At 43.4% G+C, this 576,716-nt stretch overlaps 1 protein-coding gene and 2 long non-coding RNA genes across 3 annotated transcripts; 1 reads left to right on the forward strand and 2 right to left on the reverse strand.

Annotated features, from left to right (window-relative positions):
• Positions 1 to 57,200: 57,200 nt before the first annotated feature.
• Positions 57,201 to 59,312, reverse strand: LOC143987792 (uncharacterized). The gene is made up of 3 exons (XR_013276705.1): positions 59,171 to 59,312; positions 57,700 to 57,836; positions 57,201 to 57,594 (listed from the first exon to the last, which is right to left on the reverse strand). It is a non-coding gene; the product is annotated as an uncharacterized LOC143987792 (long non-coding RNA).
• A 78-nt stretch (positions 59,313 to 59,390) lies between these two features.
• AHI1 (Abelson helper integration site 1) lies at positions 59,391 to 480,318 on the forward strand. The gene is made up of 25 exons (XM_077486810.1): positions 59,391 to 59,541; positions 105,691 to 105,761; positions 109,869 to 109,990; positions 118,809 to 119,365; positions 121,027 to 121,169; positions 124,778 to 124,973; positions 146,427 to 146,619; positions 163,833 to 163,928; positions 173,331 to 173,510; positions 183,693 to 183,833; positions 191,487 to 191,619; positions 210,890 to 211,013; positions 214,113 to 214,342; positions 230,449 to 230,555; positions 234,808 to 234,926; positions 248,163 to 248,293; positions 276,510 to 276,650; positions 288,639 to 288,775; positions 351,284 to 351,389; positions 425,006 to 425,064; positions 435,537 to 435,605; positions 449,212 to 449,374; positions 449,484 to 449,581; positions 462,063 to 462,142; positions 473,127 to 480,318. The coding sequence occupies exons 2-25, from the start codon at positions 105,752 to 105,754 to the stop codon at positions 473,332 to 473,334; spliced, it is 3,543 nt and encodes a 1,180-aa protein (XP_077342936.1). The 5' UTR covers positions 59,391 to 59,541; positions 105,691 to 105,751; the 3' UTR covers positions 473,335 to 480,318.
• Positions 69,315 to 70,290, reverse strand: LOC143990124 (uncharacterized). The gene is made up of 3 exons (XR_013277170.1): positions 70,203 to 70,290; positions 69,980 to 70,116; positions 69,315 to 69,883 (listed from the first exon to the last, which is right to left on the reverse strand). It is a non-coding gene; the product is annotated as an uncharacterized LOC143990124 (long non-coding RNA).
• Positions 480,319 to 576,716: the final 96,398 nt, after the last annotated feature.

Here is a 576,716-nt window from a genome sequence, read left to right on the forward strand (position 1 = left end):
AAAACATAGCACGTGCTCTTCAGGAGCCGGCACTACATATATATATATATAGATATAGATATATATTAATATAATGAGAGGAGGTCTATCCGGGGGTTGTAAAATCCAGTTGTGAAAGGGTCTTTATTCTCTGAATTTTCTATAAGGACTACCTTCAATATTTGCAGTCTAAAGTACCTGAACTTACTCCTAACCCTCTACCCTTTACTGAAAGACTATGTTTATGTTCCAAATAAATAACCCAAAAGAAGATTCAGTGTTTGGTTCCACATTCTTTGGGCGGTAAGCCCAATAAAACCAGCAGCTCCATTGTGGATCAGTGCTATATATATATATATATATATATATATATATATATATATATATATATATATATATATATATATATATATATATATATATATATATATATATATATATATATATATATATATATATATATATATATATATATATATATATATATATATATATATATAGATAGATAGATAGATATACACCAGTGGAAGATTAGCTCTTCTATTAAAATAGCATAGGCTGTCTAGATTATATCTACAGTATCTCACAGAAGTGAGTACACCCCTCACATTTTTGTAAATATTTTATTATATCTTTTCATGTGACAACACTGAAGAAATTACACTTTGCTACAATGTAAAGCATTGAGTGTACAGCTTGTATAACAGTGTAAATTTGCTGTCCCCTCAAAATAACTTAACAGACAGCCATTATTGTCTAAACTGCTGGCAACAAAAGTGAGTACACCCCTAAATGAAAATGTCCAAATTAGGCCCAATTAGCCATTTTCCCTCCCTGGTGTCATGTGACCCGTTAGTATTACAAGGTTTCAGGTGTGAATGGGGAGCAGATGTGTTAAATTTGGTGTTATAGCTCTCACTCTCTCATACTGGTCAGTGGAAGTTCAACACGGCATCTCATAGCAGAGAACTCTCTCATCATCTGAAAAAAAGAATTGTTGCTCTACATAAAGATGGCCTAGGCTATAAGAAGATTGCCAAGACCCAGAAACTGAGCTGCAGTATGGTGGCCAAGACCATACAGTGCTTTAACAGGACAGGTTCCACTCAGAACATGCCTCGCCATGGTCGACCAAAAAAGTTGAATGCACATGCTCAGCGTCATATCCAGAGGTTTTCTTTGGGAAATAGACATATGAGTGCTGCCAGCATTGCTGCAGAGGTTTAAGGGATGGCGGGTCAGCCTGTCAGTGCTCAGACCGCACACTGCATCAAATTGGTCTGCATTGGCATCCTCAAACGGAAGTAGGAGGAGCGCAAGGTCGCTAACATCTACCAGCTCTGTGATGTTGTCATGGAGGAGTGGAAGAGGACTCCAGTGGCAACCTGTGAAGCTCTGGTGAACTCCATGCCCATGAGGGTTAAGGCAGTGCTTGGAAAATAATGGTGGTCACACAAAATATTGACACTTTGGGCCCATTTTTGACATTTTCACATAGGGGTGTACTCACTATTGTTGCCAGAGGTTTAGACATTAATGGCTGCGTGTTGAGTTATTTTGAGGGGACAGCAAATTAACAATGTTATGCAAGCTATACACTCACTACTTTACATTGTAGCAAAGTGTAATGTCTTCAGTGTTGTCACATGAAAAGATATAATAAAATATTTTCAAAAATGTGAGGGGTGTACTCACTTTTGTGAGATACTGTATCTCAGTGTGGCCGCTTGTGTAGTTAACTAGAACATCCACTAGGGGATGACTTCAGATCTGAATATAGTGCATCCTTGTGTATATAGCATTATTCATTGTTTAAACATCGTTGTGTCTTCGGGAGGAGTCTGTTGGCTGAGTTGATGCTGTTATCGCGTCTCAGTAGATTTACTCTCTTTGTGAGAACTTTTCCTATTTGGTTCAAACAAAACATTTTAGAACCTTACTAAGTTGCTACTAGGTTGCTTGATTCTTGTTCTATAGTATTAAGAGGATGTGAAAAAACAAAAAATTGCGCCAAACAGTAAACTGTATACTAATACCTTGTGTGTAAAAGCTGCTCCCCAAAAAACAGTGAATCTGTCACTGTGCAAGTGAAACAAAATTGGGTGATGGGGGCGCTAAATGATGATATTATATTTCCTATGTAACATAAGTTAAAGTGAATATGTGCATTAAAGTGCAATATTTTCTAGTATCATACACAAAGTGAAAAGATACATACTGTAACTTGCAATAACAGAAAACACACACACATATATATATATATATATATATATATATATATATATATATATATATATATATATATATATATATATATATATTAATAGTGAAAAAAACATTAATCAAATTATGTTTTGAAAGTCCATAATTCCAATGATCTGCTTCCTGATGATGTATTAATTACATATTAATTTTGTTTCAGTATCAACAGGATGTCTGAACCCAGAATGTCAGGTGGGTTGGAAGGTTCACTTAGTCATGGCCATGCAGATGAGTAGGTAATTCTAAGCAGTCCCCAAGAGGGCCGTGCTACATTTAGGTGCATGGCCCTGCATGCATTGAGGTGTATGGTGCTGTATATATTAGTGGGCATGGGTGTGTGTATTGGGGGTGCATTGTGCTATAAGTATTAAGGGGGGGGGCATGGTAAGGTATGGATTGTTATTGGACTTAACTTCGCAGAATTTAGGGAGCAACTCAAATTAAAATGATTGTAAAGTCTCGTTATATATATATATATATATATATATATATATATATATATATATATATATATATATATAAAACAAACATGTCATACTTACCTGCTCTGGGCAGTGGATTTGCACAGAGCAGCCTGGATCCTCCTTTTCTTGGATGCCCTGGCCCCTAGCTCCTGTTGAAAGCCCCCACAGCATGCAGCTTGCTATGGGGCAGCCGAGCTGAGCTGCAGCTTCATGTGTCCATTCAGACACTGAATGCAGTTTGGCCCCACCCTCTCTCTCTCTCCTGATTGGCTAAATGACTTTGACAGAAGTGAGAGCCAATGGCGCAGCTGCTGTGTCTCAGCCAATCAGGAGACACTAGTGGACATCGCCGGACAGAGATGGGGCTCTGGTAAGTATTGGGGGGCCAAGGGGGGCTGCTGCACACAAAATACTTTTTATCTTAATGCTAATACTAATTAATATTAATTATCTTGGTAATAGCTGGCCCTGTGAGAGCAGCAAGACAGATCTAGAACCCTGTAAGACATCCATTCTTTAGCCTAGCTTTCCCAGATATACATTCCAGCAGGACCTCCAGAACATGTTCCTGACAGAAATAAGGCCCAAATAAAGAACATTGTAGGCAGACATACGCCGCCCCAGGAAGAACTCCATGAGGTGAAGATAACCCTCTGGAAAGGTGCTCCAAATGTTAACATTCCACACAAACAATGTCTCTGAACATAGACCTCAGATCAGTTGGGTTAGGCAAATATTCATGTAGCACTGACCCCCTAAGGAGCTGCTGGTAATTATTTGGGCTTGTAATCTGCTCTTTTTCCCCTTAAGAGATTTCGCAGCATCCCCTTGACACAGCTGTGTAGTGGTATTGATGTAAAACCCAATGGTAACAACAACCCGACAATGACATCAGATATTGTATTTTTACCGTTACCTGGGTATCTGTAAAGAGTTTGGAAACAATCTCACACCAATCGTGCTTTAACCAACTGGTAATTTTACTGGAAACTGGTTCAAAATCACAAACACAGTAACAGGTGATAGTAACGTACAAGGTCAGAACATGCAATAATAGAGAGCATTCAAATACACAGACCCAAAGATATACTAAATAACACATGCAGGCATGTCTCCAAGTGGGACTGGTGCTCAGGGTGGCAAAAAACCGTAACAATGGGCACTTTCCCACTTCTAGTACAGCAACGCAAGCACACACAACTTGTAGTCTGCTATACCACACTGAATACCTGTATGTTATAGTACATATGCTCAAAGGTTCCTCCTAGATTGCAATACCTCCCCCTGTGCACACTGCAGGTTAGAAGGCCTTATACTGGATGATAAGTATCTTGTCTTCTTTCTTCAGCTAGCCCAGTTAACTGCAGTATTTGTAATCCGATGCATAAACAGAGGGCAAAGTAGAATAAGAATGATGAGTAGCTGCAAACTTGGTTATGTAACACACTTATAACTCTCCTTTCCTTTGGGAGGTTAACTGGAACGTCACTCAGTAGTTAAAGAAAGGCAGGCTTTTAGGCCTAGTTAAGCACAGTCCATCCACGCGAGATCCTTTGTGGAACTGCAGATCTCAGCAACTCTCTGGTGTAGTCTGTAACATGTAGTTTAAGTGTTATATGCATCTTGGGCAACAGCCCTCTCACCACACCAGGTCTGGGTAATTTGATGACTCCGCTCCGGTGCTCTCAGTCCTGCCATCAGCCAGTACTGTAACACTGTACCTCTCCGCAAGATGGCCGGGATCTTTGGTTGGCTCCGTCAAGTGTTCTGGATCCTACGATCCGGTCACTCTGCTGCTTCAGCACACTGTGGTAAAACGCTCTCCCGTGGCTCGGATTCCGTTCCGTGCCAAGCAGGCTGCAGCTCTCCGAGACACACACCCACAGATCCCTGCAGGCTGGTCTCACGTCCCGTGCAGAAGAGAGCAAAAATGGCCGCGCTGGGCCTTTTATATCCTACCCAGCATGCAGTTCTGTCACTTAGCCTTATGGGTAGGTAAGTGAGCACTGTGGGTAGGTGAGGCTTTACACAAATAAAACTTTAAGTCACAAGAGCATAATTGTTCCGGCCACTAGAGGGAGCCGATTACTAATCTAATAACATTGCATTATTATATAGCAAAAATCCCAGCGCTACATTCATAACTCGGTAATCTTTTCCAAACTGGAACGCCCTTACCAGTAAGGCATAAGCAAGTAACAAACTGAGCTTAGGACAATCAGCAGTCCAGAAAAATGTAAACAGAGCTCAGGCTGATTCAGGGCGGATCCAGAGTCTAGTCTCAGGAGGGGCACTGCCAGAAAAGCAGGTTTTTTGCAGGCAATTTATCGGGGAAATGGCTGGTGTTGGAGCTTCAATCATCATGGCACCATGGTTGTTATGGTGTCAGGATGATTGAAGCGCATTATTTTTATCATTACATTGAAATATAAAATAAAATAGTTCAACTCACCCTACTGCTAAATCAGTGGGAACCCTGAGTGTGCTGATTGTCACTTGCCATGTCACCTGCCACAAGTTGCGGATTGTGACTTGCCACATCACCTGCCACGCGTTGCGGATTGTAACCTGCCACCAGATGTAGATTGTCATATCACCTGCCACAAGTTGCAGATTGTAACTTGCCATGTCACCTGCCACAAGTTGTGGATTGCTACCTGCCACGCCACCTGCCACACGTTGCGGATTGTCGCTTGCCACACGCTGCCGATTGTCCCTTGCCAAGTCACCTGCCACACATTGCGGATTGTCACTTGCCAGATGTTGTGGATTGTCACTTGACACGTCACCTGCCACACGTTGTGGATTGTTACTTGCCACGTTGCCTGCCACACGTTGCAGATTGCCACTTGCCACGTCACCTGCCACATGTTTCAGATTGTCACTTGCCTGCTCTACGTTGCGGATTGTCTCTTCCCACGTCACCTGCCATACATTGCAGATTGTTTCTTGCTGTGTCACTTGCCACATCACCTTGCCACCAGATGCAGATTGTCACTTGCTGTGTCCCAGCGTGAAGACAGGCAGCAGAGAGATGATGTTACTCTCTGCTGCCCGTGGCTGCACAGTGAAGGCAGGAGAGCGGTGATGCAGGGCGGGCAGTGAGAGCTGATGTCATCTCTCTGATCCCCTGCCCACCCACTCATTTGTTGACTGGCCTGTTTGGACACACACCCGCTGGCACGCTGACTGATCTGCCTGCCGTCCCCACTAACTGATTCGCCAGCTCACCCGCCGGCCCTGCTAACTCATCCGCTGACTCATCCGCCGGCCCCGCTGACTGATCCACCTGCCTGCCTGTCACTAATTTCTTGGGGGGGCAATTTCCCCACATTGCCCCCCCCCCCGATCCACCCCTGAGCTGATTACAGCTTAGCTGCAAAACATACAAAATGAACCCCTTGCTGCTAAGCAGTATAACTTTTACTGCTGTTCCGTGGCTTTGTTGTTCCCCCATGTACCCGTACGTCACAGGGAAACTTCTTGGCCTACAGGTGTGCCTCTCATGCTGTGGTTGGACACAGCATGAGTTTATCAGCAGGCTCACAGCCAATGATTTTTGCTGTGAGCCTGCTGATTGCTGTGGCCAATCACAGCACAGGTCTCTGTGTGTTAGTAAACTCAGACCTAGCTGTTTTTCCTGATTTCACGTGCTGTTCAGAGCTGAAATCAGGAAGAAAAGCCAGCCAGTCTGTGAGTAAAATCAACATACATACACTTGTCAGGCACACAGTTAACCCTTTAATTGCCCTTCTGATCCTCCCTGCCACTCAACCAGTGCCATTAGTACAGTGACAGCGTACAGTATTATCACTGTTCACTCTATTACTGTCTTTAGTGACATCATATAATATCAGTTAAAATCAGTTTGAGTCCCACCATGCCAGTGTCAGTTAGTGCCAGTCCTTGATTGCCTGAACACTATCACAGTCACACTATAAGACGCTTATCACTGCTTTTACTAGTATAGTGTCTATCTGGGTCTGTATCCTGGTCACAATCAGAACTATACTAGTGTATCCAATAGTATAATGTCCCAAAAAATGCCGTGTGCACTTGTGACATGTAGCAGAATACATCTTGGCCTAAATTTATGAAGAAATTAGATTTTATTGGATATGTTCTATAACAAAGTAGAAAATATTTTTTTTCAGTCTTTTTTAAAAACAAAAAAAAAGCGGTGATCAAATAACATGAAAAGAAAGGTCTATTTGTGTGAAAAAAATTGTATAAATTTCATTTGGTTACAATGTTGGCTGGTCAAGCAATTGCCAGTGAAAATAGCACAGTGCTAAATAGCAAACAAATAGTCTGGTTATGAAAGGGATAAAACCCTCCAGAAGCCAAGTGGTTAAATTAGAGACCATCCAATGTAGGGCAGGGTCCCTACAATATGAAAAAATACAAAAAAATGGAATTTGAATGTCAGTAACAGAGCTGTTCAGTATACTTAGGTTGCATGTGTTATTGAAGGCGTACATTTGAAACAGATAAATGAGCAAAAATTATGGCACCATTATTTGCATATTTGAGGAATGAAACATTCACTTTGACATTAAATTCTTAAAGCGGAGCTCCAACCCCCCCACCAAAAAATTCAAAGTCAGCAGGCAGCTACAAATACTGTAGCTGCTGATTTTTAATATTAGGACACTTACCTGTCCAGGGATCCCGCAATGTCAGCACCCCAGCCTATTTTTCAATTGGCTCTCTGGTGCCGCCATTCCTTGGAAGGGAAACTGGCAGTGAAGCCGGCTCTCTAGTGTTCATGCGTGAAGCGTGCTGCACTTTGTGAATGGCCCAGCAACAGGGGGAAACCAGGTATATCCACTCCCCCTCTTCCTCCAGATAGTGCCAAATGTGGCAGCGGAGGGGGGAGCAAACAAGCAGAGCTTCCCATTTTGGGCAGAACTCCACTTTAAGACATTGGGATTTTATTGGAAAGCCTGTGGGTATCTTTATTTTTCAGGTGAGAGATAAAATAGCTATGCGTATAGAGATTAGTGATTAGTGGTGATAATGTCAGTTTATTCATGCATTACCACAAGATCTTGTTTGTCCACATAAAACTAATATATTAGGTACTTTAAATGAATTATGTAAAGGGAAAACTAGTGCGCTTCACCTAATATGTTATAGGAGGGCTAAATATAAAATAGATGTACATAGGAAGCAGCCAGCATAAAAGCAGTGATCTCAGCACCAAAAATAAGTGTATGAATTAATAAAAATGCGGCGCTACCTAAAAGTGCTAAAAAGTATACAATGAATAATAATCACAAATTATAAAAAATAAATGTATATCAAATACTATCCATTAAATGCAACATAAATACTATTGGAGATGAATGTAAATATTCCAAAAAATGAGCATGCAACCAATATGTGTACAAAAATGATGAATAAGGGTCCGTGAAAAAATCAAGTGATTATATAAAAATAATCTGCATTAATAATCCAAATATAAACAGACATAAAAAATATCAATTAAAAATAGATAAATATATAAAGTGAAAGTTCGTGAAAAAAAGGCAGATAAAGTGATTATTTAAATAATCAATATAAACACGTGATTGTCCATAAAATAACGTGCACTGATAACTTGTAAATTTGCAAAAATAAAGTTCATGCAAAAAAGTGTGAAAATCAATTCCCAAACGTGGCAATCCACTGCAAACTTCAGTGCTTAATGAGTGCACCACCTATTTCCCCCAGCCTCTCACCTCCAATAACTGGTAAATAGGCACTGTGTATAAAGATAGCTGCTGGCTTCTTATTCATTCAGTCACACTGCTCCACCGCTGTTAGTGTTTCACTGTATGGCTATATATTTCATGCCCTCCCAATAGCTTCAGGATGTCCAAGCAGTATAAAATAGAAGAACACAGAGGGCTTTCATGTGTAGTAGTACGCTATTTTATTATAATGAAAGATAAAATCCACACTTACATCACAAAATACAGCAGAGTGTGCAGCAGACGCGGACTTCCGGTTTCGGCCGTAACCGGAAGTGGTAGGTCCGACACCAAATTCCTTCCCTGACGCGTTGCGTTACAGCACGTAACTTTTTCAAAGGGCCTTTGAAAAAGTTACGTGCTGTAACGCAACGCGTCAGGGAAGGAATTTGGTGTCAGACCTACCACTTCCGGTTACGGCCGAAACCGGAAGTCCGCGTCTGCTGCACACTCTGCTGTATTTTGTGATGTAAGTGTGGATTTTATCTTTCAAAGGGCCTTTGAAAAAGTTACGTGCTGTAACGCAACGCGTCAGGGAAGGAATTTGGTGTCGGACCTACCACTTCCGGTTACGGCCGAAACCGGAAGTCCGCGTCTGCTGCACACTCTGCTGTATTTTGTGATGTAAGTGTGGATTTTATCTTTCATTATAATAAAATAGCGTACTACTACACATGAAAGCCCTCTGTGTTCTTCTATTTTATACTGCTTGGACATCCTGAAGCTATTGGGAGGGCATGAAATATATAGCCATACAGTGAAACACTAACAGCGGTGGAGCAGTGTGACTGAATGAATAAGAAGCCAGCAGCTATCTTTATACACAGTGCCTATTTACCAGTTATTGGAGGTGAGAGGCTGGGGGAAATAGGTGGTGCACTCATTAAGCACTGAAGTTTGCAGTGGATTGCCACGTTTGGGAATTGATTTTCACACTTTTTTGCATGAACTTTATTTTTGCAAATTTACAAGTTATCAGTGCACGTTATTTTATGGACAATCACGTGTTTATATTGATTATTTAAATAATCACTTTATCTGCCTTTTTTTCACGAACTTTCACTTTATATATTTATCTATTTTTAATTGATATTTTTTATGTCTGTTTATATTTGGATTATTAATGCAGATTATTTTTATATAATCACTTGATTTTTTCACGGACCCTTATTCATCATTTTTGTACACATATTGGTTGCATGCTCATTTTTTGGAATATTTACATTCATCTCCAATAGTATTTATGTTGCATTTAATGGATAGTATTTGATATACATTTATTTTTTATAATTTGTGATTATTATTCATTGTATACTTTTTAGCACTTTTAGGTAGCGCCGCATTTTTATTAATTCATACACTTTAAATGAATTACTATCACCTTTACTGTCTTGCGACCTAGGTCAGAGATTCTCCATAAATGCTTTAGACATCCCGATTAAATGTTTTGCTATGACATACTATGAAGAATGCCTCTATTTAAGCGATACTCCATCAGTTGGCACATTTGTGATTTCAGGGTGGTGAAAACAGAGTTGTTTACAATGCAAAGATATCCTACTGTAAGAGTTATCTAGATATGGAAAAAGCTAGTGAGTTATTCTGCTTTTTAGAATCTGTCAAAAACTGACAATGTTGGTTTTGAAATAACTAAAAGGCCAATAGGTGAAAAAGGTGTCTTGAACTGCAAGCTGTCCCAACAATGATTCTGATCACTAAAATATTAAATTCTTAAGTAATGGTAAGTAATATATATATATATATATATATATATATATATATATATATATATATATATATATATAATTTTTGTTTTTAGCTTTATCAGGTATGCAGATGCAGACTGCGCTGGAGGCAATAATCCAACACATTCCTTTCAATGGGGTGTAGTCTATGCTTTCTGGCACAAGTTCTTAGCAAGTTCATTATCTGCATCCTTTAGCCATTGACCCAGAGAAAAAATATATATATATTTTCATGGTGTTACTGTACTCGTCTTTACTGTTTGTGCATATGCTTAATTACTATTTCATTTTAAAACATTTATACTGTACATATATAAAATTTACAGTAATGTGTAATGAGTGTAATCAGAAATCACAGGGCAACATGGCAAAAGAAAATTGTTCATGGTGCAGAATCAAGAGTGCATAGTCTTAAACCGGGGGTCAGGAACCCGTAGACAGGTGACCGGTAGATCATGGTCTGGGCTTGCTGACCCACCATTTCAAAGCATCAAACAGAGTGCAAAGCAGAGGGACTACTTGTAAAGTTTGGAGCTGTAGTAGGGAGCAAGAATCTCATAAGCCGATGCCTCCTCTGTAGTACGGGCTCCTGTCCCATGCAGAGTAATACCAACTGCACTCCACCTCTTATCCTAGTTAGCAGTCTCCAGGGTGGTACCAGGAGCAGGGAAGAAGAAACCCTGAAACCCATCTATATCATGTAGCGATAACTTACTGTAAAAAAAAATAAAAATAAAAATAAAAAAGTTTGTAATTTTCCCAAAACTTGTGGCAAAATATAATACCTTGGGGTGACTGGGGGGTACCTACAGGACAGCCTATACTAAGGCTTACCTGTAGGTAAAAAAAAAATATGTCCTAAACTTGTACGGTTTAGGAGACATTCCCCTGGCAATGTGCCACTGACTGCAGCGGCGCATGCATACAGGGGATTCTTGGCTGAAAGTCTAGCAGACGCCGGACCCTGCCGGAGAGAAATCTCCCGCGCGCATGCGTGGAGTGACGATATCCCGGCTCTGGCCACTCACAGCGCCGGAGCCACGATACCCGGAAGACATGCCGAGGGAACATGTCAGCTCCCTCGGCGTGGATCGGGCCAAATGTCAGGGCCTCGTTCTAAGGTAAGTATTTCATAATGAGCTAGTATGCGGTGCATACTAGCTCATTATGCCTTTTCCTTTGCAGGTCAGGGAAAAAAAAAACTTCAGCGGGTATACAACCGCTTTTTAAACTAATGTTCCTGTTCAATGCGAACTTACTGAACTTACTGAAAAGGTACCTACCACTGAGTTAAACATCCCCCCAATGTCACAGCAGTCATAAACTAAAAACTGCGTAAATTCCAGAAAATGTACTCTAGTTTGTAGACGCTACAACTTTTGCGCAAACCAATAAATATACGCTTATTGACATTTTTTTTTCACCAAAGACATGTGGCTGGATACATTTTGGCCTAAATGTATGACTAAAATTAAGTATATCCTTTTTCCCTGTGGATTACTGCCCGCAACTGACCCCTTCCGGATTGGTATGTCCAAAGAGAAATGTACTTTGTTGCCCCGTAAGCCCCAAAATACCCCTAAAACTTTATCTCCCACAGCGTGGCCATCTCCTGCCAAGGCGGTCAATATGGCATCCCAGACGGAGGACACTGATTCAGGGCTGCAGGAGCAAAACAACTTGCCTTATGCAGGCTATCACCACTTGCCAGACCACACTGATGGGGAAAATTGAGAGCATGCAGCTCGGCATCAGTTTAATCCGAAGGGATATGGACTGTTTCCGCTCCTGGCTGACTGAAACTGAGAGGAGAGTGGGGGAGGCGGAGGACACACTGCAAACACATGGAGTCTCACTCCACACGCTGCAGACCAAAATGAAGACCCTGAAAGCGCGAGAGGAGGAGGCTGAGAACAGAAACAATCTCCGGATAGTAGGATTACCTGAGGGAATGGAAGGTAAAGACCCCACAATGTTTACTGAGCACCTGCTGCGTACCCTCCTTCCAGGAGCCCAGTTTTGGGATTTTTTTTGTAGCGGAGAGGGCACAGAGGATTCCTGCTACCCGTGGGCCCCCGGGAGCTCCTCCACATACTTTTATTCTAAAGATCCTGAACTGAACTGAAGATTGAGATGATCTGCCATGAGGGAACGAAGCTTTGTGATATTTCCCGACTACTTGGTCTATACACAAAAGCTGTGAAGATCCTTTGACCTTATTAAACTGGACCTCCACAATCGTAAGATTAAATATAGCATGCTGTCCCCTGCCCGAGTCCAAGATGGAGAATCGGTACAGTTCTTTACCTCTCCTGAGGAGGCGTTCAGATGGCTTGAGACACTACCATGAGGATGACCCTGCTGACGCTGTGACTCCCCTTCTATTCTATCCTATTTTACTGTTCAGCATAGGCCTGTCTCAACTACCTGCTATATGGCCTGCATAAACTTTTCTTAGCTCCTCCATCCACCTGCAATTAAAGCGGTTGTATAGTCATTTTGGGGACTTTTACCTACAGGAAGGCCTATAATAAAGCTTAACTGTAGGTAAAAAAAATATCTCCTAAACCTGTACGGTTTAGTAGATATTCCCCTCGCAATGCGCCGCTGACTGCAGCGGCGCATGTGCACAGGGGATTCTCGGCTGGAAGCCCGGCAGACGCCGGACCCTGCCGGGAAGAAAGCTCCCGCACGCATGCGCGGGAGTGACGATATCGCGGCTCCGGCCACTCACAGCGCAGGAGCTGCGATACCCGGAAGAAACGCAAAGGGATCCTCGGCGTGGATCGGGACAGATGTCGGGGCCTCGTTCTAAGGTAAGTATTTCATAATGAGCTAGTATGCGGTGCATACTAGCTCATTATGCCTTTTCTTTTGCAGGTGGCCAAAAAAAAAAAAAAAACACAACAGCGGGTTTACAACCGCTTTAAGCTACCCCTGATTCTTCACAAGAACTTGTACTGTAAGTATATAACGTGGCTGCACAGGGATTGCATGTGAAACTGTGATGGAGTGATCTTCCCGCTTCTATCTGTACCACTGACATTAGGGCATGTAGTTTCAGGTTTGTAATCTGTTTAAGTTTAAGACTAATACCTCTAGAATACTTTGGGAGACCCATTGATCTGCAGGGATCGTTTATCCTGATTTTTTTTTTGTTACAGACTGTGACGCTCTGGTGTTTCAATGTTCATGTGCCCCACGGGCAGTTGTCACAAACCATTTTGGGGAAAAAGCACCCCACAGTTTGGGCGGTGGTGCGAGGTGGGGGGACTGGGGAAGGTTCCGGAGTAGCTGTTTCTACTCCAAGTTCTCTTATGTTTTTTCTTGTTTCCTCGATCTCTATGATGATTTTTTGGTTAAAAGTAAGGCATGTAATGCTGGTCTCTCGCCACTAGAGGGAGAAGGCTACCCAACTAAATATGCATGGATAACTGTCACACTGTCCCCCCCCTCCCTGTCATGCCGCTCCCCCCTCCCTGTCACGCCGCTCCCCCCTCCCTGTCACGCCGCTCCCCCCTCCCTGTCATGCCGCTCCCGCCTCCCTGTCACACTGCTCCCCCCTCCCTGTCACGCTGCTCTCCCCTCCCTGTCACGCTGCTCTCCCCTCCCTGCCACACTGCTCCTCCCTCCCTGTCACAATATATATTATATACACACTTTTTTTATTTTTAAGGCGGGGGGGATCTTGGGGGAGTTCCTAGACTTCTTTTCCCAGGACTTGGCCACTGTTCCCTGGTATTCAATTAAAGCAAAAAGTGCAACCCCCATATCTGCATATTGCAGGAGACACATTTAACCGGGAGCAGGACCCTGGCTCTAAAGAAGCCCTGGGTGGGCTCCTATTATCATTCTACACATTCAACCTACTCCAGGGGAGTCAGTGTCCTGATCCACAAATCACTACCCTTTACCCTCCTGGATCTCCATTTAGATCCAGAGGGGAAATATGTTGCTATTCATGCCATGTGTGACAGGATGGAAATGATTGTTGTTGGACTGTATAACCCACCTCCCTAAATGTTCTTCATAAATTGACCCCTATATTGGCTCAATACCGAGCCGCAGCTGTGTTACTAGCGGGTGACTTTAATATGCCCCTCAATCCTAGCATGGATAAGCTCGGCACTGACGTAGCCTCTGACTCTCCACTGCCCCGCTGGGCAGATGAATATGGCCTCAGTGATATGTGGAGGTGGGGATATCACAGGGAAAGGCAATATACTTGTCACTCGGCCACATATGGCTCCTTCTCTAGAATAGACTTATTCTATACTAGTGGCCCCCTACTCTCTCGCACAGAAGAGGTTAAAATCTTGCCACGTGGCCTCTGGCCACTCTCAGGTTTCTGGATAACAGATGAGCATTTTGCCCCTAAGGTTGCGCGAGAGATGGACACTTACTGGTCGCATAATAGGGGAAGGCCCCCCACCAATGGTTTGGGATGCCTATAAGGCGTATACACGAGGATAATATCGCAAGATCTTTAGCAAAGTTAGAAAAAATAATAGGCTTGCGCTGGAGGAAGTGGAGAGACAAGCCCATATTCTAGAAATCAGCTATGTGACCACTAGAGATGCAGGGACAAACGCAGCACTTCAAACGCTCCACAGAGAAATCACAGTGCTGAGAGCTACTGCGGCTCAGAAGCTTTTGCTGTCACAATCGCAGAGAATATTCGAACGGGGAAGAGATTGGGCAGATTATTGGCATGGCTGGCTAGAGAACGCTCCACTAAAGCACACATTGCAAATATTAAGGATGACCAGGGACACATACAGGCTGACCCTGTCCTGATTAATGTTAGATTCACACAATATTATGAAAACTTATACACGTTCAGGACAGACTATACACCAGAATCCTTACAAGATTTCCTGGCCCAGATAGAATTTCCTACCCTATCGGATGCGGCCAATACTAAACTAGATGCCCCAATCACCCTTAGGGAAGTACAGCTGGTGATTTCATCGCTCCAACCTGCAAAAACCCCGGGCCCAGATAGCCTACCTGCTGAATTCTATAAGATCAATAGTGAGTTCCTTGCTCCACAGTTCCATGAACTTTTGCTATCCATGCTATAAGATCAATGTCTCCCTTCATCTATCTCAGAGGCAGTGATTGTGGTGATCCCCAAACCAAATAAGGACCCAGAGCTCTGTGAGTCATATCGCCCCATTTCACTCCTTAATGTTGATGCCAAGATAATTACCAAAATCCTAGCAAATCATCTCAATTTGGTCAGACTTTCCCTGGTTCATGGAGACCAAATGGGCTTCATGAAAGGTAAGGGCGCAGACATAAATCTACGTCGGTTATATATGAACATATGCCACGCAGTGGCCACAGAATCCCCAGGAGTGGTGGCCTCATTAGATGCCGAAAAGGCTTTCGTCTCGGTCGGATGGGAGTTCCTTTGGCGAGTCTTAGAAAAGTTCAACTTCGGCCCTAAATTCATCTCATAGATAAGCTAATGTATGCCAACCCCACTGTTAGAGTCATAGCTAATGGCACCCTCTCGTCCCCCTTCAATCTACACAGGGGCACTAGGCAGGGCTGTCCACTGTCCCTGGGGGCTATTTGCTCTGGCTATCGAACCCTTGGCCCTCCTCATTAGGTCATCTACAACAATGAGGGGGATAGAGGTGAGCCCACTGAAGGAACAAATCTCCCTGTATGCGGATGATGCCCTCTTCTATCTCCCTGACACTTTGAGCTCCCTTGAGGCAGCCCTGCGGGTGATTGACCTGTTTTGGTCCATTTCAGGGGTACGTATTAACTGAACAAATTCCATACTTTTCCTATTATCCCAGCCACTTCTCCTCCCACCTCCCCATATACCCCTACAGTCGATCACCAAATTCAGATACTTAGGTATTGAAATACAGAAGGATCTCTCCTGCTACCTGGCAGATAATATATACCCTATCCTACAACAACTCACATGGAGATGACTGGCCTGGAAGTCCCTCCCCCTAACACCTGTGGGGAGGATCAACCTCCTCAAAATGATATTTCTCCCTAAATTCCTGTATGTTTTCAGAAATACCCCGGTCCCCATTCCTAACTCTTTTTTCCAAAAACTGGATCGAGTGATCAACACCTTCATTTGGGCCAGCTTGACCCCCAGGGTGGCTAAAGCTATTTTACAACTCCCCCTGTCAAAAGGCGGACTGGCATTGCCGTGCTTCAAACAGTACTACTAGGCAGCAGTGATGGTGACGGTAGTACGGTACATTGGTGGGTCACCCAATCATGACATAACATGTCGGTTAATCTAGAGGCAGCCATCCTGGGGTCCTATTCAGCACTAAGCAATCTAGTGTTCAGGGGCCCAAAAGCACAAACAGCAATGACCATCCCCACGACAACCAAGGTTTGGGAGCAGTTGTCAGCTAAACTTAATCCACCTAACACACTCTCTCCTTATACGCCACACTGGGGTAATCCTAGGCTACCACACCTCTTGTCTATCCCAGACCCATGAGTCTGGTCTAGATATGACATTAAAATTCTACAACAAATCATGCCAGAAGGTAGACTCCTTACATATGATGACAGGTGTCCAAAATGCACTACTGAACTGGGCACATTCTTCCATGTAGTGTGGTCTTGGCCCCTTATTCAACAATTCTGGAGGGAGGTGGTGCAGTGCATAAACTCAGTTGGAAACCTAAACATCAGACTTGACCCTTGTGTCTTCTTACTTGGTATCTGTGACAATCTCACCGCAACCCTCACAAAAGGCTACTCATTTTCTATGTCTCATTCTATGCCAGGAAGGCCATCTTTACTAAGTGGAGGCAGCCTGAGCCCCCAACGGTTGCACAGTGGAGAGCTCTCATTGACTCTACCCTTCCGTTCTATAAGCTTACATATATGAGCCGCAAATGCCTTAAAAAATTTGAGAAAATATGGGGTTCGTGGGCCAAAAGCTAAAACCCTGTTCACAGCACAAGAGGTCCCCATCTTCTCTCAAACTAGCAGATAGGCGGTCTTTGTACCTCTCCTCCCCTCACCCCCCTGGGAACCCCCTCAATCCCACTACTGCTAATATGTTTGATATAGGATAGGAATATTTGTAAATTTAAGATACCTTGACCTTTAAATACAGATAGCCCTACCATCTTCTCTATAGCATATGTATTCCTGATGTATAATACTAGGAAACATATGTAAATAATGTTTTGCGTACTATGCCTTACATCTTGATGTAATCTCCATTGATGTATATCGTTTTCTATGTTTATAATTTTACTATGTATGGAAATGTCACTCCCATTGGAGATAAATAAAAATGTTTCTGTTAAAAAAAAATTGAGTTTATTGGATTTTTCTTATAACAAAAAGTAGAAAATATCATTGTTTTTTAAAATTTTTTGGTATTTTTACATTTATATCGCAAAAAATAAAAATCACAGAGGCAATCAAATACCATCAAAAGAAAGCTCTATTTGTGGGAAAAAAAGGAGGCAAATTTTGTTTGAGTACAACATTGCATGACTGCAATGTTGGAATATGGAATATTTGGCGGGAATAGTACAAACTTTTTTTTTTTGTAGTTGGAGGTTATACTCCATAACCCATGGGAGGTGGGGTCTCTTCCCCCCTTTATTGTTTTATTTTTATTTTTATTTTTTTTAGGGGGGGGGGGGGATGGGGACCCTCTTTTTTTTTTTTAATTAACGGCAGAAGAGAGTGGGGATTGAGGGAGAGGAATCCCCACCTTATATATATCACAAATTTAAATTAAGAAAAGGAATCACGGGGGAGAGGCAATAGTAAGGGTAAGATAAGATCACAAGAGGATAATTTTGAACACTGAGGTGTGGAGGGTTGTTTCCCCCCCCCCCACTCTTCCTTTTCTTTTTTTTCTTTTTTTTTTTAACATTTTCTTATAAATATATATATATATATCTGATATATTAAGGATCGATCCGGTCGGGTACCCAATGTGTATTTTCTTCTTGTTTTTATATGAATGTTGAAAACACTGAAATACTATGAATCCTAAACAAAGTGATTTGAAATAGTATGTATAAGAAATATTTTTTACTGTTTTTTGTAAATGTTGAAAACGAAATAAAAAGTATTTAAACACAATAACAAAAAGTAGAAAATATCATTGTTTTTTCCAAATTTTTGGTATTTTTACATTTATATCGCAAAAAATAAAAATCACAGAGGCAATCAAATACCATCAAAAGAAAGCTCTATTTGTGGGAAAAAAAGGAGGCAAATTTTGTTTGAGTACAACATTGCATGACTGCAATGTTGGAATATGGAATATTTGGCGGGAATAGTACAAACTTTTTTTTTTTTGTTCAAAGTTGTCACTAAATGATATATTGCTCACACATGCTATGGGCATATGTGAAATTACACCCCAAAATACATTTTGCTGCTTCTCCTGAGTACAGGGATACCACATGTGTGAGACTTTTTGGGAGCCTAGCTGCGTACGGGGCCCCGAAACCAATCGCCACCTTCTGGATTTCTAAGGGTGCAAATTTTTGATTTCACTCCTCACTACCTATTACAGTTTCGAAGGCCATAAAATGCCAAAATAGCACAAACCCCCCCAAATGACCCCATTTTGGAAAGTAGACACCCCAAGCTATTTGCTGAGAGTCATGTTGGCTGAACGAAAAAAAAAGAGATTGATCGGTGGGTATGCCCACCATTAGAATACCTCCCTTCATCCACCCACTTTTAATGATGAACATGCACCATTTATATATGCCGAAGCATGGGGGCATCCTCCCACAAAAAAGTTATGCCGCGTACACATGGTCGAACTTTTCCACGGGCAAGCCCTCCGTCGGAATTTCGACTGTATATACGCAGCATTAGGAACAAAATTGCTCCTCCGCCCCTGCTGCCCCCATGCTTCGGCATATATGCTCTTTTTTTTTAAACTGTAGTGGTGAAATCACCTCCTACAGCGTTGGAGTCACGGCTTTATGTATCGTGGGAGCAAACGCTGTTGCTGTCGAGATAAATAAATCCACGCTGCAACTGAATGGCGTACCTGCTAAGCAAATTATGGTTAACATTAAAACAAAGTAACATTACAGTATAACAGTAAAACCTTACCATACCATACCTGCAAAGCAAATGCCCAAAAAAAACAGTAAAAAATAAAACATTTTTTAACACAACCTGTGCCTAAAATATATATATGCCGAAGCATGGGGGCATCCTCCCGCAAAAAAGTTATGCCGCATACCCTCGGTCAAACTTTTCCACGGGCAAGCCCTCCGTCGGAATTTCGACCGTATGTACGCGGCATTAGGAGCAAAATCGCTCCTCCTCCCCTGCTGCCCCCATGCTTCGGCATATATGCTCTTTTTTTTTTTAACTGTGGTGGTGAAATCACCTCCTACAGCACTGGAGTCACGGCTTTATGTATCGTGGGAGCAAACGCTATTGCTGTCCAGATAAATAAATCCGCGCTGCAGCTGAATGGCGTACCTGAAAAAAAAATGGTTAACAATAAAACACAGTAAACAGTAAAGTATAAAAAATTAGAGAGAAGAGAGAGAACAATAAAACGGCAACTATTTTTGGTTTTTATATTTTTTATATATATATATATTTTTTTTTACACTTTTTTTAAACTGTAACGGTTCGGGTCTCTCAAAATGCGATGGCATCTTGGAAGACCCTGTGTTAGTGTGCCTAGCCTGTGAAATGCTGTACCCTACGCTAATACTTCACTAGTTCATGGTAACGTTCAAAACACTCACCAAGGCAAAGACCAGGATTGCCAGGACAGTGTGGACAATAACAACGGGTGTCACGCCTATATCCGCGCTTGGTACAGACACGACATCTTCTTTGGGGGGCTCGTTGGGTAGGGGTACTCGGGAGGGCATAAGGATAATGCCTCTCATGCAGTCGGCTTACTGCATTTGGTTGGGAATGGTGAGGTGCAGAACCGTCTGGATACAGAAGCTCTTTGACAACCTCTCTCTGGAAGAAAAGAAAGGTTAAAGTCCCGCCTGAAGCTTTGTATAGCACATAAGCATTCAGAAAGCCAATTGAAATAAGTAAACAGACACTTTTTTGTACCAGCGTCTGGCCTTACGGGCAACTAGATACGGCGCCAACAACTGGTCATTGAGGTCCACCCCTCCCATATTTTTGTTATATTCGTGGACACAGAGGGGTTTCTCCACAATACCAGTCGCCGTATGAATTTGGACCGTCGTGTCTGCGTGAAGGGAGGTAAGAACGAAAACATTCTTATTATCCCTTCACTTCATAGCGGGCAAATTATTACACCGATAGCAGGCTCTCTCCCCCAGCCTAAGATAGGAATCTACAAGCCGCTGGGGAAAGCCCCGGCGATTAGGTCGCACGGTGCCACATGCTCCAATCTGATGATCAAACAAGTGACTAAACAGTGGCACGCTCGTGTAATAATTGTCCACGTACAAGTGGTACCCCTTTCCGAATAAGGGTGACACCAAGTTCCACACTATCTTACCAGCGCTTCCTATGTAGTCAGGGCAGTTCTCCGGCTCTACGTGGCTATCTTTACCCTCATAAACCATAAAGCTCCATGTATAGCCTGTGGCCCTGTCACAGAACTTATAGAGCTTGACCCCGTATCTGGTACGCTTGTTGGGAATGTATTGTTTGAATGACAAGTGACCAGTAAACTTAATCAGGGACTCATCAACGCAGACAACTTTATGGGGAGTAAACAAGTCTGCAAAACGTTGGTTGAAGTGGATTATGAGGGGCCGAATTTTGTAGAGCCGATCGTATTCAGGGTCTCCACGATGACGACAAAGTTCATTGTCATTGAAGTGCATGAACCGCAAGATCTGCTCGTATCGTTTCCTGGACATGGAGTTAGAGAACACGGGCATGTGGTCAGTCGGATGCGTGGACCAATAAGCCCGCAACGTCATGAATTTATGTGTGCCCATGTTGAGGGAAAGGCCCAGAAGGGTCTTAAATTCGGAAACCATAACTGGTTTCCAATCTCTGGCAAGGGAAGGCAACTGGGGATTAGCGGCGATGTGTTGACCAGCATATAAATTAGTTTGGTCCACAATAGATCTATAGAGATCTTCCATGAAATACAGCGATTAAAAATCAAGTGGCGTAAAATCAGCTGTATCCACCTGAATACCGGGTTGGGCAGTGAATGGGGGAAGTACTGGTGCTGCAGAAGTGGTGGACACCCAATCAGGATTGGCGAATTCTGCAGGAAGGGCACTATGGGAACGACGGCCTGCCTTTGTCTTCTTCTTGGTGGCAGAAGGACACTACTTGTGCTTGCCACCTCGCCAGCTTGAACTGCACTTATGGGACTTGCCACGTCACCACGTGATACTGCAGTGCTGGATGTACGTCCAGGGTGTACTAGGCATCTGGTGCTTGCCAGTTCACCAGAAGGATGAACGGCTCTAATACTTCTCTGCTCCATACGAGGGACCTGCGATTCTTGCACCTCAACAACATCAGAAGATCGGGGTTGGGTACCTCTGACGTTAGCAGGGACCTCATCTTCGTTGTCAGAGCTATCTGTCATGGAGCCGCTGTCCTCTACAGGTTCGTATTCTGAGCCTGAATCTGACAGATCAGTGTCTTCCTCTTCACTATCTGTCATGCTCAGAAAAGTGTAGGCCTCTTCACTAGTGTACCTTTGCTTTGCCATTTTGGGCTCTAAATTTAGGGGTACACTAGTGAGACTCACAGGTGAAAAAGCACCAAGGCTGTCAGCGACTGTATAAAACGCTACCAAAAAAAACTGTTAGCAATCGTAGGGATCAAGCCTGACTCTGTGAAGGCTGCAGTTATGTGTGTTGTGTTTTGTAAGTGACAGTGATCGATCGATACTGCACTTGAGTGGGCTGGGCTGGGCGGAGGGGAAAAATGCAGGTGCTAGCAGGTATCTGGATTGATCCCGCTAAAAATTCATTTTTTTAGAACCCTAAACTGCTGGGCACGCTAGTATAGATCTGATCAGATCAGATATTGATCTGTTCAGATTCTATACCACTAAGGGAGGTGTATGCTTTGCGCGTGGGTGTTAGTGGTACTGGCACTAACCTAGCACTGCCTGGGGCGACGCAGACCCTATCTGACCCTAAAACCTAATTGATATCACCTTTATTGGGTAATAAATGGCGGGTGACCTGATGCTATAAAAAGCGAACTACCTAACCAGCGTCACCCGTAACACTTATACGTGATCACTGGTGAGAGGGTTAACTAGGGGCAATCAGGGGGTTAAAACCTTTATTGGGTATTTATATGGGGGTACCTGACGCTATATAAAAACCTGTTGGGGGACCTAAATAACTAAATAACTAACTGGCTAACCAGCGTCACCAGTGACACTTATACAGTGATCATTGGTGAAAGGGTTAACTCTAGGGGCATGCAAGGGGTTAAAACCTTTATTAGGTTATATATCAGGGTACCTAACACAATAAAAACCTGGCGGTGAACCTAAAAAAAACTAGCTTCCTAGCGGCACCAGTGACACTAATGCAGCGATCAGAAAAACGATTGCTTAGTGACACTGGTAAAAGGGGGTGAAAGGGTTAACTGGGGGGGCAATCAAGGGGTTAAACCTTTATTGGGGGGTAGGGGGCTACCCTGGACCTAAAGGGGCCTAACACTAGCTGCCCTGACACTTTTTACAGTCACAACTGACACTAAATGCAGTGATCAGTAAATAAATGATCACAGCAATCAGTGACACTGTGACGGGGGGGGGGGGGGCGGGGGCCGATCGGGGGGGGGGGGTGATCGGGGGGTGACTGGGGTGAAAAGTGTGCCTATGTGTACCTATTTGTCAGTGGACTGTTGGTGCACTTACTTGGATGTCTTCTCTCCTCGCCGTCCGGTCAAAAAGACCGCCACGAGGGGAGTGACATCACTTCCTCCCTGCCTGTGTTTACAATACACAGCAGGGGAAGCTTTTCAATCGCCAGGAGTGATCGAGAGGGGATGGCCAGAAACCAACGGCCCTCCCCTCATCCCGGATCGCTCCTGAAGCTAAACGGACCGTCGCATCCAGCGGGAGGGGGTCCGATCAGACCCCCCACCCGCTGGAAGGCGAGCACGTACATGTACGTGCTTGTGCCTGTCGGTGCCATTAAGTGGTTAAACTGAAGCCAATTGACCTGTAATAATTGTGTAATTGTTTAAGGTATTTTCAGCCCGGTCACCTTGCTCCAAATAATACTCTGTTTCAGGGCTACAGCAGGAGGGGCCAAGATCTCCCTCTTAAGTAGCCTGGAGGTCACATGACCGCCGTGCTGGCCACTTGGCAGCTCTTGCTGTAGACCTGGATTGGAGTAGGAGAGTGGCCAGGAATCATGTGACCGCCCTGAAGATACATGACAAAAAGGTATTTAGAGGCTTAGTTTTTAACAAGCAATTACACAGTGCAGGATGGCAGCTTAAAGCGGGAGTCCGCCGGGACTCCGGGTTTTTTTTTTTTTTTTAAAGTCAGCAGCTACAAATACTGCAAATACTACAAATCTAGATCGACACTCGAGTGCTGCCGCCGCCATCTTGGGTATGGGAATCAGGAAATGGAGCCTTTCGGCTTCATTTCCCGGTTCCCTACTGCGCATGCGCGAGCCGCGCTGCGCAATGAGGACGGTCCCCGCTGCCTCTGGGATCTGTGTGTTTCCCAGCAGGCAGCGGGGCACTTGCGGAAGGGGGCAGGCACTTGCGGAAAGGGGCGTAATGTACGCCCCTTTCCGCAGAGAGCTAGCCCGGAAGTGGGTGCAGTTACCTGGATTATCCAGGTAACTGCACCCCCCTCCCCCCTGAAAGGTGCCAATTGTGGCGCCGGAGGGGGGGAGGAATCCGATGAGCGGAAGGTCCATTTTAGGGTGGACCTCCGCTTTAAAAGAGAGGGGCTGGCAACTAATTTTTTAAAAGTCTATTTTTTTTACTAACTGGAGCAAGGGGGGAGGGGGCGGAGACAGAAACACAGACTCAAGAGCTGACAGGCAGGGAGGGAAGGGGGAGAGGACGAGGGAGAGCAGAGAGGAGAGCTGCAAATGACGGAGGCACATAAACTGACCACGGTGTTGTAGCCATAATAAACTGTGGTCAGTTTACAGGGGGAGGGCAAAACCAGGCAGGATCAGCCAGGTTTTTTATAGCTTTCAGAGGGGCAGGTTAGACAGCACAAGCACTTTGCTGTTTAACCTGCTATAAGGGAACAGGATCTCTCTTTTTTTTTTTTTAGGTTTACAACCACTATAAAGCGGAGGTCCGCCCACCGCTGCAAAAATTAAAAACCAGCAGCTACACATACTCCAGCTGCTGACTTTTAATAATAGGACACTTACCTGTCCTGGAGTCCAGCGATGTCGGCACCGCAGCTGATGTTGCCACCACTATAGCTATAGCCAATAAGGGAACCCAGTAGTGAAGCATTACAGCTTCACGGCGGGTCCCTACTGCACATGCACAAAGCACCCACAGCGCTTTCCTGGCCCATCGGCGGGGGAATGAGGAGGAAGAGGAAGCTGAGTGATGATGTCAATTCCTGTGGCCGAGACTCCTGGAAGTGAAAACAAGATACCTGTTTTATCAGCTCCCCCCCCCCCCCCCCCCCCCGAAAGGTGCCAAATGGGGCACCGAAGAGGTTAAGGAGACAAATGAGTGGAAGTTCCACTTTTGGGTGGAACTTCCCTTTAAGCTGTACCCAGCATTCTCTACGTTAGTAGTAACAGCTGTCACCTATAGCAACAACAACTCACAGTAACATGAAGGAATTATTTGGATAAGGCCTTCTTTATGGCTTCCCAGGCCCTCCACAGTTCCTCGGTCTATGGCAGAGTGACTTCTGGTACTTTATTTTAGGTCTCCATCCTTTCCTTCATGCATGCAGACAGCCCCTAGAGCACATGGCTAGAGTTTAAAGTTTAAAATTGAAAAGAAAGGCAAAAATTTTTGTATAGATATAAAAAAATTATTAATACCTTAATCCCCTTTTTTATAAGTGATCAAATTCCCTCTGTTCTCAGCTGCATAAGAGCTGGGGGGTCTGTGCAGGGGAGGCATGTCAGGACAAGTCTGATCATTGGAGGAGAGCAGGCTGCATAACCAGCATAGCTAGAGAACTGACCACAGTGTGTTCTTCTGCTTAGTGTGGTCAGTTTTTAATAAGGAGGCAGAGGGACTGGCAGGAACAACAGGGATTTAACACAAAGGAAGCAATACGAAGAGAACAGGATACTTTCTCATACAAGTACATGGTACAGCAGATACATATCAGGAAAATATGAATTGCTAAGGTAACAAATGTTTTAAGCTTCAGGAACACCCAGAACAGCAGTTTCTTACACAAACACACCAGACCAAGGTCTGGGTAGGAGGACCCTGATCACTTGACCTCCCCGAATATTTATACTCTCTCCGAGCATGCACCAGTGGCCAGGAAACTCCTACTGGTTAGTTGAGAAAAGTATGCATATTTAGGCACCAGTGTACTACTGACAAAAGGGAGGAACTACAGCTACACTTAGGGGAAAACCCAAATGATCACAAAGTCTACAAATTAGCCAGGTTACCTACAATCCAGCAAAGCTCAATTTAGCACAGAGTGCTACATTGATATGTTTTTTTTTTTTCCTCAAAAAAGTTTTTATTCTTACATAACATAAACAGATACACATCATAGTACATGGATAAACAAAAGCAGCTTCCATGACTTTGTGGTACATTGATAGTGTATACATACAGTTATACACGACTGATTAGGCAAGAACAAATAGAATACAGAATGTACTGAGCCTAAGTAGTCAATAAACAGAGAAAACTAGCATATGTACTACCAACAGTTATATAATCTCAAGAGGCTTTGGGTTAGTAGCAGTGCGTGTATATCAAGCAATGATCATGGGGACCACCCTCATCGGGTCCTCCCATGGTCCGAAGAGGGTCGGGGGACTTGCCCCCAGGAGTATTAAGGAGTAAAAACATTAAATGCCTCCTAGTATCTTTGGTACACAGAGGTGGGGGGCCTCGGTGTTGGGTAGTGTGCCAATGGGATAGGGTATACTTATGAGGGGTGTAAAGAAGGAGTAGAGAAAGGGTGAAGGTGGAGGGGGGGGATACAGAGGGGAAGGGAGGGCCAAGAGGGGCCAAAGTAGGGCTATGGGGGGGTTGGTGAAGGATCAGAGGGGGAATTGAGGGGATAGGGGGGGTCGCTCCTCTCCCCAGCCCCAACTCGTCACACAGTTAGTACCAGGGTTCAACTCGGGTGATTAATGTGGAAAGCAAGACTTGTATCTGTTCGTGGACTTAAAGTGTGTCCAGCAGGCCCACGTGGCGGAGAATTTCTGCGTGTGGTCCTGAGAAATAGAAATCAGCTCTTCTATCTCTTCAATTTTAGCAACTCTTGTCAGCCAATCTCTGATAGTAGGAATCTGGGAGGAGCGCCAAAGCGCAGGGATGCATAATCTTGCTGCATTGACCATGTGCATGGCCAGGGACTTGTGATATGTTCGTCTGGGCAGAGAGGTGTGGTGGAGGAGGTACTGACCAGCATTGAAATCTAGTGTGTAAGTGGTGACTTGCGTTATTATGGAATGCACCTCTTTCCAGAATGGTTGGAGCTTAGCGCAGTCCCACCATATGTGGAGCATAGAGCCTTCTTCATTGTTACATCTCCAACAGACATTTGGGACTGAGGGAGAGAATTTATGAAGGCGGGATGGGGTCCTGTACCATTTTGTAGCCATTTTCTTGAATGGCAATGTTCATTGACCCTTTGTGTGCATACGTGGCAATGGCACTCCAGTCTTCCTCTGTAAACTGTATATGCAGGTCCCTACCCCATGATGCTTTAGAGGACTCCGTCTGTGAGGAGCGTGTTTTGTCTTGTAGGATAGAGTAGAGTAGGGATATGAGGTGTCTTTGTGGCGTGGTCTGGGCGTGAAGGGATTAGAATGGAGTAAGTCGTCTTGTCCAAATGTTGGTGTGGGACTTGGAAGTGAAGAAATGCATCAATTGTCTGTAGGTCCAGAAAGGAAATTCCACTGTGCGAGACATGGATTTAAGGGCGTCATAGGATCGAAGTCGTCCTCTATGAAAAAAGTGCTGTGCTAAAACATCAGCATGTGGCCATTCCCTTGAAAGAAATGTTGCCGATTCACCGGGTAGGAAATCTGGGTTTCCCCTCAGAGGTGTCAATGGGCCTAGGTATGAGGAGATCTGGTGAGAGGTTACCGCTTTCTTGAAAGCTAGCAGGGAAGTGTGGATGAGCGGGTGCGTCTTGACGGAGACGGGCCAGTGTGTCTGTGCGAGCCAAGGGAGGGTGTGTAAGGGGTAAGTCGAGAAGGAACCCTCCAAGTCCACCCATATCTTCCCCTTCCTATGGAATTTCCAGTCCAACAGTCTTGTTAGATGGCATGCTAAGTAATAATGATAGAGATCAGGTAGGGCTATGCCGCCATTGGTTTTAGGACAAGTCAGGCGAGAATATTTAATGCGTGGGGCATTCCCTTTCCAGATGAAAGCGGAGCATAGCTTCTTGTATGTCAGAAAGAAGGATGGAGGGATATGGATTGGGATCGTCTGGAGGAGGTACAGAATGCGTGGAAGAACTATCATTTTTATTAACGCAGAACGGCCAAACCAGGAAACATTATGGTTGGTCCAATTTTTCAGGTCCGTTTGGATTCTAGCCAGGGTTGTCAGAAAGTTGTGGGCATAGAGCTCAGTCAGGTCTTTGGTTATTTGAATGCCAAGATAAGTTATAGCATCTCTCTTCCACTGAAAGGGGAAGGACGCTTGGCAATGGGATACCTCCTGAGGGGGTAAGGAAATGTTGAGGACGTGGGATTTGGAGTAATTGATTTTAAGATTGGATATAAAACCAAAGTCCTTAATGTCCTTTAAGAGGTTAGGTAAAGATGTCCGGGGCGACTGCAGAGACAGTAAAATATCATCCGTGAACGCGGCTATTTTGTATTCTGTGCGATTAATAACGACCCCTTGGACATCTGTGTTGGCTCGTAATTTATTGAGAAAAGGTTCTAACGTTAGGACAAATATCAGGGGGGAGAGAGGGCAGCCCTGCCGGGTGCCGTTACGTATAGAGAAGGCGTTTGACAGGAGGCCGTTGGCCTTCACCCTTGCAGAAGGGTTGGTATATAGGGCGTTAATATAGGCAAGCACACGAGAGGGGAGGCCAATGGTCCTCAGGACCTCCCGCATATAATCCCAGGCCACCCTGTCAAACGCCTTCTCCGCGTCAAGTGAAAGAAAGAATCCCTCAGTCCTATTCGTGGAGAGCCAGTGTTGAATATTTAGCGTTCGAATAGTGTTGTCCCTGGCCTCCCTCCCCGGGACAAACCCCACCTGGTCAGGGGAGATGAGGCCAGGGACAAGTGGTGAAAGTCTATTCGCGATCATCTTGGCATAGAGCTTAATATCTACGTTCAGTAGAGAGATAGGCCTGTAGTTAGAGACCTGGGATGGGTCTTTACCCTCTTTAGGGATAACGGCTATGTGGGCTGCCAGCATATCCCCTGCAGAGGTAGATGGGTCTGTGAGGGAGTTCAGTGTTGTCAGGAGCCGGGGGGATAGAGTCTCGGAGAAGCTCTTGTAGTAAGCAAGGGGAAAGCCGTCAGGACCCGGGCTTTTGCCTGGTTTCATTTGCTTTATAGCGAGGGACAATTCCTCGAGGGAGAGTGGGTGGTCCAATGTCGCGGCCTGCTGTGGGGTAATTGATTTGGGACTATATTGGGCCAGGAATTCTCTAATTCACGAGAGGCGGTCAGGTGCGTCAGGGGGCCCTACGTTATTGTCCGGTAGATTATAGAGTGCAGAGTAGAAGTTTCAAAGTGTGCCGCTATGTCTTCGTTTTTAGAAAGGAGTGAGCCCTGGCCGTCTCGAAGGGTGTGAATCAGGGATGAAGCTTTGGCAGTTTGAATCGTATGGGCCAATAGCCTCCCACTTTTATTGCCGTGTTCGTAGAACACTTTTTGCTGGAGGACATATCTACGTCTAGTGCGTTTACCCAATTCATCCATTAAGGAGGACCATGCGCACAAGAGGTCTTGCAATGTAGCTTGCGAGGCCGAATGCTTATGTGCCGTTTCAAGTCTCTGGATTATGTTAATAAGGGACGTGATCCTTTCTTGGTGTTGTCTTTTGGCCTTCGCCGTCATAGAGATGAGCTCACCCCTCAAAACGCACTTATGTGCTTCCCAGATTGAGATGGGTGAGACTTCAGGGGAAATGTTTTCCTGGAAGTACAGGCGAATTCTGGCATCTAATTTTTGAATGTTTGCCGGGTCTTTTAAAAGAGAGGGGTTCATCCGCCAGGTTTTGGTTACGTGTCTAGATTCAGGGAAAGTGAAGGTCATGGTGATGGGATGGTGATCGGAGAGGAACATCGGCTCTATCGTAGCTCTGGAAAGGAGAGAGAGGTCAGTCTGGGAGAGGAAAAGGTAGTCTATTCTTGAATATTTCTGGTGTGGGTGGGAATAAAAGGTGTAGTCTTTGTCAGTCGGGAACAGGGTGCGCCATGTGTCGTGGAGAGTCAGATTCTGCAGTTGAATCTTAATCTGTCTCAAAGCGCGGTAGGGGAGTGCAGAAGTGCCCGTAGAGGAGTCCAGGATCGGATTGAGTGGGACGTTAAAGTCACCTCCCAGAATCAAAATTCCCTCCTTAAATGAGGACAGAAGGTCACATGTTTTTCTAAAGAAGGACACTTGGTGTTCATTCGGACAATAAATGTTGGCCACCGTAATAGGTCTGGAAGCGTACATGCCCTTAATAAAGATATATCTACCTTCTTGGTCATACAAGGAGTCAGTCAGTTGGAAGTCAGCAAACTTGGAAATAAGGATAGAGACCCCTTTAGTCTTGGAGGTTGGATTAGTGGAGTGAAGCGCTCGTTTGTATATATGGTTCGTCAGCTTAGGGATTGCATCCGAGCGGAAATGTGTTTCCTGTAGCATGAGGAAGTGAGCCTTATTTTTGGAGAGGGCTGAAAGGATTTGTGATCTTTTTTCTGGGAGGTTTAAGCCTTTCACATTGAGGGAGAGGCATTTTAGTGAGAGGCGCGTCTGAGTGTTCGAATCCTTCTGCATTGTATTTAATTGAGAGGTCCGGACAGTAGGGGCGCAAAAAGCGGTAATTATATGATAGAAGTTTTGTATTTAGTAGGGGTCAGTCTCACGACCCGAGAGTGGAGGGACAGGGAGAGGAGCGACCCTGTTAGTAGAGGGGAGGAGGGGGAATGGGAGATAGATGGCAGGGAGAGAGGGGGAAAAAAGAAGGGGGGGACAGAGCAGAGAGAGGACAGAGAGGGGGGAGAGGTAACAGCAGAAGGGGGAGAAAAGTATTTAGGAATCTAAACAGATCCCTGATAGGGGTTACACTGGAGGCGGACGTAGGCGTGCCTATCCACCTAGTGGGGGGAAGCCGGGCTGTCAGTTCAGGTCGTATGACCAGCTGTGTGGGGTCAGTAAGCCTGGGAAGGGACCGGAGGAGTAGCACCAAGGAGAACGAGGAGAGCAAATTGATGTGACAGAGGAATGTATGTGCCGTGCAGGGCGAAACCTAGGCACGCGCAGTGGTCAGGGGTTTGCTCAGGAGGGCAGGGTGCGGGGCACCACTTTCGGCTGTTGCCTATTATATTGGCTTAAGCAGGGGTAAGTAGCGAGCAGGCATCGTAGGGACGGGAGATCAAGGCCAGCCGAGCATGAGGGATTTGAGAGAATCTGTTTTGTGTACAGGTCATGGGTGGCAGCATGGGAATCACATGTAGAATTCCAAAGGCAAGATACTAGTTTAGAATGAAAACAAACATAAAGAAGCATCTATAACATGGCACACATCCGTTGCAGATCCCAAAAACATGAGGGGAGAAACGAAGCGTGAACTTAACATAACAGCAATATAAATGATCAGCTGTACATTGGAGAAATAACACGGTCTCTAAACATAAACACCAGGTAAATAAAAAAAAATTAAAAAATAATAAAAAAAAGGGGGGGGGACAGAGGAGAGAGGGGGACGGGGGGAAGGGGGGGGGAACGGAAGGGGGGGAGAGGGAGGGGAGGGGGGGGAGGGGAAAGGGAAGGGGGTGATAAGCAGATGGAGAGGGTCTCAGCGTACTGACGCTAACATTGGGACAGTCCTGAAAGCAGAGTGGGATGCGGTAAAGTCTCGATGTGTGGTAGGATCCTAATGCAAAAAACTAGCCCATGGCAGGCAGGTGCAGGAGCATGGACAGTACCTGGATCCAAGTAGGTTAGGATGCCCAAAGCGAAAGTTCCAGAAGATTCACCTACGTCAGATTTCCAAAGTCAAGATACTGGATCCAAGTAGACTAGGATGCCCAAAGTGAAAGTTCCAGAAGATTCACCCTCGTAAGCAGTTCTTGTAAGGCGTTGAAATACCTCGGGTGTTCGTGCCTAAAGGAGTCTGGAGAAAGGGAAGAAGAAGAAAAGAAAAAAAAAAAAGGGGGGGGGAGAGGGAGACAAAAATAGGGGGGGGGGAAGAAAAATGGGAGGAAGGAGGTAGCTCCTACAACTGGCGTTCTTTTGGGATGGAGCTGATGAAGTATGTTGTTGCCTTCAGTTGGTGAGCGGAAGCACTAAAGAAAGTGGTAGGGTAACTTTAGGCATCCTGGCGGTCCCTTCTTGGGGTGTCAGCAAGGTGCGCGCTGCGTGAAGAAAGATCCCTTCTGGACTGGCGGTCGCCAGGGGAGGTGGGGTCTAGTCTGCGACGTCTGTAGCTCGGTCGTTGACTCTTAGGCGATGCATTAAGAACCACTGATTTCCACGGCTCAGTAGGGAAGTAGAAGGCACACCACTCCGGTATGTCTACCAGCGGTATGTCCAGTTGTTCACAGAATGTAGGCAGATCTTCCGGGGTTCTGAGCAATGCAGTGCGTCCTCTGGAGGTAGCTGATAAACAGAATGGGAACTTCCATCTATACTGGATGTTACGTGTGCGCAATATGTCCAGCAGGGGGCGCAGCGTGCGCCTGTTCTGCAGAGTTATTTGTGAGAGGTCCTGAAAAAGTTTTACTTCTGACCCATTGAACAGAATGCGTCCCCGTTCTCTCGCCTTCCTAAGGATTTCTTCCTTAAGGGGGAAGTTGACAATACAACAGATAATGTCTCTAGGAGGTTCAGAGTCCCTGGGGGGGGGGTCTAAGTGCGCGGTGAATACGTTCCATTTCTATAGGGGAATCAGCAGGCCGGTCCAGCAGGTCATTAAAAATGGCATATACTGTCTGTGGCATGGAGGCCGCATCTACTCCCTCAGGAACCCCTCTCAGTCTAAGGTTATGTCTGCGTCCCCTGTTGTCTAAATCTTCCACTTGACGGTGGAGCTCAAATATGTGGGGCAGCTGCATATCATAAGACCTCTGTACTTGCCTGATCGCTGCTTGTAGCTGGGAGGTATCCTCCACTACCGCCAGGCGATGATTCATGGCGTGGATATCCGTTTCCAGTTCAGCGATGGCAGATGTCAGGGTGTGTTTGATATCCAGGGCCACACTCTGCAGATCTCGCTGGAGGTCCAAGAGGCTCAGTGCTGCGGGACGCTCCGGCGTCCGGTCCGCGGCGTATCTACGCGAGGCCGGGGATGCGGCCTGCGCGTCTTGGGAGGCCTGCGTCTCCACGTGTTGGCCTGCCGGGCGGGAGCGGAACATCTCCGGGATGTTGTTGCAGAGATGTGCCCCGGGATCCTTAACAGGTTCCTTCACAGTGCGGGGGGGTCGAGGTGCTTCTATTTGACCTGCCCATGGTTGGTGCTAGCTTGTATCCTCTGGGGAAGTCGCTTTTCTTCTCCTTGGTGCGGGAGCTCTCCTTTCAAGCAGCCATCTCGGGTCCCGTCCAAGCCACGCCCCGATATGTTTTATATTTATATACTCTTTGTATAGAAAATTATATATTGTGTGTGTTATTGGGTAACTAGTTCCTGTGCTGTACAATCCAAAAAAGTCATGGCATCCTCCACATGGCGAATTAACAAACCTTTGATTGATACTTGTATAAGATATTGGTTTTCAATTATAAAACTATCCATAGACCAAAAAGGAAGGATGAACATGCAGGCATAATAACAAGCATAGAAAACTCCAGTTAACTTCATTATTAGCTATGCCATTTAACTTCTGACATAAAGGAGCTGTTAAGGAAGTAAACTGGAATTTGGTATGCTTTTTGTCTTAGAATCCAGAACTGTTATCACCAAAAGTATACATACCACAAGTCTGGGTACTTCATTCCTTGTTATCCTGAAATTTGCTATCCACTACTCTGATGGTTTTGATTTGAGGCCACTTGCTGACAACACCGTATTCGTTCGTCTCATTTACTTGGTGTATAGTCCTTCCTCAGCTGCTTGAGTTGTCAAGTTTTGTGACTTGGTTTATTAACCTTTGCCTTTCCATAAATAAAGAATAATAAAAGAATTAAGAAGAAAAGATAACTCCCCTAATGTCATAGAAACAAGAAAAGGGGGTTGTTCTATTGTCAATGAAAGGAGATCTGGGCAAGGATCAAAACACTGCTTGGGATCTCAATGCAACAGAGGCAACGTTGTAATCAGGAAATCAACTCAACGTGTATTTTCTGTAAATGTATAAACCCTGCCATGCTAATGAATATAATAAATTGTGAGAAAGGTATATTGCAAAACTGTGAACCAAGTAATTTATTCTGCTACCAATAACCAGCTGCTATAAATAAATATAAACCCCTAAGTAATATAGCACAATAATAATTATAGCACTGATTCAAATACAATACAATATCTAATATCTTAAAATTGGTGTAATCCTTACACAATTCCTCATGCAAAATAATCGAAAAAATATCAATACAAATCAAAAAGAACCATAAAATTCAATCCGTGCTCTGTGCATCAATTATAAGTCCTTTAAAATGCTTATTATCCTTCAGTGACATTAATAAAGTACCGTGCTCCCCTCTTTATGTGCCCTCACTCACCGACTTATAGTGGGTTATGCGCCTGTATTGAAAGAGGACTTGTAATCCTCCAATGGTTAGTGGGTAGCTGTATCTATTCCTTCTTAGGGTTTCCAACAGGTGGGTTAGAGACTCCTCACATGTATATGGGGAATAGAACCAGAATGGATCCATTGCGTAATTGTGTTTTTATTGGTATAAAAGCATATAAAAACAAATTGCACACTTACAAGACTTTCCTCTTGTATATGAGCATGTAAAGATGCAGAGGCCCGCTCTGGAACTCAAAGCCATGATCTGCGTTCCAAAGAGCGGATGAGACGTCACCCATTTGGGGTTCCACCATTACTGTGGCCCTTCGAAGGTTCTTGTGAGCCCCAATGGGAAGAGACCAGACTACCTCTTGGAGGGATGCCAGAAGTAGTTTTTGCTTGGACAGCATGCAGACGACTCCCCACTGTTTGGGCTGTTTCTTCGCTACTCTCTGGTGAGCTGCGTAGGCCTGTATCACGTTGAGCTACACAGCCCCGCAGACCGCAGCCCAAATACACGCCGGCCAGAACAGGAATGTGTGGTGAGGTCAGTGGCTGGTGAGAGCCAGATACACACAGGTTACATACGCCGCTATTGTTATAACGTGAGCAATAATTCCAGCACTAGATCTCCTCTGCTACTGTAAACATGTAATCTGTAAAAAATTTAAATCGTATGGAGATTTTTAAGTACTGAAGTTTGGCGCCATTCAAAGAGTATTTTATATTATTATAATAGTACCCTTTCAAAAGCAGCAGATTCTCATTTTCCCTCTTAACTGTGTGAGAAAAACATGGGATTGTGGGTAAATCTTATACCCATAAACCCATGTATTTCCTGGCTGGGCTGGGCTGGAAGGGAGCATTTGTAATTTTCTTCTATGACATTTTTATTGGACAGCTGGGGCTAATGGTACTCTACCATTGGTCCAAGACGCCAAGTTGTCCATTGAGCTCAGTGCCTCTGACAAGAAGTGAGGAGAGGAACTGTGAGCTCATGCCAGCTTGTATTTAAACTGGTCGCTCTGTAACCATAGGTTGTAGGACCCCCTCGAAGCTCTATTTTTTTTTTTTAAATGTTCATCTGCCTCCCCTGACTGCACATCCCTGGGCCAGAATGTTCAAACTTGGCCAGTAAGCGGGCTAAATACAGGTTCTTTAACATGTTCATTACCAGAATAATAGGCACTACAGAGCTTTCTGGGCCGTGAGTCAACACTACTCCTACTTGGGCCACCACTTGATCGTCAATCTGGATCCTCACCCAGGTGGTTTGAGGTGGAAGAAAAAAAGAGGTGGACTACTAATATACGGTATATATGCTTTTTTTCACTATATATTTTTTTTCATTATTATCATTTACATATAAGTGGATATTACACTGCCTTTTTGGACTTGCTACTTTATATTTTGGGATTTAATTTTTTATTTTATTTTGTCACACCAAATTATTATTCATGCATTTGAACGTTATTTATATCTTACACTGGGGAAAATAATTATTTGATCCCCTGCAGATTTTGCAAGTTTGCCCACTTACAAAGAAATTAAGGGTCTATAATTTTATCATAGGGGTATTTTGAGACAGAATAGCAACCAAAAATACAGAAAAAACACATGATACAAATGTTATACATTGAGTTGCAGTTCACTGAGGGAAATAAGTATTTGACTCACTACCAACCAACAATAATTCTGGCTCCCACAGACTGGCTAAGGTAGGTGCAAATGTGGTACACAGATTAGTCCTGTCAGTGTAACAAGGTGCTCCTAACGACAAATGGTTGTGCTTATAAAGGACACCTGTCCACAGAATCTCTTTTTTCCATTCAAACCTAACTATCATGGGCAAGACCAAATAGTTGTCAAAGGAAGTCAGGGACAAGATTGTAGACCTGCACAAGGCTGGAATGGGCTACAAGATTATCAGCAAGAAGCTTGGTGAGAAGGAGACAACTGTTGGAGTGATTATTCGCAAATGGAAGAAATACAAAATACCCATCAATCGCTTTAGGTCTGGAGCTCCATGCAAGATTTGGCTTATGGGGTAATGATGATCGTGAGAAAACTGCCATCGCGTGCACACCGCCACCGGCGCACTCGCATGCCGGTCGGGACCCCCGTGAGTCTGGGCGAGGGTTCCGCGGACTCAATCGCCACGCGGATATCCACAATCGTCTCACGGGGAAGCTGAACGGGGAGATGCCGTTGTAAAAAGCATCTCCCTGTTCTGCCTAGCAACAAGTGACACTGATCTCTGCTCCATGTGATTGGAGCAGAGATCAATGTTCACTAACACAAAGCCCAGCCCCCCACAGTTAGTAACATGCCCCTAGGAACACTTAACCCCTACACTGGCACCCCCTGGTTAACCCCTTCACTGCCAGTGTCATTTACACAGGAATGACAATGGTCCCAAAAATGTGTAAAAAATGTCCAATGTGTCCGCCATAAGGTCGCAGTCACAATAAAAATCGCTGATCGCCGCCATTACTAGTAAAAAAAAAAATTATTAATAAAAATGCCATAAAACTATCCCCTATTTTGTAAACGCTATAACTTTTGCGCAAAAAAAAACAATTATCGCTTTTTGCAATTTTTTTTTTACCAAAAATATGTAAAAGAATACGTATCGGCCTAAACTGAGGGAAAAAAATGTTTTTTTTATATATTTTTGGGGGATATTTATTATAACAGAAAGTAAAAAATAATGTTTTTTTTTCCCCAAATTTTCACTATTTTTGTTTATAGCGCAAAAAATAAAAACTGCAGGGGTGATCAAATACCACCAAAAGAAAGCTCTATTTCTGGAAAAAAAGGACGTCAATTTTGTTTGGGAGCCACGTCGCACGACCGCGCAATTGTCAGTTAAATCGACGCAGTGCCGAATCGCAAAAAGTGGTCTGGTCTTAAGCCAGCAAAATGGAAAGTGGTTAATATATAAATTACAATAGGCTACACTCATATCTCAGTTGTATCCCCCATAAGTCTTCACTTTAGAAGTGAACCTGTCATATCAGAATAATGACCACTATGCTTTTTATTTGTTAGTTCCTTGTAGGGATGAGCTTCGTGTTCGAGTCGAACATACGTTCGACTCGAACATCGGCTGTTCGCCCGTTCGGCGAATTCCGAACATTATGGGCTGTTCGCACCAAATTTGTGTGGCGCTCACGGCCCACAATGCACTGCGATAGCGCAGTGCATTTCTGGCTCATGATTGGCCAAGCATGCACTGTGACCCCGCATGCTTGGCCAATCACAGCGCCGGCAGAGAGGAGAGCCATGATTGGCCACAGGCAGGATGCCTGTGGCCAATCATAGCTCAGGCTGTGTAGTACACGCCCCACACTATATAAGGCCGCCAGCGCGGTGGCCTTGTGTAGTGTGTTGGCGTCTGTAGCAGTTAGTGGGTGTTCTGTGTACCTTCAACACAGTATACACCGATCGTTATCGGCCGATATTTTGTTCTTGCTCTTCTGTAGTGGTTGTTGTCTGCGTGCTCTGACCGCAGTATAAACCGCTATATTCACCTATATAGCTAGCGATATATCTATCTTTTATATTAGAGCTTGCAGTCAGTGTTAGGAGATGCGCGTGCTGTCTGCGTGCTCTGAACGCAGTATACACCGCTATATCCACCTATATAGCTAACTATCTTGCTCGTTTAAATAGAGCTTTCAGTCAGTGTTAGGAGATTGTGCGTGCTGTCTGCGTGCTCTGAACGCAGTATACACCGCTATATCCACCTATATAGCTAACTATCTTGCTCGTTTTAAATAGAGCTTTCAGTCGGTGTTAAGAGAATGTTGGTGCTGTCTGCGTGCTCTGAACGCAGTATACACCGCTATATCCACCTATATAGCTAACTATCTTGCTCGTTTAAATAGAGCTTTCAGTCAGTGTTAGGAGATTGTGCATGCTGTCTGCGTGCTCTGAACGCAGTATACACCGCTTTATCCACCTATATAGCTAACTATCTTGCTCATTTTAAATAGAGCTTGCAGTCAGCAGTAGGAGATTGTGCGTGCTGTCTGCGTGCTCTGAACCCAGTATACACCGCTATATCCACCTATATAGCAAACTATCTTGCTCGTTTTAAATAGAGCTGTCAGTCAGTGTTAGGAGATTGTGCGTGCTGTCTGCGCGCTCTGAACGCAGTATACACCGCTATATCCACCTATATAGCTAACTATCTTGCTCATTTTAAATAGAGCTTGCAGTCAGCGGTAGGAGATTGTGCTTGCTGTCTGCATGCTCTGAACGCAGTATACACCGCTATATCCACCTATATAGCTAACTATCATGCTCGTTTTAAATAGAGCTTGCAGTCAGCGGTAGGAGATTGTGCGTGCTGTCTGCGTGCTCTGAACCCAGTATACACCGCTATATCCACCTATATAGCTAACTATCTTGCTCATTTTAAATAGAGCTTGCAGTCAGCGTTAGGAGATTGTGCGTGCTGTCTGCGTGCTCTGAACCCAGTATACACCGCTATATCCACCTACATAGCTCTTCTCTATTTGAGCCATCTGCCATCTGCAGGAGTTAGTGGAAGTTGTGTGTGCCTCCAGCACAATATACACTACCCAATTGCTGGTTTTCCCAACTCCCTTCAGGCCATTACCATGTCTGGAAGGCCAGCAAGGAGAGGCAGACAGGCACGAGACGATAAAAGAGGGCAAGCAGGCTCTGTGTCTAGAGACAACAGTGCTGGTCGTGGACGCGGTGCATTGTCATCATCAGCACGTTGCCATGGGACACGCTTGTCCTTCTTTTCAGCAGCTGGACATGTTGAGCCGCAACATACCAACGACTTGGTAGAGTGGATGACCAAGCCCTCTTCATCCTCCTCATCCTCTCTCACCCAGGCTCAGGGTACTAGCAAAGCAGCTGCCAACGCATCGTCTTCCCTCCTCTCAATGTCATCATCAGTGACTCCTTCCCTAGACCCACCACGTCCTCCTGAGGAGTCTCCTGAACTCTTTGAGCACAGTGTTGGGTAAATGCTCCAGGAGGATGCCCAGTGTTTTGTAGGCTCTGATGATGATACTCAGCTAGAGGAAGGCAGTAGCGTGAATGCAGACAGAGGACAGAAGGACAGCAATCTGGCAGTCATGTTCCACAAGCTGCAGCATACTGCCAGGTTTGCTCCAGCGATGAAGAGGGAGGGGATGATGAGCGCACTGACTCCACGTGGGTGCCTGGTAGGAGAGAGGAGGAGGAGGAGGCACATGTCCAACGAGGCAGGATGCCCTCCAGGGGCCAGCTTAGGGGCAGCACACCGACTGAATCACACCGCAGAGATCCGCCTGTGCAGGGTGCTGCCTCTGCGCGTTATTCTAAAAGTTCTTTGGTGTGGGCCTTTTTTGAGACGAGTGCATCAGATCGCACCGCTGCTATTTGCAACATATGTCTCAAGCGTATCTCGCGTGGCCAAAACATCAGCCCATGCAGCTCGTTGGCAAGCGTACCTCAAAGACCCACACCAAAGAACAAAGCGGACCTCTCCTTGCTCCTCATCAGCTGGGATCTCCAACCCCACTAGACCTTCAGTCCTCTCTGAAACCTGCTCTGAGAGGAATGAAGTTGTAGAATTAGGTGTGTCACAGCCAAGTGCTTCCGGGCACTCTGCTAGCAGTACACCCATGTCCGATTATAGCAGGCAAATGTCCCTGCCCCAGCTGCTGGACCGGCGAAAGAAGTTCACTCCCAGCCATCCACATGCCCAGCGGTTGAATGCTAGCTTTGCTAAATTGCTAGCACTTCAACTGCTGCCTTTTCAGTTGGTAGACTCGGCCCCCTTCCGTGAGTTTGTACAATGTGCGGTTCCTCAGTGGCAGGTCCCCAAACGCCACTTTTTCTCATGGAAGGCGATTCCGGCTCTCTACCGGCATGTGGAAGGCAATGTCCTTGCCTCGCTGGACAGGGCGGTGAGCGGTAAGGTGCATATTACCGCTGACTCATGGTCCAGCAGGCATGGACAGGGACGTTACCTGTCTTTCATGGCCCATTGGGTCACTCTTCTGGCAGCTGGGAAGGATGCAGGACAAGGTGCAGTAGTGTTGGAGGTTGTTCCGCCACCACGCCTCCAAAATGCTACTATTGGCTGTGACACACCTCTCTCCTCCACCCCCTCCTCTTCTTCTTCCTCCATGGCCTCTTCCAGTGCTCTGTCCTCAGAACCAGCGGTGCTCCGTAGGCGTTCCAGGGGCTACGCAAGTACGCAGGCAAAACGATGCCATGCCGTTCTTGCGCTGGTTTGTTTGGGGGACAGGAGCCACACTGGGGTGGATGTTTTGTCAGCTCTGCAGGGGCAGGCCGAGAGGTGGTTGACGCCATGCCAGCTTAAGCCAGGAATGGTGGTTTGCGACAATGGCACCAACCTCCTCTCCGCCCTCCGACAGGGACAACTGACCCATGTGCCCTGTGTGGCTCACATCCTTAACCTGGTGGTGCAGCGGTTCTTGGGCAGGTACCTGGGCTTACAGGATGTCCTGAAGCAGGCCAGGAAAGTCTGTGTGCATTTCCGCCGATCATTTAATGCCTGTGCTCGGCTGGCTGAGCTCCAAAAGGAGTTGAACCTGCCCAAGAACCACCTTATATGTGACATGCCCACCAGGTGGAACTCAACGTTGGCCATGCTGCAGCGGCTGCACACACAGCAGAGGGCCATCAATGAGTACCTGTGCAACTACGGCACCAGGACAGGGTCAGGGGAGCTTGGTTTTTTCTCACCACGCCAGTGGGGCATGATCAGGGATGCATGCACTGTCCTGTCACCGTTTGAAGAGGCCACAAGGATGGTGAGCAGTGACAGTGCATGCATCAGTGACACTGTACCTCTTGTCCACCTCTTGGAGCATACGCTGCGTGGAATAATGGACAGGGCACTTGAGGCAGAACAGAGGCAGGAAGAGGAGGACTTCCTTGCCTCTCAAGGCCCCCTTTATCCAGACAGTGTTCCTGCTGTGCCACCCATCACACAGGAAGAGGATGAGGAGGAGGAGGAGGAGGAGGAGGAGGATGATTGTGTCAGCATGGAGGTGGAGGCTGGCACTCAGCATCAGCAGCAGTCTTGTAGGGATGGTTTACAGTCCCAAGAAACCCGTGGACTTGTACGTGGCTGGGAGGAGGTAGCTGCGGATCATGTTGTCCTTAGTGACCCAGAGGACTCCGGACTGAATGCCTCAGCTAACCTACGCTGCATGGCCTCCCTGATCCTGCGGAAGGATCCTCGTATTCTTAGGATCAAGGAGAGGGACCATTACTGGCTGGCCACTCTCCTTGATCCACGGTACAAGGGTAAGGTTGCCAACCTTATCTTGCCATCGCAGAGGGAGCAGAGGATGAGACATCTCCGGGAGGCCTTGCAGAAAGGTCTGTGCAACGCGTTCCCAGAGACTGGGAGGTTACAAACTCCTGGTCCTGGACAACGTGTTGCTGAGGCATCGGTCAGAAGGAGCGGTGGAGAAGGTGGCCGTCTGACCGATGCTTTCAGACAATTTTTTAGTCCGCAGCCCCAAGGTATGATCGGTTCCAGCAACCATCACCAGCGTCTGATTTACATGGTGCAGGAATACCTAGGGGCAAGGTCAGACTTGGACACCTTTCCCAACGAAAATCCTCTGGCTTACTGGGTCTTGAGGATGGATCACTGGCCAGAGCTTGCACAGTATGCAATTGAGCTACTGGCCTGCCCTGCATCCAGCGTTCTTTCGGAACACACCTTCAGTGCTGCTGGTGGCTTTGTTACCGATCACAGGGTGCGCCTGTCCACCGAATCAGTTGATCGACTGACCTTCATCAAGATGAATCAGTCTTGGATCACCCACAGCTACCAAGCACCTGAAGCTGATGTAACCGAATAATTTTTTTTGAAATATCACATCCCTTCAAGACTGCCTATGCTGATGCTGAGTGACTGTCCTGTTATGTTGATTGTCTATCCTCTTCCTCCTCCGCTGATATGTTGGAAGAACATTTCTGGTTCTGGGTGATGCCATCAGCCCAATTTTTCTGCCCCTGTTTAACAGGGGCGTTTAATTAAAAAATTTTATGCAATGCTTTGCAGCAGGGCTAATTCCTGCACTAAAACTAGAGTATATGGGAGAGGTTGCAGTGTCGTGGCATCAGCACCAGAGCCTAAGGCCCAATTTTTCTGCCCCTGTTTAACAGGGGCGTTTAATTACAATTTTTGATGTAATGATTTGCAGCAGGGCTAATTCCTGCACTAAACCTAGAGTATATGGGAGAGGTTGCAGTGTCGTGGCACCAGTGCCTTAGGCCCAATTTTTCAGCCCCTGTTTAACAGGGACATGTAATTACAATTCTTGATATAATATTTCACAGGAGGGCCCGTTCTTGTGCCCACCCAGAGTAACTGTGAGGACTTATAGTGTTGTGGCACCAGCACCACAACCACCAAAGGCCAATTTTTCTACCACTGTTCAACAATGGCATGTAATTACAATTCTTGATATAATCGTTCACAGCAGGGCGCTCCAGCGCCCACCAAGAGTCACTTTGAGGGCTTACAATGTTGTGGCAAAACCAACACCTTGTTCCGCAATTTCTGCAGAGCATATAGGGCAGGTCCCTACTTTCAAACATCCAACTTACAAACATCTCCTACTTGCAAACGGAAGGAGATAACAGCAAGTGAGATGAAAAAAGACGGATGGCAAAACAAATTATACAGGGGTGATAACCCTTCCCTATGTTTTCCAAAAAGCTTAAAAATAGTTTTTTTGACTGGAGCTACACTTTAAAAATGTACCAGTTGAAAATTACAAACAGATTCAACTTAACAAAACTAACCTACACAGTCCCTGTCTTGTTTGCACCGCCTGTATACTGCTGTTCTGAGTATATAGGGCCTGGGGGCCACGCGCATTTCCTTTTTTTAATATGGGTACGGGGTTCCCCTTAATATGCGTACAAGACCCAAAGGGGCTGATAATGGGCAGGGAGTGCTACCCATGCCATTTTTCTCAATGATTTTCAACCATATTGCAGGAACCAGATATAACATTAAAACTGCAAGCAGTTTTAAATGACGTTATTTCCGTTAAATGTAATTTTGTGCAGGGACTGTTCTAAACATGGGAAACATGTGGCCCTTCACAGGCATACTACAGACACCCCCCAGGCACGATATTTAAAGGAATATTTCACTTTTTTTTCACTTTAATCGTCATTAAAATCAGTGCTCCCGTCAAAACGGCCGTTTTTAAAAAAAAATTTGCATTGACCCATTTCCCTTGGGGCAGGAGCCAGGTCCCCAAACCCTTTCTAGGACAGTATCTTGCATATTAGCCGTTAAAATTAGCACTTTTAATTTCGAACGTTCGAGTCCCATAGACTTCAATGGGGTTCTAACGTTCGTATGAATTTGGGGTCCGTTCGAAAGTTCTGGTGCGAACCGAACCGGGGGGTGTTCGGCTCATCCCTAGTTCCTTGGTTGTCATTCTCATTCTCTGAAAGAGTCACTAAAATAAAACACCCATGCTTACTGTCAAGTCAGATGATCTCCTGAGCGATATATGTTTGTTCAGAGTCATTGGCTAGGTAGTAAAGTTTATAGGATGATCAAGATTGCAGGGAACTTCCTGCATCAGGTTTACTGTATTAAAGATTTGATGGCCCCATTCTGCCATCTAGTGATCATTCTTATAATACAGGATCTGATTTGTACATACTGCATTTTTGGAATATTATTATTATTATTATACAGGATTTATATAGCGCCAGCAGTTTGTGCAGCGCTTTAAAACATGAGGGCAGACAGTACAGTTAAAATACAATTTAATACAGGAGGAATATGTGATGAAATTAGATATATAAAAACCTTCTGTTTTAATAAGACATTGCTTTGCTGCACATTGATTGCAGTGAGGACTTTTTGATTATTTCAATCCCTTCACACCATAAACTGTCATAGAGCCCATAGGCATATATCTTAACCTACTGTATCTTATATTATTTAAGAATACAATTTATTATTATATAACATACATATATAAAAGCTGAAGAGGGAGCATGCAAAATTGCAAAATATGGCTGTTCACACCTCACTGAACATAAGTTCCCCCCAATCGTGTAAATACAGACCCTTTTTACAATGCAACACATGGCAATGCATCGTGGTGTGTTGGGGGCATGTTGTCTAAGGGCTTCTTCACAGGGACATCAAATAAAAGCAGCCGGCAACTCCATAACATCAAGCATATTTATTTTTGCTGCTGACTGTACTCACTGTGAAGGCTTTAAAATAAATACGCTTGATGTTATGGAGTTGCCGGCTGCTTTTAATTGATGACTGTTGGTCTATTGGTGTGTGGGAGGACACCTCAGCTTGGACACCCTGACTGCAAACTTCCAAAGTAAGACTTTATTTCCCACTGCTCTGAGCCATACAATCTTTGATCAAATCCTTCACACGGACGTGTCCGTGTACGGAGCCCGCTCTGCTCAGCGAGAGATCGCTTTGTCGATCCCCCGCTGAGCAGGAAGATGACACGTCTGTCTCTGCACACTGTTCAGGGACGGACCTGTCAGAGTTCCGCTCTCCCCTATGAGGGATCGGATGAGGACGGACTGTAGAGTGGGGTCAGATGTCAGCAGACATGTCACCGCTGACATCCAACGTGCCATAGTGGTCTATGAAGCGTCCATTCAGGTCCACCTAAAAAACTGACAGGCGGACCTGAATAGACAGTTTGTGTGAAAGAGGTCTTAGCCCTTGTACACATGGTCGGACATTCCGACGGAAAATGTCCGATCGGACCTTGTTGTCGGATAATCCGACTGTGTGTGGGCTCCATTGACGGACAAAGTTTTAGAGCTGGGCTATAAAAATTTCTGACAACGTGATCCGATCGGACTTTGTCCGATTGTGTGTAGAGAATTCTGATCGGACAAAGTGCCACGCATGCTCAGATCAAATTCCTAGACCAAAGCTATCAGCTACTAGCCTGAACGTAGTCCTGTCGTAACTAAATAACGTCATCACGTTACGTACGATCGGATTTTCCGTCAACTTTGTCCAACCGTGTGTATGCAACACAAGTTTCGTTGTCGGAATGTGCGACCATGTGTACAAGGGCTTAGTGTGTTGGGGTGTGTTGACGTGTATTGCCAAAACATGTACACTACTGCAAAGCACAGCCAGTCAGGTGTGTATAAGCTCTAATTCTGAGAATACTACTTAAAGCGGACCTTAATTTTTCAACTTTCCATCTATTAAATCTTCTGCCCTTGTTGTTTTAACTTTGGATAGTAAAACATTTTTCTTCTGCCAGTAAATACCTTATACAGTCCACTTCCTGTTTCTTGCCTGGTCATTAGCCTAGGCTTATGACATCATGCACAGCTCTCTCATGAGAGTTTGCCAGGAAGGGAGGGGGGATGATTCGTAAGAGGGTCAATGAAGGCTGCAGAGCTGGAGGTGTGCCTCTGTGTAAATCCAGGAAGTGAACAGGCAGTAGCTTTCAGCTGCCCACAGATAAAATGAATACAGCCAGACTTAGTGGAGGGAGACTTCCGCAGCATATTCAGCAAGTACAGAATCACGTTATATATAAAATAATATGCAAAGTGGTTGGAGGGAAGCTTCAAAGATGTTTTTATTACAAATTATGTGAGCAGACTGCAGTTCCTCTTTAATGGTATCTCTGCGCTAAAAAAATAGCCCACTAATTGTACCCCCCCCCCCCCCGTATCCCTACGATCAAAACAGTCAAATTCTTGTGAGGAGTGTCTTGCTGGGGACGTGTGTGTCTATGGATGCACACAGGATGAAGTCCATGTCCGTGAGGTACTACGCATACCAATCCTTTATGCTGGTTGATCGACATCTGGGATGTCTTGGTCTCTTAATGCTTGTTTTTACCAGATTTCTGTAAGTGTTTAGCACTGATTTATTTTAATAAACAAGCAGTTTTACACTATGTGGTTGTTTTATCTTTCCTTCATGGGCCCTACTATGGAGTCAACTTTACCATCAGCCATGACAATACCACCACCTGCAATATAATAGAGGAAGCTGATTGGATATTCTATACTTGCATATCACACCTGTCTAGACTCTTATATTTTGGAGTCTAGACCTCCGGTAAATTTTATATCGGTGGAGGTGCACTTGTGTGATCAAAACACAAATCAATTATACTCATTGTTACTGGATGTTCATCAAGCAATTCATCTGCACTATTTAGAACAGCACCAGTTGTTTCCACTTCATGGACACTTGTTTATTCAATGTCCATATTTAGCGCGGCAACATTTTTTATTGTTTCCATGGATGCACACAGCCTGGCTCGGAATTGAGTGTGCACAGGTACCCTTTTTATTTTAAGAAAAAAGAGCCTTCAGAATCACTTTAAAGTGGAACTTTAGTCAGAAAATTAAGCCCTGATACAACACTTCAGGTTGGCCCCTTTTGCAGGTATAGTTACGGAAAACATAAAAAATATACAATTTTACTGTTTAACCACTTAAGGACCGCCATATTGCCATTGTACGTCAGCACAATGGCACAGGCAGGCACAATCACGTACATCTACGTGATTGCCTTCCAGCGGGTGGGGGGTCCGATCGGACCCCCTCCCGCTGTTTACGGCGGTCCGATTCGGTCCAGGAGCGCTCCGTGATGAGGGGATGGCCGTTGGTTTTCGGCCACCCCCTCTGGATCGCTCCTGGCCAATGAGAAGCTTCCTCCCCTGTGTATTGTTTACACAGGAAGGAGGAAGTGATGTCATTCTCCTCGGGGCGGTCTTTTTGACCGGACTACGAGGAGAAGAGTAAAAGTAAGTGTGCACCAACACTACACTGACATGTAGGTACACACAGGCACACAAACCCCCCCCGATCCCCCCCCGATCGCCCCCCGATCCCCCCCCCCCGCCCCCCCTCCCCCCCAGTCACAGTGTCACTGATTGCAATGATCATTTCTTTACTGATCAATGCATTCAGTGTCAGTTGTGACAGTAAAAACTGTCAGGACAGTTAGTGTTAGGTCCAGGGTAGCCCCCTATCACCCCCCAATAAAGATTTAACCCCCTGATTGCCCCTAGAGTTAACCCTTTCACCCCCTTTTGCCAGTGTCACTAAGCGATCATTTTTCTGATCGCTGCATGTGTCGCTAGGTAGCTAGTTATTTTTTTAGGTTCACCGCCAGGTTTTTATATCGCTAGGTACCCCGATATACTACCCAATAATGTTTTTAACCCCCTGATTGCCGCTAGTTAACCCTTTCACCCCCTTTTGCCAGTGTCACTAAGCGATCGTTTTTCTGATCGCTGCATTAGTGTCGCTACAGTCGCTAGGTAGCTAGTTATTTTTTTAGGTTCACCGCCAGGTTTTTATAGCGCTAGGTACCCCGATATACTACCCAATAATGGTTTTAACCCCCTGATTGCCGCTAGTTAACCCTTTCACCCCCTTTTGCCAGTGTCACTAAGCGATCATTTTTCTGATCGCTGCATGTGTCGCTAGGTAGCTAGTTATTTTTTTAGGTTCACCGCTAGGTTTTTATATCGCTAGGTACCCCGATATACTACCCAATAATGGTTTTAACCCCCTGATTGCCGCTAGTTAACCCTTTCACCCCCTTTTGCCAGTGTCACTAAGCGATCGTTTTTCTGATCGCTGCATTAGTGTCGCTACAGTCGCTAGGTAGCTAGTTATTTTTTTAGGTTCACCGCCAGGTTTTTATAGCGCTAGGTACCCCGATATACTACCCAATAATGGTTTTAACCCCCTGATTTCCGCTAGTTAACCCTTTCACCCCCTTTTGCCAGTGTCACTAAGCGATAATTTTTCTGAACGCTGCATCAGTGTCGCTAGTGTCGCTAGGTAGCTAGTTATTTTTTTAGGTTCACCACCAGGTTTTTATAGCGCTAGGTACCCCGATATACTACCCAATAATGGTTTTAACCCCCTGATTGCTGCTAGTTAACCCTTTCACCCCCTTTCACCAGCGATCACAGTATAAGTGTCACTGGTGACGCTGGTTAGCCAGTTAGTTATTTAGGTTCCCCGTCAGGTTTTTATATAGCGCCAGGGACCCCCATATACTACCTAATAAAAATTTGAACCCCCTGATTGCCCCTAGTTAACCCTTTCACCACTGATCACCGTATAAGTGTTACGGGTGACTCTGGTTAGTTTGTTTTTTATAGCATTTTATATTCAAATCCGGAAGGCAGTGCTTGGTTTTCGGGGTCCCGTACGTGGCTAGGCTCCCAAAAAGTCCCCCACATGTGGTATCCCCGTACTCGGGAGAAGCAGCAGAATTTATTTTGGGGTGTAATTTGACTTCTGCCCATAGCATGTGTGAGCAATATATCATTTAGTGACAACTTTGTGCAAAAAAAAAAAAAAAGTTTGTAATATTCCCGCAATTTTTGGCAAAATATAAAATATTCCATGGACTCAACATGCCTCTCAGTAAATAGCTTGGGGTGTCTACTTTCCAAAATGGGGTCATTTGGGGGGGTTTTGTGCTATTTTGGCATTTTATGGCCTTCGAAACTGTGATAGGTAGTGAGGAGTTAAATCAAAAATTTGCACCCTTAGAAATCCTGAAGGTGGTGATTGGTTTTCGGGGTGCCGTGCGCGACTAGACTCCCAAAAAGTCCCACACATGTGGTATCCCCATACTCGGGAGAAGTAGCGGAATATATTTTGGGGTGCAATTCCACATATAACCATGGCATGTGTGAGCAATATATCATTTAGTGACAACTTTTTGTAAAAAAAATTTTTTTTTTTTTTTTTTGTCATTATTCAATCCCTTAGGACAAAAAAAATAAATATTCAATGGGCTCAACATACCCATCAGCAATTTCCTTGGGGTGTCTACTTTCCAAAATGGGGTCATTTGGGGGGGATTTGTACTGCCCTGCCATTTTAGCACCTCAAGAAATGAGATCAGCAGTCATAAATTAAAAGCTGTGTAAATTCCAGAAAATGTACTCTAGTTTGTAGACGCTATAACTTTTGCGCAAACCAAAAAATATACGCTTATTGACATTTTTTTTACTAAAGACATGTGGCTGAATAAATTTTGCCCTCAATGTATGACTAAAATTTAGTTTATTCGATTTTTCTTATAACAAAAAGAAGAAAATATCTTTTTTTTTCAAAATTTTCGCTCTTTTTCCATTTATATCGCAAAAAAAAAAAATCGCAGAGGCAATCAAATACCATCAAAAGAAAGCTCTATTTGTGGGAAGAAAAGGACGCAAATTTCGTTTGGGTGCAATATTGCATGACCGCGCAATTACCAGTTAAAGCAGCGCAGTGCGAAATTGCAAAAAGACCTCTGGTCCTTAAGGTGTTTATTGGTCCGGAGCTGAAGTGGTTAACCACTTCAGCCTGGGAAGGTTTTACCCCCTTCATGACCAGAGCACTTTTTGCAATTTGGCACTACGCTGCTACACAACATTTGCATAATTTTTTTCCACAAATAGAGCTTTCTTTTGGTGGTATTTGATGACCTCTGAGATTTTTATTTTTTGCGATATAAACAAAAAAAGAGGCATGTTGAGCCCATTGAATATATATATATATATATATATATATATATATATATTTTTATTTTTATTTTATTTTTTATATATATCACAAGTGATTAAAATTGGCAAAAAAATAAACTCACTACTTATCACAGTTTTGGAGAGCATGAAATGCCAAGATAGCAAACCCCCCCCCATGACCCCATTTTGGAAAGTAGACACCCCAAGCTATTTGTTGAGAGGCATGTTGGGTCCATGGAAAATTCTATATTTTGCCACAAGTTTCGTGAAAATTACAACTTTTCTTTTTACACAAAGTTATCACTAAATTATATATTGATCAAACCATGGGCATTTGTGAAATTAAACCTCAAAATGCATTCTGCTGCTTCTCCGGAGTACAGGGATGCCACATAAGTGAGACTTTTTGGCAGTCTAGCTGCGTACAGGACCCCGAAATCTAATCACCGCCTTCAGGTGATTTTACTCCTCACTACCTATCACAGTTTCGGAGGCCATGAAATGCCAAGATAGCACAACCCCCCCAAATGACCCCTTTTCGGAAAGTAGACACCCCAAGCTATTTGCTGAGAGGCATGTTGAGTATTTTGTAGATTTCACTTTTTGTCACAAAGTTCTAAAAATGTAAAAAATAATTGAGAGGAGCAAAATACTCACCATGCCTCTTAGCAAATACCTTTGGGGTGTCTACTTTCTGAAAAGGGGTAATTTGGGGGTGTTTTGTGCTAGCTTGGCTTTTCATGGCCTTCAAAACTATGATGGGTAGTGAGGAGTAAAATCACCATTTTACGCACTTAGAAAGCCATTATGTCCATTAAGACACAGGTCAGCATCGCATATTTCTGATGCGTTTCGTGTAGAGACACTCTTCAGGGGCTGATGCTCAAATATGTCTACAGAGTGTAAAAAGATCATAACATTAGTCTAGTTATATTTGGTAATGAGAAGGAGGGGCGAACTAGCCTCTCCTTAATACTCACAAAGGGTCCAGTGCGGTAAAATGCTGTGACCATGGAAACAAGGTCCCAGAATAGTCTTCCCTGGGAGCTGAGGTAATTCCTGGGAGGTGAGTAACACATTGTTGTATGCGCCCTGCTGCACACGGCTGTAATTACGGGGGGGGGGGGGGGAGGGGTGCTTTAATTTTCTTTTTTCATTGATTTTACTTTTTCTGTTTATTTTTACACCATCCCTTTTAATTTTTATTTATTTATTTTTTCATTTTTATTGTTATCACAGGGAATGTAAATATCCCCTATGATAGCAATAGGTACTCTTTTTTGAAAAATGTGGGGTCTATTAGACTCTAGAGCTCTCCTGAGCCCTTAAAGCATCTGACCACACCAATATTGGTGTGATAATTTGCTTTTCCCAATGGTGCTGCTTATATCCAGCAAAACCAAAGTTGCTCGTAGCTTCTAGTTTCTTAGGCCAAAGAGATGATTGGAGCCATTCTGGTTTCTGATCAGATCTATGGTTAGCTGGCGGAACCACCAGGTGCATTCTCGAGTACCCTAGTGGGACAGGAGAGCCTGAGAAAACCATGAAAGATGGCAAGAGGGGGTGTCGTTCCCTCTCACTGCTTGTAAAAGCAGTCTAGCAGCTAATTAGTTGCTAGGATTAGTTTTACCTGAAAGCCATCCGCTGATAGAAAAAAACGCTACCAAAATGATACCTAAACCTGCAGGCATCATTCCGGTATAACAAAATCCAGCAACATACCAGTACTGGTCCTTGTTGGGCATATATTGTATAGACTGAACAAAAAAAGAGAACCTAACAGATTTCTCCATTCACATTGACTGATCGGTGGTATGCCCACCATTAGAATACCGCCCTGCATCCACCCACTTCTAATGATGGGAGTACAATAAATATAAAAATATATTGTGAAGCATAGGATTTGCCCCTATGTCCACCCCTGCCCCTATGCTTCGGCATATAGTCTCTTTTTTAACTGTGGTGGTAAAAACACCTCCTACAGCACTGGAATCACAGATTTACATATCATGAGAGCAAACCTTGTTGCTGTCAACATAAATAAATCAGTGCTGCAGCTAAATGGCATACCTGCAAAACAAACAATGGTTAACAGTACAGTATAACAGTAGAATGACATACCTGCAAAGCAAACACAATAAAAGATAGTAAGAATAAAACATTACAGTATAGCATAAAATACAGTTCTCCTCTGCCACTCCTGTTCTCCTCCTCTGGCCACCCTCATCTATCAGGAATTGGAGGGACACAGTGAGTGAGATCGCTCCTGTGATAACTGAGCAGAGTAAACTGTGTTTACTCTGCTCAGTTTATGAATGAACTCTGTCTCCTGTTCATTAATCTTTAGTGCTGAGAAAGGGACTGGGTAATCTGTGTCCTCTGTCCTTTTTTCTGTCTCAAAGGGGAGATCTCAGGGGTCTGTTTAGACCCCTGACATCTCACCAAAGTCCCCCAAAAATATTAAAAAAATTATTGTAAAAGAATTCTAAAAAATGGAAAAGTGTAAAAAAAAAAAAATTACTGACACCACTCTCCCCTGCCCTACCAACACTGTCCAAAGCCCCAACCCCCTCCCCCACCCCCCAAAAAGAAGAAAAAACGAATGAAATTGTAAAAAAATCTATTATTAAAAAAAAATAAAAATAACTACTGACACTGTCCACTGCGGGGTTTGTCGCAGTTGCGAAATGGCACCTCCCTGAAATTCGTTTTTGCAGGTTGGGATGTCTACACTTGCTCCTTTTTTAGATCATAGACTCTGGTAAGCAGGGCCCTCTTAACCCTCCTGTATTGAAATATTTTATATGTATATGTATATTGTACTGTCCCCCCCTGTATTTTGTAAACTGCTGTTCACAATTTTGTATAATAATGAATGTAGCATGCCCTCAGTATCCACATGTGTAAACACAATCTACTTCTTTCCTCTACAAGTAGCATTGCTAGTCCTGCCAGATGTTAAATAATAATAAATAAAAATTGCTGTACTACCCACAAAAAGTGCCAAAAATGTGTCTTCTATATATGTAGGCAGGTGTAGTTCTTACTTCTGTAGCGCACCCCCTAAGGAGCCACAAGTAGAATAGGATCCCCCACCCTGCACAGCCAGGCACATCAAATTTCCACAGGCACTCATAGAACTGTCCGTGACTTCGTTTTCTTTTTTTTGTTTTATTGGGGGATATAAATTTAGATAGGGATTGGAGATTATGGGATGTCCACTTGACTTCAGAATAACTTCAGGGACAATGCTTTCTATATATAGTCCTATATACAGTAAACGCCATTTCTTCCTCCAGCACTTGCTTGTAGAACCCAGCAATGTCACCTTCTTGCAGCTTGGTAGGAAAGGCCTATTAAAGGCAGGGACTCGTAGCCCCTATATTTGAAGATAGAGTGACATAGCCTACATTTTTCCAGCACCACCTCCTCAGGCACTGCCAACCCACCGGTCTGCAACTGTCCCTTTCACTAGCCCTCCAGGATAACGCTCCACAGTCCTTCAGACTGACACTCTCTCTACAGTCCTCCCAGACTGAACACTCACCACCCCACCTGGCTTACTTCTCAGGAGAACTCCCAGACATGCTGACCTACTCCTGCTGTTTTCCCTCCTTGCTCTTGTGCCTCCAGGAAGGGTTTCCTCTGTGTGTTTTGGGGGATCCTTGCAGCGCCCAAGCCCCAGGCCCGAGGTCACCGCCCCCCCCAGACCAGGGGACGCCCTGCAAGTGCCTCCTAAAGCCTCCACGGCACTGAATCTCCATCTTTCACCTGACTCTCCTTGCTTGCATGACTCATGTCTACTTATGAGGTGAGTCTGCCCCCTACCTGCCCATTTGCTAGTGATTGGCTAGGGTCTTCATAATTATGCATGACAGCCCCTCCTAGCCTTCACCCACTATATCTAGAACCTTCTTCAAAATTCCAGAAAACAGGGAGAAGTACCATACGAGCTGTCAGATGAGTCATCCAGCCTGCCTGAGTCACTCAACCCTGACCCAGATTCAGCTCATGCCTGGCTCTCAGCCAAGCCAATTTATCTACGCTAACAAATAACTATGTACATCTAGCACACTAGCTAGAGGGTGCTACAATACATTCAGTAGGTAGTGTCTGACTGCTGTGTGGATAGAATGAAAACTATGTTCCTTTGCAGCCTCCATAGGTATCACAGGGGGAGCAGCTGATTGCATGCTGCTAACCCCAGCGACCTTCCGCAGACATCTTGGAGTGGCAATTCTTATAAAAATGTGACCCTGCTGTCATTTTGCTTGTGTTGGCGAGTAGACAGAGTAGGGACAGGAACCCTCTTGTTAGGGATAGAGATTTAGCATCAGGTAAAGGATCTCAGGGAAAAGTTCCAGCATAGGGACAACAAGCATAGGGATACCGCTGAACAACCCTGCTGCCACCTTTTTAATAGCCTGCCTGAACTGCCAGCTGAGTCTGCCACTCTGACAATCAGCCACACATCCTTCAGATGCTGTTCCAGTAAAGTAGACCATGCCTATAATGGGCCTTACTGTGCCTGAAGTAAGGGCACAGTAAGTGTTGATTCTGTGTGACCTTCTGGCATAATCGGTGAGACTGCTATTGCCTACACTACCTTCGGTACCATTAGTGCCTGCATCTGCACTTTGTTGGGGAATGTTCTGTGGGGGAATGAAGCATTGACCCTACTAGTTACTGAGGTTGTTTCTGCAAGTGTTACTGTCAGTGTTAAAACTAGTGATCCCAGCTGTGTTGTATATCTCCCAACTTTTTGAGATGGGAATGAGGGATACCTATTAGCAAAAGTATGCAGGCATAGGACACACACCATGCCATGCCCTCTTAAAAGAGAATTATACAAAAACAATATTACAAACAATGACTGTGACAGACCTCCTTGCACCCCGCTTGGATGCCTCTGCCAAACAGTGCATCCTACCCTCCAAATCCTTCCAGCAGACCAAGAGCTGATACCAGCCCTTTACCCCAAGCATCGTACACAGACAAGATGTTAAAGTAAAAATCAAAGGATTGACTCTATATTGAAACTCAGACACATACCTTATACCCCCAGGAAGACATTCCCCTCTAGGGGATATTAGCATGGCAATGCAAACTTCAAACACCAATTCAATTAACAGCTAACAACAGTCATCCTAATTAAATAGTAAGCTAATTAACAACTAGTCACCTAGACAAGACATGGTGCCCACCCAGGCAGCTCGGCACCAGTTGCCCAGAAAGAATACCCAGGGCTATTCAAATTTTCATTAACCAGCTTTCACTTGTGTAATCTGTCCAATCCATAAGGGAAGCTTAATTTCCTTTATACCGAAAAATAATCCAAGCCTCACTCTCATCGTTCATCACATTGTTGTCTATCATTGGAGAATGATCTGCCCACTACCTGGGATCAGAAGCTGAACTGAGCTCTTTACCATGCTCTAACCAGAAGCACACAGAATACCCAGTGTCCTCCATTGGCCATAATCAGTGGGTAGGTGGCTTGGCCCTAGTCCCCTCCAAAAGCCTCTGTTCCAGTTGGGTCTGCCACAGTAAGGTTCGGCGCTATCACCCTGTAAAATTTCAAGTGTGTTCCAGCAAAAATCTACATATACAACATTCTAATTACTGTATCCATCCAAAAAAACAATAAACAATAAAGTCCCATCCATCAAATGAACAGTAAACAATAAAGTCATGTCCACCAGTGTTAATAAGTCTTCTTAACACAAATGGATCTTTCTCCGCTTCTTACTTTGATAGTGTTTTACACCACATGTGGCACTCCAATGCACGCACCACAATGTTATGACCCCCTGGCAAAAGAGAAGGTCATAAACGCTTAATCCAAAGGCTCAGATATGCTCTCCAAATAGTAATCCATCAACAGACCTCCTTCCTCCCCAGTGATGTTGCTAGTTACGCTCAAATGGAATAGATAATGAACACAAGAAAAAAAAGTTCTCATAGTGTATTTATTCAAACGGAGTTCCACCCAAAAGGGGAAGTTCCGCTTGTTTGCCTCCACTGCCACAGTTGGCACCTTTCAGGGGGGAGCAAGTACCACCCGCTCCCACTTTCGGCTGATCAGGCTGTGGCCAAGTTGGTTATATTGTTTATTGTTTTTTTCTATGGATAACTAGAAAGTTGTATATGTAGACATTTGCAATTTTAAAGGGTGATAGCACCAAACCTTATTGTTTGTAACTGTAAATGTCAACACACTTAAAGAGGCAGCTACACTTTTTTGATATAGAATACGATTTTTTTCCTTTGGAAGGATAGACGCCCACTATTTATTATTAAAATAAAAAAGATTACTTACCCACCCCATGACCGTGCTATAGCCAACAGGCGGCTACAGCGTGGCTCTCTCTTTCTGGTAGGGCGTCCATTGACATCCTCCCAAAACCACGCCCCCTTGTGCCCCCTGGGGCGCGCATCAGGAGTGCTCTGTTACAGATTGTCGTAAAAGGCCAATCACAACGCCCCTTACCATGTGATCAGCTGTGTCCAATCACAGCTGATCACATGTAAACAGACTCATCAGTGCAACCTCATCAGCACACATCAGTAAAGAAAAAAAATTACTTATTTGCTCAATTTTATAACAGAAACAAAAAAAGTTAGTTTTTTTTTTTATTTAGCAAAAACTAAAAGAAAAAAACTGTGGTGATTTAAATACTAGCAAAATAAAGCTCTATCTGTCTAAAAAAAAAAAAAAAAATTAAATTGAATATAGGTAGTGTTGCATCACCATACAATTCTCACTGAAAGTGTAACAGCTCTGAAAGCGGAAAATTGGCCTAGGCAGGAAAGGGGTAAAAGTGCTCAATATTGAAGTGGTTAAACCCACAAGTGCTTTTTTTTACCACTACTATTACTTTATACTGGCTTTTGAAATTTACAAATGCAGTGATTTAGAAATTGGATGAAAGGTTTAACACTGTGAAACTATTTGAAAGACAATAATGCATTTTATATACAACTATATAATTTATACCAAAATGAGGGAGAAATGAGGACGTAAGAGGGACAGAGGGACTTTGTTTAAAAATCAGGGACACTTGGGAGCTGTGGTGCTGCTACAAGTACTCATGTGACCCTTCTGTTATACTACCTTTCCAAATACAAGAGCTGTCCTATTTGGGAGATTTCCCCTCATTACACGTCTCATGCTCAAAACAGGAAGTGAGAATAAATCCCTCAAATTTAGGGAATCCATTAGCCACCCCCCCCCACCCCCACTTACTAGAACTAGTGTCCCATTGTAAGATTTCCCCTCTAGTAGTGTTCTGATCTCAACCCAAAATCTGGGAATTTATTTTATTTTAACTTTTGATGATAATGGTAAACAGAAAAAACTAGAGAGGGTGGATCTTCCATACAGGGGCACAAATAAAAAAAAACCTGACAAAGAAAAGGGTGGGACTTTACATGAAGCACATGACTGCAAAGGAGTAGTTGGGTGATCATAAGGGAATTTTATTTACATGATACTGGAACATACAAGTGATAATCGCAAATTGCATATAATCATACATTAAATGCACAGATGAGTCATAAAATAGATAGACATACATTGTAATATTCATATCAATGGTAAAATGATAAACGAATTAGTAAAAAATATACAAAGCAATCGTCACTTAAGGTAAAACCTTGATAAAATTCCCTAGTTCACCACAATCAGAATGGGATACCATCATAATTGAACGATATAACCTGCAGACCTAATGCCTCATTAAGCCTGTGAAGATGAATAGTTGGTAATATTATAGAGAATCTAAATCAAAAAAATATACGAACACAGCGAATATTGGCTCTACGCATTTCGTGGCTTTCATGCCACTCATCAGGAGCAAGCACATGTGGTATCGGTGTCTGTAAAGATATAAATTTAAGTAAAAATGGAATGGGCAAAAAACAGATATAATCAGGGGTGGGGCGTAAAAAAAACCCACAACCATTATATGTATATGTACTCACTAAGATTCTATATACTGATGGTGTAGTGGCGGGGCACAACCAGTCATCCAGGGTACCCCCAAACGGGAGCCGCGGCAGGGGGCCCCGCAAAGACGAAACGGGTGCCAAACAAGGCCGGCATGGGAACCGAGGCATATCTATAAGAGAAGTGAGGTGATGATTAATTCATCAACATGTAATAGTGATACAAGAGGGTGAGGGCCGGTACTGGTGAATCCATGAGTGAAGGGAGAGGGAAGGTTGCCACTGGTGAAAGGTAGAAAGTGAAATAAAAATAAAAATAAGAACCCCACAAATAAGAAGTGGGGTACTGAAAAGTGAAAGTGAGGGACATGAAGCCCCAACTACAAAGACCAGTGGGAAGAAGTGAACGGACAATGCAAAAGGTTGCCAGTGGTGACAAAAGGAAAAGAGATAAGAACCAGTTAAAACTGTGAGGAATCAAAGCAGTAATATTACCTGACAAGGTTTAAATCCCAAAGGGATCCACCCTATCCAAAACTATAGAAAAAAGGTGTGTCTTTAGTTACACTTTAAAAAGTAACTTTAGTCAGAAAATTAAGTCCTGCTTGATCACTTCAGGCTGGCTCCTTTTATGTAAAACATTAAAAATAGGTGCCTATAATGTTTAAAAAACAGTATTACACTGTCTCACCCTGATCTGCACATGCTCCGTTTCTCTCTATTTTTAAGCACTGCGGAAGTTATAGAGGCCAATCTGTTGGCAGCCTCAAAGCAGAATAAAACCCTCTTATCCTTTACAGCCAAGGAAGCTGCTTCTCTTTGATCTGTAACTGCCATGGCGCTGCACATGTGATCAGTTATGATAGCAGCAATTTAATGGTTTGACAGTTTGGTTGAGGAAACAAGCAAATGTGACAGTTAGCAATCCCGGCATTCCAGGAACGTACTTGCTTTTTTAAACAGTTAAATTGATGGGTTTAGTTACATTTATTAATTCCGGCTGCTCAGGGGCTTTGGGCTTCAGCAAAATGGCAGCCTTCAGTAAGAAGAAACCGGAGCAAATGCTGGAGGCAATTTACAGCACACACTCATTTTGGTAACATAATTATTTGTGCAGAATATATGGTCCTTGCTAAAGAATATAATTTTTTATGAAACTGTAAAGTTCTACGTTAACTCTTCTTGGTCTGTGTGTGCCGTTTTGTCTGCATTAGGTACCTTAGCTCCCAGCCCACCCCATATATTTGTGGTCAATTATTAACAATTCTTCCAAAAAGTGAATAAAAACTTCTTGTATGTGTGAATATATGATGCGATAAACTGCAGTTTAAAAAAAAAAATTGGTTTCAATTTTTAATCCTTGCAGATGTCCTCAAGCCCGGAGCCATTTTTCTGAAGCCTATTTACGTAGCGTAATAACCACTGGGTGGAAGAAGTTATTTCTTAACCAGAACTGCAGGCTGACATATCCTAAGGTACAATGCTTCTTATAAATGAGTGTTCCTACTCGTTTCCTGGAGAAATTAGCTTCCTTATCAAACACATATCACCCTCCGCCATGCCCTTTCCAAGATGCACAGATCTTCCAAGATCACAGACAGACATGCACAGCGCATACGCAGTGCGTTCTTTTCTGCGCTCCCGGGGACGCGCACGGCATCGAGCACGCAGGTAGGGCTTCGTTCATGCTATAGGTCCCTCTGTCTCTGACTGGATTGGCTACTGGTTGCCTTGGTGAAAGCAAAAGGGCGTGGCCGGTAACCGGGGAGCTGTTGTGGGTGCTGGAGGAGAAGTAACGGAAGAGCTGGTGGAGTGGAGTGGAGTGGAATGGTGTGCCCGTGTTTTCCTTCTGTTATTATGGAGGGCAGCTCAGTGCCGGTGAGCAGATTCGTCTTCGTTGTGTTCCATGCTGTGTGTTTAGTATTAGCCGTCCTTGTATGGGAACACTTCATATTATACGGCATAGTTTACCTCACAGCAGTGTCACAGTGTGTTGTTAGTCTGGCCACTTACTGACCCAGGTACTCCCTACAGGGATGTGAGGAGGAGGACTTGCAGGCTCTTCTAGTTCTGACAATAATATACCGTAAACACCTCAGTACTGGGCACTTACCTGCTCAGGCCATTGTTCAGCTTTCAGAACTCACACACTGACAATTGTGCGGTCATGCTACACTGTACCTACATTTTTATCATTTTACTAACACAAATAGAGCTTACTTTTGGTGGTATTTAATTGCCATCGGGGTTTTTATTTTTTGTTAAACAAACGAAAAATGACCAAACTTTTATTATTTTTATATATATATATATATATATTTTTTTTTTATATATATAAAAAGTATTCGTTTCTAAATACCACTTTACAGTCAATATATTTTTTTATTATATATATTTTTTTTATTATTCGTCTTTTTATTTTTTTTAATAATTTATATGAATTTAATTTGACCACTGGGCACTTAAACCCCCTTAGAGTGGAGGGCCACCCTGAAAAAAAAAAATACATTAAAAATGAAAAAAAAATCATTAAAAAAAATTTTTTTTTTTTTTTTTTTTTTTTAAACTTACCAGAAATGCCTGTTGCTAGGCACATCATCCTAATCTGCCTCTTCCTCCTCCGCGGAGATCTTCTTTCTTCTCTCCTCCATGCTGCGTCTTCTGGGTAATGGGTTGCGCTGTGTGTTCTGGGAACTGTGTGTCCCAGAACACAGCGCGCCCCATTCACAAAGCGCTGCACGACTCGCGCATGCTCAGTAGGAAACAGGCAGTGAAGACGCAATGCTCCACTGCCTGTTTCCCTTAGTTGAAATGGTGGCGCAGAGGGACGGGTCAACCTCGGGTGGCCGACATCGCAGGCGCCCTGTACAAGTAAGTGTGTTTATTAAGTCAGCAGCTACAGTGTTTGCAGCTGCTGACTTTTATTTTTTTTTTAAGCCGGCCCTCCTCTTTAATAACTAGACCAGTTTTCAGCTTTCGGTGTTCTCACATTTTGAATGACAATTACTCAGTCATGCAACACTACCTATATGAAATTTTTGTCCTTTTTTTCACACAAATAGAGCTTTCTTTTGGTGGTATTTAATCACCGCTTGGTTTTTTATTTTTGTGCTATAAAATTAAAATTAAATTCTGTTAAAAATTATTTTGCTTCGTTTCTGTTTATAAAATTTAGCAGCTTAATAATTTTTCTTCATAAATTTTGGACAAAATTTATACCACTACATATCTTTGGTAAAAATAAGTACAAATTGGTGGATATTATTTGGTCTTTGTGAAAGTTATAGCGTCCACAAGCTATGGTGCCAATATCTAAAAATTGATCACACCTGAAGTACTGGCGGTCGATCTCATTTCTTGAGACCCTAACATGCCAGAAAAGTACAAATACCCCCCAAATGACCCTTTTTTGGAAAGAAGACATTCCAAGGTATTTAGTAAGAGGCATGATTTTTTTGAAGTTGTCATTTTTTCCCACAGATCTTTACAAAATCAAGATTTTTTTTTTCCTTTTTTTTCCCCACAAAATTGTCATATTAGCAGGTTATTTCTCACACACAGCATATGTATACCACAAATTACACCCCAAAACACATTCTGCTATTACTCTTGAGTATGGTGATACCACATGTGTGAGACTTTTATGCCGCGTACACACGTAGCCAACTATCCGGTGGACTTAGTCTGACGGACTTCCCGAACAAGCTACTTGCCCACACACGGCACTTTTTCAGCGGACTAATACGGCGCACTAAGCCCGCCGGACTATTCGCCATACTTTTGAAATGAACGGACTCGCCCACACACGCGGAGGAAAGTCCGCTCATTTTGAGCGTGTATCCAGGTAGCCGGGGCCAGCGAAGGAGGCGTTGCTGGCCCCGTCACCTGGTATGGACTTAAAGGGGAATCCCTACGCCGAAAAATCGGCGTGAAGGTCCCCCCTAGGTCCACATCAGACCCTTGTCCGAGCACGCTACCCAGCCGGCCAGGAAAGGGGGTGGGGATGAGCGAGCGCCCCCCCCCCCTGAGCCGTACCAGGCCGCGTGCTCTCAACATGGGGGGGGTGCCGTGCGCCCCCCCACCCCAAAGCACCTTGTCCCCATGTTGAGAGCACGCGGCCTGGTACGGCTCAGGAGGGGGGGGGGGCGCTCGCTCATAGTAGTCCATTATGCTTTACCTTTGCAGGGAATGAAAGAGGAAGTAAACCCATCAGGGTTTACTTCCTCTTTAAATGTCATCTCCGATCTTCATTGTGCACTATTAGTTATATAGTACAGAGGATGTAAATGGTTAACCAAAAAAGGGGGTTGGATATTTATTCTGGGATGCCATGCCGCAAGACCACACCATTTGACAAAGTCCAAGTGGCGAAACCGGTCAGGGAGTGGCTTCGCGGCGACCGGAAGTGACGTAGCGTACGCTGTGTTCCAAACACACAGCTGTGAAAACCGGAAGGGGGTAGCACAGGACGATGAGCAGATTTATTCCCGCAGTACGGTTACTTTAACCGGAGCTGCTTGTTTTCACACTGAGATTAACATGGAGCTGTGTGATTGATTTGGGACCAGAATTATCATACGTAGAAAATTGTTTAAGAAACTTTTAGACTCAAATAAAGAGAATCAAACGGATCTGCTCGATGTGGAGTCTGCTTTCTTTTATGTGCTGCTGCTATTTCGGATGTCTGGAGATTGAACCAGAGGTGGAGGCTGGGAGTTGTTTGGTGGAGTAAGGCTCGTTGAATTCTTCCATTCTGTGAATTTAAACCCCTAGGGGGATGTGTGGAGCATGGTGTCGAGGATAACGGTGTTAAGTGCACTTACCGATTGATTTATCTACAAACTCAGCTGTTTTACGGACTTGTTTTATTTCCTGCACATCTATCACTGTATTTATGACTGTGATTATCAGCACTATATTTTGAGTCTTGTGTGTGTGTGTGTGTGTGTGTGTGTGGCACTAACCCCCGAAGGAGCTGCTGGTTATTTTTGGGCTTACCATTACTTTCTGTTCTCCTTGTGGCACGTCTAGAGGATTTCCCGTGGTAAATAGCCCAGTAACTTGAGACTGACAGTAGATCCACTTGAATGAATACTCAGGAACAAGTCTCTGCCACAGACGTTGTTGTAGAACGTACAAAATAATGTTTCCGCCACAGACGTTGTAGAACATGTAGGGAAACTAAACTTGGAAAACAAAGAGCTAGCTCGCCATTGCTATGCAAATGTGTTGTGCCACATCCTATATAAATGACAAAACAAGGAAGAAACCCCCCTATTGGTTGGACTTTAAAGGCACGTACAATAGTCAAATAAAGTAAAAAAGTTTTTATTATCACAATCCGTAAAAAATATATAACAGCACAGAAAAAAGGGTATGTATCAGAAAGCAATTAAAACACATGTGACAATATCCGTATTGTAATATAGATAATGGATATACGTATCACCCATACAGAGTACGATGGAATAAGGTACTGAAAACCCTACGCGCTTCGGAGATATTCTGGTCTCCATCAGGGGTAGGTATAAGACGTGAGACGTAATTTCTAGCAAGGAGTATAAAATGACAACTTGCTACAAATTACGTCTCATTACGTCTACTGCTTGGCGATATCCACAAGACCGGATTCTCTCGGTTACTTCAGCCCTCATCTATGTCTATATTTATTAGTTTCTGTTTATAAAATGTTGCAAACAGGTAATTTTTCTCCTTCACTGATGTGTATTGATGAGAAGGCATTGATATGCAGCACTGATTGGCTGCACTGATGAGGAGGCACTCATATGTGGTAGGGATGCACCGAAATTTCGCCTGACGAAACATATCGGCCGAAAATGCCTTTTCTCCAGTCATCCTCCAGGACGGCACACCTGAGAGATGACTGGTCCACCTGACAGGAAACACAATCAACAACGAGTTTAAAAGTCCCCACCCCTCCCTCAGACCCTCAGTTCTTGATTGTGTTTCCCACAGGATGACAGCGAAACCAAGTTTCTTTCTAAAAGTTTTTTCCTTGGGGTCTGGGAACCCGTGTTTTCCTCGTGAGGTTCTTTTTTTAGGGACTTGAACAGACAGGGTCTGTGGTGCTCCCTTGTATACCCCCAGGAGAAATCTTGGGGGGGTATTCCTCACTCAAGGTCTCCTTAGGGAGCCTTGTATGAGCCTCGTGGGACAGGGGAGTTGTCCCAGTAGGCTATTCCCCTGTTGTATTGGCCTACCTGCACATTCGTTGGTGGAGTGGTGAGGTGATGCCTTTCCTTATGCGGACGCGGATGGCGTGCGTTCCAACGCCACAGCGCATGTCCGGAAGTCCAAGGGCGTCACTTCCAGGTATCGAGTTCCGGAAGTTGAGATGGCTGGACGCACCGGCGTGCGTTCCAGCCTCAGTGCGCAGGACCGGAAGAGGCCGTGCGTAATTTCCGGGCGACGGACCTCCTTAAAGATGGCGCCGATCGGCGCGTTTTTTCAAACAGAACGGGTGTGCTGTAATACACCCAGTCTCCTCGTCCTGCAAGACGCTTTCCTGACACTTGGAAAAGACAACAAGGGGATGCTCGAGACCTGATCCAGCGATCCTGCAGGGCAGCAAATCGCCATGGAAGAGGAAGGTCCGTCTGAGCAGACAGTCGTTGAGGTCGCCACTGGGGGTGAGTGATCCAACTTTATTTAGGGGCAGGGTTCTCGGGGTAGAGCTTCTGTGCCCCTTTTAGGACTTGTGTAGCTAAATTGTCTATTTTTTGACTATTCCCAGGGACCGAAAGCTCTGCCCAGGGGTCAGCTGCTAGGTCTAAGGGGAAGGTTACTTCAAAGTCCAGGCGTTGTGGTTACTGTAACGCTAAGTTAGCACAAGACCACTCCAAACCTTTCTGCGATCGATGTATCATCAAGCTCGCAGGCAGGAAGACCGCTCAGGTCGTGAAGGAATGTAGGGCCTTACAAGCAGAAATGTTGGCTACCCTTCAAACTTTTCAGTCCACCCTTGTGAAGGGTTTGCAGGAAGTACCGTCAGAGAGAGAGACTCCTCAGTTACAGGAAAACCTTTCCACATCTTATGCGGAAAGTTCCCAGGGCCAAGTCTCCCTATTATCTGAAGTGGAGGAAGGCCAAGTACCAGATTGTAGTTCTGGAGAGGAAGATTCAGACCAAGATAGCCAGGGGGAGGCTAAGCTTGGGGGATTTTTGTTCCCGAGTGAGGACATGGAGGGTTTATTAAAAGCCATTTACGCCTCAGAAGATATTCAGGTTCCCTCTGCTCAAGTCTCAGCTCAAGATAGAGTATATAGAGGTTTAGGAAGGTTACAGACCAAGACCTTTCCCATCCACCAGTCTCTGAAGGAGATAATCCTTAGAGAATGGAAGGAACCTGAACGCAAGCTTCTCAAACTGAAAGCTTGGAAAAGGAGGTGTCCCTTTAAAGATGAGGAGGAGGAAAATTTTTTTAAAGCTCCTTGCCTGGATGCAGCCTTAGCGCAAGTATCTAAGAGGTCCGATTTGTCCTTTGAAGATTCCGGAAATATCCAGGATCAGATGGATAGAAAGTCGGAAACTTTACTCAAAAGAGCCTGGGAGGCAAATGCGGCAGCAATGGCGCCTGCCCTAGCTTCCGCCTGTGTAGCCAGAAATGCTGACACCTGGCTGGGCAAATTAATGGATCATGTTTCCCGCAGTAGGGAGGCTAAAGAGATTGTAGACTCGCTGGAAGTAATCAGTCGAGCAGTAGCATATGTGGCAGATGCAGCTGTAGAAACTGTTAGGACCACAGCTAAAGCAGCAGCACTTTTGAACTCTTCCAGGAGAGCTCTATGGGTCAAGACCTGGGATGGGGATTTTACTTCCAAGTCTCGCCTATGCGGCATCCCCTTTGAGGGTTCCTTGCTGTTTGGTTCAGGCCTAGATCAGGTTTTGTCCCGATCTACGGAGAAGGGCAAGAAATTTCCTGTAAGGCCCAAGAAAGAAAGGGGTAAGAAATTTTTTCGAGGCCCCTATTCAAAGACCCATCATAAGGGGAAAACTGAACCAAGGAGGAAATGGAACTTGGGGAAAGGAAAAGAAAAAAGTGCAATTCTTTTCTCCAGCTCCGGAGCCTCTCAGAAAGAAGGTAAATGACGCCACCGTAAAGGTAGGCGCAAGACTCAGCGAATTCCTTCCACAGTGGGAAAGGATTACGCAGAGTCCATACATTCTAAACCTTTTAGAAGTGGGGTACAGACTGGAATTTCAGACCCATCCCCCACAGGAATTTCTGGTTACTTTTCCTCCCAGGGACCCAACCAAGGCAGAAGGGTTACTGAAAAATCTAAAGGAGCTAGCAGAGCAAAGGGTTATTACTCCAGTACCAACCAATCAGCTTACCCAGGGTTTTTATTCGCACGTATTTGTGGTTCCAAAACCCTCAGGAAAATTTCGGTTGATAATAAATTTGAGAAGACTCAACCGTTACCTGCTTCACAAGAAGTTCAGGATGGAGAGTATTTACTCAGTAAGAAAGCATCTGCAGAGAGGAGTCTTTATGGTCACCCTGGACCTAAAAGACGCTTATCTACACGTACCCATTGCTCCCGAACACCAGAAGTACCTACGCTTCGCAGTTTGCATACAGCAGAGGATACAACACTGGCAGTTCAGGGCTCTTCCCTTTGGGCTGGCGGCAAGTCCAAGGATATTCACAAAGGTGTTAGCCGAAGTAGTGGCATACCTACACCTGCAGGGGATAGGGTTAATACCCTACCTGGACGACTTGCTGATCTACAGTGTGGATCAGAGGCAAGCAGTAATAGACAGAGACATCGTGTTGGAAACTCTGGAGACCTTGGGCTGGATGGTCAGTCAGGAGAAGTCCTCACTGACTCCATCTCAGTCCAAGCTATACCTAGGCTACCTGTTAGACTCGCAGGCACAGAAGGTATTCTTACCAACAGAAAAGGTAACGAAGGTCCAGAATGCGGTTGTCACCCTTCTCGAAAGAGGAGAAGCCTCTCTGAGATATATAATGAGATTGCTGGGCCTCATGACGGCCTGCATTCCGGCAGTAACCTGGGCACAACTCCATTCTCGGGAGCTTCAGTCTTTTCTACTTGCCTCATGGGGAGGAAAAAGAGAAACATTAGAGAACAGAGTACCCATCACAGAGGAGGTATCTCGTTCTCTGCGGTGGTGGCTCGACCCACAGAATTTGTTGAATGGTCGCCCCTGGTCTCAGGTAAACCCTTTGGTCTTAACCACGGACGCCAGCGCCTGGGGTTGGGGGGCTCATCTGGGAGACCAATATACCCAGGGGTCCTGGAACCACAGCCAAGCCAGGGAGTCTTCCAATTTCAGGGAGCTTCTGGCAGTAGGCAAAGCCCTAGACTATTTCCGAGAGGAACTGCAGGACAGGGAGGTTCAGGTCCTCTCGGACAACCTGGTCACGGTGGCATACCTAAACCACCAAGGAGGGACAAGGTCGGACAAACTAAGACGGTTAGCGCAACAGATCCTTGTGAAGGCAGAAAAGAGGGTCCTTTCACTGTCAGCGATTCATATAAAGGGCTCACTCAATCTGCAAGCAGATTTTCTAAGCAGACAGCCCATCCTTCAAGGGGAATGGGGATTGAGCAAAGAAATCTTCTTCCTGGTGTGCAAACATTTTGGCAAGCCAGAAATAGATTTGTTCGCTTCCCGGGAGAATGCGAAGGTTCTCAGGTTTTTCTCCCTTTACAAGGATCAAGAAGCAGAAGGGATAGACGCTCTTGTACAAGTGTGGGATTTCAGACTGGCTTATGCCTTTCCCCCATTGGTGCTCCTTCCCAGAGTCCTACAAAAATTAACCTACTCAAGGTCAGTCCTGATACTGATAGCACCCTGGTGGCCCAAGAGAGTTTGGTTTCCCACCATTCAGAGTCTCGCGATAGCTCCCCCGCTGCGTCTGCCGGTGCAACGAGACCTACTCAGTCAGGGTCCAGTCTTTCACCCCGACCCGGGTCGTCTCTCTCTGACAGCATGGCTATTGAAAGGGAAATACTCTGAGACAGGGGCTGTTCGGAAAAAGTGATAGATACTCTTCTCCTCAGTAGGAAAGACGTCACCAGAAAGATTTATGCAAAGGTCTGGAAAGTCTTCTCCCACTGGCTACAGTCTAAGGAGGGGGCTCTCCAGATGATACCCACCATCCTAGACTTTCTTCAGGAGGGGGTGGACCAGGGTTTGGCAGTTAGCACCCTAAAGGTCCAGGTGGCAGCCCTGTCCGTGTTTTTTGATAGGAAGCTAGGACAGGAGCCGCTAATAAAAAGATTTTTGTCGGCCAGGGAAAGGGTAGTTCCAGTTAGGTCGGTCAGTTGCCCTCCATGGGATCTGTCCCTGGTATTAGATGCCCTAACAAGGGGGCCTTTTGAGCCGGTGGCTCAAATTTCGGTTAAGCTTTTATCATTTAAGTTGGCCTTCCTCCTGGCTATCACTACGGCCAGGAGGGTGAGTGATATACAGGCTCTGTCGATTAAAGAGCCGTTTTTGCGCATCCTAGAGGATAGGGTAATCCTCACTCAGGATCCTCTTTATTTGCCAAAGGTAGCTTCATTATTTCACAGAACACAGGATTCTGGCAAAAGGACGGGAGAATAATCTCCTAAGAATAAGGAAGAGGAAAGATTTAATTTCTTAGATGTCAGGCGTTGTCTCCTAGTCTATTTAGAAAGGGTGAAGGATTTTAGGAGATCCAGTCATTTATTGGTCACTTTTTCAGGGAAGAAAAAGGGTCTTCAAGCTTCTAAGTCTACGATAGCTAGATGGGTTAGACAGACCATATCCATCGCTTATAGACAGGCAGGTAAACCAGTACCAACCCGCCTTAGGGTGCATTCAGCTAGATCCCTAGCGACCTCCTGGGCAGAGAGGGCAGGCGCCTCAATTGACCAGATCTGCAAGGCAGCAACATGGACGAGCCATAGAACATTTCTGAGGCACTACAGAGTGGAGCTGTTGTCCCCTCAGGATTTGGCATTTGGCAGGAAGGTCCTACAAGCGGTTGTCCCGCCCTAAAGGTAGGCCTGAACTTCTTGCTTATCCTCTCAGGTGTGCCGTCCTGGAGGATGACTGGAGAAAATGACCAGTTACACTTACCGGTAACGTCTTTTCTAGGAAATCTTCCAGGACGGCAGGCCTACTCCCTACCCTTGTTTTATTGGTGATATATTAATTCTTCACAGAATGTTCCCTCTGACACTGGTGTGGGATTTTCTTTACCATAACTGAGGGTCTGAGGGAGGGGTGGGGACTTTTAAACTCGTTGTTGATTGTGTTTCCTGTCAGGTGGACCAGTCATCTCTCAGGTGTGCCGTCCTGGAAGATTTCCTAGAAAAGACGTTACCGGTAAGTGTAACTGGTCATTTTTTGGCAATTTGCCGAAAGAGAAAAACGGACGAAAATGGGGCGGAGCTCTGCCCCCCACCCCTGGTGCCACCCATCATGGGGTTGTCCTATAGTGTAGTGCAGGAGAGCCGCCTCCGCCGTCTGTTTGATCACAACGCCAGGAACATCACGGCTTTCATTTCAATAGCTGTGTGTTCCCAGGTTCGGACGGATGATCTGTCTATCAAAGTGCCCGGACAAGGGGGAGGGGCTGTGTGTGACAGCACGCGGCCGGGAACACACAGCTATTGAAATGAAAGCTGTGATGTTCGGAGGTGGCTCTCCTCTCTTCCCTTCACAGGCTGGCTGCAAAATGGGGACACTGGCTGGCTGCATCTGACGGGCACTGGTGAGGCTGCATTGATCTTTTATCATGTGTGCAGTCTCTGGCCATCTCCTGTACCATGTCCCCAGTCTCTGGCCATCTCCTGTACCATGTCCCCAGTCTCTGGCCATCTCCTGTACCATGTCCCCAGTCTCTGGCCATCTCCTGTACCATGAAGAAAAAAGAAATTGGGGAGGAGGAGGCGTTAACATGGACCACTCCAACCATGAACTAGCTGTACATCCCCCATTGGAATTGAGGACTATCTTGATACCCAGATGGAAACAACAAATATAAATAAAAAAACTTTTATTTGAAAAGGAAATGTAAATTTAAAAACAACTGTTGACAAACAACATAGTAACAACAAACAATTGTACAATCAAATAGTACCCTGCCTTCTAATGTAAGAAAGTTCAGGGTACAGTGACTGGTATCCAAGTTGATCGTATATTTCAACTAGTTTCGCGACTTAAAGTCGCTTCTTCAGTAAAAATTCTTGGTACAGATCTACAATTAAATACATATTGTCAACATTATTAGTATAATACAGTAAACATCTCAAAATCACAATTTTTGTGGAGTGTTTTTTATATACATAAGCACCTTTTAATACTACAGAGCATGTGGCTCACCGCCGGGAACTCCGAAAAGCGGGCCAAAAAATAGAGCACGGGTGGCTCCCACCATCTGGGGTTTACCGCCCCCGGGGCGGACACGGGGGGTTCAGTAAACAGAGCCAACTATAAGGAAAAAAGTAATAATATTATTATTCTTATTATATTATTATATCTTAATCAGCGGTAATATTAATAAGCGATTAACATACCCATGCAGTCATAAGCAAGTGTCAAGTTAGAATCCAAGTCACGGATCTCTGCGTTAATCACAGATCGCTTTATTTGAAGGGGTTTTCTATTGTTCTAAAGTACGGTGCAAATCCCCTGTTAATGATCCTCAGTGTCTGGGACAGGGAAAGGCTCGATTGGGCCTGGCCTCCAATGCCGTCCTAATAGAACAGACATATATTATGTTGGTTACATAGGGTTCACAATTACCCCAGGATGAATAGTTCATAGGAAGCCAAATACAATCAAGAGCCATAACTAAAGTTAAGGTTACCTGTATAAGCTGTGTCACTGATGTCTATAGCGCCGTCTACTACGCCGTCAATCCGGATGGATTGCTTGCTCTGTCAGGGAGCCATTGCACCTATGGCTCCCTTTTAACCTCCAACCCGGCGACCTCATCGGGCGGCGTCAGGCGCCAAACGATGACGTCGCCGGGTCTGCCGCTCCAAGTGCGCATGCGTCACTATGTGATAGTGCGCACTGGCTCCCGGTCACCATGGAGACTTTCACGCGATCGGGAGCGACAGACCAGACCCTCCCCCCGCACGGAGGAGGAGCCCGATTCTGTTGGAGAGGCGCATGTCCGCCCCTAGGAGATTCCTCCTTATGCCCATAGCCCGCACAAAGGGATCCCCAGCCGCCCACCGCATTACTCTGCAGTAAAAGTAAATAAAAGGTAAAAGAAAAAGGGACAAGTAGTAATTATCATATTAGGAACATTTACATCTGGTCTCACCAAGCATCTATGTAGCATCTTAAAAAAGATGTTTTCTATAGATATAAAGTAGAATAAAGAAAACAAAGAAAAAACATATACATATAACAGGGCTCTGATAGTTGAGTGCAAAGGCCTACGTTAGCAGCACGAAAAATGGATCAGGCTTGGGGGGGGGAAGGAAGAGGGAAAAGGGAAGGGGAAGAAAAAGAATTAACAATACCATCATTTAAGAAAATATTTGTAAGTCTTTGTTTCATTCAATCCAGGGGGTACTAGAGCGTCTGAGCGTTCTATCCAGTAGGTTTCACATCTTAGGATTTCTCTGTCCCAATCACCTCCACGTTTATCCTCAGTGACCACTTCCAAAACAAAAAATTTGACCACCTCAGGTTGGTAGCGGTGGTGAATGCCAATATGGCGGCCCACCGCAGTTAGTTTGCCACCGGAGGAATAGTAGAGGTCGTCACCCATCCTCTGGCGTAGTTCCCTGATGGTCTTGCCCACATAGAAAGCTCTACAGGCACAGACCATCAGGTAAACTACGCCTTTGGTGCCACAATTGGCATAGAAGGGTGGAGTAAAACATTCTCCATTAGGTAAGTTAAAAGTAGTCCCTTCCAAAATCCAGGGACATTTAGGGCAGTCTCCACATCGAAAGGTGCCATGAGGGCCCTCCCATTCTCGTGTGGTTGCTCTGTAATGACTTTTGGTCAGTTTGTCCCCTAGGGTTGTAGCCCTCCTTAAAAAAAAAAAAAAAAACTGTTCTGGGGACGGTTTTACATATTTTCCCAAAGTGTGGTGGTCTGCTAGGAGGTGCCAATGATCTGACAATATCTTCCTAAGTATATTATGATGCATCGAGTATTTGGTAATAATTTTAACTGTGGGGGGATGATCGGGTTGAGGGGGACCACACAATAAAGATTCTCGTGTACAGTTACAGGCCTTGTTGAAGGCTTTTCTCAGGTTGGAACGTGTGTAGCCCCCACTCAATAGGCGTTCACGTAGGGCTCCGGCTTGGGTAGGGAAATCCTGGTGTGTGGTACAATTCCGTCTTATTCTTAAGTATTGGGCGTAAGGGATACTGCGCACTAAGGGGCGGGGATGTGAACTTGTGGCATGTAGCAATGTATTGCCTGCAGTTGATTTCCGGTAGAGATTGGTAATCAATCCACTGGAATTGTCTTTAATGATATTAAGGTCCAAAAAGGTAATATTATTTAGATGGTAAGTATAAGTGAAAGTTAAGTTAAATGGATTTATATTAAGGATTTCTACGAAATCCTCAAGGTCCTAGGCAGTGCCTGTCCAAATAATAAAGAGATTGTCTATAAATCTGTGTATACTTTGTTGGCAATCTATATAGGATTGTAGGGATTCATTACCAAAGATTGACCGTTCCCAGCCGCCCAAGTACAAGTTCGCGTAAGACGGTGCGCAAGACGTCCCCGTTGCTACGCCCTGGGTTTGTAAGTAAATCTGATCCATAAAGGTAAAGAAATTTTTATTGAGGATAAATTCTAAAAGTTGTAGTATGAAATTATTAAATGGCCAAGTGGTTTGATCTTGTTCCATGAGGAAGGTGCTGACCATCCGGACGCCCTGCTCGTGGGGGATGCTTGAGTATAAAGCCTCTACATCCAATGCCACGAGGAGGGTGTCCGGAGGGATCTACACCCCCTCCATGTGTCGCAATAGGTCAGTGGTGTTTTTAATATAAGGGGGTAGGCTGAGTACATGAGGCATCAAGCAAGAATCAACTAACCTGCTTGCATTCTCAGTGAGTGACCCCCATCCCTGAGACTATGGGGGCGTCCAGGGGGGTTATCCAAGTTCTTATGTGTTTTTGGGAGTGTATAGAATGTGGGGATCCGAGGCTTTGAAGTATTAATGAATTTAAAGGTTTCTTCATCTATTAATCCCTGCCTAAATGCTTCGGTAACCAGACTCCGAAATTTGGACGTAAATGCTACTACCATTGATTTCAGACACATCGATTGATATTGCTGATGTGTCATCAGTACCAGGTTACCCCCTTTGTCTGATTTTTTTTATTTTTTTTTTGATGACAATGTCAGTCCTTTTCTGCAATTTATGTAATGCTTTTTTCTGTTTATAATTCAGATTGGAATGCGAATCTGGCCACTCTTGCTTTTTCACTGATTTTATCGCTGCCAATAAGAATGCCCATATCGTAGGGCATGTCATGAGGTCAGGGAACGTTCGGGAATTCAATTTAAATGTACTTTTCTTGGCAAACCCCACAGGGGTTTGGGGGGTGGTAATGGCAGAGGAGGCCTCCGAAGTGGGTCCATCCTCCACCCAACCCTCATCGTATAACAGCATTAGGTCCCGTAATGCCCTGAACTCTTGCATCGAGTAATGTTTTGTTTTTTCGGCCAGTTCTTTTTCAAGGTTCAAATTCTGTCTATCTTTATCATAAATGAATTTATAAGTCAAGTTACGAGCAAATTGGTATAGATCTTTTATGGTTTCATAGATATTAATCGGTTCTGAGGGACTGAAACCAAGTCCCAATTGAAGAACCGATTCCTCGTCCTGAGTCAAAGTGTATGGAGTTAAATTGATAATGTTCAGTTTTTCCAAATTTACATGGGGCTTTGTTTGTGAACTGTTCAATCCTAGTTCGGTATGGGGGTTTTTAACACATATGCGTCCAGGCTCCCCCGCCGATGTGACTCTGGTGTGGCTGGTGGTAAAAACCAAGATTGGGGAATAAAGCTTGTGTATTAGTGTGCAGTACTTTGGGAATGATATACCGATTATATAATCATTTTTTTTTAAAAACATTTAGACAAGATAATTATATATCTCCTATACCATGTCCCCAGTCTCTGACCATCTCCTGTATAAAAATATTTCTTTTAAAATATGTTTTGGTATCGGTGCTGTTTCGGTATCGGTTTTTGGCCTAGTGTATTTTTCATTTTCCGTATCGGTTTCGGCACCAAAAATACCCATTCGGTGCACCCCTAATATGTGGCACTGATAGGCCACCTGCACTGGTGAGGAGGTACTCGTATGTGGCACTGATTGGTGTCGCTGATGAGGAGGCACTGATAGGCACTAATAGGCTGCAATGATGGGGCTGCATTGATGAGGAGGCACTCATATGCAGCACTGATAGGCAGCACTAATCAGTGGCACTGATGGGGCTGCACTGATAGGCGCTGATGATGGGGCAGTACTGATAAGGCTGCACTGGTGGGCACTGATGAGGTGGCACTGATGGGCACTGTAGGGGCTGGTCTGATAAGGACACTGCTGGTGACATCACATGCTCATATTTAATATTTAGTCAATGACCTGATCCTGGCTTCAGCACATTGGATTAGAAAATAACGGGAAGCCCAGGTTGGAATAGAGATTAGTTCAGAGAATGCTAGAGCTCGTCTTTAGTCTGGAATCCGATCATATGTCGATCAGATTATGAGATTACATAGTGGAAGAGGTGCAATAGATAAACTGTGTATATATACACAAAAACAGGGAGGGCGCACCAACCTTGCGCATTACCAAAGATACATTTTATTTAAGTGAAAACAAGAGTCATATTCACAAACAAACGTTAAAAAAAATAGGCTTAACATTGCTCCAAGAATTTGGAACTGTCTTCTAGACACCTGCAACCTGGAACCAGACTCCATCTGGTTCCTCCTAATACCCAGTCCAGGTTGCAGGTGTCAAGAAGACACAGTTCTGAATTCTTGGAGCAATGTTAGCATTGAGGTTGTTAAGCCTTCTTTTTAACATTTGTGAATATGACTCTTGTTTTTATTTAAATAAAATGTATCTTTGGTAATGTGCAAGGTCGTGCGCCCTCCCCTGTTTTTGTATATGTTTCAGCTCGAAGGACAGCAAGACCTTTGACTTTTCATATCGTTCCCAACGGGTTGGTTACACCACTTACACATGGACTAAGCTCCTGATCGCAGGAGAGTGTCTTGTGTTGAATCGATTAAACTGTTAGAGGCATATTTAGCAAGAGGTCTGATTCTTCTAGTTTGCTGCTGACAATCATTCTTGTTTTCTAGTATGAGATGTAATACATATTCTTGATGTCCCTACCGGACAGAGCGTTAGTTTATCAGGCATCCTATGTAAGTAGTGCATTCATTGCCCTGATAATGCTCTTGAAAGTGGCACAATATATAGAAAGCAGCAGGGCTAGAGAGTTTACTTTCCACTAGTCCTCAGTTCTCTTTTTTTTTTTTTTCTCAGGTAAAGAGAATGACCCTTTCATCAAGCATCTTCTGCTTGTAAATTTGCATAAGACAGAAGCAACTGTTGCAGCAACCTGGCAAATGTTTTGACAATGTATGGATCTTGCAGAAGCTTCTGTTGCCACCATAATTCATGGTATAAATTTCTTGCAAAATCTGTTGTCGTTTTCAATATACAACACTTTTTATATCCATTGCAGTCATGTTGCAGTAACATAAGTCTATCAGTCATACCACAACCATCTAGCAGCACTCAACAAAAAAACTGGCCAGGATAATACCTGCCAACATTTTAAAGGTAAAACAGGGCAGGGAGCGCACTAATAGTGCAGCAATAGCTTTTAATTGTGATAAAGAACCACACTAAAAATACACACACACACAAGAGGAAAATAATAGATTACTTTTCTGTGGCCAAGGAGTGGCTCCAGTCATGACCAGCGGCAGCGGTTGGAACTTAAAGCGGTTGTATACCCGCTGAAGTATTTTTAATTTTTTTTTCCCCTGACCTACAAAGGAAAAGGCATAATGAGCTAGTATGCACTGCATACTAGCTCATTATGAAATACTTACCTTAGAACGAGGCCCCGACATCTGGCCCCATCCACGCCGAGGGAGTTGACCTGTTTTCTCTGCGCTTCTTCCCGGTATCACGGCTCCGGCACTGTGAGTGGCCGGAGCCACGATATCATCACTCCCATGCATGCACGCGGGAGATTTGTTTCCGGCAGGGTCCGGCGTCTGCCAGACTTTCAGCCGAGAATCCCCTGTGTGCATGCGCCGCTGCAGTCAGCGGCACATTGCGAGGGGAATATCTCCTAAACCGTACAGGTTTAGGAGATTTATTTTTTTTATCTACAGGTAAGCCTTATTATAGGCTTTCCTGTAGGTAAGTCATAAAAATGACTATACTACCACTTTAAAAGTGTCTGGGATCTGCTTTGTGGGACCTGCGCTGTCAGGTTGTGCAGCATGCAGCAGCATAGAGGAGTAGAGTTCCTCCCATTTCCTAGTTGTCAAGACAATGCGTTTTGAGCTATCCCCTTTCTTAACCCTCGCGGAGAAAGAGATCATTTCTGATTTCTCCTTATTTCTTTTTATTATTCTGATGCAATTCTTTCATGCATGAAGCTTAAACAATACATTTTTATTTTTATTTTTTTATTTTTTTTATAATATAGGAATTCAGGATTTTCTAAGCATTGTATACAGCTGTGAGAAACCGTATGCGAACTTTTAGATCCCTTTCACTCTGGGGCGCTTTACAGGCGTTTTAGCGCTATATATAGTGCCTGTAAAGTGCCTCTCATGCCACCCTAGTTTGAAAGCCAGAGTGCTTTTACACTGGGGCGGTGCGCTTGTGGGACGGTCTGCAAAGTCCTGCAAGCAGCATCTTTGGGGCAGTGCGGGAGTAGTGTATACACCACTCCTGGGCATCCCTCTGCCCTTTGAAATGAATGGGCAGCGCTGCCAAAGCGTCTGCAAAGTGGGCGCTATTAACCCTTTCCTTGGCCGCTAGCATTCACTTTACCACTAACTGACCCACCGCCTCAGTGGGAAAGGGGTCTTAGGGATTTTGCTTCATTTTGGATCATTGAACGCAATATTGTATGATCCCCATGATAAGGAGATAATTGGATTTGAAGCGGTACTAAGCCCTCTTATCCTTTCCAGCCAAGGAAGCTGCCATCTTATCCTATGTTTGATCTGCAGTTGTCACCTTGCTGCACATGTAATCATTAATGACAACAGCCATTTGATGGCTTGACAGTTCTGTTGAGCGCAAAAGCAACTGTGACCATTATTAATCATGTCGTACCTTGAATTCGGCTGTTTTAGGAAATCGGTAAATGGAGGTTAGTTACGCTGCAGCCTGCAATGGTTCTGTCGCATGCGCCGTAGACAGCGATGCCTGTCTTTCGGCAAATATCTCCTAAACCGTGTAGGTTTAGGAGATATTTCTTGGACCTACAGATAAGCCTTAATCTAGGCTTACCTGTAGGTCAAAGTTGGTTGTAAGGGTTTACAACCACTTTAAGAAGAAAGTGGCTACCTGCAGAGCTTACCTGTTCTCAATTTATAAATTTTTTTCATTGTTGTATATGTCCTAAATTGGGACTTGAGTTAGGGACCTGAGTTAGACCTCATGCACACAAGACACAGTTAAACGCGCGTTCAGAGGCAGTTGGACACTTTTTTTTCAACTGCCCCTGAACTCATGCAATGTTATCCTATGTGTCCATGTACGAAATAAAAAAATTTAAAAAACCGCGCTCCTCCCAGCAATGTCCAAACCAATGACACTTTAACCCGCCCCTCCTTTTCAAACGTTATGGTGTCAAAAGGAGAGGGGAAAGGAGGGGGGGGGGGTATTACAACCCTTGGTTGCAGTTTATATTGGATAGAGCCAATAAAATCTTTTTGCTATACACCAATAACCTTATGAACAGATCAAGCAATAATCAACATACTCTATCAATCTCACTCAAATTGTGCATAATGTGACACAAAATTGATAATACAGAAATTTCAATAATTGTGTAAAATAAAAATACAATAAAATAAAGTTAAAAATAAATAATTCATATAAGATAGTCCTCAAAGCAGTCCAACTGTGTAAAATCCAAAATTAATTCCACCATGTGACAAGACGGTGACTGGCGATGTAAACGTCCTTCACTCCACATTCATATTCACAATGTTATCTGTGTAAAAGTTTCACCACCACCAAGGTAAGAATTGGCTCCTTACCAGATGCTTTAAAGCGGTAGTAAACCCGCTATTTTTTTTTTTTTTTTTTTTTTAACACCTGCAAAGCAAAAGGCATAATGAGCTAGTATGCACCGCATACTAGCTCATTATGAAATACTTACCTTAGAACGAGGCCCCGACATCTGGCACGATCCACGCCGAGGGAGCTGACATGCTCCCTCGGCGTTTCTTCCGGGTATTGCGGCTCTGGCGCTGTGAGTGGCCGGAGCCGTGATATCGTCACTCCCACGCATACGCGCAGGAGATTTCTTTCCGGCCGCCGGCCACTGCCGGATTTTCAGGCCGAGAATCCCCTCGTGCGCATGCGCCGCTGCAGTCAGCGGCGCATACCGAGGGGAATATCTCCTAAACCGTACAGGTTTAGGAGATATTTTTTTTACCTACAGGTAAGCCTTATTATAGGCTTTCCTGTAGGTAAAAGTTACAAAAAAAGAGTATACAACCACTTTAAAGTCGATAGCATGTATAAGTAATAGGATCTATTCCAGACTTCCTAATCCTCCAATGTCATTAGTAATTCCTTGTTTAGCGATCCACTATGACCAAATACCACAGTATATCCCAAGCTCAAAATTATTTGATCAGTGATTCACCATAAAAGAGAAAAACGCTCCAATAGTGTAAAATCTCTCTTTTTTAATTAGGAATAAAAATTTTAATTGCACACAGACATGTAGAAAAGATTCAACTTCAAAAGTGAGCAGCGCCGGCCGTGCGCAAACCCCCACAGACTTCTCTTCTCCAGTCTTGTAAATAAAAGAAACAAGGCGATGAAACGCGTGGGGAAGTGTGTCATGCTGTTATCACCTTGTTTCTTTTATTTACAAGACTGGGGAAGAGAAGTCTGTGGGGCTTTGCGCACAGCCGGCGTTGCTCACTGTCATGGTTATGCAGTGATCTTCCTGTGTTTGCTTACCTTCCCTCATGTCTTCAGACTAGAGGCCAGCCACTTCCACCTGGTGGTTTTTATAACCTCTCCTCTAAGCATGGCTCCACCCCAGGCCCTATCAGGGAGCCCTATATTAACCTGTGCACTGCAGGCCATCAGTGCTGATCAACCATTGTGTATTCCTTTGTGTGTTAGCTTCCTGTTTCCTGCGGTGTGCTCTGTTTCCCGTTACCGACTTTGGCGTGTCTTGACTATCCCTGTTTGCCTGTGATCCTGACCTTTTGGCGTGTACCCGACTATTCTTGTCTGCGTGTGGCCCCCACCTTGGCTTTGTCCCTCACCATCCCTATCCTCCTGTTGCCTACTGTGGGTGTGAGTTGGGGGATCCTGGGGGTCGCGACCTTGAGCCAGTTGCAGCCAAGTCCATCCTCACCACTAGAGGCGCTGGTGAACACCTGCTGGCTCTTAGACTCCGCGCCCCAGGGAATCTTACGCTCTAACCCCAGTGGGATCTGTCCCCCGTCTGCAGCAGTCAGCCGTAGGGTCCACAACCTTGCGGTGCACTCCTGATCCTTACAGTGTGCACCTGTCACCTCGCCTCAAGGTGACCCGACACTCACTTTTGAAGTCTAATCTTTTCTACATGTCTGTAAGTGCAATTTTAATTTTTATTCCTAATTAAAAGAGAGATTTTACACTATTGGAGCGTTTTTCTCTTTTATGGTGAATCACTGATCAAATAATATCGAGCTTGGGATATACTGTGGTATTTGGTCATAGTGGATCGCTAAACAAGGAATTTCTAATGACATTGGAGGATTAGGAAGTCTGGAATAGATCCTATTACTTATACATGCTATCGACTTTAAAGCATCTGGTAAGGAGCCAATTCTTACCTTGGTGGTGGTGAAACTTTTACACAGATAACATTGTGAATATGAATGTGGAGTGAAGGACGTTTACATCGCCAGTCACCGTCTTGTCACATGGTGGAATTAATTTTGGATTTTACACAGTTGGACTGCTTTGAGGACTATCTTATATGAATTATTTATTTTTAACTTTAATTTATTTTATTGTATTTTTATTTTACACAATTATTGAAATTTCTGTATTATCAATTTTGTGTCACATTATGCACAATTTTTAAAAGAGATTGATAGAGTTTGTGGATTTCAGCAAGTGATTATTGCTTGATCTGTTCATAAGGTTATTGGTGTATAGCAAAAATTTTATTGGCTCTATCCTATATAAACTGCAACCAAGGGTTGTAATACCCTCCCCCCCCCCTTTCCCCTCTCCTTTTGACACCATAACGTTTGAAAAGGAGGGGCGGGTTAAAGTGTCATTGGTTTGGACATTGCTGGGAGGAGCGCGTTTTTTTTTTTTTTTTTTTTTTTAAACTTCTTTTGCTTGTATTGTTACAAATAGAACGGCAGCCCTCATGTGGATTTGTTTACAACATTTAATGTTTAACATTTAATTTTAATTTTATGGTGCATTGTGATCATTGCATCCACTGTAGCGCAATTTTTTTTCTTTTCTACATTTGTCCATGTACACAGTCTAGTTTATTTCCCATTTTTAGGCAGTTGTGTTTAACCTTGTTTTTCCAGAAGCAAAAAAACGGGTTCAGACACTTTGCTTTTCCACGTTTCAGACGCTAAACGCGGCACCCGCGTTTAGCCACGTTTGCCTTTATAAGCGTTTTTAAAGGAACCCAATTTTTTGGACCAGAAAACTCAGAAATATTATGGTAAACCATAAAAAATAATAAATAAAAAAGGTTTTAAAATGTCGTAATTACATTCGATAGTTCATAGAGCATACTGTATATACTCACTGATGCAATGTCATAAAAAAAATTCTAGTTTTTTAGGTAGCTTAGACAATGAGGAATGCCTCCACTTCTTTGTGCCAACCCTTCATCCAATTTCTAATCTAATCAGTGACTCCACCTAGTCTGACCAAAGCATGTCTTTTTTTTTTTTTTTTTTTTTTTTTTCACAAACAAAAACTTGCATACCAATGTCTAGTCAGCCCCAACCCCCCGCCATGTTTCCTTGTTGAACACCCATCCACTCTGATTAAAATGGCAGAAATAGTTAATACATGCTTTCTGAGCTTGGAGAGGGTCTATATGATGTTATCTTTACAAACGCAAGCACGGTAAAACGCGTTTTTAAAATGCAGGTTTCTGCTTTTTAAAATATGTGTTCAGCAGAGTTTGTATGGAGCCTTAGGGACCTGACTTGCCAGAGGGACTTTGAATATATTTGAAAATCTATGCAACAAAACCATCCTTTCTATTTTTATTTTTATTTTTTTTAATGCAGTTTGTTGAAACAGTTTAGACTTGGCATTTGTGCTAACTAGATGGTAAATGTGCTGGGGATTTTTTGTTTTGTAGTGTTATGTAGATTGCCTTACTGACTTTTACTTTGCTTGTACCTGATCACAGCCTTTATTTTTTTAGATGAACTTCAAACAACCAAATACACAGATGAAATGCATATAAGAGGGCAGTTTTACATTTTAAAGTATGTGTTTCTGTCACTCCAGTCCTGAGGTTTACACAACTTTGCCACAGAGCAACATACATCCAACACTGTGGCTATTATTGTGATTGTGTGCAGTAAAACTCATTAAAGAGGAAGTAAAGGCAAAAAAAATAAAAAATAAAAAACACACCTTGTAAGGCAAAGGCATAATGAGCTAGTATGCATAGCATACTAGCTCATTATGAATAACTTACCTGAGCATGAAGCCCCCAAAGCGGTCCTCCGCCTTCCTCTTCGCCGCTGCCATGGATCCGGGAGTGACTTCCGGGTCTTGCTGCTCCGGTGCTGTGATTCGCCGGAGCCGCGATGACATCACTCCCGCGCATGTGCACGGGAGCTGACACTCGCGACATATCGCAGCGATCTGCGGCCTGCCCAGTGCGCCTGCAACGTAGACAGCGGTGGCTGTCTTCGGGTAAATATCTCCTAAACCGTATAGGTTTCGGAGATATTTCTTGGACCTACAGGTAAGCCTTAATCTAGGCTTACCTGTAGGTCAAAGTGGTTTGCAAGGGTTTACAACCACTTTAAAAGTGAAGTGTGTGTGTGTGTGTGTGTGTGTGTGTGTGTGTGTGTGTGTGTGTGTGTGTGTGTGTGTGTGTGTGTGTGTGTGTGTGTATATATATATATATATATATATATATATATATATATATATATATATATATATATATATATATATATATATATATATATATATATTATTATTATTATTATTATTATTATTATTATTATTATTATTATTATTATTATTATTATTATTATTATTATTATTATTATTTTTTTTTTGGCCCATTTTATACTTGCCTAGATGGATGCAGCATCGGTCCCCTGCCGCCTCTGCACTGAGAACCGAGGGATTGGACATCACTGATGCCTCGGTTCTCACAGATCCCAGAGCAGAGAGCTGCTGCCTGTCAATCAGCAGCTTTCATGCTCTGCTCCTCCACGCTCACTGGATCGCTGGGCTGTGGAGGGGCGGGGAGCGGCTGTCTCAGGCTCTTAATGGCTCGCTGGGAGGCTGAGATGTGATGACGCTGTACCTGAACTAATACGGGTTACAGGAGGGCAAAATAAATTGCACTCATGTGACTTATAGGAGAAGCCCAGCCTGGACTTCTCCATTTTAAAATGTAACTTTTTCAGAAAATGTTTCATTAACCACTTGCTTACTGGGCACTTAAACCCCCCTCAGTCCCAGACCAATTTTCAGCTTTCAGCGCTGATGCACTTTGAATGACAATTGCGCGGGCATACAACACTGTACCCAAATGAAATTTTTATCATTTTTTTCCCACAAATAGAGCTTTCTTTTGGTGGTATTTAGTTACAGCTCGGAGTTTTATTTTTTGCTAAACAAACAAAAAAAGATGCAAAAAAAAAAAAAAAAAAATCATGTTTTAATAGTTTGTTATAAAATTTTGCAAACGGGTCATTTTTCTCCTTCATTGAAGTGCGCTGATAAGGCGGCACTGATGGGCTGCATTGGTGGGCACTGATGGGCTGCATTGGTGGGCACTGATAGGCTGCACTGGTGGGCACTGATAGGCTGCACTGGTGGGCACTGATAGGCATAGTTAAGGCGGCACTAATAGGCACAGATAAGGCGGCACCGATGGGCACAGATAAGGCGGCACTGATGGGCAAAGATGGGCACAGATAAGATGGCACGGATGGGTGGCACGGATAAGTGGCACGGATGGGTGGCACGGATGGGCACTGATAGGTACCACAGATAGATGGGACTGATGGGCACTGATAGGTGGCACTGATAGGTGGCTCTGATAGGTGGCACTGCTGGGCACTGATGGGCGGCACTGCTGGGCACTGATGGGCGGCACTGGGGTGCAGCACCTTTGAGGCAGATTGGGTGGCACTGTGGGGTGGCACTGTGGGCACTATGGGCACAGACGGGGGGCACTTACTTTTAGTTATACTTCAGGATGGCACTGCGGGAGGCAGGTGGGCACTGGCAGGTGGCATGTGGTGCCTTGCATTGCTGGCCGTGATCGGGACTGATGTCCCGATCACGGCCGCCGGTGATCGGCTTTTTTTTTTTCTCCTCGCGCTGTCAGCGCGAGGAGGAATAATAGCCGATTACCGGCTCCGTTCTATCACATGATCAGCTGTCATTGGCTGACAGCTGATCACGTGATAAGGGGTCGGGATCGACCCCTTGCACGGATCGGTGATCAGGCGAGTCTCATAGACTCGCCGATCACAGAGCGCGCCGCGCGCGCCCCTCAGGGGGCGCGCAGGCCGCTCGTAACCGGGACGACGTCAATAGACGTAGTCCCGGAAATCTAGGTCCGCGCTAATGCCGTCATTCGGCAATAGCGCGGTACCCAAGTGGTTAAAAAATTACACTGCACAAATATATAAAAAATTGCAACAACCAACATCCCCCCCCCCCAGGCCCTTGCTTTCAGAAAACCTAATGCTTTTACGTATATACATGTCAGAATAGACTTGGGAGGTACGTGATAGACTGATGTAGCGTTAATCAGGGACAATATAAGTGGTGAGGCGGTGATCAGGGACAAAATGATTTGTGAGGTGGTGATCGTGTACAATGGTGTGGCAGTGATTAGCGAGATTGTGAGTGGGTGGCAGTGACTAAGGACACTGGTGTAGAAGTGACATTGGACACAGTAATTAGTGTGGCAGTGATCTCGGACACCATTAATGGTGATAGGGGACACTATAATTGGTGTAGCAGTAATTTGGGACACTTTGAGTGTGTGGCGGTAATTAGGGTCACTGGTGACAGTGAGTTAACAAAGTTTAAGTTATTTATTTTTTTACATACTGTTATCCTAGCAGTACAGTGTCATCATAGTGACAGTGTACGACCTTGGGGGAGGTGATCCGGTTATTTATTTATTTTACACTTTGTTTTTACAGCTACGGTGCTGTAAAAGAAAGCAATCATTTATCACTCTCTCTGGCTACAGTCTTAGTCCATTGAGAAATAATGTGAGAGCAGTGATTGGTCACAGCTATAACATGGTACAAGGCTGCTGTGAATGGCCTTGTACCATATGATCTCTGTGACCACTCACAGTAGTAACCAATAGGGGTGCAACGGATCGTCGCCGATCCGTGATCCGAACAGGTCACCCCTCTCGGAACGGCACACGCCGCGATACGCGGAGCACTCCGCGGTCTTGGCCTTGGGAAAGGCTGCGGCTTTAGCCTCGCTCCGGAGCAGCAGCCATCTTTCTACACCCAGGCCATTTACAATGTGATCGCTCCGTCAAAAGACGCTAAGAGATCGGATGGAAGCAGCGCTGTGGGCTGGATATGTAGTGCCCACAGCGCTGCTCTGTGACAGCCATCCCTCCATACCCAGGCAATACCCTGCCAATACCCAGCCATACTCTGTGATACCCAGCCATACTCGGCCAATATTACAGTGGGGGAGATGACGTGGATATTACAGTGGGGGAGATGACGTGGATATTACAGTGGGGGGAGATGTCCATTACAGTGGGGGAGATGATAGATATTACAGTGGGGACTATATGGTGGTGGAATTTTCACAGGTTTTTGCAAATTCAATTATTATTTGCTGATCCGAAAAAATGATCCGATCCGTGACTCTGATCTGAGGAATGACCCGATCCGTGAGTGTTTTTTTTCCCCAATCGTCTTTCAGGACAGCCACCTTAGAGAGACACCGGCTCCTCCCCTCTGAGGAAACACCGCCTTCAATTTCATAATTAAGCCTCCTCCTCCCTTCGTTCCTCAGTTATGGTGTTTCCTCCGGCGGGGAGACACCGCCAAGGAACCTTAAGGCTAAATTCGGTTGGTGAAACTGAAGCCATCCGAGCGGAGCCCTGGCCCCGTTCGGCTATCCGACCGTTCATCGGTCGGTCCAGGACAGTCCTATCAGCGGGGAGCTGAAGTGTTCGTACTGTCCATATACCCTAAACTCCGCTTGGGGAAAGCAGGAAGTTTATGGGGTCGTCCGTTCGTTCACCCGCGGGTGTTTCAACGGAGCAAACAGTCCAGTCGGCTGGGGAAGCTGAATACTCGACTGACCTTTACACGCACTCCAATCTTCGCTTGGGGAAAGCAGGAAGTCTTTGGAGAGGTTCATCCCTGCGTTTCGCCCAGTGGGGTGCTGAACGAAGGCGTCCAGGGCCCCCCTGTGTACGCAGCCGGCTGGGAGCTGGAAGCCGGACCGGTAGGCGGGCGACGTCAGTTCCGGTGGGGGCGGACCCCTTCGTTCGATCCGCGTCTTCCGGTTCCGGACGCGGCACGTGAAGGGGAACCTAGCGTTCGGCTGGTGCAGCCTCTCTTTTCACAGTTGCACAGGTAGCTGTTAGAGGCGCGTTCGTACCACGCTTCCTCAACGGGAGAATGTCCGAGGCAGAGGCTTCAAAAACTCCTGGAGATAACAGCACCAGCCACTCGAAGGTAAGAGGAAACCTGGGGAGGTGTTCCCTTACTTGTATCCAGTAGCTCCACTGGTGTTCCTCCTTGGTGGTCGGGGGGAAGGGTAGTGTGTCTGGGATCCTGGTGATGGTTGATCCTAGGGGGGGCACTCCCGGTGGTCCTCTATGTAGCGCTGGTGTTGCTGTTTTTTAAGCTCATGCTGCCCCTTCCTGTGTTTTGTGTCTTTCAGAAAGCCACGAGCAAGTCCCCCCATGGTTCTAAGAAGAAGTGCCCTTCATGTAGAACGTCTATGGGAGACTCTTGGTCTAAAGCTATTTGCAAACAATGTATTGAGGATTTACTTAAGGAACAGGCAGTAGAGCAGGGTGCAGATCTGGTAGCTTCTATGAAGGAACTCTCTGGTACCTTTCAGTCCTTCCAAAACTTTTTTTCCAGTTTTCAGTGGCCCCAGCCTCCGAGCACTCCTACACCAGCGCAGCAGAGTGTACCATCCAGCCCTGTGGATGTTCCTCCTGCAAGGGGAGAGAATTCAGAGGGTCCCAGGGAGGAAGCTGAGGAGGAAATTGACAGTGTCGTTTCAGACTCCCAGGGGGAGTCTGACGCCGAGGTGTTGGATGGGGAATCCAGCAGAATCTCGCGGTATAAGCTTTCCCTGGAGGATGTGGATGAGCTCTTGGGAGCGATTCATACCACTTTAGGCATTCAAGAAGAAACTAAGACATTGTCACTCCATGATCGGATGTACAAGGGCATGGGGGAACAAAAGAAGCGGGTGTTCCCAGTGCATACTGTCTTGATCGATACCATCAAGAAGGAATGGCGGGATCCCGAAAGGAAACCTTTCTTTTCTGGGGCATTAAGACGTAGGTTTCCTTTTTCGGAGGAAGAGACTCTCGTCTGGAATAAATCTCCCAGACTAGACGCTGCTTTTTCCCAGGTGTCCAGACACACTGATCTATCCTTTGAGGATATGGGGGTACTTTCTAACCCTATGGATCGAAGGATGGATTACCTTCTTAAGAAGGCCTGGGATTCATCACAAGGAAATCTTAAGCCAGCCATGGCAACCACGGTGGTGGCCCGCAACATGGAGTATTGGCTCACCCAGATTAGCGCACACATTGAAGCAGGGACAGCAAAGGAGACTATTCTATCCTCCTTTCCCATGCTTCTTAAAGGGATAGCCTACATAGCGGACGCTTCGGCGGAATCCGTGAGAATGTCAGCAAGGTCCTTGGCCCTGACCAACTCTGCCAGGAGAGCCTTATGGCTGAAGACCTGGCCTGGAGACAATGCATCCAAACTTAAACTTTGTGGAATCCCCTTTACAGGAGATCTACTTTTTGGACCAGGTCTTGAAACAGTGCTAGATCGCACAGCAGACAAAAGAAAGGCCTTTCCTGTTAAAAGGAAATTTGGGGAACAAGCCAAAAGAGAGACTCGTCCCCAGAAAAGGGTTGTACCACCCCGTACGGTTCAGCAGAAGAAAAGTTGGGGACTCAAAAGCAAGGGCCCCGGGGGAGCAATTTTTCGCCCTCCTGAACAGCCCAAAAAATCTCAGTGACAGGGTCACGGTGGGAGGAAGATTGGGGGCCTTCCTCCCACAGTGGGAAATGATTTCCTCCAATCAGTTTGTCTTGGGGATCGTCAGAGGAGGTTACCATTTGGAGTTTTCGGAACTCCCTCCTCTGAGGTTCCTTGTCACCGAGCTGCCAAAATGCGCAGAAAAATCATCTGCCCTTCTTTCCTCTCTTCAGGAGTTGGAAGAACAGGAGGTGGTAGTACGGGTTCCAGTAGGAGAGACAAGCAGAGGCTTCTACTCTCACGTCTTCGTGATTCGCAAGCCTTCGGGAAAGTTCAGGCTCATCCTGAACCTGAAGCCCCTGAATGTCTCAGTTACCTACAGAAGGTTTCGGATGGATTCGGTTTACTCAGTAAAAGCACTCCTACCTCCGAACTGCTTCATGGCATCAATAGATCTGAAAGATGCATACCTGCATATTCCAATCGCAGAGTCCCACCAGCGTTTTCTCAGACTGGCAGTGAGAACTCCAATGGAAGTACTACACCTTCAGTTCAGAGCGCTTCCTTTCGGGCTATCCTCTTCCCCCCGAATCTTCACCAAAGTGATGGCAGAAGTTCTGGCATTTCTGCGTCTCAGGGGAATCTCGGTGATCGCATATCTCGACGATCTCCTTCTGTTTGCCCCTTCCCCAGCACAGTTAATTCAGGATTTACAGGTCACAAGAAACCTGTTAGTAAGCCTGGGTTGGCTCCTGAACCTGGAGAAATCCAACTTAATCCCTTCCCAGAGGGTCACTTTCCTAGGGTACGAGTTGGACTCAACAGTACAAAGGGTCTTTCTTCCTTTGGAAAAAAATTCAAAAGATAGACAGGGCTCTGTTGTTTCTTCAGGGCAACCACCAGATCTCCATAAGGAAGATCATGTCAGCGCTAGGGTTGCTGACATCCGCTCTTCCAGCGGTTCAGTGGGCAGGGTTACATTACCGCCCTCTACAATTATTTGTGCTGAAGGTTTGGGATCACAGCCAGGAATCTTTGGATTCTCTGGTTTCGATTCCAGATCAGGTAAAGAGGTCCCTCTGGTGGTGGAGGAAGGGAGCAAATTTGTCCCAAGGTCTAGAGTGGGTCATGCCAACCTCCAGGGTGGTCACGACCGATGCAAGCAGCTCAGGTTGGGGGGCACACCTAGACTCCCGATTAATACAGGGTATTTGGGAAAAGAGGGACTCGAGGAGATCCTCGAATTTGAGGGAGCTGAGGGCAGTAGATCTAGCTCTCAGAACCTTTCAGAAGGAGCTCCGGGGGAATCACGTAAGGGTAAGGTCGGACAACTCCTCAGTGGTAGCTTACATCAACAGACAGGGGGGCACCAGGAGCAAGTCCTTATGGGCCCTAGCAGAAGCCATCCTCAGATGGGCCGAAGCAAATATCCTGTCCCTTTCAGCAATCCACTTGAAGGGAGAACAAAATCAGGTGGCAGATTTTCTCAGCAGGAGAACTCTGAGAGAAGGCAATTGGGTTCTCAAGCAGAAAATATTCGAAATGATCACCCGGAGATGGGGGATTCCTGCAATAGATCTCTTTGCCGCAAGGGAAAACGCGAAGGTAGCAACGTTCTTCTCCATAAACAGGGGGGACGGGGCATTGGCGGTGGACGCACTAGCACAGAGTTGGGGTTTCTCCAGGTGCTATGCTTTCCCCCCTCCAGTGCTCATTCCAGCAGTATTAAGGAAATTTCAAGTGGAGAACACTACCCTCATTCTAATTGCACCTCACTGGCCCAGGAGGCCGTGGTTCTCGATCCTGAAGGGCCTGTCTGTAGAACCCCCCTGGATTCTCCCAGTGCAGGAGGATCTCCTGTCTCAAGGTCCGGTGTTCTGCCCTCAGGTAGGACGATGGAACCTGGCAGCGTGGCTTCTGAGGAAGAATTGCTGAAAGCCAAGGGCTTCTCAGACCGGTTGGTAGCCACTCTTCTAAACTGTAGGAAAAAGGAAACCCAGTCCATTTACTTAAAGGTATGGAAACGGTTTAACAGCTGGTGTTCAGAGGGTTCCTTCAACGTGCATAGCCCTGTAGCCGTTCTAGAGTTCCTACAGGCAGGGGCAGATAAGGGGTTAGCGCTTGGAACACTAAAAGCTCAGGTTTCCGCTTTGAGCGTGTTTTTAGAGAAACATCTAGCGTCAGATCCTTGGGTCGTAAGGTTCTTCAGGGCCCTAGGTAGGCAAAGGCCGGCTTCAAGCGCCCCCTTCCCAGTTTGGGATCTTTCTTTAGTTTTACAGGTTCTCACAGGGGAACCTTTTGAGCCGTTAGAATCTTGCTCATTAAAGCTGATCACTCTCAAAACGGTGTTTTTGGTGGCGATCACTACAGCAAGAAGAGTAAGTGAACTCGAAGCCCTTTCTGTCAGGGCTCCCTTTTTTCAGGTTTTTCCGGATCGTCTGGTTTTGAAGATAGATCCGGCCTTTTTGCCTAAGGTAGCCTCTAGTTTCCACAGGATGCAGGAGATTGTGCTACCTACATTTTGTTCAAATCCAGTTAGAGAACAGGAACACATGTTTCACAGACTAGATGTTAGAAGATGTGTTCTTTATTATTTAGACTGCACAAGTCAGTTCAGAAAGACTGATTCACTTTTTGTTTTATTTTCAGGGGCCAGGAAGGGTTCCAAAGCCTCTAGACGTACCATAGCTAGATGGTTAAGATTAGCCATTGGGCAGGCATACGTGGCAGGGGGATTAGATCCTCCAGCTGGCATTAGAGCACACTCAACCAGGGCCGTGGCAACTTCTCAGGCAGAGTGGGCTGGTGCATCTCCGGAACAGATCTGTAGAGCTGCAACGTGGTCCAGTTTTTCTACGTTTGTGAGACACTATAGACTGGATCTTCTGTCAGCCAAAGACCAAGCCTTTGGTCGTAAGGTGCTACAGGCAGTAGTCCCACCCTAAGGTAATATACTCGCTTATCCTCTCTAAGGTGGCTGTCCTGAAAGACGATTGGGGAAAAATGGAATTACGTACCGGTAATGTCCTTTTCCAGGAGTCTTTCAGGACAGCACCGGTTCCCACCCAAATTGTTGCAGATCGGGAACTCATTACATGAGACCGTCAGGTAAGACTTAAAAAGTTTATTTGTTTGACGTGTTCTTGTGTCTCCCCAGTTTGGCCGGAGGTACTCTGGAAGAACTGAGGAACGAAGGGAGGAGGAGGCTTAAATTATGAAATTGAAGGCGGTGTTTCCTCAGAGGGGAGGAGCCGGTGTCTCTCTAAGGTGGCTGTCCTGAAAGACTCCTGGAAAAGGACATTACCGGTACGTAATTCCATTTTTTTGATCTGTTGCACCCCTAGTAACCAATGATGTCGGGAAATGACATCTTGTTTACTACTGTGCATGTGATCGCTGGTTGCAGTCAGGCTTAAAGGGGTTGTAAAGGCTAGTTTTTTTTGTTTTTTTTTTTCTAAATAGGTTCCTTTAAGCCATTGCATTGTTGGTTCACTTACCTTTTCCTTCAATTTTAGATTCTAAATGTTTTTTTTCTTTGTTTTCTTTGTCTGAATTTCTCACTTCCTGTTCCTCCTCAGTAAGCTGTTCTGGCTGACTAAACACTGCTGGGAGGATGGTGTGAAGTTTTACTGAGGAGAAACAGGAAGTGAGAAATTCAGACAAGTTGGTAAGTGAACCAACAATGCACTAGCTTAAAGGAACCTATTTAGAAAATAAAAAACAAAGCTTTACAACCCCTTTAACCACTTTGCATCCAGGCCAATTCTGACATTTCTCTCCTACATGTAAAATTCCTAATTTTTTTGCTAGAAAATTACATAGAACCCCCAAACATTATATATGTTTTTTTTTTAGCAAAGAACCTGGAGAATACAATGGCGGTCGTTGCAACTTTTTATCTCGCACGGTATTTGCGCAGAAATTTTTCGAACACATTTGAAAGAGGAAGATGCGCCGAGTAAATAGATACCCAACATGTCACGCTTCGAAATTGCTTGTGGAATGGCGCCAAACTTTGGCATTTAAAAATCCCCATAGGCGACGGTTTAATTTTTTTACTGGTTACATGTTTTGGGTTACAGAGGAGGTCTGGGGCTAGAATTATTGCTCTCGCTCTAACGTTCACGCCGATACCTCACATGTGTGGTTTGAACACCGTTTTCATATGTGGGCGGGACTTGCGTATGCGTTCGCTTCTGCGTACGAGCTCACGGGGACAGGGGCACTTTAACATTTTTTTTTTTTTTTTATTGTTAATTTTATTTTTTATTTTTTAGTTTGACACTTTAAAAAAAAAAAAAAAATTGATTCTTTTTATTCCTATTACAAGGAATGTAAACATCCCTTGTAATAGGAATATGGCACGATCTGACCTATTTACAGTGAGATATGGGGTCAATAAGACCCCATATCTCACCTCTAGGCTGGGAAGCCTAAAAAACAAACAAAAAAAAAATGATCCTGGCTCCCCAGCCAAAACTGCGCCATTAATTTTGAATGCAGAGGCCGGGCGTGACATCATAACATCGCGCCCGGCCTCCGAGCGATCATAGAGACTCCGGGGACGATCTGGTCCACTGGAAATCTCTATGGTATCATCTGGGGGCCGGCGGATCCTGTGACCGACTCCCCGATGGAAGCGGTGAGTCGGTACAAGCACCAGAGGGCGGCGGGAGGGGGGCATCCCCTCCCGCCGCCTGTAAGAACGATCAAGCAGCCGAACAGCCGCTATGATCCTTCTTATGGTGCAGGGAATCGCTGGCTGAAAACGCTGATATCTGAATGATGTGTGTGGCCTCAGGCATCATTCAGATATACCGCCACAAAGCCCATGACGTAGTGTGGGCGCCAAGTGGTTAATGAGGTATGTAAATGGCCTACACCTATAGCAAGAGCATTCTACAACTTTAGTCAAAGCTGCATAATGTTTTTATCTCTAGACACCCCTAATCTGCATAGGCAGTTTTTTGGTAAAGGTGAACTAACCCTTTAAATCAATCCTGTTTTACTAGAAAAGGTTGACTTTATCTGATGTCCAATTCCTGTTTTCTATGAAGTAACTTAGATGAGAGATCTCTGAAAGGGAAGCCTTGTTAATATTTAACTCTCAGTTGCATTCTTTGAATATTATTTGTAGCTTGAATCCTATTTTTTTTCTTCTTTAAATTTCTCAGGGGCATTGCCACTTTATACTTTTATTTGAATCCAGGGAATATCCAATTGCCTCTCGTGGGATCAGGAAGGACATTTTTCCCCTGCTGGAGCATATTGGATCATGCTTTGCTGTAGTTTTTCACCTTCCTCTATATCAAGTGTGGGTATAGGATTGTGTATATGGGATTGTATGACCCCCCCCCCCCCTTTTATTGGTTTAACTAGATGAACTTTTGTCTTTTAGGCTAACTATTTACCTATGTTATAAATCCCAGTTGCAAAGGTGTAAGTCTCCTTTATTCCATCTTGTTTCTAGTAAATTGATTCTGTGGAGAAAGGCATTTTGTAATGAATATCACTGATCACTTTTTGCTTTTTTTTATTTAACCACTTCCCGACCGCCGCACGACGATGTACGTCGACAGAATGGCACGGGCAGGCATATGGGCGTACCTGTACGTCCCTGCCTTCCCGCGGGTCGGGGGCCCGATCGGGCCCCCGCCCGGTGCCTGCGGCGGTCGGTATTCGTTCGCGAGCGATCCGGGATGAGGGGGCGGCCATTCATTCATGGCCACCCCCTCGCGATCGCTCCTGACGAATAGAAATCCTTCGTGACATCACTTCCTCTCCTGTAATGTAAACACAGGAGAGGAAGTGATGTAATCTCTCCTCCGTGTCGGTATTTTTCGTTCCGACACCGAGGAGAGAGGATCGGTGAGTTGCACCAACACGACACTTCACAGTAGAACATGCCAGGCACACTCACACCCCCCCGATCACCCCCCCCCCCCCCCCAATTACCCCTGCCCCCCAGTCACAGTGACACCAATGTCATATATTTTTTTTTTTGCATTGGCGTCATTTGTGACTGTAATAACTGTTAGGGCAGTTAGGGTTAGCCCCCTTTAGTTCTAATGTACCCCCCTAACCCCCCCAATAAAGGTTTAACCCCGTGATCACCCCCCGTCACCAGTGTCACTAAGGCTGGGTTCACATTGCAGCGGTTTATGAGAACGAATGTGATTCGCACTGCAGTGCAAATCACATCCGATCTCTGTGCGATTCGAGTTCAGCCATACAGATAGTATGGCTGAATTTGCATCGCACCCGCCGCAAATTCGCACGGGACCCTTTTTTTGGCCCGCAGCAGAATTGGATCGCATGGGTGTTCACACCATGCGATCCGAGTTTGCAGATCGCACTGCGATATGCGAACTGATCTGGGGGTGTCATTAACATTTCACTGACACTCCCAGCAGTTCGCATAGGGCAGTGTGAACTGCCGCCGGGAGGCATGCGATGCGGGAACCCGCCGCGGATTCGTGGCGTTCCCGCATCGCTCCAGTGTGAACCCAGCCTAATAAGCGATCGTTTTTCTGATCGCTGTATTAGTGTCACAGGTGACGCTAGTTAGGCAGGTATGTATTTAGGTTCGCCACAGCTTTTTATAGCGCCAGGGACCCCCATATACTACCGCATAAAGCCCCCTGATTGCCCCCTAGTTAACCCTTTCACCAGTGATCACCATATAACTGTTACAGGTGACGCTGGTTGGTTAGTTATTTTTTTATAGTTTCAGGGCACCCGCCATTTATTACCTAGTGTCACTAGTGTACCCCTAAATTTAGGGGTGTCTACTTTCCAAAATGGGGTCATTTGGGGGGGGGTTTGTGCCATCTTGGCATTTTATGGCCTTCAAAACTGTAATAGGTAGTGAGGAGTGAAGTCAAATATTTACGCCCTTAGAAAACCTGAAGGCGGTTCTTGGTTTTCGGGGCCCCGTACGCGGCTAGGCTCCCAAAAAATCCCACACATGTGGTATCCCCGTACTCAGAAGCAGCAGAATTTATTTTGGGGTGTCATTTCACATATGCCCATGGCATGCGTGAGCAATATATAATTTAGTGACAACTTTGTGAAAAAAAAAAGTTTGTAATTTTCCCGCAACTTGTGGCAAAATATAAAATATTCCATGGACTCAACATGCCTCTCAGCAAATAGCTTGGGGTGTCTACTTTCTAAAATGGGGTCATTTGTGGGGGTTTTGTGCCATCTTGGCATTTTATGGCCTTCAAAACTGTAATAGGTAGTGAGAAGTGAAATCAAAAATTTACGCCCTTAGAAAGCCTGAAGGCGGTGCTTGGGTTTCAGGGCCCCGTACGCGGCTAGGCTCCCAAAAAGTCCCACATATGTGGTATCCCCGTACTCAGGAGAAGCAGCAGAATTTATTTTGGGGTGTCATTTCACATATGCCCATAGCATGTGTGAGCAATATATCATTTAGTGACAACTTTGTGTAAAAAAAAAAAAAAAAAATTTTTTTGTCATTATTCAATCGCTTGAGGCAAAAAAATAAAATATTCAATGGGCTCAACATGCCACTTATCAATTTCCTTAGGGGGTCTACTTTCCAAAATGGGGTCATTTGGGGGGGTTTTGTACTGCCCTGCCATTTTAGCACCTCAAGAAATGAGATAGGCAGTCGTAAACTAAAAGCTGCGTAAATTCCAGAAAACGTACCTTAGTTTGTAGATGTGACAACTTTTGCGCAAACCAATAAATATACAATTATTGACTTTTTTTTTACCAAAGACATGTGGCTGAATACATTTTGGCCTAAATGTATGACTAAAATTGAGTTTATTGGATTTTTCTAATAACAAAAAGTAGAAAATATCATTTTTTTTCAAAATTTGCGGTCTTTTTACGTTTATATCGCAAAAAATAAAAATCGCAGAGGCAGTCAAATACCATCAAAAGAAAGCTCTATTTGTGGGAAGAAAAGGACGCAAATTTTGTTTGGGTACAACATTGCATGACCGCGCAATTACCAGTTAAAGCAGCGCAGTGCCAAAGTGTAAAAAGACCTCTGGTCATTTACCAGCAAAATGGTCCGGTCTGAAAGTGGTTAAAGGGGTTGTAATGGCAGACCCATTTTTATTTATTTTTTCTTCATCTTAATGCATTCTATGTATTAAGGGAAAAAGCCTTCTGTGTGCAGCAGCCCCCTTAATACTTACCTGAGCCCATCTCTATCCAGTGATATCCATGAGTCCCTCAGCCTTCCGGGACTCTTCCTTCTGATTGGCTGAGACACAGCAGCGGCTCCATTGGCTCCCGCTACTGTCAATCAAAGTCAGTTAGCCAATCAGGAGAGAGAGGGGGCAGGGCTGAATCACAGCTTCGAATGGACACACAGAGCCCAAGCTAAGCTCAGGTGCCCCCTTAACAAGCTGCTTGCTGTGGGGGCACTTGACAAGAGAGGGGCCAGGAGCAGCAAAGAGAGACCCGAGAAGAGGAGGATCAGGGCTGCTCTGTGCAAATACACTGCACAGAGCAGGTAAGTATAACCTGTTTATTTTTTTTTTATTTTTTTTTAAACAAGACTTTGCAATTACTTTAACCCCCCTGATGGTCTTCCCGAGTCTGGGGTGGAATTTTTGTACCATTAGTGGTAACCCCGAGCCAGATTTGGGACTGCATCGCTGGATCCAGGAGGACGTTTACTTACCTTCTCCCTCGGATCCAGCGTTGTCTCCCCGCTGTACGAGCGAGCCGTGTCTCGCTCGATCTATCACGGAGCCGATCTCCGTTCCCTGCGAGCGTTGCGACGCACGGGGACGGAGATCGGCGCCAAATTCAAAAAGTGAAACACACAGTATACATACAGTATAATGTAATATTACAGAATACATTGCTGTATGTAAATATTTCACATCCCCTTTGTCCCTAGTGGTCTGCCCAGTGTCCTGCATGCAGTTTTATATTATAAAAACTGTTCTTTATGCCTGAAAACTGGAGATTGTCCATAGCAACCAAAACTGTCCCTTTACATCAAAAATGGTTTTAGACCAGCTAGAAAACAGCAATAATAAATTAGAATCACTCGCAGAATTGAGCGATATCGATTTGTGGGGAGATCCGTCATCAAATACTGAAAAGTAATGACAGTGACAATTCTGCAACTGAGCAAATGTCAGTGTTTTTGATTTGATTACATTATTGAATAATTTTTATTATTGTTATATTATTATTTGGTACAATTATTTATAGTTATTTATTATATTATAATTTATGATTTCATTTTTCAAACTTTATCATACCCGGGATGTCTGCTGGACTCTGGTTTGGACAGATTTAAGTCAGTTATTCCTAAGAATTACAGGACTACAATATAAACCGCCAAATTTTCATGCAAAATAATTGTACCGCTTTCAGCACCTAAAATCCGAAATAATCGTACCGCCAGGGAGGTTAAGATAGATTATGCTTTAGAAGTATCCATTGTCAACTCTGGAAAATCGGCAGCCAGTTGTGCAATTTTCTTTGGACCACAATGGACATGCATTGGGCTCCTTTCATGCTGTGCATAAACTCATGTTGCTTTAATTTTGAAGCATGCAGCTTTTTTTTTTTTTTGGGGGGGGGGGTTGTAGCACAATGCACAGATATTTCCAAAATCCCAGGGGTGCTTGTTAATTGGCTGAGACAACAGCGTGGCGCCATTGGCTTCCACTATTGCCAATTAAAGTCTGAGTGGACACGGGAAGCTGCAGCTCACCTTGTGTGCCCCCATAGCAAGCTGCTTGCTGTTGGGGCACTCAACAGGTGGGAGGGGCCAGGAGTACTAAAGAGGGACCCCAGAAGAAGAGGATCCGGGCTGTTCTATGCAAAACCATTACACAGGTAAGTATAACATGTTTTGTTATAAAAAAAACAAAAAAAACTTTGCAATCACTTTAATGCAGAACTCCTAAAATACTTTACTGTGCAAAAGTTTTAGGCAGATGTGAAATAATGCTGTAAATGAAGAATGCTTTTGAAAAATACAAGTGTTAATAGTTAGTGTTTATCAATTAATAAAATGGAAAGTAAATGAGAAGAAGAGAAAATCAAATCAGTATTTGGTATGATCACCCTTTGCCTTCAAAAGGTGCACTGACTGGAAATTTTGGTGCCAAAACTGAAACCATAAATGCACTTAGCCAAAAACCAAAAATGACAGTTTTAAAAAAATATATACTTTTTTTTATATATATAATTGTACTCTATTCAACTTTTTAATTAATATCACAAATGTGAATTTATTGTCAGCCATTATTGGCACCTTTAGTGCAAGAAAAGTTCAAGAAAAATATATCCCTTTAAATTCTATGTCTGTTTTCACGCTGGTCCGTTGCACTTCTGTTGTGGTGTTAAAAATCTTGCTTGCTGCATTTTTGGTCAAAAAACAAACGCACCAGCGTTACATTTTTAATGCGTTTTTTGAGTCACTATGAAAAACACCATAAGCACAGTAAAATCATGGTAAAATTGTGTGCGCTTTCGGCAACATTATCGCCATCTTTTTCTCTTATCTGCAAAATACCGATAACACCATTTTCACCCAATATATTTCAGTGGCTGAAATTTTGGTGCCTCTCAACTCAAAAAGCATAAATTCTTCTAACTACACTTTCACACAGTTTTTGGAGGCACTCAGCAGGTAGATTATTCCAAAAATCTTGGAGAACTAACCACAGATCTTCTGTGGATGTAGACTGCCTCAAATCCTTCTGTCACTTCATGTAATCCTAGACAGAATTGACAATGAGATCAGGGCTCTGTGAGGGCCAAATCAATTCCAAGCATCTTTGTTCTTCTTTATTCTAAAGATAGTTCTTAATGACATTGGCTGTATGTTTGGGGTCATTGTCCTGCTGCAGAATAAATTTGGGGCCAACCACGCGCCTCCCTGATGGTATGGCATGATGGAAATGTATCCGTCTGTATTTTTAAGCATTGAGGACATCATTGATCCTCACCAGATCTCCAACTCCATTTGCAGAAACGCAGCCCCAAACTTGCAAGTAACCTCCACTATGCTTTACTGTTGCCTGTATACATTCATTATTGTACCTCTCTCCAGACCTTCAGCTAACAAATTGCCTCCTGCTACAGCCAAATATTGCAAATTTTGACTCATCAGTCCAGAGCACCTGCTGCCATTTTTCTGTGTCCCCAGTTCCTATGTTTTAGTTCGTAGTTGGATTGTTTATCCTTGTTTCCATGTCAGAGGTATGGTTTTCTGGCTGTAATTCTTCGATGAAGACCACTTCGGGCTAGGCTTCTTCAGGTAGTGGGTGGGCTTACTTGGGCCCCACTAGTTTTCGCTAGTTCTGTGCTGATGGCACTTCTGGACATCTGAGCTCAAAGCAAAGTAAACACGAGGTGTCTTTTATCTGCCGAATTAAGTTTCCTTAGCCAACCGCTGCAGCTACGGTCCTCAACATTGTCCATTTTGTTGTGCTTCCATAAAAGAACTTGAACAGCACACCTTGAAACCCCAGTCTGATTTGAAATCATTGCCTGGGATAGACCTTGCTGATGCAGTATAACTACCGTATGTCTTGTTGGTGCTCTTGTTCCAATCAGACTTACCAGCTATTGGCATTCCTTTCCTCACACATTGTCTCTGTGGTGAGCCAATAACTGGCAAGTTTGAGAGGGCACAGTACATTGTTTACACTGATAATTAGGGCACTGATCACATCAGTGCACATCAATGAAGGGGAAAAAAAATACTTGTTTGCAAAATTTGTTTGGAATAAAAAAAAAAAGCTCAGTGGTGATTAACCACTTCTCTCAAACATAACAACCCCATACACACCTCCAAGATGACAACTGCCTTGCTAAATTAAGCTGAGGGTAAAGGTGATGGACTGGCCAAGCATGTCTCTAGACCTAAACCCTATTGATCATTTGTGGGGCATCCTCAAACGGAAAATGGAGGAGCGCAAGGTCTCCAACATCCACCAGCTCTGTGATGTCATCATGGAGAAGTGGAAGAGGACTTCAGTGGCAAACTGTGAAACTCTGGGGAACTCCATGCCCAATAGGGTTAAGGCAGTGCTGTAAAATAATGGTGGTCACACAGAGCTGGGCGATTTTTCTCCAAAAAAAAATATCAGCGATTTTTATTTATTTATTTAAAAACTAAATTCACGATTCAAATCGAGGTTTGTCTTTTTTATTTTATTTTTTTGATGGACACCGCACCAGTCCTGAGGAGCTGCGGGCAGGAGCTTTTAGGCCAGGCCATGGTTTTGGTCTAGTCCGCAGCATCCGACCTCGTGGACTAGGCCGAAGCTGCGACCTCACCTAAAAACTCCTGCCTGCAGCTCCTCAGGACCGGCACAGTGTCAGCGCCAGTCCTGGTGAACAAAAAAATAGATTTGCTGAAAATTTGAATCTATTTTTTTACCTCTTAACTCGATTCAAGATTCAAATCGATTTTTTATTTTTTTTCCCCAGCCCTAGTCACACAAAATTTTGACATTTTGGGCCCAATTTGGACATTTTCACTTAGGGGTGTATTCACTTTTGTTGCCAGTGGTTTAGACATTAATGGCTCTGTGTTGAGTTATTTTGAGGGGACAGCAGATTTACACTGTTATACAATCTGTACACTCACTACTTTACATTGTAGCATTTCTTCAGTGTTGTCACATGAAAAGATATCAAAACATATTTACAAAAGAGGGGTGTACTCAATTTTGAGATACTGTGTGTAAAAACCCCCAAACATTAGATATATTTTTGCAGAGACGATAGAGAATAAAAATGCAATTTTTTTTTATGTCACGTGTTATTTGTGCAGCGTTTTTAGTTTTATTTTTTTATTTTTACACAATTTTTGGGGAAAAATTACACTTTGATGAATTAAAAACAAAATATATAAATATTTTGGGTAAAATATGAAAGATAATGTTACACTGAGTAAATAGATGCCAAACATGTCATGCTTTAAAATTGCGCATGCTCGTGGAATGGCGGCAAACGACAGTACTTAAAAATCTCCAATATCGATGCTATAAAAATGTATACATGTAACCAGAGTTAGAGGAGATCTAGATCTAGAATTATTGCTCTTGATCTGATGTTTGCGGCGATACCTCACGTGTGGCTTGAACACCGTTTACATATGTGGCCATAACCAGTGTATGTAAAGCATTGGTTTTAAATAAAAAAAAAAAAAAATTGGTTCAATAAAAAAAAAAAAGACCTTGTTTACATTGGGCAGGAACGGGAAGTGACATCATAACGTCTGCTGCTTGGACCACTTTTATTGGTTAGAGAATTGCCAGCTGAAAAAAAACCATACCAGGGTTATGGCATATTGCTGCAGCTATAAACCTTTAATTCCTCTAGCCCGATCGGCAAGCAGTTAATTACCACCAAACGAAAGCTCTATTTGTCTCAAAATTATAAAAAATTTATTTGGGTACAGTGTTGCATGACCACGCAATTTGTCATTCAAAATACAACCGCGCTGAAAGCTGAAAATTTGTGCTGGGCAAGAAGGTTGTGAAAGTGCCTGGTATTGAAGTGGTTAATTATACACCTGACTCCAATCCTACAAAATCTCTGACTTTGCAAGTGCAAAAATTGATACTGGTCAGAAGCCAATTGGTAGTCACACCAATTATTATTTTTCTTCTGTTCACTCACCTTGCATTTTGTAATTTGATAAAAATAAACAATTAAAATATATATTTTTTGAAAGCATTCTTCTAAGGCCCCTTTCGCACATGCGGGCCATTTGTCAATTTTTCATCCATTCGCTGATGGATGAACAACAGATATCAATGCATCTTTGTGGAAAAAACTGATGTAAATGGCTGATCCATTTAAATACGTTTATATCCGCTTCTGTCAACATCTGTTTTTTGGAACGTTTCAGAGGCCTATTTTTCTTTCTGTTTAAAAAAAAAAATGGATCGGATGAAAGGCGGATGTAAATGGGCAAGCGTTCTGTTTTTTGCATGGAAAAAATGGCTCCGGGACTGATGTAAAAAAGGATGACAAACGGGTGACAAACTGATGTAAATGTCATCCATTTTTTCTTTGAAAAAACGTGACTGAACTGATGAGACGAATGGTCTGCGCGTGGGAAAGGGGCCTTACTTCACACCTACGTAAAACGTTTGCATGGTACTTGTCTAACACACTGATAATAAACAGGCTGAAGTGAACTTAGGCCCCTTTCACACGGGATGGATCAGTAATGATCCGCCCCGTGATGATCTGCTTGCTCAGCGGGGATCGCTCCGTTGTCCCCGCTGAGCCGGCGGCAGACAGGGCGGTCCCAGCACACTGTGCAGGGACCGCCCTGTCAGCTCTCCGCTCTCCTCTATGGGGGATCAGATGAAAACGGACCGTCTGTCCGTGTTCATCCGATCCGCTCTGCAGACGGATAGAAAAATAGGATTTTCCTCCATCTGCAGAATCGGACAGTAGCGGAGGCGGACGATAGCGGGTGTCTGCGGATGTTTATCCGCAGACACCTGATATCCCATAGGAATGCATGTATGTCCGTATTTCATCTGCAAACGGATGGATGAAATATGGACATAATGTCCGCATGTGTGAAAGGGGCCTAATTCTGTTTTTTTTTTTTTTTTTCTTCTATGTTTATACATTCTTATAATGCATAATGTGTATATGAGCTCAGAGGGATCTGATGCTTTCAATGCAATGCAGCGTTTACCTACTAAACATACTAATATGAAAAAAACAACTGGAAAACTAGCAAGCTAGCACACTTTTTTGATTTACTGGAAACACTCTTGTTGCTTAGTAAAGGGAATTCTTACTTTTTTACAGTCTAAGGGATCAGATAAGCTATTCTGAGATTGCCTGAGAGCTGCTCTGAGGCATCCCGAGGACGCTGAGCTGCTTTGCTTTTGATAGCACACAGCAACTACAGCCTACGAAGCTAAGTAATAACACTGTGCTAAAACATTGCACAAAAAAAAAAAATGTACTCTTCAACTATTCAAGCTGCCAAGTGTTGCTTTTTAAAGTGGCTGTAGAGGCTTAACATTTTTTTTGCCTTAATATATTCCATGTATTAAGGTAAAAAAAAAACCTTCCTTGGTCAGCTCCCCTCAGCCCCCCCAAAATATCTACTGGTGCCTGAGAGCAGCTTTTCTTTCTTTTTCTTTTTTTTCTCTCTCTTGGCGGCAGCGGAGCCATTGCCTCTCGTCGTTGTCAATCAAATCCTATGATGAGGAGATGGGGCCGAGCCACGCGGTATTTGTCAGTAGTTGTCCACAGACCAGCTCAGCATTGAGCCCACACATCTGCCTCCAAAGCAAGCACTTTGCTATGAGGGCAGATGGAGAAGAGGAGGAACAGAGGGCATTGGTGGGTGGGGGCAAGAAAAGGGGGTTCGGGCCACATGCAAGTAAGTATAACATGTCTAGTTAAAAAATATATATATAACTTTTAAATCCCTTTTATGCACCTCCACAATTGCTGACTTGAAGAGTTAGTACTGGTTCTGAATGCCTTTTGTGCACTTTTATGTGGGGGCTCCACTGTCCATGGTAGGGTTTCTCAACCAGGGTTCCTCCAATGGTTGCTAGAGGTTCCACATTGACCAATTTTTCCCTCTCCGATAAGTTCCCAGTGACACCAATGATCTTTTTAGCGATCTGTAGGGGGGGAATTCTTCCCCAAGACCATAGATGTAAGGAGCACTCTTCCACTGACCATTAAACCAATCATGAGTTGTAGATCTAGCCATTTTTAACAGAGGTTACCTGAGTCTAAAGGGTTTCCCCCCAAGGGTTCCTCTGTGTTGAAAAGGTTGAGAAAGTCTGGTCCATGATGATATAATAATTTTTTTTTTTTTATGTCTGATTCTGGAAAATGCATCAGGAGGTCTTGGAACATGCAAAACCTATTGTGAACACCCACAATTCTCAGGTGGTCAAAGTGTTGAGCTATACATCTTGCTACACATCTTCAGCAGCCTACTGGACTCCACATTAATACCATTTTTTTTTTTTTTTTTTTTTAACAGCATATGTCCTTGTACTGATGCTTGCATGCTTTTTCAACATATACTATAACTTCTCCATTATTTTTAAGACAGCAGTTTTCTTTTTTAAACATGTCATCATTTTGAGCACATATCAGCATTTTGCTAAATGGCTATAGAATCAAATGTGAAAAATGTAGGGCTTCGGTATCCTGTAAGATTTTGCAGTCTGGGTTTTCAATCCATGCAACTGAGCTGGCTTCATCTTTTAAAGGAAATATGTAGTGATTTTGTCCATACATTTTATTCTTCCTCCTATTTACTATGCTGAGGATTATTTATTAATTTGAATTAAGTGAAATTAAAGCCTAGCAATAACTATTCCACCCCCCCCCCCCCCTTATGTATCCTGCCTACCCCTTGTAAATAAAGATCTGTATGCTTATGCCTTTTTTAGTCTGGTCATGTGTTCCTGCAGCCCTGACAGGGGAGAGGAGATAGCATCGTCAATGGCTAAGTCATGGGAGCCTATGAGTGATGTCATGGCTCCTTGAATTTCCAGCCATTGTAGAGCGCTCCATGACACAAGGGAGTTTGAGCTGCAGGCTCACATGACCAGACTGATAAAAGGTAAGCACATAGATCTTTTTTTTACAGGGAGGATAGATAGGAGGAGGGGAGAGGAAACATTTTTAAGAATAGTTAGTGTTAGGCTTTAATTTCAATCGAATGATGGCCACAGCGCAGATGTGAATTTCCGGACAGCCTCCCCTGTGCACGCTCCCTGCGCGCGCTGTATTTAACGTTCTGAGTCCCGGCCCCTTACCATGTGATCAGCTGTCAGCCAATGACAGCTGATCACATGATGTAAACAAAGGCTCGTGATCTTTTTTTTTTTTTTTTTTCTCTTCACGCTGACAGCGGAGGAGGAAAAAAAGCCGATCACCAGCTTATCTTAAAGGGACATCGGTCTCTAAGAGCAAGAGGCAATTATGCCTCATTTATACCGGCTAACAGTGCCCACAAGTGCCACCTATTGAAGCCCACCAGTGGTGCCAATCAGTGCCACCTAGAAGTGCTGCCCATCACTGCCACCCATCAGTGCCCAGCAGTGCCACCTATCGGTGCCCATCAGTGCCGCCTCAGCAGCGTACATCAATGACAGACAAAAATTTCCCGTTTATACATTTTTAAAACAAAAAAACAAAAACAAAATTTTTTTTTTTTTTTTTTTAATTCAATGTTTTTCTTTTTTTTAAAATAAAAACCGCAGAGGTGATCAAATACCACCAAAAGAAAGCTCTTGGGGGGAATTTTTTTAAAAATTTAATTTGGGTACAGTATTGTATGACTGCGACAAAGTGCAACAGCGCTGAAAGCTGAAAATTGGTCTGGATAGGAGGGGGGTTTAAGTGCCCAGTAAGCAAGCGGGTTAAATATGTTTAGTACTGTAATGTAAATGACATTTTTATAGTTTGCATTTTTCTTTTAAAACAGCAGGTGGAGCTTTAGATTCCTTTTCACATTTTCTTGCCTTTCTGTCTCCTTCTAATAAGAAAAGCCGGTTTAGAGATCTTAGGGGGGCTAAGTTTGAAGTTTCTTTTGCAGAATGTTTTTTGAATGTTTAAGCAGAGTAACAGCCTCATTAACAACATAGAGAGGATTAAATGAAGCAAATAAACTGTGGGAAATCATATAGTTGTGCAATTGTACCTTTACAGTTGCAAAGCAAAGATAATGAAATAATATTGTAGTACATGGTCAGAACAAAGACACTTTTTTTTACGTTCAAGTGTAGGTAGTAAATCTAGAGATCATCATCCGTTAATTGTCATAATGAAAAATACAACAATGTATCACATACCTGGTGCTGAAAGCATGGTTAGAAGGCTTCCCTTGCAGCTAAGCTCCAGACTCCCCTAAAGGTGGAACAGGAGGAGTCCGGCTCAAAGAAGCATGGGTTGCCTGCAGGGACTACTTGCAGAAATGTTCTGACTGGAGTGTAGTCAGACAAAACGTCCAGGTATTCAGATGAGACACCGGGATAGTGTCTGCAGACAGGTGACGCATACAGTAAATGGACCCTAAAAAAACAGCAAAAAATGATTTGCTCTTTGAATAACCCATATTGCTCTAGGAATTTTTTTTCTTACATATACAGTATATGCAAGTACTGTAATTTAAAATGAACCCAATACCATTAGTTTCTTTTCAACTTCTGATAAATTGCTAGATTGAGCCGCTGGGGTTGAATAAAAAGCTTTGTTTTCTGTCAATATAGGCAGGCCAGAATGTGTATTCGTTAATGATTCTTTTCACAAAAGAGCATCTATATCTATATGTTATAGTGCTGTACCAGAAATGTAGACTTTGTTAAAAATGTTTTTCTTCAACAGATGGCTGGATAGTGTCTAAATGAAAATTTACTTGTTGGAACCTTAATTTGGATCACTGAAAATGCCTGCAAGTGAGACTTTTCACAGTTTTATTTCACTTCTCTTTTTTTTTTTTTTTTTTTTTTTTTTGATTTTGTGTTTGCTTATTTGTTGCTTGCTTCAGTTTATTATCCACAGCTCAACAATTTAAGGCCTCATGCACACGAGACGCAGGTGAAAACTCTGCTCAAAAAAAGCTGAAACGCGCGTTTAGAAACGCACGTTTTGCCGCGTTTGCATGCCGCGTTTAGATGCGTTTAGGCGCGTTCAGCCGCGTTTGCGTTTATAAGCGTTTATAAAGATAACATCATGTAGACCCTCCCCCAAGCTCTCAAAGCATGTTTTTTTAACTATTTCTGCTATTTTGATCAGAGTGAGCAGCAGCAGCATAGAGAGCAGTTATACACTTGCATTTGCCTCTCTTTCTGTGGTATATATTTTGAAATGGATCCCATCCCATATCTGTCCTTTATTTTTTTTTTAAATAATGTCTATTTATAGCAAATTATCCAATTTTTTTAAATATCTAAATTTTTCTTGTGGCAATTTTTAACATGTTTTCATTATTTCTAATATAAAACAATATTAAAATAGTTAATTATTTATTTTTTAATCTTAATATATGCTTTTATTCATTTTTTCTAGTTTCAAATTGTTTAATTTAAAAGCAAATCTATGTTAATTAGATTTTTTATAATTGTTTTAAATTTATTTGGCCAATTTTTTTAAATATATTTTTATCATGAAATATGTACTGATATATTTTAATTCTTTGCTGCTGTATATGGTAGTATAATATTTTTGAATGCCTTATTAAAATATCCAGAATCCTAACCCTAACCATTCATCCTAACACTAACTAACTAATATCCCTTACACTAACCCTAACCCTAAACAACCCTAACCCTAATCCAACCCTTAATCCTAAACAATAACCCTAACGGATAACCACTTACCATAACACCCAACCCTAATGACCAAATTACATTGCCGCAGATGGTCACAGTTGACTTTGAGGCCATGTATCTCTGATGCAGAAAAGTGCATGACATTTTGCGACCCGACTTTGGGGCCCCCTATCTCGGGGTCACTTGGTGATAGGAACCCCAAATTTGAATATGTTGTAGTGCTAGATCCACAGTGTCTGCATACCTGACAATAAGTGGCCCCAAGATATGGGCCCCCAAAGTCGGGTCACAAAATGTCATTCTCAGATCATATTTCTGAGTTTTCAGGTCCAAAAAATTGGGTTCCTTTAAAAACGCATATAAACGCAAACGCGGCTAAACGTGGGTGCCGCGTTTAGCCGCGTTTTGCATCTGAAACGTGGAAATTTTTGCGTCTGAACCCATTTTTTTGAAAAATGAGGTTAAACGCAACTGCATAAAAACGGCAAAAAACGAGACTGTGTGTATGGACACATAGGATAACATTGAATGAGTTTAGGGGCAGTTGAAAAAAGTGTCCAACTGCATCTGAACACGTGTTTAACTGCGTCTCGTGTGCATGAGGCCTTACATGCAATTTTACACTTTTACTACTTTCCTATGAAAATAGCCAGAAAGCCAATGTGGCTTATACAAATTCTAATCTGCATATAACCTCTTTGATGTTTTCAATTGTTACAGTATATTTATCTTATCTCCCATTGCCTTCTGGTTCTTGGTGTTAAATGTTGAATAATCCAATAACCTGAGGTGTAACGTTAACCTGTATGTTAAAATATTTCGGTTTTTACTACTACCTGGGCCTTTGTTTTCATGCACATCCTGCCTACGTTTAGAGAGGGTGTAGGAAAACTCAAAACACAGCAAAATCGAGCCATGATTTTGCCGAGGTTATGCTGCGTTTTTCATTTTCCCGCAGTCAAAACGTTCCTATCCTGAACGCGATTCCTCTGCGATCAGGATAGGGAGGTTGTACCTCACTCGCCTAACCGCAGCAGCTCCTAAACTCTGCTAAAAGCTTATGTGTACATTGACACATAGGCTTTCATGGCGTTGACTATAGGAACTTTGACACAAAAATGTTTAGGCGCTGCTAGTGTACATCAAGCCTTATATACATTTCTTGTCCTGCTGACAGCCATTCACATAACAGAAAGCGAGGGAATATATACAACAGAATTTCTAACCTTCCTCTGCTCTATTAAAGAAAACCATTCACCTTAATTGTACAGTACAGGACACATGCTGGTTATTCATAGACACAGGGTTATAGGCTGCTAACTTCATGTGATTGGACACTGGTAAAAGCTTTGCTCCCCCTGGGCATACACCTATAACCCCACCCTATTCTGCAAGTCCACAGTTTTTTTTGCTAGTGCCTTTGGGAGATGGACCTCTTCCTTTTTGGAGACATTCGCTATGCTTTAAGTTTCTTTTTCTTTTTCTTAATTACGGATTCTTCAGTTGATTCTTCGCTGGCTTCTACTATAACAGTAGAATTAGTGCATCCAGATAGGTGTAAATTTGGTAATACTTTGGAGACATTATCTGGACCCCGCACTGTGAGCACTGTCTGTAATGTTGTTCAGGAACTGAATCCTGCTTGGGTGCTCACCTTGAACTGAGTGCAGCAAATGAATTTTGTGCAAGGTGTTGTACAGACCCTGATGATCCCTCTGGTGGTATGCCCACCATGACGGATCAAACCTGGACACAACGACATGGAAAGGTAAGACCGGTTCTGTCTCCCACATTGTCGTTCGATTGAAGAGGGAGCTTCAAGCAGTATGCTTTTTAAGGTTGAAAAGATCATTGTTTCTGTCTCCAAAAGCCTTGGCATAGTGCAGGTTGACTCTCTTCCATCTTGCCATGCCCCTTTTAGGCACAAAGAGTCCTACTGAAAAACATTCCATATTCATATACAGACACAAAAGTTTTTCAGTGCCCCAAAAGTCTTTGCTGAACTTTATCAAGTGGAGAAATAGTTTCTAAACCAGGTGGGCTATTCCTGTGGTAGACTCTGCCGTCTCTGTCCTAACAAATCTATCAATAAACCTATGGAAGAGGAACTTTCTTGTAAAGAAGATGCACAGAATCATATGGCTAAACGTTTGCCTGTAATAGGTACCTCACACATTTGCCCTTCCAGAGAGAATGTGTGTTTCTGTGAGGCAATTGACCAGTTCATCAAAGAGATCACAGGTGGGAGGGTTTTAATAGCTCTGAGGAAAGTACCAAAACCACTCTTCTAAGGAGCCCACTCTATTCGCAGGCCACTTCCATGCTGTACCAAGGCTTCAGCTTTAAAATCCAAGTTCAGCTTTTCCTTTCCATACACGGCTTGGCCCACAAAGGCCCACCAAGCTCTCTTCACAATAAAGGGGGACCCTCGCCCTTAAGAGTGGTGGACACCTCTGGGTCACAGATATCCCAGACTTGTGGGTTCAGCCAGTGATTTTAAAGAGGTACAAAACTCTTACCACCTCACCGCTTTCTTTCTTCAAATCAATCAAAAACTGCAGAAAGACAGTCAGATTTGCAAAAGGCCATAAACAACCTCTTGTCACAGGGAGTTGTCGTACCAGTACCAATAAAAGAAAGTGACCAGCGCAATTCCTATAATATCACAATGTGTATATAAAAGGCAATGTGCAGTTAAATTCGTCCAGAGGCAACCATCCAAGTGCCAGTGAAAAAATGAACAAAGTCCTCATAAAGTTGAACTTCCACCAACAATCATTTTCATCCCGAGTCTTCACACAACTGCTCAGTGCTCCATGTAGTGAAAACTCAGCCTTAAGGACACCTATAAGTGCTAACGATCTCCAACCTCCAGATCTCCAAGCTGTTAGCGCTTGATGTATCACTCTGGGCTCCAGATTACATGTAAAAATGGAATAAAATGCCTCCCATAGTATAAGATGTTTCAAACATGCAATGGTTTATTAAAGACAAATGGAAGCTTACATCACAAAGTAATTAAAAATGCAATGGGATAAAAACGGCGGCGTTGGAATGCCTCTCACATCACTTTCGGTCTGCGACTCACTCTGGCCACGCCCTAGGCATTACATCACGTCGCGTGACTTCATCAGTCCCTTTTAAAGCACTTAATATCATTTTAATGTTGTTCATAATAAGACATGTTATTGTAGACCTTTTTTTAAAATTCTGCATGCTTTTTTTTTGCAGTCGAGAGTGAGGCTAAAGCAAGAACAAAGACGCACTTTGAGGAGGTCTTCCACAACTACTCAGGTCTTTCAGAAGATAAGAAGAAATTCAGAAAGAAGAAGCAACCTGAAGAACATATAGTGGTAAGCTTCCCAGTCCTCATTTACCTAGTCGCATGAATGGGTGACGGACAACATTGTCAGCATACTGATCTTTTCTATTGTGTTTTAACTTCACCCACCTAAGATGCAGATGACCCAGAGCTATGGCTGAACCCCTAGGAATTAAGCAAAATGTACCTCTGCAGTTCAACCTCCCAGCGCTTTACTTTCGTTTTAGCAGGGCTTTTCGGCTGCTAACGAGGCGCTATTAACCCCTGCTAGGGGCCGAAGAAAGGGTTGAAAGCGCCTGTGTTGCATCACTGCCTAATAGCTTTGCAGGCACTTCGGCAGCACTGCCCATTAATTTCAATGGGCAGGGCATTTTGGGAGAGGTCTATACACCACTCCCAAACCGCCCCAAAGATGCTACTTGCAAGACTTTTCAGAACGTCCCGCAAGCGCACCTTACCAGTGTGAAAAGTCACACTGAAATGAATGGGGAGGCAGTTTTGAGGCGTTAGTTCAGGCGCTATTTCTAGCACTAAAACACCTGAAAACCACCTCAGTGTGAAAGCAGCCTTAGTTGACAGGATTTCTTTTTTAGTTTTCATTTTGTCTGAGTTTGATATGCTTTACCTGATGTCTGGGCAGTGTTTTCTTTGTCCCGTTCATTTGCTAAGTATACAGAGTTTTATTTCTGCTTGTAAAATCAATTTGAATGCTACCACACATTATATTGCACAGATCTGGATAGTTTAATCTGAGACATATTCCTCTCCTCTTTGTCCCCTGGATGCATCTGTCCTGCTGCCGCATTCGTCACTACCTCAGCTCCCGGTTGAACTATGGTTTGCCATCCCCCGATATACTTAATCCCAATTACTATTTATTATTTTTATTTTATTTTTTACTTGTTCTCTACTACTACACTATATTACTGCAGGTAAGAGGGATAGGATCATAGGTGTTGCTCCCTCTCTTTCCTACATCAAATAATTTTTTAAATTTTTTAACCCATTATTAATTTCTTGCATACAATTTATTTTAGATACTCCCAACCAGCTGCTCCTGATGAGTGGATATAAGTCCATGAAACGCGTCGGGCTTTTAACCCCTGCTGCTATATCACAGTATCCATAGTTCTTATCATGGGTCCTACTAAAGGGCGGAGACATTGATGTTTTATTTATTTATTTTTATTTTTTTATTTTTTTTATTATTTTTTTTATTTTTTTTTTATTTTTTTTATTATTCATTTACTTTTTATTACAATTTGTTCATTATGGCCGTGTCGATTCTGGGTGTACTGCTGCTATTTATGATTCATTGTTTATCTTTACATATGATATATCATTTACTGTGTTATTATATTTATTATTACTATTATTATTATTATATACTGTATGATATAAAAGTATGTTCGTGAGATATTATATGAATTATATTTTATTTAATATACTGGTGATTTAATTTAATTATATGGTAAAGTACTGTATCTGCATCAAGTATTATTATATTTTTTAATTATTTACTGATTGATCTCAATTAAATATCTGATGAATTTATTGCTTTATGCCCATTATTGCCACGTCAGAACATTACTTATATTATATATCAATGTCTCAGCCAACCCTGAGTGCTGTATTTCATATAAAGTCCACCTGTCCCCTATGTTCCCCTAGCTTCTCTCCCCCTTGTCCATGTATATGTTGGACTTTGAATTTAGTGGTGTCTAGTTAACCATCTTAATTTATGGACATTTGTATGACCAGGTTGATGCTAACATTCGGAAATATTCTCCTCTGGACAATTTTTGGGTACATTAATATACAGTATTATGGTCATATGATATAGTGGGTAGATGCATTCGTTTACCGTATATACTCGAGTATAGGCCGACCCGAGTATAAGCCGAGGCCCCCAATTTACCCCCAAAAAACTGGGAAACCTATTGACTCGTGTATAAGCCGAGGGTGAGATATGCCTGTCCATCCCTGTGTGTGTCCGTCCATCCCTCTGTGTCCGTCCATCCCTGTGTGTCCGTCCATCCCTGTGTGTGTGTCCATCCATCCATCCCTGTGTGTGTGTCCATCCATCCATCCCTGTGTGTGTGTCCATCCATCCATCCCTGTGTGTGTGTGCGTCCATCCATCCATCCATCCCTGTGTGTGTGTGTGTGTGTGTGTGTGTGTGTCCATCCATCCATCCATCCCTGTGTGTGTGTGTGTGTCCATCCATCCATCCATCCCTGTGTGTGTGTGTGTGTCCATCCATCCATCCCTGTGTGTGTGTGTGTGTGTGTGTGTGTGTGTGTGTGTGTGTGTGTGTGTCCGTGCAGCCTTGTGTGTCCAGCCTACCTGTGCCCCGAGCCTCCGTCCGGTCCCGTCCCGAGCCTCCGTGTCGTCCCGTCCCGAGCCTCCGTGTCGTCCCGTCCCGAGCCTCCGTGTCGTCCCGTCCCGAGCCTCCGTGTCGTCCCATGCCAGGATCGCCGCTCTTCGTCGGCGCCCTGGCGGCCATTCCCCTGTTCAAAAGCCGCGCCTCCGCCTGTGATAGGCGGAACACTCAATTTCCCAGCAGTCAGTGTTCCGCCTATCACGGACATCGGCTCATCCGAGGATGAGCCGATGTCCGTGATAGGCGGAACACTGACTGCTGGGAAATTGAGTGTTCCGCCTATCACAGGCGGAGGCGGAGGCGGAGGCGCGGCTTTTGAAAGGTAGAATGGCCGCTGTCTGTCTGCTCGACACGCTGTTCGGGCAGTCAGACAGCGGTGACTCGAGTATAAGCCGAGGGGGGCACTTTCAGCCTCAAAAAAGAGGCTGAAAATCTCGGCTTATACTCGAGTATATACGGTATGTTTTTTTTATTTTTTTTTTTTTTATTTGGTAATTCATTTTGGATAACCTATTCAGTGGGAGACACAGGTATTTGGGACCTCTGGTATAGTGTGTAGCTATTTGCCTTTGTCCGGTCCTTGTGAGCCTCATGGCTGGATGAGACTTTGAACCCCTCTTAAAATAAGTAGGTTTCTTTGTAATCCATTCTTAATATCAGGAGTACATATGGCGCCATTGGCATTTGTTCACTTTACCTATAAGGACACTATTTGGCTTCCATGTCCCGATATCTGTTTACGTCCATACTTTAAAAGCACATCATTTGGCAGGTACCCCTCAGGTATGTCTGCAGTGCTTTTGTGTTTATTTGCAATAGCATTTAGGACCATCTCGACCAGTGATGGCAAACCCTTTTGAGCCTGAGTGCCCAAACAGCGACACAAAACCAACTTATTTATTTCAAAGTGCTGACATGGAATTAAACCTATCAGCGGCTCTGTACAGAGGATGGGACTGATCGTCCCTCTGAATGAGCCCCAAGGGACCAAAACCTTACAGTTCTGCCCAGAAAAAACCCAGGGTGCGTTGTGCTCAGAATATAGGGATCAGGAAAGCGTTGTGCTCGGAATACAGGGATCAGGAAAGCGTTGTGCTCGGAATACAGGGATCAGGAAAGAGTTGTGCTCGGAATACAGGGATCAGGAAAGCGTTGTGCTCGGAATACAGGGATCAGGAAAGCGTTGTGCTCGGAATACAGGGATCAGGAATGCGTTGTGCTCGGAATACAGGGATCAGGAATGCGTTGTGCTCGGAATACAGGGATCAGGAATGCGTTGTGCTCGGAATACAGGGATCAGGAATGCGTTGTGCTCGGAATACAGGGATCAGGAATGCGTTGTGCTCGGAATACAGGGATCAGGAATGCGTTGTGCTCGGAATACAGGGATCAGGAATGCGTTGTGCTCGGAATACAGGGATCAGGAATGCGTTGTGCTCGGAATACAGGGATCAGGAATGCGTTGTGCTCGGAATACAGGGATCAGGAATGCGTTGTGCTCGGAATACAGGGATCAGGAATGCGTTGTGCTCGGAATACAGGGATCAGGAATGCGTTGTGCTCGGAATACAGGGATCAGGAATGCGTTGTGCTCGGAATACAGGGATCAGGAATGCGTTGTTCTCGGAATACAGGGATCAGGAATGCGTTGTGCTCGGAATACAGGGATCAGGAATGCGTTGTGCTCGGAATACAGGGATCAGGAATGCGTTGTGCTCGGAATACAGGGATTAGGAATGCTGTGAGGGTGGCCCTTCCCAAAGTGGTGCCCTCTGCCCCTTCACATCACCTCCCCCACACACAGTGGTGTTCTCTTCCCCCCCCCTTTCCTCTGTAGCACTGTCTTACCTGTGTATGTACAGCCACAGTCCTCCACATGGTCATGCTTCAGCATCCGAGCCCCCTGCACAGGCAGCCACTCTCCTATTGGCTCACAAAGTCCAGGAAGGGAGGAGTCACTCTTCTCTTCCTCAGTATCCAGAGGCATCGCAGCACTGCTTACAGCAGCAGACGCTCCATGTCCTTCCCACTGGGCTGCCCTCAGTGCATCCATGGAGGATTTTACGCACATCTGCTGCCCGATCGCACTGATGTGAGCAAGGGAGCCGGCTCCTCTGCGCCTGCACCGCCAGTGCAAGTGACTGCCTGGCTGGGGGGATTCCCATGCCCACAGAGAGGGCTTGGCATGCCAGCTGTGGCACGCGTGCCATAGGTTCGCCATCACTGATCTGGACCCTTTGTTTAGCAGATACCCAATTTTGGGGGCCTTTATTTGGTCTGCTACTCACATTCATTATTAATAAAATGTAAAATTTATTTGGGGTTGATGCACATACCCGCAGAAAGTTATTAACCATTTCTTTCCTTTTAACTGTGCTGTAAATACCTATGTGTAAAGTATTCTACATATGGTCACTATGGTACCCTTTTTAGTCTGTGTGGACTTTGTAAAAGTGATGATGAAGTCAGATCTGTAAGGGTGTGACCTGGTTTTCTAGGGTTTTCAACGTCGAGGTATCTGGTTTTGCAGATGCTAGTTTTGGCTGAAAATGTTCTGTAAGCAGAATCTAGGAGCCGGCTGAAAAAGTTAGGAGCCAGTTATATAAATCCTCTGCCCAGTGCCCAGAACTGCATGTCTGGGGCATCGGACAATAAGAATTGCTCATGCCTGATGCCAAGAGAAAAAGACAATATTTATTTAAAAATTTTTAAACTTTTTTTGTTAAGATTTTGCAAATACATTTTTTTTTCCTCCTTCACTGATGTGCTTTGATAGGCTGCACTAAAGGGCACTGATGGGGTGGCATTGAGGTTGGAACTGATGGGCACTGACAGGTGGCATTGATGGGCACCAATAGGCAGCACTGAGGTGCCACTAATGGGAACTGGCAGGTGGCACTAACTGGCATTGGCAGGTGGCACAAACTGGCAGGTGGCACTGGATTGCACTGGCAGGTTGCACTGGATGGCACTGCTTGGCACTGGCAGGTAGAGCTAACTGGCAGGTGGCACTAACTGGCAGATGGCACTGGCAGGTGGCGACAGGTGGCACTGGATTGCACTGGCAGGTGGCACTAACTGGCAGGTGGCACTAACTGGCATTGGCAGATGGCACTGATTGGCACTGGCAGGTGGTACTAACTGGCAGGTGGCACTGGCTTTGGCAGGTGGCAAAAACTGACATTGGCAGGTGGCACGGGCAGGTGGCACTGGGTAGCACTGCTTGGCAATGGCAGGTGGCACTAACTGGCAAGTGGCACTAACTGGCATTGGCAGGTTGCACTGGCTGGCACTGATTGGCACTGGCTTTGGCAGGTGGCACTGGATGGCACGGGCAGGTGGCAATGGTTGGCACGTGGCATTGGAAGGTGGCACTAACTGGCATTGGAAGGTGGCACTGGATTGCACTGGCAGGTGACACTGGCAAGTGGCACTGGTTGGCACTGATTGGCAAGTGGCACTGGATTGCACTGGTTGGCACTGGCAGGTGGCACTAACTGGCAGGTGGCACTAACTGGCATTGGCAGGTGGCACTAACTGGCATTGGCAGGTGGCACTAACTGGCATTGGCAGGTGGCACTGGATTTGCACTGGATGGCACTGATTGGCACTGGCAGGTGGCACTGGCTTTGGCAGGTGGCAATAACTGACATTGGCAGGTGGCAATGGATGGCACGGGCAGGTGGCACTGGGTAGCATTGCTTGGCACTGGCAGGTGGCACTAACTGGCATTGGCAGGTTGCACTGGATGGCACTGATTGGCACTGGCAGGGGGCACTGGCATGGGCAGGTGGCACTGGATGGCATGGGCAGGTGGCACTGGATGGCATGGGCAGGTGGCACTGGATGGCACGGGCAGGTGGCAATGGTTGGCACGTGGCATTGGCAGGTGGCACTGGATGGCACGGGCAGGTGGCACTGGGTAGCACTGCTTGGCACTGGCAGGTGGCACTAACTGGCATTGGCAGGTTGCACTGGATGGCAGGTGGCACTGGCACGGGCAGGTGGCACTGGATGGCATGGGTAGGTGGCACTGGCAGGTGGCACTAACTGGCATTGGCAGGTTGCACTGGATGGCAGGTGGCACTGGCATGGGTAGGTGGCACTGGATGGCATGGGTAGGTGGCACTGGATGGCACGGGCAGGTGGCAATGGTTGGCACGTGGCACTGGCAGGTGGCACTAACTGGCATTGGCAGGTGGCACTGATTGGCACTGGCAGGTGGCACTAACTGGCAGATGGCATTGGCAAGTGGCACAGGTTCGCACTGATTGGCAAGTGGCACTGGATTGCACTGGTTGGCACTGGCAGGTGGCACTATCTGGCACTGGATTGCATTGGCAGGTGGCACTGGATTGCATTGGCAGGTGGCACTGTCATTGGCAGGTGGCACTGGATGGCACTGGCAGGTGGCACTGATTGGCACTGGCAGGTGGCCAGCCTCAATTTTGACAGCTCCTCTCTACACACAGTTCCACACACTGCGGCGCTGCTCTGCCAACAGTGTGTGGAGAAGGGAGGAGGATGTCAGAGGCTGCTGAGCTGCTCTCTTCCTGCTCCATCCCGACTACCAGACCGTGCTCTGTATCTGGAGATACCGGACAGAGCAACAGAGGCACCTGTCAGTGACAAAAACCCAGGTGCCAGGGCACAATTTCTAGTCGCAACGGCGACCTGGCGCCTGGGATTTGTCGAGCCCTGGGTTGGGGTATGGAAAAAAAATAAACATATACACTTGGTTTTGTGCTGCAACATCACTGCTGCTGCAGCAGTCTCCCTTTTTGTTTTAAGCCAGAGAACTGTGAATGATCACATGACTGCTGATTGGTCAGTCCTTGGTCACCAGTGAACGTTGACTGTCGGCACTGGAGTGCTGGGCTGGAGAGGGGGTGGGAGCAGCTGGCTCCGGCTCTCAGCCATGCACTGAGAGACTGAGCCACTTGCTGGTCAGGCATTTGGGTGGATCCCAACAATATGGTTGGGGTTGTTCAGAGCCTTGAGCAGTTCTGTATCGTCCGCAGAATGTGGACTAAATTGTACTCCTGTGACCCACAAGAGGGATTTCACTCTGGAGCGGTGCGCTGGCAGGGCGTTAGAAAGTCCTGCCAGCAGCTTCTTTGGAGCAGTGAACTCATCGTTCCTCTACCACTGCTCCCCATTGACATCAGTAGGGCAGTGCTGCGATACCGCCGGCCAAACGCCGCTCAGGCGGCGTTTTGCGTGCAGATTTAACCCCTTTTTGTCTGCTAGTGGGGGGTTAAACTGCCCGCTAGCAGCCGAATAGCGCCACTAAAATGACTGTAAAGCGGTGCTAAAAATAGCACTGCTTTACTGCTGACGCTCTAGACGGTGCAGCGTGAAAGAGCTCTTAGACCCCTTTCACACCACACCGCTGATGGCGTGGGTGGCAAAACGCCACTATTTTTTTAGCGCGTTTTACCGGCGGATTTGCGGCACATTTCGGCCGCTAGCGGGTGCTTTTACCCCCCCGCTAGCGGCCGAAAAAGGGTTAAAACCGCCGGCAATACGCCGCAATAGCGGCGTTTTGCCAGCGGTATTACAGCACTGCCCCATTGATTTCAATGGGGAGCAGTGGTGGAGGAGCGGTAAACACACCGCTCCTTCAACGCTCCAAAGAAGCTGCTGGCAGGACTTTTCCCTGACGTCCTGCTAGCGCACCGCTGTAGTATGAAAGCCCTCGGGCTTTCACACTACAGACAATGGTGCAGCTTCTTTAGGGCGGATTGCAGGCGCTATTTCTAACGCTATAGCGCCTGCAAAACACCCTGGTGTGAAAGGGGTCTTATAGATTTGTCTTGTGTCCATTTCTCCTGTAGGTGCCAATATAACACTAGGTTACTTATACTCATCCAACTGTGTCCCTCAATAGACTCCAAAAGAAAGATTTTACATTGAGTACAAAATCCTATTTCCTGACGCCAGCATGACAGCTTACAACCACATGTATGCTGCCAGGGGAAAATTTATGGTAAGCATTTGACACCATTTTCCGTTTTCTTGGCACCAACATGGCAACATACATATGGTATTATGCTGCCATGGACTGGTGCCAGAAAAGGAAAATTACGGTAAGTATTTGATGCAATTTTTTTTGTTGCGGGTTTACCAGTGGGGATGAATTTACTGTTCTGTTCATCAGGGAGGATTACAAATTAATTGCTGGCACTATTTTCACATCTATAACGCAAAAGCTTTACAGTAAAAATTGAGACATGCAGTAGAACAGATTATTGAATGGTAAAAAAAAAAAAAAAAATCCAAAATCTTTTGCATGTGTGTGTTTTTTTTTTTTTTTTTTTATGCATCAAAGGTAGCTTTGTGCACAGTAATATGTTGTTATCAGTATCGGGATAGTATTCATCTAACATACAATGCAAGTATCACATTTAATTAAAAAAATATGTCTATGTAATATTTATTCATTTTTTTTTTATTTTTTTTTTAGCTTGAAACTTTCAATCGATCGTCCAAAGATACTTCTAGTGAAGGGATTACTGACCATACAGACAACACAGTGGAAGGACCTTTTAGGAAGAATATATTTAGGGAGCAGATAGCAACTGTTGAAACAGAAAGCAATGCAAGCAGCAGAGAACACAGGCAAGCAAAGAGTGAGAAAAAGAAGAAAAAGAGAACAGAAGTGGGTGAGAGCCCTAGCACAAATGAATCCCAACCTAAAAGCTCAGAGGACATCACTCATATTTCGGGTTTTGAAGATGATTGGGTAAAACGTGGTAAGAGGAAGGAGAAAAGTGTTTTTGAAAAAGAAAGCCACCCAACTGATTTTGATGAGGAAGACCAGCTAATTGAAGCTTATCAACTTAACGTATCACAGGCAGAGACCAATGAAATCAAGGAGAAGATTAAAAAGAAACTTCAGGCTCACCTTTCAGAACATTTTAACAGTGATGAAAATCCAAATACCGTATTGGGAAATCCAACTGGGAAGAAGAGTAAACGAAAGAAGAAAAAAGACTTGGTGGAAACTGCACAAGAAACTAGGTATTTATTCACTGGAATGAGGAGAAACATTGTGATATTGATAAAAAAAAAATAGTTAGAAAATAAGTATACATACAGTATGTACACGCTGCATCATCAAAGTACTTTTGAATGGATGTATTGGGTGTTAACTGTAAGTATTCAAAAAAATAAATAAATGCTGCCCCCCACCTATTCTGCATGATCTGTATACAAAAGGTTAAAAAAAAGTATTTACACAGATCTTTTTTATGCAGCCTTTGAAACGGGAGGAATGGTTTTAGGAATACTTATAGTCTTATACGTAGCCTTTACTGACACCTTAAAGTGATACTGAACACACACTATTTAGTTTACATTGTTCCTTTTTTCTATATGTGGTTAATGGCACTGTAATTATAATAATAAAAGTGATAATTGATATAAAGCTGTAACATGACCCAGATTTTCACAGCCTGTCTGTAGGGAAACCTAAGCAAAAGGAGCTTCTAGTCTTCTGCTGCTGGTCACATGTTAGAAGCCTTTAAAATACAGAGTAAAAATAGACAATATCAATAAACTGTTTTAAATGGTGTATGTGTATATATGTATATATATATATTATTTAAAATCAACTCTTTATTATTTTGTGGCAATAACACATGCTGTGGGTGGATTTCTGCTAGTCACTATAATATGTCAGCGCCTGTGTCAGCCCCTCCAGCCTGTGTCTTGGAATTGGAGAGAGGTGACACCTCCATCAATCTACATGTAATATCCCACCCCTTTATGTTTAGCTGGTTGGTAGGCATGGAGGAGGAGGGAGGCAGTGGGCTGTCATTTACCACTGTGTATACACCCACATGTGTGACTCTAGAGTCTAGACACATGGGCTGCTCCGATGTGAGAGAGAGGAAATACTCAGCATAGAAACTCGCTGAAAACTTGTGCAGAACTGCCAACACTGCTCTGCAAAATCCCTAGCTACATTGGGGACATGGACAGAACATGGAGAGAGAGAAGTAGGATGGGAGTAGGATCAACCAGTTTTTTTTTTTTTTGTTTTTTTTTGTTGCAGGATACAGAAAACAAATCCCACAGTGATTGCAGATTGAGTATGTACAGCATGTAATGAATGTATTTATAATTTGTTTTTGTTTTTTATATGGGTTTAGAGACACCTTAAAGAGGAAGTAAACCCTGATGAGTTTACTTCTTCTTTCATTCCCTGCAAAGGTAAAGCATAATGGACTACTATGCATCGCATAGTAGTCCATTATGTGTCACTTACCTGACACAGGAGCCAGCGAAGTCACCGCTGTCCCCTGTAGTCCACCGCATCCATCTTCTCAGTGGGTCTCGCTGCTCCGCCGCTGTCATTCGGCAGAGCCGTGATGACGTCACTCCCGCGCATGTGCACGGGAGCCGCCACTCGCGGCATAGCGTCGTTGACCACGGCGCGCTGAGTGCGCCTGCGCGCTGCTGTCTACGGCCCATGCGCCATAAACAGCGGTGCCTGTCTTTTGGCAAATATCTCCTAAACCGTGTAGGTTTGGGAGATATTTCTTGGACCTACAGGTAAGCCTTAATCTAGGCTTACCTGTAGGTCAAAGTGTGTTGTAAGGGTTTACAACCACTTTAATGATAGCTGTCCATTCACGTTTTGTAGGGTGTTCATAGTTGTATTTTGTGCTTTTACTTAGTGTTATGTCTTTGTCTGAACTGCAACACACGCCAGAAGAAGCCATCGATCAATCTCCTCCACTTGAGTCCTTTCCGGAAAAGTTTCAAAAAACTGATCTTCCTAAACGTAAAAGCAAGAAAACCAAAAAGAGATCCCACACAGGTCAGCATTTGGTGGTATCTTGTATATGTATTGGTTGTGTGCTTTGCATTGTGCTACAGAAGTGTTATGTGTGTATGGAAATTGACACTACAGGTTAGGCTGTTCGATAGACGCAACATTAAGATTCAAGACAAGATGATATTTTCATTGTAGAACTTTTTTTATAGTAATGTTCAAAGTTACAATAGACAGTATCTGAAAAATGTTTTAGCGTTTTGATAGAATATGACATGGACACAAAGTGGGTTATTTACTAAAGGCAAATCCGCTTTGCGCTGCAGGTGCACTTGAAAGTGCACTTGGAAGCAAAGTCACTGTAGATCTGAGGGGGACATGCAAGGAAAATAAAAAACAGCATTTTAGCTTGCACATGATTGAATATTATATTAATAAAAAATTATAAAAAATGGCATAAAACTATCCCCTATTTTGTAGACACTATAACTTTTGCACAAACCAATCAATATACGCTTATTGCGATTTATTTATTTATTTTTACCAAAAATATGTAGAAGAATACATATCGGCCTAAACTGTGGGATAAAATTTTATATATTTTTGGGGGATATTTATTATAGCAAAAAGGTAAAAATATATATGTTTTTTGTTTTTTCAAAATTGACGTTTTTTTTTTTTTGCACTATAAATAAATAAAAAAAAAAAAAAACGCAGAGGTGATCAAATATGACCGAAAGAAAGCTCTATTTGTGGGGGAAAAAAGGCGTAGATTTTGTTTGGGAGCCACGTCGCACGACCGCGCAATTGTCAGTTAAAGCGATGCAGTGCCGAATCACAAAAAACGCTCTGGTCTTTGGCCAGCCAAATGGTCCGGGGCTGAGGTGATTATCTCGACTAATATTCACGGAGGAGGGCCAGGGCTAGCGCACATTTGGAGGTTACGTCAGGCAAACCCATCTCACCTGGAGTTTTTTTTTTATCTTTAAGAGTTCCCTTCACTGGAACGAAAGGGCCAGGCCCAACCCCCGAAGAACAGCCCCACACCATAATCCCCCCTCCACCAAATGATTTGGACCAGTGCACAAAGCAAAGTCCATAAAGTCCTGACCTCAACCCGATAGAACACCTTTGGGAGGAATTAGAGCCGAGACTGTGAGCCAGGCCTTCTCATCCACATCAGTGCCTGACCTCATAAATGCACTTCTGGAAGAATGGTCAAACATTCCTAAACCTTGTGGACAGCCTTCCCAGAAGAGTTGAAGCTAATATAGCTGCAAAGGGTGGGCCAACTCAATATGGAACCCTACAGACTAAGACTGCTGGGATGCCATTAAAGTTCATGTGCATGTAAAGGCAGGTGTCCCAATACTTTTGCTAATAAAGTGTATTTATAAAGCAGTACAAGTGACTTTCACCAAGCATTCACTGCTGGTTATCCAGTCACTGTAATTTAAAACACAGGCACCAGGATATAACATTAAGCAAATGTTTAGTGAATGCCACATTCTCTTCTTTAAAAAATAAAATAAAAATGCCCATATATTTTGCAAAAAATTTTGGAAAAAAAAACAACTATTTATTTACTCTTTGCTATAACATATTCAACAATGAAATTATATAAAATCAAACTTTTTCAGAGTTGATGGCCAAAATGTATTCTACTACATGTTTTTGATGAAAAAATAAAAATATCCCAATAAGTGTATATTGATTAGTTTGTGTGAAAGTTAAAGCCTCTACAAACTATATACTGGAATTTTGTATTTTATACTACTAATTGCGACGATCAACAACTTAAAAATTAGCCTGTGATAGTGCAGTGAGCGATTTGACACGGGGGGGGGGGGGGGGGGGGGACGACGACTGACTAACTGCCACTAACCTCATGACATTTATATAGCGAAAAGTGATAATACTATACACTGTCACTGTACTAATGACACTGGCTGGGAAGGGGTTAGCATCTGGGGTAATGTGTGTGTGTGTGTGTGTGTGTGTGTGTGTGTGTGTGTGTATAGTGTACTGCTTTTTCTAACTGATCACTACGTTTTTTCATCCCTGTTTTGCAGAGTTCAGTGTTGAATGTCAACACAGAGCTCTGCGCTGTGAAAATACACAGCCAATCAGCATGCCCAGGCTGCAAATCAATGGCCAGGACATGCTGATAGGCTCATGCTGTGTACAATCGCAGTGGGTGCTGTGTGTGTGCCCTACACCCGGAAGTAGGCAACAATGTACCAGTATGTTGCTTTGCCTACAGAGGCCTCTCGTCCTCAACACAATGCGGGCGATTGCGAAGTGGTTGACTAAGCTTTTTTTTGTATAAGTGTGTCTGTGTCTGTGTCTGTGTGTGTGTGTGTGTGTGTGATAGGAGAACCATGAATGTCAGAAACTCTTTGGAGCCAGGCACCCATATGGAATACCAACTGAGACATCTACCTCTTTACTTTTTATAAATGTGCATGTTTTCTGCTTGGTCCTTAAAGTGGAGGGCCACCCTGAAAAAAAAAATACATTTTTTTTTTTTTTTAACTTGCCAGAAATGCCTGTTGCTAGGCACATCGTCCTAATCTGCCTCTTCCTCCTCCGCGGAGATCTTCTGGTCTTCTCTCCTCCGTGCGGCGTCTTCTGGGTAATGGGTCGCGCTGTGTTCTGGGAACTGTGTTCCAGAACACAGCGCGCCCCATTCACAAAGCGCTGTGTGACTCGCGCATGCGTAGTAGGAAACGGGCAGTGAAGCCGCAAGGCTCCACTGCCTGTTTCCCTTAGCCAAAATGGCGGCGTCGGGACCCGAGAACCGAGGGACGGGTCAGCCTCGGGCGGCTGACATCGCAGGCGCCCTGGACAGGTAAGTGTGCTCATTAAAAGTCAGCAGCTACAGTGTTTGCAGCTGCTGACTTTTACATTTTCTTTTTTAAAACCGGCCCTCCTCTTTAAGGAAATGCAGACTATTGATTCTATATAAACACAATGTGATTCATCTAATCTGCAAGTTTTCTGTGTGTTACTGTTATTTACAAAGTGTGTTACTGTTATTTACCCATTACATTGACTGGTGGTTGAGTCCAAGCATCTCTTATGCCGATTGCTGACTTCTTGTTCTGGAACTCATTCTCCTTTGTAATCTAATTTAAACACTTAGTTATTTAAAGAGGAAGTAAACCCTGATGGGTTTACTTCCTCTTTGATTCCCTGCAAAGGTAAAGCATAATGGATACTATGCATCGCATAGTAGTCCATTATGTGTCACTTACCTGACACAGGAGCCAGCGAAGTCACCTCTGTCCCCTGTAGTCCGGAGCATCCATCTTCTCGGTGAGTCTCCCTGCTCCACCGCTGTCATTCGACGAAGCCGTGATGACGTCACTCCCGCGCATGTGCACGGGAGCCGCCACTCTCGGCATATTGCTGTTGACAGCGGCACGCTCAGTGCGCCTGCACGCCACTGTCTACGGCGCATGCGACGTAGACAGCGGTGCCTGTATTTTGGCAAATCTCTCCTAAACCGTGTAGGTTTAGGAGATATTTCTTGGACCTACAGGTAAGCCTTAATCTAGGCTTACCTGTAGGTCAAAGTGGTTTGTAAGGGTTTACAACCACTTTAAGGTTTGAATCATAAAATGGCTTTTTTTTATTTTTTTTATTCACAGATGAAGTGAGAGATAACGGTCAGGAGACCGATGAAGAGAAAAGCAGCTCTAAACGAGTGTATGATGATAGCCTAGTTTTAGGTGTTTATGTCCATCGGGCTGATAAATTGAAGACTGACCTTTTGACATCTCGGCCCATGGTCAAGATTTACCTAATCGACCAAAAAACTGGTGAATGTGTCAAGAAAGAATACAGGTAATTTTATTTTATTTTTTTGGAATCATAAACTGTATTTTGGATTATTCCTACATTTTGGGATGCTAGTCCTTGCTGAGTGCGCTTCTAAGGGTCTCTTGTGTGGCTTATAATTTTTTTTTATTTGACTATGAAATGCACTCTTTATAATGGGACTCATTTTCCTCTATACACATATCCTGTTCTTTTGACACAGTGCACCTAACATGTACTGTCATCATTCTGTATGTGATTAATTGGGTGTGTTTAAGCACAATAAGGGGAATTTATCAAAACAGGATCAGCCGGATGTTTGCTTTACAAAGCTTAGAATAGAACTAAAGGCAAAACTTTTTTCTCTTATATTCACCAACCGACACAGCTCCTCTCTGTAACTAAATGGGTTGTATAGCCTGCCATTAGGAGAAACTAGACGAAATTGTTACACAATACACAGAACTTTAATCCCGCCCCAGGGCGGGGGGGTGGGGGGGGACGGGCCCGGGCCCGTGCTAGTGCTATCAACCCTTCCCACTGCTCCTAGCAGCTTCAGTTTTTTTTTTGCCTAGCAAGGAGAATGACCTAGGAAACCCTGCGGGCCTCTCGGTCCATACTTTTGCTGCAGGTTTGTTGCTTTTTGCGCAAGATAGAAGATCTCAGGATCTTTAATCAACTGCCGGCTGGGTGAAAGGCTGGTTAATGATATCCTTGTAGTCTCCCCAGTCCGGCCATCAGGTGTGAGCAGGCAGCAGCTAAGGCACGGCAGGCCACGACATGCCTCAGCTCCAGAGGTGGTTGGTAAGCTTCAATGCTCCGGGGTATACATATGACCGGGCTACTGATGTCTGGATCACAGTTTACCGAGGCCAGCAGCCACCCTGTAACTGCGCAGGAGTGGGTCTGTGATGGAATGTCTCCCAGCTCTTCAGGACTGGTAAGTACGGCTCTCCCTGCCTTGGTGGGGTGAGCAGCTGGGCATTCCCTGGGGGGGTCGATTCGGGGGCCACCTCACCTCCCTATCTTCTCTCCCAAGTCCCTATCACCCCTCCTTTCCCCCTTCTGAGGGGGTTGGCTGCATGGGCTGTGGGCGGTGTGTGTCTGTGGGTTTCTGTTTTTCACCTGTGGGGTCTGTGCGGCTGGCGTTGGTCCTGGTCCTGGTCTGGGGCTCTCAAAAACATGTTTGTGGAGGTTTTCCTGACTGTTAGCAGGCAGCACGTTTTTATTTTTTGCTCTATCACCGCATGGCGCCGCTCTGGCAGCCATCTTGGATTTGGGAAAGCTATTAATTCCCCTAGTGAGCTTCAGCAGCCATTTTCCTTAGGATTCCTGTTGATTACATTGGGCGCCAACGCTGGCCTCTTGTGGCAGCATTACAAGTGCTTTCTCTAGCCGCTTCCTGTATCACTGTGTGTGTGCAGAACACTGGATGGCTCTGGCTGAATGCTGAAGCTGCTCTGCAGATCATTGCACCGCTGGTGGGAGCTGCTGCTGCTGAGTTTTCTCCTCTCTGCAACTGGGAACCTCCTAGGGACTACAGGCACTGCTGTGGCTATCACAGAACACCCCAGGGTGGTGAGTCTAGCGCTAAGTAACCCCCCTACCCCCCCCCCCACACGGCGGCAGCAGGAGGGTGGGACCTTCACTGTCCTAAGTCCCCTTGCAGGTGGCAGACAGGATAGCGGTCCTTGACTCCTATGTTGCTAAGATAGAGGCGGCACGTGGCAGGAAAGGTGCACATAAGAGGCCCCTGCCACCCCCCCCCATCCTCTGGGGAAAGCTCTGATGCAGACTCAGGCCCTGCTGCGGCTGAAGACCCCTACTCTGACCTATCAGACGTGGCTGACCAGGACCGTTCGGACAGTGAGAATGATTCCCCGTTCGGGTCCGGGCTCGACAAGGCGCTTGTTAGAGCACTTATCAGAGCTGTGCGTGATACCCTGAAGATTCAGAATCCAGCGGCCAGCGGATTCCTCTGCTGATGTACCGTTCCCTTTTTGGTCCTGCAAGCCAGCACATTCACCTAAGGTGTTCCTGTATTTGACCTTATTTTGACAAATTCATCTACAGGTAATGGGGTCGCCCGCAATGGACCTTTTCGGTCCCCAAAAATTTGGCGGTGCATTACCCCTCTGAGGAAAGCCTTCTCAAAAAGTGTTTGGCTCCTGCGGTCGGGGACCCCCCAGTATCTAGGTTAAATAAAGTAACCACGATCCCAGTTGAGGGGACTCCTGCGTTCAGGAAGGCCGAAGCAGTGGCTCGTTCCTTGTTTACGGTTGTGGGGTCAGCAGTGCGACCTGTACTGGCATCCGCACTGGTTTCGCAGACACTGACTGAGTGGGCAAAACTTTTGCACCACGAATTGGGAGAGCAGAATGCCTCCCCTTTCTGCGTGGAACTAGCAGACCAACTAGTGCATGGCCTTAAGTACGTTTGTGATGCGGCCCTGGATACTCTCCCTCTGCTATCCAGGGCCTCAGTGTCAGCTGTGGTGCTAAGGCGCCTCATTTGGCTGAAATGCTGGTCTGCTGACCAGGCATCCAGGAAAGCCCTGACAGATCTTCCCTTACTTGGTGAACGACTCTTTGGAGCCTCGTTGGATGACATTATTAAAAATGCCATGGGTGGTAAGAGTACACTACTCCCACAGGCCAGGAAGGCTAAGGAACCACGCCGCAGGCAAGGGCCCTCCTTTTCCGCTCACAAGCGGCTTTTTCGTCCGCCCGGTGCTTCGGCAAAACGCCCCCAGCCCGACAGGACGCCCACAGACGGTCAGAAGCGTCCCTGGAACTGCAAGCCTAACATGCCTGCGGACAAAGGTGCTACCGCATGAAGGTTTGCCCCCACCCTTCTCTCGGGTGGGGGGGTCGCCTTCGGGAGTTTGCAGCCCATTTGACCTCCTGGTTATCAGACTAATGGGTCTGCGATCTGATTTCCGCAGGTTACAAGATAGTTTCTCTCTTGGCCGCCAACCGATTCTTTCCCTCCAGCATACCAGTGTCCCCGGTTCGCCTGTTAGGGGCGGTGAGGGACTTGCTGAATCAGGGGGCGATTGTACCGTTCCGGAATCGGAACGCTTCCAGGGGTTCTACTCAAATCTGTTTGTGGTTCCCAAGAAGGAAGGGGTACGTCCAATATTGGACCTAAAAGCCCTAAATCACTTTGTAAAAGTGCAGAGGTTCAGAATGGAATCAGTTCGCTCAGTAGTCGCTGCACTCCATCAAGGGGGACTTTCTGGCGTCCTTGGACATTCAAGATGCCTACCTGTACATACCCATATGCCTTCGGCATCAAAAGTTTCTGCGTTTGGCAGTCGGAAGCCTACTACCAGTTTGTGGCTCTTCCTTTTGGCCTGGCATCACCCCCCCCCCCCCCCGAGTCTTTACCAAAGTACTGGCTCCAGTATTGGCGTTGTTGGGACAACACGGGATCGCGATCGTGGGTTACCTAGAGGATCTCTTCCTGAGAGCTTCTTCTGCCTCAGAATTAGAGGAGGATGTGGCGATCACCTTTCAGTCCCTGCAAGCGTTTGGGTGGCTGTTGAACCTAAAGAAGTCGGTGATGGTTCCGACTCAGTGTCTGGTGTACCTGGGGTTATTATTGGACTCCGGGGAAGCGAGGGTTTTTCTCCCCTCAGACAAGTTGCTGACTCTCAGATCTGCGGTCAAACTACTGATGACTTGCAAGTGGTCATCACTCCGCTTTTGCATGTGGGTGCTGGGGCTCATGGTAGCCTCCTTCGAGGCAGGACCTTATGCCCAGTTCCACACCAGAGTCCTACAGAAGGAGATCTTGAAAAAATGGGACAAATCTCCCTTGTCCCTGGCTCGGCAGATCCAGGTGAGCCAGCCAGTCGGGGACTCCCTGATCTGGTGGTTGAGGTCCCCGGTGATTCAGGCCGGAAAATCGTTCCTTCCTCTGAAAAGGACAGTGGTCACTATGGACGCCAGTCAGTCCGGCTGGGGTGGAGTGATGGGAATTCAGTCAGCTCAGGGCCTCTGGTCGACGGAAGAATCCAAGTTGCCGATCAAGCTGTGCCTCCACACGTGGTCGACGTGTCTTCAAAGGCGTCCATATAGGATACAGTCAGACAACGCCATGGCTGTGGCGTACATAAATCGCCAAGGGGGAACAAGAAGCTCAGCCGATGCTCGCGAGGTCGCTCACATACTTTGGTGGGCAGAGCGACACGTTCCGGCCCTGTCGGCCATTTACATCCCGGGGGTGGAAAATTGGCAGGCGGACTATGAGTCGTCAGATGCTGGATCCAGGAGAATGAGCATTGCATCCGGAGATATTCAGGCGGCTGTGCCTGAAATGGGGCACACCAGATGCCGATCTATTGGCCTCCTGGCTCAATCGGAAGGTGCCGAGATTTGTGTCCAGGACAAGAGATCCGTGGGCAGACGCGCCAGATGCGCTGGTGGCTCCGTGGGATCAGTACCAGCTGATCTATGCCTTTCCTCCGCTGAAACTGTTGCCACGTCTGCTTCGCAGAGTGGAAGCCGAGGGGATCCCAGTAATCCTGGTTGCCCCAGATTGGCCCAGATTGGCCTTGGCCTGGTATGCAGGTCTGGTGCACCTGGTGGTAGACGCTCCCTGGCGACTGCCGTTGAGAGAGGACCTCCTATCTCAAGGTCCAATCCTTCACCCTGCTTTACCATCGATGGCTTTAACGGCCTGGCTGTCGAAAGGGCGCGGAAATCTTCTTCCAGGAAGATATACCATTGTACTTGGAAGGCCTACATCTCCATGTGTGAGGAGAAAGGGTGGCATCCGCGCTCCTTTTCTATATCCAGGATCCTGCTGTTTCTGCAGCAAGGTGTAGACCAGAGGTTGGCGTTTTTCAGATTTCAGCTCTGGCTGTCTTTTTTTTTTTTTTTTTTTTTTTTCAAAGACCCCTGGCGTCTCACTCATTAGTGAGTACCTTTTGTGCAGGGGGTGCGACATTTAATCCCTCTGGTGCATTCTCCGTTAGCTCCGTGGGAGCTCCTGGTGGTGAGGGCGCTTCAGAAGCTGCCGTTGAGAATATCAAGGACCCTTGCTGACCCTTTCACAGAAGGTGGTCTTTCTGGTGGCCATCACATCGGCCAGGAGGGTTTCAGAACTGGCAGCCTTGTTCTGCAAGTCGCCTTATCTAGTCATCCACAGGGATAGGGTGGTGTTGCGTCCGCAACCATCCTTTCTACCTAAGGTGGTCTCGGCCTTTCATATCAATGAGGACATTGTATTGCCATCATTGTGTCCTAAGCCAAAGCACCCCAAGGAGGTTGCCCTTCATGCTCTAGATGTGGTTAGGGCTCTGAAGGTGTACTTGTCTGTCACAGCTTCCTTTCGGAAGTCAGACTCGCTGTTTATTTTGTGGCTGGTCCTAAGAAGGGCATGGCGGTCTCGTTGGCCACCATTTCCAGGTGGATCAGACAGATTGTAGTCCAAGCCTACACCTTGAAGGGGCAGGTGCCTCCCTTTCCAGTCACGGACCACTCTACGAGAGCAATCGGAACGTCTTGGGCCTTCCGACACCAAGCGTTTAACGCTCAGTTGTGTAAGGAGGCGACCTGGTCGTCTGTCCATACTTTTACCAAGTTCTACAAGGTAGACGTCAGTGCATCGGCTGATGCTGGGTTTGGCCGCAAAGTTTTGCAGGCGGCCGTGTAGTTGCTATTGAGTTTGTTTTTATTGAAAAACCAGGAAAAAAAAAAAAAACAGTACTGTTTTGTTAATGCACTGTTGCATTACTTCCGCAATGTTGTGGTCTGGGGGATCACTCCTGTTGAGGATGCTCGGTTTTATGGTAGAGTTTCCACACACTGCTGTTTTTTTGTGGGTTTAGTTTGACTAGTTCCCACTTGCCATGGTGGATGAAGTTTTAATGCTGTTTTCCCACCCTTGTTTGGCACTGCTTGGCGACGTCCCATTTAGTTACAGAGAGGAGCTGTGTCGGTCGGTGAATATAAGAGAAAATAGGATTTCTTGTACTCGCCGTAAAATCCTTTTCTCTGTAATTCACCGACCCACCCCTCCTTTTTTCTACGTTATACTGCTTGTTGACGTACTGAAGCTGCTAGGGGCAGTGGGAAGGGTTGATAGCACTGGGTCCGCCCCCCTGGGGCGGGATTAAAGTTCTGTGTATTGTGTAACAATTTTGCCTAGTTTCTCCTAATGGCAGGCTATACAACCCATTTAGTTACAGAGAGGAGCTGTGTCGGTTGGTGAATTACAGAGAAAAGGATTTTACGGTGAGTACAAAAAATCCTATTTTTCCTGTAGAACAGGGATCTGGAAATAAGGCAGAACAATATCCTGGTTTAGATGGAAACCTGAAACTACCTTCGGTAGAAAGCTAGGATGAGGACACAATACTACTTTATCTCGGTGCATGATTAAATATGGCTGTTTACAAGAAAGAGCCACCAGTTCTGATACCCTTCTTGCAGAAGAAATAGCTACCAGAAAAATTAGCTTCCTTGTCAAAAGGACCAAGGGAATATGTTGTATCGGCTCAAAAGGCTGTTTCTGTAATGCCAACAGAACTAAATTCAAGTCCTAGGGGTTCTGGGGCGCTCTAACCCGTGGATCAAGTCGAGTTACTTCCTGTATAAAGCCTCGGACCAAAGAAGGCGAAGCAAGCGGATGTTGAAACTATTTCGACAAGGCCGAGACCTGGCCCTTGATAGTACTCAAGGCCAGCTTCATCTCTTACCCCATTTGCAGAAAAGCAAGGATTCTCCCTATGACATACTTTCTGGAATGCCAACACCTGGATTCACACCAGGAGACATATATGTCTTCCAGACTCTATGATAAATGACTCTGGAAGCTGGCTTCCTTGCATTAATCAAGGTAGAAATGACTGGGTCTGAAAGCCCACAACTCTTTAGAATGTGGGTTTCAATAGCCAAACCGTTAAATTTAGCGTTTGTAAAGTAGGATGGAACATTGGTCTCTGCGATAGCAGGTCTGGACATGGTGGTAGAGTCCATGGGAACCCTACTGCTATCTTCACTATTTCTGCATACCAAGATCTTCTGGGCCACTAGAAGCACCGACCTTTTCCTGCTTGATCCTGTGAAGAAGTCGTGGTAGCGGCAGAATAGGAGGGAATGCATAAATCAGTGAGAACTGATGCCACGGAGTCACCAACGCATCTGTCTCGCATGCAAGTGGATCCCTTGTTCTTGACACAAAGTTGTTGATCTTGTTGTTGAACCTGGACGCAAATAGATCTACATCCAGGATCCCCCATCTTTGGCATATAGCCAGGAAGATGTCTGGGTGAAGAGACCATTCCCCTGGGAACAACAGCTGGTGACTTAAGTAGTCCGCCTGACAGTTCTCTACCCCTGGAATAAAGATTGCCGATATGCATGGCACATGCTTTTCTGCTCAGATTAGGATCTGGTTTACCTCTCCCTGGGCTGCACGACTCTTGGTGCCCCCTTGGTGATTGATATAAGCCACTGCTGTGGCATTTTTGGATTGGATCCTGACAGAACAACCCTGCAACCTGAACCTCTGACGTACTATTGGTGACAAGCGCATTGGAAAATCTAGCGCCTGGACTTTCTTGTTCCAGGCAGATGGGATACTGTTTTGCAGCAGTCTCAAATGAAACTGAGCATATGGAACCGCTTTGAATGAAGCCACCATCTTTCCCAACAACCTCATACAAAGGTGAATAGAAGGACCCTTCTTTGCCCTGACTACCTGAACCAGCTCCTTTATGGCACTGATTTTTGCCTGGGGTAAAAACACCCTCTTCTGGGTTGCATCTATGACCAGACCCAAGTATTCTAATCTTCTTACTGGTTTTAAAGAAGACTTCTCTAAGTTGAGGACCCAACCTAGGAATTCCAGGTAGTTGCTATGGTGACCAAGCTTTGGTCTAAGCGGGCTACTGATTGTTTTATTAAGCAGGTTGTCTAGGTACACTATAACCATTATACCCTGTGCCCTTAATTTGGCCAGAGGAGGAGCCAGGACCCTTGTGAACACCCGAGGTGCAGTAGCTAGACCCAAAGGCAGAGCTACAAACTGAAAATTAAGTTTTCTACTTCGAAAACGCAGATGTTTCTGATGTGCGGGGAAAATAGGTACATGCAGGTGTGCATCCTTGATGTCTATTGATGCCAAAAGTTCTCCTCCTTATAGGAGGGAGACTACTGATTGGATTGATTCCATGTGAAAAGATCTAATTTTTAGGAACTGGTTTAGATCTTTGAGATCAAAGATGGGTCTGACATTTCCATTTGGCTTTGGCACCGTGAAAAGGTTTGAATAAAACCCCAATCCCTGCTCTTGCATGGGTACCACCATGATTACTTTTTGCGATAAAAGTCCCTCCATTGCTTGAAAAAGACTTCTTTTTCTCTGAGTCTTTGGGAATATTTGATCTGAGGAGACAGGAATTCTGATCTCTAGTTTGTAACCTAGAGTTATTGTGGAGACCACCCATCTGTCCTTAAAATCCTCCTGCCAGACCCTTGAGAACTGTAGCAGTTTTCCCCCCACTCAAACGAGCGGGGGCACCCTTTCATAAAGAGGCTTTAGTGTTGTCTCTTGTAGATTTCCTCCCCCATGATTTCTTTTGTCCCAGGGGTTTACTGCGTTTTACCTCTTGAACCTGACAGTGGAGGCCGTCGTCACTGCCTGGTGGCTGATGCCCCTGGCGCTGGAGAAAGAGCCCATTTAAATGAGGGACGTTTACTCCTTTTCTTAACTGGCAAAAGGGTACTTTTCCCACTTGAGATTTTTTGGATATCATTTTCCAAATCCTCCTCAAACAGCCTTGCACCACGAAAGGGAAAACCAGCTAGAAGCTTTTTACATAGTGTTTCAGCTTACCAATTTTTCAACCATAAGATTCTACGCATATGCACCAACCCAAGCGTAAGGCAAGAGGTCTGAAGGATAGAATCTCTGATCGCTTCAACTGCAAAACACAAAGCCGCTGGTAGGTTGGCTAACTCCCGGGCCTGCTGTTCAGGGAAATCCTTGAGCACCTGCTTCAAGTGGTCTCTCAAGGATTGACATACTCCAATTGCCGCCACTGCAGGTTGAGCCTACTGGACCTGCTAAGGAAAAAATGTTCAACAGGAATTCCATTTTTTTTATTGGTTGGATACTTAAGCATTTGAGTTTTGTCAACAGGACAAGTCAGACTTTTATTCATAAAAGGATATAGCGGCGTCAATTGCTGGTATACCCCACATCTGAATTTTTTCCTCCATAGGATAAAGTGTTGAAAACGTTTTTGGAGGGAAAAAATGTTTATCTGGGTGTTCCCACTCAGAATAAATAAGCTTTTCCAGCAAGAAATGAACAGGAAAGGCATGCGCAGTTTGAAGAGGCTTCAGTGAACCCAAACAAGACGTGGGTTTTTCAACCGTCTCAGTTACGGATAACTTAACCACTTTCAGACCGGACCATTTTGCTGGTAAATGACCAGAGGTCTTTTTACAATTTGGCACTGCGCTGCTTTAACTGGTAATTGCGCGGTCATGCAATGTTGTACCCAAACAAAATTTGCGTCCTTTTCTTCCCACAAATAGAGCTTTCTTTTGATGGTATTTGATTGCCTCTGCGTTTTTTATTTTTTGCGATATAAACGTAAAAAGACCGCAAATTTTGAAAAAAAAATGATATTTTCTACTTTTTGTTATTAGAAAAATCCAAAAAAACTCAATTTTAGTCATACATTTAGGCCAAAATGTATTCAGCCACATGTCTTTGGTAAAAAAAAAAAAAGTCAATAATTGTATATTTATTGGTTTGCGCAAAAGTTGTCACATCTACAAACTAAGGTACGTTTTCTGGAATTTACGCAGCTTTTAGTTTACGACTGCCTATCTCATTTCTTGAGGTGCTAAAATGGCAGGGCAGTACAAAACCCCCCCAAATAACCCCATTTTGGAAAGTAGACCCCCTAAGGAAATTGATAAGTGGCATGTTGAGCCCATTGAATATTTTATTTTTTTGCCTCAAGCGATTGAATAATGACAAAAAAAAAAGTTTTTTTTTTTTTACACAAAGTTGTCACTAAATGATATATTGCTCACACATGCTATGGGCATATGTGAAATGACACCCCAAAATAAATTCTGCTGCTTCTCCTGAGTACGGGGATACCACATATGTGGGACTTTTTGGGAGCCTAGCCGCGTACGGGGCCCCGAAAACCAAGCACCGCCTTCAGGCTTTCTAAGGGCGTAAATTTTTGATTTCACTTCTCACTACCTATTACAGTTTTGAAGGCCATAAAATGCCAAGATGGCACAAAACCCCCACAAATGACCCCATTTTAGAAAGTAGACACCCCAAGCTATTTGCTGAGAGGCATGTTGAGTCCATGGAATATTTTATATTTTGCCACAAGTTGCGGGAAAATTACAAACTTTTTTTTTTTTTTTCTTTTCACAAAGTTGTCACTAAATGATATATTGCTCACGCATGCCATGGGCATATGTGAAATGACACCCCAAAATAAATTCTGCTGCTTCTCCTGAGTACGGGGATACCACATATGTGGGACTTTTTGGGAGCCTAGCCGCGTACGGGGCCCCGAAAACCAAGCACCGCCTTCAGGCTTTCTAAGGGCGTTACAGTTTTGAAGGCCATAAAATGCCAAGATGGCACAAACCCCCCCCCAAATGACCCCATTTTGGAAAGTAGACACCCCTAAATTTAGGGGTACACTAGTGAGACTAGGTAATAAATGGCGGGTGCCCTGAAACTATAAAAAAATAACTAACCAACCAGCGTCACCTGTAACAGTTATATGGTGATCACTGGTGAAAGGGTTAACTAGGGGGCAATCAGGGGGCTTTATGCGGTAGTATATGGGGGTCCCTGGCGCTATAAAAAGCTGCGGCGAACCTAAATACCTACCTGCCTAACTAGCGTCACCTGTGACACTAATACAGCGATCAGAAAACCGATCGCTTATTAGGCTGGGTTCACACTGGAGCGATGCGGGAACGCCACGAATCCGCGGCGGGTTCCCGCATCACATGCCTCCCGGCGGCAGTTCACACTGCCCTATGTGAACTGCTGGGAGTGTCAGTGAAATGTTAATGACACCCCCAGATCAGTTCGCATATCGCAGTGCGATCTGCAAACTCGGATCGCATGGTGTGAACACCCATGCGATCCGATTCTGCTGCGGGCCAAAAAAAGGGTCCTGTGCGAATTTGCGGCGGGTGCGGCGGGTGCGATGCGAATTCAGCCATACTATCTGTATGGCTGAACTCGAATCGCACAGAGATCGGATGTGATTTGCACTGCAGTGCGGTGCGAATCACATTCGTTCTCATAAACCGCTGCAATGTGAACCCAGCCTTAGTGACACTGGCGACGGGGGGTGATCACGGGGTTAAACCTTTATTGGGGGGGTTAGGGGGGTACATTAGAACTAAAGGGGGCTAACCCTAACTGCCCTAACAGTTATTACAGTCACAAATGACACCAATGCAAAAAAAAATAAAAAAAAAATAAAAAAAATGACATTGGTGTCACTGTGACTGGGGGGCAGGGGTAATTGGGGGGGTGATCGGGGGGGTGTGAGTGTGCCTGGCATGTTCTACTGTGAAGTGTCATGTTGGTACAACTCACCGATCCTCTCTCCTCGGTGTCGGAACGAAAAATACCGACACGGAGGAGAGATTACATCACTTCCTCTCCTGTGTTTACATTACAGGAGAGGAAGTGATGTCACGAAGGATTTCTATTCGTCGGGAGCGATTGCGAGGGGGTGGCCATGAATGAATGGCCGCCCCCTCATCCCGGATCGCTCGCGAACGAATACCGACCGCCGCAGGCACCGGGCGGGGGCCCGATCGGGCCCCCGACCCGCGGGAAGGCAGGGACGTACAGGTACGCCCATATGCCTGCCCGTGCCATTCTGTCGACGTACATCGTCGTGCGCCGGTCGGGAAGTGGTTAAATGTAGAGCGGTCCACCAGCAATTTCTCATCCTGTGAAGCTGAAGAGGCTCCTTCCCCACTTGATTAATCAGAAGAGGAGTCATCAGTCTCATCCCGGTCCTCTGAGGGGGATTTGTTTTCCCCTTTCCCTGAGTTCCTCTGTTTGAGGGTCCTAGGTGATAGACGGAGACCTAATCCGTTTTCTTCCACTTTGTGAAGATGTGATTTAAGGCCATTAATCTTTCCTCTAATCCACTTATGGTTGAGGAAAAAACCTCCTGAGCAATATATACAGGAGCTGAAATGCCAGAAGCCGTTGCAGCCCCTGACCCTGACGGCTCACTCTTACCAGCCTCCCTAGGTACTTCAGGGGGAGGTGGTGCTGCAGAGGGGGGGGGGGTCCTCAGAGCCTGAGGGAGATCCCTTTGAGCCCCTATTTCTCGGGGTATTTGTACCTCCCCTTCTGCCCATAGTGCCAAGCACAAAATGCAGAGGTACTACCAGAAATGCACCCACTGCTGAACAATCTAGTCCAGCAACTGCCGCTGCTATCAAGGCTCAGTCTGATGCTAAGTAAATGTTGCCTGGAAATGCTTGTGTCACCCACACTCGCATGCCCCTATTTGCTCTGTGTCCCACCTTGAGCTGTGTGCACCTGCAAAAGAGTGCACTTTATAGCTTTGTATAGCCCACGTTGTGGGTGTTAAACCACGCCAACGTCGCGCTAAAGCTCCACCCCTCCTCTGCCACCCCTTGCACCACCCCCCCTCGTCTTTAAAAAAAAAAAAAAACGTTTTTCCCGCATGAGCCGAGGACTCCGATCCTGATTGGATCGAAACATGCAGGGGAGGCTGGGGGTGGAGGAGAGAGGAGGGCCGGTGGATGGAGAGCTGCCTTAATGGTGGTGGGAGGCGGTATGCCATACTGCTGACTGTCCTATGGCTTCTAGCCTGAAGGAAGCTGTGGGGGGACATTCCCGAAAAGAAAAAGAGAAATAGGATCTTTTCATCATACTTACCTGTAAAATCTATTTTTTTTTTGAGTACATCATGGGACACAGATCCTTTTTGAGGATTCAGTACTTGCTACAAAACTGAAGTACTTCCTGTATGGGAGGGGTTATATAGGGAATCGCTTCCTGTCTAAAGACCTGGAGATGAAGTATAACCCAGCAGGTAATGAATATAAGCCTAACTCTGTGTCCCCTGATGTACTCAAAAGGATTTTTACAGGTATGATGAAAAAATCCTATTTTTACATATCAGTTAGCCTTAAAATGTGTATATAGACTGCGCTGCCAAAAATGTGAATCAAGAATTCTAAACTGTTTGCCACATGTAAAAGTGGAAAAGAATAAATAAATTGACAGCACGAGAAAATACAACTAATGTCCCATTCAAATAATAATGCTTAAAAAGCAAAGGGTAAGAGATGGGGGAGGAATTGATCGGAGCGGACGTGTGAGCTCGCTCCTCCCAGCCCAGGTGATCAGCTGCAGCAATCTTTTTTAATCAAATGATCTGAGGGATGGTCTATGATCAACCCCCAGCTATGGGCTACGGATCAGTTGACTTGTCATCTGTATTTTTTCGGAGAGAGAGGCATTGAGTGGTGGGCTCCTTGGGATGTGGACGGGAGCTTCCTTTGGCATGGAGGGTGGAGACAGAAGAGCAGCAGTTGTGAGCTACCGAAGGGGTTCCCAACCGAGTTCATTTGAGCTCAGCGTAGACATAAGGAACTCCCCCGAGCCTTGTAGAACGCTGCCGATAATAGCCAAGTCCAGCCGAGCCTAGCCGAAAGGCACATGGAATCCTCTTCGCGCCCTGCTGATCTGCAGCGGATTACAGCCTGGACGGGCTCACTGGGACCTGCATGCACGGGGCCAATAGCCATCTAGGGCACAGAGGACAAGGAAGGAGGAACTGTGAGAGGTGGTTGCCTCCTCCGGAGACACCGAAACTAGACCGGCTGCAGAGAGCCCGCCAGAATTGGGGCCAGGCTTGCATGGACGGCGCGGCTGGGAGCGTGAGGGCTGTTGGAGAGCCAGGGATCCATAAACTGAGGTATTCCTAATAAGAACGGAGGAGACAGGTCTGGCTATTTTTTATTTCCCGGTGTTGTCTATACAGTCATATATATTAAATATATATGCAGGATAAAAACTGTGTTTGGTCATATAGGAGGATTCCTAGATGAGAGATATAAATTGGACTCTTTTCTCTCCTTTTTATTTTTATTTTTTTTGATAATATGCATAGAGCCCGGACTGTAATAAATGTGTGATGAGAGAGAGAGAGAGAAATATAGACCTAGGCTTATTATGTTTTTTTTTTCCCCCTCCTTTTTTTGGGGGCATATACAAAATGCCACCTAAAAGCACTCATGCAAAGGCGGCAAAAAGGGGGTCAGTCAGTGGGACAGTGAAGAACCCTTCTAATCCCACAAATCCTCCTTCAGCCTAAAAAGCTGACATAAAAGGTTTTTTCCAAAATCCTCAACCACAATTGCAATCAGAAGGCTCATTGATAACAGAGCTAGACTTTGCCTCCTCTACAGGTGATATGGAGAATGGGTCAACAATGGCACCTGCAGGAGCAGTGGGGGATGTAACTTGGGATATGCAGACATATATAAAATCCTTACCTACACGAGAGGATATGGACAAGTATGTATATAGACTGGAGACCTCCTATAAAACTGAAATACAGACATTGAAATCATTAGTAGCGGACACAAAAGATAGGGTTGATATTATTATTGAAAAAAATCAGGAAGCTGACAAATATTTAAAGTATATAATAGAAGCTACCGATTTGGAAAATGGAAGTAGACGAAATAATAACATTCCTTTTTTTTTTTTTTTTTTAATGATGATTAGAGGAAATAATTGTTATAATTATGCATGTAACGATATATGGTACTTGGCCTGAATAAAGAGGGATGCATTTTTAAAGATAGAGCATATGGGGGGATAGGAGTATCTCCCCCCCCCCCTCTTTTCCTCCTTCCCTGCCCTCTTCTTCTTTTTTTTTTATCACAGATGGTGTTACGATGATTAGAAGAGATAACTATATCACAACTATGTATGTAATAATATAATGCATTAACACTGTGTATAATTAGGGATGTCTTTTTTTTTTTTTTGCTAGAATATGTAGGGGGGGAAGAGATATGCCCCCCCCCCCTCTGTCCCTCCTCCCCCGTCCCCCCCTACAGCTACAAACTTTATTAAATGAAGAAACATTATGGATTAGAGACAAGACCCAATCTTTATATTATCAACAAGGAAATAAACCGGGTAAACTCCTAGCTAGGGCACTCTGCCAACGAATAAATGGAGCATCAATCGTTAAGGTTAAAACTGAATCAGGTGAAATGGTATATGATCCAAAAGGGATGTTGAAAACATTTCATGCCTATTATTCTAGGCTGTATGATATACCTAATCCATTAGCCGAGAAGGACCCTGAACTATATCAGCAAAATATAGATCAATATATAAAGGATACCCCTATACCAGCACTAACAGCAGAAGTGGAACATCTAGAACAGGAATTCTCAGAGGCAGAAATACATAGAGTAATAGACTCACTAGCGATGGGGAAAAGTCCAGGCCCGGAGGGTTTTACCCCTCGCTTTTAGAAGAAGTTCAAAGATTTGTTAATCCCTATAGTCAAGTGAACATTTAATGCAACATCCTCTTTTCAACCTTTTGTTCCACAGGGAATGCAAGCATATATCTCTTTAAAACTGAAGCCCAAAAAGGACCATTCTAATTGTGGAAATTATCGCATTATTTCCTGGACAAATGTTGACCTTCAAATCTACTCAAAGATCATAGCCAACAGACTCACCCCGATATTTCCAACATATGTACATTTAGATCAAGTAGGATTTATAAAAGGAAGAGAAGCTAGGGACAACACCTTGAAGACAATAACATTTTATTGAATATGTCCGGAGACACACCATCCCATCCTGTTTGCTTACAATCAATGTGGAGAAAGCTTTTGACAGGGTGGGCTGATGTTTTCTCCAGGAAACCTTAAGGCAATGGGGAATGGGCCCAAAGCTTTTGGAAAAGATAATGGTGCTGTATCATAATCCCACTGCTAGGATAAGGGCAAATGGAGATATATCCGAAGTAATCACCATAGCCAATGGAACCCGGTAGGGTTGTCCGTTGTCTCCATTACTGTATGGCCGCGTACACACGCGCGGACTGTTCGCCCAACCTTGTTCGTCAAACAGTTTGACAAACAGTCCGCTCAAAATTAGCATGAGCGGACTTGACCACACACGATGAACGAACAGCCCGCTGAAACCGTGCGCGATGACGTGAACGGCACGTACGACGGGACTAGAAAAACGACGTCCTATACACTGCAATGCAACCTTCGGCGTGTAAATCCTTTCTGAGCATGCGCGGAACTTAGTTTGACGAACAAGCCTACACACGAGCGGACTGTCCGCTCAAACCAAGTTTCAGCGGACAGTTTTACGGGATTTCCGAAAAACTTTGTTCGTCAGACTGTCCGCTGAAACTGTCCGCTGAAGCCCACATACGAGCGGACTGTCCGCTGAAACACTGTTCAGCGGACAAAGTTGGGCGAACAGTCCGCCCGTGTGTACGTGGCCTATGTGTTAGCCATGGAACATATAGCGACAACCATTCGAAACGGAGATATACAAGGAATTAAAGTGGGGGAAAAAGAATATGAATTGTCCATATATGCGGATGATCTGCTGGTGTATGTTACGAATCCACGGGTGACATTGCCGAATCTAATACAGGAATTTAAACGTTTTGCTAAAGTAATTTTAAAGGGAATTACAGTAAATCAATTACAACATTAGAAAACAATACAGTGGAACTTCTTAAAAAATTTTTTTCTTTCAAATGGCAAGCAAACTCAATTAGATATTTGGGAACATTTATCCCAAGAGAAATAGAAAAGCTCCAAGAACTTAACTATCTGCCGATTATGCAAAAAATAATAAAGATGCTTCAACAATTTGATAAGGGGACTTTTTCATGGACGGGTAGGATAAATATTGTAAAAATTGACATTTTGCCCAAAATCTTATATATATTCCAAACTATCCCAATATTTACTCTAACAAATATATTGAACCAATTACGGTAGGCGATAGGGAGTTTTATATGGGCGGGTAAGCCGGCTAGAATTAGTAGAGAGACATTAATTTGATCAAAGGATGGTGGCCTGGCCCTCCCGGATTTATCGACATATCTCAGAGCAGTGTTTATAACAAGGATAGTGGACTGGTTCCATAACACAGAATGTAAACAGTGGGTAAAGCTTGAGGAGGTTACAGCCATTACATTAAAATCATTACCATGGATAAAGAGAGAGAAGCGCCCCCCTAATCGGCAGATGCCCTTCTTGGTGGCAGCAACAATGAAAGTCTGGGATTGATAATTAGGGCTGCAACTAACGATTATTTTCATAATCGATTAGTTGGCCGATTGTTTTGATTAATCGGTTAATAACCTTAACCTCTGCAGCTTCTCTATTGAAGTATATTGATGCAAAGAAACCAAATTGGCACCGTTTTGCGTTAAAGAAAAGTCCTTGCCTATTCCAAATACGCAGCAGCTGAAAAAATCATGAATGTGAACGTGTCCCATAGGAAACCATGTAAATGAACTGTAGTATGTTTCTGCAAAAAGCACCAAAAAACAGAGGTGTGACCCAGGCCCGATATGTTTAGTAAAATAATGGGGTTAAAAAAAACTAAAATTAGTACAAAAAGAGCAAATAATCGCTACTGTAAGGGGTTAATTTTTTACTATGGGACTGTGAAAGTAATATTTACAGTAGTGATTTGCTCTTTGTACTGTAAAGGGCTAATTTTCCTTTTTTTTTAACCCCGTTATGTTAGTGGCTGATTAATTGATTATGAAAATAGTAATCGATTAATTTCATAATCGATTGGTTGTCGATTAATCAATTTAGTTGTTTCGGCCCTAGATCGATTGCTGAGACAGGGAATAGGGTCATCGTACATAGGCCCAATGACCCCTCTCTTCGGCAACCCAGAGTTCCCACCAGCATTGCAGAGAGGTTCTTTTCTGAAATAGCGGAGATAAGAAGATACCAGGGTGGTGGAGACAATAGAGCAAAATGGACTCCTCCCACTGAATTCCTTGGGTATAGAATATAAAGCTAAATCGATGTAATACTGCCAGCTTCAGAAATATGTCCTCTCTCTAATGAAGGAGGGTACAATTAATAGAGCGCCTGCTGACATTGAAAAAATATTGGTAAAGGACCAGAGACCAACACATACCTTATCTAACACACATAATTATTTAAATTCTAGAAATGATGTGCAAGAATTAACATATATAAAAAAAAATGGGAGGAAGAACTGGGTATTGTTATCCTTTATGGCGAAGTGGGAAAAGTCTATAATAGCAACACATGAATTATCAATATCCAATAGATATCAAGAGAGAAATTACAAAATATTAGCCAGATTGTATAGATGCCCAGTAGATATGCATAAAATCAGCCCAGAGAATCAAGAAATATGTTGGAGATGCCAAAAGGCTAAAGGCACAATGTTGCATATTTGGTATTGCCCTGGAGTCCAGAGTTTTGGTGAAAAACTATTCAAAATATATACTGCAACGACAGGAATCCAGATACAGCCCGACATGTTAATATCAATACTATCAATAATACCGGGCTCAGTGAAGAATATAAAAAGGGGTATCCTATTTTTTAACAGCAGCACGAACCATTATAGCCAGGAAATGGAAAAGTAAAACAATACCTAATATAGAGGAATGGGAGTCTGAGATGCATGAGATGGGTGCCCTGGAGGAGAGGATGGAAACCGAAAAAGGACCTAAAAAGCAGATAACAGTGTGGCAGAGCTGGAAGGAGTTTAAAATCTCACAGGTATCATGGAGAGAGTTGTAGAACTAGGAGAGGTGATGGGAAAGAGGAGAAGAGATGGTCCCCCCCCCCCCCCCTCGGGTTTTTTTGTTTTGTTTTTTTACATTAGAGGTAGTAGTAGAATGAATGCAAGGATACAAAAGGAATGAATGCTGGTGTGAGTGCGTATGAAGGTGGGTTATAAATGGAAATATTATATTATTAAAGGTATGGATTAAAGAAATATATAAAGAGAGAGTAATATGAGTTGGGAAATGGTCCATGTTAGGCAGAAGACCATAGAAAATAATCCATATAGAGTAATATGTATTGAATATATGTAAAGGTATCTATAAAAAGTTGTAAAATTTAAAACAACCCACTGTGTATCTTGTCACCAACTTGACCATTTACATGTACCAGAATGGAGTTTAAATCTGTTAGTACTTTATATTTAAACCTTCCGTGCATCCCTGTGCAGCCAGTCCCATTGCTGAATATTAGGATATAGTGGCTGCATGGACACCCAATGTGAAATTCTTCCGGCTGTATGGTCCCAAACGCCCTGTGTGGGCAAGTCCTTTAGACCCCATTCACAACTGAGCATTTTGTAGCTTGAAGCCTGAAGCTACAAAACGCTAGAGGGGAAAAAATCTATTATTCTCAATGGAGATGGTTCACATCTCCACTCCATGTCACCTGAAGCCAAACGCCTGAAGCTCAAACAAGTTCCGGACCCTTTTTTGTCGCTCGAATTGAGCAGATTTGGGCGTTTTTCTTCTTTTAACATTGGTGACCTTTTGCCCTGCACACAATCACGGCAAATCGCGGTAAAAACGCCGCAAAATCGCTGTAAATTTGGGCGATTTTTCTGCTTGAAAACGCTACGCTTAGGTGTGAATGCAGCCTAAGGACCCTTTCACACTGGGACGGTTTCTGCTGTTTCCAGCGTCAGAATGGCAAGTGCTCACTACAGCCTCCAGTGGTGACACATAGACATGACAAGACAACATAATACATGGAAGGAGAGATTCCTTGCAAAAAATCTCCCCTACCTTTCCTCGTCGCAGGAATTTATCAGAGATAAAAAAAACAATCTTCGCCCTTCACGGTAAGCTCTGAGACCTTGAAAGGAAACCTTCAGGAACAGGGGTACACTCAGGTAATCCCGCAATCCTGGACCTGCGAGAAGACACTGCCAGTAAACTTTTATTGGCCTTACTACCAAAATGTACTGGATCCCAGGGCCCAGCTTAAAAGCATTCGCAAGCAAAACCTTGTGTCTTTGGATGACGAGGCCCGGGTACCGTTCATTTAGTCCATTACGGAGACATCAGAATGGATCCGGTCAGGATGGCTGGCTCGCATCAAAGGATTACTGCCCGTGGAGCTCAGCACACACATCCTTACACTTGCCCAACACCTTAGACACTGGCAAAAAAACGGAAGACTCCCAGTAGTGGGAGGGGTTATATGGGGGAAGCTCATGCCTTAAGGGGCTTGCCAGTGTCCAGCACCTGATAAGCCGATATAACCCACGTAGTAAGTACTACAGCTCTGTGTCCCCTGACGTAAAAAAAGAAAATAAACAATTTCCCCAAGAATTGTGGGAAAAAAATTACAACTTCAAAAAACTCACCATGCCACTTACTAAATACCTTGGAATGTCTGCTTTCCAAAAAGGGGTAACTTGGGGGGTATTTGTACTTTCTTGGCTTATTAGGGTCTCAAGAAATGAGATAGGCCTTCAGTACATCAGGTGTGATCAGACGTGATCATTTTTCAATGATTTGCACCATAGCTTTTAGACTCTAAGTTTCACAGAGACCAAATAATAATATACACTTATTTGGGTTATTTTTCATAATGATATGTAGCAGTATACATTTTGGAGTGAAAGGGGCCTTTTTTTCAGGCGCTACAGCACTAAGCCTGTGTAGCCAGGTATAACAACTGAAAGGTCAAGGATGTCCAGGGGGGGGCGTGGTTAAAATTTTGTTTTACTCCTCATTTTAAAAAAAAAACATTTTTCCCCTGTCTTTTTGTCTTTGGGATACATAAAACAAAAATGTTTTCAAAGATGGTACTGACCAAAGAAATTGTTTGTTATCCAAACAGGCCCGTAGTTAAAATGTAAAATTTGCTGTGGTAAATACTTGTAGGTACTGAAAATATCTCCTAAACCTGTACCGTTTAGGATATTTACCATATACACTTGCGCCAACGTCATCGTCGCATGTGCACTGAAGAAACGGGCCACTGCTGTGACCAGCGGCTCCTGCGCGCATGTTCAGAAGTGACGTCATCGTGGCTCTGACCAATCACAGCGCCGGAGCCCATGAACTTGGAAATAACTCCAGGAGACATGTCGCCGGACACATCGGTGTGCGGGCCGCTGCAATAGTTGTGATCTAAGGTAAGTATTTCATAATGAGCTAGTATGTGATGTCTTAAAGTTTTTTTTTTGGGATTGCAACCACTAAGGTTTTATAGGGGCAGCTGCTCAATAGGTATATATAGAATCTTTTCTCAGTACATTTGCAAGTCAAAAAAAGTATCCTGTATTTGCTGTGACCAAAACCTCTTTAGCTCAGCAGTAGTAAATAAGGACTAAATTTCTCTTTTCAACAAACTTTCATTCTGTTTTACAGTACTGAAGCAGATTCATCATTGCACGACCAAGAAAGAAATGAATATATTCCCCCTATGTTTACACAACCGTATGACTTCAAGCAGCTAAAGACACCTGCTCCCGAATGGGATGAGCAAATAATATTTAATGAGCGGTTCAGTCATTTTTTGCACATGAAGGAAGAGAGTCCAAATGTTATCATTTTCTTTGAGGTATTGACAATTTTTCACAATATTATTTTCCAGTGCATAAGTTGTTTTTGTGTCGCCAAAGGTATGTGAGATATGAGTTTGCTTTTTGGATGAAGCAAGTTAACTGCAGGTCAAATGCACCTGTCAGTACATTTTAATGGTCTCAGAAACATATAAAACCTATGTCAATCTAAGGCCTATTAGCATAAGCCAGAACCGTGTTGACACGGGCACAAACCTTAATTATTAAACAAAACCAAAGAAATTCCCAGCTCAACTTACCGACCAACCTGCAACCAACCAAATTATCCTTTCTAACAGTATGTGTTAAAAACAGGGGTTTAGTTTGCAAACGCATGTGTAAGCTACAGAGCCCCGTCAAGGCACTCGTGCTTAGTCATGTTGGAACAGGAAGGGGGGCAATCCTCAAACTGTTCCCACAAAGTTAGACGCATGAAATTGTCCAAAATTTCTCGGTATGCTGACGCCTTAAGAGTTCCCTTCACTGGAACTAAGAGGCCAAGCCCAACCTCCGAAAAACAACCTCACACCATAATCTCCCCTCCACCTAAAAGATTTGGACCAGTGCACAAAGCAAAGTCATAAAGACACGGATGAGCGAGCTTGGGGGGGGGGGGGTGTGATTGACTGACTGGTCTGCACCTCAACCCAATAGAACACCTTTGGGATGAATTAGAGTGGCAACTGCGAGCCATGCCTTCTCGCCCAACATCAGTGCCTGGCCTCACAAATGTGCTTCTGGAAGAATGGTCAAACATTCCCTTAGACACGCTGCTAAACCTTGTGGACATCCTTCCCAGAAGAGTTGAAGCTGTTAGTGTCAGAAACCATGAATCAGACTGAGACAGAAGTACAGTTAAAAAAAAAAAAGGTAAACAGAGTAAGTGTAGTTAAAACCTAGCCAGAGTTCAGGAACGGATAGTCAGGCAAGCCAAAACATCAGGGAGCCAGAAGGAATGTCAGCCAAGCAAGTCTTTAACACGAACACAGGAGAGCGTCTCTAGAGATGTGACCAAGGAGAAGGCAGAGATCATCTGGACTGGACAACTTAAGTAGGCAGCACCGACGAGCAGGATCATCAACAGGTGAGTCACTGTGGAGAGATAGGAGCTGGCAATTAGCCGACAGCTGAGCTCAGAAGGAAAGGCTGGGCACAGCCCTGACATATAGCTGCAAAGGGTGGGTCAACTCATTATTGAACCCTACAGACTAAGACTGGGATGCCATTAAAGTTCGTGTGTGTGTGTTCGTGTGTGTGTGTGTATAAAGGCAGGCATCCCAATACTTTTGACAATATAGTGTGTGTGTGTGTACTGTATGTGTATGTGTGTGTGTGTGTGTGTGTGTGTGTGTGTGTGTGTGTGTGTGTGTGTGTTTTATAATATATACACACTGTCTCACAAAAGGTGAGCACACCCCTCACATTTTTGTAAATATTTTATTATATCTTTTCATGTGATGACACTGAAGAAATTACACTTTGCTACAATGTAAAGTAGTGAGTGTACAGCGTGTATAACAGTTTAAATTCGCTGTCACCTCAAAATAACTCAACACACAGCCAATAATTTCTAAACCGCTGACAACAAAAGTGAGTACAGTAAAAATGTCCAAGTTGGGCCCAATTAGCCATTTTACCTCCCCAGTGACATGCGACTCCATAATGTGTTACAAGTTCTCAGGTGTGAATGGGGAGCAGGTGTGTTAAATTTTGGTGTTATCACTCTCACTTTCTCATACTGGTCACTGGAAGTTCAACATGGCACCTCAAGACAAGGTACTCTCTGAGGATCTGAAAAAGAATTGTTGCTCTACATAAAGATGGCCTGGGCTATAAGAAGATTTCAAGACCCTGAAACTGAGCTGCAGCACGATGGCCAAGACCATGCAGCAGTTTAACAGGACAAGTTGCACTCAGAACAGGCCTTGCCATGGTCAACCAAAGAAGTGGTGTGCATGTGCTCAGCGTCATATCCAGAGGTTGTCTTTAGGAAATGGACGTATGAGTGCTGCCAGCATTGCTGCAGAGGTTGAAGGGGTGGGGGGGTCAGCCTGTCAGTGCTCAGACCATACGCCGCACACTGCATCAAATTGGTCTGCATGGCCAGAAGGAAGCCTCTTCTAAAGATGATGCACAAGAAAGCCCGCAAACCATTTGCTGAAGACAAGCAGACCAAGGACATGGATTGCTGAAACCATGTCCTGTGGTCTGAGACCAAGATGAACTTATTTGGTTTAGATGGTGTCAAGCTTGTGTGGCGGCAACCAGGTGAGGCGTACAAAGACAAGTGTGTCTTGCCTACAGTCAAGCATTGTGGTGTGAGTGCCATGGTCTGGGACTGCATTTGTGCTGCAAACACTGGGGAGCTAAAGTTCATTGAGGGAACCATGAATGCCAACATGTACTGTGACATACTGAAGCAGAGCATGATCCCCTACCTTCAGAGACTGGACCATAGGGCAGTATTCCAACATAACGACCCCAAACACAACTCCAAGATGACCACTGCCTTGCTAAAGCAGCTAAGGGTAAAGGTGATGGACTGACCAATCATGCCTCCAGACCTAAACCCTATTGAGCAACTGTGGGGCATCCTCAAACAGAAGGTGGAGGAATGCAAGGTCTCTAACATCCACCAGCTCAGTGATGCTGTCATGGAGAAGCGGAAGAGGACTTCAGTGGCAACCTGTCAAGCTCTGGTGAACTCCATGCCCTAGAGCAGTGATGGCGAATCCTGGCACCCCAGATGTTTTGGAACTACATTTCCCATGATGCTCATACACTCTGCAGTGTAGTTGAACATCATGGGAAATGTAGTTCCAACACATCTGGGGTGCCAAGGTTTGCCATCACTGCCTTAGAGGGTTACGGCATTGCTGGAAAATAATGGTGGCTACACAAACAATTGACACTTTGGGGTGTACTCACGTTTGTTGCCAGCGGTTTAGCCATTAATGGCTGTGTGCTGAGCTATTTTGAGGGGAAAGCAAATTTACATGGTTATACAATACTGCCTACTACTACTACATTGTAGCAAAGTGTAATTTCTTCAGTGTTCCAGGGACTCTGTCCGGCCGCCTACGGGGGTCAGGAAGGAATTTTTGCCCCACTGGCACGTTTGGCTGCTACTGCCAGGGTTTTTTTTCGCCTTCCTCTGGAACAATCAGGAACAACCGTAGGTTAGCATACCCCTACCTCCGGCCTCCATTTCATTTTTCAACCTATCCTAGGATGACTACTCCAGATTACAGTCAGACTTCTTTTCTGAGTGGGGACCTTTACCTCAAGTAAAGGTAGCTGGAACAGCCAGCAACCGAATACAACTCCTTCCGCATCCATATAGGCATCCCCTGATCAACTTGCGCGCTAATAGCCTCAAGCACGGCGGCAAGTCTGATACCTAGCCCCTCCTCAGGATCAATACCCTGATCAGGATCATCATCTTTAGGCCCATAGTACCATCAACAGCATCCACAAACCATGTGCCACTTCAAATACTCAGCTGAAGTTCTGCACAGACTAAGGATCATCAACAAGACATTGCCATCTTCCATACAAAAAATACTTCAAAGAGAAGAACTATTAAAAACCGGACGACAAGCAACTCCCAACCACAGGAAGACATCTACTCAACCACTACAATTAGATTGCGCCTTGATTAACGCCAGGTCTGCAGTCAAACATAGACTGGAGGTACACGACTTCATCATCGAGAACAATGTAGACTGCCTCTTCATCACCAAAAGCTGGTTAACCTCTGACTGCCACACCATTCTCACCTAATTGGTGCTGGAAAACTACAGGATCCTAACCGAACACAGGATAGGGAAAAAAGGAGGAGGCCTAGCAGTGATCTTTAAAGGTCACCTGGATCTCACTAAACCATCATCTCAGAACCCAGTGCCTTTTATGGAAACCCTGACACTACATCTTCAACCAACACCCCATGACACCACTCATTTTCTACTGTGCTGCAGACCACTGGGACCAAAGTCCAATCTTCTTTCACCCCTCACGGAATCCTTCGCAATGCACACCCTAAAATTCAAAAATTTCCTGGCACTCTGAGATTTCAACCTTTGGGCAAACGAGCCCAAAGACCCCATCGCGACTGCCTACATCAATCAACTAGAAGAACTGGGTCTCCCGCAACTGATAAAGACTCCCACGCATGGGTCAGGACACACCCTGGACCTCATTTTCAAACAGACCATTGACGTCAACATACTCGACAACATAACACTGCCATGGACGGATCACACGCCATCAAATTCAAAATCACTACCAATGTCACCAACGAAAAACTGAATCCTGTAACAACAACGCACTGGACCAGATGGCATAAACTGTACTCTGAATCCTTCAAATCCGCTCTGTCCAACAAGATAACTACAATAACCTTAAACCACTCTACGGAGGAAACGCTCAACTCCCTGAACAGGGCATTGCTGCAATCAGCAGACTCGGTAGCACCAAAACGCAGGGCTCTCATCAGGGAAAAAAACTCTGGATGGTTTAATAGCCCCCTCGCCCGAAATAAAGCAAGAACGCAGAAGAGCGGAAAGAACATGGAGAAGAAATCCCACCGAGGAAAACCACTTTAACTACAAAGGTCTCACAGAGAATTATCGGAAAGCAATCTTCAAAGCCAAAAAGGACCACTTCTCATATACAATCTCAACGGCCGCAAACCAACCACGGGAACTGTTTAAACTAGTCAATCAATCAATGAATCCGGTGGGCCTAGAACCCCCAGAAAGTGAATCCCAGGATTACTGTGACAAACTGTCTGTCTGATTTTTTATTTTATTTTTTTCATTGATAAAGTCAAAACCATCAGGGAAACAATTTGTCAGAAGAAAACATCTGACCTCAGCCAGCAAATACATAAAGAGGATGTCTGCACCAACATACCGCAACCACCGAAATTTTCACTATCCCCAATTACCGTAGACACCGCAAAAAACATCATTAATAAACTGCGTGACAGTACCTCACCTATTGACATCATCCCCACAAAACTACTGAAAGAATGCTCCGACATCGTGGCTCCAACCATAACCCACCTCATAAACCGATCATTCCACGAAAGGATTGTTCCCAGCATCCTCAAACAAGGCATCGTCAGACCTCTACTCAAGAAACCAAACCTGGACCCTCAGGATCCAAACATCCGTAAGCCAATTAGCTGTAGTACATCAGCTACAACTCCACCTGGATACTTACAATTTCCTGGACCCGCTGCAATCCGCCCGGGTCATGGAACAGAAACAGCACTTCTTAAGATTTAGGACAATGCCCTCGAAGTAGCAGATGACGGAGAGCCGTGTCTCCTCGTACTGCTAGACCTAAGTGCAGCGTTTGATACAGTAGATCACAATACTCAACTCGTCCGCCTTACAGAAGTAGCCGGAATCCAAGACATAGATCTCCAATGGTTCGTGTCCTTCCTAGGAAATCTGTCAGACAGTGAAACTATGAAAATTCCTCTCCGAAACTCGGGCAGTCACCTGCGGAGTCCCTCAAGGCTCTCCTTTGTCACCCGTTCTCTTCAACATTTTACATTCCCCCACTCCTTCAAATCATCAGATGCTCCGATCTCTTCTTCCACTCTTACGCTGACGACACGCAACTTTATTTCCGGATCAATGGAAAAAAAGATCACCAACAACAACTTGAAAACTGCCTCAAATCAATAGAGGACTGGATGACCACTAACTCCCTCCAGCTGAACGAATCAGACAGAGCTTCTTATCTTACACCTAAATCATAAGCCCGCAACCAAAACCTGCTGGTCTCCACCAACCGTCTTTGGGCAGACTATCTCCCCAAAGACCAAAGCGAAGAGTCTCGGGGTTATTTTAGACGCACAAATGTCAATGGATGCGCAAATAGGAGCAGTAGTCAGTGGATCTCACCACCTGCTGCGCATGCTTCACAGACTCATCCCTTTTATCCCAAAGAATGACAAAGCAGTGGTTGTTGGAACAATCATTAATTCACGACTGGACTACGCAAACTTGCTTTACATAGGATTACCACAATATCAACTTGCGCGATTACAACTGATCCAAAACACAGCGGCAAGGCTGATAACAGGAAAGAAACCCTGGGAATCCATCTCTCTTTCGCTGAGGAGCTTACATTGGCTAACTGTAAAAAATCGGATCACGTTCAAGACCCTTTGCCTCACCCACAAATGCGTGCATAGAGAAGCTCCGCAATACCTAATGGAGAAAATAAATAATTACACACCAAACCGCAGTCTTTGATCAGCCAACAAAAACCTCCTCCTCGTGCCCAAAGCCCGGTATAAATCCAAGGGGGATCGGAGATTCGCTGTTCAAGGGCCTCGGCTATGGAATGCTCTACCAATCAACATCCGTCTGGAAGAAAATCACCTGGCTTTTAGGAAAAAACTCAAGACCTTTCTCTTTTAGCAGATGATCAAAGCTCGCCACAGCGCCTAGAGGCGATTCAGTTCGCATTGTGCGCTATACAAGTATTTCATTCATTCATTCATTCAGTGTTGTCACATGAAAAGATATAATAAAATATATACAAAAATGTGAGGGGTGTACTCATTTTCGTGATTTACTGTGTGTGTGTGTGTGTGTGTGTATGTATGTGTGTGTGAGTGTGTATGTGTATGTGTGTATATATATATATATATATATATATATATATATATATATATATATATATATATATATATATATTATACAGGGCTCAAAATTTCAAGTCCTGAGCTACTAGCCAGGCCTTAAGGGTTACTCGTGAACCAATGCCCCACCCCTAAACACGCCCTCATAAATTATCTTATGAAATGACACTTAAATGTTTTATGCAGAATTAAGTTACAAAAATAAATATTAACAACAATTTTATCTTTATTTAGTGCAGCCTCACTTGTGCCCCTCAATGCAGCCTCATCTGTGCCCAATTATTTACCTCCGTGCTAAGTGTATAGACTAGCACTCCTATTCCCAAACTTAAACGGTTGTAAAGTCAGAAGGTTTTTTATCCTAAGGCATTCTCTGCATTAAGATAAAAAGCATTGTGTGTGCAACAGCCGCACCAATACTTGCCTGAGGTCCCTCTCTCTCCACCAGTGTGTCAGCCGTCAGTGATTGTCCCTCCTGATTGGCTCGGGTTCCCCCATAGCAAGCTGCTTGCTGTAGGGGCACTGAACAGAATGGAGTTGCCAGGATCACAGAAGAGGAACCTGAGGAGGATCCGGCTGCTCTGTGCAAATCCACTGCAACAGGTCAGGTAAGTATACTGCAGTGACGTAATTGGAGATTTTGATAGACTCTTGGCTCTTTTGACACCGTTTTTGCACTTCTCGATCTGTTGCTGTGAAACATTTGGACACTCCAGAGTTCAGGGCTAGGCAGCTCTCCTATTGTTATGGTAATTATGCACTTCTCCTCTGTGGCAGCAGCAATCATTCATCCTGAGCCAGCTTATGGCCAGCCCTCTCTAATCGGTATACATCTGCTACCTCTGAACACTCCTCTTCCTCGGCAGCCCTGCACCTGCCTCTACATCTGCGGGGGGATACCATTATTGCCTAGAATGTTGACTGTGGATGAATTTGTTAGCTTTGCATATAACTGACTTTTTGTAACTATTACTTTACTGCAGGCTTTGTAAGTACTACAAAGCCTGACCATAAACATCATTGTAAGTACTGCTTTGTAACTGGCTTTGCATGTACTACTTTATAATTGGCCTTGTAAGTACTGCTTTGTAACTGGCTTTTGTATGTACTGCTTTGTAACTGGCTTTGCAGGTAATACTTTGTATAAATTGGATACGCTGCGCAAAAAAATGCAATTAATAACGTACACTAATACTATGTGAAATACCTCCAAATTATTAAATCAAATAGGAAATAAATCTCAGATAAGGGAATACATAAAATAAATGCACATGGCATACAATAAAAACTACATTTGAAGTGCTCCCGCTAATTGCCGAAAAGGGGGTAAATCAGCTCCAGTGTGAAAGTGAATGGAGCAGCTGTTTTAGGGCGGTTTGCTGGCGCTTTTTTTAACGCTATAGCGCCTGCAAAATGCTCCAGTGAGAAGGGGCTCTAAATGAAAAAGGACCGAAAATTTTGAAAAAAAAAAAAGCTAATTTTTCTTAGTTTCTGTGATAAAATTTTGCAAATGATTAATTTTTCTTCATACGTTTTGGCCACAATTTATACTGCTACATATCTTTGGTAAAAATAACCCAAATTAGTGGATATTATTTGGTCCTTGTGAAAGTTAGAGAATCTACAAGCTGTGAGGCAAATCATAAAAAATTGATCACACCTGATGTACTGGTGGCCTTTCTAATTTCTTGCAACCTTAACAAGCCAGGAAAGTACAAATATGCCCCAAATGACCCCTTTTTTGAAAGTAGACATTCCGATGTATTCCCCACAATTCTTTGCAAAATAATTTTTTCCCCCCACAAAATTGTCATTGTAATAGGCTATTTCTCTCACGTGGCATGTGTATACCACAAGTGACACCCCAAAATACATTCTGATACTCCTCCTAAGTATTATGATACCACATGTGTGGTACTTTTACACAGTCTAGCCACTAGAGAGGCCCAACATGCAGGGAGCACCATCAGGTGTTCTAGGAGCATAAATTACACATCTAACTAACTTGTTAACTACCTATTACAATTTTGAAGGTCCTGGAGCACCAGCACAATGACACGTGGCACTTATGACAGATGTCACTGATACGTGGCACTGATGACACGTGACACTGATGTGGCAATGATAACAGGTGGCAATGATAACAGATGGCACGTGACACTGACAGGTGGCACTGATGACAGATGGCACTGGGGACAGATGGCACTGACATGTGGCACTGGGGACACATAGCACTGATAGGTGGCACAGGGGACAGATGGCACTGATGGGTACTGTGGGCATGTGTTTTTTTTTTTTTTTTTTTGTGTGTGTGCTACTGTGTTAGTGCTCAAACACTCACGCTGCAGCCACAGGTCGCTCTCCCTCCTCACACGCGGTCTCTGTGTGAGGAGGGAGAGCCAGCAATGAGATGATCTCATATGTTTACATATGAGATCTTCTCACATTGGACACTCTGATCGTGTGCTAAATGGCCGCTGTGATTGGCCATTTAACATGATCTGTGATTGGCTGTGTCCAAGGGACACCACCAACACAGATTTTCCCCCGATGCACGGCCACGGCGGCGACCGGGGAACTAGTAAAGAGGAGGACGTCCAGGGACACCAATTCAGCACTGCGCTGTAGCTGTCTTTTGGCTATAGTTCTGGCATGTAGTGGTTAATGACATATATGAATACTTTATACCAGCACAGTAGTACTTTTGGTGTATTATTTGTTTACGCTTATTTCTTTTGAGCACAGTGCTGCACCAGGCACTTTAAATTTAGTTTTTATTGTATGCCATATGCATTCATTTTATGTATTCACTTACCGTATATACTCGAGTATAAGCCGAGATTTTCAGCCTCTTTTTTTAGGCTGAAAGTGCACCCCTCGGCTTATACTCGAGTCACTGCCATCTGTCTACCCGATCAGCGTGTCGAGCAGACAGACGGCGGCCATTCCCCTATTCAAAAGCCGCGCCTCCCTGTCTGTGATAGGCGGAACACTCAATTTTCCAGCAGTCAGTGGTCCGCCTATCACGGACATCCGCTCATCCTCATACTACGGACGAGGATGAGAGGATGTCCGTGATAGGCGGAACACAGACTGCTGGGAAATTGAGTGTTCCGCCTATCACAGACGGAGGCGTGGCTTTTGAACAGGGGAATGGCCGCCGTCTGTCACAGACGAGAAGAGGTGCGGCGATCCTGGCATGGCCGCCGTATATGCAGAAGGACACAGGCTTAGGACACATGTAGGCTGGACACACAGGGCTGGACACACAGGGCTGGACACACAGGGCTGGACACACAGGGCTGGACACACAGGGCTGGACACAGTGATGGACAGGCATGTCTCTCGGCTTATACACGAGTCAATAAGTTTTCCCATTTTTTTTGTGGTAAATTAGGGGCCTCTGCTTATATTCGGATCGACCTATACTCGAGTATATACGGTATCTGATATTTATTTATTTCCTATTTGATTTAATAACGTGGAAGTATTACACATAGTGTCGCTGTACGCTATTCTTAATATAATTTTAGCGCAACATATCTAATTTATTAATTTGTCTTTGCACGATATATGTGACGTGTTTAACGCTAGCAGCTTTTGGATAATTTATTCAATTTAAGTGGCTGGGCAGTGGTGGCTCACGAGATTTCTTCCATTTAGGTAATACTTTGTAACTGGCTTTGCAGGTACTACTTTGTAACTGGCTTTGTGAGTACTGGTTTGTACTTGGCCTTGTAAGTACCGCTATGCAACTGGCTTTGTGAGTACGGTTTTGCAACTGGCTTTTTAACTACTACATTCAAATTTTTAAAGCAACCTACAACTCTATTAACCGGTTCCTGACCGCCGCACGCCGATGTACGTCAGCAAAATGGCACGGGCAGGCATATTGGCGTACAGGTACGTCGAATCTTTAATGCCACCCTGCCATCGTGAGCGCCGGCGGTGCACTCGCGTGCTGGTCGGGACCCCCGTGAGTCCGGTCGCGTGTCCCGCTGACTCAATCTCAGCGGGCATACCCGCGATCGTCTCATGGGGCGGCTGAACGGAGAAATGCCGTTGTAAACAGCATTTCGCCGTTCTGCCTAGCAACTAGTGACGCTGATCTCTGCTCCATGTGATTGGAGCAGAGATCAGTGTTCACTAAATGAAAGCCCAGCCCCCCACAGTTAGTAACACACCCCTAGGAACACTTAACCCCTACACTGCCACCCACTGGTTAACCCCTTCACTGCCAGTGCCATTTACACAGGAATCACTGCATTTATATAGCAGTGATTGCTGTATAATTGACAATGGTCCCAAAAATGTGTCAAAAATGTCCGATGTGTCCACTATAATGTCGCAGTCACAATAAAAATCGCTGATCGCCGCTATTACTATTAAAAAAGAAATGAATAAAAATGCCATAAAACTATCACTATTTTGTAAACGCTATAACTTTTGCGCAAACCAATCAATAATCGCTTATTGCGTTTTTGTTTTTTTTTTACCAAAAATATGTAGAAGAATACGTATTGGCCTAAACTGAGGGAAAAACATTTTTTATATATATTTATGGGGGATATTTATTATAACAAAAAGTAAAAAATAATGCGTTTTTTTTTTTTTTCAAAATTGTCGCTCTATTTTTGTTTATAGCGCAAAAAATAAAAACCGCAGGGGTGATCAAATACCACCAAAAGAAAGCTCTATTTGTGGGGAAAAAAAGACGGCAATTTTGTTTGGGAGCCACGTCGCATGACCGCGAATTTGTCAGTTAAAGCGACACAGTGCCAAATCGCGAAATGTGGTCTGGTCTTTGACCAGCAAAATGGTCCGGGCTGAAGTGGTTAAAATGTTTGGTAACTAATGCTTTAGAAATTCTGGTTCGAAAGTACTAGTTTCCAAACCCTGTTCTAAATCAATAGTTCCCAAACCCTGGTCTAAGGCTACATTCACATGGGCGTTTAGCCACAGTATGAATGGCAGGAATCTGCTGATAAGTTTTTTCATTCAACACAGCAGGCTAAATGGAAAAAAAAAAACTAAGATCGCTGTACTAATACACGTGATATTGGGGGGTATTTACGAAAGGCAAATCCACTTTGCACTACAAGTGCACTTGGAAGTGCAGTCACTGTAAATCCGAGGGGGATATGCAAGGAACATAAAAAACAGCATTTTAGCTTGCACATGATTGATAAAATCAGCAGAGCTTGCCCTCATTTCATATATACCCCTCAGATTTGCAGCGACTGCACTTCCAAGTACACTTGTAGTGCAAAGTGGATTGGCCTTCCGTAAATAACCCCCATTGTGTGTGGCGATCTCCCCTGCTGAGCTATTGTGTTCTGACTGGGGAAATGACCCCCGCCAAAATGCACTGATCAGCATTGGAGTAATTGGGGGGAGCTAAGGTGGGAAGGTGCAAACATTTGGGTGATCTGAAGTGTGAACGTGCTTCAATTGGGACTGTTCTGAGGTGTGAAGGTGCAGGATTTTGGGCTGATCTGAGGTGTGAGGGTGTAGGAATTGGGGCTGATATGAGGTGTGCAGGTACAGGCATTTGGACTGATCTGAGGTGTGAAGGGACAGGAATTGAGGCTGGTGTGAAGGTGCAGAAATTGGGGTGATCTGAGGTTTGAAGATGCAGAAATTGGGGCTGATCTGAGGCGTGAAGGTGCAGGAATTGGGGTGGGTGACTTTTTAAAGTAAGTCTGTAGTTCCAGTCCCCTATTGCCTGTACCCACACAGAGCATTACTTACCCAGCCAACCTTTGCCTCTTTCGTAGAACATACCGGCTGCTGGGGAAAAGTGTAGACTGGTCCCCCCCCCCCCCCCCCCGGGTCCTTTCAGCTGCTACAGAGAAGACAGAGTGGCTGGGCTCACTCCATCATGTTGGGGATCTGAGCCAACAGCCCAGCATCCCTGTGGTATGCAGGTGGAGACGGTAGTCCCATCCACTTTTACTAGATGAAAATCCCCCAGTGTTTGCAGAGAAAGGCTGATATCCTCCTGTCCCAATGCCAGACCTTTTTTCTGGGGTTGTGTCAGTGGAAACCGAAGTCCCATCCACTACCACAGGAAATCCATCTTCTCTTAGTTGAGGGCAGAGGCCAGCAGCACTCTGCCCTGTTGCAAGCTGTTCTGCTGGGTTGCTGTCAGTGGAGACCACAGTCCCATCCACCGATTATCAGCTTAAGCTGCAGTTGTGAGGTGCCTGTTGGATTCTCTCCCTGGAGCTCCTGTGGAGTTGATTGTTGTGGGCAAAGGCCAGTAGTGTTCTGCCCAGCTGTTTCACTGGGAATTATACTGAAAGGTCGGTGGCCTTGCACAAATCCTTCAGGGTTGTTGTATGCAGAGGACAACAGCGCCATGCTCTGAAGCCAGCTTTTCTGCTGGAGGTTCACTGGGTTGTTCCTACTCTGCAGAAAAGTCTATTAAATTCCCAGTCTCTGGAACTAGTGTTTGAGGATAGAGGTTTACCATCTTCTGTCTGTGGAACACAGAAGATGTTACCGATGCTCGTCAGAGGTTAGCAGAACTCTGCTCTGTTGTCAACACCATTATTTCTGTGGTCTGTGGCTGGGGAGTTAGGATGGTTTCCTCTTCTTCCGAGGCCTTGAACTGCAGCTGGGAAGATGAGCCGACAGCTACATCTCCCTTACCCTTATCCAGCTGCTGGATAGACTCATTCCTCCATCCAAGATCATCCTGTGCAGAAACTGGTTCATCAAGGTCAGTCAACACTTGCTGCATCCGCCATAAGAGCTCTGCTTCCATAGCTGGAGATGGGCAAAGCACATTGTTACTCTGCCCCATAGCCATCACTTCAGCCAGGATTTCAGAGCTGTTGGCTTGTACTTCCCGATAGTCCCAGGCAAAGGGAGCCTAGCCCTGCTGCTGAGCAGAGTCTAGCAGCTGTTTGTAGGTGATCTCCAGCTCCCATTCCTGAACGGCTAAAAGCTACAAATTTTCTTGTGCCCAGAGCACTTCTGGGACATTCAGTCTTCGGTCTCTGTAATCCAAGATTTCCTCCAAACGTCACGCCAGATCACCCCAAAAGTCAGGGTCCTTGGACAGTCTCCAGTACAATAGTCCCGGGCCGTCATAGTCAAAGCCTTCTGTGGGGCTGTTGTCTAATGTCCATGGGCACACTTGGGCTAAATACCTGCAGAGGTCTTTGTAGCTCTCCTCCAGCCACATCTCTGCCCGGATAAACCTGCTTAACTCAGCTGTCCATTCCTGGTTTCAGTTGTTCTCTCTATAACAGCACTCGCACTTCATACTGCAACCAGTACCTTATGTGGCTAGAGGGGAGAATTTTTCCCTGGTGGCGCTGCTTGTGGTCTAGCACCATCTTCCAGAGTTCCCAGCGAACAGAATCATACTATCCCAGCAGGACATTCATTGACACTGGTCCCCTGTGCTGTATCTGCATCTCTCGCAACCTCCTTTCGAATTCCTCTTCCATGTCGGCTGGTATCTGTACCACTCCTCTTATCCTATCTGGACCTTGGATCCCGGTGGTGGTTTGGATATGTTCACAGCAAGGAAGCACTATCCAACTGCTGTTGCCAATGTGACGGACCCCGTACTCTGTACTTACGGGGTACCCCGTAAGAGGAGTACGTCTGCCGTAATAAGCTTCCCTTGCCCCGGTACTGAGACATCAGTGCAGGGTGGTAAGAAACATAAGACTGTTTATTCAAACACAGGCACAAAGAGACATACGCTCAGAGGACAATACCCCCTTGTTTGCAAAATTACACAGAGCGGGGTAAAGCTACATTCAGTAACAAGAGATACAGCCTTTAGGAAGGGCTGCAGGAGAAATCCCCCCTCCCCTCTAGTAGCTAACAGCCGACAGTGGTTTCATTAACCCCGAAGCTAATCCACACAAGCATATACATCCCATAATCGTTTGCTCCCATCGCAGACAGAAACAATAGGACAATGGGATAGAGACACTTAACGTTAAGCACGCAACAACCCCCATACCATCTCAAACTATCTAGCACTGGTCTTTGAGACACCCCTACAATATTCTAGCAGTCTGAAAGGTGGAATTATTTGTTTGGTATGGAATTGGTATGATCTGAGGTGTGAAGGTGCAGGAATTGGGGCTGATCTGAGGTGTGACGGTGCAGGAATTGGGGCTGATCTAAGGTGTGAAGGTGCAGGAATTCAGATCATGCCCAATTCCTGTACCATTATACCTCAGATCAGGCCCAATTCCTGCACCTTTACACCTTAGATCATCCCCAATTCCTGCACCTTCACACCTCAGATCAGGCCCCAACTCCTGCACCTTCACACCTCAGATCAGCCCCAATTCCTGCACCTTCACACCTCAGATCAGGCCCAATTCCTGCACCTTCACACTTCAGATCAGGCCCAATTCCTGCACCTTCACACCAGCCCCTATTCCTGCACCTCCACACCTTAGATCAGCCCCAATTCCTGCTCCTTCGCACTTCAGATCAGGCCCATTTCATGCACGTTCACACCTCAGGTCACCCCATTTCATGCACGTTCACACCTCAGGTCACCCCATTTCATGCACGTTCACACCTCCGGTCAACCCAATTCCTGCACCTTCACACCACAGGTCACCTCAATTCCTGCACCTTCACACTTCAGATCAGGCCCAATTTCTGCACCTCCACATCAGCCCCAATTACTGCACCTTCACACCTCAGATCATGCCGATTCCTGTACCATTATACCTCAGAAGTGCAAAGGAGCAGTATTTGGGGCTGATCTGAGATGTGAATGTGCAGGAATTGGGGCTGATGTGGAGGTGCAGGAACTGGGCCTGATCTGAAGTGTGAAGGTGCAGGAATTGGGGTGACCTGAGGTGTGAAGGTGCAGGAATTGGGGTGACCTGAGGTGTGAAGGTGCAGGAATTGGGGTGAACTGAGGTGTGAAGGTGCAGGAATTGGGGTGACCTGAGGTGTGAAGGTGCAGGAATTGGGGTGACCTGAGGTGTGAAGGTGCAGGAATTGGGGTGACCTGAGGTGTGAAGGTGCAGGAATTGGGGTGACCTGAGGTGTGAATGTGCAGGAATTGGGGTGACCTGAGGTGTGAAGGTGCAGGAATTGGGGTGACCTGAGGTGTGAATGTGCAGGAATTGGGGTGACCTGAGGTGTGAAGGTGCAGGAATTGGGGTGACCTGAGGTGTGAAGGTGCAGGAATTGGGGTGACCTGAGGTGTGAAGGTGCAGGAATTGGGGTGACCTGAGGTGTGAAGGTGCAGGAATTTTGGGGAGACCTGAGGTGTGAAGGTCCAGGAATTAGGGCTGGTCTGAGGTGTGATGGTCCAGGAATTGGGGCTGGTGTGAAGGGTGCAGGAATTGGGGCTGATCTGAGGTGTGAAGGTGCAGTAATTGGGGCTGGTGTGAAAGGTGCAGGAATTGGGGTGACCTGAGGTGTGAAGGTACAGGAATTGGGGTGACCTGAGGTGTGAAGGTGCAGGAATTGGGGTGACCTGAGGTGTGAAGGTGCAAGAATTAGAGTGACCTGAGGTGCGAGGGTGCGGGAATTGGGGTGACCTGAGGTGTGAAGGTGCGGGAATTTTGGGGTGACCTGAGGTGTGAAGGTCCAGGAATTAGGGCTGATCTGAGGTGTGAAGCTCCAGGAATTGGGGCTGGCGTGAAGGGTGCAGGAATTGGGGTGACCTGAGGTGTGAAGATGCAGGAATTGGGGTGACCTGAGGTGTGAAGGTGCAAGAATTGGAGTGACCTGAGGTGTGAAGGTACAAGAATTGGAGTGACCTGAGGTGTGAAGGTGTGGGAATTTTGGGGTGACCTGAGGTGTGAAGGTCCAGGAATTGGGGCTGGTGTGAAGGGTGCAGGAATTGGGGCTGATCTGAGGTGTGAAGGTGCAGGAATTGGGGTTGATCTTGGATGTTATTTCACAGAAGTTCTTAGCTTGCACATTAATTTCAACCAGTAAGTGACCACTGATCTTTAAAAGCTTAATGTTAATTTCATACTACTATTCAAGTAGTTCTTCCTGCTCTGCTGCTCTCTGTTATCTGCTATTATGTGCTTGCGTTTGCCTCTATCTAGCCTTTTATGCTACCATGGTAGTGCTAGAAAATGACAGTCATCTATAAGTGACTGGCTTACTGTCATTTAAGCATTTTTAGAATATTGTTGTAAGTGACATTAAACTCTTTCACTTCTTATAAGTCATACAGCTTCCATGGTAATATGCAAATTTGAAAGAGATGGAAATGTATATATGGTGTATGGCTTTATTGCTATTATAAGGTAGGGCGTTGAGTATAATTGTGTATAGGAGGTGGCATAACTTAAAGGTTTTAGTGTTTCTACACTGGTAATTTTATAATGGATAAAAAAAACGTGGGTAGTGTCTATCATCACTACCAACCACGTTCTTAGTATATTACTAATTGCAAAACGATAGGTGTACACTGTACTTCAATTAACAGGGAAGTTTACGATTTTGTAAATTCAGCATATTCTCATATGTTAAATGTTTTTTAAATGTTTTGATGCATACTCCTATTCTGAATTTCAAAAAATTTGTTTCTAGATTCTTGATGTAGCCAGTGAAGATGGTACAGTCACAAATTCAGATTTTCACGTAAAAGAGAGAGGATTCCATAAGATTGCATGGGCTTTTTTAAAGGTATTTGTCTTTTTTTCCAGGCATGTGATATGCTTTTTTGCTGTAACATAGTTAATTTATAAAGACAAGTTGTCATCACATAATCTATTTTCATACATTAGATCAGGGGTGTCCAAACTTTTTTCAAAGAGGGCCAGATTTGATGAAGTGAACACGCATGAGGGCAGACCACTTTGCCTGACATTCTTAGAACCATTAAAATTGGACACGGTCGGACATTGATCGGACATTCCGACAACAAAATCCATAGATTTTTTTCAGACGGATGTTGGCTCAAACTTGTCTTGCATACACACTGTCACACAAAGTTGGTTGGAAATTGCAAACGTCAAGAACGCGGTGACGTACAACATGTGCGACAACCCGAGAAAAATGAAGTTCAATAGCCAGTGTGGCTTTTCTGCTTGATTCCGAGCATGCGTGGAACTTTGTGTACACACGATCTGAATTTCCGTCAATTTATTTATTTTTTTCTGAAAATTTGAGATCCAGATCTCAAACTTTGTGTGACGGAAATTCCAATGGAAAATGTCCGATGGAGCCTACACATGGTTGGAATTTCCGACAAAAAGCTCCCATCGAACGTTTTCCATCAGAAAATCCGACCCTGTGTACTGGGCATAAGTGTGTTTGTATGAGCACTAATATACTGCCCAGCAAGAATTATCTTGCCTTTGTGGCTGTGTGTGGGGAAGAGATGAGCTTGAGCTTATTTGGCTATACTGTATTTATCGGCTTATAACACGCACCTTCACTTTAAGAGGGAAGTTTCAGGAAAAAAAATCTTAAATTTTAAAGAACTGTGACGCAAAATAAGGGTCAGTGCCCATCAATGCAGCCTAATCAGTGCCCATCTGCAGCCTCACCATTGCCATGAATGCAGCCTCACAGGTGCCATGAATGCAGCCCCACCTTTGCCATGAATGCAGGAAACCCTGTTGCCTTGAAGGCAGCACCCCCCGTTGTTTTGAATGTAGCACCCCCAACAGACGTACAGGAGAAAATTCTGTTTTCTCGGCAGACTCTTTAATAGAAAGTCTCGCCTTCTATGATGGACAGAACAGTCATCCAATGGCAGCGCAGGAGACGGGACTTCCTTTTACAGAGGCTGCCGTGTAAACAGGAAATACTCCTGTATGTATGGCACTCGTCCCACCCCCTCCCTCCCTGTCCCCTCCAAGGCAGCCAGCATGTACATCTTTTATGATTTATACATGTCAGAATTACCAGACAGGCCATGCGAAACTGGAACGCGGGACTTTGGACATGCCTGCATTAGATAAACACTGTGCCAAAAACAGTTCAAAAACATGTTTGGCTACTGTTGTCTGTTAAAATAATTTGTGCTGACAGGTGGTCACCATGTTGAATTATTTTTTCAACTGCCTTCTTAGTAGTTACTGTGTGAAAGAACAAATACTTAACAAATCTATAAGGGGGGGGGGTATTTATAAAGTAACAGTATGAACATACTTCTGCTTAACCACTTCAGACCCAGGACGATTCTGACATTTATGTAAAAATTAAATTTTTTTTTTTTTTTTTTGCTAGAAAGATTCTCAGAACCCTCGGATATATAATTTCTGAAAGCAAAGGCCCTGGAGAATAACGGCTGTAGCAAGTTTATATATCGCACGATATTTGCGCAGCATTTTATCAAATGCAGATTATCAGGAAAAAATACTTTAATTTTAGAAAATCCCCCAAAAAAAAAAAAAAGTGAGCTCTGTGCATTTGTAGAGCAGCTTGACACATAAAGGTGAACATACAACCTTCAAATAAACATATAAACAACAAAGTGCAGCGCTTCCTGTAATACAGTGAATTAATTTATGACAGTCCTGAGAGCTAATTTGAGTTCTATAATATATCTGTGACTTGATCATATGCTCAGTGAATAACTCCAGCAATATGTCTGATAAGTTATACGCTTACCAGAAAGTGGAAAAAAATTCAGCAGAGAAGTAAAACACCCAGTTTGTCTGTAAACAATTTGTCACAACATGTGAACCCCCACCAATCTATGCACTCACTAGATCAACAGTGGTAATACGCCTTAAGAAGTTACTCTGAGACATCCCATCCCGGTGTGCCGGTAGAATGGTGGCCCACAATTGGATTGAGCACTATATAAAAAGCTCATCAATGGGAGCCCAAAAATGCTTATATAGTGTAGTATTTATTTAAAATCAAATAAAAACCGCTGCAGCATAATACAAAATAGGCCAAAAAAAACCCAACGTATATAGCGTGCGACTGCTCCTTCCACAAGGAAGCGGTGGTGATAGTGCCAGTACGTATGCTCCTCCCAACATTTTTCGTGCTCTAGCGCATTATCAAGGGAATCGCCAACCGACAAATTTTAGAGCATACAAACACAATATAATACCCACAGTTTGGTAAAATATAAAAAGTTATTGTTATGCTGACTAAATGGATACCTAACATGTCACGCTATAAAATTGTGCATGCCTGTGGAATGGTAAGAAACTGCGACACATTAACCCCTTCATGCCTAAGCCTTTTTCTGACACTTGTTGCTTACAAGTTTAAAATCATATTTTTGAATGCAAACACTTAGAACCCCATTCATTATATATATTTTTTTAGCAGAGACCCTAGAGAATAAAATGGCGATTGTTGCAATATTTTATGTGACACTATATTTGCGCAGCGGTCTTTGCAGAGAGTACTTTGAAGTTGCTGCGACTTGTAGTCACACATATATGAATGGTACTCATTGAAAATCATAGGGTATGACTTGTCATGCAACTTTGCAGTCCCAAGTTGCAAAGCAAGTCGCACAAGTGTGAAAGGCGCCTTAAAATTGCACACATTTGTTGAATGGCGACAACCGACAGTACCTAAAAATCTCCATAGGCGACGATTTAACATTTTTTACAGATTACCAAAGCAGTTCTTAGGTGAAAATTATTGCTCTCGCTCTAACAATTGCGGTGATACCTCACATGTGTGGTTTAACTTCTGTTTACATTTGCAGGCGTGAATTATGTATGCATTCACTTCTGCATGCGAGCATGGAGGGATGGGACGCTTTACATTTTTTTTTTTTTTTTTTTTACACTGCCCCTTTAAAATTTTGAATTTTTGATTAAACCTGAGTGCTTTCACACTGGGGCAGTGTGCTTGCAGGATGGGAAAAACAGTCCTGTAAACAGCATCTTTGGGGCGGTGCTGGAGCAGTGTATAAACCGCTCCTCCACTGCCCCTGACCATTAAAATGAATGAGCAGCGCTGCTGAAGCTCCTGTAAAGCAATTCGGCAGTGACGCATCACGGGCGCTATTAACTTTTTCTTCGGCCGCTAGCAGGGGTTAAAAGTGGACGTTTTAGCAGCGCTTTACCGCTTACGCTCCACTATGTGAAGGGGGTCTTTAGGATCATAGCTGCAGCCATGATCCTGGTGTCACTGCTTCCTGCTGTGGTGATTCAAAGAAGTTCAACCCTGGATGATACTCCTTTGGATATGTTTTGTCTCTTCTTTAATATGGGCTGAAGTAACATTTTACAATGAATACACTGAAGGGGGAAGTCTTTGCTCTGGCAAGACATGCTGGCCTCTTATTCTCTATTAAAGACTTTTGTTCAGGGGATGGCTCTCATTTGTACACCTACAGTGGGGAAAATAATTGTTTGATCCCCTGCAGATTTTGTTAGTCTGTCCACTTACAAAGAAATGAAGGGTCTATCATTTTTATCATGGTTGTATTTTAAATTATAGGGACAGCATATCAACCAAAAATCCAGAAAAAACACATGATACAAATGTTCTATTGAGTTGCAGTTCAGCGAGTAAAATAAGTATTTTATCCCCATTTAAAACATGACTTAGTACTTGGTGGCAAAACCCTTGTTGGCAAGCACAGCGGTAAGACGGTTCTTGTAGTTGTTTACCAGGGGTTTTGTTCCATTCTTCTTTACAGATCTTCTCTAAATCCTTAAGGTTTCTTGACTGTTGCTTGGCAACTCAAAGTTTCAGCTCCCTCCATACATTTTCTATAGGATTAAGGTCTGGAAACTGGCTAGTCCACTATAGACCTTTAATGTTTCTTTTTCTTCAGCCACTACTTTGTTGCCTTGGCGATATGTTTTGGGTCATTGTCATGCTGGAAACCCATCCAAGACCCATCTTCATTGTTCTGGCTGTGGGAAGAAGGTTCTCATCCAAGATTTTTAAATTTACACTGCATGGCCCAGTCCATTGGCCCCTCAATGCAGCAAAGTCAGTCTGTACCTTTAGCAGAGAAACCGACCCAAAGCATAATGTTTTCACCTCTGTGCTTGACTGTAAGGATGGTGCTCCTAGGGTCATAGTCAGAATTTTTTTCCCCTCAAAACACGGCGAGTCAAGTTAATGCCAAAGAGCTCAATTTTGGTCACGTCTGACTTCAGATGAGCCTGTACATGTGCCTTCTTGAGGATAGGAACCTTGCGGGCGCTGCAGGATTGCAATCCATGGCGGCATATTGTGTTACTAATGGATTGTTTTACGGATGCACTGATACCGGTACTGATACCGGCATTTGAGCGCGTATCCGTACTCACCCAAATGCTGCTGATACAAAAACTAATACTTTGCAGTGCGATTTGCATCAGTACAAAATGAATGGGTGCAAATCGCACTGCAAAGAATCACATGCGAACAGGAATGTAGTGCAATTCCTGTCTGATTCGCATGAGATTTCCCCCAACGCTCCTGTTTATATTGAAAGGGATTAGTGCCATCTACTGGGCAGTTTAAAAAATGTTTAATTCCTGAGTGGAGAGCCAGAGCGTAGCTAGCGGAGAGAGGATGGCACGGCCAGCCTGGGATGGGAAAATGTCCACCTTGGGTAATACATTGTTGCTGGGCCTCCCTATCCTGGATTCGGCCATGCAAGGGTCTTCAGAGGACGTTGTGGACCGACCGATGTGGATGGAGGATTTCCTGTGACTTTATACCCCATTCCTGTGTGGCTGCTTCTCTCTATGCGTTTATGATCTGGTGTCGCTGACATGCAGGTCCATCAGCTCTGGTAAGAGTTCACATTCTTGCTTACCTTTGTTGATGCCATTACCTTCAGAGGTTCAGTTTGTTGCTGGCTTTTCCTGTCTATGGATTGTTTTGGTTTGACGGATTTACCAAGCATTTGGATGGACTTTGTGGACTTACTTATGCACTTAATCACTTCATTTGTGTATATTTTGTTAGCTGTTTATATATTTACAGTATACATTATTTAGACACTAGCGCTACATTTCTATTTTTTCCTTTTTACATGAATATTTGTCACATTCTTATGTAGCATCTGTATTTAAATTCTCTCACAGATTAGTGCAGTACTTTTCTTTACGTTTACTGTGTTTACTGGTGGGGGAAGGTCATATGTCATTAACTGGAGGGGGGGGGGATCATCTGTCTTTACCTGGTGGAGAAAGGGGGTCATCTATCATTACCTGGTAGGGGATCATCTATCATTACCTGGTAGGGGAAAGATGGCCATCTGTCATTACCTGGGGGGGGGGGGGGGGGTCATTTGTCATCACCAGGAGGGGGAGTATTCTGTCTTTACAGGAGAAAGGGGTCACCCACTATTCTAAATTGGGGGGCTCCTGAAGGAGGGGGTCATCTGTCATTACCAGGAGGAAGCAGGAGTCCGGGGGGGGGGGGGACATTTTTCTCAACATCCTGCACCTCCACATAACTGCAGTCTGGCCATAAGAGATGTAACTGGATGCTATTTAATAATGTAAAAAAAATAAAGGTGTGATATCCGCAGTGGACACACTCTTTTCAGCCCCCGGCCCAGCACAGTACCCCCCTCCCACCTTGCTCCGCCCTGCATGTGTACACAAGGTGGGGTCAAGCTGGCCACACGCTGAGCTGAAAGCAGTGGGCTTGTATGTGAATCTAGAAGACGGGGTTCATCCAAGCAAGGTCCGCTGAGTTTTCTCTTTTACATACAAGCCCACCACTTTCACCCTGCACCCACCTTGTGTGCACATGCAGCCAGAATAGAGTTGCCACCTCATCCCTTTAAATCTGAATGCATAATAATTACACAGGTTCTGTGGCTGATTAAGGTGGTAATTAAACTCGGTGCCTTATCTGCATTAAATTAACCTCAGAACCTGTGTAATTCATATGTGTTTGGGTTTAAAGGGATGAGGTGTCAACCCTAAACCAGAAGCAGGAGAGCAAGATGAAAGACAGCCACCATACAGCTACCATAATTTGGTGAGTGGTGGGAATATCTTGGCACAAGGTGAAAGCAGTAGGTGGTAGTGGGGGGGCCCCAGGTAAAATTTTGCTTTGGGGCCCACAAGCTTCAAAATACGCCTCTGCTGTGAGTTCTAATATTGTTTAAACTGACTAGATGGCACTTTAATCCCTTACTAGACACATGCGCGCACACACAGGAGCGTTGTGGGAAATCGCATGCAATTCAGACAGGATGCACACTGCATTCCTGTTCAAATCGCATTCAATTTTTTTGCAGTGTATTGACCCAAATCACACTGCAAAGTATTGGTACTTGGTATTAGCGAGTACTTGCCCAGAAAGTAACAGTACTCCTTGCTAAAAAAAAAAAAAAAAGTGGGATAAGCGCATCCCTAGTTTGTTTAGTGACTGTGGTCCCAACTGCCTTGAGATCATTCACATGCTCCTCCCATGTAGTTCTGGGCTGATCTCTCCCTTTTCTCATGATCAGCCTTACCCCATGAGGTGAAATCTTGCACAGAGCTCCAGATCGAGGGTGATTGAAGATTATTTTGAAGGTAATCGCTCCAACAGTTTTCTTCTCACCAAGTTCCTTGCTGATGGTGTTGTAGCCAATTCCAGCCTTGTGCAGGTCTACAATCTTGCCCCTGAAGTCCTTTTGACAGTTCTTTGATTTTGCCCATGATAGTGAGGTTTGAATGGAAGAAAGAGATTCTGTGGACAGGTGTCTTTTTTTTTTATACACATAACGAGTTGTCGTTAGGAGCACCTTTTTTAATTTGACAGGACTAATCTGTGTACTATATAATACAAGCACAACATATAAATCGAGAAGAAAATAATAGAAAGCCTGTAATAACATTTTCACAAAAGGCACCAAAACGTGTCCACAAACATAGCAGCCTCCACCAACAGTGAATTCTAAATGCTCACCTCGGCATGTGGACCCCTGAGTAAATCAGTCAGGTCACATGAGCAGTCCCTTTATAGGGTAAATACACGGATCCACTAGACAGCTGAGACGCTAGAGATAAATATGGGCTGGTAACAGCTCCCCCGTATCATAGCCACAGGCTCCAATGTTTTCATACATAGAATAATAAGAGGTGCAATATAGTGCTCTCCATTGGATAAATAAAAAGCATTTATTAAAAAATATATTGCACTTACAATTCAAGCATTGTACCCCAGTGCTAGGGTAATGAAGCAGACTGACAAGACACTCCTTTCACGAGAATCAACGGAGGATGCGGGTGAGGTCACTTAAGTCACGTGGTTCCGTACGCGTTACGTCCCAAAAGGGGCGGAACTTCATCAGCGGTCTGTGCACTACATGAGCACATACTGTAGCCATTCTGTGGGAGCCAGAATTATTGTTGGTTAGTAGGGGATCAAATACTTATTTTTCTTACAAAACTGTAACTGCAGCTAGCTGATGCCATAACAACAATATTCCTCTTCAGAGTACCGACGTATAATGATGGTGGCCAGTCAGCAAATGGTTTTACAGATACTTACAATGGGCTATATTGAATAAGTACACACTTTTGAAGGTTCTGGTTAGCAAGAGTCCTGTAGAATTTTTTTTTTCCATACATTTTTTTTTTAAGCCCTGATGAAGGGTTTTTTTGGCCCAGAAACAAGTTGGATACAAATGTGTATGGACTTCTAAGAGAAACGACTTGCACTCTTTTTGTTTATCGTTATTGTATTTTGTTAGTGGAGACTTTATCCCACCATTGTTTGGACGTGAGATATCCTGCCATTGTTTGGATGTGGTAAAAGCAATTAGAGTTTATCTCTCAGCTACAGTTTTAAGCCCTGTACACATGGTCAACATTCTGTCCATGTGTATGTCGGTCTTTCAGACATGCATGCTGGAAAACCAGCAGCTGACCAACTCCCAATCAGTGCTCTTATCCAATAGCAGAGAGCACTGATCGGAGTGTTCTGGCGGAGTGGCGCCCCCCTGTCAGAACACAACAGCTCAGCGAGAAACCACTGGACTAACCTCACATGGTTTGCACACTCCCAATGGAGCTGTCAGGCTTTTATTTTGTGCAACCGCTAGGTTGCATGAAAAAAAAAACTGTAATGCTGCATACACACGACCGGACTTTTCGGCGGACTAGGTCTGATGGTCTTCCTGATGGACTTTCGGTGGAGGTCTGACAGACTTTCTGAACGAACTGACTTGGCCACACACGACCAGGCTAAGTCCGTTCGAAAGTCTGTTAGTTTTGAACGTGATGACGTAAACAGGACTAAACAAGGAAGTTCAGTAGCCAATAGCTGCCCTTGCATCTTATTTGGCCCATCAGACTAGCACACAAACGGTTTTCCCAATTTTTAGTCCGTCGGACTTGAGTCTGTCTGATAGATTTGAAACATTCTATTTCTAGGTCTGTCTGATTTTTTTATTTATTTTTTTATAAAAAACTGTTGGACTAGCCCACACACGATCAGATTGTCTGATAGACTGATCCTGTCGGACCTAGTCTGCCGGAAAGTCCGGTCGGGTGTATGCGGCATAAGTGTGTACCTGGCTTTACTCTGAGGACAAACTTTTCATCATTACTAAGGGCCTGGAAGGAACATATTGCCCACTCAGAACTATTGCTTGGAGGCTTAAGCAGATCATCATTTAAACCTATAGATCTAAGGAGAAGGTTCCACCATTTTCTGTCAATGCAGACTCCTCTAGGTTAGTGACTGCCTTATGCAATTTTCAGAATCAGAAACTAACTTTTTTACCATGTGGATTTTCAGACTTAATGTTCTAAGGGTAGCCCCTGGAGCTTCAATCTTCCTAGTTGTATATTGTTATTTGGAGTAATTGTTAGGTTTACTGTGTTGTCCACCCCTCAGTTGGGTTGCTTTTGAATGTCTCTCTTGTCCCAGAATTACCCCTGTGTTCCCTAATGACCAATAAAGAAAATATTTTTGTACTTGCCATAAAATCCTTTTGGCGTTCATTTATATTCTACTACTACTATTACTAATGCTTTTCCACGAAATTGGAGCTTAATGAGAGTGGGAAGGATTAGAACTGTCTGAATAACAGCTTTGTTGCTAGCGTCAATTCTCTTGTAGGCATCAGTATAACCCTCATGTCTCAGAATTAACCTTGTCCCCTAATGAACTCCCAAGAAAATAAAATCCTCTTTTATTTCATTTCAGGTTGTAGGGGCCAATGAAGCGCTCAACGTAGATAAAAAGTTACGTTTACAGCTTTACTATCCTCCTCGATCCCGTATTACCTCCATCACTCCTGTTTACGATTGGTGGTTAAAATATCCCAGAAATCAGTACCCTTCCACTTTATATGTGACCATTAAAGGACTAAAGCTGCCAGACAATGTAAGTATCTCCTAGTATCATTTAAAATATGCAAAATATCATTTAAAATGCTCCTGTGTCCAGCCTATGGTAAGTTTAATATTTTACTCATTCTTGACAAGCAGTAAAAGGGCTTTAAAACTGACTTTCAGACCTCTGTAACTATAGGCACTATAGAGAAATGAATCTCAAAAAAATCGTAGCTGAAGCACTGAAATCACAGCTCCTCTCCCCTAAGGCTAAATTTACATAGACGCTGAATTTTAAAACAGACTTTAACGTTCCTAAAGTATTAATGTGTGTTTCTCAAATTCTTAAATGTCTTGTAGGATTGCTGTGTGTTTTATTTTATTTTATTTTTTATTTTTTTTACAATGCTAAAATGGTAAAGTATCATTTGATGCTTTGCAGCACTATATAAATATGCTGTAAAAGGTGCCTTTGTATGGCATGTTTGCGGGGCATTTATTTCTTTTTTTAAGTAAATGGAGGAGGTTGAAAGCTCAACGGCGGGTGAGAGACGTTCGGATCCACTGGCTGGCGTTCGGGTACTGTAAGCGGTGCGTTCGTAAGGAACGCACGGCGTGAGTGGACAGAGTTTTGCGTTCCGGCGTCCGGAAGTGGGAGAGACGCACTTCCGCCGGACTCGCGTCATCAGGGGTGCCACGGGACCTGTTCCAGTCCTTTGGGCACAGCGGTGTGGTTACAGGGCTGTCTGGAGCGGTGTGAAGGCTCAGGGAGACTGAGTAAGACACTGGAACCATGGAGGGCACAGTTGTGCAGGTGGACTCCAGTTCGACAGGTTCCAGCACCTCTCAGGTAAGCTTGGTGAGGGCAGACCAGTACTTACACCGGGGGGTGGAGGGGTCACTCTGACCTAGTACCCTCCCGGGGTGGGGAACCTGCTGGTGAGGGGGGCACTTCCTAGGCAGACCCTAGAAGCACAGTGGTGTGGTCAGGGGTGGTATTTTAATGGGACCCTGTTTTTCTTTGTTTTTAGGTCAAACAGGACAGAGCCCAGATACCTTTGCCCAGAAGGAAATGTGCCGTGTGTGGGGCTAAGTTAGGCACCGGTTGGGAGAAGCCGCTTTGCCCGGATTGTGTCAGTAGCCTGGTGAAAGAGGACTCGGTGGCAGCTTGCCACAAAGTTTTGACATCTGTGAAGGATGAAATAGCATCCACTTTTCAGTCATTCAAGAGCATGATGGATAGGATGCAGGGTCCTTCTGTCTTTTTAACCAGGGTCGTGAGTATGCCCTCCTTGTCTGAACCAAGTCAGGAGGAGGAGGTTGATAAGGAGAGAGTACCAGTTAGAGCGCACGCAGGATGGGAAGAAAGCTTTCCCAGAGAAGAAAAAGAAAGCTGAAGGAAAGCACTTTTTTAAAAGGCTCTAGGCAGCAGAACCTGCAGGAAAGGGAGGTTCGCCCCAAAAAACATTGGTCGGGTCACAAGGGAAGGGGCAGAGGAGGAATCTTATTCAATCCTCCTCAACCCTCCCCTAAAACCCAGTGACTCCTGTGTCCCGGTGGGAGGAAGGCTGGGGAAGTTCCTTCCACAATGGGATACTTCAACCGAAAGTCTGTTCATATGAGATGTAATAAGGAACGGCTACAGGTTGGAGTTTGGTTCAGTTCCCCTCCCGAATTTTCAGGTAACAGGCTACCAAGGGACCAAGAGAAGGCAAAGGCTCTGGGTCTTCTTCTGGGAGATCTGGTAGACCAAGAAGTACTGGTGCAGGTGCCTCCAGAGGAGCGAGGCTTGGGGGTTTACTCCCACATGTTCGTGGTAAAGAATCCTTCGGGGAAATTCAGGCTGATACTGAATCTCTGCCCCCTGAACAGGTTCATAAAATACAAGCGGTTCCGTATGGAGTCAATCTTCTCGGTAACCAAGTTTCTGTTTCAGGGTTGTCACATGGCCACCGTGGATCTCAGGGATGCATATTTGCATGTCCCGATTCATCCGGAATCCCAGAGGTTTCTCAGGTTGGCTGTAAGGATGAACACGGGAGTGGTACACCTCCAGTTTCGAGCTCTCCCTTTCGGGCTCTCGGCCTCGCCAAGGATCTTTACAAAGGTACTGGCAGAGGCGCTGGCCCCGTTAAGGCTCAGGGCTATAACGGTGATTCCATATCTGGATGATCTACTGTTTATAGCTCAGTCAGCCCAACAGCTGCAGAAGGACGTGCAGGAGGCCTTGGGTTTCCTGCGTTCACTGGGGTGGCTGATAAACCAGGAAAAATCCCAGTTGACCCCCTCACAGGAGGTCCTGTATTTAGGATACAGGATCTCTTCGGTGGAAGAAAGTACTTTATCTACGTTTATACATTATCACCTTTAACCACTAGAGATCCGCGCTATAGCCAAATGACGGCTACAGCGCGGACCTCCTTTGCCGGGACTACGTCTATTGATGTCGTCCCGTGCACGAGCGGCCTGCGCGCCCCCTGAGGGGCGCGCTCTGTGACCAGCGAGTCTGAGACTCGCCTGATCACGGATCCGAGCAAGGGGTCGATCCCGACCCCTTACCACGTGATCAGCTGTCAGCTAATGACAGCTGATCATGTGATACAACGGAGCCGGTAATCGGCTATTTTTCCTCCTCGCGCTGACAGCGCGAGGAGAAAAAAAAAGCTGATCACCGGCGGCCGTGATCGGGACATCAGTCCCGATCACGGCCAGCTTACCAGTGCCCACCTGCCCCCTGCCAGTGCCACCTCAGGAATAAATAAGTGCCACCCAGCAGTGCCCACAGTGCCACACATCAGTGCCCACAGTGCCACCCATCAGTGCCCACAATCTGCCTCAACAACGGTGCTGCACCCCAGTGCCACATCCATGCCCATCAGTGTCATTGTTAAGAACTTCGGGTATTGAGTCTGACTTAGTGGAAGGGGACCTCTCTTACGGCTCTGGTTCTGGTCTCACTGGAATGGGAACAGAGAGACCGGAGCACAGTGGGGTAGGAGAGTCCAGCCAGGTGCAGCAGCAGGTGTCAGGAGATGAGGATCCTCTGAAGCAGGAACTCTCTGTAGCAGGGAAGCAGAAGACTGCAGGCCACTGGATCAGGATGGATGGATGGATCCTCCGGAGGCAAGGTAGCAGATACAGGAACAGGCAGGAGACAGCAGAGGTATCAGGTGCAAGCAAGGTTCGGCAACAGGAAATCAGTCCAAGAAGGGTCAAACAAGCCGGGGTCGGAGCAGGAGAGGTCAGCAAGGTCAGACGGAGCCGGGTCAGATATCAGATAGGTAGCAGGTAGGTAAACAGGTATTCTCAGGCACTAGCTGCAGACGAGACAGCACAGAACCACTGCAACTGCGCCTTTAAAAAGGGCCACTGGCGCCAATCGAGCTAACGCTCGTCCGTGCGTGCGTGTACCGCGCGCACATACGATCGACGTGCACCCGCGCGCGTTGGAAGACGCTCGTGCCCACGACGACCCGCGGCACGAGTGCGCGTACGTAAAGTCAATCGTACGGAACGGACGGATTCCGGACATTGCCCCCCCCACAATGGGCAACCTCCGGGTGCCCCAAGTGGCTCTTTTCTCCGGGTGTGCAGCAAAGAAGGCTCGGATCAGTCTATCAGCATGTATATTGGAAGCAGGTTCCCAAGAATTATCCTCCGGGCCATAGCCCTTCCATTTAATTAGAAACTGACCTTGTCCCCGTCGTTTTCTGAAATCCAGAATGGCCTCCACTTCAAATTCCTCGCTGCCATCAATCAGCACGGGGTCAGGTGGCCTTGTTTCTCTACCAGGGAAGGGATCAGGTACAGCAGGCTTGAGAAGAGCTACATGAAAAACTGGGTGTATTCGCATGGAATCAGGCAGGGACAACTCATAAGACACCTCGTTAATCCTCCTCTTAACGGGAAACGGGCCCAGAAACTTGGGTGCCAATTTCCTGGAGGGACATGCTAGTTTTAAATTAGAAGAAGACAGCCATACCTGGTCCCCGACTTGAAGGATCAATTCGCCCCTTCTTCCACGGTCAAAACTCTTCTTGATGTCAGCCTGAGCCTTGGTTATGACCTCCTGCAGGGTCCGATTATTCTGCTGGAGAAAGGATACCGTATCCTGTACTGCTGGCACATGAGATTCTGTAAGAACATCGGGAAGAAAAGACAAGTTAAAACCGTAATTGGCAAAGAACGGGGACTGCCCGGTGGTGGCATGGCTGGCATTGTTGTAGGCGAATTCCGCCAGTGGTAACAGGGAAACCCAATTGTCTTGGACAAAAGAAGAAAAGCACCTAATATACTGCTCGAGGGTCTGATTGGTGCGCTCCGTTTGCCCATTGGTCTGTGGGTGGTAGGCAGAGGACAGGGCCAAATCGATCTTTAAAGACTCACAAAGGGCTCGCCAGAAACGGGAGGTGAACTGAACCCCTCTATCAGACACGATATTGGTGGGCACCCCGTGGAGCCTGATTATTTCTTTAATAAAGACATGGGCAGTCTCGGTCGCGGAGGGGGTTCCCCTTAAGGGTAAGAAGTGTGCCATCTTGGTCAGACGGTCACAAACTACAAAGATGGCAGTGCAGTTCTCAGACGGGGGAAGTTCCACAATAAAATCCATAGTGATCATCCGCCAAGGGCGGTCGGGTGCGGGAAGAGGTTTAAGCAGCCCCCAAGCCCGAATTCTGGGAACCTTATTCCGATTGCATACGGGGCAGGAACTTACATACTGCTTGCAAAACTCCCTCATTCCTGGCCACCAGAAGGAGCGCTGTACCAGTTCAAAAGTCTTACGGACACCAAAGTGCCCAGCGAGTGGGTGGTCATGAAGGAGGCCCAAAACCTTAATTCTCACATCTTCGGGGACGAAGATCAGGTTATCCTTCCAAAACAAACCTTCTCTGGACGCTAGTGAGAGTCCCGGGGGACAGGAAGATGTGGAGGAAGCACTCCTTAGCAGAGACACTAGGTCTGGCTGAATGAGTAGGAAGGTGTTAGCAGGGAGGATGGTATCCGGGGGTGTGATGTCCTTGGGGCTGTCAAACATACGGGAAAGGGCATCAGGCTTGACGTTTCTTGATCCAGGGCGATAGGTTATGTGGAAACAGAACCGGGAGAAAAAGAGGGCCCAGCGAGCCTGCCGAGGTTTTAAGCGTTTTGCGGTACGGAGGTACTCGAGGTTCTTGTGGTCCGTGTAGATGAGCACAGGGTGTATCGCCCCCTCGAGTAAGTATCTCCACTCCTCCAAAGCAGACTTGATGGCAAGTAACTCCCGGTCGCCCACATCATAATTCTTCTCCGCCGGAGAGAGTTTTCGGGAAAAGAACCCCACGGGGTGCATCAGGTCGTCTTTACCTAAGCGTTGGGAGACCACTGCCCCTACTGCTATCTCGGAGGCGTCTACCTCCAGAATATAAGGTCTAGATGGATCCGGGTGGCTAAGGATAGGAGCAGAGGTGAACAGGTCCTTAAGTCTTTTGAAGGCGGCCTGGGCTTCAGGGCCCCAATGGAAGCGCGTATTCAGTTTGGTGAGCTGGGTGATGGGCGAGATAATGGCTGAGAAACCCCTGATGAATTTTCTATAAAAATTGGCAAAGCCCACAAAGCGTTGGATGCCTTTCTTGTCAGAGGGGGCTGGCCATTCGAGGACAGCAGCGACCTTCTGCGGGTCCATCCTGATGCCCGCTGGAGAGATTTCAAGGCCGAGGAATTGGATCTCCTGTTGTTCGAATTTACACTTTTCGGCTTTAGCGTAGAGTCCATGTTGCCGGAGCCGAAGCAATACTCTGCCAACGTGTCCCCGGTGCTGCTCCAGGGACCCAGAGAAGATCAGGATGTCATCGAGGTATACGATGACGAAGATATCCAAGAAGTCCCGGAAGACGTTGTTAATTAAGTGCTGAAAGGTAGCTGGGGCGTTGCATAACCCGAAAGGCATCACCAGATACTCGTAGTGCCCAAAACGAGTTCGGAACGCAGTTTTCCATTCGTCACCTGCTCGAATGCGGACCAAGTCTAGCTTAGCAAGTCTAGCTTAGTGAAGATAGTGGCCGACCTTAGCTTTTGGAAGAGTTCTGGAATCAGGGGTAGAGGGTAGCGGTTTTTAATTGTGACCCTGTTCAGCTCCCGGTAGTCCACACAGGGTCGAAGGGTCTGGTCCTTCTTAGTAACAAAAAATATTCCAGCCCCGGCAGGAGATGTAGAGTGCCGGATGAACCCCTTTTGGAGGTTCTCAGAGATGTATGTCTTCAGAGCCTCCTGTTCTTTCTCGGACAACGGATAGACTCGTCCAAACGGGATCTCTGCCCCAGGGAGGAGCTCTATGGGACAGTCATAGGGGCGATGCGGGGGTAAGGAATCAGCCCCCCGTTTACTGAAAACGTCCAGAAACTCATGGTAAGGCTCGGGGACGGATTGACATAAGTCCAGATCTGGGTCTAGGCTGAGAAGAGTTCCGGATTGTTCAGAAGCCCCTGAAAAGCAGTGGTCCTGGCAGTAAGAGGAGAGGAACTTCACCTCCCCCGAAGTCCAGTTAATGGAGGGATTGTGGGCCTGCAGCCATGGGATGCCCAGAATCACAGGAAAAAGTGGGGATGAAATTACATCAAGGATCAGTAGTTCCGTGTGTTGGCAAAAGGTGGAGGTAGGTAGTGGAAGGGTCTCCTGGGTGACTCGGCCGGACTTAATCTGGGACCCATCAGCCAAGAAGATAGCGAGTCCATGAGTCTTTTGCTTGAGTGGAATGGAGTGTAGGTCGGTGAAGGCGGAATCAATGAAGCAACCGCAGGCTCCGGAGTCAAGGATGGCGTTGACGTGGATCGTTCTTCCCGAAAGCTGAAACGAGAGCAGAAGGGCGACATGGAGAGAGTTGGAGGGAGAAATACAGGTACTGCGAGACACTGAAGAAAGGCACTTACGTGACTTCACCGGACAGTTGGCCACATAATGTCCGGAGCCGCCACAGTATAGACACAAGTTCATCTGACGGCGGCGGGCTCGCTCTTCAGGTGACAGGGAAGGTCGGAGAAGTCCAAGCTGCATAGGTTCCTCAGGAGCAGGAGGCACGCTGGCAGGTCCTCTTTGAGGGAGAGGAGAGAAGAAAGGTGTGGAAGATGGGGTCCTGGCCATCATCCAGGCAGGTCTCAGTGGTTGGGAGGAGCGTTCGGCCCTGCGCTCGCGAAGTCTGCGGTCTATCTGAATGGCCAGAGCAATCAAGTCCTCTAAGGCGTCGGGAGCGCCAACGCGAGCCAACTCGTCCTTGAGACCTTCAGACAGGCCCATGCGGAATTGGTGTCTAAGGGCCGACTCATTCCACTGGGTATCTGCAGTTAATGCAGATTCTGCGGTGGCAGCCCGTTGGGGGTCATCGTAAAGCTGTGCCATCCCTTCGAAGAAGGTGGAGAGGGTCTGTGTAAGGGGGCTGTCATTCTCCAGGAGATGGTGGGCCCAAGACTGAGGTTCTTCTTGCAAGAGAGAAATGACGAAACCCACCTTAGTCGCCTCCAGCGAAAAAGTCCTGGGCTGGAGGGCAAAGTAAAGCTGGCAGGCGTTGCGAAAAGCCCGGAACTTGGAGCGATCCCCAGAAAATCTTTCCGGAATGGGAACCCTAGGCTCAGGTGGGAGCATCATGACTGCCGAATGAGCTGCAGGCTGGGCAGGAGGAGGCTGAGGTGTGGTGTCTGGAGACCCTGAAATGGAGAGATGCTGGACCCGCTCCTCCAATCTGGTGTAGCCATCCTGCAGGGACTTCACGGCCTGGGTGAGAGCCGCAAGGTGAGAGCAAATCTCCTTCATGGCGGAGGCCCCTTCCGCAGACTCAGACATGGCTGTCTCGTACTGTTAAGAACTTCGGGTATTGAGTCTGACTTAGTGGAAGGGGACCTCTCTTACGGCTCTGGTTCTGGTCTCACTGGAATGGGAACAGAGAGACCGGAGCACAGTGGGGTAGGAGAGTCCAGCCAGGTGCAGCAGCAGGTGTCAGGAGATGAGGATCCTCTGAAGCAGGAACTCTCTGTAGCAGGGAAGCAGAAGACTGCAGGCCACTGGATCAGGATGGATGGATGGATCCTCCGGAGGCAAGGTAGCAGATACAGGAACAGGCAGGAGACAGCAGAGGTATCAGGTGCAAGCAAGGTTCGGCAACAGGAAATCAGTCCAAGAAGGGTCAAACAAGCCGGGGTCGGAGCAGGTGAGGTCAGCAAGGTCAGACGGAGCCGGGTCAGATATCAGATAGGTAGCAGGTAGGTAAACAGGTATTCTCAGGCACTAGCTGCAGACGAGACAGCACAGAACCACTGCAACTGCGCCTTTAAAAAGGGCCACTGGCGCCAATCGAGCTAACGCTCGTCCGTGCGTGCGTGTACCGCGCGCACATACAATCGACGTGCACCCGCGGCGCGTTGGAAGACGCTCGTGCCCACGACGACCCGCGGCACGAGTGCGCGTACGGAAAGTCGATCGTACGGAACGGACGGATTCCTGACAGTCATCTACCAGTGCCCAGCAGTGCCACCTATCAGTGCCCATCAGTCCCATCTATCAGTGCCCCTTAGTGCCACCCATCAGTGCCGCCTTATCTGTGCCCATCAGTACTGCCTTATCTGTGCCTATCGGTGCCACCTTATCTGTGCCTATTAGTGCCGCCTTAACTATGCCTATCAGTGCCCACCAGTGCAGCCTATCAGTGCCGCCTCATCAGCGCACTTCAATGAAGGAGAAAAATGACCTGTTTGCAAAATTTTATAACAAACTATTAAACATGATTTTTTTTTTTTTTTTGCATCTTTTTTTGTTTATTTAGCAAAAAATAAAACTCCCAGCTGTAATTAAATACCACCAAAAGAAATCTCTATTTGTGGGAAAAAAATGATAAAAATTTCATTTGGGTACGGTGTTGTATGCCCGCGCAATTGTCATTCAAAGTGCATCAGCGCTGAAAGCTGAAAATTGGTCTGGGCAGGAGGGGGGTTTAAGTGCACAGTAAGCAAGTGGTTAAAATAGTCCCCTTGCACAGCAATACAGCGCTCCCAGCATTCCTGCCACCTCTGAAATGTGTCCTGGAAGTCTTCTTTTTGAAGTGTGTCAAGCATCTTCTGCTATTTGCGCTGAATCTCTACAATGGTGTCAAAATGGCGACCTTTGAGCCGGATCTTCAACTCATTGCATCGCCGTAAACTTGCGGAATCATTTCAAATGTCTCTGTGGCAGATTTGCCCAGTTTCAAGCAGAATTCTATGTTTGCTCTTTGTGCTAATTTGCTGACCATGATGAAATAGCAGAAGTGGTAACGCACGTGGTCAGAATAGCACCAGTTGCAGAGCTCCCGATGTACACAGGACGATCTCTTTTGGTACACTGACTTATGAAGGTCGGTGCTCCCTGTAACTGTGTGTGCAGCCTTGTGCTGCCATCTGTTGGTGTGTTATAAAACTAGTCTTGAAACTTTTTGATACCACTTCGTATGTTCTACCATCTTTTCTTCATTCTATTTTTCACTCTGTTTATGAATGCCTATTGTAGATGTACTATGTGAATATCGATATTATGTCAACTGAAAGTATGATTTCATTGCTTCTTAATGTTTATCCCAAGTGTAAATGTGTAAATTTCCCCAAAGTTGTTCTCTTTTTTTTTTTTTTTTAAATGAAAGCCGTTAGGCATGAATTTGTAACCCTCAGACATGAAATCTGAAAAAAAAAACATATCCTATACTGTGTACTTGCCTCTCTCCAAAGCATTGAGTGTGATTTCTCTCTGTTGCTTGGTTCCTTTGTTATCAGTGTAAGCCACTTCTGGCATCTTTTCCTGAGTTAAAAAGGTGAGGGAGCTCTAGTATCCAGCTTGTGATTGATATTCACAGTTGTGCTTGTTACTGTGTGAAGAGGGATGTGTTCCTTCCCTCCTGTCAGTGCTCACAGCTGTCCTCACTGAGATCGGCTCTGTAAAGACTTTAGATCCCTGCCCCCTGCTGCTGGAGTTGAGAAGAAATTCTTTTATCTTTGTGTTTTCATAACAATTTACAGAAGAAATGACTGCAGATATACAGGTACAGCTTGTGTAGGAGGATTTGTTTCATCTCTGTGTATCGCCTAATGCTAGTCACTTCAGTAAGTATATGTAAGAGTTTTCAAGCACTTTAACAATAAGATTTATTCTATGCATCAGTGTCATGACAAGTCAGTGATTTCTGCTTAAGTTGTGCAATAGCCTATTAAAGACACTATCTGATTGGAATATATTTCAGGTAACTTCAACAAATATGGACCTTCCGTTTGGGAGCAGCTTATCAAATGCTGACCTACAGCATGATGTTGCCACGAAGGGGCTAGATTTAGGTGAAAGTAAGCATAAGGAACCATTTAAGTGGACTCGGCTGCCAGGACAGGTAAGTCTTCATAAACCTTATATTGGCATTGACATGTAAAAGTAACAGGCTTAAATATGTTTTAAAGGGAATGTGTATGTTATCTCAACAGGTATCAAAGCTTCATTATAGCAAAAAATATTGTATTCTGGTAGCTGTATGTGGTTAAAACTTGTAAAATTAGTATGCAGGCTATTACTTATTTTTTGTTTTTTACTGTTTCACATGACATTTTCTATATTATATTCGATATCTACATGTTGACCAAGCTGTCCAGCAAAAGTGGTAGTTACTGGGGTTGGGCCAAACTATAGCATTGCCAGGGGTGCTTACAGCAGTCACCTGTCTGGTTTTTACTCTTATTTGGGGCTCTGTTAGAGGGATTTATACCCACTTCCTGCCATGCTGGCATCAGTTTAACGAGACAAGAAGTAAGGGAAAATCTGCAACAGGGACACAGAAAAGATAAATTAAAATTCTCACATTATTAAAAAAATTAGTACTGGACTTTATAGTCACTGAGATACACAACATTTAAAGATGAAAAAATATTGTTACAAATTACAAAACGATTAAAAAAAGAACAGCCAGACACACTAGTTAAAGAACTTTTCAAAGTAGAAATTGCCTATGGACTAATACACCACACAACCCATACAGCAAGGCATAGAGCCCTGAAAATGCTTGGGGATGTCCTTTTGTGGAGGCACCAATTAATTGTTCTATCAGGCTTGGTGTAAGTTGATCACAGTGTGCAGTAGCTTGGCTCTACATGTTGCACGCATAGTTCCTCAGGAGCAACAGCATAGGTAAGTATTCAAGATATGACAGATATTGCAGACTCGTGTCCTCAATTGCATAACTGGTCCAAATGTATAGAAACAGTGTTGAGCCCCAGTTTAACAATGTCTACAGAAATAACATGATATAGCAGGTTGGGTGTCAATTGCCTTAAGATCCTGTACGACAGTCAGAGCTTCAAAACATATAGAGAAAGGTCTTCCTCAAAAACTGCAGGAAGAGGAGTTAACAGTGTACCATGCCTGGCAACATCTGTCGCTCCATAGATCGCTCAGCATAGTAATAATGAGGATATGTACTGCGGCTGGTCGGCAAGTGGTTAAGGATGTAGGGGCCACAAGCGTACATCTATGCCCTCTCCTCCAAAGTCCATGTCTGATTTACTTATTTTTTGCCATTTTTTGCGATATGGCACTGCGTTGCTTTAACTGACAATTGTCGTGCGACGCTCTACCCAAACAAAACTGACGTCCTTTTTCCCCACAAATAGAGCTTTCTTTTGGTGGTATTTGATCATCTCTGCGGTTTTTATTTTTTGGGCTATAAACAAAAAAAGGAGTGACAATTTTGAAAAAAACACAATATTTTGTACTTTTTTTACTATAATAAATATCCCCAATTTCTCTAATATTCACCGACCGACACAGCTCCTCTCTGTAACAAATGGGTTGTTAGCCTTATCACTAGGAGAATACTAGGCATAGTTGTAATACAACACTCAGAACCAGGGGGGCGGTCCCTTGGTTAACAACCCTCCCATCTGCAGACAGACCTCCGTTTTTATTTTGCCTAGTGTAGGAGAAAGACGTAGGAACCCTGCAAAACCATTGGCCCGTGCTTTTTTATGCAGAAGCTTGGCTTTTTGCGCAAGATGAATGATCCTGTGATCAGTTGTCAACAGCCAGCTGGGTGATAGGCTGGATACCCTTATCCCTGTAGTCTCCCCAGTCCAGCCATCGAGCGTGTGCAGGTCGCAGCTATGGCTTGGCAGGCCACGACGAAACCTCTGCTCCAGAGGTGGTCGTGAGCTTTTATGCGCCGGGGCATACATATGACCGGGCTACTGTTGTCTTCGTCACAGTATGCCGGGTCAGCAGCTACCCTGTACTGATCAATGAGTAGTTCTACAATGGAATATCTCCCAGCTCTTCAGGACTGGTAAGTACAGCTCTCCCTTCCTCTGCGGGGCTGAGCGGGTGGGCATTCCCTGGGAGGTTGATTTGGGGGTCCCTCACCTCCCTCTCTTCTCTCCCCTGTGCCTATCTCCCCCCCCCCCCCCCCCGGGGGATGCTGCATGTGGCTGCTGAGCGGTGTATGTGTGCATATACAGGGGATCTCTGTGGGCTCTCACCTGAGATGGGGGGCTGGCTGGCTTGAGGTGTCCTGGGTCCTGTGTGTTAAGCTCCCGGAAGGTGCCTGTGAGGGTCTGCTGTGGTCTGGTGCGGCACTGTGTCTCTGTTATTCTTTCTTTCTGTACCTGCTGGTGGCCATTTTAGGTGTGGGTGAGGGCCGCATGCCTTCCAGGGCTTCAGCGGCCATTTTCCAAGTGATCTCCTATTCAGGACACTGGCGACCATTTTCTGGAAGCCTGAACACGTGTTCTCTAGCAGCAGCATGGCTCATGTGCTCTCACAGCCATTTTCCCTGTGTTTTCCTGCCTGTGTACTGGACACTGGGCGGCCATTTTATTGAAGCCTGAGCACTTTTCTAGAACGTTTTAGCGCTCATTCTGGCGGCTGCCACTGACACAGCTTTTGTTTCCTCTGCACTTGGGAGCACCCAGGGACTACAGGCACTACTTGTGAACAGCGCAGAACTCCTCAGGGTGTTGAGTCCGGCGGGAAAGAGCCCCTCAGCGGCAGCAAGGAGGGTGGGACTGTCACTGTCTTAAGTCCCCTTCGGGTTGCAGAAAGGGTAGGGTCAGCATGGCTTCAGAAACTGGTGTTTCTTCCCCCGAAATCCAGGCAATTGCAACCGGGTCATCTGCGGACTGCATAGTGCCCATGGACACCCTGACGGCGGTCCTCAATTAGTTCGTTGCCAAGATGGAGGCAGTGCGTGGGAAGAAAGGTGCATGAAAGAGCCCCGCCCCTCCCCCCCCTGGGGAGAGCTCTGACGCAGACACGGGTCCTGCTCTGTCTTGTCAGACGACGCTGACCAGGACCGTTCGGACAGTGAGGATGAGTCCCCATCTGGGTCCGGGCGTGGCAAAGCACTTGTTGGAGCACTTATCACAGCTGTGCGTGATACCCTGAAGATTCAAGAGCTAGCGGATCCCTCTGCTGATGTACCAGTCCCTTTTGGGTCGCGCGAGCCAGTACGTTCACCTAAGGTATTCCCGTATCTAACTTATTTTGAGAAGTTCATTTACAAGGAATGGGGTCGCCCGCAACGGACCTTTTTCGGTCCCCAAATACATGGCGGTGAATTACCCTTTTGAGAAGAGCCTTCGCAAAAAATGGTCGGCTCCTCTGGTCGTGGACCCCCCAGTATCCAGGTTAAATAAAGTAACCACGATCCCGGTTGAGGGGACTCCTGCATTCAAGGATCCCACGGACAGGAAGGCTGAGGCAGTGGCTCATTCCTTGTTTACGGTTGTGGGGTCAGCCGTGCGACCTGTACTGGCATCCGCACTTGTGTCGCAGACACCGACTGAGTGGGCAAAACGTTTGCACCGCGAATTGGGAGAGCAACAGGCTTCTCCTGTCTGCGTGGAACTAGTAGACAAACTAGTGCAAGGCCTTAAGTACATCTGTGACGCGGCTCTGGATACTCTCCCTCTGTTATCCAGGGCTTCAGTGTCAGCTGTGGTGCTGAGGCGCCTAATTTGGCTAAAATGCTGGTCTGCTGACCAGGAATCCAAAAAAGCCCTGATGGATCTTCCCTTCCTTGGCGACCGGCTCTTTGGAGCCTCATTAGATGACATTATTAAAAATGCCACCGGTGGAGAGAGTACCTTACTTCCACAGACCAGGAAGGCTAAGGAGCCACGCCATAGGCAAGGGCCCTCCTTTTCCGCTCACAAACTGCTTTTTCGTCCGCCCGGAGCTTCGACTAAATGTCCCCAGGACGTCCACGGACAGTCAAAAACGTCCCTGGAACTGCAAGCCTAACAAGCCTGTGAATAAAAGTGCTACCGCATGAAGGTTTGCCCCCCACCCGAGACATGGGTCGCCTTCGGGAGTTTGCAGCCCGGTGGTCCTCCCGGTTATCCGACCATTGGGTCTGCGATCTGATTTCCACAGGCTACAAGATAGAGTTTCTCTCTTGGCTGCCAAACAGATTCTTCCCCTCCAGCATACCCATATCCCGGTTTGCCAGGAGGCCCTCTTGGGGGGCGGTAAGGGATTTGCTGAATCGCGGGGTGATTGTACCGGTTCCAGAATCGGAACGCTTCCAGGGATTCTACTCAAATCTGTTTGTGGTTCCCAAGAAGGAAGGGGTATGTCTGATCTTGGACCTAAAAGCCCTCAATCACTTTGTAAAAGTGCAGAGGTTCAGAATGGAATCCGTTCGCTCAGTAGTCGCTGCACTCCATCAAGGGGACTCCCTGACCTGGCCAACCCCCACATGTTCTTTTGTGACGAAACGCGTTTGCTAAGAGGCATGGTGAGTATTTTGCTGCTCTCATTTGTTTTGGAAAATGAAGAAAAGATTTATTTTTTTTTTCTTCTTTTTTGATTGTCAAAACTTTGACAAAAAGCTAGATCTGCAAAATACTTAACATGCCATGGGTTTTGTGCTATCTTGGTATTTCATGGCCTCTGATTCTGTGATGGGTAGTGAGGAGTGAAATCAAAAATTTACGCCCTTGGTTTTTTGGTGTCCTGTACATGGCTAGGTTCCCAAAAAGTCTCACACATGTGGTATCCCTGTACTCAGGAGAAGCAGCAGGATGTATTTTGGGGGGTGATTTCAAATCTACCCATGGAATGTTTGAGCAATATATAATTTCAGTGAAAACTTTGTGTACATTTTTTTTTTTTTTTTGTCACAAGTGATTGAAAAATGACAAAAAATAAATAAAATATTCAATGTGCTCAATATGCCTCTCAGCAAATTCCTTGGGGTATCTACTTTCCAAAATGGGGTCATTGGGGGATACCCTAGTTTGTAGACGCTATAACTTTTGTGCAAACCAATAAGTATATGCTTATTGAATTTTTTTTACCCGAGACATGTGGCTGAATGCATTTTGGCCTAAATGTATGACTAAAATTTAGTTTTATTGTTAAAAAAAAAAAAATTTATAACAAAAATTTGAAAACATAATTTAAATAACAAAATTGTGGTCTTTTTTCGTTTTATATCACAAAAAAACGAAAACTGCAGAAGTCATCAAAAGAAAGCTCTGTTTGTGGGGAAAAAAGGACGCAAATTTTGTTTGGGTTCAGCATTGCATGACCACGCAATTACCAGCGCAGTGCAAATTGTAAGCCCCTGTACACACGGTCAGACATTCTGCCAACCAAATCCGTTGGATTTTGTCTGGATTTTGTCCGATGGATTGTGTCTGAAACTTGGACCAAGTTATCGGAAAATCCGATCGTTCAGAACGTGATGACGTTATTTCGTTACGACGGGACTACATTCAGGCTAGTAGCCAATAGCTTTGGTGTAGGAATTTGATCTGAGCATGCGTGGCACTTTGTCCGATCGGAATTCTCTACACATGATCGGAGTATGTCCGATCGGACCAGTTTGTCGGAAAATATTTCCAACAAGTTGGAAAATTGGGTCGGACGGATATTCTGACGGAATCAGTCCGATGCATACCACACACAGTCGGATTATCCGACAACGCGCTCCGATAGGACACATTCCGACGGATTCTCCGACCGTGTGTACAAGGGCTAAGAAGTGCTCTGGTCAAGAAGGGGGTAAAATCATCCAGCGCTGAAGTGGTTAAAAGAGAAGTATAAGATTTTTTATTTTTTTTTATTTTAGAATCATACTTGTCTAGGTGGGTGCAGCATCAGTCCTCCGCTGGCTCTAAGGCTGAGAACCAAGCGATCAAACACCGCTGATAGTTCAGTTCTCAGAGCTCCCTGAGCAAAGAGCTTGTAAATGTCAGCCACCTCCGTCTGCTCTGTCCCACATGCTCAATGAATCGCTGAGCTGTGGAGGGGGTTGTGACCATTTCAGGCTCTCAACGGCTCCCAACCATATGGTCGTGGCTGTTCCTGAGCCTGGACCGGGTCTATGAAGTCAGCCGACGGCAAGCATCAGGTCACTGTCTGCTGAAAACAGGTTGCAGAATTGCAGAACCAACTACATTCCTGTGATCCACTCAAGCTTTGGCTGTACTTCTCTTTTAAAAAGTGGACTATCTTTGTAGTGGATCCAGCCCTTTCATGTCTTAAGAGAACTTTGACTGTACCTGTAGAGGGCATCCTGATGTTTAGAGACATTGTGGATAAAAGGCTAGTCCTTTCCAAGGTTTTATTCCCCCATCCAATTCGCGATAGTGAACACAGCCTGAACATTTCTTCAGAGTATCTGCAACCACAGATGTCAGTAGGGCTTTTTTTTTTTTTAAAGCCCTTTTACTGTTTTTTTTCTAACTCCAGTTACTGTGTGATGCACAAACCTCATTAAGTAAAGAAAAACCTCTTTTACCAATGATTATGCCAAATCCACCTTAATTTGTGTCTGACATGCTCACTGTCCCCAACACTGCAGCTCAAAGAGGGAGGCAACATTGTTAATACAGAAAGAATTAATGCTGTTAGCCATGCCCCCTGCAGCATTTTTTTAACCCATTGTAAGCAGGCACAGCCTACAAAACTCTGCTCTCCATTCAAGAGCAGTGTAACATTGTTACATTATGTATACTTAATTGGCAGGCGCAACAGATGTTTGTGGGACTTTTCAGGGCCGGTTCACACTATGAATTGCACAGGAACGCCCTGCACATTTGTGTGCAATTCACATGTGATCTGGGAGCAGTGTGATTTGAAAATGTTGCCAGACCACACTAAAAGTGGTGCATGCAACCGGATCACATGGTACCATGTGATCCGGTGCAGGCAAACCCACTGTGTTTATTACCTGCGTTTGGGGTATCATTAGCATTGCACTGACATTCACTGCAGATTGCAAATGCAGTGCGTTTTGAATTCGGTGCAGGAAACACACATGGAACGTGGGTTTCCCACACCACACTGTTTTGTGAATTGGCTCTGAGAGAAAACTGTAATGTCGCATACACACGACCAGACTTTCCAGCAGACTAGGTCCGACGGAATCAGTCCGTCGGACAATCCGATCATGTGTGGGCTAATCCGATCATTTTTCGTTTAAAAAAATCTGACAGACCTAGAAATAGAACACGTTTCAAATCTGTCCGATGGACTCGTCTCCGATCGGGAAAACCGTTCGTCTGTATGCTGGTCCGACTGACCAAAAAAAACGCAAGGGACGCTATTGGCTACTGGCTATTGAACCTTCTTTTTAAGTCCTGTCTTATGTCATCACATTCAAAACGAACAGACTTTCGAACGGATTTGGTCCGTTTGTGTGTGGCCAAGTCCGTTCGTTCGGAAAGTCTGTCGGAACGCCACCGAAAATCCGTCGGGAAGACCGTCTGACCTAGTCTGCTGGAAAGTCCAGTCGTGTGTACGGAGCATAAGTGCAGATGAACTTTGATAAATAAGTGCTGCAGCGCGTTTTTTTAAATAGGAGGCCATAGTTCTACGAATATGTAAATAACATGTAAGTAGTCTGTGCTGTTTTTTTGTTTTTCCTCAACCTTTTTATGTATTTTAGTTTTTCATGCATATATTGTGTGTTTATGTAAGGCTTTTTTATTGGAAGCATACAGGCAGAAAGTTACATGCTTATATAATATATATAACTATCTTGTCCTTGTAGGCATGTCACATTCCAAACAAGAAGTTTTTATCTTTGCGTGGTGGACAAATGGGATGTTCTTTCCTGTGTTTCTCCTATGATGGGAGAACACTGGCTGCAGCATGTGCAAACAGAGATGGTTATCCTATATGCTGTAAGTTCCCCCCCCCCCCCCCCTTTTTATACTTTGTTAAAAAAAACAATATAGCACTTTTTAGGTATGAAGGTTTTAATGGCATTTTAAGAGCAATTGTTGGTCTTCCCTTCTGTATCATTTAGGCCATTCTTATTACAACATTAATGTGTATGTAGTCCCAAAATCTATTTTTTATCATCTTTGAAATTCTTGCCTGGAGATCCTGACAGTCACAGCACTTTTGAATGCTGAAAACGCTAAGCCACTGGCTCGGAAATAGGATCATCATTGCCAGCCTGTTGTGTGCATTCCTTCAGTTGATCATTGTGCTGCCTATAAGGTCTATCAGATAGGGAAACCAATAGCCCACTAAAGGACCATACTGAAAATGCATTGACTCTACGAGTAAGCTGTTGATAGAGTAAAACCGGTTATACAACAGAGGTTCTGGTAGAGCTGCCAGTGTACCAGAAGGATCAGTACATTTTTATACAAGGCTTTTAAGCATGAAATTTTAATGGTGTATGGGACTCACTTTATTTATGGACTTCTTCTTTTTTTATTTATTTATTTATATATATATATATATATATATATATATATATATATATATATATATATATATATATATATATATATATATATAAATTTGTTTTCTACCACTGTCGCAGTTTATATTGACTTTGGAATGCCTATATTTATTATCACTGTGACATATGGATTAATTATGCTATTGTTTAATGATTTACATGATTCATTGCACATTTTTATAGTTAATTGTAGATGTATTGAGGTTTGATTTACTCACTGATTTATCATAGCTTAACCACTTGCTTACTGGGTACTTAAACCCCCCTCAGTCCCAGACCAATTTTCAGCTTTCAGTGCTCTCACATTTTGAATGACAATTACTCAGTCATGCAACACTGTAACCAAATGATTTTTTTGTCCTTTTCTTCATACCAATAGAGATTTCTTTTGGTGGTATTTGATCACCTCTCGTTTTTTTATTTTCTGCGCTATAAATGAAAAAAGACAGAAAATTTTGAAAAAAAATGAATTTTTCTTCGTTTCTGTGACAAAATTTAGCAAATTAGCAAATTTTCTTCATAAATTTTGGCCACAATTTATACTACTACACATCTTTGGTAAAAATAACCCAAATTTTTGCATATTATATGATCTGTGTGAAATTTATAGAGTCTACAAGCTATGGTGCAAATCATAAAGATTTGCAAAAAAAGATCACATCTGATGTACTAAGGCCTATCTCCATTCTTGAGACCCTAACAAGCCAGGAAAGTACAAATGCCCCCCAAATGACCCCTTTTTGGAAAGTAGACATTCCAATGTATTTAGTAAGAGGCATGGTTAGTTATTTTAAGTTGTCATTTTTTCCCACAATTCTTTGCAAAATTACGATTTTTTTTTTTCCCCACAAAATTTTCATTGTAATAGCTTATTTCTCCCACACGGAATGTGCATACCACAAATAACACCCCAAAATACATTCTCCTACTCCTCCTGAGTATAACGATACCACATGTGTGAGACTTTCGCACAGCCTGACCACATACAGAGGCCTAATTTTGAAGTAGCACCTTCAGGCATTCTAGGAGCATAAATTACACATTTCATTTCTCAACCACCTATTACAGTTTTGAAGGCCCTGGAACACCAGGGCAATGGAAACGTCCAGAAAATGACCCCATTTTGGAAAGCTAACACCCCAACGTATAATCTATGAGGCATAATGAGTCTTTTCAATGGTTCATTTTTTTCCAGAAGTTTTCGGAAAAAATGGAAAAAAAATGAAAACGCATTTTTTTTTACACAAAGTTGTCCGTTTATAAGATATTTCCAACGCATAGCATTTACATAGCAAAAATAACACCCCAAAATACATTCTACTACTCCTCCTGAGTATAACGATACCACACGTGTGAGACGTTTACACAGCCTGGTCACATGCAGAGGCGCAACATGCAAGAAACACCGTCGGCGTTCCAGGGACACATAGCCTGCACATACCAAGAATTACACCCCCAAATACATTATGCTGAGCAAAGGGTAAAGAAAAGATTACCTGTGGTTTTAGAAGCGCAGTTGTCCACAGGAGGATATCACTGGTCCAGGCAGCAGGCAGGGACTTGGTCAGCAACAGCGAACACAGTTTTTTAGGCAGCAGGCAGGGATACTGTCCATATTACAGTCCAGGGTTAGTGCAGAGATGTCAGCAGTGCCAAAAATATTGGTCCTGGTAGTAGGCAGGTCCTTGTGGTGTGGTCAGTGCGGCATGATGGCAGTAAGTCCTACAGGCAGCAGACAGAAGTAGAGCCTCGTTCAGGACAGAATGGGGATAGGGGTAGAGGCTTCTCCCTCCCAAATCTCTTTGAAGCCTCCGAGTCTCCAGACCCTAATCTAGGAATAAGAAAACAAAGAAAATTGTTTTCTTCTTCCAGAAAAACTATACTGGAGCCCCTCACATATGTGAGACCCCGTGTTGAATCCCACTAGTCCAGTTGCAGAATACAAGATCAGTCCAAGAGGCAGGCAAATATCGTGGTCAAACAGTCCAAGGTCAGTTCCAGATCAGGCAGAGATATGTACAGAATCGTTAGACAGAAGCATGGTCGAATAACAGTCCAGGGTCAGTTCCAGATCAGGCAGAGGTATGTACAGAATCGTTAGGCAGAAGCATGGTCGAATAACAGTCCAGGGTCAGTTCCAGATCAGGCAGCGGTATGTACAGAATCGGCAGGCATAAGAGTGGTCAAATAACAAGCCAGGGTCAGTTACAGAGCAGGCAGTGGCATAAGGGGTGTGAAGGTGTATGAAGGCAGGAACTGAGGATTATGTTTACCATACTTCACAAAAAATTTATTGAAGTATGGTAACGCCGAAAACAGTCGCCTATACAGAGGCCTGGCTGGGAAGGACATTGTGCACAATAAGATGTGTCTCTTCTGACTCCTGCTCTGGTACACACCTTACATCTTTTTTGGCGTCTTTTGCCTGTTGGTGTGGGGGGGATTTTATCCGGAAAGTGGCGCTCGGAGAGTCGACTAACAACGTCTGATCTGATATTTTCTGGTGGGCCGTTTGGGAAAATAAGGGCTGTGAAAACTTCCTCCTGGTAGCCAAAGAAACGTTTGGGGTTTTGGGTGGCGTTGCGGTAAATGACATATGAATTATAAATGGCCAATTGAAAAAAATTAATTGCTACTTTTTTGTACCAATGGTATGTCCGTCTTGTGACCAGATATGGTTCCATCATTTGGTCGTTGAAGTCGACTCCTCCCATGAACAAATTATATTCGGAAATGCATTTGGGTTTCTTTACGGGGCCATTCCTTCTGGGGATTTCCACAATGGTATCGTTGTGGATAGAAGATAACATGTATACATCCCTTCTGTCCCTCCACTTCACTGCCAGAACCTCCTTGTTTCTTAGACTTGCGGTTTCTCCTTTCCGCAGCTTCTTGTTCACCAGACTTTGAGGAAAGCCCTTCCGATTCTTTTTTACAGTGCCACATGCTGGCGTCTTCTTCCGGTGAAGGTTGTGGAACAGGGGCAGAGATGTGTAGAAGTTATCTACATAGAGGTGGTAGCCTTTATCCAGTAGGGGGTATATGAGGTCCCAAACAATTTTTCCGCTGGATCCCAAGTAGTCCGGACAATTAGGGGGCTGTAGCTGGGTGTCCTTCCCTTCGTACACCTTGAAGGAATATGAGATGACACCCCACTGGTACTTGGCCTTTCTTGCTGGGGCACTTCGGTGCTGGTGGACGGCACTGCGGTGCTGGTGGACGGCACTGCGGTGCTGGTGGACGGCACTGCGGTGCTGGTGGACGGCACTGCCTCACTAGAACGCCTTCGCTTGATGGGCCGGATATCTTCCTCCTCGGATTCATCAGTCAGTGTTTCACTGCTGAGGACTGGCTCATAATTTACATCGGCTTCAGAATCCGAATCCGAAAAGGAATCTGAAGAGGAGAGCTCCCCGTTGCTCTCGTCGGCCGTGGAAATAATTTGGTTAGCCTCCTCAGCGGAAAAGACACGTTTAGCCATGGTAGCACTGATGGGCACTGATGAGGTGGCACAGATGGGCGCTTTTGAGGTGGCACAGATGGGCGCTTTTGAGGTGGCACAAATGGGCACTGATGGGTCGGCACAGATGTGCACTGATTTATTGCACAGATGTGCGGATTTATTGCACGGATGTGCACTGCTGAGGCGGCAGATGTGCACTGCTGAGGCGGCACAGATGGGCACAGATGGGCACAGATGGGCACTGCTGAGGCGGCACAGATGGGCACTGCTGAGGCGGCACAGATGGGCACTGCTGAGGCGGCACAGATGGGCACTGCTGAGGCGGCAGATGGGCACTGATTTATTGCACAGATGGGCACTGCTGAGGCGGCACAGATGGGCACTGCTGAGGCGGCACAGATGGGCACTGCTGAGGCGGCACAGATGGGCACTGATTTATTGCACAGATGGGCACTGCTGAGGCGGCAGATGGGCACTGCTGAGGCGGCAGATGGGCACTGCTGAGTCGGCACAGATGGGCACTGCTGAGTCGGCACAGATGGGCACTGCTGAGTCGGCAGATGGGCACTGATGGGTCGGCACAGATGTGCACTGATTTATTGCAGGGATGTGCACTGATAAGGCAGCAGATGGGAACAGATGGGCACTGCTGAGGCGGCACAGATGGGCACTGCTGAGGCGGCACAGATGGGCACCGATTGGTACAGATGGCACTGGCGGTGCACAGATGGGCACTGGCGGGCACTGGTGGTGCACAGGTGGACACTGGCGGTGCACAGGTTTGCACTGGCGGGGTAGATCTGGACACAGGTGGGGTAGATCTGGACACAGGTGGGGTATATCTGGGCACTGGCAGGGTTTATATTATGACTGGCACGTTTATGTTAGCACTGGCACGGTAGAGAACGCTCACTCACTGTTAGCTGTCTCCTCACACGCTATCGCTGTGTGAGGAGACACATTCGGCAATGGGTGATGATCTCATTTGTTTACATTTGAGATCATCACCCATTGGAGGAGGCGATCGCGCTGTAAACGGCCGCTGTGATTGGCCGTTTACAGCGATCTGTGATTGGCTGTGTCCAGGGGACACGGCCAACACAGATTTTCCCCGATGCGCGCTCCCGGGAGCACGCGGGGAACTCTTAAAGGGGGCGACGTCAATAGACGTAGTCCCGGAAATTGAGATCCGCGCTGTAGCCTTCATTTGACTATAGCGCGGATCTCAAGTGGTTAACAGATATATAGATGCATTTATTTTATTTTGATAGTATTTATAATTTGTTGATTTGGGATATTTGCACTGATAGCACTTCACTGTTTGTAATATTTTTTCTATTTTACTGTAATGAGTGCACGTTTTCTAGTGATATTTTATGATTATTTATCTTTTTTATATTTTTGAATAGCATGTGGGGGTTTTGATTAGATATTCCTTTTCATTGTTTGAACATCCTGGTTATAAAATGGATAGCGAGCCTCCAAATTGGAGGAGTGGGGGTAGGGGGTTGTGGCAGAAGTGCCTCTAGCTGAAGAGTTTAGACTGGCTTCAAGTCTATCAGGTAGGACTGAAAGGAATGAAAATGAGAAAGTGAAAAGAGATTTGGGGTTTAGGTTTTCTCCTTTGTTCCCTTTTTGTATATGCATGCTACCTTGGTAGCTATATAGCTTATGATGGAGTTGTTGTGCGACGTGACACATGTGAAGTCCCATAACAAGTCAAAATCCATGTATTTCAATGATCCCCGTTCTAATTGGTGCGACTCCAAAAAAAGTTTTTGTACTACTTTGTTCAGACTTCGGTGCATCTTGTTCTCCCATGGTTCTCACCAGTCGCATGACATTGCATCAAAAATCGCGTTGCAAAGTCGCACTGTAAAAACACTGTTTACAACTAAGATACTGTTGCTAGAATACATTAAAGTAGTTCCAGTGAACTTCAAATTCAAGTTAAGTAAAAAGCTTCTAATAAGATTAATAATTGTGAATGCAAAGATTAATGTTTCTATACAGGTATTGAGATGTCAAATAATGTAGCTGAATCATGTCAATTTAAAAACAATTGGCAAAAATGAATTGGATCTCCTGTTTTACTGCTGTCTTCCTGTTTGGTAAAAAGGTTATTCCCAGGACAGTGAGCAGGAAACCTCTCTAACAGCAGCACAGACTGAAATCTCTGCAAGGCCTGGTTCACACTTGTGCGGCTCTGAGAGCTGCATTTTGTGTGGGCAAGATAACCCATCCATAAAAGAAAAAACACAAGGGAAAGGATATTATTTATCTTTTTTTATATTTTTGAATAGCGCGTGGGGTATTAATGCTTTTTTTTTTTAAAAGCAGCAGCGGCTTCCTGCACTGCTGCACTTGCAGTTTCTGTGTAGGCTGTGATTTTTTTTTTTTTTTTTAAATCTCGCTGCTTTTTCAAGTGCATGAAAACCCCATTCGCTATTCAGTAATATTAAAAAAGATAAATATTCAGAAAGCAGCTATTACTACAAAATGTGCACTCATCACACTAATAGCACCCACACACATCTCCTCCTGCATTTTGTGCGGGTGGTTGTGGCTGCGGGATTCGGAACCATCCTCACAAGTGTGTGAACCAAGCCTAATAGAGGCCCAGATAGCAGTAAATCCTGATATGGGGTTTAAACTTTCCCTATTATATACAAAACTGTAAAAAAATAAAAAGGTTTTAGGCATATATACACTTCAAAGCAGTGGTAAGCAATCCATTTCCTATTTACTCTATGGATACTTAAAGGGGTTGTATAGGTTTTATTTTTTATTTTTATTTTTTTTATAAATAACGTGTTATACTTACCTCCACTGTGCAGTTCCTTTGGCCCCGATCCTGCTGTTCTGAGGTCCCACGGCAGCTGTCTCGGCTCCTCCCCGCTAAAGCTTACCCGCTCTGGGAAGCTCTTTCCCGAGGGGGTTAGCTTGCAGGCACACTCCCGTGTCATACAGTTGGTGTCCATAGACGCCAAGTGTATGGCTCTGTAAAGACCCCCCCCCCCCAGCGGCCGCATCATTGGACGTGATTGACAGCAGCACGAGCCAAAAGCTGCGCTGCTATCAATCCAGTCAATGGCCAGTGGAGAAGAGGACGCTGGGGGATGTGCACAGCAGGTGAACGGGCTCAGGTAAGTAAAATGGGGGGCTGGGGGGCCCATGACAGCGAGGTGTTTTTTCACCTTAATGCATAAGATGCATTAATGTGAAAAAACACAAACCTTTACAACCCCTTTACAGTATAACCAAACCCAAGAATATAAATGTATTATTTTTCAGCCTACCAGTCCACATATATAGCGGTTGCATTCATTTTCATTTTCAAGCTAAGAACATTGTTATCAAATGCAGAAAATGCCTATTGATCTTTACCATAAATGGCAGTGTCCTTGTCGCAATCCCCTCATCGGTAAACTGGTAGGTTGCAATATATATATTAAAATTTTGCCCTAGAAAAAAAGGGTATATATACAGTGTATTTATGTGCTTTAAACAAAATATTTAGCTTGTTTCCCTTTTTTAAGTTTTCAAAATTACCCACATTTTATTCATAGGTGTGATAAAGTATGATTTAACAGGATATCATAGTGCTTCCTATTGTAGCAATGCATTAAAACATTTTGGTATTTACTGCCTTGAAGGCAAGGATAGGTTACTTTTGTGCATTTATTAAGGAGATTTTACCCTATCCAGCTAGAAACACTATGGTTGTCTATTACTGGGCAAAATGCCCAATTGTCTCCTTTTACTGTACATAATAAAGAGGTATAGGAGTCTAGGACCATAATATAAACAATAAAGCAGGTGTGTTCAGGTTGGAAAATCCCTTTTTTGCATAGGTGTGTGACATAATAGTTCATTTTATGTACATCTAGACTGGGGGACAAGGGATGGCAATTATATCATAATAAACAATAACTGTGTTGTGAAATAGTGTAGTGATCTGCCTTTTGATAGCTTGCACAGTGTTGATATATACAGAGGTAGACTGTTAAAATTCAAAAAAGCTACTTTGAGCCAGCCCAATTCTTTTGGTAGTTCCTCTGTACAGCTCTGTTTAGCTCATCAGCTCTTTAAAGACTGTATTTAATCCAATTACTCATTAATCTTCTTTCTGTAAGCCTTGGCCAGTGTACCTGGATTTTGTCCTCCTTACTATTTACACTATTACCCTTAATTACTGCTGCTGGTTACATTTTAGTGAAATGCATGATATGTCATGCTGTATACCCTGTACAATACACAAGGGTTTTATGTGTATCTCGTAATACATACTGAATGATCAAATTAAAACTATAGTAAATCCCAAAAACAAAAATCTAATATATTGCAGCTTACCAAATGTGGTGGCTTTATTTATTTTATTTATTTTTTAAGTTTTTTTCCTTTTATTTTCAGCTGATGACTTGGCTAGTAACACAGTTCCTGTCTTAAGCCCCTTTCACACGGGGTGGAATTCTCTTCACTGATCCCTGCTGAGCCGGTGGATGACAGGTCCATCTCCACTCACTGCGCAGAGACAGACCTGTCAGAGTCCCGCTCTCCTCTGTAGGGAGATCTGATGAAACCCAACTGCCTGTCTGTTTTCATCTGATCCACCAGACGGGTGGAAAATAGGGCCACCATCCGTCTGGATTTGACAGACAGGATTGGATAGCAGCGAGTGTCAGCGGACATGTCACCGCTGACATGTGCCGCACAATAGGGGTGAATAGATGGTCCGATCGGGTTTGCCTGCAAAACTGACAAGCGGACCTGACTGGACTGCCCGCGTGAAAGGGGCCTTAGAATGTCCCCACTTTTGGTGGAGGAGCAGTGGAGACCCTTATGGACAGGAATACTGTCAGTCTGTGGAGAGGGTAGTGTTAGATGCGCTAGCAGATTTAGATGGACTTGACTGACAAATTACAGCTGAACTCCAGCTAATCATTTTTAAGCAGTTAAAGTAAGTTTTTTTATTTTTTTTTATTTTTATTTTTTTTTTGATGTTTTTTTTTTCCCTTTTGGGATGAAAGTTTACATAAATGAATAAAATCTGACCATTGTAAACGCCCCTGTTAGGCCGCGTACACACGGGCGGACTGTTCGCCCAACTTTGTCCGCTGAACAGTGTTTGGGCGGACAGTCCGCTCGTGTGTGGGCTTTCAGCGGACAGTTTCAGCGGACAGTTTGACGAACAAGGTTTTTCGGAATTTCCGAAAAACTGTCCGCTGAAACCTTGTTTCAGCGAACAGTCCGCTCGTGTGTAGGCTTGTTCGTCAAACTAAGTTCCGCGCATGCTCAGAAAGGATTTACACGCCGAAAGTTATAATGCAGTGTATAGGACGTCGTATTTTTCGTCCCGTCGTACGTGCCGTTCACGTCATCGCGCACGGTTTCAGCAAACTGTTCGTCCGTCGTGTGTGGCCATGTCCGTCCATGCTAAGTTTGAGCGGACTGTTTGCCGAAACTGTTTGACGGACAAAGTTGGGCGAACAGTCCCCGCGTGTGTACGCGGCCTTAGTGGTAAATGATTTGTCTCAACCCTCTAACTGCCAGTTTTGCTGGACAGCTAAGTCTATTTAAAAAAAGTTGAAGGATACCAGACTTAATTTGCAGATCACCAGGTCAAAATAAAAGGAAAAGTCTAAAAATGAAAAGTATTGCAGCCACTGCTTTTAAGAATTGATGGGCTACAATATTGTATATTTTTGTTTTTGTGCTGTCACTTTCGTCTGATGTATATACGATTTAATACTGTGCAATGTTTTCAGTTTAAGGCCCCGTTCACACCTGATCGATTTCCTGCTTGAAGCTTGTAGCTCTAAAACACTTAATAAGCCAAATCCTATATTTCAAAGGCCCCTGATCTGAGTGTTCTGTATTCTAAAGCAAAACATCTGTCACTCAAAGAAGTACTTGAGCTTCTTTTTGGCAGATTGGAGACAAATTGGGCCCCATAGACTTCAATAGGAACAATGTGCAACATGAGCAATTTACGAGTGTTTTGTCGCTTGTTTTCTGCTCGAACAGCAACCTAATCTCTTTCACCTCTCCCCCTAGTGCTTTCTATTGGCTAAACACCCCCCCCCCCCCCCCCCCCCCAGAACACTCCAATCAGTGCAGTCAGTAATTGGCTGAGAACTCTGACTGGGAGTCGGTCAGCTGTTGGTTTTCCAGCATGCATGTCTGACAGAAGCCGGACAGATTTTAACGGACCTGTTGGCGTACACACGGGCCGAATGTCGGCAGTTTTTTTTATTGTACTAGCCAATGTCGGCTGGCAATCGGTCTTTGTATACAGTGCTTAAGCTACAGAGCTATTTAAAATATCCTCATTCTATAATAACAGTTGAACATGTGCCGCAAAGTATGTTGTCATTTAGTAGGATTTCGGGCCACTAGATGGCAGTATAATATCACCAAAATATTTACATAGTGGGATTTATACATGGTGTCTTTTCCCCGCTAGTGTTGTCATTTTCAAATTTAGGTATGTTTGCAATTTAAACTGTAAATATGTTCAGGCTCGTGTGTTTGTTTATTATCCAACTTTCCCAATGCCGTATTAGAAACGTATTAGAAACTCCAGTGAAAATGTCCCCTAAAATGTATTTATACCTTAAAGAGGAAGTAAACCCTGATGGGTTTACTTCCTCTTTTTTTCCCTGCAAAGGTAAAGCATAATGGACTACTATGCATCGCATAGTAGCTCATTATGTGTCACTTACCTGACACAGGAGCCAGCGAAGTCGCCGCTGTCCCCTGTAGTCCGCCGCATCCATCTTGCTGGTGGCGTCTCGCAGCTCCGACGAATGACAGCGGCGAAGCCGCGATGACGTCACTCCCGCGCGTGCGCACGGGAGTCGCGTCTCGCAGCTCCGCTGCTGCCATTCGGCGAAGCCGCGATGACGTCACTCCCGCGCATGCGCACGGGAGTAGACAAATTAGGCAAATCCATTCTTGGACTTGCCGCATTTAGTGCGCCTGCGCCCCGCTGTCTACGGCGCATGCGCCGTAGACAGCGGTGCCCATTTTCGGGCAAATATCTCCTAAACCATATAGGTTTAGGAGATATTGCTTGGACCTACAGGTAAGCCTTAATCTAGGCTTACCTGTAGGTCAAAGTTGTTTGAAAGGGTTTACTTCCTCTTTAACAATGAACTTTTCTTCTTTGTTGGCTTAATCTGTGAAATATACAGTTGAAATATTGCAAACTTATAATAAGCTATGACAATTATAATGCAAAATATTACATGGGCAACATACAACATAACATTATTACATTGTTGAAGGATCTGTAGAACCTGGGATTTTGGATTTCGGAATGTGAAGGTTGAAAACAAAGCGGTAAAAATGCAATAAAAAATTCTGATGAAAAAAAATATATCTCTTTCTCTCTCTCACACACACACACACACACACACACACACACACACACACACACACACACACACACTTGAAAGCATGTTGTTGTATTTGTTTTATAAATTAATTCATACATTTGTTTTGTAAATGGAAAAATATTCTTTTTGTCAGCAATTCCGAGCTGTCCTAAATCTTGTACTCTTGTGTGCTGCTGTTTCTTGTACTACCTGTAATGAAGTATGTCCCAGGATGTGCAGGCTGCCCTGTCCTCATCCTGCTGCTGAACTTCTTGCTGTGGGTCTTTGGGCTCAGCCATAGTAAGAAGATCTCATAGGAACACACCCCTCCTGCCCTGTCCTCCATTGAAAAAAGTTATTTCTCTTATGCCCCGTACACACGAGAGGGATTAAGTCTGACAGACTTCCGACGGAGTTCTAGCGGAGTTCCGCCGGAGTTCTGGCGGACTTTTCGACCGAACGGACTTGACCACACACCATCACACCAAACTCCGACGGAGTCGAACGTGATGACGTACGACTGGATTCGACGTAGGAAGTTCATAGACAGTAGCCAATAGCTGCCCTAGCGTCGGTTTTAGTCCGTCGGAGTAGCACACACACGAGCGAATTTTTCGAAGGGGACCGGGTCCGGCGGAGTTCCGTCGGGAAAATTTGAAGCATGCTTCATTTCTAAAGTCCGTCAGACTTTTGCGAAGCTAAAGTCCGTTGCAGCCCACACACGAGCGGATAGTCCGCCGGACTCAGTCCGTCGGAGTTTGGATGTCGAAAAGTCCGCTCGTGTGTACGGGGCATTATACTCACCGACCGACACAGCTCCTCTTTGTAACTACATGGGTTGTATAGCCTGCCATTAGGAGAAACTAGGCAAAATTGTTACACAATACACAGAACTTTAATCCCGCCCCGGTGGGGTGGGCCCCATGCCATCAACCTTCCTCCTGCTGCTTGCAGCTTCAGTTTTTATTTTGCCTAGCAAGGAGAATGACCTAGGAAACCCTGCGGGCCTCTCGGTCCATATTTTTACTGCAGGTTTGCTGCTTTTTGCGCAAGATGAGAGAACCGTAGATCTTCTATCAACTGCCAGGTGGGTGACAGGCTGGTTAATGATATCCTTGTAGTCTCCCCAGTGCGGTCATCGAGCGTGAGCAGGCCACAGCTACGGCTCGGCAGGCCACGACATACCTCATGCTCCAGAGGTGGTCGGTGAACTTCAATGCTCCGGGGTATACATATGACCGGGCTACTGATGTCTGGATCACAGTATACTGAGGCCAACAGCTACCCTGTAACTGCGCAGGTGTAGGTCTGTGATGGAATGTCTCCCAGCTCTTCAGGACTGGTAAGTATGGCTCTCCCTGCTTCGGTGGGGGGAGCAGCTGGGTATAGTTGCCACCTCATCCCTTTAAACCCGAACACATATGAATTACACAGGTTCTGAGGCTAATTTCATGCAGATAAGGCACCAAGTGAGTTTAATTATCAACCTTAATCAGCCACAGAAACTGTGTAATTAATATGTGTTTGGTTTTAAAGGGATGAGGTGGCAACCCTACAGCTGGGCATTCCCTGGGGGGTCGATTCGGGGGCCACCTCACCTCCTTATCTTCTCACCCAAGTCCCTATCACCCCTCCCTTCCCCCTCTGAGGGGGATGTCTGCATGCGCTGCGGGCGGTGTATGTGTGTGTGTGTGATCGCTGTTTCTCACCTGTGGGGGCTCTGTGCGGTTGCTGTTCAGTCCTGGTCCAGGTCTGGGGGTCCCAAAAAAGCAGTTTTTGTGGAGGTTGTCTGTCTGTCAGCAGACAGCTCATTTTTATTTTTGCTCTCTTCACCGCATGGCGCAGTTCCGGTGGCCATCTTGGATTTGGGAAAGCTATAGATTCCCCTGGGGAGCTTCAGCAGCCATTTTCCTTAGGATTCCTATTGATTACATTGGTGGCCATTTTGTGAAAGCCTGAATGCTTTCTTCACCGCTGGCCTCTTGTGACAGTATGACATGTGCTTTCTCTTGTTACTTCCTGTATCCACTGTGTGTGTGGGACACTGGATGGCTCTGTGCTAAACGCTGAAGCTGTTCTGCAGATCGTTGCACCGCTGTTAGAGCTGCTGATGCTGACAGTTTTTTCTCCTTTCTGCATCAGGGAACCTCCTAGGGTCTACAGCCACTGTTGTTGGCATTCACAGAACGCCCCAGGGTGGTGAGTCTAGCGCTAAGTACCCCCCCACCCACCCCACGTGGCAGCAGGAGGGTGGGACCTTCTATTTCCTAAGTCCCCTTGCAGGTGGCAGACAGGATAGGGTCAGCATGGCTTCAGAAACTGGTGTTTATTTCTCCGAAATCCAGGCTATAGCAACCGGGTCACCTGCGGTTAGTACGGTGCGCATGGACTCCTATGTTGCTAAGATAGACGTGGCATGTGGCAGGAAAGGTGCACGTAAGAGGCCCCTGCCCCCCCCCGTCCTCTGGGGAGAGCTCTGATGTAGACTCGGGCCCTGCTGCAGCTGGAGACCCCTGCTCTGACTTATCGGACGTGGCTGACCAGGACCGTTCAGACAGTGAGGATGATTCCCCGTCCGGGTCTGGGCACGACAAGGCGCTTGTTGGAGCACTTATCACAGCTGCGTATGATACCCTGAAGATTCAAGAGCCAGCGGATTCCTCTGCTGATGTACCGGTCCCTTTTGGGTCCCACAAGCAAGCACGTTCACCTAAGGTGTTCCCGTATTTGACTTATTTTGACGAATTCATCAACAGGGAATGGGGTCGCCCGCAACGGACCTTTTCGTCCCCAAAATCTTGGCGGTGCGTTACCCCTTTGAGGAAAGCCTTCTCAAAAGGTGGTCGGCTCCTCCGGTCGTGGACCCTGTAGTATCTAGGTTAAATAAAGTAACCACGATTCCGGTTGAGGGGACTCCTGCATTCAAGGATCCCACAGACAGGGAGGCCGAAGCAGTGGCTCGTTCCTTGTTTACGGTTGTGGGGTCAGCCGTGCGACCTGTATTGGCATCCGCACTGGTGTCGCAGAGTGGGCAAACCTTTTGCACAGCGAATTGGGAGAGCAGCATGCCTCCCCTGTCTGCGTGGAGCTAGCAGACCAACTAGTGCATGGCCTTAAGTACGTTTGTGGCACGGCCCTGAATACTCTCCCTCTGCTATCCAGGGCCTCAGTGTCAGCCGTGGTGCTGAGGCGCCTTATTTGGCTGAAATGCTGGTCTGCTGACCAGGCATCCAAGAAAACCCTTACGGATCTTCCCTTCCTTGGCGAACGGCTCTTTGGAGCCTCGTTGGATGACATTATTAAAAATGCCACGGGTGGTAAGAGTACACTACTCCCACAGGCCAGGAAGGCTAAGGAACCACGCCGCAGGCAAGGGCCCTCCTTTTCTGCTCACAAGCGGCTTTTTCGTCCGCCTGGTGCTTCGGCAAAATGACCCCAGCTCGACAGGACATCCACGGACGGTCAGAAGCGTCCCTGGAACTGCAAGCCTAACAAGCCTGCGAACAATAGTTCTACCGCATGAAGGTTTGCCCCCACCCGTGTCTCGGGTGGGGGGTCGTCTTCGGGAGTCTGCAGCCTGTTGGACCTCCCGGTTATCAGACCAATGGGTCTGCCATCTGATTTCCGCAGGTTACAAGATGGTTTCTCTCTTGGCCGCCAGATTCTTCCCCTCCAGCATACCTACGTTCCTGGTTTTCCGGGAGGCCCTGCTAGGGGCAGTAAGGGACTTGCTGAATCAGGGGGTGATTGTACCAGTTCCGGACTCGGAACGCTTCCAGGGGTTCTACTCAAATCTGTTTGTGGTTCCCAAGAAGGAAGGGGTACGTCCAATCTTGGACTTAAAATCCCTCAATCACTTTGTAAAAGTGCAGAGGTTCTGAATGGAATCAGTTCGCTCAGTAGTCGCTGCACTCCATCAAGAGGACCCCCTGGCGTCTTTGGCCATCCAGGATGCATACCTGCACATACCCATATGCCTTCAGCATCAAAAATGTCTGCGTTTTGGCAGTCGGGGAAGCCCATTACCAGTTTGTGGCTCTTCCCTTTGGCCTGGCATCAGCCCCCCGAGTCTTTACCAAAGTACTGGTTCCAGTATTGGCGTTACTGCGACAACGCGGGATCGCGATCGTGGGTTACCTAGACAATCTCCTCCTGAGAGCTTCTTCCGCCTCAGAATTAGAGGATGTGGCGATCACCATGCAGACTCTGCAAGAATTTGGGTGGCTGTTGAACCTAAAGAAGTCGGTGGTTGTGCCGACCCAGCGTCCGGAGTACCTGGGTTTACTATTGGATTCCAGGGAAGCGAGGGTCTTTCTCCCCTCAGACAAATTGCAGACTCAGATCTACGGTCAAACTACTAATGAACCGCAAGTGGTCATCACTCCGCTTTTGCATGCGAGTGCTGGGGCTCATGGTAGCCTCTTTTGAGGCAGTACCTTATTCCCAGTTCCACACCAGAGTCCTGCAGAAGGAGATCTTGACATACTGGGACAAATCTCCGTTGTCGCTGGATCGGTAGATCCAGGTGAGCCAGCCAGTCAGGGACTCCCTGATCAAGTTGCCGATCAATCTGTTTGAATTGAGAGCAATCAGGCTGTGCCTCCACATGTGGTCGACGTGTCTTCAAGGGTCGTCCGACCAGGATACAGTCAGACAACGCCACGGCTGTGACATGCATAAATCACCAAGGGGGAACAAGAAGCTCCGCTGCTGCTCGGGAGGTCGCTCACATACTTCGGTGGGCAGAGACACGTTCCGGCCCTGTCAGCCATTTACATCTTGGGGGTGGAAAATTGGCAGGCGGACTATCTGAGTCGACAGATGCTGTACCCAGGAGAATGGGCATTGCATCCGGAGGTATTCAGGCTGCTGTGCCTGAAATGAGGCCTCCCGGCTCAATCGGATGGTCCATTTGTGTCCAGGGCAGACGAGTCAGACGCGCTGGTGGCTCCGTGGGATCAGTACCAGCTGATCTACGCCTTTCCTCCGCTGAAACTGTTGCCACGTCTGCTTCGCAGGGTAGAAGCCGATAGGATTCCGGTGATCCTGATTGCCCCAGATTGGCCTCAGCGGGCCTGGTACGCAGACCTGATGCGCCTGGTGGCAGACGCTCCCTGGCGGCTGCTGTTGCGAGAGGACCTCCTATCTCAAGGTCCAATCTTTCACCCTGCTTTACCATCGCTGGCTTTAATGGCATGGCTGTTGAAAGCCAGGTATTGAGGAACCGGGGTCTGTTGGACTCGGTGATTCCGACTATGCTGAGAGTGTGGAAATCTTCTTCCAGGAAGATATACCATCGTACTTGGAAGGCCTATATCTCCATGTGTGAGGAGAAAGGGTGGCATCCGCGCTCCTTCTCTATATCCAGGATCCTGCTGTTTCTTTAGCAAGGTGTAGACCAGAGGTTGGCGTTGAGCACCATCAACGGGAAAATTTCAGCTTTGGCTGTCTTTTTTCAGCGACCCCTAGCGTCTCACTCACTAGTGAGTACTTTTGTTCAGGGGGTGCGCCATGTAGTCCCTCCGGTGCGTCTTCTGTTGCCTCCGTGGGATTTGAAACTGGTGTTGTCGGCGCTTCAGAAGCCGCCGTTTGAGAATATCAGGGAGATTCCTCTGTTGACCCTTTCACAGAAGGTGGTCTTTCTAGTGGCCATCACATCGGCCAGGAGGGTTTCGGAACTGGCGGCCTTGTCCTGCAAGTCGCCTTATCTGGTCATCCACAGGGATAAGGTGGTGTTGCGTCCGCAACCGTCCTTTCTACCGAAAGTAGTCTCGGCATTTCATATCAATGAAGACATTGTATTACCATTGTTGTGTCCTAAGCCGAAGCACCCCAAAGAGGTGGCCCTTCACGCTCTCGATGTGGTTAGGGCTCTGAAGGTGTACTTGTCCTTCACAGCTTCCTTTCAGAAGTCAGACTCACTGTTTGTTTCGGTGGCTGGTCCTAAGAAGGGTATGGCGGTCTCGTCGGCCACCATTTCCAGGTGGATCAGACAGATTGTAGTCCAAGCCTACGCCTTGAAGGGGCAGGTGCCTGCCTCCCTTTCCAGTCATGGCCCACTCTACAAGAGCAATCGGAACATCTTGGGCCTTCCGACACCAAGCGTCTGTCGCTCAGGTGTGTAAGGTGGCGACCTGGTCATCTGTCCATACGTTTACCAAGTTTTACAAGGTAGACGTCCGTGCATTGGCTGATGCTGGTTTTGGCCGCAAAGTTTTGCAGGCAGCCGTGTAGTTGCTATTGAGTTTTTTTTCCTGGTTTTTCGATAAAAACACAGTACTGTTTCGTTATTGCACTGTTACATTACTCCCACAAGGTTGCGGTCTGGGGGATCACTCCTGTTGAGGATGCCCGGTTTTGTGGTGGAGTTTCCACACACTGCTCTGTTTTTGTGGGTTTAGTTTCACTAGTTCCCACTTGCCATGGTGGATGAAGTTTTTTTAATGCTGTTTTTTTCCCACCCCTCGTTTGGCACTGCTTGGGGACGTCCCATGTAGTTAGAGAGGAGCTGTGTCGGTCGATGAATATAAGAGAAAATAGGATTTGTGTACTCACCGTAAAATCCTTTTCTCTGTAATTCACCGACCGATGCAGCACCCACCCCTCCTTTTTTCTACGTTATACTGCTTGTTGACGTACTGAAGCTGCTAGCAGCAGTGAGAAGGGTTGATAGCACCCCCTCACCCCCCCCCCCCCCCCCGGGGTAGGATTAAAGTTCTGTGTATTGTGTAACAATTTTGCCTAGTTTCTCCTAATGGCAGGCTATACAACCCATGTAGTTACAGAGAGGAGCTGTGTCGGTCGGTGAATTACAGAGAAAAGGATTTTACGGTGAGTACACAAATCCTATTTTCACTGATTATGCTGCTTTTAATACAAGGTGTGAATGAACAGTCACAGGATCCCCTACAACCATTCACAGATCGTGTTAAAGGTAGTGTAATCAGTAAAGAAGAGGGTGTGTCCCCATCATCTTTAGCGCAGATGATCCTGGTGACACAAAGATCAGCAGCAGGAAGAGGACAGGACAGCCCTATAGTGAAGATTTGTACAGAATTCGGCAGCCCACACATCATGGAACATACGTGTTTACATGTAAGTAATGTAACTAAAGCTGTAGAGATAAAAATATTTTTTAGCTAAACTTCAGCTTTAACCACTTGCCAACCGCACCCTGTAATTTTTAATGTTACAATCTGGATTGGCTGCATAGAATTGTGTGTGTGTGTGTGTGTGTATATGTGTGTATATATATATATATATATATATATATATATATATATGTATGTATGTATGTATGTATGTATGTATGTGTATATATATATATATATATATATATATATATATATATATATATATATATATGTATGTATGTATGTATGTGTGTGTGTGTGTATATATATATATATATATATATATATATATATATATATACAATGTGTGTGTAATATAATATGTGATTCTGCTTTTTTGGGTAGGGAGCGTGTGCAGCTGTCACTGGCTCCAGCACATGCCGATCAGCAGGTCCCGGCCAATGATTCATAGATGGGATCCTCCGATCAACAAAGAAATTTAATACACACTTATTAGGATTTGTTTTGTAAAATTTGTTTGCGTACAGCATTGCGTGACTTTGCAATCACCAGTTAAACTAGCGCAGGGGCGAACTGCAAAATAAATGCCCTAGTCATGAAGAGGGTAAAATCGTGATTAATGTTTTCTTAAGGTGTATTTAAAATCTCGAATGAAAATGCACCCGTGTTATTGTTTCATATAACTGTAACTCACCTTTTGTTTTGGTGAAGAATTTACATTGTTAGATTTTGGTTTATGTTGATTTACCTTTTTCCCTATAGTGTATGAAATACCCACTGGACACTATTTGAGAGAACTTCATGGCCACCTCAATGTTGTCTATGATCTGTGTTGGTCCAGCAATGATCAAAATGTACTTTCTGCTTCATCTGATGCTACAGTCAGGTTTGTATAATAATGAACTTGCATGTGTATATTTCCCCTTTTCTTTTTTGACTCCAAAAGACATAATTACATGTGGCTTGTGGCTGATGCCAAGTGGAGACCTTTGAAAGTTCAATTTTTGCAAGACAGATATTTCAATTAGTCTTACTCAGCAGTCTGCTTGTATGTTTTTTATAGGACTCCCAGCTGCATTATGACAATTATAAGGGGGTCTCACTCTCGCCACAGTTTTTTCGGTATAGCTTACAAAATGGAGAACTAAATTTAGTTTCTTTCAAATAAATATATATTTGGCAGCTTCCTTTTAAATAAAACCAGTTGAGTTGAGTTGCATCTTGATATAGCGCGGTCCTTTAGCCTACAGGGTCGCAACGCGCTTACAAACGCATACACATACTAGGGCCAATTTGTAGACCGGATCTGATTAACCTACCAGCATGTCTTTGGAGTGTGGGAGGAAACTGGAGAACCCAGAGGAAACTCACGCAGGCACAAGCAGATGGTGTGGTGGTCGGGTTTTTAACCAGCAACGCTCTTTCTGCTAAGTGAGGGTGCTAACCACTACACCACTGTGCTGCCCCAGTTAGTATCAACGTTGAATGGATTAAAGAAACTGTCATCCAGAGCTGCACAATTGTGAAAAAAATGAGAATCACATTTATTATGCTTAGAATGAAGATCACGATTCTTGGCATAACATTATCTTTCACATTATACAAAAAAAGGCTAAGGCCGCGTACACGCGTACAACGTGTTTCAGCGGACAGTCCGCTCGTGTGTGGGCTTCAGCGGACTTTTTCAGCGGACAGTCTGGCGGACTAAGTCTTTCGGAATTTCTGTAATATTGTCCGTCCAACTTTGGTTTCAGCGGACAGTCCGCTCGTGAGTAGGCAAGTTGGACGGACTAAGTATGGCGCATGCTCAGAAAGGATTTATACGGCCGAAGGTTGCATTGCAGTGTATTGGACGTCGTATTTCTAGTCCCGTCGTACGTGCTGTACACATCATCGCGCAAGCTTTCAGCGGACTGTCTGTTCATCGTGTGTGGTCAAGTCCGTTCATTCAAAAGTAGGACGGACTGTCTGTCGGATTTTGTCTGACGGACTTAGTTGGCCAGATAGTCCGCCCGTGTGTACGCGGCTTAACTTTTACTGTTTTGTTGTTGTTTTTTTATTATTAATTGAAGCGTATTTTTTCCCCAAAAATTGCTTTTGAAAGACCGCTGGGCAAATACAGTGTGACATAAAATATTGAAACGACTGGCTATTTATTCTCTAGGATATCTGCTAAAAAAAATTATATATATATATATATATATATATATATATATATATATATATATATATATATATATATATATATATATATATATATATATAAAGTTTGGGGGTTCTAAGTAATTTTCTAGCAAAAAATACAGATTTTAACTTGTAAGCAACTTGTAAGTGTCAGAAAAAGGCTTAGCCTTTACATGGTTAAACTGACTGAAGTTCATCCCTTTGATCTAAAAAAAACAAATGATACAATTTTTCTTTTATCTCAGCACCTAGCAATGTTGTGATAAACTTTGCTGGCTACTTTTTTTTGTTTTTTGTTTTTTTTTCAGCTCTGATCAGAGAATGGCTCTGCACTTGTTACATGAATTGTGGAAATGCCAGATTAAGATTGTGAGGGGGGTTAAATCGACAGGATGATTTTGTAACGATTAATCGTTCAGCTCTACTATCGTCTTAGTGCTTGTTCACACTTGGTGTACTGTCATGCATTTTTATGCATTTTTTGATGCAGACAAAATGCATGGATAATAAAAAAAACATTTTTTGTAATTTAAGTACAACTGAAATGGGGTCCTTGAAAAAATCAATGCTTTCAAAAATGCATTGAACACTAAAGAATGCTGTTTATGGTCTGATATGAATGAGATGTTTTCTTTAGTTTCTTTGCAGCAATACTGAACTTTTCAAATAGCTCTACTTTGTGCCATAGGAGGAACATAGGGGAATATTGAATAAAACTGCACACAGAATCTGGTGCTGCAGTACATTGTAACCAATCAGCTTCTAACTTTCGTTTTTTCAATTAAGCTTTGACATTTAAGCCTGGGTTTACACTGGTACGACAAACATCTGACATTGGGAGCACATGTCGCATGATGTATATAAATTAATGATTCCTTATGAGAGCCGTCCTAACTGGTCCAACACAAGTCGTCCTGACTTTGAAAAAGGTTCCTGCACTACTTTGGTCTGACTTTGATCCGACTTCAATGCTATTTAATGGTCTGAAGTAGGATCAAAGTCAGATCACCATCTTAACTGATCCGACTTTGACATGCGACTTGTGCTCTTATGATCTTAAAGGGGAGCCCCAGGCCAATAATTAAAAAAAAACAGTCCCCCTCCAAGACCATACCAGACCCCTTGGTCTGGTATAGATTTTAAGGAGAACCCCCCATGCCGAAAAAAAAACGCAGACCCCGACAACCAATGGCCAGGATTGTCAGGAGGAGACCCTTGTCCCCATCAACATGGGGACAAGATGCTTTGGGGTGGGGGGGTGCATGGAGCCCCGCCCCAAAGCACCCACCCCCACATGTCCTCAAGGACATGTGGCCTGGTATGGTTCAGGAGGGGGGGCTCTCTCTCTTCCTAACTGCCTTTCCTGACCTGCATGCTCAGATAAGGGTCTGGTATGGATTTAAAACCCATGCCAGACCGAAGGGTCTGGTATGGTCTTGGGAGAGGGAATTCTGTGCCATTGTATTTTTTTTTTTTTTTTTCATTTTGGCATGGAGTTTCCCCTCAAGATTCATATTCATCATTGCGGTTGGATGGATTTCGGACATTAGTCGCAGGGCAAAGTCAGATCCACAGTCGTACGGCTGTCGTGTCGTACCAGTGTGAATCCAGGCTTAAACCTACAAGCTGATTGGTAACCAATTTTAGTAAATCTGCCCCAAAGTGTATTCTTCTTCTAGTAAGATATTTGTCAGAATGCTTAGCTCAGTACATTTTTATCACATTTGTCAAGCTGAACACAATGCAATTCTGTATTATTGATAATTAATAGGTTACACTGATACATTTATTTTCCTTAAAGACTCTGGAGAGTTGCTATGGAAGCTTCATCTGCCATCAAAGTATTACCTCACCCGTCTTTTGTTTACACGTCAAAATTCCACCCGATGTCTGATGATCTGGTTGTGACTGGATGCTATGATGCTGTGATTAGGGTGTGGAATGTAAAGGTGAAGGAAATCAATGGCCAGCTTCTGCAAGAGTTTGAGGGTCATAAAAGTTTCATCAACAGCCTTTGTTTTGATGTAGAAGGTACGTTCCATATATCTATGCAATTTTTAAAATATTTGTGGCTGGGTTATATCTATGTGTATTGCACAGCAAAATGTGCTCCAAAACTTTTTGGTACAGTCACAGCCCCTTGATTTTAATGGCACCCCGGTTCCAATCTAAAAGACTTAAAAGTTGCAACAACTTTGAAAAGGTTCCTGCACAACTTTCTTTCTTGATGCGACTTTCTTGCAACTTGTGGACCAGAGAGTGTAAAGTTGCATGAAAGTCGCACTCAAAATCACACAACTTTGGAGTCGCGCTAGTATCACCCGAGCCTTACTCCTGCTTGTAAGCACTGCCCTTATTTATAACTTTGACTTACAAATGTAACGTTCCAGCTGTGATTATCCCTGGAGAAATAGTGCAGGCATTTGGTTTTCCAGCATCCGTAGTAGCAGGGGGCACCTCCTGGTTGAAGACTTAATGGCAGGGATAGTCCTGTGTGGTACAATAAAATAATGTACAGTATGCTGCAAACTATTGTCCCTAGTGTGCAATAAAAGGACACATTTTTTCTTTGGCAGTAACCGTCTGTAAACAATGGTGTTTAACCCCTTCAAGCCTAAGGGTAAAACAAATATTAATGCCTAAGCACAATTATATATCATCACAATTACTTTGTGTATCCAGGTGGATTATACCTTGTTTTGTTTTTTAGGATAAATTAGGATTTCATTTGGTGGTAAATGTTAATGATATATTCTGATAGCTGTATATTTCTTGTTACTACCATAACCTACAACCAAAGGACAAGCCAAAATAATTTTTCCTGCTCATGGCGTTCGCAGCGATGCCACATATGTATATATTATTTGTTGTTTGTACCCATAGTACAGCCCAGAAACAATAAACATTTTGCTTTTTTGTTGTCCTGCCTATAGCACACTGACACTAACTGACACTAGCTGACACTGATGCAAATTTTTATTTTTTTAAATCCTGCCCAAAATGTACTGACCCTGACCTTGACCTTTGACTCAAGCAGAAACCCAGGCACTGACCTAGATCAAACTTTGATCTAGGTATTTTTTCTTAGTTTTTTTCTTATATTCATCATCATTATTATTATTATTAGTATTATTTCTCTGCAAGGAGAAAAAGATGCAATGTATCTTTCCTCTCCATTCACAGAGGAAGAAACACAGGGACGGGCTTTGCAGTGACTGATCACTGTAGTAGCCAATCAGAGACCAGCCACCACAGCAAACAGGTGACCTTGGAATCAGGTGGCCCGGGTCCCGATTGTTGGTTTCTGTGCTGGGAGCGCGCTGTGCGGTGTACTCCCAGCACAAAAACAGATACACATACAATGTCTTGCAAAAGTATTCACCCCCTTGACATTTTCCTGTTTTGTTGCCTCACAACCTGAAATTAACATCGATTGTTTGAGAATTTACATCATTTAATTTACAGAACATGCCCACAACTTTGAAGATTTATTTTTATTTTTTTATTGTGAAGCAAACAACAAATAGGACAAAATAACAGAAAAAGTCAATGGATAAGTCTCTATGAGCTTGCCACTGGGATTTTTGCCCATTCCTCATTGCAAAACTGCTACAGCTCCTTCAAGTTGGATGGTTTGCGCTTGTGAACAGCGAACTTTAAGTCTGTCTGATTTTCTATTGGATTGAGGTCTGGACTTTGACTAGGCCATTCCAAAACATTTACACGTTTCCCCTTAAACCACTCAAGTGTTGCTTTAACAGTGTGTTTGGGGTCTTTGTCCTGCTGGAAGGTAAACCTCCATCCTATAAAAATGCAAGGAATGCGGCGCTACCTAGAATAAAATACAATACTCAAACACATGTGGTGCAACAGTGAATTCACCTCACTAAAAGTGATAAATGTGCAATATTCAACCGTGAATATTATAGTATCCTGATAAAATAAAGTGTTTAAATCTTCAAAACATCATGCATGAAATATTAACAAAATATTAAATGTGAAAATTGCTGAATAAATACTCTTATGAAAACAGTCCGAGAAATGATGGATAATAATAAAATGACAAATAATAAATAAAAAGTGCTTCTCTAATGAAGTCCATGCAATTAAATAGTGAGCATGTATCTCAGTTCATGCAAAATTAATGAAGTGTTCTCCAGATCCGTGACTGTCCACCGATCAACTTCAGTGCCCAATTTCAGTGCCACAACTCCGTGCACCCACTGTTTCCCCCAGCCTCTCACCTCAGAAATCAAATGTATAGGCACTGCAACAAAACCGATATTCACTCGTCCTTAGCAGTCCAGCTTCAGCAGCATATCACTATATACATAGGAATAGTGTTTCTCCAATGTCTTCAAACAGGTGAAATTATCGTTCGTGGTACATAGGAAAGATAAGGGGAGGCTCTCATGGGTAGTAATCAATAGCAGCGTTTTAATAGATAAAATAAATCACTTACATTAAAGCAAATGACAGCAAACTTCGCAAGTACGAACGGAGCAGATGACAACAAACTACGCAAATACGAACGGAACTTCCGGTCTCGGCCGCGAACGGAAGTGATGAATGCAACACCAAAAGCTCCCTCCCTGACGCGTTGCGTCACGACCTCGTGACTTTTTCAAAGGGTAAAGGGGGAATGGTGTATATATACTAGGATTTATGTTGGTTTATTGTGTAATTTTTATACATATATTTTTTAACATTGCACTTATGTTTTGAAATATCAATATGTTTGGCATTGTAAATATGACAGCTAGGATTTTAATATATGCTGTTGAAGATTTGTGTTATGTTCACTTATACGACGGCGCCGCCGTGGTTACCATGACGACGGCGCTGATCGTATATAAGCTCCGTCAACACCATTCCCCCTTTACCCTTTGAAAAAGTCACGAGGTCGTGACGCAACGTGTCAGGGAGGGAGCTTTTGGTGTTGCATTCATCACTTCCGTTCGCGGCCGAGACCGGAAGTTCCGTTCGTATTTGCGTAGTTTGTTGTCATCTGCTCCGTTCGTACTTGCGAAGTTTGCTGTCATTTGCTTTAATGTAAGTGATTTATTTTATCTATTAAAACGCTGCTATTGATTACTACCCATGAGAGCCTCCCCTTATCTTTCCTATGTACCACGAACGATAATTTCACCTGTTTGAAGACATTGGAGAAACACTATTCCTATGTATATAGTGATATGCTGCTGAAGCTGGACTGCTAAGGACGAGTGAATATCGGTTTTGTTGCAGTGCTTATACATTTGATTTCTGAGGTGAGAGGCTGGGGGAAACAGTGGGTGCACGGAGTTGTGGCACTGAAATTGGGCACTGAAGTTGATCGGTGGACAGTCACGGATCTGGAGAACACTTCATTAATTTTGCATGAACTGAGATACATGCTCACTATTTAATTGCATGGACTTCATTAGAGAAGCACTTTTTATTTATTATTTGTCATTTTATTATTATCCATCATTTCTCGGACTGTTTTCATAAGAGTATTTATTCAGCAATTTTCACATTTAATATTTTGTTAATATTTCATGCATGATGTTTTGAAGATTTAAACACTTTATTTTATCAGGATACTATAATATTCACGGTTGAATATTGCACATTTATCACTTTTAGTGAGGTGAATTCACTGTTGCACCACATGTGTTTGAGTATTGTATTTTACTCTAGGTAGCGCCGCATTCCTTGCATTTTTATATTTCTTTTGGTGTTGAGATCACTATTTTTTGCTGGCGGCTTCCTATATATATGTACACGTATTTAGATATTTTTTAGGTTCACATATATATATTTTGTAGGTATATTTTTACACATTTAATATTAGCCAGGTGGAGCGCATTAGTTTCGTGCATTCAAACCTCCATCCTAGCCTAGCAAATCGCACACAGAGTGGTACAGGTTTTTCTCAAGAATATCCCTGTGTTCAGCACCATCCATCTTTCCCTCAAACCTGACCAGTTTCCCAGTCCCGACTGCTGAAAAACATCCCCACATGGTGTTTTTTGGGCGATGTGATGTGTTGTGTTTGCGCCAGACATAGCATTTTCTTTGATGGCCAAAAAGTAAAATTTTTGTCTCATCAGACCAGAGCAGCTTCCTTCATACATTTTGGGAGTCTCCCGCGTGCCTTTTCGCAAACTCAAAACGTGCCATTTTGTTTTTTGCTGAAAGTAATTGCTTTCTTCTGGCTACTTTGCCATAAAGCCCAACTCTATGGAGCGTACGGCTTATTGTCGTCCTATGTACAGATTTTCCAGTCTCTGCTGTGGAACTCTGCAGCTCCTCCAGGATTACCTTAGGTCTCTGTGCTGCCTCTCTGATTGATGCCCTCCTTGCCTGGTCCGTGAGTTTTGGTGTGTGGCCATCTGTTGGTAGGTTTGCTGTTGTGCGCTGTTCTTTCCATTTGGTTATGATAGATTTGATGGTGCCCCTAGGGATCATCAAATATTTGTATATTTTTTTTTTTTATAACCTAACCCTGTCCTTTACTTCTCAACAACATTGTCCCTTACTTGTTTGGAGAGTTCCTTGGTCTTCATGGCAGTATTTGGTTAGTGGTACCTCTTGCTTAGGTGTTGCCGCCTCTGGAGCCTTTCAAAAAGGTGTTTATATGTAATGACAGATCATGTGACACTTAGATTGCACACAGGTGGACATCATTTCACTAATTATGTGACTTCTGAAGGTAATTGGTTGCTCCAGAGCTTTGTATGGGCTTCATAACAAAGGGGGTGAATACATACGCACATGCTAATTATCATTTTTTTATTTCTGAAAAATAGTTTCATGTATATATTTTTCTAATTTGACTTTACCAACTTAGACTGTTGTGTTCTGATCCATCGCATATAATTCAGATTAAAAAAAAATTGATCTAAAGGCTGTAATGTAACAAAATAGATCAAAAGCCAAGGGGTTGAATACTTTTGCAAGTCACTCTATTTGCGGCCCCAAAAGAAAAAAGCCCAGTGCAGCAAGGCCGCATATGACTGCTGGTCTCTCAGCTCCTCTCCTCCTGGCTGACGTCGGCAAGAGTTTTCGGCCCCTCCCACTATAGCTGTCAGCCAGGAAGGAGAGAGAACTGAGGAATCACATGAGTGACGGGAGTCACTCCAAGATAAGGTAAAATTTGGCATAGTTTTTTTTACAGCACAGGCACTGGGACATATATCGTTATATAACAGATGGGGTGGTATACATATGATATAGTGGCTTAACAACCACTTTAACTTTTACCTCATGTATAATATCCTCACCACACCCTTTAACCCTAACCTTTAACCCTAACCTATTTATAAACCCTAGATGGTGAGCTTACCGTTCCAACCTGTCAGGCTTGTGCTAGAGGCCAATGAACTCCTTTGCCAATTCCAGATTTTCAAAACCCTTTTACTTTATAAAGTTAATGAAGCAAAATTATCGATGCTTCCTATGTGCTGTTTTCACTTTGTTTAAATATATTTTAATATATTGAAGCGGGTTCAGCTAAACATAAAAAATGTTCTTTAGACTTTACTGTGTTCACAACTTTTCTTCTAAGGCCGCAGTTAGCTACATTTATTGTCATAGGATAACTGTTACTATTGTATCAGTGTGATCCCAGCAGTCACTTTCCTGTACGCAGTGGTGGTTCTTATAGGTTCCAATATAGGAGAATTTAAACAGTTGAAGGAATCAGAATTGAACAGTGAAGCAAATAAGAATTTAAATTAGGGAGACCGAGTGATTAAATATGGCTATAGGAACACACACCAACTTTGGAACAAGAACATGTGTAAAAGGGGAACTTGGGCTTTAGAAATCATCTATTAGTTTGGAAAAGTAAATTGCATGCATGTAATGCCCTTCTGGCAAGTGACAAAAGTTTGCTAATATCATAACAAAGTATCTTTTATAAAGCCTCTCTGTTCCCCAGGCACTTACTCATGGGTACATAGAAGACAAGATTATAAATTCTAGTTTAGTTTACATCAGACAGATGCCCATATTTACATTTGGAGCACAATAACCCTAGGTCATGTTCAACAAACCTTGTTCCTTCTGGGTTATGTTGACTTTGGCTTTTGCAGCACTGCCAGATTCTGACTTTGAGATCAGTATATGCACCAAAGGTAACAATGGTAGATTTTTCTCACAATGCTTGTATTTACAGTCAGTTTGAAAATATAGAGTTGCTTAAAGCGGGAGTCCGTCTTTTTTTTTTTTTTTTTTTTTTTTAAAGCCAGCAGCTACAAATACTGCAGCTGCTGACTTTTAAAATAATGACACTTACCCGCCCAGCGCGCCCGCGATGTCGGCACCCGAAGCCCATCTCTCGATCGTCTCTCGGGTGCTGCCGCCGCCATCTTGGCTATGGGAATCAGGAAGTGGAGCCTTGCGGCTTCATTTCCCGGTTCCCTACTGCGCATGCGCGAGTCGCGCTGCGCAATAAGGATGGTCCCCGCTGTCTCTGGGATCCGTGTGTTTCCCAGCAGACAGCAGGGGACCTTCGGAAAGGGGCGTATATTCTGCAGATATCTATGCCGGAAGTGGGTGCAGATACCTGTACTGTACAGGTACCTGCACCCCCCTCCCCCCTGAAAGGTGCTAATTGTGGCGCCGGAGGGGGGGAGGGTTCCAATGAGCGGAAGCTCCACTTTAGGGTGGACCTCCGCTTTAAGTTACATAATTATTGACCAATAATCTCTAACCATTTTTTTTTTTAATCGCATATATCAGTATCCATTAGACTTTTGTGCTTGAATACTGCAAGCTGTTGTGTGTATGTTGTTGAGCATGTATTTATTCATCTTTGTGCTTTAATTATTATTTTAATTCGCATAGACATTTGTTTTACAAATGTTTACTGCAATCATTTTCCTATATATTTCGTATTACCTTCAGTTTGATATTTGCACTTGAAAAGTTTGACATTTACATTTTGCTAATGCATTAGAAATTTACAAAAAACAAAATGTGTTTTGTACTTAATTATTGGCCCAGGAAGGCACACTATCTTGGAAGAATGCAGCAGGGTTTCCTGTTTTACACCAAGTAAGACCACAGTGATATCAAGTACCTCAGATACAATTGTGTTATCAGCACCTTAGGGAGCTTACCGCCAACTCTCAGAAGTGTCATATTAAAAAATAAGTAAAGGATCAAAGAGCCTTTCTTGACTAGTTGGCAAATGGACTAATATATATATATATCCCTCCCCTGTCCTATGTTGTACTCCTTTATTGCAGTGCCTATCTGCATTGAGTACTAGTGCTTTCAAAGGAGTGAACCTATTAAGGGGACCCCTCAAAGCACCCATCTGATTCACAGGTTACACAAGCTGATTTTAGCATGGTATAGATGGCTGCATGCGCTTTTCTTTTTTTGCCTAGGAAATACCAGCCTTCATGATTGTGCACAGCTTACTACTGCTTGGGGAATGGGACAGAGGCTGCTAAAAAAGAAAAAAAAATCTCTAGAGCTGATACAGTAAAGTCAGAGGACCCCCACTGTTTTTTTTTTTATTTTTTATTTCAAATAGTTTTATTATTATAAAACAAAGTGTGAACAAAGAACAAATGACATATATATTCAGCATGTTACATAGCTCAATTTTACATTCCATTTCCACAGACAGAGTACGAGTAAATATAACTTCTATAGATAGCTGCTAATAAGCGAAGCTGGAGATTTTGGTGAACCCAGTTGTTTAACTGGACTTTGTACCCATGTAGAGGTTAGCCGCGCTGCACAGGGAGTTTATGACCTCTGGTAAATTCCTAAGGCATTACACAATGAATTCGATAAGGCCGCCTAGTCCTAAGCTGACCTCTAGTGTATTCCCTCTCTAAAGACGTCTGTAGTCTAGAGGTCCTGATGTCCTGTATCAGGACCTGAGGGTGCATGAGCTAGGCTGGTCTATTGTGGCCTGGTGTTTAAGGATGGGGTATGCTGAAATGGAGGTCAAAAAAAGGGTCATTGAAGAGCATGGGTAGTTAAGATTATTTTGGGGTTATATATCATACGATGATTGCAGAGATGGAAAGTTTTTCAGTGTCAGGTGCACTATTGTCATAAAGAGGAGGTTTGATGAGTGTGAAGGCTGAAGGTATATGTCGTTGTAGGGTAAGTTTGGTAAAGATAAGTCTAGAGATACCGAAAGAAAACGGGGGGGGGGGGGGTGTTAAGGAGAGGGTAATGGTGTACAGGAGGGGAGGGAAGGGGTGAAACGGGGGGAGGGGAATAAGCTATCAGCTTCAGGTGTGATAGAAGTAAGGTGGGAACAAGGGGAAGAAGAGAGAAAGAGATACACAAAGAGATAGAAAGTGCGATAGAGAAAAAAAGAAAGAAAGGTAGGTAGAGAAATAAAGAAGGAAAGGAAGATAGAAGGAAAGAAAGAAAGAAGGAAATAAAGGAGGGCCTCTGGCTTACCCCCGCTGCAAAGTAGAGGAGAGGTATATCATAATCGAGGATCTAGATTGATAGTTACTGGTAAGATGCCATATGGGACAAGTATTCTTGTGAAGTCTGGAAATGAATCCAGCAGGCCCATTTCATACTGTACTTAGAGGGGGTGTCACGAGAAATGTTAATGAGTTTCTCCATGTCCGCAACTTTTTGGATTCTGGAGAACCAATCCTTGAGGGTAGGAACTCGGGAGGATTGCCAATAAATGGGTATGCACTGCTTCGCTGCGTTGATTAGATGCATCCCAAGCGATATATGATAGGTGTTATGTGGTAAACTGGAATGGTGTAAGAGAAACTGGGCAGGAGTAAATTCTAGTGTGTAGGAGGAAATTTGTTCTGTCAAGCAGTGCACTTCCGTCCAAAAACGTTGGATCATTGGGAAAGACCACCATATGTGTAGTAGCGTTCCCTTGTCCTGGGTACATCTCCAGCAGGACTCGGGAACATTAGGTTTGTATTTATGGACAACCGCCGGAGTATGGTACCACCTGGATTGAATTTTAAAACCATTCTCTTGGGTATTCACATTAGAGGATCCTTTGTGAATATTGGCATAAATTTGCTCCCACTGGTCATCAGAGAGTGAGATGGACAAGTCCCTTTCCCATCTTTCGCAAGCAGGTGTATCATTCGCTCTGTGTTCCGCAAAAAGCAGAGTATGTGTATAGGAAATGAGGTGTGTTTGGGGGGAGGTTTGAGTGCATAGTGTTTCGAAAGGGGAAAGTTGTCGGGAGCAACAGAGGTCTTTGTCTATGCTCTGTAAGTACGAGGCCAACATGAGGTAGGGCCAGGGAGGGATGGGGTTTCCCCTGTCTGGGTCGCGAGCTGGGTTCTGGTTTGAAGTTTTCCACGGTGGAAGAAATGGTGCGCTCTAATTTGGGTCGTGGGCCAACAGTCTGCTAGATAATCGTGCTTCATTCCTGGTGGGAAGTCGGGATTAAATTTTAGGGGAGTCAGGGGGCCTGGAGAAGATGAAATGTTCGATTTTTTGCAAATTTGGTGGAAGCATCTCAAGGTCGGGCCTATAAGAGGGTGTTGTAACAGGCTGGGTGGAACACAGCGAAAAGGGATCCACGGTAAGGAGGGGAGGGACAAATCCGTAAAGGAGGCTTCTAAAGAAACCCAGTCTTTACTGGCTGCATGCACATTCCAATCCACTATCCTGGTTAAATGGGTTGCAAGGTAGTATTTGTGGAGGTTTGGGAGTCCAATTCCCCTAGATTCTTTGGGCGTGAAAGTTGGTCGTAGTTAATTCTATGCTTACGCTTGCTCCAGAGAAATTTAGAACAGAGTTATCTATATTTGCTAAAAAAGGAGATAGGAATGTGGATGGGGATCGTTTGCAACAGATAGAGCATTCGTGGGAGGGCATTCATTTTTAAAATAGCTGCTCTGCCAAACCAAGAAAATAGAGGTTTGTCCCATTCCTTGAGATCTTTAGTCAATTGGTTCAGGAGAGGATTAAAGTTTTTTTGCATGTAAATCAGACAGTTTGGAGGGAATCTGGATGCCCAGATATGTAATCGATTCGTCTTTCCAGAGGAAGGGGAAATTCTTATTACATTGATCAACTATTTTTTGGGGCAAAGAAACGTTGAGGGCAAAGGATTTTGACAGATTGATTTTGAGATTCGACAAGTGTTGGAATTGTTTGAATTCTGAGAGCACTACCGGTAATGTGATTAGTGGGTTCGAAAGAAATAGCAAAATGTCATCCGCGAATGCGGCATATTTATATTCTTTTAGTGGGGACTTAATGCCTTGAATATCGGGATTAGCTGTAATTTTACGGAGAAAGGGTTCAAGGGTCAGGACAAAAAGGATGGGGGACAGGGGACACCCCTGCCTTGTCCCATTGCGGATGGGAAAGGCGTCCGACAGAGTGTGATTGGCTCTAACTCTCGCAACTGGATTGTCATACAATGCCATGATTAAGTCGATTAAGTGAGGCCCCAGTCCAATCGCCTGGAGCACTGCCCTCATGTATCTCCAAGACACTCTGTCGAACGCCTTTTCCGCATCTAGAGAAAGGAAAAAACCTTTTTGGTTAGTACTGGTTATAAGATGGTGAAGGTTTATGGCTTTAATCGTATTATCCCTGGTCTCCCTGCCAGGGATAAAACCGGTTTGATCTTGGGAGACAAGGGAAGGGAGGAAAGGGAGCAACCTGTTCGCTATAATTTTAGAAAAAAGCTTGATGTCCGAATTGAGAAGGGAGATAGGTCTATAGTTACTGGGCTGGGATGGGTCCTTTTCTTCTTTTGGTATTACAACTATATGTGCTTCCAGCATTCTTTGTGAAAAGGGGGAAGATGGAGATAAGGAATTAAAAGCTTTGAGGAAGGGGTTCCGCAATGAGTCAGAAAACGTTTTATAGTAAACTGTTGGCAGACCATCTGGGCCTGGGCTTTTCCCGGGTTTCAAGCTTTTAAGTGCGAGATTCCACTCTAATGGGGATATTGGAGCTTCCAGACCCTCCGAAACTTCAGGTGAAAGCCTAGCAGGGGCGAATTGGGAGAGGAAGGAGGAAATAGCATGATCCTGAGACAAATGGTTCTCTGGTGCATAGGTAGATTTTCGAAGATCATATAGAGAGGAATAATATTTTTCAAACTCTTTGGCGATGTCTCTGTTGTGGATAATTAGATCACCTGAGGGGGAGCGTAGATGGTGTATTACATTGTTGTTGTTCTTTTTCCGCAGAGCTTGGGCAAGGAGACGACCGCTCTTATTCCCGTGCTCATAGAAGAGTTTTTGGGACAAAATGAAATTTTTCTTGATGGTGAGGTTCAGGGTCTCATTGATTAGGGCTCTCGTGTCGGTTAGTTCTGTTAGGGTATGTTGTGCCAGTGTTTGTTTATGACTGGTTTCTAGTTTCCTCAATTTAGTGAACAGTGCAGTAAGTCTGGCCTTACGGTTTTTCTTGAGAGATGCCGAGATTGCGATCATTTTGCCCCTTATGACACATTTATGGGCCTCCCACTGGGTCATTTTGGAGATGTCTGGGGAATCATTTTCTGAGAAATAGTCTGTCAGGCATTGCCTCAGGTCGTTTTCAATTGACTTGTCCGTTAAGATAGTGGGATCTAATTTCCATATGAACGTCCGGTCATTTGTCTCTGGAAAGGTAAGTGTCAGGGAAATAGGGTGGTGGTCAGATAATGTCATTGGTTCGATAGTTGCGGTCGTGAGCAGTGGTAGGTCTTGTTGCGATAGGAAAAGATAGTCTATACGAGAATATTTGTTGTGGGGGGCAGAGAAAAAGGTAAAGTCTTTGTCCTTGGGGTGCGAAATGCGCCATGTATCGTGTATACAGAGTTCATGGAGGCATCGTCTGATTTGTTTAAGCGCTCTATAGGTAAGATGTGATTTACCTGATGAGGTGTCCAACAGGGGATCGAGGGGCAGATTGAGGTCGCCCCCTAGTATCAGTATTCCCTCCTGAAAAGAGAGCAATTGTCGTACTATAGCTCGCAAGAAAGGGACTTGTAACAAGTTGGGGCAATATATGTTTGCTAAGGTGATAGGTCTGTTTTTGAAGGTTCCTTTGAGAAAGACAAACCTCCCTTGTTCATCTAGCAGGGAGTCCGTGATTGTGATTGGCGAATTCTTGGAGAGAAGTATAGATACTCCTTTAGACTTAGTAATGGGAGAGGTGGCGTGATAACCCTAAGGATAGTATGGGCTAGACAATTTCGGTACATGTTTCGAGCAGAAGTGGGTTTCCTGCAGGAAGATTATATCTGCTTTAGATTGTTTTGCATAAGATAGTACTCGGGAGCGTTTCTCAGGGGTGTTTAGGCCCCGAACATTCAGGGAAAGAATTTTGAGTGTAAGGTGGGCCGAATTGGATTGGGATCGTGGCATAGTGGCTGGATAGTAGGCCCTCGGGGTAGTTGAGGGGGAAAAACGGGGGGAAGCCAGAGACCCGAGCAGAAAAGGGGGACGTAAAGTGGGGGTAGGGGCAGGAGGGGAGGAGGAGGGGGAATCTGTATATGAAGATGGGTGGGAGGGGAGGAGGGGGGATGAATATGTGGATTGAGGAGGAAAGTCTGTGAAAAGGGGGGTCCTAGGGTACTTCAAGGGAAGTTGATGTGGCGACTACCGGTTGACGGGTTCGACCTGCAAACCTACGTCTAATATGGGAGGTAACCGGTAAGGGTCAGCAAGACTACCAGAGTCTCCTGTTCGGGGGACAAAGTGCTGGGTACGGACCGAGAGGGGAGGCTCTAAGTCCTGCCGAGGCTTCTAGAGGAAAGGAAAAGGAGGAAAAATAGGCGGGACTGGACCCAGGTGGAGGTAGTGTTCCCCCCAAGACCAGCCCACACGTACGACTTAAAGCAACCATGGTGAGGCGAATATAGTAATTAGTAATTTGGCCACCGCGTCCCTCAGGTAATCATGTACTGGGGACTTATACTCGCAGCCTAAACATCAGAAATAGAGCAACGATGAACGATTCTAAGTGCGGGTTTGAACCCAAGAGAGTTCTGGGGTTTAGAGGGCAAAGAAGGTTACATTAAAGTGTTACAGGGATATTATGAGAGGAAGAGTGGAATGTGAATTAGAGCTTCTTATGTGTCAAACATTCAGCAAACTATGCGAATGTGAAACTAGGTCCCAGGGGTAGGGAAGTGGCATAAAAAATAGAATGAACAAAAAGAAAAAATTATATATAAAAGCACATAAACAACCACTTAATACGTTTATAATCAACATATAATTCCTGTAATCAGTTTGGAGAAACTACTTCCCATCTGACAAACGCGGTTAAGAGGTATCACATAGAACATTATATATGCAACAAAAATAACATAGTTAACTGCATAACCTCGGGAATCAGCAATATGAACTGTTAACAGAGATATGTCGTGTCATGTGAAGAGTTGGGGTGTAGAAAAGTGCAGACGTTGGTACAACCTTCTCTTGGCACTCCAACTTACACAGAGAATTTATGCTAAAGTAGAGGAGGCCATATTCGGGTCCGAGCTCTAGTAGGTTTCAGTGGGCCCGAGGACATGCGTGCCCTCCAAGAAATGGATAGTGTCACGGCGGCAGCCGAGATAATCGGGGGTTATTTTAAATCTGACAACCTGGTTAGGTGTCCTCGTGTCGGGGGGGACTAAAAAAGCTCTTTCTCAAGCAGGGCCTCCTCTTATCTGGCTACTATGGCTAACATGTAATCTCGCAGCCTTGCCCCTTACAGACAAATAAAGCTCCCGACCCCGAGAAGGAACCGATGGGGATCTGAGCCTAAACCTCGAGAATACTGAGTATATATTCTCTATATAGAGGGGTAGTAAACAATCAGAAAGGAAGGATAGAAATAGGGGAGGGGGGAAGTGGAGTGCAGAGAGGGGAGCAGAAAGAAAAAGGTGAGGAAGGAAAAAGTAGAACAGGGTCACAAGAATATAAGTACAGGATAGGAGAACCAGTATAAGGTACATTGCATAAACTTTTGCGTACACCTTGTAAATAATACCATATGGCGGTCCCGGAAGTTAGGGCCAAGGCATGAGCAGAGTTTCGTTGCACTGGGAAAACTAAGCTTAAGGGTCTGATGCATTCCTTTTGTGCCTGACTGGATGGACCCAGAGAAGATGCAATGACATGCTAGGAAGTGATACACATTCACAACTTTGGATTATCATAGGGGGAGAGGTGGTGGACGGGGGGATGAGGAGGGGTAGAGGAACGCAGGCTAATCGTTGGCGGGGCTATGTACTAAACTTGTGGTCTGGGAGCCATGAAAAGTAGATGAGGGTTGACACTGGGTCTGTTGAAGATCCATGGGATAGGCAGACTGGGTGAGTCATTACGCAGGTTGAGTCTCTCGACAAAGCATTATATGGACCGTAGAGTTAGTCTCATTGTGTAGATTAGAGCTGAGAACAAGGAGAGATAATCGGGTGGCATAAAAACAGGGAGTGAAACACAGTACCTTAGAGTCAGATGGGAGCAGTAAACATTGTCGGGACGTCTAGCTCAGTGAATCCGGGCCCTGCGGTGCGCCGAGGAGGCCGTGGGGCTTCCATTCATTGGTGCTCCGATATCTTGCGATGGCGAACGAGGGGGGAGGGGATGGTGGCGGCGGCGACCTATGCTGAAGTTACCCGATTCTGCTATGCCATCCATAGAGAAAGCACGGGAAAGCGTTGAAAGACGGAAATCGCTGTACCAGTCTGGCAAATCCACTGGCGGGATATCTAGCGTAAAGAAAAAGTGATCCAGGTCCTCTGGCACTCTAAGGATTGCTGTTTTGCCGTGATGAGATGCTGTTAGGCCAAAGGGAAACTTCCACCTGTAGACGATAGATCTGGCTCTCAAAGCTTCAAGAAGTGGACGAAGTTCCCTCCTCCTCTGTAAAGTGATACCAGACAGGTCCTGGTATATTTTAACTGTGGCGCCCTGCACTGTGGCTTGATTGTGTGTTCTGGCCGCATGTAGGATTTGCTCTTTGAGTTGAAAATCCATGAGGCAGCAAACCACATCTCGAGGGGGATCTGTCTCCCTCCCTCTAGGTCGCAAAGCTCTATGAATACGTTCAAAGCTGATCTGAGTAGTAGGAGGACGGTCAAGGATCTCGTTAAACAGCAGAGCAACAGTGTGGGATAACTGGGGGGGTTCAATGGCCTTTCGGAATGCCTCTCACTCTGAGATTACGGCGTCTTCCACGGTTATCTAAGTCCTCTAGGTGTCTGTTGATATCCCTGAGATGAACGGCATGGGACTCCGTTATCTGTTGGACATGGCATAAAGAAGTATCCTGCCTTGCTTGTACTGCTTCCACTTCCTCTACTCTTAATGTCATGGCATGCATGTCAGACCGCATGTCAGATATCGCCGCCATGAGGGTGCTTTTGATATCCGCGGCCACGCTGCGGAGGTCATCTATGCTCACCGCTGCTGCTTGGCCAAGAGGCCGGTCAATACTGGGGCTGGCAGCGTGCAGTGCTTCGGGCCTGTTAGGACTGGCGCTCGGGGATCTACCGTTTCGCGCTTCTGCCTGGGAGGCCTGCATCCTACCTGAGGGCCGCGCTCGGAATATCTCCGGAATCTGTCGGGCGGAGAGATCGTCGGATCCCCTAGGCGATCTGGACCGTGTAGCGGAGGTCGCTCTGGGTGTCCTCACCATGGCAGGGTAGAAAAGTGGGGTTAAATAGCTTAAGTAGCTGGCCTCAAGGACGGAGCTCCTGATCTAAGCGTCCATCTCGGATCGGATCCAGGCCACGCCCCCCGGACCCCCACTGTTGATAGTTCATATTTGCCTTAATTGGTAACAATTAAAATGATTGGCAAATTAGTATGTGGTAACACAAACTGTCGTATACATTTTCAGAAATCTAAATTCCAATGAAAGCATATCCATTGCAGAAAGGTTTATGCATACTGATCGAGTTTTAGTAAATCGGGTACTATGTTAAGTAAATGGCAGAATATGTGCTCTGCGCAACACATAGACTTCTGTTATTGTGCTTTTGATGAGTATGACATTGATTGAAGAGTTGTACAGTAGCCATGCCATTATTAAAAAAAGAATGTAATTGATAACTACAGTCCATGGTGTGCTGGGTGGATTGTATATCCCTTGTTAATATCTTGCTATAGAGAATCATCAGAGTTTTAGCATCCTCATAGAACCAATGTTTTTAGTCTGTACCTGTTTTTGTATTTTAGGGCTACATATGTTTTCAGGAGACAGCTCTGGACTTATTATTATGTGGAATGCCGGGATTAGCCGAAGTTGGCAACATAATCCAGCAGAGCACTGGGCTATTTTGAAGGTAGGTGGTGGTCTGGATTTTTCTTGAGTCAAAGGGTAAGTGGCTGCTGGGGAGGAAGCAGAATGCTGGTGAAATAAAGGGGAAGGGTACCTGGGGATATCACAAAGCTGAATTGGTTAATTCTGGCACTTAATCCAATAATTTCAGTGTGGGAAGTATGTACCATTGGTACACCGGCTTTCAGCACAGGATGAGGTGAGTATGGAAAATACTAGTACTGTTGGCTATGTGTGTTAAAATGTTTGGTGATTAGTGTTATTGTGAGGTTAAAGTGTGCCTAAACCCAAAAGCAAAAAAAACTATTTATTGCAGCTTACCGGTTCTTAGATGTGTTGTCTTTTTTCATGCCTTTTCCCTTTTTTTTTCATCCGGTGATTCCACCGTTAACGTACTTCATGTAACCACAACACTCACCATACTGTGTCAGGACAGCAGAAACAAGCAAGGGCTAGCAAGCAGCACCCCATTCCTCTTATCCATAACATAGAGGGCGTGGTTCTGTAGTCCCCAGCCACAGCAAAGAACAGTGCAGCTGATAAGTCTGTAGAGGCAAAGAGCAAAATTAGGCCTCATGCACGCTGGTTTGTTGTAAAAAGCTGTTTACCCCCACAGGAGAAGATCAGTGTTATAAACTCAAATAAGCTGCATTTTTTCAAAACAGTTTTCATTGACCAGAATTTTATTTTATTCTGGCCATTAAAATAAACACTGAAGTGCTTACCTTGCCTAGAGTTTATGCGTGTTTATGAGCATTTAACAGCGTTCAGCAGTTTTTGTGGTCAGAATTCCTGCTCCTGAACGCAATTTTAGGACATTTAGAAAACAGCCTATAAACTGCTTAAAGCGTCCATGTGTGCATGGACACATAGGATAACCTGGAGGGGCGTTTAATGGCAGAAACAAAATGCCCAAACTCACAAAAAAGGAGGTACATTTTAAGGTTTACATACAGTTTAGCATTTAAAGCGGTAATTACTTTACAGCTTACCAATACTTAGATATGTGATGTTCAATGAATGGTGCTGCACTGCTAGAGTGAGTGCAAAGATCGCTGTATGTGTTGTGCAAAATCAAATAAATTATATCTGTGCAACACAGCTAACAAATATAGTGCAAAATAAGCAAATTGTGCAACTCCGCAATAAATAAATACATGGATAATAAAAATCCTCAAATTAATATAATTAATACTGAAAGAATATCAAATCATCAGTGACTAATGGGTATATGACCATAAACAAATTACATAATATTGGATTAGAATAAAGTGCATAAATACTATAGTGTGTGTGTGTGTGTGTGTGTGTGTGTGTGCGCGTGTAATTATTGCTTCAATAAATCATCATATGATACATAAGTCAATTATACCAATCTTTGGGTCTTTGTATGTCCCATTACTGTCAGTGTGAGAGGTAACCAACTTCTGTGTCTTCTTTTGAACCGCTGTGACACCTCCTGTGCTCTCTAGCCTCTCACCCTAATAGTGCTCTAGTTAAAGCATATATAGATGTTATCCCAATGTGATGGTCCTCTTGTCACCACTCACCTCTAGGGGCCCTCTAGTTATCCTCCTCGACTTGCGGGTCACTTTGGTAAGCGGGATCTCCTCTATGGTACTCTCTGCTCTAAGTCTCGTCCAGGGTTACAGTGTGTATGTATATGAGTGTGTGTGCGTGTGTGTGTGTGTATATATGTATATATGTATGTGTATGTGTGTGTATATATATATATATATATATATATATATATTATAATGTGTGTGGAAGAAACTTCCCATAGTATATTACTATTTTAAATTTTTTTATTTTATTAGGCTATTAACAGTTTTACTCACATTTGGAACAATAAACAATGCATTTCAGCTACGAGTGCTGAACTCATATGTGCGCTGACATCACTTCCGGTATGCCTCCGCTCCCGCCCTATGCATTACATCACAAAAACTTGACTTCTTTAAGGGATGAGCTTTAATTTGTCAAGTCCATCTGCTAGTCTAAGCCCTTGTACACACGGTCGGAGAATCCGTCAGAATGTGTCCTATCGGACCGTGTCGTCGGATAATTTGACTGTGTGTGGTATGCATCGGACTGATTCCGTCAGAATATCCGTCGGACCCAATTTTCCAACATGTTGGAAATATTTCCCGACCAACTGGGCCGATCGGACATACTCCGATCATGTGTAGAGAATTTTGATCGGACCAAGTGCCACGCATGCTCAGATCAAATTCCTACATTAAAGCTATTGGCTACTAGTCTGAATGTAGTCCCATCGTAACGAAATTACGTAATCACGTTCTGAAAGATCGGATTTTTCGCCAACTTTGTCCGACCGTGTGTATGCAACAGTTTCGGACAAGATCTGAAGGACAAAATCCGACGGGCAAAATCCGACGGATTTGGTTGTGGAAATTTCCGACCGTGTGTACAGGGGCTTACACTCCCCTCTCCCCAGACTGCTGCTGTACAGAAGTGTCTGCTTTACTACTTCATCCAGAATGGAGACATCCTAAGACAGTAAGTGTGCTACTGGCTGGATCACCAGGTGAAATAAATTAATAAAGCCTATAAAATAAGACTAATGCAGCCACCAGATCTAGATCAGTAAGCTGCAATAGAATACATTTTTGCTTTGGGTTTTAATATTGTTTTAAATCTGTTTAATAAGGTAGAATTAATAAGACTCTAGCGTGCACATGAACTTGCAAGCTTGCCGGATCTCTGGAAGGATCAACAGATATATTGAATGTCTAACAAATCAAAACCAAGCAAATGAGAAAAGTTAATTGTTTGAGTTTTGTTTATATGCATTATGGTTACTCTGTATAAGCATACAATTCCACTGTGGCAAATAAGAGGTTTAGCAGAAAAAACCTCATTATGGCAGTTGCTTAAAGTCTAAGTTTAGTTAAATGTTTTTTTTTTTTTTTTAATTGAATGTAAGCACTGTTCCTTGTGCCAATGGAAAGTGTGCCTTTTGCTGGTAGCTGTCCTCCTAATTGAAATATTCCATCCTTTGCTCCCCCTACCCCATACCTCTGCAGCAGTAATCTTCCAAGGCTGCAGGGGTTAAAGTAGTTGTAAACTGGTAGGTACCCTGAATATCTCCTAAATTTGCACAGTTTAGGAGATGTTCATCGGCACATACGCACTGAAAAAAACGGGCCCTGATGCCATTTCTTCAGTAGCCGCGTAGTGGCTGGCGGCTCACGCATGCATGCATGGGAGTGACGTTATCACCGGAGCCGTGAAACCGGAAGTAACTCTGGTGGAAGATGTCGGCCGTGTATTTGGAGTGCCGATGCCGTTTCAGGGTATTGTTCTGAGGAAAGTATTTAGTATGCGATGCATACTAGCTCATTATGCAGGGTTCGTTTTTTTTTTTTTTTTCCGTTCCGAGGTTTACAACCTCTTTAAAGCGGAACTCCGCCTAAAATATTTTTTTAAGTCAGCAACTACAAATACAGCAGCTGCTGACTTTGTTTAAATAAGGACACTTATCTGTCCAAGGCGCCTGCGATGTCCTCACCCAACCCAACCCTCTTCTCCGGATGGAGGTGTCGGGATCTTCAGTAAGGGAATCAGGCTTCACAGTCTGGTTCCCTACTGCGCTCACGAGAGTCGCGATGTGTGTTCTGAGCGGTCCCTGCTGTCTTCTGGAACGGTTTGTTTCCCAGAAGACGGGGGGGGGGGGGGGGCGACGACAGAGGAGGGACTGGACATGGCGGAAGAGGGAGCAAATACCTTGATTACCTTGATTAGACAGGTTTTCAGCACTATAAGACGTCCTGGAGGTTAAAGCGGAACTTCCAGTTTAAGTACTCCTCGCCCCCTGACATGCCACAATGGCAGAGTGCAGTACAACTCGTACATGCAGGGTGTGAGCCCGGCTGTGAAGTTACAAGCTGTCACAGGCGGGCGCCCACACTTACAATGCCAACACCATCGGGCGGCCGCATCGCTGGACCGGTGAGTGGCTGTTTATTAAAAGTCAGCAGCTATACTTTTTGTAGTTGCTGACTTTTAATAAACCTAACAACTAGTGGAACTCCTCTTTTTTAATAAGAAAAGAAAAATGGTTGATTTATTGATGAAAAAAACTAATGTTAGCATTGTTAACTGCTTGAATGAACAAACTTTAATACAAATGTAGAGATACTGCATACTACTAGACATAACTAGATATACTACTGCATTAGACTTCCTTTAATTGAACATAAATTGACAAGAGTTTCCTTTACCCTTTATTTTAGGAAATAAAAGAAACTGATATGAAAGGGATTGCAGTAAATCACTTACAGGTTCATCCAAATGGAAGACGTTTGTTAATTCATACAAAGGATAGCACTCTCAGGATTATGGACCTCAGAATGTAAGCTAATTTTTGTATTTTTCTCGTACTAATAGACGCTCTTTTTTTTCTTGTTTGGAGTCTAGCAGCCATAAAATCATTCAAACATAAGATGCAGATCACACATTACGGTGCACCCAGCACTAACCATCCCACAATTGTGCATTTATATGTAATCATCAGATTCCCCGGGTACCACTTTTTTTTTATTTTGAACAAATGTGTGGCAATTTAACAAACATTTCCAAACTTACTGATAGGGCTAAATAGGCTGTCACCTGTTTGATCAGATGAAATATGCTTTCTTCTGCTTCCCATGTGATAGCCCTAAGGCCAAGTACTCGAACACTGAGCACACAACTGTGGAGGCAATCCAGTGTTTCTGGTTTTCCCTATATGCTAAAGTACCGGGCTGTTTACTGTGGACCGGATGTAGATTGTGTGGTGTAGAATGCTGACAAAGCTGAGTACTGGTTTACTTTACCCTGGCACAACAAACAAGCATAACACATTTGGGTCTACTGTGTAGGAAGGAGTTGTACTACTTTAGTGAGAATTCCTTTTCTTAAAAAAAAATTTCCCCCCCTTATGATCTTGGGAAAGGTAATTGTAAAATGTAATATCTGATCCACCCAGACCAAATGGTCTTCATTTATAATAGAAAGGTACCATATAAGATTAAGAAGGTGTTAAATGTTAGAAATGTAGAGCTGAATAAACTGCTAAACACAATGTCCAATTCTGGGCACTTAAGCTTTTTTCCATAATATGCACTGCATATGTGCACAGTATGACAGATCTACCAAGCAAAGTTTTTTTCCTTTCTGCCTCCAACACTTCCTTCCTCACTTAGTGTTCTTGGATTGTCAGCCATCTTGATCGACCCAGCTGGGAGGACATGACTAAAAGCCAGTGACAGTAAAACAGGGTGGAAGATCAGTCCTTGGGACAGAAGATCCTCTTGGGGATGTCTGGGACCAGCCGCACCACATCTGTGTACCAGAGTCACGGAGGCCAATCAGGAGCCACCAGAATGACCAGGATCCCTTTAGTCTCTATCCTGCACAGCCGAAAAGGGGAAGATTGAGAGGGGGAAAGGCGTTAGTAATAGCTCCATGGTGCAACTAGAGTGTCTGTCGCATTCTGCCATGGGATCCCTCACTAGCCACAAATCTTGACACCTTGTTGAGATGGGAGGCCAGCAGATCCATGTCCAGTGTGCCCCACCGCAGACAGATTTTTAAAAAACTCGTCAAAGTACAGTGGCCACTTCACTTGATCCAAACTGGTTGACAACTGAGGTAGTCTGTCCACCAATTTTCTATGCCTGGAGTGTAAACAGCGGAGAAAGCTGGCATGTGAGTTCCACCCACCGAACAATGCGCAAAGTCTCCAGTGCCGCTGCCAACCTACTTGTCTTACCAGGTGATTGACATAGGTCACCGCTAGGGTGTTGTCTGACTGGATACTGACCAAGCACCCTCAAGCTCAGTCTAATGAGTTAGCCAAAGTCTGATCCCCTGTAGCTCCAGGATATTGAACGTAAAAGAGGACTTTGAGGAAGCCAAAACCTGATAAGGTCCCTATGGGACTTTAAATGAAATGATGGCCCAGTAAGGTCATGTATTTCCATCCCTATCAAGTCAAAAGGAGGGAAGTAAGGAGAGTGGGGCTATATGAGGCACATGGTAGCAAGAAGGTAGTTTAGCTGAACAGGAGGAATTTTATTCATATAAAAAACTTGTAAACATACATATACTATTAATATCAGGGTCAATGATAAACACAATAACAACAGTAACCATGATAACAAAAATGTCTCAAAATGTAACCACTGGTGTCAGTGGTGAAAGAATAAACATAACGAACAATAGACAAATTAATAACAATAATGTCTCAAATAAGACCATAATAAAATACCATAGTTCAACAAAGGCAAGGTTGGATAAAAAGATAAGAAAACTGAGAGGTAAGGATTGCATAATAGCTTAAAAATCTCTACACGTTTCATGGCTGATATGCCACTCATCAGGAGCATGCGCATGATAGTCTAGAATTAAATTTATAAGGAAATGATCAATGATCATTAGAAACATGAGCAGGGGTACCTCAGAGGTCCTGCTCAATCGTCTCACACAGATATGGTAGTGAAAGGACACAAGAGACTTTACACAAGATAAGATTTCCTTCTGCAGGACCCTGGTATGGAACTGACCACATCAAAGGTTGACAACATTCCATAAAGCAGATAGGACCACCTGTGCGATAGCAGCAACTAGACTGCAGTCCAGAATTTCCAAAGCTTGTCCGGTGGGAGGAATACTTTGGCCCGTGCCAAGTTGAGAATTGGCTCCAGATGCCTGGTTGGAGACGGAGCGGACTTGTTGAGGTTCAACACCCAGCCAAACTCCTCCAGTGTACATGGTATTTGTATGGACCATGCTTCCATGAATGCACGCTTCCATAAAGGCATATTGCTTTGACACATGCTACATACATTAAAGCTGTATACGTATGTACTTCTTTTGGAACTATTTACCTATGTTTATTTGTATAAAACTACAGAACTGCCTCAGGGGAGACGCCTACAAAACAGAGTCCCAAGACCTCCTTATGATGGGGCACCCCCGCTCGATCAAGGTGGGGGAAGACTTCTATGGTTTTTTTCAGGGGCTTGATAAGAAGAGATCCTTGACAAATCGTCATCTTTGTGGTAGCTCTAGGCTACTCCCCATAGACCCTATGAAAGGAACCCCTCCACTCCAGCGATGGGGAACCAGCTCGCCGGCAGACTGAGCCAGGTACTGCATTGGCCCTGTCGCCCCTTACTCGGGAGGGGCGGAGGAGGCTAGGAAGCTTTGGAAGCCTCAAGCCCGGGCACCCTTTGCAAGAGGGACGTCTAGGAGGGATTGATGTCTCAGGGTATAATCACAGAGACCCCCTCAGGAAGCAGGGTATTTGGTTTTATTCAAATCTCTTCACGATACCAAAAGCAATTGGAGATGTCAGACCCATTTTTAATTTTCAAAGATCTGAATTGCTTCCCAAACATCACATGGAGTCAGTCTGGTCAGTCGTATCCACCCTACGGGGAGGAGAAGTTTTAGCATCAATAGGCATGAAAGATGCATATCTATATATGACAATTTTCCCAGATCATCAGAAATTTCTGCTTTTTGCGGTGGAACAGCTTTAAGTTCGCAGCCTTGCCTTTCGGGTTAGCTGGCTCTCCTTGGGTATTTTATAAAAGTTCTTTCCCCAGTACTAGCAAGACTAAGAGGTCATGGTATAGCAGTAATGGCATACCTTGATCTACAGCAGCAGGTCGTCTGTCAGCACGATTAAACCAAGGGTGTCCAGTACAGACGGTAATCTGGAACACCTGGGCTGGATTCCCAACCTAGAGAAATCATTCTAGCGATCAGCAAGGATTATTTTTGCCCCAGGCAAAATCAAGGCTAAAAGGCAGCTGGTCCAGGTGGTCAAGGCGAGGAAGGGTTCTTCTATTCACCTTGGCATGAGGTTGCGAGGGAAGATGCTGGCTTCATTCGAAGCAGGCCCTTATGTCCAGTTGCAACATTGGTGCAATACAGTATTCTGTCTGCTTGGAACAGTAAGGCCTAACCCTTTTATTATCCAATGAATCTGGCCCCAAGGGTGCACCAGAGTCTCGGTTGATAACCAGGGATTTTTCAGGAAGGGAAATCCTTCATTCCGGTTACTTGGAAAATGGCAACAACGGATGCCAGCCTATGGGGCTGGGAAGCAGTCCTAGAAGAGACAATTGTTCAAAGGAAATGGTCAAAGCCCGTAAACTCCTTGCCAATCAACATCCTGAAGATTCAGGCAGTACATCTGGGTCTAAGCCTGCACATTCAGGTTGCGGAATGGTCCTGTCAGGATACAGTCCGACTATGCCACAGCAGTGACTTATTTCAATCACCAAGGGAGGTGAACTTGCTCTCTTGGGCAGAGGAACATGTTCCTTGCCTATCTGCAATCTTTTTATCCCAGGGGTGGAGAATTGGCAGGCAAATTTTTCTGATCCGCCAACAGATGTACCAGGGAGAATGGTCTGTACATCCCGATGTCTTTCTAGCCATATGCCAGAAAGGGGGTACCCCCGGACATAGATCTATTAGCATCATGGCTGTTTAGCCCTGACACCGTGGTCAGTTTACATGCCTCTATCATTCGCAGGCCTGCTCTCTGTCTCCTCTGTCCCCCTCTCCCCTCACCTACCTGTCTGTGAGCTCCATGTCCGTGCCTGCCCTCCCCCTTCTGCTTCTCAAATTAGAGTACAAGTTGCATTATCATTTTGGTTGAAAAATGCAGCTATATACCTTGTTTACAAGTGCTGATTGGCGATCATATGATCCATTGTCTTTCTCCACTCTCGCATGACAGCTGTAGTGGGTAGGGCCACCTCTCTCCTCCTCCCCTTCTAATTGATGTCAGCAGGGGAGCCCCCCTGCTGCAGCTGTAATGCGAGAGAGGAGAAAGATGGCGGGTCACGTGATCGCAGATCTGCGCTCTGTAAACAAGTTGTATAGCTGCATTTTTTATAAAGCACAGTCACAGGGGGACATTAGATTCATCAACCAAGAGGATAATGTAAATTGTACCCTCTTTTATGGTGTCAAATTTGTCTGACTGGTTTGGACAGAAGGATAGACCAAGGGATAATACCATAGCCCCATCCAGTGAAAGACCATGTGAGGACAAATTGATTATATTTAATCCTTGATTTTGTGCTTGGTGACATAGGGTTCAATCCCATTCCCTATTTTCGGGGAATTCTGCATTGGGTCTAAAAACACATCTTCAGATTTTTGTGTTTTAGATGACGCACCCAGATCCTCATGTGAGTGATTGCATTTTTGTGCAGAAGTTGATTTTAGAGAATGTGTTACTGTGTTTTTGGGCCCACCCATTTGTGTGTGGTATACCCACCACCAACAGCCTGATCAGACATATCCGTATCTTGTGAATCAGTGGTGCCCTTTTTTGAAGCTTGTGATGCTGCCGCGTCCTCCTTAGAACATTTGAAAGGACGATTGTTTCTTTTCCCGAACGACGCATCAGTCTGGGAAGAGGTTATAAAAGATGCAGATGATGAATCTGACAAATAGTTATCAAAATTGTCAGTACTATATGCAACATCATACCTATGCTTGCTATTTGCATTTATATTACTCCATTTGTAGGCTCGTCCTTCATTGAATGTCATCTTATCCCTCTAACATGCATTTTCTGTTTTATTGATTTGTTGAAACGATCTAAACAATCAAAATCCTTCAACTTCTTATGATACTACAGAACATAGTACAGTAAAATAGTAGCAGCAGGAAATTGAGATTACGGCGATGCTTAACCGCTTCCCGACCAGCGCACGACGATGTACGTCGACAGAATGGCACGGGCAGACATATTGGCGTACAGGTACGTCCAATATTCAATGCCACCCTGCCATCGCGCTGGTCGGGACCCCCGTGAGTCTGGTCGCGGGACCCGCGGACTCGATCGCCGCGGGCATCCCCGCGATCATCCCCGCGATCATCTCACGGAGCGGCCGAATGGAGGAAATGCTGTGTAAACAACATTTCTCCATTCTGCCTAGCAACTAGTGACGCTGATCTCTGCAGAGATGAGTGTTCACTAAATGAAAGCCCAACCCCCCCACAGTTAGTAACACACCCCTAGGAACACTTAACCCCTACACTGCCACCCACTGGTTAACCCTTTCACTGCCAGTGTCATTTACACAGGAATCACTGCATTTATATAGCAGTGATTACTGTATAAATGACAATGGTCCCAAAAATGTGTCAAAAATGTCCGATGGGTCCCCCACAATGTCGCAGTCACAATAAAAATCGCTGATCGCCGCCATTACTAGTAAAAAAAAAAATAATAAAAAATTATTAATAAAAATGTTATAAAACTATCCCTATTTTGTATACGCTATAACTTTTGCGCAAACCAATCAATAATCGCTTATTGCGATTTTTTTTTAATCAAAAATATGTAGAAGAATACGTATCGGCCTAAACTGAGGGAAAAAAATGTTTTTTCATATATTTTTGGGGGATATTTATTATAACAAAAAGTAAAAAATAATGCGTTTTTTTCAAAATTGTCGCTCTATTTTTGGTTATAGCGCAAAAAATAAAAACCGCAGGGGTGATCAAATACCACCAAAAGAAAGCTCTATTTGTGGGAAAAAAAGGATGTCAATTTTGTTTGGGAGCCGCGTCGCATGTCCGCGCAATTGTCAGTTAAAGCGACGCAGTGCCGAATCGCAAAAAGGGGTCTGGTCTTTGACCAGCAAATTGGTCCGGTCTGCAAGTGGTTAAGTAAAGAAATATACATAAATAGTAAAATTTCAAATTTTATTGCATAAAACATTAACATAGAGGTAGGATTCAATAAAATTATTGACGGATCATATTGAGCAATATTTTTACTGGTCGCTGATGTCCATAAAACGGTAGATGTTATACTCCAACATGTTTTGCAATCACAGGGGATTATTTGTAGACCAATCACCATACAACTAATACAAATAATGATGGTAATCAATAATAAAAGATCTCTCATCATATATAAAAATGTATATGTAGACAAAAAAGGGGGAAACATATAAGAAACGTTTGTCATGGTTCAAAAACGCCCCCATTCCCACCAAACTTGCCCAAGGAGCACCAAATGAGGGCACCAGGCCAATCCGCAATGGACGGCAGGGGAGGCTGTGCGTGACCACAGAGGGCATAAAAGGACCAGGCTACAGGCAGAAAGGAAGGAATAATATTTAATATTGGGCATAAATCAATATCCTAACATAGCCTCAACGTGTATTTACTATGCTCAGATATATATAGAGATTAGTACAGGGGTGCCAGAAGAAACTGTAGTAATTGGATTAGTATATTGCTGTGTTGCTTTAAATAGCCACTGACAAAAATACAAAGTACATTTAAATTAGTGGCTCAATACTGTAGCAAACTCCACTCGCTGGGCGTCTGACGGCACCGAGTGAGCGCAGATGAAGTGCACCCACCTTGCAGGCGCCAGTGCAGATCCTCCGTTCGCCTACAGAACCTAGAATCCCAGGCAGTGGGATGGAGTAGATCGATCACATGATGCGAGTGTCGTTACCCAGGGATGGATGACGCGAGCGGTGACACCCAAGGGAAAATGGACAAGCAATACAGCTATACAGTGTATGTGTCCTTAAAATGGTTGTAAACCCTTTTGTGTGACATTTACCTATAGGTAAGCCTAGAATAAGGCTTACCTATAGGTAGTGGAAATATCTCCTAATTTCACTTGTAGTGCGCCAATGTCGTCAACGGCGCATGCACTGTGAAGAAACTGACCACTTCCCCCTGCGTGTGCTGTGACTGATGGCTCCTACACACATGCATGAGAGTGACGTCACACGGTTCCGGCCAGTCACAGAGCCCGAGGGACGCCAGCTTCGTTTGCAGTTAGGTGTCATATAATGGGCTTGTATGCAATGCATACTAGCCCATTATGCTTTTAATTTGCAGGCATTGCGGGGAGCAAAAGAGGAAGTAAAACCCATTGGTTTTTACTTCCTCTTTAAGGGCATTAATTGATTGGGAACTCTTCCCATGGGAATTATCTTCCCATTCCTTTTCCAATTATGCGGCAACCTCTGTCTTTTAGTGTAGGGAAGATTTGAATTCTTAGGCCTATTGAATTAAAATCCTCCTTTAACAACTTCAGCCCCAGAAGGATTTACCCCCTTTCTGACCAGAGCACTTTTTGCGATATGGCATTGCGTCACTTTAACCACTTCAGACCCAGGCCAATTCTGACATTTCTCTCCTACATGTAAAATTCCTCATTTTTTTGCTAGAAAATTACATAGAACCCCCAAACATTATATATGTTTTTTTAGCAAAGACCCTAGAGAATACAATGGCGGTCATTGCAACTTTTTATCTCGCACGGTATTTGCGCAGCAATTTTTCGAACGCGTTTTTTTCAGAAAAAAACAGTTTCATGCTTAAAAAAAAATAAATAACAGTAAAGTTAGCCCAATTTTTTTGCATAATGTGAAAGAGGAGGATACGCCGAGTAAATAGATGCCCAACATGTCATGCTTCAAAATTGCACGCGCTCGTGGAATGGCGCCAAACTTTGGTATTTAAAAATCCCCATAGGCGACGCTTTAAAATTTTTTATTGGTTACATGTTTTGGGTTACAGAGGAGGTCTAGGGCTAGAATTATTGCTCTCGCTCTAACGTTCGCGGCAATACCTCATGTGTGGTTTGAACACCGTTTTCATATGTGGGCGGGACTTGCGTATGCGTTCGCTTCTGTGTGCGAGCTCATGGGGACAGGGGCACTTAAAAATGTTTTATTTTTTTTTTATTGTTAATTTTATTTTTATTTTTTTAGTTTTACACTTAAAAAAAAATAAAAAAAAATTGATGACTTTTATTCCTATTACAAGGAATGTAAACATCCCTTGTAATATGAATATGGCACGATCGGACCTATTTACAGTGAAATATGGGGTCAATAAGACCCCATATCTCACCTCTAGGCTGGGAAGAATAAAAAATAATAATAATAATAAAATAATAAATAAAACAAAAACGATCCTGGCTTCCTAGCCAGATTGGCGCCGTTAATTTGAATACCGAGGCCGGGCGTGACGTCATAATATCGCGCCCGGCCTCCGACCGATCATAGAGACTCCGGGGACAATCTAGTCCGCCGGAAATCTCTATGATCACATGCTGGGGCCGGCGGATCCTGTGACCGACTCACCGATGGAAACGGTGAGTCGGTAGAAGCACCGGAGGGCGGCGGGAGGGGGGGGTGGGCGTCCCCTCCCGCCACCCGTAAGAACGATCAAGCGGCGGAACAGCCGATATGATCATTCTTATGGTGTAGGGAATCGCCGGCTGAAAACGGCAATATCTGAATGATGTCTGTGGACTCAGGCATCATTTAGATATAACCAGCGAAACCCCATGACGTCAATAGACGTATTGCGGGTCTCAAGTGGTTAACTGACAATTGCGCGATCGTACAATGTTGCACCCAAACAAAATCCTTTTTTTCACACAAATAGAGCTTTCTTTTGGTGATATTTGATGACCTCTGCTGTTTTTATTTTTGTGCTGTAAGCAAAAAAAGAGCGACAATTTTGGGGAAAAAAAAGCAATAATTTTGACTTTTTGCTATAATGTCCTCAAAAAAATATATAAAAAAAACAAATTTCTTTCTCGGTTTAGATATGTATTCTGCTATGTATTTTTGGTAAAAAAAAACGCAATAAGCGTATATTTATTGGTTTGCACTAAAGTTATAGCGTCTACAAATTAGGGGATAGATTTATGGCATTTTATTATTATTATTTTTTTTTTTTATTAGTAATGGTGATCTGTGATTTTTATCATGACTGCGAAATTATGGCGGACACATCGGACACTTTTGACACTATTTTGGGACCATTGTGCCATCAGATACAGCGATCAGTGCTATAAAAATTCACGGAATACTGTGTAAATGCCACTGGCAGGGAAGGTGTTAAACAAAGGGGCGATCAAGGTGTTAAATGTGTCCTAGGGAGTGATTCTAACTGTGGGGGAGATAGCCTCACTAGAACATGACAAAGATCACTGATCCTGATGACATGGAGCAGTAGATCTCTGTCGTGTTGCTAGGCAGAACAGGGAAATGCCTTGTTTACAAAGGCATCTCCCCGTTCTGCTGCTCCGAGACAGTCACGGGCCCCCGGCGGACATTGAGTCCATGGGAGCTGTGGGCACGGTCGCAGAGTATGCGGCGGGCACGTGCGCGCTCCCACAATGCCGCAATTTAAAGGAGACTCGCCTCCCATTTGCCCAGCTGTGCCATTGTGCCTACGTATATCATCGTGCGCTGGCATGTGGTTAAATATGTTTCAAAGGCATTCCCATGCCAAAATAAGGCAGATTTTTTTTCTAAAGTTTTAGTTAATTGTGAAGAGAGTATAGATCAGAGTCCAGACAATATTTGTTCCTTTTTTCTGAAAATCATTTTGGTAAGAAAGCACCTGAGTTTCCCATTCCTTTCCTGCATCACTAATAAATCCCAATATGCAATCTAACAACCATAGTCAAACATTAAACAGCATATTTTTTTTCATGCAAGGTCCTAAGAGAATGTCCACGGCATTTGAAGAACAAATTGTGGAAGGTTGGGTGTATTCTCCACCCTGGATTCATGCAGCAGATATGTTTGTCCCTCAAATGTGGGTTACACTTGCCACATCCCCAATGTATCGAATTGGGGTCACATGTGAACCTGTAGATGTTCACAATGTAAGTTGGAAAAGGTTATATGTAATAAAAACTTTTTTTTTTACAAACGTCTTTGTTTTTGACAATAATATAATTATTTTGTAGTGTGGTACCTCCCTGATGAACAACGTTAGATAATACATGTTCGAAACACGTTGCTTTCTTCCATTTTAAATTGGCTGCGGTGAGGTCATCTCAGTCTGCAAATCACAGCTGGTTGTGCCACTGTCTATTCAGTATTAATCTGACATTTTTGCTCCCTTATGTTCTTTATTTTCTGTAAATGTGTAATGTGATGATGTCTTTTTAAGATAAGGCCAATGCTACTGGCCATTTTTATTGAATGTTATTAATAAAAAGTATTTTTACACAACTTCCTATGCTCATGTGTTTGGTTGCCGACAAAATCCCATAAGAGGTTCATAGCCAATTCCAATTTGTATACATTGATAGAATACATTGCTTGCTCTGAATGGCTGAGCGCCGCTGAGATAGATTCTACTGTGTTCTGGGTATGAGACGGGCTCAAACCCAGAATACAGTGCAGTATGCTTTATGTAGCCGTAGCTACATACAGTTTGTACCGCACATCCAGCATCCTCATATGTTAGAGAGGGACATAGTATGTAAAGTAAACCAAAAGATGGATTTTAGCTTTAGTGACAAGGAGTCCCAGTATTTTCCATCTTTATCGACCACTTTTTATAGCATAGCAATAAGGAGTGCTAATATACGATAAATGGGATGTAGCACTAAAAATTATCAAAAAAAGTGACAATAGTAAGTAGCATAAGAGAGGGAAATGATGAAACCCTCATTCATATAAACAAGTAAATACAATTGGTGAAAAAAAAGAAAAAAAAGTCCATAAAGCGGAATCCAACAAACATCAAAGAATGTCCTCTGTGCTCAGTCATAGATGACAGACAGGTGTTGAAAACTGTGATGCTGATCCAGATTGGCACCAAAAAGAAACCATAATCTACAAGCCAGACAGATTATTGAAGCTTTCAGGGGGGTGAGGGGGAACAGGGACCTGTTTTTTGACAGGTCCCCTTCCCCACTTCCGGAGATGGCGCCATCTTTCGGAAGTTCAGCCCCCTCCTTCCTCCGCCACCAGTGAAATCGAAAGGATTCCCCTTACCGGTAATGGCAGTGGTTGCACCCTGGGGTGCCGACATTGCGGGCTCCCTGGACAGGTAAGTGTCCATATATTAAAAGTCAGAAGCTGCAGTATTTGTAGCTGCTGACTTTTAATTATTCGTGAGGAAGGCGGACCTCCGCTTTAAGGTCTCCCTCCAACCATAAATGGATGATGATGCTCCAACAGCACTCAAAGCTAAAAACCAGAAACGCTCTCTTAGTGCAGTATAGTAGAAAACATTTATTCGGCAAGGTAAAAAGAGGCACTTACAAAATTCCAGATTAAAAAAGCTCAGCAAGTATCCAAAAAAGGACATGTGCCATACTCCCATGAGTTTCTTTCTGGGCATAGATTAAGCCGACCAGTCATGGATGAACAACTTGATGATAACCCTGTTAACCACTACGCGTTTCATTATAAATAACGTTGTCTGTGGATGGTCCAAAGTGACGTCTCATCACATTGGCTGGTTATAAATAGAGCAGCAGCACCACCTTGACTCCTGGCCGCTGAATGTCCATACTGGGAGATAAAGTACATACTGAAATAGTACCACCAGTGGAGGGAGGATAATACATAAGAACCCACAGTAGGATGCAAAATAATCTCCATGTAATGGAGAAAAAGAAGATACAATTAGTCTCCAAAGATGGAACAGGAAATTCAAAAGCAAATATTTAGGTTTCAACCAGAAAACATTGCTTAAAAAAACATACTGTAAAACCCCCCAAAATACACAAAAAATCGAATAAAAAACAATATATATATATATATATATATATATATATATATATATATATATATATATATATATATATATATATATATATATATATATATATATATATATATATATATATATATAATATAATTAGAACTATTTTTTTTTTTTTTTTAAATACGCTATTAATACAACAGTTTAAGTTCCAATCGACTTTAAGACTGTGTCAACGGGTCTCCAACCTGGTTATGGATCTAACCATATTATTATTCCTCCAATGAGGAGTGATTTTATCCACAGCAAAAAACAAGGTACCCACTGGGTTTCTGCCATGATATTTGGCATAATGCCTAGATAAATAATAGTCCTTGAACCCTTGTATCTGCTGCTTTGTGAATAATGAGTTTGAAAAATGGCTCCTCAAACTGCTCTTTTGATTTCTTCTCTCTCTACCTCTAAATGACCACCCAACACATGAAAATTAGCCAGATGCAACACTATAATTGAGTGAGGCTGCTCTACACCTTGCTCCAGTTCCTTCTTGCCACGATACAGTTTGTCATGGTATATTACAAAATAGGGTATACCATGTTAACTTCTGAGTCTTCTGATTCTTTAGGTATCCAGTATATCACCTTATCTTTTTTAATGCATTTGCCATTTTGTAATCCTGCAACTGCTTGTTCCCAAAATTTTCCCTGACCACCGGTATATCTGTTATTTCTGGCTCTGGAGAAGTTTCCTCAGACTCCTCAACCATGACTGGTAGTTGAAAGTTGTCATGCACTTCTGAAGTAGGGGTGTCAACACAAGTTCATGTCAAATATTTCCTCTCAAGTTCATGTAAAATATTAAAATAATTTACTTCAGACACATTTTCAGTACTGGTTACCTGTTTTTCCCACTACCGAAAAGTAAAAATAAGTAATGACTGCAGAAATTCCAGCTATTTACTGAAATTGCACCTTAATCTCATTTACCACACTCCTTGGCTGAAGTTGCTGTGTATACTGTATTTTAGTTTACCCACATATGAGAAACTGTAATACTTTTTTATTTTCATTAGATTGGCTGCCAAAAAATATATTGGTGCAACAAATTACAAGGAAAAACTTCACAGTGCCTTTACACCATGTGGAACATTTGTTATAGCAGGGAGTGAAGATGGGATGGCATATGTCTGGAATGCAGAAACAGGTATGTTTCACGCCATGTTTGATGTGTATTTGCTAACTATATTGGACTGTTTAAAATATTTAGAAAATGTTGGAGAGATTGCTACAGCCTATGTGGGCCAGATCACATCTGTGCGGTGCGATTTTAAAGCAGTGCTTTTTAGGAGCGTTTTACATGTGTTTTAGGCGTGCTACAATTAAACACTTGCTTTGATGAAAGTGCATCAAAGATGTAAATGCAGGACTTTTTAAGTGCACCACACCTAAATGCACATAAAATGCACAAGTGTGAATGCAGCCTAAGTGTGTGTGGTGTTACTTTAGCGTGAAGGTAACATGGTAGCAGCAGTTGACTACCTGTTATGTCAAGCTTTTATTGCTCTGCTTAGGATTTTTCTGTCATCTCGTCAAAATAAAGGTTCAGGCTTTCCTTTGCAGTAGTTAGTCACGCAAATGCTCATATTTCACAGATTAATAAAAGAAGCTCAGATCTGCTTGCATATCACAAATCCATGGTCCATGGAGATTAGGGTTGCACCAATACCAAACATTTACATGAGTACTTGTACTCGTGCAAATTTTCCGATGTTTGACCCGATACCTGGCAGGAGGCCAATACACCCAGTGCCCTCAGTGTAGAAGTAGGGGGGGGGGGGCAGTTACAAGCACTGACCATTCATTTTAAGTGCAGCTAAGGCTTCTGTGAAAGGAACTGGGGAATCGGTGTCCTCAGAGATGTCAAGCGTCTGTTTAGAAAAAGCTCCCCCCCCCCCCCCCCAAATAGGGTTGATTAAAAAAAGGAAAAATTGTAATATTTAAAAGTAAAATTGTAAAAATAAATAAATCCACGCCTCATTAGTGCCCATCAGTGCTGCATATTAGTGCCACAGTCACATGACATAAATAAAAAAATCAGTATTCGGTATCGACGAGTACTTGAAAAAAAGTATCGGTACTTGTACTCGGTCTTTAAAAAGTACTTGTACTCGAAATTACTACTTGCTATTACTTGAGATTTCTCAGATCTTTTTTTGGTTTCTGATATACTTTGACTTGACTGTACTCTGAATTTGAAACCGTTTCTGATACTGGTTTCAAGGTGTCCAGGCATCTACTTTACCTTTGGAATTAATAGAGCTGCAGGAATATTTTTTGCCCTGAACCCTTTTGGCTGCTCTACAGCGTACATAGTTAAATGTCTTGTAAAAAAGTAGGTGTGATTTTAGTGTTCTTATTCACAGCTAAACATATTGGTAGAGTAGTCATTTTTTTAATTCTCTTTTATTTTAATATGTAAGGCCCCTTTTCATAACTAGGTCATAGTTGACCTTCTTTAAATGTAATATTTAAACCACTGCATTTTCTAACAGCTTTATTTCACGATTAGTATAGCAGTTTCTATATATACTTGAGCATGTTGATGTGGATGAACAGTATGATTGATTAGTTACAGTGCAGCTCAAATGTTTATAAGCCAAATTATGTTTTTAATAAGTGCAATTTACAGTCGAGTGGTGTTTCGGTTAAAAAAAAATTATCTTGGTCATACAGTACAGGACACAGGCAATTGATTCATACACTCTGAGTTATCGGCTTGTAAGTTCAAGTGATTGGACGCTTACAAGCTTTTGAGGAAACACCCTCCCCTATATCCCTACCCAAATTTCCATGAGTCCTCATATTTTTGCTAGTGTCTTTACCTGATGGACCTCGTTTCCTTTATGGAGAAACCAACTTTACAACTCTAGTTTAAAAATGTTTCTTTATTATTTTGTCTTCCGATTCTTCAATCAACCCCCCACTGTCCTCTATTGTCTATGCAGAAGCAATGTATCTGGATCAGTGCAACCTCAGGTAAACTTTTGGAACTGTACCCAGGCCCCACACTGTAGGGACAGCCTGTAAGTTTGCTTGGTACTTAATGAAGCACACTGAGTTAGCTGCAGGGTGCTATAAAGATCCAGCACAATGGAACCCAGACCTGAGGGACTTCTGAGGAATGCCCACAGTGATGGGCAAAGCCTCGACTTTATATACAGTCCAGAGTTACGGATATGTAAGATGCAAAGCCCCCTGTTCTCTAAAGTTATCCGGGATAGGTCTTGAAATATCAAGATTGTGTTGACATTAAAAATTATAGCATCAATTTGTCGGGCCTTGGCCACAACTTCTTCTTTTAGAGCAAAGAAGCAGCTTACGATGGGGGGGAGGAGGAGTGTCAGGGCCTTTAATTCTGAGGGCTCTGAGTGCACACATGGTCTGTTGTTGCGTTTACGTGGTATTCCAATATATTATTGAAAATTTTGTGCAGGGCCTGTGGGATTTGTTCTGGTGTTACCAACTCTGGGATCCCCCTTACCCGAAGGTTGTTTCGTCTCCCCTGATTATCGAGGTCTTCTAGATGTCTGGTGACATCAATTAATTGAGAGTGGGTAGTAGTAATCTGCTCCAGCCTTTTGATAGCCCTGTCCCTCTTTTTCCCTGCCTATTCAGCTGCAGTTAATTGTTCTGTCAAAACCAGTCTGTAATCGCTGCTGAAAAGGTCGATTTTATGTCTGCTGCTATCTTTGTCCTATCTGAAATAGTGAGGTGCATGTCTGCAGGAGATTCTCTGCTTACCATGTCCTTTGATGCTGAGGGAGAATCCCTACTGTTTTGGATTTGTTGCAAGGCGGTTTACATTTGAGTGACTGCGTAATCCTAATGGACACTTTTAACCTATCTCCCACACAACTCCGTAATTACCTCACAAGGGAATGCGTTCACTTGCAACTATAGGGAAAAGACTCACCCAAGCTCTACTGCTATATGGAAGTTGCAGAGCAGAGTTGGTTGGCTGGCTGTGTAGTTTACTGTGGGGGAGATTTACTAAAACTGGAGCACTCAGAATCTGGTGCAGCTGTGTATGGTAGCCAATCAGCTTCTAACCTCAGCTTATTCATTTAAGCTTTGACAATAAAACCTGAAAGCCGATTCATTTCTGTGCAGAGCTGCACCAGATTTTGCACCCTCCAGTTCTAGTAAATCAACACCTGTGAGTCCATAATAGAAGAAATTGCCGGGAACACAAAGCTTCTTCTTAGAATTTTATTTTGCACAATAGCAGTGTACATCCACATAATGCTAATGCATTTTGGCCAAAGCTTTCCCATACCATAAGTTAGCATTAAAATCAAAAGCATTAAAACCAAACTTTTATAACAAAACAGCCCCTTTGAAGAAAGGGAAAAGGGACGGTACAATACTTAATTGACAATCATTAAATTGATTAGTCAAAACATGTGAACAGACCAAGTGAGATGAGATAGCCAGTGGAAGGGAAAGGTAGAAAAACATTCTGAAAAGAAAAAGGATGATAAAACAGAAAAAATAACCATATAAATCCCAGAGGGGAGTATATTTATTATCTATAATTTATATCCATCCTATTATTCATTCCCGCCGGAATTCTGGTATTAAGGGTGGAAATCCACCAAACTTCTCTCTGGTGTAGGGCGCCGTTTATGTCACCCCCTCTTGGAGGTCTCTTGATTTGTTCTAAACCAAAAAAAGAAAATGGTCAAGGTTCCCTGCATGTACTGTTCTAGATATATTCTTAGCACTGAAATTCAGTTTGTCATTATAATGCTCCGATATCCTGACCCTCACTGGAAGGATTGTGCATCCTAGATACTGCATCTGACAGGCCTTGCATTCAGTGACATAAATTACTAGGGTGTAAGCTCTAACGAGCAGGGCCCTCTGATTCCTCCTGTATGGAATTGTATTGTAACTTTACTGTCTGCCCTCATTTTGTAAAGTGCTGCGCAAACTGTTGGAGCTATATAAATCCTGTGTAATAATAAGAATTACATGCTTAGAATTACAATTAATATAATTCTTAAGGGAATATACCTGGCCTGTTGAGAAAGAAGTCACTGTTTTGCTCTTATTATGTCTACAACACTGGCTACATGTGCCATAGCCACGTGGATATGATCCTGGAATAAGCAGTGACAAAATGAGCCGCCCTGGAATTATGATGAGAGCGCTTAGTTGTCTTACTGCTTGTTCCAATGCCAATGAGGTCGTTGTGATCTCTCCACTCCACCAGTCTCCTACCCCTCTCAATCAAAAAAATCATTGTAGCCCCATTGTCCGTCTATCAGTAACCATATTGCATTCATGGTCAAAATCTGATTGTAAAGAGCAATTCCTCCTTGCTCATCACAAATTCGCCAATGGGGAGTGCTTTGATTGTATGTGGTGGATGACAGCTTGTGGCAAATAAAAAGGAGTTACCAGCACATTCCTTTCTAAAACATTTTGGTACTGACTGATCCATTCTGAGTATGTCCAATAAGGGTTAAATCCAGATAATCAGTTTGCTCAAAATTATAATTTTAACTGAACTTTAGGTTGAGGTGAATTAAAAAAATCGATTTCATGGACTGGACCCTTCCATACAAGTATCAAATCATCTATAAAGCAACAGTACCAGTCAATCTACTCTCTGAAAGTATTGTTATGGCTAAAGAGAAATTCTCCTCCCACCAACCCATGCATAAATTTGCCAGAGACAATGAAAACTTTGCCCCCGTGGACGCTCCTAGGCATTGGACATTGGATAAACTGAATCAAACATAAAAAGAGCTATGTTTCAGTAAAAATGAAATCGCCCTGTACAAAAACTCATAGTTCCTCATTATATGAGCTATAATGTGTAAGATGGTATCTGCCAACTTCTAAAGCTAATTTATGGGGTATAAAGTTGTGTTCATAAGTTTACATACCCTGGCAGAATTTATGATTTCTTGGCCATTTTTCAGAGAATATGAATAACTCAAAAACTTTTCTTTCACTCACGGTTAGTGTTTGGCTGAAGCCATTTATTATCAATCAACTGTTTACTCTTTTTAAATCATAATGACAACAGAAGCTATCCAAATGACCCTGATAAAAAGTTTACATACCCCAGTAATTAATACCATGTATTGCCCCCTTTAACATGAATGACAGCTTGAAGTCTTTTTTGTGATATTTGTGGATGAGGCTCTTTAGCTTCTCAGATGGTAAAGCTACCCTTTCCTCTTGGCAAAAAGCCTCCAGTTCCTGTAAATTCTTGGGGTGCCTTGCATGAACTGCACATTTTCAGATCTTCCCAGAGTGTCTTAATGATATTGAGGTCAGGAGACTGAGGTGACCGTTCATAAACCTTCAGTTTATTCTGCTGTAGCCAATGACCAGTCGACTTGGCCTTGTGTTTTGGACCATTGTCATTTTGGAATGTCCGAGTACGTCCCATCCGCAGCTTCCTGGCTGATGATTGTAAATGTTCCTCCAGTATTTTTTGATAACATACTGCATTCATCTTGCCAACAATTTTGACCAAATTTCCTGTGCCTTTTGTGGCTCACACATCCCCAAAATATCAGTGATCCACCTCTCTACCTTTCATCATAGGCCTTGTTGACTTCTCTGCAAATGTAGCGTTTATGGTTGTGGCCAAAGAGCTAAATTTTGGTCTCATCACTCCAAATTACTTTGTCCCAGAAGGTTTGAGGTTTGTTCTTCTGGCAAAAAGGCATCAAATTGATGAGTGGGGGAAAAAGATAATCCTTTAGACAACACAGAAATTTCACTGTCTGATAAAGTGATGGAAGAATAGTTTAACACATTGACAGTACCTATTCCTTGGGTTGTCAATTGCGCCTCAAATATCCCCTGTAGCTTGTTTTGTCCTTTCTTCCTTCCACCTTGTGTCCTTTTATTTTTCCTTTTTGTTGCAGTGTGGTGTTCTGCACGTGTTTTGGAGGAATGGCAGGGGAGCTGTGTTTGGAAAAATAGAACCAAATGAGCTGGATGATGCATTCAGAGATCTAGAATCAGCTGTATCAGAAGACTCTAATTACCCTCTTTATAATCTTTCAAGTCTCGTTAAAAACATTGATCTTTTTGTTTCCATTATTTCCATCTCAATATTTTTTAGGTTTGTTTGGAGATCCTGATTTAAACTCTCATTTGACGGTTCAGAAGAAAGTTGTGCAATTTGTTCCTTTAAAGACACAATGTCCTGATTCACTTGAATAAGCACTTTTTCTTCATAAGACATCATGAGTTTCATAAGACTTATAGAACACTTAGTGAGTGTATCATTCCACTCCACGAATGAAAATCCACTTGAAATAAATATACTCCCCTCTGGGATTTATATGGTGAATTTTTTAGTTTTTTTGCTCCTTTTTCTTTTCAGAATGCTTTTCTCCCTTTCCCTCCCACTGGCTATCTCATCTTCCTTGGTCTGTTTGCATGGTTTGACTAATCAATTTCATGATTGTCAATTGAGAATTGTACCACCCTTTTTCCCTTTTTTTCAAAGGGACTGCTTTATAATAAAAGTTTGATTTTAATGCTGTTAACTTATGTTATGAGGAAGCCTTTGGCTGAAACGCGTTAGTATTATGTGGATTGTACACTGCTATTGTGCCAAATAAAATTCTTATAAGAAGAAGCTTTGGGTTGCCTGCAATTTCTTCTATTATGGACAGTGAACTACACAGCCAGTGCACCAAGTCCGCTCATCAACTTCCATATAGCAGTAGAGCTTGGGTGAGTCTTTTCCCTGTACTTCTATGCTTTAGTTCCAGCACTGCTCCTGCTGAGAGAGACTTGCATACAATTTTGTGAGAGTGAGTTCGGCTTTAGTCTCATTATGTTGAATATGAGCACACAGCAGGATACAGAGATCCAATTGACAGACCAATCTGAGGTTATTCAAATGATTCTAACAATACCAGATCAATGCATCAAGCTAACACAGGTTCTCACTAAAAAGGAGAACATGCCTACATCAGAAAATACATGTAAATCTTCTTTTGACAAAATGAAGAATTTGATGCATAAAGAGATGAGATTATGATGGCACTATACAGGCTTACAGAGATATATCGATGAGAGCATGATACCTAGAGGCCTAAGAATTAAAAAAAAAAAAAAAAATACCATCAATGGTATACTCTTTCAAGTGGAGTGGAATGATATACTCACTGAGTGTTCTATAAGTCTTATGAAACTTATTATGTCTTTTGACTTATTCAAGTGAATCAGGGCATTGTGTCTTTAAAGGAACAAATTGCGCAAATTTCTTTTGTACCGTCATATGAGAGTTTAAATCGGGATCTCCAAACAAAATCTTGCAATGGAAATAATGGAAACAAAAAGGTCAAAGTTTTTACGAGACCTGAAAGATTATAAAAAGGAACTGTGTATGTGTCGATGTGGTCGGAGGTTTCCACATTCAATCCTTAAAAGGAGATTTGGATCAGTAACGGTCAAGAGTGAACTTCAGCTCACCGGAGGCTTCCAATATTCAATTAGGGTTTTCTGATACAGCTGACTCTAGATCTCTGAATGCATTGTCCAGCTCAGTTGGTTCTGTTTTTTCCAAACACAGCTCCCCTGGCATTCCTCCAAAAAGCTTGCAGAACACACAGCAACAAAAAGGAAAAATAAAAGGACACAACATGGAAGGACAAAAGGACAAAACAAGCTACAGGAGATATCCCAGGCTCAATCAAAAACCCAAGGAATTGGTACTGTCTTCCATCACTTTATCTGACAGTGACATTTCTTTGTTGTCTAAAGGATCATCTTTCTTCCCCCCCACTCATCAATTTGATGTCTTTTCAACCATTTTGGACATTAATCATTTGGTCGGGAATTTATGTTGAGAAAACATTTTGCACATGACTCTGAGGTTGATCATTGAGCAGCCAAATCTTCTAGGACTGAAGTGGTTAAATGACAACCACCTGAACCTAGTGTTCAGTTACAATTTATCATTTTGAGCAAATCGATTATCTGGATTTAACCCTTATTAGACATACTGTACACAGAATGGATCAGTCCGTACCAAAACGTTTAGAGAGGAATGTGCTGATAACTCCCTTTTATTTGCCACAAGTTGTCATCCACCACATACAATCAAAGCACTCCCCATTGGGGAATTTGTGAGAGCAAGGAGGAATTGCTCTTCGCAATCACATTTTTTATTTTTATTTTTCAAAATAGTTTTTGAGTTTTGCAAACATACAATTATGCAAGTAAACAATAGGTACAATATTTTGTTTAACCAAGTATACATAGTTTAATAACATCAGCATATGAGCAGGAGTGATGGTAGGGAAGGGAGAGAGGTGAAGGGGGAAGGGGTGGAGAGTGGGAGTGGGGAGGGGGAAGAGAGGGCAGAAGAGGGGGGGTGGAGGAAGAGAGGAAGGAGAGCTGTGACATTATCAAGAATCAAAGATTGAATCAAATATTGCGGTAACGGTCATACCATAACTTCCAGGGATACCAGAGATTCTTAATGCGAAGGTGGTTACATTTCCCCCTAGAGAGGATAGTCTCATATGTATAGTGAGTTTGGACTACCATAATAATGTCTTCTAGTGTGGGGACTTCAGTTGTCCTCCATTTCCTTGCTATCAAGAGTTTTGTGGCCAAAAGGATGTGTGTGGTGAGTAAACGTAGGTTGGGCGGTACATCATTAATGGTGAGATTGAGAATCGCCAGATGTGGAGTAAGTGGAATGTGGAGGTGCAGTATGTCATGTAATAGCGTTTCTACTTCGGACCAGGTTCGTTTTATGTGTGGGCAGGACCAGGAAATATGAATGAGTGTGCCAGGCAGGTTACATTCTCTCCAGCAGGTATGAGTTGCCTGTATGTTAAATTTGGTCATTCTTTGGGGTGTCAAATACCATCTCATTAGAAGTTTTTGTGTGAGCTCCCAGAGTGCGGAGCAAGCAGTGTAATTGTAAATAGACTTAATTGCTTGTTGCTACTGTTGATCCGGGAATCGTGCCTGAAGATCTATTTCCCAGTCCGTGAGAGGTTTGGACTTGTAAAACGTATGTTTCCCCTGTAAAGTGAAGTATACGATGGAGATCCCCCTAGTGTTGTGGTCGTTGTGGAAGAGGAACTGCCATATGTTCAGTGGTAAGGAGCTTTCTATAGATGGGTGAGCTGCGAGACAGTGCTGTATCCTATAATATGTAAGGTAGTCCTTTGTGTGAGCGGCAGACTGTTGTATGAGTGGATGTGAGTCGGTCTCGATTAAAGTGCGATGTTCAGACGTGTAGGTTGCTAGATCAGTTACCCAAGTAGGGATGTGGAGGTCGGCAGTAAGTAATTGTAGTGTCCCGAGAGGAATGGGTATGGGTCGCAAGGGAAGATTCGTCCAGTTAGTGTAATTTAGCGTTCTCCAAGTTTTAACTGTGGCTTGTATGGTAGGAGAGTAGAGGGATAGTTGTGGAGACTTAATGGTAGTGCTGAATAGCCAGTTGGATAAATTAGAGCCTGGTGTCGTTACGTTCTCGATGTCCCCCCATAAAGTAGTGGTGTTTGCATTGAGCCATTCTTTCGCTTGGGATATTATGGTAGCAAAATAGTAATCTTTAATATCTATATGCCCCATACCACCCACTGATCTGTGTTTGATAAGCTTTGCATGACTACATCGTGGTTTCTTGCCCTGCCAAAGGAATTGTGTCAGTGCAGATTGCAGAGAATTAAGGCATGAGTACGGAATAGGTATAAGGAGTGTACGAAACATATATAGCAGCTTAGGTAAAGCCATCATTTTGAAGGCAGCTAAACGACCCGCCCAGGAGAATTCATGTTTCGAGATCTTTTCCATTTCTCGGAGTAGCATTTGCTTGACATCAGCATAATTACGGGGAAAGAGTGATTTCGTGGATCTAGTAATATAGATGCCTAGATACGGCAAACCTGTGTCTGCCCAAGAGTAAGGGAACATGTTTCTAAGGAGGTTGCTAGTGGTCGCATCTAAACCCAAGTCTAAAATAAGGGATTTATGTTCATTTACTTTATAATAGGATACAGCACTAAACCGTTTCAATAGTAGTTGAACCAAAGCCAGGGAAGGTAGGGGGTCCGAAATCATCAATATTACGTCATCTGCAAATAAATTAATTTTATGTTCCGTCTTGCCAATGGCAAATCCTTATATGTTGCAGTGTGTTCTGGTGTGTTCAGCTAAGGGTTCCATTATCAAGTTAAAAATAAGTGGAGACAGGGGGCATCCTTGGTGTGTGCCATTAGTAATCTGGAAGGGTCTAGATAACATTTCTGATGTATATACCTGGGCGGATGGTGACGAGTATAGAGCCATGATGGCTGATAGGATCGTTCCTTGGAAGCCAAATTTAAGTAGGGTTGCTTTCATATATTCCCAATGGACTCTATCGAACGCCTTCTCTGCATCCAAAGATAGAAGCAGAGAAGGCGTTCTAGTCAGCTCAGCATTGTGTACTATATTAATGATTCTGTGGGTAGCGTCAAAGGCTTGTCTCCCCTTGGTAAAGCCGGACTGATCTCTATGTATTAAAAGGGGCATTAAGTCCATTAATCTATTTGCTATAAGTTTGGCGTAGATCTTAGTATCTATGTTTAGAAGAGAGATGGGCCTAAAATTTTGTGTATGTGAGGGGTCCTTCCCCAGCTTCGGCAACGTATTAATCAGAGCAGATAACATTTCTGGAGGTAGAGTGGAGGATGAGGCAGCGTCATTGCATACTTTCGAGAAGTAGGGACTGAGGATTGAGCTACATTTTTTATAGTATTCACCTGTGAGACCATCTGGACCCGGAGATTTGTTGGTTGGGAGGGCAGAGATGGTGTTAACAATTTCCTGAGGGGTTAATGGCGCATTCAGTGATTGAAGTTGGTCTCTTGAGAGTTGTGGGAGTTTTATATCTTGGAGAAAGGAATCTATATCCTGTGGTGAGGGTTGCATGGTAGCGGGGTCGGTTTTTAAGTTGTAGAGGGATTCGTAGTAGTGACTGAATGCATCTGCTATAGCAGAGGGATCTATCAATTTTTTATTCGTGGTTGGGTGAAATATGTATGGGATTTTAGTTTTGGAGTAATGGCCCTTAATTCTGATAGCCATGGCTCGTCCTGCTTTGTTGCCAGTAGAATAATGTTTAGCTTGAAAGTATGTGTGCGCTTTTTGATGGGATTCAAGCAAGTGGGCTCTTAAGTCTTGTCTGAGTCGGCCTAATTTAATTTTGATAGAGGGGTCAGGGTTGGATTGATTTTGGTTTTCTAGGGTTTTGATCTCAGAAGTAAGTGTGTCTAGATGCTGTGATCTCCTCCTCCTCTCTCTAGCTCCCAGTTGTACAAATATTCCCCTTATGAACGCTTTATGGGCGTTCCATAGCGTGAAGTTATCACTGACAGAATCTTTATTGAGGGAGAAGTACTCTTCCAGAGATTGCTTGATGTGTGCAGAATAAGATGGGGAGTGGATGAGCGAGGCGTTAGCTCTCCAGATCCGTTTTGGAGGTGGTCAAGGAGTCTTCTACAGTTATCATAGTTGGTACATGGTCGGACCACGTAATGGTAGAAATCTCTGAGGCAGATATTTTGGGTAAAGTCCATTTGTCCACTAGGAAGTAATCAATGCGGGTGTAGGAATTATGGCGTGGGGAGAAGTAGGAATAGTCTCTTTCCGTGGTGTGGTGACATCTCCAGACGTCATAGAGATCATTGGTTCTTATAAAAGGTCCCATTGGAGAGGCAGGCCTAGCAGTGTGGGAGGAGGTATCAATGGTGGTGTCAGGGACTATCTTTAAGTCTCCACAAATTATGAGTTGGCCATGTTTGAATCTGTTTATCTTCTTCATAAGTTTGGAGAGGAAGTTGATTTGCTTTTTGTTGGGTGCGTATAGGGCCAGAATGGTATATCTGGTGTTATTTAAGGAGCAATCTAGCGCTAGATATCTACCATTTGGATCTACTAGGCTATTGTGAAGAGAAAAAGAGAGAGTATTTTTTATTGCTATCAAAACTCCGTTCTTTTTGTCAGGCCCCGAGGCTCGAAAGATATTGGGGAAGTTCCTGTTGGTGCAGGAGGGTTCAGCTGTGATTTTAAAGTGCGTCTCTTGAACACAAATGACATCGCAGTGGGAAGTCAGTGCAGTTTTCCACAGAGATGACCGCTTGGCTGGATGGTTAAGACCTTTTACATTTAGAGATAAAAATTTAGGCATCCTGTGCGAAAGTGAGTGTTTGCTGTGGGGGTTGTAGTAGTACTCACAGTTAGCGGATTATCTAGTATTGTTGGTGGAGAAACTGTGTAGACGATGGATCCTCTGGTTGGTGCTTGTAGTAGGTGTAGCAAGAAGTACTGCTCTGATGTCTTCGCTCTCCAAGGAAAGGATGGGTGGGGAAAACAAAATGGACAGTCAATACAATCAAGCTGAAACAAGAGTAAAAAAGAAAAGAAAAAATGGGAGGAGGGGAGATGAGGAGGGGGAGATGGGGCAGAGCTCAGTAGTATGGCAGCTGGACTACTGAGCAAGATGCGGGGGTGAAAGTTTGTGTACAATCTGCAACGAGCAGGCACTGGAACAGAGGGTACAGTGGATTTCAAAACAGTGATACCACTAACCTTACAATCATTAGGTGGAATGAACCCTAAGGTCTGTGGAGCCAGGGTATTGGTTTTTAGCAGGCAGCTTCTGGGTTGGCATTACATTTTCCAGGACGATGCCCCATTCACGGAGAAGCTGTATACCTTCTTCAACTGTATGGATGCTGTATTTCTTCCCATTTCTATTGAACAGGAGCTTGGGGTATCCCCATTGATATGGGATCTTGTGATTATTTAGTGGCTTGGTAATGGTGTGTAGTTGGCGCCGTTGCTGGCGTGTGTATTGAGATATCTGCAAAAAATTGCAGTTTCTGGTACGGTGGAGGAAGATGTTCCATACGTCTGGTTTTTGCTAGAAGCATATCTTTAGTGTGGAAGAAATGAATTCTCATGAGGGTATCCCGTGGAACTTCCACAGATAGGTGGGAAGGTTTTGGTAATCGGTGGATACGATCAATGATCGTTTCTACTGGAGGTAAATCTGGCAGGATTGAGGATATCATCTTTCTAGTATAAGATTGTAAATCTGAGGGTAAGATTGTTTCGGGTATCCCTCTTATTTTTACGTTATTGCGCCTTGAGCGATCTTCAAGGTCCGCCATTTTGGCACGGACCCACTGCTGTTCTTCCCTTGTGTGATCATGAGCATCGACCAAGTCGTTGACTGTGTCAGTAATAGTGCCCATCTGATGCTCAATATGACTCATTTTGTTATTCATGGTGATCATTTCAGATTTGAACGCTGTGAATAGTGAGGAGATGTCATTGTGTAAGGAGCTGTGCAGAGATATCAGCATGTCTTTTAACATGGTGTCTATCACTGGTTGGTTGGTAGTGGGGAAGGCCGCAATAGGGGAGGATGTCGGTGTCTGCGTGAGGAGACTGTCCAGTGCAGGCCTTACCCCCAGGTCTTGGGCGGCAGCATCAAGTCGCATCCACGATTTGGCCGGGCTGCTGGTGGCCGACTGAGGTCCCAGTGAAGCTGTGAAAGCCGTATCGTCCTCCTGTGGCCGAGTATTTAGGGTGTCCCCGTCAGGCAAGTCAGTATAGGCCCGTTCGTCTCGCGGTGAGGGATCGCGGGCGCCATTTTGAGAGTGGCCTCCGGAAGAGAAGAAGTCTGTCAGTTTTTTAGGATGCCGGTATTCTTTGCGCTTGCGGGATGATCCGTGCTGGTTCCCCTGCATGTGGGGATCCGGTTGGCTCATTTTCATTGGCTGGGTTAGCGGTATTCAGTTCTACCGTTCAGTGCAGGAGCTGGGGAGTCAGGCTTCCATTCAGCTCGGCAGTTGGCCACGCCCCCCCTTCGCAATCAGATTTTGACCATGAATGCAATATGGTCACTAATAGACTTAGACAATGGGGCTACATAGATTTTTTGATTGAGAGGGATAAGAGACTGGCTGAGAGGAGAGATCGCAGTGACTTCATTGGCATTGGAACAAGCAGTAAGATGACTAGGCACTCTCATCGTAATTCCAGAGCTGCTCATTTTGTCCCTGCTTATTCCATGCAGTATCAGGATATTTAAAAAATTGTTAAACAGTGTCTTCCCATCCTGTATGCTGACAAAGCATTATATGATCTCCAACAGTTATTCAGTTTCTCAAGTAGATCTCCATTTTGGGATTGGTCCTTTCATGGCTGAGTGTCACAAGGTCAAATCCACGTGGCTATGGCACATGTAAACAGTGTTGTAGATGTAATAAGAGCAAAACAGTGACTTCTTTCCCTACAGGTGAGGTATATTTCCTTAAGAATTACATTAGTTGTAATTCTAAGCATGTCATTTATGTAATTGAATGCAGGGGCTGTCAGATGCAGTATACAGGATGCACAATCTGTCCACTGAGGGTCACGATATCGGAGCATTATAATGACATACTGAATTCCAATGCTAAGAATATATCTAATGTATCTAAACATTTTAGAACAGTACATGCAGGGAACCTTGACCATTTTTTTTGGGGGGTTTAGAACAAACCAAGGGACCTCCAAGAAGGGGTGACATAAACCACACCTCACTCCAGAGAGACATTTGGTGGATGTACACCCTTAATTCTGGTTGGAATGAATAATAGGATGGATATAAATTTGTTTTTGAAATAAATATACTCCCCTCTGGGATTTATATGATAAATTTTTCTGTTTTTTGTGCTCCTTTTTCTTTTCAGAATGTTTTTCTCCCTTTCCCTCCCACTGGCTATCTCATCTCACTTGGTCTGTTCACATGTTTTGACTAATCAATTTCACGATTGTCAATTAGGTATTGTACCACCCCTTTTCCCTTTTTTTAAAGGGACTGTTTTGTTATAAAAGTTTGATTTTAATGCTGTTAAAGAGGAGCTGCACCTAAAAAAAAAAAATATTAAAAGCCAGCAGCTACTAATATTGCAGCTGCTGACTTTTAATAAAATCACACTTACCTGTCCCAGGTTCCAGCGATGTCGGCGGCAGATGACGAGCGATCGCTCGTCTCGCTGCTGCCACCGCCGCCATCCTCTGTCAGGGAATCGGGAAGTGAATCATGACGGCTTCACTGCCCGGTTCCCTACTGCGCATGCGCGAGTCGCGCTGCGCGTCTCTTATGGTCCCCCGCTGTGTCTCTGGGAACTGTGTGTTTCCCAGAACACAACGGGGGGGGGCGGAGCGTCTGCGGGGGTCTGCGGCGGTCTGGCCGGAAGTGGGTGCAGTTACCTGGATTATCCAGGTAACTGCACCCCCCTCCCCCCTGAAAGGTGCCGATTGTGGCACCGGAGGGGGGGAGGGATAAGATTAGCGGAACTTCCCCTTTAGGGTGAAGAACCGCTTTAACTCTAAATGCTATGACGAAGGCTTCAACCAAAAGGCTTTAGCATTATCTGAACATTCTCTCTCCCAAGGCCCACACAGAATTTTACAACATTCCCATTCAAGAGAAGCTTATTGTTAAATTGAATCTATAGTGGGAATGGCCATAAATGGGTTGAAAGTTGGTCAGCCTCTGCTCAACTGGACACCTTTTGAATCTTCTATGGCCAACTTGAATTCAGCCATATTTTTCAAAGTTAGACATACCCCAACTCTTCTCCAACTCCTGTTTCTCAACCAAAGTTAGACCCTGATATGCCGGGCCTAGAGGATGCTGAATCATAGGGCAATGAATTAAGCATAGAGGCAGTGTTGGAGGAAGCTGCAGACGATTTCTCTACCCAACACTGTCACCAAATTGAAGAGAGAACTTCATGCAACATGCTGAGTTTGAAAAGCTCACTACCTTTGCAAAAGGCTTGGCATTGTGCAGGTTGACTTTCTTCCATGTTGCCACGCCCCTTTGGACATAAAGAGAATTCGAAAAAGTTGCAAAACATTTGCCCGTTCATGAACATATAGAATATACAGTCTGTGATAATTGGGACACTTCTAAAAGGATTTTCACTCCTCCCAAAAATCTTTGCTGAACTCTAACACAAAAGCAAACCACTTTTTTTGCAAATGCTTTTTCCACTGGATAATCTAGTTGTCTGTCCTAAACAAGGATTTCACTTTACTTATTAGTGGGAATGCTTCAGCAGTCCCACTATTGTTCTTTTTTAATTTTAATTATATTATTATTATTACGTACGTTTTTCGGCTCTGCGTAACTTCTGCATACTTTCAGCTATTAAAACCATTCAACTTTTAAAATGTTCAGCTCTTTCAGCTAATGATGGGACGTCTTAAACTTTTTTTCTTCTATTTATACTTTTTAAAATATTAAGCATTTTAACACTTTTTTTTTTTAACATTGAAGTGAATGAGAGCGTGCTTCAAATCCTTAATCTTCTTCTGCTCCTAAAAGTTTCAGCTCCTTCATACTCTCCCCTACAGATGCCAAACAAACCTTAAAATGTTCACAAAATATGGCTATATTTTTCAGTTTGATATCTTTTACAGTTTTTGTGACAAAGCTGTTTAAGTTTAGTGATCATTTCAGGAAATTTTATTGATTAAACAGAGTGTCTATTGGGCTGTTTAGAATGGATGATGTCATACCTAGAGCACAGAACCAAGAATTATCTTAGTTCCTTCTCTATAAATTGTTCTCACGCCCACAAGATCTACTTTTCATACACAATTTATACATAAAAACTTAGGTATTTTTGTCTAGTTTCAGGCAATTTGCAGTTTTTTTGTGATATGCCTTTTACTTTTGACTGGTTGAGCTTCCAAATGACAAGAGTTCTACACTTTCTTCCATTGACTGTCCTGTATAAAATTCTTCACATTTCCCAGTGAAACACATGGCCAACTTTTTTAAATCGCTGACATGCCCACATTTTTAAGTTTATCAACATAAATTTTATACTGATACACTTACAAAGGTCGTGTGTCTCCAACGGTGAAGTCGCTTTTTTCGATAGCATGTACTGTTGTGGTTTTATTAAGGCTTGTTTGAAGGATTCTCTCACACTGACAACTAGCAGATAGTGAGGGGATGTTTTTGACAGTGTGTTCAGGGGACAGGCAGCTAGCAGATAGTGAGATGTTTTTATATGTGACAAAAAAAACAGGTTGGCACAGTTTGTTTTTGTTGATGTTTGTGGAGCCTGAGCGATCTACAGAGACCGTTTTTTTTATACTGTGTTCAGGGGACAGGCAGCTAGCAGATAGTGAGATCGTAATTTTATGCTATTCATCTAGTTAGCTTTAGCAATTCAGCTATTCAGAATTCCCACTCATTTTCTCCAGGAAATACATTTTCTAGTTGAAAATGTCCTGCTTGGGGGCGTGGCCTGAACCTGCATGGAGTAGGACGCGTGTCTCCGGAGCTCCGCCGAGGAATCCTGTTTCCCACGCTGATCCTGTGACACCACAGCACCGATACTCACCTTAATACTTCTGGCAGGCATCCCTTCAGTCCGGAGCATATGTCTCCCTCAAAATCTCAGCGATCAGCGGCGGCACGGCTGTCCCAGTACCGCCGACATGTGAGTGAGGAGGGGGAGGAACATGGCGGCGCGGAGGACCCGGGAGGACCGCGTGTGGCGGGAGACACAGACAGGCTACTTGAGGCAATTACATTATGCCGCACGTCCCTTACATCCCAGATTGAGGAGGTGCAAATGGACATTTCTTTATTAAGACAAGATTTCCAGAAGCTGCGGGACCGGGTGAGAGACACTGAGACCCCATATCAGCCATGTGGAAGATGCTCTATCACCTCTGCAAAATGACACTGACCACATGCAGAAGCAAATAGACCTCCTGATTACTAAACAGGACGAAATGGAAAACCGCATACGCAGATGTAATATCCGACTGATTGGTCTTCCGGAGGGGGCTGAAGGTAAGGACCCCACAACTTTTCTGGAGCAATTGCTGATAAGCACCTATGGTAGAGAGTCTTTCACCCCCATGCTGGCGGTTGAACGCGCGCATCGCATGCCTGCCAGGCCTCCACCTCAGGGTGCACCTCCACGCACCTTTATTGCAAAACTCCTGAACTATAAGGACAGAGATGCTGCCCTCCGCATGGCCCGGGAAAAGGGTAATATCCCGGTGGGCAATACTAAAGTTGCAATATTCCCTGATTTCTCCGCGGACGTCCAGAAACGCCGGCAGGGTTTCATGGAGGCCAAACGATTATTGCGTGCACAGCAAGTGAAATACTCAATGCTTTTCCCTGCGCGCCTCAGGGTGGAGGCAGGGGACCGGGCGCTCTTCTTTGAACAACCCAGAGAGGTCATAGCATGGCTGGAACGCAGGGCGCCTCGTGATGGAGCCGCCTGAAACTCCTTGGGACATGTAAGCTACCAACTTTCTTATCCCATCCCTGGGCTCCTGGAACTCTGACAGATTGCCTGATCTTTTTGTGCTGTTCTATTTTTGCTCAAGGAGCCTACACCCGGAGCGTATGTTAAACTCTTACTGCAGTGTGACCTGCTGAACTTCTTGAATCTGGAACATATGCACATGCTGCTGGTGTCAACGTATATGCATCAACTTTTTTCCCTTTTTTGTCTAGTGTCCCTGATGAGGGACCCTTTCTGCAGTACATTCCTGTTTGCTTTGTTTCAAAACTTTTTTGGTTTATACTTTTTCTTTTTTTATTCTTTTTTCTCCCGGAGCAAGGGGAGACATGTTGGACCTACGGTCTAATTGCACGGTGCAGCGGAAGTCTGCTCCACTGTCTGCTGGGCCTCTTTTTTGCTATGAGGGAGATGGTCACCGGGGCTGGACAGCAACAGACACTTTTTCTTGTTCAACACTGTGTACCTCTATACAGGGGGTTCTATTTTACCTTGCCCTCTGGTACCGGTGGCCACAGCCCTCTCTCAGACTTAATGTTCTTAACTGTTTTATTGATTTCATGAAACAGATTTTCCCAGCCAGACGTGTTTGGTTTTTCAGGGAATATACCCGCACGAGTTGGGGTTGGTGCAGGGTAGGGTGGGGGGAGGGGGGTGAGTTGGTTGGGGTTTCCATGCAGACAGTTACTATAAATGTGTTAGAGTATGTACCTAAATTAAGTGTTGCTTTCCCTGAATGTCTTTTACTACTGCTGTCTATGAAGCCCCTGCTCGGGCTTGACCTAGCACAACTGCTTTGGGGTGTGTTTATGGGAGGGCTGTGTGGCGGTGGGTTGCCTGCACTTGTTACTTTCTATGTGTCCATATGGCGTCTATACGGTTTCTTACCTGGAACGTGAGGGGCCTGCGTGACAAATTTAAGCGCACGGCAGCCTTCACGTTCCTCAAAAAACAAAGGGCGGAGGTGATGGTTCTGGTTGAGACGCATGTAGAGGGTGGACTGCAGATGGCCCTCAAACGCCCTTGGATTGGGTGGGCATTTCACTCCACCTACACATCTCATGCGCGGGGGGTTTCGGTACTTGTAGCTAAGTCTGTCCAATTTGAACTTTGCGAAATTCTTACTGACCCACAGGGCAGGTTTGTTTTTTTACATGCTAAACTCTATGGGGAACCCTACCTTATTATGGCTTTTTACATCCCCCCCCCATTTAACATGACGTTGGTGGTTGAAGGACTGTCTTTTATGTCCAGACACCAGGCGGTTCCTGTTGTCTGGCTGGGGGATTTTAACACTACGCTTAACCCCTCTCTTGATAGGCTCAAGCCCCCTGAACTGCTGATGGGGCAAGCTGGATCCACTAGGCTGTCCAGGCTTATAACTACTGTTCACCTTGTGGACACTTGGAGGTACAAATTTCCTCAAAAGAAGGAGTATTCATGCTTCTCACCCACACACGGCTCTCTTTCCCGGATTGACTTTATACTAATATCTAAACAACTCACTCCCAGACTTAAGGAAGTATTGTTTTGCCCCAGATTACTATCGGACCACAGCCCCTACTCTGTAGTGCTTGACGTACCCCTAGGTAGACCCCCGCGGGCGTGGCGACTGAATCCGTTCTGGCTGACATTACTGCCCGATGATGACACTATTGAGACGGAATGGAAAACGTTTTTTGAGAATAATGACCACACGGCATCAGTTCCGGCAGTGTGGGACACGTTTAAATTACACGCCCGATCGGTACTGACTGCCCGCATTAATAAACTCAAGGCTGACTCGGCCACTGTTATTGTTGAGGCTGAGGCAGAACTGAGCTCCAGGGAACGCACCTACGTCGATGACCCGTCTACGGCAAATGCAGATGCCCTTAGATTACAGTCGAGAGTGGTTTCTCAGCTGCACCATGACAAGGCCCGACAGAAACTTTTTTTCTCCAAACAAAAATATTTTGAATCCGGAGAAAGGGCTGGAAAGTTGCTGGCATATTTGGTCCACAGGGAAGACAGACCCCCGGTTGTTATTTCTTTGCGGGGTCAGGGTGATGAGATCATCACGGACCCTTCTGCGGTAACAGAGGTTTCGGGATTTTTTTGCGGACTTATACACCACTACAGTCTCAAATGACACCACCCCGATGGACCATTTTTTGGCTCAGGTTTCCCTCCCTCAAATTTCGGAGGAGCAGGTGCAGGCTCTGGAGGCCCCCCTGACCACCGATGAAATAGTAGAAGCTATTGCGGGATTTGCAAAATCCAAGTCACCAGGGTCAGATGGTCTTCCCATTGAATTTTATTCCCGTTACCAAGACATGCTGGTGCCTAGGCTTCTCGACCTTTATAGGAATCTTTTTGACACGCTAACATTGCCTCCGTCTATGAGGGAGGCAACGATAGTTTTGATTCCCAAACCTGGAAAAGATCCGGGTTTCCCGGAATCCTACCGCCCAATATCCCTATTACAGGTAGATGTTAAGATTCTGGCCAAAATACTTGCTACCAGATTGAACGTAGTGATTCTCAGTCTGATTCAGGCTGACCAGGCGGGGTTTATGCCGGGGCGGAATACGTCGTTCAATCTGCGTAGGCTATATATAAACCTTCAGGCAACCCATGAGGAGATGGGTGAGCGCGTGGTTGTGTCACTTGACACGGCCAAAGCATTTGACTCAGTAGAATGGGAGTATTTATGGAAGTGTTTAGCAGGGTACGGCTTCGGCCCGAACTTTATTCGGTGGGTGGGACTGTTGTACCATCACCCAACGGCTAAGGTGGTGGCAAATGGATGGCCTTCCCGGGCGTTTGGCCTCGGTAGGGGTACCAGACAGGGGTGCCCACTGTCCCCGCTACTATATGCCTTGGCGGCTGAACCGTTAGCGGTGGCGATTCGGGCCGACCCTGAGATCAGGGGACTGGCGATGGGTCGACTTATCGAGAAAATCAGTCTATACGCTGATGATACGTTGTTATATCTAGCGGACTCTGGCCCTTCCCTTGCAAAGGCCCTCCGCATGATAGAATGGTTCGGTAGCTTTTCCGGTCCCCGCATAAACTGGGATAAATCCCAAATTTTACCTATTGACAGTTTTCCACAGTCGGAGTCCCAGGCCAGTCTGCCTCTTCAGCGAGTAGGCACTATTAAATATTTGGGGGTCTATGTCTCTAGGAACCCAGCTGATTATATTGTGTTGAATGTAGAACCATTGTTTGCACTGGTACGTACCAAGATTCAGGCCTGGTCCCGTCTCCCCTTAGGGGTTTGGGGACGAGTTAATCTGATTAAAATGGTCCTATTACCTAAACTATTGTATGTATTGTGGCATGCCCCCGTATATTTGCCATTGAAATACTTTAAATCCCTTGAAAGTCTCCTTAGGCCCTTTGTGTGGGGAACTGCTAGACACAAACTTGCTTGGCAGGCTTTGAAAAGCCCGACTGATATGGGGGGCATGGCCCTTCCGGATCTGAATCTTTACTATGTTGCCTCACAACTGTCTCAACTTTTTCACATAGACAAGACTGATAAACAACGCTTTCTAACTTGGGCACAAATTGCAGATGACCCGATTGCGGCTATCTCGACGGGAGCGGGGAACTCTGCCATGGAGCCCGGTAAACATTCCATGCTCTTTCATTACAGAAAGATCTGGGATCTGGCATCCACTAAACTGAATGTGGCATCGCCGAATGACTATACCCCACTTTGGCATAACAAACATTTGCCGGAACTTCAAAAGCTCCAGGGTATACAGCTATGGGTATCGAGGGGAATATACTACCTACACCACCTAATTCACCAGGGTGTTGTTAAAACGTTTCGGGCACTGCAGGAGGAATTTAATGTTCCAAACACTTTGTTATTTCAATACCTACAGGTTCGGCATGCACTTGGAGCACAATTTTCGCAGTCATTGCCTCGGCCTGCTCCCAATCCTGTTGTCGCCATAGTGAAGGATAATGATCCCAAAAGCTAATCTCGTGCTTCTATGGCATGCTTACGGCCCCCGTCTCGGCGAGACTAGCGTATGCTCTCAAGTCCTGCTGGGAGGGCGATGTGGGTGCTTTGACAGACGAGGAATGGGAGGAGGCTCTGGAAACGTGCAAATTGGTGTCCCCTAGGCTCCAGGACAGGCTATCTCAGATCTACATAGTACATAAAGCATACCTCACCCCACTCAGGACTGCTAAATATAATGCGAATCAATCAATGCTCTGCTCAATGTGTTCCCTTGAGACTGGGACGTTTTTCCATCTTATATGGGCTTGCCCCAAGCTGCAGGAACTCTGGCAGCAGGTGGTGTCATTTCTACATGATGTCATGGGTTCCCCTTTGGCCCTCGATCCCAAACCCTGTCTACTAGGGATATTTCCTGACGTATTGGATAAAATTACTGGCACTTTCTTACAGGAAACTTTGTTTTCTGTTCGAAAAGTGATAGCTAGACAGTGGATGAGGCCCCTTCCACCCCGAATTGAGGACTGGAAGCGGGAAGTTAATTCCACTCTCCCATATAAAAAATTTTTGTATAAAAACAGGGGGTGTCCAGCTAAATACCATAGAATCTGGGATAAATGGTTGCAGGAGGTTGCCACGTGTGATGAGGGAATTTGATGTTCTGTTACGATGAATAACATGTCACTATTGGGATCCTTTGTTCTTTGTCTGTGATGTATGGTGTCTACTGGTTTGGAGAACTGTATTTCCTTTACTGTTATGGCTATGATACAACACCTCTTTAATGTTTGATATGTACCTTTATGACTGTACTCTTGCACTAATGTTCAATAAATATTACCTGTTTGAATGGAAAAAAAAGAAAATGTCCTGCTTTTTAAAGCCCTGAAACCAGCTCTTCCTGCTATTGCTGTATGGCAAACTGCAGCTAACTGGACTGGGACAATGCATAACCAACTTTACCTTGTCTTTCAGAATGGTACTGTTGCATAGCAACTGCCTTTTGCTCTTCTTTTCTGTGTAGATGCTATGGACACCATTTGAGACAAATAGCCAGAATGACTCTAATCTCCATTCATGTACGCACAATCCTATTGCTAAAGGGTTGGACATCAGAAGCTGCCTGTGCAAGGCAGCAGTAATCAAAATGATCACCCTGCGCTTATGGTCTAACACCTAACCCCTCAAAGGCTGAACACACAATACCTGCCCAGATATTATTCAGTTTTTGACAAAACATTTTGTCTGTGAAAAGGCACCTTACATGCATGCCTTTTCAAGGAGCACATCTGTTTGGTGAGGTACTTGAGCAAATCCACAAAAAGGGTCACAGGTGGGAAATGTAACTTCCTCAGTGGAAGGTGACAAAGTACCCCTCCCCCTCCATCCTTCCTCAGGATCTGCTAGCTTCTTAAAACATAAAGCACCTTCACGCACAAAGCAGACTTCAACTTCAAAAAGTTCAGCCCTTTTGGTGCAATGCTTAACCCACAAATGCCACCAAGCCCTCCTTACAGTGGAGTATCCTTACTACTAAGAGTATCACAAACCCGTGGGTTCAAAAGGGTACAAGATAGAGTTAAAACTTTGTCTCGCTGCTTTCTTTCTCTAATCAACCAACGGGCATTCGATTTGCAAAAGGCCCTGAACCACCTCTTGTTCCAGGGAGTCGCTGTAACAGTACCTGCACAAGACCGAGTCAAGGGAGTGTACTCAAATTTGTTAATAGTACCAAACCAACAAAGGTATCGGTCTTATGCTGGACTTGTAATACCTAACAACAAATTCCTTCACATTCCAAAATTTTTATGAAATCTGCAAGGTCAGTAATTGCCTTTCTGAGACCAGGGGAACACATTGCATTCATCAACATCCAAGATGCCTATCTGCATTTTCCCATTTACCCACTTTACCAGTGATTTCTATGCTTTGCAGTGACCCTTCTCTGAACTCAGGGTATCCAGGTGACAGGCTATGTAGTCCAGCCTTTTTTTAACCAGGGTGCCTTTAGGTTTCTTCAGGCGTGCCTTGGCAAAATGCCTAAAAATTGTATACACACCAGCAGATGGATCAAGCCTGTCTTTTCATTACACAAAGCCACATGTTTTCATTGTGCACCATTACAACCGTCCAGCCGCTGGCGCCCTATTAACCAATGATGGCATTGGTTGATAAGAGGAATGTTGGGTGTCTTTACAGCATCCTTGTTTGCCCCTCTCCATCAGTGCTGGGGTCACATTACCTGAGTGAGGGAGAGAAACATAGGGAGAAGAGAAACATTGGAATACAAATCGGTACCAATGTGCAAAGGTGTATTTGCTTTGGAAGAATAAATTACCTCTAACGTTGGGTGCCCTACATTTGTGAGTGTTCTTGCATTATGCAAAACTATTAGTTTAGTGGTTTACATTTTAAAATGGGGTGCCTCGAGATTGTGCATAATTTTAAAGCGCGCCTTGACTGAAAAAAAGTTGAGAAACACTTGTCCAGGCGACCTTCTGTAAAGGATTTATCTCATTTTACAACTCTCAGGAAATGTCCAGAAATCAATTCGCTGCTTGTCAAATATCTGTTCTCTAGCCTTCCCTGTACTAGATTACTTGGGTCTGATCCTGGATACATCCCAGGCACAGATCTTTCTTCCAGAAAAAAAAAGTCCTCTCTCTAAGCCCCTGTACACACGGTCAGAGATTTCCACAACCAAATCCGTCGGATTCTGCCCGTCAGATTTTGTCCGTCGGATCTTGTCCAAAACTGTTGCATACACACGGTCGGACAAAGTTGGCGAAAAATCCGATCTTTCAGAACGTGATGACGTAATTTTCGTTACGATGGGACTACATTCAGGCTAGTAGCCAATAGCTTTGATGTAGGAATTTGATCTGAGCATGCATGGCACTTGGTCCGATCAAAATGCTCTACACATGATCGGATTAGGTCCGACCGGCCCAGTTGGTCAGGAAATATTTCCAACATGTTGGACAATTGGGTCCGACGGAGATTCGGACTGAATCAGTCCGATGCACACCACACACAGTCGGATTATCCGACGACACGGTCCGATAGGACACATTCCGACGGATTCTCAGACCATGTGTACAAGGCTTAAGAGCTCTTGTTCAGCAACTGAGATCCAAAATAAATCCCACAGTGAGATTCACCATGGGAGTTCTTGGTGTAATGGTGGCCTCCTTCGAGGCAGTACTTTTCACCCAGTTCCATTCAAGAAAGTCCTTGTCCTGTTGAGTCACTACTTCAGCTCTAAGAGTAGGAAAATCTTTCCTTCTCTACAGTTTGAAAGTTCTTGCAACAGACACAAGTCTGTCAGGTGCCTTCCAATTCTTGACAGCTCAGGCAACATGGTCAAGAGATGAGGTCAAGCTTCCTATCAACATCTTGGAGCTCAGAGCTGCCAGGCTGTTGCCCCAGCACCGGAACCCCCCCCCCCCCCCTTCTGAAGAGACACCGAATCAGTCAGAGAATGCCATCACAATGACATATATCAGACCACCAAGGGGACGCAAAGAGCCTGGCTGCCTTGAAGGAAGTAAACCAGGTTCTGTTTTGTGGACAGAAACTTGCTGCCTAGCGATTTTCTGCAGTCCGGACAGTGGCAAGTGGTTTCTTCATGCAGATGTGTCCAAACTGATATGCCAAAATGTAGACTTCCAAGCCTCCATATACAACAACAAACTACCTGTGTTTTGTATCCAGAACCAGGGATCATCTGGGCTCTCACCTCAGATGCTCTAGTTATTCCCTGGTCTCAGTTCAGATTAATCAATGCCTTCCCTCGCTTGAACATTCTGCCCACACTTGCTCTACAAATGCAGCAAGAGAGGAAGACAGTGATTCTTCTGGCACTGAACTGGCTCAAAAGATCCTGGTACATACTGTAGACATGCTCAGACTTCTTGCAGAAGACCCCTGGCCTCTTCCCATCAGTCCAAATCTCAAAACCCTTTATTCTACATGCTTCAATGTCCTTTCTTTGTTTAACAGCATGGCTGTTAAAGCCCAGATGTTAAGGGATAACGGGGTTTCTGAGTCTGTGATTCATACCTTGGCAATACAATCTACTTCCAAGAAAATGTATTATCATTTCTGTAAATTATACTTCCCCTGGTGTGAGCGCAGTCAGTTCAATCCCAGAGATTACTCTGTGGCCTTCCTGCAAACAGGTCTTGATAAGAATCTTGCTATCCATGCCTTTTTAAAGGGCAGGTATTGGCCTTATCCATACTTTTACAAAGTCGTTGCTTTCACATGCCTATCCCTTGGAGATTCTTGCCAACAAAGTAAACTTTCTGGAGGCTATCATATTTGTCACACGTGTCTCTGAACTGGCAGCCCTTCCCAGTAAAAAACCTTTCCTCACAATTCACAACAAGAAGGTTGTATTATGGCCTAGACCATACTTTCATCCAAAGGAGAATTCAGTGTTCCATCTCAATGAGGACATTGTTTGTCTCTCTACATTGCCTGGACGTAGTGTACCTAAAAAGTTACTTTTTCCATTGGAGAAATTGAGGGCATGGAATAAATGGCATGTATGCATAAACATATCATGTATGCCCTTTTCTTGATAAGAAATTATGGGTCTATTTGTAAAAAAAAAACAAAAAAAAAACCTAGAGGCTTGAATCCTGCTCATCTTGCGAGACAATGCTCACAAATCAAGTCAGGATTTTTTTTTTTTAAATAGCTTGTATTGCAAATTGCTTGTAAACCGGGGTACTCAAAATCCAAGGAATTGCTGTATGTGATTTAAAGCAGTGGTCATCAACCCTGTCCTCAGGGCCCACTAACAGGCAAGGTTTTATGTATTACCTTGGGGAGATGCAGACTAGAATGCTGCAATCACTGAGCAGCAAATTATATCACCTGTAATGTATTTCAGTTATCTTGCAAACCTTGGCCTGTTAGTTGGCCCCAAGGACAGGGTTGATGACCACTGATTTAAAGGGTTTAAAATAGATAGGTGTTTTGACATGATCTAAAGAATCTCATAATTTGTGTTACATTCATTGATGGACGACACGGGTTCTCTTCTTCATTCTTGACTATAGGGTTTATAGTGCCACCTACAGGAGTAGGACACTAGGCAGAAAAAAAACAAAGCACTGCCTATGGCACTCCTAGCTGGTATAAACCCCCTATTTGCTATAGGCAAGCCAGTTGTTTGTTTACCCAGCTGTCTTTGAGAGATGTCCCCCTGGTCAAGAATGACGAGAAGCTGTGTTTGTCAATGAACATATAAGAAAACAGGATTTTTCTTACTTGGTGTAAAATCCCTTTCTCAAACTTCATTGACAAACACAGCATCCACCCCCCCCCTTTTTTATTTCTTGTATTGCTTTGTGACTTGCATATAGCAGAGAGGGGGTTTATACCAGTCAGGACTTCCCATAGGCAGTGTTAGGTTCTTTATTCTGCCTAGTGTCCTACTTCTATAGGTGGCGCTATAAACCCAATGGTCAAAAGTTAAGAGCAGCTGTGTCCATCAATGAACTCAGAAAGGAATGTAATAAATGTAATACATAATTTCCCCAGTTGAGTTCACCTCAGCAGCATGGGAGGATACAAGACTGGAGAGGGAATCGTGGGCCTTTTCTATGGGTGCGGGAGAAGGGGCTCTACTGTATTAAAAAGGCCATGCAATGTTCAAGGAATATGGAATGACCTACTTTACTGTTGGGTTTAAAGAAAAAAGTAAAAACGGTTTTGTTACTAAAGTTTAAAGTGTTGCATGAATTTGCACCAAAGATGTCATATACTGTATTTTGTATAATGGTTAACTTTGTATTGTGTGTGTGTGTGTGTGTGTGTGTGTGTGTGTGCGCACAATATTATCTCAAAGTATTTGATTAAAAAAAAGATTTTTCTATTTTTTTTTTTTTTTTCATTGGTAACTTAATAATAACTTTGGTGACAATGAGTAATGAGACATTTTTAATAAGTCGATTTTTATGTAACATTTTTAGATTGGCATAGATAGACTGTTTCTTACTAGTTTGGGGAACTGACATTGTAATTTTATTTTTCTAAACCTTTTTATGGTATGCCTTTTATCACAGGGGATCAAGTAGCAAAGTATTCTGAGTTATCCTACACAGCCCCTCTTCGTGATGTTGTCTTTCATCCTCATGAACATATGGTTGCATTTTGTGCCTTTGGACCAAATCAGCCTATCCTTTTATATATTTATGACTACAAAGGTAGGTAATGCTTCAAAGTAATGCCAAGACCAGCCCTTAATAAGAACTGACTGCATTCAGAGAGTTGTTTCTGAGAAAAAAAATACTAAAATAATTAATGAAAGCTTAGAAGAACAGAGATACATCTACGTGTAATGAGAGTATGAGAAAAAAATAAATGTAACTGTTTAAATGAAGCAAACTTTGTTGCTAATACTTATGCCTTGTACACCCGGTCGGACATTCCGACAATAAAATCCGTCGTATTTTTTCTGTCTGATTTTGTCCTAAACTGGTGTTGCATACATACGGTCGGACTAAGTTGCCGGAAAATCTGATCGTTCGGAACATGATGACGTTTGTTCGTTACGACGGGACTACGTTGAGGCTAGTAGCCAATAGCTTTGGTCTCGTAATTGATCTGAGCATGCGTGGCACTTTGTCCGATCAGAATTCTCTACAAACGATTGGAAAAAGTCCAATCAGATTTTTTTGTCGGAAAATTTGAGATCCTGCTCTCAAATTTTTTCCGTCTGAATTTCCGATGGAAAAAGTCTGATAGAGCCCACACACGATCAGGTTTTCCGACAATATAATCCGATCGGACCGTTTCCGTCGGAATTTCAGACCGTGTGTACAGGGCATAAGTTGCTTAGTTTCCCCTTTATTGAGCTAGCTTTTCCATCATATTGTGTTTTTTCAGCATTTCATGACGTATTCAGTTCGCACAGTGCAATGCAATGCTTACAAAGTAATGTAAATAATTTATTTTTATATTAGACATGGTTATATGCATGTGTGTGTGTGTGTATTCATATAATAAATACAAATCTGTGTGTGTCTGTGTGTGTGTGTGTGTGTGTGTATGTGTGTGTGTGTGTATATATGTATATATATATATATATATATATATATATATATATATACATACACACACACACACACACACACACACACACACACACAATGTGTTTGTGTAATACATACTGTATACATCGGGTAAAATAAGTATTGAACACGTCAACATTTTTCTAGGTAAATATATTTCTAAAGGTGCTATTGACATGACATTTTTACCACATCGGTAACAGTCAATGCAATCCATACATACAAAGAAACCAAACCAAATAAGTTCAGAAATTAAGTTATGTGTAATAAAATGGAATGACACAGGGAAAAATTATTGAACACATGCAAAAAGTCATGGAAAGCCAAAACGCCAGCTAAAATCTATCAGTAATTTGAAAGCAATCCTGCCCCTTGTCAGTGCAAATTAATATCAGCTGGTTCAGTCTCAATTGATGGCCTTTAAAAAGGTGTCACATTACCATGGTGTCACACAAACCTCTCATGATGGGTAAAAGCAAAGAGCTCTCTCTCAAGACCTTTGCAACCTAAATGTTGCGAAACATACCGATAGCATTGGTTACAGAACAATTTGTTAACTTCTGTATGTTCCAGTGAGCACTGTTGGGGCCATAATCCGGTAGTGCAAAGAACATATTTTCACCATAAGCCAGCCATAACCAGATGATCATCGCAATATTTCTGACAGAGAAGTGAAAAGAATTAACAGAGGAGTTACCAAGAGCCGAGGACCACTTGTGGCGAGCTTCAGAAAGACCTGGAATTAGCAAGCATTTGTTTCAAAGAAAATAATAAGTAATGCATTCAACCAACATGGCCTGTGTGCATGCCCACCATGCCAAACTACATGCTGAAGAAAAAGCATGCTAAAGCTTGTTTAAAGTTTGCTGCACAACTTTTAGACAAGTCTGTGAAATACTGGGAGAAATACTGAGAGAATATAGTTTGGTCAGATGAGACCAAAATTGAACTATTTGGATGCCATAATATACACCATGTTTGAAGGTCTAATGGCACTGCACATCACCCCAAAACGCCACACCAACAGTGAAGTTTAGAGGTGGGGAACATCATGGCATGGCACTGGCAAACTTCATGTCCTTGAAGGAAGGATGAATGAAAAAATGTACATAGACATGGTTTACAAAAATCTGCTGCCATCCACCAGGATGATGAAGATGAAACAAGGGTGGACATCTCAGCAAGACAATGATCCCAGATACAAAGCCAAGGAAGCTCTCAATTGGTTTCAAAGAAAGAAAATCAAGCTGCTAGAATGGCCCAGCCAATGACACCTGACTTGAATCCAATAGAAATATCTATGGAAAGAACTAAAGATCAGAGTTCATAGAAGAAGCCCACGGAACCTTCAGGCTGGGTTCACACTTATGCGAATTGGACACGGACTTTCCCCACATCCAGTTCGCATGACAGGAGCTTGTGACTGGTTCTCAATGGAGCCGGTTTACACATCTCCGGGGTTGCTACAGAGCGCACTGCAGAAGGGTCCTGTGCGTCCTTGGCTCTTTTTCAATTCAGGCACAGATTTGAGCCTGATTTGCCCCTGAAACAGAGAACTGGGACGCATCGGACCCTCTGCTGCGAGCCGCTCTGCAAACAGTGTGAACCCAACCTCAATATTTAAAGACCATGTGGAAGACTGTGTGCAAGAATAGGCAAAAATCGCAACTAAGCAAAGCATGTGAATAGTTTCTCCATACAGGAGGCATCTTGAAGCTGTCATTACCAACAAAGGATTTTGTATTAAGTATTAAATTAATTTCAGTTAGTGTGTTCAATACTTTTTCCTTGTGTCATACCATTTTATTACACATAACTAAATTTCTGAACTTATTTGTTTTGGTTTCTTTGTATGTATGGATTGCATGGGTTGTTACCAAAATCTGGTGGAAATTTCATGTCAATAGCACCTTTAGAAAAATATTTACCTAGAAAACTGGTGACGTGTTCAATACTTATTTTATCCACCAAATAATAAATACGTGTGTGTGTGTGTATATACTGTACTGTATGTATGTGTTTGTGTAATACATACAGTATACAGGAAATACATATAAAGTATGTATCAAATTTTTATATAGATTTGATTTTTCGTACACGATTGTGTAAAACGCTATTCATACACTTCCTTCTTACTCGTAAATTGAGGGCACCGGAAGTCATTCACCTTTGACTTATACTCCCTTCTACAGGAGGATAAAACACTGGCAAACAAAAAAAAACAAAAAAACAGTAGGCCAGCACAAGATCATTTTTCCTACTGCCAGCAAGCTTCAGTTTTTGCAAGTGTCCTAGAAAAATGAACATCCTTTCTTTAGCTCTGGTGTGTAAAAGATAAACCTATTTTTGGTAGCACATTTTTTTTCTTCACCTTTTTTGTTTGGTGAGTAACCATCTGCAGCTTGGCATTTGGAATGCTGCGTCCAGACTCTGCTGTGCTGGCTGCTGCAGGGATAGCCTGAAAGGGACCTTCGGGCACTGGGGTCTGTTGAGAGCACTCTCCAGACTCCTTTCCAGTAACAAGTTTAACCGTAGAATCCTTTCCAGGTCCAGAGTCACCGACATTGCCCTGTCTCTGAAGACACAATATGTGAGTGAGTCGGTTGGGAAAAGCATCTGGAGCTACCTCAAGTACATAGCTCACTGGGCACCTTTTATAACCTCCTGTTTTTCATTTGGTTCCATCATAGTTGGGGATAATGCTGTGAGATTAGCGCAACTTCATCTGCTGGGTGGAGTGTTGTGTGCGTTCACTGTCTACTCTTTTCCACCATACAGAGTCAAGGAAGTATCTTCTGGCTGCTGCTCTGCCTTGCAAGGTGTCATGAGAAACTTTTTTTTATGTTTGATCTGTTCCTTCTGGCCCATACAGTGACTTTGGTCATCTCTGGCCATTGGACCCTCACCTGCTATCAGCTGTTGGGATTTCATACCACGGGCCTTACCCTGAGCTTTGCCATCATACGTTTGTAAAATGTATGATTTGAGAAATGGGGGCAATCCCAATGTTCCAGATGCCCCCACCTCACACTAACGGCACTCATGCTGCTTGCAGCATACCTTCTGATGTGGCTGACATCTGCAGCCTGGAACCCTGTCGCCCTCTACATCTTCGAGTCTTACCTGTCTTTAGAGTGTTCCTGAGTTTCATCAAGTGTGGCTGGTCTCTATCCTTTAAGCTGAGTCACTTTATGGTCCAACTCGCCCTGTTCATGACTCCAACTGCAAAGGAAAACTAGAGCACTCCTTCACCTTCTGCTGATTCTGTTCTTGATCTACTGGTGGCCTCTGAGCCCCCGAGACTGTGTCTGTTACCAAACTGCTTCAGTTTTTATATAACAAGCTTGTCTCTAAGGTGTTGCAAGAGGTAGACTGTTTCAGCTCTTATTGATACAGTACACACTTAAAAACGAGGGGATCAACCCGTTGCTTCTACAAGTAGTTATTCAGTTTTCAGTCCTTTAGTGCTTCTAAGGCTGCAGAGACCTTCCCTTTGCAACTGCTGTTCCAAGTATTCCTCTAGTATGAAGTTTGAAAACCCCCCCTAACAAGATGTTTGCTTCCTCCCAGGTGATTTATAGCCTTGTACCTGTTTGAAGAGGGCTATGTTAAAAAGTGGCCTGCCCCTATTTTGGATTAGGAAGTGTCCTGGCTGAAAAAAACAATTACCGTAACGGTGGAGGAGGCACCTGTCTTTAAGGACCCAAATGATAAACGGTTCAAGGTCCTCTCTATGGATCTCTGTTATCATTGGCAGGAACTGTTCTTCACCCCATCCTAACTGACCTTGCTTTGCCATACCCTGTCAACTGATCAAAGTCTCTAAAAGGCATCTTGCCACTATTATAGCTGATCCTTTAGTCGTGTTTTGGTGAAAATGGTTGTCGCTTTAGGGCTCATTTGCACCAGTCGCCACATTATATCGTGGCTGCTGGTGTGTGCTCTAAAGAACTGATGCATTGCAGAGTCTTTTCACCCATTCTCCATGTTCCATCAGGTGAATATTGCAATATAACTGCCTCTGGTATAAGGTCCTTCAGGTGGCTCTTCGAGCTGCAGGTAGTCCTCAGTTTTCTGTTTTATATGTAGGCCTATTGGCTATTGTTTGCTGTGTCCCCCACTCTTCAGTTGGGCGGCTTTTGGACATGCCGAAGGTGAATGACTTCCTGTCTACCTCAGAGTACATGAAAGAAAGTTGGATTTTTGTACTTGCATTAAAATCCTTCTCTTAAGCCTGGTACACACTACATTTTTTTTTTCATTCAACTCAGCAGGCTGAATGAACAAAAAACGTAGAGATCGTTGTACTAACAAGCAATGCTGACAATCTCCCCCTCTGTGCCTTTGTGTCTCCTTCCAGAACACACTTATGAGCAACTTGCAGCCCCATGTCCCCCTTGATGTAGAGGTGCAGGAGGGAGGGGGGAACAGAGGACTGTGTGGATGCTGGTCGAGAAGGATGGCAATTGGTCTGTGGTGACACTGGGCAGGGGAGTGCTATGGTAATAAGCGGGGGTGATAGCTGGAACAGTATTATACTGTGACAGGTTATTGGTGGGGGGGGGGGGGGGGATTGTTAGCTTGGACAGGACAGTCTGGCACCTCCCTTACCATGTTCAGTCCCCTCAATGTCCTCCCTGCGGCCCCCTCACCTGGCTCTGCCGCTCTCCTGGCTCTCCTCCAGCTCGGCCTCAATGTCCTCTACCCTTAGGCCTCTGGCTGAGAATTCCACGGCTACCCCGAACACTTCTTTGACCAATGAACTAATGGTTCTGCTCTCATCCCTGAAGCTCCGTCCTCCACAAGCCTGGCCGCAGCCACTCCCGCCACTCATTAGCTGCAGCGCCAACACGGACAGGCCGAGCTGCGCCACACCCAGCCCTCCATGTCCCCGCCAACATGTGCACTCAGCGTGGCTCCTCAAGGCCGTTAAGATGAATGTGACACTCTGAAAAACTGCTCCGCCCGGGCCCTGGCAGACAGAGGGGAGAGGATAGCAGAGGGACAAAAAACCCGGTCGCTAAGGCAACTGAACTTAAAAAAAAACATAGCGTGAACTTACACAGTGGGGATAGCAGCCAGAATGAAGCTCAAGGAAGGGAGGGACAAGAACATCTAGAGGCAGGAGAAAGGAGTCTGGATGGACAAAGGGAATTTGACCAGTCCCCACAGATTAGAGAGATGCTCTCAGAGATGTTCATGAGAATGGAGACCTCTCTAAGGGCAGATATCGCAACTATAAGGGAGGACATAGGCTTGGTTTTGGGGAGAGTTGAGGAGGTGGAAAACAAAGTAGAGGCCCAGGAGCACAGAATAGATGGAATCTTAGAGCAGGTAACAGCCCTCCGTAGGGGAAATAGAACAATTAGATACAAACTAGAAGACCAGGAGAATAGAAGCAGAAGGAAGAACATACGAATAAAAGGTCTACCTGAGACAGTTAGCGCATCTGCCCTTGGAGAGATAGCCCAACAGATTCTCAATCCCTTATTAGATAGAGAAGCTACAACCCCACTGAAGCTAGATAGAATACACAGGATGACGCGACCTCTTGGAGTTAGATCAGAAGCCCCACGAGATGTCATAGCGAGATTTCACCACGTAGCGGAAAAAATGCAGGTAATGAGAAAAGTTAGAACACAGCCAGGGGTGCTCTACGGAGACGTGGAATTGCAGATTTACTCCGACTTAGCGGGGGAGACGCTTGGAAGAAGGAGACGGTTGAAACCGCTAACGGAACTATTGAGAGCAGCCGACATCCCATATCAGTGGGGATTTCCGGCGTGCCTCATAGGGAAGAAAGACGGCCGATCTGCGGTTCTACGTTTCCCGGAGGACCTACAAGAATTCTGTGAACAGTTAGGGATACATCCTGCTCCACAGATAGAATGGGACACTGAAGAGGTTCTAGGGGGTGAGAGGAGTGGGACCCAAAGGACTACTAGACAGGATAGGCCGAGCGATTGGAGTCGAAAGAATCCAATTACCTGAAGCCGAGATAAATTTGAACAGGGGACTAAGAGGAGGAGGGAGGAGGGGAGGAGAGAGGGGAGGCTTGGGGAAGTTTCGGACGGACATGGGGGCGAACCCCAGGGACACTATGGGGAGAGGAGACCACCGACACTGGCCTACCAGTCCCATAGGTTTAACATGAAAAGGGGAGTCCTACCCAGTCTTACGAGACGTTTTGTTATAGGACAAGGGGAGGGAGGGGGGAGGGAGGGGGGTTTTGGGTTTTTGGGGGTTATTTATGGGCTCTCACTCGGTCCTTCTACAGGGGTAACAGGTATGGTCACCAACGGGTTCACTAGACGCTCCAAAAAGAGAGGGAGAATGCCCCTTGGAAGAGAGGTATGGGGATAGTTAACGTTATTACCTATAATGTAAGGGGCTTAAACACAAAAATGAAAAGACATAGAATAAACGATGAGTTGCAGCATATGGAGGCAAATATTGCATGTCTCCAGGAGACGCACTTAACATGTACCTCAGGGGTCAGACTGAATTCGATTGATTTCCCGGTATGGATTTATGGGGATTCCCCATCCTCGTACTCCAGAGGGGTTGCAATAGGCTTCAGTAAAACAACGAGGTTTAATTTAGAGGAGCGACTAGTGGACCCGGAGGGACGATACCTGTGTTTAAAAGGAATGTTGTTTAACCTTAAATGCACAATTGTAAACATTTATGCCCCAAACGAGAATGCGGACATATTCCTAAAGAAAATATTGAACAAATTAGAGGATTTTAAAGAGGGGAAATTAATTCTTGCTGGAGATTTTAACTGGAGTGTAAACCCCAAAGTTGATACTTCAGCAGGAGGCCCAAGGACATCGGTATATAAGCAGAGAATGTTTTTAAGGGCGTTGGCTGCATTCCAACTACAGGATACCTGGAGAGTACTTCACCCAAAGGATAGGGATTACTCTTGCTTCTCCTCGGTCCATGGTTCCTTCTCCCGAATAGACTATATCTTCCTGGAGCATTCATTTCTGAAAGCACTTAAGAAGGCGGAAATAAAAGTTAGAACTGTGTCAGATCATGCACCAGTTATGATTGGGTTGGAGATAGGAGAGGACCATGGACCGAGGCTGAATTGGAGACTGAATGAATCTCTGTTACAGGACAAGGACTCTGCAAGTAAGGTTGAGAGGGAGATAGAACAGTTCTTCAGATTAAATGATACACCGGGAATTTCAAGCCCTATACTATGGGAAACGCATAAAGTGGTAATAAGAGGGGTATTAATAGGGATTGGTGCAGGGAAAAAGAGAGAGAGAGAGAGCAGGAAAGCCCTACTGTATGAAGAAATTCAGAGACTGGAGCTGAGCAGCAGACCAAGGGGACTGCACGATACCCGGGATCTAGTAAAAAAAAAGAGAGAACTAGAAGACTCTCTAGAACAGGACAGGAGGGCCGCCTATCACATCCTAGGAACAGAGATGTATCAATGGGGAAACAAAGCCGGTAAATGGCTGGCCAAGAGGGTGAAGGATAAGAAAAGCAGAACCTTTATTCCAAAAGTAAGAAATGAGGCGGGGGACATACAAAATATGCCGGAGGATATAATGAACACGTTCTATACATATTACAAAACCCTATATAATATCCAACAGGAAACCTTAGAGAATGGAGGCCGGGATGCAATAAAGGACTATTTGAAAGGGATAGATATCCCCAAGGCTAAACAAATGGAAATGGAAGCACTAGAAGCCCCAATATCAAAGCTGGAAGTCGAATGGGCGATCAAAAATACAGCTAAGGGAGGGTGCCCCGGGCCAGATGGGTTCCCGATATCATACTACAAGGAATTTCAAAAACAGCTGACCCCAAAATTATGCGCGTATTTTAATGCAGTGGGGAGGGATGGAAATTTTCGAGAAGAGACACTACTGGCGCATGTGGTCCTGATCCTGAAAGAGGCTAAGGATCCGTTGGCAGTGGAAAGCTACAGGCCAATTTCCTTGCTAAATTCAGATATTAAACTTTTTGCAAAAATTATCTCTGAACGATTAAGACCTCATGTCCCAGAGTGGATACATCAGGATCAGGTAGGTTTTACTCAGGGGAGAGAAGGTCGGGATAACGCACTAAAGACTATTATGCTAAGCCAGGAAACCATAAGACAGAAGATCCCCTCGATACTCATGTCTATAGATGCTGAAAAGGCATTTGACAGGGTTAGTTGGGGGTTCCTATTCGAAGTGTTGGAGCGATATGGATTGGGACAGAGGATGAGAGGGTGGATAGAAGCTTTGTATACTAAGCCTAAAGCTAAAATAAGAATAAACGGGACCCTGTCTTGCCCCCTTGAACTGTGCAACGGGACAAGACAGGGCTGCCCGCTCTCCCCAATTCTATTCATTCTGGCACTAGAACCCCTCCTGACTGCTATTAGGAAGAATCAAAACATCCAGGGAATACGGGTAGATGAGAGGGATTATCGGGTTGCTGCTTTTGCAGACGATCTTCTGCTCTATATCTCTAGCCCGGAGACCTCTATACCGGCGATTATGGAAGAACTAAAAAAATATGGGAAAGTCTCCAATTTTAAGGTTAACGCAACCAAATCCGAAATCCTAAACTTAAATATACCAGTAGAAGAACAGAGAACCCTACAAACTAAATACCCTTTTAGATGGAGTGGGAGGGAATTGGCCTACTTAGGAATAAAGCTTACAGCAGGGATGGGGGACTTGTATGAGGCTAATTATATCCCCCTACTGAACAAAATTAAACATCATTTAGATAGGATCCAATACAAAGCTTTATCATGGATAGGGAGAATAAACACAGTTAAAATGTTTATTTTACCAATGTTTACTTACATATGTCAAATGGTCCCCATAATATTACCACAGGGATATCTTAATAAATTAAAAATGATGATTAAAAGATTCATATGGAAAAAAAAAGCGGCGAGGGTGGCCCTCAATACTTTGATAAGAAGTAAAGCCAGAGGAGGATTAGCAATGCCCGATTTCAAAAAGTACTACGAGGCCATAGCAATCTCACGAATCACAGACTGGACACATAATAAAAAGGGGAAGGATTGGGTGGAATTAGAAATTAAGCTAAGTAGAAGGGAATTAGGGGAGATAATATGGATACCCGCAAAATATAGAGAATTAGGGATTAGCACAAATTTATTGACAAAAGGGTCACTGCGAATATGGGACATAATAAATAAGAGACACAAGTGGGAACATAACTCACCATTTATGCCATTACTAGACACTAAATTTTTTTTACCAGGGCAAGAGGAATATGTATATTATAGTAGATGGGCTAAGAAAGATAAAATTAAACTACAAGAGGTTATGGAAGGGAATAGGGTATGCACATATGAGGAATTAATAGAAAAGTGGGGGCACAAGCCTTTAGATAAGTGGAGATATTCACAATTATATTATTTTATTCAGTCTTTAACACAACCACTACGAGGCTCGGAGCAACTTAGACCTCTGGAGAAGCTGATAGGGAACCCTCAATGCGTTGTAAAAAGGATCTCAAAAATATATGACATCTTAATAGAGGTAGAAGAGCAAAAATACCCCCCCTATATGGAGAAGTGGGAAAATGAACTGGGACCGCTGAATAATGATCTCCATAGAAATAGGATTATTAGACGAACGTACTCGGTGGCCAAAGACCTTCAAACTAGAGAGATGTCATATAAACTTTTAACAAGGTGGTATATAACTCCACAGCAAGGAAATAAAATTAGTAGCGAGACCCCCGCAACATGCTGGAGAGGCTGCTCAGCGGTGGGGACCTTTGCTCATATATGGTGGGAGTGCCCCAAGATACAGATATTCTGGGAGAAAATTATAAAAGCTATCTTTGAAATAACAGGGGAAGGGATTAGAAGAGACCCATGGGTTTGCTTATTTCACGACTCGGAAAAAGGAGAGAGAGAGTATGGGTACTCCCTGGTTCCTTGCCTATTGAACTCCGCTAAGGCACTGATCCCGCGTAGATGGAGGAAACCCGACCCCCCCTCGATGATGGAGTGGGTAGAAAGGTTAGAAAGGACACGAAATATTGAAGAGACAATCTATAAACTGGATAACCTAGAAGGGAGATATCAATATAAATGGCTACCGTGGATACAATTTGGAAAAACTGAAGGTTATTTAAAGCTACTTGACTGTCAGTAAAGAAGAAGGGAAAAATCAGAAAGAGGGGAAAACAAGACAGAGTAGGAAAAAGGGAAAAGGCCCGGGGAAGGGACCGAGTGAGAGGGGTGGGGAGGGAGGGATAAGGGAGTTCATTCTTAAAGAAATGTTGTTGTATTTATCAATTTATTGAATAGTTTATGTTTGTATATTCTGAAAAATCTGAAAATAAAGAATAAATAAAAAAAAAAAAAAAAAAAAAAGATGAATGTGACACAGTGGAGGAGCCGTGATGACATTAGCGCACATCGCTGATGTGAACCCAGTCTTACACTCTATTGGTGTTCATAGTAGCCCTCATTTATGAATGTGTCTACGTAAGGCATTGTCTGACCATCAGTTTTGCCCAGTAGCAACTAATTACAGTTTTCTTTGCTCATGGCCATCGTTTATTTTTAAGCCAGGAGACTAATAAAACAAAATCTATTCCCCCATCCACACAATCAAGATGGATGGAGGAATCCTCCTCACTTTTATTGTAATCTCGTATTAGGACTCCTCCGCTGTCAGAATACAAAAATAAGTGCTGCAGCAGATTGGCTGCAGACCCTAACAGAACAAAAATTTACCAGCAGGCCTGTTAGATCGACTCCTTTCACATGGGGATGGCCATTGACAAATCAAAATTCGTCCAGGCTCTTCTGAACCAGCCGAGTTTTGATTTATCTATGGTCCACTTAAGAGAATAAAATCTTCACTCAGAATGGCACTTGTTCTGATCACAACTATTATAGAGGGAATTTTTCTTTTTCACTAACGTTCTATTGTGTCTATTTGACATAAAATTATAGTAATTGGGGTGCAGAGGTTGACGGAGGGTTTAACTGCTCCCTTCTTCATCCACAATTAGAAAAATATGTAAAATATTTATATATAAACCTATATTTTAACAATCTGAAAGAGTACTGGTTCCCTCTGTATGATTCTTTTCTAATTTGTTTAGTTGCTCAGCTTGAGGCAGAAACGGTGCACAGTGATGTCAGTAATCATTCTGATGTTCTCACACTTCAAGATTCTATCTTTGCTGCGAGATCTTCAATGCGGATGATGAAAGTAAAACAGAAACTGGATTCAGTTTTGGTATGTTCATTCATTTCTCATACCATTTTTCCAGAGCACCTTTATATAACACTTTGCAGATTTTACGTTTATAAAATGACATTACATGCATAATATTATTTGAAAGGGACTAAAAGAAAGATGGCTGTGTTTCTTAAGGCAAATACATGTTTCTGTTCTCTTCAAACATGTCCTGGAAATACAAGAGCTGGAATCTAATAGGTTACTATGAAAAATACAGACTTTTACATACACATCTAGACATGCTACACAATGGGGTTCATTTACTAAAGGCAAATAGACTGTGCACTTTGCATTGATTTTCCCAAGATCTTAATGAATGCGATGGAACTTAAATTTTTAAAAGGGGTGAAGAGAAATAGACCTGGCGCTATACCCTTTCCTGCTGGAAATCTGTACGTTAGGATTCTATGGCATATAATTTCCAGCGTGCTGGCAATTAAATGAGAATAGTGAATATAGTAAAAACAATGAAAACCACTAAGTAGCAAATATTTACCATAAATAGTTCTACCAATATGTTATTATTATTAAATAAATAAAGTGCAAGTGCAAATAAATTACATGTGCCACAATCTATATACTGTCATTCATAGAAAAAATTGATAGGGAAAAAAAAAGGTGAATAGGAAGATAAATAAAAATTAGAACGAGAAGTGATGGCTTGGTCTTGCCTTTGAATATAGTGACTGTGCTTAGTCTATCAAGTATTTTGCAAAAAGTGTCATGCTGAATATAATCAAGATAAAATAGCGTGATAGCTAGTACACTGTAAATAAAATAAACGTGTGCAGTGCAAACCAAAAACAGTAATAAGATTAACATTCACAGTGAACCATATGCATTTAAATTGTGAATAGTCTCTAGTGAGTGGCGGCGGAGTCTTCCGTGCGTGAGGGAAGAGGAGGGGGGGGTGATGGTTCCAATAATGTTTCCCGTGTTCAGTGGTTACATCTATAGTATGCTCTCACTGGAAAAAGTACCCCATCCGGGGTGGATCGACCTTCACAATATCAGCTATTGTGTCGCTCTCTGGCTTGCTTCAGATACAATGCTGGGGGTCTCTCGTTTTTCCGTGAGTGTAGTGTACCACGTTGTGTATGTCAAAAGAAAGCTCTCCGGGTGACGTCTGAGTGACGAAACGCGTAGGACGTGGCCAGACGACGTACACCTCTAGCACAAACCAGGAAGCTGAGCGGGACTTTTAAACCTGCCTTAAACTGTAATACAACCGCAATAGCAATATCTACGTTTGTAAGTAGTTTTAATCTATCTTTTCAAATAAATATGAACTTTTAAACGTTATCACGCTATGGATATACCTTTCTTTTGACATACACAACGTGGTACACTACACTCACGGAAAAACGAGAGACCCCCAGCATTGTATCTGAAGCAAGCCAGAGAGCGACACAATAGCTGATATTGTGAAGGTCGATCCACCCCGGATGGGGTACTTTTTCCGGTGAGAGCATACTATAGATTTAACCACTGAACACGGGAAACATTATTGGAACCATCACCCCCCCCCCCCCCCCTCCTCTTCCCTCACGCACGGAAGACTCCGCCACTCACTAGAGACTATTCACAATTTAAATGCATATGGTTCACTGTGAATGTTAATCATATTACTGTTTTTGGTTTGCACTGCACACGTTTATTTTATTTACAGTGTACTAGCTATCACGCTATTTTATCTTGATTATATTCAGCATGACACTTTTTGCAAAATACTTGATAGACTAAGCACAGTCACTATATTCAAAGGCAAGACCAAGCCATCACTTCTCGTTCTAATTTTTATTTATCTTCCTATTCACCTTTTTTTTTCCCTATCAATTTTTTCTATGAATGACAGTATATAGATTGTGGCACATGTAATTTATTTGCACTTGCACTTTATTTATTTAATAATAATAACATATTGGTAGAACTATTTATGGTAAATATTTGCTACTTAGTGGTTTTCATTGTTTTTACTATATTCACTATTCTCATTTAATTGCCAGCACGCTGGAAATTATATGCCATAGAATCCTAACGTACAGATTTCCAGCAGGAAAGGGTATAGCGCCAGGTCTATTTCTCTTCACCCCTTTTTAGTATCTTTCCACCTGTCAAGGTGGAAATAAATAGAGGCTGCTCTTACCTAATTTCCCATATTATATATTTTATACATTTTTTATAATTTATACATTTCCTACAGCATAAATCCAATACCTCTTAAATTAAGTGGTCCATAGCACAATCTAACCCCCCTTCCCTTTGAACTTAAATTTTTAACCACTTGCAGACCGGACCATTTTGCTGGTCAAAGACCAGACTACTTTTTGCGATTCGGCACTGCGTCGCTTTAACTGACAATTGTGCGGTCGTGCGACGTGGCTCCCAAACAAAATTGACGTCCTTTTTTTCCCACAAATAGAGCTTTCTTTTGGTGGTATTTGATCACCCCTGCGGTTTTTATTTTTTGCGCTATAACCAAAAATAGAGCGACAATTTTGAAAAAAACGCATTATTTTTTACTTTTTGTTATAATAAATATCCCCCAAAAATATATAAAAAACATTTTTTTCCCTCAGTTTAGGCCGATACGTATTCTTCTACATATTTTTGGTAAAAAAAATCGCAATAAGCGATTATTGATTGGTTTGCGCAAAAGTTATAGCATTTACAAAATAGGATAGTCTTATAGCATTTTTATTAATAATTTCTTCTTATTTTTTTTTTACTAGTAATGGCTGCGATCAGCGATTTTTATTGTGACTGCGACATTGTGGGGGACCCATCGGACATTTTTGACACATTTTTAGGGCCATTGTCATTTATACAGTAATCACTGCTATATAAATGCAGTGATTCCTGTGTAAATGACACTGGCAGTGAAAGGGTTAACCAGTGGGTGGCAGTGTAGGGGTTAAGTGTTCCTAGGGGTGTGTTACTAACTGTGGGGGGGTTGGGCTTTCATTTAGTGAACACTGATCTCTGCTCCAATCACATGGAGCAGAGATCAGCGTCACTAGTTGCTAGGCAGAATGGAGAAATGTTGTTTACACAGCATTTCCTCCATTCGGCCGCTCCGTGAGACGATCGCGGGGATGCCTGCGGCAATCGAGTCACGGGGGTCCCGACCAGCGCGGGAGCGCGCCGCCGGCGGCGCGCTCCCGACGGCAGGGCGGCATTGAATATTGGACGTACCTGTACGCCAATATGCCTGCCCGTGCCATTCTGTCGACGTACATCGTCGTGCGCTGGTCGGGAAGTGGTTAACCACTTCAATACAGGGCACTTAAACACCTTCCTGCCCAGACCAATTTTGAGCTTTCAGTGCTGTCACACTTTGAATGACAATTGCGCGGTCATGCTACACTGTACCCAAATGAAATTTTTATCATTTTTTCCCCACAAATAGAGCTTTCTTTTGGTGGTATTTGATCACCTCTACGGTTTTTATTTTTTGCACTACAAATAAAAAAATACCGAAAATTTTGAAAAAAAAAATTTTTTTTGTTTCAGTTTCAAAACTTTGTAAATAAGTACGTTTTCTCCTTCACTGATGGGCACTGATGGGGCTACACTGATGGGCACTGATAAGGCGGCACTGATGGGCACCAATGATGTGGCACCAATGAAGTGGCACTGATGAGGCGGCATTGATGGACACTGATATGTGGCACTGATATGTGGCACTGATAGGCGGCACTGATAGGCGGCACTGATAGGCGGCACTGATAGGCGGCACTGATGGGCGACACGGATGGGCGACACGGACGGACACTGATAGGTGGCACAAATTGGCACTGATAGCTGGCACAGATTGGCATGGATGGGCGGCACAGATGGGCGGCACAGATGGGCATGGATAGGCGACACAGATGGGCATGGATAGGCGACACAGATGGGCATGGATAGGCGACACAGATGGGCATGGATAGGCGGCACAGATGGGCACGGGTGGGCACTGATAGGCGGCACAGGTGGACACTGATAGGCGGCACAGGTGGGCACTCATAGGCGGCACAGGTGGGCACTCATAGGCGGCACAGGTGGGCACTCATAGGCGGCATTGGTGTTATACTATAGTAATGGATGCCAATCAGTGCCAAACAATAATGCATGCCAATCAGTGATGCCCATTGTGGGCACTGATTGGCATCCATTATGGGCACTGATTGGCATCCATTGTGCTGACTGGCATCCCTGGTGGTCTAGGGAGGATTACCTTTTCCCTGGTGGTCTGGTGGCATCCCTGGTGGTCCAGTGTGGGCATCCTCGGGGGGGCTGTGCTGATAATCGATCAGCACAGACCCCCCCTGTCAGAGGAGCAGCCGATCGGCTCTCCTCTACTCGCGTCTGACAGACGCGAGTGAGGGAAAGCCGATCACCGGCTCTTCCCATTTACACTGTGATCAGCCATGATTGGACATGGCTGATCACGTGGTAAAGAGTCTCCGTCGGAGACTCTTTACCGAGATCGTAGTTGCCGGGTGTCAGACTGACACCCTGCAACAACGATCGCCGCGATGCGCGCCCCCGGGGGCGCGCAGCGGCTCATAATCCTGATCACGTCATATGACGTCCGGTCAGGATTATGAAACCACTTTGCAGCCGTCAATTGCCTATAGGGCGGGCGGCAAGTGGTTAAAGAATACCCAAGAAAAAAAAACTGCTTCAATAAACTCTGGGGAAAATTAGTGCAACTGCATTTGCATAGTACATAGTCTTATTTGCCTATAGTAAACCCCAATGTATATGGGACGTGAGGTTGGTGGGAAAGGATAATCGTTTTTTGGAAAATTATATTAACATGTGTCTTTAGTTACAAGTTTATAAACTGGTCTTTTATGTCATCTTTTTTTGAACTTGTTAACATTACTGTAGAACTGCACCTTACGTAGGCTGCAAGTGTCAACCTGTCCTCTTCAGGAACTGATGGGAATCTGATATATTGAGATATATATATATTTATCCTCAGTGTTAGGTTTTTGTTGTGCACAGTCTGTTATGTTTTTGGATTTTTTGGGGCTATGGGTCAGTGAATGTTTACTTTCTTAGGGTTGTTTAACCACTTGCCGCCCAGCTCACGCACATATACTGTGGCAGGTCGGCTCTCCTCTGCGAATTAACGTAACTGTACGTCGGTCCGTACAAAAGTGTAGGTGGCGCCCGCGGGTCCCGCGGTCTCGATGTCCGCTGGTAACCCACGATCGCGGTGAGGAGAGGCAGAATGGGGGAACTGTCTATGTAAACGAGGCGATTCCCCATTCTGCCTAGTGACATGGCAGAGATCTAATGTTCCCCGTGATCAGGAACAGTGATCTTTCATGTTCCTGGCAGCCCATCCCTCCTACAGTTAGAACACGCTTAACCCCTTGATCGCCCATTAGTGTTAGCCCCTTTCCTGCCAGTGCAATTTTTACAGCACAGATCCATGTTTTAATGTCACTGGTCCCCAAAAAGTGTAATTTGGGGTCAGATTTGTCCGCCGCAATGTCTGTCTCGCTAAAAATTGCAGATCGCTGCCATTACCAGGAAAAATAATAAAAAAAAAAAAAAAGTCCCAGAATCTATCCTATAGTTTGTAGACACAATAAAGTTTGCGCAAACCAATCAGTATACGCCTATTGCAATTTTTTTTTTTTTTTACCAAAAATATGTAGCAGAATAAATATCAACCTAAACTGAAGAATAACTTCTACATATATATATATATATATATATATATATATATATATATATATATATATATATATATATAAACCTATGTTTTATTTATTTTTTGGCAATGTATTATAGCAGAAAATAAAAAAAAAAGATTTTTTTTAATTGTTGGTCTTTGATTTAAATGTTTAGGTCTTTCACACAGATGTACTTAAGCCTACAACCTTGTGAGGGCCATGTTTGTCTGCATGGGATTCACAAGTGTTCTATGCATCTACATACAGGCAGTTCCATTCATGTCAACTGGGACACAGCAGCTCCACAAACACAAACGCTGCTCCCAGTTTGACATCTGTGTGAGTGTGGATGTGTCTCCCTGAATGCAGACAGTATGAGTTCTGCATCCCAGTTGACATGTATAGGACTGCCAGCAGATGGATGCACGGGACACCTATGCATCCTGTGCAGGCAAATCATGGCCCTCACGCGACTGTATGCTGAAGTACAGCTGTAAACTAGGTCTTATTTTTTACTACTATTGTAATGTCAAAAATATAAAGAATAGCATTTTCCTTACTTTTTTCCCAGTGTTTTTGTCTACCTTTTAATTTTAGGTTCTCTCCTTCTATTAGTTGTTCTATTTTTCAAGTAAACATTTGCTAAAACTACAGAATGTTCATGTATTCACAATATCGAGCCCTGCAGTTATGTGTTACATCATTTCTGCTGCTGGGTATCCAGGTGGTTATCTATGTTCTCTTACTCAATCATCCTTCCAAAAAAGATTACTTAAGTCAGAATCTGCTGTATAAAAGCATTCTACATATATGAATAATTCTACTTTGGAAATGACACAAATTCTACAAATTTAAGCTGTTTTTATAACTTTTAGAAATTTTAAATAAATGTACTTTCATTTAGGGTTACATTTATTCTGTTTGGAGTGTTGTGTTTAGAACTGAACTAGTCTAGGCAGATATAAACCAAATGAATATTTAATTAAATTTATTTTGTTAAATACAAGCAACAGGTTTAAATACCTAGATCTGACCTAGTATCAACCTCTTATGCCGCGTACACACGAGTGGAATGTCTGACAGAAAAAGTCAGACGGAAGCTTTTCATGGTATATTCCGATTGTGTGTATGCCTCATCAGACTTTTTTTTTCAAAAATTCTGACGGACCTAGATTCTAAATATTTCCGCCGTAACCAATTCCTATCGGGAATACCGCTCGTCTGTATGCTGTTCCGAATGACCAAAAACGACGCATCCTCTGAAGCAAGTACGAGACGGAAGCTATTGGCTACTGGCTATTGAACCTGCTTTTTCTAGTCCCGTCATATGTGCTGTACGTCACCGCGTTCTTGACGGTCGGACTTTGGTGTGATCGTGTGTACCAAAGACAGTTTCAGCGGAATTCAGTCAGAACTCTGTCGGAACAACCTTCAGAGTTTATTCCGATGGGAAAACCGGTCGTGTGTACAGGGCACCACAGTCCCTGTATAGCAGGTCTGGAATGTGAGAGGGGAAGCAGCACAAGGAATCTCAAGTTGCAAACATTTCAAAAAAATTCAAAAAACCTTTTTTCGCTCTGTATCTAGCAAGCCATTGTAGGTAGAGAATTACATTATTAGGGGTGGGGCATTCATTTAAAGGCATGCAGGATTTTTTAAAAGGCATATTGATTGTTACCTTAATGCCATACTTTAATTAAACATATATAAGGCCCCTTTCACAGTGCTGTTACTTGAATTTTGTGGCCACGATTTTGCTGCGATTTCAGGGAATGCCTGTGTAAACTTGAGGTCTGTGGACCTCAATTCGCATCATAGTCAGACCAAAGTAGTACAGGGACTATTTTGAAGACGGTGCAACTTGAAGTCACACAGATATGAATGGTTATCATTGGGAATCATGGGGGACTTGTAATGCGACTCTGATTTCCAAAATCGCAGGAATAGTTGCACAAGTGTTAAAAGGGCCTAAGGCTCGGTTCACATGGAGCGGATCTGTTGGACAGAATCCGCTAGCTCAATAGGAGATCGGTCTTGATCCCCACTGAGCATGAGGAGGTCCGTCTCTGCTCACTGTGCAGGGATGGACCTGTCAGAGCCCCGCTGTTCTCTATGGGGTGATCAGATGAAAACAGACAGCCTGTCCATTTTCATCTGATCCACTGGACGGATGGCGAACGTAAAGCCATCGTTTAAAGAAAGCTATAAGAAGTTCCATTTGCAGTTTGCGAGAAGCCATGTGGGGACGCAGCAAACCTGTGGAAGGAGTCAGACGAGACAAAAATGTAACTTTTTGGCCTAAAAGTAAAATGCTATGTGTGGTGGAAAATGAACACTGCACATCACTCTGAAAACACCATCCCCACCGTGAAACGTGGTGGCAGCATCATTTTATGAGGATGCTTTTCTTCAGCAGGGACAGGGAAGCTGGTCAGAGTTGATGGGAAGGTGGATGGAGCCAAATACAGGGCAATCTTAGAACAAAATCTGTTAGTCTGCAAAGGACGTAAGGCTGGGGTGGAGGTTCACCTTCCAGCAGGACAAAGACCCTTAAAATACAACCAGAGATAAAAAAAAAAATGGTTTAGATCAAAGCATATTCATGTGTTAGAATGGCCCTTGAAAATTGCTGTTCATACATTCTCCATCCACTCTGACAGAGCTTGAGCTATTTTGCAAAGAAGAATCTGCAAAAATGTCACTCTCTCTAGATGTGCAAAGCTGGTAGAGACATATCCAAAAAGACTTGCAGCTGTGATTGCAGAAATTGAAAGTGGTTCTACATAGTATTGACTCAGGGGAGCTGAATACAAATGCACGCCACACTTCACATATTTATTTGTAAACAATTTTGAAAACCATTTATCTTTCCTTCCACTTCACAATTATATGCCAATTTATGTTTGTCTATAACATAAAATCCCAATAAAATACATTTATGTTTTTGGTTGTACCATGACCAAATATGAAAATTTCAAGGGGTGAGAATACTTTTCCAAGGCACTCTACATATCTAACTACAAGGAGATGGATACTACAGCTGTTCCTGCGGCTAGGATCTGGGGATACAGCAATCACGAGCCAACTGGCTTAAAGGCAAGACTGCACCAGCAAATCTGGTACAATTAGCAAGAATGTGAACCAATCAATTCATATGACTCTGCTGGAGAACAGAGTGACAAAGAGATGAGCTTATCACTGTATTGCTTCATCTTTCAGTAACAGACAGAGGTGGGTCCAGAATGACCTGGTCTCAGGGAGAGTGGGTTGAATGTGCTGTCCTTTAGATAAAGGATTTCCAGAGTTTGAAAAAATACTGCAGGGGAGATTTCTGGATTGAAGGTGAATATTACAGCAAAAGCTAATTTTATTTTGACTTTTAATGGCCTCTTCGTTTTCATCTTGTTTGTTGTTTTTTTGGTTTGAGTTCTGCTTTAAAAACTATATAAAGAGTGGCCTGCAAAAAAAGAACACTCTGATATGTAATTTAGCAAATGCTACAGGTCTTGGGTTGATTGCTGGCCTTATGCCGCGTACACACGATCAAACAATCGGGTAGAAAAGTCCGGCATACTGAAGTCCACCGGACAATCCCCCCGTGTGTAGCCTCCGGCATACTTTTTTGACCCGAAAGTACGGGGGACTTAGAAAGTAGTTTTGCACTCCAATCTTCCCGCCGGACTCGCATTGCGGCGGACAATCCGGCCGTGTGTGTGCCAGTCCGCCGTACTTTTGAAATGAACGGACTTTTCCCGCCCGGAGAAAAGTCCGCTCATTTCGAGCGGGTCTCCAGGTAGGCGGGGGAAGAAGGGAGGCGGCGAGGAATAAAGCCGGGCTCCTGCGCTAGCAAAAGAGCTAGAAGAAGATAGCGGAGTCCGGCGAGAAGATCCCCGAAGAAGGAAGACCCCCGGAGCTGTGCAATAAACTATTTTTTACCCTGTGGTGTTGTTTTTGTACTTTTTTCACAGGTGAATGGGTAGGGGTACATTGTACCTAATACTCATTCACATAGGGTGGGGGGCGGTATCCGGGGGCCCCCTTATTAAAGGGGGCTCCCGGATTCCGATGAGCCCCTCGCCCGCAGACCCCGACAACCAACTGCCAGGGTTGTCGGGAAGAGGCCCTTGTCCTCATCAACATGGGGACAAGGTGCTTTGGGATGGGGGGGACCGCGCGGCCCCCCTTCCCCAAGGCACCCCCCCATGTTGAGGGCACGCGGCCTGGTACGGCTCAGGAGGGGGGCTGCTCGCTCGTCCCCCCCTTTCCTGGCTGGCCGGGTAGCGTGCTCGGACAAGGGTCTGATGTGGACCTGGGGGACCCCCACGCCGATTTTTTTTCGGCGTTTGGGTTCCCCTTTAAGTCCATACCAGGTGGCGGGGCCAGCGACGTCTCCTTCGCGGGCCCCGCCTACCTGGAGACGTGCTCGAAATGAGCGGACTTTCCTCCGCGTGTGTGGGCGAGTCCGTTCATTTCAAAAGTAGGGCGGATAGTACGGCGGACTTAGTACGCCGTATTAGTCTGCTGAAAAAGTGCCATGTGTGGGCAAGTAGCTCGTTCGGAAAGTCCGGACAGTCTGGCGGGAAGTCCGCCAGACTAAGTCCGTCGGATAGTCTTACTGTGTACGCGGCATTACATATAAAATCTTGACACAGATAACGAATCACTCTTTACTCCAGTGGTATATTGTATAAAATAAAAACAGTATTTTCAAATATAGCTAGTGTAAATACACACTTTTTTTGTAACCCCTTGCCCAACAGACTTGGTAAACAAAGAGCAGCAGTGTGCTCTAGCCATGCTTTACTTGATACCACATTACTGTCACTTAACACTGGAAACTTTCTGACCCTGAAACCTTATTAGTTATAGACAACCTTAACATGATGAAGTTCCTTCATTGTTCAAACATCGGGCTTGGGACAAGCCTTATTGGTCATTGTCCGTGGAGATAAATGAGGATGCCAACCTAGGTGTGCTATTTGGCAGGGTTCTGCTTCAATTATCCTAATGTCCTGTACACACGGTTGGACATTCCGATCACAAAATCCGTCAGATTTTTTCAGACGGATTTTGGCCGAAGCTTGTGTTGCATACACACGGTCGCACAAAGTTGTCGGAAAATCCGATCGTTCTGAACGAGGTGACGTCAAACACGTGCATCAGGACTATAAACGGGCCAGTATCCAATAGCTTTCGTCTTAGTTTATTCTGAGCATGCATGGCATTTTGTCCGTCAGAATTGTCTACACACGATCAGAATTTATGCAGTCGGATTTTGCAGTTTTTTTGCAATTGCAATTTTGTGCGTAGGAAAATCCGACGGAAAATGTCAGACAGAAGCCCACACACGACCAGATTTTCCGACAACATGATCCGATCGCACATTTTCCCTTCCGAAAATCTGACCGTGTGTACAGTGTACAGCGACTGAAACTTTCTTATTCTTGTTGGTGGGCCTGAAGGACTTATTTCCACTCCCCTGACAAAAGAAGCATATATACTTTGATGTTAATACTTTATCAGTTACTAGATGGTTTGGACAGAAACATCTTTCAATATTACTCTCCTTGACAGGAACTCAGGGCAAAATTGTTTTATTTGTAGCATTCCTCACCGCAGTTAGTGGTCCTTACCTTTTTCATGATTGCTTTGCAGCCAACAATCCTGATATATCAGGAACTATACCTTGGTTCTATTTTTGGGTTACCGTTCCTGTAAACTGTTGTTGCAGCACTGCAATAAAAGTGTACTTCCTGTGTCACCACAGTGTGTGCAGTGGTGAGAACACATAACTGGCAAATAAGGGACACAAATACCTTGCCAACTCTCCCTCCATCTATAGCGGCTGATTGCCCTCCCAGTGTCATGCCTATTGATTGTTTGCAGAACACTGGCTATAACGCTAGCCTCTGCAGCAACTACTTCAACTAGGTAGCTTCTTTTGAAATAGGAAGAAATAGGAAGAAGTACTGCAGGACCATGAGGTCTGATTCTATAGGATCTTGTTGTACTTTCCAAACTTATTAAGTGAAGGTTTTCAATATAATATATCGGGTTTATCTCCTCTGTGCTCTGTCTTTATTTTAATCCCTTGACATCTACTTTAATAAAGGCTGTGACCAGACAGTGCCCTCAAATCTCATAATGGGTAAAAAATAAACATACAGCAATTATTTATGGTCTTGCTGATTTTTATAGTGTTCTCAACAAGATTACTTGATAGCTGTAAGTTGAGTTCAACTTGGCCATGCCAAGTAATTGCATCCTATAAAAAGTCTGTAAACCTTGTTTTAGTGTGTGCGTGTGTTTGAAGAGTGACTCATCTCTCCAAATAACTGTTTTCACAGCTCAGTAGTTTAATATTTGTCCTCCATACCAGTTTTTTGTTAATGTACATTTTTAGCTGGTGTGAGGAGTGCATGTAACCAAATCCTTCCTATGGTATTGTTCTTCATAAAAGATTCAGATTTCTTTTGCAAGGTTCCTATTTTAATCACAATCTAACTTCCAGTCTGGAAGAGATTTTCCTTCTCAGCATGCACACCAGTGACCAAATCACCTCTAGACTCTTTCTTAAAAAAAAAAAAAAAAATACATTTAGATCTTTGAGTGCAGTTCGTCTTTTATATGTGTGTAATCATTGTATTTGCTTGTGCCCAGGCTAGGCATGAGGACTTTTCTTATTAAATGAGATAAAAAGAGTGGTGGGTACATTTTTTGTTTATTTTTTTAAGCATAATGTATCTAGACTTACCAAGACTTATCAATGTGATCAGAAAATTCCCATGCATGGGCTAAAAAGCCTTTGTGTAACCACTTTTTTATACTTGCCTAATTATTCATTTACAGGCAGTCATTGCTGTATTTGTGATCATCCTTATAATTTTCAGGCTACTTAGTCTTGCTAGGGTCAACGAAAGGTAGACTGATGAACCCTTCCTTAAGAATCCAGTGTTTCGGGAATACTAAAAGGCATCATCCTCCTAGCATGTACTGGGTACCTCACAAAGGCCTCTTTTAATTTGCATATACAGTGGATATAGAAAGTCTACACACCCGGTTAAAACGTCAGGTTTCTGTGATGTAAAAAAAATGGGACAAAGATAAATGATTTTAGAACTTTTTCCATCTTTTAATGTGACTTCTATATATGTACAACTTGATTAAAAAACAAACTGAAATCTTTTTTGGGGGGGTTAAAATAAAGAAAACGTAAATAATGGGGTTGCATAACGATGCATACCCTCTTAAATCTGGGGATGTAGCTGTGTTCAGAATCTCATTCAAACTCATGTTAAATAGGAGTCAGTACACACCTGATATCGTTTAAAATGCCTCTGATTAATCCCAAATAAAGTTCAGCTGTTCTGCTAGATCTTTCCTGGCATTCTCTTATGCCGGCCATACACGGTTCGAATTTCGAAAGAATTTTCTTTCGAAAATCGTATCTAAGAATTTTCGTATGAATTTCGCACCATTAGTGGGCTGCAGCAACAGCCGATTTTCGTGCAGAAATAAAATTTGAGGAATCGGACATGTTGGAAATTTTTAGAAAAACGAACGATTTTCTAATCAATGATGGGAGAATCGTGCGAGAAACGTAAGAAAATGTACGGAGATAAAAGAAAATGTACGGAGATAAAAGAAAATGTACGGAGAGAAAAGAAGATTCCCAGCCAAGAAAATTCTTTTCTGTAGCAACATGAGGTGAAATTGAAGGCTTGGTCGGCCGAATTTCGAAAATCAATGGTGGCATCATCGGATCACAAAAAAAACGAATTTTCTGATTTTGAAAAGAAAATTCGTTCGAAATTCGACCGTGTATGGCCTGCATAAGTCGCATTTTACAGCAAAAGCCATGGTCTGCAGAGAGCTTCCAAAGCATCAGAGGGATCTCATTGTTAAAAGGTATCAGTCAGAAGAAGGGTACAAAATAATTTAGAAAGCATTAGATATACCATCGAACACAGTGAAGACAGTCACCATGAAGTGGGGAAAATATGGCACAACAGTGACATTACCAAGAACTGGGCGTGCCTCCAAAATTGATGAAAAGACCAGAAGAAAACTGGTCAGGGAGGCTGCCAAGAGGCCTACAGCACTATTAAAGGAGCTGCAGGAATATCTGGCAAGTGCTGGCTGTGTGGTACATGTCACAACAATCTTTCGTATTCTTCATATTTCTGGGGTAGAGTGGCAAGACGAAAGCCTTTTCTTACCAAGAAAAACGTCCAAGCCCTGCTAAATTTTCCAAAAACACATTTGAAGTCTCCCAAAAGCATGTGGAAAAACGTGTTATGGTCTGATGAAACCAAGGTTGAACTTTTTGGCCATAATTCCAAAAGATATGTTTGGCACAAAAACAACACTGCACATCACCAAATGAACACCATACCCACTATGAAGCATGGGGGTGGCAGCATCATGCTTTGGGGCTGTTTTTCTTCAGCTGGAACAGGGAATTATGAACAGTTCCAAATACCAGTCAATATTGGCACAAAACTTTCAGGCTTCTGCTAGAAAGCTGAACATGAAGAGGAACTTCATCTTTCAGCATAACGACCTAAAGCATACATCCAAATCAATAAAGGAATGGCTTCACCAGAAGAGAGTTAAAGTTTTGGAATGACCCAGCCAGAGCCCAGACCTGAATCCCATTGAAAATATGTAGGGTGATCTGAAGAGGGCTGTGCACAGGAGATGCCCTCGCAATCTGACAGATTTGGAGTATTTTTGCAAAGAAGAGTGGGCAAGTATTGCCAGGTCAAGATGTGCCATGATGATAGACTCATACCCAAAAAGACTGAGTGCTGCAATAAAATCAAAAGGTGCATCAACAAAGTATTAGTTTAAGGGTGTGCACACTATGCAACCATATTATTTAATCTTTTATTTTTACTTCCCTCCGCCTAAAAGATTTCAGTATGTTGTTCAACCGAGTTATACAGTTTGAGTCACATTAAAGGTGCAAAAAGTTCTCAAAGGATTGATCGTTGTCTCATTTTTTTTTTTTTACGTCACAGAAACCTGACATCCTAACAGAGGTGTGAAGACTTTTTATATCCACTGTACATGTTACACCTGAGCAAGCCTTCCAAGAGTTCTCCATTAAAATTTATTTTCATTTTAGGAGCATTTGCCATTTAGAGCATGAAAGACTAAAGTCCTACAGTTTTGTAAAGGAACCTAATTTTTGCTATTTAAAAAACGAAACTCTTAGTCATTGTCAGCTTGTAATCATAAGCCTTGTTCAGTTTATACTTTGTCCTCCCTTTGCTCCCCTGCCTCTCTAATCATTCATGGAAGAAATGAGAATAAACTGTGTAATCTCCAAGTCACGACTTACACAGGGCTGAGGACTCCCTTCCCTTCTGAAACAACACTGAGTATTTAAGCAACCAGTTGCTAAGCTTCACTGTTGTCATGTGGGGGAAAGGGGTGTAAGTTACCTGCTGTCCTATATGTGAATGTACTAAATTTTCCTCTTCCATTCTGGTAGCAGAACTGAGAGGCTTGGGGAAAAAGCTGAGGTGGATATAATATGTTGGAGGGGGAAAACACAGATTAATTTTCAGTGCAAAGTGCAGTAGCTCATAACAACCAATCAGACTGATCTATACGGAAGATGAATGATGGATTCAGTACTGGAACATTTTGCCCTTAGACCCCTTTCACACTGGGTCATTTTGCAGGCGCCTGCAAACCAACCTGAAACAGCCGCTGCTGTCTCTCCAATGTGAAAGCTCTGAGGGCTTACACACTAGAGCGGTGCGCTGGCAGGACGGTAAAAAAGTCCTGCTAGCAGCATCTTTGGAGCGGTGAAGGAGCAGTGTATACACCGCTCCTGCCCATTGAAATCAATAGGGGGAGCGTGGCTATACCACTGGCAAAGCGATTTGCGGTGGCTTTTAACCCCAATTCTCGACCGCTAGCGGAGGGTAAAACCGCCCCCCGCTAGCGGGTGAATAGCACCGCAAATCCAACGGTAAAGCACCCCTAAAAATATCGGCGCTGTACCGCCAAAGCACCTCCTGCCCCAGTGTGAAAGGGGCCTTATTATTTTGCACAGTGTCTTGAATGAGGGTCAAAAGGTCTACAAAATGTTATGGTTTACAATATGAGCTTCTAAAATAGCCTAAGTGTTTTAAAGCATGCATTTAGGCTACTTTCACACTGGAGCATTGCGAGGCACTGGCGGCAAAGCGGCGCTATATTTAGCGCCGCTTTACTGTCGCTTTAGGGACGCTATGCGGCCGCGAGCGGGGCAGTTTTAACCGCCACTAGCAGGTGAAAAAGCGTTGAAACCCGCCTGCAAAGCACCGTGCAGCAGCGCTTTGCAGGTGGGTTTGCAGCTCTGCCCCATTGTTTTCTATGGGAAGGGGTGCTTTAGGAGCGGTAAATACACCGCTCCTACAGCGCTCCAAAGATGCGGCTTGCAGGACGTTTTTGACCATCCTGCAAGCGCACTGCTCCGGTGAGAAAGCCCTTGGGAGAGACAGCAGCAGCTGTTTCAGGGCGCTTTACAGGTGCTATTTTTAGTGCTGTAGCGCCTGCAAAGCACCCCAGTGTGAAAGGGGCCTTAGAGTCTTGAGAGGTATAGTTGTGGAGGAGACTAGAATGTAGGCACTGCCACTTGAGATTGTGATGGTGTGACAAGCCATCCAAATAAATTATATTGTGGGTTAGCATGTTGTGTAGACTTTGGGGGTTATTTACTAAAGGCAAATCCATTTTACAGTACAAGTGCAAAGTGCACTTGAAATTGCACTGAAAGTGCACTTGGAAGTGCAGTCACTGTAGATCCGAGGGGGACATGATGAGGAAAATAAAAAACAGCATTTTAGATTGCACACAATTGGATAATAAAGCAGAGCTTACCCTCATTTCAGATCTTCCTCTCAGATTTATGATTGCACTTCCAAGTGTACTTTCATTGCAAATTCAAGTGCACTTTGCACTTGTAGCTTGAGTGCAAAGTGGATTTGCCTTTCGTAAATAAGCCCCTTTGTGTTCCTATAATAAATAATTTCCCCTTTAGCCGCTTAGCAGGGGACAGTAAGTATCCATGGTCAGTAAATTCTCAGTATCCATTGTCCCCTCTCCAATCTCATAAATACAAAACCATCCACAAGGTTATACTCTTATCACTTTTGAAAAAAATGAGCTAGTCTTCCCTAAACACAGAAGGTTAACAGCAAGACTGGGAGCAAGTGACTTATGTGAGACTATGGTAGAAGCTGTTACCACTGGGGAGCACACAGTCTAGGTACAGGTAAGAGGAAACGTCAGCATCAGCCACTCCTCTGTACATGACTTTGTTGGAAGCAGCATTTAGCTAACCTTGGCCGCTCACTTGTTGAAAGAAATGACTACACCCCATTGAAGATAGAATTTGTACTTTAAATGGGGTTTACGGCTCGGTTCATTTGCGCTCCAGCTCCAGTCCAAAGTTCAAATACTTCAAACTTAAAAAGGGTTACAACGTTGTTTATCCCTTATAGTTTTTAAGGGAACTATAAGGGATAAACAACGCTAAGGTACTTGGCCCTTTTGGAAGATGGCTTTTAATTTTTGTGACATTTGGATTAAATGTTAAATAAAAGTACACAGTGTTCAAGTTATTACCACTGTCCTGTCCTCATTTGAAGCAGCTTTGTTTTGGGTTGGACTTCTTTGAATCCCCTATTTTTTTGGTTACAGGTTCATATATACTTTAACTGTCTATTCACAACCATTATTTTTAGGATTTTTTAAGTTTTATTTAAAGTTTTTGATAACTTTGCTGACTTTGCTTTATCTGCCTCATAATAAATCCGAAATTTACCTCTACATAAGCTGTGTGATCATTGACTGCAAACCCTAGGGTTAAAGTTGATCTAAACCCAATTTCTAATATATTTTTCATCAGAGTAGGAAAGGATTACACCCTCTGTCAGGTTTTTATTGCTGTCCTTACATCCCCTTGGTTTGTCGTGGTTGCGCTTGTCACAAGGACAAAGTGATTAGAGACCCACGCTTGTCACCAGAAGAGATGGTAAGGGGAAATCTGTTCTGGTGACAACTAATGCCACGTACACACGGATGGAATTTCGGCCAGCAAAAGACAGACGAGAGCTTTGTCGGAAAATGCGACTGTGTGTATGCTCTATCAGAATTTTGCTGGCCGAATTTCCGCCAGCAAAAGATTGAGAGCAGGTTCTCAATTTTTCAGACGGAAATTCCGATTGTGTGTATGCAATTCCGATGCGCAAAAACTCACGCATGCTCAGATTCAACTACGACATGGAAGCTATTGGCTACTGGCTATTGAACTTCCTTTTTCTAGTCCCGTCGTACGTGTTGTACGTTCTTGGCGGTCGGAATTTGGTGTGACTGTGTGTATGCAAGATGGCTTGAGTGAAATCCCACCGGAATTCCGTCGGGAAAACCATCAGAGCTTTTTCCGACCAAAATTCCGATCTTGTGTACGGGACATAAGAGTGGATTTCACCTTCCTTTCAAGAGATTACCTGTCATTTTTACAGTTCCTCTGTGCCAGGAAGTAAAGGGAAATCTCCTCTATGGAACATGGACAGCAAAATTAAATAAATGATTAAACCTGACAGCGCTTTTAACAATTTCCTGCTCCTTCCAAAATGGAAATACACTTTCAGGCAGATGCTTGCAATTAATTACAGTGATTACTTTTGCTTAATGGCAGTTAGCTATGGGCACAAATAATAAACTATAGTTGTTAACATGATTTTGCTTTTGTCTAGACCTAGAACATATCAATTCTGTCAGAGTAGCTTTATTAAATTTTGCTGCTGGGATTTGGTGACAGGCAGATTTGATGCTAAAATAAAATACTTGAATATAGCAAATGACTCCATGACATCTGTATTGTTTTACACCTTGGGATAGTTGAACAGGACTAACTAGTACATTTTAAGACCTGGTTCTAGCCAAACTTAGGCTAGGGATCATGGTAGGAAGCAGACCAGCATGCTAATGAGACACGAGATTAGGGCAAGCTGCAGACAGACACGAGGAACCAAATTACTACTACACACGTCATATACAAGGGCAAAATTTTTTGTTGGCATGTACAACCATAAAAGTGGCATCCAACACTCCTATTTGGATTATTGTTTACCATTTTTAAAGCAAAACTAAGCTTGCTTTTACAAAAGATGCTGACAGGTAGGTTTTAATGACATAAGCAAGGCTGCGTTCACACTATTTGCAGAGTGACTCGCAGCAGACGGGCCGGTGAGTCCTTTTTCGTAATTTCAGGGGCAAAACGGGTCCAAATTTTTGCCTGAATTCGGAACTGAAACAGAGCCAAAGATGCACAGGACCCTTCTGCATTGCGTTCCCTGGCCACCCCAGAGATGTGTGAACTGGTTCCATTGAGAGCTGGTCACACTCTCCTTTCATGCAAATTCGATGCGGGAAACCTGCATCCAGTTTGCATAAGTGTAAACCCAGCCTTACTCTCCTCTTTAGCATAGATTCTTCTCTCTGCCTGTAAAAACTTTTTTTTCTAGAAGTGTACACTGAGCCGTGCATGTGCAAATCAGTGTAGAGTCTCTGCACCATTCTGTGTTGGCACAAAGTAACTTTTGTGCATGTGTGGGAGTAACGTCATCCAGGCCCGACCAAGCAACAGACCAAAGACTTGAAATCTGAAGGAAGGTCAGGAGAAGATGGAAGTGATGCTGATAATGCAGCTCTGCATGGTAAAGCTTTGGCAGGTGAGTCTGCCATAATGTGCAAATATGCGCAAATATGCTATGCAAAATGTTGCAGTTTAGTTCTGCTCTAAACTGAAGATGATGGGTGCTCTAAAAGCTTCATTTGTAAAAGATTTCTGTACACACTGCTTTTTTATAAGGGTATATTTTTACCCTTCTCTTTTTGGTTATTTGTAGTAAATTCTACAAAATTATAGTGCTGTTTGGTGTAGGGATGTATTACTTTTAGCCCTATAGTGTATGGACTATTTGCAGGGTATATTAAAATTATTATGTGTGTGTGAGTGTGCGTGTGTGTGAGTGTGCGTGTGTGTGTGTGATTTTCAAAAAGTGAACTCAAAATCGGACTCCAACAAATTGTATGCTTTTCATGTAAGTGTGGACCTGTGTGGATGTGAAAAAGGTATTAATCTTTTCCACATTATTTTCCTCCTACCCATGTTCTTATGTGTGTGTACTTTTACATACATACTTCCACATTTTGGTCTGTGTACAAAGTTTGCTTTCTTTTTTATTAGTAAGTTATTGTTCCTCTTGTGTTATGGAATCGGACACTCTTTGTGACAGGTGTTTTGAATCGTCCATCTTTGCACAGGTGCATTCTTGGTGTGGGTGTGATGTTGGGAATTCTGCCAAGTGCAGTCAATTCTATAGAACTGCATGAACAATTATAATCAAAGGGATGCACTATATAAACAAAGGTGAGAGGGGCAACCAGAAAATATGAAAAATTATTAAAAGTAAGGGAGCTACAAAGGACTGATAATTATCTTTGCACTTGAAGTTTCAGAACTTATTTTTTATTTTTTTTGTTACCTGTTAAATGGTACATTTTAATGTATTGTAATACTTTGAAATTCTTTATTGCTATTTTCTGGAGCTAAATTAAAAACCTGACTGCAAATAATTGCAAATCTATACCTCCTAACTACTTGCAGAAAAGGGCACATTTTAAAGCGAACCTGTGAGATGTTCAGACATTTAAAGGAAAAGTATGTCAAAAACTATTTTGGCTGTATTTCTCCTTTAGATCACAGGAGTGCAGTTGGGTTCCACCCAGATGTCTGGATCGACATTTGGAGCGAGCCGCAGGGAGACTGAGCCAGCAACTTCTGCCCCCTCCACAGCCCAGCGTTCCAGTGAGTGCTGAAAGAGCAGAGCTGAGAGCCAGTAACTGACAGTCACCAGCTCTCTGCTCGGTGAAGACAGCAGTCTTTGATCGCTCAGTTTTCAGTATTATGCCACGTACACACGATCAAACTCTGGTCTGCCGGATAATCCGCCTGTGTGTGGGCTCCGGCGGACTTTTTTTCCCCCAAAGGTCCGGCGGACTTAGAAAGTAGTTTTGACTCAAAAATTGTCCGCCGGACTGCTGAAATGAACGGACTTTCCCGCACACGAAGAAAAGTCAATTAATTTTGAACGTGGCTCCAGGTAGCCGGGACTAGCGCAGGAGGTCAATTATCTCCGCCTTCGGCAGCGAGATTGACACGTTGCTGGCCTCATCACCTGGTATAGACTTAAAGGGGAAGCCCTACACTGAAAAACCAGCGTGGGGGTCCCCCAAGGTCCATATAATACCCTTATCCGAGCACGCAACCCAGCCGGTCAGGAAAGGGGGTGGGGACAAGCGAGTGCCCCCCCTCCTGAGCCGTACCAGGGCACGTGCCCTCAACATGGGGGGTGCTTTGGGGAAGGGGGGCCGTGCAGCCCCCCCACCCGAAAACACCTTGTCCCCATGTTGATGAGGAGAAGGGCCTCTTCTCGACAACCCTGGCCATTGGTTGTCAGGGTCTTGCGGGCGGGGAGCCTAACGGAATCTGGGAGCCCCCTTTAAGAAGAACAAGAAGAAGAGAAGGCGGCGACAGAAGACCGAGCCACCGCTAGTAAAAGAGCTGGAAGAAGGAGCGGAGGCCCAGCAAGAAGAACCGAAGAGGGGGACAAGACCCCCGAAGTTGGAAGAAGAGGCAGCGGCGACAGAAGACCGAGCCACCACTAGTAAAAGAGCTAAAGGAAGAAAGCGGAGGCCCGGCAAGAAGAACCGAAGAGGGGGACAAGACCCCCAAAGTCGGAAGAAGACCCCCGGGCAGTGACGAAGAAGAAAGCCAGGCTCCTCCGCTAGTAAAAGAGCTAGCAGAATATAGCGGAGGAAACCGGTGAGAAGACCCCCCAAGATGGAAGAAGACCCCCGGAGCTGTGCAATAAATTATTTTAAACCCTGGTGGTGTGTGTTTTTTTTTTTTTTTCACCAGGTGAATGGGTAGGGATACATTGTACCCCATACTCATTCACATAGGGTAGGGGCCGGTATCTAGGGGCCCCCTTATTAAAGGAGGCTCCCAAATTCCGATAAGCCCCCCACCCACAGACCCCGACAACCAACGGCCAGGGTTGTCGGGAAGAGGCCCATGTCCTCATCAACATGGGGACAAGGTGCTTTGGCGTGGGGGGCCGCAGGGCCCCCCTTCCCATTACTCATCCCCACCCCTTTTCCTGACCGGCCGGGTTGCATGCTCGGATAAGGGTCTTATATGGACCTTGGGGGGGACCCCCATGCTGTTTTTTCGGCGTAGGGCTTCCCCTTTAAGTCCATACCAGGTGACGGGGCCAGCGACGTGTCAATCTCTTGACCTCCTGCGCTAGTCCCGTCTACCTGGAGCTGCGTTCAAAATGAACGGACTTTCCTCTGTGTGTGGGCAAGTCCGTTCATTTCAAAAGTACGACGGACTCCCGCCAAAGTCCAGTTGTGTGTGGGCAGGTCCGCTCGTTCGGACAGTCTGATCGTGTGTACACGGCATTAAAAGTGACAGGGGACAGATGCAGGATCAGATCAATGCTGCATCTACCTAGCCAAGTATAAAAAAAAATCTGAAACTCAAACTCTGACCCAGTTCCTTCATTTGCCTGCACTGCAGTTTCCAGTGTTATCCAGAAATTGCAAAACTTGGTGCTTTACTATGCAAATTGCAACCCGAGCTTGCATGGTCACGCCCTGGTCAACACACTTTTTGCACAATGTACCTTCGTATTAGTTACCAAGTGTCAAAGCGATATTTGGCGAACAGGGTCGTTCCTCAGAGGGGAAAAAAAATTGATTCTCATAGTGTAGTATGTCGATCACCACGGAGTATATAAAAAACTTTTAACACATATTCCCAAACGCTTAGTATGGCTTGGGAATATGTGTTAAAAGTTTTTTTATATACTCCATGGTGATCGACATACTACACTATGAGAATCGATATTTTTTTCCCCTCTGAGGAACGACCCTGTTAGCCAAATATCGCTTTGACAAAAGGAAAACCACCATTTGGATAAAAGGAGTACCGGCAGAGTGTCAAGTATACAGCTGGCAGGTGGAACCGTTAGATGCAAAGTGCACAGTGGTGGAGAGTCTACAAGTCTACAACCCCTTAGGGGGGATGTGAATCTGGTGAGTGGGGACCTAAAGGGGGCACGAGCACAGAAGTCACCAGATATATATGATCACGTAAAGTCACTTTTTCTTCTTTCTTGAGCTGGGATCCTGAATACTGCTGAAAATTACAAGACACCAGTTGAACTTTATATAATGAGCACTATTTTTATACATACCTGCTTTTGTTTGAATTATTTTTTTCACAATCTTTACAAACCTGATGGTTGAGGACTATTGAATATATACCTAATGTAATGTGACCATTTGTTTGGTCTACAGTTATCTTTACATATAATGTGTGGTTTCTGTATGGTTCATTTTACCCTATGTGAGGATTTGGACTGATAGCTGTAGGGTTTATTTGCACAAAAATTATTTTTGCACTTTATAACCTTCACTGTAGCATTTATGCATCATACTGGTTTATAACCTAGATATGCACTTTATTAGCTTATAACTTTTGCACATATATGCTTAAATCACGTTAGCATTATGCGATTGAGACCTGAAACGTCCCCTGCGTGTACAGAGGAGTGGGACTGTGTATGAGGGAACACTTTTGGGTCCTTAATCTATAGGAAGGCACGCTACGCACAAATACATTTCTATTCTATTTACTTTTTATCTATTTATTTTAATTTTTTACCTTTTTGTTCTATTCTTTATAGCTTTTGGTCTATTTGTCTTTTTCTTCACCCCCCGAGGGCCATTATCCTACTGTATGCTACTGTACTATTAGTGTATATATATATGGCTGGCATAGGGGTGCACACTCATTGATTTTATCAATTTTTTACAAGCACCTGTAAAACATTTTGGATCACCTGATAGAGGTAATAAAATATCTAGTAGAGGCTAAAGTAATTTAACAGAGGTAGCGCCAACAGCCCATACCAACACTATAAAAAGCTACAGACCACAGACTTATAACAAAGTCTGAGGAATTATAGGGCGGCAGCAACCTTAACGTTTCCCCCCCCCCTTTCCTAAGCGTGGCCATCTGTACATACAACCGTTCAAGTGTTCTATAATTTATCTTGTAAAACTACATCTTTTATGTACAGTATAGGTTTCAGTAAAAAAATAAGCCCAATTGAAAAATGCCTGCTGCAATTAAAGTGGTTGTAAAGCCACTGTGTCTTATTCCTACAATCCCCTGTGTTAAATTATGTGCCCCAGTGTATGTGCTTTTTAAAAAATATGCCATTTTATACCTTATTCACATCATTGCCCGCCGCTCTCCTCCAATCTGATAAGTACAATGGGAGAGGCTGAGAATCCCCCATTGACATCAGCGGGGAGGAGAGGAAGAGAGCAGTGGGTGATCACATGAGTACTGATCGAGGCTATGAAATTAGGTATAAAGCGACATATTTAAAAAAGACACATACACAGGGCACATAATTTAACCACTTAAGGATCGCCGCATGGCAATGTACGTCGGCACAATGGCACCGACGGGCACAAGCACGTACATGTACGTGCTTGCCTTCCAGCGGGTTGGGGGTCCGATCGGACCCCCTCCCGCTGGCTGCGGCGGTCCGTTTCGCTTCAGGAGTGATCCGGGATGAGGGGATGGCCGTTGGTTTCTGGCCATCCCCCTCTCGATCGCTCCTGGCGAATGAGAAGCTTCCCCCGCCTGTGTAGTGTAAACACAGGCAGGGAGGAAATGATGTCATTCTCCTCGGGGCGGTCTTTTTGACCGGACTGCGAGGAGAACACATAGGCACACAAATTGCCCCTAGTTAACCCTTTCATCCCCTTTTGCCAGTGTCACTAAGCGATCGTTTTTCTGATCGCTGCATTAGTGTCACTGGTGCCTCTAGGTAGCTAGTTATTTTTTATGTTCACGCCAGGTTTTTATAGCGTTGGGTACCCCCATATACTACCTAATAAAGATTTTAACCCCCTGATTGCCCCTAGAGTTAACCCTTTCACCAGTGATCACCGTATAAGTGTCACTGGTGACGCTGGCCAGCCAGTTAGTTATTTAGGTTCCCCGTCAGGTTTTTATATAGCGTCAGGGACCCCCATATACTACCTAATAAAGATTTTAACCCCCTGATTGCCCCTAGTTAACCCTTTCACCAGTGATCACCGTATAAGTGTTACGGGTGACTCTGGTTAGTTAGTTTGCTTTTTATAGCATCAGGGCACCCACCATTTATTACCCAATAAAGGTTTAACCCCCTGATCACCCGGCGGGTGATATCAATTAGGTTTTAGGGTCAGGGTCTGTGTCGCCCCAGGCAGCGTTAGGTTAGTGCCAGTACCGCTAACACCCACACGCAAAGCATACACCTCCCGTAGTGGTATAGAATCTGAACAGATCAATATCTGATCTGATCAGATCTATACTAGCGTCCCCAGCAGTTTAGGGTTCCCTAAAAATGCATTGTTAGCGGGATCAGCCCAGATACCTGCTAGCACCTGCGTTTAGCCCACCCAAGTGCAGTATCGATCGATCACTGTCACTTACAAAACACTAAACACATAACTGCAGCGTTCGCAGAGTCAGGCCTGATCCCTGCGATCGCTAACCGTTTTTTTTTTGGTAGCGTTTTATATTTAAATCCTAAAGGCAGTGCTTGGGTTTCGGGGTCCTGTACGTGGCTAGGCTCCCATAAAGTCCCCCACATGTGGTATCCCTGTACTCGGGAGAAGCAGCAGAATTTATTTTGGGGTGTAATTTCATGTATGCCCATAGCATGTGTGAGCAATATATCATTTAGTGACAATTTTGTGCAAAAAAAAAAAAAATTTTTAATATTCCTGCAACTTGTGGCAAATTATAAAATATTTCATGGACTCAACATGCCTCTCAGTAAATGGCTTGGGGTGTCTACTTTCCAAAATGGGGTCATTTGGGGGGGGGGGGGGGGTTTGTGCTATTTTGGCATTTTATGGCCTTCGAAACTGTGATAGGTAGTGAGGAGTGAAATCAAAAATTTGCACCCTTAGAAATCCTGAAGGCAGTGATTGGTTTCGGGGTGCCGTACGCGACTAGACTCCCAAAAAGTCCCACATATGTGGTATCCCCGTACTCAGGAGAAGCAGCAGAATATATTTTGGGGCGCAATTCCACATTTAACTATGGCATGTGTGAGCAATATATCATTTAGTGACAACTTTTTGTAAACTTTTCTTTTCATTATTCAATCACTTGGAACAAAAAAAAAAATATTCAATGGGCTTAACATGCCCCTCAGCAATTTCCTTGGGGTGTCTACTTTCCAAAATGGGGTAATTTAGGGGGGGGTTGTACTGCCCTGCCATTTTAGCACCTCAAGAAATGAGATTGGCAGTCATAAATTAAAAGCTATGTAAATTCCAGAAAATGTACTCTAGGTTGTAGACGCTATAACTTTTGCGCAAACCAATAAATATTCGCTTATTGACATATTTTTTTTTTTTTTTACTAAAGACATGTGGCTGAATACATTTTGGCCTAAATGTATGACTAAAATTTAGTTTATTCAATTTTTCTTATAACTAAAAGTAGAAAATATCTTTTTTTTATTATTTATTTATTTTATTTTTTTTACATTTTCAGTCTTTTTCCTTTTATATCGTAAAAAATAAATATCGCAAAGGCAATCAAATACCATCAAAAGAAAGCTCTATTTGTGGGAAGAAAAGGACGTAAATTTCATTTGGGTACAACATTGCATGACCGCACAATTACCAGTTAAAGCAGTGCAGTGTGAAATTGTAAAAAGACCTCTGGTCCTTAGGCTGACAATTGGTCCGGGGCTTAAGTGGTTAATTTAACAGTGGATTGTAGGAAGATTGGATTTACTCCAATATGTATTATGCTACATATTTTTGGTAAAAAAAATCCCACCAAGCGTATATTGATTCGTTTGCACAAAGGTTATATTGTCTACGCTGATGAGGCTGCCCTGATGGGCACTGATAGGGTGCACTGATGAGCACCGATAGGCTGCGCTGATGAGGCAGCACTGGTGGGCACTGAGAGGTGCCACTGGTAGAAGGGACTGAAGGGCATTGATAGGTGGCACTGATAGGTGTCAGTGATGGGCACTGGTGACACTGATAGGAAGCACTGCTAGGTGGCACTGATGAGGCATTGATTGGCACCACTGGTGGGAATAGGTGGCATTGATATGCACTGTGGACACTCGCAGGCGGCACTGGTGTGCACAGATGAGGTGGTTGTGCCTCTTCCTCTTTGGGACCGATGTCCCTTACACAGAAGCCGGTGATCGGCTTTTTTTTCTCCTCATCCTGTCAGCGTGAGGAGAAAAAAAGATTACCGATCTTCTGTTTACATCACGTGGCATTGGCCGACAGCTGATCACGTGGTAAGGATCAGAGGGCACGCCGCACGCGCCCTGCAGGGGTGCGCGTTGAGCTTGCAAAGGGGAGGTTGTCTAGTGACGGCCTCCCAGCAATGTAGGTCTGCGCTGTAGCCGTCATTCAGCTATAGTGTGGACAGGAAGAGGTTAAAAAGCCAACCACAACTCAGCCCAAGCTACATCCCTAACCGAGTCTCAAAATGCCTACCGTTCTTATTTCCTCCCAATATCTCCTGATCTCTAGCTCCTTAGTCACTTCCTCTCATGTTGGTCTCCAGGAGTTTTCCTGAGCCTCTGCCACTCTATTGAACTCCCTACCCTAATCTGTCTGACTATCTCCTACTCTGGCCACTTTTAGACAATCCCTGAAAGCCCTTCTATTCAGAGAATGATATTTTGCCCCCACTTAAAGAGGAAGTAAACCCTGATGAGTTTACTTCCTCTTTCATTCCCTGCAAAGGCAAAGCATAATGGACCACTATGCATCGCATAGTAGTCCATTATGTGTCACTTACTTGACTCAGGAGCCAGCGAAGTCACCGCTGTAACCTGTAGTCCGGCGCATCCATCTTCTCGGTGGGGTCTCGCAGCTGCGCCGCTGTCATTCGGCAAAGCCGTGATGACGTCACTCCCGCACATGCGCACGGGAGCCGACACGTGCGGCAGCTCCGCCATTGGAAATGCCGCGCTCAGTGCACAACGCTATCTACGGCGCATGCGCCGTAGACAGCGGTGCCTGTCTTCGGGCAAATAGGTTTAGGAGATATTTCTTGGACCTACAGGTAAGCCTTAATCTAGGCTTACCTGTAGGTCAAAGTGTGTTGTAAGGGTTTACAACCACTTTAACAACTGTACTTTTATTTTCTCCATCCGCTCATCGCCCACAGCTAATACCTTTGTACCACTTGGCCCTCCCTCCTTGATTGTAAGCTCTAATAAACAGGGCCCTTTGAATCCTCCTGTGTTAAATTGTATTAACTGTGCTGTCTGCCTTTGTTTTGTAAAGCGCTGCTCAAACTGTTGGCCCTATATAAACCCTGTATAATATGTAAAATGCAAAAAAACATTCTTGCAAATATGTTTTAGAAAGTTGAACTTTAGGTCAATTGTCCATCTTTAAACTCACATGGGATTTTTTTGCCATATGAACTTTCCCAAAAGAACTGTTTGTTTAAAGTGTCATCTGTCTTCAGTTTAAGGTTCCATTAGCTGAAAAGGTGTATTTTGCAACTTTGGCAGAACACAGGGATAAAGAACAATGTTGTGACGTCCTTTATGAATGTCAGGTTGAAAAATTATTGTAGAGTAAAGGTCTGAGCATGGGGACTGGATCTTTATTCAGTAGATGAACTGGAGCATGTTGTGCATTTTCTTGGTATTAGTCATGGTCTATAGCATAGTACTTTAAAACATGTATTTATTTTATGTGCTTATTGCCCACAATCTACTGCACCAATCTATAATATCAGTAGAAAAACAGTGCCTGCTCTGTAGAAAGTATGATCTTTAATTCTAAATAAGCCACACATTTACAAAAAGGTAAAGCAGTAAATAGGAAAATATTCTCAAAATGGTGGCCCTTTGAGATATACTTTGTAACTTTGTAATTTATTCAAAAGGGGGCTAGTTTTGTATTCTTAGAGATACTTTAATTAGAAGTGTATTTGAATCCAAGAAATACCTTTTCTTATTTGCTCCCTTTTAGTCCCTTAAATTTACTATTGAAAGGGTTTTGTTTATATCTGTTGCTCTTGTCTGAAATCCAATCAGCTCCTGAGTTAGCTCAAGCAATGTTATCAGGCCTGTCCACTTCAACCTTGTGAAATACAGAACACCTCAATATTCTAGAGATAAGGGAAGGGGAGGTGTCTTGCAGTTCTAACACCAAATCCCGTCCTAGGGTGACACTGCTACTCTTACGCTCTTTTAGAACAGGAAGTGTGTTAATGACAGAATCAAAGAGTGAAAATAAAGGTAAAAAAAAAAAGTGACCACATCTAAAGACTCATACGCTTCAATAGAAATATTTTTTGTTCTTGGGTTTACATACTTTAATCAGTCCCAATTTGCCCCTTTGGGTGAAACATGCTGGGCAGAACTTGTGTGAGAGACATCATTCAATTTTGAACACTGAACCCTGTTAAAAATGTTTACGTTTTTAGAAGTTTTTTAAAGTTTAACCACCTCGCACCCCTGCTATAGCCAAATGACAGCTACAGTGCAGGCTTTAATTGCCGGGAGGCCATCAATAGACATCCTTCCCTTTGCACTCTCCCCGTGCATCCCCGCAGGCACACAGTGGGGAAAATTCTATTGCAGATTGTGATAAACGGCCAGTCACAGCAGCCATTTATCACATGATCGGCATGTCCAATGAGAGATGATCTCAAACGTAAACATATGAGATCAGTTCTCATTGACAGCTCTCCCTCCTCACACAGGGACCATGTGTGAGAGGGAGAGCGATCTGTGCTGCAGCGTGAGTGATTTTACTCTATTCACCAGTAAATACAGTTCCCAAAACGGTGCCCATCAGGATCAGTGTCACAGTGCCCATCAGGGTCTGTGCCAATCAGTGTCACAGTGCCCATCAGCACAAGTCATCTGACCGATGAACTGTGTTCCCTATGTGTGAGTTCTAACTTTGGGGGATGGGACTGACTATAGGAGATGAGAGATCATGGATCCCAGCTCGTAGGTACTCACAATTTCTCTCCCTCCCCTCTCCTCACAGAACTGGGATGTGTGTGTTTACATACGCACGTCCCTGTTCTGTCTCTCGTGCCTGCGATCTCGTGGCTGTCAGTCTTTGCGATCGAAGGTCATGAGCATTGGCTCCCCCGCTGTGCAGTGGGTGCACACGAACCACTTGCCGACCGCCTCACGCCGATATACGTCGGCAGAAGGGATTGTACAGGCAAACTAACGTATGCTACCCTTTAAGGTGCGGCAACACTCACACTCCCGCGATAAGCTCCGTGAGTCGGGCCACGGATCCCACGGACTCGATCGCCGTGGAGATACCCACGGTCGCCTCACGGAGAGGAAGAACGGGGAGATGCTAATGTAAACCAGCATCTCCCCGTTCTGCCTAGTAACAGTGTCGGTGATCTCTTCTCCCTGTGATCGGGAGCAGAGATCAATGACGTGTCACACGTAGCCACACCCCCTACAGTTAGAAACACCCCCCAGGACACACTTAACCCCTACACTGCCCCGTCGTGGTTAACCCCTTTACTGCCAGTGTCATTTACACAGGAATCAGTGCATTTGTATAGCACTGATTGCTGTATAAATGACAGTGGTCCCAAAAATGTCCGATGTGTCTGCCATAATGTCGCAGTCACGATAGAAATTGCTGATCACCGCCATTACTAGTAAAAAAAAATGAATAATAAAAATGCCATAAAACTATCCCTTATTTTGTAAACGCTATAACTTTTGCGCAAACCAATCAATAAAGGCTTATTGTGTTTTTTTTTTTTTGCTTTTTTTTTACCAAAAATATGTAGAACACATATAGGCCTAAACTGAGGGGAAAAAATTATTATAGCAAAATGTAAAAAATGCTCTTTTTCAAAATTGTCGCTTTTTTGTTTATATGCAATAAATAAAAACCACATGGGTGATCAAATACCACCAAAAGAATGCTCTATTTGTGGGAAAAAAAGGACGTCAATTTTGTTTGGGAGCCACGTCACACGACCATGCAATTGTCAGTTAAAGTGACGCAGTGCCGAATCGCAAAAAAAGCTGTTGTCAGGAAGGGGGTAAATTCTTCCGGGGCTGAAGTGGTTAAAGGGACGCATGTGTAGCTACGACGGTTTGCGGGATTATGCCGACCTGCCGCAGTATGACGGTGGCTAGTCGGCAAATGGTTAAACAATTTTGAGTGCCACTGATAGGCGGTCAAGAAGCTGTAAAAACGCGACCCAGCCACCTATTTTTAATGCCTGTGTGAAAGAGACTTTTGTGTTTATGATCTAAGGCAGGGGTCCTCAAACTGCGCCCCGCCAAGGACATTTATCCGGCCCACCCCACCCAGGGCCAGATTCTCGACAGGCCAGGCCTTCGGGGCGGGCCGGTTGTAACACAGTGGGAGACTGCTGTGTCACAGAGCTCACTGTTAAAAGTTTGGGCGTGCTGTGATAAAAGTCCCACCCTCCTCCTAGACCAGCTCGTGTGATAGAGGCAGTGTTCTGTCTATAACACAAGCTGGTCTAGGAGGAGGGCAGGACTTTCATCACAGCGCGCCCATACTTTTCACAGTGAGCCGTGACACAGCAGCAGGAGATGCCCGATGTGCACACACACTGACTGTTGAGACATTGTTTGGCACAGTAAGGCTGTGAGAGAGCCTTGCAATGATGGGGAATGGTGAGGGGGAGGGCTTGCAATGATGGTGAGGGGGGGGGGGGGCTTGCAATGATGGTGAGGGGGGTCTTGCAATGATGGTGAGGGAGGTCTTGCACTGATGGTGAGGCGGGCACTGATTGGGCTGCAATGTTGACCATCTCATTAGCCAAAAGCAGGCCCATAGTTCCCATTGAAATACTGGTAAGTTTGTTAATTTAACTTTACTTGGTCTTTTAAATATTGTATTTGTTCCAGTTTTGTTTTTTACTTCAAAATAAGATATGTGCAGTGTGCATAGGAATTTGTTCATAGTGTTTTTTGTTTTTGTTTTTTTGTTTTTTTAACTATAGTCCGGCCCTCTAAGGGCCGGTTCACACAGGGGGCGACACGAGGCGACACGACTTGCCGTGCCGCGACCTGACAAGTCGCCCCCGTTCTGTACAATAGAACCGTTCTGAGAGGAGCGACTCGAGTCGCTCCGACTCAGAAAAAAGGTTTCTGTACTACTTTTGGGCGACCTCGGGGCGACTTGCATTGACTTCTATACAGAAGTCATTTGCAAGTCACCGCTGAGGTCGCGGCAGGTCGCGGCGAGGCAAGTCGGTGTCGCCTCGCATCGCCCCCTGTGTGAACCGAGCCTAACGGTCTGAGAGACAGTGAACTGGCCCCCTGTTTGAGGACCCCTGATCTAAGGGCTTATTCACACAGTCTCTTCCACGTTCAGGAGAGGGAGATTGAACCTCCTCTACCCGCAGTAGCTTCTAAACTCTTGTAAAAGCCCATGTGTTCATTGACAAATAGGCTTTTATGGTGTTGGGTTTAGGAGCTTTGGAAAAAAAATGCCAACAGCTCCTAAACTCAAGTTTAGAAGCTGTAGTGTACATGAGCACTTAGTTTGTTTATATTCATCTTGGATTGCAAGCAGCTATTTTCATTTTTAGTGCATTTTTAGGAGTTACATGATCACTATTTACAATTAAATTCTATAATATAATTGTAACAGCAATGCAAACAATAGTTCTTTTTTGACAATCCACTATAAACTTACCTGAAAAATCTCCTTTCATGTTGTAAGTGATTACTGCCTGACCATTTCTTTCCAACTTCCTGTACACCCTGATTGCTTTGCAACATCTTCTCTGCTCGTTCATTTGGTTTACATTTCTAATGCCGCATACACACGATTGTAATTCTGGTTGGAAAAGCTCCGATGGTTTTCCCATTGGAATTCAGATGGAATTCCACTCAAACAGTTTTGCCTATACACAGTCACACCAAATTCCAACCGCCAAGAAGCATATAAGAGGTCGCATTTTCCAATGAAAAGCTCTCATCGGTCTTTTGCTGGCCAAAAATTCCGATCGTGTGTACGCGCCATTAGGACTACATATGGTTCTTTGCTGCCTCCAATCAGAGATTCCTGTACCAACTTTGCCTCCTGAAATTTCTCCTTTTAGCATCTCTAGTTCAGAAGGCAAGCTCTGGGAATTATGTAATACATCAGTGCCCACTCATAAGGCATAGTGAATATGTCACATAATTAAAGGAATTAAATGTATGGGATTCTTCAAAAATTTAAGTTTTCAAACTTTAATATTGCTCAGATTAATGTGGATATGATATGATTTTAAATGTTGACTATAGATATGCTTTAACCACTTGCTGCCCTGCCACAGTACATTTATTGCAGCGGGGCGGCAGCTGCAGGCTCAGTCACATTTATACAGTATCTCACAAAAGTGAGTACACCCCTCACATTTTTGTAAATATTTTATTATATCTTTTCATGTGACAACAGTGAATAAATGACACTTTGCTACAATGTAAAGTAGTGAGTGTACAACTTCAATAACAGTGTAAATTTTCTGTCCTCTCAAAATAGCACACAGCCATTAATGTCTAAACCGTTGGCAACAAAAGTGAGTACACCCCTAAGTGAAAATGTCCAAATTGGGCCCAGTTAGCCATTTTCCCTCCCCGGTGTCATGTGACTCACTAGTGTTACAAGGTCTCAGGTGTGAATGGGGAGCAGATGTGTTAAATTTGGTGTTATCGCTCTCACTCTTGTACTGGTCACTGGAAGTTCAACATGGCACCTCATGGCAAAGAACTCTCTGAGGATCTGAAAAAAAGAATTGTTTCTCTACATAAAGATAGCCTAGGCTATAAGAAGATTGGCAAGACCCTGAAACTGAGCTGCAGCATGGTGGCCAAGACCATACAGCAGTTTAACAGGACAGGTTCCGCTCAGAACATGCCTCGCCATGGTCGACCAAAAAAGTTGAGTGCATGTGCTCAGCGGCATATCCAGAAGTTGTCTTTGGGAAATAGATGTATGAGTACTGCCACCATTGCTGCAGAGGTTGAAAGGGTAGGGGGTCCACCTGTCAGTGCTCAGACCATGCTCCACACACTGCATTAAAAAATTGGTCTGAATGACTGTCGTCCCAGAAGTGCATCATCTTTAGAAGATGTTTCCAAGAAAGCCCACAAACAGTTTGCTGAAGACAATCAGATTAAGGAAATGGATTACTGGACCATGTCCTGTGCTCTGATGAGACTGAGACAAACCTATTTGGTTCAGGTGGTGTCAAGTGCGTGTGGCGACAACCAGGTGAGGAGTACAAAGACAGGTATCTTGCCTACAGTCAAGCATGGTGGTAGGAGTATCATGGTCTGGGGCTGCATGAGTGGTGCTGCCACTGGTGAGCTACAGTTCATTGAGGGACCCATGAGTGCCAACATGTACTGTGACATACTGAAGCAGAGCATGATCCCCTCCTTTCGGAGACTGGGCCACAGGGCAGTATTCCAACATAACGACCCCAAACACACCTCCAAGATGACCACTGCCTTCCTAAAGAAGCTGAGGCCAAAGGTAATGGACTGGCCAAGCATGTCCCCAGACCTAAACCCTTTTGAGCATCTGTGGGGCATCCTCAAATGGAGGGTGGAGGAGCGCAAGGTCTCTAACATCCACTAGCCTTGTGATGTCGCCATGGGTCATGGGGAGTGCAAGAGGACTCCAGTTGCAACCTATGAAGCTCTGGTGAACTCTATGTCCAAGAGGGTTAAGGCAGTGCTGTAAAATAATGGTGGCCACACATAATATTGACACTTTGGGCACAATTTGGAAATGTTCACTTAGGGATGTACTCACTTTTGTTGCCAGCGGTTTAGACATGCTAGAGATAATGGCTGTATATTTTGTTATTTTGTGGGGAGAGCAAATTTACACTGTTATACAAGCTGTACACTCACTACTTTACATTGTAGCAAAGTGTCATTTCTTCAGTGTTCTCACATGAAAAGTTATAATAGAAATATTTACAAAAATGTGAGGGGTGTACTCCCTTTTGTGGGATACTTTTATATATGATTGTGCCTCTCCCGGGTTAAAAGCGTGCAGCACATTCCTCTTTTGACTGTTGTGTCCGGTAGACACAGGATTAATGGTAACGGTACCAGGCATCATGGGAATCGCTAAGATTGGTATAGCGATCACACGATAACAATGTAAACAACCTGTCATGAATATCTTTCTATTCATGAACATCTTGCTTATTATTGTGATCTATAATTGGCCCACAGCAGTCACATGGTACCTGGCTACCTGTACCATGTGATTTAGTTGTAGCCAATCACAGATCACAACCATAAACAAGCTGTTCATATATAGGAAACCCATTCATGACAGTTAAAGTGGCTGTAAACCCTTACATACCACTTTTACTTTACTTTTAGTTACTGGAAATATCATCTAAACCTGTACGGTTTAGGAGGTATTTACGATAAACGCTTGCGCCGACATCATCGGCACATGCTCACTAAAGAAAGGGCACTATGGTGCCGTGACCATCGGCTCTCGCACTTTCGCAGTAGTGATGTTACGTGACTCCGGCCAGTCACAGAGTCAGAGTCCACGGCCCCGGAAGGAAAAGGAGTGAAAATGGACGCGGCCACAAGCGGCGACAGCGCAGGCTTCATTTGCAGGTAAGTGCAACATAATGGGCTAGTATGCTATGCATACTACTCATTATGCTTTTACTTTGCAGGGGAATAAAGCGGAAGTAAATCCTGTAAGGGTTTACTTCCTTTTTAAAACTATGGCTTATACAGTAATCATCACTGTATAAGCAATAACATTGTACAAAAAAAAATCCCTGATCACCCAAACCCCTCCCCCCTGATTGATGAAGTGTCACTATGGACACTGAGCTACTCTGACCAGAGAAGAAGAAAAAAAATGGTTAAATAAGAAATAAAAAAAATAAAAAAATTTAATGAAGTGGGTTGAGGAGTTCACTTACCTGGGCATAAAAATAACGAGGGACCTCCCATTCATACCAACAACTAAATATCCACCCCCTGGTACTGCAAATAAAGGATCATTGTTCCAAGTGGACTTCTCTCCCTTTGAATTTATTGGGGCGTATCAGCATTATTAAAATGGTCTATCTGCCCAAATTTCTCGACACTTTCCGCAACTGCCCAGTGCAGTTACCCCGGACTCTTTTCAGGGATCTGGAGGGATACTTGGGAAGTTTTCTATGGCGGGGCTCCCCCCCTCGGTTGGCCAGGGCTTCTCTGCAGTTGCCGATCAGCGGGGGAGGACTGGCAATGCCTAACCTGCTGCTGTATTACTGGGCGGCCATGCTGGTTACGGTCCGGTGGTGGCATGTTGGGTCCAGTGTGAATGCGGCAGTTCGTCTAGAGGCAGCTATGGTTGGTCCCCTTATGGAACTGAGCAGCCTGGTGCATTCTGGATCCTCACGTCGCCCTGCCCTGGCGTGCCCCACGAGATCCGTGATATAGATCTGGGAGGTCGCTGTGAGGCGCTTCGTAACCCCTAATAGGTGGTCCCCCGATGTTCCTTGTGGGGAAACCCGTTACTTTCCCACTTCAGGACAGTCCCGGACCCGCAGCTATGGAATTAAGACCCTGGGGGATGTAATTTCCAATGGGACTCTTGTCCCCTTCCGGGATTTGGTTCAAAGACATGCTGTGCCTGGGAGCATGCTCTTTCGGCATTGGCAGCTGCGGCATGCCTTTAGAGCACAGTTTCGGGAACCACCAATTCTTGAGGTGGATACACTTGAGGACCTACTAGCTCATGACTCATTAAGGAAACCCCTCTCTGCATTATACTTAGTGCTGATCAATAATGCATCTCCTAGACTGGAAACTTTATGGGAAAAGTGGAGAGGAGACATCCCAACTTTGGATAGAGAGGACTGGGAAGACTGCTTAGAGGGGAGTATCAGGCTATTGATATCTTCTAGAGATAGGTTGATACAGACCAACATTCTACACAGAGTACACTTCACGCCTCAGAGATTGCACAGGGTCTTCCCAAACAGATCCCCACATTGCCCCAGATGTCGCTCCTCTGAGGGCTCTTTTCTACAGATGTTCTGGACATGCCCACGCATATCGCAGTACTGGTCTGCGGTTATGGACTGCATTAATGAACGGCTTCAGTTGAGCGTCCCATTAACAGCTGAGCTGGCGCTGTTAGCTATCCACGATGACGAGCAGAGGCCCAGACACACCAAAACGCTGATCTTGCTATTGCTCTTCTATGCCAAAAAACAAATCCTTATTAACTGGATCTCGCCTCTCCTGCCTACAAGGAGAGCTTGGGAAAAGGCTATTGATGAAGTGTTGCCAATGTATAAATTAACGTATGCCAGTAGAGGTTGCCCCCAGAAATTTGCATGAGTGTGGCAACCGTGGGTGGGCTCGATGGATTAACGGTCATTGATCCTTCTTTTCCCTATCTCCCAGATGGGAGGGTTACGCTGGGTATCCATCTCCCTGTCTCACCTCCCCCCCCCCCCTCTTTTCCTCCCCCGCCTTTTACTCTCCCCTGCTATTGCCCCCCCCCCTCCTCCCCCCCCCCCCTGTCCTCCTGTCCTCCATCTGAGGTGGGTGAGCCCGGTATTGGTAAGATGGTTGAATCTCTGGCTATTTATTCTGCTATGTGATGTGCTTTGTTTTTGCGATATGGAACGTTAATATGTAATACTTGTCAATTGTTTACTCTCTTTTTAATAAAGACCAACCTTTTTGTTAAAAAATGTAATGAAAATGGTGACAGTATGTAAAAAGCTAAAATGACAAAATCTACATTACAACTTTGAAAAACTTGCCATGCCTCTTCCTAAATACTTTGGACTGTCACCTTTCCAAAAAGGGGTAATTTAGGCAGTATTTTGACCGTGCACGCGATCCTGGCGATCGTATCATGGAGCCTCAGAACGGTGAAGTGCCTATGTAAACAAGGCATTTCCCCATTCTGGCTTGTGTCATGACAGAGATCACCACTCCCTGTCATCGGGAGCGGTGAACGCTGTCATGTGACTTGAAGCCCATCCCCCTCACAGTTAGAATCACTCCATAGGACACACTTAACCCCTTCATCTCCCCCTAGTGGTTAACCCCTTCATGTCATTTACACAGTAATTGGTGCATTTTTATAGCACTGATCGCTGTATAATTGACAATGGTCCCAAAATAGTGTCAAAAGTGTCCGCATAATGTCGTAGTCCCAATAAAAATTGCAGATTGCCACCATTACTAATAAAAATAAATATGCCATAAAACTATCCCCTATTTTGTAGACGCTATATACGCTTATTGCAATTTTTTTTTTACCAAAAATATGTAGAATACAGATCAGCCTAAACTGAGGAAAAAAATAGTTTAGATATTTTTGGAGGACATTTATTATAGCAAAAAGTAAAAAAAAAAAATTTTCTTTCAAAATTATCATTCTTTTCTTGTTTATAGCGCAAAAAATAAAAACCGCAGAGGTGATCAAATACCCCCTTACGAAAGTTCTATTTGTGGGAAAAAAAGGACGTACATTTTGTTTTGGTGCAACGTCGCATAACCGCACAATTGTCAGTTAAAGCAATGCAGTGCCAAATCGCAAAAAGTGCTCTGGTCAGGAAGGGAATCTTCCGGGGCTGAAGCGGTTAATGTGCTGCAACTTGTCCCAAAAGCTATTTTTGTAAAAAACAAACAAACAGTTCCTTGGATAAAACATAAATTTGTTGCACTACACATCAGAAAACCTCATACCACAAATGCTGTATGTCATACCTTCACAAAGGCTGCATGCAGAAACATGGGCCTTCTTGACAATTTTTGTTGTGGATGGCACCTGACTATTGTCTAATTCTGAGAACTTGCTTGGAATCTGCATGATACTTGTTATGATTTATTTGGTGCTGTTCCCCAAATTGCATCATTTCTGTAACACCATAATGTAGTCATACCCAACACCTCTTGCCCTTGACATCAACAGACAAGTAACATTGATTCTTTTCAATCAGAATTGCCTGTCCATCTTTTAACTTTGACTATGGGCAGGGAGAAGTAAACAGATGTGCATTCATTTGCATAAATAAACAGTGTTTATGTGGCGCTACCTAGATTACGGAATAATTTCTTATAAATATGGGTTTTAAGTGAGATAAATAAATTAAGATAAATAATAATAGTGTATTAGGAAAATATATATATATATATATATATATATATATATATATATATATGTAAAATTGCAAAGGAAATATTGCCAGTATTAAGGGATACAAAATAAATATGGATAAATATATCAATATGTGCAAATGTGCAAAAATATGATTGTTAGAATCCACTAAGAAAGATTGTGTTACTCCCAATAAGAATTAAATCCAATATCGCAAACATAAAAAATTTATTGGATCTACAAAATATTAGATTTTGGAGTGCAGGGAACACTTTTATATGTGAGCAGCTTCCTAAAATTTATATTTGACTTACCGGGCAAAGCTTGTGCGCAACAGTTTCTACCAAATTTACATTCATTTGCATGTGACTAAGGATGAGCCGAACACCCCCCCGGTTCGGTTGGCACCAGAGCCTTTGAACGGACCTAAAATTCGTACAAATTTTAGAACCCCATTAAAGTCTATGGGAGTCGAACGTTCGAAATGAAAAGTGCTAATTTTAAAGGCTAATATGCAAGATATTGTCCTAAAAAGGGTTCAGGGACCTGGCTTCTGCTCCAGGGGACATGGATCCATGCCAATTTTTTTTTTTTAAATGGCCGTTTTTTGGGGAGCACTGATTTTAATGACGATTAAAGTGAGAAAAAAAAGTGAAATATTCCTTTAAATATCGTGCCTGGGGGTGTCTATATTATGCCTGTATTACAGAAACCGAACACCAGCAATAAGGGGTATCTTCAGGTGTATACTGTGCAGGAGGCACACAACACCCACTGTAAATGCTGCAGATGCCCTCTGTTACATAAACAGAACAACACCAGCAATAAGGGGTAGCTTCAGGTGTATACTGTGCAGGGGGCACACAACACCCACTTTAACATTGCTAGGTTCCCAAGCAAAAAGACTGTCTCTGCCTATCTTGCTCTTTCCCTGCACGCCAACACACTACACAAGGCCGCTGTGCTGGCGGCCTTATATAGTGTGGGGCGTGTACTAAACCAACCTGAGCTATAATTGCCTGTGGCCAATTATGGCTCTCCTCACTGCCGGTGCTATGAATGGCCAAGCATGCGGGATCACAGTGCATGCTTGGCCAATCATGAGCCAGCAATGCACTGCCATAGCATAGTGCATTATGGGCCATTCGCGCCACACTAATATGGTGCGAACGGTCCACAGAGTTCTGAATTCGGTGAACGGCCCATGTTCAAGTCGAACACCAAGCTCATCCCTACATGTGACTATCTCTAAGTCTGTCTAAGTTGAAAAAAAAAAAACAGAAAAAGTTTGAATCCTTGTCTGTTTTTTTCAGACATAAATGTGATGGATCAGAGGTAAAAAGATGTTTCTGTTTACTTCAGCCTGCTCCTAGACCAAACATGGATCTATTACAAGATGTAGGGAAGAAAACTTAACAATCAAAAGAAACATCTGTTTAATTTTGCTCCAATGCAGCAGGGGAGATATGTTTAAAAATCCTCTGCTGATCAAAATGGACGCCACTCATCTGAAAGGACCCTTACTCTGATTGAAGGATCACTGCAAACCTTAGTAAGGATTATGACCCTGAAAGTGTAACAGTCAACACTGTTGATCACCTAGGTAGTTCTGAGTAGCTTGACAACAGCACTGATGAAATGACATTCTCTTGTAATAATTGTTAGAAGTCCTGTTAAGTGTCTATTTACACTGCAGAGTGAATAGAGATTGTTTAATATATGTTATGCACATTGCCGATAGTCACCACATAGACAAGTAAACAGTAATGCCGTTCATTTATTTTTGCTGTGGGAATAGAACTGCTTGTGGTTTTCATCTATCACTATGTGTTTGCCTTGACTACCTTTTGTCTAAATACATTTTAGTGTTTCTCTGTGTCTCATGCCACACATCAAAATGGGAATGGCTTTTGATAAATAAGCAAAGGTTTTGCATAATAGGAATGCTTACAAAGTAATCCGTTTTGCTTATCGTTTGCATTTCAAGTAATTCATCCACATTCTAACCAATGCTGGGTGTCTCTCCTGAGACCTACAGGTAGGTTTTACTTAGTGTTAAGCCATAGAAGAGAAACACTGCCGGACCTTCTATTAGAGCCTGGCAGAGCCACACTGCAGTAGTCTTTTAGAAAAAAATGAGCTATGTTAATACCGATTTACATCAGGCTTCAGGTCGTTCACTTGACTAGCGGGGAGATCACGTGGCCGCTCAGCCTCTCCTGCAGTAGCCCTGGAAACCTGGTCGAGAGTCACGTGGCCAGCCTGAAGACCGCGCTAAAATGGTGTTTACAGCGCTCGTTTTTATAAAAGACTACTACAGTGTGGTATGCCAGGATATCAGAGGGGCTGGCAGTGTCCATTTTCAATTTTAAATTTTAGTAATATCGGCGGAGGGGGAGCGGAGAGAGAGACACAGACACAAGATGACTGTCAGGAAGGGGGGCGGGAGGGGGAGAGAGGGGACAGCAGCGTATGATGGAGGGATAAAATTAGACCACGGTGATCAGGGCTCGGTAGTCTTGATTTTCGTGATCTTAATAGAAGAGGGCATACAGGAAGTGGAGGCTTTATGGAGGTTTTTTTTACAGTTTAGAGGGGAGCAGATTACACAGCACAAGCACTGTGCTGTGTAATCTGCTTTAAGGGACCAAAGGGATAAACACTTTAATAGTGTCCTATTCTTCTTATATATTATATTTGTGCATCATCAGCTGGATAGGAATAGGTGTGCCATTTAGAAAATATGTTTGTCTGCATATGGTAGACACCTTTAATATAAGATAAAATAAAGCAATCAGTTAGTTTACCTTTAATAATCTATCAACCTTCCCATCTGTTACTCCACATTATTACTCTTTGTGATTGATAATTGATACACTGGGGTCATCTATTCAGTTCCCACCTGCTGATGTGAGTTTTTATGTTCTCACAGTCTATGGGGTTTATTTACTATAGCGCCTACGTGGCAAATGCATAGTCACAAATGGATAAAACCGGGTACATTTACGTGAAAATGGAATTCACTATAGCATTCGTGAAAAAGTGGTCTCGAAACCGAATTCACTATAGGTCACAGACGACCGCGACCGTCTAAGGTAGAAGCATTGGAATTGCACATGAAAATAATGTTTTAAGCATGATATGATAGCCTAAATGGTTCTTAATGTGGTATATTGTTTGAAGATAATCTTCTTTTAAACTGCTTAAAAAGTTGATGTATAAACTTAAATATCATTGAAAGTCTGAGAAGAGATGAATTCTCCCTCTTTCTACAACTATGTACCAGCACAAGTGCGCATGCTGAAACAAGCAAAATAGTCACAATTCTACTCTCATTCATTTTTAGCCAAGCGCTATAGTAAATTCGCAAATTTGCGAATGACAAACATGCATTCACGGACATGAAAATTTGTGTTATATAGCCAAATGCTAGTTTAAACCATTGATTCTAATTGTACAATTGTTACTTCCATAAAAACATACATTTTAATTTTGAGATGAACTGTTTAATTCTTAAAAAAAAAATGTCCTTGTTTTTTTTTTTTTTATGTTGCTTCTTATTCCTTTTTTGTTTTTAATAATGCTATTAATGTGTAATTTTTTCATGTTTTGAGAAAATATATTTCTCACTCTCTCTCTCTCACTCTTGTTGCTCACTTGTTTGTTGGCTAGTATTTCCAAATGATCCTAATTTTAACCCTAAAAATGTGATATGTGTACCAACATCATAAATCTAGATCAAAATGTCAATCTCAAAATTCAGAGGGTAACACTGCTTTTCTACACTCGCACACCAAGAACCACCAAATATCACAGAATATATCAAGAAATAGAACTCCTGACTGATGTCATTCCACCACCTATAGGTATATGTCCAAAGAAATGCAGTATTTATGTGGAGGAGGGTTCCACCACCATTGCAAATTGTTGCATATATTTTCCATGGGCAAGGACAATAAGCAGCCTTGTGAGTTCCCTACCAGCACCAATTGCAGCCTCTAACCAAGCAAAAAGCACCAAAATTAGAGCTGGTTCTATAGCATCATGCTGACAGTAATCAGCCATATCCAGCCTTCAAAACAGATGGCATATCACACAAACAGATTGTTCAATGGTTCTCCATCCTTCCAGAGTACATCTGCATTGATCAACTTATTGCACTCTTGGGATGTAGGACAGTTTGACACCACAGATATAGGCTCCATCCATGTGGCAGCACAGTGGCTAACTGGTTAGCACTTCTGCCTAGGAGCTCTGGGGTTGTTGGTTTGAATCCCAAATATGCCGCTGCCTGGCTAGAGGCTTATATATTCTTCTCTGTTGTGATGTTATAGTTTCTTTTTCACACGTGATTACATATTTGATGGGTTTCACATAATGGAAACCCAAGAAATTACATTATAAATAAAGCGAATGTGGGTTTGCACCAAATCCATAACTCTGTTTTGGGGCAGAGATGGATATATAAGTCTGCTGTAATCCTGCACACATATTTTAGGCCTGGTTCACATTGCTGCTACCTCACTTGAAGTAGCGCAATTTGAAAGTAGCAGGTCAGGTTGATTTCAGGTGCTAATTGGCTGACACCTGTGCCACTTCATGCACAGATATCTATGCAAGTCGAATTTAAATATGCAAAAAAAATGGTGCCGGAACCTTTTTTTCTGATCGAATTCGGCACCGCAAATTCGGAGTTGCACTGATTGGAACGGTTCCATTGCTGACAAAAGGGTGCAACTTGTCATGTGATTTGCAACTGACAAATCGCATGACAAGCTGCACTGGTGTGAACCGGGGCTAAATGTCCCTGGTACCCTTTTCGGGCTGGCTAGAAATAAAGCAATACATTCCTAGCAAAAGGGCCAGATACGGAGTCAAATTTTACAAGCTCTATGAGAGTCACGGGATACCTGTATGCGTTCTGCATATACGAAGGAAGAGAGTCCCAGCTCCAGCCCCCTGAATGCCTGGCCTACATGCGCACAACTGGAAAGATTGTATGGGACCTGGCCTAACCACTTCTAAAAAAAAAAAAGGATATCAAATATACCTTGACAATTTCTATACCAGCCTGCCCCTTTTCAAACACTTATACATCGCAAAAACCCTGGCCTGCGGAACCTCAATAAAGAATAGGAAGGGCTTCCCACAATCTCTAGAGAGCAAAAAGCTGCGACACAGGGGAAGAGCAACATTGATGTGCAACAAAGTGCTGGCCTTGAGGTGGAAGGATAACAGGAACGTGCACATGATGTCCACCAGCCATAATGATACTACAATTGAGGTTCAAAGAAGATGTCCCATTGAAACCTAACATGAGTCCAAGATTACAATCTCTACATGGGGGGCGGTGGATTTCAATGATCAAATGATTCAGCCCTATTTGTCAATAAGGAGGTCCCGATTCATTTTATCTCATCCATTTGCCCATTTATAATTCCTACATAGAATACACCAAATCCACGCAAAGCGCCGCCCCCTTCCTATAATTCATAGAAGAATTTGTCACGTCCCTCATTTATCAACAAAGACCCCTCCAGAAGACCTTCGCTCTGATGCTGTTAGCCGACTTTATAAGCGCCACTTCCTGGACAACATTCCACTATCTGTAGCAGGCTGGAGATGGCAAAAAAAAGTTGCGTGTGCAGCAAAAGAGGATTTCGAAGAGATACCAGCTACCACTGTCCCCATTGTCCCTCCCAACCTGGTCCTTGCATTGGTGAATGCTTCCAACTTTATCATGCATCCCTAAAATATTAGCCCTTATTTTTAACCATTTCCCCATTTTCCATGCTTCCCCAAATAACCATGCCACTGCCTTCCACGTGAACTGACCCTGGCCTGTTTTGTGACTATGCCTCTGCCTACCGTTTGGACTGCTTGCAACTGTGCTTCTACCTACCGCTTGAACTGCTTGCACGTGAACTGACCCTGGCCTGTTTTATGGACTATGCTTTTGCTTACCGCTTGGACTGATCTGTTGCCCTGCTACTGTAGTACACAGGGGTCTCAAATATGTGAGGCGCTCCAGAATTGTTTTTCCGGATGGGGGAAACTATTTTTGTTTTCTCCGGGTTTCGTAATTGCCGGATTAGGATCTGGAGTCCGGAGGCTTCATAGAGATTTTGGTGGACGAAGCCTCTACCTCTGTGCACAGGTCTCACCTGACTGCGGCCCTCAGCCTGCTGCTGACTTACTGCCATCACGCCTCTGCCTGCCACATGAACGGACCACACCTCTGCCTGCTGCCTGGACTATGCAAATAATTAGCTGTAACAAGAGGCAGTATGTTCGTGAAGGGCTGGAGAGTGGTAAAATAATGTGTCTGCAGGTAACAGTGTACCTAGGACCAATATTATGGCTGTGCTGGCTATCTCTGCCTGAACAATTTCTATGGACAAATGCTTTGGCTGTGCTGAAAATATCCTTGTGCTGACTATAGACAATATTCCTGTCTGCTGCCTGGATAATTACTATTGCTGATGCTAAGCACATCCGTGCCTGCTGCCTGGACCAGTGCTCTCCTCTGTGGACACTACTAAAAGCACAGGTAATACTTTTTTTTTTTACCCTTTCTACAATGGAATTTATTTTGAATTGTAATTCTTGGTATGTGCATGCTATGTGTTAGAAATATGAAGGGCCTTCAAAAATGATAGTTTGTCAGGAACCGGAACAGATAGTCAGACAAGCCAAAACATCAGTGAGCCAGAGATGAGCGTAGTAGAACAGCAAGCAGGATCTGGAGCCAGAAGGAATGTCAGCCTAGCAAGTCTTTAACAGGAACACAGGATAGCATCTCTAGAGATGTGACCAAGGTGAAGGCAGAGATCATCTGGACTGGACGGCTTAAGACGAGCAGGATATCAACAGGTGAGTCACTGTGGAGAGATGGGAGCTGGTAATTAGCTGACAGTTGAGCGGCCAGCTTTGAGAAGGAAGGGCTGAGCCCATCCCTGACAATTATACATGTAATTTATGCTGCTAGAACACCTGATGGTGCTACTTGGATGTTGGGCCTCTGTATGTGGCCAAGCTGTATAAAAGTCTCACACGTGGTATCGCCATACTCAGGAGAAATATGTATTTTGGGGTGTCATTTTTGCTATGTATTTGCTGTGTTGAAAATATCTCATAAATGGAAAACTTTGTGTAAAAAAAATAAAAATAAAATGCGTTTACATTTTTTTTCCACATTTTCCAAAAACCTCTGAAAATAAATTAACCTGTTAAAGACTCATTATGCCCTTATAGATGGGGTGTTTGCTTTACAAAATGGGATAATTTTTTTGGCAATTCCATTGTCCTGGTGCTCCAGGGCCTTCAAAAGTGTACTAGGAGGTTGAGATGTGCAATTCATGTTCGAAGGACGCCTGAAGGCGCTACTTCAATGTTGGGCCTTCGTATGTGGCCAGGCTGTGTAAAAGTCATGCACGTGGTATCGCCATACTCAGGAGGAGTAGCAGAATCTATTTTGGGGTGTAATTTGTTGTATGCATATGCTCTGAAAGAAATAGCCTGTTAATATGACAATTTGTATAAGAAAAAAAAGTAAAAAAAAATCTTTGAAGAATTGTGGGAAAAAATTACAACTTAAAAAAACTCACCATGCTACTTAATACCTGGGAATGTCTACTTTCTAAAAGAGGTAATTTGAGAGGTATTTGTACTTTCCTGACTTGTGTCTCAAGAAATGAGATATGCATTCAGTACATCAGGTGAGATACATTTTTAGTAATTGGCACCATAGCTTGTAGATACTATAACTTTCACAAAGACCAAATAACATACTAATATACTATTTTGGGTTATTTTTACCAAAGATATGTAGCAGTATAACTTTTGGCCAAAATTTATGAACAAAAATTACTAATTTGCCTAATTTTATAACCGAAACGAGTCGGATCCGTTCATTGATGGAAGCAGTGAGTCAGTAGAAGCGTGAGGGGCGACCTCTCTCACCGCCCGTAAGAACATTCAAGCGGTAGAACAGCCACTATGATCATTCTGATGGTGTAGGGAATCACTAGCTTAACCCCTTCCCGCCGAGCGTACGCAGATGTGCGTACTCGGCTTGCGGGGGGTATACCGGGATGATGCCCGCATCTGCAGGCATCATCCTGGTACCGTGTTTTACAGCGGGCGATTGGCTATCCAGCTATAACAACTGAAACGGCTAAAAGCCACTCGGCTGTTATGCCGGAGGAGCGGGAGGGGACGTCCCCCCTCCCGCTGCTGTTACCGGTGCTCCCATTCAATCGGGAGCACCGATGCACTGTCTGATGCCTCGGGCTGCTGGGGAGGAACTGGAACGAAGCCGTAATCGGCTTCGTTCCAGTCTCCTAATAGTAAACACGGAAGCAACATCATGACGTCACTTCTCATTTACTCGACTGCCAATGGCTCCGGTTTAAAAAAAATATACAGTATTCAGAATCGCCTTTTTCGCGATCTGAATGCTTTGAAGTATAAAGGGGGGATTGGGGGACTTTTAGACCCCGATCCCTCCATAAAGAGTACCTGTCACCACCTATTACTGTCACAAGGGATGATTACATTCCTTGTGACAGCAATAAAAGAGATCAATTTTTTTTTTTTTTTTTTACTATTTATTCATAAAAAAAAAAAAAAATTTTTAAAGCGCCCGCCGTCCCCGCGAGCTCGCGAAGCAAAGAAAACGCATACAGAAGTCGCGCCCGCATATGTAAACGGTGTTCAAATCACACATGTGAGGTATCGCCGTGATCGTCAGAGCGAGAGCAATAATTCTAGCACTAGACCTCCTCTGTAATGCTAACCTGGTAACCGTAAAAAAATGTTTTAAAGCGTCGCCTATTGAGATTTTTAGGTACCGTACTTTGTCGTCATTCCACGAGTGCGTGCAATTATAAAGTGTGACATGTTTGGTATCTATTTATTCGGCGTAACATTATCTTTCACATTATGCAAAAAAATTGAGCTAATTTTACTGTTTCGTTTTATTTTTTTTTAATTCATGAAAGTGTCCCTTTTCCCAAAAAATTGTGTTTAAAACACCAATGCGCAAATACTGTGTGACATAAAATATTGCAACAATCGCCGTTTTATTCTCTAGAGTCTCTGCTAAAAAAATATATATTAGGTTTGGGGGTTCCAAGTAATTTTCTAGCAAAAAATATGGATTTTAACTTGTAAACACCAAATGCCAAAAATAGGCTTAGTCATGAAAGGGTTAAAAAGATGATATCTGAATGATGCCTGTAGCTGCATATAGAAAATAGACATAACACTTACATCAATAATGATAACATACATATCTGCAAAAGATGCTAAACAAGTCACATCCACTAATTCTTGACAATTTAGCAATGATCTTGCATTTGTATTACAGGAGAACAAGAGAATCTATATTCTATGTTCAGTCTTTAATCATGGTACTACTGTATATTCTTATTGGAATTGTGCTAATCTCAGTGGCTTAGTGGTTTGTACTCCCACCTAAAAAAAAGTTTAGTATGATTCAAGAATGGACTCAAGAATATAAGTCTTATAAAAAAAAGTTTAACATAAAAATAAATTAATATAGAACAGGTGTGTAACTGTAAATGTTCAATACATGTAACCTTACAGAATAGCAGACATTACTCTGTAATAATCATTTGGAACAGCATTTGTTAGCAAAAGAAGAAAACAAACTATGCACAATAGTTTTAATATAAATAAATAGCTGCACACAAGGTAGAACACATCCGATTTAACCACTTAAGGACCGAGCCTCTTTCTGAGATTTGTTGTTTACAAGTTAAAAACAGGTTTTTTGCCAGAAAATTACTTAGAACCCCCAAACATTATACATTTTTTCGAACACCCCAGAGAATAAAATGGTGGTTGTTGCAATACTTTGTCACACTGTGTCATTTTGAAAAAAAAAATATATATTTTGAGATTAGCATTAGGTGATATTCTGTGACTTCAATTATCCAATCTTGTGCAAGCAAACATGTTTTTTTTTTTTTTTTTTTTTATTATTATTTTGCTTGTACATAGATAAGTATTCTTAGCAAATTGATTCATCACCACAATCATTAAGCTAAGGGACCATTCGCTTGCAATATGAGCGGCCTGTTCGCCTTTAGTAAATCAACACAATTGTCCCACCTAGGGGTAGATGAATGAAAAGTTTTTTCTTTTGACAACAAAAATGGGAGTTCTTTAAATGTCCACTAAAACATCTGATTTGGTGACGGGAGTAGCTATGCTACAGCATCCTAAAGCTGTCGCAAAAATAAAGGTAGAATGTGATGCTCTGTAATATTGCATATGTGTCTGCAGGTCAAAAAATGGCTTACACAGTGAAAGTATGGGCTGTCAAAAATGAAAATCCTACACTGTCTATCCACTAAAACACAAGCAGATCACAGTATTCAACATCTGTTTCATGGTCTACATACAGTATCTCACAAAAGTGAGTACACCCCTCACATTTTTGTAAATATTTTATTATATCTTTTATGAGTTATTTTGCGGGGACAGCAAGTTTACACTGTTTTACAAGCTGTACACTCACCGCTTTACATTTTAGCAAGGTGTAATTTCTTCACTGTTGTGTGTACTCACTTTTGTGAGATACTGTATATGCATTTTCTGTTTCAATATTTTTATTGAAGTTTCAAGAATCATAACAAGCCATGGTTTGCCCACGCAGGGGCAACATCAGACAGGCAGGTAAAGAAACAGTGTATGAATGTGTAATGAGTAACATAATAAAAAACTGTTACCAGGACCATAAAGAGGCAAGTTAGGAATTTAATAGGCAAATTACATATTGCATTTTCAAGCTTGTTAGAGAAACGCTGGGAAAGCCAGCTTGGCTATCAAAGGCTACTATTTGTTCCTGACAAGTTGGCTTAATCAGACCTAAGTATGCCAATATTTATATTCTGCTTTTTATAGAGGAAGCAACTGCCATCAAAAAGTGTCTGTCTGTCTATATTTGAGGAATAAATCAAGAAATGCTAGCCTGCAGAGATTGAGAAACTCTGGGGGTATCTTTGTCTGCAAGAGAATGTTGTGTGTAGGAGAGAGGATCTACTATGATCTACTAACTTTCCTAGTAGTTTTTAAGCACAGGTAGGTGCTTACAATAAAACTAAGGAAAATTAAGGAGGAAGTCTAAGCAAATATATTATAGAAAACATCCATAATAAAATAGATTATAGAAAACTTAAATATGGATACCACATCCAGAATAGATATAGTAAAAAACAAACAGCCAGAGGTTATAGACTTTAACGGTACCAGAGAAGGACTAAACCACATTAAGTTCACATAAAAGGTATTTTATTACAAAAACAATTACATATAAAATAGAATATAGAGCTTGTGCTCTTAAAAACATCATATGATTGTTGTATATGCTAGTACAGATATACTCCACATATTATTTCTTTGTAAAGCTGGCCAGGAGGTTGACGCATTTCACAAACAAGCAACTTCCTCAGGACCTCAATTTCTTGACCGCAAAGAAACTAGACCTATCTATGAAACAAAATTCACAGTAATTATATATTATACAAAATATACATCATGCAATGCAGTATATGTCAATTATACCCTTTCTCCCAAGGTGGAACAGAGGGGTCACTTACATGCACCACCACGCAGCAAAATATGGCTCAAAACAATGGTTTGTTCATAGGGGTACACTAGAGTTGTATCTAGTATTGGTGGAGTGATCAATTACTGGAGATGTTCTGTTTGAGCTACAGGTAATGTACACTGGAACAAAAAGGAGGGGCGGCTACATATATAGGATGTATTATGTTTAAACTTACCAATTTAACATAATATTTTTCTGAAAAAGCAAGAGAATGGTGGTCCTGAAGATTAGTATCCCTAAAAATCGTTATGGTAATTATACTGAGGAACCCTTTAACGCCCATCAAGGCACAATTCATAAACCAATCACCATAGCTCTACCTACTTTATCTATGCACCCAACAGCTAGCTGAGAGATCTCCATTCTCCTTACCTACAATACAGTAGCAGTATTCCACAACCAACTGGGTCAGAAAAAATATATTATCGCGGTATTTCTCTAAGCCTTATCACATAATGGAATCAAGTAGTCTTCAGCCTATAAATATATAAGGCATATAAAACCCCATAGAAAATTCATGTTATCCTTATAATGACATGCCAAACTAAACTGTTAATTTCCCATGTATTCTTCTACGTATTTTTGGTAAAATAATTCACAATAAGCATATGTTGATTGGTCTGCCCAAAAGTTATAGCGTCTACAAAATAGGGATAGATTTATAGTATTTTTATTATTATTATTTTTTTTACTAGTAATGGCGGCGATCTGCAATTTTTATCGGGACTGCGACATTATGGCAGACACATCGGACACTTTTTTGACTAGAGGTTGACCGATATGTTTTTTTTTCTGGCCGATGCCAATATTCAGAAATCGGGGCAGCCGATGGCCTATATATGATGCCGATTTTTGCAGCCAATATTTTAAGCCGATTTTTCTTTTTTTTGGCATTGGCAGGTGGCATTGGTTGGCACTGGCAGGTGGTACTGATTGGCACTGGCAGTTTGCACTGATTGGCACTTGCAGGTGGCACTTGCAGGTGGCACTGGTAGGTGTCACTGATTGGCGCTGGCAGGTTTCACACTGAGCCGATTTGTCAGTTTCACATTACACTATATGTAACTGAATGCAGAGAGACACCAGCTGTCAGAATTCAGCTATCAAATGCCAGCCAATGATTGGGCTGCTTAACCCCCCTGGCGGTATTCCCAAGCCTGGCTCGAGGTGGAATTTCAGTACCATAAGCGGTAACCCCCCAGCCAGACTTGGGATCGCATCGCTGGATACAGGGAGAGTTACGTACCTTGTCCCCTGGATCCAGCGATGCCCCCCCGCTTTGTGTGCGAGCTGTCCTCCGCTCGATTCACACAGTGCCCGAGTGCCACTGAGCTCTGTTCCCTGCGGCGTTATGACGCATGGGAGCAGAGACTGGCGCCAAATTCAAAAAAGAAAAAACACATATAGTATACTGTAATCTGTAAGATTACAGTACTGTATAAAAAAAATACACATCCCCTTTGTCCCTAGTGGTCTGTCCAGTGCCCTGCATGCACTTTTATATTATAAATACAGTGTTTTTTTTTCTGCCTGAATTTGGAGATTGTCCATGGCAACCAAAAAGTGATTTTAGACCAGCTAGAAAACAGCGATAATAAATTAGAATCACTTGCAGAATTGAGCGATGGTGATTTGTGGTGAAATTCGTCATCAAACACCAAATCTAATGACGGCGACAATTCTGCAAATAAGCAAATTTCTGAGTTTTTGGATTTTATTACATTATTGAATAATTTTTATTATTATTTGTTATAATTATTTATTATATTATAAACGTTATCATACCCGGGATGTCTACTAGGCTCTGGTTTGAACAGATTTAAGAGAGTTATTCCTAAGAATTGCAGGCCTACAATATAAAACGGCAAATTTCCATACAAAATAATTGTACCGTTTTCAGCACCTAAAATCAGAAATAATCATACCACCTGGGAGGTTAAGAAAGTGAGCAGGGCCATATACACGTGGCAGCCCACCTAGATCCCCTGGTGTTTGATAGCTAGGCCCCGCCCACCCCCCGACATCATCCTGAATTCTGACAGCTCCTCTCTCTCTCTGCATTCAGTGTGTTAAACTGTCAGTGGAGTGTGGGGAAGGGAGGCAATTGGCCGAATTTCTACAAAAATCGGCCGATGCCGATTTCTTAAAGGCCAAATTTCTGCCAATATATCAGTTGACCTCTACCTTTGACACATTTTTAGGGCCTTTGGCATTCATACAGCGATCAGTGATATAAAAATGCACTGATTACTGTAAAAATGTCACTGGCAGGGAGGGGTTAACACTAGGGGACGATCAAGGGGTTAACCGTGTTGCCTGTGTGTTTCTAACTGTAGGGGGGGGTGGGACTGACCTAGAGGAAATGACAGATTGTGATTCCTAGCTATTAGGAACTCACGATCTGTCCTCACAGAACAGGGATTTGTGTGTTTACACACACATGTTCCTGTTCTGCCTCTCGTGCCTGCAATCGCTCATGGTCGGCGGTCATCGTGGCCGTCGGCCATGAGCATTGGCAACCCCGCACTGTAGCAGGCACACGCTATCCCGCTTAAACGAGCCGTCATATAGCTACGACGGCTCGTGGGATTATGCCGACCTGCCGCAGTATAATGACGGCGGCTGGTCAGCAAGTGGTTAAACCTCCTTAATATACAAAACCATCTGTAACAATAAAGACATTCCTATGCTACTCACTTGATGTATCCATAGATATTTTCGACAAAATAGTATAAACAAAGGGGAAGGAATTCTTTTCATTGCTCACTTCTCCAGTGCACAGCCAGACTGACACAGCCTCCAGCATCACTCCTTTCCCAACCTACACCACTTAAAAGTACTGAATGATGCCTAATCACAGGCTTCTCCAGTTTGCAATCTCCACGCGCTTGAGCTAATTAGTACTCACCTATGCTGTCTGAGAGCACATCTCTTTCATATGTAACAGACAAACAGTTTCCTCTAAGGGTCCTTTCACACGGGGCGGATCAGTTCTGATCCGCCCCGTGGATGTCCGTTTGCTCAGCGGGGATCACTCCGCCGATCCCCGCTGAGCAGGGAGATGACAGGTCTGTCTCCGCACACTGTGCAGGGACGGACCTGTCACAGCGCCGCTCTCCCCTATGGGAGATCGGATGACGACGGACCGCAGTGCCCGTCGTCATCCGATCCGATCCGCAGACGGATGGAAAAATAGCTTTTTCCTCCGTCACACTTTTTCGGATCGGAGCGGGTCGGATGTCAGCGGACATGTCACCGCTGACATCCGACGCTCCATAGAGCTCTATGGAGCACCCGTTCAGGTCCGCCTGAAAAACTGACAGGCGGGCCTGAACGGGACGTTAGTGTGAAAGGGGCCTTAGAATGGCTATTTCTCTGAGCATTCCAGGCACAACATGCAAAATGGACACTAGGGGCTTCTTCTGCACACCGGTGTGGTGACAGCCAAAAGTCCTGATTAATTAATTGGCCTACACACAAAACAGGCAGGCCAGCGCCATGTCACCATCCGGAACAGCCAAACACACCAACCCCCCACATGCGCAGTCCGCTCCAGTCCAGATGAGCCAGACTACACATTTAAACCATACCAGCCGCCCCATCACTCACCATGAGTTTATAACTCCTTAGACCCAGCATGGTCCATAGGGAAAGTGCCCAGATCAATGCTCATATAGTTATATATTTATATTTGGGAGTATATCATGGGCATATTTCCATGATTGTTTATGGGAGATCCATGACTCCGCTTCCTTGGACAGGCATGAGGCTGAATTAGTCCCTGTCACTGTCTCCCATTTTGAGTCCTCCTGTTCTTCCCAGTTGCAGCGGGAGCCTGGGGTACATGTTTGTAGTAATGCCACAAAAACAACATATTAGGCTATTGTTATTACATACTTTCCGTGTAGGAAAAACGTTATTGGGACTAATTCAGCCCCATGCCTGTCCAAGGAGGTGGAGTTGAGGTTGTGGAATCACGGATCGCCCATAAACAATCATGGAAATATGCCCATGATATATTCCCAAATATAAATATATAACTATATAATCATTGATCCGGGCGCTTTCCCTATGGACCATGCTAGGTCTAAGGGGTTATAAACTCATGGTGGGTGATGGGGCGGCTGGCATTGTTTAAATGTGTAGTGGGTGGGGTGGTCGTGTAGATAGTCTGCTTTGTTTGCTTTTATTTTTTTGTTATGGTTTGGGAATGCCCTGTGGGCATGTGTCAGATCTGCCACTCCTCTGCCTTCACTGCGCATACACGTTCGTCTGTTCTAGACGGTCTGGCTCATCTAGGCTGGAGTGGACTGCGCATGTTTGCGGTTGGTGTGTTCGGCTGTTCTGGATGGTGACATGACGCTGACTTACCTGCTTTATGTGTAGGCTAAATAGTTTTGGCTGTCATCGCACCAGTGTGCAGGAGGAGCCCCTAGTGGCCATTTTGCATGTTGTGCTTGGAATTCTCGGAGGAATAGCCTCTCCCTAGAGCAGGGATCTGCAATTAGCGGACCTCCAGCTGTTGCAAAACTACAAGTCCCATCATGCCTCTGCTTCTGAGTGTCATGCTTATTGCTGTCAGAGTCTTGCTATGCCTCATGGGACCTGAAGTTCTGCAACAGCTGGAGATCCGCTAATTGCATATCCCTGCCCTAGAGGTAACTGTTTGCTCCATATAAAGGAGATGCTGTCCTCTTAGACAGCACAGGTGAGTGCTAATTAACTCAAGCATGTGGAGATTGCAAACTGGGAGAGGAGTGATGCTGGAGGCTGTGTGAGTCTGGCTGTGCACTCGAGAGGTGAGCAATGAAAAGATGTCCTTCCCCTTTGTTTATAGTCTTGTGCTGAAAATATCTATGGATGCATCAAACGAGTAGCATAGGAATGTCTCTATTGTTAAAGATGGTTTGGTATACTAAGGAGGTTTAACACACAAAAAATAATAGATCTGGTGCTACTTGAAGGTGGACATTATTATAGGTGAGTGTTCATAAAAGTGATTGTTTGGCCATTAAGTATGATGGATCAAAGTCCCCTGTATGGGAAATTATCAGTTTAGTTTGGTATGTCATTATAAGGATAGCATGAATTTTGATGAGGTTTTGTGTGCCTTTTTATATATTTATAGGCTGAAGCCTACTTGATTCCATTATTTGATATGGCTTAGAGAAATACCAGGATAATTTATTTTTTCTGACCCAGTTGGTTGTGGAATACCGCTATCATATTGTAGGTAAGGAGAATGGAGATTTCTCAGCTAGCTGTTGGGTGCATATATAAAGTAGGTAAAGCTATGGTGATTGGTTTAATAATTGTGCCTTGATGGGTGTTACAGGTTCTTCAGTATAATTACCATACCGATTTTGGGGGATACTAATCTTCAGGACCACCATTCTCTTTTTCAGCACAATAATATCTTAAATTGGTAAGTTGAAACATAATACATCCTATATATGTAGTCGCCCCTCCTTTTTGTTCTAGTGTACATTAAACGTAGCTCAAACAGAACACCTCCAGTAATTGATCATTCCTCCAATACTAGATACAACTCTAATGTACCACTATGAACAAACCATTGTTTTAAGGCATATTTTGTTGCATGGTGTGCAGAGATAGAGTATAATTTATATATACTGTGTTGCATAATGTATATTTTGTATATTATATAGTTAATTACTGTGAATTTTGTTTCATAGATAGGTCTAGTTTCTTTGTGGTCAAGGAATTGAGGTCCTGAGGTAGCTGTTTGTGAATGGCACCGACCTCCTAGCCAGTTTTATAAAGAAACAATATGTGGAGTATATATGTAGTAGCCTATTCAAAAATCATATGATGGTTTAGGAGCATGAGCTCTATATTCTTTTATATGTAATTGTTTTAGTAATAAAATACCTTTTAATGTGAACTTAATGTGGTTTTGTCCTTCTCTGGTACCTTTTAAAGTCCGTAAGCTCTGGCTGTTTGTTTTTTTGAGGAAGTCTAAGCAAAAATCTCAGATAATACAGGCAGTCTCTGAATTATGAACAACTTGTACTTATGAACAGAAAGAGAAACAGGAAGTGAGAGAAAATATAACGTAGATAGATTTCTCACTCCTGTAAGAATTATCATGGGAACAAGGTGTCTCCACTCAAGGTTTGTCATCAGTCCTTGTTTCCACAATAACCAACAATTTTCAAAATCCAATTGTCACAGGGACAGAAAGTGAGGTGAAATCTTCTGAACAGGGACACAGATAACAAAACAAACATTGCAGGGTTATTAACTCTTCCCTGTGCAATCCAAAAAACATAAAAAATGTTTTTTTGGCTGGAGTTACATTTAAAAAAATGTACCTATTCCAACTTACATACAACTTAACCCTAAAATGATTGTAAAGTCTCGGGTAAGCATTAGGTGGGCTGCTGCACACAGAATGTATTTTATCTTTATGCATAGAATGCATCTTCTTCATAACCCAGGAACTGCCTGTAATAGTAACATCAAAACTTGGAAATGAAAATGTAGTTGAATACTATAAATAGATGGTAAATCACTGCAGAAATAATGAAAGACTTCACCAGTATAGTAATACACACATTGCATTCAGTTGTCAACTAATAAGCAGAAGGCATACACCAGCAGAATAAACTAGTGAAAGCACTAATTATGTTCAAATGTACAAACTTATTACAATGAGTTATTGCATTTTAATATTGTAAACCCAAAGGCTATTTATTAGTATGTTTTGCATCACTGTATAAGGTTTTTGTGAATTTGTTTCACAGATTCTTGCCAGTAACAGCACTTTGTGCTACAAGCTGACTAGTAAACCACTGCCTGCATTGTCAGCTCTCCATGCACACTCTTTCAGTTGGCTATTGGATGGCAGCCCAAATGTCAATTGAGGAGTACACTTGACAGGCTGACAATGCTGTTGCTAAAGCTAAAACAAGCTTGGAAAGCTAAAACAAGGACTGTCAAACAGATGCATAAAAAGATATTTGCAACAGATTCATAAAAATTGCTTATAAGATTTTGGTTTACATATACTTTAATGAAGACGCACATAATCCGCAAAAAAAAAAGAAATCGCGTACGTTTATCTACAACCAGACTGTCAGTTAGTGGCCATTCTCTGGTAGTCCAGCAGTGAGGACTAGAGGTTGCTAAAACTTCAGTGTTCTCCCAATGAAAGACCAACCCACTTCTATCATGTAGGTATGGTAGCTACAGTGGATGCTAGAAAAGCATTTCATCTTATAATAGGGACATGATTGACATCATTGTGGGTTTAGAGACACAAACAAATATACATAATCGCAGTCTCTGCTTCATAAGATTTTAGAGATTCTGCCACATAAAACATCAAAAGTACACTTTTTGGATTTTAGGGTCTATTATATGGATTTTATTTCCTCTGAAGACACTGCCTAATTTGCTAAGATGCTAGAAATGCTGCCCATGTTCATTTAATACTGAAAAACGCAATAAATATATTACCGCCAGTTTAAACTTGAACTGTAGACTGCCTATACCAAAAACCTTTGTACCTTTCCAAAAGACAGCAGAAGCACAGCTGCCATAATAACAGGTCGTACCCATTACACATACACACACTACATTATCTTACAATGCAGGGTGGTCATTTTCAGTTTCTTTTTTGTTCCAATTGCCTGGTTAAAATAATATAAATTCAAACGTAATTCCAGCCCACACTTTTTTTTTTTTTGGGGGGGGATAAGATGAGTAGAGGCTATCACCGTTTAGGACCACTATCGCAGGCTTTCAGCAGCGTGTTCTTATTTGAAATATTTTAAGTTGTTTATTTTAGTATCCTATCAACATTTGTTTTCAAAATCATTTGTTCAGTGGGTACTTTTTTTTTCTTTTTTATTCAGATGGTTGCTTTGTAAAAAAAAAATAAAATTAATAACAACATTGGAAGGATCTCATTATAGTACTAAATGACAGGTGAATGACAAGTAGCCCATCTAACTTATTAGTGTGCCTGATAGCGCTAGTAGATGAATAAATGAATGACTTGTATATCTCTGCATATACAAACTAATTTGCCTCAAGGCTCTTTTACCGCCAGTGCTTATCTGGGTCTTCAGCTTCTTCCTGAAGGCCAGATGGTTTTCTTCCAAGCGGATGTCCGCAGGTAGAGCGTTCCAAAGCCGTGGTCCTTGGACTTTCATCTTTTAATTTATAATGGGTCTTGTGGAGGAGGTTCTGATTAGTTGACGGGGGGGGGGGGGGGGGCAACCTGGGGCTTAGTGCTCCCTGACTTTCTGTGAAATTTGTTGAGCTCACCTCAGTCTTTGTTTTTGCTACCAGATAACTCTTGCATTCAGAAAGATTTCTTCATTTACCTACTGTAAACTTGCAAAAAAGCTATTTTATATATACATGTGGAATATACAAACATTTGGTCAAAAATCAAAACCGTTGTTTTACATTATTTCTAAAATGTATGCTAGACCAAGTAAAAAATATTGAGTACATCTTTGCAGTGCTTGCACATTTTCCAGAGTCTTATCCCTTTTAAAAATGCTGCATGTACTGAAAAATATCCGTTGATCCTGACAGATATTCCAGTGTGCCCCTAACTACCTGTTTGGGCAGACAACACAGTGCTTTTTCTGCACTGAAATTCCAACCAGCGTTGTTAGCCCTGGTTGCTGTACTACTGAACTCTACCTATGATCCACCCCTCTCTGTCCCACAAAATGGCTACATTTCCCAGCAAATCATTGCTGCTGCCATGACTCCCAAGAGCCTGCCCACACATTGTATGTAGAGAGAGGGCTAATGGAACATGTGGTTCTGGGGGCATGTCTACATGAGTAGTAACTGAGCTCCCAGAAGCTGCAGTGATGTCACGGGGCAATAAAAGTTGTTTCTGACTACAGGACCAAGATGAAATAAAAATAAAATGTCAGGAGATGCGCTAGAGGGGGATAGGGAGGTCGAATTGTATACTTAGATAATGCTAGAACATACTCTTTAAATACAATCTGTATATGTTTAGTGCAGCTGTGTTGTTTAATTCATAGGCCTTGCTTTCCCCTGGATTTTTTTGTTTTATAGTCTTCATAGGGTACACTTGTGTTTTGCATGTTTCATATTATTTAGTTTTTTCGGTCCTGTAACACGTGAACTTCTTTTCTACATACAGTAGCCAGTGTTGTATTTGTTTAAAATGGAACTAAAATGTTCTAATGAAAAAAAAGTGATATGGGGACTAATATTACAAAAATCTTTTTTAGATTTCTTTACTAGAAACTAATTTGACTTGCAAGCTTGTATGCAAATAGAATGTTTTATCAAGTCATACAATTGAAGACTTTGGTAACAAAGAAGAAATTCTTTTCATATCTTAAATGTTTTTTTCAAAGCTACTAAAGAACTTATTTTGCATGAATTTTAGGAACACTGCACAGTCATTATTTGCATTAATTAAACAGAGGTTTCAAAAGGCAAAGCAGTTTCCATGAACATAAACACATATTAGTTCTCTGGGCTCTTATACTCCTTTTGTTACATAAAAGTACTTTTCTCATGAAGTTTTATCTTTGTGTAGCACAGATCGTAGTAAACATTCATTTTGACAGGACTGTGGTTTTTTGCATGAAGCAAGCAGAAATAGGTTGTGAAAAATTAGTATAATGTACTGGCTATCTTAACCAACACTACTACTTGTTTTGAAGGTGTTAAGCAATCTTTTCCACAACCTATATTTCTTAAAAAAGGTTGCTTCATAATACACAAACACATTTTTTAATTCAGTTACCTATAATGTTAAAGCATTTGTGGGTGGGCTGTCGTAAGTGTTTTAAATCTATTTAAAACCAATAATTAAATAAACACATTAAAGTAGATCCAGGCCCAATCACTAAAATCTCATATAAGCTTTATTTAACACATATATGTAATTAAAAAATTTGCAGCTGTCATTAAAACAATACCTGGTGATCTTGAAGATCCTTGCACAGGCAGTTCAAGGATGTCACCTCTCTCCCAATATGCTCCTGCATTTTCACCCTGTCACATGTAGCCCTCATGGAGACTTCAAGCAGTCATATTATGAGGGAATGGTGTACCCTTGCACTATTGGTAAATCAGTCCAAAAACAGTGATGCATAGCTGCTACTGAAGTATAAGTATGTGTAAAGGAAGTAGCTAAAAAGGCCAGAGGATATAATCAGCGCTGCTATGAAAAAGGTAACAAATAGTATTTTATAGTAGAAGAAAGACAACAATCTCTTATTATACATTGCGCTTTAGACCATTAAATTTCTTCAGGGTAATGTTAGGATTTTATATCTCATTTAAGGTAATAGCAAAAGTTACTTTAAATCTATAATGTTCATACTCGAGGATCCTGTCATAAGGTCCTTATGCAGGCACTTCTGGTATAGGGTGATAAGCCCCATACACACATCAGATTTTCTGCTGATTTTTTTCCTTCCGATTTACCAAAACCATATAATATGAGGACAAAACCTTAGGAGTTTCAATTTGTGTGCAATCAGGCAGGCCCTTGCACTACATTGTTTTGGTAAATCTGAAGACAAAAATCAGCAGAAAATCTGATAGTGTGTATGGGGCTAGTTCTTTCCTGGTGTCCCAATTGTTCTACTGTGTTCTCCTCCTGTCACAAATTTTCCCAATGTAGTCTAATGCCATGTACACAGTCGGACTTTCTGGCAGAAAAGTCAGATGGAATAATTTCATCGGATATTCCGATCCTGTGTGGGCTTTATCAGACTTTTTTTTTCCAAAAATTCTGACGGACCTAGAAATAGAACGTTTTAAATCTTTCCGATGGAATCAATTCCCATCGGGAAAACCGTTCTTCTGTATGCTGTTCCGACAGACCAAAAACGCAATGGCAGCTATTGGCTACTGGCTATTGAACTTCCTTTTTTCCTTAGTCCTGTCATACGCGTTGTACGTCACGGCGTTCTAGACGATAGGACTTTGGTGTGAACGCGTGTAGGCAAGACCGTTTCAGCGGAACTTCGTCAGATCTACGTCGGTCGTAACTCGTCAGTTTATTCTGACGGAAAAAACGGCCGTGTGTACGTGGCATTAGAATGACTGATCCACTAGATACTGCACAGACATGATCCTTTGTGGCACACTAAATAGTTCTGTTAGGCCAGTGGTGACTAGTGCTCAAAATTTTTTGGGGGGGGGCGCAAACAAACTGAAAAATTTTGAAAAAAAAACATCAAGTGCAGCCGCTGTGTCCCATCAAGTGCAGCCGCTGTGTCCCATCAATTGCAGCCGCTGTGTCCCATCAATTGCAGCCGCTGTGTCCCATCAATTGCAGCCGCTGTGTCCCATCAATTGCAGCCGCTGTGTCCCATCAATTGCAGCCGCTGTGTCCCATCAATTGCAGCCGCTGTGTCCCATCAATTGCAGCCGCTGTGTCCCATCAATTGCAGCCGCTGTGTCCCATCAATTGCAGCCGCTGTGTCCCATCAATTGCAGCCGCTGTGACCCATCAAACGCAGCCGCTGTGTCCCATCAAAAGTTGCCATTGTGACCCCCCCCCCCCCCCACACTCTGTGATGTCACACCAAGTCAAGTGTTTTGCACATGCAGAATACCCAGGGTACCTGCTGTGATGGCACGTTGGTTCCTGAACTAGAGTGGTTACGTATTTTCCTATTTATTATTTAATATGATGTTTGTGAGTGTCATTGATTACTTTAAATGTATGTTACTTTCTTGAATGGTAAGAATGCTGAAAAATTGATGCCCAAGAATCAATGATTGGAATATCTCCTAACATTGTTAAAATGCATACCTTATTATAACCTATGTTGAGTATAGGTTGTTCCTAGATTGACTTCACATTTCATTATTTTACAGAATGGTTCCAGTGTCTCGCTGCCTGCTCCATCATTACTGTCTCCTCATTCTAAGGTCAGACTAGGACCCAGCGCACAACTGCAAGCAATTGCCACAGGCTCATCAAGTAAGGAAATTTTTTTATTATATTTGTGTTGTATAATTGATGATAATACATACAGTATGGATGGACATCAAGAAAACATAGAAAGTATGGTGATATTCTTATCAAGAAACCCAAAGACTTCTAGGTTCTGTTCACAAAGACCTTACAAGGTGGCCCTTCACTAGGTAGACATTTTCAAAAACGGGCGTACAAGACCCAAGTGTTATGATTTTCCAAATCATGTGACTGACCTCTCATCCAATTACAGATGGTTCTTTGCAGAATTATGCATAATACCACAGGCATGACTTGTAAAATTCGGGCACAGTGTGGAGTAAACACTGCTTTAAGTGGAGAGATGATAGCATTATCAGTGGTGTCCTCTTTCCCCTACAGCCTCCTAATTTTACAGTGAAAGAGCAATAGGCTCTATCCATATACTCTTTTTCTATCAGCATGTTCTATGTCAACAAGTTGCAGGCTCATTGTTTCTGATTTTGGGGATGGTATGGGGCTGATATGAAGTCAAATCCAGCTGTATAAAGAATACAGTGCTGCATTAATTACTTTTTTATACACCTCCTATATCTGTCTGGAGTATAGCTTTAAAAGGGAAGTATGGGCAAATCTCTTTCAGCCATACTTATCATGTGGGTCACAGAAGTGCAGACATGCTCTCCTGTGACCCAAAATCAGCCAACAGAGGGCTAAAGACGGTTGTCAGATGACACCACATAGCCCCTTCAGACTCTGGAGAGATACCGATAATAACATTGGGATTCACCTAGATGACTTACAGGCAGCTGCTGAGAGTCTGAGCAAACTGCCTCCACCCCCATCCCCACTTCTGCCTAGGAACTCCAGTAAACGCTGGAGGGGCAAAGCACAGAGCAGTGACTGACAGTCAACGCTCAGTGCTCTGAGCAGAACCAAGAATTGAGTGATCAATGGTCACGGGATCACTCAGTTCTCAGGCTTAGAGCCGGTGGGGGACAGCTTAAAGCATTGTATCGGTGCTGCAGCAGGTAGGTATGTATGTTTTTTTGTTTTTTATAATCCCACACTTCTCTTTTCAATTAATTGTTATATCACGAGACAAATGGTTTATACAAACTGGACACAATTAAAGGTAGAAATATTTTCTATTACTTTGAGTCAGTTGTTTGTATTGGGTCTTTAGAATCTAAAAATCTAAACTGGGATCTGATTTCTGCTTTTCTTGCTTTTGTGATTGGCTTACTGATTTGCCCATAAGTCTGCACTAAGATCCCCTGCAACAAAAATTTCATTTTTGGTGAGATACTCCCAAAGGGAAATCACGTATAAAGGGATGTAGACCCAGCAATTTTCCTCAATAGAGCCCTGCAAGTACAGCAGCTGATTGACAATTATGGAATCACTTTCATGCACATTCATTTTGCACATAAACACAGGCAAACAAACAGCTATTTCTTCAGAATAACAAAAGGTAGGAACCTGCAACAACGTATGTAAAATCCTTGCACTGTACATAAATCACCCGGAGGGGAATATATTTCTCAACAAAAAGTGTTGTTACTTCTTAAAAGTACATTTACCATTGCTACTGTATGTCCAGCATTCAATGATGTCATAACCTGGAATTTCAAAAAGTATTCTTCAGACAGAGACCTGAGTTGGGGTACTGTAATGTAAATAGCTGGGAGTGTTTGTCATATAATTTATCATTACATAGTAATGTAATATTTGTATTGTACATGTAAAACTATGGAATCAAGGCTTTATTAAGATTTACTTCTGGGCTAACAGGAAATATGCACAGCACAATGATAGGTTCTCTTGATATCCCACCCCTCTTACTGATTCTTACCCTTCCTGATGCTTTCTTCACCTGCTTCTTAGCCCAATCCATGTTTGAGCTCTGTTGCAGTTCATTTGAGCTTACAGGGGGTTAATCACCTCCGACAAATGAATGGAGTGACAGGGGACCATTACAAAGGTGAGTATCAGCAGCACTGGGGTGTTAAGAGAATCTGTCTCTTTCCCCTGAATAACCAATGAGAATCCTTTTAAAGATAATACTAGACTTGCAGTGGGGTTGTCTGATCTGTATTCTGATGGGTTGGTGGGGGAACTTAGATGGATTTAGCGGGAAGGGGAGAGCTTAAGGTGGCTTTTGTTAGTGTGATAATGTCTCCTAATAGGGCAAAGAACAGGTAGCAAGCAGGGCATTGGTACAGAATTCAGCATTGTAGGCTTTGTGCTGTGAAGCTGTAGAGTCCAGAGTTGTTAGAGTTGAAAGGTATCTGTATTCCTTTACTGACAGGCAAATCAGAGACGATTAAGAATATTTGCAGCATTAAAGCAGGCTATGAAGGGAACTCTAGTATCTAAAATATTGGTCCGTATTACAAAATGTTTAAATCGTTATATAATGTACGTAACTTGCATATTTTACTTGTCACTACAGTAGACGAAAGATTTTTGATGTATTGACTCATCTCTTTTTAATGTCAACTGAGCTTAGAAAATGTAAACATAAAGTAAAGTCGTGACACCTTTCAGGATACTTCAAAAATGTCTGCTAGACAACCGGAAAATCTGGACTTCTGGAAGAGACTTAAAAAGAATATGATGTGTAAATATGTTTAACCATGAGAAAATGTGCACAGTATTTTACTCAACCTTTGTTCTGGTGTCAGTACAATGCAGATGAATTAGTAGAAGAGATAGATTTAGATGATATTCTTTGTTGTAACATTTGCATTTCATAATAGCATTAAGGGAACTGGGCAAAGTTCGGTTTGCTGCATGTTCACTAAACCCGCTGGTTAGTTTTGCAAATAGCGCACATAGCACTGAACCGCAGTGAAGTCTATGGGAGGTGAGTCCTTTTTTTATTTTTTATTTTTCCCCAAGGCAAAGGCTTTTATTTTCTAAAAAAGCTTGCATATGTTGGTATTGCCACGGGGACACATACCAATGCGGAAACAAAAATTGAAATGTGGGGAGAGGGTCTTTTAATGAGACTTAAAGGGGAACATTAAAATACAAAAATCCTTTACATTACATGCTTTGGGGATGCCCTAAACCTGCATGTGAAGTTGCAGATGTGGTTACAAATACTATCATTTTTTTTATAACCTAACTCTGCTTTAAACTTCTCCACAACTTTATCACTGACCTGTCTGGTGTGTTCCTTGGCCTTCATGATGCTGTTTGTTTACTAAGTTTCTCTAACAAACCTCTGAGGTCTTCAAAGAACAGCTGTATTTATACTGAAACTAAATTACACACAGGTGGACTCTATTTACTAATTAGGTTCCACTAGATTTTAGTTAGGAGTATCATAGTAAAGAGGGCTGAAAACAAATGCTCCCCACACTTTTCAGATATTTATTTGTAAAAGAAATGTTGAAAACCATTTATCATTTTCTTTCCACTTCACAATTATGTTCAACTTTGTGTTCTATCACATAAAATCCCAATAAAATATATTTACATTTTTGGTGGTAACATGACAACATGTGGGAAATTTCAAGGGGTTTAAATGCTTTTTATGTACTGTCATTATATAAGTAAACGTGGTAGCAAGCAAAACTATGGCCAGACTAAGTAATGTGCAACTTGTGTGTTGCACAGGGTGCAATCTTAGTAGCTGTACATGAAATGTACATTTTTTTAGTTATTTATAAAAATGAATTAACAATATAAAGTATGCATATTCCATTCTGGTTCCTTCAGTTTTTAGCAGGGGCATCTGATCCCTCAACTTTTTTTCACATCCTATCTGCTTAATAGCCGTTGCCTCACCTCCCCAAAGAGTGCTAAAGAGCTGGAGACTGTTTTGCAGTCTGGCAAATGTTAATGTTAAATCAGTACAACTTTAAAATATATGCACATTTACAGTTTTATCCCAAGACCCTGCAAGTACAGAAAATGACCTGTTAATGCCTGCATTGTGCTAAACTAACTCAAGCAATCCACCTCACAGATCTCTACAACATAAAGGCTAATGATTCAGTAATCCAGCATAAGAATTAAGGGGATATAAAGGTTAATGATTCTGTAGTCTAATATAAGAACTAGGAGGGATCCTTGAGATAGCTCTTTGAGTTGCACAGGACAGCTCTAAATTTAACAGTTTTTTCCACTTCTCAAACAAATGTACCAAAATTCATCCAATGGTATATTTAACAAACCAAAAGGAAGCAAATACACCAAGTTCATTTTTAGTATTTACATACTTTAAAGGGAATCCGTCATGAAAGAAACATAAAGACTGTCTGACCTTTTCTGAAAATGCCAATTTCTTAGCTATCATGTTGACCTTCTAGTGTTAATGGGAATTAAGTGCACTAGAACTAGTATGCAAATCGGCCGGTCTGACTTCACTAACTGCATGTTTGTTCTGTGTGACCGATGTGTGACTCGCAAAGTATTGAAGCCAGACAGCAAGGAAACTAGCCTCTTCATAATGAAGCAAGTCGTGGCAGCCCCAATATTTCACTTGTGACCGTTTTTTTTTTTTTTTAACAAGCTTCTGACATTTTAAGTCAAATTAAAAAACAAATAGTTAAATGTCTTTGGGTTGTTGGTAATTTGTTGGTAGTTAGAAGGAAAACACACTGATATCAATGAAGTATGCTTAGAACATAGATGGCCTAAAGAGCTATGCTATTTCTTTTACAAAAGATACATTTTATGCCCTCAACTAAATTACGTAAAATGCTGTGTCATTAGAAAATAACAATTACTAATGTAGAAAGAAAAGATTGGTCACCTTCTAGTCCTGTTGGTCATAAATATTATATGAGGACAATATGGTGCTAGCAGTAGTCAGGATAGTCATATCTGGTGGCAAGTGAATGTCCTTACCCACTTTAATTACTTCTAATACTTCTAATACTAATGCAACTTTTCAGACAGGTAAAAGGTTTTAACAATAATTCACTACCCGGCCTATTTGGCTTGGGGCATTGGCAGCTACTCAGCTTGCTCCTCTTTCCTCTGCCAGAATATAGGTTCTGTAGAAGGAATATCGTGATGTTAAAAATTATTTTAACAATGGCAGTATGAACAAGGCTTTCCGGGGCCTTTCAACAGCTATTAACAGAAGACTGCCACATGACTTGCTCTTTAAAAAAAAATGTTATTGCCATTTTGTGGTAAGTTTGGGGAGCTTTTGCACTTTGTATACCTGTTGCCTTTATAGAAGTAGTACCAAAGGAAATGTTTTTGTGTATTATAGTGCATACAAATCTATTGCATAAGTATGTACTGCATAGGTTCATTATATTTTTTAGAAGGAAAAGTACCCTCATTGGAAAAAATGACCCTCTTCTCTTGTTCTGTTAACTGTAAAATGGTGAATTTCTCATCACATTCTGTCCAGGTGACAGTGGTCACTAGGCCATGTAGATATATTGAATCTCCCAAGCAGGGGCACAGACAGAAATATAATCGTGGAAGTGTTCTAACCCTTCCCTAATCGATCTAAAAAAAAAAAAAAAAAGTTTTGGCTTCACATACATTGAGCCACTGTAGACCAATGCTAATACTATACACTGAAGGGATACATATCTAGGGGCAATGAAAGGGTTAACGGCGTGCCTAACACGTGTAATGTGTGCTATATGTGCTGATTTTACTAATAGATGTGGCTGATGCGAGAAATAAAATGGCCACATCACTGCTCTCTGTACAGAGCCCTGTGTTAATAAATCATTGGCTGACAGCACAGATGGGGCGGGGGGCAAGTGCCATATAACCAGAAATGCCAGATCACGTGCATGTATGTAATCTGGCTCAGCGCAGACGCACGTCGCCGTATATAAACTGTGGGCTGGCCTTAAACAATTAATAATGTGTTTTATTTATGCTGTATAGCTTTTGGTGGATCATTGGGGTGGACTTTATATGAGCTGTACCAAAGAAAGTTTATGCCCATGCTAATCATTCAGGTTTTATCTATTATTGTTCTGGCACAAACAGGAAAGCTACATCTGAGGGACCTCTCCTGTGGTTGGAGAGCAGAGCTGAAGCTATCTTACATTACTAGTTTAGTTTTAGTCACAGTGAGTTGCTATTTTTCTGTAGCATATTGTACCCTAACATGCTGTTTTATACAATCTACACTAGTTCATTACATGTCATGTTGGCTGACATCAGTGATAGGGAACATTAGAACGGTACTTTTATTCTTTTGTTTTTCTACAAATAACAAGGCATGCCATATGTAGAACACCACTTTATTTAAAGAAATATTTAAATGAAACTCCGTAACTGAATAAAACTACAGAAAATAAACCATGTGATATATTCATTAATACTTTTCACAGTTCTCTGTAACCTTTACAAAACCACTTCTCATTTCAAGCAACATACAGGTGCTCAAAACAATTCAGGACTCAAGGTCCACATGCAATTTTATATTGTGCTGATGTCACCTAATACTAAAACTGGACTCTGGCCACAAAAACTTTTATTGAAACATATTCCTCAATAGTCGTAAAGGCTATACAGTAAGTCTATAAGGATGCATCAAACAGCTGTGCAAACCCAGATATTACCATATTAAAGTAGCAGTGACGTCATCCTAACTTGTGCAGAGAGCATAGCTGTTGGAGGGATTTAGAAAGTCCCACCCACTACAGGCTTCCTATAGAAAACTGCAAGACCAGTTACCCTTTGAAAAGAAAAAGAGCGACATTGACTGGTCTCCATTACTGGAATCTCCTGCTCAGACAAAGTTTTACACTGGATTACTGCACAGATCTGGAAGAAATATGGAATGCATTCTATCAATCACTATTTATTAATAAACTCATTTGTTGTTGTGAATTTCTAATAAAAATACTGATCCATTATGACAAACATATATGATTTAAATTTGTTGATCTCAACAACTGTGTGTGTACCTTTGTGGAACAGATCATTTGGTTAAACATTCAAGTTGGAAATTCCTGATGCAGTGATATAAAATTATCTTGATACCTAATGGAAGCAAGAACAGGCATGTGTTCCATTAAAACGGACAACTTTGTAAAGTAGTTACACCTAACATGAGACTGTAAGGGGAATTTCCAATCTTGATTATATTCATCACTTTATCTTTGAGCTTGTGCCCATTCTGCTGCTACATGAGGGATTACAAGATTTCAACGCTTGTTCCTCAGGCACTTCTGCATCAATTTCTTCATGTACTTCTCCCAGTTGTGTCGATCTTTGTGAACTCTCCATGCTAATGTACTGTTTAAATACACTTTATATTACCTATTTGTAATTTTAAAGAAATGTCTGGAGCAGTGGCTCTTGGTGTCTGATTTTTGAGCCAGTTGTATTTCACAGATCTCACAGGTGGTGTAGCCTGTCAAACTCCTCAAGCGGAGTTAAATTTACTGCAGCCATCTCGTATTCCATCTCGTCATGCTGCAGTGTTAGGTTTTAGGTTTTTAGGGCCCTTTTCTGCTTGTGTAAAATGGCCTTATGGGAAAAAAATGTTCTTTCTTGTTCTTTGAGGGTCGGGTTATACCGCTTCCTACAGGAGGATTTAGACAATGGCAAAAAAATGCGACCATCCTGGTATAACCCCTCCCACTCCCAAGTATCGTAAGTGGATGGATCTATTTTCTCCTAGGAGGATGGATTTTTTTTTCTCTACTGAGAAAAAATGTATTGTTTTTATTAGCCATTTTTATTAGCCATTGTTTTTATTAGCCATTTTTTTTTCTTTTTGTAAAGATATTTTATATCAAGACTTCATCTATATGCTGCTTAAGCTAGTCTCATTCTACATCTGTCCTGATCGACGTATGCCCAGAAAATATAATCTCCATACCCAGACTCCACTGGACTGGAAATGGAATCTTTGGGTACTGGGCTCAGCATTCTGACCTTTGTGTACTGTTTAACCACTTTCAGACCGGACCATTTTGCTGGTAAATGACCAGAGGTCTTTTTACACTTTGGCACTGCGCTGCTTTAACTGGTAATTGCGCGGTCATGCAATGTTGTACCCAAACAAAATTTGCGTCCTTTTCTTCCCACAAATAGAGCTTTCTTTTGATGGTATTTGATTGCCTCTGCGATTTTTATTTTTTGCGATATAAACGTAAAAAGACCGCAAATTTTGAAAAAAAATGATATTTTCTACTTTTTGTTATTAGAAAAATCCAATAAACTCAATTTTAGTCATACATTTAGGCCAAAATGTATTCAGCCACATGTCTTTGGTAAAAAAAAAGTCAATAATTGTATATTTATTGGTTTGCGCAAAAGTTGTCACATCTACAAACTAAGGTACGTTTTCTGGAATTTACGCAGCTTTTAGTTTACGACTGCCTATCTCATTTCTTGAGGTGCTAAAATGACAGGGCAGTACAAAACCCCCCCAAATGACCCCATTTTGGAAAGTAGACCCCCTAAGGAAATTGATAAGAGGCATGTTGAGCCCATTGAATATTTTATTTTTTTGCCTCAAGCGATTGAATAATGACAAAAAAAAAATTTTTTTTTTTTTTTTACACAAAGTTGTCACTAAATGATATATTGCTCACACATGCTATGGGCGTATGTGAAATGACACCCCAAAATAAATTCTGCTGCTTCTCCTGAGTACGGGGATACCACATATGTGGGACTTTTTGGGAGCCTAGCCGCGTACAGGGCCCCGAAAACCAAGCACCGCCTTCAGGCTTTCTAAGGGCGTAAATTTTTGATTTCACGCCTCACTACCTATTACAGTTTTGAAGGCCATAAAATGCCAAGATGGCACAAAACCCCCACAAATGACCCCATTTTAGAAAGTAGACACCCCAAGCTATTTGCTGAGAGGCATGTTGAGTCCATGGAATATTTTATATTTTGCCACAAGTTGCGGGAAAATTACAAACTTTTTTTTTTTTTTTTTTTTTTTCACAAAGTTGTCACTAAATGATATATTGCTCATGCATGCCATGGGCATATGTGAAATGACACCCCAAAATAAATTCTGCTGCTTCTCCTGAGTACGGGGATACCACATATGTGGGACTTTTTGGGAGCCTAGCCGCGTACGGGGCCCCGAAATCCAAGCACCGCCTTCAGGCTTTCTAAGGGCGTAATTTTTTGAGTTCACTTCTCACTACCTATTACAGTTTTGAAGGCCATAAAATGCCAAGATGGCACAAAACCCCCACAAATGACCCCATTTTAGAAAGTAGACACCCCAAGCTATTTGCTGAGAGGCATGTTGAGTCCATGGAATATTTTATATTTTGCCACAAGTTGCGGGAAAATTACAAACTTTTTTTTTTTCACAAAGTTGTCACTAAATGATATATTGCTCACGCATGCCATGGGCATATGTGAAATGACACCCCAAAATAAATTCTGCTGCTTCTCCTGAGTACGGGGATACCACATATGTGGGACTTTTTGGGAGCCTAGCCGCGTACGGGGCCCCAAAAACCAAGCACCGCCTTCAGGCTTTCTAAGGGCGTTACAGTTTTGAAGGCCATAAAATGCCAAGATGGCACAAACCCCCCCCCCCCAAATGACCCCATTTTAGAAAGTAGACACCCCTAAATTTAGGGGTACACTAGTGAGACTAGGTAATAAATGGCGGGTGCCCTGAAACTATAAAAAAATAACTAACCAACCAGCGTCACCTGTAACAGTTATATGGTGATCACTGGTGAAAGGGTTAACTAGGGGGCAATCAGGGGGCTTTATGCGGTAGTATATGGGGGTCCCTGGCGCTATAAAAAGCTGCGGCGAACCTAAATACCTACCTGCCTAACTAGCGTCACCTGTGACACTAATACAGCGATCAGAAAAACGATCGCTTATTAGGCTGGGTTCACACTGGAGCGATGCGGGAACGCCACGAATGCGCGGCGGGTTCCCGCATCGCATGCCTCCCGGCGGCAGTTCACACTGCCCTATGCGAACTGCTGGGAGTGTCAGTGAAATGTTAATGACACCCCCAGATCAGTTCGCATATCGCAGTGCGATCTGCAAACTTGGATCGCATGGTGTGAACACCCATGCGATCCGATTCTGCTGCGGACCAAAAAAAGGGTCCCGTGCGAGTTTGCGGCGGGTGCGGCGGGTGCGACACGAATTCAGCCATACTATCTGTATAGCTGAACTCGAATCGCACAGAGATCGGATGTGATTTGCACTGCAGTGCGGTGCGAATCACATCCGTTCTCATAAACCGCTGCAATGTGAACCCAGCCTTAGTGACACTGGCGACGGGGGGTGATCACGGGGTTAAACCTTTATTGGGGGGGTTAGGGGGGTACCTTAGAACTAAAGGGGGCTAACCCTAACTGCCCTAACAGTTATTAGTCACAAATGACACCTGCCGGGTGATCAGGGGGTTAAACCTTTATTAGGTAATAAATGGCGGGTGCCCTGAAACTATAAAAAAATAACTAACCAACCAGCGTCACCTGTAACAGTTATATGGTGATCACTGGTGAAAGGGTTAACTAGGGGGCAATCAGGGGGCTTTATGCGGTAGTATATGGGGGTCCCTAGCGCTATAAAAAGCTGCGGCGAACCTAAATACCTACCTGCCTAACTAGCGTCACCTGTGACACTAATACGGCGATCAGAAAAATGATCGCTTATTAGGCTGGGTTCACACTGGAGCGATGCGGAAACGCCGCGAATCCGCGGCGGGTTCCCGCATCGCATGCCTCCCGGCGGCAGTTCACACTGCCCTATGCGAACTGCTGGGAGTGTCAGTGAAATGTTACTGACACCCCCAGATCAGTTCGCATATCGCAGTGCGATCTGCAAACTCGGATCGCATGGTGTGAACACCCATGCGATCCGATTCTGCTGCGGGCCAAAAAAAGGGTCCCGTGCGAATTTGCGGCGGGTGCGGCGGGTGTGGCGGGTGCGGCGGGTGCGGCGAATGGCTGAACTCGAATCGCACAGAGATCGGATGTGATTTGCACTGCAGTGCGGTGCGAATCACATTCGTTCTCATAAACCGCTGCAATGTGAACCCAGCCTTAGTGACACTGGCGACGGGGGGTGATCACGGGGTTAAACCTTTATTGGGGGGGTTAGGGGGGTACATTAGAACTAAAGGGGGCTAACCCTAACTGCCCTAACAGTTATTACAGTCACAAATGACACCAATGCAAAAAAAAAAAAAAAAAAAAAAAAAATGACATTGGTGTCACTGTGACTGGGGGGGCAGGGGTAATTGGGGGGGTGATCGGGGGGTAAAGGGGGGGTGTGAGTGTGCCTGGCATGTTCTACTGTGTGTGGGATGTGTTGGTGCAACTCACTGATCCGCTCTCCTCCGTGTCGGAACGAAAAATACCGACACGGAGGAGAGAATACATCACTTCCTCTCCTGTGTTTACATTACAGGAGAGGAAGTGATGTCACCGGGGATTTCCATTCGTCGGGAGCGATCGCGAGGGGGTGGCCATGAATGAATGGCCGTCCCCTCGTCCGGGATCGCTCCCGAACGAAAACCGACCGCCGCAGGCACCGGGCGGGGGCCCGATCGGGCCCCCGACCCGCGGGAGGCAAATCACGTACATGTACGTGCTTATGCCTGCCCGTGCCATTCTGCCGACGTACATCGGCGTGAGGCGGTCGGCAAGTGGTTAATTAGCCACAAAGCTCCTTCTCTGTTCAGAGCAGTGGCACATCCTCTGGTGTGAAGCAATCTGTGAAGATCCGTTCTAGGATTGGGCCATGTGAGCAAAGCATCAGAAGCTACTTGATTTATGAGAATTGTTTGGTGCCATTATTACTATTGCTAAGGAATTACAACAATGGACAGATTTGTTGGTACCCTTTTCCAAAAAAAGGAGAAGCCACAATCTTCCCTGAAATAACTTGAAACTGACAAAAGTAATTATCATCATTGTTTATTCTGTATTTAAAGTGATTGTAAAGCTTAGTTTTTTTAAATAATAAACATGTCATACTTACCTCCACCTTGCAGTTCATTTTGCACAGAGTGGCCCCGATCCTCGTCTTCTGGGGTCTCCGGGGGGGTTTACCTCGCAGGCGCGCTGCTAATCAATCTATCTAATCAGGAGCCGAGACAACGGGCAGAGGGGAAGAGCACGTCTCCGGCAAGGGCAATACGGGGCTCAGGTGAGTAAAATGGGGGGCTGTCAGTGACAGAAGTTTTTTCACCTTAATGCATAGGCTGCATTAAGGTGAAAAAACATGAGGGGTTTACAACCCCTTTCATTTAAAAAAAAAAAATCATACTTTGCTTTTGATTTTTTTTATTTGACAGAATATTTTAGATTAAAAAAAAAATTATGAAAATGGTTTGGGCAAAAGTGATCAAATCCTTAGCCTTATACAACCATTAGAGGCAATGACTGCAAAAAAAAAAAGCAATATCTGTATCTCTTCATAAAATGTCTGCACCTGCCAACAGTGCTTTGACCCAGTGTCAATCTTCAGCCTTGAGGGAACGAGCGCCACAGAAATGCAGAGCCGGATGTCCTGTGTACTCGGCTTCTCTTGCAGTCCCGCCCTTTGGCCTGGCTTCTATGATGGACATGACAGGTCCAATGGCGGGACTGGGCAGAACTGCGAGCGGAGCCGAGCCTAGCCGAGTACACAGTACGCTCGGCTATGTGTATTTCAGTGGCGCTCGCTCCTCTCCCCCCTCACAGTCAGCGGGGATTAGAGTATAACGCACACCCATGATTTTCCCCTGATTTTAAGGGGAAAAAGGGCGTGTTATATGCCGATAAATACGGTATGCACACGGGGTCAGATATATTCGCTCTTTGCAAAGTGAAGACTGCAAAATGTGTCTTCCCACCTCCCTCATCCTCTCACCATCAAGCGAGTGTATGTAGACAAGAAGTAACTGCAAAGTAGCTGCAGCCCAACCCTGCCCCAAAGCATGGTAAGGGGGTGCCCTTCCTGCATGCTCAGATAAGGGTCTGGTATGGATTGGGGGGACCCCACACCATTTTCTTTCTTTGATTTTGGCGTGGGGTTTGCTTCCAATTCCATACCAAACCTGCAGGGCCTGGTATGGATTTTGGGGAGGGGGGGAGGCACAATATTTTTTTTCCAGTTTTTTTTATTTTTTACATCCTGCTAACAGTTGATGATTTATCAGATCTGGCGGCCCACTTCTCAGGCCGCTCCTTAGCAACCAGCTATAAACAGTGTTTTTAACTGCTTGCCGACCAGCCACCATCATTATACTGCGGCAGGTTGGCACGGCTGTGTGAATCACCCTAGGTGTACATCGGCCGATTTAAGAGCTATTGGGGGCACGCCTGGGGAAATGAAGCTGGAGACCATGCGCATGGCTCAGAGAGCCAGAATGGGGATCTGTCAATGTAAACAGACAGATCCCCATTCTGTCCGGGAAGTAGAGAGAGATCTGCTGTTCCTAGTGATCAGGAACAGCGATCTCTTGATACTCCCTGTCAGTCCACTCCCCCCACAGTTGGAAAAACCTCCCTAGAGAACACTTACCCCTTTGATCATCCCCTAACCCCTTCCCTGCCAGTGACATTTATACAGTAATCAGTGGCTATTTTTAGCTCCGATCTGTCCGCAATGTCGCAGTCCCACTAAAAATCACTGATCACCGTGATTACTAGTGAAAAAAAAAATTATAATAAAAATGATACATTAAATAAACATTTAATATAGGAAAAAGTAAAAAATATTGTTTTTTTTTCAAAATTGGCGCTCTTTTTTGTTTATAGCGCAATAAAAATAAAAAACGCAGAGGTGATCAAATACCACCAAAAGAAAGCTCTATTTGTGGGGAAAAAAAGAACATCAATTTTGTTTGTGTACATCATTGCATGACCATGCAATTGTCAAAGTGACGCAGTGCCGTATTGCAAAAAATGGCCTGTTCATTAAGGGGGCAGATCCTTCTGGGGCTGAAGTGGTTAAAGCAAAAAAAAAAAAACGTAACACTGTTTTTGGTGCGACTCTTTCGAAGTCTATTACACACAAAATGCAATCTGCTATGGGGGAAAAAAGTCCTTCACCCTCTTAAAAAAAAATGTGGCCCCGCAAAATGCACATATGTAAACTACATCTATAGGAAACCATGTTAAATGGACTGTAGTGCATTCCTGAAAAATGTACCAAAAAGAGCATAGGTGTGAATGTAGGGTAAAGGTGTAAAAACAATTGTAAGCAGATGTCAACTAATTTATTTAAGTTTTCCTTAAGGTAATAAACTGTAATCAATTCACCCCATCTAACCAATAGATTGCTACCATTTACTGTTCTAATAAATTTATTAATTTTTTTGAAATGTAGCTTTAGGAGACATATTTCATATTTTAGCCTTTATGTGCACTAGAATTATCTCAACAAACCACAAGATGGAGCTAAACCAAAAGCGCACCATGTCAGTGGTTTGAACTTTGTTCTAAACAGCTTTATATTATCAGTTTGTGTTTCTGTGTGCCTGCATGAATTAAATAGCTTCTCCTATTTAACTACATTTCACTATGTTTACAATCTGTGATATATTTTGTACATGCATTTTGCCTTTGCATCCTAGATCATAGTTTTGTATGGTGAGAACATTTTCTTTTGTACAATGCAGAGCTCATGACTCTGCACAACAACAATTGTTTTGCATTTACCTTTTTCACGCTGAATGTTCTGTCCATTTTAAAATTTGAAAGTGAAGAATAAAAGGAGGGAAATGTAAATATCAGTTTGTGGGTTATTTTGTAAAGAAAAATTAATACAATAAGTACAAGTTTTCTCCTTTGGTATAATACTGGTGAAGTGAGAATTCAGGGAACATTCTTAAAGAAAATCTGTAAGGGTACAGAATAACAATTGTACATACAGGTTAATGCAATGTGTCCTGCTTGAAGAGGCTCAAGGTTTTCTGTGCTCCCTCCCTGCTGAAGAGAAAAGTTGTTTTTTTTTTAGCATTGTAGATGGTATGTGTTACTGCAGCACTCCAGCCATTTTTTTTCTCTCCAGCGTAAAAAATAATTTAAGATAAATTTAGTTTTTCTTTTTTTTTATTTATTTTTTTGAGAAATCATACCTACCCAAGTGGAAGTCGCATTGGTCCAATTCTGCATCTGTCCCCCACCAGCTCTAAGCCTGAGAACTGAGTGATCAAAGGCCACGATCACTCAGTTTTCAGTGCTCTGTGAGCAGAGAGCCGGTGAACTCAGTCACTGGCTCTCTCCTCTAACACCCCACCCCACGCACGCTCACTGGCGCGCTGTTGTCAGGGATACCACATACAGGCATCCAGCAAGGGTGATCAGATCAGTTGGCTGCACCTAAAGGAATCAGGACCCAGATGAATAAGTGAATGTACGTTTATTAAGGCAATAACACACTTCCAATACCAACACCAGTAAAACAAAAGCAAGTAAGTGAAATGCAAATGTAACAATGCAAAACCCTTAACAATAACCTAACTATATACTAATGAAGGGAGCACACATGAACAAGACAGGACAGAGACAGGAGAAAAGGGGAGCAGGAAACCAGGTACTGGGAGTAGAAAGCAGGTTACAGGGAACAGGTCTCAAGATCAGAGTACAAGGATCAGGAACAGATCACACTCAGGCAGGTACAAAGCTTGCAGGAAAATACTGAAGCATTGAACCTCAGTGAAGTGTGGGCCTATATACCCCCAGCAGTCAACACAGAGGCCACCTAATTCCCTGTATAGTCCATCTGCTGGGAGACACCTGATGGCCACCAGAACTACGCCAATGAGTTCCAAGAACAGTGACACCAGCAGGTGACCCAAGTAATGACACAGGTCTTGACAGCTGTGCTGTGGAGGGGGCGGGAGCGGCTGGCTCAGGCTCTCAGCGACTTGCTGAGAGCCTGAGCTAGGTGCTGGTGCAGGCATCTGGGGGAATCCCAACCCATCCCATATGGTCATAATCTTTTCCTGCTTTGTGACGTTAATCGACAGTGTGCTTTAGCCTGCTGTCTGCTGAAAATGGGTCACAGGAATGCAGAAAGAACTGCACTCCTGTGATCCACAGAAGAAATACAGCCAAACAAGCCTATTTTGGTGCTGTCACAATGAAAGCTGCACTGTAGTTTGCCCCCTCCTCTCTCCTTATTCGGTCACAGAACACTTTGTTTTTTGTGATCCATTCACATAATACAGAGCAGGGCAGAGGTACAGTCAAACAACACTGTGGTTTCCATGTATTAGGCCGCGTACACACGCGGGGACTGTTCGCCCAACTTTGTCCGCTGAACAGTGTTTCGGCGGACAGTCCGCTCGTGTGTGGGCTTTCAGCGGACAGTTTCAGCGAACAGTCCGCTGAACAAGGTTTTTCGGAAATTCCGAAAAACTGTCCGCTGAAACCTTGTTTCAGCGAACAGTCCCCTCGTGTGTAGGCTTGTTCGTCAAACTAAGTTCCGCGCATGCTCAGAAAGGATTTACACGCCGAAAGTTATAATGCAGTGTATAGGACGTCGTATTTTTCGTCCCGTCGTACGTGCCGTTCACGTCATCGCGCACGGTTTCAGCAAACTGTTCGTCCGTCGTATGTGGCCATGTCTGTCCATGCTAATTTTGAGCGGACTGTTTGCCGAAACTGTTTGACGGACAAAGTTGGGCGAACAGTCCCCGCGTGTGTACGCGGCCTTAGAGTTGCAACTCTCACAGCCACAGCAGAATGAAAGTATAGCAAGAGTTGTACTATCTAGCTGGAATGAAATAGTAAAAAATGTCAAACATACCTAAAGTGGCATACGCTTTAAAAGACGTAAGCTATTTTTACAATGTAGATTATGAAAAATAGGCCTAGAGTTTAAATAAGACTTCCAATACCAATTCCAATTATGTCACTCACAGCAAAGTGGAATTCTTTCAGCTACTTCTTTAATATTAATATGCAACATTCTGACATTGGCCATATTAGTCGACAATACACATGGTTTTCACACGCCCTCATTAGCAGAAAGCCTTACAGCTTTTTGACGGTACACTAAGTACACTCATCTTGTTGCACATTATTTCTTTGTAAGTAGATGGATATCTTTTGTTTTTCCAAATCTCTGATTTCTTAGTTAGAACAAAAAAAATGCTGAACTCATTAAGATCAGAAGACCTCTGGTAAAAATTATACAATGACAAGAAATAAAATGTGCAGAATTATTACTGAATAATGATTTGGTTGGGATTTCTTTAATCATTCTCAGACATAAAAGTGACCATGTCACTATTGTAAATATTTTAAACACAGCCCTACCTGTAAAGGAAGTCCATAAATACTTACCCTGCTACCCAGGCTGCCCAATTCTGGTCCGATCCTGAGAAGTCCTTTGCCGAATCCAAAGGGAAAACCAACATTTGGGTTCCTGCACAGCTCTTACTGGACCCTCCTGCTGACCTCTATGTCATTACTGTATCCTTTAATGGGTTGGCGGTTCTTAGAAGGAACCAATTAAAGCTGCAGAGGTTGTCACAAATATAATGAACTGCAATATGCACCAAAAGGACAAGATCATTTTCAACTCTACTAAGTCATCCACTGGCAAAAATTTATTTTTTGTGCAATAACAAGAAGCGTGATTTAATTGCATAACGGTAAATACCTAAAATTATATGTGCAAAAATTGAATTTAAAATTCTGTAAAATCACTGTGTGTGTGTGTGTGTGTGTGTATATATATATATATATATATATATATATATATATATATATATATATATATATATATATATATATATATATATATATATATTATTCTCGTGTAGAATTTCAAGAGGTATGAATACTTTTTCAAGGCACTATGCAAAGCTGATAGAGACATACCCAAAAAACACTTGCAGCTATAATTGCAGCAAAGGGTGGTTCTACGTATTGGCTCAGGGAAGCTGAATACAAATGCACGCCACACTTTTCAGTTTTATTTGTACAAAATTTTGAACACCATTTGTCATTTTCCTTCCACTTCACAATTATGTGTTGGTTTATCACATAAAATTCCAACAAAATAAATTTTTTTTTGGTTGTAACATGACAAATTGTGCAGAATTCCAAGAGGTATGTGTACTTTTTCAAGGCAATGCACTGTTTTTCTGATCCTGTTGCCCTATTAATCATTAGGCCCCTTCCAAATTGGTGGAAGTTTTTCAAAGCACTGTATGTGTGTGTGTGTGTGTGTGCATGCATGTGTGTGTGTGTGTGTGTATGTGTATATATATATATATATAATTATATATGTATTGTGAAGTGGAAGGAAAATTACAGATGGTTTTCAAAATTTTGTACAAATAAATCTGTGAAAAGTGTGGCGCGCATTTGTATTCAGCTCCCCTGAGTCAATAAGTTGTAGAACCACCTTTTGCTGCAACTATAGCTTTTTTTTTTTTTTTGGGTATGTCTCTACCAGGTTTGCACATCTAGAGTGACATTTTTTCCCATTCTTCTTTGCAAAATAGCTCAAGCTCTGACAGATTGGATGGAGAGTGAAGAGCAGTTTTCATATCTTGCCACAGATTCTAAATTGGATTTAGGTCTGGACTTTGGGCCATTCTAACACATGAATATGCTTTGATCTAAACCATTCCATTGTAGTTCTGGCTGTATGTTTAGGGTCTTTGTCCTGCTGGAAGGTGAACCTCCAGCCTAGTTTCAAGTCATTTGCAGACTCTAAGGCCACGTACACAGGATCGGAATTTTGGTCGGAAAAAGCTCTGATGGTTTTTCCGACGGGATTTCGCTCAAGCTGTCATGCATACACACGGCCACACCAAATTCCTGCCGCCAAGAACGCGGTGACGTTCAACATGTACGACAGGACTAGAAAAAGGAAGTTGAATACCCAGTAGTCAATAGCTTCCGTCTCGTAGTTGAATCTGAGCATGCGTGAGTTTTTGCTCATCAGAATTGCATAAACAAGAAAACGCATTTTTGTATAGGAACTTTTTCTGACTGAAAAATTGAGGACATGCTGTCAATCTTTTGCTGGCCGAAATTCGGCCAGCAAAAGTCCGATGGAGCATACACACAATCACATTTTCCGACCAAAATCTCCTAATCTGTCTTTTGCTGGCCGAATTTCTGATTTGTGTACGGTGCATTACAGGTTTTCTTCTAAGATTGCCCTGTATTTGGCTCCATTCATCTTCCCAACTCTGACCAGCTTCCCTGTCCTTGCTGAAGAAAAGCATCCCCACAACATGCAGCTGCCACCACTATGTTTCACGGTGGGAATGGTGTGTTTAGGGTGATGTTCAGTGTTCGTTTTCCAGCATACATAGCATTTTTCTTTTTAGGCCAAAAAGTAAAATTTTGGTCTCATCTGACCAAAGCACCTTCTTCCACATGTTTTCTGTGTCCTCCACATGGCTTCTCGCAAACTGCAAACGGGACTTCTTATGGCTTACTTTCAACAATAGCTTTCTTCTTTCCACTCTTCCATAAAGGCCAGATTTTTGGAGTGCACAACTAATAATTGTCCTGTGGACAGATTCTCCCACCTGAGCTGTGGATCGCTGCAGCTCCTCCAGAGTTACCATGGGCCTCTGGCTGCTTCTCTGAATGCTGTCCTTGCCCAGCCTGTCAGTTTAGGTGGACGGCCATGTCGTGGTAGGTTTGCAGTTGTACCATACTCCTTGCATTTTTGGATGATGGATTGAACAGTGCTCCATTTAAACATATCCACAACTTTATCCTTGACCTGCCTGGTGTGTTGCTTGGACTTCATGACGGTATTTGTTCACTAAGGTTCTCTAACAAACCTCTGAGGGCTTCACAGAACAGCTGTAATTATACTGAGATTAAATTACACACAGTGGATTCTATTTACTAATTAGGTGACTTCTGAATGCAATTAGTTCCACTATATTTTAGTTAGGGGGTATCAGGGAATACAAATGCACACCATAGTTTTCAGATATTTATTTGTAAACAAAATTGAAAACCATTTATCATTTTCCTTTCACTTCACAATTATGGGCCACTTTGTGTTAGTCTACCACATAAAATCCCAATAAAATACATATACGTTTCTGGTTATAACATGCCGAAATGTGGAAAATTTCAAGGGGTATGAATACTTTTTCAAGGCACTGAATATACAGTGTGTGTGTAAAGGATATAATATATATAATATTTCCTAAAGTTGATGCTACCATAAATATGCAGTTAATCACTACCGTAGTTACAGTACATGTGCCACACCACAAGTAAAAGCAAATGTATTCAAAGTAAACAATAAAAAATCAATAATACAAAAACATAAATTGATAAAAATTATATTGGCCTCTTGTAAATTATGATTGTGATCAATAGTGATATAATTAATAGTGTTCCAAAAGTCCTGTGCTAAAAAAGAACAAATCCCAAGTCCTGCTATGCGCAGTCCAAGCACTACGTGATTACCCAGACCACTCCAACGACTCGCCCCCAATCACAAAAAAATTATTAATTAATCACCTCAATACTGGACACTTTCACCCACTTCTTTCCCAGACCAATTTTCAGCTTTCTGTGCTCTTGCACTTTGAATAAAAATTACTCAGTCATACTACACTGTACCCAAATGAAATTTTTATCATTTTGTTCACACAAATAGAGCTTTCTTTTGGTGGTATTTATTCGCCACTGGGTTTTTTATTTTTTGTGATATAAGCGACAAAAAGAGTGAACATTTTGAAAAAGAAAAAACTATTTTCTACTTTCTGTTTTAAAAGAAATCTATTCTGCTACATGTCTTTGGTAAAAAAAAATCCTGATAAGTGTATGATAATTGGTTTGTGTGAAAGTTAGTGTCTACAAGCTATGCTACATATCACTGAAAATTGATCAATCCTGATGTAATAACAACTGATATTTTAGGGCCTCAGGAAATTAAATAAGGACAGTACAAATACCCCCAAATTACCCCTTTTTGTAAAGACGGCAGTCCAAAATATTTAGTAAAAGGCATAGTGAGCCTTTTGACGTTGCAATTTTTTGCCAAAGTTGTTTGGAGAATGAAGATTTTTTTTCTCCACAAAATTGTCATATTAACAAGCTATTTCTCGTACATGGCATAGGTAAACTTGCAAATTACACCCCAAAATATATTCTGCTTCTCTGACTTTTCCACAGCCTGGCCACCTACAGAGGCCCAACATGCAGAGAGCACCATAAGGTGTTCTAGGAGGATAAATTACACATTTAGTTTCCTGAGAGCCTATCATATTTTTGAAGGTCCTGGAGCACCAAGACAGTGGAATTACCCACAAAATGACTCAATTTTGGAAAGTAGAAACTGAGGCATAATGAGTCTTTCGAACGTGCCATTTTTTTCCTGAGGGGCGGGGTTGTGGGGTGACTGACTGACTCAACTCTGGCTGAATTTTTAGTGATTGGGGAGAGTACTTGGAATGTTCTGGGTAATCATGTGGTGTTTGGATTGCACACAGCAGGACTTGGGATTTTTTCTTTTTTAACACAGGACATTTAGGACACTTTATTAATTATATCGTTATTGGTGGACTTTTATTGATTTGCAATAATTTATACAAGACCCATGGTATTTTTATCAATTTGTGTTTTTGTATTTTTAATTTTATATGATTTACTTTGTATGAATTTAATTTTACTTGTGGCACATGTGACTAATTAGTAATTAACTGCATAATTCTGGTAGAATCAACTTTAAGTGATATACTGTATAAATTAGAACACATCATTTTAAATGTATTTGATTTTTGCACCTATAATTTTAAATATTTATTGTTCTGCATTGAAATAAACACTTTTAGATTAGTTGATACAGCTCGGTCACACTTCTTCTTAAAGCCGCAGAAGAACAAGGAGGTAGACACTCCTAGAAGTGTCAGTTGCACTCTGGATTTTAGCAGCAGAGGATCGAAGGGAGATTTAGTGCCATGGACAGCAGATAAAGATTGTATTTTATAGCCCAGTTAAAAATATTTGCTATAACAGCAGGATCACTTTACATTAAATTTGCCATAAGGTAAAATACAAGTCTGAAAAACCTCTGTTGGAAGCATCCATTGCTCAAACCATGGACACGCATATTGGTTTCCTGGCAGTGATTTTACATTCTGTAAAAAAAAATCTTAAAAACATGAAATAAGTATCTAAAGGTACTGCTAAATATATAGGGGTGGAGTAACTAAAGGCAACTAGTTTACATTGCAAGGGAATTTTCCCTTAGCTTAGTGAATGTGGTGTAAATGCAGTTTTGCAAACAATACTAATATAATATGCATACAGAAGGAAAAAAAACTTTTTTTGCTTGCACATAATTGGAAGTCAGCACTGCTTCCTCATTAAGCTAAGCGAAAAAAGTGAATAATCAACCTCCTAGAATGACTTCATCTTATGGAAAAAAAAAGCATTACCTAACCTATGAAATACACGATTCTTATTGCTTGAAAATGATGTCCTTGGAATATTATTTTTTTCATCCTACATTTTAAACACATATCCATCCTATCAGCAAGAAACTATTTGGGGCAAAACAATCCTCACTAATATATCAATATTGTGGGGAGTGACCCTTTAGGCATTCTACTTTCAAGAGTTATAATTGATGTTATTTGTACATTTTGCACTTTAGGATTGCTGTCTATTGTGAGTCAGACTTATTTGTGTTGTGCATCAGCAAATGTTTCTTTTGTTGTAAATTCCTAATTTTAGGCTTGGTACACACTGCTGCGACATGGGAGCCCAAGTCGCATGGCATTTCAAATTCAGTGTTTTACTATGAGAGCCGTCTTAACCGATAATATAAGAGTCGCTCTGACTTTAGAAAAGGTTCTGCACTACTTTGGTCTGACTTGGGTACAATTCCAGCCCTTGTAGAGGCTCCTAAATCTCATATAAGTTGGATCAATTTGGAATGAAGTCACAGGGCAGTCGTAAGACTTTGCCATTGCAGCAGTTTGAACCGAGCTTTATGCTGGAGTTAGTACTTCTGATTACTTTCCCAACCCATACATTTCTTTGATCATTTATTCATTCATTATTTATTACAAATTATTTTCTGTATTGCATTTAGTTGGCATGTGATTGTTTAACGTTTTGTGATTATTTTACTTTTAATGTCTAGTACACACAATAAGAAAATCGGATGAAAAATACTGCTTTCAAACTGACCGTATGATAATCTGATCATTGGTAAACAACTTTCGAGAGCCAATTACAACCGCTCGTGTGAAAATATCCAAAGAGACGAGCAGGAAAAAATGTTTCTCGTACAATACCAAACTAACGTTTTTTGTGTAATTAGCATATAATTTGTACAAAAAAATCGCGTGACCATGACCACTCATGCTTTTTTAAATGAAAGCATCCATTACAATACATTACATCAACTCTGAATTTGTATTCTGTTGTACGAGAATTTTCGTAACTTTAGTAAACTATTGGGTTTCGATATGAGACTAGCATGCAAAAAAAATGGACACCCGTTCGTCCGATATTCTTTTTGTGTGTACAAGACTTTACTGTGCGTCTTACCTTATTACTGCCTGTCACCACTAAAGCATAAAAAAAATGTAAACTTTGCAAATTATGTTTATTTACTTAACAGTTACCTTGCAGCCTGTAATGATGACAAACAATGTCAAGTATTTGCAGTAGCTTATCTAGCTACAGTGTATGTAATCTGCATCCCTCACTAATGTGTCTTTCTCTTGTCAGTACATATTCTAGAACAATATACCTTTACAGTTCCCTTAAATGAACTGTAAAACTGTTCAGGCAAATGAACACAAAAGTGTTTAAATATTACTGTGATTCACAAGACTCTGTTCACAAGACATACATTATATTGTCAAAAGTATTGGGATACCTGCCTTTACACGCATATGAACTTTAATGGCATCCCAATCTTAGTCCGTAGGGTTCAATATTGAGTTAACCCACCATTTGCAGCTATAACAACTTTAACTTTTCTGGGAGGGCTATCCACGAGGTGTCATAGTGTGTCTATGGGAATGTTTGAGTATTCTTCCAGAAGAGCATTTGTGAGGTCAGGTACTGATGTGGACTAGAAGGCCTGGCTCACAGTCTCCGCTTGAATTCATCCCAAAGGTGTTCTATCAGGTTGAGGTCAGGCCTGTCAAGTTCCTCCACCCTAAACTCGTTCATCCATGTCTTTTATGGACCTTGCTTTGTGCACTGGTCCAAATAATTTGGTGTAGGGGGAGATTATGGTGTGTGGTTGTTTTTCAGGAGTTGGGCTTGGACCCTTAGTTCCAGTGAAGGGAACTCTTAAGGCATCAGTATACTAAGACATTTGGACAGTTTCATGCTCCCAACTTTTGAAAAATAAGTCCACACTAAGCAGTGAGTGCCACGGGTGGCTGGTCTTAGACGATCTTGGAGGTGAAACCTCCCTCAAAACTTGCAAATCTTTGGCATTGTGCTGTGTGATAAAACTGCACATTTTAGAGTGGCCTTTTCTTGTGGTCAGCCTAAGGCACACACACCTGTGCAATAATCATGCTATCTAATCAGCATCTGGATGTGCTACAAATATGAGGTGGATGGATTATCTAAGCAAAGGAGAAGTGCTCACTAAAACAGATTTAGACAGATATGTGATCAATATTTGAGAGAAATAGGCCTTTTGTGTACATCTTTAAGTTCAACTCATGATAAATAGGGGCAAACACAAAAGTGTTGCGTTTTCCTCAGTGTATTTTCACATCTGCATACAGCAAGTGGAAATTTTTGTATGGCACAGTTTAGGATGCTTGTTTACTGCTTTGTTGTGAATACAAACCCGAATAGCACAGGATTATACACTCACGGCCTAACAAGTCAGCCAAATAATAAAAATGGGGGGTGGGGGAGGGAGCTCTCTTATTTTCTCATAGTACTCTTGCTGCACTCTGGATTTTTATCAAGTGAAGGGCTAGTGCTGGGCTTTATTAGAAATCCCAGCATCCTCTGCATATACGTATTGTAGCATGAAAGTACATTTCTAATGCTTATTTGTAAAATAAGGATGTTTTGGTGTGTATTTGAGTCACATTCAGTTATGCAGCAGTTTATATCAGAACAGATATTCTAGCAAATCATACTTTTTTATGAGACACAAACTGTGTGATTATTTGCATATAGTGTTCTGTAAGACTATCACCTAACCAAACTCATAATTTCGGTAAGTATGCTTATTTTGAGTTTTGTTTTTAAATGAAAATGGTCTTTCTAATTCTTCTTTCCTTTACTTTGCCATTGCTGCCTGTTCCCCCGCCAGGGACTCAGTAAAAACTTGATACTTTAACAATTTGTTAATCAGTGCTTGGGCAGTCTGTTGCCTGACCCACAGCTAATCACATGGTGGAAAGGGGAGAGCATGCTTAGTCATGGGCAGATTTTGCCTGTCAGTTAAAATTTTAAGCCTAGGTTCACAATGACTGCAGGAATGAAATTGTGCAAGTTCAGCTGAACTCACACAATTTCATTCCCGCATGTCAGTCCTGACTTCACGGGCGATTTCAGAGACATCTGTGCGGGTTTCTGCACAGATGTCAATGGACATCGCACCCCGAAATCACCAATAGTAGTACAGGAACTACTTTTGGAAATCGGTGCGGCTTCAAATGCGGCGTCGCACCGATTCGGACGCTGCTATTGCCAGAAATTGCCAAATCACATCAATGTGAAACAGGGCTCATAGGGATTTCCAGGTGCTCCAGCAGCAGTCAGGGCATCGGAAAATTTGGACTTTAGAATGATGTTGTAATGCCCCGTACACACGAGAGGGATTAAGTCTGACAGACCTCCAAAGGAGTTCCGCCGGAGTTCCGACGGAGTTCCGACGGAGTTCTGGCGGACTTTTCGACCGAACGGACTTGACCACACACCATCACACCAAACTCCGACGGAGTCGAACGTGATGACGTACGACTGGATTCGACGTAGGAAGTTCCTAGACAGTAGCCAATAGCTTCCCTAGCGTCGGTTTTAGTCCGTCGGAGTAGCACACACACGAGCGGATTTTTCAAAGGGGACCGGGTCCGGCGGAGTTCCGTCGGGAAAATTTAAAGCATGCTTCATTTCTAAAGTCCGTCAGACTTTAGCTTCGCTAAAGTCCGTTGCAGCCCACACACGATCGGATAGTCCGCCGGACTCAGTCCGTCGGAGTTTGGATGTCGAAAAGTCCGCTCGTGTGTACGGGGCTTTAGACTTGGTAGTTAAGTAATTTCACGTTAATGGACGTTAATGCCCTTCATGTGCTTTGTTCTTGAAAATAGTTGGTCACAAATATAGGTGCTGCTGAAAACTGCTGACGTGAATAAGGCATGATTGTAAAGAGGGCGATTTTTTTTTCTTTGGGAAGATAAAACTTATTGTATAGAAGTCCAGTAAAAATACACGGTCATGTGTTTGCTAAGCGTTTACAAAAAAATTCCAAAGTTTATGATTTTGTGTTGGGCTGCATTCTTAGCCGCCTTGGGCTGCAGGTTGGACACCCCTGATATGATCTATAATCTAATATAGAGTAAGCTTTATTCTGCAAACTCTAGTATAAGAGAGGATGAAGGGACCGACAGCCCTAGAACAGAAAAATCTATTCGCCCGGGCCCAAGTAGACAGAAGGGGGAAGAAGGAAGGGGGGTAAAAAATCCCATGATAAAGTCAAGCGAGCTTAAAAAAAAAAGCGGGGTAAATTTACAGAATGTAGAAATAGACCAGAATAATCCCCGGGGGAAGGGGGAGGTGGTTAATAGGGAGACAGAAGAAATGGTTCTGGATAGCCATAGAGAAACCCTCCAACCCCCGCAAATCAGGGAGATGCTCTCTGAGATGTTCTCAAGAATGGAGATCTCCCTAAGGGCAGATATCGCAACAATAAGAAGCGATATAGGTTTGGTATTGGGGAGAGTTGAGGAGTTAGAAATCAGAGTGGAGACTCAAGAGAGTAAGATGGAGGGAATCCTAGAGCAGATAACAGCCCTCCGGAAATCAAATAGAACAATTAGATATAAGCTGGAGGACCAAGAAAATAGAAGTAGGAGAAAGAATATACGGATAAAAGGTCTCCCCGAGTCATATGGTGGGTCCGCTCTGGGTGAGATAGCTCAACAGATTTTTAACCCTTTATTAGATAAGGAAGTCATAGACCCTTTGAAAATTGATAGAATACATAGAATGACCCCACCCCGGGGGATTAGAACAGAAGCACCTCGAGACGTTATAGTGAGATTTCATAATGTAGTAGAAAAAATGCAGGTAATGAGAAGAGGGAGAACACAGTCTGGGGTGGTCTATGAGGGCACGGAACTGCAGATCTACCCTGATTTAGCGGGTGAGACATTGGGAAGGAGGAGATGTTTAAAACCACTTACTGAACTATTGAGAGCGGCGGACATCCCATATCAATGGGGATTTCCTGCATGCCTCATAGGAAAGAAAGAGGGACGATCTGCAGTCCTGCGTTACCCTGAAGACCTCCCAGAATTTTGTGAACAGTTAGGTATAACCCCCGCCCCTCAGATAGAATGGAGTAGTGAAGATGTATTAGGGGCTGAAGGGAATAGTACCCGGGGGAGGAAAGGGCAGGGCCGACCGAACAGGGGGAGTCGAAAGTAGATTACTGGATTTGAGCTGAACTGATGAATCTGCACTGAGAGTTGAGGGGTGAGGGGGGGGAGTTGGGGGGAGGGAGGGAGGGTAGGCGAGGGGAGTCTTGGGCGGATTAAGGTTCAAGCTCCAGGGATACTATGGGGGTGAGGCGAACACAAACAGCGGCCCACCAATGCCATAGGCTTAACGGGAAGGGGGGTGTCCTACCCAGTCTCATGAGACGTTCCGTTATAGGACAAAGGGGGATTTGGGAGGGGAGATGGAGGGAGGGAGGGAAAGGGAGGGGGGTGGTTTTTGGTTGTTTTTTGGGGCTCTCACTCGGTCCTCCCATGGGACTAGCGGGTACAGGCACCACTGGATCCACTAGACGCTTAGGAGGAAAAGAAAAAAGAAAGAAGAAAGGGAAAGGAAGAAGAAAAAAATAGGGAGGGGAATTATCCCAGTAGAGAGGTATGGTAGTCCTTAATGTTGTTACGTATAATGTAAGGGGTCTAAACTCAAAAAGGAAAAGATTCCGGGTAAATGACGAACTGCAATATATGGATGCAAATATAGTGTGTTTGCAGGAGACGCATATAACATGCACTTCTGGGGTTAGACTGAACTCGGCCAATTACCCGGTGTGGTTCTACGGGGATTCCCCATCCCCCTTTTCGAGAGGGGTTGCAATAGGGTTCAGTAGAACAATAAGATTTAACCTAGAAGAGCGACTGGTGGATCCGGAGGGTCGTTACCTGTGCCTAAAAGGTGTGCTGTATAATTTTAAATGCACAATTGTTAATATCTATGCCCCAAACAAGAATACGGGTCGATTTGTGAAGAAAGTTTTGAATAAAATAGAAGATTTTAAAGAAGGGAAATTAATTCTGGCAGGTGATTTCAATTGGAGCATGAACCCTAAAATAGATACTACAGGGGTGGGGCCTAGGATATCCGAACATAAACTGAGGTTGTTTTCAAGGGCATTAACTGCATACCAATTATATGATACTTGGAGAACACTGCACCCTAAAGATAGGGATTATACATGTTTCTCCTCGGTCCATGGTTCCTTTTCCCGTATAGATTATATTTTCCTGGAGCATTCATTTTTAAGGGCACTTAAGAAGGCTGAAATAAAGATAAGAACTGTTTCAGATCATGCTCCTGTGCTGATTCAGTTGGAGATCGGGGGGGACCATGGACCGAGGATGAATTGGAGACTGAATGAATCTCTATTACAGGACAAAGATACAACAGAAAGGATTGAGCAGGAGATTATACAATTCTTTAGTCTGAATGACATACCGGAAACATCTAGCCCTGTATTATGGGAAGCGCACAAGGCAGTTATAAGAGGCGTATTAATAGGGATTGGCGCAGGGAAAAAGAGAGAGAGGGAGAAGAAGAAATCCTTATTATACGAGGAAATTCAGAGATTGGAACAGTTGGGGAGACCATGGGGGCTTCGGGACACCCAAGATTTAATAACAAAAAAACGTGAGTTAGATGATTGCTTAGAGCAGAATAGGAGATCGATCTATCATATCCTGGGAAGAGAAAGGTACCAATGGGGGAATAAATCAGGTAAATGGCTGGCTAGGAGGGTGAAGGAAAAGAAAAATAGAACTTTCATTCCAAACGTAAGAAATGCTGCGGGGGACTTACAAAATATGCCAGATGATATTGTTAACACATTCTTCACATATTATCAGGGCCTGTATAATATCGGGCAACAGGATAAGGTTGAGAATCAAGTAGAGGAGGGAATAAAGAAATATTTAAATCAGTTAGATATCCCCAGGGCCAGGCAATTAGAAATGGAAGCATTAGAAGCCCCAATAACAAGGGCGGAGGTTGAGAGGGCGATCAAAAATACAGCTAAAGGAGGGTGCCCGGGGCCCGATGGTTTCCCGATCTCCTATTACAAACAATTCCAAAAACAGCTAGTCCCAAGATTATGCGACTATTTTAATGCAGTGGGGCAGGGTCAAGCATTTCGCGAAGAGACACTTCTGACACATGTGGTCCTGATCTTAAAAGAGGGAAAGGACCCGGCGGCAGTAGAAAGCTATAGGCCAATTTCTTTATTAAATTCAGACATTAAATTGTTTGCAAAAATTATTGCAGAGAGATTGGGACCACATGTGCCAGAATGGATATTGCAGGACCAGGTTGGATTTATCGAGGGGAGAGAGGGTCGGGATAACACACTAAAGACCATTATGCTATGCCAAGAAGCGGTAAGACGGGGCACCCCTGCGGTACTCATGTCAATAGACGCGGAAAAGGCATTTGACCGAGTGGGGTGGAGGTTCTTGTTTGAAGTTCTGGAAAGGTATGGAGTGGGGGACCGTATGAGGGGTTGGGTAGATGCCCTTTACACCCACCCTAAAGCTAGAATAAGAATAAATGGGGCCCTGTCCTGCCCCCTTGAGTTATTCAATGGGACAAGACAGGGCTGCCCGCTATCCCCATTATTATTTATACTGTCACTAGAACCCCTGTTGAGGGCCATCAGGATGAACTCAAACATTTCTGGGATAAGGGCTGCTGAGAGGGAGTTCAAGGTCGCGGCGTTTGCCGACGACCTTTTGCTCTACATTTCCAACCCCGGGTCTTCCATACCAGCAATAATGGAAGAACTATCAAGTTATGGGAAGGTCTCTAACTTCAAGGTTAACACATCTAAATCCGAAATTCTGAATTTGAATATTTCTATAACAGAGCAGAGCCGTCTTCAGTCTAAATTCCCCTTCAGATGGTGTGGGAGGGAATTGGTCTATTTGGGAATAAGGCTGACAGCAGAGGTGAGTGATCTGTTCGAGGCCAATTATATACCCTTATTAAATAAAATTAAACAGAATTTGGAAAGGTGTCAATATAAAGCTCTATCATGGACAGGTAGAATAAACGTAGTTAAAATGTTTATTTTACCAATTTTTACCTATACATGCCAAATGATCCCAATAGTGTTACCACAGGTCTATTTAAATAAATTAAAAATCTTGATTAATAGATTTATATGGAAAAAAAAAGCGGCAAGGGTGGCTCGGAATACCCTGATCAGAAGTAAAGAAAGGGGAGGGCTGGCAATGCCGGATCTCCAAAAGTATTATGAGGCCATAGCAATCTCTCGAATACCGGACTGGATTTATAATAAAAAGGGTAAGGACTGGGCTGAATTAGAAATTAAGTTAAGTAGAAGGGATTTAGGGGAAATAGTATGGATACCTGCAAAACACAGAGAATTAGGCCCTAACACAAGCACACTCACAAAAAATTTATTTCAGATATGGGACACAATAAACAAACGACATAACTGGGAACACAATTCACCACTAATGCCACTACTGGACACTAAATTCTTTATCCCAGGTCAAGAGGAATATTTATATTATAGTAGTTGGGTTAAGAAAGATAACATTAAAGTACAGGAGGTGATGGAAGGTAATAGGATGTGCACATATGAAGAAATTATAGGGAAATGGGGACATAAACCATTAGACAAATGGAGATATTTTCAACTATATTATTTCATTCAGTCTTTACCACAGCCACTACGGGGTATGGAACAACTTAGACCGTTGGAGAAGCTATTAGTGAACCGTCAGTGCCTTCAAAAAAGAATCTCAAAATTTTATAAAATTCTAATAGAAAGAATAGAGCAAAATTACCCCCCCTATCTAGAAAAATGGGAAAACGAAATCGGGTCCTTAGGTAACGATGGCCATAGAAATAGGATAATTAGACGAACCTACTCGGTTACCGTAGATTCGCAAACACGAGAGATGTCATATAAACTTTTAACAAGATGGTACATAACCCCACAACAAGGAAATAAAATATGTAGTGCGACCCCCCGGCTATGCTGGAGAGGCTGCATGGGGGAGGGGTCTTTTGCCCACATATGGTGGTTGTGCCCTAAGATACAGATATTTTGGGATAAAGTATTAGAAACTATTTTTGAAATAACAGGGGAAAGGATTAGGAGGGATCCATGGGCATGTTTGTTTCATGATATAGAAAAAGGAGAGAAGGAGTATGGGTATTCCTTGATACCCTCTTTATTAAATGCTGCTAAATCATTGATACCGCTTAGATGGAAAAGATCTGACCCTCCCTCAATGAGGGAGTGGGCAGATAGGTTAGAAAAGATTCGAATCATAGAAGAGTCAATGTACAAACTGGATAACTTGGAGGAAAGGTACCAAAATAAATGGCGTCTTTGGGTATTGTTTGGTAAAACTGAAAGCTATCTGAAGATGATTGAATGCTAGTTAAAAGGAGTCCCATGGAGTAGGATCGAGTGAGGGAGGGGTGGGAAGGGGGGAGGGGAGGGAATAGGAAGATAATCTGTATAAGAAATGATGTTGTATTTATTATGTGAAATGGTTTATATATGAATTGTGGTTTTTTGTAAATTCTGGAAAATCTTATAAATAAAGAATTTAAAAAAAAAAATAGAGTAAGCTTTATTATGTTAATGTGAATAAAAAATAAATGTTCCATATTTATTTTTATTTTTTTTACAATTTTTTTTTTTATTGAAAACGATTTTTATGGCATTTAACAACAGTTGCAGGTCAGTACAATAAGTAGCACGGTACAAAAAAGTATTTTTTACAAAATCATCAGACTCTAATACAATAGGTGACAATGCATTATTAGTACAGAGGTAATGTTAAGCAGTAATAGCTAAGAAGGTCAGTATATCTATATAGATGGGGAGGAATTTCACCTAGAGGGAAAGGTCATGGGAAAAGGCATGTGGGAATGGGGAAGTGATGGCGAGGACATCTAATGTTGTGGGTGGTTATAATGGGAATGCAGGGTGTGCAGATGTGATAATTTAGAGGGGGTGAAAGTGATCAAGGAGAAAGGAGGATGTGGGGGATGTTCACTAATTGTTATAGTGCAATCTTAATTAAAATAATACTTGGTGATCCTGCTATTTATGTCTTTGTTCAGGCACTTCATGTTTTAGGGTAATAACACCCTGTTCCCCTCCCCCAGTTGTGTTTCTATGTGGTCATCCTGTCATACGGTTTCAAATGGAGACTTAAAATTGCCGTGTCACATATTATACAAGCATTATCTACTGTTGTCTCCATCAGAAAACCTTCTTTGAGAAGATGTCATACAGCCATTGCAGAGGTGCATGAATGCTAACAGAGTAGCTGGAAAGAGTTCGCAGGAGCTCAGCAGCGCTGAAATTACAATTCGCAAACTAAATGTCATTCAGTTGGAGATTAAAACATTTTTCTTCATACATACAGTATGGAAGGGGGAAAACCCCTGCCAGGTTATTTATGCAGTCTATTTACCACTAGCAAGATTTCCCTTCACTTCCTGCCTTGATGATACAACATAAAGTGATAAAAAAAAAATCTCCCTAAGATGGGGTGCATTCCCATTTTTGACAATTGTCACAGGGGAATTTGTCCCCATTGGATAATTTCCCTTCACCTTTTGTTCTTATTTAGGATTTGTGCCTGTGCTTATGAGAATCAGTTGGAGACTATTCTGGGATAATTTAGAATTCAGCGAAAAGTGCATTTTACCTGCATTTGCCCTGCTGCCCTGAATGCAAGCTGGCTTTGCATTCCTATAGACTGGCATGGAAATACTAAATGTACTTGAAGCAAACAAAGCCTGTCACCACAGGGTCCTTTTTGACTTTCACTGATGCGGCCGCACCATTGAAAGCAGCGCCTCCCATTTAACCACTTTCAGACCGGACCATTTTGCTGGTAAATGACCAGAGGTCTTTTTACACTTTGGCACTGCGCTGCTTTAACTGGTAATTGCGCGGTCATGCAATGTTGTACCCAAACAAAATTTGCGTCCTTTTCTTCCCACAAATAGAGCTTTCTTTTGATGGTATTTGATTGCCTCTGCGATTTTTATTTTTTGCGATATAAACGTAAAAAGACCGCAAATTTTGAAAAAAAATGATATTTTCTACTTTTTGTTATTAGAAAAATCCAATAAACTCAATTTTAGTCATACATTTAGGCCAAAATGTATTCAGCCACATGTCTTTGGTAAAAAAAAAGTCAATAATTGTATATTTATTGGTTTGCGCAAAAGTTGTCACATCTACAAACTAAGGTACGTTTTCTGGAATTTACGCAGCTTTTAGTTTACGACTGCCTATCTCATTTCTTGAGGTGCTAAAATGACAGGGCAGTACAAAACCCCCCCAAATGACCCCATTTTGGAAAGTAGACCCCCTAAGGAAATTGATAAGAGGCATGTTGAGCCCATTGAATATTTTATTTTTTTGCCTCAAGCGATTGAATAATGACAAAAAAAAAATTTTTTTTTTTTTTTACACAAAGTTGTCACTAAATGATATATTGCTCACACATGCTATGGGCGTATGTGAAATGACACCCCAAAATAAATTCTGCTGCTTCTCCTGAGTACGGGGATACCACATATGTGGGACTTTTTGGGAGCCTAGCCGCGTACAGGGCCCCGAAAACCAAGCACCGCCTTCAGGCTTTCTAAGGGCGTAAATTTTTGATTTCACGCCTCACTACCTATTACAGTTTTGAAGGCCATAAAATGCCAAGATGGCACAAAACCCCCACAAATGACCCCATTTTAGAAAGTAGACACCCCAAGCTATTTGCTGAGAGGCATGTTGAGTCCATGGAATATTTTATATTTTGCCACAAGTTGCGGGAAAATTACAAACTTTTTTTTTTTTTTTTTTTTTTTCACAAAGTTGTCACTAAATGATATATTGCTCATGCATGCCATGGGCATATGTGAAATGACACCCCAAAATAAATTCTGCTGCTTCTCCTGAGTACGGGGATACCACATATGTGGGACTTTTTGGGAGCCTAGCCGCGTACGGGGCCCCGAAAACCAAGCACCGCCTTCAGGCTTTCTAAGGGCGTAATTTTTTGAGTTCACTTCTCACTACCTATTACAGTTTTGAAGGCCATAAAATGCCAAGATGGCACAAAACCCCCACAAATGACCCCATTTTAGAAAGTAGACACCCCAAGCTATTTGCTGAGAGGCATGTTGAGTCCATGGAATATTTTATATTTTGCCACAAGTTGCGGGAAAATTACAAACTTTTTTTTTTTTTCACAAAGTTGTCACTAAATGATATATTGCTCACGCATGCCATGGGCATATGTGAAATGACACCCCAAAATAAATTCTGCTGCTTCTCCTGAGTACGGGGATACCACATATGTGGGACTTTTTGGGAGCCTAGCCGCGTACGGGGCCCCAAAAACCAAGCACCGCCTTCAGGCTTTCTAAGGGCGTTACAGTTTTGAAGGCCATAAAATGCCAAGATGGCACAAACCCCCCCCCCCCAAATGACCCCATTTTAGAAAGTAGACACCCCTAAATTTAGGGGTACACTAGTGAGACTAGGTAATAAATGGCGGGTGCCCTGAAACTATAAAAAAATAACTAACCAACCAGCGTCACCTGTAACAGTTATATGGTGATCACTGGTGAAAGGGTTAACTAGGGGGCAATCAGGGGGCTTTATGCGGTAGTATATGGGGGTCCCTGGCGCTATAAAAAGCTGCGGCGAACCTAAATACCTACCTGCCTAACTAGCGTCACCTGTGACACTAATACAGCGATCAGAAAAACGATCGCTTATTAGGCTGGGTTCACACTGGAGCGATGCGGGAACGCCACGAATGCGCGGCGGGTTCCCGCATCGCATGCCTCCCGGCGGCAGTTCACACTGCCCTATGCGAACTGCTGGGAGTGTCAGTGAAATGTTAATGACACCCCCAGATCAGTTCGCATATCGCAGTGCGATCTGCAAACTTGGATCGCATGGTGTGAACACCCATGCGATCCGATTCTGCTGCGGACCAAAAAAAGGGTCCCGTGCGAGTTTGCGGCGGGTGCGGCGGGTGCGACACGAATTCAGCCATACTATCTGTATAGCTGAACTCGAATCGCACAGAGATCGGATGTGATTTGCACTGCAGTGCGGTGCGAATCACATCCGTTCTCATAAACCGCTGCAATGTGAACCCAGCCTTAGTGACACTGGCGACGGGGGGTGATCACGGGGTTAAACCTTTATTGGGGGGGTTAGGGGGGTACCTTAGAACTAAAGGGGGCTAACCCTAACTGCCCTAACAGTTATTAGTCACAAATGACACCTGCCGGGTGATCAGGGGGTTAAACCTTTATTAGGTAATAAATGGCGGGTGCCCTGAAACTATAAAAAAATAACTAACCAACCAGCGTCACCTGTAACAGTTATATGGTGATCACTGGTGAAAGGGTTAACTAGGGGGCAATCAGGGGGCTTTATGCGGTAGTATATGGGGGTCCCTAGCGCTATAAAAAGCTGCGGTGAACCTAAATACCTACCTGCCTAACTAGCGTCACCTGTGACACTAATACGGCGATCAGAAAAATGATCGCTTATTAGGCTGGGTTCACACTGGAGCGATGCGGAAACGCCGCGAATCCGCGGCGGGTTCCCGCATCGCATGCCTCCCGGCGGCAGTTCACACTGCCCTATGCGAACTGCTGGGAGTGTCAGTGAAATGTTACTGACACCCCCAGATCAGTTCGCATATCGCAGTGCGATCTGCAAACTCGGATCGCATGGTGTGAACACCCATGCGATCCGATTCTGCTGCGGGCCAAAAAAAGGGTCCCGTGCGAATTTGCGGCGGGTGCGGCGGGTGTGGCGGGTGCGGCGGGTGCGGCGAATGGCTGAACTCGAATCGCACAGAGATCGGATGTGATTTGCACTGCAGTGCGGTGCGAATCACATTCGTTCTCATAAACCGCTGCAATGTGAACCCAGCCTTAGTGACACTGGCGACGGGGGGTGATCACGGGGTTAAACCTTTATTGGGGGGTTAGGGGGGTACATTAGAACTAAAGGGGGCTAACCCTAACTGCCCTAACAGTTATTACAGTCACAAATGACACCAATGCAAAAAAAAAAAAAAAAAAAAAAAAAATGACATTGGTGTCACTGTGACTGGGGGGCAGGGGTAATTGGGGGGGTGATCGGGGGGTAAAGGGGGGGTGTGAGTGTGCCTGGCATGTTCTACTGTGTGTGGGATGTGTTGGTGCAACTCACTGATCCGCTCTCCTCCGTGTCGGAACGAAAAATACCGACACGGAGGAGAGAATACATCACTTCCTCTCCTGTGTTTACATTACAGGAGAGGAAGTGATGTCACCGGGGATTTCCATTCGTCGGGAGCGATCGCGAGGGGGTGGCCATGAATGAATGGCCGTCCCCTCGTCCGGGATCGCTCCCGAACGAAAACCGACCGCCGCAGGCACCGGGCGGGGGCCCGATCGGGCCCCCGACCCGCGGGAGGCAAAGGACGTACATGTATGTGCTTATGCCTGCCCGTGCCATTCTGCCGACGTACATCGGCGTGCGGCGGTCGGCAAGTGGTTAAATGGTCGAGGCTCCCACACCTTCGCGCTACTCCATCCAGGAGCCTGCCCACACAGCGAATAGAAGGAAGTGACCTGCACACTGCAGTGACCACTCCACAGCTCCAACAGACGCTCTGACTGATAGCACAGAGAACGGCCCCGCAATTAGTGGTGACCCTCAGCACCTACACAACTGTAAATAGCACCAAAGTGACACTTTCCTAACTGGGACCAATCTTATTCAGTGCTGAACTTTCACGGAGGTGGTGAAGGGGAGTCTGTAATTCCATTTACTATATATCCAAAATTTCCTACCCAGTGACACTTCACTTACGAAGGAACTGCACCTCCTACCCTCTCAGTCAATTCGCTCTCAGTTGAGGGAGACCAACCTTACTATTGTCATACTGCTGTCATAGCTATTATTGGGAGGTCTTAGGTAAATGGTGAGAGCAGATGTCCACAGTGTCTCTGTATAGCCGTTTAAAGGCTGACACCACTGCGGTTTCCTGTGACTCCACCAAAGCTGATCTCTCTAGCTCAGATATGTCATTTTTGTAGTGTACATTTGCGGTGTGCCAGTGAACCCGGGTGTGTGTGTTTTTAGTGGCAATGTTGTCCAATATTTTAAAACCTTTTTATGTATTCTGCCATTTAGTTTTTGTTCTTGATTTCCAATTTGCTATCAGTACATTTTATCCTTAGGTTGAGACTGTGGTTTCCTAATTCCCCTCCTTACCCACAGAACTCCTATGGGTTCTCTCCCCACTTGTTGTTTGACAATATTTTGTGTTGAGTTGATGGGATAGGCGCCACCTTTTTTGGTGAGACAGTACCTTCTATGGTGATGCATACATAATTACCCAACACTCGTATCCACTGGTGTGCTTCATAGTTTCATAGTTAGTAAGGTTGAATAAAGACACCAGTCCATCCAGTTCAACCTGAGTGAGTGTCTACAATTGCCCCTATCCCTGTACATTGAACACTCAAATCGGTCCCTACCCTCAAGGAGCCCACAATCCAAGGTCCCCATTCATATACTAGGGCCAATTTTGGACAGAAGCCAATTAACCTAACTGCATGTCTTTGGATTGTGGGAGGAAACCGGAGTACCCGGAGGAAACCCACGCAGGCACAGGGAGAACATGCAAACTCCAAGCAGGTAGTGTCGTGGTTGGGATTTGAACCAGCGACCCTTTTTACTGCTAGGTGAGAGTGCTACCCACTACACCACTGTGCCGCCCTTTTTATTTCTTTCTCCATTGATCCTTTTTCTCTTGCACGGGTAACCAAGACAAATAGATGGGTACATCTCTCCAACACAGACACAATATGCCAAAGAAAAAACCTAACCTTCATCCTCCTGATCTGAAACTTAAAAAAGTTTTGCCTTTACGTACACATCAAGTCAATTTATCTTTAAGCTAAAACTTTTCCTTTTAGGAGGGAAATTTTTAAGCAGATCAGATAAGGCCTAAATAAAACGGTTATTTTTTTTTCATGCTAATTTCCTTTTTTTAACTTATTTCAGTATGTTTGGTTACTGTTAATCTTTGAAAGACAAAAATATATCCTTTAAGCAATCTTCCAGGATGCAAAAGTAGGACAAGTATGACGCGCCCTGTAAAAAAGCCTTTGCACTGTAAAAAAAACCTTTGCTTTCTTTCTCATGATGACAGAATGTGCACATATCAACTGTTTGTTTAGTCAAGTTGCACTCATGCGAACAGCTATCAGATCTAGCATGTTATGTTTTTTTTATATTTTTTTTATTTTTAAATCTGCAGCTTTCATTTTCAGGTACTCCAATTGCTCTGTTCGTGTCTTCAAATTGTTCTCCTGTATTTTCACTCATGCTCTTCCAGTGTGCTGACATACATTCTGCAGGCATTGCCACCATCATCACCATCAGAGAAAACCTACCCTGAGAAAAATCACAGTTCTTGATGATACACAGGGCTTTAGCAAACTAAATGTCATCCAGTTAGGTATTACATCTGCATTATGTATATGTCCCGTTAGATAATTACATATGTGTAAAAGAAAAACAAATCACACTTTGTTACCATACAGGGAGAGGAAACTAAAATTATGGAATATTTATATTGTTTGTGCTCCATAGATTTTTGATAACATTATTGATCATGACTACTGGCATTGCTGATGCTATTTGATGGTACAAATTAATCTGTTAGGAATGGAGATCCACCGTGCAGGTGGGTTTTCAGCACTATGAAATGAAGAAAATATAAAACATATAAAGCAGCATGACAGTTTGGCAAGGCAGATTGAAATAGCACAACCAACAATACAACTAATAATAGTAAAATTTAGCAGTCAGATGGGATTTCCCTTCACTTTTACTTCCTGCCTTGTTACGGGGGTGGGAATCTAGTTAAAATTATTCTAAAGGAAATAACTTTAAAAGAGAGAAACAAACGAACGTTATACTTACCTGCAATGGTTTTGCACATAGCAGCCCCAATCCTCTTCTTTTTAGGTCCCCCACCTGCAGTCCTGGCTCCCCCCCTGTCAAGTGCCCACAATAGCAAGCCTCTTGATATGGGACTACTCGAGCAGGCTTGCTCCCGAGCCACGCTCTGTGTTTCCATTCACACGCTCGACCCCATTTTCTCCTCATTGACTTACTGGCTCCCACTACTGTGAGAGCCGTGAGGAGAGAGAGACCAGGGAGAGCTGCTGCTCTCATGCACATTGATTGATCGAGATGGGGCTCAGGTTAGTATAAGGGGGGGCTGCAGCCAGAAGGTTTTTTTACCTTCATGCATAGAATGCATGAAGGTAAAAAAAAAACTTGAACCTTTAGAACCACTTTAACCACTTCAATACCCGGCCATAGTAAAATGACATCCTCTAGTTTGTGGGGGGATATCTGAATGGTGCCTATAGCTACAGGCATCATTCAGATATCAATCTTTCCGGCCGGCGATTCTGTGCACGATAAGAGCAATCACAGTGGCAGATTCCACCGATTGATCATTCTTATAGGCAACGGGAGGGGACTACACCCCCCCCGCCGTCATCTGGTGCTTCTCCGGGCTCTCCCGTGCCATGGGGGGCCCGGAGAAAGAATTGCCTACCGCCGGATGACAAGCATAGAGATCTCTATGACTGTCGGAGGCCCAGACGCGACATTATGACATCACGCCCGGGTACCAGGAAGTAAACAAAGCCACGATCACGGCTGTCAGCATGAGATCTGTGAATTTGTTTTCCCGATCTCATGCTTTCCACCTTGGAGGAGAGATGTGGGGTCTTATTGACCCCATATCTCTCCATAAAGAGGACCTGTCACATAGATTCCTATTACAAGGGATGTTTACATTCCTTGTAATAGGAATAAAAGTGATCAAAAAAAAAAAAGAAAATGTAAAAAAAAAGTGTAAAGTGTAAAAATAAAAAAAAGTGAAAAAATAAAAAAATTTAAAACGCCCCTGTCCCTGGTAGCTCCCGCTCAGAAGCATACGCCCACGTAAGTCCCACCCACATATGTAAACGCCGCTCAAACCACACATGAGGTATTGCCACGTGTGTTAGAGCGCGTGCAACAATTCTAGCACTAGACCTCCTCTGTAACTCTAAACTGTTAACCTGTAAAAAAAAATTAAAGTGTCCTCTATGGAGATTTTTAAGTACCGAAGGTTGCCGCCATTCCATGATTGTGCGCAATTTTAAATCGTGACGTGTTAGGTATCTATTTACTCAGCATAACATCATCTTTCACATTCTATAAAAAAATTGGGCTAACTTTACTGTTTTGTAATTTATTTAATTCGTGAAACCGTTTTTTTTCTCCAAAAAAAGGCGTTTGAAAAATTATTGCTAAATTCCGTGTGAGATAAAAAGTTGCAATGACTGCAATTTTATTTCCTAGGGTGTCTGCCTAACATATATAATGTTTGGGGGTTCTGAGTTATTTTCTAGCAAAAATATGATGATTTTTACATGAAGGAGAGAAGTGCCAGAATAGGCCCGGCATTGAAGTGGTTAATGAGGGCATACACATCTGATAGAGGGGTCTAATTCCTCTCTATTATATCCAGAATAGGATATGCCTAGTACGCCACTTAAAATCTTTGACTCTAGGAAACCTTAATAGAAACATGAATCCTCATTGCAACAAAAGTGTGAAAATTGACAGACTCGCAGAAACATGCTACATATGCATGTCTGCACTTAAATTGCCAAATTTTCATAATATAATCTGGATACACATACTGACCATGCCCCTTCACGACCCTCAGAATGTGGTAACAGTGGGAGGGGCTTAAAGGTGTATGGTTACGTATAACCATATCCTACTTTGCTGTGAGTCAAGAGTGTGTAATGTACAGAGTGCAGGGGTCAGGAGTGTGTAACGCACAGATTGCAGAGGCCATGAGTGTGTAATCTAGTGCAGAGGTCAGGAGGGTGTAATATACACATTACAAACAAACAAAAGATTTCCCAACACACTCACCAGCCTGCAAAATAACCATATGTAACCTGTCTAACAGTTTACGTTAAAAACAGGGTTTTGTTTGCACACATTCACAAATATATACGCCAATATTGCCAATGCCAAGGGACATCTGTATATACTGTGGTCCTAACTCTATATTTCCAGAGTCTCCAAAGTAGGAACACATATAAAATGGATAGATTAAGGGCAGGTATGCCTGGAGGGAGCCCACGCCTCCTTAAAAGCATAGGGACACACCAGCAAAAGCATAATGGTAGCGAAAGCATCCAGATTGTTTTTTGATGCTGGTCCACAAGCCACGTGAAAGGCTGGCATCCATTTCTTCCTTCCTTATCATCTCTTCCTTCCTTCAATTCCCTTCATTACTTCTGTTCTCCTCTCACATTCTCCCTGGCTGCTGGCACACAGTGTAAACTGCGGAAGTGCTAGGTCAACAATCCCTGACAGTAAACCATGCACAGCGCGGGCACTCACTCTGCAATGGCCCTGCAACATTAATTTATCTAAATTCCAAAAGGGAGCCACTTGAGCCATCTATGCATATGAGGCCAGTGGGAACCAGCTGTGCCCTCTTGGAATCTGAATTGCCAATTGCACTGGGCAATTGCTGAGTAGGCACTGCACTTTGCATTATTCACTGCTGGGATGCTGTTTTCAGTGGGACAGCCCCCTTACAACAGGGATGAATGGCAATCATATTATATACATCAAAGACCTCTATTCTTGGTGACGCACTCCCTGTAGAATTTTTATTGCAGGTTTTTTCAAATAAAATGTTGTTTAGCAAATCACAAAAGTTACCAAATCTAGAATAAATTATTCAGTCCCATTTTGCTTAATTGTTAAAAAAAAAAAAAAATAGTATGCCCCCTCATGAAAGTCTTGGGGGCTGAATGTGTGGCCACAAGAGACTGATTGGTTTTAGTATTCTAGTTTGGAGTACACACATACGCTGTTTTTTTTACATATTCCACTTGTGCTTGACTTTTTTGAGCATTGTGAAACCATATAGGCCCCTTTCACAAGAGCCATCTCTCATCAAATCCATGTACAGATCTCCTGCTGAAACTGAACAAAATGGATACAACTTTGTGACATTTTTCTGCTGCATGTAAATACTGGGACTTTCCAAACCCATATTAGTTCTATGGGCAGAAGGATGTAAATTGATTTACATTAATTTACATTTGATAAACTCTGATCCATCACAAACAGGTCTGAACAAACAGAAAAGGATGCAGACCTTTTTTGTCTGGACAGACTGGCAGTAATCAGCAAGTCTGTTTGCATCTGAACACCCATAGACTAAAATGAAGCTTCTGATCAGTTCCCCCTGAAAAACGGACAGGTAGACCTGATCAGACTGCCCATGTGAAAGGGGCCTTGTGCTTTTTCTGTTTGTTTGTTCTTCAAAAAAGGATGCTACTTTTTCATAGCTACATTTGTTTTTGTTTTGTTTTTTGTTAAATTGCAAATAGTATGCAGTTTATTTTAATTTTCATTATTAAAAAAAAATTGTCCTTTCCCATGTAAACTATTTAATTCCAGGCCTAAATGTTACATCATTTAAAATTACATTTTCTTATAAACAGATCTGTCTTTTTTTTTGGTGAAATAATTGCTTTCTAGCCTTTGGGCTCAAAGGAAGCACCTGCTGCCAACTCATACATGGGTTTAGAATAATGAGAAAGACTTTTGTTATACTCCTGGCAAGAATGGGTTCTTTGCTGTATTTCAAATATCTTACTGATAAGTAGCAATCAAACAGGCCTGTTTCCCTGTTAAACTTTCTTTACACTTGTGGAGTCACTAAGCCAGAGTAAAGCCGCGTACACGCGATCAAACAATCCAGTGGAAAAGTCCACCGGACAATCCTCCCGCGTGTGTGCTCCGGTGGACTTTTTTTTACCCAAAAGTCCGGTGGACTAAGAAAGTAGTTTTGCACATCAATCTGTCCGCCGGACTCGCATTTCGGCGGACAATACGGCCGTATGTGTGCGCTAGTCCGGCGGACAATACGGCCGTGTGTGTGCTAGTCTGCCGTACTTTTGAAATGAATGGACTTTTCCCACCTGGAGAAAAGTCCACTCATTTTGAGCGCGGCTCCAGGTAGCCGGGACCAGCGAAGGAAGCGTCGCTGGCCCCGTCACCTGGTATGGAGTTAAAGGGGAATCCCTACGCCGAAAAAAAGTCAAGAAGAACCGAAGAGGGGGACAAGACCCCCGAAGTCGGAAGAAGAGGGCGGCGGCGAAGAAGAAAGCTGGGATCCTCCGCTAGTAGAAGAGCTAGCAGAAGATAGCGGAGGAGTCCGGCGAGAAGACCCCCGAAGATGGAAGAAGACCCCTGGAGCTGTGCAATAAACTATTTTAACCCTTGTGTGTTGTGTTTTTTTTTTTTTACATTTAAATTTTTTCACAGGTGAATGGGTAGGGGTACATTGTACCCCATACTCATTCACATAGGTTGTGGGGCCGGTATCCGGGGCCCCCCTTATTAAAGGGGGCTCATGTATTCCAATAAGCCCCCCGCCCGCAGACCCCCCTTTCCTGTTTCCTGGCCAGCCGGGTAGCGTGCCCAGATAAGTGTCTGATATGGACCTAGGGGGGGACCCCCACGCCGTTTTTCGGCATAGGGATTCCCCTTTAACTCCATACCAGGCTTCCTTCGCTGTTCCCGGCTACCTGGAGCCGCTCTCAAAATGAGCAGACTTTCCTCCGTGTGTGTAGGCGAGTCCGTTCATTTCAAAAGTATGGCGGATCGTCCGGCAGTACGGTGGATAGTCCGCCGTAAAAGTACCATGTGTGGGCAGGTAGCTTGTTCGGAAAGTCAGGCGGTTTGTCCACCAGACTAAGTCCGCCAGATAGTCTGATACGTGTGTACGCGGCATAAGTGTGCAATGCAATCCCCTACCAGTCACACCATATGTGGAGTAAAATGCAGCAGGGGCCCAACTATACAACTGAGCCTCATTTCAAATGTTGATTGTTCCACCCCACCACTTCCCCCTACTTTTAGAGTGAAGTCTCTGTGGCAGCTGGCTTATTTGTACCCCTAATAATAAGCCCCATTACCACTGCTGACTTGTGGTCTGTACCACAACTTATACTCTCTACTTAACTCCAGCTATTTGGTGGTCTATATGCCCCTCTTATTTTCACCCCACTTATATTGATAGGCAGATCCGTAGGTCTGAAAGGGTCCTTAGACTACACATCCTGCTGATGTGCTGATAATGTCCAACACCTGTATGTCTCTTGGGAAGTAAATTCTGACATGTTTGTAGAGTATGTCGTTGCTCATTCATTCAACAGCTATTGGATTCTAGAGTAAATATGTTCCAGTATCAGTAGTAAAGCACATCAACACACCTTCCCAAGACTGAATGTATGTATTGTATGAGGTAAATGGCATGTATGTTTACTTATAATAAAAGTTCTAAGCATTTCATTACCAATCATGTCAGAAAAGAGTTTTAACAGGAAATAGTTTTTTACACGGTCTCTTTGCATTAGGATAAATTATATAAAATTATCTCTTGAATATATTTAGGCAAGTAAAAGAGTAAACACAACTTGTGGATCTGTGCTTTACTGTTTCACCTTTTGGCGCTTCAGTGTTTATTTGTATATCTGGACAGTGCTGCCTGCAGGAGATGAGCTGTTGGCTACACTAGTAAGTTTGAATTGTGATGAGTCTGCCAGTATTGCTTAATTGGTTTGCATAAAAGTTATAGCGTCTACAAAATAGGGGATAGATTTATGGCTTTTTTTTTTTTTTTTACTGGTAATGGCGATGATCAGCGATTTTTAGCGGGATTACGGCAGACAGATCGGATGCTTTTGACACATTTTTGGGACCATTGACATTTATACAGCAACCAGTGCTAAAATAGCCACTGATTACTTTATAAAATACACTGGAAGGGAAGGGGTTAACACTAGGGGGAGATCGAGAAGTTAAGTGTTCCCTAAGGAGCTGTTTCTAACTGTGGGTCAGTGTAGGAGGAGGAGACCGATTGCTGTCCCTAATCACTAGGAATCTGTCTATCCTCCCCTGACAGAATGGGGATCTGTCTGTTTACATTGACAGATCCATGTTCTGTCTCTCTCAGTAGTGATCATGGGTGGCCAGCAGACATCGCGGCCACCGGACATGCGCATCTGCTCCGGTGTCGTGCCGCAGGCATGCGCGCCCCCTAGTGGTCTTAAAGCGGCTGATGTACAATGTCGATTCGTACAGAAGACCCAACCTGCTGCAGTACAACCAGCTGGTCCTTAACAGGTGTAAGGGATCTTCCCGGGGTAGGGTGTGTTTGGACACAGTTCACAGCAGACTTGGAATTTATAAAGCAGATCTTGGCGTTTATTCGTGGTACAAACAGTCCAGCAAACAAAATATACAGCAACACCGTGCTTTCTAAGTACAACAAAAATAAAAGTCCTAGCCCGGCTGGGCGCTTACTAACAGGTTCTGCTCACCTATCTGACACTTACAAACACAGCGTCTTTCGCCTGGATATCGCAGGGTGAGTTTTAGCTCCAGCAGTGGCTGTGCTTGCAGCTTCCTTCAACACACAGATTGTTCATTCCCTGGCTGAGAGCAATCACCTGCAGACCCTGCAGAGCCTTTAGCTTCCCAGGCTAATTAGGATCAAAGCTCACCTGATCCCAAACCCAGAACTGGATCGGGGGATGTGGAATGACAGGTCCCTCTACCAAACCTACCTGCCATTCCATATAAACCCAGGCCCGGCAAAATTAAATAACAACTCAGCAGCATATCGCTGCTGAGAAACTGATCCATCCTGGATTTACCATCTCACACTGTGTAGCAACCTAGGTGAGATGTACACCCCCTCGATCACTTCTCCAGTGACATGTCTACATATCCCCCCCCTCTTTTTCAGACCGGAGGGCTGAGCCTTTTGTCCCCACAGACAACTTACCCTTGACAATGCGTCAGCATTTGCCTGTAATTTCCCTGGCCTGTGTTCCACAGTGAAATTAAAGTTTTGTAGGGAGAGAAACCATCTAGTCACTCTTGCATTTCTCTCCTTGTTTAACTTCATCCATGTTAGGGGGGCATGGTCTGTCACCAACTTGAATTTCCTGCCTAGCAAGTAATACTTTAACGATTCTAGGGCCCACTTTACTGCCAAACATTCTCGCTCCACAATGGCATAATTTTTCTCGGCCGGGGTTAGTTTTCTACTCAAGTACGTCACTGGATGCTCCTCACCATTCACTACTTGTGAGAGTACTGCACCTAAGCCTGTGTTAGAGGCATCTGTCTGGACCAGAAATTCTCGCCTGAAATCGGGGGTAACTAAGACAGGTGGTTGGCACAAGGCAGACTTAAGGCTTTGGAAAGCCTTCTCGGCCTCTGGGGTCCACGTGACCATTGCTGTCTTTCCGCCCTTTGTCAAGTCAGTTAGTGGAGCAGCAACTGAGGCAAAGTTCGGCACAAATCTACGGTAATACCCCGTAATACCCAGGAAAGCTCTAACCTGTTTCCTTGTCAGGGGTCTAGGCCAATTCTGTATTGCCTCAATTTTATTTAGCTGTGGCTTAATCAACCCTCTCCCAATAATGTAGCCTAGATATTTGGCCTCTTCTAGGGCTAGAGCACACTTCTCGGCATTTATGGTCAACCCCGCATCACTTATGGCATCCAACACAGCCTGTACCTTACAGAGGTGACTTTCCCAATCAGGGCTAAAAATGACCACATCATCGAGGTAGGCAGCTGAGTAATCACGATGTGGTCGCAGAATCAAGTCCATCAACCTCTGGAAAGTTGCAGGCGCTCCATGTAACCCGAATGGCATCACTACATACTGGAATAGCCCATCAGGGGTGGAGAATGCAGTTTTCTCTTTAGCCTCACCAGAAAGTGGAATCTGCCAGTAGCCCTTTGTGAGATCGAGGGTGGTTATGTACCTGGCGTTACCCAACTTCTCAATCAACTCATCTACCCTGGGCATAGGATACGCATCGAACTTGGAGATCTCATTCAACTTTCTGAAATCGTTACAGAACCTCCAAGTTCCATTGGGCTTTGGGATTAGCACAATTGGGCTGGACCATTCACTCTGTGACACCTCAATTACCCCCAGAGCAAGCATACGTTTTACCTCGGCAGATACGGCTTCCCTACGTGCCTCGGGTATCCTATAGGGCTTAAGGTTTACTCTGCTTCTAGGCTCAGTTTCAATGTGATGATGGATGAGGTGTGTACGCCCTGGGAGGTCAGAGAACTTGTTTTTGTTTTTCTGTAAAAATTCCTGAGCCTCCTGTTTCTGTGACACTGATAGAGCATCACCTACCTTGACTGGAGGGATTGGTGGTGACAAATTATTAACAGTATTTGTCGCCACCAAGGATTCCCTGTCTTTCCAGGGCTTGATCAAGTTTATGTGATAAACTTGGAAAGGCTTCCTTCTACCTGGTTGGTGCACCTTGTAGTTCACCTCACTGACCTTTTCAACAATTTCATAGGGACCTTGCCACTTCGCCAAGAATTTACTCTCAACAGTGGGGACTAGTATAAGGACCCTATCGCCTGGGTTGAATGTCCTGATTCTTGCGGACCGGTTGTAAATTCTACTTTGGGCCTCTTGAGCCCTCTGGAGGTGTTCCCTTACCAGGGGCATTACAGTGGCTATACGGTCCTGCATTTGTGCTACATGCTCAATAACACTCTTGTATGGGGTGGACTCATTCTCCCATGTCTCTTTTGCAATGTCTAGTAGACCCCTAGGGTGATGACCATAGACCAACTCGAATGGTGAGAACCCTGTGGACGCTTGGGGCACCTCCCTAATAGCAAACATGAGGTAGGGTAATAAATGATCCCAGTCACGACCATCTTTTGCCACCACTTTCTTCAACATATGTTTCAAAGTTTTATTAAATCTCTCCACCAATCCGTCCGTCTGGGGGTGGTACACAGAGGTACGGATGTGTGAGATTTTAAATAGTCTGCATAATTCCTTCATTACTTTCGACATAAATGGCGTACCTTGGTCAGTTAGGATTTCTTTGGGGATCCCAGTCCTAGAGAACATATAAAACAACTCACGTGCAATTGTTTTAGATGCAGTGTTTCTTAAGGGTACAGCCTCAGGATAGCAGGTCGCATAATCCAGGACTACCAAAATATACTGGTGTCCTCTAGCTGACTTTACAATGGGACCCACTAAATCCATGGCAATACGCTCAAAAGGCACCTCTATAATAGGGAGCGAAACCAAAGGACTGCGAAACTGTGACACTGGGGCACTAACCTGACATGTGGGGCACGACTCACAGTATTTTTTAATGTCATCATATATGGCCGGCCAAAAAAACCTCTGGAGAACCCTCTCTCGCGTTTTGTCAGTCCCCAAGTGTCCCCCAAGAACATGGTTATGTGCCATGTCAAGCACCTGACGCCGGTACGGCTTAGGTACCAGAAGCTGTTCCACAATCTCATCCTTAACCTTATTAACTCTATAGAAAAGATCATTAGTCACCGAAAAATGTGGAAATCTTTTTTCAGCATCTGGTTCCTGAGGTACCCCGTTCATAACAGCAACCTGCTCTCTCGCATTTTTGAGAGTGGGGTCCTGTAATTGTGCAGCCCCAAAATTATCGCTAGACACCTCTAAGTCTAGTATATTTTGCTCAGTGGGAGGAGCCTCCTCCTCCCCAGCCAGGACCTGCAAAGGAAAACAATCATTTTCATCCTGTACACTTTTATCATTCACAGTGGACAAGGCAACCACCTTAGAGGTATCCTCACTCCTTTTGGGGATTTTTCTTTTTTCCCAGAGAGCCCAGAATAAAGGAAAATCGCGCCCCAATATTACATTATGCATGAGGTTTTTAACCACACCCACTTCATATTGTACTGTGCCTTGTTCAGTCCCGACTTTAGCCAGCACTATAGGGTACACTTTTGTATCACCATGTATACACACAACGCTCATATGCTTTTTAGACTCTAAGTCCCCAGTCACCAGGCTAGCATGCACCAAGGTTACAAGGCTTCCTGAGTCCATTAACGCTTTAACAGGAAAGTCATTGATTGTGATGTTGCAGATTTGCGGTTCAGTCTCTAGTCCAGGAACTGCAGCACAAGATGGTTCCGCAAATAGCGACTGACGCCGGCTAGCGTCACATTCCATGGGTTCAGAGGTAACAGGGCAATGGGCCGACACGTGTCCCGCCTCATGGCATCTCCAACACTGGATAGGGCCTGGTCTCTTTGGCAAGGAGTCCTTTTCAGAGCCCCTTAGCCACCCGGGACCATTACCAGTCTTTTGTCCCTGAGACACCACTTGAGCCCTTTTCCCCCCATCAGCACCCCTCCACACTCCCCCAATAGATGGAAGTCTCTTACCAGCTGACGGCACAGATCTGGCGCTCCGGGGAGGTGAAGATGCTGCAGGAACATCACGGAGGTAGTCCTCAGTCGCCTGGAACCTCTCCACAAGGTTGACAAGTTCGTTTGCGTTCTTAGGATCACCTTGTCCCACCCAGCGTTGCAGGTCAGTAGGAAGCGCTCGGAGGTAGCAATCCATCACGACCTTCTCTAGGATTTGTGCAGGAGTAGAAGTGTCTGGCTCCAACCACTTTCTTGCCAAATGGATTAGGTCATACATCTGGGACCTCGCTGATTTGTCCAGACTGTAGCTCCAGTTGCGTACCCTCCGGGCACGGACTGCAGTAGTAACTCCTAGTCGGGCAAGTATCTCCTCTTTTAGCCGAGTATAGTCCTTAACCTCTTGCTCACTGAGGTCATAGTAGGCCTTTTGGGGTTCACCTGTTAAATAGGGCGCAATTACCTCTGCCCACTCAGCGGCTGGTAACTTCTCTCGCTCAGCCACGCGCTCAAATACTGTTAGAAAGGCCTCAACATCGTCCTCAGCAGTCATCTTTTGCAGCGCTTTCTGCACAGTCCTTCTCCCAAAAAAAATCTCTGGAGCGGCTCCCATCACTATGGGTGGATTAGTAACCACAGGCGCCTCACGATTTACTATCAGGTGCTCGATAAGTTGTTGTTGGCTTTGGCGTAAAGCTTGCAACTCTTCCTTATGCATCTGCTGTTGTGCCGCCATGGACTGTTCATGTCGTCTATTGGCCTCTGTCTGCGCCTGCTGTTGTTGCAAACTCACTTGCATAAACTGCTTCAGCATCTCCTCCATGTTGCTGGACTGTTCTTGGAGTGTAGTTGCAGCTTTCACCCAGGACATCAGCAGCTGTAGCCAAGTCTGTCCACACCGTTGCCCCTAGCAACCGTGTTGCCCGCTACCTCCACCAATTGTAAGGGATCTTCCCGGGGTAGGGTGTGTTTGGACACAGTTCACAGCAGACTTGGAATTTATAAAGCAGATCTTGGCGTTTATTCGTGGTACAAACAGTCCAGCAAACAAAATATACAGCAACACCGTGCTTTCTAAGTACAACAAAAATAAAAGTCCTAGCCCGGCTGGGCGCTTACTAACAGGTTCTGCTCACCTATCTGACACTTACAAACACAGCGTCTTTCGCCTGGATATCGCAGGGTGAGTTTTAGCTCCAGCAGTGGCTGTGCTTGCAGCTTCCTTCAACACACAGATTGTTCATTCCCTGGCTGAGAGCAATCACCTGCAGACCCTGCAGAGCCTTTAGCTTCCCAGGCTAATTAGGATCAAAGCTCACCTGATCCCAAACCCAGAACTGGATCGGGGGATGTGGAATGACAGGTCCCTCTACCAAACCTACCTGCCATTCCATATAAACCCAGGCCCGGCAAAATTAAATAACAACTCAGCAGCATATCGCTGCTGAGAAACTGATCCATCCTGGATTTACCATCTCACACTGTGTAGCAACCTAGGTGAGATGTACACCCCCTCGATCACTTCTCCAGTGACATGTCTACACAGGTTAAAGTGTCCCTTAACCCACGTCATAAAAAACTATCAGTAAATGCTGTATTACATTCTGTTTATACTCCGTCACTATGGGATTTGTTTTCTGTATTCAGCAAAAAACCTGGTTGATCCTGCTGTTCTCTATCTCCAACTTCTATCCAAGACCCCAATGCAGCTAAGGATTTTGCAGAGCAGTGTTGGCAGTTGGACATACTCAGTTTTCAATGATTTTCTAAATGGAGTATTTCCTCCTTATCACATATGAGCAGCGCATATGACTATAGAGTCACACATGTGGGCGTATATACAGTGGTAAATTACATCCCACTCCCTCCCTCCCTCCCTCCTTCTATGCATACTAGCGAGCTAAACACAATAGGAGTGGGATATTACATCTTGATTGCTTAATCTTGGTGGCTTCACCTCTCTGTTATTCTCTGTGTAAGTCACAGGCTGGAGGGGCGGGATACAGCCTCTGACTGGCAGAAATCCGCATACACCATGTTATTGCCCAAAAAATAATAAAAACTTGTTTTCAAATATATACTTGTATGGTAATTAAAAACTGTTTTTATTAACTGTTTATTTTTACCTTGTATTCCGAAGGCTGTTTTCTTTTTGTTTTTGAACATGTGACCAGCAGCAGAGGGCTAGACACTCCTCCTGCTTGGTTTCCCTGCAGACAGGCTGGAAAAGATCTGGGTCAGGTGACAGCTGTATATCGATTAGGAAAAAGGTACTTGGATTTTTTTTTAAATAAAATAATTCCAGTGCCATCATCCACATACAGAAATAGAAGGGACAATGTAAATGAAACAGTGTGTGTTTAGTATTAATTTAACAGGAAACTAAAAGGCTACAATAAAAGGCAGTTTAAACTCCTGACTTTCACCTTTGCTGCTGCTTAAACCTTGACAAAATAGCAATAGATTAACCACTTAAGCCCCGGACCAATTGTCAGCCTAAGGACCAGAGGTCTTTTTACAATTTCGCACTGCTTTAACTGGCAATTGCGCGGTCATGCAATGTTGTACCCAAACAAAATTTGCATCCTTTTCTTCCCACAAATAGAGCTTTCTTTTGATGGTATTTGATTGCCTCTGTGATTTTTTTTTTTACACGATATAAAAGGAAAAAGACTGAAAATTTTGAAAAAAAAAAATATTTTCGACTTTTTGTTATAAGAAAAATTGAATGAACTAAATTTTAGTCGTACATTTAGGCCAAAATGTATTCAGCCACATGTCTTTAGTAAAAAAAAATGTCGATAAGCGTATATTTATTGGTTTGCGCAAAAGTTATAGCGGCTACAAACTAGAGTACATTTTCTTGAATTTACACAGCTTTTAATTTATGACTGCCTATCTCATTTCTTGAGGTGCTAAAATGGCAGGGCAGTACAACCCCCCCCCCCCCCCATGACCCCATTTTGGAAAGTAGACATCCCAAGGAAATTGCTGAGGGGCATGTTGAGCCCATTGAATATACATTTTTTTTTTTTTGTCTCAAGTGATTGAATAATGACAAAAAAAAAAAAGTTTACAAAAAGTTGTCACTAAATGATATATTGCTCACACATGCCATAGTTATATGTGGAATTGCACCCCAAAATATATTCTGCTGCTTCTCCTGAGTACGGGGATACCACATGTGGGGGACTTTTTGGGAGCCTAGCCGCGTACGGGACCCCGAAAACCAAGCACCGCCTTTAGGATTTAAATATAAAACGCTACCAAAAAAAACTGTTAGCGATCGCAGGGATCAGGCCTGACTCTGCAAACACTGCAGTTATGTGTTTAGTGTTTTGTAAGTGACATTGATCGATCGATACTGCACTTGGGTGGGCTGAACGGAGGGGCAAAACGCAGGTGCTAGCAGGTATCTGGGCTGATCCAGCTAACAATGCTTTTTTTTGGAACCCTAAACTGCTGGGGACGCTAGTATAGATCTGATCAGATATTGATCTGTACAGATACTATACCACTACGGGAGGTGTATGCTTTGCGCGTGGGTGTTAGCGGTACTGGCACTAACCTAGCGCTGCCTGGGGCGACGCAGACCCTGACCCTAAAACCTAGTTGATATCACCCGCCGGGTGATCAGGGGGTTAAACCTTTATTGGGTAATAAATGGTGGGTGCCCTGATGCTATAAAAAGCAAACTAACCAGAGTCACCCGTAACACTTATACGGTGATCACTGGTGAAACGGTTAACTAGGGGCAATCAGGGGTTTAAAATCTTTATTAGGTAGTATATGGGGGTCCCTGACACTATATAAAAACCTGACAGGGAACCTAAATAACTAACTGGCTAACCAGCGTCACCAGTGACACTTATACAGTGATCGCTGGTGAAAGGGTTAACTCTAGGGGCAATCAGGGGGTTAAAATCTTTATTGGGTAGTATATGGGAGTACCTAACACTATAAAAACCTTGCGGTGAAACTGAAAAATAACTAGCTACCTAGCGGCACCAGTGACACGAATGCAGCGATCAGAAAAACGATTGCTTAGTGACACTGGCAAAAGGAGGTGAAAGGGTTACCTGGCGGCAATCAGGGGGTTAAAACCTTTATTAGGTAGTATATGGGGGTCGCTATATAAAAACCTGACGGGGAACCTAAATAACTAAATAACTAACTGGCTAGCCAGCATCACCAGTGACACTTATACAGTGATCGGTGGTGAAAGGGTTAACTCTAGGGGCAATCAGGGGGTTAAAACCTTTATTGAGTAGTATATGGGGGTAGCTAATGCTATAAAAACCTGGCGGTGAACCTAAAAAAATTACTAGCTACCTAGCGGCACCAGTGACACTAATGCAGCGATCAGAAAAACGCTAAGTGACACTGGCAAAAGGGGGTGAAAGGGTTAACTCTAGGGGCAATCAGGGGGTTAAACCTTTATTGGGGGGTAGGGGGCTACCCTGGAACTAACACTAACTGCCCTGACACTTTTTACTGTCACAACTGACACTAAATGCAGTGATCAGTAAATAAATGATCACTGCAATCAGTGACACTGTGACTGGGGGGGGGGGATTTGTGTGCCTATGTGTACCTACGTGTCAGTGTAGTGATTGGTGCACTTACTATGTCCTGTCCTTTCGCAGTCCGGTCAAAAAGACCGCCCCGAGGAGAGTGACATCACTTCCTCCTGCCTGTGTTTACACTACACGGGCAGGGGAAGCTTCTCATTCGCCAGGAGTGATCGAGAGGGGATGGCCAGAAACCAACGGCCATCCCCTTATCCCGGATCGCTCCTGAAGCAAAACGGACCGCCGCAGCCAGGGGGAGGGGGTCCCATCGGACCCCCCACCCACTGGAAGGCAAGCATGTACGGGGACGTGCTTGTGGCCGTACATGCCATTCTGCCGATGTATATCTACATGCGGAAGTCCTTAAGTGGTTAAGATGATGTGCTTTTATCACCACACACCTAACCCACTAAGACTTATATGGGAAAGTTCCCCCCGAGGGGGTTTTTTAGCAGCAGGGTAAGTAATTGTAATTATATTGGGAATTTGTAACTGTAATAAATGGGAATTTGCTACAGGTGCTGACCGCCCAACCTGGCATGTCCTAGGGGGTGCTTGAATGTGTGACTTCTTGTAAGCTCTATATCTATATTTTCCATATTAAGATTTATGAACTATTTGCAAAATTTAATTTCTTTGCAGCAAACTAATTCTCCGAAGAAGACCCTAACTGCACGGGTCGAAACGAGACAGTCTTTTTTTTATACCACTGACATTCTGATATGTAATGACATGTATAATTCTGTGTTTGCATTTTATGCATTTGGAATGGTTCTTATTCTCCTACCAGAGCTCTTATTTTAACTGCCATGGTATTATGATATGTCAACTCTAATAAAGAATTTATACTTTTTTATATCGTATTACTTACCCTACTGCTAAAAAAAAACCCTCGGGGGAACTTTCCCATATCCTAGTATTTGGGGTGTGCAGAACCACTACTTTTGTGTCTTTCCCATGCTACCCACTAAGACTTAAACCATAGCTTTCATTTTGAATACTAATAAAATATGAATGAATTCCGGACAATAAATGACTAAAATGGCTACAGAGAGAATAGGACTATTTCAGCATTGGAATATGTTAATTCCTTCACTTCTTTCTTCTTTTGTCACAGTGACTTTCTCCAGAATCTCCACCAAGTCTTAGTTAAATACTCACAATATACATGAATCTGTTCATTACTGTATCTTTCAGCTGTGAATATTAACTTTCTGTACTTTTACTGATAACAAATGAAGTGAAGCTTTTGGGTTATTTTATCAGTTCAGATGTTATCACATACACTCTGATAGCACTCTGTGGGAGTTATTATTAACTATTAAGCCGCGTACACACGGGCGGACTGTCTGACCTACTTAGTCGGCCGAAACACATTTCAGCGGACAGTCCGCTCGTGTGTGGGCTTCAGCGGACTTTTTCAGCGTGCAGTCTGGCGGACTAAGTATTTCGGAATGTTGGAAATACTGTCCGCTGGACTCGCATTTCGGCGGACAATCCGCCCGTGTGTGTGCCAGTCCCCGCGGGCCCCGCCTACCTGGAGACGCGCTCGAAATGAGCGGACTTTCCTCCGCGTGTGTGGGCGAGTCCTTTCATTTCAAAAGTAGGGCGGATAGTATGGCGGACTTAGTCCGCCGTATTAGTCCGCTCAAAAAGTGCCGTGTGTGGGCAAGTCCGTTCATTCGAAAGTATGACGGACTGTCCGTCGGATTGTCTGACGGACTAAGTTGGCCAGACAGTCCGCCACGTGTGTACGCGGCTTTATGGAAGTAAAGGCAAAACCTAACTAACTCTAAACCTCCTCTCAGCCACATTCTAAGCCTAATCTTTCTAGCCCTGTAAAGAACAAATCACAGCCGCTCCACTCCAGTCCCACACTGAGCTGTCAGGGGCAGCTTCAGTGTGTAGGCGTGTGTGGGAGAGGCAGCCAACAATGGAAGCCCCATAGTAAATCTATGAGGATGTCACTTTCCAGGCATTTCCCAACCAATGTTGGCTGTCTCCTGCACACAGGCGGTTCTGCTGGAGACTGGAGGGCTGCACAACAGATAAGCATAGTGATTTTTTTTCTTTACAGGGCTAGATAGATTAGAATGTGGCTTGAGAGTAGGTTTAGAGTTAGTTAGATTTTGCCTTTACTTCCACTTTAGGTATGTTCTACTGTATCAAAATCATTTTTGCCCTTTGTATGTGTGTATATCATTATTGTTAATTTAATGTGGCTGTATAGCATTGATCACAGTTGATAAACCGAAAGAAACCAGTTTTTTATTTTTTCGTTTTTTTATAAATCATTTTTGTTGCATGACGCAAATGGATGTGGTACAACCAATGACGTCAAAAAGTTTCTTGGTAATGTTTTTAGTAAATTGTGTTCTATGAGTGTGAAGTCAACATGGAATGCTGACAGATTTGCACTGACCAGACTCCACATGCAAATGTTAAAGATAATCTGTATTTTCCAAAAGCTGGCTGTATGTTTATTATGTTTATTTGATAATGCCTTCAACCTTCAAGTATGAAATTTTAGTTTTATTTTTCACTATAGGATCACTGCTTCATTATTTGATTCGCACAACAAACCTTGCTAACTAGAAGATGAGACATTTAGAAACTTACATTTCTGTTATACTTGGCCATTCTTGTAACTGAAGGGGATTTTGCATTGCTGATGCTTGTTGAAAACCTAGCACAACATTGTGTTTGACTTATTTATACATATGATTTCCTGAAAATTATGGCAAAGACTTGCACTCTTGCTGTTTCAAAACACTAGACCTACACAAGGCCATAACAAAATAAGGTAGAAATACCACATAAAAGAGGATTTTAACTCAAAATAACAAAATCAAAATTACACACAGTTGCAAATGTAAGGGAAGTTTGTTTATTTCAGTTAGTATTATGGATCGGCTGTAAAATAATTTGTCAGTTAGCATTTTGGTATGTGAGCTTTTAATGCAATATGGGGCAGCTTAATAAATGTAGGAATCCAAATCCTCAGTAGTCAAACTCCATGTGCACTGTTAAAATAAAAATAAAGCATGCACGATTATTTCAGGTTTTGAGCGGAGCATAGATAGAAGCTGTCTGACAAAGTGAAGCACGCTAACAGATCAGAAAAACCACACATCGTGCCGCAATCTAAAAAAAATCAATAACAGATTAGAAACAAACATGTATCAGTCTAGGAAGGGTTTCAAAGCCATTTCTAAGGCTTTGGAACTCCAGTGAACCACGAGAAGAGCCATTATCCACAAAATAGAGATAACTTGGAACAATGGTGAACCTTCCCGGGTGTGGCTGGCCTACAAAAATTACTCCAACAGCGGGGCGACGACTCATCCAGGAGGTCATAAAAGAACCCAGAACAACATCTAAAGAACTGCAGGCCTCATTTGCCTCTGCTAAGATCAGTGTTCATGATTCAACTATAAGAAAGAGACTGGGCAAAAATGGCATCCATGGGGTAGTTCCAGGGCCAAAGCCACTGCTGACCAAAAAGAACACAAAGGCTTATCTTACATTTACCAAAAACCATCTTGATTATCCCCAAGACTTTTAGGCAAATATTCTGTGGACTGAGACAAAAATGTTACTTTTTGGAAGGTGTGCATCCCATTACATCTGGCATAAAATCAATACAGCATTTCGTAACAAGAACATGATACCAACAGTCAGATATGGTGGTGGTAGCGTGATGGTGTGGGGCTGCTTTGCAGCTTCAGGACCTGGACGACTTGCCATAATTAATGGAATGAAATTCTGAGCTCTACCAGAAAATCCTAAAGGAGAATGTCCGGCCATCAGTTTGTGACCTCGAGCTCAAGTGCACTTGGGTTATGCAGCAGAACAATAATCCTAAACACAACAGCAAGTCGACCTCCAAATTATTCAAACAAAGCAAAATTTAGGTTTTGGAGTGGCCTAGTCAAAGCTCGGACTGCAATTGACTGCAATCTCCAATTGAGATGCTGTATCATGACCTTACACAGGTCGTTCATGCTGAAAAAGCCTCCAATGTGGATGAATTAAAACAGTTCTGCAAATAAGAGTGGGCCAAAATTGCTCCACACCAATGTGAAAGACTCATTGCCGGTTATCGCAAATGCTTGATTGCAGTTTTTGCCGCCAAGGGGGGCACAACCAGTTATTAGGTTTAGGGGGCAGCTTTTTTGCCTTAATTAATTAAACCATCATTTAAAAACTGCATTTTGTGTTTACTCGGGTTATCTTTGTGTAATAATGAAATTTGTTTGATGATCTTTAAGTGTGACAAATATGCAAAAAAGAAAGGGGGCAAATACTTTTTCACACAGTGTATATATATATATATATATATATATGTATGTATATATATATGTAATATGTGTAATATGAAGGCCAGTATGGTGGGCTGAATTTATGGGAGGAGTTTGGGGTATATATTCAGCTCACTCACCTATCTGCTTGTCGGTTCTGGTGCAGGATACTTTGACGTCACCAGACCAACACTTCCCCCTGTTCGCAGTCTTGTAAAACTTTGAGTTGTTGCTGGTCATCATCTGGCATTTGCTTGTTACAGGTCAATTTGCAGTCAGTCAATATTGCGGCTTTATTCATCGTTGGGTTGTAGAACCATTCATTCTCCTTGCAAGGCACCAGTTGCATCGTTTTAAGCCTGTTCATTACTGCAAGGGGGGGGGGGGGGTTTGGGATCACGTCCAAATCAATGTTTAAGCTGACACGTCTGGTTCACCTCATCGTGGTTCTGCTCCAGTTCAGTTCTCACAGCAGTCTGCTGGTTCAAGTTCCATGCACTCCTCGGCAGCTAACAAGCTAACAATTTTGATCCGGTTTGCATCCTGCAAGGCAGCGGTTCGAGTCTTTGGCTTGATTCAGCTAATTTCATCGCTTTGTATACATGCACTACAAATTCTGGCTACTTTCGAGCTACTCAGTCTCCCTTAAAAGGCTCCCTCTCACGTTGCACCCAGTCACAATCCGCATCAGTCATTCGCACATACATGGTCATTCGTTAACTCATGCCATGCTTCGGTTTGAATCTTCCATACGATTAGGTATGTTTCGTCATTCATTTTTCAACATACGGGTCCCCTGACTCTCACTGGCATGACCACTGTGCTCGTCTACATTTATACTTGTTCGTTCTTGTTCTCTCTCTTCGCTTTTTTCACATCCAGGATGGTTGGTTGTGACACTTCCTCACATATGGACTGCAATTTCTTCAGCCACTTTGTTTTCCACAGCCTCACTCATGAGGCTTCATGTTCTGTTACGCAGCTCTCAAGTCGTAACTTGCTTTAGTCATTAGCACGCATTCACGGTCATTTGTTCTCGCATGCGTTGCTTCGGTTCGATTTGGTACATTCCATTTTTCACTCATCAGCATATGATCCACTGCATCTTGCTGACATGACCATGGTTCTCTGCTGCAATCATTCCTGTTTGCTTTTGTTCTCAGTCTAAACGTCGCTTTTTCATCACAACCAGCATGCTTGGACATAACAACTCCTTACATATGCAGTACAAGTTTTCTTCAGTCATTGGTCTAACAGCCTTCCGCCTGAGGCTCAGGGCCCACACAGCACCCAAATCACGAATTGACATCAGTCATTCGCTGTCAGGGCTGGGTTCATCCCTTACTACTTAAAGCTGGCCGCTCAGCTGTCGGCTAATTGCAAGCTCTTATCTCTCCACAGTGACTCACCTGTTGATGATATCCTGCTCCTCAGTCCTGCCTACTTAAGTCGCCCAGTGCAGATGATCTCTGCCTTCACCTTGGTCACATCTCTAGAGATGCTCTCCTGTGTTCCTGTTAAAGACTTGCTTGGCTGGCATTCCTTCTTGCTCCAGATCCTGCTTGCTGTTCTACTACGCTCATCTCTGGCTCCCTGACGTTTTGGCTTGTCTGACTATCCGTTCTGGTTCCTGAACTCTGGCTATGTTTTGACTACATTTACCCCGTTTACCTTTTTTTATTATTATTAAACAAGTGTGATTCAACTGTACTTCTGTCTCAGTCTGATTCATGGTTTCTGACACGCGCACACTTTTTCACGATCCTTCGTTCAAATTCCCTTTTACAGATCAGCAGACATCAGCTTTGTTTCCCTTTAGCACAAGGTCTCAGACTTAGAATAAAAAGGAAAAAGGGGACACATTTTCCTTCACACCAGGCTCAAGCCTTTGTCACCTTTTATCTTGCGCATTTTCCTCCTAAATTATACCTATACAAAGTACAAGCTTTAACATGCTTACCATACGTCATATGTTACAAACACATGGCATACCTACTTACAGTGCCTTGCGAAAGTTTTCGGCCCCCTTGAACTTTTCAACCTTTTGCCACATTTCAGGCTTCAAACATAAAGATATACAATTTTTATTTTTTGTGAAGAATCACCTACAAGTGGGACACAATTGTGAAGTGGAACGAAATCTATTGGATTTTTGAAACTTTTTTAACTAATAAAAAAATGAAAAGTGGGGCGTGCAAAATTATTCGGCCCCCTTGCGTTAATACTTTGTAGAGCCGCCTTTTGCTGCGATTACAGCTGCAAGTCGCTTGGGGTATGTCTCTATCAGTTTTGCACATCGAGAGACTGAAATTCTTGCCCATTCTTCCTTGCAAAACAGCTCGAGCTCAGTGAGGTTGGATGGAGAGCGTTTGTGAACAGCAGTTTTCAGCTCTTTCCACAGATTCTCGATTGGATTCAGGTCTGGACTTTGACTTGGCCATTCTAACACCTGGATACATTTATTTGTGAACCATTCCTTTGTAGATTTTGCTGTATGTTTGGGATCATTGTCTTGTTGGAAGATAAATCTCCGTCCCAGTTTCAGGTCTTTTGCAGACTCCAACAGGTTTTCATCTAGAATGGTCCTGTATTTGGCTGCATCCATCTTCCCCTCAATTTTAACCATCTTCCCTGTCCCTGCTGAAGAAAAGCAGGCCCAAACCATGATGCTGCGACCACCATGTTTGACAGTGGGGATGGTGTGTTGAGGGTGATGAGCTGTGTTGCTTTTTACGCCAAACATATCGTTTTGCATTGTGGGCAAAAAGTTCGATTTTGGTTTCATCTGACCAGAGCACCTTCTTCCACATGTTTGGTGTGTCTCCCAGGTGGCTTGTGGCAAACTTTAGATGAGACTTTTTATGGATATCTTTGAGAAATGGCTTTCTTCTTGCCACTCTTCCATAAAGGCCAGATTTGTGCAGTGTACGACTGATTGTTGTCCTATGGACAGACTCTCCCACCTCAGCTGTAGTTCTCTGCAGTTCATCCAGAGTGATCATGGGCCTCTTGGCTGCATCTCTGATCAGTCTTCTCCTTGTCTGAGCTGAAAGTTTAGAGGGACAGCCAGGTCTTGGTAGATTTGCAGTGATCGCTTGCACAGTGCTCCTTGGGATGTTTAAAGCTTGGGAAATCTTTTTGTATCCAAATCCGGCTTTAAACTTCTCCACGACAGTATTACGGACCTGCCTGGTGTGTTCCTTGGTCTTCATGATGCTCTCTGCGCTTTCAACAGAACCCTGAGACTATCACAGAGCAGGTGCATTTGTACAGATACTTGATTACACACAGGGGGATTCTATTTATCAGCATCAGTCATTTAGGACAACATTGGATCATTCAGAGATCCTCCCTGAACTTCTGGAGTGAGTTTGCTGCACTGAAAGTAAAGGGGCCGAATAATTTTGCACGCACCACTTTTCAGGTTTTTATTTGCTAAAAAAGTTTAAAATATCCAATAGATTTCGTTCCACTTCACAATTGTGTCCCACTTGTTGGTGATTCTTCACAAAAAATAAAAAATGTATATATTTATTTATGTTTGAAGCCAGAAATGTGGCAAAAGGTTGAAAAGTTCAAGGGGGCCGAATACTTTCGCAAGGCACTGTAGGCCTAAACCAGACCTCAGGTTCTCAGCCCAGTACACCCTGGGGCTCTGGTTCTTCACTGGTCTGTGCACATCACAGACCAGGCAACTTTCATTATCAGTTATCATTGCCAGTCACCCCTGGCAAACCTTGGTTGCCCCGCACCCTAGAGTCTTTTACAAAATTGCCAAATCACTCGTTAATCGGAAAGGATCAATATCCATCAATAACTCAGCTATACGCATCAATGCGCATTTCCCTTATTTCTCTCTGTCCCTTGCTGTTTCTTTCATCTGTTCTCACATATGCCGTCGTTATCTAAAACATGTACCCTCTTTTTCATAGCTGGAGTCTTGTCACAGGCTGACAGCGATGATTTCATCTGTCCCCCTACACCTGCCACGGGTCCAGAGCACGACAGTGCTCAATCACTGAGTAATGGGACTATTCCTAAAATTTACCACACAACTACAACGCAGAGGCATTCCCTACTCCACCTCGGCTAGGAAGGCAGAGGTGTTTTTATTTCTGTTCCTCTAAACACCAACAGCCGAGCACAGAGCAAATTTCTTTGCAGTTCATATCCACAGCACTCGGTTGCATGCTGTGGTCAATACCTTTATCCACATCTGTCATGAGGTCCAGGCAGGAGTGGGTGTTTCAGAGATTTGGCCAGTAGCGGCCACTATGGAAGTAATGACAGGTCCAGTAACAGCATTCTGGCATGTGGCATCTACCGAGATGTGTCGTACCCAGTTAGTCCCAGCAGGAGGCAAGAGTTGGACCTGGATTTGGTTACAGATATGGGGGTTACACACTTACGACTATCACTGGTCGTTCCCAGCAAGCAGCGGCCAAGGTCACACAGGAGGGCTGTGTACTGGGCAGGGCGAGGGGGGCTGTGTACTGTGCAGGGGAAGGGGGGCTGTGTATTGTGCAGGGGGAGGGGGCTGTGTACTTCCCTCTTAAAATTGGGGAGCGTGTTATACACCGATAAATACGGGTACACTTTTGATATATATCTGGTGGCGAAAAGGAGTGCATCACCTTTTTTTACTTTATACTTTTTATTATTTAATTATACATTACAAACAGATCATCCATCGTTTTACATAGATAAAAAAAGAAAGAAAAGGGCGTCTTTTTAACATGCTTGACCAAACAGCCAAAAGAATTTTGTTTTATTTAAACAGGTACATTACATATGTTAATACCTTCCCTATTCCCCTTACCTCTCATCCCCCCCACCTATCCCCTCTTCACAGTTATTGTACACCCATTTTACACCTTACTTTACTTCCCCCCCGACTCCAACGAAAAAACAACTCCCGTGTTGTCCGCAGACTCCGGGGGAGGGCGAGGGGGAAAAAGGGCACAGAGAGGAACAACTTGAACAGAGGAGCCCTGACCCACGTTTGTAGCGAGGTCTGCAATCTCTACTCGACTTTTATAGGAGAGAGCCCCAGTCTATCCAACCAAGACCCCCACAATCTTATGAACTTACTATGATTGACCTGTTTCATAAAGAACACTCTCTCATATCCTATTGTTGATTTTACCCCTACTACCCAGAACTCCACTGTCGGGGGCAAATGCACTTGCCAATGTTGAGCAATCAACTTCCTTGCCAGGAATAGACACCTTAAGACTGGTTCAGCTGTATTTTTGGGGACACTACACCCTTCCATTAAACCCAAGAGGCAAACCTTAACCATTGTGACTAATGCAATCTTTAAAGTTTTATTAATCTCATCAGTTATATTTGTCCAATATCTAAATAGCTTCAGGCACTTCCAAAACATGTAGATAAAGTCACCAGTTAACCCACATCTTGGGCACTTGTCTCACCATCCCAGTTTAAAAAATTTTTTTTAGGAGTATGGTATGTTCGGTAAAAAAAATAAAGCTGTGATACTCTCTGGGAAGGGAAAATTGAGACCAGTATCCCCTGTTTGAGAATCTGATCCCATTCAACATTTGACATTGGTCCTACTTCCTGCTCCCAGGTTACGCTATTAGTCAGGCCGTCATGGTCTATGATTCTATCCCCAAGACTGGCATACAGTTGAGATATTACTCCTTTGGACGATGCCAGGGACATTATTTGTGTGAGAATAGGGATTTGGGTCCACTGCACCCTTTGAGATCCAAATTGTGTCTGTACTGCATGCCTGACTTGGAGATATTTATAAAATGAGTTATTGGATAGATTAAATTCCTGCTTCAGATTAGCGAATGATTTCATAGCATTGCCTGCAAATAATTGGCTCATTCGAGTGATCCCCTTATTCACCCATTCCCTAGATCTTTCAACTTTAGTTAACTCAATCAAATTCCTATTATCCCACAGGGGAGCCAGTTCTGGCATCCTAGAAGGCCCTGCGTCATTTGCCAAAGTTTGAGAATTAGATTTGTCGCTGGGCAGCGTATAGTGTACTATTTGGACATCCCACCATCATCAGCTTGCCACTGGGGTTACCCCCCTTAGGACCCCTCCCCCTGCTGGGTGTTGTAGCTGGGATGCCAAAAAATAAAGTCTGGGGTGTGGAACCGCCAACCCCCCGCGCGCGCGCGGCAGCTGCAGTGTCCGCAAGTGAATCCTAGCCTGTCCTCTTCTCCAAATGAGGTCTCTGAATAGGGATTCTATTTTCTTAAACCACTTAAGACCTATCCATAGTGGAGCTTTGTGGAGAAGGTATAGAATCTGGGGCAGCCATACCATCTTGACAAGGCTGCAGCGTCCCTCCACCGAAAGGGGAAGGCGGCTCCAGATGTCCGCCTTATGCTTCAGCTTCAACAGCAGAGGGGCTAAGTTATCCTCAAGGTACAAATTTACATCCCTAGCAATCCAAACCCCCAGGTACTTTCGTTTTTCTACCACCTTAAGTTTGGGAATATCACTTGGTATACAGCTGGCACCTGTGTCAATCGGGAGTAAGGCCGATTTCTCCCAGTTGATAACTAGGCCAGAAATTTGGCCGAACTCTCCAACCATGCTTATCACCGCTTTAAGTGATGTTTGAACATCTCCAAGGAAAAACAAAACATCATCGACAAACAATGCTATCTTATCCTCCTCCAATCCTCTCCTAAAACTCTGTATATTCATATTAGCTCTAGTAACAATGGCCAATGGCTCAATTGCTAAAGAAAAAAGTAAAGGAGAATAGGGGGCACCCCTGTCTTGTAGCGCTTTCCAACTGAAACATATCAGAGTATTCATTGTTAATTTTAATTTTCGCTTTTGGGTTGGTATAAAGTAATTTCACCCAATTGATGAAAATATTCCCAAACCCAAACTTTGCAAGCACACTAAAGAGGTAGTCCCATTCAAGGCTATCAAACGCCTTGGCTGCATCTAGCCTTACACGCCATGAATCGCATAGCCCCACCTCGTGTAAAAACCGGGCTAGTCTACTCTCCTCTGTTGCTACAGGGCAATTTACTGGTGGAAATCTATCCAAGGATCTATCCAAAACTTCATTAAAGTCCCCTACCACTACTACTGGGATTCCAACTTTATCCAATATGAACATTGTTAGTTCATAGAGGATCTCTAATTTAAAAGGGGGTGGAATATAAATATTCGCTATCACATATGGTTTATTTTCAACTAAACAATGTAAAAAAATATAACGACCCATAGTGTCTACACGGCTCCCATAGCAAGAAAACAACACTTCTCTATCAATCAAGATGCTCACCCCTCTTGAATATGATGAGTATACGGAATGGTATTGTGTCTGGAATCTCCGGCCACGGAGCAATGGAGCCGCCTCACCAGTCAAGTGAGTCTCCTGTAGACATAGTACTCCAGGCCCTTTACCCTCCAATGCTGACACCAGAGCCCTCTTGGCCGGAGCTCCCAGACCACATACATTCCATGATATTACACAAATTGTTTAGCCTGCATCCTGTCTTATAAAAAACATGTTCTAACAAGGGCAAAAAAGAAAGGGAGAAAAAAAAATTAAGGAAAAAAGAAAGAGAAGGAGAAAGGGAAAAAAAAAGGAAAAGAAAAAGGGAGAGAGGGCAGAACCCTTTAGATATCAAAGGAAAAAAAAAACATCTAATGAGAAAAAGTGCTATTAATAAAGATTTACCAATAATCCCCATCGTTGCTAATGTGCCAATCCCTCCCTGTCTTTGGTTTTTACCCCCTTTCGTGTAGTTTCTCCTCATATCCCCTCTCATATAGTGGCTATTTAATCACTTACCTATAGGTGTTTGCTCATTATATTGCTCCCTACCCACCCCACTTGTTGCCTAGTTCTCTGAGCCCCCCCCCTCCCTCCCTCCTTCTCTGCCCATCAGGGCTTCCCCCTAGGGGTATGCCCATGACCTTCCTAAGTTCCTCCCGCCACTTCCTTACAAAAATTATACTGAATGTGCTTAATATAAGTTGAATCCAAAATGGGGGGCTAAACTGCACCCTAACACTCATACCACCATACATTTTAATCCCCCCAATGCTGTTCTGCCCCCCCCCCCACTGACATAAATTGACCCCACCCCGGGTGCTAGTGCTCCCCTCCACTCCTAATACAGGTAAAATAACCGCACGTGATAATCCAAAGTGTTAATACATCAATAAATACAAGAAAAAAAAGGAAGAGGGGAGGGGGGATGGGGGATGGAAGAAAGAAACGCAATATTGCACGCTCTCCACTAGCCCCCCCCTTCATATGTAACCCACTACAAGCTAGGTTATCGCTTGACTATTTCAAAGAAATGTCCCAATTATATAAGATTATCAGTCTTTTTTGTTTTCTTCAAGCCATTGAGCTGCATCAGATGAGGAGTTAAAGAAAAAAGTCCTGCCAAGTGCAGACACCCTTAGACGAGCCGGGTACAGAAAGGCATATTCTAACTTGTGGTTAAGCATGCTGTGCTTGATTGGAGTGCATTCAGCTCTGCGTTTCTGGAGGTCAGGCGAAAAGTCAGGGTAGAAAGAGACCTTGGTGCCATCAAACTTGATGTACCCCATCTCCCTGGCCCTTCGCAGCAGAACCAGCTTGTCATTATAATTGCGAATTTTCATAAATATCGGCCTGGGATAGACCCCGCATGATGGATTTTTGCAGGGGCTCTATGAGCTTGTTCAATCACAAATAAAGAGGAAAAAATTTCCCTTAACCACCTCTCTAGGAAAATTATTAAGTTCAGGAAGGCCTATTATTCTAATGTTGTTTCTGCGATTCCTATTTTCCATCTCGTCCAGTTTAGCGACTTGGACCTTAATTGTATCCTTAAGCCATTTAATTTCGCTCTTTAATGGGCTCAGCTCATCCTCAACCTGGCTTACAGGTACTTCAAACTCAGAAGTTCTTTGTACAGTTTTACACAGTTCTTGTCTCGTAGGAAGTAATTCCTCCTTTATGCATTTTAGTTGGTTATCAAAACTAGAGATTGAATCTTTGCACTCATTGATTGCATTCAAAACCTCTCGCAGTGTAGGTGCACCCTCCAGTATTGCAGAAACAGGTGTGGGGGTCGGTGCAACCTCTGCCAGAACATTTGCAACAGCAATCTCAGATTTGCCTCCCCCCAAACCCTTAGTACTCGCAGTTTTAGTAGTGGAAGGAGTAGATGGATTGGAGGGGGCACGGCCTTGGCTCTTTCTATCTACAGAGGAATTCTTCTGTTCTTTAAGCTGTGAATTTAAATGCTGAGAGCTCACCTTATTAGGCGACACTGAAGCTGAGTGGGCGTATCTCTCCAATTTAGTAGCTGCAGCAGATGCCATCTGGTTAGTCTTGTCTTTTGCAGAGCGGGTTATTTGAGACCCCTCCTGTGGAGGATGTTCCTCTGGTGGCCTTTTTCTAGACATAGCAACCTTGCTTAGCAGGGTAAATATAACCCTTATTTGCAGCGGAAAAAAAAAATCAGAGTTCACAGCATCTGCTGCCTGTTGAAATGTACTGCCGGGTTACGGAATTCATATACGATGTCCTGGAGCCTTATCTCATACTCACGGCCAGCTCACTTCGCCAAGGCCTCTCTGCGGTGAGCGTCTTCTGGGGCACCCACAGGATACCTCTGCTATGAGCCCCAGCAGCACTCTGTGCCTAGCTCCTCCACCGCTCTCAGGTTTCCACTCGTGCGGCGTGTGACATCACCTCCGGCTGTACCCGGTATAGCTCGGTGCGGGTCAGGACAACTCGGGCCAACTCGGAGTATCTCGTTCGGGGAACCTCGTAGCACTCAGCTAGCCCACACTGTTCCGCATAAAGCGAGGGGAGGATCATTCAAACTCCCCGGCGTGTCAACTCATAGAGGAGGTGGAGGGGGATCTCACAGCATCCTCTCACTCCTCGCTGCTCATCGCACCTCACGCATCACACATCCAGTCACGCCCCCCTGCATGAGGAGTGCATCATCAGATGTGTGTGTGTAATATTAATATAAATATATATATATATATATATATATATATATATATATATATATATATATATATATATATATTTTAGTAAGTCTAATACTTTGAGTCTTGACTAAAAATGTTTATTTTGGTTTCTAACAGGAGTTTCACTGGAGGACAACCCTGAGTTTCTGTTTTATAACAACTGTTTGCAAAATAGAAAATATAATTTTTTTCATGAAGTTTTTGTTGGTGTTGCTGACCTCTGTAAAACAAGTTTGTTTTACTATGAAAGCGATTCAGATTTTTCATTTTTGGTGTGTTTATAAGAAAAAATGTAATGTGCCATATATTTGGGGGTCTATAGCAGAAAATGAAGCATGTGACCTATTTATTTGAAATCCAGACAGCAAAATTGTCATTAAACACAAGAGCTGAACCTTCTCAGGTTTTTTTATTAAACAGAATGGCTGTTTAAGACCTTCAGTTACGATTATATATTTGCACTTTCAATATATTCTATCAGTTAGATCCAAAAAAAAAATGCTCAGACTATAGTGTTGGGAGAGAGGAAGGGACATTATTTTTTTTTTAAAGAAAAACTATGATCGTATTGGGTAAAAAAATTTTAAGTTTGTAAGCTGATGTAAGCTGTTTGCAAACTTATGTGTTATATACATACTGTATAAATATATTACATGGTGGTTACAGTATAGAGCGCAAAATGTATACATGTATTCTTAGTGCAAGCTTTGTACAAATAAACATTTAAAGTGATTGTAAACTACCAACTTATAAAACAACCTATTCAATTTAAAATTGAAAGGAAAGGTAAAACAGTTGTGTATAGATTTAAAAAAATATATCATCAAGACCTTCTTGCCCTTTTCTTAACAGTGATTACATTCCCTCTGTTCTCAGCTGTATAAAAGCTGAGGGGAAGGGAATCAACAGTACACTGGTCTTCCCAGTGAAAGGCTGTGCAGCATGGGCATGTCTGGACAAGTCTGATCATTGGAGGAGAACAGGCTGAATTCCCAGCATAGCTTGAAACCTGACCATGCTGTTCTTTCATGCCTAACGTGGTCAGTTTTTAATAGGAAAGCAGAGGGACTGACAGGAACATCAGGGATTTCACACAAAGCAAGCAATACAATGAGTACAGGAGACTTCTCCATACAAGTCTATGGTAAGGCAGGCACATATCAGGAATATGAAATGCTGGGATAAAAAATCCCTTTAATACGTACTGTAATACAGAATACCCACAGCACTATGGGTTTTCTAAAGAAAGGGAATAGCAGTAGCATCACTCTCAGATTACACAGTAAGTATCTTTTATTAAATCCTGGAACGTAGCTTTAGAGAGGTTGGAGTTATGAAAGGGATGCATCACTGCTTCAGTTTGCTTGTGTGTAAATTTCAACTTGATATTTTGGGCATGAGTGACAGGAAATGTGCCAAAGAGCTGGGGGAAGGTAGGCTGTTTCTTCTCTTTGCTTTTGGACATTACTGCTGCAAGTACATAAAATGATGATGTTAAATAAACTATTTTTTCAATAAAGCTGATTTTCCTTTTAGTCTATTCAAGCATTCACTTCATAAAAGAAGCAGAATATAAATGATTTGTTTCTATGTTTTTAAACCATCTTTTTCCCATATACCAGATTATTTACATGGACTTTGCTCTAGAAAAATGGACAATAGTGTTGATTTGGTAGAACATGGTAAATATTTGAGACTTGTCATTGCTGCTGAATGACGTAGCCTTTATTCATCAAATTTGCTATTGGTAAACATTAGAATATGTCCATAAGCTTATTCTGCCAGTATTAAGACGCTGATAATAAAGCTGTTTTAGAAGTGCTTCCTGTGGAAATACTACAGACTTATTCCGATATTTGGTTGTGATTGAATTGACATATTGTTTTTAACCTATTGTGCTTGAGAAATGCCTCATCACCTTTTTTTGTAGTTTTTTGATTGTGCATGAAGTAAAAAAAAAGGTTAGGTTGATGCAACATATTCATGCTATAGAGTAGGAGTCTCCAATGGAGGGCCCTCCAGTTGTTCAGGAAATACAATTCCCATCATGCCTAGTCATATCTGTGAATGTCAGAGTTTTAAATGCCTCATGGGACACATAGTTCTGCAACAGCTGGAGGGCCATAGTTTGGAGATGCCTGCTATGGAGGTTAACACAAATCTGTAAATATATAGGATAATGACAGCAATTGTTAGTTTAATACCTAATCACATCTAATGAGCATGTGTATGAAATGTAACTAATTGGGATCACTACTCACTTTTTCTACATTGATCCTTCATTTGTTTGTGCTTGTGGTCATTGTAGGCGCACGTTTATTGGCATATTAATGTATAAATCTACTTATATGTCATTGATTGGATGTATTTGTGGTTAATGTAGCAAGTCCCTGTTGGGTTACCTTGTTGCAAAACTTGTTAATAATGGTTTAAAACTCATGGAAGCTACAATTATTTACACACGCTGTAAAGCCAGTCATAGACATGGGAGGCTAGTTGGATGTGTAGGCATGATCTGAAAGCACTTGGTCATCTGTGCTGGCTGGCTGGCTGGCTAAATATGAATAGTCACATTGGGCAACCATACTGTATAGGTGTAAGCCTATGTAGCAATATGGGGGAATCGTACTGCAGGTAACTTCAGCGCTGGCTCATTGGGAGGGAATATTGGCAATCGAACAAAGTCTTTTTAACCTATCCTATTTTCCCCAGGATGTATAACTGACAGTATCTCCAAAAACATTAGATTTTCACCTCATCTGGCCATTCAGTGCAACAAGTGAAGCCAATCACTGAGCTACTTAAGCCTAGTACACACCGGCCGAATATCGGGCGACATCGGTCGGTTCAATAAAAATGTGTATGTCGGCCCATGTGTATGTCAGCTGGTCTGACAGAAGCCGAGAGTTTGGCCGGCTTCTGTTGGACGAGCATGCTGTAAAACCAGCAGCCAACCTGCTCCCGATCCAGTGCTCTCTGCCAATAGCTGAGCGCACTGACTGGAGTGTTCTGTCCCCCTGTTGGAACACAACAGCTCAGCAGGAGAGATTGCTGTACTAACATTGTATTGTTAGTACAATGGCTCTGATCTGAGTTGTCAGGTATATTTTCATTCAAAACTAGTGGTTTTAACTAGGCTTAAAACTTTCATACAAACACTAACACAATGCTAAAGTCTAATTTATCTTATCTAGTTTCAATAGCAATAGGAGATTTTCTTCCTGTAGCTGACCCACAAGCAAGATTTGAATCAGATTGTTAACTTGGAAAATCTAATTACACATTTTTTTGTGCAGTACGCTTGTTAGGGAACTACTCTTCTGCATGACAGGGGTTCTTGGCTGGAGTAGTGGGGTAGATTAGTGCAATGCTAAAGTGTTTGGATGTGTGTGTGTATAAGTAAGGGGGATAGGCTCAACTGGTATTGGCAGTCGTAAAATACATACATGAGACAGGGACACCTAGGAATAGTTTGATCAGGTTTGAGTCACCAACAGTCCATAGCATAAAACAAAGAAAACATTTGCCATGGCCCCCAAGGACATCTGTTAGTGATTTAAAGTAATTGTCAAGTGCGGCGCTGTTAATGAAATATAGGTAAAGTGCTACAACCAATAAGAGACTGTATGCAATAACAAAGTATCTGTATAAATCTATACTGTGATAATCCAAATAAAGTATCTGTGTAATAATAAACAGTGATAGTCAAAATATGGATGTAAATAAACAATAATCAATAATGATATATATTGTGCAAAGAATACTAAGTCCCATCTGTACACAGAAAATCCAAATAGGTGTTGTAAAAACTCAAAAAGTGGGTGGTGACACTAAAACTATCTACCATAATAGAAGCAATAGTAAAAAAAAAAAAAAAATACTATAAGTCCATGAAGAGTCCAAAGAGTGCCGTAGATACTGGAAAAACAAGTGATTTGACTGAAGATAACCACCACCTTATGGAATGAGGCTTACCGGAAGCGATGGACCCAACTAGGCTTATGCCCACTGAGTCATTAACACTTAACTGTGTAATCACTCCTGGGGATGTTATATCTCCAAACTTCCATACACATCAGACGTTTGAATTAGACTCTTCCATATGTGGATTGTAAAGGGTTCCAAAATATTGTAGCCAGGTATACACTGTGAGTCTCTCCTAGGTTACATATACCAAAAAGGAGGAAATGGAGCCACATAGTGTATTACCGTTATATAAAAAATTTTTATTCAATAAAAAATGGGTACTCACATGTGAGAAGACATAAAAGGCATGCATATTAAAATCCAGGCAATTCTGGTGTCTCGCCCGACGCGTTTCGCCTTAAGGCATCATCATAAGGCCATTCCCCAGATGATGCCTTATTTCTGTGTACAGATGGGACTTAATATTCTTTGCACAATATATATCTTTATTGATTATTGTTTAATTACGTCCATATTTTGACTAGCACTGTTTATATTTACACAGATACTTTGTTTATTTGGATTATCACAGTATATATTTATAAAGATACTTTGTTATTGCATACAGTCTTTTATTGGTTGTAGCACTTTACCTATATTTCATTAACAGCGCTGGACTTGACCATTACTTTATATTGCTTTAACAAAATAATTCTGTATACATGTAGCTGCTTCATTTTGTTTTAGATAAATCATGGTACACTTTCATGATTGTTTGCATATTAGCGTGGATTCAATTTGTATTTATTTTTGATAGATCTCAGAATATTGGGACCCAAAATGTGTTCTACAACTTTAACCTAGAGTGAGTAATTTAGGTGTGGACAACAGGATACCATCCTCAATAGTCTACAAGTTGAGTACTTAGAAGTTCGACGTTGTGGCTGTTGATTGATGATGCTCACCATGCTTTTGTATGTGACAGCTCTAGTGATCCTTCCACAAGTATGCATTGTTTTCAAAACATTAAACTACTGACTAGGTCCAACATGACAAAAAACAAAAACAATTTTTGTCCTTTTTTATTTATTTTTTTTTGCAGGTGGTTTCAGCCCAGTTGGACAGCAACTTAGTAGAACACCATCAATCAGACTACAGATGGTAAGTTATTTTTATAATTTACAGGAACACTTTTTGTAAATATTTTTATTGTTAGAATTGCTATTTTAGTACTTGGATTCATGAAGATCTGACTACATTATTAGTGTGACAGATGTCACTAAAGAATCAGTGAAAAAAAAAAGACATAATACAATTTTGTGAAGTAGCACAAAACATATTTCTTGCAGTGTTTTGGCAAGTTACCCTGTTGCATGTCACTAGAGTTTCTTTAGAATACACTTATTAGTTATATAGTTATATGTATTACACAGGCATAATTATAAGCCTAGAAAGTGATTGATTTATTACGTAAGTGAGATCTGAGCAGTAAGCTAGGATGTTGCTTGAATTTCATACACAACACCTGTTATTAGAAAGCTAAGTGCTTATTTTTGCTGTTTAGGTTAAAGAGGTATATGATCAATCATTGCTGACTGAGTTACCTAGCAGGTCCAGATTCCTTTTAGTGATTTGAAATGTCAATCTGAACATATTACAACATATTATACAGACAATTGTATTTTTAAAACATCAAATAAAATTAGAAAAATGCTATGGCTCTATAATCTCTATAAAAAAAACTCTGTCATATGCCTTTTTTAATTCAACATGATTTGGGGGACAGCATTTCAACCAAGCAGATTTTACATCAAATATGTAGGATTCGTGTTCTGAGCTCACAAGCCAAGCTCCTGGATGCGTAGAAACAGTATTATTACATCTGGGTCTCTTTAACCATACAGACAAAAAAATTTGCAATGAAATAGGGCCCATTGGTTCAGGGGAACTATTAGGCCGCGTACACACGCGCGGACTGTTTGCCCAACCTTGTTCGTCAAACAGTCCGCTCAAAATTTGCATGAGCGGACTTGCCCACACACGAGCGGACTGTTTCAGCAAACTGTTTGCCAAACAGTTCGCTCAACTTTTGAAATGAACGGACTCGCCCACGTAAGGAGGAGGCAAATCCGCCCATTTCGAGCGCGTGTACAGGTAGGCGGGGCCCGCGAAGGAGACGTCGCGGGCTCCGCCGCCTGGAATGGGCTTAAAGGGGAACCCCAACGCCGAAAAAAATCGGCGTGGGGGTTCCCCCAAAGTCCACACCAGACCCTTGTCCGAGCACGCTACCCGGCCGGCCAGGAAAGGGGGGCGAGCGAGCGCGCCCCCCCTCCTGAGCCGTACCAGGCCGCGTGCCCTCAACATGGGGGGTGCCTTGGGGAAGGGGGGGGCCGCGCGGCCCCCCCACCCCAAAGCACCTTGTCCCCATGTTGATGAGGACAAGGGCCTCTTCCCGACAACCCTGGCCGTTGGTTGTCGGGGTCTGCGGGCGGGGGGCTTATCGGAATCCGGGAGCCCCCTTTAAGAAGGGGGCCCCCGGATACCGGCCCCCCACCCTATGTGAATGAGTATGGGGTACAATGTACCCCTACCCATTCACCTGTGAAATAAAGTACAAAAAAAAACACAACACAGGGAAAAAATATTTTATTGCACAGCTCCGGGGGTCTTCCGTCTTCGGGGGTCTTCTCGCCGGACTCCTCCGCTATCTGTGTGTAGCTCTTTTACTAGCGGAGGAGCCCGGCTTTCTTCCTCCCCGCCGCCGGCCTCTTCTCCCGACTTCGGGGGTCTTGTCCCCCTCTTCGGTTCTTCTGCCGGGCCACCGCGCCTTCTTGTAGCTCTTTTGCAGGCGGTGGCCCGGTCTTCTGTCGCCGCTGCCTTCCGTTCTTCTGTCGCCGCCTTCGGTTCTTCTGCCGGGCCACCGCGCCTTCTTGTAGCTCTTTTACAGGCGGTGGCCCGGTCTTCTGGCGCCGCTGTCGTCGCCGCCGCCTTCCGTTCTTGTTCTTCTTCTTGTTCTTCTTCTTCTCCTGGAGATGTTGACTCGACGAGCTCTCCGGCCGGAATGCCAGGGACACGCTCCGCTGCCACTTATATAGTGACAATGGGGCGGTGTCACATGGTATATGTCACATGGGTTGGTCACATGGTGACCCCGCCCCCTTACGATGTCATAGTCCCCATGTGACATCAACCCATGTGACCAACCCATGTGACATATACCATGTGACACCGCCCCATTGTCACTATATAAGTGACCGCACAGCGCGGCTCTGGCATTCCGGCCGGAGAGCTCGTCGAGTCAACATCTCCAGGAGAAGAAGAAGAAGAAGAACAAGAAGAAGAACAAGAACGGAAGGCGGCGGCGGCGACGACAGCGGCGACAGAAGACCGGGCCACCGCCTGTAAAAGAGCTACAAGAAGGCGCGGTGGCCCGGCAGAAGAACCGAAGAGGGGGACAAGACCCCCGAAGTCGGGAGAAGAGGCCGGCGGCGGGGAGGAAGAAAGCCGGGCTCCTCCGCTAGTAAAAGAGCTACACACAGATAGCGGAGGAGTCCGGCGAGAAGACCCCCGAAGACGGAAGACCCCCGGAGCTGTGCAATAAAATATTTTTTCCCTGTGTTGTGTTTTTTTTTGTACTTTATTTCACAGGTGAATGGGTAGGGGTACATTGTACCCCATATTCATTCACATAGGTTGGGGGGCCGGTATCCGGGGGCCCCCTTCTTAAAGGGGGCTCCCGGATTCCGATAAGCCCCCCGCCCGCAGACCCCGACAACCAACGGCCAGGGTTGTCGGGAAGAGGCCCTTGTCCTCATCAACATGGGGACAAGGTGCTTTGGGGTGGGGGGGCCGCGCGGCCCCCCCCTTCCCCAAGGCACCCCCCATGTTGAGGGCACGCGGCCTGGTACGGCTCAGGAGGGGGGGCGCGCTCGCTCGCCCCCCTTTCCTGGCCGGCCGGGTAGCGTGCTCGGACAAGGGTCTGGTGTGGACTTTGGGGGAACCCCCACGCCGATTTTTTTCGGCGTTGGGGTTCCCCTTTAAGCCCATTCCAGGCGGCGGAGCCCGCGACGTCTCCTTCGCGGGCCCCGCCTACCTGTACACGCGCTCGAAATGGGCGGACTTTCCGAGCGGGAACAGTCCGCTCATTTCGAAAGTACAGCGGACAGGCCCACACACGGGCGGACTGTTCGCTCAAACACAGTTTCAGCGGACAGTTTTTGGGAATTTCCGAAAGACTTTGTCCGTCCAACTGTCCGCTGAAACTGTCCGCTGAAAGCCCACACACGAGCGGACTGTCCGCCCAAACACTGTTCAGCGGACAAGGTTGGGCGAACAGTCCGCCCGTGTGTACGCGGCCTCAGACCTATGGCTGTTTTGTTTTTTACCCTGGAGGAAACCAGCATTAACTTGAGGACGACGGGTCTGAGAAGTCAGGAAAAGCATCAATTCAAACAAGGCATACCTGTGAGGGCTCTTTCACACTGCCCCGATGGGCATTGGTCTTAGCGCAGGTGCAGCGAATTAATGGTGCAGTTATGCACATATACATGCAAGACTTCTGGCACCACTATTTAGAGTGAATAGTGAAATAATTTAATCACTCTGACTTTTGGACCACCAATATATTAAACAAGTGCTGTAAGTATGGCAGGGTCATATAAAAGTCTGTACCTTGAGCCTAGCAATGTCTTGTAATAACACTAGATTACATATACTCACAGGCTAGCTATTTTACTTTTTCACTTCTATTAGATACTCCAAAAGATTTGAAAGGGAGTGAAGGTGGGGGTTATTGGTAAGATGGTTCAGTTGACAAATGTTGCACATATAAGAAAATAAGGAGGTCTTATTATACAATGTTAGATACTGTAGTGCCGAGGTCGGCAACCTGTCGATCGCGGCCAGGTGACGAGTAGATTGAGTCTCTGCATTGCTGACCTGGGGCTAAACTGCTTCTCCCCGGTGGTGAGAAGTCCGGGGTGGAGAAGGAGAGTGTCGAGCGGACGACTCACAGTAGGAGCATGCCAGATGGGCAGCTCAAGAAGGAGAGAGCCGGGGGAGGGGTTGGGGCAGATCAGGAAGGCGAGAACTGGCCGGGTGGGGCAACAAAGGAAGAGAGCCAGATAGGCGACACAGGGGAGAAGAGTTGCTCAGGTACTGAGCTAAGTTTTTCATTGAAGCAGCAGGTATGGGCTCACTGGAGCTGCGGCGGCTGTTGGATCGGGAAAGGAGAAAGCCCAGCAGGCAGATCAGAGAGAGAAAGCCGGGCGGGCAGGTGGATCAGGGACACCTAGAGCCCGGCAGTCAAAACGTATGATGAGGAAGCCGGGCGAGTGAAGCAGCAAAGTAGAGAGCCGGCAGGGCAGAGCAGTGGAGCCGACTTGCTCTGGCACTGAGTTTACTCTCTCACTGAAGCAGCAGCACTACAGGTGTGGGCTCACTGGGGCTGCTGTGCTGCTGCTTCAGTGAGAGAGGTAGCTCAGCGCCAGTCGCCTCCCCTACTCCTGAATCGTCGCTCTGAGCTGAGTGTCTTCTGTTCTTGCAGTTTTGTACCCTGGGGGGTGGGAGGGAAGGGATGAGGAGTTCTCTATATTGAGGCACCTAAACTGGGAAGGGGGGTTTGTACTGTGTGGGGGGTTCTCTTTTGGAAAGCTGGTTGGTCTATGCTGGACAGGGAATCTGTACTGAGGGAGTAGGCTGACAGGGAGGTTAAGGGAAGTAAGGGAGATCTCGATTGTGAGGAATATGGATAGGAAGTAATTGCCCGAGCAGAAGTGGTCATTTTGGTGGTACTTTGTAAAGTGGTCTGTGCATTAGGGCTTGTTCACACTAGTGGTTGGGGGTTATTAAAACCCCTCAGCTGAGTTGGAGTTTTACCACCTCCCAACCACTCCCCTTTAGGCTGCCGAGACAACCGCTGGGGTTGTGCACACACTGTGGTCACTATGCTTTGGTTCGTGGCCACGGAAGAAATTCTAGGTCTTTACTTGTTATTGGAGCTTCCTAGTAAATCTTTTTCTATAAAGAAATAAAAAGGCGCACCCTTGAGATCTTTGATCTCCTCCATGTTCTTAATGTAGAACTGCACCTCCTAAAGGTTGCCTACCCCTGCTGTAGTGGATGAGCACACCTGTAAGAACTACTAGTTGTAAAGGCTGCAGAAAAAAAAAATTACAAAATAATGATGATGAGATTATATTGGTTTGGGCTTTTAATATAACTATTTATAGTTAGACAAATGACATTTGTTTTTTCGTTGTGTTCTAACATCTCACACCCTGCTTAAAAATGATTACCCAGGTTTGATTTTCTTATGCATCAGATTAACTACTTTATCTCCAGTACTTGTATAACCTTTCAGGCACTGTGTAGGATAAATGTCCATGGTGTTAGAGGTTTGTCCAAGGTGTTTGGCTAAACCCTTTTGGGTGTACCTTGTATTCGCAAGGGGAGGAATTTATAAAGCGTGATGCAAATATAATGCTTGCACCACACTTTTAAGCAAAAAAATGGAGCAGATGCTGCTTCTAAATAACATTTTAGGGGTAGAGTTTAGTTCAAACCCCCAAATATTATATTGCATAGGCCGCTAGCTTTCAACAGGCTGTAAACACTGTTGAAGAAATGGATTCTGGACAGCCGCACTCCGGTAAAGGCCTTTATTGTAACGAATAGTCACCGTTCATGTGACAACATAAGCAGGACAAACTGACACGTTTCACAACACCATTGTTGCTTAGTCATAGCTAAATGACCACATATTGTTTTACAAATATACTGTATACCAGATTCAAACAGGTCATGCCATGGATCTGGCATGGGAATGGCCCGTAAATTTTAAATTGAGTTCATTGTCATTCAAGTAGTTAAGCCGCACATCAATATCTATTTGGTGATTGGATACAATGAACAGCAGATCATCTATGTAACAACAATAGAAAATGGTGTACAAATGGCGGGGGATCCATTATGTCCAAAGATGCAGGTCCTCTCCCACCACCCCATATAAGGGTTGGCCAATGAGGGCTAAAATTTTGCCCCCATAGAGGCACCGCATCTCTGAAGATAATAGCACCTGTCAAACATGAAAAAATTATGTGTGAGCAAAAATTCTAGACTCAATAAAATAAACTCCTGAAGTAACAATGAATATCTACCGGATTCTTTAAGGTAGAAGGCAACAGCCTGTAGTCCCAAAGAATGTTGAATACTGCTTGACCTTCTTGCAGGGAGAGGCTGTAATGAGCAGTGTGTATGTATATTACCAATTATATTTATTCAAAATGCAGTTACTCTTTGATCAACCTAACTAGTTAGATGAGCAATGATCTTTAACACCTACTGTATGCACAGGATAATGTTGGAAATTATTTCTGTACCATTACAGCACACCAAGGGTCAAATCTAATAGACCTCAAGGGGGATCTGTGCCATGAGGAAATACAGACACGCCCTGCCTAAAAATGAAAAAACTCTTAATTTCACAAAACAAACAGAACTTAATAGTAACCTTGGCTATTGGTGAATATGTGGGCAGGAAGGAATTAAAGAAGCAAAACTTGTTTTCTGCAAACACCTGTTCCTAGTGTAATAAGTGTGCCAATCAAAATAAGAAAATAGTCTACCTATTCTATTACACTGTATGACAAAGAAAGCTGAGTAGTTTGAATCCTACCCACTAGCTACACAGTATTTCAAAGTTTTTTTTACATAGGATTGAGCGACACAAGAACTTAGGAATTCTGAAACAGTTGGGGTTATAAGATGTCATCTACAAAGGTTTTCCATACAACCCTGCCTGTTACCATCATGCCTTTTGCTGGTGTCCTAACAGGTTGGATACCTTTTCCTTAGCTTTACTGAATAAAGTAAACTATAGGTTTTCCTAACCTTTTGTTTTTTCATAAATGGCTTCAAATAAGACCCTTGATACCCCTCTGCTTTGGCAATGGGCTTTGCATTGTGGTGCTTTCCAAGTCTGAGTGTGCTGGTTAAGTTAGCCACAGATCTAACTTAAGGTTCAGAACCGTGGCACAGTCTCAGGTGTGACACGGACTCTGAGGGCTCACTTTGCGAGTACGCCTCTGGCGTGCAGAGGCTAGCCTGAAATGTGACCTTCAGCCACTGGATTCTGCATTGTGACGATTTTTCCAGGCCTTCCTGTTCTGTGCTTGTTAGCCACAGAGTGCTTTTCCTGTTCAGAGCCATGGCATAGCCTCTGACCCTGTCTTTGAACAGGGTGCAGTGGATCTTATGGTCCCTGATATAAACCTTTTAGTCTCTTAGGGTCTCTGGAATAGTCCCCCCCCCCCCCATCATGGAAGCACTTTTGCCTCAGGGCTTCCCTCTTGTCTGGAAATCTAGTCTGTTTTCCAATAGCAGTTGGTCTACAGGGGTTCCCACTGTAATTGGTAATTGTTCTTGGCTATCTGGTTCCTTCCCCTTGCTCAAAGATCTGTGGACACTTTGCTACATCGGGCAGTTCTGAAGACTTGTAGTCCCACCATGTCCAATATCAAGTAAACGGGCCCTGTAGGGATCTTCCTTGACGGGTTTTGTTTACATCACTGGGTATCCTTGTGGACAAGTCATCTTTTCCTACTGTTTCATGGTGGTGTTGCACCAATATGGGGTGGTTGTCTTCCAACTCTTGTCTCTTTTGGTGGGGGGGGGGGACTTCTTGTATCCTTTTTCCCCTTTGTTTGTCAGTCAACTCTAAAATGATGGATTTGCAATGACTTTCTATCTCTGTGACATTGGTCAGTAGGGTAAATAGAGAGGGTCAATCTCTCAAGGAGGGACAAAAACAACAATAAACTAAATTTGAGAGGACTTCTAATCTCTATCCCAGAATGACAAAATGGCTATACATACACTTTAAGCAGTGGGGTTCTGCTTGCAACACTTATTGTCGATGAAATAGAATTTACTGTAGAAAGAAGAATTGTGTACTGTATCCATCTTCTAATGGTAATTTAAATTTTATGTAATTTTATAAGGGAAAAAAAAGATCATGTGCATTAAAAGTTATTTTTGTTGATCTTTAAAGAAGGAGTTCCAGCCTGGAAAAAAAACAAAGTCAGCAGCTATAAATACTGTACGGTGCCATATGTGGCAGCGGGGGGGGGGGGGGGGGGGGGAGCAAAGACAGCAAACAAGCGGAGCTTCCCCTATTTGGATGGAGCTCTGCTTTGCCTTTTGGGCGGAGCTCCGCTTTAAGGCTTCAAATTACTATACGCTCAGTAATCCTTTACCTGCCAGGGATGGGCATGCAAATGCCTTTAATTTGAATTGAAAGGTGGCATATAATGCATAGAATCAAAATACACCTGTGGGCATGCTATGAACATGAATTGTTTACATAATTGTAACAAGCAGTAAATGATATTTAAAACAAGCTCTCACTGATCTCTGTATCTATAGGCAATGTAGAGCAAGTCCTCCTCAAAATTCACAGTGGGAACACTGAAGTGGGCTCTACTGGGACCCTCAGCCCCACTCCATCTCCCAGACACCAGGATACGAACTCAATGAAAAATGTTACTGCTGAGGAACTAGCAATTTTAGAAGTTAGCAGTGGAAGCCTTTACTTGCAACTTTAAAAAGTGATTATAAACTCAAAGTTTTTTTTTTTTTTTTTTAAATAAGACAGGTTTATACTTGTTTGCTTAGTGCACTCGAATTGCTCAGTACTGTGAGGAGAATAAGGAGGAGCATTGAGCACACTGCAAGGGTTAACTGCTCATGAAGTTAGTGGGAGATACAAAGCAACAGTATTATCTACCTTCCAAGCTGCTCCAACATGGTCCTCTTCTCCCCCAAGCTCCAGCCTGTGCTATTTAACCTGTATTGTGCTCTACATGGAGGAGGCTGGAATGCCTAAAATAGAAGGCAGTGCAGGACCTACTGCTTAGATTGAGGGAGCATGCTGTTGTAGAGAGTAAGGTATGTATCGCTCTTAATTGTAGCACTTTAGTCTTAAGCAATGTAGAGGCACTACAAAGGTCCTTTTTGCCTGATTCCCAGGATTCAGCTTTAAATCAATAGTAAACTCCACGTTGTCACTTTTTCCCAAAGGTAAGATTATCTGTAGGTAAAATGAATATCTCGTAAACGTGCACCATATATTTCCATGTTTTGCGGCCGGTGACGTCACTGGCGCATGTGTGGTATACTCGAGTGTACCATCCATTGAGAGTGCTGTGCCACAACTGTGACTCCCATGTGCATGAGTGGGAGTCACATCATTGCTTGTCAGTCATTCAAACGGCCGAAGCCCACAAACCCAGAAGGGAGACTGGTTGAAGATGGAAGCCCTGTCAGCAGTAACAGCGCACCTCTGGAGGGATTGGTTTTACAGAAAGTCTTTCATAATGTGCTAGTATGCAATGCATATGAGCACATTATGACATTACCTTGCAGGGGAATCAGATTTTTTTTTTTTTTGAAGAGTTTACTACCTTGTTATAATTGTTTTACATACAGCTGGCATAAGTGGCTGAAACTTATTATCAGCACCAGGTTATCTCCTGGATAACAGTATTCAGAGTGGAGGGGAAGAAGAGAGCAGAAATTACCTCAATCACATGCTGGGGTGGGTCCTAGACCTGAGTATTTTACTTAAAGTGATTGTAAAGGCATTTTTCTTTTCTTAATTAAAATAAAACAGATGTTGCATACCTGAGTTTTGGAATGGTATTGCACAGAGCAGTGCCTTACCTCTTCTTCTAGAATCCTCTGCCATCGATGTCCGATCCTGCTTTCCTGCGGGTTCCCACTCAGCAGGCTGTGTAATGAAGTGTAGCACCCATGTGGGTGGACTACCAAGCTGGGCATAAATCCACACACACACAGTCAGGCTCGGCCATGCCCCAGCTTCCTCCTTACAGGATTTGATTGACAGTTCAAGGAGCCTATGGCTCCCACTGCTGCCTGTGTCTCTTTCGAGACCAGGAAGAGCAGTACTGCAGAAGGGACAGCAATGGATTGTGAAAGACAGGTACTGTAAGTGTTTAAGGGGACAAGTAGTGAGGAGTTTTTTTAACCTTAATGCAGAGAATGCTTTAAGAGCCGGTTCACACCAGAATCGTACAAGAACGTGATCCGCAATCCTGTGGGATTTGACAGCCTATTCATTTGAATGGGCTGCAAATTGCCTTAGAATGCGCAAAAAGTAGTGCATGCACTTCTTTTGAAAAACACACTACACCACATTGCATGGTACTGTGATTTGTATGGGGTGCCATTAACAATGTATTGGAACCTGCTGTAGAGCGTTTTGAACATGGTGCGGAAAACCTGCACAAAGCCCCCCTTTCCTTCACCTGGTGTGAACCTGCCCTAAGATAAAAAAAAAACTTTTTTACTTTAGAACCACTTTAACTGCAATGGAGGGTGCAGCTACAGGAAGGTTTAAATACTAGGATGTTTTGCCTGACAGGTATGCTTGGATGACTTGTACACCTGAACAGAATTGCAGGTCCCTTAGCAGATGAAGCTGCTCATATATGTGTGTATTTTGAAAATATAAAGATGAGAACAAAAATGAATTTTACTAGATTTAATTCCCCTTTCACATATATTTCTTTGCTGTATTTCATACTGGAAATTATGTTCATATGATCTCTGTATAGGTTAACACAGAAGCAAAGGTTTCCTCCTTGAAAGTAGAAGCTGATAGTGGACTACCTATTCAGGAAACCGTAAGTAATTTTAATTATATAGCATGTTTGTTATTATAAAAATGAGTGCTGTACGTTGTTCTTGGTCCTATTCTGACTAAGCTTTTTAATCCCTGTACAATTCCCCTTAGATTTACCAACAGCTATGTGCGGTGTGTGTGTGGGCCATCTTAAAGGGTTCCATTGAGTTTATATCCAGTTAGGGCCTCGCAGTGCAAAGTTTTGGCAAATCTCACGGAGATTGTACAGATTGTAACATTTGTGGTCACATTTTAATTTGCTTCCATCATTGTGGAATCATCAGGTGTTATTTTAATGAAAGTTGCATATTTTTAAATATTGATTATTACTTTTAAAGCAAAATCTTATATGAGCTTTGTAGTGGTTGGGTTTAGACATACTTTAAGAGGTCTCCTTTGCTAGCCATCAAACCTGAGGGACATTTTGTGTTGTACACTTAACCGTACCTTAGGAATGTAATGAAGAATATGGATTCTGGGAGCGACAGGTACAAGATAGGATTTTTCCTTATTATCCAAAATCCCATTAGTTGCTCCCTTATTGACCAAATCAGTGAGTTCTCTCTTGTATTTGGTTGTGGGGTCTGCAGGAAACTTGGTATATATGTCAGCATCACCAAGTAGTCTGGACATTTCATTCTGGTAATTGATTTTGTCCAGAATGACGATGCCATCCCCTTTATCCGTTGGGCAAATAACTATATTTTTCCATTCGCACAACTGTTTCAATCCTAATTTAATATATGGGTGTTATTTTCTTGATGGGTAGGTTTTCTAGATCTTTGAGCACTAGATCCCAGAACACATTAATGGAAGGGGCCAATGAACATGGAGGATTAAACGGGGGGGTTGGCAAGACCAGAATGTACAATATCATTGGTGGCAACCTGACGTTGTGTTCCACCCGGATTAGCAATGAAATGTCTCTGGATGTTTAATTTCCTGATGTATTTGTGTACATCAATGAATGTACCGAACTTGTTAAGTTTGAACTTTGACAAAGAATGACAACTTGCAAATGGGTAAAAAAAAAAAAAGTGGGTGTGGTTTAAAGATATACTGCCAAAACCAAAAGCTCTTATAAAAAAACACAGTGAAAAACACATTGCAAACACTTTTGTCATTAAATATGTAGAAAACATAATTTAAACTTTCTGCTGAGCATTGTTTCACCTGTTGAGCCCACTCACTGTGTACACATATGCTGTAGTCCTTTTACCCACAAAATATGTTTTAATGACTGTGCCCCAAGTGAGTGTCTATCAGGCATGTACAAACCTTGGCACTTTCAGGTTTAAAAAATGAAACCATTTCATTACATGCTTAAAAAAGGATTTCAGGAGTATATAATGTACGTAGGGTGCAGTGGTGGGGAGTATGTCATATTAAACCCAGCGTACAGAGTACACTGGTCAGGAGTGTGAAATGTAGTTCAAGAGTGCATAATGCACAGGATGCAGGGCTCAGGAGTGTGTTAAGCTGGGTACATGCAGCCAATTTCCGATCTGTGTATAGCCCTCTCTGTTCAACAGAAGCTTATTGTTAGACTGGCTTCTGTCGAACTGTCCTGATGAAAAACCACCATTCAATCAGCCACTGCAGCCAATGCTGATCATCTGCTGCAGCACTCATTAGTATATTGGGATGGGGGGGTGGGGGGCCCTGCTGTCAGAACACAATAGCCCAGCGGGGGAGATCCCATCCCTTGTGTAGATGCAGGAATCTGTAAGATCATATTTTTTTTTTCCTTTCAGGCCGCAGGTTGAACGAAAAAAATGTTAGTATATACAAAGCCCAACACACAGAGTGTAGGGAACAAGAGTGTGTAAGTCCTATAATACAGTGCTCAGGAGCACGTAGCTCAGAGTGTGAGGGCATAATGCACAGACCTCAGGGCTTAGTAGTGCATAACACATAGAGTGAAAGGCTCAGAAGTGTGTATTACACAGAGTGCAGGGGTTTTCAGTGCACAACACACAGACTGCAGGGCTCAGAGGTGGGTAACGCAGAAAGTGCAGGGTTTAGGAATATAATGCACAGAGTGTAGTTCTTAGAGGGGTTGAAGGGTTAAATAGGGGTTCCATCCTGTACAAAAAAAAATAAAGTCAGCAGCTACAAATACTGTAGCTGCTGACTTTTAATATAAGGACACTTCTGTCCAGGAATCCTGCAATGTCAGCACCCCAAACTGATCCGTCCATTGGCTCCGGGTGCAGGCGCTAACACTAAGGGAAACAGGAAGTGAAGCCTTGTGGCTTCACAGCCTGTTTCCTACTGCAAATGCGCTGCACTTTCTGAATGGTCCCGCTGTCTTCTGGGACCTGTGTGTCTCCCAGAAGGCAGCAGGGAAAAGGAGGAGGGGCTGAAAATGCCATAGATCGCCACAGATCGCCATAGATCGCCACAGCACAATTGCGGTGATCTTACCCGGAAGTGGAAGCGAGTACCTGGTTTTGAAAGGTATCCAATCCCCCCTCCCCCGGAAAGGTACAAAATGTGGCAGATGAGGAAACAAACAAGCGGAGCTTCCCCTTTTGGGTGGAGCTCCGTTTTAAGGAGCATGTGACACACAGAGTGCAGGGGTCAGGTGTGTGTAATGCGTGGAATTCAGGGGTAATAGTGGTCAACAAATCCCCCCAGCACATAAACCCCACAGTACAGATCAACCCCCATCCCCCACCCAGCATAGATTTCTCCTGACAGCCCTAAACCTCCATCAGCACAAATCCCCCTGCCAGCCCAGCTTCCCAGTGCAAAACCCTCCAGTTTGAATAAGCTGGAGGTGGGATTTGCATATGAAATAGCCACTTTAGCTCATTCATATGCAAACCATGCCAGCAGAACATTTATATGCAATCACATGGCAATAATATTAATAATATTAATATGCAAATGCTGAAGCCATTTTACATATGAATTTACTATGGACACAGTATACAGTGACAGAGTCTTTGCGAGGACAGTCCCTCACAAACCCAGGACTGTTGGGAGGTGTGCAACATGTTTGTTTCAGTATAATGTCCTGGTGATCACATGACATGGATGGGACTTGTTACATTGACATGTTTGTGTCACTGCAGTTAATATTATTAATCCATATAGTGTAATAATCAATACTGTGAAATACATGATTCTTACAAATCTTTTAGAAGCAGTGTTTTATATATATAGTTTTATATAGCATTGTTCAGTAATTTTAGTGACGTACCATTATTTTGTAGTTGTGAGTTTTCTGGAGGGAATAGCGACCATTGAAACACTTTCTTACAACATCTGTTTCAGTTGTAATATTTTTGGAGAAGCAATTTAAAAAAAAAACTATTTTCTGTCATGTGAAGCCAAGCGATGCTGTGTGTATATTGGCCTTGCTTCATTGTACATGTTACAAGGACCACCAAATCACTGAGGCATTTCCAACAAACCAGGCACTGCAAATAGCCAATCTGTTTGGGTGAATTTATTTACACCTGTTTTTGCATTACTTGATAACAACAAAGCAACCGTATAATGAAATTATATAGAAATATTGTAGAAGTATAACATTTCTGTAATTATATTTTGGTAATTGCTGGATATTTTGATGTGGGACTCACAAACAAAAAAAATACTTAAACCTGCATTTTGATAATAATGCTTTCCCCCCACCCAGCTGATCAACAAGTTAAAAATAAAACGTTAAAACTCCTTTTTACTAAATAAATCTATGATCATGTGCTGGGTCCCATGTCTTCTATCTTTTTCACTGCAAAGCAGGAAGTTCTTTGGTTGTCAACTACCTGGGTGATGTGGTTATATTGGATGTCCAGCAGTTGGGGCCCTTTAAGCTCTAGAAAACTGCAGCATGACATCACAAAGACCTCTGTCATCTTCCCCCCACTTTGTTTCCCCTGTCTTTGTGTGGGTTTTGGCTATTGGAGGACACTGATTGTGTCACTCCCACACACGATGGCCTGTCCCAAGTCACCCAGTTTGATTCTTTACAGCTTTCAGATGCTGAGAATGGGCCGGGTATGTACACTCACTGTGCCGCAGCCTGTGTACACAAACAAAAATCTAATAAACAGGTAAAGCAGTTTTTTGGTAGAAAAGTATAATAAAGTTATTATTAATGATCGGTAGTACCTGTTATCATTTTCTTTTCTTATTTTTAACTTAAAGTTTTTTTTGTTTTTTTTTTAAATAACAAACATGTTATACTTACCTGCTCTGTGAAGTGGTTTTGCACAGAGTGACCCAGATCTTCCTCTTCTCGGGTCCCTCTTCTGTGCTCCTGGCCCCTCCTTCCCCTTGAGTGCCCCCACAGCAAGCAGCTTGAGTTCAAGAAGAGAAGAAAAGATTGATCGCACACTTAAATACAAAAGATGCTGTAAAAATGTCTTTCTCATGAGCCAGACAAAATTGCAATGATGATCTGTTGACGCGTTTCACGCGAAAAGAACTAAGCTTGTACACAGCTTGAGTTCCACTCAAATTTTTAATGAGCATCATTAAATACAATTATGTATTACATATATTTTAACATGTATGTAAATCCTATTAATGAACTCATTTTATTTGTTACCATTTGATCAGTTAAATATACCACTGGAAGTGTTTTTTGTTATATTGATTTGATATATGAGAAAAAATACCTGTTAATCATCTCAGAATCAGAGATGTTCTGTGTCATTTGCACAACACTTATGTTGTCTTACAGTGATTGTAAAGGTGAAAGGATTTTACCTTAATGCATTCTTTGCATTTAGGTAAAAAACCTTCTGTGTGTAGCCCCCCCCCCTCCTTTATTTACTAGAGCCCATTCTCGATCCAGTGCTGTACACTCTCTCCATTTACTGGGCTCCAACTTGAGCATGAGATATTTAGGTGTCAGGACACATTTAGCCTAAATATCGCATGCAATCCTGAAGCTGTAAATTCAGTAGACTTTTGCCAAGAAACGCTGAAAACGCTCAGTGAGTACCACATGAAAAAGCGTTAATTATTTATTTCCTTCTGTTAATGGATTTTAAGTCCATGCGGAAATTAAGTAGTGGTCCAGGCATGCGGTATTTGTGGAACGTGTACTGGTTGTTAAGGAGCAGGCAGCAGCCCACTCCTTAACCAGTAAGCAACATGGTTGTTAACCACTTCAGTCCCGGAAGAATTTGCCCCCATTCTGACCAGAGCACTTTTTGTGATTCGGCACTGCGTCGCTTTAACTGACAATTTCGCAGTCGTACGATGTGGCTCCCAAACAAAATTGATGTCCTTTTTTTCCTCACAAATAGAGCTTTCTTTTGGTGGTATTTGATCACTTCTACGGTTTTTATTTTTTGCGTTATAAACAAAAAAGAGCGACAATTTTGGAAAAAAGCATTCATTTTTACTTTTTGCTATAATAAATATCCCCCAAAAATATATAAAAAAAATGTTTTTAATCAGTTTAGGCCGATACGTATTCTTATACATATTTTTGGTTAAAAAAAAATCACAATAAGCGATTATTGATTGGTTTGTGCAAAAGTTATAGCGTTTACAAAATAGAGGATAGTTTTATGAATATATTTTTTTTAAATGGCAGCGATCAACGATTTTTATCGGGACTGCGACATTATGGCAGACACATTGGACATTTTTGACACACTTTTGGGACCATTGTCATTTATACAGCAATTAGTGCTATACAAATGCACTGATTTCTGTGTAAATGACACTGGCAGTGAAGGAGTTAACCACTAGGTGGCAGTGTAGGGGTTAAGTGTGTTCTAGGGGCGTGTTGCTCACTGTGGGGGGCGTGGCTGTGTTTTACACATCACTGATCTCTGCTTCAATCACAGGGAGCAGAGATCAGTGACACTTATGCTAAGCAGAACGGGGATGCTTGTTTACTTTAGCATCTCCCTATTCTTCCTCTGCGTGAGGCGATCTCGGGTATCCTCGTGGTGATAATCTGGGGGACCTGCGATCCGACTCACAGAGCTTCCCGCAGGCACACCCCCGCCACCTCTTAAAGGGAAATGTACAGGTATGTGATTCTGCCTGTACGTGCCCTTCTGCCGACGTATATTGGCGTGAGGCAATTGGGAAGCGGTTAAGGAGCAGGCTGCCGCTGAGCTGATGAGTCCTCAATTGTCAGCAGGGTTCCCCGCTGACAGCTGAATGTAAAAAATATAATTGCCGGTGTCCTATCATATACTGTCCCCCATCGGATAGTGTCCGCTGTGTACTGCGCAACGCGCAGTACACAGCACACACAGATAACGAAAATACCCGAAGTTGAACGGCGCCTGCGCTGTGAGTCCAGGTTCTATCCCCACCATCCAAGTGGACATAGAGTTGGAATATAAAAGAGCCGAGCGCAGGGAGGCCGAGCCCGAAGCGTGGCGAGCGAAGCGAGCCCACGGGGGACCCTCTAATTTTCACAACCACAATGTCTGCTTGGATGGTGGGGCTACCACCTCCACTCACGGCGCATGCGCCGCTCATCTTCTGAGATTTTCTGAAGCTTCGTCCGCACCGTACTGCACATGCGCAGTACGGGGCGGACACTATATGATGGCAGAACACTATCTGCCAGAACACCGGCAATTAAAAAATGGGAAAAAAAAGTGGGGTCCACCTAAAATCCATAGCAGGCCCTTTGTGTCTGCTATGGATTTTGACGGGAACCCACAGGCCCAATTGTTTTTTTTTAATTGGCATCGGGCCCCCCCTAAAATCCATACCAGACTCTTATACAAGTATACAGCCCAGCAGGTCAGGAAAGGGAGAGGACGAGCAAGTGCCCCCCTCCTGAGCATCACCAGGCCACATGCCCTCAACATAGGGGGCCACTTTGGAGCAGCTCCCCCCCACCCCACAGCACCTTGTCTCCATGTTGATGGGGTAAAGGGCCTCTTCCCGACAACCCTGTTTGGTGGACGTGGTGGGGGGAGTTTATCAGAATCTGGAAGTCCACAGATCCTGCCCCCCCCCCCCGTGTGAATGATCACCCCTACTCATTCACCGAAAAAAAAGACATTTGACATTTTTTGACAGTTCCGTTATTTAAAAAAAAAAAGTCCCCTGGTGTAAATGCATCGTCAATCACGATGCCCACCGCCAACCCGAAAAAAGAAAGAAAAAAAAATGGAGTGTGGCTGTTTCAAGATGCACAATAAGGAGGCACTTGAAGAAAGATGGGCTGCATGGTTGAGTCCCCAGAAGAAAACCATTACCAAGCAAATGTCACAAAGTATCCCGCTTACAATACACCAAACAGCAGAGAAACAAGCCTCAAACCTTCTGGCACAAAGTCATTTGAAGTGATGAGACCAAATTGAGTTTTTTTGCCACAACCATACACGCTACATTTGGAGAGGAGTCAACAAGGCCTATGATGAAAGGTACACCATTCCTACTGTGAAACACAGATGTGCATTGCTGATGTTTTGGGGAAGTGTGAGCTACAAAGGCACAGGAAATTTGGGTTAAAATTGATGACAAGATAAATGCAGTATGTTATCAAAAAATACTGGAGGAACATTTGCATTCGTCAGCCAGGAAGCTGCTCATGGGATGTACTTGGACATTCCAACATGACAATGATTCAAAACACAAGGCCAAGTCGACCTGTCATTGGCTACAGCAGAATAAAGTGAAGGTTCTGGAGTGGCCATCTAAGTCTCCTGACCTCAATATCATTGAGCCACTTTGGGGAGATCTCGAACGTGCAGTTTTTGCAAGATAGCCCAAGATTTTCCAGGAACTGGAGGCTTTTTGCCAAGAGGAATGGGCAGCTTTACAATTAAGGATGATAAAGAGCCTCATCCACAAATACCACAAAAGACTTCAAGCTATCATTGATGTTAAAGGGGGCAATACACAGTATTAAGAACTGGGATGATCAGGGTCATTTGGCTATTTTCTGTTGTCATTATGATTTAAAAAGAGTAAACACAGTTGATTGTTAATAAATGGTTTCATCCAAACACTAACCATGAGTGGAAAAAAAAGTTTTTGTGTTATCATTCATATTCTCTGAAAAATGACCAAGAAATCATAAATTCTGCCAGGGTATGTAAACTTATGAGCAGAACTGTATCTACCAATAAAGTGGAATTACAGCATACACCTAACTAGCCTGTCCTTCCCCCACTTAAGAAAGATGTATATACTTACCTATTTTCAGGCAGATCTCCCCTGTGTCAGCCAGTGGCAGCTGCAGGAGAGCGTGATCCGACAATGGCCAGTAAGCCTGAAATGGTTACATTACCCATTGGCTTCAACAGCCCACGTGGTGTTGGTGCTTTCTCTTCTCCCCTAGAGCCATGCTGTCTAACTCAGGAAAGCCGGATCTTGTGACTGGTCTGGAGTGGCCTGAAAATAGGTAAGTATATATACAGTATCTTTCCTACACAGGTTAGTTAGCATAGGTTTTAGGGCAGGAGCAACAGTTTTATGGCTAGTTAGGCATAACAGCAAATCCACTTTAATATATGTTTTTACATCTCGGCTCATTTTAGCTCTGAGACCTAAAGTACTGGAAGTGATTATTATTAAAATCACATGCAATCCACTAACTCTTTATAAAATGTACCAAATGAAACCAAGCTTGCTTAACCACAGACTGAAGTGGCTGCCAAGGTAGAAGTGTTCAACCTCTACACTGAAAGCATTGTACTAAGATGAGGTGGGCACCGTTTGTGAACCATTTTTAGAATTGTGTTTATATTTGATTTCCTCCCTTTGCTTTATTATATTGAAGGCTGGGGCTGGTCATACATGGACAAATGCCTTCATGAGAACATTTGCCAGTCCTCAAAAACTGCAATTTATGAAACTTTTTCAATGAGAGGAAGCTGTGTACCACTTCTCTATGGGAACAAACTTAGTGCATTACCGAAATCCAAAATGTATTTAATGGACTGGAGATAATCAGCATTTCCAAGTATAACTCTGTAGCAAAGACAAAAATGTCAAATAATTGAACTGACACAGTGGGTTTTATACACTGGGGACATTCACATTATATGCATATAAAGACTTTTACAAAATAAATGAAGACACTTCAGCAGCAAGAGGTCTTCACTGCTTACCTGACAAAGAAATGTGCCCAGCACTGCTACAGATGGTTAGCAGTTTCTAGCAAATGGAAAAGGTATATTTTGTATGAGATAACAATAGATCTGGTTCTTAAGCTGGCAATAGTGATTTTCAATTTCCCCATCAAACATAGTTAGCGTCGATGAGGGAAACCCTTTCACAAATCTATTGTGTACTCCCAGCAGGGGGGTACAAGGACCCATCCTGGCTGGTAGAACACACAGCGATTATTGGCAGTGGCTATAGCCACTGGCAATTGCCCCATGAAAAATCTGACATGCTGATTGTACCCAAGTTCATTGCTCGATCAACTTGGATACAATCAGCTTTCCCATACATGGTTAGAATCTTGGCAGAGATTCAAACTTTCTATGGGTGGCTTTAGCCTCAATCTAACCTCTAAAACTCTAAACCAGTCTTCTCCAATTATATGTTCCTGGTGAAAATTAGGAATACACTAATTCTAGTGCCAATATTAACATTTTACTAAAAATGTCATATTGCAAAACATTTCTATGAGTTATTGACGCTGAATTACTAAAGCAGAAGTATAGGCAAAACTTTTTTTATTTTGGATAGAGTAAGGGAGGGTTTTAACCCGTCAGGTTTTTGGCTATCTGTATTACATTGTGGAGATTTACCTTCGCTTCCTGTTCCATAGCCAAAACAGTAAAAGGAAATTCCTGCAAATTAACCTCCCTGGCGGTATGATTAGTTCTGGTTTTAGGTGCTGAAAGCGGTACAATTATTTTGCATGGAAATTTGGCATTTTATATTGTAGTCCTGTAATTCTTAGGAATAACTCTCTTAAATCTGTTCAAACCAGAGTCTAGCAGACTTCCCGGGTATGATAAAGTTTATAATATAATAATAATAAAAATTATTCAATAATGTAATCAAATCCAAAAACACTGAAATGTGCTAATTTGCAGAATTGTTGCTGTCATTAGATTTAGTGTTTGACGAATTTCCCCGCAAATCGCTATTGCTCAATTCTGCAAGTGATTATAATTTATTATCGCTGTTTTCTAGTTGGTCTAAAATCGCTTTTGGCATAAAGGGACACTTTTTTGGTTGCTATGGGCAATCTCCAAATTCCAGGCAGAAAAAACAGTATTTATAATATAAAAGTGCATGCAGGGCACTGCACAGACCACTAGGGACGAAGAGGGTGTGTAATTTTTTTTATACAGTACTGTAATCTGTAAGATTACAGTACTGTGTGTGTTTTGTGTATTTTTACTTGAATTTGGCACCGATCTCCGCTCCCGTGCGCCGTAACGTCGCAGGGAACGGAGCTCGGCGGCACTCGGGCACTGTGTGAATCGAGCGGAGGACAGTTCGATCACACAGTGTGGAGGACATCACTGGATCCAGGGGACAAGGTAAGTAACTTCTCCCTGTATCCAGCGATGCGATCCCGAGTCTGGCTCGGGGTTACCCCTTATGATAGTAAAATCCCAACCCGAGCCAGACTCGGGATCCCTGCCAGGGAGGTTAAGGAAATCTCTTGGGACCCCCTAGGTCACCTCCTATTACTTTTATGGGGACTACTCAAAATTTGGGATTTTATTTTACTTTTACTCCTTCCTAACAGGGACACAAACAGCAATAAAAAACCTAATAGGTGTTCTAATCCATCTCCATTCTGTCCAATACTAACATAAAAAAAACTTTGACTTTAATTATACTTAAGGCTGGGTTCACAGTTTTGAGAATTGGATGCTGATTTCCCCACATTCAATTCGCACAGCAGGAGAGTGTGACCAGCTCTCTATGGATCTCCAAAGCGGGTCCAGTGCGAATTGCACAGGAGTCCTATGCGTCTTTTGGTCTGTTTCTGGTCCGAATTCAGCCCAAACTTTGTGCTGAAATCAGACCTGAAATGGTAAATGGACATGCACCGGACTCCTGTTGTGAGCTGCTGCATTCTGCAGTGTGAACCCAGCCTAAAGGACTTTTTTATTCAGTATATTGTGGCTGTGTTCACTTTAACCACTTGCTTACTGGGCACTTAAACCCCCCTCCTGCCCAGACCAATTTTCAGCTTTCAGCGCTGATGCACTTTGAATGACAATTGCACGGTCCTACAACACCGTACCCAAATGAAATTTTTATAATTTTTTTCCCACAAATAGAGCTTTCTTTTGGTGGTATTTAATTCCAGCTGGGAGTTTTATTTTTTGCTAAACAAACAAAAAAAGATGCAAAAAAAAAATCATGTTTAATAGTTTGTTATAAAATTTTGCAAACAGGTAATTTTTCTCCTTCATTGAAATGCGCTGATGAGGCGGCGCTGGTGGGCACTGATAGGCTGCACTGTTCGGCACTGATAGGCACAGTTAAGTTGGCACTAATAGGCACAGATAAGGTGGCACCGATGGGCACAGATAAGGCAGTACTGATCGGCACAGATAAGGCGGCACTGATGGGATAAGATGGGCACAGATAAGATGACACAGATGGGTGGCACGGATGAGTGGCACGGATGGGCACTGATGGGTACCACTGATAGATGGGACTGATGGGCACTGATAGGTGGCACTGCTGGGCACTGATGGGCACTAGTAGATGACACTGATGGGCACGGATATGTGGCACTGAGGTGCAGCACTGTTTTTGCGGCAGATTGTGGGCACTGATAGGTGGCACTGTGGGCACTAATGGGTGGCACTGTGGGCACTAGTGGGTGGCACTGATGGGGGCACTTTTTTATTCTATAGGTGGCACTGTCGGGGTAGGTGGGCACTGATGTCCCGATCACGGCCGCCGGTTATCGGCTCTTTTTTGTCACATGCTCTGTTTTGTCACATGATCAGCTGTCATTGGCTGACAGCTGATCACGTCGTAAGGGGTCGGGATCGACCCCTTGCTCGGATCCGTGATCAGGTGAGTCTCATAGACTCGCCGATCACAGAGCGCGCCGCGCGCGCCCCTCAGGGGGCGCGCAGGTCGCTCGTGCACGGGACAACGTCAATAGACGTAGTCCCGGCAAAGCAGGTCCGCGCTGTAGCCGTCATTCAGCTATAGCGTGGATCTCTAGAGGTTAAATACCTTATCGTGTGCAGAGGACATCAATAAACATGAATTTGTTTTTCACATTATTGGATATTTAAGGTAAATCTTTATTCAATTTTTGAGTGGAAATTCTCAACTCCTTAAGTAAGTTAGCATCAATATATCAATAAACATGTTTGCTACTAATTATTGTATATTGGTGCCGTGACAAACCTGTGCCAAAAGGTTTGCACCAAATGCAACGGATGTGCCTTCTCTTCCTTCTTCTCTAACATGTATAGTGTAGTAGGTACTGGGATGGGGAGAGCATAAGCCTATAGGCATGTAAAATCTCATGCCAAATCTGGGGCTGTTGCTGGCAATGGCACCACCCGAATCGGTGCAACGCCAACTTTGCGCACCAATTCCCAAAAGTAGTTTCTGTGCTACTTTTGGTGACTTCAGGTGTGATTTCAATAGAAATCTGTGCAGGAACCCGCACAGATGTCTCTGAAATCGCCCCAAAGTCGGACTGACATGCAGGTATGAAATTGTGCGAGTTCAACTAAACGCATATGATTTCAATCCCACTGTCAGTGTAAACCTAGGCTTAAGGGGAGAAGGTATATGGGCTTTTTTTGTACTAAACATATAATGAATGATGCCCAGTCAAGAAGGACTTTGCAAAGGATTAAAAATTGGAGTAATAATTTAGTGGTTAGAATGATGATGTTAGCTATGACGAAACGGCCTTTTTAGCTTTTTGGTAAGCCTCCATTGCTTATTCCTAGGTGACGGGCTGCACTAGTGGTGGAAACTTATTATTTGAATTTCGTTTGTGAACACTTCTTGGATTATTTCACCCATGAACTGTTTTTGCGTTTTATACACGTTTGTTGCTCATGGATTGATCATATTAACACATATGGACTATTATGATGTTTTTTTGATCACTTAATTATTTAGAATACTCCTTAGTATAATCACGTTTTTTTATTCATAATCTCTTGCATTATTCGTTTATTACCCAGCGCTGCACTTTTTGTCTATTTTTTTTTCTTTGTGCCCTATATCGGGGTTATAGTGCTTAGCTGCAGGGTATCCTTCACAGTTTATTTTATTCATTTATTTATGTATTGTTTATTTTACACCTAGCGCAATTATTTTCTTTGTTAATAAATTAAATTAAATTTTTACATAAATGATTCAATTATGTACAGATGAAATACATAAACAAGGATTATACAGTATATTGTGTATATGTGTGTGTGCTCATCAATCAAAATGAAAGAAGCTGTTTTGAAAGTCGTACAGTACTAGGTTTGATTAGTGTGCTAAACCATTTTTCATGTTTCCCACAGTCCATTATCTTGTGTCTCATACCGTGTTCCCACCACCTTGATCCTTGTAGTAAGTTTAAAAAGCCTCAGCTTTTACCAAGGTAGAGCTTTGGTTTCAGCTGTGTTACTGTGAGAGGAAGTAAATGCTCAGGCCTTTGTTTGTGGCATTAATGTGATAAAGTTGTGGTGTTGTTATCTCTCTTGTAGGTTGTGGCTCTGTATGACTACACTGCACATCGATCAGATGAGCTAAGCCTTCATCGTAGTGACATTATCCATGTGTTGTACAAAGATAATGACAATTGGTGGTTTGGCATTCTACAAAATGGACAACAGGGTTATTTTCCAGCAAATTATGTGGCTACTGAAAGTAAGTTAGTGCATCTTTCCAATATAGGCTAATGTGGGTTTAACTGATTGTTTCTGGCCCGGACAGCAGAAATTCAGACATTATACCACTTTTCTGTTATCTTTTTCAGTTCCTTATGATGAAGATCTCACTACAGCATCAAAGTCACAATTTACCTCTTCCCAGGAAGTTTTTACTGCCGAAGGGCCTGAACAGAGTCCTCAAAGGGTAAATTTATATGTGTGTTTAACTAAGGGAGGCACTGTCCAATTGAATTAAGTCTATTAGCAGAGTTTAGCAAACTGATCTGTGACAAAATGGACACATTTTCAACCGGTGGATTTCTAATTTGCTAAATAATAGCAATACCTGGCTATTTTTTCAAATGATACCAACTCTGATTATCAAGCATATACCCCAATATCCCCGTAGGAAGTTAAACCTCAACACAGGCATCCACATAAGTGTATACCAGCCTGTATACCCTTACTTTTTACCTAAGTGCTAGTTAAAGTTTAAAAAAAAAAAAAAATTAAAAAAGTTTTGTCTGCAATAAAACAAAATTTCTTACTTACCTTTTTATTCACATGCATTAAATGTAGGAGAGCCTACTAATTTTCCTAGTTCTCTTTTTTTATTTTTTTTTTTTTTATTAAACCATTTCATCCAATGGTAATGTTGAAGTAGAACAGCTCTTCTCCATCTTCGCTGTGAGTGAATTTTATTGGGTCTCAAAGAGAAATTGTTTAAAACATACCACACTTGCAGAATACAACCAATTTGTGGATTATGTTTCAACCTAAATGTCTCCGTAAGGAATTCTACCTACACTTTGAATAGATATTTGTTTGAAATTAACCTCTAGAAAATGGCCTTACTTTCATTTAAAAATGCAACAAAGCATTAATTCTTCAAAAAATAAATTGTGTGAATACGCACCTGGATTATCCAATCATGTGAAAAGCAAATTACTGTTTACTTATTTCCGTACATGACCGGATAATTAAAGTGCATTTTCAAACTATGTATTGTGTGAACTTTCTGAACTCCTTTAGTATATCGGACCAAATGTGTAACCTTTTTTTAGGAAATCTTTGTTTTAAAAAAAAACATTTACTTCATTACAATTATTTGCATATTGCTATAAGTTAAGCAGCAGTAGCTCTCTCCTTTCAGTCACAGTCTCTAAATGAAAACTTAAGGCTGGTACACACGGGCCAAATATTGTCAGGTTCAACAGAAACTGGCCGACATTTGGTCAGTGTGTACAGCAGCCAATGACTATAAGTGCTGTCTGGTGTGTTCGGGCGGGGGGGGGGGGGGGGGGGCTGTTAGAACACATCTCAGTGGAGGGATCGCTATACTAACATCACATAGTTAATACAGTGAGCTCCTCATTTTTTTTTTTTTCGTTCAGCACACGGGTGAATGAAAATAAATTTAGTGTGTACCAGCCTTTAAACAAAGTTGTGAGAAGGGCTGGAGTCACCATTCTGATTCATGGGGATTGATTTACTAAAGCCAATAGATTGTGCCATTTGCCAGTGCGGTTGCACTCCTTTTCCCCAGAGCTTTGTGAATGAGGGGAACCTCTGCTGATTTCCATCATCCAATCTTGTTAAATTATAAATTAATGGGTTTTTTTTTGTTTGTTTGTTTTTTCCCAGGCACCTGGGTATTTTTTTCAAAGTGAAGCTTTACCACATTTGCTAAACTCTGGGGGAAAAGGAGTACAACCGCACCTGAAAAGTGCACAGGGGGTTTACTAAAGCTGGAAAGTGCAAAATCTGGTGCAACTCTGCATAGAAACCAATCTGCTTCCAGGTTTCATTGCCAAAGCTTAATTGAACAAGCTGAAATTAGCCAAACCAATCTATTAACCTTCTATGAGGAGGTGAGCTGCCATCTAGATAAAGGAAGTCCTCTAGACTAGGTGTATTTGGATTTTGCAAAGGCATTCGATACAGTACCCCATAAATGTTTATTGTACAAACTAAGGTCTGTCAGCATGGACAAAAGGGTGAATACATGGATTGAAAACTGGCTACAGTGGCGAGTTCAGAGGGTGGTGATAAATAGGGAGTACTCAGAATGGTGACCCCACAATAGGGATCAAACTTTTCCACGCAAGGGAACATAAAAAGACTTGGGGCTAATTCACTAAAATTAGAAGAAAAGGGGTTTAACCTTAAACTGTGTAGAGGGTTCTTTATAGTAAGAGCGGTAAGGATGTGGAATTCTCTTCCACAAGCAGTGGTTTCAGCAGGGAGCATTGATAGTTTCAAAAAACTATTAGGCACCTAAATGACCACAACATAAAGGGATATACAATGTAATATTGACATAAAAGCACACACACAAGTTGGACTTGATGGATGGACTTGTCTTTTTTTCAACCTCACCAACTATGTAACTATGTAACCCTATAGACTTGTGTGTGTAAATTTTAGCTTCAGATTATGAGCTTATAAACAACAGAATTTTTACAACAGGTGGTAGGAAAAAACTGGAAAATGTGAAAAACATCATAAATTAACGTGCAATAGTTTATAGTTACTTACATATTTCTTTTTGTTCAGTCTTGACCATTCTAATCAAAGCTCTCATACATTTCCTTCAATCTACAAATATTGACACCATCCTAAATAGGTATCTCTAGCAGCTAAATAAATAGAAACTTGAAATATAAAATGACGTAATGCCCATGTGTTCTGTGGTGCTCTCCGTCTGTAACTATGGAAGAAAATGACAGAGCTTTAGTTATTTATTGGTTTACAAACCTGTTAGACCAGACAAACTAAATGGATGAACAATGACTAGGTGTACATAATCGTGTAGAAGGATTCTTAATCCCCTGTGCTGTATTCTTCAACATGTCTCATGAAAATACCCCTGACTTTCAAATATAATGTGCTTGAGGTACAAAGGTATATTTTTAAAATGAACAAATCAGGTATTCAGGAGCCAGAATACCTTGTAAAGCTGGGGTTGTAAGCACTTAATGAAGAGAGACCACATACTCAATTAGATGTATGATAAAGAAAGTGAGAAATATTATTCCAGAGGGGGTAAAGCTGGCCATACACTGTACAAAATATGCTTAGTGGGTGGCTCTGTAGGGCCCCTTCAATCCGACATCCTTTGTTTGAGAAACCTAAGGAGTCTAGCAGAAAGTTGTTGGTCATGCAGAGGTTGCCGATAGCCCAATAGGGGGGTTCCTCCATCTGTGCTGTGTTTTTTTTTGTTTACCTTGCAGAAATCTAAGGCCACTTTGACATGGTTGGGTAGCTGTGGCTGCTGGATTCCTGCAGCAAGATTTGGTGGATTCTTGCTTCTTGAATGATCGGGTTATGCGTTCAGCAGCGGGTCCATTTAAACTAATGGTGGATTGACAGCGGACTTATGTAGCCACACAGAGAGCAGATAGCTGCTGAGTTAGAGATAGATGTCCAAGCCTGACACAGTCAGCTGCAATGATTCTTGCTGCAGGAATCCTGCAGCCTTAGCTGCCCAGCAGTGTGGAAGAGGCCTAAAGTATATGGCCTAAATCAACATATTTTGCTGATAAGAAACAATAAAGTAATAATATTGGCATATCAATACAGTAGGAATTTCAACCATCCTCTTTGTATTTTTTGTTCCTATTGTTTCATATTGTAAGCAAGAAAAGAATACAAATACAAATCGTGCAATACATGCATAAGATATAAAAAATTTATCTAATGCCGCATAGACACGATCAGAGTTTTCGTTGGAAAAATCTTGGATGTTTTTTTCCAACGGAATTCCGCTCAAGCTTGGCTTGCATACACACAGTCACACAAAAGTTCTCTGAATTGTCGACCGTCAAGAACACAGTGACGTACTACACTACGACGAGCCGAGAAAATGAAGTTCACTGCTTCCAAGCATTCGTCTAATTGTTGCCGAGCATGCGTAGGAATTTTGCGCATCGGAATTGCTACAGACAATCGGAATTTCCAATCGGAACTTTTTCCATTGAAAAAATAGAGAACCTGCTCTCAATCTTTTTGCTAGCGGGAATTCTGCCAGCAAAAGTCTGATGGAGCATACACGGTCAAAACTTCTGTCCAAAACCTCACATTGGAATTTTGCTGGCAGAATTTCCAATCGTGTGTACGGGGCATAAGTGTTTAGTAATAGATGGACAATCACATCTACAACTTTGCAGAGATGTGGAGAAGATTGATGCAAGCCATGGCATTCTGATAATGCAAGCAAGGGCAGTAGTCAGATCATGTATAAACTTGGAGTGCCGCTCAAAGCTGAAGGATAACAGGTGTCCCTACCAGTATTCAGAAAGAGGGAGCAGGCGTCAGGAACCAATTCAGAAGTGAGTACATATGTGGGATAAGACACCGCTCAAACCAACCCAGTGCTTTAGATGTGGATATGGCTGCGTTTATTCTCAGCCAGCACTGCTCCTGCCATGCCCGCTGACATGCATAACTCCCTCCTCTGTGACCAAGCCCCGGAAGGTGGGGTGATACATGTCAGGGGGTGTGGCCAGAGAAGCGCTGGCTCAGGCCAAACATATCCACATCTGAAACACTGGGTTGGTTTGAGTGCTAGTCAGATATCTCTCTACTAATGACAGTCTGTCTAGTTTGTAAAAGTACACACAACAACATTCAGGAGCTTGACGATTCCAAATAGTTAATAATTCCCTGTACATTTTATTCAGTCATTTTCTTTTTGTTGATATTTTGATATTTGATATTTTAAATTTCACAGCAATTGGGTTTTGAAAAACCTGGAGCTATGCAATAAATGTATTGTGTTTACTAAATGAATAACTAGGGATGTCCAATAAACAAACGCAAGTGACACACCTAGGCTGCTACTATATGGCCCACAGTTCAAGACAGATTGCTCCATCAATCACTTGCAACAGCTGTCTTGGAAAGCGTTTGCTGAAGTCAAGTAACTCTAATAAATCACACACTTGCATTTTTCTATGTAAAATAACTACTTCACTTCTTGTGTATGTTTAAATTGTCCCCCATAGTTTGTTTCCCTAGTATTCCTACATTTCTATGCCCTTCTTTGATGACATCACAAAACCCCTAGTTTATTTATTTTTTCTTTCCAGAAACTAAACAATAAGGGACCAAAGCAAGATCATTGCTGTGAATACTCTGCTGTCTAAATTGGTGCTGTACCAGTCAATGTAATATTAGGAGGGTTTGGTATCTCCTCCTGCTGGATATATGTTGTACTGCAGCATCTGTGCTTCTGATATCTGTCCATTTGCCTAGCCACAACATCATCAGTGTGTGCTGACATAACTGAGGATGATGCAGTTAGTGGAGTTACTTCCAGTCACACAAAGTAGGATGGTGCCTGAGCTGCTTAATGATTAGTGCCATTGGTTGCCAATTAGGGACCTCTGTCCATTTTCCCCATGGGTATAGAATACCTATATTCCCTTTTATGTAGAAATATATATATATTCATTTATGTAAATAACATATTTTTAATTACTTCAAATCCTACCACATCAGCAAAACATCTGTTTTATAGTGTAGGGGGGTGCAGAGTGTCAAAGTAGTGTGGCATGTATCATGAACTGTATATTGTTGGGTAGATGAGCGCATCTTGCATGACATGCACATGCTGGTTGGACGCAGCTAGATTTTTTATTTTTTTGTATTTCTGCATGCTGCTTATCTGCAGTTGTACTTTGCTACTTGACGTGACAACTAGAGTGTGTCATTCAACAAATAGAGAATTTTAGTATTAATGGTAAGTGTGTAGTTTTAGCAAATCGTGTTTTTCTTTTTTTAAATAGAGCTATATTTATAGGACCACTAAGCCTTAACCACATGTTACCTGTAACAAAGAATCTAATAATAACAATAAGAGTTAGTGAGATGCGAATGTTTCCATACCTTGACAATTTGAGGTAGGCAAGCTATATCTTCTATGCATCAGGGTATCAGCTTTTGTTTTCACCAAACTCAGAGCAACAGCCTCCAACCTGCTGAGATGAGTGGTTTAGTGGTATAATGATATGTTTTCTTTGTGTTTATTCTTGACCTTTAATCACCATATACATTTAATTTTTTATTTTTTTTTACCCAGCAGCATTTATTAGGTAAAAAAGGATTACAAAAAGGTAGTAAACATATCGAAAACAATATACAACAAGATGACAAGGTACAAATCAGTACATAAATGATACATAAGTAAAACAATACAGGATCTATCACAGGGGTGTATCATGAAATCCATTGGCCCATGGGCAAGATCAAAAGTGGGCCTTAGGCATTGATAAGAAAAAAAATGTGGCACACGAAGCAAGCTACAGAGAAGGGTGGGTGTGTTTTTAAATTGCACTAAATAATGGGTGTGGCTTAAAAGGGGGTGTGGTTAAATAGTCTAAGATGACTTGCCTAGTGCAGAATATGGTAATGTTAAATAGGGAATGTACAGTGCGAAGTGTAAGGTGGGGGGGGGGGGGTAGTATGTGCAGTAGAGGGGTGTGGAATGTGTGGTATGTGCAGGATGGTCTGTAGGTCTTTGTTTTTATTATTTAATTATTAATATTTTTTTTAAATGTTATTTTTTATTATTTTTGTACATTTATTTTTATTTATTTTGATCACAGTGCTCCTGGGGGGGTCGGGCTAGGCAGTGGGTGGCATCAGTAGGGCAATAGACAATAGAAATTGAATTAGAATTGTTTTTTTTTTTTTATTCCACCCTGTTGGGGGACTTTGGTGACATATCAGGTGTTTAAACAGTCCCCTGACCCCCTTTGAGGCAGAGAAAGAGGCTGAGGATATAAATTCCCCAGTCCCTTTCTCTGCAGCCACTGCTGAACTGAATATAAATGAACAGGAGACACAGAGGCACAGTTTACACCGTTTACAATGCTTCAGTTATGAATGGACAGAGTCAGTGATTACAGACTCTGCTCATTCAGAAAAGGAAGGGGCTGGTAAATTACATATTTACTGGCCCCTTCCTCTGCTCTCCATCCTGACAGATCCCCCGAAGCAACTGGCGGGAGAGGAAAGGAGGGAAGTCAGCAGTGCTGCATGGGGGACAAGGGGGGGCTGGGGGAGCACGGAGGGGGCCCTGAAAGGAAGGGCAATCTGATGGATAGTCGGGTTATCAGTGCGGAAGTGGGGACAATTATAAGCACCGATCTCCGTGTATGGCTTTCAATGAAGCAGCTGAAAGACACAGGAGGGAGAGGAGAAGCGGTTGTCAGCTACTTCATGAAAGCCATTCAGGGAGATTGGTGCTTGTAATTGTCCTCACCATCGCACTTATCACCCTCAACTGTTAAATTTCACCGGGTACCAACCGGGGACAGATCATCCATGGGTGCAGTGTGGGTCAGAGCACAGTGCCCCCCCCTCCCTTCCTTGGGGGCCCATGTGCAATGAACACCCTGCATCCATGGATGGTACGCCAATGTTCCATCAGAACATTGGCTTATCATTTTGGTGCTGAAAACAAAAATGCAGGATGCACTTGGCCAAGAACCAAAAATTACAGTTTTTTAAAAATATTTATGTTTTTATATATAATTGGATTATAATCAACTATTAAATTATTATCATCAGTTTAAATGAATATGAATTTATTGGCTGCCATTATTGCCACCTTTTAGCACAAGAAAAGCTCAAGGAAAATGTATCCCTTTAAATTCTATGTATGTCTCCGCTGTGAATAAGCAAAAAGGGCTTTGAGCTACCAAAAAGATGTCCCTAAAAAATTGATGAATCTATACCTAATAAAAAGTGAGATAAACACACAAATGTATATTATACACAGTTACAGTGGTGTAAAAAAGTGTTTGCCCCCTTCCTCATTTCCTGTTCCTTTGCATGTTTGTCACACTTAAGTGTTTCGGAACATCAAACCAATTTAAACAATAGTCAAGGACAACACAAGTAAACACAAAATGCAATTTGTAAATGAAGGTGTTTATTATTAAAGGTGAAAAAAAATCCAAACCATCATGGCCCTGTGTGAAAAAGTGATTGCCCCCTAAACCTAATAACTGGTTGCGCCACCCTTAGCAGCAACAACTGCAACCAAGCATTTGCGATAACATGCAATGAGGCTTTTACAGCGTCCTGGAGGAATTTTGGCCCACTCATCTTTGCAGAATTGTCCTAATTCAGTTACATTAGAGGGTTTTCGAGCATGAACGGCCTTTTTAAGGTCATACCACAACATCTCAATAGGATTCAGGTCAGGACTTTGGCTAGGCCACTCCAAAGTCTTCATTTTGTTTTTCTTCAGCCATTCGGTGGTGGACTTGCTGGTGTGTTTAGGATCATTGTCCTGCTGCAGAACCGAAGTTCGTTTCAGCTTGAGTACACGAACAGATGATCGGACATTCTCCTTCAGGATCTCTTGGTAGACAGCAGAATTCATAGTTCCTTTTATCACGGCAAGTCTTCCAGGTCCTGAAGCAGCAAAACAGCCCCAGACCATCACACTACCACCACCATATTTTACTGTTGGTATAATGTTCTTTTTATGAAATGCAGTGTTCCTTCTACGCCAGATATAATTGGACACACACCTTCCAAAGAGTTCCACTTTTGTCTCATCGGTCCACAGAATGTTGTCCCAAAAGTCTTGGGGATCATCAAGATGTGTTGTGGAGAAATTGAGACGAGCTTTGATGTTCTTTTTGCTCAGCAGTGGTTTTCTCCTTGGAACTCTGCCATGCAGGCCATTTTTGCCCAGTCTTTTCCTGATGGTGGAGGCATGAACGCTGACCTTAACTGAGGCAAGTGAGGCCTGCAGTTCCTTGGACGTTGTTGTGGGGTCTTTTGTGACCTCTTGGATGAGTCGTCGCTGCGCTCTTGGGGTAATTTTGGGCGGCCGGCCACTCCTGGGAAGGTTCACCACTGTTCCATGTCTTCGCCATTTGTGGATAATGGCTCTCACTGTGGTTCGCTGGATTCCCAAAGCTTTGGAAATGGCTTTATAACCCTTTCCAGACTGATAGATCTCAATGACTTTCTTTCTCAATTGTTCCTGAATTTCTTTGGGTCTCGGCATGATGTGTAGCTTTTAAGGATCTTCTGGTGGACCTTACTGTGTCAAGCAGCTCCTATTTAAGTGATGCCTTGATTGTGAACAGGTGTGGCAATAATCAGGCCTGGGTGTGGCTAGAGAAATTGAACTCAGGTGTGGACAACCACAGTTATAGTATGTTTTAACAAGGGGGGCAATCACTTTTTCACACAGGGCCATGATGGTTTGGTTTTTTTTTCACCTTTAATAATAAACACCTTCATTTACAAATTGCATTTTGTGTTTACTTGTGTTGTCCTTGACTATTGTTTAAATTGGTTTGATGTTCCAAAACACTTAAGTGTGACAAACATGCAAAGGAACAGGAAATGAGGAAGGGGGCAAACACTTTTTCACATCACTGTATGTGTGGGTCAGTGTGGGATTAAGGATCTCCAGGATGTTATCCATTCGGGCACACTGCTCTTCTTTCAGGACTTGGCAAAGAAGGATGAACTTCCAGGCAGGATGCTCTTCAGATACTACCAGTTGCAGCACGCAGCCAGGGCCCACTTCCCCCAGCCTAGAATTCTAAAATCGGACCCCATTGAGGAAATCTTGGCACAGGAAACCCTTAAAAAGACCCTGTCCACACTGTATCATGCCCTATTAGGGGTAGATTCGCCCAAAATAAATGCCCTCTGGGGAAGGTGGCAGGCTGATATACCTAGTTTGGACAGGGAAACCGGGGGAAGAGTGTTTAGAAGACGGGCTGATATCATCTAGGGACAAATTGGTGCAAACAAAATTCATGCATCGAATTTATTACATAGGTCACCAAACTGCCCCAGATGTCAATCCACTGATAGTACATATATACATATGTTTTGTTCTTGTCCCCTCATCGCAAAGTTTTGGGAGGGGATTTTTTAATGTATCATCATCCGATTGCAATTGTCATTGCCGATATCGCCTGTGTTGGCACTGCTGGGCATCCATGAGGACGACCAGAGACCCCAATATACAAAAATGCTTGTTTCACTTTTGTTATTTTATGCCAAAAAAGAAATTCTAAAGAAATGGGCTTTGGCTTCCCCCCCCCCCCCGACGGTAGATTCTTGGGACTCCACAGTAAATACCATTTTACCTATGTATAATGTATACCTATGAGAACAGATGTACATAGGAAACTATATGTAATACTGAGTGCATAATTGGTATTATTTGGTTGCTTCTCGTTTCCTTGTTTTTGTTCCCCTGGGTTCTTACCAAATTCTTTTCTTTTCTTTTCTCCTTGGATTGTTTTGTGAATCATTGTGTAACTGTTAATTGTGAAATGAGGTCTTCTCAATAAAGACCAACCGTGTTGTTAAAAAAAAGATAATGGGGCAAAAAACGAAAGCTCAAGGCTGCTGGTCAGACCAAGGTTGCCAGACCTTGTTATATTTCCAGGGATAGGCATGGTTAAGGTAGGTTAACTCATACAATAGTAACGCAGCGTCAATCATAGCTTCCCAGGATGATACAACCGGAAGGGAGAGCAAGGCTTAATTGCACAAAATTAGTAGTACACAGTGGTGAAGCTAGACATGCTTTCACCTGGGGCATAGACTTAGTTTGGTGCCCCCCTCCCAGAGAGAAGTTCTCCATCCATACACTGCCTTATTATTTTTCTTTTCTTTTTTTTTTCTTTTTTTACAGTTTATTTAATTAATTTTACAATATTATTTGTTGTTTTATTATTTTTTTACAATTTTTTGGGGAGCCCGTTGGGGGTCTTTGGTGAAATATCAGGGGTTTAAACAGACTCCCGATGTCTCTTTTTTTGAGAAAGAGAAAGGAATTGAGGGCACAGATTCTTCAATTCCTTTCTCTGCAGCCTCAGCTAAATGGAATGAAAGTGTTCTTTGCTGAGCGGCTTCCCGTTTTTTCACAAACTGAACCATAGCAAATAACACAGTTTGCTATGCTTGAGTTAATAGAGAACATAGTGCGTGATCAGTACTGATCACTCACACTGTTTATTCAGAAGAGGAAGGGGCCAGTAAATGACTCGAGAAGATGACAGTGCCCTTTAGCTTGCAAATGTGGTAGGAACATTATATTGTACCGTATATACTCGAGTATAGGCCGACCCGAGTATAAGCCGAGGCCCCCAATTTACCCCCAAAAAACTGGGAAACCTATTGACTCGTGTATAAGCCGAGGGTGAGATATGCCTGTCCATCCCTGTGTGTGTGTGTCCATCCATCCATCCATCCCTGTGTGTGTGTGTGTCCATCCATCCCTGTGTGTGTGTGTGTCCATCCATCCATCCATCCCTGTGTGTGTGTGTGTGTCCATCCATCCATCCATCCCTGTGTGTGTGTGTGTCCATCCATCCATCCATCCCTGTGTGTGTGTCCATCCATCCATCCCTGTGTGTGTGTGTGTCCATCCGTGTGTGTGTGTGTGTGTGTGTGTGTGTGTGTGTGTGTGTGTGTGTGTGTGTGTGTGTGGCCTTGTGTGTCCAGCCTACCTGTGTCCCGAGCCTCCGTCCGGTCCCGAGCCTCCGTCCGGTCCCGTCCCGTCCCGAGCCTCCGTCCGGTCCCGTCCCGAGACTCCGTCCGGTCCCGTCCCGTCCCGAGACTCCGTCCGGTCCCGTCCCGTCCCGAGCCGAGCCTCCGTCCGGTCCCGTCCCAGGATCACCGCTCTTCGTCGGCGCCCATTCCCCTGTTCAAATGCCGCGCCTCCCTGTCTGTGATAGGCGGAACACAATTTCCCAGCAGTCTGTGTTCCGCCTATCACGGACATCCTCTTATCCTCGTCCGTAGTATGAGGATGAGCGGATGTCCGTGATAGGCGGAACACAGACTGCTGGGAAATTGTGTTCCGCCTATCACAGACAGGGAGGCGCGGCTTTTGAAAGTTAGAATGGCCGCTGTCTGTCTGCTCGACACGCTGTTCGGGCAGACAGACGGCGATGACTCGAGTATAAGCCGAGGGGGGCACTTTCAGCCTCAAAAAAGAGGCTGAAAATCTCGGCTTATACTCGAGTATATACGGTATGCTGTTTTGTGGTGGATAGGGACTGAAATCAGTGGCTCTGCATGCCCCGTAAAGCATGTAAATATAGGACATAGATAAAAAATACATTTTAAACATGATACTCACAACACACATACAACAGCGGCTGAGTACTTGTCAGTAACTAATGTAAAAATCAGAATTTTTTAATTTTTCAGTGGTTGGGCAATAAAATAGCCTTTTTTTTAAGAACAGGATTAAATCCATCTTTAAGTGCATGGTATACTAATGGTATCAGTAACAAGTCTTCTGCCCTATCACCACTGTCCATTTACTTCAGATGGAATTTTCATGCATATGTAGAAAATTACTATATCTATCTTTCTTGTTTGTGTTGTGAGTTTGGTTACAAATAGTCCCCCTTTTTTAGTAGTACAGGACCAGGTGCAAGTAAGAGTTTGCTTTTGTACAATCTGTAGTGCTTGCTTCTCACCTGAGAATTGCTTGTCTGAGGTAAAATGGGGCCTGAGCCTGTTTCCTTCCTTGTAACCACATAACAACAAACAGACCCCAAGTGAAACCACGTGTTGGAAATGGGGTATATTCTTCTCTTACCCAGGAAGCCGGTGGCTTTGTGAGATACAACAAATTGGCCTTTCTTTCTTTTACAGTGTGTATTTGTTGTTTTTTGCAGATGTCGGTGGTCCCCAGCAAGTCAAGGGATCTGAAATTTATGTCACAGCATGACACAGATGCAGATTCACCTGTGACACAGTAAGAAAACATTGGTTAAAAGACTTCTTCTCATGTCTTTCAGTGGTGGCAACTAATATTCCCATGGAAAGTGCTTCATTATCTATATAACAATGAAATTTGAACACTCCCAACAATCACTTCAGAATATTGTTTTTTTTTTTTTTTTATTGTATAATCTATACATTTTTTACTTCTGTTTACTTGTATACACTAATTGTTTTTTATGTATTTTATAAATTTTTAACGTGTTGTAGCAGGAAGCAATAAACATTTTTGTTTTATTAACATGTATACAACATGTACTCCCAGTCATTAATTAACTTTAATTTTTAATTTTTTTTTATTATTGTTAATTTTACTTTAATTTTTTTATTTTGACACTTTAAAAAAAATAATAATAATTTGATTACTTTTATTCCTATTACAAGGAATGTAAACATCCCTTGTAATAGGAATATGGCATGATCGGACCTATTTACAGTGAGATATGGGGTCAATAAGACCCCATAGCTCACCTCTAGGCTGGGAAGCCTAAAATCAAAAAACAAAACAAAAAAAAACGATCACAGCTTCCCAGCCGAGGTGGCGCTGTTATTTGAATGCAGAGGCTGGGCATGACGTCATAACATCACGCCCGGCCTCCGAACGATCATAGAGACTCCGGCGACCATCTGGTCTGCTGGAAATCTCTATGATCATTATCCGGGGGTCTGTGGATCCTGTGTCCGACTCACCTATGAAAGCGATGAGACGGTAGAAGCATCGGAGGGTGGCCTCCCGCCGCCCATAAGAGCGATCAAGCAGCGGAACAGCCGCTATGATCGTTCTTATGGTGCAGAGAATCCCCGGCTGAAAATGCTGATATCTGAATGATGTCTGTAACCTCAGGCATTATTCAGATATAACCCCGGAAAGTCAAGGCCGTCCCAGGACATCCTCCCGGCGCAAAGTGGTTAATGTCCTCAGAAGAAAGTGTGTATCCTTCCTTCTTGATGTACAGTGCCTTGAAATATTCCACATTTTGTCATGTTACAACCAAAAATGTAAATGTATTTTATTTGGATTTTATGTGATAGACCAACACAAAGTGGCACATAATTGTGAAGTGGAAGGAAAATGATAAATGGTTTTCAAAATGTATTCAGCCCCCTTTACTCTGATACCCCTAAGTAATGGAACCAATTGCCTTCAGAAGTCACCTAATTAGTAAACGGAGTCCACCTGTGTGTAATATAATCTCAGTATAAATACAGCTGTTCTGTGAAGCCCTCAGAGTGCCTTAGTGATCAAACAGCATCATGAAGGCCAAGAAACACACCAGACACGTCAGGGATCAAGTTGTGGGGAAGTTTAAAGCAGGGTTATGTTATAAAAAAAAATCCCATGCTTTTGAACATCTCACGGAGCACTGTTCAATCCAGCATTCAAAAATGGAAAGAGTATAACACAACTGCAAACCTACCAAGACATGGCCGTCCACCTAAACTGACAGGTCAGGCAAGTGGAGCATTAATCAGAGAAGCAGCCAATAGCTTCATGGTAACTCTGGAGGAGCTGCAGAGATCCACAGTTTGGGTGGGACAATCTGTCCACATGACAACTATTAGTCGTAAACTCCACAAATCTAGCCTTTATGGAAGAGTGGCAAGAAAAAAGCCATTGTTGAAAGAAGACCATAAGAAGTCCCGTTTGTAGTTGTAGCCATGTGGGAGATACAGCAAACATGTGGAAGAAGGTGCTCTGGTCATCACCCTGCACACACTATGACCACTGTGAAACATGGTGGTGGCAGCATAATGTTGTGGTAATGCTTCTCTTCAGGGATATGAAAGCTGGTCAGAGTTGATGGGGAGCTGGATGGAGCCAAATATAGGGCAATCTTAGAAGAAAACCTGTTATGCCGCATACACACGACCAGACTTTCCGGCAGACTAGGTCCGATGGAATCAGTCCGTCGGACATTCCGATCGTGTGTGGGCTAATCCGATCATTTTTCACGTAAAAAATCAGACGGACCTAGAAATAGAACATGTTTCAAATCTGTCCAACGGACTTAATTCCTATCGGGAAGCTATTGGCTACTGGCTATTGAACTTCCTTTTTTAGTCCCGTCTTACGTCATCACGTTCAAAACTAACAGACTTTCGAACGGACTTAGTCTGTTCATGTGTGGCCAAGTCCGTTAGTTTGGAAGGTCCGCCGAAAGTCCATTGGGAAGACCGTCAGACCTAGTCTGCCGGAAAGTCCGGTCGTGTGTACGCGGCATTAGAGTCTGCAAAAGACTTGAGACTGGGGCAGAGGTTTGCCTTCCAGCAGGACAACGACCCTAAACATACAGCCGGAGCTACAATGGAATGATTTAGATCAAAGCATATTCATGTGTTAGAATGGTCCAGACCTAAATGCAATTGGGAATCTGTGGCAAGACTTGAAAATTGCTGTTACAAACACTCTCCATCCAATCTGACAGAGCTTGAGCAATTTTGCAAAGAAGAACAGGCAAAAATGTCACTCTCTAGATGTGCAAAGCTGGTAAAGACTTGCAGCTGTAATTGCAGTGAAAGGTGGTTCTATTGACTTGGGGGCAGGATACAAATGCACGCCACACTTTTCACATATTTATTTGTAAACAATTTTGAAAAACATTTATCATTTTCCTTCCATTTCACAATTATGTCCCACTTTGTGTTGGTCTATCACATAAAATCCCAATAAAATACATTGACACTTTTGGTTGTAACATGACAAAATGTTGAAAATCTCAAGGGCTATGAATACTTTTTCAAGGCACTGTATTTTGTGTAATTGGAAGAATTCCTCTTGCCAACAGCTACTGGTAGATTTATGCTACTGTCCTGTGTAGATTTTACACGTTCCATTGACTTTTATGGTACCCATTCTCCATTGTATATAATTAGCAGACAATGTCTGACCAGGACACATGGTTTGCCGACCCGGAGACATATGTCTGTGTTTGGGAATCATCATAAAAATCATGACATCATAAAGCTGGACAGATTGTTTCCAGGAAAAGGACCCTGCAGCAGATACACTGGTAGTGTTGTAGGATTGGTATACCCTGATTTATAGGGCCAATGCTGACATCTAATCTTTTGGCCCTGCAGTTCTGTAAGGTAACTCTTCTTGGGCTTGTTCTTTGACCAGAAGAGTTATCAGTTTTGCAAAAGTGTTTTCCATTAATCACTGTGTTGCCTTCCTTGTGTCTGGCACCACCCCGTGAAGTTTTCTGTCCATTGCCTGGATCTTGTGAGAGCAATAACAGTTTACCTTTCTGTCACTACGTTCTTTTAGGCAGACAACCCTGCAATTTGGCAAGGAGGTGGGAGGGCTTGGTGTACCGCACTCTAAGATGTAATTTTTAGCATCGCAGCTGCAACAGCTTGCAGGTTGGGATCTTCATGATTCAGAAAACCCTATTATGAAACTGGTGTCCTGCACCAATCCCATATTAACAGCTGACTCTCACTTGGAGATGGATCTGCTGGTTATCCCTTCATCCTCCCCGACAACAGTACTACTCCAGAAGGTTTGGAAGGCAGTTAAAAGAGCACTAACCATTGCTGGTCCATTGGCATTTACTCCCATCTGGAACAATCCCAACTACCCTGAGCTATCATAACTACAGGGCTTCTCCCTTTGGCCAAGAATAGGGATATGGTTCTTCACACAATTATATGATGGTAATGTACTTAAATCATTTGAAAATGTATGCAGGGAGTTCTTTCTAACAGAGAAACAATTCTCCCAATACCTCCAACTCAGGCATGCGCTACAAACCCAGACACGGACTGTTAGTTTAAATATCCCTAAATCTTTCCTGATACAGGAGGTCCTACAGGAAAATAGCCGCAAGGGTATGATATCACAAGCTTACTCTACATTAGTATCTATAATCCAGAATCTGCCCTACTTAAATGTAGAATGCACTGGTCCACGGAAGTGGGAGGCATAGACGGGGACCAGTGGTCTATGTCCCTGGAATCAAATCCAGCGGTGTCAGTCTCGGCATCTCATAAACTCTCATAATTCTTCATACTACATAGGTCATATCGTACACCTATACACCTATATGAATGGGGTAGAAGAGACTCTCCCCTATGCCCTAAATGTACCATCCACAGGGGAGACTTTATACACATGATATGGCACTGCCCAAAGCTGACCAGATATTGGACAGAGGTCACACAGACTGTATCTGCTGTGGCACAAACACTCATACCATGAATGCCACTGGTGTGCCTCCTGGGATCAGTTGATGCCAAAATGTAGCCAAAAAGCATCTATATAATGGTAACTAGATTATTATATCTGGCTAGGAAACTCATAGCACACTACTGGCTGGTGTCCAATGTGCCTACAAAGGCCCAGTGGATTGCATATGTCAATTCTTTCCTCCTTAGGGAACAGTTGGCGTACCGACACCGAAATGCGTCCAAAAAATGTTATCTTATATGGCAGAATTGGTTGGATAACCCAAACCTTGCTCCCCCTCAGCTAATAATGGATGGACTGCTACAGTTATAGACCCTTATACTGTTGATAGGCTCTCCTCCTGAGCTTGAGGCCTCTCCTACAATGCATACACTGTGTAAATGATAACTCATATAGTAAATAGGCCTATGGACAAGCCTGGAGGAAGTCCTTTCTTTTTTTCTTATTTTTTATTTTACTTTTATATTTTATTTTACTTCTTTTTTTTTTGTTAGTCTGTTCTAAGTTCTACTAAAAACAAGTTTATATGTGCCCGATACTAGGTAACTGCATCATATATACATGTTGAATCTGTACAATTCAGCTGTGGAGGGATATGTTTACCCTCTTATTCTAACTCAGTTACCCATTATTCCTGTCAAAAAAAAAAAGGTTTTTGATAAAAAAAAAAAAAAAGATGATAGGTAGTCAGGAAATAAGACATGTAAGATGTTCTTTGGATTGTAGGACTCAGTATGTACCAAGGCAGTGAAGTCTCGCACATGTGGTATCTCCATACTAAGGAGGTGCAACAGAATATATTTTGGGATGTAATTGTAAGTATGCCTATGCTGTGTGTGAGAAAAAACAACTTTAAATTAAAAAATTTAATCACCATGCCTCTTTCTAAATGCCCTGGTCTGTCTACTTTCCAAAAAGGTAATTTGGGGGGGTATTGGTACTGTCCTTGCATTTTTAGCACCTCAAGAAATGACATGGTATAGTCAGTACATCAGGCTTCGTCCATTTTCAAATATATGTAGCATAGTTTGTAGACTCGCTAACTTTCACACAGACTAACTATTATACACTGATCCTGGGCTATTTTTACCAAAGAAATGCAGCAGAAGACATCTGACCGAATGATTATTTATTTACAAAACTGTATAACAATACCTAAGAAAAACACATTTTTTTTCTTGTATATAGCAAAAAAATTTAAAAAAGTGATGATTAAATACCACAAAAAAAAGCTATTTCTAAAAGAAATTATATAACATGAATTTGGGTTCAGTGTTGTATGACTGCTTAATTGGCATTCAAAGTGTGACAGCACTGAAATCTGAAAAAGGGCCTGGGCATAAGGGGGTGAAACAGCTGGGTCTTGATGTGGTTAAGAGGCAAGGGTCCTTCCCCTCATGTGTTATTGTTCTCTATCTGGACTGTTTGCTACAATAGGTTTTTTACCATCCAGCTGTTTCCCTCAATGAACTCAAAGAAAAGGGTTTTACAGTAAATACGAAAATCCCATTTTTTTTCTATTTTTTTTGTGTGCACTTATTCAGGTTCTTGTTATCCAACAAATATATTACATTTTATATTGTTAACCATAGTGGGAAACTCAATAGCAAAAAGAATGTTAGCACGGTTGTACACTAAGATTGTAAAAGTTGAGCCGGGTAGACACTACAAATATTTTTTTCGTACAAACCAGCGTCACCGGTCAGAGACCCTCTACTAACCATCCGACATTAGTGCAGCGATCTCCCCTGCTGAGCTGTTGTGTTCTGACAAGGGGACATTTTATTTTGAACCAGCCGATGTCTCCCAATATTCAGCTCGTGTGTACACAGCTTTAACTGAGCAGATTAAATGTGTTACTTGGCTTTTACTGGCTGCCAGTATTCTGTCTACCAGGTACACCACGCTGGCCATTTACTTTTTTTCAGGCCCTTTTATGATCTTATAAGAAATCATCCTTAGATACTCACAAACAGGGGTTAGTTTGACCATAAACACAGATTTAAAGAAAATATATATCAAATCTGTCACACACTTGAAGTACTCATTAATCTCTGCAACAAAGGGGCTTGTTACTTCTGTGCTGGTACTTCTACTTTCTGCTTTGTAGTGGACATGTTTTCTCCTTGTTTACTTATTTTCCATTATTGGAGAGTAAATGCGCCCAAAGGCTGTTTTAATGCAAGGCAAAAGTCAGGCTGTAAGCAGATGCAATGTATAAAAAAATAAGGGCTACTTCCTTTGGTCAGTCTAATGAAGGTCTAGAGGAAGTTATTAATGCACACTAGAAGAACAGGCTTTTCTTGTATCTCAAAGAACTCTACAATTCTACAATTGGATACTTTCTAAAGTAATAAAAGCAGTTTCTCTACATTGTAGACATTTTAGAATTAAGTAGCGTTTTTTACTGGCCAATTACATGAAAACTTCAAGATTTTAAGAATAGTAACCAAGAAACAACCGTCTGGTATTGTGTACTTTGTCACCTATAAGTATGGTAAATATTTTACATTTTATTTTAAAAACAAAGACACCACTAAGGACTAGTTGTATCTAAAATGGCATTTTAACATACCCATTTTTTCATGCAAGTTACCTTTATTTTCACCTGGTGATCCTGCCAGTAACACTTTTTCTCACTGCACTATTTTTTTGTAAGTGCAGTAATGTTCCCTAGACCGTTCTCCTTATTTGAATTACAAACCTCACTTCCTTTCCTTTTCTTTGTTATATCGGGCTGAGGGTTTTTGAAGTTCACATATGACAACTGGGAAAGCTGATTACATTGTTTTTAGGGTTTAATGCACAGGGAGTTACAAAGACACTGAATTTATGGTAGGATAAACAGGAATTTTTCTGTACTTGCAGAAAATGTTCTTAGCCTGAAAAAAGAAAATGAATGCAGCCACCAAATCTAAAGCTGGCCATAGATGGAAAGAATTTTGAATAAAAATTCTTAGGGAAAGAATGTTCCAAGAAAGTTTGTTTGTTTTTATAATCATTAGTGCGTTAAATTGACATTCGTTACCAACTGCAATGACAAGAAAATTTTATTTGAACAAACAACTTTCTAACAGTGTGTGTGGTTTTTGTTTGGTAAAGTCTATTCATTCCAAAATGTTGAAGTGTTGTGTCAAGTGTTAAAAGCCTACAAAATCTTTCAAATGACATTGATCCGAGATTTTTTTTATTTTTTAAATTCTATCCATCTATAGCCAGCTTAAGAATGGGTAGATAAAATAGACTACATTGTTTTCTTGATTTCAACTATCATAGAAAATAGATGTGGCCTCTTATAAGATAATACAAAAATGAGAATGGGTAGGGACTTGTACCATCATCCAGAATCAATAATATAGGAATTGGGAGCCTGATCCCCAACCAGGCTACCATGAAAATGGGGGGCAGTTGGACTATCGCGGTACAATAAAAATAATATAACCAATATATAGAAATTACAAAAGATTTTATTGATGCCAAAAAACAATTCATCATTTACAGATAAAACATCATAGCTATACACAATATGTCACCAGTAGGTGTTCACAATGAAGCAGTTGATCACAGATATAATTTTCCTCGACTAGTTTCGCGCAACATAAGCCACTTCATCAGGAGATTATCTGTGATAAGATCAAGAGGTTAAAGTGATAATCGGCACATAGAAAAATAAAAAAATAAAAATTTATCATAGAGCATCATAAAATGAAAAAATATTTAAAAGTGGGGAGGGAGCAAAGCTGCTTACCCATGCTCATGTGAAATGAGGACAGGAGAATTGTGAGAAACCAGGTAGAGAAAGGGGAGGAATTGCTGTGTGAAGAAATGGAAATAAATTGACTAAAGTGAAATTAAGTGGATAGAGATAAGCAGCATATACCTGATCATAATGTTAGTAAAATAAAATAAAGGGATCCCAGGAGAGACAAACCCACTTGGGGAAATGATATGTGACCCCAGTGATAGAGACCAATGGGCCAGGAGTGGGGGCATGATGGGGCTTAACCACCCGTGCCTGTGTCACCTATAGACAAAGAAACGGTAATACAATTAGGGTTGAACAGACCAGTGCTAGTGCCCATTGATAAGGGGCACTGCATGGGAGTTGGTACATTTGGTATATTTTTGTTGATCACTTACTGGGGACTAACTGGAACATCAATTCCCAGGATCCCTGATCCAAACCATCACAACGGGCTGATGCCCATTATATGTAGCGCCCAACCGTGCGCCGCTCAATCTATCATGTTCGTATCATAATAAGCTTGTGTGCACAAGGGTTTTTTTTTTCCAGCTGCTGTGGTCACACTGTCACACTGTGGCCAATCATGCCTCCTTTGCTCACCATTCTGTTAGATCTTTAGCCCAACCATAACACACTGACACCAATAGAGAAGAGATGAGAGAAGAATTTTGTGGTCACAGTGTGACCATATCAATTCTGGTCACTTTTAGATTTTTAGAGCAATCTGGGTTGTGGGTTCTGGCCTTTTTCAGGTAATTATTTAACCACATGTGCAGGTATTGGGAGGTGCCTGCATTAATCTTGCTGCTACTTCAGAACCTGGCCAGAGGCCACAGGTATACCCCTAAAGTGTATATAAACTCAGAAACTAAAATGTAATATATTACAGCTTACCAGTCCTTAGATGTGGTGGCTGCATTATTTTTCATATTTTTCAGGCCTTTTTCCCCTTTTCTTGACAGTCCTATGAATAACACACTTCATGTCCCTTCATGTTTACTCTTATTTTCACACAGTTTTGACTTCAAACATGTTTGCCTTTGTTCACCTTCATTACATAATGGATTGATGGGACTAGTAAAGTAGTTTACACAATAAAGATAAGGTTCTTGTGCTTTCTTTTAAGCTCACGGGAAGTAACAAGGACACGGCATTTCACGCAAAATCAACGGATTGTTTCTGTACTTGCTGAAAAAAATTTCAGCATTGAAAATAGACTAAAGCAATCACCACAAAAAGGACAGGTGCAATATATTAATTTTTTTTTATGTTTTAGATACATTTTAAGGAAATTATCTGGTGTGATACACTATATTAGAAAATAATAAAGAAGGATATGACCCCTGTGCTTCAAACCTTCCAAATGTGCAAAAAATAAAATATAATATCAAAAAACAACAACAGCTAAAACGTAAAGGAAAAAATTGTGAAGTGCTTTAATTATCTCCAAAACATTTGTTCATAAATAATTACATGTGTTAACATACCGTATGCACCATGCGTTATCGGCAACCGCAGATGACATAATGCACATATCATGAGAAAAAACGTAGGTGTAGAGTTACATTCAGTTTTAGTAAATCCCCCCGTAGTGTCCTTTGTGAAAAAGTACAATAAAAAGTCCACAGTAACAGCAGATATTTCGGTGTCCCAATTTGTTAATCTTCACTGTGAGGAGTTTTTCCAAATATACTGCAACAAAAGCACCACCCTGCTATTCAAGATTTACTCTCACTGAGCGATGGACCTCACTATTTATATGAATAAAAGGTCTTATGCGCTTAAATGTAGTTGTTTCCCAAAGAGCTCCTCATGGACAAATAGGTATTCACCTATATCAGAATAAGCTGTAAACATATACCTATATAATAATAAAAGACCCCAGAAAGAAGTCCCTCTCCACATCATTTTGGACTCCAATGGTTATCCTGCAGAGTGATTATTGCAGGAATGCATTTGTATATTTTATTTCTAGTTTGACTTTACTGGCATTGAAATACCTTTTTTTATTTTTTATTTTTTTATTTTTATTTTTTTTGCGTTTTGGTAGGATACAAATGCCTTGGGTATAATCTCTAAACAGTGGTGGCTCATATACACTGTTTTGTGATCCATTTTATTGTTTACATCCTTATTGACAAATCTATTTAAAGTAAAAATTTACCTTTCGTAACATGTTACACCCATATTCAGGGTGTAGCAGCCCCGATCCTCCTCTTCTGGGGTCCCCAAGTGCCCCCATAGCAAGCCGCTTGCTTTGGGGGCACTCATGCGGGCTCTCTCCAGAGTCCCGCTCTCTGTGTCCATAAAACTCCTGCTGCTGCATCTCAGCCAATGAGGAGGGAGAGACCCGGGAGAGCCTCGGTTGTCATGCACATCAATGAATTGACATTGGGCTTAGGTAAGTATTAGGGGGCGAGCTGCACACTGAAGATTTTTTACCTTCATGCATAGAATTTAAAAAACCTTCAGCCTTTAGAACCACTTCAACCTTGCTTTTCAGTTTGCCTACTGGTGTCATTGGTTTGTGTGTTGTATATTTCTGTGAATAATTCACCGAAGAGCACTTGATATAGTATTTTTTTGCTCTCTGTTAGATTTTCAACAAGAAAGAGTAGACTAGATGGGGATCAAACCGTACCTTGCTCCAACCAATGTGGCAAAATCCATTTTGGTCAGGGTTTCTAAAAAAGGTGATTCATTTGCTTTAAGGTATTCCTTTCTTTAAAATTGTATGGCCAAATCAATCAGCATGACAGCCAGGCAACAAGCAGCTCAGATGAAGTCAGCCACTCTGACCTAGCCACTCCAGCCAGACACAATGAGCAATAAAAAATGGACACAGGCTTTAACCCCTCTCCTGTTATATCCCAAAACTAATCATAAAGTTATAACGTTTTTGTTGAAGTTGGCCTTTAAAAATAAATATGAATGTTTTCAAATTTTGTAATTCATTTTGTTCTTGTTATATTTTTGTTGTATAATACCTTCTGAAATGTATTTTTTTCATACTTATTTTATTAGAAGAACAAGACAAAGAACACAGGACATGACAAAATCAACTGATGTAAGTTCACAGCCAGGGGCCTTTCTGATTGGAAATACAACTTCTATGGGCTCTGAACGGGATCTCCCAAGACTGGATCACAGTGTTAAACGAAAAAAGAAGACCAGTTTAAAAAAATCACCTACAGTTGGGAAAACAAATGTTGCGTTTGAGCCAGATGAGTGAGAGTCAAGACCATGTCTGTGAATTCAAGTAATGTGCACCATAACAGCCTTAATGAAAAACAGTCACAATTAGACTCAAACTAAAATATTTATTTATAAATTATAACCATACAGACTTACTTCTGAAATAATTGTTTCTCCTTCATTGAGGGATATGAGATTCCGAGACAGTTGGGTTATACTGCCACCTACAGGACACTTGCAAATAAACAGCCAAATTTAATCCCTCCCACTCCCAGCATGTTCCAGTATTTTGCCTGTGTCTCAGAAGAATAGGTAAAGTTTAACTGGTTTTACTAGGCATTTTTTCTTCAAGATACATTTTTTTCTTTCATCAGCCTTTCCTTACATGCGGCTTGAGCTGGTCTCTCTTTACACATTTATTAGGATCAGTGTATCATCAGCAGTAGCTTAGGAGCCCCACTCAGACCCTATTGGACTGACTGACTGTGATTGCACATAAATACTGTATTTGGACATTTTTGGAAAACTTTGTATCTTAATCATACAGTAAAGGACTTCATAGACGATGGGTTATATGCAGGCTACCTTCAAGTGATTGGAAACTTGCTAGAGCCAGCTCTAGTGTCTTATTACCCCTCCCACTCCAGTTTTGTGAGATTCCAGTTTTTACTAGTGTCCTTGGGTGATGGACCAGTGACTATCGGTGTGTATCTTAGAGACCATACCCAGACCCTGTTTTGTGGGGGCCAGCCTATAATGTTTGTTTCAGGCATGGAATCTGGTGTAAGACGCTCACCTTGGCACAAAATACAATATGTGTAGTTGACCACAGGGTGCCATATAGGTCCAGAGTTGTAGTTCGTGTTTATGGTTCCCAGACCCTAAAGACCCCTTCAAGGGTATGCCCACTGTGATGGGCAAAGCCTGGACTTCTAGTAGGCCCAACATTGTGGATAAGATAAGACAGCTTTTTTCTGTATCTTAACACCGGTTCCTGGCCTTTAATAGTGCATGCCGCAATGCATAGCACAATACTATTCAGTTTCACAGGAAGAGGATTTGGGAGTTATTCACTTTATTCTGATACCTGCAGCCATTTGGTTTCCAACATTTCTCAGGGCAAGCGATTTTAAATTCGTTTTTTTTTCCCCTCCCTATCTGGACTCGGATGAAGAAAATGCACACAGCTTGTTGCTGCACTCCTATTGCCATCTTCTATGGAGACACAACCACAGGAATATGGTCAGCTCTTTTACTTTAGGATATTATGCAAGAGAGTATTTGTAGCGGAGGCTGCACAGGATTTTCTACCCTGCATTTTATGAGGTACAAGCTACAGCTACATACCAAATGCTCTCCTCTGTGGACACATAAATTGATTCTGTGTGCACTAACATTTGCCTAACAGCACCTGACTCCACAGCCAAAAGAAGACCCTATGGGCACTTAGTCCTGGTTCACACTAGAACGCGGTGAGGAAAACCCACAATCTGTGTGCAGTACCTGCACCACATTCAAATTACACATCCTTGCAACCTGCAGTGGGGTTCAGTCCAATGTTAGCGACACCGCAAACTGGGGTCGCAAGTGCAGTGGGTTTGTCTGCTCCGGATCGCATGGTACAGAATAACCAAGTGATCCGGTTGCAGTGCGATCATAGGCAATTCATAAACAAGATATTTAGGCACACCCTAAAAAAATGCATCAAAGATGGTGCTGCCATAAGACCATACAACAGAACAAAAATATTACAGCACACACATGCAAAACTGACATTTACCTCCAGCAATGCTTTTTTAAAAACACCTAGACGTTTTCAAAAAACATATGGGGATTTGGTCACCCCATATTGCTATATGGTGCTTAAGCCCACTTACTGCAACAAAGTACCCCACGATTAATGGGTCCTACACTATACATAGATCAGGAGATCCTGCTTCTCTGAACCATGGGGGCTATACTCCTCTATATGGGAGAACATAGGGTCTCCACCCATGACACAGGTGGTCACTAATGAGAGGTACTTACTGAGGGAGTGGGGTATTCAACACCCAAAAGGATTTGGTCAGAATCCATACAATAGACAAACAAGATATTTGGGGGCACATCCTAAAAAATGCATTAAAGATGGTGCTGCCATAAGACCATACAACAGAACAAAAATATTACAGCACACGCATGGAAAACTGACATTTACCTCCAGCAAGGCTTTTTTTAAAACACCTAGACATTTTCAAAAGACATCAAAAAATATGGGGATTTGGTCACACCATAATGCTAGGGGCAGTTCATAGTGTGAAAAAGGCCTTAGACTGGCTAATTCAAAAAAGAGTTTCAGTTCTCAATAAACACCTTACAGTTCCTATTAAGGATACTTCCATCTTTTAAGGATTCTGTTGATATGCATTTTGAAGCCCTCTTAAAGGCCTTATTGCATATCCAGCCCTGCAGTCAGCAATTGCAGACTTGTCAATTTGCCACACTACTGGTAACTGGACAAGACAAATTAACAGATGTTTTGATGATGAATGCCTCATTGGGTGATCCCTTGATAAATTCATCAAGGAAGTCACTAGGGGAAAGTTACTCCTACTCCACAAGAAAAAGCCTAAGGTAGGCCTTATATGATCCATTTAAACACCAGGTTAAATTAAAAAAAATTAACCAAAATTAATCACTCCCGCTGAGCTGTTGTTTTTTGCCAGCAGGGGGCCTTCCCCATTGGCAAAATACAATGATCAGTGTTGCTGACTATAGCTGGTAGCACTAATCCAGGAAAAACCCAGCAGGCTGGTTGTACACAAGTCACACAATGAGTTAGCCCATAGATGTATTGAAATTCATCTGGTCCTTACTGAACTGGTGGAATTTCAATCCATGTATGGCTGGCTAAGTCTCCTACGGCTACCACTCAGCCTACCCAGAAACCCTCCTCACAATGAAGGGAAGCCTCCACTGCTTAGAGTGGGGGAATGTCTGTTGGCATTTGCCCCAGTCTGGGTCCAATTTGTCATTTCAAAGAGGTACAAAATTGTTTCTATCTCTGCCCCCTCTTGTTTTTTTTGCTTTCCAATCTGCAAGCTTTAGACCAAAAGAAGGCAGAGTTAATGGCCCACTTGTACCAGTTTCAGGCACAAGGAATGGTTGTCCCAGTTCCTACAGAAGAATGATTTCAAGGCTTCTGTTCGGACCTATTCACAGCCCCAAGCTAAATGGGGGTAGCCGCCCAATACTGGACAATCAGCATTTCAAAGTCTGCTCTCCAACGCTCACACCATCTGGAGTATCTGGGTCTAACCATGAACACAGCACAAGCCAGAATCTTCCTTCCGCAGCAGTAGTTTGGTTCCTTTAGTCCCTATGGTAACCCCCAGTTCTTTTCTGCATGAGAGTTCTGGGCTTAATGGTAGCCTTCTTTGAGGCAGTTCCTTTTGCCAAGCTTCACACCAATTCAGTCCTGCATACAAATGACGTGGAACAAGCAGGGCACTGGTGAGCATTCTCGTAGTTCCTGAACTGAAGTAACTGCCTGTCCATATTGATAATAAAGGCAGACAGCTACACTGAGTCTGCAGCAGCCTGACATTGCACTTGTGATCTGCTGATCACACACAGGCTCCTAAGAAAGAAATAGTAAATGCACATTTGTTTACCTGCAAAAAAATGTGCATTTATTTTTTTCTTAAGGTGAACTTATCCTTTAACAGGGAAGGGAGGCAGTCTGGCCTCTATGGACAACAAGGATGCATATTTGCATGCCCCCTATCTTCCCATCTTCGCATTAGGCAACATTTTCCTACATTTGCAAGGCTGCCACCTGTTCCTATATTAAAAAGTTATACAGGGTGGATGTCCAGGCTTCTTCTGGTGGCATTTTCAGGCATAAGGTCACAGCTCTTTAAGCTGCAGAGCCCCCATTTTTTTTTGGGGGGGGGGGCCTTTTAGTGTTTTGTTACTGTTGCCCATCCTTCCGATGGACTGTGTTTGGGTGGCCAAAATACCCATACATCCCATATTCCTCGATGAATAAGAAAGAAAATCTGATATTTGTATTTCCTGTATAATCCATTTCTTTAATGATAGCAGGTCACACTGGGTGTGGCTTCATTTAAATATCACATGTGCATTTAAAAATGCTGCCAGCAAAACATTAGAGAACATACACTGGAATGTATATTCCATAGCAAATCATAGTGTATTGTATACATTGTGTACACATTTCCATTTTGCTTTTCCATACAAAATCAATGCACCAGTGTACGCACGTGCCCTTTAGTAAATCAGCCCCACTGCCTCCCAAATTCTGAGGCTTTGACAGGTCAATAACAGAGCCCAGAAGTAAAGATGGATGTAAACAACTGTCTTATGTTATTTGATGCATTTTTTTTATAAAACGCAACACAGCGAAACACATGAAAAACGTGCATGCAGAAATGTATACGGAGTGCAGAAATTGCAGTATGACGCGGCCCTCAAAGATGAAGGGAAATCCCCTTTAGATAGTTTTCACCAGAACTGGTGTCCTCTTTAGAAGATTTACACGTATTCTTGTAATAAGACATTATTAATGCGCCTGCATGTTAGTGTATATACACAGTATGTCCTTGCACACATTAGATTTAGAGGCTTATAAAAAAAATTTTTTTTAAAAAGCTACAAATTTTGCACTCAGCCCCTTTGCTGGTTGCCAAATCATAAATCATGTGCATGACGTGTTTTTATTTATTTATTTTATTTGCTAGCAATTGGGTATTCTTTCACCAAGCTCTGGGGAAACATCCCTTTTTATATATATATATATATATATATATATATATATATATATATATATATATATATATAATATATATATTTTTTTAATCCCAGATTACTTTGAACCTGAAACTAGTTTGCATCCTGTGTGTAAAGTTTAAAATACAGTATGATTGAAATTTAATATGGATATTGAGTAAATCTATTTTATTACTGTTGCCAAAGTCTATATTCTTTTTCAAATCTTTGCTGCATGTTTTACACACACAAAAACAAACACAAAAAAAAGAAACAGGCAAAGATATTCAGAATGTATTCTGTGATAGCGTGTAAATAAAAATTAAGTCCTAAGATTTGTAGGTATGATTGCAAAAAGCCTATTATTATATATGAGTACTTTCAGAATCCTGTGTAACTTTTTGTACTTTTAAAATTAGTTTATTTTCACATAGATGTTTGACAGCATAGTTTAGTGTTTGTCTTTTTTTGTGAATACGGAGAATGGGTAGTGAAAGTATAATGTATTTTTAATACCTGTTTATGCTGGATCCCTACCATTGTCTAAACTAGTACAGCCCTTGCTCATAAATGTAATGTTGATCTGTAATGAAGATTTGATTATAGAATAATTTATGCAATATATAGGTCACATTGTATATATGGCAATTAGAAGTTATGTTCTACAGGTTAAAAATGGGGTTCTGCAAGAAGCTTACTATATGTATAATGGTTATGGAGAAACAGACATAAATTGCATTTAATGTTTTCTTATTTGTGCTCTTGGAAAATGAAGGATGTGTCTACTTGTTTTGAATGAAGGGACTTTAAAGCTATATTAAACCCAAAACTGAAAATGTAATATATTGCAGTGATAGTGTGACAATCATTAGATGTGATGACTGCCTTGGTTTTCTTTTTGGCTTTTCTCCCTCTGTTTCACTTGATAATCAGGCCTGTAACACAGCTCCTATATTAGAGTGCACCCACTCTAGATGAAGGAGCACATGGGGCACATTTGGACAGCAGCTTTGTCAATCTGGGGGGACAGGGAGTGTTAGATGGAGTAGCAGATTTAGATGCACTAACATATTGAAGCCAAACTCTAGGTCACACTACAGTTACACAAGCAGTTACAGCAACATTTTTTTTTTTGGGGGGGGGGGGGGATAAAGGTTTACATGAATAAATAAAAGCTGACCATTGTAAGAATCACTGTCAGTAATAAATGGTTTGTCTCTGATAACTGATACATCTGCAGGACAGCTTACAGATATACTGGCAGGATCACCAGATGAAAATGGCAGAAAGAAAGCCTAAAAAAGAAAACAAATGCATCAATCACATCTAAGGATCGGTAAGCTGCAATATGTTAAATGTTTGCTTTTAAGTTTAATACTGCTTTACGTAACCAGCATAAATAACTATTATAGCCTTCCTGAAGTTCTTGATCAGGCTGTTCTGCCTGAACTCTCACTATGCATTGCATTTGTCCATTGAAGTATATGAAGAAATTGAAATTACTCTACATTGGTAGAGTACACCAGAGGTACAAAAGTTTGGTAGATTAGAGCAATAAGTGGTGCAGATAATTGTTTACCTATGTTGCCCACCATATCTTCTATAGACATGTACCTATCATTTGATGGCAGTAGTATTCTCTGACTGAATCGTTGGTTGATTGTAAATGTTTGTTTCAATTGGTGGTATTATTTAAATATTTAAGTTTTAAATTAAAATGTATTCAGTTTTGTTGTTTCCTTCATAATGAAACCCTAATTTTCTACCTTGTCCAACCATAGACATCATATGTTAGAAAGTGTGTTTTTATTGTTCAGTGTTGCCAATAACCCTATTTTTGTACACAACATCATTTTTTTTATTTATTCCTTTCTATGTAGGATTCAGATGCTGGTGTTTCTAAACAAATTTTTTACAATACAATGCACTTTGTTTTAAACTAAAATTATTTATATAATCTATTTTGTACATTTTAACAAAGGTATATTTTAATTACATAAGCTTTTACTGCTATAACCTGTTTTTGTTTAAGTTAAATCGCCTATCTTTGGTTAATTCTAAATTGTATATTTTTTAGCTTGTTTTTAATTAATTATATTATCCTTGTTTGCAGTGTAACATTGTTTTCAGTTTACTAATGTTTAAATGATTGCATTGTTTTTCTTTAATTCTTTTCTGTTAATGTTTGAAAATTGATTTTATTTTATAATTCTTTTGAAGCACTTTGAAAATTATCACCTATTAAATTTGTTATGGAAAATTTTAATAATTTGTTGGTGTTCATATTTGTCACTAACATGGTTGGCTGACATTTTCTCTAGGGAGGATGTCAACTGAATTAAAATTAGATAATCCTGTGTAAGCTGTGTGGCACACTTCAAACCCATTGATAAAAAGGAAGAAGTGAGACTAGCAGTATTTGGGCATTCATGTGTGAAAAATTCCCCAGACACAAACCACAGCAATCCTCACATATGTTCCTGGGTTATAAAAAGGGCAAAAACAAACTGATTGTGGAGTTAAGCCAAACAAAGTATAATTGTAATGAGTTTAAACATGTACAGAGTCTAAAAAACTAAATAATTGTAAGGCCATATTCTAATTAGAGGATAAGAAAAGTGAACTATTGTTTGTCCTCAACAAATTATTGTTTTAGTGAAGATATCTTCAAAAGCCAAAAACATTTATATTCCTTTTTAAGGCAGTGGGGCTCTTTATCAAAGCCATGTAAAAGAAGAACTATCTGAACAGTTCAGTGCAACCAATCATTTATAAAAGGATAAGTACACTATTTTCTCTTGAAGGTAACATTTACTCAATTGCTGCTCTATGCTGCTTTCAATGACAGCCACATATAGGCCAGTTTTCTCATCCCCATTACCACAGAAGAACCCTTGAAATAGTTTTCAGGTCTTATGCCCCATACACACTATCAGATGTTCTGCTGATTTTTTCCTTCAGGTTTACCAAAACCATGTAGTGCAAGGGCCTGCCTGATTGCATACAAATTGAAACTCCTAAGGTTTGAACTCATATTATATGGTTTTGGTAAATCTGAAAAAAACTGAAAAACTCAGCAGAAAAACTGATAGTGTGTATGGGGCTTTAGAGAATCTTGGCTGAAAATTATCATTTCAACAGCTTTTGGTAGGTACATTGGCCTGAATTAGCACTGGTAGGTATAATATCAACCACTTGCCACCCGCCATATAGCAAAATAACGTCAGCAAAGTGGTTGCGACATGCTGAACGGACGTCATATGACGTCAGGATGTCAAGCCACTGCCATCATTGTTGCGGCGTGACAGTATGACACACCGCAACTCCGATGTAAACGGGAAGAGCCATTGATCGACTTTTCCTCACTCCCGTCTGACAGAGGCAAGTAGAGGAGAGCTGATTGGCTGCTCTCCTGATGGGGGGGTCTGTGCTGATTGTTTATAAGCACAGCCTCCCCTTGGATGCCCACCCAGGACCACCAGGATGCCACCAGGACCACCAGGGATGGCCACCCTAGACCACCAGGGAAAATCCAATCAGTGCCCAGGCAGCTGCCAATCAGTGCCAATGAAAAATGCCTGCCAGTGCCATCAGTGATGCATATCAGTGAAATCTATCAGTGCCACCTATCAGTGCCCAGCAGTGCTATCAGTGCCACCCATAAGTACCCATTAGTGAAGCCTTTCAGTGCCCATACATGTTGCCTATCAGTGCCACCTATGAGTGCCCATCAGTGCCACCTATCAGTGCAGCTCATCAGTGCCCATCAGTGAAGGAGAAAACTTACAGTGCCTTGCGAAAGTATTCGGCCCCCTTGAACTTTTCAACCTTTTGCCACATTTCAGGCTTCAAACATAAAGATATAACATCTTAATTTTTTGTGAAGAATCCCCAACAAGTGGGACACAATTGTGAAGTGGAATGAAATATATTGGATAATTTATACTTTTTTAGCATATAAAAAACTGAAAACTGGTGCGTGCAAAATTATTCGGCCCCTTTACTTTCAGTGCAGCAAACTCACTTCAGAAGTTCAGCGAGGATCTCTGAATGATCCAATATTGTCCTAAATGACTGATGGTGATAAATAGAATCCACCTGTGTGTAATCAAGTCTCTGTATAAATGCACCTGCTCTGTGATAGTCTCAGGGTTCTGTTGAAAGTGCAGAGAGCATCATGAAGACCAAGGAACACACCAGGCAGGTCCGTAATACTGTTGTGGAGAAGTTTAAAGCCGGATTTGGATGCAAAAAGATTTCCCAAGCTTTAAACATCCCAAGGAGCACTGTGCAAGCGATCATTTTGAAATGGAAGGAGTATCAGACCACTGCAAATCTACCAAGACCTGGCCGTCCCTCTAAACTTTCAGCTCAGACAAGGAGAAGATTGATCAGAGATGCAGCCAAGAGGTCCATGATCACTCTGGATGAACTGCAGAGAACTACAGCTGAGGTGGGAGAGTCTGTCCATAGGACAGCAATCAGTCGTACACTGCACAAATCTGGCCTTTATGGAAGAGTGGCAAGAAGAAAGCCATTTCTCAAAGATATCCATAAAAAGTCTCATCTAAAGTTTGCCACAAGCCACCTGGGAGACACACCAAACATGTGGAAGAAGGTTCTCTGGTCAGATGAAACCAAAATCGAACTTTTTGCCCACAATGCAAAACGATATGTTTGTCGTAAAAGCAACACAGCTCATCACCCTCAACACACCATCCCCACTGTCAAACATGGTGGTGGCAGCATCATGGTTTGGGCCTGCTTTTTTTCAGCAGGGACAGGGAAGATGGTTAAACTTGAGGGGAAGATGGATGCAGCCAAATACAGGACCATTCTGGATGAAAACCTGTTGGAGTCTGCAAAAGACCTGAAACTGGGACGGAGATTTATCTTCCAACAAAACAATGATCCCAAACATGGAATGGGCAAGAATTTCAGTCTCTCGATTTGCAAAACTGATAGAGACGTACCCCAAGCGACTTGCAGCTGTAATCGCAGCAAAAGGTGGCTCTACAAAGTATTAACGCAAGGGGGCCGAATAATTTTGCACGCCCCACTTTTCATTTTTTTATTAGTTAAAAAAGTTTCAAAAATCCAATAGATTTCGTTCCACTTCACAATTGTGTCCCACTTGTTGGTGATTCTTCACAAAAAATAAAAATGTTATATCTTTATGTTTGAAGCCTGAAATGTGGCAAAAGGTTGAAAAGTTCAAGGGGGCCGAATACTTTCGCAAGGCACTGTATTTACAAAATTTTATAACAAAAACAAAGCAAATTTTTTTTTTTCAAAATTTTCTACCTTTTTTAATTCGTTTAGCAAAAAATAGAAACTGCAGAGGTGATCAAATTCCACCAAAAGAAAGCTCTATTTGTGGGAACAAAATGATAAAAATGTAGTTTGTTACAGTGTAGCATGACCGCGCAATTGTTATTTAAAAAGTGACAGCACTGAAAGCTTAAAATTGGCCTGGTCATCAAGGTGCGAAAGTGCCCTGTATTGAAGTGGTTAAATAAAAGAATAAAGATAGTTGCAAGCCTATTTGATAGCAAAGTTGAATAATATTTTTTTATAATAATTTTATTGAAATTTGTGACATACAAGTTATAAAAAAAAACAATGAACAATATATGACTATTTCCTGTGGGTTCGCATTTTAAATATTTAATGCACAATATAAGGGATTGTTAACAACTATTGTTTAATATATTCCAAATGGTGAATGTTCGTTAATTTAAGTGACACATCCCCATACAGGTTAAACATAGGCAACACAAATGAAGAGTAGACTGGGCCTTTTAAGGCACAGCATGTGTTTTCAATAAAAAATATACATTTTATTAATCACTTTAAAATATAATATTTAGTACTGTTACATAGAAAATTTCTTGCAATAAAAAAACATAAACTATGAATCAATCATAAACAGTGTGCTGTGTCTTGTCAGTAAGACGATATTCTTTTAGGGGCTCGAATCGTTTCCTGGACGCAAGTCCACTTCATCAGGAGCCATCAGCTTCTAATTTATACAGCATATATTCTAGATGGAACGATATTCATCAATAGTCATTTCTTTAAGAAAAAACATCTATATGCACAACCATACATGGCAGAACACCTTAATCTATTTATTCCAATGGCATGGCAGCGCATAACATGGGAGACATAAGAGGACAGGGGACTAAACACCCAGCAGAACTGTGGGGAAACCTCCCATCTACATTTTTTCAGTGACTATGTTTGGAAGATATCAGGGTGGTCATTATAACCAGTCAACATATATATTATAAGGGATTTTTTTTACAAATAATGTATATACATATTTTGAAAAAAATCCCATGTAATATATACAGTATCTCACAAAAGTGAGTACACCCCTCACGTTTTTGTAAATATTATATCTTTTCATGTGACAACACTGAAGAAATGACACTTTGCTACAATGTAAAGTAGTGAGAGTACAGCTTGTTTAACAGTGTAAATTTGCTGTCCCCTCAAAATAACTCACCGCCATTAATGTCTAAACAGCTGGCAACAAAAGTGAGTACACCTCTAAGTGAAAATGTCTATGACTAGAATTTCAGTCATATAGGGCAGTAATTTCCACTTTTGCTATGATTCTTACCTGGTTATGAGATAACGTGATTTAATTCTGCATTTTCACATGGAGCTACTGTATATTTGAACCATTTCTGACGCTACTACAAAATTGACTTATATTAGGGGTCAGAATTTCTGCATATTTCTTATAATTATGCTATGAAAGCCCATCTGGATCTGATGCTTTTGATGGGTTTATTTGTTTCATGCCTAACGCAATTTCTCCACCAAAAAAACTGCCCTCGAAAAAAGTCCCCAGTGGTCTTTCAGGTGGAGGAGATCATTAAAGAACTTATCTTCCTAATCCTTACAAAAGAGTATTAATTTGAAATACAAATTGAAACATTCTTTAGAAATTTAGATAGGGCCCCCGTTCTTAACCATAATTAAGGAAGGGCGACAGTGTAAGATTTGGGTGATAATTTGCTCACTAATATGGAACTTGACATATCCCCTAGTGCGTAACATCTATGTCTTGCCCATATCACTCTTGTCTATGTTCCTACTGCACACGTTCCTGGCAAACAAGGCACATCAGTAGTGGGTGTTGTAGCGATTACCAGCTTTATACTGGAAACATCAAGTAAGTGTACATATTCACCAGCACACCAAGGATCACAATCTATGCGAGAAAATGTATTATGTACATGAGAGTAGAGAGGTGTAATCTCTCTTCATAGGGTTGCATTCTCTCCATATATCTATTAAGACGGGCCATACACGATTCCTTCTGAACCAGTCAAGATTCAAACTGTTAATGTTCAGGCTGATTGATCAACTTGGTACAATCGATCAACTTGGCTACAACCAGCCTGCTGGATTCTCTTGCGATTATAGCAGTCCCTAGCGATAATTACTCTCTTCTCCCAGCGAGGATGACTTCCCCTGCCTGCCCCCCACTGCAAGAAGACAATTGTTCGACAGGAGTGATTCCCCTGTTAGCACTGTCTGTTGATGGGGGAATCATGCAAATTTCTTTCCTGCAACCCATGGCTGCAAGAAAGAAACTTGCACTGTGTATGGCCTGCCTTAGTCATAGTGATGGAATCTTTTAGCCATTATTAGCTATAATTTAGCTATTTTGAGGCTTTATTTCAAGGGGGGTCATGTTTCCTTAGGACTTGACCCATTGTCAGGACTTGGCTCAGCCCTTCCTTCTCTGAGCTAGCCGCTCAGCTGTCAGCTAATTGCCAACTCCTATCTCTCCACCTGTTGATGATATCCTGCTCGTCAGTCCTGCCTACTTAAGCTGTCCAGCCCAGGTGATCTCCGCCTTTGCCTTGGTCACATCTCTAGAGACGCTCTCCTTTGTTCTTGTTAAAGACTTGCTTAGCTGCCATTCCTTCTGGCTCCAGATCCTCCTTGCTGTTCTACTACGCTCATCTCTGACTCCCTGACATTTTGGCTTGTCTGACTATCCGTTCCGGTTCCTGAACTCTGGCTATGTTTTGACTACGTTTACTCTGTTTACCTTTATTATTATTAAACAAGTGAGATTTAAAGTGGTTGTAAACCCTTACAAACCACTTTGACCTACAGGTAAGCCTAGATTAAGGCTTACCTGTAGGTCCACAAAATATCTCCTAAACCTACATGGTTTAGGATATATTTGCCAAAAGACAGGACCGCTGTCTACATCGCATACGCCGTAGACAGCGGTGCACAGGCGCACTGAGCGCGGCGCTGTTAACGGCGATATGCTGCGAGTGGCGGCTCCCGTGCGCATGCGCGAGATCGACATCATCACGGCTCCGTCGAATGACAGCGCCAGAGCAGCGAGACCCACCAAGAAGATGGAGGCTCCATACACAAGGGGACAGCGGTGACTTTGCTGGCTCCTGTGTCAGGTAAGTGACACATAATGGACTACTATGCGATGCATAGTAGCCCATTATGCTTTACCTTTGCAGGGAATCAAAGAGGAAGTAAACCCATCAGGGTTTACTTCCTCTTTAACTGTGCTTCTGTCTCAGTCTGATTCATGGTTTCTCACAGTAGGCGAAGGCCATGAATTCGGAAGATACAGTCAATCCACTTGTTGGTAATATTTTTTCCAGATTGGATGAGCAGGATCGCCGTATTAATCAGTTTGTCACAGCGTTTCAAATGCACGGCTCACCTGGAATCTCCCACTGTGGCTGCTCCAGTACAACCTGTGTTGCAGGCCATCCCTGCTGCTGCTCCAGTCTCTGTGCAGGCAACCACCTCAAGTATTACATCTATAAGAGGTATGTCTGGTTCTGCCCTGCTCCCCCAGTGATTTGGGTGCGATCCAGTCCAATGCAGAGGGTTTCTCAACCAGGTGGATATATCCTTTGATATGCTGCCCCAGGCATTTCACACATACAGAAGCAAAGTAGGTTTCATGTTATCTTTGCTTTCTGAGAGAGCCTTGGCCTGGGCAAACCCTCTATGGTAGATGCAAAAACCTGTTGTCTTGAGGTTCCTGCATGCTCTGCTTCTGCTGCCAAGTGGCTCTTGTCCATCAGAGTATGAGAACTGTTGCTGATTACGCCATTAAATTCCGTACTCTGGCAGCAGAGGTTGCTTGGAACAATGAGACCCTCGTTGGTGCTTTTTCTCCAGGCCTCTCGAATACCATCAAGGATGAGATAGCAGCCCGAGATATACCCACTGAGCTGGATAAGTTGATCACTTTGCCATCCTCATTATCTCCAGACTCAGAGAAAGACTCTCTTTTAAGGAGCGCTTGTGGAAGCCTCCTGTATATTTGTCTCCAAGCTTTGCATTCCCACCCCTTTCTCCCTCACCTCCTGGTCCTGAGTTGGTCAGTGAAGTCGAACCCATGCACTTGGGCTTCACGTGTCTCTCTGCAGATGAGAGAACACTTAGGAGGAGGGAGAGATTGTGCCTTTATTGTGGCCAGGCAGGTCACCTTTCGAAGTCTTGTCCTACCCCTCCAAGGAACGACCGAATCTTCAAGTCCTGTCGTGGACAGACCTTAAGTGGTGTTGTTTCGTCCACTAGTTATCCAGAAGGATAAGCCCCTGGTTTCAGTTACCATTTCTTGGGCTGAGTCGTCCGTTGAGATACAGGCTCTAATTGACTCTGGGGCTGCAGGCCTGTTCATTGATGCTGCCTTTGTATCAAAGCACTCGATTCCACTGCAGCTGCGTGACACTCCACTTGCCATTGAGGCTCTTGAGGGGAGAACTCTACAGCCTGCCCATGTGATTCATGAGACTGTTCCGTTGTCCATGGCTGTAGGGACTCGTCACCATGAGATAATCCATTTCCAAATTATTTCCTCACCTAAGTTTCCACTGGTTATTGGTTATCCTTGGTTATAGAGGCACAACCCTTCTTTTAATTGGCTCCATACTGAGGTTCACTACTGGTCACATCAATGCAGTAAGACATGCTTCCAGAAGGTAGCCAAGGTCCTGTGCGATTTTAGTGATGTCTTTGACAAAGGTCAAGCCGGTAGGTTGCCTCCACATCAGTCGTATGATTGTGCAATTGACCTTTAACCTGGTGCCATACCCACTCATGGCTGGATTTACCCTTTGTCGGTCTTGGAGGATAAGGCCATGGAGGAATATGTTGCAGATGCACTTTCTCAAGGTTTTATCCGCAAATCCTTGTCTCCTGCTGGTGCTGGTTTCTTCTTTGTGAAGAAGAGTGGTGAACTGAGACCTTGTATTGATTATAGGGGTCTCAATCATTTCACTATTAAGAATGCCTATCTGATTCCGTTGATTACGGAGTTATTTGACCGCCTCAATGGAGCAACAGTTTTCACGAAGCTTGATTTGAGGAGGCATACAATCTCACGGGGATTAAGGAGGGCGGGGAGTGGAAAACTGCATTTAATACCAGAACAGGCCATTATGAGAACCTCATAATGCCCTTTGGCCTTTGTAATGCCCTGGCAGTTTTGCAGGAATTGTCAGGAAAGACATCTGCAAAGCACAGCTGCTGTTTGCAGGCGCATACCTGTGCGCATGCGCCTATCGAGAACGACCAGAACAAGCACAAACATTTCTGTAGGTGCGCGACTGCGTGTTCCCAGAACGGGCGCCAGTCAGCCTATTTAAACAGAGCTTCAACACTGAACTGGTTGCTGCTTGGTCTACAACGTTTTATCTGAATCTTGCTTCCTGTGTGTTTAACTTCTGTTACCGATCCGGCTAGCTCCTGACTACTCCTGCCTGCTTCCTGCCCTGACCCCTCCCCTGGCTTTCCACGATCTGATCTCTGTCTCCAGTTCCTGTTACTTGGCTCCTGTTGCCAAACCTGCTTGTGACCCGACTACACTCCTGCCTGCTGTTTTGCCTGATTTGCCCGTCTGTTGCCAAACTGGCTTGTGACCTGACTACACTTTTGCCTGCCACCTTTGCTTGATCCACCTGTCCGCTGTCTACCCGGCTTGTCTGACCCTGCTGCTGGCCATCCAGCCTGCTACAAGCTCCTGCTTCCTGTGGTGCACCTCTGCCTATCTGCTGCCAAGTCTGCCAGCCATCTGCCTGCTATCTGCTGTGATCCGGCTTCCTGTTGTGAGTTCCTGGCTTTCACTGGTACAGACTTCTGGACTAATTATAGGCACTCTTACCCCACCGTGCTCCTGAGCCTGCTGTCTCACTTATGAGTAGCTCACGAGCCAGAGCTTCCTCTACACGTCAGGCTCACCATCCAGGTACGTGACAACAATGTCTTCAGATTTGTTGCAGTTATGTGTAGTGGCTTATCTCGGCGATATCTTCATATTTTCAAAGTCCCTGGAGAGCGACCACACAGAAGTCTGTCGTGTGCTTCAGAAACTGAGACAACAATCTCTGTTGTAAATTGGAGAATTGTGATTTCCATTGTGAACAGGTTAAATTCCTGGGTTATGTAATTTCCACTGCTGGTTTTTCGATGAACCCAGAGAAACTTTCAGCAGTCCCGCAGTAGCCCCGACCCATGGGTTTACATCCTCTGCAGCGTTTTCTTGGCTTTGCCAACTATTATTGAAAGTTTATTCTTAACTTCTCATCTCTGGTCAAGCCCCTGACTGATATGACCATAAAGGACAGTAACCCACAGTGTTGGTCTCCAGAGTCCGTTAAGGCCTTTGAGAGCCTCAAGGCTGCCTTTGTTTTTGCTCCTGTGTTGGCACATCCTGATCCTACATTACCTTTTATCTTTGAAGTTGATGCTTCTGAGACTGGAGTTGGCACCCTTCTGTTTCCACGTCCAACCTCTGAGCGCGCTATGCATCCTTGTGGCTACTTTTCCAAGAAATTGTCACCTGCGGAGTGCAATTACAAGATTGGTGACAGAGAGCTGTTGGTCATCATTTTAGCCCTGAAAGAATGAAGACATCTCCTCGAAGGTACCACTGTGCCAGTTCCGTTTCTTACTGACCATAATAATCTCACATTCTTATCTTAGGCTAAACACCTCTCTCCCAGAAGGGTGTGATGGGATCTTTTCCTGTCTAGTTTCAATTACATTTTCTCATTCTTACCTGGTACTAAGAATGTAAGGGCTGATGTCTTGTCACAACAATTTTCCTTCCTCCAAGTTGGAGTAGGTTCCGGTTCCTGTGATTCCTCCTGATCGTATTCTGGCTACGGTTTGCTCCATTCTCACTTCTCCTTTGGGTGACAAAATTCTTGCTGCTCAGGTTCATGCTCCTCCTGAGAAACCTTAAGACCGCTGCTTTGTCCCAGAGAATCTCTTTACTGCCGTGCTCCAGACTTACCATTCTGTCTGGCTGCTGGCCACCCTGGGAAGAATGAACTCTTTTGGGCCATTTTCCAACAATTCTGGTGGCCTAGCCTACGTGCTAATGTAACTGCCTTCATAGCTGCCTGTTCCAAGTGGGCTCAGAGTAAGACTCCACAACACCTTCCAGTGGGCCTCCTACAACCCATACCCAATGGAGAGAGGCCCTGGAACCACCTGTCTATAGATTTCATTATGGAGTTACCCAACTCCCTGGGCAACACAGTTATCCTTATAGTGGCTGACCGGTTCTCGAAATGTCTCATTGTATTCCACTTAAGAAGTTACCCAATTCTAAGAAACTGGCTCTGATTTTTGCTCGGGAGATCTTTCGCTTACATGGGCTAACTAAGGTAATTGTCTCGGACAAGGGTAGTCGGTTTTGGCGAGCCTTTTGTGCACAGTTGGAAATTTAGCTTGCTTTTTCCTCTGCGTATTACCCGCAGTCTATTGGGGCCACAGAACAAGCCAATCAGTCCTTGGAGCAATTCCTATGTTGCTATATTTCTGACCATCATAACAACTGGTCAGACCTCTTACTGTGGGCAGAGTTTGTTCACAATAGTGCCTTGAATTCTGCTTCCCGATTGTCTCCGTTTATGGTGAACTATGGTTTCCAACCTTCCATGTTGCCTGACTCATTTGTTATGCAGAGTATTCCTGTGTTAGAGGAGCATCTCCGTGGTCTTCATTCCACTTGGGCACAAGTATTTCATGTCTCCTTATTGGTCTGTAACCGCTTTACCACCTCAGTGCCTTGTCCTCGCCCTGTACAGGTTGAGAACCATGAGCAGTATGAAGTACAGTCCATTATTGACTCCCGTAGGTTCCATTGGCTCATACAGTACCTGGTACATTGGAAAGGGTACGGTCCGGAGGAACGCTCTTGAGTCTCATCCTCGGAAGTACATGCCCCTGTCCTCCTCCGTGATTTCCATAGACATTTTCCCCTCAAGCCTGGTGGTCCTCCGAGGGGGAGGGGTCATTGAGGAGGGGGTACTGTCAGGGCTGGGCTCAGCCCTTCCTTCTCCGAGCTGGCCGCTCAGCTGTCAGCTAATTTCCAGCTCCTATCTCTCCACAGTGGCTCACCTGTTGATGATATCGTACTCGTCAGTCCTGCCTACTTAAGCCGTCCAGCCCAGATGATTTCTTCCTTCACCTTGGTCACATCTCTAGAGACGCTCTCTTTTGTTCCTGTTAAAGACTTGCTTGGCTGTTGCTCCAGATCCTACTTGCTGTTCTACTACACTCATCTCTGGCTCCCTGACATTTTGTCTTGTCTGACTATTCGCTCTGGTTCCTGAACTCTGGCTATGGTTTTAATACATTTACTCTATTTATCTTTTTTTATTATTATTAAACAAGTGAGAGTTAACTGTACTTCTGTCTCAGTCTGATTCATGATTTCTGACCCCTATCTAGCGTTTAGTCCAAAAAGATATTACTGTCCTCTCCCATTATAATATGGTCAATCATATGTGGTTGCAAATAATGCAACATCTGATGAAAAAATTCAAATTGTCCCAAATTAGGGTTATAGTAAGGCCGCGTACACACGCGGGGACTGTTCGCTGAAACTTTGTTCGTCAAACAGTTGCCGCAACAGTCCGCTCAAAATTTGCATGAGCGGACTTGCCCACACACAGCACTTTTTGAGCGGACTGTTTCAGCGAACTGTTTGCCAAACAGTTCGCTCAACTTTTGAAATGAACGGACTCGCCCACGTAAGGCGGAGGCAAGTCCGCCCATTTCGAGCGCGTGTACAGGTAGGCGGGGCCCGCGAAGGAGACGTCGCGGGCACCGCCGCCTGGAATGGACTTAAAGGGACACCCAACGCCGAAAAAAATCGGCGTGGGGATTCCCCCAAAGTCCACAACAGACCCTTGTCCGAGCACGCTACCCGGCCGGCCAGGAAAGGGGGGGCGAGCGAGCGCGCCCCCCCCCCTGAGCCGTACCAGGCCGCGTGCCCTCAACATGGGGGGTACCTTGGGGAAGGGGGGACCGCGCGGCCCCCCCACCCCAAAGCACCTTGTCCCCATGTTGATGAGGACAAGGGCCTCTTCCCGACAACCCTGGCCGTTGGTTGTCGGGGTCTGCGGGCGGGGGGCTTATCGGAATCCGGGAGCCCCCTTTAAGAAGGGGGCCCCCGGATACCGGCCCCCCACCCTATGTGAATGAGTATGGGGTACAATGTACCCCTACCCATTCACCTGTAAAATAAAAGTACCCAAAAAAAAAACACAACACACGAGAAAAAATATTTTATTGCACAGCTCCGGGGGTCTTCCGTCTTCGGGGGTCTTCTCGCCGGACTCCTCCGCTATCTTCGTGTAGCTCTTTTGCTAGCGGAGGAGTCCGGCTTTCTTCCTCCCCGCCGCCGGCCTCTTCTCCCGACTTCGGGGGTCTTGTCCCCCTCTTCGGTTCTTCTGCCGGGCCACCGCACCTTCTTGTAGCTCTTTTGCAGGCGGTGGCCCGGTCTTCTGTCGCCGCCGCCTTCCGTTCTTCTGCCGGGCCACCGAGCCTTCTTATAGCTCTTTTGCAGGCAGTGGCCCGGTCTTCTGTCGCCGTCGCCGCCTTCCGTTCTTCTTCTTCTTCTTGTTCTTCTTCTTCTTCTCCAGGAGATGTTGACACGACGCTCTCTCCGGCCGGAATGCCAGAGCCGCCCTGCGCTGCCACTTATATAGTGCCAATGGGGCGGTGTCACATGGTATATGTCACATGGGTTGGTCACATGGGTTGATGTCACATGGTGACCCCGCCCCCTTACGATGTCATAGTCCCCATGTGACATCAACCCATGTGACCAACCCATGTGACATATACCATGTGACACCGCCCCATTGGCACTATATAAGTGGCAGCGCAGGGCGGCTCTGGCATTCCGGCCGGAGAGAGCGTCGTGTCAACATCTCCTGGAGAAGAAGAAGAAGAACAAGAAGAAGAAGAAGAACGGAAGGCGGCGACAGCGGCGACAGAAGACCGGGCCACCGCCTGCAAAAGAGCTATAAGAAGGCGCGGTGGCCCGGCAGAAGAACGGAAGGCGGCGGCGACAGAAGACCGGGCCACCGCCTGCAAAAGAGCTACAAGAAGGCGCGGTGGGCCGGCAGAAGAACCGAAGAGGGGGACAAGACCCCCGAAGTCGGGAGAAGAGGCCGGCGGCGGGGAGGAAGAAAGCCGGACTCCTCCGCTAGCAAAAGAGCTACACGAAGATAGCGGAGGAGTCCGGCGAGAAGACCCCCGAAGACGGAAGACCCCCGGAGCTGTGCAATAAAATATTTTTTCTCGTGTGTTGTGTTTTTTTTTGGGGTACTTTTATTTTACAGGTGAATGGGTAGGGGTACATTGTACCCCATACTCATTCACATAGGGTGGGGGGCCGGTATCCGGGGGCCCCCTTCTTAAAGGGGGCTCCCGGATTCCGATAAGCCCCCCGCCCGCAGACCCCGACAACCAACGGCCAGGGTTGTCGGGAAGAGGCCCTTGTCCTCATCAACATGGGGACAAGGTGCTTTGGGGTGGGGGGGCCGCGCGGCCCCCCCTTCCCCAAGGCACCCCCCATGTTGAGGGCACGCGGCCTGGTACGGCTCAGGAGGGGGGGCGCGCTCGCTCGCCCCCCTTTCCTGGCCGGCCGGGTAGCGTGCTCGGACAAGGGTCTGTTGTGGACTTTGGGGGGACCCCCACGCCGATTTTTTTCGGCGTTGGGGTTCCCCTTTAAGTCCATTCCAGGCGGCGGAGCCCGCGACGTCTCCGTCGCGGGCCCCGCCTACCTTCACACGCGCTCGAAATGGGCAGACTTTCCTCCGAGCGGGAACAGTTTGCTCATTTCGAAAGTAGCCTACACACGGGCGGACTGTTCGCTCAAACAAAGTTTCAGCGGACAGTTTTTCGGAATTTCCGAAAGACTTTGTCCGTCAAACTGTCCGCTGAAACTGTCCGCTGAAAGCCCACACACGGGCGGACTGTCCGCTGAAACACTGTTCAGCGGACAAAGTTGAGCGAACAGTCCGCCCGTGTGTACGCGGCCTAAGTGATGAACGTAACTGTATGATTGTTAATTTTCTCCATTGCTGTCCTCATCATTTCTATTTTTTTTATTGCGAAAATTACACCATCTTAAATAAACAAACCATTTTTTTGCTCAGGGCTATTCTCCATGCAAAAGGTGGAGTATTTGTTGTGAAGTTATCTTGGTGTGGAGGACTGAGAGAAATGTCTTCTGTAGAGGAAAAAAGGTAAAAGGAAATCCAGACCTAAAGCATGGAAATTTTAAAAAGCCATAGACCATTTTTTGATGGTATTGAGACCCTTTACAGTGCTAGTTACTACCTTAGTGAACTATACTCACCTTTAGTCTAGCAATGCGGCATCTCGGAGCTCCCCGCTGACCGGTGACTTCTTTGGGTGACCAGCTTCCAGGTCTCGATCGCTGGCCATTTTCTTTGGCTGGGCCAAGATAACGGCTCACAGCTGCACAGGGGTGGATAGGTAGGTAAGTAACTTTAATGCAAAGAGACAAAGTATATCTCTTCTGCATTAAAAATTCTGCCTGTTCACCTATTTTTATTTTACCCATGAAGTTCCACTTTAAAGTTAAACACATAATTACTTGACATAATAATTCAGATTGTAGTACTTGCCAATTATGGAACCACCCTGAGTTTTGTGTAATTTTGTGTTATGTAATAGTGTTCGGTAGAAAGAATGCCCTGTTGTTTGTTAGGGAGAATGCTCCTTACATTGTTGGCCAGGGTTTTGCACAGGGAAACTCCAATCCTCCTCCTCCTCTGGGATCCCCCACTGATGCTCTTGGCTCCCTCTACCCCTCCCCGAGTGCTCCATAGCATGCCGCTTGCTATTGGGGCACGTGTATGTGCTTGCTCCCAAGCCATGCTCTGTGTCCATTACCACACAGAGCGTAACTTGGGCCCGCCCCTCACTGTGTCCTCACCGGCATTGATCGACAGCAGCAGGAACTGCTACCTTGATTTCCAGTGAGGAGAGGAGTGATAACTGCTGCTATCGGGCACAGCTCTGGATAGAGATGGGCTCAGGTGAGTAAGAGAAGAGGCTGGGGAGTGGGAAGCAACACACAAAATGTTTTTACCTTAATGTCAAGTGCAATGTACTAACAATAACAAGTTTGAGAATCATATTGGTTCTAGTAATGATGGTTCATTTTTGGGATTTCTGGAGACAGAGGTAGCAGAGGAACTGGCTCAGTTAAAGCTTAATAGATCAATGGACCCTGATGTTCATCCCAGAGTTCTAAGAAATAGTTGTTGGACCATTTACTTTTGTTTTAATCAATCTCTTCTAACAGGAGAAGTTCCCCATGACTGGTGGACAGCTAATATTGTACCTATCTACAAGAAGGGCAGTAAGGTAAAAGCTGGCACTTACAGGCCAGTGAGTTTAATGGCAGTTGTATTTAAAGCGGAGTTCCAGGCTTTTTTATGTTTATTAAAAGTCAGCAGCTACAAAAAGTGTAGCTGCTGAATTTTAGTAAACAGACACTCACCTGTTCCACAGTCCAGCAATGCGGCCGAATGGAGCGTAGCTTCTCTCCTACTCCTCTCCGCCAGCACCTCCATTGCCACTCTGGGCACCCGACTGTGACAGCTTTTGACTTCACGGCTGGGCACGCACGGCGCATGTGCGAGTTGCTCTGCGCTCCCAGAGTGGACAGGTGATCTCCTGGGATCTGTCACGTGTCCCAGGAGATCGCCTAGAGGGAGGGTCCATCTAAGGCGAAAGGAGAAGTCTCACCTTGACGGTCCCTGGGCAGAAGGAGGGAGTGGGACACGAAGCCCCCCCCCCCAAAAAAAAGTGACATGCCAAATGTGGCATGTAAGGAGGCAAGGAGTACTTAAAGCGGAAGTTCAACTTTTGGGTGGAACTCCGCTTTAAGTTACTGGAATCATTGCTGAAAAGAAAGGATCATTGATCACTTAAAACACACAAAGCAGCATGGCTTTACTGAGGGCAGATCATGTCAGACTAATCTGATTTCATTATTTGCCTATATCACCAGGTGATGATTTTCTGCTGATTTTTTCCAGATTTACCAAAACCATATAATATGAGGTCAAACCTTAGGAGTTTCAATTTGTATGCAATCAGGCAGGCCCTTGCACTACATGGTTTTGGTAAATCTCTATTCTCTATTGTGTATGGGGCTTAAAAGGTTGTTGGGTAAGGTATGTCTTTGCTGATGATACAAAGGCGTGAAATAGGGTTGATATCCCTGAAAGGGTCTGCAACATGAAACATGGTTTGGCATTGCTGGAAGATTGGACAAAGCTGGAGAAACTGCAGTTCAGTGTATCTAAATGGAAATAATACACCAAGTGAAAAAGAATCTCTTGACACAGAACAACATTGGGGGTATGGTGTTGGCCAGCATTACAGAGGAAAAAGATTTGTAGATACTTAGTTCAGATGATTTCAAAAAGAACAAACAGTGTAGTAGCCATGCAGTGGGAAAAGCAAATAGAATTCTAGGATACTTCGCTAGAGGGTCACCAGCAGCAGGAATTAGGTCCTGATTTCCCTATATAGATCTTTAGTGAGACCTCATTTAGAACACCGTGTCCAATTCTGGAGACCACAGTTACAAAAAGATATTGATAAGATGGAACGAGTCCAAAGACAGGTAACCAAAAATGTTGAGAGGTCTGGGGGATAAAACTTAAAATATGTACAGTTAATACAAGGGAACGAGGGAGGAGGGCAGAGGCATGATTGAAACCTTTAAATACATCAAGGGGGTGAGTAAGGTTCAAGAGGGTAGTATTTTTAATATGAACCCAAGATTAAGAACATGGGGCCATAACCTCAAACTAACTGGAGGAAAATGAAAAACAAATCTAATGCCGCGTACACACGTAGCAGACTATCCGGCGGACTTAGTCGGGCGGACTTTCCGCCGGACTGTCCACCAGACTTTCCGAACAAGCTACTTGCCCACACACGGCACTTTTTCAGCGGACTAATACGGTGTACTAAGTCCGCCGGACTATCCACCGTACTTTTGAAATGAACGGACTCGCCCACACATGCGGAGGAAAGTGCGCTCATTTTGAGCGCGTCTCCAGGTAGCCGGGGCCAGCGATGGAGGACGCTACCCAGCCGGCCAGGAAAGGGGGTGGGGAACGAGCGAGCGCCCCCCCCCCTCCTGAACCGTACCAGGCCGCGTGCCCTCAACATGGGGGGTGCCTTGGGGAAGGGGGGGCTGCACGCCCCCCCACCCCAAAGCACCTTGTCCCCATGTTGATGAGGACAAGGGACTCTTCCCGACAGCCCTGGCCGTTGGTTGTCGGGGTCTGCGGGTGGGGGGCTTATCGGAATCCGGGAGCCGCCTTTAATAAGGGGGCTCCCGGGTCCCTGCTCCCCACCCTATGTGAATGAGTATTGGGTACAATGTACCCCTACCCATTCTCCTGTGAAAAAAAGTAAAAAAAAAAACACAACACACAAGGGTTAAAATAGTTTATTGCACAGCTCCGGGGGTCTTCTTCCATCTTCTGGGGTCTTCTCGCCAGACTCCTCCGCTATCTTCTGCTCTTTTGCTAGCTCTTTCACTAGCGGAGGAGCCCGGCTTTCTTCTTCTTCGTCGCCCTCTTCTTCCGACTTCGGGGGTCTTGTCCACCTCTTCGGGGGTCTTGTCCCCCTCTTAGGTTCTTCTTGCCGAGCCACCGCGCCTTCTTCTAGCTCTTTTACAGACGGTGGCCCGCTGCTGCCGCCGTCTTCTGTTCTTCTCTTCTGGAGATGTTGCCTCGTCGCGGTCTCCGGTCACAATGGCAGGGACGCGGCACGCGGCGACTTATATAGGGACATCGCCGGATGATGTCCCCGCCCATTATGATGTCACAGTCCCAGCATTCTCTCATTCCCCAAGGCACCCCCCATGTTGAGGGCAAGCGGCCTGGTACGGCTCAGGAGGGGGAGCACTCGCTCGTCCCCACCCCCTTTCGTGGCCGGCCGGGTAGCGTGCTCGGATAAGGGTCTGATATGGTCCTGGGGGGGACCCCCACGCTGATTTTTCGGCGTATGGATTCCCCTTTAACTCCATACCAGGCGACGGAGGCGTCGCTGGCCCCGACTACCTGGAGACGCGTTCAAAATGAGCGGACTTTTCTCCTGGCGGGAAAAGTCCATTCATTTCAAAAGTACGGCCAGATTGTCCGCCGAAATGCAGATTGGAGTGCAAAAATACTTTCTAAGTCCGCCGGACTTTTGGTTAAAAAAGTCCGCCGGAGCCCACACATGGCGGGATTGTCCAGCGGACTTGAGTCCGCTGGACTTTTCCACCGGATTGTTTTATCGTGTGTACGAGGCATTAGAAAGCCTTATTTTATTGAAAGGTTAGTTGATATTCGAAATAGACTTTCAGCATTGGTAGAGAATCAGTAAATAATATATGGCTTCAAAGATGCTTAGGACAAACATAAATATATACTCAGAGAAAAAACTTTAAAAAAAAACTTAAAACATGTATAAATTGAAAAAAGAGCAAACTTGGTGGACTACTTGGTCTTTTCCTGCTGTCACATTTCTATGTTTCTATGTTCCAGAGAGTACAGTACATTGAAGTAAAAAAAACCTTCTACCTTTAGGCAGGGCCAGATTAAGAGTATCATGGGTCTGGTGCTGAGGATTTTGATGGGCCTTTTTATGGAAATAAATAAAATGAAAAATTCACTCTGTATGCGCAAGAGAACCCATGTGAATGAGCCCTTAATGTTTTTAATTATTTATTAGATTTTTGAATATTTTCTTAATTTATTATTATTTGTTGGAGTGTTTTATATTTTTTAAATTTTTTTCACAATAATTTCTTGGGAGGATGGAGCAGTGGAAGGTGTCAGTACTGCATACACAGGGGGATCCAGAGCAGGGGGGAATCTAATGGACAGTCTTGGGTGATCAGTACGGGGGGGGGCGCAATTACAAGCACCAATCTCCCTCTAGAGGAGGTTGAGTGGCTTTCAGCTGCTTCATGGAGGGAGTGGTGATGGTGCTTGTGATTGCCTGCTGCACCGATCACCCCCGACTTTCAGATTGCCCTTGCTGCAGGAGGTACAAGGAGCATCTCAAGCAGAGCAGTATCCAAATGGTCAGTCTGTCCTTGCTGGGCCTATATTAAGGTAGGAGCCTGGAGCTGCAGCTCCAATAGCCCCTATGTTAATCTGGCCCTGCCTTTAGGCTCCTTTCACACGGACGGCTGTTCTGCCACAGTTAAAAGCATATCATTTGTTCTGTGAAATTCCGGTTGCGTTTAGCTGCGGTAGTAATTCCCATAGCAACCCTTTTTTAATTTATTCTTTTTTCTTGGGTGCCTTGAATCTACCCATGATGCATTTCAGTCCTCTGCATTTCAAACCATCTATTTCCATCTATATCTTTTTTTTTTCTCACGCTGCTATCCGCAGATGAAATAGTACACTGCGATTACCTGCGGTTATGTGCAGATAGCTGCGCTAAATCGCTCCTGGACGCAGTTAATTCTATTTTTTCTATCCTCACCAAACTGCATGTAACTAGATCGCAGCTAAACGCAGTGTGTGAATGGGGCCATAGGAAAGCATTGTGTGCTTTTAGCTGCAGTAGAAAACGATAAAATCCGCAGCTAAACGGACAATTCTATCCGCCCGTGTGAAAGAACCACTTTAAGGCCTCTTGCACATAGCCATAAAGTATATCTTAGGGGCGTACAGTGTATATTACGTGTGTTGTGGTGCCCAGCTTCTAGTTTATTGTAAAGTATATATGCAATAAAAAAAATGGAGTATGAGATGATAACCAAACATTTCACTTTTGTGACCCTTCCTGCACCCTTTTCATAAACATCACAAGGATATTTCTTATGTAAATAGTCACAATTGCTTAATACAGAAACGTTTTGTGTTGAAAACAGCACCTATATAATTAAGAACAGTGTTATTATCACGTTCTAACTTTAAAGCCTTTGTTATTCACCTGTCTATTTCATGCATATTTCTTCTACTATATGATAAACAAGAAGCATTGGATGCAGCAAGGTTAAAAATATGTGTTTTGCTTCAAGTAAATTATTCACACTACTAATAAATGATATTCCTGTGTTATTGTGTAAAGCAATAATTTGCATGCAATGAACTTTTTGCCTAGAAATCCATCTTATACATTAAACAAGCAGCCTTGTGCTCCTAGGCAGTTAAATTAATATCTGCCATGGTATTTTACTTCAGGTATGTCTGTTTTTTTACAGAAAGACAAAGGTATGCAAATGTCTGGATTGTAAAAACTGGCCAAGGCTTGCAAAGAATAATAATACTGAGATTTGCATTTGCTCAAGTACACTTCAGCCCTTTATAAAAGGGCTTGTAGTTAAACAGAGAATGGGGTTCTGTAACCATCTTATTTACATTAATGAACATGCAAATATTGGCTTATAAGTTGCAAGCCAAATAATTGTAGTCAGGGTTGTTTAAGCACTGAATTCAGTCGGCATGCAACCTATAAAACTATACATCCACTAGGATCTGTTAACTGAGTTATCCTGTCATATAGCAGAATAAATTGACACTGCTCATCTTTTTTTTTTTTTTTTTTGGTTTGCTAATTTCACAAACCAGTATTTAGGCTCCGTTCACATCTAGGTGTCCTGGATTTCGGGCAGAATTTACCCCAAATCACGGCAAGTTGCAGGACTTTGTGACACGATCGAGGTGCTATTGGAAGTGGTGAGGATCGCATGGGTGTCCCGCTATTAGCCATGATTTGGGATAATGGGCAAAATCGTTGCATTTCCGCCCATGATCCGGGATGCCTAAATGTGAATGGAGTCTAATAGGTAGCTGATTACTATGGCTTTTGCATTAGGAAGGAAGGTCTGTGGACATTGTGGGGTTGACTTACTAAAACTGGAGAGTGCAAAATCTGGTGCAGCTTTGCAAAGAAAGCCAACCAGCTTTCAGGTTTTTTGTTGAAGCTTAATTAAACAAGCTGAAGTTAGAAGCTGATTTGGCTGGGGGTTGGGGAGGTTAAACAATGGGTTGGGGGCGGAGCGCCATGACGTAGGAGCAAGCCGCACGCCGGATCTCCCGAGAGCCTCGCTCTGTCTCCCCCTCGTCGTGCTCTCGACGCCGGGCTATGTGTAATTCTATTGGCTCACGGAGAGCTCCAGCAACGCCGCGCAGATTTGAGCTAAGCTGTGGCGGTTCCCGTGACCCTGACACATGTGCGAGTCGGCTGGCCGGCGCGGTCTAAGTAAATGCTCATAGCCAGCTTCTGTTCGGTGCGGCTAATTGGCTGAAGGTCCGGCGGACGCCTATCCCTCGGTGAGGAAGACCCCCTGACCAGATGACAGCTGAGCCTGAAATCCGGCGCTAGGAGAGGAGCTGCGGACCCAAGGAGCTGTGCCTGTGCTTGGCGGTGCTGGGTGGTCGGTCCATGATGGCGGGACAGTGGTAAGATAAGCGGTCAGAAGGGGTCGGGGGCAGCCCAAAGCTGGAGGTGGCTAAGGACAGTATTCCAGATAGGAAGGTTTCTATCCCCCTGGCTATAGCTTGGGCTCACGTGTGTGTCTACCCCCCCCCCCCTTACGGAATAAGAAGGCTGCTTCTGTATGTGGACCCCCGAAGGATAGTATCCCCTCCTGTATACCCCCCCTCTTACGGAATAAGAAGGCTGCTTCTGTATGCGGACCCCCGAAGGATAGTATCCTCTCCTGTACACTCCAAACCTGCTGCAGCTAGGCTATAAATGTAGTTGGAGAGGAGAAGGGGAAGAGACAAGAAGAGGAAAAGTGATAAGTTGTTTGCTGCTGAACCTGTTTTATCTGCCAACCCCCCCTTTTCTGAACATAAAAGAACAATTGAATATACATCTATATAACCAAAGGATGAAGCTTGTGCTGCTTTGAATAAAAGACATTGGGTGCATCTTAATGATTGATATCTGACGCAAGAGCTTCTCTTGCAGGGAAAACTCATTTAAATCTTGCCCTGGTTATGTGATTGATTTGCCTGCCCTCATTCAACAGTTAAAGGACTGGATATATCTGATATTGCCTTTGCTTTATGATCTTAGGGTGGTTTAATTTAGCATCAGTGTAAGATGAATTTAGTATAACAGCTGTAATAATATTAATATCAAATATCAACGACTTCCCGTTGCCTAGTTTACTATGCTATAGATAAACCGTTGAGATATACGGTATGGACTTGGATTAATGATTTATCTGTGGCGCGGAAAGCAATTGAACTAAGCTCCATCTTTTTTTCCTCCTTTTTTTTTTTTCTTTCTCCCCTTGTTTGTTGGAAAAGTAAGCTAGTCGCTGCTGTCGATACCTCTGATTCAATTGTACCTCATTAAGGGTGGTTTTTGACTCCTGGGGGAGTCCGGTTCGGGAGGGAGGTATACTAGATTAGGGTGGAGATAGGGGGGAAGCGGGGGAAGGATAGGAAAGGGAGCGGGAAGATAGTAAAGAGAAACACCTGGTGATAGATAGATAGATAAGGGGAGGAGGGTTTTGGTCTTGCGAAAATGAGGGGGAAGACAAGTAAAGTAAACAAGACGATCACCCCGGCTACAAGTCCGGTCGGAATTCAGAAATACCTGGCTGCAAATTCTAGTATAAGAGAGGAGGAAGGGACCGGTAGCCCCCGAACAGAAAAACCAATCCGTTCGGGTACATGTAGACAGAAGGGGGAAGAGGGTAGGGGGGTAAAAAATCCTACCATAAAGTCAAGTGAGCTAAAAAAAAAAAAGCGGAGTAAATCCACAGAATGAAGAAGTAGATCAGAGTAATCCCCGGGGAGAGGTGGAGATGGTTAACAGAGAGGCAGAAGAAATGGTTTCGGGTAGCCACAAAGAAACCCCCCAATCCCCACAAATTAGGGAGATGCTCTCTGAGATGTTTTCGAGAATGGAGATCTCTCTAAGGGCGGATATCGCAACAATAAGAAGCGATATAGGTTTGGTCTTGGGGAGAGTGGAGGAGATAGAAAATAGAGTTGAGACTCAAGAGTGTAAAATGGATGGAATTTTAGAGCAGATAACAGCCCTCCGGAGATCAAATAGAACAATCAGATATAAGTTGGAGGACCAAGAAAATAGAAGTAGGAGGAAGAACATACGGATAAAGGGTCTCCCTGAGTCATATAACGGTTCCGCCCTTGGAGAGATAGCTCAACAGATTTTTAACCCCCTATTGGACAAGGAAGTTACAGTCCCATTGAAAATTGATAGAATACACAGAATGACTCGACCTCGGGGGATTAGAACAGAAGCACCTCGAGACGTTATAGTGAGATTTCATAATGTAGCAGAAAAAATGCAGGTAATGAGAAGAGGGAGAATACAGTCTGGGGTGGTCCATGAGGGCACGGAACTGCAGATTTACTCTGACTTAGCGGGCGAGACACTGGGAAGAAGGAGATGTTTAAAACCACTCACAGAATTATTGCGAGCGGCAGACATCCCATATCAATGGGGATTTCCAGCATGCCTCATCGGGAAGAAAGAGGGACGATCTGCAGTTCTGCGCTTCCCTGAAGACCTCCCAGAATTTTGTGAACAGTTAGGCATACACCCTGCCCCGCAGATAGAATGGGGGTGTGAGGATGTATTAGGGGGTGAGGGGAATAGCACCCAGGGGAGGAAAGGGCAGGGTCGACCGAACAGTTGGAGTCGAAAGTAGATTACTGGAATTGAGTTGAATTAATAATCCGCGCTGAGAGCTGAGGAGTGCGGGGGGGGGGGGAGATGGGGGGAGGGGGGGAGGGAAGGCGAGGGGAGTCTCGGGCGGATAAGGGTTCGAGCTCCAGGGATACTATGGGGGTGAGGCGAACACAAACATCGGCCCACCAATGCCATAGGCTTAACGGGAAGGGGGGTGTCCTACCCAGTCTCACGAGACGTTCCGTTATAGGACAAGGGGGGAGTAGGGAGGGGAGATGCGGGGAGGGAGGGAGAGGGAGGGGGGTGGTTTTTGGTTGCTTTTTGGGGCTCTCACTCGGTCCTCCCATGGGACTAGCAGGGACAGGTACCACTGGATCCACTAGACGCTTTAAAAAAAAAAAAAAAAAAAAAGAAGAAAAAAGGGGGGGGAATTACCCCGGGTAGAGAGGTATGGTAGTCCTTAATGTTATTACTTATAATGTAAGGGGTTTAAACTCAAAAAGGAAAAGATTTAGGGTAAATGACGAACTGCAATATATGGATGCAAATATAGTATGTCTTCAAGAGACGCATATAACATGCACTTCTGGGGTTAGATTGAATTCGGCCAATTACCCGGTGTGGTTCTATGGGGATTCCCCATCCCCCTATTCGAGAGGGGTTGCGATAGGGTTTAGTAGAACAACGAGATTTAACCTAGATGAGCGACTAGTGGATCCGGAGGGTCGTTACCTGTGCCTAAAAGGTATGCTGTTTAATCTCAAATGTACAATTGTCAATATTTATGCCCCAAACAAGAATACGGGTAGATTCCTGAAGAAAGTATTGAATAAAATAGAAGACTTCAAAGAAGGGAAATTAATCCTGGCAGGGGATTTCAATTGAAGTATGAACCCTAAAATAGATACTACAGGGGCGGGGCCTAGGATATCTGAACACAAACAGAGAATGTTTTTAAGGGCGTTAACTGCATATCAATTATATGATACTTGGAGAACACTGCATCCAAAAGATAGGGATTATACATGTTTCTCCTCGGTCCATGGTTCCTTTTCCCGAATAGATTATATTTTTCTGGAACACTCATTTTTAAGGGCACTTAAGAAGGCTGAAATAAAGATAAGAACAGTTTCAGATCACGCACCTGTGTTGATCCAGTTGGAGATCGGGGGGGACCATGGACCGAGGATGAATTGGAGACTGAATGAATCTCTATTACAGGATAAAGATACAGCAGAAAGGATTGAGCAGGAGATTACACAATTTTTTAGTCTGAACGATATACCGGAAACATCTAGCCCTGTAATATGGGAAGCGCACAAGGCAGTTATAAGAGGGGCATTAATAGGGATTGGCGCAGGGAAAAAGAGAGAGAGGGAGAAGAAGAAATCCCTATTATACGAGGAAATTCAGAGATTGGAACAGTTGGGGAGACCATGGGGGCTTCGGGACACCCAAGATTTAATAACAAAAAAACGTGAGCTAGAGGATTGCTTGGAGCAGGATAGGAGAACGGTCTATCATATTTTGGGAAGAGAAAGGTACCAATGGGGGAATAAATCAGGTAAATGGTTGGCTAGGAGGGTGAAGGAAAAAAAAAATAGAACTTTCATCCCAAAAGTAAGAAATGCTGAGGGGGACTTACAAAATATGCCAGATGATATTGTGAACACATTTTTCACATATTATCAGGGCCTTTATAATATCGAGCAACAGGATAAGGTAGAGAATCGAGTAGAGGAGGGAATAAAGGAATACTTAAATCGGTTAGATATCCCCAGGGCCAAGCAATTAGAAATGGAAGCACTAGAAGCCCCAATAACAAGGGGGGAGGTTGAGAGGGCGATCAAAAATACAGCTAAAGGAAGTTGCCCGGGGCCCGATGGTTTCCCGATCTCATATTACAAGCAATTCCAAAAACAGCTAGTCCCAAAATGATGCGACTATTTTAATGCAGTGGGGAAGGGTGAAGAATTTCGCGAAGAAACACTCCTGACACATGTGGTCCTGATCTTGAAGGAGGGAAAGGACCCAATGGCAGTAGAAAGCTATAGGCCAATTTCCTTATTAAACTCAGATATTAAATTGTTTGCAAAAATTATTGCGGAGAGATTAGGACCACATGTGTCAGAGTGGATATTGCAGGACCAGGTTGGATTTATTGAGGGGAGAGAGGGTCGGGATAACACACTAAAGACCATTATGCTATGCCAAGAAGCTGTAAGACGGGGTACCCCTACGGTACTCATGTCAATAGATGCGGAAAAGGCATTTGACCGAGTGGGGTGGGGGTTCTTGTTTGAAGTCCTGGAAAGGTATGGAGTGGGGGACCGGATGAGGGGCTGGGTAGAAGCCCTATACACCCACCCTAAAGCTAAAATAAGAATAAATGGGGCCCTGTCCTGCCCCCTTGAGTTGTTCAACGGGACAAGACAGGGCTGCCCGTTATCCCCATTATTATTTATATTGTCGCTTGAACCCCTGCTGATGGCTATTAGGATGAATCAAAACATTCATGGGATATGGGCTGCTGAGAGGGAGTTCAAGGTCGCAGCGTTTGCCGACGACCTTTTGCTCTACATTACCAACCCCGGGTCTTCCATACCAGCAATAATGGAAGAATTATCAAATTATGGGAAGGTCTCTAACTTTAAGGTTAATATATCTAAATCCGAAATTTTGAATTTAAATATGCCAATAACAGAGCAGAGCCGCCTTCAATCTAAATTCCCCTTTAGATGGTGTGGGAGGGAATTGGCCTATTTGGGAATAAGGCTGACATCAGAGATGAGTGATCTGTTTGAGGCCAACTACATACCCATACTAAATAAAATTAAACAACATTTGGAAAGGTGTCAATATAAGGCTCTATCATGGACAGGTAGAATAAACGTAGTTAAAATGTTTATTTTACCAATTTTCACCTATACATGCCAAATGATCCCAATAGTGTTACCACAGGTCTAACTAAATAAACTAAAAATTTTGATTAATAGATTTATATGGAAAAAAAAAGCGGCGAGGGTGGCTCGGAATACCCTGATTAGAAGTAAAGATAGGGGAGGGCTGGCAATGCCGGATTTACAAAAGTATTATGAGGCCATAGCAATCTCTCGAATACCGGACTGGATTTATAATAAAAAGGGAAAGGACTGGGTTGAATTAGAAATTAAGTTAAGTAGAAGGGAATTAGGGGAAATAGTATGGATACCTGCAAAACACAGAGAATTAGGTCTTAACACAAACACACTGACAAAAAATTTATTTCAGATATGGGACACAATAAATAAGCGACACAACTGGGAGCACAACTCACCATTAATGCCACTATTGGATACTAAACTTTTTATCCCAGGTCAAGAGGAATATTTATATTATAGTAGTTGGGTTAAGAAAGACAACATTAAATTACAGGAGGTGATGGAAGGTAATAGGATGTGCACATATGAAGAAATTATAGGGAAATGGGGTCACAAACCATTAGACAAATGGAGATATTATCAATTATATTATTTCATTCAGTCTTTACCACAGCCATTACGGGGTAAGGAACAACTTAGACCATTGGAGAAGCTATTAGTGAACCGTCAGTGCCTTGAAAAAAGGATCTCAAAATTTTATAAAATCCTAATAGAAAGAATAGAGCAAAACTACCCCCCCTATCTAGAAAAATGGGAAAGTGAAATCGGGTCCTTAGGTAACGATTGTCATAGAAATAGGATAATTAGACGAACCTATTCGGTTACCGTGGATTCACAAACACGAGAGATGTCATATAAACTTTTAACAAGATGGTACATAACCCCACAACAAGGAAATAAAATATGTAGTGCGACCCCCCGGTCATGCTGGAGAGGCTGCATGGGGGAGGGGTCTTTTGCTCATATATGGTGGTTGTGCCCTAAGATACAGACATTTTGGGATAAAGTAATAGAAACTATTTTTGAAATAACAGGGGAAAGGATTAGGAGGGATCCATGGGTATGCCTGTTTCATGATATAGAAAAAGGAGAGAGGGAGTATGGGTATTTCTTGATAACCTCTTTATTAAATGCTGCTAAATCATTGATACCGCTTAGATGGAAAAGATCTGACACTCCCTCGATGAGGGAGTGGGCAGAAAGATTAGAAAGGACACGAATTATTGAAGAGTCAATGTACAAACTTGATAACATGGAGCAAAGGTATCAGAATAAATGGCGTCTCTGGGTATTGTTTGGTAAAACTGAAAGTTATCTGAAGATGGTGGAATGCTAGTTAAAAGGAATCCCATGGAGTAGGATCGAGTGAGAGAGGGGTGGGAAGGGGGGGGGAGGGAGGGAAAAGGAAGACAACCTGTATGAGAAATGATGCTGTATTTATTATGTGAAATGGTTTATATATGAATTGTGGTTTTTTGTAAATTTTGGAAAATCTTATAAATAAAGAATAAAAAAAAAAAAAAGAAGCTGATTTGGCTACCATGCCAAATGGTAGCCAGTAAATCAACCCCTGTGTATCTAGGTTTCGCTAAAGTATTTGATACAGTACTCTATAAATGCTTAATTTACAAATTAAGATCTTTTGGCATTGATGAGATTTTATGTACTGTACAGGATAGAAAACTGGCTACAGGAGCACATCCAGAGGTTGGCGAATAAAGGCATATTTTTTGGTCTCAAGTTGTAAGCGGATTACCCCAGGACTCTGTCTGTGTCGGTTCACACTACAGCAACTTGGGATCCGACATGTCAGATCTCAAGTTGCCCCAAGTCGCTGGACATAAGAAAGTCAATGGAAGTGAATGAGAGCATTCTTAATGTACACTACTGAAGTTGCTCCAACTTCAGAAAAGGTTCCTGTACTACTTCAAGGCGACTTCTAGGCTACTTGTACCCATATATTTCAATGGAAGTTGCCTCCAAGTCGGATCTCCATCTATATTGAAGCGACTTTACAGGAAGAAGAAAAAAATTTACCCAGGTATTTTCCATGTTTACCCAGGCAACCACCCCCCTCCCAGAAAGCTGATTATTCCGTGATTGGCCACAGCCAAAGTCGCCTATCCTGGAGGTAACTTTAAGTCGCATTGTAAGTTGCGCGAAGTTGCACTGAAATCGCCTCCAAAATGCTTTGCAAAGTCGTGCTGCAAGTCGGGTTGCCCCTGTGTGAACCGAGCCTCTGGGAACCAGCTCTGTTTAACTTGTTCATTAATGATACAGAGATTGAACTAAATAGTTTAAACTCAGTGTTTGCTGATGATACAAAGCTAAGCAGGGTGATAACTTCACAACAGGATTTAGCAACTTTACAAGAAGACCTACTTAGAATAGAAGGGTGGGTAGCTGTATGGCAGGCGAGACTTAATATTGAAAAATGTAAAGTAATGCACTTTGGAGCTAAAATTATGAATGCAAGTTAGTTGCTAGTGGGCAAACCTCTGGGGGAATTGAGGATAGAAAATAATCTTGGGGTCCTAGCAGATGACAGGTTCAGCAAAAGCATGAAATGCCAAGCTGCAGCAAGCAAGCCAACAGACTATTAGCATACATTAAAATGGGGATTTACTCTAGAGATAAAACGAACTCTGGCATCTTACAAAACTGTGGTTTGGCCAGATCTTGAGTATGCAGTCCAGTTCTGCTCACTGATCCTCAAGAAAGATGTGCTTGAACTGGGGTGAGTCCAGAGAATAGCAACCAATCTCAAAGGGGGGCTGAAGGACCTCAGGTATAAGGAACAGTGGTGGCCCGTCTATAGGGGGCCCATGGACGCCACCCCCCCCCCCCTTCAGGCAGTCACAGAAAAAAAACAAAAAAGTAAAAAAAATGTTTTTAAAAACTGGCCCTTTAAAAAAAAATGGCCTGTTGGGGGTACTTGAGGACAGGGTTGAGAACCACTGCACTAGACCACTACACTACAAGTGCTGGGTCCACTTTAACTGAGCAAAAAACTTCAGGGATAACTAGAGCCGTAAATTGCATCTCCCACCAGAATATCCACCTTAGAGATATTTCATTTAGTTTCACTGGTATTTTGCAATCACAATCAGAAGACAACGATCATACAAATAGTATTTTTTTTTTTCTTCTACCTTAAAGTCTATGGTCTTTACAAAGTCATTTATTTTACTTTTTATTACATATACTGTAAATGTAAAATCAGCTTATTTATACACATCTACAACTTAAAGTGGAAATAAACTCCCCTATCGTTTTCAGCCAAGGAAGCTGCCACCTTTGCCTCTGTTTAATCTTCAACTGCTATGGTGCTGCACATGTGATTCGTTATGACACCAGACATTGGATGGTTTGATAGTTTGTCTGAGAGCACAGCCAATGTGCAGTTAGCATTCCCGGCATGCCTTTTTTTTACCTGTTTAAATCCATGGGTTTACTTCCACTTTAATGGTCCTGTAATCTATTTTTAATTTCGTAGTTTCTCACTGTGCCTTTCTATCTACTTGTAACGTCCTCCATGAGTCCCCAAATCTCTCCTCTTCCTCCTCACTTCTGTTTGTTTGGAACAGGTAGTTGAATGAATAAATAAAGTCGCGCTATGGACAAATAAATCTCCGCTGTGATAGGAATATGTGGTAAAATTAAAAGAAGGAAAAGAAATATGCTGGGTTAGAGCTGCCTGTGCCTGAAGCCCTCACTTCCTTGTTGGGGAGGAGAGGGAAATGAAATGTGAAATAAAAAAGGTATGGCGCTAAACCCTATCAGTGATAAAATGAATTAACTTATCAAGCCCTAGTGTTTGTTTTTTATATATAAAAAAGGGAAGAGAAAAGAAAAAACTGTTAGTGCTACCGTGCAAAGATATCCTAAAGCAATTTTGTCCAAAGCAAACTATGTGTAGATAATGTGTAAATAATGTGAAATCAACATTCACATTTCATTATAATAAAACAACAAATGAGTGTTAATTGTCCTGTGCGTATCAAGTTATTAAAAACATTCATTAAATGTGCAAAAAGGTGAAATTGTTATTAGTATTCGATGATATATTAGTTGAAAACAGATTGTGCAAACATGTGCAAAAAATTGTGCAAAAAGACAACTACAGATCAGAGCAACCAAGGATCAGAAATCATTCAACCAAAAAACCGCATAAAGGCGTTAAATGTGCAGATCAACAATGTTTTCAACCAATAATCGCATGAAGACGCTTCTGAGTCCAATATAAGTCCAAAATTAATATTTGGCTTGATAGTGCTGCCTCTTCGGATTATTGTTGTAATGATTACAAAAAATCAATGGGGGGTATTTGATTCACTTGTGCAAATAGTGTGGACTTTCACTTAGAAAACTTCATCCCCGGTGCGCCACTCTGTGCTATGGTATATAAATGCTCTCACCAGAGTTAATGCCCTCGTGGGGCTAGATGAACCTTCACAATGTAAGCCACTGTGTCGCTCTCTGGCTGCTGCAGGTGCACTGGGTGAAGCTTCGTTGTTCCGTCCGTGTAGTATCCAACGTTAATGTATAAGGAAAGACATATCCATAGTGTAATACGTTCTTAACCAAATCGTTCGTTTATTAAATTTAAAATCTACTCACATTTTGTATTAAAAGCATATGCGTATAGTAAAAACTCCGTTCGTCTCAAACGAGTGCACACAACGTGGCCACGCCCTACGCGTTTCGTCACTACGACGTCCTCTGGATACTACACGGACGGAACAACGAAGCTTCACCCAGTGCACCTGCAGCAGCCAGAGAGCGACACAGTGGCTTACATTGTGAAGGTTCATCTAGCCCCACGAGGGCATTAACTCTGGTGAGAGCATTTATATACCATAGCACAGAGTGGCGCACCGGGGATGAAGTTTTCTAAGTGAAAGTCCACACTATTTGCACAAGTGAATCAAATACCCCCCATTGATTTTTTGTAATCATTACAACAATAATCCGAAGAGGCAGCACTATCAAGCCAAATATTAATTTTGGACTTATATTGGACTCAGAAGCGTCTTCATGCGATTATTGGTTGAAAACATTGTTGATCTGCACATTTAACGCCTTTATGCGGTTTTTTGGTTGAATGATTTCTGATCCTTGGTTGCTCTGATCTGTAGTTGTCTTTTTGCACAATTTTTTGCACATGTTTGCACAATCTGTTTTCAACTAATATATCATCGAATACTAATAACAATTTCACCTTTTTGCACATTTAATGAATGTTTTTAATAACTTGATACGCACAGGACAATTAACACTCATTTGTTGTTTTATTATAATGAAATGTGAATGTTGATTTCACATTATTTACACATTATCTACACATAGTTTGCTTTGGACAAAATTGCTTTAGGATATCTTTGCACGGTAGCACTAACAGTTTTTTCTTTTCTCTTCCCTTTTTTATATATAAAAAACAAACACTAGGGCTTGATAAGTTAATTCATTTTATCACTGATAGGGTTTAGCGCCATACCTTTTTTATTGGAACAGGTAGTGCCCATTAGTTGCAGTCATGTGCACTGCTTTGTGCACACTAAACCAGTGTTTCTCAACTCCAGTCCTCAAGGCGCCCCAACAGGTCATGTTTTGAAGATTTCCCTCAGATGAAAGGCCAGCGGTAATTACTAAGCCGGTGAAACTGATCAAAACATGTGCAACGTAATGGAAAGCCTGAAAACATGGCCTTAAGGACTGGAGTTGAGAAACACTGCACTAGACATCCCATTGTCCATATGGGGAGAGAGCAAGAGAGGGTGGCTAAGTTCCCACATACAGTGGGACCATTGAGAACAAACTCTCCAACAGGAAATAAGAAATCAGAGCAGCAAAAAGGATTTTTGGAGGAGGCTAAGAACAATAAAAGGTACTTTTTTGAATTATTATTTAGAGTTTATTGTCGCTCTAATTTCTACAGTGCCCAGGAGCTTGGTGCCCATCAGCATTGTGCATTGGTGCTAGGGAGGGAGTACCCTTTCTTTATAAATGTAGCAAATGCAAGTATTAATTTTTATTTGCCATAATAGAAATACATCAGTTGTACTCATTCTATATGTTATTTTGAGCTGAACATCCAAATATTATCTTCAATATACACATAGTTCTGTTTCTATTTGGAAATCATAATACAGTACCTATGTATTCTTTTCTGATATCATATTACCTTCTCTCTTAGTTTTCACCTGCTCATAATCATTGCACAATATTCATGTGACAGGAACACTCAGCTTATCTTAAACTCTTCAACCTGCACTGGAAAACAAACTAATGTTAAAATAAGATCAGGTGATTGGACCACAATCTGGACTGACAAAGGAAAACACACATTAGATTAGTGGGCATGCCTGCACATGACTCGGTCTACAGCATTTCATCATGACTGATATTCATCCATTCATTTGCATAAAATGTGGAGAACCTTTCCCAGTATTAGGAGTGATTGAATGGTTATGAATTACGTCACTCACTGGCTAGAAATATAACCCGAGATTCATAACCCAAGTCTCTTTTCTTTATTATTCTCCTTCAACAATATTCACATAAATGCATATTCTTCTTTTTCCCCATAATAAATAATTTATCCTATTGACAGCATAACTACAATATACACTATATTACCAAAAGTGTTGGGATGCCTGCCTTTACATGCACATGAACTTTAATGGCATCCCAGTTTTAGTCCGTAGGGTTCAATATTGAGTTGGCCCACCCTTTCCAGTTATAACAGCTTCAACTCTTTTGAGAAGGCTGTCCATGAGGTTTAGGAGTGTGTCTATGGGAATGTTTGACCATTATTCCAAAAGCGCATTTGTGAGGTCAGACACTAAAGTTGGGCAAGAAGGCCTGACTCGCAGTCTCCACTTTAAAGAGGTTGTAAAGGTTCGATTTTTTTCACCTTAATGCATCCTATGCATTAAGGTTAAAAAAACACCTGGCAGTCACCAACCCCCTAGCCCCCCTATTTTGCTTACCTGAACCCCTTCATCTTCTTCAGCCGGGACACGCTGTCCTTCTCTCCACGGAGTCCTAGCTTTGATTGGATAGGTTTATAGCAGCACAGCCATTGGCTCCCACTGCTGTCAATCAAATCCAATGATCCGAGGGTGGGGCGAGTCATACATTCGGCTTCTATGGACGCCCAAAGAAAGACTTGGGAGTGTGCCCACAAGGTATCCCCTTCGGGAGAGAGTTTCTTCTAGGAGGGTATCCAATGCCGGGAGGAGCCGCCGAGGGAACCCAGTAGAAGATGTTCAGGGCCACTCTGTGCAGAACGAGCTGCACAGTGGAAATTAAGTATGACATGTTTGTTATTTAAAAAAGAAGCTTTAGTATCACTTTAATTCATCCCAAAGGTGTTCTATATGGTTGGGGTCAGGACTGTGCTGGATAGTTCCTCCACCCCAAACTCATTCATCAATGTTGTTATGGACCTTGCTTTGTGCACTGTTGCACAGTCATGTTGGAACAGGAAGGGGCCATCCCCAAACTGTTCCCACAAAGTTTGGAGCATGAAATTGTCTACAATCTCTTGGTATGCTGATGCCTTAAGAAATCCCTTCACCAGTACTAAGGGGCCAAGCCCAACCTCACACCAACCCCACCCCATAATCCCCCTCCACCAAATGATTTCGATCAGTGCACAAAGCAAGGTCCATAAAGACATGGATGAGTGAGTTTGAGGTGGAGGAACTTGACTGCCCTGCACAGAGTCCTGACCTAAACCCAATAGAACACCTTTGGGATGAATTAGAGCAGAGACCAGTATAAATCTGTCCATTTGCTGAAATCCCCCCCCCCCCCAAAAAAAATCACACCTCCTAGTACAAATCCTCTACCCCTAAAATTTCTCTTCCTAGTACCCCCACTTCAAATTCTTCCCTCCCAGCACAAAATCCCCCCTTCTAGCACAAATCCCCCCCCCCCCCCAGATTGATGAACACCAAATCCCCCCTTCCTCCCCCTTCCAACACAAATCCCATACTCTCAATCTCCTCATGGGACCCCCCACCTCACATGATACCATAGTGCCCAGGGAAGCCGCCTCTAATATGAAGCAGGTGCACTCACTGGAACTTGCAACACAAGTTGCAAGTCCCAATGAGTGCATCTGCTGTCTGATTCCTGTTCGACATACCTCCAACCTTCATGAATTGCACCTGGGCCAATGTCCCTATATACATATGTGTTGGCCCACTTCTGCACTACCTTTGTAAGTTGTTTTATATATTTTTTTTATTTATTATTACCGTCATCATAATCCTTTATTAGAAGTGACATAGCGTGCTCTACATGAAATTAACAAAATCTGTATATTACAGGCAGAACTATAAAGTCTGTGGCAAAAAAAGTCAGGCAGAGGGCAGTGTCACCTATGGGTCCCTGCAGCTGATCTTCTCCCCATTACAGACTTTCTATGCCATGTTCTGCACTGTCTCTGTCTGTTGAGGCAGTCCATCCCAGTATAGAAGAGCTTCATAATGTTAGAATTGCCCCACTAATGACTGGTGGAGAATAAGGATGAGCTCAGGCTTGTTCACATACTCCACGTGCAGAGCCCACCAGGAAGTCGGCGCAGTGCTGCGCTAATCAAAGGCAGTGAGACATTGCCTGATCTCTACAGCCGCGCATCGTGGCAATGTCTCACTGCCTGTGATTAGCGCAGCACTGCGCCGACTTCCTGGTGGGCTCTGCACGTGGAGTATCAGGAAAATGTATACAGTGCAGGTCCCCAAGTACAGAATCTTCTCCAGCAAGCAGCACAGGAGGAACATCACCAAATCTTACTCCAAATCTTGTGAGACTAATAGAGACAGCAGTTTCTTAGACCTCACACTGCAGATATATAGCTAAGAGGCTGTACGTACACCCAAGAAGTGCACTATTTTTCAGGAAGAATTCCAAACAAAGGGTAGATTTTTCAGGGTAATGCTTAGCAAAATTAACATTTCTAGATGTTCCCTATGATATAGCAAATCTTCACTTTCTGAGTTCAAGTCTACCAAACTACAAACATTTGTGTTCAGAATTAGTGAAATAACTACATTTAATCAGCCAAAGAATGTGTGTTTCTAAATAATGGGATGAGCTGACAATTCTAGGTATGCAAATTCCACACAAAACAAACATGCATAAAAATATGATGCAAAAGATTAGTGCACAACCGGAACAAGTGGAGGAAATAGGTGTAGGAAGGCTGTGATGGCATTTATTGGAGTTGGATATAGAATGACTAGAGTAGAGTTGAAGAAGGTTAGGCTCACAGAAGTGTTGATTTTAAGGTGCTGTTTAAATAAATAGGTGAAAGCTGGGAAGTATCATGAAGGAGACACTTGCAAAGAAAGGTGGGGGGTCACAAAAAATTGTATGTCATGCATGGCATGAAGGTATTAACTAAAGGGACATTGGCAAGTAGGTGGGGAGCAGAGAGGGCAGATTGGAGAGCTTTTGTAGAGGTTGAGGTGTGAAATGTTTTACAACCAAATATGTCCTGCTAAAATATGCAAGGCCTTCCCTGAAAAAGGTGTCATCTGGATGGGAGCATGTGCTACACTAAAACCTGGATATATCTTGAGGGTGCCTTTCCAAATGTGCAATCTGCCCATTCTATACACAATATTTTAGCAATTTTACATTAAGGAACATTATTCTGAAATTGTCTGACAATTTTTAGATGCAGCTTTTGAAAGATTGGTGAACTCCTTGCCCATCTTTACTTCTGAGACACTCTGACTCAGTGGCAAAGCTAGACATTCTTTCATTCAAGGCAAAGACTGTTTGGCGCCCCATACCCCCCCCCCCCCCCCCCGAAAAGGACGGTGTCAATAGAACAGAGATTGGTGTCAGTAGTTTTTAATTTTTATTTTATTACTTTGTACAAAACATGGAAAATCTACTAGCAGAACACTTTTTTTTTTTACAGAGAACCTAAATAATGACAGAAACTCCTAATATAGACTCAGAGAGGTAGAGGGGGGAGGGATTAAGAGAGGCAGAAGTGGGTGGAGGGAGAGCGATAAGGAGAAGAGGTGAGAATAGAAGGGAAAGAGAGAGATTAGAAAGTAGGAGAGATATGAATAAAGGGGATAGAGAGGAGGAGGGGCAAGAGGTGAGAGGGGGTGTGAGAGAGAGAGGGGATGAGAGAAAGCAAAAGGTGAGGAGACAGAGGAGAGGGGTGAGAGAGAGAGAGGAAGGTGAGAGAGATAGAGGGGTGAGGGAGAGGATGTAAGAGAGAGAGAGAGTGGATGAGAGAAAACGGGGGGTGAGAGAGGGTGAGGGAGAGGATGTAAGAGAGAGGGGAGTGAAAGAGGGTGGGGGAGAGGATGTAAGAGAGAGAGGGGGATGAGAGTGAGGGAGGTGAGAGAGGGGGGGGGGGTGAGAAAGGGGGGATGAAAGATAGAGGGGGTGAGTGAGAGGCAGGTGAGAGAGGGGGATGGAAAAGATGTAAGAGAGAGAGGGGGTGATTGAGAGAGAGGGAGTGAGAGAAAAGGGATGAGGGATAGAGGGTGAGAGAGAGAGGGGGTCAGAGAAAGGGAGATGAGAGAGAGGGGGGGTGAGAGAGAGAGGGGGTCAGAGAAAGGGAGATGAGAGAGAGAGAGGGGGTTAGAGAGAGGGAGGTGAGAGAGAGGGGGTGAGGGAAAGGATGCAAGAGAGAGAGGGGTGAGGGAGAGGATGTAAGAGAAAGAAAGGGGGTGAGAAAGGGTTAAGCCCCATACACATGATAAGATTTTTTGCAGATTTTTTTCCTTCAGATTTACCAAAACCATATAATATGAGGTCAAACTTTAGGAGTTTCAATGTGTATACAATCTGGCTGGCCCTTGCAATACATGGTTTTGGTAAATCTGAAGACAAAAATCAGCAGAAAATCTGATAGTGTGTATGGGGCTTAAGGGAGAGGATGTGAGAGAGAGAGGGGGGGAGAAATGGTGAGGGAGAGGATATTAGAGAGAGAGAGGGGTGAGAGAGAGAGGGGGAATAGGAGAGGGTGAGAGAGATGGGGGGTGGGGGATGAGAGAAGGGGGTGAGAGAGAGGGAGTCAGAGGGAGAGGAGAGGTGAGAGAATGGGGATGAGAGGAAGAGGGGGGAGAGTGAGGGGGGTCAGAGAGAAGGTGAGGATGGGTCAGGGAGAGAGGAGACGTGAGAGAGAGAAAGTATCATTGGGTTGGTTCCCTACTGCTTTAGCCACTGGGGAACTCCTATACAGTGTGTGTAGTGCCCTTGGTGCCTACTGCATTGTGGTAATGGTTTTTGGCTCCACCCAGGTGCCAGCTGTATGCAGTTTCCTGATCTATGTGCTTTACAAGAAACATTATAATTCTGTGTGGCTAGTTTACCTTTCTGTAGTGTGAAAAGAAAATTAAAACATTATGCACCCAGTTATACCTATACAGTATGTGTGCATTATTTATCACACTGCATCGCACACAGAATAGTATGAATCCAGGCTAAAGATATTGAGATAAAGGTACAGTATATTCATATAGTTTGGGCTATATGCTGGCACTTTAGTGCTGTAGCATTGTCCTAGCGTATGATGCTAGGAAAATTTTGTTTTTGGCTCCTTCTGTAGTCAGGGGAGCAGTAATTGTTTGGTCTGGTCTGTTCACAGTTTCACAGACTGGGAGTTTGATTGCTTCCCCCTGCCTCTAAATAAAGTTTTTGGAGCTTTGGGATGCATAATTCAAATAACCAACCTGAATACTGATCAGGGCTTAGCTAATTCCTGGGAAGGTGTACCAGATGGTGACTGGGAAGCTGATAAATAGTCTGGAGCCCTGGAGAGAGAGTCTTTCCCCAGTAAAGAGAGTTCCAAACCTCAGGGGGCTATTCCTCCTGAGGCAGCCTGTGGACTGTGTTGATGTTCTATGAGGTCTTAGTGGTGGCAGAACTGGGACCTGTAATTGATCTGGAACTGACTTCAAATCTTCACCAAAGGCATCTGGTCTAGAGAAGGACTGTCACACTCACAGAGTTATGTCCATAGGAAGCTAGAAGTTGGCAGCTGTTCTGGGGACTTATAAATAATAACCCTAAATTGATTCCTTGTGTGCTTTTAGGTTGAGGTTGCATGGACTGCGACTTCTGTCATAGGGTCTCAGGTACTGGCCATTACCTATCCTTAGTAGTGTCCTGGATTGTGAGCTTAGAGGACAGTACCCCCCTGTATTGTGCAGTGTTCCTGAGATTGCACTGGGTACTAATAGCTGTGCAGAGTAACCAGATGCCTCATATCTCCCGGCTGTGAGGCCTTGGACTGTGCAATATTCACAGTTGATTCAGGAGAAGAATGTCCTCTAATTGCTAAGTACTAACCACTCAAGAGTATCCCATGCCCTAATCCAGGCAGCCCGTCCATTAGGGGTGCATGGGCGCCACCCCTTCTCTTCAGCCACTCCCTCTATGTAGATGAATAGATTCATGCATTGCATGAATCTATTCGTGGCCGCCGCCACCCCCTATTCAGGCGTCTGGCCCCTTTTAGGACGCCACACGCCTGAAATAGAGTGGTGGGGGTGTTTTTTTGAAGCACCTGATTAGAACCATAGGCTCTTATAGGCTTCAAAAAAGGTGGACTCAAAATGCAGAGCATTGCACTCGGAGCCAACCCAGGTGTGTTAGAAAAGCAAATAATCATTTGCTTTTTTAAAACTGAACTGCCTCTCCATCAATCTGGTAGTGTGAGTGTGATACCGGTCACCTGATTTGCTGAAAGGATAGGCACTGCTATTGGGCACCTAGCAGGAAGCAAGAAGAGACACATGGAGGAAGCAGCTCGCCGCTTCCTGACCTGCCACCAAGATGGGGTGGCGGGTCAGACAGCAGGCAGGTGGGGGTCACAGTGGCTACATTTGATGGGGCACAATGGCCGCATTTTATGGGCACAGTGGCGGAATTTGATTGCACAATGGCTGCAATTGATAGGCACAGTGGCTGCATATGATGGGCACAGTGGCTGCAATTGATAGCACAGTGGCTGCATTTTTTGTTTTTGTTTTAGAATTTTTCAGCTTGTTTGCACCCCCCTAAAAATTTTGAGTACCAGCTGCCACTGCCCTAATCCCTATATTCTCCCAAGTTTGCCAACACTAAATCACAAAAAGACAACCCCTAGCCTGTTTATTGGAGGTGGAGTGAATTGACTGTTGCTTGGGTGGCTCTGTGGTCTCTGTACTGTTTAAGGAGAACCAGTTAAAAATCAGCCGCCCCTGCAGGGGTAGCACTGCATGGGGGTGCTCATTGCATGATCTCCCTCAGTGCACACTACCGCCACCATTAGCAGACACTTTAAAGAATTAACTGTTGCTCAAGGTGGGGGGGGGGGGTAAACCTGCATTCAAACACACATGGCAGGCCATGCAGAGTGGATTACTTTACATCTGCAGAGGGGATACTCAGTCCTTTTTCAGTTTTCTGAACTTGTTCACAAAAAAAGAGAAAACAAAACAAAGAGCAACTCAATGGTTGCAGTTGATTTGCGTATTTTTGTTTTTTTTGTTGTAGTTTTTTTTCTTACAGAAGGCCTAGTGGACTTTGGGCCTGCAGAGTCAATGGCAACAGTGTTGATATATAAAGTTTTACCAAAAAGTTAAATAGTAAAGCAAACATTTTTCCTCATTCGGAGAATAGTACTGTTATGCAGGAAATGTATATATTGTTGCTGTAGTTATATTAGATAGGATGCATCTCTCAGGGCTCTGGAAGATGACAGTGTGTTAAGATCATTGTATCTATTGTATATATTCCAATTATTTTAAATCATGTTCAAGGTCTCCCAAATATAATGTACAAAGTTATTCTGCCTCAGTAATAGAATGGTTATTATGTGGAATGACGCATTTGTTACACTTTTACGCTTCCCTCTCCCCATTCTTGTTTGCTATGGGATAATTCGTTCTTGGAAATAAGAGCATTTTTGTTGCTCTATGTGGCCCTGAGGACAGGGCCTATTTTAGAGGTGATTGGATGTAGCACCCTCCTAGCGTAGGATGCTAGGTAAATTTAGTTTTTTTGCTCTTTCTGTAATCAAGGGTGCAGTGATTGTTTGGTCTGGTCTGTTCAAGGTTTCACAGGCTGGAAGTTTGATTGTTTCCCCCTGCCTCTAAGTCAGGGGAGGGCTGGGCCAGGGGGCAGGGATGCAATTGCCCCCTGGGCTGCTCTGATATGCGGTGGAAAAGGCTGCTGTGTCGTCAGCTCAAAACCGCAACATGCACAGTTCTTGAGCTGGCCGAGTCCAGTACTGTGAGCCAGCGATCTCTTCATGTCAGGGCTGACAGCACAGTCCCGCCCAGCCCATCCCTACTCCACACCATTGGCTGGCAGAGGCTGGACCTGCTCTCTGCTCAATCTGAGCAGTTGGCTGGAATCCAGTGAGGCTCCTGGGAGGCTGGGACCATCCAAGTAAGTGAGCTCCTCCCCTCTCCTCCTCTCTGCAGCCAAAGAGTTTTTTTCTAGCAGCCTGTGCCAGTACCTTGCCCTCCTAGGGCTAGGTGGTATGACGTGGGCTCTCACTGACATGCTGCAGTTTGGCTGCAGTGCTGGTGTACTGGCAGTCATCCTGCATGTTGCCCCTGGGACATAGAGGATGCACATTTTTACTGCATGTTCTGAAAGTGCACAAAACGTCCTGCATGCTGCATGTTGGGTGCACTTTCAGAACATGCAGCAACAATGAGTAACCTAAAAGAAGTCTGAGGGGGTGTGACACCCGCCAGTACACCCGCACTGCAGCCAAACCGCAGCACACCAGTGTGAGCCTAAATGCTTGTATTCACTTGCAGCAGCCACTGCCACTCCTCTGAAAAGTGATCCATGCTCAGGTCACTTTTCAGAGGTATTTGACAGGCAGTGAATAGTTGACATCACATTTCATCCCTGCCTGCTTTAACCCCCCTAAATGTCAATCCCTGCAGATAATGACACAGTTCACTTTGAACTCCACCTTATTTCCATTACTCTCTGTAGGTATTAGATGTGGTCTCACCTTTTTGTTTGCACATCTAATACCAAAGGGTTCTTTCACACTGGGGCGATGTGGGCGGTAGTGGTACAGCGCTGCTCGTTTTAGTGGCGCTAGCGGGGCACTTTTAACCCCCACTAGTGGCCAAAGAAAGTGTTAAAAACCTCCGTGTTGCATTCATTTCAATGGGCTGGGCACCTCTCCCAAACTTCCCCAATAATGCTGCTTGCTGGACTTTTCAGAATGTCCTTCAAGCGCACCGCCCCAGTGGGAAACCTGGGGTGGCATAATAAGCGCTTTACAGGTGCTATTTTTTAGCACTAAAACACCTGTACAGTGCCTTCAGTGTTAAAGGACCCTAAAGAGAGTTCTGAAAATAAGGTGGAGTTCAAAGTGAATTTCTACACCTAAGTGGAGCCCCGCTTTCAGAAGATTTGAGGATATTATTAAACCCAGAGACTGGTGGACTTAGGCCACAATAGACAGATTGAAATTCTGACGGTTCAGCAGATATTTCAATCTATCTCTATGCAGACTGGTTGTACAGAATTTGACTCCATTAACTGACAGTACAACCAGCGTGTCTTTATGTTTTTTAGCGATCAGTGCTGGCTGCTATAGCTGCCAGCAGTGATCACTGTATTCTGATGGCTTGGAAACTTTCACCTCAGAGCACACACCGACACACGGCTCTTACGGAAGCTTGGTAATTCAAGTTCTGGGCTTCCCTAACATTACAGCCCTGTGGGGCTGTGACCAAGTCTGGGCAAGAGCTGGGATATGACATTACTTACCTCATGTCCCTGCCACTCCTAAACCTGCTCCACTGCAGCACCAGGCCCACAATGCCCTTAATCTGGCCTGTGCTCCGGCATGCGCCTGCATGTGCATTTCTTACTATCCACAATTGAGACAGGAGGAACCTGCACCCTGGTGAATCTGGTGTTCATGCCGGGGAGACAGCAGGACTTGCGTGTTTAGCCTGCTGTGACTCTCAGCTACTCTGCTTGCTTGGCTTGCCCAGTGGTGTGGTGCTCACTCACCAGAGAAGCTCCGGACTCCACAGGTAGTGCTTAGTGTGGTGGCAGTGACAGCACAGTCTTTAGTCTTCATCTTCCTGCAGTCTCATTGGTCTGTGTACTGGGTGTAGGGAAGGGGCAAGCTCTTTTTCTCAGTCTTTCTGAGAGACTGCTTCATTCTCTGAGAGACTGCTCCACTTCACACTGCCTGTACAGAGACTGACTGCTTCACAGTGCCTGCACAGAAAGTGACTGCTCTCTCTGTGCAGGCAGTGTGAAGCGAGGTCTGTGCAGGCAGTGTGAAGCGGGGTCTCTCTCTGTGGAGGCAGTGTGAAGCGGGGTCTCTCTCTGTGGAGGCAGTGTGAAGCAGTCTCTCTCTGTGCAGGCAGTGTCAAGCAGTCTCTCTCTCTTTGGGGCAATGTGGAGCAGTCTCCCTCTCTCTCTGTATGGAGAATGTGGTGTAGATGGGTGGTGAGCTGATTCAGTGGTTCAATGGGCCACTTGACTGGACTTGCCCCCCAGGCTTAAGGCTGCCAGCCCTCCCCTGCTCTAAGTAAAGTTTTTGGAGCTTTGGGATGCATAATTCAAATAACCAACCTGAATACTGATCAGGGCTTAGCCAATCCATGTGGAGGTATGCCCAGATGGTGGCTGAGAAGCTGATAAAAAGTCTGGAGCCCTGGAGACAGAGTCTTTCCCAAGCAAGGAAAGTTCCAATCCTCAGTGGGCTATCCATCTGGGTAACCAGATACCAAAGAGACTTGCCTTATGGTCCCCAGCACTTTGGTTTCTTGTGCCCCTGGAAGACGTTACCTATAACGAAACGGCGTAGGGAGGAGTGACTGACTGACGTCACTGCGATCTACGCTGGACCCGGAAGCGACGGGCAGCGTTACTAAGCCGGCCGGCGAATTTGTTTGTTTTACAAAGCAAAGTTTTTTCTACTTGATGTAAGTGCAATCTTTTTTTTTTATATTAAATTTCGTGACTATATCACACTATGGCGATTCCTTTCGTTATTATATGTGCTGGGCAATGAGCGGTGTGGCCGTAGGATTTTTCTAACCATTGGAATAAGCGGTGTGGCCGTAGGATTCTTCTAACCACTTGAACCAAGCGCTTAAAGAGGATACACCCTCCATGCAGTCCTGACTCAGAGGAAGCGTTTTTGATTTGACGATATCTGGTCTCTGAGATGGGATCAGTGTAGCTGGTAAGCGGCAGTAGTGTTGGTGGTGGAAGTCCTGTTTTTTCCTGCAAACTCTGATGACACTTTTCCTATATCGGTGTGGTGTGTTCTAAACACGTTGGAGATTACAAGCAAAACATTTTTTGTTGATGGGATGATGGACTAATATTTGAACATTAGTATATGCATTTCCCTGTCTGCACTTTGTTAATATTTTTGATTTCATGCTTTATTTATTCACTCATTTGCTTCACATAGCATTTATCGGATCAGTATAGCGCAGCTTATTTGGGAATAAGCACTTTGGTTTCGCCTGATATCAACAGCGTTATTTTTAAATTAGGACAGTATATGATCACACCGATCTTGGTGTGGTCAGATGCTTCAAGGGTGGAGGAGAAATCTAGAGTCTAATAGACCCCAACTTTTTCAATAAAGAGGACCTGTCACTGCCTATTGCTATCACAGAGGATGTTTACATTCCTAGTGATAACAATGAGCCCTTGTACACACGGTTGGACATTCTGACAACCAAATCCGTTGGATTTTGTCTGACGGATTTTGTCCGAAACTGTTGCATACACACGGTCGGACAAAGTTGTCGGAAAATCCGATTGTACATAACGTGATGACGTTATTTAGTTACGACGGGACTACGTTCAGGCTAGTAGCCAATAGCTTTGGTCTAGGAATTTGATCTGAGCATGCGTGGCACTTTGTCCGTGGGAGTAGGCTACACATGATCGGAGTATGTCCGATCGGAGCATGTTGTCGGAAAATTTTACGGACAAGTTGGATGGAGACCACACACAGTTGGATTATCCGACAACACGGTCCGATAGGACACATTCCGTCGGAATCTCCGACCGTGTGTACATGGGCTAAGAGTGATTAAAAAAAATAAAATGAAAGGGACAGTGTAAAAATAAAAAACAAAGCAAAATGAATAATAATAAATATTTTAAAAAAATTAAAGCACCCCTGTCTGTTAGGGTTAATCCTGTGTCTAGGGGGGTCCCTTCAACCTCTCAGACCTTAGATCCAATGTATTGTATAAATTCAGAGCGCTCTGGAATCAATTCTCAAAGGACAAATAAAATCACACACACACCATGGCGTCCTTCGAGAACTAATTGTATTGAGATTTTACAAAGCAAATGATATAGTGTATTTTACGTCATACAGAATAAGACATGCGCAGTAGACATCAAGACGATTACAGCTGGTCAAGACAAATCGCTATTGTTCTTTGTTCTAAGCTAGCTGAATTAATATAAGAAAAGATACATAATTTCTTTTGTAGCAAAAAGATGCTGAGAAACAGTGTGAAGGTTATAGATAAGTGTGTGAGAACACACGGGTTAGAAGAATCTCATGTTGAGACAGTTATCTGAGAAGTTAAAGGGGTGTTCAAACTGTACATATTGTGAAATGGAAGTTTGTGAATATTAAGATGGCTGACAGAAACAAGATGGATGCTTAGCATAACCTTTCAACCCCCTCTTTAAGTCATGAAATGACTTCTACAGATCCGCAGCCTCCTGAAATCTACGGTTCTTGCTACGTTTGTTATATTCTTTTACATAAAGCTGCAGATATTGTGTATATGCGTGAGAAGGTTGGTCTGGTGTAGTACACTTGCTAATACAAAGTAGAATAAGCTTGAAAATCAAGTAGCCTATCAATCCTAACAATAGTACTATGATAATCATAATCACTATGTCCTTTAACCATGAAAACATTCCACCTAAACCCAAACTAGAAAAGGGGTTCCATCCATAATTACCTATGTCCCTTGCTTGTTTCATTAATTCATTTACCTGTGTTCGGTGTTGATTAATAACATCATAGTAGTCTGGGATTTCCAGGCTGGTATTGTGAAACCATGTACAACATTCATAATCTTGGGTCATTTCGCATAAACCTGTCAGAGCTGCACTCATGCTTTCAATAGCCAATTCGTGTAACTCTAGTTGTCTTCTAATTGCTTTGAGCTCGACATTGAGTAGTCCTATATCTTGGGAGTTTTTTTCCATAACATCATTTATTAAACTAGTGTAGTTATTTAATTTGTCCATCATGGTTATGCCCCATCCTGTCCAGGATGGAAACCATGTCCATGACTTATCTGAAGTAGAAAACATAGGTGGGGCTTCTCTCTTGTATTTATAAGTTAACCTATGTACTGGACTTGAAGTAACTTGTATGTGATGTTCCTGATTCTGGCCTAGGGCTGACATGACTGGTACCAACTGTGCTAAATAACACCATCCTTTCACTCCTGCGGGGATCCATGGGTAACAAATTTTAGCACAGCATACATATGTATTGTTTCCCAATGAAAAACTTCTTAGAGAACTACGTTGGGGCTCAGTTCCAGCCTCAAATGCAGCACTAACAAGTTTACTCACAAGTATCCCAGAGGTTGTGTTCCTGTATGTAGTAAGTTCACTAATGGTGTTGTTAAGGGATTGATTTTTGTAACTACACATATGACCTATGATAATGTTACTGGTGTGGAAGGGAATACCCTTTGAAATGTTAAATACAGACTTGGAACACATACCTATTCCGTTGGATGTATTGCCTAACTGAACACACCACTCAGGTTCATGTGTCTTTCCTAAAGTGTAAAACATAATACTCTGATTGCGGTACCCTTCCGAGACATTCTTAATACTTAAGACTAGAGTATTTTCCAATAATGACTTGAGGTTCAGAGGGACAGCTAAGAGTGGGATTTTAGCAGTTTCTGGGTGCAACTTACTACAAATCCAGCATTTTTCATATCCTGACTTTCTAGCGTAAGCATATTTAAATTTTAACAGTAACATTTTTCCAGAAAAACTTGTTTCTTTGATCAATTCATTAGAGACATCTCGTTTGCTGCGTTTTCTGAGGTGAAAGTCAGTATGGTTGGTTTGTATTTCGCTTTTACCACATATGAGTTTCAAGGCACCTAAGTCTTCAGGATGAAAAATACAGTTAGTTATTATCCACACTGGGACAAAGATCAGAAGTAGAAACATCACCAGAAGGAAAAAGGCCTTCCCAGAAGTCTGTGGTGAAATGAGTGACATCACTGTCCTTTATGTCTGTGCTTGTCTTTTGAGGACTTAAAACACCTGCTTCACCTCTTTTCAGCCTTTCTTGAATTCCTGGGCTTAGATCAACCTTCTTTACTCTGCTGGCATGGATCCAAGTAGGACTTTCCTCTGTAAGGATGGCGGTCCTGGTGACGGCTACCACTTTGGTCACTGGTCCGAATGGAACCTCTTGCGGCTTTCGACCTTTCTGAAGCCTCTGGACCACAACTTGATCACCGACTTGGAACGGGTGGGTTGGTACCTGTGAAGAAGAAGGAGAGGTGCGAGCAACGCTTCTTTCAACAATATCAAGAGTTTCAATCAGTTTTTTTACATATTCCTCCTGTATCTGTTCCAAATCACCTTTCTCTACCATCAAGGGATGATTAGCCCACGGTGTGGGGAATGGCCTACCCATGAGTACCTCAAAGGGGGAATAACCCGTCACACTGTGAGGGGTCATTCTGATTTCAGCTAATACAGCTGGGAGAACTTTTTTCCACTTGCCAAAATTCCCACCCGTAGCTTTCCTTATCCTGTCTTTAATTGTTCTATTCATTCTTTCTACAATTCCTGAACTCTGTGGATGGTAGGGGAGGTGAAATTTCCAGTCTATTTTTAGTACTTTTACAAGATCTTGGCATATTTTAGCTGTGAAAGCTGGGCCATTGTCTGAATTTATTTGCAATGGACACCCCCATCTAGGAATAATTTCCTGTGTGAGGATCTTCACTACAGTTTGTGCGTTTTCATTGTTGGTGACAAAAATTTCGGGCCAGCGTGACATTATGTCCACGATAACCAAAAGATATTGTTGTTTCTTTCCTTCTTTGGGCATATGTGTAAAGTCTATCTGTAAATGGGTAAACGGTGTTGTTGGGTACTCAAGATGTTCATGCTTTGATTTCTTTGGGTTTGTTGGATTGTTCCTAATGCAAGTGACACATCTCCTTACAAAAGCTTTGACTAGATTAGGTAATCCTGCAATGAAAAAATCTGCATCTAGAAGTTCACATGTGGCATGCCATCCCTTGTGACCCAGTCCATGGTATTGTGCAATGAACAGGGGGGCGCTAGCAACAGGAATACACGGCTTCCCCTCTTTGAAGATTAATCCTGTTTTAGGATCCTTTTGTATCATCCCATCACAGTTCCATTGCGCAATATCATCAGGGGTGGCAAAAGCCTGTAGTTCCGTGAGCCAATGTGTCTCTTTCAGGGAACATGGCTGAGGTGTCAGCATGGGCATTTGAATGTTTGCCTCTTGTGTAGATGCAGCTTCTTTAGCTATTCTGTCAGCTAGTGCATTACCTTTGGCTATATCAGTCATTTGGCCTGTATGTGCCTTACAGTGCATGATAGCTAGTTTTGAAGGCAACTGAATTGCATCTAGTAATGCTGTGACTAGGTCAGAGTGTGAGATGCTCTTTCCATCTGCTGCCACATATCCTCTGCGAAGCCATATCACACCATGGTCCCAAACCACACCATGAGCATACCTGGAATCAGTGTAAATGTTTACCTCTTTTCCTGCAAACAGCTGGCATGCACGGGTTAATGCTATCAATTCAGCAGCTTGTGCAGACTGATAGGGTATTGGATTGGCCTCGAGGACAGTATCAGGCAGTTGGACAACAGCATATCCTGCATGATAGACATTATCACTCGGTCTGCTGCAAGAGCCATCAACAAAAACTGTTTGTGCAGTAGGAATTGGTACTGAAAGCATATCTGCTCTAGGTGAAGTGTCCTGATGTATTGATTGTGTACAGTCATGAGGTGGTGGTAAGTCATCCTGTTCTCCTTTAAGACCTAATAAGGCATTCAAAATTGGAGCTGGGCCAGAGTTTATATTTGAACTTTTTATTTTCAGGTTTGGATTGGACAGGAGGATGACTTCATACCCACTCAATCTTTGTGCTGACATATGCTGAGTATGTAAAGTTTTGAGGAGTGTGGTAACGCTGTGTGAGGTGTATAAAGTAGTGTTATGGCCCAAAGTAAATGGTGCTGCCAACTCTGCGACCATAGAACAAGAAGCCAACGCTCTGAGGCAAGCAGGCATGCCTTGCACCTGTACTGGAACCACCTTTGAAAAAAAAGCTACAGGGCGCAGTCTCCCACCATGTTCCTGGGCCAGTACTCCCGCCATGGTTCTGCAATTTTCCCTAGCAAACAAGTGAAACATTTTGCTAAAATCAGGGAGGCCGAGGCTCGGGCTGGTAACCATTGCACTTTTCAACATGGTAAAAGCATTTTACATTTCATCAGACCATTTTACAATATCAGACATTTCAGAGAGGGTTGCTTGTCTCAATATATTGTCATAGAAAGAGCAGTCAGGTATCCATTGGCGGCAGTAACCAATCATTCCAAGAAAGGTTAGCAGGTCTTTCTTGGTAAGTGGGCGGGGCAGACCCACTATAGCAACAATTCTTTTGTGACTGACTTTCCTAACTCCCGGAGACAGCACAAACCCTAGGTACTCAACCTCCTGTTTACACCATTGTAATTTTTTCTTAGACACTTTGTGACCACACGTATGTAACCATTTCAATAAGGATAGGCTATCAGCTCGGCAGTCCTCCTCTGAAGAACTACAAATCAAAAGATCATCAACATATTGCAACAGTACAGAACCATGAGGGGCAGTCCAAGGCCTGAGGGTGGCTTGGAGTACTATAGAATAGACCACAGGTGAGTCTATATATCCCTGGGGCATTCTACACCAGGTAAACTGGCGATTGTGTTGGTCAATCGACACAGTAAAAGCAAAGAGTGGCCTTGTCTCCTTGTCTACAAGGACAGAGAAAAAAGCATTCTTTAAATCAATCACAGTAAAACATTTGGCTGTTGCTGGAATGGAGGACAGCAGAGATGGAACATCAGGTACAATGGGTGCTATTGGGACTATGAGGTCATTTATGGCCCTCAAGTCCTGTACAAATCTGAAGGAGCCATCCGGCTTCTTTACAGGGTTAACAGGTGTGTTGTATGGAGAAATAATTTCCTCCAGGATTCCATCCTGCAGAAACTTTTTCACCATTGGCACTATGCCATCCATCTTTTCTTTAGAGAGTGGATACTGTTTGTGATAGATAGGAAATGCACCTTCTTTGAGAGTGGCCTTGTATGGTGTGCATGAAATAAGTCCTACATCCAGATCTGATGTAGACCAGACCTGGGGGTCTATATCCTCAAAATCTTCTTCACTATTTTGTTGTGACAGCATCAATGAACCTGGTTTGCATGCTACTATAGTGATTTTATCTGAGGAAATGTCTAGACCTCCTTCTGAGTTGGTTCTAATTGTGATTCCTAGTGGCCCAAACAAGTCTCTTCCCAACAAATTTACAGGACACCTTGGTATTATCCTGAAAGAATGTGTGCATATGGTGTACCCTTCATCATCTTCTATTGGTAGGGGTGGAGTCCTATATGTTTTTGTCAGTATCCCATTAATTCCCAAAGAGGGTTCCGCTGGTTCCCATTTGCCTCTGAAATGATCTTCACAAATAGTACTCCTAGTGGCCCCGCTATCAACAAGATAGGGGAGGAGTCTCCCATTTATTGAAATAGCAACCATTGGACTGTCAGTGAAATCATCTGAGACAAAAGGAAAAGCTGGGACACTACCCTCCGGGCCCCATCATTGTTGTTGATTTCCCCATTTGATTGGAAATGTTGGACCTTGTTGGATGGATGCCTGTGGTTGTTGTGTCTGGTTAGGGACAGAGCTGGAATCGGGAGTCTGAGAAGGGGTGGGGTGAGGACACTGACTTACCCAGTGATCCTCAGCACCGCAATTGAAACATCCATTGTTTCTGGAGCGACTCATCCCTCTTCCATTTCTGCCTCTAAATCTGCCTCTAAAATTTCCTCTGCCTCTAAAGTTCCCCTTCGTATTCCCTTGGAAATTTTGTGTGGAGACATCTTTCTGTGAAAGAGCTTTGCCAAAGTCAGTTCTAGAAAGTGTTGACCATTCAGTAATCATTTGTTTGACTGGGACCACTAAATGGGGTTTGAGATTACCCAGGAAAGTCTGGATCAATAATGGATCCAAAGTTGACAGAATACCCAAACTGGCTTTCTGTCCATCCTGCCATATGAACCACCTAAGGGTTAACTGGGTATCGCTCTGTACATTTAGTGTTCCTATGAAAACAAAACAATTTACTTGCTTGACTGCCACCTAACGGTGCAGACAATCAGACAACGGTGTGAATCAGACAATTAGACAATACCTCAACCTAGATTCCTTTACCAAAAAGAAATCAGTACTGTCCGTGATACTTTTTTTGTACTAATACAGCTACAATCACTTCAAGACTGTAACAGAATAAATTTGGAACAAGTTCAAGAGTATTTCAGACATACAATAAACGCACAATCTTGCTCATGGAGCTGCTGTTTTGTTTCAGACAAATTTAAACCACAGATGAATTTAACTTGCAATGTACATTAATCTGTGTACCTTTCACAAAATAGCTTTACCCAAATTGTAACTTTATAACCTCCAGGAATACCACTCACCAAGTATGCCTTTTGGTTCTGGAAACAAAATAGCAGTCCACACATATACACACTCAGCGCAATTCATTCAGCGTGATACATTTAAAGCAAAGCAGTTATACAATCATACACAAAGTTTACACAATACATTGATCATAGGTCAGCAGTTCTGTGCCGAACAGAACGAAAACTCTAGAGTACTCTGTAAATTTTTCTAGGTCCCCAAAACCTATTCTTTTAAGGTCACCAAAACCTTTACAAGTGTCCCCAAAACACTATATGACCTCCAAGGTCATGACCGGTCAACTTATGTATACTTATGAGAGGTTCTATAACCCAACAGCAATCTCTGTGGGATGGAAGCCAAGTCACACACCTGACACCTGGACTGCGGCAAGTCAATTTCACTCAATAAGAATAGAATTCACTTACCGAGCCGTTAGTAGCTTTCCAAGTCCTTTAAGGGTTAATAAACATCCATCCCGAGACGAGCCCCCAGTTCTGTTAGGGTTAATCCTGTGTCTAGGGGGGTCCCTTCAACCTCTCAGACCTTAGATCCAATGTATTGTATAAATTCAGAGCGCTCTGGAATCAATTCTCAAAGGACAAATAAAATCACACACACACCATGGCGTCCTTCGAGAACTAATTGTATTGAGATTTTACAAAGCAAATGATATAGTGTATTTTACGTCATACAGAATAAGACATGCGCAGTAGACATGAAGACGATTACAGCTGGTCAAGACAAATCGCTATTGTTCTTTGTTCTAAGCTAGCTGAATTAATATAAGAAAAGATACATAATTTCTTTTGTAGCAAAAAGATGCTGAGAAACAGTGTGAAGGTTATAGATAAGTGTGTGAGAACACACGGGTTAGAAGAATCTCATGTTGAGACAGTTATCTGAGAAGTTAAAGGGGTGTTCAAACTGTACATATTGTGAAATGGAAGTTTGTGAATATTAAGATGGCTGACAGAAACAAGATGGATGCTTAGCATAACCTTTCACTGTCCACCCGTGTTCGCGCACAAAGAAGAACGCAAGCATAGGTCTTCTGTCGTATGTAAACAGCAATTGCGCCATGCATGTGAGGTATCACCGTGAATGTCAGATCGAGTGCAGTAATTCTAGCACTAGACCACTGCCACAATTTTATAGCATGTCTCATTTAGTATCTATTTACTCGGCGTAAGATCATCTTTTATATTTTACCAAACCATTGGGCAATATATTGGGTTTTTGTGCATTAAAATTCAAAAAGGTGTTTTTTTTTTTTTAAATTGGCTTTTGGAAAATCATTGCGCAAATAATGTTTGACAAAAGAAATTTGCAACAGCCACCATTTTGTTCTGTACGGCCTCTGCTTTAAAAAATATATAGAATGTTTGGGGGTTCAAAGTAATTTTCTATAAAAAAAAAATTATAATTTGTCATGTAAACAAAAAGTGTCAGAAAAGGCTTGGTCTTCAAGTACTTTTGTGGGTGACGTGTGGCATAAGCTTATAATGTTGGGCATAAAATGGCAGGACAGTTCAAGCACCCCCAAATGATCCCTTCCCTAAGCTTCTAATGTTTGAAAAGTAGAGACCCCAAGGTATTTGCATATTGAGCCCATGGAATATTTATCTATTTTTTTGGCACAAATTTCCAGAAAATGACAACCTTTTTTACACAAAGTTGTCACTTAAATGATATATTGCTCACACTTGGGCTCAACATGCCTCTCAACAAATTTCTTGGGGTGTCTACTTTCCAAAAAGTGGTAATTTGGGGGGTTGTACCGCCCTGCCATTTTTTAGCACCTCAAAAAATGTGATAGGCAGAAAGTAAAAGCTGCATAAATTTCAGTATATATACCATAATTTGTAGCAATGGCAGGTGGTGCGCAAAAAAAAAGAAAAATTCTGAAAAATACTGAAAAAAAAACAATTGTAGCCTCACTGTGCTATCAAATGCAGCCATTGAACCCATCAAATGCAGCCACTGTGCCTATCAAATGAAGCCACTGTGCCCATCAAATGAAGCCACTGTGCCCATCAAATGAAGCCACTGTGCCCATCAAATGAAGCCACTGTGCCTATCAAATGCAGCCACTGTGTCCATCAAATACAGCCACTGTGACCACCACCCACTCGCTGTCTGACCGACACATACCCCATCTTGGTGGCGGGTCAGGCTGCGTGTTACGGCAGTGAGCTGTGGGATGGGCAGTGGGTCAGGGAGCAGCAGGCTATGTCTTCCATGCATCTCTTCTTTCTTCCTACTAGGTATCCAATAGGAGTCGGACGACTAAATAGGGGTGGCCGTGGTGGCCATGGATTGATTCATGCAATGTATGAATCTATCCATGAATCATATAGGGAGTGGCGTGATAGAGGGGGCGGCGTGCGTGCGCCCTTAATGGACGGGCTGCCACTGGTTTGTAGACGCTATAACTTTTACGCAAACCAATCAATATATGCTTATTGGGATTTTTTTTACCAAAGACATGGAGCTGAATACTTTTTGACCTAAATGTATGACAAAATGTAAGTTTATTGGATATTTTTTATAACAAGAATTTTAACCACTTTCAGACCGGACCATTTTGCTGGTAAATGACCAGAGGTCTTTTTACACTTTGGCACTGCGCTGCTTTAACTGGTAATTGCGCGGTCATGCAATGTTGTACCCAAACAAAATTTGCGTCCTTTTCTTCCCACAAATAGAGCTTTCTTTTGATGGTATTTGATTGCCTCTGCGATTTTTATTTTTTGCGATATAAACGTAAAAAGACCGCAAATTTTGAAAAAAAATGATATTTTCTACTTTTTGTTATTAGAAAAATCCAATAAACTCAATTTTAGTCATACATTTAGGCCAAAATGTATTCAGCCACATGTCTTTGGTAAAAAAAAAGTCAATAATTGTATATTTATTGGTTTGCGCAAAAGTTGTCACATCTACAAACTAAGGTACGTTTTCTGGAATTTACGCAGCTTTTAGTTTACGACTGCCTATCTCATTTCTTGAGGTGCTAAAATGGCAGGGCAGTACAAAACCCCCCCAAATGACCCCATTTTGGAAAGTAGACCCCCTAAGGAAATTGATAAGAGGCATGTTGAGCCCATTGAATATTTTATTTTTTTGCCTCAAGCGATTGAATAATGACAAAAAAAAAATTTTTTTTTTTTTTTTACACAAAGTTGTCACTAAATGATATATTGCTCACACATGCTATGGGCGTATGTGAAATGACACCCCAAAATAAATTCTGCTGCTTCTCCTGAGTACGGGGATACCACATATGTGGGACTTTTTGGGAGCCTAGCCGCGTACGGGGCCCCGAAAACCAAGCACCGCCTTCAGGCTTTCTAAGGGCGTAAATTTTTGAGTTCACTTCTCACTACCTATTACAGTTTTGAAGGCCATAAAATGCCAAGATGGCACAAAACCCCCACAAATGACCCCATTTTAGAAAGTAGACACCCCAAGCTATTTGCTGAGAGGCATGTTGAGTTCATGGAATATTTTATATTTTGCCACAAGTTGCGGGAAAATTACAAACTTTTTTTTTTTTTTTTTTTTTTTCACAAAGTTGTCACTAAATGATATATTGCTCACACATGCCATGGGCATATGTGAAATGACACCCCAAAATAAATTCTGCTGCTTCTCCTGAGTACGGGGATACCACATATGTGGGACTTTTTGGGAGCCTAGCCGCGTACGGGGCCCCGAAAACCAAGCACCGCCTTCAGGCTTTCTAAGGGCGTAAATATTTGACTTCACTCCTCACTACCTATTACAGTTTTGAAGGCCATAAAATGCCAAGATGGCACAAAACCCCCACAAATGACCCCATTTTAGAAAGTAGACACCCCAAGCTATTTGCTGAGAGGCATGTTGAGTCCATGGAATATTTTATATTTTGCCACAAGTTGCGGGAAAATTACAAACTTTTTTTTTTTTTTTTTTTTTTTCACAAAGTTGTCACTAAATGATATATTGCTCACGCATGCCATGGGCATATGTGAAATGACACCCCAAAATAAATTCTGCTGCTTCTCCTGAGTACGGGGATACCACATATGTGGGACTTTTTGGGAGCCTAGCCGCGTACGGGGCCCCGAAAACCAAGCACCGCCTTCAGGCTTTCTAAGGGCGTTACAGTTTTGAAGGCCATAAAATGCCAAGATGGCACAAACCCCCCCCAAATGACCCCATTTTGGAAAGTAGACACCCCTAAATTTAGGGGTACACTAGTGAGACTAGGTAATAAATGGCGGGTGCCCTGAAACTATAAAAAAATAACTAACCAACCAGCGTCACCTGTAACAGTTATATGGTGATCACTGGTGAAAGGGTTAACTAGGGGGCAATCAGGGGGCTTTATGCGGTAGTATATGGGGGTCCCTGGCGCTATAAAAAGCTGCGGCGAACCTAAATACCTACTTGCCTAACTAGCGTCACCTGTGACACTAATACAGCGATCAGAAAAACGATCGCTTATTAGGCTGGGTTCACACTGGAGCGATGCGGGAACGCCACGAATGCGCGGCGGGTTCCCGCATCGCATGCCTCCCGGCGGCAGTTCACACTGCCCTATGCGAACTGCTGGGAGTGTCAGTGAAATGTTACTGACACCCCCAGATCAGTTCGCATATCGCAGTGCGATCTGCAAACTCGGATCGCATGGTGTGAACACCCATGCGATCCGATTCTGCTGCGGGCCAAAAAAAGGGTCCCGTGCGAATTTGCGGCGGGTGCGGCGGGTGTGGCGGGTGCGGCGAATGGCTGAACTCGAATCGCACAGAGATCGGATGTGATTTGCACTGCAGTGCGAATCACATCCGTTCTCAAACCGCTGCAATCTGAACCCAGCCTTAGTGACACTGGCGACGGGGGGTGATCACGGGGTTAAACCTTTATTGGGGGGGTTAGGGGGGTACCTTAGAACTAAAGGGGGCTAACCCTAACTGCCCTAACAGTTATTAGTCACAAATGACACCCGCCGGGTGATCAGGGGGTTAAACCTTTATTAGGTAATAAATGGCGGGTGCCCTGAAACTATAAAAAAATAACTAACCAACCAGCGTCACCTGTAACAGTTATATGGTGATCACTGGTGAAAGGGTTAACTAGGGGGCAATCAGGGGGCTTTATGCGGTAGTATATGGGGGTCCCTGGCGCTATAAAAAGCTGCGGCGAACCTAAATACCTACCTGCCTAACTAGCGTCACCTGGGACACTAATACGGCGATCAGAAAAATGATCGCTTATTAGGCTGGGTTCACACTGGAGCGATGCGGAAACGCCGCGAATCCGCGGCGGGTTCCCGCATCGCATGCCTCCCGGCGGCAGTTCACACTGCCCTATGCGAACTGCTGGGAGTGTCAGTGAAATGTTACTGACACCCCCAGATCAGTTCGCATATCGCAGTGCGATCTGCAAACTCGGATCGCATGGTGTGAACACCCATGCGATCCGATTCTGCTGCGGGCCAAAAAAAGGGTCCCGTGCGAATTTGCGGCGGGTGCGGCGGGTGTGGCGGGTGCGGCGGGTGCGGCGAATGGCTGAACTCGAATCGCACAGAGATCGGATGTGATTTGCACTGCAGTGCGGTGCGAATCACATTCGTTCTCATAAACCGCTGCAATGTGAACCCAGCCTTAGTGACACTGGCGACGGGGGGTGATCACGGGGTTAAACCTTTATTGGGGGGGTTAGGGGGGTACATTAGAACTAAAGGGGGCTAACTCTAACTGCCCTAACAGTTATTACAGTCACAAATGACACCAATGCAAAAAAAAAAAAAAAAAAAAAAAAAATGACATTGGTGTCACTGTGACTGGGGGGCAGGGGTAATTGGGGGGGTGATCGGGGGGTAAAGGGGGGGTGTGAGTGTGCCTGGCATGTTCTACTGTGTGTGGGATGTGTTGGTGCAACTCACTGATCCGCTCTCCTCCGTGTCGGAACGAAAAATACCGACACGGAGGAGAGAATACATCACTTCCTCTCCTGTGTTTACATTACAGGAGAGGAAGTGATGTCACCGGGGATTTCTATTCGTCGGGAGCGATCGCGAGGGGGTGGCCATGAATGAATGGCCGTCCCCTCGTCCGGGATCGCTCCCGAACGAAAACCGACCGCCGCAGGCACCGGGCGGGGGCCCGATCGGGCCCCCGACCCGCGGGAGGCAAATCACGTACATGTACGTGCTTATGCCTGCCCGTGCCATTCTGCCGACGTACATCGGCGTTAGGCGGTCGGCAAGTGGTTAAAATATTGCTTTTTTTTCAAAATTTTAATTTTTTAAAATCTATATTGCAAAAATTAAAGATCCCAGTGGTTATCAAATACCACCAAAAGAAAGCTCTATTTGTGGGAAACAAAGGACATTTTGTTTAGGTACAGGGTTGCATGCCTGCACAATTACCAGCTAAAGTAACGCACTGCCAAATAGCCAAAAATGCTCTGGTCAGGAAGGGGCTAAAACCTTCCGGAGGTCAGGGGCACTGCAGGCCTATTTGAAAAATAAATGCAACCTTAACACAACACTTTAACATGTGAAAATGCAGGTATTCGTGCACTAACAAGTATGAGAGGGGCCCTTTAAGATATTAAAATAGTTTTTTTAATTGCACCCATGGTTTTTCTGTGTATCGCCTATACTGCACTCTCCTCTTCTACAATTGCTACCACAGTTCCCTGATTACTGTACATGCACCTTTAAGCAGTATTAACCCCAAAAGCAAACATTTATTATACTGCAGCTTACTAATTCTTAAACGCCATGACTGTATTTGCTTTTTATGGGCTTTCTTTCTACTATGTTCATCTGCTGAACCAGCCAGAAAGTCTGTTGTTTTTAAAAAGCACAAGCTCTCCAGTAGAATGTGTGTTTACATGGACAAGACAAACCACTTAACACTGGCAGCGGTGAATTTATCAGATTTTGTTTGTTCATGTAAAACCTTTATTCCAAAAGGAAAAAAAAATGTTTGCTGAAACTGATTAAGTGATATTGGATCGGATGGCGGAACGTGTCCGCTGACATCCGCCACTCCATAGAAGAGACTGGAGAGTCCAATCAGGTCCTCCTAAAAACGGACAGGCGGACCTGATCAGACAGCTTGCGTGAAAGGGGCCAAACAATCATCAAGAGTGACTTCCCTCGTTTTCCATTATACACATGTTCACCGTTGAAGAGAAGTCTACATTAAAGTCCTCACTAGAGGGTCTTGAAGAACCTGTGTTTCATGTTTTCACTTCACAATGAAGGTAATCAGGTGAAGTGTTTATTATATAAAATATATGCGTCAGCGCTCGGTGGAAGGAAGAAGTCAGCTAGCAACAATTTAATATGCCAAAATCTTTCCAGTATAGTCAAGTGAATAAAGTGAAGTGCCTATAACAATATAAGGGCTTGTTTACACGTGATTTAAATTTCTAATGCTTAACAAATGCTCCTATAGTGTTAGTATTGGCAGAGGCGGCTCTAGGCTTTGTGGGGCCTTAGGTAAAACGTAGACATGTGGCCCCACTCACGTGCATAATGGGAAAAAAATTCAAGCAATAAGGCCCCTTTCACACGGGCGGCTGTTCTGCCGCAGTTTATCATGTTTATTTTTTTCTGGAAAATTCAAGGCTCCAGGCACAGCGATCAGCTGCGTTTGCACAGTGCGATTACCTGCGTTTACGTGCGTTTTTATGCGGTTGCGTTTAACTGCAGTTTTATTCCCATAGCAACCCTTTTATTTATTTATGTTTTTGTTCCCTGGAATGTACCCATAATGCATTGCGGTCCTCTGTATTTCAAACCTGTTTCTTTGTTCTCTGGCTGAGTGTGTGTTGGAGTTTTGCAGGGAGAGGAGTGTTCAGTTTTGTGCCAGAGTTTTTTGAAAAAATGAATGCAAATATGGGTAGTTTGCTTGCAATGCTCATTTTGCTGATGATGAGGATGAAGACAAGAAGAGCGATCCAGAGTAGGCGACGTCCTCGTCGTTACTGGGTCCATCCCTTAACGTCCCAGCGCCTATCGATCGGCTACTTTGCCCTCATGTTCGGTGAGCTGAGGACTCATGGGGACAAGTTCCAGAATTACACAAGGATGACGGTGGCGTGCTTCGATGAGCTGTTGGGACTTGTTAGAGGACGCCTGACCAGAACCACGACCAATATGCGAAGAAGCATTAGTCCAGAAGAACGGCTGTTACTTACTTTAAGGTAGGTTTTCCATATGTTGAACAAATGCTTAAATTCATGTACATGCAGGTTTAGCCAATATTGGCAATAGTGTGTATATATATATGTATATATATATATATATATATATATATATATATATATAGATGAATCTATGACCTAATCTATATCACAACAGCGATTTTTCGCACTTTACTACCATTACCATTATTTTTTATCCTTGAAAACTATCTATCGTGCCTTGCACAGTCAGTTTTTTTTTGCAAATAGGAAACGTCATAATATTTCAGTAGTTTCTAATTATGTAGGTGAGCTCTGAACACAAAGGCAGAATTTTGCATTAACAAGCAAGGTACCACCAAATAATTTTTTGTACTAGACCAACCCACCACCAGGCTTCCTGTTTGGATGCCAGCACCTACTACCAGAGCCGAGGGATGTTTCATCTTTGGGCTGCAATGTGTTAAAAGTCATCAGCTTATATAGATGCTGATGTTTATTTGTTACCATGTAGAACTCCATATGTATATTGTTTTTTTTTTTTATTTTATTTATTTTACTATATTTTATATTTTCTGAATTGTTATCAATTTTGTATTGCAGATACCTTGCCACTGGTGCCAGTTTCACCTCCCTCCATCATCAATTTCTGATGGGAATTTCCACCGTATCCACCATTGTGCACGATACCTGTCATATTATATGGGAAGAACTGAAAACATCAGTCATGCCGGAGCCAACATCCAGTCTGTGGGAGGAAATAGCGGAGGAATTTTGGGAGAAGACAAACTTCCCAAACTGCATTGGGGCATTAGATGGGAAACACATCCGGCTCATCAAGCCTCCAAAATCCGGTTCCCGCTTTTTCAACTATAAGAAATACTTTTCCATTGTGCTTCTGGGACTCAGCGATGCAAATATGAAGTTCATCGCTGTGGATGTTGGAGCGTATGGGAGTTCTGGAGATTCTAGAATTTTCAGAAATTCCGTAATGGGGCGGCGGTTTCAATATGGCGAATTTCAGGTGCCACAGTCAAGGCCTCTCCCTGGTACTACTGGACCGGATCTTCCATTTGTAGTGCTGGGAGATGAGGCATTTGCCTTATCTACTCACCTGCTAAGGCCCTATACCAGGCATGGTCTCACTGCCAGGAGGCGAATTTTTAACTATCGACTCAGCAGAGCTAGAAGAATGGTTGAGTGTGCATTTGGCATTTGCACTGCCAAATGGCGTGTTTTGATGACAGCCATGCATCTAGAAGTTGATCATGCCGTCAATGTGGTTCTAGCATGTTGTGTTCTCCACAATTTTTTGAGGGGTAAGGAGATCGTGGCCACCGAAACCCCTGTTTCTGAGGAACCCATAGGTCATGTTACTGGCACTCGTCCAAGTAATCAGGCCCTACAAGTCCGTGAACATTTCACTGATTACTTTTTGAGTGAAGATGGACAGCTGCCATGGCAATTTGACTATGTGTACATTTTTAACCGGTGTTGCATGGACCTTACATGTCAAAGTTTTTTCATCACAGTTTTCAAGTTTTTGTGTCAGTTTTCACGTTTGCCTTAAATAAAGTAGTCGACAATTTTCAACAATTTAAATTGTTTTTATTTCTATCTTTTGCTATGCACAGGGTGTATAAAAAATAGACCTTACAAAAACATTGAATGCTTGCAAGTATAGAAAACAGTTTTTTAATTCCTTTGGAATATATATATAAAATTTCCTTTTAGTTTCAAGTATTGAATTTCAAGTGCAACAGATAACGAGTCCCCAAAATATCCCCCACTACCCCCCCCCCCTAAAAAAAAATAAAAGAATACAGTATTCCTGAAGTGCTGTAAGGCCCCTTTCACACGGGGCGGATCAGTAATGATCCGTCCCGTGATGATCCGCTCGCTCAGCGGGGATTGCTCCGTTGTCCCCGCTGAGCCGGTGGCAGACAGGGCAGTCCCAGCACACTGTGCAGGGACCGCCCTGTCAGCTCTCTGTTCTCCTCTATGGGGATCGGAAGAGCACGGACCGTCTGTCCGTGTTCATCCAATCTGCTCTGCAGACGGCTAGAAAAATTGGATTTCCCTCCGTCTACAGAATCGGACAATTGCGGTGGCGGACAATAGCGGGTGTCTATGGATGTTCATCCACAGACATCCGCTATCCCATAGGGATGCATGTATGTCCGTATTTCATCCACAAATGGATGGATGAAATATGGACATACTGTCCGCATGTGTGTAAGGGGCCTTATACATTTTTTAGACTTTAAAGGCCCCTTTCACACATGCGGACAGTATGTCCGTATTTCATCCATCCGTTTGCGGATGAAATACGGACATACATGCATACATACATGCATCCCTATGGGATAGCGGGTGTCTGCGGATGCACATCCGCAGACACCCGATATCGTCCGCCTCCGCAACAGTCCGATTCTGCAGACGGAGGAAAATCCTATTTTCTATCCGTCTGCAGAGCGGATCGGATGAACACAGACAGACGGTCCGTGCTCGTCCGATCCCCATAGAGGAGAGCGGAGAGCTGACAGGGCGGTCCCTGCACAGTGTGCGGAGACCGCCCTGTTCACAGCCGGCTCAGCGGGGACAACGGAGCAAGCGTATCATCACGGGGCAGATCATTACTGATCCGCCCCGTGTGAAAGGGGCCAAAGATGGACACTGAGTGCGGTAAACAGTTCTGAAATATTTGGCTAGATGGAGAAAGTGCAAAAGATGTCTCCATGTACACTCCACTGTGTAGATGGCGTAATCTCCCACTGGGCCAAGGCTCTCAACCTAAACAATGCTAGCACCCAATCAGAAAGTTCAGGTATTGTGAGAGCAAGTGGGGCCAAGTAGCAACATGTATAAGCTTGGGACAGTGGGAGATTCTTCTGTGTGTACAGTTCAGTGTAGATGGAGGAATCTGGGGTTGGTTGTAAACATTAGTTCGTGTAGGTAAAACATTAAGTAACATTAAATTAACACAACAAGAAAAATAAAACTGTCATATGACTGCCATAGGAATAACAATAAGAAGGACTAAACTATAAGTTTTCATACATTGGATAATTAGGGTTACGCAGGGAAGAATGGCTTGGTTCACTGCCAACATCTACGGGTGATCCTGAATGGGAAGATGAGGGTGAAGACACTGGGTGTGGCTTCACATGCATCCTTTGGTAACCAGGATTAGATGGGTAAGGTGTATACAGTGGTGGGGGTCCTGCATAAGGGTTAATGGCAGATGTTGTGTCATGGCACTGCTGACTGGGCATTGGTCTACTGAAAGAGCCACTAGGTGAATTAAAACCCATAGCCCATGGCTGAAATTTAGGATATGGGCGTTGCTCTTTGCAAGCGGACACGATATACGTTAAATAGGCATGTATATCACCCCTGACCTCAGTGCGCTTATCTGCAGGAATCTCCCTGATTACACAAAGCAACATTCTCAAGAACATAACATCTGGATCTGAGATGTTGAGGAATTCATCATCTTTGGCCTGGTTTTGTGATTGGTTTCTCATTTCTTCAATGATACGGTTGAAATATTCCTCAAAAGGTGTCTCTTGTTGAGTAAGGCGTGTTCGATGGGTGGTGGAAGTAGACCGGACTCTCCTATCTGGATTTGCCTGCAATAGTTAAAATATATAGATTATGCATCTGACACTGAGGTCTCACTTTAGTATGATGATGATGCTTGTACAAATATTGCAGCACCTGTTTAGAATAGATCAGACACAGGTACTTGTTTTGCCGCAAAAACCTGATCTCACTGAAGACCTCCAAAGCCAGAAGAACAAGTCACACTTTGCCCAAAAATAAGCTGTTGTTGTTTCTCCAACATTTGTGCCAACACCAGCTGCCCTTTCAAAATGTAAGTAATACATTTTTTGTGGACATAAATTGTGACATTTTTAAAATACATACCGCAGGTTCTTGAGTGGATGGATGATATTCTTGGGATGACACTGTCTCTGTGGTTTCTTGACTGGTGTCAGCGTCTCCTGATGGTGATGGTGACAAACTTTCACGCCTTGCGCTTGCTCTCACAGGGACACTTGACACAGTTCTAGGTAACAATAAACATTACACGTTTAAAAAAAAAAGTGAACATGAATACGCCTTTACTGGTCACAAATCGCTAAGTAAAATAAATGGATATACTTACGCACGCATCTCAGTGGTGCGCCTCAAAAATGACAAAGCCTCTGCATGGGGGTTAGGCCTGCGACGAGTTGAGGGTGCTCCGCTTCTCTCCGCAGCCTCCTCTTCGTGGACTTCTTTTTTGTACCGGTCGCACAGGGACCTCCAACGTGTATAAACCTCCTTTCCTGCAATATATAAAAAACATAACACATGTTAGGGACAAAAGTCGAGACAGATCTGCCCCCTCCCACCCGGACAACACTATAGGGAAGACTCCAACCATTGATTTCCCATTCAATTTAGTTTGTTTGCAGCATTGTCAGTGACGCAGTGCTGTATTGCTATAAAATGGCCTGGTCATTAGGGCGTAAAATATTCACTAGGATGCATGTGTACCCTGCTGCATAGACACAACAAACCTTGCACTCACCTCGGTTATCCTGTTCAGCTGCAGACATCTCATCCCAGTTCGGTGTGACATATTTGTAGACTTCCTCCCACTTTGCTCTCTTCAGCACTCGGTCTGCATATCCTGGGCATTCTGAGTCCCATAACTCTGGTCGGGCATGCACCAGTGCGATAATGGCCTCGTGCGAGATGTCTCTTGCCGCCATGCTGTCTTCTCCCCTTTCCTCTATCCCTCTCAACTTCCTGTGTCATTTCCCAGGTACACCTGCTGATTAGGATGTGCTTCCGGGTGTTTTTTTTTCCTTCACGCTGCTGGCCGCATTTGACACAAAAGACTGCGATTACCTGCGGTTATGTGCATATAGCTGCGCTACATTGCACCTGGACGCATACAATTCTATTTTTTCTATTCGCACCGAACCGCATGTAACGAAATCGCAGTTAAACGCTGTGTGTGAACAGGGCCATAGGAAAGTATTGTGTGCCTTTGGCTGCGGTGGAAAACTAGAAAATCCGCAGCTAAAAGCACCATTCTATCCGCCCGTGTGAAAGGGGCCTAAAAATGGCTGCAGAAAGATGCACGGATCTAGCACATAGTTCATCAGCACCACTACCAGGACACCCTCCTCACCCATCAGACATACTGTATGCAGTCAATAAAAGTTCTGGGACCCAGAAAGGTGATAACCCCTCTAGGAATTTTCCCTGTGGCTTGGGAAAATAGGGAGGGGTGTCACTGAGTCATTCCACATCCACAGGGGAAGGAGGGGGGGATCCCAGCACAGAGAGAGAGGAGAAAGGGGGAGGGAGAGGGGGAGAAGAGAAGGGAACGGGGAGCGAGAGAGGGAGAGAGAAAGAGGGAGGGGAGAGGGAGGGGGTGAAGGAGGGGGAGAGGGAGGGAGAGGGGGTGAGAGAGAAGGGGGTAGTGAGAGAGAGAGGGGGGGGTGAGAGAAAGACAGGGTGATGAAGAGGAGGGTGACATAGTGAGAGGGGATGAGAAAGAGAGAGGGTGTAAGGAAGAGGGGGGTGGGAGAGAGAGATCCCTAGGCGTGTCTCTGTCTGAAGCCTATCCTGTGCTCCATGTCCCAGCTCCCCTATCTGTGGGAAGGTGTGTGTGTGTGTGTGTGTGTGTGTGTGTGTGTGTGATGCTCAGTACGGTACCTTCCATGCCAGCAGGATATACATGATGGCCAGCAGCAAGCAGGGTCTGTTCTCGTTCTGGATGGGGACAGTGTTCTGATCCTTCCAGAGGATCTGTTTGGTGTGAGATGGAGTGGTCCCTGGCTATCTGCACCTTCGGCCAGTCCTCATTTTCTGGCTCCAGTCTGCCTGTCCTCTGGTCCTGGGAGATCTTCAGAGCTCTTCTCTCTCCAAGGCTATAAGTGTTTGCTGCCCTCGCTTATTTTCCCTGCCAGGCCCAGACTGAGCAGCCCATGATACCAATCTCTTCCCCACTCTCCATCCTGACAGATCCCCTGCAGCAGCTGGGAAAAAGGAGGGGGGAGTACAGGGGGGGTGGGCAATAGCACTGGGTGGAGTGGAGAGAACTGGGGGATGGAGAGCACTGCTCGGAAGCTGGAGAGCACTGGGTGGGGACTGGCGCAGTGGAGAGCACAGGGGTGGGGGCAAAGAACAGGGGGGAGTGGGAGTGGAGAGCACAGGGGAGGAGAGCACTGGGAAAGGGGATAGCACTGCGGGGAGCTTGAGAGCACCTGGGGACCAGAAAGAACAGGGGTGGAGAGCACTGTGGGGAAGCAGGAGAACACTGGTGGGGGGCAGAGAGCAGGGGGGAGTGGAGAGCACTAGGGGTTTGGAGAGCACTGGGGGGGGGCGGAGAGCACAGGGGTGGGGGCTGGAGAGCACTGGGGGGCTGGAGAGAACCAGGGGGCTAGAAAGGACAGGTGTGGAGAGCAGGGGGGCTGGAGAGCACAGTGGGTGGGGGAGCTGCAGAGCATATTGGTGGGAAGGGCACAGGGAGCAGAGGGCACTGGAGAGAACCGGGGGGCCAGAAAGAACAGGAGTGGAGAGCAGAGGGGGCTGGAGAGCACAGTGGGGGAGCTGGAGAGCATATTGGTGGGAAGGGCACAGGGGGCAGAGAGCACTGGGGGAGGAGCCAGGGAGCACAAGGAGGAGCTGAAGAGCACAGGGCGGCAGGGAGAATCGGGAGGGTCTAGGGAGTGCATATAGAGGAATGGATTTTTTCCATATTCCTCCTGCAGCCGCTGAATGCCTACAGGAGGGAGAAGAGGAGAAGCAGGCATTCAGAGACTGCAAGAGGAATATGGAAAGATCAATTCCTCTATATAAAGCTGCCCGCCGCCCCTCCTATCCAGCTGCATGGGGGGGGGGGGGCTGCATGGCCACTTATTTTCTCTCTGGTCGGCCAGGCAGAATCAAAGAATCAAGAGATTGGAGCTCCTTCCTCTTCGCAGTCCAGGGGACTGCTGAACCGAATAGGCGGCCGGGCAGGTGCAGAGAGGCCAGGTGAGTGGTGCGGGCTGAAGGAGCAGCTAACTCAGCTGGCATAGACATGCCTTGTGGAGATGGCACCTGGAGCCGGGTGTTGTAATCCGACCACTGCCACCACCTAGAGGCCTTTGCTGTCCCGCTCCCCACACCTGCTGCCACCAGACCGGACCCTCTATGATGAGGTCCATGATGAGGCCGCTATTGGCCCAGGGGCCTCGAGCAGTACCCAATTAATCAGTCAGCCCTTGGGCCACAGAGTCCCAGCGGGGGTAGGGTGAGGCCCCTGTGAGTGCAAGGCCTTAGGCAACTGCCTAATTTTATAGCCGCCTCTGAGTATAAGCATTAGACTCACGTTGATAATTGTTTGTGTGGGTGTTAGACTGGCGTTTTACAAGCATTTATGACATGTTAAAAATGCGCCCTAAACACCCTATGGGCAGTTTTGAAGTGTTTAATGATCATTAATGTGCATTAAAAGCACTCTACAAATGCCTATTCCATTACAAGGAATAGACTTATCTTAATGCTTGCTTTTAATGCCAATGTGTCCCAGTTTAACAAAAAAAAAAAGTACCAAAAAATGTGTATGATAAAGATTATATAATGCATCAAAAATGTGATACCACAATAAAACTAATTAAACATGCAAATAGTCCTTTAGAGTGCAAATAGTTCAAATCCTCAGTTATAATATAGTGAATTTATATATCTGCGTATCAATTAATGTAAAAAGAACCACATTCATAAAGTAAAGTGCATCAAGTCTCACCGAAGATTAGTGAATAAATAAATAAATTTGTGATCTCCACCATGCAGTTACCATCACCCATACTCCACACCCACCAGATTAAATGGCTGCCTACAAATTGCGCTTTATTACATTCCAGGCAACACTCCACTCTTGTCACGGTCCCTTTAAGATAGGGTGACCAGACATCCCCAGTTTCCAGGGACAGTCCCCGGATTGAGGACACTGTCCCTGGACCAAGTCTGTCCCCGGTTTTGTCCCCAGATTGGATTTGAATAGGGGCTGGGGCAATTTCAAAAACAGTCAGTGAAGAATTAAAAAAATAAATCTGAATTACACCCCCCCCCCCCCACCCCCGCCGCTACTAGCTTAAAGGGAGTGTATTTTTTTCCATTACCTGTGCCCCTTTCTGATGATCATGTGCTGGTCAGAGCAGAGGGAATATTTCTTCAGTTTCGGGTGCATGCCCATCCAGCTCCACTTGCATGATCTTCTGCCTTGGCTCAAGTCCCAGCCAGCCGCCTACCTGCTTATCTCCTTGCTTTCCCTGGCGGAGTGATTTTCCTCCGCTCCCCATCCAGTAGTAGCCGAGCCCAGAGAGTGAGACTTGACAGCCTGTGAGGCAGGTGACAGTGGCGATGGGCAGAGAGCACTGATTGCCGCCATTACTAGTAGAAAAAAAAAAAATATGTCCCCGGATTTCATTTTAAAAATCTGCTCACCTTACTTTAAGATGGCATCCAAATGACAGCGAAATGACAGTAGAAACGACCAATATATGTCACCCTTTGCAGGAAACAGACAGGCCACGTAACTGCTGTATGGAGTGAATGCTCACAAACCAGAGCCAAACAGGTGTCTCATAGTGTAGTATTTATTCAAATGTACCATTAAAACACATATAAGGTGATAAGACAACAAACTGTCAGCTAGGTGAAGTGTTTATACATACATATGTGTTAGCTATTATAATCCCCATTTGCTGTAAGCAGTGTCTTACATAAATATAAGAGCGCCAATATATTTTTAAATATGTAGTGAGTGTAACATTGTGTGCCAAACATGCTTTTAATTAGTTTTTCTTGACTGTGTAGGTAGCTGTTGGAAAAAGTTTCACATTTCCGCTCACTCAAGAAACTGCATTATTGTGAAAAAAAATGATTTACATAGCTGGGAGAGTTCTCATATTCTTGGGTGTCTTATTCTTGCGTTGAGTGAGGTCTTAAAGAAAATTTACTATTTTTCCAAGATAAATTGATACCCCTCTTCACTTGCCTTCCTCACTCCCCCACCTGTCTGTTCAGCTTTCTGTGAGTCTGTGTTGGAGTTTAACTGCCCCCCCCCCTTCACATGATGATGTTTGAGACTAGCAATCGGTCCTTAGAAGATGTGAGGAAGCTTACATGCTAACCTATACTTGAAAGTACTGGATATTTCTGAGGGCTCTGGCAAAGCAACAGAACAATGGTTGAGCAGACAATGGTGAACATCAACTAGCTGCCATTAAAGCCCATCTCTGGGCAAAATATGAACCCCATCCCGCCCCTCTCTAAGGGGAAGCCTGGAGATCATATTTAAAGAATAGATTATTTTTAAAAGTCTTGAATGCCATGTTTACCTGCTCACCTCATGAGTGCGCTTAGGAAAGCCACTGTCATACCTGTAAGCCACCCAGGACTAATTAAAACTTGGTGAGCTCCAGGGCCTAATGTGCTCCGGTCTGGGAAGGAGCACAACCCACAGAGACAGAGCATGGCAACTCCAAGTACACAAACTGTCTCAGCTGAGAGACTTGGAGGAATCCTTGAATACCATGTTTACCTGATCCCCTCACAAGTGCATTGTTGGAAGCCACAAAACACCTCCTAAAACAATTTCACGATATGTTCTAGACAGCACTGAATAAAATGTCCAAGAAGATAAGCATAGACCCTGCAAACCCACTGCAACAACTTCACCACAGTTATTGAAAGTCATTAGGAGGACATTGAACATATTACAGGTTTTCCCAAAAAAGCTTATGCAGTAAAGGAGCCTCAGTAGATATTACAAAACTGAGCAGCTTTGTAAAAAGTTGATTCATTTTACTCCACTTCGTTCACTTGCCACCTTTTCTCTAGAGTGCCTCATGGTCCTGTGTCTCCTCAATGGGTGCCTGTGTTTGTCGCCACGGTGGAGGCACCTGCCTCAGCTCCCGGTTGCAGTCTTCTTGGAAGGTTTACCACTCCTGCCCATCCACCACCAACAAACGTATCTTAGCCTTTCTGGGGATCTATCTGCCCCTTTTGTACCCTTTAACTATGATGACCTATTATATAATTTCAATTTTAGAAACATGACATGTCTGCTCCTGATGAGTGGTCTTGAACCACAAAACGCGTTGAGCTACCAGCCATCTTTTATTCACCAATTTCATTGGTGAATATGGATTATTCCTTTTAACAGGATTTTTGAGGCCACAGATCAGGCAGGCATGACAGCGCAACAATTGTTTACCTTATTTGACACTGGTGGTCCCTTGATTTTACCCAGCAATGATGTCTGTACCATTGTTATTACCTGTTTTACCTATCTTGCCATTTGATATCAGTAGTCTGTATGTTGATCACTGTTAATCGGTGCTACTACTTTTTCTAGATAGCTTGCCTCATCAACATGGGGACAAGGTGCTTGTGGGTGGGGGGGGCCGCATGGCACCCTCCCATGTTGAGGGCACGCGGCCTGGAACGGCTCAGGAGGGGGGGCAATGACCGGCCCGGTTGCGTGCTCAGATAAGGGTCTGATATGGACCTAGGGGGGACCCCCACGCTGTTTTTTCAGTGTAGGGCTTCCCCTTTAAGTCCATACCAGGTGACGGGGCCAGCGACGTGTCAATCTCCCGGCTACCTGGAGCGGCGTTCAAAATTAACGGACTTTCCTCTGTGTGTGGGCAAGTCCGTCCAATTCAAAAGTACGGCGGACTATGTCCGGTGTGTGGGCAGGTCTGCTCGTTTGGAAATTTGGCGTACTTTTCCGGCGGTTTGTCTGCCAGACTAGATCCGCCAGATAGCCTGATCGTGTGTACATGGCATTACATGCACTTACACAATGCAATATATCAATGAATCCAGTGGCAATCTGAAATATTCAAAAAAACATTTCTTCTCCCACAAAAGTGCCCCTTTTAAAAATAAATTTGTGATCTCCATAATTGTAAACCAAAGTCCTGCTTTTATAACATGCTCCACCTTCAGTGAAAATAATCCACCACCAATTTCACTCCTCAGTCACCAGAATTATTAGAAAAACAGCATAAGCACATATCAATGCAGGGTTAAACCCTTGGTATAGCACAGGGTGTGTCCTCAATGGTCACTCAATCATAGGAAGCGGAAGGAGCAAACAAAAGGACAGAAGAACCCTCATAGCTTAAAAACATTAAACTTTTGTTTTTAATACCAATGTACAATATACACTTACACAAATCAGTGTCACAATTGGCACCAGTATCATGCATAAACTCTCATTACGAGCCTGTCTCTTTCCGTATATACTTGGACTAAGTCAGGAAACTGTGAGAAAAGATAGTCCGCAACTCCTTGCTTGCTCTTTAAAATCTTAAAAATGTATTGATTCTCCATAAAATATATAATAACAGACAGCAGATTTAAACGCGTTTATACTACACTACTCCACACTAAGTCAGGGGAACTGCCTTGAGCGCATGCACAGCAAAAGGTACCCCCATGTGCAGGGTGAGTGGCCTGGACCAAACTAGGCAGACTCCTCTTCTCTTTTGTTAGCTGCTCATGAGATTCAAATTCATTAGCTCTGTATAAAGCTCCTTTCTGCTCAATGCCTTATTATTTTTAATGTTTTCCCTCCCTGCTTTTGTCTATCCCCTAAATTACACTTTAAACATCATCTCGTTCCTTTGTCTGAATGGACACACCGACTCGGCTCTGGTGCCTCATAGCAAGCTGCTTGCTGTGGGGGCACTCAGCAGGAAGGAAGGGCTAGGAGTGCTGGTGAGGGACTCGAGAAGAGGAAGATCTGGGCTGTTCTGTCCAAAACCATTACACAGTGGAGGTGAGTATAAAAATTTTGAAATAAAAAAAATTTGACTTTAGTATCACTTTAACAGAACTGAATTGCATTTACCTAGCATCAATATATAAAGACAGTCCTAACTTGCTACAGTATAACAGTCCCAGTTTTATTCCTCTGGCCAGGAATTGATGAAAAATGCTTGGTCGGCAAGGTTGGGGCCCTTGAATTAACACAATAGTTCCCAGAAGACAACAAGTTGATTTGCAATCATGCAAACTGGGACTGTTATACTGTAGCAAGTTAGTCTTTTACCAGTCCCAGGGCACCCTCTTCTGGGTCTCCAGACCTGTTCTGATTCAGTAAAAGTCTAGTTCAGTGGCACATATCTGTTCATCCAGCAGCAGAAGCTCGGTCTCTTTCTGTCACGTACCTTACAGCGGAGTCAGACTGTTGAGGGTGGCCTCTCGCACGGTTCCGGTCTCCACGCCCCTGGAGGTGGTAACAGGGAGCGTGAAGACAACAAAAGGGTGCAGGTGCCTGCAGGTGGAAGTTGAAGACCTGGAGACGCTGGGTCCTCACGGAGGAAGAGGTGTAGACTGGTCACGGAGGTAGGCAGCGGAAGTTCAGCAGGTATGCAGGAAGCACTGCGCGTCTATAACAGGCAAGGTTGGCAACTGGCAGGCAATGCGGTACAGGAACAAGAGGCAGGTGCGTAGTCAAGGACGAGCAAGGGTCTGGTAACGTGCTAGCAAATGAGGTACAGAATCAGGAAGCAAGCCAAAGTCGAAAGTCCAAGCCGAGGTCAGTGGTAGTCCAAGAGATCTTAACAAGGGGTATCCAAGGAATGGGTATCAGGAACAAGGTCACAGGAACAAGGTCACAGAAACAAGGTCACAGGAACAATGATCAGGTCTCTCAGGAGTAGCTGAAGACGATTCAGCACTGGTGTCAGGTCAGGATCCTGTTTATATAGAGGGGAGTAAGCCAGGATTGGTGGAAGTGGCCGTCCGTGCGTGAATACGTACATACGTTCAGTTTGCGCGGGTGCCTCCGCGTGTTCGGATTGGTGTACGTCCACATGTTCAGATTAGCGTGCGTCCGTTCGTCCCGGAACTCATACGCCTCTGACGGGGACACCGCGCATGGCGCCTAGAATGAAGATGAACTGCTGCTATACGGGGACGGGCATACATACGGTGAGTTCCCTGACACTTTCCCATACGCCTGCTTGATTCCCCCTAACATGTAGCAATGCACAGAGTATGATGGCAGCAGCAGTCTTAATCAGCCTCCTTCCCCTGGGCAGCACAGCATTTGATAGCTCCAGCAAAATCTAGTCACACACCACTGTTCCCCCTTCACTGCAACCTTGTCATTGCTCTTTCTAAGTTGTTTATCACAGGAAAATGGTTGCAGCAAAACTTGGTTCTCACAGTGGCTTCCTCCTTGCATTCTGCAGGCTGGTGGCACAATGCAACTCCCTGTCTCCAGCTTGGGTAAAATATCAGTGTTCTAAACAGGCCCCTAACATCTCACCTTTGAGACAGGGCAAGGTACTGAGAATACAGACTCTTCAGTTCTTTTCTCTGTAGCCTCAGCTGCACTGCAGATAAATGACTGGAGTCACAAAGCAGGGGAAATTAGATGTGGGCAGAACAAGGAGAGGGATCGGTGCGGTGGTGGGGTAATGATAGGAATAATGCCCTGTGTACCTGAACCTGCAGCAGCTGAATGCCGGAGAAAGGGAAAAGGGGAAAAATGGCTTTCAGCTGCTGCAGGGAGAGACACACAGGTCATTGTTCCTGTAATTACCCCCCACTGCAATGACCCCCCTCCTTGTCCTGCCCACATCTGATTCCCCCTGTTGTTCGGGCCCCCTACAGGAGGACTGGTGGTACCCTGTTATCGGCAGCCCTGAGCAGGATTAAAGTAAAACAGGTCACACATATTCACAATTAAGGTAGCTATACACTATTACAATTTCAAATGAATGTTTATATGAACATTCGTACAAAAATCTCAGTACATTCCATGGCTTGAATAATATTGTCTGCTACTTAACAAAGCCTCAATATACAGTGCCTTGAAAAAGTATTCATACCCCTTGACATTTTCCACATTTTGTCATGTTACAACTAAAAACGTATTTTATTGGAATTTTATGTAATAGACCAACACAAAGTGGCACATAATTGGGAAGTGGAAGGAAAATGATAAATGGTTTTCAACATTTTTTACAAATAAATCTGTAAAAAGTGTGGCATGCATTTGTATTCAACCCCCCAATACTTTGTAGAACCCCCTTTCTCTGCAATTACAACTGCAAGTCTTTTCAGGTATGTCTCTACCAGCTTTGCACATCTAGAGCGTGACATTTTTTTGCCCTTTCTTCTTTGCAAAATAGCTCAAGCTCTGTCAGAGTGGAGGGAGTGTGTCTGTGAACAGCAATTTTCAAGTCTTGCCACAGATTAAATTGCATTTAAGTTTGGACTTTGACTGGGCCATTCTAACACATGAATATGCTTTGATTTAAACCATTCCATTGTAGCTCTGGCTGTATGTTTAGGGTTGTTGTCCTGCTGGAAAGTGAACCTCTACCACTGTCTAGTCTTTAGCAGTCTCTAACAGATTTTCTTCTAAGATTGCCCTGTATTTGGCTCCATCCATCTTCCCATCAACTCTGACCAGCTTCCCTGGTCCTGTTAAAGAAAAACATCCCTACAACATGATGCTGCCACCACTATGTTTCACAGTGGAGATGGTGTGTTCAGGGTGATGTGCAATGTTAGTTTTCTGCCACACATAGCATTTTGCTTTTAGGCCAAAAAACTTCAATTTTGGTCTCCTCTGACCAGAGCACCTTCTTCCACATGTTTGCTGTGTCACCCACATGGCATCTCGCAAACTGCAATTGAGACATTTTATGACTTTCTTTCAGCAGTGGTTTTCTTCTTGCCACTCTTCCATAAAGGCCAGATTTGTGGAGTTCACAACTAATAGTTTCATGTGGACAGATTCTCCTACCTGATCTGTGGATTTCTGCAGCTCCTCCAGAGTTACCATGGGATGCTTCTCTGATTAATGCTCTCCTTGCTCAGCCTGTCAGTTTAGGTGGACATCAATGTCTTGGTAGGTTTGCAGTTGTGCCATAATCTTTCTATTTTGGAATGATGGATTTAACAGTGCTCCACGAGATGTTCAAAGCTTGTTATATTTTATTTAAACCCAACCCTGCTTTAAACTTCTCTACAACTGTATCCCTGACCTGTCTGGTGTGTTCCTTGGCCTTCATGATGTTGTTTGTTCACTAAGGTTTTCTAACAAATCTCTGAGGGATTCACGGAACAGATGTATTTATACTGAGATTAAATTACACACAGGTGGACTCTACTTTACTAATTAGGTGAATTCTGAAGGCAATTGGTTCCACTAAATTTTAGTTAGGGGTATCAGAGTAAAGGGGGCTGAATATAAATGCACGCCACACTTTTTAGATATTTATTTGTAAAAAAAACTTGAAAAACATTTATCATTTTCCTTCCACTTCACAATTATGTGCCACTTTGTGTTGGTCTATCACATAAAATCCCAGTAAAATACATTTTTGTTTTGGGTTGTAATTTGGAAAATTTGAAGGGGTATAAATACTTTTTCAATGCACTATAACATTATACACAGTATAACTGAAGGTACCACCTAATGTTCACCACAGTATGATTGCAGAATGCAATATCTTTGCACAGAAACTACTACCACTAATGCTTACCAGTAAGCCCTAACTAATGAATTTACAGTAGCAATGAAAAGCCATGGCAGGACAAATCCATGGCCCCAACAAGTTTGATCTGTTTGTAGTTTGGTCAAACTTTAAAAACTCTGATATGAAAATAATCCGTTTTACTCTATTTACTGTAACTACCTTAAAAAAATAAAAAAAAAATAACTACAACATTTAATAATATAAAATACGAAAATCATTTGTTGAGGTTCTGATGAAGACTATATGGAACCTGTATGTTTACATAATTGTGCAGTCTTCTTGGCTGTGTAGGCTGGTAATGGACACAGTTTCAAATTTCCACCCACTTGTGGATGTAAAGGAAATGACTTGCATAGCTGGTGGATTCTTAAGATGAGAGATTGCTGTTGCATGTTCACCTGACATAACTAAACAAGTGGGTCATGAGTTAAATTGGTCTTTCACATAATATCCCAATAAAAAAACATTTTTGTTTTTGGTTGTAATTTGGAAAATTTGAAGGGGTATAAATACTTTTTCAATGCACTATAACATTATACACATTATAATTGAAGGTTCCACCTAATGTTCACCACAGTATGATTGCAGAATACAGAGTACGCCTTCTGCGCACGAGTACAGAAGGATGGGGATTTTTCTTATTTATCTTTTATTTTTACACTGTCTCTTAATTTTTTTGGGCACTTTTATTCCTTTTACAAGGTATGTAAACATCCTCGTAATTGAAATAAGGGATGACAGGTCCTCTTTAAGGAGAGATCTGGGGTCTATAAGAAATCTCTCTTCTACTTTTAAAAGCAAGAGTTTGCTTTTGCCATGACATCCCTCTGGTCCTCCAAGATCATAGAGGTGATCAGAGAAGATCTGGTCTCTGTTCACCTCTATGGCCAGACGCACAGACCATAGGATCATTTCCCGGGTTCACTGGTAAAAGAGGTAAGCCGGAGAAACATTGGCAAGTGGTGGTGGTGGGGGAGGGGGAGGGCACACCTCATGCTGCTTCTGCAAGTTACTCAGGGGCTAATTAGCTGCTCAGACCACTTTTGTGAAAAAGTACAGCAACTGCTACCACTAATGCTTACCAGTAAGCCCTAACTAATGAATTTACAGTACCAATGAAAAGCCATGGCAGGACAAATCCATGGCCCCATGGCACAGCAACTACTACCACTAATGCTTACCAGTAAGCCCTAACTAATGAATTTACAGTACCAATGAAAAGCCATTGCAGGACAAATCCATGACCTCAACAAATTTCATCTGTTCATGGAAACGTTGGACCAGGCTTTTCTACAGTTTCATACAGATTTCATTATCTATTATGGAGGGGAGCTGATGTAGTTGGTCAAACTTTAAAAACTCTGACATGAAAATAATCAGTTTTACTGTAACTACCTTAAAAAAAAAAATAACTACAACATGTAATATTATAAAATACGAAAATCATTTGTTGAGGTTCTGATGAAGACTATATGGAACCTGCATGTTTACATAATTGTGTAGTCTTCTTGACTGTGTAGGCTGGCAATGGACACAGTTTAAAATTTCCACCCACTTGTGGATGTGAAGGAAATGACTTGCATAGCTGGTGGATTCTTTTGGTGACAGATTGCTGTTGCATGTTCACCTGACATAACTAAACAAGTGGGTCATGAGTTAAATTGCTCCTACTTATGAGTATTGTACTAAAAGTAATTATACCAAAAATGACCAGTACTCCAAAATGACCAAAGTCCAAAGTAACATATATTTTTTTTACTGCCTGTTGACTAGGGGGGCTAAATGTTATAACAGAGAATGTTTGCATACTGTATATACCCAAAGGTATGTAATACAATTGTATTATGTTGCTTGGTTAGAACCTCTATGGCCATTGCCTTACGCAATTAATAAATTCAGTAATTTTACTGTAATGTTAAGTCCTCTTGTTGTCCCCATACACAGTACTAGAATATCACAACAAATAAATACAACAAATCAGGGGGAAGTTTTGATATGTCACTATGTCATATATTATACAACAGATATATATATATATATTCTCATAAACATAACTTTTATTTACAATTTGTGTAAAACTTTTTGTCACTAAAATATTATAAAATGTTATGCATTACATAAAAGTATGCATAACTTGCCCATCCTGGTTCACTATCTACTTGAAGACCAAGCCTTTTCTGGCACTTTTTAGTAAATATCAGCATTTTCTGACCGAATTATGTAGAACCCCCAAATATTATATATATATCTTTTTTAGCAGAGACCCACGAAGAATAAAATGGTGATCGTTGCAGCTTTTATGCCACACGGCTTTACACTTTAATGAATTTTAATGAAAAAGATTACAATATAAAACCAAATTTTTGGTAAAATATAAAAGATGATGTTACACCAAGTAAATAGATACCTAACATCTTATGCTTCAAAAATTGCACACGCTCGTGGAATGGTGACAAACTACAATACTTTCAAATCTTCTTCGGGCAATGCTTTAAAAATATTTAAAGGTTACCTTTTTAGAGTTACAGAGGAGGTCTAGCACTAGAATTATTGCTCTTGGTCTAATGTTTGCAGGATACCTCACATGTGTGGTGCGAACAAAGTTTACCTATGCGTATGTGACCTATGTATGTGTTTACCTTCTGCGCACGAGTACAGAAGGATGGGGATTTTTCTTATTTATTTTATTTTTTATTTTTACACTGTCTCTTAATTTTTTTGGGCACTTTTATTCCTATTACAAGGAATGTAAACATCCTCGTAATTGAAATAAGGGGTGACAGGTCCTCTTTATGGAGAGATCTGGGGTCTATAAGAAATCTCTCTTCTACTTTTAAAAGCAAGAGTTTTCTTTTGCCATGACATCGCTCTGGTCCTCCAAGATCATAGAGGTGATCAGAGAAGATCTGGTCTCTGTTCACCTCTATGGCCAGATGCACAGACCATAAGATCATTTCCCGGGTTCACCGGTAAAAGCGGTAAGCCCGAGAAACACTGGCAAGTGGTGGGGGGGCACACCTCATGCTGCTTCTGAAAGTGATTCAGGGGCTAATTAGCTGCTCAGACCACTTTTGTGAAAAAACCAAACACCAGCTGAAAAAATATATAACAGGGTTATTGCAAGCCACAAAGTATATATACTGTACGTATTGCAGTCGGCAAGTGGCTATATAGGCACAAAATATAGGTAAAATGTTGGGTATCTGGTAGTAGGCACTATGATGGAATTGTTATGTACACTTCAATATGATACATGAAATTTTGGAATCTTTTAAAATGATTTTCTTAATATTATCATTGTATCATAGTAGGTAAGGTTCAATAAAGACAACAGTCCATCCAGTTCAACCTGTGTAGGTGTATGTGTGTAAGGCTGGGTTCACACCACAGCGATGCGGGAACGCCGCGAACCCGCTGCGTTTTCCCGCATCGCATGACTCCCGCCGGCAGTTCACACTGCCCTATGCGAACGGCTGGGAGTGTCAATGAAATGTTAATGACACCCCCAGATCCGTCCGCATATCGCAGTGCGATCTGCAGACTCGCACAGGAATCGGATCGTATGGTGTGAACACCCATGCGATCCGATTCTGTTGCGGACCAAAAAAAGGGTCCTGTGCGAGTTTGCTGCGGGAGCGATGCGAATTCAGCCATACTATCTGTATGGCTGAACTCGCATCGCTACGGAGATCGGATGTGATTTGCACTGCAGTGCGGTGCGAATCACATCCGGATCTCCCCCCGCAGCAGTGTGAACCCGGCCTTAGTGTCGATAATCATTACCGAACATCGCTGATAGTTCAGTTCTCACTCCTCCTGGAGCAGATGCATTGGGAACACTGCAGAGTCTATTTCAAATCAAAACATGAAGAAAAATTTTCCAAATGTGTTATTACTATTACAGAAAATGAAGAAAAAAGAATATTAGGCTTTTCTTAAAAAAAAAATAGCAGTGTCTGCATTTTTCATTACATACTCAAACATTTACCATATATACTGAAAAATGCTTTAAGATTGAGTTTTTCTGTGAAACACTGAACTGATATTTAGTTGTATAACCACTGTTTCTGAGAAATGCTTCACATTTGTGTTGCATGGAATCGACCAACCTTTGTTTTCTAAATGAAACGGGGGGAAAGGAGTTGGGACTTTAAATGAAGCACGTAAGTATACACGTTTCACTTTATAAAAAATCGGTATAGTAATATATAATGCTAATCATAAGTAAACATATACTATCCAATACAATTCATATAAATCAGTGTAATTATAATGAATGCAGTTGGCCACATGATTGCAGAGAGTTGGTATCACATAATACATTTGCTAAAAAATATATATAAATAAATATACATATATATAAGTAAAACATGTATTAAATCAGAACACTGCATATAATAGCTCTATGCATTTAGTGGATTTTTCCACTCTTCAGGAGCATGCACCTGGATTGAGCTGAGGTGGCGTGAACAGCACATGGCCCAGCAAGGATGACATCCAGGGAGGGCAACCCCCCAAGGTGGAAAGAATCAAAAGTGACTGTGAGTGCTGGAACCGTCAAAGGGTACTACAGAAAAATAATATATTTAATTACAGTGTGCAATATGTCCTATACTTGATAAAGGATAGGACAGGGGAATAGTGGAGAGTATCAGTGAGGTCTGAGCTAATATAAGTGAAAAGTGTTGGAATAGCTGGAAAATCACCAAGCAGAAGAGATAAAGATCAACCTAAATGTGCCAATAGAGACTAGTGATAAAAGTGAATAATAATCTACCTGAGACTAGTGCATAGAACCCTAAAATCCAGAGTGATACAACCACTATTGTAAAACAACCACCCAGGAATGAGGCCTATAAAGGCACAACTGCCATGCCCACCAATGTCACGCTGATGGGTATTGTGGAGGGGAGGTGCCTGCAACTGGGCAGACAAGCTGCCCAGAACTGGCCCCAATACCATCCCTCCATTAAGCCGCTCAATGTAAACAGCTGTGGGGGGGAAGCCACATAACACGGTGCCGCAACTCTGCTGCTGATAGCGTGACGTCGATGCACAGCACAAGGACATCCACCCACTCTGGGAGGAGGAGGAGGAAGGCCGGCGGGATGCATTGCAGCTCCTGGAAATGATGGAGCCAGAGATCCTAACTGGATAATGCAACACACTAAACCATGACAGAGATAGCTATATCTGATAATGGGATCAGCCATCTCTGAATCTAGCTGTCCTGTCGTTGTGTATGAGAAACAAGCGATTCATAATTAGCACTGCCTATAGTGCCATTTCTTGTAAGTGCAATATTTTATCCTTTATTAAATGTGAGCTTTAAATGGAGAGCACTAGGGTTGTGTGCTTTTTGTTCCTGCATGTATGCTTTTGGGATCTGAGATCCATTTATCCACCCATCTGGATAGGAGACAGTGAAGAATTGGAGCTGGTTTCTTCATCCCCAGAGAGGGAAAACTCAGTGGTGTGACCTACTAGTAATGCAGGGGTCATGTCAGTGAGGTGAGAGGCCAATCTACATAGGTGGTGGATTCACTTTGCTTTATACATGTCACAGTAGAATTTTCTGTGGATTGAAGCTGGAAATCATTTATCGTTTTTTTTAACATTTTTGCTCATTTGGACATTTATTGGACTTTATTTGTATAAATGTGTAGTTACATAAAGAATATTCATTATTATTTTTGTTTTTATGCATATTGTTTTTTTAACATACCATGTAAATTTTGTATTGACAAGAGGTATTTATTTATTTTTTATGAGAGTTGCGCTACACCATTTTTGGATAATAGTTAGTCAGGAAGTGACCTGAGTTTGGATAAGCAGATTTTTTTTGTTTTATGCTATGGATTTGCTATACCAGCACTAAGTTTTGTTTACTGCCTTCCGATTAACCCCTTCAGGCCACTTTCACATGGGACGGATCCATTTTGATGGGCTCTGCTCTCTCAGCGGGGTTCGCTCCACTGATCCCCATGCAGAGATCGACCTGTTAGAGTCCCGCTCTCCTCTATTGGGAGATCAGAAGAGAATGGACAGCCTGTCACCTGATCCCATCCGACTTGACTCGCTGGATGGATATCAATACCTTCGCTATCCGTCTGTTCTTGGTGGATTTTGTCGGATCAGATGTCAACAGACTCGGTCCGCCTGATAAACGGCCAGGAGGACCCGATCGTGTGAAAGGGGCCTTATGTTGCAGTACCACATATGTACTGCAGAAAAAAGCTGGGCTTTAACTCCCACATGCTACACATATGCCTTGCTGGGAAGGAAATGTTTGTGCTGGGAGCACGCTCCCAGCACAAAGACTGAGATGCCAAGTAAATATCGGTGGCCAGCGGGACCAGCTTCCCATCATGTGATCACTGCAAAAGACAACCACAGTGATCACATGATCGCCGATCCTAGGGTGGGCGAGAGAAGGGGTTAAAAGTATGGGACAAACCTGCTTGGATTATTCCTGGGTATCCCAGTTTTGTGCATGGTTTACTGCTGCCAATACCAGCAACTTAGAAACAGACACCTCTTGTTGAACAAAATAGAGGATCTTGTAAAACAAGTCATATTGGCAAATGCTATCAGCAATATTTCAGTGACCAATCAGCTACTGCTAGAGTCAAACCACTTAACCTCTCAACAATGTGACAGCTGACTGAAACCTAAGTGTAAGAAAGAGATGGAAGGCGCGTGATCCAGTACATTGATCAAGATGTTAAGGTTTATTCATGAAAAAAAGGGGGGGAAAGTGTCTACGTGTTCATAAAATCAGGTTACAAGTATACACATTAAATCAGAAAAATAGACATGCCCATGCAAGGGCAAGTGCTAACATTTGGCTAACGTGTTTCGAGGAAAAAAACCCTCTTCATCAGAGCCTTGTAGAACGACAAGAGAGGTCTATATAGTGTTGTGGAACAAACATACAGGGGAGTGGCTGGTTGGGAGGAGTGACACATGTTAAGTGATGAGTTCTCCTATGTTCCAGGTTTGTCCACATCCCACCGCTCTAAATGTCATAAAGATATGTAATTCATATGTTCCTTATGGCAGTTCAATGTGTATCTGTTGATTGTGCCTGCATTCAGGTTTGCAAAAAGGATGGAGCCTGCATGCATCTGTTTGGGAACAGGAGGCAGTTGCTTCTGTAAGGAAGCTAGGTAACTCAAAACAGAAGGTGGTCTCATGTTACAATGAGGATATCAGCTGTCTCCATCCATGTGAGACATCTGACTGAAACCCACCAGGCCTCCTTAGAGGGTCAACTGCAAGGGAATCTGTCTCTATAGCAGGAGATACAAGGCCTGTCAGAGATACAGCAGGTGTCAAAGGGCTAAGGTCTGCACTACAACAGCTGGTACAGTGCGGATTATCAAAATTGTCCCTGGGGGATAATGTGGAAGAGTTGCTGACTTTGATAAGCTACCGAAGAAGCAGTGGGCTGATAAGCTAGCTCACTTTTAACACTGGGCCCTACTTTGACTTGCAACCATAGGTTGCCAATGAGTATACCATTCTCAAAGAAGAAATCCTTGCCAGGCTAGGTGTTACCTTAAAAAAAACACCTGAGAATATGACCCGGGGAAGTCTGTGAGGTCCCAGATGTGTGATTTGAGCTAGTGTACTGCTACTGAGGATTATTTCCAAGATCTGCTCTCCAATCTAGTAACCCCTGTAAACAGGAAAACCTTGGATTAAACTGTTCCTTTTTATCAAAAAGGTAAACTGGCTCCTAAGAAGGGTAGGCGAGAAACCCAGAGGTGTCAGATATGAACAGCTTCCTAACCCAAAAGGAGTCTCTTTCTTGAAAGGCCAATGCATATTAGGTGCTGGGGGTGCCAAGAACTGGGACATGTGGATCCAAATTGCCCCATGTTACATGATCCTATGTGACCTGAGAGGCATATTTGCCAAGCCTGTTCTGGTAGGACACCTAGGAACCAAGACTGGATAGCAGATTTGTCCTATTACAACAAAAGGACACCAATTTCCGGTATTATTTGGCAATGAAAGCTTTGTCATGTTGGTCCATGCCAGTCTGGTGGATCCTGAACTTGGCTCAGGCCGATTGTGAGTACTTTGTATACATGGAGATGCAAAACCTTACCCTACTGCAGTAGATCTGCAAAGCATGTTGTCATAAATGTGGGTAAGAACCTGCTGTACAGTGTAATACTGAGCTGTGATTTTCTTCTGTTTTGGAACTGTGAGGGGAAATAGGTAACCAGTCCTGAAAAATTATCTGAAGTAAATGATGTTGTTATTTTGCGTGAACTTGTGAGGAATGTTGACACCTTTGCATTTGCACTACGTAACAGATTACCACCAGCAACTAAAGTTGAGGGATCAGAGGAAATGTCCCCAGTGCCAGAAATAACAGCTATACCATTGGTCAGAGAAGATATTTGGGAACACGCAATTTCAGAGCCCCAGTTTGGTAGATGCAAAAAGAAATAATATAAAAGTGTTGAAATGGAGTTACTAAAGAAATATAAGGTAGTCTGGCATACTCCCAATTTACAGTATATTATTACTTGGTATATTGTGTAAGAAAAAAATGAGAGCAAGTTTTTGGAACAGTTGGTGGTTCCCCAGTCTCACATAAGGATAGTGTTGGACCTGGCCTATTCTCATGTGTTAAGTGGTTATTCAGATGTAAAAAAAACAAGAGTGACTTGAGGTGTGTTTTTTTCTGGCAAATAAATGCATGCCAACCACATTTGCAAAGTCCACTGGTACCTGCTCAACCCTGTCACTCTATCATCTTCTCCAGACGAAAGTACTGATGCGGAAAAGGATCACATACATCTCCTCGCATGTCAAGACAAGTAGTAAATCTCTCCTCCAGTTCCAAGTTCCAATCCATTATTATTTAGTATAGACCTATTAACAATAGAGAATGGGAACTCATAACTGGATGCAAAATTTTTACGTAGAATTGGTACCCGTACCTATGTTTAGGGTCTCTTAAGAGGGTTGTTGTTGATCTGGTTGGGCTGGTTGGGCTATAACGTGATTTATAGAAGCAAATCCTCTCAGAAACACATCCTCTAAGGTTATTGCAAAAAAAAAAAAACCTGTTCCACATGGTTTCCTATAGTAGTATTCCTAAGAACCACTTTCATTTAAAAGGTAACCAAAGAGCTGCGTCAGTTTTTGGAGTGCCACTGTCCTTTACAAGGTTTCTGCCATTTGAAATTTGATATGGTAAACATCTGTGGGAGAACACGAATATAGCCTGGGAAACAGGAATATATGCAGCAAGCCCAGGAGGCACAGCTTGGTGTCTATACCCAGCCTGCCAAAATTAGAGCCTTTACCCCAGTAGACAGTCTTAGCCCTTGTGCACACGGTCGGACATTCCGACAACCAAATCCGTCGGATTTTGTCCAAAGGATTTTGTCTGAAACTGGTGTTGCATACACAGTCGGACAAAGTTGTCGGAAAATCCGATCGTTCAGAACGTGATGACGTTATTTCGTTATGACAGGACTAGGTTCAGGCTAGTAGCCAATAGCTTTGCTCTCGTACTTTGATCTGAGCATGTGTGGCACTTTGTCTGATCGGAATTCTCTACAAACGATCGGACAAAGTCCGATCGGATCATGTTGTCGGAAAATTTTATAGCCCAGCTCTCAAACTTTGTCTGTTGGATATTCCGACGGGAAAACAGTCCGATGGAGCCCACACACGGTCGGATTATCCGACAACACGGTCCGAATGTCCGTCGGAATGTCTGACCGTGTGTACAAGGGCTTAGTTTTGGTGCCTGTGTAAATGTATGGATAAGTGGCAAGGCCCATATGAAATCAGAGTGAAAATCATTGATGTCAATATGCCAGCCTGAAAATAGAAAGACCTTTCAAATATACTATGTTAACCTAATGAAATGCTGTAAGGATTATAAGGCTCTTTCAGCAGAAGTGACCGCACTGAGCGCGCCGCGGTCAACGGTGATATGCCACGAGTGGCAGCTCCCGTGCGCATGCGCGGGAGTAATGTCATCGCGGCTTCGCCGAATGACAGCGGCGGAGCAGTGAGACCCACCGAGAAGATGGATGCGCCGGACTACAGGGGACAGCGGTGACTTCGCTGGCTCCTGTGTCAGGTAAGTGACACATAATGGACTACTATGCGATGCATAGTAGTCCATTATGCTTTACCTTTGCAGGGAATGAAAGAGGAAGTAAACTCATCAGGGTTTACTTCCTCTTTAATACTTTTGGCTCTGTATGCCACCAGAATAAAATTAAAACAAAACCATCCAAATTATTTTGAAGTGCAGACTTTTAGCTTTAATTCAACGGGTTGAACATAAATATCAAGTACAAATTTTAGGAACTGCAACCATTTTTATACACGGCTCCCCAATTTTAAGGGGCTCAAATGTAATTGGACAAATGAATATAATCATAAATAAAATATTCATTTTTATTATTTTGTTGAGAAGCCTTTACTGGCAATGACTGCCTGAAGTCTGGAACCCATGGACATTACCTAAGAATGGGTTTCCTCCTTTCTGATGCTTTGCCAGGCTCTAACTGCAGCTGTCTGCAGTTGTTCTTTGTTTGTGGTAATTTTTGCCTTTAGTTTTGCCTTCAGCAATTGAAATGCATGCTCAATTGGGTTGAGATGATCAGGTTATCAGGTTGAGATCAGGTTATTGACTCAGCCATTGAAGAATATTTCACTTCATTTCCTTCAAAAACGCCTGGATTGCTTTTGCAGTGTGTTTTGGATCATTGTCCATCTGTACTGTACTGTAAAGTGCCATCCAATCAACTTTGCTGCATTTGGCTAAATCTGGGCTGACAGTATATCTCTAAACACTGCAGAATTCATCTAGCTGCTTCTGTCTTCTGTCACTTCATCAATAAACACCCATGACCCAGTGATCACTGGAAGCCATGCATGCCCATGCCATCACACTGCAAACTCCACTATGTTTTACAGATGATGTTGTGTGCTTTGGATCATGAGCTGTTCCAAGCCTTCTCCACACTTTTTTCTTCTCGTCATTCTGGCAATGATTAATCTTGGTTTTATCCATCCAAAAAGTGCTTTTCCAGAACTGGTCTGGCATTTTTGGCAAAGTCTAATCTGGCTTTTCTATTCTTCAGACTTATGAATAGTTTGCACCTTGTGGTGAACCCTCTGTATTTGCTTTTGTGAAGTCTTCTCTTATCTTAGACTTTGACAATGATACGCCCACCTCCTGGAGAGTGTCCTTCACTTGTCTGGGTGTTGTGAATGTTTTTTTTTTTTAACCATAGAGAGGATCCTGTGCTCATCCACCACTTTTGTCTTCCATGGACATCCAGGCCTTTTTATGTTGCTGAGCTCACCAGTGTGTTCTTCTTTCCTCAGAATGTACCAAACTGTTGATTTGGCCACTCCTAATGCTATTGCTATCTCTTTGATGGATTTTTTTTTTTTTGAAGCCTTACTATGGTTACACTTGCATGGACAGCTCCTTTGAATGCATGATGTTGGTTCAAAGCAGTAGATTCCAAATACCACACCTGGAATCAACTCCAGACGTTTTACCCGCTTAATTGATGAAGAAATAACAAAGGAGTAGCCCACACCTGGCCACGAAATAGCTTTTAAATCAATTGTCCTATTATGTTTGGTCCCTTGAAAAAGGGGGGGGGGGTGGTTATGCTTAAGAGCCTGTTGTACTTGCATGGACAGCTCCTTTGAACGCATGATGTTGGTTCACAGCAATAGATTCCAATTGCAAATACCACACTTAGAATCAACTCCAGATGTTTTACCCACTTAATTATTGAAGAAATAACAAGAGAGTACCCCACACCAGGCCATGAAACAGCTTTTAAATCAATTGTCCAATTACTTTTGGTCCCTTGAAAAAAGGGGGGGTGGCTATGCTTAAGAGCCTAAACCCTTCCTCCGATTTGGATGTACATACCCTCAAATTAAACCTGAGAGTGTGCACTTTCAGCCCATATCCATTATATAACTATAGCTTGAATATGTTTTGGTAAATACCTGAAAAAAAAAACTTATGTCTGTGTCAAAATATATATGGACCTAACTGTATATCCTTTGGGTAGTCTACAATAGTGGACCTCATATATGGGAGAGAACGCCTAGGATGCAAACACCAAGGGATGTGTTCATCAAGGGAACACTGTCAGATGAATTAACGCTCCCATCGGAATAATGAATAGCCCAATTGTTGCAAAAAGCACATACAGTACCTTCCACCAAATTGGACCTTGCATGTATACCCAACAGAGTATATATAGGGGAGAGACCTGCGATCCTCTCCCTGTCCTTAGCGTACTTTTACTGGAAACCGTCAGCATGGGTGGATGTGTCACCACGCATGCAGTTATGGCAGGGATATGGGTGAAGAATCCCAACCTCTGCCACCTCCACCGCAAAAAAACAAAAACAAATCCCCCAGCCGATTATTGGCTCAGTGGAAGAGGATAAGTCCAATTACTGAAAAAGTATGATTGTGTCTGTTTAATCATAGGTGATAGTACTGTCCAGATATTTGTTTTTTGCAGCAATTAAAGGCTGGTTCCAGCCAGTGTGAAAAAAAAAAACACCTTAGAGCCTTTCTAGAATTTGTAGAGTACTACTGGAGTTCTGTGCCTACCTTTGCTACTATAGCAGTTCCCCTTATTGATCCCACCAAGGGGATCAAGTCCACCAGAATGAAATGGAATAAAGGGGCAGAGACAGCTTTTCAGTAGCTGAAGGCAGTATGGTGTATAGGAACAATGTTAACGACCCCAATTTCAGTCAAGATTTTCATGTACTAACAGATGACTCCAAAGTTGTCCTAAAAAAATGGGCTCCTTCCCAGAGGTGAGTAGAGGGGGAGGGTAAAGCCTAGTACACACAATGAGATTATTGAACGAATGATCGCCTGTTTTTTTATGTATGCTAGTCTCATATTGAATGTGAATAGTTTACTAAAGTACAAAAATTCTCGTACGACAGAAAAAAAAGTGAGGCACTGACTGGCAGGAATGTGGATGGTGCATATGTCTCACCTAGGTTTTTCACCTACATATTGTAAGGGGTTTCAGGGTTTGTGGCGATAAAAGCTTTTTGTTTACTTCAGGAGAAAAGAAGAGAGAAATAAAACAAATATCACTATAAACTACATAAAATGCACTCACAGGCACAGTGTTGGACAGCCATGAGATTCAGAGTGAAAGCCAGAGCTGTGGTGAGCTGCAATAGCTGCAGAAATGCTTTACCTGGCTAGGCTGTGCACAGCTGTGCAGCCGAGTGGCTGTAATGAATGAAACAGCACTTGCAGCGGGCCACACGCTGGAGCTCACTTGAGGCTGTGGGAGTCTGCTTTGTCAGTGTCTATATCTTTCTCGAAGTTCCTGGTTACTAAGGCAATGTGTTTTGGGGGTGTGCCTCCTTTGTGAAGCCTTGGTAACTAGGGGTGCTATTCTTTACATTTGGGGAAACATATTTATTTTTTTCTCAAAAAGGATTTTATTGGTACGAATACATGTTCATACAAGAACCAAAACTTACAGCATAAAAAGAAAAGTACACTTACACTACACGTACACTAAAAGCTCACTTGTCAATGCAACGTACCACTACAGTATAAATTATATTGTCTCCCTTACATACAGCATTCTAGCTTAAGTAGATTATATGGCCTATCAGGCCTCAACACCTTTGCTTCCGGACATGCCTATACCACACTCTGTTGTTAAACATTTATATCCTCAGTTATGACTCTTCTGTTAATTTCTTAGATAAGCAATCTGTCTATAACCAGCTCCAGGGGGGATAACCCTGGTGTATTGAGCCAAGGAGCCCACAACAACTCAAATTTTCCTGAGAGGCCCCTGTGTTGATAAATGTACTTTTCTAAGCGTAATGTAGCTCCCATCTGAGCTATCCATTCCCGCAACCTCGGAGGGTCACTCGCTCTCCAGTGTTGAAGGATAAGTTTACGGGCCTGGAAAAGAGCTCTACCAATGGCCTTCTTAGGGTTCTCCTTAATTGGGAGGTCATTCACAATGCAGCGCCACAATAAATGAATGAGATCTCCATGGTCCCTGGTGCACCTGGTGCATTGATCATTTTCCCCAATCCCCATCTTATACAGTCTGGCCGGCATAAAGTGCACCCTCATTACAATGTACTATTGTGACAATCGCTGTGCCCAATTAAGCGAGCACCCTTGTATTGCCTGTAGGGCCTCTGTCCATTGATCCTCCTTAAATGCTCCTACGTCCCTCTCCTATGAGGTAGTCACCTTTGCTGGGAAGCCCAACAAAAATGTGGAAAGTAGCATAGCATATGATCTGGATATAAAGCCCTTGTAACTGAAAACTTCTATCATATAATGAAAGATTGGGGTGTGGGATTGTATCCAAGGGTTGTTTCCTGCTTGTGCCTTGACGGCATGCCACAGTTGCAAGTAATGAAAATACATAGATTGGGGAACTCCGTGTCTTTCCCTCAACTCTGCAAAGAAGAGCAATTTACCCCTAGTAAAAATGTTAGCTAAGTGGGTAACCCACCCACGTGTTTCCAACATTCAGCGCCAAAAGTCAAAAGAAGCAGCTCCCCATAATACTGGTTGTTCCATATCGGACTGTATTCTGTAAAGCCCTTTACATCTTGTAATTGGCGTGTTTTATTCCAAATTTTCTGGATCAGAGCACACCTGGGGAACAGCCTGTTCGACTTGGGGAACGATAAGGCCTCTAGACCCGTAACTACCCTATCCGAGCCTGTTGCGTGCCTCAAGAGAGAAGTTGTGGGATCCCCCCTCCTCCCCCCACCTCCAGTCCATTTGATGTGGCACGAGCAATGTGTTGGAGTTGGGCGACTAAATAATAGAGCCATGGGTTGGGAAGGGCCAGTCCGCCTGCCTCTTTGGGTTTCTGAAGCTGTTCCAATCTAATTCTGGGAGGTTTGTTAAGCCAGAGAAAGGCTCTAAATAAGGAGTTAATGATTTTAAGTGGGATTACCATTGGGGTGTTATGTAGGATATACAATAATTGTGGCATAAAAATCATTTTGGCAAGGTTTACTGCCTATCAATGACATTTTTTAATTGAGCCCATATTTTAGTTTTATCCCTGATCCTGCCTAATAATGGTGAAAGATTCAACGTTATATATTCACAGGGCTGTGGAGTGATCCATATCCCTAGGTACTTACATTTTGTAGACACTGGGATGTCATGTAGTGTGGGGTCTGGTGGAGTTGTAGAGTTTAATAGCATAATGTTTGATTTGGTCCAATTAATCACTAGACACGAAAACAACCCAAATCTCTCAACTACCACCATGACCTCACCCAGGGACCCCAACATATCCCCCAGTAGCAGCATGGCATCGTCAGCATATAACATTAGTTTTTCGTGTAACTGCTCATACTTAAAGCCCGTTATTAGGGATTAGAGCACACCAGGGCTGCCATAGGCTCTATGGTAATGGCGAAAAGTGGAGAGGACAGGGGGCAGCCCTGTCTGGTCCCTCTATATAGAGGGAAAGGGGAAGACACCCGTCCTGCCTCCCTTATTACTGCCGAAGGGGAGATATATAAAAGTTGTACCCATGATAAAAAGCCATGATGCGTGGGACATGTTAAGTAATAAGTGGCGAAGGTTAATGGCCGTAGACCTTTCCGGTATGAAACCAGATTGATCTGGATGGATAATGGACGATATCACAGTATTATGTCTCAGTGCCAGCACTTTGGCAAGGATTTTGTTATCATTCTGTAAGAGCGATATCGGCCTATACGAGCCGGGGTCTAACGGGTCTTTCCCTGGCTTGAGAAGCAGTACAATGCTGGCTCGTCTCATAGAATCCGGAAGGTGCTGTGACTCCCTAGCTAAATTTAGTGTACGGAGCAGTTGTGGTAATATTATATCCCCAAACTGTTTATGTACCTCGATCGGTATACCGTCATCTCCTGGGGCCTTGGAGTTGGGGAGTGAGTTAGTAGCTATATGCATCTCTTCTACAGTAATGGGAGTTTCAAGAAATTCCATCTGGGACTCCATTAAACATGGTAGCTCTATCCCCTGTAGGAAATCCTGAACCTCCTCTATAGTGTGTGTCTGTTTAGATCTATAGAGCTCAGAGTAGAATTCCACCAATTCCTGCACCACTAGGTCAGGGATATTAACCATCCTTCCCGATTTATTGCGTAGTGCCCCAATAGATGGGGATGATTGATGAGAATGCACTATCGTGGCCAAGAGTTTACCCATCTGTTCACCCTCCTCATAGAAGGTGAATTTGTTGAAGAACCTTTTTTTATTCGCTTTTGAGGTGTCAATTCTATTAATTGCATCCTGAGCGGCTATCCATGCCTCCCGGGTGGCCTCACCCGAGTTGGCGATGTACTCCGCCTCCAGGCATCTCACCAGCCGATCAGCCTGTTCCCTCTGAGCAGACGTATTCTGCTTAATGGCATTGACCTCAGATATGAAAAGCCCCCTCATGAAAGCTTTGAAAGCATCCCAGGCGACATTCAAGTCAGGATAATCTGTGTGTCTCTGCCAGTAAGCTGCAATGTCTGTTTCAATTTTTGTGGTGGAAGGGAAAGGGTTTAACCAGAAGGCATTGAGCTTCCATGGGGCTCCCAGCAAGTTGGAAGCTGGTCTAACCTTCATGTGACCTAACAGAGTGGAGTGATCAGAAATACTTCTAGTGAGGTATTGTACCTTCTCTACATACTGAGATGCCGAGCACAGGCACAGGTCGATTCTAGATAGGGACGTGTGTGTTTTAGAAAAGCACGAGAATTGTCTCTCTGTTGGATTTCTATGTCTCCAGGGGTCTGTCCATCCTGGGGAAACACATTTAAATGCAGTATTAGATCAGAAACCTTCTCACCCTAGACGAACCCCTTATTTTTTCAGGAACAAGCAGACACATTGGAAATGAAACCAAATTCAAGTAAATTTGCACAAATCATAGCAAGTCATCGCCCATCATCAGTAGTCCATCTCAATCAACACCAGAGTCCTTACTCTGCTCTACATTCCCGTCAATACACTGTATCCCATAGTAAATAACTTTGCACAATAACACAATGTCCAGTCAAGTCTTTGTATTGTAAAATTAACTTCAACTTTACTTCAAATAAGAAGTTGAAAAACATCTTAAAAGAACAATAATCACATTACTCTTGAAAGTCACTATTCTAATGTTTACTTTAGGGTAACCTCTTCCAATAGAGTTATCCACAATGCTCCACATGACACATCTGAAGTTACCTTTTCTCCTTGTTTGGAGTCCCAGCTATTCTAGTTCCTTTTTTCTATAATAGAACTTAACTTTCTATACAGTTGGAACCCCAACTTAGGTTCTGGATTTCCTGACTCTTTGTCCATTCTGACTCGAGTTTCTTCAGGGGTGTCTTTGTGGCACATCTCACTGCCTATCATTCCACCCACTGCCTTATACATATATCCCAAGGGAGATTGACAGGCTGCAATTATGTAACCATAAAAAGGCAGGCTTATCTTTAAAGGGTTCCATATACTGTTTTTAGGTTTTTAGCCAAGCATTAACAGTTAAAGGATTTTTGTTTGGCTGATCTAGAGTATTCATTCTCTTTAATTCTTTGAATTATTCTGTAGTGAATTATGGCTTCACGGGAAGGGTGGCAATTTGGTTTGCAAATGTGGCAGGTATCCTAAATCATTGTCACCCACACACCCAACAGTTCTTTCGGTAGACTGAGGCAGTGACTTACGCAATAAAGGAAGGTTTGTGAGAAGTATATTTGTGCAACAATAATAAAGTTTTGCCTGGTGTTGTGCTTTAATGAAGAAGACACGGGCAGTGACATGCACAAAAACTGAATGGAAAATATTTTCCATAGGACTTACTGATTTTTGGCATGAAGTTTATCGTGTATACATAACTGTAACATTATTATGACCTAGAAGAAGAGAGTGTACATTTTAATTACTGTAATATTTGTTCCAGGTTTATATTGTAGACTGTCATTAGCTTATATTGCAGTATTTACAATACATGACTACTCAATTCAAACTAGCTGTTGGCTGTTTCAGCCTTTTCACCATATGAGTACTAGACCTGATATTTTGATTTGGTATTCATACAAATGTCACTGTTTACAAGCCACATTAACTAGTCACTAACCCGTGACTGTTAAAGAGCAGCTGTGAGTATGTTTGTCAAAGGCATCAGCTGCATCCCCCACAACACAGCATGTTTTTGGTGGAACCAGTGTGGCATAGTGAGCAAAACAGAATTTGTCATTAGGTGTGGGAGAAAGGCAAAAGACTTATATGCTTGAATATTTTTCTTAATTTTTAAATACCATTGTCTAAAATATGGATTACTTGTTTTGTGGTGTGCAGTGCTCACATTTAGTACTGTATCGAGTCTGACAAGCATACCAATTAGATTTCAAAAGCTTGAATTGTTAAACTATTCAATTTCTGTACTTACAATTGTATTTGTAATTCTATTTATTTATTTTTTTGTGCTCTTAAAAATCTTTAATACAGTAATAGTGAAGCAGGTTAAAAAAGCTAGGTAAGATTTATGCTTTGTTCCTTTGGTGAAATAACAAACACCTAGCAACATAGGGCATACTATGAAATAGCTGAGCCCAGGTTAAAATGCCATGTTGTATTCCCATTGGGTTCACTCCTTGAGTTCTGGACTTTACATCATCTGCCAGCTTTCCTTTCCTTTTATTGTCTGCTACCTGACCTCTCACTTGTACTTGCACAAATGGATGAAACCCGGTCCCCATGGCAGTCACAATTAGGGAGGAGCAAACCTGGATGTCACCATATGTATGAAATAATAGGTTTGCTATCCCCTCTGAGCAGGTACCCCAATTCTGCCTTACAAGCTCATAAAGCATCCCATTTCTTTCATCAGACAAAACCCCATATCACAAGTTTTGAAGAGCTCAATGGTTGCCATTTTTATTTACAACTGTTCACTTACATGTAGTATTCTCAGTGACATAAGTGCTTGCAGCCATAGTGTCACACAGAAAGAAGCTGCAGGTTGAGGCTAAGTTAATGTGTGAGAGAGAGGCAGAGGGGCAGATGTAGGTAAAAAATAGAAAACTCTAAGGAAAAGTGTTGCGGAGGGGGATTGGGTGGGGGAGGAGGGAGGGGAAGGATAGGGAGGTGGTATGGGGTTTTTTTTTTTTTTTTGTTGCTGTTTTGGTTTGTCCAATCCCGATCTGTCCCCTCGAAAAATGCCCCCTGGGTCGGTGTAGGTCTCCAAGAGAAATTAGTAATTAATGGCTTTAATTAATGTGATAACATATAATGTGAGGGGTTTAAACACAAGAGAAAAAAGATTTAAAATTAATGAGGAATTGCATTTTATGAGGGGGAACGTAATCTGTTTACAGGAGACGTATATAACTAATGACTCGGGAACAAAATTGGCCTCAGCGCAATTTCCATTCTGGTATTATGGGGACTCGCCATCGGCCCACTCAAGAGGAGTAGCTATTGGTTTTGATAGACAATTAAGGTTTGAAATTCAAGACCGTCTAACCGACCGAGAGGGTAGGTATTTATTTATAAAGGGAAAAATGGGGGTAATGCAATGTACAATAGAAAATGTGTACGCTCCAAATAGAAATTCAGATAAATTCTTAAGGAAAATATTAATAAAACTTGAGGAATTCAGAGAGGGCAAAGTGATACTAGCAGGTGACTTAAATTGGTGCTTAGACCCAAGGATGGATTCCTCGGGGGAAGGCTTAAGAGCATTGGAACAGAGATATAGGCGGGTAACTAAAGCACTGTCAAATGCCCAGCTTCTAGACTCTTGGAGGATTAGTCATCAAAAAGAGCGTGATTACACTCATTGCTCGGCAGTGCACAAAACTTTCGCAAGACTGGATTACGTTTTTATAGAACACCGACTTGTGGCCAACTTGAAAAGAGTGGAAATTAAGCCTATTACTAGATCATGCCCCTATAGTAGTTCAACTAGAAATGCAGGAAGAGACAGGGAAGGAGACAATCTGGAGGATGAACGACTCCCTCATTCAAGAACAGGGGGTCAGTCGACAAATTGAAAAGGAGTTGAGGGATTTCTTTGAGCTAAATGATATGAAGGAAATATCTAGAGCGATTCTATGGGAGACCCATAAGACAGTAATAAGAGGTAGGTTGATTGGGATCGGAGCAGGAATAAAGAAGGAAAAGCAGAAAAGGAAGGCCCAATTATATAATGAGATCGAACAACTTGAACGGAAAACAAGACCTAGAGGGATCCAGGAGAGTCAGGAACTACAAAAAAAAAAAGGGAGTTGGAAGAGTATTTAGACCAAGATAGGAGAACAATGTTCTACGAGATAAATAAGGAAAGATACCAGTGGGGGAATAGACCAGGTAAGTGGCTCGCAAGAAGGGTAAAGGAACAGAAAAATAGGACTTTTATACCCAAAATTAGAGATAAGAAGGGAGAGCTGAAGTTTGCCACCCCAGAAATTGCAGAGAACTTTCATTCCTATTATAGTACTCTCTATGAGTTGGGAGCAGGAAGTAGCAAAGGAGGTAAAAGGAAGGAAGCGATAAGGGAATATCTTAGGAATCTCGATTTCCCAAGAGAGGCGAGGGAGGAGATGGAGGCTCTAGAGGCCCCCATTTCGACAAGGGAAGTCGAGAGAGCAATTAAGGAAATTCCACTGGGGGGCAGCCCCAGCCCGGATGGGTTTTCCAGTACAAGAGATATCAGACTCTTTTAGTACCAAAACTTTGTGAGTACTTTAACGCAGTTGGTGAGGGACAGGCCTTCTGTAAAGAAGCACTTCTAGCCCATATTGCCTTAATTCTGAAGGAGGGTAAAGATCCAGCTGCAATGGAAAGTTATCATCCGATATCGCTATTGAACGTAGACATAAAGATATACGCAAAAATAATAGCTGATAGATTGAGAGCACTCCTCCCAGCATGGGTCCATGCCGACCAGGTGGGATTCGTGCAGGGACGGGAGGGAAGGGACAACTCTGTGAAATCCATCATTCTGATCCAAGAGGTAAGTAAAGAGAAGACCCCAACAGTCCTTATGTCAGTCGATGCCGAAAAGGCCTTTGACAGACTAGACTGGGAGTTTATGTATGAGATCCTAATTTATAAGGGGGTAGGGGAAAGAATGATGAGATGGATCAAGGCGTTATATACTCACCCAAC

The sequence above is a fragment of the Lithobates pipiens genome, unplaced genomic scaffold (assembly GCF_037356315.1).
Source record: "Lithobates pipiens isolate NorthernLeopardFrog02 unplaced genomic scaffold, aLitPip1_a1.2 Scaffold_18, whole genome shotgun sequence".
NCBI classification, from domain to species: domain Eukaryota; kingdom Metazoa; phylum Chordata; class Amphibia; order Anura; family Ranidae; genus Lithobates; species Lithobates pipiens.

Coding starts and splice junctions, on each gene's coding strand:
- AHI1 (XM_077486810.1), top strand. Junction 119,366..121,026: donor GAAACTGCACAAGAAACTAG/GTATTTATTCAC, acceptor GCTTTTACTTAG/TGTTATGTCTTTGTCTGAAC. Junction 163,929..173,330: donor TTGCATGGGCTTTTTTAAAG/GTATTTGTCTTT, acceptor ATTTCATTTCAG/GTTGTAGGGGCCAATGAAGC.